The sequence below is a fragment of the Chiloscyllium punctatum genome, chromosome 15 (genome assembly GCF_047496795.1).
Source record: "Chiloscyllium punctatum isolate Juve2018m chromosome 15, sChiPun1.3, whole genome shotgun sequence".
Classification (NCBI taxonomy): Eukaryota; Metazoa; Chordata; class Chondrichthyes; order Orectolobiformes; family Hemiscylliidae; genus Chiloscyllium; species Chiloscyllium punctatum.
The window spans coordinates 70165375-70625818 of record NC_092753.1 but is presented as its reverse complement, the minus strand read 5'-3'; the positions used below and the strand labels follow the sequence as shown (position 1 = coordinate 70625818).

Here is a 460444-nt window from a genome sequence, read left to right as displayed (position 1 = left end):
TCAGTTTTGCTGTTCTTGGTAACACTTGCACTTGCCCTTACCCTACTGTTTAACTTGCTTTTGCAGATTCACTCTTGGCGAGCTAATTACTAAGCTGGCTAACTGTAGTTGTTTAAATAGGTCTTCTAGTTGCTTTACATGTTCTTCCCAGGTACTTGTGTTTCTAACGCTGTCTAAATAAGATGCACAGTATGGCACTTTAGCTATGACTTGATTCATAAGTCTTCGAAATGCATCTAGAGCATTCTTAAACCAGAGGGCATCACTATACATTGTTATATCATATAGATTATGTCAAAGGTCTATATTTCATGAGTTTTTGATGTCAGTGGTACTTGTCAGTATTCCTTTAATAGATTCATCTTAATTCTTGTCTTCCTCCTATCGGAAGGATGTTGTGAAACTTGAAAGGGTTCAGAGAAGATTTACAAGGATGTTGCCAGGGTTGGAGGATTTGAGCTACAGGGAGAGGTAGAATAGGCTCGGGCTGTTTTCCCTGGACTGTTGGAGGCTGAGAGGTCTATAAATCATGAGGGGCATGGATAGGATAAATAGACAAAGTCTCTTCCCTGGGGTGGGTGAGTCCAGAACTAGAGGGTATAGGTTTAGGCTGAGAGGAGAAAGATATAAAAGAGACCTAAGGGGCAACTTTTTCATGCAGGGGGTGGTGTATCTATGGAATGAACTGCCATAGGAAGTGGTAGAGGCTGGTACAATTACAAGGCATCTGGATGGATATATGAGTAGAAAGTGTTTAAAGGGGTATGGGCCAAGTGCTGGCAAATGGGACTAGATTAAGTTAGGATATTTGGTCTGCATGGATGAGTTGGACCAAAGGGTCTGTTTCCGTGCTGTGCATCTCTATAACTCTTAAGTGAAGCACTGCTGATCCTATCAATACAATCATCCAATTGGTACAAGTCCATTTTGCTGTTGCACTGACTTTTCTGTAATCTATGCAGAACTGGTAGACCTTTCTAGTGAGAAAGTAACACTACTGTGAATTTCAACTGGTTCAATCAGGTGATTTTTTTTTAGAATGTATTGAATTACTATTTCTACCTGAGTTTGTTTTTCTGGACTTAACCATTAAGGATAGCATTTCATTGGGACTGATTCTCTCAAATCGACATCATGTCTGGCTAACATAATACATCCAGGTGTATCTCAATTTCCTTGAATTTTTTAAGTAACCTTCCAATTGATTTTCGGCTAAGTATAAACATGTGTTATACATATGTCCCAATATTTCTGTATATTGTTAAGTTGAATTGTAGGAGGTTCGTTTTGTGAATCATAACCTCTCATCCTACGTCACTCTTGCTGTCCATGTCAACCTCCACTACTCTTACCACCTGACATACTTGCTCTTTCTTATCTTCTTCCCTCTAATGATATTGCTTCAACGTTTTTGCAATATTACAGATTTTTCTACCTGTAATCTTGATTATCTACCAGATAAGTCCTGTTAATAACTGTCCTAATTACCTTTATTGGACCACTGAATCTCCCTTTCCGAGATGATTTGGAGATGCCGGTGTTGGACTGGGGTGTACAAAGTTTAAAAATCACACACCACCAGGTTATAGTCCAACAGGTTTAATTGGAAGCACACTAGCTTTCGGTGTTGCTCCTTCATCAGGTGGTAGTGGAGGGCTCAATCCTAACACACAGAATTTATGGCAAACATTTACACAGTATGATGTAACTGAAATTATACAATGAAAAATTGATTGTCTGTTAAGCCTTTCATCTTTTAGAATACAGTGATAGTTTCACTTCTTTCATGTGTAAATCACAAAACCTTTTTTTAAAAAGTTGCATTCTCGGGTTAGCTGTTAACAATGGTGATAGCTAGACAATATGTTGAAGGTGTTAGCCCCCTGTGTTCTCTGTCTATGCCATGATGTTTAGATTGATTCTAATCTAAAAAGAGAGATAACAGAGTTTTACATGAATGCATGCAGTTTCTGAGCAAAGTACAAGGATTGCAGGGTTACATTGTACTTTGCTCAAAAACTGCATGAATTCATGTAAAACTCCATTATCTCACTTTTTAGATTTGAATCAATCTAAACATCATGGCATAGACTGAGAACACAGAAGGTTAACCACTTCAACGTATTGTCTAGCTATATCACCATTGTTAACAGCTAACCTGAGAATGCAACTTTTTAACAAAAGGTTTTGTGATTTACACATGAAAGAATACAGTAATAGTTTTATGAAAGGCTTAACAGACAATCGATTTTTAATGTATAATTTCCGTTACATCACACTGTAAATTTTTGTTATAAATTCTGTGTTAGGGATTGAGCCCTCTGCTACCACCTGATGAAGAAGCGACGCTCCGAAAGCTTGTGTGCTTCAAATTTAAACCTGTTGCACTATAACCTTGTGTTGTGTGATTTTATTTTCCCTTTCAGAGGTTCACCTTGTAAAGATAATAGCACTAAATAGTTTATCTCCTTGAACAGTTTGAATTATAGCATGTTTGTCTGCCAGTACATGAACATGTAATCCAATATTGAGGATTCATTTATTTGCCTTTTTAAAAAATCTAATTAATTTTAATAAAGCTCTTACCTCATGACCACATGTCAGTTTTGAATGGACTAAATTCAGTAGATTTATTTATGACTCTGGTAGTAGAGCGTAAGGAATCCATCTTTTTGTCTCAATCCTGTGAACGTTCATGACAATAGATTGTAATCATTGCTTTGAGAGTTTGATGTATTGCTCCAATGTTTTGGATACCCTAACATCTGTTTGTGGTATTAATTTGACCTCTTATGATGGACTTTATTTAGCATCACACGTATGGGAAAATACCTGGAAATTGTTCCTTTAACTGTTGGGACTCTTTAACCTGATTTGGACTTGTCATGATTATAAATGAAGGTATACTTTTCACTCCAGTCTAATCATTTCTAAAGAATAAGTCAAATGCATCTATGATTTCTTAACAACTCATGCTGCCTCTGTTTGAAATAACTAGTCACATTCAAATTTTACTTTATAAGATGAAAATAAACTATATTCACCAACTGTCCATTTACTAGCGCCTTGACTTTGTGAACTGTCTGGGGGCAAACTATATCCTACTCTAGAAAAAGACCTTTAGTCCTTTAATATAATTATGGATTCAGTTGCATCGTTTGAAGGAAAAGGGGGTGATCTTTCCTTTTGATATACAGCCATTCATATGTCTCATTTACTTTATTTGCCTTACCTGCACTCAGCAGTTTTTACCTCCTGTTCCCTGTGGTATTTTCATTTTGAGCTCCTTTTCAGACTTATTCTCATGACCTCCAGTAATGCCTACAGCCTTCCTGTGCAAGTTCTTGCATTCGGAATCATTGTCCAATGTCATTGCTGTGGAAACACTTAGGCTTTCGATTTTCACCTTCATCCTCCTCAGAAAAGCTAGTTGTTTATAAATTCTTCTGTCAGAGTTCAACTAAATCTTAACTGACTCTGATGCCTCACTATTTGGAGTACCTGGTCTGTCATATTTCTACCTGCTGTTTTTGTTTTGTTTACTTGAAACTTGCAAATTTGTCAGGGATAGCTCTTCCAACTGCAAGAAGGGTTCAGCTGCTTCTCATTATTTTAGTATCTGGTATCTGACCTTTTTTATTTTTCACAACTTCACACCTGTCTTGCTTTGTTCTGGTCCAAAATATCCACTTCACTGGAAAACTGCATCAATAATCAAGAACAACGAAAATGAAATAGCAATTTGTACAAATTAAACAAAATGCACGCAGACAAACAAAATCAATTAAGCCATGATGTGGAGGTGCTGGTTTTGGACTGGGGTGGATAAAGTCAAAAACCACGCAACACCAGGTTATAGACTAACAGGTTTATTTGAAATCACAACCGTTAAGAGTTTAGCCCCACAAGTGAAGTGAGAGGGAAGCACACAAATAAACCTGTTGGACTATAACCTGGTGTTGTGAGATTTCTGACAATCAAGCCAGACAAAAGACAAACAGTTCAGTACCTATGTAATGAGTAAAACAAGGACACAAACATGGGAAACCAAATTCTGAAGATCAAAAGTCTAGATCAGAAAGTTGGACCTGTAGCATTGTCCTTTTGATTTTGCAGTGCTGAGACATTGTTGTCTGTACAGTAATGGTTATCCTTCAATTCGGTGGTTGGTCAGGTGAACTTGGGTCTTGTATGAATTCTTTCAAGCTTTTTTGGACTTTTCTATCATGTGAGGTGTGTACAGACTGGATGTTTTCACACTCTGATATTCAACCAATCAGAGAACTGTTGCTGGGCGAAGCTTCCTTCACTCAAAAGGTTCTTGGTGTTGGTTAACCTTGATTTTTTCTGCTCTATTTCAAAAAAGCAACATTGTATTGCACAGCTCAACAACATGGACCACTTGTTTGTCAAGTTTCAAACAAATTTCCTGGTATTCAATTACTGTAGTTCAACTTCCTTTTCAGGTTATAGTGCAAAGAAAAATTTAAAATGTCTCTTTTATAATATAAAAATGAAATGTCAGAGACATTTTGCTTGTAAACGATTCATTTTTTCTGCAATTTCCAATATGATTTACCATTGGGTCACATTTGACCATGTGAAGAAAGAGAACTTGGAAGGAATTCACCAAAAATGAATATTAATAATCGTAATGTATATGTCAAGTAATAGGGCAGTTGGAAATGGAAGAGGTAAATTAAGCAATGGGAGTAAAGTACTATAAGATGGAAAAGAGGAGAGGAAACAATTGTCAATATGCACAAATAAGAGAGTTGTATGACTTATTAAGGAGAATGTCACAGCTATGCTGAGAGAGGATATCTTATAGGGTTCATCCTGTAGCCATATGGATACAGCTCAGGAATAGGATAGATGCAGTTTAGTATGGCAGGAGTTATACTCAAGTTCTCCTGATAGCCAGCAGGAGATACATGTAAGCGGATCATGGAAAGATGTAAGGATTGTAGTTGATGCTTTCAACTTCCCAATGTTAACTGGGACTCCCTTACTTTGAGAGCCATAGATGGGAAAGAGTTTGCCAGATGCAAACAGGATGGTTTCTTGAAACAACATTAAGATAGTCCAACGAGGGAAGAGATTGTATGAGACCTTGTATTAGGGAATGAACCCGGCCAGGTGATTGAAGTTTCAGTGGGGGAGCACTTTGGGAACAGTGATCTTAATTCCAGAAGTTTTGAAGTAGCTATGGCTAAGGATAAGAATGATCCTCGAGTGAAAGTGCTAATTGGGGAAAGGCTAATTACAACAGTATTAGGCAGGTATTAGAGAAATTAAATCGGGGTGTCTGTTTGAGGGTAAATCCATATTTGATGTGCGATCGTCTTTTAAGTGCCAGTTGATCAGACTTCAGGATCAGCACATTCCTGTGAGGATGAAAGATAAGGATGGCAAGACATATTGAAAGATTAATAGAAAAAAAAAGGAAGCATATGTAAGATTTAGGAAACTGAAGTCAGATATGGCCCTTGAGAAATATAAGGGAAGCAGGAAAGAACTTAATAAAGGAATTGGGAGGGCTAAAAGGGCCATGAAACATTCCTGGCAAATAGGATTAAGGAGAATCCTAAGGCATTTTATAAGTATATTAGAAGCATGAGGATAGTTGGAAAAGGTAGATTCACTTAAGGATAAAGTAGGAGTTTGTGCATGGAGCTGGAGGAAGTGGGTAAGGTTCCTAGTGAGTACTTCATATCGGTTCTGGATGTAAATTTGGTTGCTGGAAGGTTAGTTTTCAGACATTTTGACACCATACTAGGTAATATATCCCCAATGAGCCTCTTGTTATGCACTGGTGTTATGACCTGTTTTCTATTCAAGTGTTTAGGTTTCCTTGGGTTGGTGATATCATTTCCTGTGGTGATGATCCTGTTCTTTTTCTCAGAGGGTGGTAAATGGGGTCCCAGTCGATGTGTTTGTTGATAGAGTTCCGGTTGGAATGCCGTGCTTCTAGGAATTCATTTGCGTGTCTCTGCTGGCTTGTCCTAGGATGGATGTGTTGTTCCAATTGAAGTGGTGTCCTTTCTTTCTTACCACCCTCTGAGAAAAAGAATAGGAAATGACATCACCAACCCAAGGAAACCTAAACACAACCGATGATGTTACCTGATGTGGTGACGAAACGTCTGAAAACAAACCTTCCAGTTCAGTGAGCAAACTTCCAGCCAGAACCTTAACCTGAGTTACAAATCTTCTCAAAACTTACTAACTTCATATTTAATTTACCAAAGAGAAGGACATAAGATTAGGGAGGGGTGTATTGATACTCTAGGACATGTTGATGTTGAGGAGATGGTGGTGGTGTCTTGAAAAACATTAAGATTGATAAAGTCGCTGGATCTGAGGGGATCCAAACAGTATACTGAGTGAGGCAAAGAAAGAGATTGCTGGAGCCTGACAGACATCTTTGTATCCTTTTTTAGCCATGGGTGAGGTCTCAGATAACTGGAGAATAACCAGGGCTATTTATTTCTTTAAGGACAACAGGGATAATTCAGGAAAATATAAGTTAGAGAACCTTTATATTAGTAGTAGGGAAAGGATTTACTCACATTTGCAAAAGATAGATTTAGTAGGGATAGCATAGCATTGTGCTGGGGAGGGCTTGTCTCACAAGCTTGACTTTTTCAAGGAAGTGACAAAAATGATTGAGGGTAGGGCAATGGATGTTGTCTACATGGGCTTTGCTAAATTTGACAAGGTCCCTCATGGAAGGCTGGTCCAGAAGATTAAGTCACATGGATGCCACAGTGAGTTGGTAGGTTAAAAAAGAAATTTATTTGGTTATAGAAAGCAGAAGTGGTGGAGGGGTGTTTTTCTGACTCTAGGTTTGTGACCAGTGGTATTCCGCAAAGATTTCTGTTGTTTGTAATTTGTATAAATGATTTGTATGAAAATGTTCCTTGTCTGATTAGGAAGTTTGCAAATAACAAAAATTGTTGGAGTTATGGATAGCGAGGAAAGTTGTCAAAGGATATAGATCATTGGAAAGTTAGGTGAAGGAGTGGCAGATGGAGATTAATTCAGACCACTATGAGGTGATGCCTTCTGGGAGGTCCAGTGCAAGAGGAAAATACACCATAAAAGCAGGACCCTTAGGAGCATTGATATACAAAGAGATCTTGCAGCAGAAGTCCATTGCTCTCTGAAAGTGGCAAAACAGTGGATAAGGTGATAAAGAAGGCGTACATTTTTGTCTGGGCATTGAGTATAAAAGATGGCAAGTCATGTTGTAGCTCTATAAAACTTCCATAAGACCATATTTGGAATATTGTGCACAGTTCTGGTTGTCACACAATAGGAAGGAAGGATGTGGAGGCTTTGGAAAGCGTGTAATAGAGGTTTACCCAGATGTTGCCTGGATTGAAATGTAATAAGCTATAAGAAGAGATTAGATAAATTTAGATTGTTTTCAACATAGCATCAGAGACTGAGGGATCAACGTAATACAAGTCTGTAAAATTGAAAAGGGTAGACAGGGTGGATAGATGGAATCTTTCTGCCAGTGTGGAAATGCCAAATACTGGGAAGCCTAGGTTTAAAGTGAGTGGGAAAGATTAAAGGACATGTGTGAGGCAACATTTTTTTAAACGCAGAGGGTGGTAGGTGCCTGGTATGGGCTTCCAGGAAGGTGGCAGAAGCAGATATGATAGCAACATTTAGACAGACACGTGAACATGGATAGAGAGAATATAACATGCAGATGAGATAGGGTAAGTTATGGTCAGCACAGGCTGTATTGTTCTGTGTTCTTTGTGTTTATTCTAAGTCAGAATGGGAGTGACATGGAGAGGAACTTGGTGGAGTTACCATGTATCAGCTACCTTTGACCTGCATTTGGATGGTGTTATGGGCAGTCTTTTTTCTGAAAAAAAAGGGAGAGAATTTTGAAACTCGGCTTACAAAATAGAAAGAGAGAATATATTACATTTATAATTGTTTAAAAGTGTTTTCTGTTTTGTTGCTAATAATTTACATTAAGATTGCACTGATGACAGAACAAACCGGTAACAAAGGTTGGCATAAATTTTATTTAATTATGTCTTTATTCTCAAGATTATGACAGCATAAATGACCGCTATGGGCAGCCTTGCAAAATTTATCAAAAACTCTGCTCAAATAAAGCTGCTGACAATCTAAATACTAACTGCAGCCATCTTTTCAGAACTAAACTCCTGTTACTAGCAATGTCACAAGGGAGAAAAAGTATATATTAGTATGCATTACTATTCTATAATATCCAGTTGAGGTAAGAATATTAGGCAACAACCTCCACAAATACTGAATAAGTTGCTACACCAACAAAGCTAAATGTCTGCAAGCATTTGAACCTCTTGTGTGCCTGGAGGTTTTAATGCATATTTCAGTCTAGCTATTGTGCTCAACATTGTGAGCAGAGAGTTGGTAACTGCCTAAGAATTGTGCTAGAAATCTCATCTGAGGACATTGAAACTTGCAAGTTTGAGTATGCCCATGTCTGAATGATTGCCTGCTAAGTTGCTATGACGAGATTTCTGTGTGGACCTGAATAAATGTTTGATAGCTGAGTGTTTCTGCATTAACGTGTTTGGATATTCTAGTCTAGGTTCTCGATACTGGCACTGGAGGTGCTCATTTGTCTCACTACATTGTGAGCAGATATCAGCTTTGCTTTTCTGTTCTGTTGGGACATGTGAGCATTGGTGTATGCTGCCATTTCTATTGTATGTTTAGTTACTTGTTAGATGAGGTATTAGATATAAACCTTGTTATGTGCATGGATATAGGTAGTGTAAGGAGGTGGGGACGTATTGGTGACCATTTGAAATCAGGTGTATAGAGATCTGATAGGTAAGATTTTATGCTTGTGCTGACATTATTGATTATTGTCTCCAATTTGGTGTATAGAAATTAGTGTCCTCTCTGTACATGCACAGATATTTGGTACCCTCTATATGAGCATGTGCAGATGAGTTGGCATTGTAAAATTTACGAAAACCGCTCCACCAACTCTATTAACCATCTAAAAATATTAATTGTAGCCATGTATCTAGAACTGTACTCACATTAGCAATGCCATTTTGGGGAAATTGCAAATGTTAGGTTATTTAAATTCATTTGTGGTACGATGAAGGGCAAAGAACATCAACTACTGAAAAAATTGTAACGCAAGCATCCTTAAGTGGGTGCGTATGAATGTTTTTGTTGAATATATTATAGATGCTGTTGCTGGTACTTGTTTGTGAAGTTATTTGTAGGAATATTTGTGGACATATGGTCTTGTATGCTCACCATCACATGGATATTTACATGCACTAACCAAAAAGAATTTGACATTTTAAACATTTTGAATGTTACAATATCTTGGCTGTAAATATTTAGCTTTATTCAGTACTGAACTAAGTAATGTATGATCAACTTAACAAGCAGAATCAAGAGAGGTTTTTTTGTCCACTGATACCTTCAGTACACTTTTGGACAAAAAAACAAGGCATATATGTAGTTACACGTCACAATTTCATTTTGGGTACAATTTGTAATATTACAGGCTGCTTAAGGATACCCAGCAAGAGAAATTGCTCCATTCTGTTGCTGAAGCTAATTGTTCAGCAAATCTAAATAAAAAAAACCCTTCTATACTTTGTGAATAGAAGTTACAATTTATGTTCTGTGTTTTTAAATACATTCCTGATAAATAACATTTAAACTATTATATTCAGAACTGAGGGCATAGGGAGCCAGCTTCCCAATGTCAAACTTGTGTTTTAAAAAAAAATTTGGATGTACGTTTTTGATAAATAAAACACATTTTATAGGACTTTTTAAACCAAGTTATTAGCCAAAGATAGACTTGTTAACGGTTACAAACTAGGCAATGCTACCATTTATTTACACCACGCTTGAGTAGTGAGCACCAACTTATCTTTATATATTTGGATGTTCACATAAATTTTTAAATGGTCACTAATGCAGCACCTACTTAAAACAACGTCCAATGACAAAAATAAGTGCAAGTTTGTCAGAAAATTGCTAGATATTCTCTATTAATGTTATTTTTTATTGCCCTGTTTGGTGATCACATTGTTCTAAATCCTTTTAGGTTGTGGAATAATTATGTGCCTTGGAATGGGTACATTTCACCCTGTACCCCATTATAATAAAGATTTCTATATGGCTTCTTTAAAGAAAAGAGAAACATCCTGTACATTACATGTCTATTTAAATCTTACACTGAATATAAGGAACAATATTGATGGAACACAAAGTGATTCAGTTCCTTTGGTTTTTGCTGCTGCTGGTTTGTTTTTTCATAAGGCAGTTGTTAAGATTCACCATTGCCCAGGAATGGCTATACCGCACTCGTACCAATGGACATAATTGATGTGTGTTCGTCCACCTATTGTACCAAACATAACCGGCTCCTGGCGAACACTTCGGTAAAAACCTACAAGTTACAAGAAAACAGTATTAAACATTAAATAAGGCTATCAGTATCAGGTTACTTTATGATTATCTCAATTCTGGCTAACCAGGTGTTTATGTGGCCTGTTCTTTAAAAAAGTATGTATTCTGTTAAAACTATTGATAATGTACACTACTTCCCCTTCAACTGACACAATGGAGAAGATTTAGAAACATCAGTTTTTGAACAAAATGTTAAATTGGATTTCTCTCACTATTGTATTACCTACGTGATCTTTTCAGTACAAATACCAAGGAGTATTTGGCTGGCCAACATATTAAAAACACAGTAAAGACAAACATGAAATACAATGATTGCAGATTAGACTTTTCCTTTTCGTACAATCTAGACTAAAGTCTCTGCATGACTAGAAACATATTTTTTGGTATAAATGGCTTGTTCAGTTTGAACCCTACATCAGAGAACTAAATTCCAGATGTCTTGTGAGCAACCTTTATAGATTGAACAAAGAGTGAAGTGGGGAAGGAAAGAAATATACAATAATCTAATGTTTTCAAACCTTTGAATGGCTTGTGCTGGTAAATGATGAAAAACTGAGCCAGGTCAAATATTATAATTTCTCCTTGTGAATATTACTCAAACATGGCTGAGAGTTATGCATTCCTCAGACAACAAACTGTAACACAATACAATTAACTGGTAACATTCATCTCTAGTGAGGAAGCTGACCATAGGTTTGAATTCAAGCTTGAAGCAGAGCTGGACAATACAGCGAAACAATTTAGCTTAACTTCAATCTGTACTATAACTCATCCTAGATAAGTGCAATGCTTTCATAACTACTTTCTGATCATATATTAAAACATAGCACAATCTAGGGCTATCAGATCAAGATCAGGCAAATATAATTATTGATATTTTGCTCACCTTGTCTGATTGGCAATTGTTCAGGAAGGAGATGTTCCCCTGTTCTGCCATCCAGGAATGAGTCCACAAACTGACAGTGATCCTCCCCATGCCCAGATAAATCTCCTATGTTGTAGAAAATTCCTATATTTTTAAACAATAAAGAATAGTATCTGGTTTAGTAATGATGCTAAATTGTCTTAAGATGTTCCCCTACTCTGATTCTCAATTGTAGGTGATTTTTTTCCCTTCAGTGAATTGCATATTCCATATTTGTGCAGTACAGTTCTGTTCGTTGAAGACCTTGAATTGCATGAAAATTCATCACCTGTATTGCAGACATTGGTTTCACACACTTTTCAGCAATTATCTTGTAAAGTCACAAAGGCATGAATTTATTATTCATTCCTGGATTTTTCATGGGGAGAGATACTCTCCTTAAATCTATGGTGCTTACTGCCAAAGGCCTATAGAACTTTTGTTAGGTTCATCCACTCAGCTGGATGATGGAACTAGAATAATTCCTGAACTAATTGCAGTTGGGTTGGGGGAATTGAATTGAGATGAACCTGCCAATAAGTTTAATGGAAACAGAATAATTGTGCCAGATTTTGATTCCATGTGCGTATGCTGAAAGGAACTGAATTGCCATGGTTAGTTGATTACTTAGTGTGGAAACAGACTTTTCAGCCCAACAAGTCCACACCGACCCTCCGAAGCGCAACCCACCCATACATTTACCCTTCACCTAACCAATTCACCTGACCTGCACATCTTTGTGACTGTGGGAGAAAACCGGAGCACCCGGAGGAAACCCACACAGACGCAGGAGAACGTGCAAGTTCCACACAGTCCGTCGCCTGAGGCGGGAATTGAACCTGGGTCTCTGGCACTGTGAGGCAGTAGTGCTAACCACTGTGCCACCGTGCCGCCCAAGTAGTTTGCATATGGCATCCAGCTACTTAGCCTAGGTTTCAATTTGCCCATAGCACTGAAATCGCAAAAGGGGAGACACTCAAACTCACACCAAGCACCCCATATCCCTGATACACTTTTTCTCTGTATGTTATTAGGAACAGTTAGCCAGGTTTGAGACGACTTTAGGTGGTTCACTACTCAAGACATTTACCAGGATAGTCTGGGATACAGAAAATATTATTCAGAATATTGATAAAATCACAATTCAATGTGCCCTGTACCAATACTTAATGATTTCTATGGATTCAGAATGCCAGTTGCAGCAAGTTGTCTCTGACATATAGATTTATAGATGAGTATAATAAGGATTTTCTATTCTAACAAAGACTTTGCATTTATGTGATGTTAATCTTCTATGAGATGACATTTTCCAGACACTTCTAGGCCATACATTAACTTCACAAATATCAATCAAACTAAACTGACTCAAACAATCTTATATAAACTGTATTTTTCTGCACTGGCTTGCATATTGATGCTGCAAATTATTACAAATCCATTTTCAAACTGAACCCACAGCAACAGAACTATAATTCGCTTGGCCAGAAATTCAGCAGCATTCAGATTTGGATATTTATCCCTCAGCATTCTAACTCACATTCTACTTTGAAAGTCCAAGAGCTCGGTATTTTGGGTCTTGTTCGGCAATAGAGGCTTGCATTGACTCCTGTGCCTGTTTTCAGCGAAGTGATTAATTACAATCATAATGTAAGAAATGGGAGCAAGAGTAGAACATTCATTTCCTCAAGCCTGCCCACTCTCCTACAAAATCATAAGATTTGTCCTAGGTCTCAAATCTGCTATCATTCTATCTGCTTTTAACCTTCAACTCCTCAATATTTAAGAACATATCTACCCCCTCGTTAAAGCAGCTTAAAAGAAGAAGCACTGGCTTTTGGTCTGTGAGCAAAGAGGTATTGTGGACAGGTCTGTTTGCCAGAATCTGCGTAATATCGAAATTGTCCTTCCCCTAATTGACAATTGACTTCTGCACTATCCTTATCCATTTCCATCAGGATTTTGAAACCAGACTTATGGTCATTATCCCCAAAAGTTTCACCCACAGACACTTCAACCACTTGACTGGCTTCATTCCCTAGGATTAGGCCTAGCACTGCTCTATCTCCAGTAGGATTATCTATGTACTGGCACTAAAAGCTCTCCTGGATGCATTTTAAAAATTCCACCTTTTCTGATCCTTTCACACAAAGGTGATTTCAATTAATGTTAGCAAAGTTGAAATCCCCTACAACTATAACCATATTCCTGTCACATATCTGTGGCTTGCTGACATTGCTACTCTTCTTTTTCCATTTGACGGTTGTGAGGCCTGTAGTATAATCCCAGTAACATTATCATACCTTTTTTTATTTCTAAGCTCTACCCAGAAGGCTCTTCAAATGAGGCCTTCTAAGGGGTCCTCCCTCATTACTATAGTCTCTAAACTGGCTTAGCAAGCCACTTATTTCTATCAAACCTATAGATCAAAAAGGTGGCTTCCCAGAAATTTCTCAGTGTAACTCATCACTTGCAATAACTATCAGCCATGCAGTGAAGAATTTCTTAATAGAATCATTCAAAATTCTCAATGAGAAACCTTTAAAAGGAACAGCAAATGGCCCATCCGGTTTTGTTGAACTACCCATTTGCACCCTTTTGGAACTAATCTCTCCAATCTCCTCCTCATTCTGCTCATACCCACCCACAATTGCTTCCCCAGACTCAGCCTTGGATTAACCATCACCATTCATTTGTGTGTTTCTTTCCAGCATCTGGTCACTTGAGCAACACTCCACCCATGCACCATGTTACTGACAAGGATTTGGGTGAAATATCTTCAATAGCTACAAACTCTTGGCCCTCACAGAAGTTTCCCCACTTAGCATTAGATGGGCATTTATAGTATTTTCAAATATGTTCTTGAATAGTTCAGCCTGAATGTTTTCAATGACCTAGGTAAAAACAAGGACTGCAGATGCTGGAAACCAATTCTAGATTAGAGTGGTGCTGGAAGAGCACAGCAGTTCAGGCAGCATCCGGGGAGCAGGAAAATCAGCGTTTTGGGGCAAAAGCCCTTCATCAGGAACGGAGCTCTATTCCTGATGAAGGGCTTTTGCCCGAAACGTCAATTTTCCTGCTCCTCGGTTGCTGCCTGAACTGCTGTACTTTTCCATCACTACTCTAATCTAGAATCTGTTTTCAATGACCTGGTCAACAATTGCGTGAATTGTTGCTATTTTTCGAGGTTCAATTTACTTTTCTTCACATCCTTTGGAAACTATCCTGAATTGATTGATTTCCTAAAATTTAAACTAGAGTTTTGCCTGTCTCATTTTTAGGTTTTAATCCCATTCGTGAGCATTGTGAATGCATAATGATTACATATTCTTAAAATGCATACTTTTCTAACCCCTGAGACAGTTCATATGGACCTGAGATCTGAACACAGGTTAGGGGATCTAATTGAACTGAGACAGTGTATTCTTTTCCTTCATAAAGGTAAACTCCTTTGTGTTTGTACACTAATCTTAAAAGAATTTTCATTTTTTCTGCTCTTTTACTCTTAAATTGTTTTCAGATTGGATTTCCTGTTTACTGCCTAACAATACTCATCAAGTGGTGCATGCGTCTCTTTTGTCCCCAGAACCACTAATAAACAACAGATTGTGCTTCCCAATCAATGTTAATTATAAGATTGACATCACAAGTTAGTTTTTAAATGAAGAATTATATATTTAGGAATCTTTTATTTTCTAAATGTCATTTGGTTTTGTTCTATTTTTCTGTGTTCATTTAAAATACTTATTTTCCAAATAAAATATCCTCAATCAGAACTCTCCTCTCGCCAGCTGATTATTGTCTGAGATTTTAGTTAAATAACAGATTTGAAATGTACATTTTTAACTTAATTGCAGAGAAGGTGCTGCTAGAAATCTTTACTGAAAGGAAACGGTCTTTTTCAGTACATTTCATTAAAGGGGCAAGAGCACTCTTGACATACACATGGAAGGAAGGATGTGGTTGCTCAACCTCATCAGCCATAAATTTAACATGGCATGATTAGAAATTTCTTGCAGCTTCCAAAATTATAGAACTCCTACAATATGGAAAGAGGCCATTCAGTCTATAGAGTCTGCACCACTTCTGAAGAGCATGCCATCCAGACCCAGTCCACTACCCCAACTCCATAACCCTGCCTTTACTATGACCTAGGGAGAATGTCTGTGTGAAAGTTACATAGTCACCTAAGGCTGCAATTGAACCCTGGTCCATGGCACTGTGGGGCAGCAGTGCTAATCACTGAGCCAATGTGTTGATAGATCTTTTCAGCAGTAATCCAATAATGAGTACTCTCCAGTGCTCAGTGCTTAATTGAGCAGCACTATGCTTTTTGTTCAGTAACTTACATTAGCTTCAGGTTAAGACATGTCTTGATTTTAAAATCCTTATATGTTACTCTCCATGGCCTCATTTCTTTCCTCTTGTCCCTCAAGTCCCACATCCCTCAGATATTTGTGCTTATTTTTTAACTGTTCCACTATTGGTGGCCACACCTTCAGCTGCAAAAGCCCTGAGCTCAGAGAAGTTTAGAAAGGGAATTCCTATCTCGTTTACCTCTCTTTCTCCCTTGGGGACAATCCCGAAAACTCTACCCAACATATCCCCACTATTTTCTTACATGACAATGTGCCAAATTTTGTTTTACTATGCCCCTGTGGGCAGTGGGCAGCACGGTGGCACAGTGGTTAGCACTGCTGCCTCACAGCGCCAGAGACCTGGGTTCGATTCCCGTCTCAGGCGACTGACTGTGTGGAGTTTGCACATTCTCCCTGTGTCTGCGTGGGTTTCCTCCCACAGTCCAAAACTGTGCAAGTTAGGTGAATTGTAGTGTTAGGTGAAGGGTAAATGTAGGGGAATGGGTCTGGGTGGGTTGCACTTCGGCGGGTCTGTGTGGACTTGTTGGGCCGAAGGGCCTGTTTCCACACTGTAAGTAATCTAATCTAATCTGTGTTGTATCTTGGAAAGTTTTATTTTGTTAAAAGCACTTTGATGGAAATGTTAGTTGGTGTAATTATGATATCACATTTAAAGAAAAATCATACCTGATAGGGAATTACTGAGGTAAATCTTGTATCTCAGTGAATTGCATAGAATGATACCAACAAACTTCCGGTACCGGGTACGTTTGACAAATTGCTTGCCTTGACACTCTGAATACGAATCAAATTTGAAGGAATATTGAGTCCAGATGGCATCTTTCCCTATTAGAAAAAGAATGAAAATGAAGACCAAAGGGTGAGCTGGTCTCTTCCAGAATTGCAATGAACTGATTCAAAATGTAGTCAATATGACACCATCTATTGTGATCTTACATCGAGGTGCACAAATACTTTCCAGGAACAATACTTTTGACATCTTCAATAATAAACATACCAGTTACATGCTTCCATATTTTTGTTGACATCAATACTGCATTAGGCTTTTTAACAGATATTTCTTAAGTCACCATTCATACTGTTTCATGACTGGTGGCCAGGGAATAGAAGTATGTCACAGCATCAAAAATATTGAAATCCCTCCCTTGAGGTATTGTGCTGTTACTCCCTATAATTAAGGCTGATGACATAGTAATAATTGTTTTATATGCACAATTCCTTTGAGTTAATAGATGTTTTTAGGATTAGCCAAATAATCTCTAGTGGTTCACAAAGAATGCTAATGACTGCCTTCTCAAGGGCAACTAAGGATGGGCAATAAATGCTAGCCTAACCCAAGATGCTCACATCCTATGAATGAACAATAAAAATATGTAGAAATGTTAATTTCCATGTATCCGCTGTTCCTGTTTGATTTTCTTGTGCAAAAGTTTCTATTGTAATAAATGGGAGAAGAGATAGAAAAAGGAACCAAAGTCAGTTCAACCAGTTGAAAGTTAACTTAGTTGAAATCATGTGTTTTAAGTGAAAGGCCTGAGTCTCTTTCTGGTGTGAACCAAGTATTGAATGTTGTCCATTCTGGAGAATAGTCACACTGGACTTGAAACATTAACTCTGTCTCTCACTCCACAGATGCTGCTAGACCTGTTGAGTTTCCAGCATCCATAGTATTTGGCCCGTTATTGAATGTTATCATTTTTTATTGGATAAATTTATCCAAGTACTATTTGGAAAAAAAAAAGTTTTAATGTTTTCATTTAAAAAAAATGCTTACTTTAAGACTTGGAGAGAAAATATCACATGCACTGACTTTCCATTCCAGAGGCTACTCCCAAAATAAATCTATCAACTCAAAGGAATTGGGTATATAAAAGAATCATTACTATTGACATCAGCCTTGATTATAGGGAATAACAGCCCAATTGTAAATTATATTATAGGCGAACAGTCTCTGTTTCCATGGAAAAGAGACTTTTTTTTGGAAACTAAGCACATTAACAATTATAGGAATATATAATTAAGAAAAATGTATTTGATTGAGCCAGTTATTATAAACCAGTGATCCAATGTCCATTATATGCTTGGTATCATTACAATGAAACGGTGTGAGAATAAAGAACTGGACCATTAATTAGATTATTGGAGAAACTAAACTAGAAAGATATCCCTTTGAATAAAGATTTTTTTCTCCATTATTATAAAATCCCAAACTTATCTAAATAATGTCAAAGAGGTTCTGTGTTCTGATTGTGTGCTGACCAATAACTGACTGATAACTTAGTTGAAGAAACATGTCGGGCTGGTTCTGTACAAGCCATCACTGTATTGAATGTGATGTGTAAATATTGTTGGATTATAGAAATAACCTGTAATACAGACCAGAAAGTTTTCCTAATGGGCTCTTGGGCATTAATGTTCAGTCTGAGTAAACCACATTAAACTAAAATCATGCATGTAGTATTTGTAATTGAATGCTTGGCTTCACCATTCAGCTGAATCCAACCTTGGAAAATTTTAATACTATTAATATTCATCTTCCATACTTTCATCAGAGAAAAATGTCCAGACTGAAATTTGTAGCACTCACCTGGTACATATTCACTTACACTGGGGTCCGCTACAGGGTTTGGAGGTGGGAGAGAAGGGAAGTAAAAATGGAAAATAAAGAAGAAACATTAGAAAATGAAAGTTTTACAATAAAGCTTTTAAAATAAAACATGTAATAGTATTTCAAAGGTATATGTCCACAAATACTGATTTATTTCTGCTTTTTGGTGTTTCTTTTGAAGACACTGGAAAGCATATTTAATTGGGAGAACTTCACTTCTAGACTTTACCCAGTGTACTGAATTTAGAGTCCAGTTTTTACCATTGTTGCTACTTTATTGTCTAGCAAGATATAGAAACAGGTCCTTGATCTATCGTTCCATTGAAAAGCCCAACAGTGGAATATTACAGATTAATCTGTTATCACTGTTTAGAGTTTTATAAATGCTTTACCACAAAGTGCTTTATGTGTAATTTTGCAGAAATAACATACATTCACAAGGGTCATATCCAGTCCAACTCTTTTCCATTCAGAGACATTTTCCCATTCCAAAGCATTGTAGGTGATTTCTTTCAGCAGCCCTCTTCCTTCAAATTATTTGGGTTGGCTCTTTTACTGCACTTACCCAATTCTCAGACATTGCCCCTCCAATAATCTCCAATATTCGTCCAAATATTAGGATAGCTATATCCTGATGCAAAGCTGATCCATAATGAAAAATGGCTAATTTTCAGTTCCTCTTCCTCCTGCTTTCATCTGGTCTTCCCGATTCCTGTTTTGGGCTTTCTGCTGTCTGTTATGGTCGAACTACAACTTGCATCCTTCAGTGCCTCCAGTCCACATACTTCCTGTCGCTGCTTTGATGTTCAGTGGCTCTGCTCATTTTGGTAAGATGCCTTATTTTTAGTAACTTGACCAATATTGTCTCATAGTAGTCATAAGTCATAAACCAAAGCCATGGCTACAGGAGTTAAGAGTTTCCCAACAGATTCTAGATTTGTGGTGCTGGAAGAGCACAGCAATTCAGGCAGCATCCAAGGAGCAGCGAAATCAATGTTTCGGGCAAAAGCCGTTCTTCAGGAATAAAGGCAGAGAGGCTGAAGTGTGGAGAGAGAAGCTAGAGGAGGGTGGGGGTGGGGAGAAAGTAGCATAGAGTACAATAGGTGAGTGGGGGAGGGGATGAAGGTGATAGGTCAGGGAGGAGAGGGTGGAGTGGATAGGTGGAAAAGGAGATCTAGTTTGTTTCAGGACATGGTTGAAGAGCTTCAGGGCAGAGGAAATGACCTGGGAGTTGCAGTGGAAGACGGACTCCCTGAGATTCTTATAGAGAGAGGAGGAAAACTTCTTCAAGGTAGGCTTCCTTGCGAGAAGATTCGCAGTAAGGTAAAAACAATGACTGCAGAGTTAAGCAAAGTCTTTATTTGTAGGTACAGCTCCCTGCTAAATGCCAATGGTTGACAGTCAAATTAGTTAGCAAGAAGAAAACACAACAAAAGCATTCCCTACTATTATGATCTCAGTATGAAGTTAAAGCACAAATTGTTAGCTCATTGCCTACTTCTGTCTACATGCATCTGAAATTACAAGTTTGATTTCTTTTGTCAGATTTAAGGACATAGAGAACTCCAAAAAAGGCACACAATAGAAGTAACAAATCAGCCATTCTTGTTGTAAAGGCTGACCTTTTGATATATGCCACATAGAACATAAGCACAACTGCACATTTTCAAATTAACAATTGTCTTGTTCTTTTTTATCATAAATCTAACGCCTAATATTTTCTAACTGTAGACAGATTTGGATATCACTTTGTTAATTTAGTGATGAATGTTGCTTTTACTCAGCAGTTTTGGCATTGGTACAACACCTTCTTGGTATTGGTCCAACAGTGAATATGAAAAAGTACAGTGCAAAATGGAAGAAAGTGGCAAAGGAGCTATGCACCCTGTCTATAAAAACATTGCAGCAAGAAATCTTTTATTTGGAGTTATCCCAAATCATTATTTTTAAAAAAGACTTAACTGTCTCAAACTTCCTTCAAGATTTGAAATACTCCCCATCTAAATGTCTTTTGCATATTTGGATTTCTAGCTTTTAGACAAAAAATACCAATGATTATGTACTTAAAACCCCAAAGATGATAGCAACAAATCAGAAAAGCAAATGTTCCCAGATTTCAATATGGATCCAATTTTAAATTTGCACACCTGGCAGAAAGCAAGTGAGAAATTGGGACAGAAAGGTTCCCCTTCCACCTTAAAAGTATAACAATAATTGGCTGCTTTTAGTAAGTGTGCTGGGAGACCACCAGGGGTACTTGGCACACTTTACAAAATGTGGACTGGGTTCCAATGAGGCCATTGAGCCCCGACTGGAATTTTAAATTCAGCTTTGCATGAGAAAACCATCAAAATTCCCTCATGATTCCAGTCTGGCAGCAAGTAGATTGGGTAAAAGGCAAGAAATTTAAGCAAATCTTTTTGGCTGGTTTTTGGGTTGTGAAGAATGAAAAATGCAAACCTAGTAACATTACTGGACTAGGATTAATGATAATAAAATCTCATCCTGACACTTGTGGCACTCATGCAAAGGTGGCCAAGGAAGCCACTCGATATTTGTAAGCACCCACTTGATTTTCTATTGTCAAAGAATAGAATTTTACACCTTTACACCTTTACCTGGTCGTGTCCACATTCAACTTGTGTCCAACATTGAGGTTTATTCCTCATTCCACCCAACATGGTCTAACAAGCAATTTAGTTGCATAAATAATTGCTCTGGCCTTGGGGTATGGGCAAGTCAGGTTTTGGTCTTGATCCTGAAGCATTCATTTTAAATCGCTCTTATTTTGCTTTTGCTCTTATTGCTCACGTGAAACTCATGTTGGATCATTTACGTTTGTGGAAGCCAATGAGACATGATTGGATGCTGTAATGTTTACAAAGTCAAATAACCTGCCAATACATCTCTCCCTAACTTTGTGATACCTTCTAGCCCCATGACCCTGCAAGAACTCTGCACGTCTCCATCTCGGGCTCACTTGCCTGAAATGACGAAAGGCTGCAAAGCAGCCATGGTTTGAAGACAGTCATTGGCATTTGCAGCCCTGATTGATATGCTAGCTATTTTAGTACTTCCTAATGCTAAAAATGAAGTGCAGATGCAAATGTTGGATCCGGAAAGCTAACTCAGAGAGGTTCCTTTATTTACTTTCTGTCATTGTTTAATTAGGAACTTAAAAATAAATGCAGTTGATGGGAATAATTTGCGAGAAATATTTGTGGTTGATTTTTAATTGTGGAGGAAAGAGGTATTGGTACAGCAGCTGGTTTTAGTTTGGCTGCTGTTTATCTCAGCTCCTAAAGAGATTCCCTTCTTTCTGCTTCACAACACTCCATCCTGCTGTCCCTATAGTACTTGGTATTCTCTTGTAACTGCATTCCAGCATATTGTATAGAAATCAGTAAAAGCTAGCAGACAGGTACAAAAGAAAATAAGCTGAAAGGCTATGGAATGTTGGCCTTTCTCAAGGGGACCAGAACAGAAAAGAAGTGGAAGATATTTTACAGCTGTGCGGAGCTCTGGTTACACCCCATCTGGTGTAACTGTATTTAATTCTGAGCACTGAACCTCAAGAAGAATTTATGGGTCTTGGATTGCAAACAGCACAGGTTCACAGAATGATACCTGGGTTAAGAGTGTAAAATCTTGAGAATTTTGCACAGACCAGGTTTGTATTCCCTTGAAGGTAGGTTACAGAGTGAAGGCAGGTGAGCTGAGGGTATAAATTGCTATCATTGGTTGAGAGAGTTTCATGATTGGCAACTCGTATATTCCAGAGTATAAGGTCTACAGGTGAGAAATGGAAGGAGGAAGGGGTGTCACAAGGACTCAATTGCAGCAGTATGCAGGGATGATATCATGGAAGGATCTTCAAATGAAACCATATGAGTAGAAATTAAAAACCAAAAGGAACAATCATATTGCTGAGACCATACTAAAGGCCTCCTAACAGTCTGAGAGAAACAAAAGCTGATTTAGATTCCTTACAGTGTGGAAACAGGCCCTTCGGCCCAACAAGTCCACACTGACCCTCCGCAGAGTAACCCACCCAGACCCATTTCCCTCTGACTAATTTCAGAGAAATGTAAAATGTTTAGTGTAGTGATATGAATTTCAAATTCCCCAACATCAACTGTATAATGTGAAAGGTTGAGAGAGAGTGGAATATTTAAAATGCATCCAGAAGAGCTTTTAAGCCAGTCTATGGAATGTCCTACAAATGAGGGGGTGGTCCTGTACTTAATTTTAGGTAATGAAGCTGGGAGAGTGTTCGAAGTATCAGTGGGGAAGCATTTTGCAGACAGTGAGCATAGATCTCAACTGTTCAGGAGTGACTTCAGAAAATATGTCTTCCACACATTGGTATGATGGAACTCTCTCCTCAACCACCAACGTCTCCAACCCCATCCCACACACATACAAGTATTGGGACAAGTTCGATTTAAAGTTTCAAAATTGTGAGTGCCAGTTTATTGCTAGGCAAGTGTACTATTAAGCAATGAGAGCAGACAGAGTTAAACTACAGATTGGCCATGATGTGACTGAATGACAGTTATGATTTGGAGATGCCGGTGTTGGACTGAGGTGTACAAAATTAAAAAAAAATCACACAACACCAGGTTATAGTCCAACAGGTTTAACTGGAAGCACTAGCTTTCAGAGCGCCGCTCCTTCATCGGGTGGTTGTGCACAATTGGTGTTGTGTGATTTTTAACTGAATGACAGAACAGTATCAAGAGGTTGAATGCTGTACTCCAATTCCTGTTTTCACAGCTGTGGTGCGTTCTGAAAAGAAAGAGAAATTCAGACTTACCGGATTCTGTAACGAAAGAACGTTGTACACTGGATGGACCTTTGCCATGTATATTTGTGGCTGTCACTGAGAATGTGTAGCTGTTAAATAGACAACAAGATTAGTATATTTATTCATACATAATTGTCTTGTAAATGCCTATTATTACTTAAGAACAGTCCAACTGTAACCCTTTGAAACACGAAGTGCAAAACACTGGGGCAATATTTCAAATTGGAAGAAAGTGAGGACTGCAGGAACACTCCAGGATCTCCACTCTTGACTCAATATTGTAGGCAATTCTGACAAAGTTTACATCATATTCCAAACATCTAATCCAACCGAGATAAACCATCCAGGATTGACAATTAAATTGTTCACTATACTAATATAATTAACATAAATATAATTCCTGACCTGCAGGAATAAAAATGACTAATTTTTACAAAAATGCAGTGTACTTTAGTTAAGCTAGGTGTCTTGGACTCTATAAGCTGAGCACTACATATTGGCAATGACTATCAGGTAAAAACACACGATGGTCCAGCCTGACTGTGCCTATCAGGTTCATATGATGCAACTATATCAGTCTAGTAATGTCCTTTGTGAAATTTTGCTGTCTCAAGGTCTCTGCTGTGCATACAAAAAAACAATATTATAATATTCCATCTCTGAAAAAAATTTTAAAATAAGGCTTAGTTTTATATTTTCCTCCAGGAGACAGGTTATTGGTAGTCTTGTTTTATTCTATCTTTTTTTGTTGTTGACTATGTTCTTTTCAAATTCAGCTATTCTTTGGAGAATACTCTTAAGTTCTGAATGGATTTGCAGGTTTGGAGGCCCCATTGTAAATGCTGCTTTCATTGCTGTACCTACCTGGGGCAGGGGAGGAGCAAATACGTCGTCTGGACATGAATATCAGGCTGAACATCAACAGGATCTAGAGGTGCAACCTATCCATTTCAAACACTGCACATTCTGATTCAGGACCAGAAATGAGAACCAGCCAAATGTTCATTCTATTTTAATCGTTGAGCACAAGGAATTATTATAAGAGAATTAGCTTGGAGGCATTACAATGAAAATGCTGAAATATCAATTGATACTTATCCTGAAGTTAAGCCCTTTACACTCATTTTTAACTAAAATATAAAATTATGATGAGCAAATAATAGAATGCCGATGCTAATTAAACCATCCACGTAGCTGTTTTGCAGAGCTTCCTGTTTAAGTAATTGAATTTCTCAATCTAGACCAGTTTGTATGGTCTTGCTCTGCAAACTATACAACAAGCAAGCAGAAACAATGATATCCTGCTTCCACATTATTGCAATAAAATGTGAATTATTTATCTGCATGATTTAGGTTCATAATTCTACATTCACTTATATTTGGTTACAATGAAAATCAAACATGGGAATTCTAATCTTGAGTATACTTTACTATTTTGAAATTATGGGACAACAGAATAATAAAGTGTAGGGGGAGGGCATTCAGGGCATTGTACCTACATTGGCTGTTTGAAACAATTATCCATCAAGTACATTCTCATTCCTTTCCAATCGCCTTCAATTTTTTTCCCCTCATCAATTACTTTATCCAATTAATTTTTGAAAGTTATTAATTAATCTACTTTAACCTCCTATTCAGACAGCTCATTCCAGAATATGACAATTTGCTGTGAAAAAATGTTTTCTCTTATGTTGCCTTTGGTCCACTCTATCAATCCTGTTAATCCTGTGCCCTTTGGCAGAGAATCCTTCTGAAACTGGAAACAGTGGAATTAAGGAGAACTGTCCAAACTCTTCATGATTTTGAATATTTCAATCAAATTTCCCCCACATCTCCAATTACAAACAAAAGATAGTGAAATCTCCCCTACTGATGTACAAGCTACACAAAAGGCATCTTGATCTGGTGTGTGGCCCATAATGGGAATTTTCTTTATATTGATAAGGGATACCTGAAATAGGAATGTAACAGCTAAATTTTACTGTACTAAACATGTTATCATTTGTCAATACAAAAACGTTCTAAGGAAACATCTGCTGCTCTGATATTCTTGGAATGAGGTGTGACTACAAGAAGCATTGCAAATCTATACTGTGTTTACTAACAGGCCTAAATCACTAGTATGGGCACGTAGAGATTTACTGCTTTGGATTTCTTCATAATGGTTGCATATATTGTGGGCGGCACGGTGGCACAGTGGTTAGCACTGCTGCCTCACAGCACCAGAGACCCGGGTTCAATTCCCGCCTCAGGCGAGTTTGCACGTTCTCCCCGAGTCTGCGTGGGTTTCCTCCGGGTGCTCCGGTTTCCTCCCACAGTCCAAAGATGTGCAGGTTAGGTGAATTGGCCATGCTAAATTGCCCGTAGTGTTAGGTAAGGGGTAGATGCAGGGGAATGGGTGGGTTGCGCTTCGGCGGGGCGGTGTGGACTTGTTGGGCCGAAGGGCCTGTTTCCACACTGTAAGTGATCTAATCTAATCTAATATTACTGCTGTAAAGTAACAGATTTCAAATATTCTCACCTTTTTCATTTCCATATGGTGCAAGACTGATGGTCTCTCCAAATTCATATTAGTAAATTTGGGACATTTTGAGATGATTTAGTACTGGCTAAAGTGTACCAATTGATGCAGTATGATTTTTGCTTGTTAGAGCTATTAGGGCAAATGTCAAATAATGGAAAATAAAATCTGACCCATATTGAAACAGTACAATCCAATTAGTTCCATTGCTTTGCTTTTGCCCACATCCCTGATAATTTCATTCCTTCAACTATGTATCCAATTTCCTTTTAAGGGCTAATATTGAATCTGTTTCCAGCACCCTATCAGGCAGTACATTCCAAATCTTAATAATTCATTGCATAACACTTTTTCCTTATGTAATCACCAGCTATTTTGCAAATCAACTTAAACCTTATGTCCTTTTCAGACTGGAGGTCTGTGACCAGTGGTGTGCCACAAGGATCAGTGCTGGATCCACTGCTTTTCGTCATTTATATAAATTATTTGTATGTGAACATAAGAGGTATGGTTAGTAAGTTTGCAGATGACACCAAAATTGGAGGTGTAGTGGACAGCAAAGAAGGTTACCTCAGAGTATGACAGGATCTTGATCAGATGGGCTAATGGGCACAGGAATGGCAGATGGAGTTTAATTTAGATAGTATTGCATTTTGGAAAGGCAAATCAGAGCAGGACTCAATAGTAAGGTCCTAGGGAGTGTTGCTGAACAAAGAGATCTTGGAGTGCAGGTTCATAATTCCTTGAAAGTGGAGTCGTATATAGATAGGATAGTGAAGGTGGTGTTTGGTATGTTTTCCTTTACTGGTCAGAGCATTGGGTATAGGAGTTGGGAGGTCATGTTGCGGCTGTACAGGACATTGGTTAGGCCAATTGTGTAATATTGCATGCAATTCTGGTCTCCCTTCTATTGGAAGGATGTTGTGAAACTTGAAAGGGTACAGAAAAGGTTTACAAGGATGTTGCCAAGGATGGAATATTTCAGCAATTGGGAGAGGAGAGTAGGCTGGGGCTATTTTCCCTGGAGCATCAGAGGCTGAGGGGTGACCATACAGGGTTTATAAAATCATGTGGGGCATGGATAGAATAAATAGAGAAGGTCTTTTCCCTGTGGTGGGGGAGTCCAGAAGTAGTTGGCATAAGTTCAGGGTGAGAGGGGAAAAATTTAAAAGGGACCGAAGGGGCAACGTTTTCACACAGTGGGAGCTGCCAGAAGAGTGGTGGAGACTGGTACAATCTGAATGGGTGTACGAATAGGAAAAGTTTAGAGAGACACAGGCCAATTGCTGGCAAATGAGATTAGATTAGGTTAGGATATCTGGTCGACATGGATGAGTTGGACCGAATAATCTGTATCTGTGCTGTATATCTCTATGACTCTGTCACTCTGGTCCACTGGAACTTTATTTACACTGAAAGGACAATGTCCAAAACACTCCTTCTGTAAATTGTGAAGGGTTTGTTGCATAAAACGTAGGCACACAACTCTAGGAGAGGTTCAGCTGCTAACCTGCCTCGCTGGCCAGAATCTTAATGTCTGGTTCTGATAGAAATAAATCCTAAGAATAATATTTATAGCCTTTTATATTGAATGCTGTATTAACTTTTGTATTGCTTAGTGAGGCAAGTCCATTAGTGCTAACAGTTTTGTCATAATTCTGTGAGAAACTCCTACCTCCAGTCATGTGTTCTCTTAAGCAACTAATTGATTGCCTGAATGGCAGTGGCAAATTCTTATACTTGATCAAAGTATGACATTAAAAAAGGTTTTACTACATCTTATTTTTTGCTACATAATACTTTAGAAGCACGGTGGGTGGCACAGTGGCTCAATGGTTCGCACTGCTGCCTCACAGCGCCAGGGACGCGGGTTCAATTCCAGTCTTGGGCGACTGTCTGTGTGGAGTTTGTACGTTCTCCCCGTGTCTGTGTGGGTTTCCTCCGTGTGCCCCGGTTTCCTCCCACAGTCCAAAGATGTGCAGGTCAGGTGAATTGGCCATACTAAATTGCCCATAGTGTCAGGGGTGAATATAGGGTAGGGGAATGGGTCTGGGTGGGTTACGCTTCAGAGGGTCAGTGTGGACTTGTTAGGCCAAAGGGCCTGTTTCTATACTGTAGGTAATCTAATCTAATCAATTTGCTGTTCGCAAAGTGCTTGGGACATTTCAAGGGCAGAGCAATGTTATGCAAATACAGGTTCTATATGACATAAAACTCATACATCATTAATGTTACAGTATACTGTGACATATGAGTTACAGACATGAAATAATCTTCAAATGAAGAGTGTACTGCAACTTTTAGAATCTTCCACTGTTTGATTTGAAATCTGGTGTGAAAAATGAGATGGATTGATGATGTCCACATTGCAAAATAATGTTTGAAATAGCATTTCCTAACATACTAAATCAGACTAAATTGTCCCATTGATAAATAGCAGCACTTGTTAGACCCACCATCCATTTAAGAATTTTGCCTTTCAGAATGCTGTAATATATCCAAACATTTTGAAAGTCATTTGGCAAAATGGCAGCCATTTCTTTAACCCATGCTAGATTATAATGGGCAGTCTGGTTATCTAAGGAGATAAATTAGAAAGAAATAGCAGATTTACTTTGTTAAGAAAAACATAATGCATTGTTCAAATGGTGTCCACCTATCGCTAGACTATAGATTAAGACACAATCAAGAGAATGGTCAGTCTTCAACCTTGAGAGTCCACAAAATATTGTATGAAACAGTAGTTCTGAAGGGGTTCATGTTTCTGTTACATGGGATCCACCCATTCTACTGACATCACACAGAGTCTATGGACGGACAAAGGTGTTCTGCTGTAGCTTTTGGAAAAAGCGCTGTACTACCTCATTAAGGTCCTAATACATACACCTGAGTAAATGTTGCACTTAACCTTGCACTTAACATTATTCAATGAACCTTCTTGTTATCTAGATGCTGCTTCAGTAGATATTTTACAGTAATGTATCCTCTACCACTAGATAGATGCTCAACAAAGCAAAGACAACAGAGGATTGATGGTAGCAAACTACCTCAAACAACTCTTCCTCTCTTTTAGAAGTGGAAAGTATCAGTGAAGATTGGGGACAATATTTCATCTTCACTAACACTCAACACTGGAGCTCCCCAGCGGTGCGTACTCAGCCCCCTACTGTACTCACTGTATACCCATGACTGCGTTGCCAAATACCTGACTAATGCTATTTACAAGTTCGCTGATGACACCACCATACTGGGTCAAATCTCCGATGGCAACGAAACAGACTACAGACGGGAGGTGGAAGACCTGGAAAGCTGGTGCACTGAGAACAAGCAAGTTCTCAATGCCGGCAAAAACAAGGAAGTCATTATCGACTTTTGGCAGGATGTTCCTCATGCCCTCTATACATTAACAGCACAGAGGTGGAGTGAGTGAAGAGTGTCAACTCCTGGGAGTGGTCATCCACAACAAGCCTTCTTGGACTCTTTATGTGGACGCACTGGTTACAAAGGCCCAACAAAAGTCTCTTCTTCCTCAGGCAGCTGAGGAAATTTGGCATGACCGTGATTACCCTTGCCACCTTTTATAGGTGCGCCATCTAGAGCATTTTGTCTGGATGTATCACTACCTGGTATGGCAACTGCGCCATTCAAGATTGGAGATGGTTACAGAGAGTGGTGAACTTGGCCCGAACAATCACAAAGGCCAACCTCCCATCTATAGAATCCACCTACCAGGCCCGCTGTCAATGAAAGGCTGCCAATGTTCTCAAAGATCCATCCCACCCTGGCAATGTTTTTCTACAACCTCTACCATCGGGGAGAAGGTACAGAAGCCTGAACACATGCACCAGCCGGTTTCATAACAGTTTCTAACCTACTGTTGTTAGAATACTGAATGGACTCTTAACAAATTACATTCGCTTGTACCTGTGTTTTTTTGTTTTTGCTGCTGTTTACCTATTATTTACTTATCTATTCTACTTAACTCTGTGATCTGCCTGTATTGTTCGTAAGATAAAGCTTTTCAGTCTGCCTCGGTACACGTGACAATAAATTCAATTCAATTCAAAAAGTAGAGTCACCTGGGAAAATAGCACACACGGTGATCAACTTGGTGAACTGAACTGCTTCATTTTCCTGTTTTTGCCACAAGATGCTAGATAGAAAATAGGCTTAAGCCTCATCAGAATAACTGGAACCACTCAGTGGTTAGCCTACTTTTGATTGTTTTCACCAGAGACCACATGTGGTAAGACTACTCTTAATTATTACCCAAAGGAAAATTAAACCCAGCAGCTGTGTCAGTGGAAATGTTGTCAACATAAATGTTTTAGCATCAGGTCTGATCACAAAGCGTCTATTTAATTTTTCCAACATACTGCCAGGATAAAATTATTGTAATTTGAAAAGGATGTAAGTCATTACCCCAAAACTTGAGCGACGAGCTGAAGTGTTCTCTTGAGGCACCATACTTGGGAACAGTCTCAGGACTGAAAGCCTCCATCACAAATACCAGTGAAAATGATTGGTCAAATGGCCAGTCAATGTTGGTTCAGAATGCTGCAAATATTCTACTAAAAAGTTGATATTTCCGTCCAGGTTAGATTATTCTGCCAAATGGTTCTGCATGTTTCTGAGCCAACTCTGCTCAGGCAATCCACTTAAAGCCACTAAGAAACCACGTTTTTCCAACTAGGCTTTGATTTATAGCTGGCACTATATGCCTTTTCTTTCCATAGAACTCATATGTTTATACCAAACAGTCAGTTGTTTTCAAGTCCTTCTATATTTTGGGATTCCCTTGTGCTGGGGTAAGATATTAATAACACATTTATTGAAATGGAATATTGGCATGGGAAGACAGTTTTTTTTAAAACAAAGGATATATCAACTTGCAAGAAGCAGATGAATATTCAATAGTGTTCAGTCAGCTAGAATATTGCTTGAGTGAGTAGTTTTAGCATTGGAGTGCCAAAGGACGGTCAAACCAAAATTTAGAATTCACTGCACAAAAGGTCAATCATTTAGTGATTGTGCTGGTCCTCCATTGAGGCAATTTACCCACAGTGTCATTATTCTGCCTGTCCCCCAAAGCCGTGCACATATTTCCTTTCAGATAACAGTTCAACTGAGGTGAAAGTCTCAACTCAACCTTCCTCCACCACGCTCTCAGGCGCAGCATTCCAGACCTGAAGCAGTCACTCCAGAAAAATAAATCGACTCTCCTCATGTAGCCATTGCTTTTTTTGCTAATTACCTTAATCTGCACCCTCTTCTCCATTTTTCTAACAATGGGAACAGTTTCTCCCTATCTACTCCATGTAAACCTCTCATTATTTTGAGTACCTCAATCAAATCTCCTCTTAACCTTCAATTCTCTTGTCTGTCTTTGTGATTGTTTTTAGGGATAAGGAATTTCATTCTCTGAATCTTTTTGTTCTAATGCCTTCACATTTTTCCTAAAAGTGTGACACCCAGAACCAGATATAAAATCCCCAAGGTGAGGTCAAACCAGTGCCCTTTAAAAGTTTAATACAAATACTTTCTCTGGTCCTCTATGCCCCTATTTATATAGCATAAGATACCGTCTGCTTAATAAACATGCTCACAATCTGCCCCATCACCACAATGTTTTATACACGTGTACACCCGGGTCCCTCTGCTTCTGCATCCCATTTAGATTTATATTCCTGATTTTTATGCCATCTGCCATGCATTCTTCCAAGCAACATATCACACTTCTGATTCCTGATGAAGGGCTTATGCTCGAAGCATCGATTCTCCTGCTCCTCGGATGATGCCTGACCAGCTTTTCCAGCACCACACTTTTCGTCTCTAATCTCCAGCATCTGCAGTGTTCACTTTCTCCCTGCATTAAATTTAACCTGACACTCATCTGCCCACTCCACCAATCTATTTGTGTTCTTTTGAAGTTCTACACTATCATGCTCACAGTTCACAATGATTCTAAATGTTGGATCATCCAGAAATGTTCAAGTTGTGACCTGTACACTAAGGTTGAGCTGGTCACCTGACCTAATTTACATGTCCCCTCTTCTCCACTTAAAACACAACTAGTGGAGAGTCCCAAAATCTAACCCTTTGTGTCAGTAACCTGTACCTATATAAACATATTTTAGCTGTATTATTTTTTGAACAAGAGAAATAAATGCTGGGAATATATTGGAAGGGTATTTGCTAAGTGGTTGAGGAGGCTTTAAACTAAAGTAGCAGTGGGATGGGAACCTATGCAAGGAATCAGAAGAAGGGGAGTCAAGGACAAGAATAGAAGACAGAAACGGAAATAAGAGAAGTGATAGGCAGAGAACTCAAGGTTCAGGATCAAACAGGGACAAAGTGAAAAATAATGGGAATCAGACAAGTAATTTCAAAAAGACAAACCTTAAGTCTTTGTGCCTTAATGCACACAGCATTTGAAATAAAGTGGATGAATAAATTGTGCAAATGGTGAAAACAATTATAGTGTAATCAGGATCTCAGAGATATGGCTGCAAGGTGACCAAGAATGAGAACTGATCATACAGGGGTATTCAGTATTTAGGACAGATAAAAAGGAAAAGATGGTAGAGTTGCATTACTGATTAAAGAGGAAATTAACTCAATAGTGAAGAAGGCTATTAACTCTGATGATATAGGATATGTACGAGTAGAGCTGAGAAATGTCAAGAGGCAAAACAAAACATTAGTGGACTTTGTTTATAGACTCCAAAACTGTAGGGGTAATTTTGGGAATGCCAGCATATAGAAAATTAAGAGATACCCATAATAAAGGAACATCTGTGTGGGTGACTTTAATCTACATACAAATTGGGCAAATCAAATCAGTAAAAGTACTGTAGAGGAGGAATTCCTGGACTGTATACTCCAGGTTTCATGAACCAATACTTTGAGGAACCAACTAGAGAATTAATCGTTGAGGAATTTAAAAACAGTGGCAGGTTCAGTGAAAATCAGCATGGATTTACAAAAGGAAAATCATGCTCAATAAATCCACTGAAATTCTTCAAGGATGGAACTATTAGGGTTGATGAAAGGAAGCCAGTAGGTGTGGTTTATCTGGACTTTCAGAAGGCTTTTGACAAAGTCCCTGTAATGTAAAATTATAGCACATGTGAATTGGGAGTAGTGTATTGGGATGGCAGATAGGAAACGAAGAATAGGAATAAATTGGTCTTTTTCTGAATGGCAGACAATGACTAGTGGTTTACTGCAGGGATCAGTGCTAGGATTCCAGCTATTCACTATATATTAATAATGTGAATGTTGGAATATAGCTGTAATATATCCAAATCTGAGCATCACACATGAGGCACGGGAAAGTGAGCTAGGGAGAGGATACAAAGATGCTTCAGTGTGAATTGAACAAGCTGAGTGGGCAAATGCATAGCAGTTGCAGAACAATATGGGTAACTGAGAGGTTATCCATTTTGGGAACAAAACAAGAAAGTAGATTATCTGAACAGCTATAAATTGACAGGAAAGTGCAAGGTGATCTGGCTATCCTGGTGCACTTTTGCTGAAGGTAAGCATGCAGGTGGAGTAGGTGGTAAAAAAGAAAGGAAAACAGTATATTGGCCTTCAGAATGAGGGGATTTGAGTACAGGAGCAGGGATGTCTTGCTGCAGTCATACAAGGCCTACAAAAGACCACACCTAGAGTACCATGTGGAGTTTTGATCTACTTTTCTGAAGAAGGATGTTCTCACTAGCGGGAGTGCAACAAAGGTTTACCAGACTAATTCCTGGGATGGCAGGACTGATGTATGAGGAGAAGTTCAATCAGTTAGTGTTGTATTTGCTGCAGTTTGATTAGATTAGATTGGATTCCCCACAGTATGGAAACAGGCCCTTCTGACTGACCATCTGAAGAGTAACCCACTCAGACCCATTCCCCTACCCTATATTTACCCCTGACTAATGCACCTAACATTATGGGCAATTTAGCATGGTCAATCCACCTGACCTGCACATCTTTGGATTGTGGGAGGAAACCACGCAGATTCGGGGAGAGTGTGCAAACTCCACACAGACAGTTACCCGAGGTGGGAATCAAACTTAGCTCCCTGGCGCTGTGAGGCAACAGTGCTAACCACTGAGCCACCGTGCTGCCCATAGTTCACAATAATGAGTGTGATGGTGGGGGGACATCTCGTATGAAGTTATAAAATTCAAGCAGGACTAGACAGTGAATGCAAGAAGAATATTTGTGATGGTAGGGGAGTCCAGCACCAGGGGTTACAGCCTAAGAGTACAGGGTGAACCATTTATGACTGAGATGGAGAGAAATTTCTTCACCCAGAGAGTAGTGAGCACGTGGAATTTGTTACTACAGAAAACAGTCAATGACCAAAATATTGTATTATTTCAAGAAGGAGTTAGATATAGCTAAAGGGATCAAAGGATATGGGGGGAAAAGCAAGAGCAGGCGTTGGATAAATTGGCCATGATCAAAACAAATGGTGCAGCAGGCTGAAAGGGCTGAATGGCCTACTCTTGTTCCTATTTTCTACTTTTCTATAAGAGACTTAGTCTGGTATCAGATGACGGTCTGTTAGTGGGAAGTAACACACCATATGTGACTGTATTAAATTTAATGTAAAGCTCAATGGAAACGGCAGTGTTGTTACCCCAGGATGTAGATTACCGTGTCCCAAAAATGAATAACTTAAATATGAATTCAATTCACCATTAATCGTTCATAATATTTTTTATATGGAAATCAAATGTCACAACATTCATGATTAATTTATTTAAAATGTTATGAATCTGAGGGGAAAAACCTGCACATAGAATGTTTTGCTAATGACATTGAGATCTTTCATAAATACAATAGAATAGTGAACCGAATATTTAAATAGCTTATATCTGTGCAACTGTCAGTGATCCTTGTGAAGTTTTAGACTTTGGCCCCTCCCATGTCCTGCTTCCAATAGAGAGCTTCTTTCCAGTCCTTTGTCTAATCTGTACTGTAGCTGATCACAAGGAAGTGTATGAAGTAATTGTCAACTCTTTACAGTTTTATTGGAACCAGGCATATGGAAAAATGCAAATCTGATAGTTCACTAGAGTGAACACGTCCATTATTACATTTCCACATCCTGCACAGAAAAGAAGTGAATAGGTAGCAGCAGTATATACTGGAGCCAAAAACATTCATCAATCTGTATTTATTCTTTCATGGTCCTGCTCAGAATTTCTTGCAAACATGTAAAAAAAAATTATACTAAATTAAGTTCTGCAACAACATTAAGGTAAGGATCTGACTAAATTTTAGTTAAGGCTCAGTTATCAGAATTGTAGCCTTCTATTCATCCTGAACAACAAACCCAACATACTAGCTGGTCTGTTCTTGTTTTTTGTTGTATGAAAATGATTCTTTCATTTACTTCATCAAAAGAAATTTGACATATATGGACAGTATATATATATATATTTCCTGCTCATGACTGGATTTAGCTAGGAAGCTCTGGTTGGAAACATTCTGGAATTTTTATCACAGTAGGTACCTCCTGCTATTGTGACATCACCTCTTGGTCCAACTAACCTGAAACTGTGGTCCTTTAGTGGTGTTGCAATTGTGGAGGAAGTATTAATTGTGTGAGGGTTGCTAATGGAATGCTAACCTATTCTTTCAGCTCCTGTATGATCAATTCTGCCTGGGTATATTTGAAAAGCAATCCAGTCTGTCCCAACACTGTGTACAAGGAATTGCAGGGAGTGTGTACCTAATTCCCTAGGAGTTATTGTTGCAGTGTCCAGGACAGGAATCTTTAATACCTGAAGGCGCCAAGAAAATCAGGGAGGGATGGTAATCATATTTCCTGACTGATTCTACTTAAAATTATGCAGTCTGTTCATGTGGGAAAGAATTGGCCATTTATTAACTATGGTGCATGTGATTTTGAGTTCCAACTAGGGACTAAAATTTGGCATGTCAAAACACACAGTTTGGCCCCTATTCAAGTAAAAAACAACTTTGCAACCATCATCCCAGTTCAATCTTTGATAGTATGAAGCCTTGATAAAGCTTTAAGGATGTGAGAATGCAGGAACTGGTATTTCAATATTTAAATTCTGTTCTAAGGAGATGAAAATCTAAAGACTAACTGGGCTGGCCAACTGAGTGTGCTTCTGTGAAACAATTTTAAACCTTTGCAGGTTTGTAGACACACATTTATTGTCAGACATCCTGTGGCAGAAAATATAGTGGTAATCTTGCAAGGATCTATTCTGCCATGAAACCTTGTGAGGAGGGAGTACAGGCTCTGAGTTACATGTTTCATGCAAGTGCCTTGCCTCACAAAGATATCCCTCTGAAGTAAACAAAAAGAATAAGGAAACCCTGTGTTTTTCAAATTTTGCCAGAATCCTTCAACATGCTAAATATGCTTCCTGCACTTCAAACATCATTTTTTGTGCCTGGCTATTGCATATGTGAACCATGTTCAGATGACCTGATCTTGGAAACAGAGACAATGTGAGCTCCTCCCCCAACACTACTTGGGTACGATGCATCAAGAGCTGTAGCCATCTCATCACCAAGATGACAGGATGACATTACCCAGATCCCAGAATAAGCACAACAATTCTTTCCACACGTGAGGATTCACGTGATGCACAAATATATACTTCCTCCACTTTTGAAACCTTTCCTGGACTGTGAGCTCATGGTAAGGCCAGTATTTAATAGCTTTGTGTACTAGGTTTTCCAATGATGGATTCAACCCTCTGTAGTCCAAATTACATCTGCTGACTACATTGCTTTCATTTTCCAATATATTGTCCTTCTTTATATTCCCCGTAGCATTAAAAATATTTTGGTCTGTCTTGAAGATCATGCAGCACCACCAGGTTTTTCAAATAAAACAATATTATACCTATGTTGCTCCTGAGACCAAGTAGGTAAAGTTCAGTAGAACCCAGGAATACATCAGTGCAGACTAAGATTTATTTGACTGGGTTGGTTCTGTTTTTGTCTAAGTACCAAGGGCAACATCAGTTTGTACTCTTGCAATTTGGACTAGGAAGGAACAGAGCTTGGTTTATTTTGGAACCTTATGGATTAGCATTTTTCAAATCAGAATTAAAGTCGGTTTCAAAGGAGGGTTTGTGAAATTAACATTAAAATTGAAGAGATTTACAAATCTCTGTAGATTAAAATTGACAGAATTTTTTTTTTCTCTTGTTCATTTCAAAATCCAAAAGTGGAGTCTGCTTTAAGTGCATACATAGAATAGAATCACAGAGTCACAGAATTCCTACATTGTGGAAACAGGCCATTCGGCCTATTGAGTCTGCACCAACACTCTGAGGAACACCCCACCCAGATCTACCACATTACCCTATTTCCATAAACCTGCACTTCCCATGGCTAACCCACCTAACCTATACATCCCTGGACACTACAGGAAGTTTTTTGAAGTAACAAAGGATTGATGAGGACAGAGCGTTAGATGTGATCTATATGGACTTCATTAAAGCGTTCAACAAAGTTCCCCATGGGAGACTGGTTAGCAAGGTTACAGCTCACGGAATACTGGGAGAACTAGCCATTTGGATACAGAACTGGCTCAAAGGTAGAAGACAGAGGGTGGTGGTGGAGGGTTGTTCTTCAGACTTGAGGCCTGTGACCAGCTGAGTGCCACAAGGATCGGTGCTGGGTCCTCTACTTTTCGTCATTTATATAAATGATTTGGATGTGAGCATAAGGGGTACAGTTAATAAGTTTGCAAATGACACCAAAATTGGAGGTGCAGTGGACAGCGAAGAAGGTTATCTCAGATTACAACAGGATCTTGACCAGATGGGCCAATGGTCTGAGGAGTGGCAGATGGAGTTTAATTCAGATAAATGCTAGGTGCTGCATTTTGGGAAAGCAAACCTTAGCAGGACTTATACACTTAATGGTAAGGTCCTAGGGAGTGCTGCTGAACAAAGAGACCTTTGAATGCAGGTTCATAGCTCCTTGTAAGTGGAGTCACAGGTAGATAGGATAGTGAAGAAGGCGTTTGGTATGCTTTCCTTTATTGGTCAGAGTACTGAGTACAGGAGTTGTGAGGTCATGTTGCGGCTGTACAGGACATTGGTTAGGCCACTGTTGGAATATTGCGTGAAATTCTGGTCTCCTTCCTATCAGAAAGATGTTGTGAAACTTGGAAGGGTTCAGAAAAGATTTACAAGGATGTTGCCAGGGTTGGAGGATTTGAGCTATAGGGACAGGCTGAACAGGCTGGGACTGTTTTCCCTGGAGTGTCAGAGGCTGAGGGGTGACCTTATAGAGGTTTACAAAATCATGAGGGACATGGATAGGGTAAGTAGGCAAAGTCTTTTCCCTGGGGTGGGGGAGTCCAGAACTAGAGGGCATAGGTTTAGGGTGAGAGGAGAAAGATATAAAAGAGACCTAAGGGACAACTTTTTCAAGCAGAGGGTGGTACGTGTATGGAATGAGATGCCAGAGGAAGTGGTGGAGGCTGGTACAATTGCAACATTTGAGAGGCATTTGGATTTGTGTATGAATAGGAAGGGTTTGGAGGGATATGGGCCTGGCACTGGCAGGTGGGACTAGATTGGGGTGGGATATCTGGTCGGCATGGATAGGTTGGACTGAAGGGTGTGCTTCCATGCTGTACATCTCTATGACTCTGTGGACTATGAGGGAAAGCAGAGTACCTGGAGAAAATCCAAGCAGATATAACAGTGAAATAGTGCTCTCACATTTAAAAGAAATGATGTAGCAAATCTGATCAGTGTGGGATAACTATCCTGGCAATTATTAAGAATTTCTTTAGCTGGTCTCTGTGCCCAGAAAGAAATCAGAAAAGGTGATGGAGTAGAATGGGCACCCTCATATTTTCCAGACGAAAGGGGTAGCCATGGGCACCCGTATGGGCCCCAGCTATGCCTGTCTCTTTGTCGGCTACACAGAATAGTCCATCTTCCATAGTTACACCAACACCACTCCCATCCCCCACCTTTCCCTCCGCTACATTGATGACTGCATCAACACTACCTCGTGCTCCCACAAGGAGGTTGAGCAGTTCATCAATTTCACCAACACATTCCACCCCGACCTTAAATTCACCTGGACTATCTCGGACACCTCCCTCCCCTTCCTAGATCTCTCCTAGTCCATCAACAACGACCGATTCAACACTGACCTATTTTACAAACCCACTGACTCCCACAGCTACTTGGATTACACCTCCTCCCACCCAACCACCTGCAAAAATGCTCTCCCATATTCCCAATTCCTCCGCCCCCACCATATCTGCTCCCAGGAGGACCAGCTCCACCACAGAACACACCAGATGGCCTCCTCTTTAAAGACTATAATTTCCCCTCCCGTGTGGTTGAAGATGCCTCCAGCGCATCTCATCTACTTCCTGCCGCTCCTCCTTTAAACCTCACCCCTCCAACTGCAACAAAGACAGAACCTCCCGCTCCTCACCTCCCACTCCATCAACCTCCGCATAAACCGCATCATCTGCTACAAATGGGCCTCACCATCAGGGATATATTTCCCTCCCCACCCCTATCCATTTTCTGCAAAGACCATTTTGTCCTTGATTACCTGGTCAGGTTCACGCCCCCCCAACAACCCACCCTCCCCTCCTGTCACCTTCCCCCGCCACCGCAGGAATTGCAAGACCTGCGCCCACAGCTCCCCCCTCACCTGCATCCAAGGCCCCAAAAGAGCATTCTACATCCATCAAAGCTTCACCTGCACATCCACCAATGTCACTTATTGTATCCGTTGCTCCCGATGTGGTCTCCTTTACATTGGGGAGACTGGACACATTCTCATAGGGCACTTCAGGGAACATCTCCAGGACACCCGCACCAACCAACCCCACCGCCCCCTGGCCGAATGTTTCAAATCACCCTCCCACTCTGCCGAGGACATGCAGGTCCTGGGCCTCCTCCATCGCCACTCCCTCACCACCCGACACCTGTAGGAAGAACGCCTCATCTTCCACCTCGGAACCCTTCAACCCCATCACATCAATGTGGACTTCATTTCCCCTCTCCCCGCCTTACCCCAGCTCCAACCTTCCAGCTCAGCACCATCATCATGACCTGTCCCACCTGTCAAGCTTCCTTCCCACCTATCCGCTCCACCCTCCTCTCTGACTGATCACCTTCTCCTTCCTACATCCACCTATTGCACTCTTAGCTACCTTCTCCCCAGCCCCATCCCTCCCATTTATCTCTCCACCTCAGAGGCTTCCAGCCTCATTCCTGATGAAGGGCTTTTGCCCAAAACGTCAATTTTCCTGCTCCTCGGATGCTGCCTGACCTGCTGTGCACTTCCAGCACCACTCTAATCTTGACTCTAATCTCACTTTCACTTACCCTCATATCCAGATACCCTCAAGTGGTATGTGTAACTCCAAACAGAAGTGCTCAGTGGCAGTTCAGTTTCAAAGAAGTCTCAGTGAACCTCTGAAATAATTTGCTTCAGCAAAACTATATGATGTTCTGAGAACACTTCATAACCTATACTAACTAAACTAAAGAGGAGTAATGATGTACGTTATGGAGAAGGATTACAGAGGATTGGACTGTAGAAAGCTGACAACATTACTGTGGAGCAATGCGATGGGACTTTTTAAAGGTGCTTAGGGAAGCACTGAGAAAAATGCAGGCACTATTAAACTTTGGGAGATGGTGACTTTTTACATTAGATTGCCTACAGTACGGAAACAGACCCTTCAGCCTAAGTCCACACCGACCCTCTAAAGAGTAACCCACCCCGACCCATTCCCCTGAAACTATAAACAATTTAGCACAGCCAATTCATCTGACCTGCACATCTTTGGATTGTGGGACGAGCACCCAGAGGAAACCCACACAGACAGTCATCCAAGGCAGGGACTGAACCTAGGTGCCTGGCACTGTTAGGCAGAAGTGCTAACCACTGAGCCACCATGCCTTTTTGATGATGTTAGATGGTATTCGGTGTATGCAATTATTTTCATAAATCAGAACTGGTGTGACTAATATAGTCACAAAATTTCACAAACACATTTATGAAGATAACATCAACCTTTGTGTGTAAGTATAGTAGGAAAAGCTTTCAGAAATTCTGGATTGAATGTTAGTCTGACTGATGTGTCCCCTGTATTATTTTTCCAACAACTAATTTGGGCAGCATGGTGGCACAGTGGTTAGCACTGCTGCCTCACAGCGCCAGAGACCTGGTTCAATTCCCGCCTCAGGCGACTGACTGTGTGGAGTTTGCACATTCTCCCCGTGTCTGCGTGGGTTTCCTCCCACAGTCCAAAAATGTGCAGGTCAGGTGAATTGGCCATGCTAAATTGCCTATAGTGTTAGCTAAGGGGTAAATGTTGGGGTATGGGTGGGTTGCGGGTCGGTGTGGACTTGTTGGGTCGAAGGGCCTGTTTCCACAGTGTAAGTAATCTAATCTAATCTAATTTTAATTTATCTGCAAAATTGCCTCCAATTATGCAAGTCTGATGAAAAGTCCAAAAAGTACAAGGGTAGAAATTATGTTGACCCAAAGCTAACCCTGTTATTAAAAGCTTTGCAAATGTCAAAACTGGCAGCTTTATAGATGACTGTTGGGTTCAATCTATGAAATGTGGTCATTAAGGCTGAGTGCTTGATCAGCTCCTCCCAGTGACACAGAGCAAATAGTGGTTGGGACAGTGTGGGTCCACAGTCTTTTTTCTGTCCATTTAAAGAGACAAAAATGAAAGAGGGTCGGGGGAGAAAAAAGGTTTGTGAACCAACGATTTGCCCACTACTAGTTTCTATGTGCATTAGGACTCCCAGATGAAGTTTGTTCTTATATATGCACCTCACAATGGGATAGGCAGTTATCCTTTTAATTGTTGTAGAACTAGGAAGCACTTTATCACCAGGAACTAATTGCCTTGACTGGGAATGTAAGCAAATCCCTGCTATAATCTGCAAAGGAGTGGATAAAGACTTTAGGGAATGGATTACCACTATGGTATTCTTCCCATCCAACCCCCGGAAAAAAGCATTTGATGCACCCAAAATTAGTAAGTCACTGTTACTCTCAGATAGAATTGTATCATTTGTCGACCTCCATAATGTGCAGCCCGTGGAAGTAGAGAGTCAAAACTCCTGTCAGTAAAGTCCTCAAAGTTACTTAGAATAAGTGGCATTTTAAACATCACATGCCTGAAACTAATCATAAACAGTTCACAGAACAATTGCCAACTCAGAATGCCAATATTCACACCCTATGCAATGAAAGAAATTAATGGTCTGGAACGTGACTTGAACATTTTCCTATGTATTTGTTTGTAATGGTTTCAATATAGCAGCACAGCCATGAGATGATAAGTAACAGTATTTAAATGACTGAGTGCAAAAACGTGGTATAGACCTGTTACATCAGAGATCTGTCATGTCTTGAAGAAATGACTTACCATAGCACATTTTATAAAGCATTTTGAGATATTGTCTAACTTGAATGTTCTTGCTCCACAGATGGTAATGCAACTAATTCCTTTGTGGAATTTTCATCTTCTTAATGCTCAATGCTTTTGGCTGACTGTTTAGCTGTCTGAAAACTGAAAAATCATGCAGCAGATGAGAATTATTCTGAAATCTCTGAGGCAATGTGTGGGTGAGCTAAGGCTGGCCTTCAAGACTATCCAAAGATCTGTCCTGAGAAAATATTTTATCAGAATCTTCTCAGTGTGGAAGCAGGCTGTTTGGCCCATTGAATCCATACCGATCATCTCAAGGGCATCCCCTCCAGTCTTACCGCTAAACCCTGCAGTTCCATGGCTAATCTATCTAGCCTGCACATCCCTGTACACTATGGGGCAACTTAGCATGGTCAATCCACCTAAACTGCACATCTTTGGACTGTGGAAGGAAACTGGAGCACCCACAGGCCTGGGAAGAATGTGTAAATGCCACACAGACAACTGCCCAATGCTGGAATTGAACTCGGGTTCCTGGCACTGTGAGGCAGCAGTGCTAACCACTGAGCGGCTGTGCTGCCTTTATCAAGATTGCAAGGATATCTTCAATAATAATTGTTTCTGAAGCATAATCTTTGGTGCTTTGCTTCAGTCCACAGTTGGTGCACTCAAGTCATTAATGTTCTTTCCGCTCTCTAGTGAAATTAGGGTGGCAAGGGCAAGATGAGTGTGTGCTAGTCAATGACAGGTATAGTTTTATATGAGTGAATGCGTACTGTGTCCATATTAGCTTTGCTTCCAGCTCTCAGCATGCCTCATCATTGTCTTCCCCTTTAGCAGCAGGAAAGCCTTACCTCATTGAAGTATTATGCAATACAGAGCAATTACAATTACCCTCAAGACTCTCGCTGGCCTGCATTACAAAGTGTTACCACACTTGTTTAGTTGCTAGAAATTCAATTGTCAACTATCTAAAGTGTACTCTAAGACACATTCTATATCAGATTGGCCTCATTATATCTTACTCTGAAGATACTATATACTGAACTGCAACTGATCACCAGTCAGTCATCTTCATGTATCTTTCTCAGCCATGTGGGTTGGTGCAATGGATTGCCACATGATAATCATGCTATGAAAATCTTATGTTGGAAAAGGGACTGATATCACAAATGATCTCAATGTCAGCTCTACTTAAAATTGACAATCTTTACGTGCAATATTTTCTATGAACTGTTCCTTCCAATCATGCATGTCTAACAAGTTTGTAGAACAGCTACTTCTTCCTCTTTTTCTTTGTCCCCTGTGTTGAAGGGGTAGTGAATTACACAGTTCTATTTGATTTGATACAAGTAACCTTCTTGATGTAATGAGTGAGCTGCTACTTTATATATGCGTCAAAATTCCTAAGTGTTCCTTGGAAAGAAAGAAATGCAGGGCAGTAGTGAGCTTGACCGCTGCAGACAATACTGTTTCCCTGATGTGAATAGAAGTTTGGTCTTCAATCAGCAGTTGACAACCTCTATTATTTTCAATTAAAATGCATATACTGATAAGGCACTGACAGCCATAAAACTTTAACTAAGACTAGTCTGTACACTCTGTTAATGCTTTGTGTATGTATGTATGTATGTATGTATGTATGTATGTATGTATGTATGTATGTATGTATGTATGTATGTATGTATGTATGTATGTATGTATGTATGTATGTAAAGGACATTTTTCATGATGTCTCAATAAAAGAGTCTAAAATCTAGTATTTATCACAATTATATTCCCCTTTTGTTAAAAATAAACATACAACATGGATAACATAAGCAGTTGGCTATTCAGCCCTTTGAGCCTGCTCCAACATTCATTGCGATCATGGCTTATCATCAAACTCAATAGCCTTTCTCTGCTGTTCCCCCTGTCCTTTGACTCTGTTAGCCCTAAGTGCTACATTGAGCTAACTAATTATATCCTTCTTGAAATCATACAATGTTTAAGCCTCGACTGCTTTTTATGGTAGTGAATTCCACAGGCTCACTACTCTCTGGGTGAAGAAATTTCTCCTCATCTTGGCCCTAAATGGTTTACCCTATATCCTTAGACTTTCCCCCTGACCACCAACCCCCCACCCCCACCCCATCCCCCCATCATCAGGAACATCCTCCTACATATACCTTGTCTGGCCCTGTTAGAATTTAATAGGTTTTCATGAGATTCACCCCACATTCTTCTGAACCAATTCAACCTCTCTTCATATTGTCAGTCCTTCCATCCAGTCTGGTAAACCTTTGCTGCACTCCCTCTATAACAAGAATTTTCTCATTTGAAAATCCCTAGGCAAAACAACAACCTGATCAAAACTAAGTAACAATAATAGCAAAATACCTCGCTGACCTTCCAAAGTGAGGTTCAGTCAAAGTTGTAGTTTGGCAGCAGCAAACATGGGATGAGTACTGCCTCAAGGCAGTATTCATCCCATGATTACTTTCTGCAATTCCTGCTATGACTTATAATTTGTTAGAGATGATTTTGGACAGGTTTGAGGCCAACCTTGGTGTAGATGAGTTAGAAGGATGTCCTTGATTGCATTTACATGTGACAGATTAGTACAATGATCTTTTTTCAGGGGCGGGGGGAGTTTTGCTACAATCAGCCTGATACAAATAATTAATGAAAACAGAAACCAGTCCATTAGATTTAACACTTTCTTTTGGTACAGAAACCATGTACAAACTTTTTCACAGCGGTGAGCATTAGGATCTGGAATGCACTGCCAAAGATTGTGACGCAGCCAGTTTCAATTGAGGCTTTAACCATTAGCTCAGCTGACTGATCCATGATGCATAGTGTCAGCCAAAGCACAGGTTCAATTCCCATTCCACCATGAAGGTTCAGCCTTCTTAACCACAACTCTTGTCTGAGGCACAGTGACCCTCAGGTTAAACTTAGCACCTGTCACCTCTCACCAGTAATGAATGAACAGCCCTATGGTTCTCTGGGGCTATGGCAACTTTTCCTTATTCTATGCTTCTGTCCAATTTAAGGCAACAGGCAAACATTTAACAAGTCAATTAGCGTGATGTGATTTATTTACATGAGTTAATTAGAAAATTAGATTATAAAAGAATGAAGCATGGAAGGTGAATCAAGGCTTTTGACAGATTTTTTTTTACAACTTTGTAGATTGTTCAGACCACAGTGGTCAGAGTTTATAAAGATAAAGGAAAATAATCATTATTTCCAAGAGCATGTTCTATGCAGTAACTGCAGTTAAATTATTTGGAGTCATAGCAACATTCCTGCATTTTAAATGGTTTTCTGAATATTTTCTAGACATTACTGTCTTGCAAGTCTCATTAAATTCACAAAAAAGACTTATTATTTGAGAATTGGCTTTGTTTTCATTTGCAATGAGTATAAATTTACCATTCCTATGCATCCTGCAGGGAACCACATTTTCCTTGCCCTTTGGTCTCCTTCCTATCGGAAAGATGTTGTGAAACTTGAAAGGGTTCAGAGAAGATTTACAAGGATGTTGCCAGGGTTGGAGGAGTTGAGCTCTAGGGAGAGGCTGAACAGGCAGGGGATGTCTCTACTTTGAACACCTCTGAAAATGTCAGCATTTAACCTTTGATACTTAACAATCTCTCTATAAATAATACTGTAGTACATTTTACAAGATTCCATACCCATATTAGAGCATTTCTGACCACGAATGTTGATTTGATAAGTCAGGCTTAAAGATGAGTGAATCTTTATCCATTGCATTTTAAATTCTGCTATCATGCAATATTTTCCCAAATATCTCTTATATTCTAGGAGATAACAATTTGAGAATTCTTTGATGCAAGTGATGCAGAGAGATGTGGCATTAATTACATTCTCAAAGTTCAGCAAAATGGACCAGAATATGAAACATGCAATGGTGAGGGAATAAAATAGCATTGTTCACCTTGTATTTGGTTTAAGGTTTTCCACTGCAGCGTGTGTTTGATTAGTGACAGTAATAAGTTCTTCGGTTTTGTTGTCCAACCCTTGCATTGTTGAAACAACTTCATATTCTGGAAGACAAGCATGTAAAGATCTCAGTAGAGAATATGATGCACAATGACAAATGATATGCATATTTCATATCATGCATGAGTAAAGCTAACTTCAATTAGATTATCAAAGCCTCCGTGCATTAGTTTCACATTTTCCTACTTCCTGATGTATATTCTATCCTGGAAGCATAATTCAGTTTTAGGGTAAAATAGTTCAGACCAAATCCTGACTGCAGGCAGGATTGAATAAGTTTTTCTCCCCATGAAGAATGGTTAATGTATCAAATGGATATCAGGCTAAACCTGTGGGAAGAAAGGCCTGAAACTCTCACCAGGTGGGAGAAGTACAGAATTTAGAACAAAATGTAATCCCCTCAGCATTCTGCCCTGTTTTTTTCAGTCAATGAAATTCCACAGAGGAGGAGGAAAGGGAAAAAGAATATTCCACTCCCCCACCACTCTCCCAGTAAAGCTGCATGTCTAGAGGAATTCCTGGGAATTAGGCCTAATTTGTCCTGATAATCTCTGAAGGAATTTTTATTTCCCAGCTGACAGCCAGTACGAATTCCAATGAGATCCCAGGTCTCACCCAAAGGTAATGGATCTCTTTCTGATGCGCTCTTCCTAGAGTGGGCCATTTGTCCTGAGAATACAAACTCCTTCCCAATCTGGAATGTGCTGTCAGACATCAACAGATGTTTGGCCCACTCTGCTACGCTTCTGCCAATAGCACAGGCCTATCAAAATGTCAGGCTTTAAAGCTCTGAAACTAATTACAAAAACCTCAGACACTGTGAGGGAGGGAATGTAAGATATTTTGGGATTGATATAAAATGTTATTTGAACAATCCTGGTTCATGTCAATCCAACCTGACCTCTGTTAGTGTCTTATAATTGAAGAGAAGACTGTTTCCATGAAAGGACTGGCTTCAAAAACCTGGCATTACACGTAATTTGACAAAAATTGATGATAAAATTTATGGCCGTTCAGTAATGAAGTAAGTACTAATGCAGGATAGAGTATTAAAGGGCTAATTTGTCTGACCTTTGCTCATGAACAATCTCACTTCCCCATGAGTAAAGTTCAGAGAAAAAAAGAGGCTGAAAGCCTGGCCTAAGATTATTTGATAGGCATGTTTCCTATGTTCCTGACCTATTGCACATTTCCTTATCATTCTTGACTAAGCATTCAGTGAAACTTGGTATTATAGCCAACTCCTAACTATCAGTAATTAGGAAATTTATAGCAGAGTTCTACAGGGAGCTAGAAAGTGTCAATCTCAATACCAGTAAGTAAATTTATTTTCCTTTCTGCTAGTTATAGCAGGGGATGGACCTTGCATTGTATGTTACACATAGACATTGTTAATGACCCAACAGGAATATGCCTACTCAAAAACAACAGGTTTCAAATGCAGTGTTCTTGTTCAGAACTAGGGTAGAAGAGACTGGGAAAAACCAATCCCTAATATTTTGTTTGTTCTGTTTACACCTGGTACTCTTGAGCGAAAGATGGGGTAGTTTCTTAAATGCAATAATGGAAGGACAGGTTCCTCATCACCAGTGTGATCGTGGGAAAAAAAAGTCTATCTACTGTTTACTTAACAAAGCTAACAAAATAACAGAACACACTATCTCAACTGTACTGCAACAATTGTAAACAGTCAAAATATTTATTCTAGACAAAATATTATAAATTATAATGCTATTACCACTAGCGGTGTCATTTTCATTACTCTCCCAGTCTACTATGAGAAAGGTTGGGCAGCCTTCAACAGTCACAAGTGTCAGGTTGGAAGGAGGGTATCGAGGAGGAGCTGTGGCTTTATTATTTGTTATGTTTTCATGAGGAAAATGCTTCAATGATTCAGTAATGGAGCAGGGCCTGTCTTGCTTTGTCAAATATTTCACGTAAGAACCTTAGAATGAAAAGAGAAGCAGGATAATCAATCAATCAATAATCTCTATCCAATAGAGTACTGGATACCATAGCAAATGTATGGCTCCTCTTGTTGATTGAACAATTGGTTTGTAACATGCCAGTTGTCCTTCCAATTTCACACCTCAAGCACAAGAATAAAATCATTATTAATTGTGTTCTTCAGAGTTCAAAGTAGAACATAGGTGCTACCTATTCTTGTTGCATGTTCAAAATAATGCTTTCCATTTACGAACACAAAACATATAAAATATAAATGCCATTCAGCTCAATCAAATGTACAATTTTCTCACCTTGAATTCAGCCCAAAGGATGGATTTGAACAAACATAACATTTCTAAAAACAGAATTATTTGAAAGATTTCCTTAACTTCCAAGATTAAGTGATTAAAGCCACAATATTAATATGATCTTAATGATTTAACTGACAAGGAGTTGATCAACACATAAACCTTTGAGCATTCTGCACATACTTACTGCTCTGCACAAAAAGCTCTTCTCCATTTCTTTTGTCACTGGTTCTCTCTCGATGGGTGATCACCACGCAAGTTCAATAGTGTGTTTATGTTTGCTATATTCATTACTGGTAGCATCTTCAGACCTGGGGCAAATTTCAGTTGAACCTTTTTTCCAATGAAAGAAGTTTACTTTTCTCCACATTATGTTGATGATTGACCTTTCCCAATTCGAGCACCATGTAATGTTTTTGCTTAATTTCAATCAATTTTATACCTTACTGTAACTCTGTAATTTTACAAACCTTTATTCATTGAAATTTAAAAAAAATGTTTTAGGTGAGCCCCTTCATACCGGAACTTCCGCATCACACTGTTACATGGTTAAACCCTAATATCCAGGTGGAGTCCAGCTTTGCTTACTCACTTCTGCGGCCCAAGCTACAGTTATGTGTATCTGTTGCATATTCTACTAATATTTCCAATAAAGTCTAATAGGATTACTCAACACATTCCTTATTTGCAAAATTTCCTAGGTCTTTGCATCTTGAGATTAAACATGGAGAATTAAGTTTTCATACCTGAGTCGTGTGTCATAAACGGTGGTGGCCAATTTGCGACCTTAAAGTGGATTTGATCACCACTGACACTTCGACTGAACCAAAACATTGGTGCCTTGTAATACTTTCAAGGATCCATCAGCAGTTCAAGATAATATGCCCAATTTGAGGTTTTCAAGTAATCGCACAGATGCACAGCTCTTCAGATTCGTGAAGATTTAGAAACTGACTAATTAGAATACAAGGCATCCTCTTGAGAGTATAACTTCAACCGTTTACAAAATGAATGAAATGAATTATTTATTTACATTAAGGGATAACATTTAAGTGATGTTTCTTTACTGTAGGGACAAGGTGAATTTTAAAAGTGTTGCTGACCTGATTATATCTTTGACTAATTGCTGAGTTGACCTTGTCCCATTACTAAACTGACCAACCTGCAAGCAAGCAACATTTCAGCACAATCACTGCTGGGATCTTCCTGACTTCAAGATCACTGGAGTAGAAATCTTCAGCATGATTGAAAAATGAGCATAATCATATCCCCAGCATATCACGCTTCACAGAAGCAGCAATTTAAGCTACAATTCAATTTTTTTTTGCCTCCAATAGTCAAACTACAGGTTTGGGTCATAAGTTCTTGCTCTTCCTGCAGTCCATAGTTTTAGAGAGATTACTTTCAGGCAGTGTTCACTTTGAGGTTGGAATGTCATGGTAACAATGAATTGAAATGTCATGGTTTGCCTGTCTATGTTTGTAGCTTGCAATGCATGAACATTGCCACTGGCACTTCTGTCCATCTTTTCCAAATACTCACAGGAATTTCTTCTCAGCATTTTTCAGCAAATTATGTTGTGCATTTGTCACTGCTAGATCAGAGAACACAATGGTCTACCTTATTGTGTCATTGTTAATATTGTAGAAATTTATAAGCCATTGTGTTTTACTAGAGCATAGAAGGTACCTCGTGATATTAGCTCCTTGAAGTCCCTAATCCCAATATTATATTTTCATTTTCTTTTGCATTTTGTCAACATTCATCAACAGACACTGCCCTAATTTTTTTTAGGGAGTCCCCCCATTTCAAAGGGAGGCATCTGAAGGGAGGAACAGACACGTCTATGTGGGGATGGGTTTTGTCCAAATGAATGGCCTACCACTAAATAGATCCCCTAATGCATAGCAGGTCTTGAAACATCTGTAGAAAGAAAGAGCAACAGAATTTACATTCCAGGCTGGTGATCTTCCACCAGATGAAAGTCAACAACTCAAAACATTGGGCAAGATTTTGAGTTTTGGCTCAAGGGCCCCATGTCAGTAAAGTAGCCACCCAGCCATGGTGATTTTCAGCCAAATTTTCAAGAACTTCCCAACCAGTATCCAGAAAGCCGGATTCTCATCCAATTAGTGATAGCAGGTAAGCTATCAAAACTGGAAGGCAAGCCAGAGATCATCCGGTAGAGAACTAGAATGCAGTCGCTATGTAAAGAGAGGCTGTCTCCATCGTGAGACCCCCATTGTCCAACTTCTTAAACTTTTATACCAAACAAAACTTCAGTAGCCAGGCTACCACTCTGGAGGGAAATCTCTACCACATGGAGACCTGCAGTCACACCTTTTCCAGGCAGGTGTGGGGGCTTTAAAGTCTGCTTGGAGTGATAGCCTGTGGCCCCCTAACCCACCATTAGTCATGCACCCTATATGGAGCCAAAAAAAGCCTGCTCTTTGATTTTGTTTTTCTCTGTCTACTAAAACTGCTTGACAAACAGGATTTTCAACATTTTTGTTTTACATTTCAGATTTCTAGCACCGGCAGTTATTTATTGTTATTCCCATCTTCATTCTTTTCATATACATGCAAATACAATTCAAACATTTTTGCCCATGCAATTAATTCATTGAAATCTTTCTCAAACATTTCCAATTTCCTTTCCACTACTTACCACACACTATTACTTAGTAACATTAGTGCATTCACATAAATACTGATGTTGCTCACATTTACATACATGATAAATAGACAAGTACTTAATATTTATTTTAAGTTTTGCCCTTTAAGCAGGCTATGTCTTGTCATTATGGTATGGAGGATAACATATATAACATATATTAATAACATTCATTTGCATCAATGTTTCAAGATCTCAGTAAATATTCTGGATGGCATGAAGAGAACGCAATCATATAAAAAACATTTCAGCTATCTGGTTACATTTTCTCTTCATCTTTAATGCTGCTCTTTCCCTTATTGGCATCTAGGTTCAAAAAAGCCTTTGAGCCAATTTGGCTAATGGCTCATATTGTTCCATCCAGTTTTCAATTAGTTTTCCAATGGAATGCCCTCATGTGACCTTCTTAGAAAAAACGGAGCACCAAGGAATGCAGGAAAATTCAGGCTCCACACAAGATGCTGTGCATATTACTGCATCGGCAGGCAAAGTGAACAGATCTGATTTTAGTAGATCATTACTGCACGTGGCGACCTCTCTTCCTTGGGTTAATTCTTTGGCTCTCAGATTTCTTTCATTGCAAAAGCCACAAAGTACTATTCCTGTCAATGGCAGCACCCCAATCATGGTTTATCATGATCTACGTGGGCAGCATTCGAGGAGGCATGCCAGGTTGAACAAGAACAAATTAGCTTATTGGTCACACTTGCCAGGAGTTCCCTGATCATTTCTGAGGACCTTGGAGTATATTGGAACTGCCTTTTTGAAGTCTGGGCAAATAGAGACTAAAATAGTGATGTGCCATGTAATATAAGGTAACCCGCAGATACCATGCAGCAAAGGGGCATGGCAGCTCCTGTCGTCTGCAGCACTTTGCAGGTATAATGTGACACTAACTTGTGAGGTTAGTGATATTCAGATGCAAAGACAAAAAATTCTTGTTGTGAACACCCTGCAGCCATGTTTGATACTCAGCTGCTTATTATCCAGTTTGTCAATTGCTGCTTGCACTTTGGCTTTCCTTTTCCCTCAGTTTTCCCCTCTTCTTCTTTGTCCTTAACCCTTTGTCTTCAATAGCACAGCCACTAATGGGTGAGATTATCTTCTGAGGTTTTCCAATGTAATTCAGAATTTTGTTGCGTTACAGTGCCACTATCCTTTAGACCTGCCATTCATTCTCTATCTCCCTAATATCACTTAGGCCTTGAGGTTCATTTCTGGGACAGACACACAATACTGGGAGAACCTGACCTTAGAAGTAGCTACATGCACTCCTCACTTTCAATCCCTGGGGAGTCATCTACTCATGTCCTGTACTCATCTCATACTCCTTTTGTCAGATTATTGTCTACTCCTACCCAACTTTTTCTCTTCACCTATACCATGACCTGATTTAGTATCCAAAGGTACCCATGCACCAGCAGGAAAAAGAGTTTTATTATTTAAAAATCTATATTTATCTGTTTAAAAAAAATTGTCATTCATAAAAACACATTTTGACAGGTGCTAACACTTTGATATATCCGGAAAGGCGTTTACACATTTACGAGTTCCAAGAGGTTTGAATTAGAATCCCTACAGTGTGGAAACAGGCCCTTCAGCCCAACAAGTCCACACCAACCCTCTGAAGAGTAACCCACCCAGACCCATTCCCCTTTCCTATATTTACCCCTAACTATTAACCTGCACTGTAGGCAATTTAGCATGGCCAATTCACCTAACCTGCACATCTTTGAATTGGAATGGGTCTGGGTGGGTTACTCTTCAGAGGGTTGGTGTGGACCTGTTGGGCCGAAGGGCCTGTTTCCACACTGTAGGGATTCTAATTCAAACCTCTTGGAACTCGTAAATGTGTAAACGCCTTTCCGGATATATCAAAGTGTTAGCACCTGTCAAAATTTGTTTTTATGAATGACAATTTTTTTTAAACAGATAAATATAGATTTTTTAGACGAAACCAGAGCACATGGAAGAAACCCACACAGACACGGGGAGAATGTGCAAACTCCACACAAACAGATGCCCAAGGTTGGAACTGAACAAGGATCCCTGGCACTGTGAGGCAGCAGTGCTAACCACTGAGCCACCATACCACATGAAACCCCAAAAAGGAACCTATCCTTTATCATCAACTTGGCCTGGTATTGTGGCGCAAACCCCGGATCATCAAGGTCCATGGGGAAGCCTGAGACAACGTTGACCACTTCCAATGCCTCAGAATTGTCGTGTCGACCAAAGCAGCTATTGATGAAGAGATCCAGCACTGCCTCCAATGTGCTAGCACAGCATGTGGCTTCCTGAGGTAAAGGATATTTGAGAACATCGTCAGATCCGACACCAAGACTATGGTTTACAGAGCCGTGGTGGTTTCCACTCTCCTATATGGCTGAAACTTGGACTGTCTACAGCAGACACCTTAAGGAGCTGCAGCAGTCCCACCAACGCTGCCTGCGCAAGGTTGTGTGAATCTGCTAAGAAGAAAGATGCACTAACACCAGCATCCTCGACCAGGCCACTATCCCCAGCATCAAGGCACTGATCACCCTTGATCGGTTACAATGAGTTGGGCACATCATCCGCATAACCAACACAAGATTCCCTGAGTGGGTGCTCTATTCCCAGCCTCAAAATGGTATGCAAGCCTGAGGTGGACAGGGGATGTGCTTCAGTGATACCCTCAAGACCTCACTGGTGAAGTGAAGCATTCTCACAGACACATGGGGAATCACTGGCCCAAGGCCATCCAAAGTGGAGGAAGAGCAGCCTCAGGGAAGTTGTCAAGCACCTTGAGACTTGCCACTGAGAAAAAATGGAAGCCAGGCAAAAACAGCGAAAGGAGAGCACTGCCACGTCAATGGTCCATCCACATCTTCCCATGACCACCACCTGCCCAAGTGTAACAGAGCCTGTGACAGCCATATCAGTCTGTACAACCACTTACAGACTCACCCTGAGAGTGGAAGAGAGTCATCCTCATCAGCGAAGCAAAGCCAAAGATGATTATAATCTCAAAGCATACCTATCCTCTAAATCACTGGAAACCTAACCAACCCCACGCATTTTGGTTGAGTTATGTCAGCTCTCTGAAGGAGTACACTAGCAATCCTAAATAAATGCACTGAGAACAGACTTTCTCTGATCTGGGCTGGTCCATCTTTGGTGTGGAGTTACAAAAATGGGATTTAAAGGGAGACAGCTGATATTTAAATGAACATCTGGCCTTCAGGAACTGCACATGATTGAAGCCCAAAACCAATTCCAGTTCAGCACCCACAAAAGTGCAAAATGTCACGTTTAGAGGGAGGACTTGAGATATTAGATCACTTCTGCCATTTCTGCTGGGTCTTTAACCTCACAAAAATCTAGTCCTGAGAACTATACATATAATCATGTTAATAACTGATTAAGGAAAATGGAGATGGAAACATCACACATTCCCTTCCAATGGTCTGCAGTTCACCAAACCCACACTGGCATAAACTGCAGCAAAGCAAATATAAACTTCTTAGTCTTCAAGTAAATAATTCTCTGTTGGTATTCCTTCGTTAAATGAGACAGACATTTGAATGATTGCAGCAGATGTCTCTGAAAACTTCCATGTCAATCAAGCTTCAGTAATAAAGTAAAATATCTTGCTCCATATGAGGTGTGAGAAGTCTAATGAATTAATCTGGATTCTGATGCAATGTTAAATTTTAAACTTGCTAATTCATTTCACAAGCATCAATAGATATTGCTACATTTTCATAGAATTTCCAGGAAATTTAACAAATGTGACCTGGTGCACCCGCACCAACGTCACTGCTCTTTAGATGAATACAGCTGACCTTCCATTGTAGGCTCTCAAATAAGTTTGCTGTACTTCTGTTTTGAATATTCCATTAAGATAACATTTGTTATCCTTCAATCTTCAGATACAGTCCCTTATTGATGAAATTCCTAGCAATATTAATCAGAGTCTCGTCTATTTCCTGGCTGATTTCTTGATGAGTCTGGGGTTCATCTTATCCAATGCAGGTGCTCTTCAGACAATTAATTCCTGAGTTTCTTTGAACGTATGTTTCATTGATCTTTACATGTGTTGTGAATTCCATGCCAAATAAGTGGATCTGGATTTTGTCCATACTCTTCATTTCTTAAGACTGATGTGATGAATAGATTTAACATCTGCGACTTCCTGATTCTCTGTAATATTTCTACCCAATTATCCCTCAGAGGAACTACCTGGCCTTTTGTACTTTGTTTCATATATCGCTAAAACAAATTCCTTAGATCCTTTTTGCTTCTGTCTACAATCTGGTTTTCTCCTCTGCTCTTATTTCTATTCATTTTGGACATCCTCTACTTAGCTTTGAACCACTGCCAATGTTTAGCTCAAAATTACTCCTGGTGATATGAGCGGATGAGTGCTCATGGATTCTAACACTCTGATTGGCAGTAAGGAAATAGCAGATGTTAGAGGCATCAGGACATTAATCTCAATGTCTGGAAATTGGCCTTGATTTTTGAGAACTTGATTTCTTCATAAAATTCTTTTAAAAAGTGATAATGAACAGAATCCTGAGTTTCCACATTACATATTAGGAATTATTATTTGATGATGGGCTACTATAAGGGTGAGTAAAACCTTTAGTTTAAAACAAAACAAAAAGCAATGGGAATCTTTATATAACATTTTTGCACAAGGTTAGGATGGTACACAGGCTGGAACACTGAAAGTGATTGTGTCAAAACTTCCACCTTAATTTCAAAAGAAAAATATTGGATGAGGAAATATGCCACAGAATTGCATCACTGAAAATATTAGTCCAATTAAGAAATGAGAATTGTATAATGAAAGTAAGTGTGGGTTAAAGGAGGTTGAAGTTGTTGTGGATAAACTTCTGGAGCTCATGATACATGATAATTTTATTGAATACTTGTGAAAAGTGCAAGCTAATTAGCATCACGGCTGAATCTTACATCTTTATAAAATAAGTCTGACTTGCGTAGTGTTTCTTACAGGGTTTGTCACTGCAAGGGCTAGCAAGTTCTCTCACATATCTTAGCAAACATCTCTCATCAATTAACTATCCTAATTCTATAGCATCTCTCACTTCTGATTTCCAATACACCTTACAACACACCACTCCAGGAACAACATGCCACTCTACAAGTATCCTGGAATTCACTGGCCATTCCTTGAGCCCATGCCATCTTTAAAAGTCCTTTGTACATGCAGACAGCTTGCCGATATTTGCGCTGGACCTGGAGACAAAGGAAAATTGGTGCCTTGTTTTGCCAGCAGGGTCCTGAAGGTCGTTCTGGATGGGATGGTACTAAGACAGGACTCCCCCCCCCCGGACCAGCAGCGGAGTCTACGACACCAGACCATGCCAGCACAGTCTGAGAGTGCCATCCACTCAGTTTCAGCCATCTGAAAGAATACACAGCAATATGGAAAGAGGATCAATGTCCTTCTCCAATTCACCAACCTAAGTTCTACCATCTTCTCTCTGATGTTGCACACACTGCTACTGTACCCATCCCCTACCAGTCTCATAGTCTAATACTTTTAATGTTGCCTGCAACATCTTCCCAATTGGTCTCACCAAGCCCGTCAACTCTTGTCACCACTGACTCTACATTCTCTTTGCACCACCCACTCACTCATTCGGCAAACTTCCCCACCTTCATGAACAGTAACTGCTGGGCCATTCATTTTCGTTTCCTATAATACCTGCCTCTATCATTCCTGAAGCCATCCAGCCCACAATATGACAGAAAGAGTTAAGACTGGTAGTCTTCTGCCAGTAATTTGGTTCCTCACCACTTAGGAGGAGAGGATCCTGACTGATTACCCAAGCTCGACTTGCACTGGTATCAGAGGATGCCCTTCACTTGTGGCACAGCAAGACAGCAGTAAAATGAACCTCATATCTCTCGAGGAGCAAAGCATAAAAGGGAAAGAAAACACAAGATAGGGTTTCAAAGAGCTTCCAGGAAGCATCAAATTGAGTGAATGCTACGATAGCGAATTAAGAGACCAGGGATGTAACTTAGTCCGGTTCATCTGATGCTCATGACCCCCTGAGCACACAGTATCCTTCTAGCAGCACTGAAGTGCAGAAGTGTCAGTTAAGTTTATTGGCAGTGTGCCATGAAGGCTTTTAGAGTCAATGTTGCTTGACAATGTTGATTGTCAATGCCCTTGGACGTGGAGTATGTGTGGCAGGAGCCTATGTTTCCTACACTCAGAGTAAGTGGTTATCTGAATTCGCCAGGTATTCTGCTTTGTTTTCCTTCTCTAGTTTTCTCAACACCGAGCTTGTTTAATGGGTTTGTTAAAAAGGGAGTCTGAACATTAAGTTGGTGAGTTGTGCCATTAAAAAGACTTTTAACAAGCTTTAATCCTTGTTCATTGGCATCTTGCTGCTGCCCAGTGAGAATCATGCCATGCTGTTGATGGAAAGCAGAAAAGACGTAGTGAAGGGGCTTTTGCAGTTCAGTGGTAGTTTTTCTACCATTGAGTCAAGAGTCCTGGTGCGGAGTTGAACCATAACATATCTAAACAGGTTGATTAAAAATATCTAAAAGATAGAATGACATGATTGCGATGCTTTGATGTGCCTTGAGGCACTTGTCATCTGATTCTGCCACACAGCTCACCATTGCCCACATTGCTTAGACCCCTATAGGATTCTACCCAATGGGTTAAACAGTCTCCTTCTGCATTATGACCGTTCTATAAAATCATGTCAACTAAATTGGCTTTTGACTTTTCTAACATTTACCATTTGAAAGAATGAAGATTTTGGTCAACAAGATCATGTTTAAAGTCAGTTTTTAGATAATCTCACTTTTCTTCTGAAATTCTGATTGCTTTCAACAGGTACATGTTAATTTTTCTTAGTAATGTTAATTTATATGAATAGATTTAATCCATTATCACTTTGTTTATACAAAGCAATGACACAGAAGTGATTGAAAAAATTATTTGTTATCTGACAATTGTTTGTCTTTCTTTTCATATGTTTTGGCAATTATACTTTCCTGCTCATCATGGCAAAATGTTCTGAATCTCAATGTTGGTTGCCAGGAATAATTTTTTTTTTGAGGACAGGCTGCTGTCTGGCAGGATGTCAAAATGTGGTGCATACTCACAGAATTAGGTTTCATTGACAGCAACAAATATTCCGAGGTCAACCATAATTCAACCAATACTAAATAGCACCTTTCCTCCAAAATAATGTGCCTAAATTCCGAAAAGATCCAATGCAAATTTTTATCGTTTACACACCAAACAATTGTATACTTCCTTTGTTACATTCATCAACTTAGTACAATTTAAACAGTATAGAGCTGCAGCCTCATGGCTCATCAACAAAGGCTCTCCATTTGTTTCACATGAAAGCAAGGGGAAGAGATCTTCACCCCGCTAACTTGCACTTGATTGGAAGCTGGATCCCAGAGAAGAAACAATTGCATTTCCCATCGCTTCACTCTGTCTGAATAATGATTAAGCAAAAATAGATCTTCTGAACAACATTACTTTGGTTTATCCTTTTATCTAAGTGGTTGAAGATTGAACCAAATTGTATATAATGTCTTATCATAACACTCAAACTTCCTAAGGTACTTCCTATGTAACAAATGGAAGTCACCATTGTTACATAGACTTATGCAGGCAGACAAAAGCAGACATTTTGCACACAAGGACCCATGAAAAGCAGTGGTATGTATGATGAGCCAGTGAGTTTGGCGGTGTTGATCGAGTGAAGAACATTGGTTAGAACACCATGTAAACTCCCTTCTCTTCTTGAATAGTACCATGCTATTTTTTAGTATCTATCAAAACCACACTGAGCAGCTGATGGGGCTTCATTTAGTATTGAATCTGAAGGACTGCATCTTTGACAATGCAGCACTCCCTCAGTACTGCACTAAAGTGCCAGCCTAGATTATGTTCTCAAGTCCTGGGGTGGGGCTTGAACCCACAACCTTCCGACTCAGAGGCAAGAATGCTACCAACTGAGCCAAGCTGACAGGAATACTGTACCTCTAAATCTTTCTTGCCCCTGGCCATCAATATTAGATACTGGGGTTGATCTGAAGACAGGCGAACTTTCTGTAATAAATTTAAAAGAAAGCAATTTTAAAAGTCTGAAATTGAATTTTTGGTTTTGTGCACATTGTACCTGAAAAGAAACAGTGAAACTATGGCAAAAGAACAGAAACTGCTGGTGAATCAATCAGAATCTGTTGTAAGTTCATATACTTCATCAGAACTTCAAAGCTAAAGATAACCAAAAACTTAGCACTGATAGGTAAAAAGAGAGAACCAGGAGTGGCAAAGAATCAGCTTGGATTTATGATGTAATTACTGATGGTGAAATTGTTAGGATTTGCCATCATTACATCTCCAAAAGTAACAGCAATGTCTGAAAAAGTCCAGGTGTGTGCAGTCAACACTGGAAATCCACAAGTTGCCATCAGTAATTCTATAGTAACCTATAGGGTGCACTATTGAGTTCCTTCTAGACTATAAATAGATATCATTGAAATGATAGGAATTTGCCCATTTTACATTGTCAGTCTTACTGTAAATCCCTTGAAAATGTTACACTATGTTGAATGGCATGTTATGGGATTTTAAGAGCAAACAATAGACAGTTACTTATGAACAGCCTCACTAGCCCTGAAAAATTAATTTCTCACTTGTGCAAAGTCCACATTTTCTGTTATCAGGTAAAATTCATATTTTTAAAATAATGGGCTGGGTTTTACAGTCAATAATGAAGGCAGGAAGCTTGCTGACCTCAAAAGAAAATTGCTCACAAGGATCTATTGATCCCTGTGATACATCTCTCCCCTTTACTAATGTCAGTTTGAACCAGGAACCAGGTCAAGGGAGTCCAGCTGCAATGGAGTTATCAAACAGGTAAGCCACTGATTACACTGAAGTATTCTCATGGACAAAAAGAACCAAGAAGAAAAGACTGAATCTTGTCACTTTTATTTTAAGACATACTGTGACATAAATGATTGAAACATCAGACTAAAGTTGAAGCTAAACTTTTAAATAAACTTATTTTAAATAAGTTTATTTAATTGAGGATTGTTTTATCATAATGTCACAATGAATGATGTAAAATGACTTTTTTGAGGGCTAATCAGTGGGTCTAGCAGTAATTCTGATAATAGAGTGCTGTTAAAAAAAACTCCAGTAAATAAGTTACAATAGTTTCCAAGAGGGTTTATAGTGAGACTACTAGTGTGACAGTGGCTGTTCTTTTCAGTTCAATCATTTGGAATTGCTTGTATTCTAGGGTCCTGAACAGCATATTCTCTGGAAAAACAGTTTCACTGACAGAAACTTCTTGATTACATAGGAACATAGGAACATAGGAACAGAAGTAATCCATTCAGCCCCTTGAGCCTGTTCCTCCATTTAATTGATCATGGCCTGTCTGTGGCTTAATACCATATACCTTGTCTTTTGCTTATATCTCTTAAGACCTTCACTTAACAAAAACAAACTCTCAGATTTAAAACTAAACAGCAGACTTAGCAGCAGCTGCCATTTATGGATGAGAATCAATACCAGCCTATGTGTAAAAGCACTTCCTAACACGTCCCCTGAATAGTCTGGTCCTTTTTGTTTTTGACTATGCCCCCTAGAATACCCGAATGGCGAAACTAGTTTATCTTTATCTTTCCTATCTTCTCCTGTTAATATCTTGAAGACTTTAGTTAGATAACACTCCAATCCCCCAGCTAGCATTCCATGAGCTTTCTGATTATTTTCTGCACCTGTTTATGGCAGTTTAACGATCTATGTACCTGAATCCCTCAATCTCTTTGGACATTCACAGTATTTATCTTCATACCACCCAGAAAGTAACCTGATCTATTCTTATTCAGTCCAAAATGATTAACTCATGCTTTCTAACATTGAACTCCATCTGCCATAGTTTTGCCCACTAGCCTAGTCTATCAGTATCCCTTTATAATTGTATGCTATCATCTACACCGTCTACAATGCTACCTAACTTTATGCCATCAGAAAATTTGGATATATGACATTCTATGCCATTACCCACGTTGTTCATGAATAAAATGAATAATTGAGGCTCTAACACAGATCATTCTTGGACACCACTGGTCACATCTTGCCATTTTAAGTATCTCTCCATTATCTGTACTTTGTGTTACCTGCCATTCAATAATTACACAGCCATGTCAGTATTTGGCCTTCAATTCCAAGTTCTATCTTGGTTAATAGTCTCTTATGTGGGACTTCAACAAATGCCTTCTGGAAGTCCACATAGTTAACAACCATAGACATTTCCCTGCCTAATAGGTTAGTCACCTCTTCAAAAAAATTCAATGAGATTTGTCAGGCATGACCTTCCTGTCATGAATCCATGCTGGTTCTCCATGATTAACTGAAAATGTGGTGGTGTTCAGTTACTCTGATCCTGTCAACCCCTGTATCTAGAGAACTCTAAATTCCCACACTTAATTGCATATTTGTGGACTCCATAAGGCGCTATTAGTTCCAGAGATGTATTTACTAGTGCAAAATATGGGCAGGTGTGTATGATATTTTTATGATATGTTTTTGCAACTATCATTCATTATACCTTGTATAAATTAAATGAAAGATGAAAAAAAATGTTACTTTCTAATTTGCTATCTTTGAGAAGACTACAATGTTAGTGGCCACTAGCACTGTTTGATGGTATCTGTTTTACTGAACACATGGAGGTTCCTCTGACTTGGCACCAGGTTAAAATTGGCATCGGTAAAGCAAAAGTCCATGCCACTAACATCACTAGGGCAGATTTCTTGGAAGTTGGTGGTGAGTGCTGTTTTTTTGCCATTCCTGACCACAAATATTGTGCCAACAAATACTCTAACCACAATGAAGAATTTAAAAGGGAAGCATGATGAGCAAACTGCTTAATTTTTGAAAAAAAAAACTTGATGATCATATGGAATATAATACATCCTCCTTTTGTTTAACTGCCACAATCTTTCATTTAATCTAACATGAAACAATTTGCAGACTATTGCACCTGATTAATGTCTACCAAAGATATCACAGGCCGGTCTCACAATAAGGTTGAATCTGAAGGAATGCACCTCTGACAATGCAGAACTTCATTAGAACTGAATATATATTAAAGCTAATATATAAAGCTAATATTAAAACTAAATATGTATATATTATGTTCTCATGATGAGGCTTGAACCCTCAGTCTTCTGACACCGAGGCAGGGCTTCTAATTTGTTTCTGTCCTTGCCTCAATTTTATTAACAAACTTGCTTATCTTTTAGCTTGCAGTTCTGATAAAGCATATACAGGAGACCTTTTCTCTACACAGATGCTGATTAATCTGCTGAACCTTTCAGCTTTTTCTGTTTTTCATTTCAGATTTCCACCACCTACAGTTATTTTTCTTTGAATTGACAACGTGATCTCAATGAATCAAAACAAACAAAAGTTTAGGATTTACATGCTTTGAATTTCTTTATAAATCCAGCTGGATGAATTGGGTTCCCAACAAAATAATAGCTGAGGTACCTGCAAAATCTAATGATATTGTTGTTGCAATGCGCTGGATTCTATCATGGACAGCAGAAATTTTCAGAATTTATAAATTAATACAGTTTAAGGTCACCATATGCTGTAGTCTGCATGTTAATTTGTGCATGCTAGTATGACCATTATCATCTCTACCATTATCTTGAGTCATGGAACTATATCCAGAAAAACTGGGTGTTATTTTTCAGTGTTAGAACATTATTTTGCATTAGTTACAAAGTTCAAACTGAATATAGATGGTAGCTTTTTGTTTTGTAATAAAGGAAAGCAAGAGGATGATGCAAATGAAAGGCAAAAATTAAGATTAGATTTTGAGCAAAATGCAGTTTGTTGACAATGCAATAACACATTACGTAAGCTCATGCTGCATAAGCTCCACATCAGAAATTTTAATTGAATAAGACAAACCATCTAGCCATTCTAATTAAACTAACATGTTATTCAGTGGATTAACTCTGGTTGTCCTTTAACACAAGGACAGAATTTTGGCATCAAGCTTGGTATTCATGTATCTGACTTCTACAAGAACACAAAAGTACTATTATATATGCTGCCAATGAACTTTCTAAAATTTCTATTTGTTTTTAACTTACTTCAAACACTGACAGACTCTGCTTTTCTCTCTGAGACTTAATATTAAGTTACTGTGGGTACCTGTCATACCGAAAACAGCATATAGATTTCTGTTTTGTTCAATGTTTTAACTGGATTTTGTAAAGCAATCTGAAGAGATATAGACAGTGATTTACATGAAGATATTTTTCCCTTTGTCAATCCTCTCCTTGCATTACAGGACACATAACTAATGTGACATTTAATGTATGTTTCCCAATATCATATATCATAATTTAGAATTGATCCACTCTTGCATCATTACCCACAATTCTATATATGTTCTCCCAATCACCAAATCAAATGCAAACCTCAGTACAATTCTAAAAGTATAAAACTATTCTATACTAACATTCGCATCTTCAACCTGAGGAAAATATATCTAAGCATGGTTGTACACCACGATATTTGGGTTAAAGTGCATGCAATAAGATGCAAACTCCAAGCAACTACACACACAAACACAATTTAAAAATAAAGCTTGTAATCCCATCATTTTTCAGCCATATTATGTTTTATTAAAATATTTTAAAATATCAAAGAACTCTATTAGTAATTGGAGAAAACTGATTTCCTCCTTAAGCTAACATCATGCATATCTTTTATCAGCTCCAAACAAAAAAATTGGTAGTTAAGGTAACTAGTGCCCCAGCAAATAACAACAGAATTTATTGGGAACAATATAAAAACACTATCGTAGAGAAAGGATCTGATCTATGTTTTTGTTCATGCAGTATTCAGATTTTACATTTAAAGTAATTGTCATGAGGGTTGAATTTCGTAGCAAATATTTTTTGGGTCAAAAGTACAAGTTTTATACAATAAATATACAACTGAAAGCCAGGTTTAATTCAAATTTTATTTTTGAATAGAAGAATAATCTTGAGCTCTGTCAATCAATCTTTAGTTGAAACCATTGTATTTATTAGATTAATACAATTCATATATTTCATGTTCAGTCAGCATAAAAGGCTGTATGATCCTAATGATGCAACATAAATCAGTAATTATTGTGATCTTTGTGGTTAAAGTGGTTGTTTCTTTGAAAAGAATGTATTCTCAATGCAGTGCATTGAATATTCTTAACATTTTAGGAATGTTAGGTAAGATATTTTTCATATGTTTTATCTTAGTTTCTTACCTTTCCCCAATTATTAACAATGATCAAAGCCAATCTCAGTACAGATCTTAATGGATATAATTTGATTGTACTGTTATGAATTCAGGAAACGATTGACAATCCTGCCAAGTTAAAGTTTTAAGAATGGGGATAGTATTCTTCAGTGTTTGAATATAATTTTCATCAATCATGTAGCTACTGGGAACTTTGGATTAGACGTTGGCCATTTATATTTGATCCAGCAATGTTGACTGATGCCACGTAGAAACATTCTGAATTGCTCAATCTCACCACTCACCTTGATGAGCTCATAGTTTCAAGACTCATTACTCATTTCCTCCTGTACTTCTTCCAAGGCCTTGCAGAGCTACAATTGTTAGATATGTCCCTAAAGCATTACATACCCTGAGTATTGCCAGGAACAGTGGAAGATAAGTGACCACCTGGTGATTGTGTCTCAAGTTCTGTAGAAGACAAAAAGAGAAAACAAAGATAGTACAGTCACATATTTTTAAATGAAGAGATGAATTGATACAGAAATAAGGGTATGAATGTTCATAATTGCAAATTTCTAATGAAGCACACTGCCATCAATAAAATTCACACTTAACCAGTACAAAAATGTCCATTGATCAGGTTCTGTAGTATATCATATCATGTCACATTGCTTTCCTCAACCTGGAGGTACTATATGAGTACAGAACACCAACATGAAAAATACATTACGAAACATCTCCTGAATCTAAGGTAATTACAATTGATCTAATTTGGAAAATCGGAAGCATGTGGAATACAAATGAATCATATTCAAATGATCATCTGTCCAAGCCATCTAATTTATTTTGCCTACTTGTTTGTGGCACTTGACTTTTTTCATGTTTTGACATTGCAATGCCAGCAAAATTTAATAATCATGCAGTATGCCTAAAATACTTAATCTCATGCAGTTTATGGTTGATCTCTGGGACTCTCAGAAATTCCAATGCAAATTTATTCCATTTATTCGATTGTTAAGGCAGAGTGCCACAATGTGCTTACACATAAACTAGTCGGTAGAAATTCAAAAGAAAACCACAGCAATGATACCAGTTATAAAGTCTGCAAACTACAAAAATAGCATCGTTTTACTTAATTGTGAAAGTTATTCTAAGCTAAAACTCATTTTGAAACAATTTTGTTTCATACTCATTAAGAGTGTTTCTGATAGCAAAAATAAGGAATTAAAAATTGCAGACCCAATTCATTCAAATCTTGAAGCACAAAACAAAGGCATTCTTTTTTCTTGAATCTTAATAAAAGGCACAGGACAACATTATTTTCAGTATAGACTTTATATTCAACAAACCCAGCTATTTTAGGCTTTAACTGCCTTGAGATACACCAATTGTGCCATTCCTGTACTATCCTTAATAAGCCACTGACAATTGAAGGAATTCTACTAAAATCTGAAAATATGTGTCAAACTCTCCGTGAAGCTGAGCACCACGACCATATGTCATTAGTCAGACATTTTATTGAACCTTTCAGAGTGAACAAAGTTAAAAATCACACAACACCAGGTTATAGTGCAACAGGTTTAATTGGAAGCACACTAGCTTTCGGAGCATCGCTCTTCATCAGGTGGTAGTGGAGGGCTCAATCCTAACACACAGAATTTATAGCAAAAATTTAGTGTGATGTAACTGAAATTATACATTGAAAAATTGATTGTCTGATAAGCCTTTCCATCTGTTAGAATACAGTGATAGTTTCACTTCTTTCATGTGTAAATTACAAAACCTTTTTTTTTTAAAAAGTTGCATTCTCAGGTTAGCTGTTAACAATGGTGATAGCGAGACAATATGTTGAAGATGTTGGCCCCCTATGTTCTCTGTCTATGACCTGATGTTTAGATTGATTCTAATCTAAAAAGTGAGTTAACTGAGTTTACATGAATTCATGCAGTTTTTGAGCTCAGAGTTCTACATGAATGCATGCAGTTTCTACATCACGTTTCTACAGGAATGCAGGCAAGTTTTCAATGTATAATTTCAATTACATCACACTATAAATTTTTGCTATAAATTCTGTGTTACGATCGAACCCTCCACAATCACCTGATGAAGGAGCGTCGCTCCGAAAGCTAGTTTGCTTCTAATTAAACCTGTTGGACTATAACCTGGTGTTGTGCGATTTTTAACTTTGTACACCCCAGTCCAACACCGGCATCTCCAAATCATTTCAGAGTGAAAATTGCTTGCTCAAAGTGCCAGATGATAAAAGGTGTGACAAAGACATGGGCATTTAGGACCTACATGAACGATGGGACCAATTTAAAGATTCTGAAATAAACAGAGGCAGGACTAAGAAGGAAACTGGAGATTAAACTCATGTAAAATTAAGAGACGAAGAAAAATAAAGTAAGGGCACAAATATTGGCTTAAGGAAGAGAATAAATTTTAACACGTTGATACTTTAAAAATCTTGAACAATGTAGCGATGAATGAGATTAAGTCATTATCGTAATCCAATTTCCAAGCTAGAGAAATTGATTGGTATCGCATTAACATTTGTCATAGCATCAAAAGTGTACTTACATACTTAGTTACCATGTTTTAACTTTGTTGTTATTAACTTCATGTTATTGAGCAATTATCAAGCAAATCCAGCTAGTTCTGTAAAATAATGACTCAGGGGGAAATACCATCATACAAAGTAAATGGAATAGTAATGTAAAGCAACCAGCATGTTTGGGAGATTTGCAATTTACGGCGGGAGCTCTCCTTGCCTTGAATTTGCTGAATTTACTCAGTATCAAAAACATGGCGACTTTAACACACGACTATTTTCTGAGCAAGTATTTAAGAATGAAAAAGTTATGAATAACTTTTTGTTTAAAAGTGAATGTGAGGCATCTACTGAAAAATCATCCTAAACTTGTTTTTTTTTGGTTATTGTAGTTGGCTTGATTCTGTGCTGAAACATAGCTTGCCACACCTGGCAGAGGATAAAAGCAAAAAATGGTTGGCAAGTAGAAATGTCTATCACATCAAAGTGTTTCATCAACTTTGGTATTCTGGATGTATAATGTTTGAAACTTAAGTTGCAGCCAATTATTTCTGACAAGTATTTTGTTGCTTTTATCCTGAAAATATCCTGCAGTAATCATTTCAAGTTATGAATTAGCAGAATTAGAAGACTGAGAGGCAACTAACTGAGACATATAAGATAATCAGAGGTTTAGATAGGTTGGACAGTGAGAGTCTTTCTCCCTGAATGGCGATAGTAAGCATGAGGGGACATAGCTTTAAATTGAGGGGTGATAGATATAGGTCAGATGTCAGAGGTAGTTTCTTTACTCAGAGAGTAGTAGGGGCATGGAATGCACTGCTTGCAACAGTCACAGACTCACCAACTTTAATGCAGAAGTGGGTACTGCAGATGCTGGAGATCAGAGTCTAGATTAGAGTGGTGCTGGAAAAGCACAGCAGGTTAGGCAGCATCTGAGGAGCAGGAAAATCGATTTTTCGGGCAAAGGCCCTTCATCAGGAATGATTCCTGCTCCTTGCCAACTTTAAGGGCAGTTAGATGGTCATTGGATAGACATATGATGAGAATGGAGTAGTGTAGGTTAGAGGGGCTTCAAATTGGTTCCACAGGTTGGCGCAACATCAAGGGCCAAAGGGCCTGTACTGCGCTGTAACGTTCTATGTTCTAAAAAGTTGTCCAGTGTAAGACCCTTAACAACAGACTGCTGTTAACGGGACAAGATCAATCTAAAGAGAACTGAACTTCAGTGAATATAAAAGACAAGAGACAAACGGGCATTTATGCTCGTGTTATTCTCATCAGCATTATAATACGTGGACTCTATACTGACATTCTGAAAAGTGAGGTGACAATGGATAAAGTATTTTACTTTGGTACTTGTATTCTTAATTCTTTGAAGAAATCCATTAGATAGTGTTTTTCAGACCCAACTTCTTTAGTCTTTCAAATGACCAACCAAGATCTCCAAAGACAATACTGAATACATCAATCCTACTACTCTAGGAATTTCTTACATACTGCACCATTTATTGTTTTCAGTAAGTTTAGTGGAGGAATTTAATGTTGCCATCTACCAATTGGAGAAGTGATAGAAAAGCCAATTGCTCCTGAGGTGGGGAGCACAACCAAAGGAAGTTCTTCTCAGGCACGTAATTGGCAGTGTCAGACCCTGGCAGCAGATATTTCAAATAGCTGCTGGCCAACCATAGGCTGGATGGTCTCCACTGTCAGTAGTACCACCTCAAGGCTTGTAATGCTGCAACAGTTTCACCAGGAATCCTTGCTGGATCCAGGACTTGGGTAAGAGGGTGGGGTGAAAGTCACTAGTTCAGCAATTTGCCCTTTTCGCATGCCAAGTCTCTTGATCGGGGACACAGTGTCTGACAACCAAACAGGATTTGAAGAACATTCTTTGGGAGCCATGGGAGAGCTGAATGACTCCCATTTAATCCCTGAGCCACAAATAAATTCCATTGGACTCTGGGTTAATTGATGTCCTTTGACTCATTAAGGAAACCCAAGTGGATGACTGTCCTACATGAGTCCTTTTCCACCTCAGTTTCATCATGGAAGGTTTTGTGCTATTTCCAAGAGACTGCTGTGCGGCCTCTCCCGTGATTAAATATGCATGGTTGCTGCACTTCCCACCACAAGAGGCTGGATTAAATTCTGTCCACAGATTTCAAAAAAGTGCATTAGGTCACCATAGTCCATTTATATTTATTTGTTAGGAGCCTATGAAGATAATGTTCCTTGAAGTAGAATACTGTGTGTTCTCTGGCTGATTCACCGTGTTTGAGAATTATTGCTGAGAATTATTTTCAAAGAGCTTATAATTTCCTGTAACTGGCTGTATGGTTTCAGCTTTCCCAGTAATTAGCACTACATCCATTTCTGGAAGGCAATTCAAGAAGGTTACATCAGTTTATTCAGCAGTTGTGAGCTGAATGGATTTTCTTCAGCCTTCTTTTCATACTTACACTTTTAATTTCAGTCATTTACGGGAAATAATACTTGTAAATGACTGCAAGTATGTTTTGAAATTTGATGTTGCAATACTTTATAACCTGCTGCTGAAAGAATTTAGGTATGGCTTACGAAATTTGTAGGCAGTGATGATGTATGACCTTTCTCACAAACACCCTGGTGGCAGGGCAGTTAGATTAACTTTGCTTAGCTGGGATATAACAGGGCTGTAGAACACAGGAACCAAGAAGTGCTATTTTTATGAATGTAATCATTTTTTAACAGTTTATAAGGTTACAGGTCACAGTAACAGAAATGAAACTTTGGCATCTAAAGTAGATGCCTGGAATCACTCATCTACAGTAATTGTTGAAAATGATTCAGATGTAATATCCCCAACCTTGATAAGCTCAAAATATATCTTTATCTTGACACAGTGATGTAAAATAGTACAAGAACCAAGCTCGACATTTTCCTTCTCTTCAACAGGATTTGTTTCTATTCTTCCCTCACCCTCCCAGTCATTGAAATCCTCTTCCTGGCGTTCATCATCTTATAAGTTCATATCTCTAACAGGCTCTTACCAATTTTTACAGATGCATCATAGAAAGCCTGCTTTCTGGATGTATCACAGCATGGTATAGCAACTGCACTTCCAAAAACTGCAAAAAAAACTACAGAGTTATAAACACAGACCAGTCCTTCACACAAACCAGGAGAAAGTGAGGACTGCAGATGCTGGAGGTCAGAGCTGAAAATGTGTTGCTGGAAAAGCGCAGCAGGTCAGGCAATATCTAAGGAGCAGGAGAAGGGCTCATGCCCGAAACGTCGATTCTCCTGCTCCTTGGATGCTGCCTGACCTGCTGCGCTTTTCCAGCAATACATTTTCATCACACAAACCAGCCTTCCATCCACTGATGTCTATATTTCTCACTGCCTCGGGAAAGCAACCAACATAGTCAAACATCTCTTCCACCCTGGTTATACTCTCTTCCACCTTTTTCCATTGGGCTGATGATACAAAAGTTTGAATATGTGTAAGAACTGATTCAGGAAAAGCTTCTTCCCCACTGTTATCAGACTTTTGAATGGACCTCTCAAATGTTAATGTTGATCTCTCTCTCTGCATCTTTTCTGCGGCTGTAACACTGCATCTGCCCTCCGTTCTGCTACCCTGATGCAATTTTTGCCTGTATAAGCACACAAAACAACACTTTTCACTGTATCTAGCTACATGTGACAACAATAAATTGAACTCCAAAGTTTTATTCCACATAAACTATACTGCTTTTACAACTCCACTGCTCAGAGCCTACCTCTTACTAACACTGTTATCAAAATCATTGGATTCAAAATCCTCACACTTAGGTACAAATGTCTTGATATCTTGGTCCAATTTGCCCTCTCCAACTCTCATTCCTGCACAGCCATATCTACCTCTCATTGTTCAAACTCTAGTCACCTTTGTAAATTCCTCACTCCCTGAATCATTTATGGAGCAGTGCTCACTTCATGAAGTGTTATCTAAGTTTCATTTAAATACAATGAGGCTCCAATCCACTGTAAATGCCAGGTCTTCTGCCCTATGTTTCTCTGGGTGATCCAGTGGCATAGATTGATTTTTGGATTGGATTTTTCCATTGGTGGGTCTTTCTTGAGAAAACTAGATTAGAAGCTAATCTCTGGGAAACATTTGTGAAGTGGGTAATTGATGGCCACAGAGCTTGGGAAGATAGACTGGATGAAGAAAATAATAAGAACAGAAGAGATATGTCTCAACCTTTTGGGCATTCAATTTTGTATTACACTACTTCAGTAATTCTAACATTAAAAATTCAATGTTGTTAGGATCTTAATAGAATTTAATGTCAAAATATTACTGAGTGTCTACATAAAGTCGGAAATCCAAAACCTATGCAGCAGTCTGAACTCAGTCCTACTATAACATAACTACTAGCCATAAGTGTTTGTATGGCTTGGCTTTAGGTGTGGTGAAGTAATGGAGGGAGTGGCAGGCTTTCAGACGGGAATGGAAATATCTAGGAAATAGCTAAATGACTCTATGTTAGTGACCTGATTTATTTGGCTCCACATCTATGAAACTAACTACATCACATTCTTAGTAACATATTACTTCATTATTATTTCTAACATTTCTGCAGGGTTCAATATATCAAAGCAAAGTCAACAACAAGAGTAAAAGTAATTCTCTGGTCTTAATCTAACTAAGTTTTAGTACAGACAGACCTGTACATGAAATTATTGGACACGTAAACAGGAATAATTCTTTTTTACATTTCAGGGTACATTTTCCTAAAATTATATCTTCATTTACTACTAAGTTAAAAGCTAGTTTCATATTTTTAGTGTTGTTTTTGATCTTGATACTTATATCTTGGAAATGAAAGCCTGCCATTTTTAGCAACAGATGCACCCAGGTCAAGACTACAGTAGATGAAGTGCTGTCAGAACAGCCAACCTTAAAAGAAAAAAAATCACTTTAGTGGAAGTTCTATTTCTGTGTTTCTCATGCTGGCCAATCTTAAGGTCACCTTAAGCAAGAAAATGTTTACCAAATTATGGACGTGTAGTTGAGCTGATTTCTTCATGGAAACAGGATGGAGCAGCTTAAAGCGAAAATAGTCAACATGAGTCAGCAAAGATCAGGATGTCAATACACTAATCAAGGATGGCGTGGTCAACTGGGAGGGCCTTGTTCATATTCCAGGAAACACTTTCAAAAGGTGACACCCATGAATTTCCCTGTTCGAGTCCATCCACATCGTTTAATTCTGTCTTTGTCTCAAAGCATCTGCCTTTTCTGATGCCTCAGCCACCTTAGTTAACTCTCTGACTCAGTCACAATCTTGCTCATCATTATTTTACTGATCAGGTTGGTATGAACCTGGTACTTGGTGTAAAGTTTTGTGTTGGTACAGAATCGATGGAAAACAATAGGGTGGCATGGTGGCTCAGTGGTTAGCACGGCCTACCTCACAGCACCAGGGACCCTGGTTCGATTCTAGCCTCGGGCGACTGCCTGTGTGGTGTTTGCATGTTCTCCCTATGTCTATGCGGGTTTCCTCTGGGTGCTCAGGTTTCCTCCCACATTCCAACAGATGTGCAGGCCAGGTGAATTGACCATAGTGTTAGGTGCATTAGTCAGGTATAAATGTAGGGGTAAAAAACAATGACTGCAGATGCTGGAAACCAGATTCTGGATTAGTGGTGCTGGAAGAGCACAGCAGTTCAGGCAGCATCCAAGGAGCTTCGAAATCGACGTTTCGAGCAAAAGCCCTTCATCCTGAGTCTGGGTGGGTTACTCTTCGGAGGATTGGTGTGGACCTGTTGGGCTGAAGGGCCTGTTTCCATACCGTAGGGAAACTAATCAAGTGCAAAGGTGCTCAAGACAACCCAGCAAACATCATGATGGGAACTTCACTGGTTATGAGCTTCAGGTTTAGCCCGAGAGATAAAACCCAATGTGATGTAATTCCTTTGCACACTCCTCAAAGAAACATCAATTAAGTGCAATTTATTCAGAGGAACCTTGATGATCTGAAGGACATGGGTGGGGAATATTTCATTCAGTTAATCAAATTCCAGATAATCGAATGTCGGGCAAAGTAGTTTAGCCATACACTGGGACCTTGCCGGATAATCTGATATTTGGATAATCGAATACCGGCTAATCAAGGTTCCTCTGTATTCCCAAGTCAAGATGATGAATGGATTGAAGGGGAATTTGCAGCTGGGGTGTTCCCATGTATTGGCAGCCCTTGTCCTTCTGGAATGAAGTAGTCATAGGTTTAGAAGATGCTGCCTAAGAACCTTTGGTAAATTTCTGTATCTTGTAGATAGTACACACTGATGCTACTGAATGTGGATGGTAAAAGGAGTGGATGTTTGAAATTTCCCCTCTTTCTTCTGAACCCCAGTGTATACAGTCCTAACTGATCCAGTCTCTATTCACATATCACTCCTACCATCACAAGAATCAGTTGATAAAAATGTGGGGAATTGGTACGGGAAGAACGTTTGCGTGCATGTGTGCATCTAGGTGTGTGTGTGTGCATGTACATGTGAGAAAATGAGGGGTATGTACAATCTGGTTGGATGTATTTCTGGAAATTTCATTAGATACAATTCCCACCAACTTCCTTGTCCCTGTACCCCCGATTGTCCCTTATCACACATTGCATTCCTTCAGCAATTAATGTCATTACTACATCAAATGAGCTTTGCCTCCCCAGATCCAAGAATTTTTACAACCTATCAATAAAGATGCTAAAAGATCTTTTTTTTAAAAACATCCTAAAGAGTTCTCTCCCAGCATTGAAGATTAATATTCAATTTTTGGGTCTCCTCGGCTAATTCTCCAGGGGTGGCAACCACAGACATTCAGTACTATTTAAATAATAACTTAGTAAAACTCTAATTTATGGTTTTTCTTTTTCAAATAACTGCAGGGCTATGAAAATTAATTCACAGTTTCGATTTTGCATAATTTATAGCGTATCTAAAAATAATACTTTTTTTTATGGCTTTGAAAGTCATTTATTAAATGTTTACCAACTTATGTACTAAGTCTCTGAGTGTTAATTGAATAAACTTTGACTTCAGAATTATTTATTGGGCTAAATATGGGGCCCAAGATATGTAGGTATGGCAGCATTAGAGGTATCAGTGAGCGTTGCATTTGCTAATATGAGCCTGCTCAGACTTTTTTTCTTCTTTCTTTTATTAATTCACTGGTGGGACATGGGCATCGCTGACTGGGCCATGTTCAAGGCCCACCTGCTATAGAGGTGTGTCAAATATGACCCAATGGGTTGAGTTCTATTTCCTGATAGGATGTGAGCATTGCTATCTAGACCAGCGTTTATTGCACATCCCTATTTGTTAAGACTATAAAATTAATAGACATAGTTGCAGAAATTAGGCCATTCAGCCTATTGAGTCTGCTCCACCATTCAATCATGGCTGAAATGTTTCTTAATCCCATTCTCTGGCTTTCTCCCCATTACAATCAGGAACCTATCTATCTCCATCTTAAATATTCTCAATAACCACGACATTCTGTGGCAGTGAATTCCATAGATTCACCACTCTCTGGTGAAGAAGTTTCACCTATCTCCATTCTAAAAAGTCTTCCCTTTACTCAAAGGCTTTGCCCTTCAGTTCGAGTCTCTCCTACCAATGGAAACATCTTCCCAACATCCACTCTGTCCAGGCCATTCAGCATTCTGTAATTTTCAGTTAGAACCCTCCTTCATCCTTCTAAACTCCATGAAGTATAGGCCCAGAGTCGTCAAATGTTCCTCACATGTTGAGCTTTTCATTCCTGGGACAGTTCTCGTGAACCTCCTCTGAACACGCTCCAGGGCCAGTACATCCTTCCTGAGATATGGGGCCCAAAACTGCATACAATACTCCAAATGTCATCTGACCAGAGTCTTATAGAGCCTCAGAAGTACATCCCTGCTTTTATATTCAAGTCCCCGCAAAATAAATGCCACCATTGCATTCACCTTCCTATCTACTGACACAGCCTGCAAGTTAACCTTGTGAGAATCCTGAACTAAAACTCCCAAGGTTCTTTGCACTTCAGATTTCTAAATTTTCTCCTCAATTCGAAAATAGTCCATGCTTCAATTCCTCTTACCAAAGTACCTGACCTCACATTTTTTCATGTTGTAGTCCATCTGCCATTTCTTTGCCCACTCTCCTAACCTATCCAAATCCTTCTATAGCCTCCCTGCCTCAAGACTACCTGTCCCTCTACCTAGCTTTGTATCATCTGCAATCTTAGCTGGAATGCCCTCAGTTCCTTCATCCAGTTCATGAATGTATAAAGTGAAAAGTTGTGGCCCTTGTGAACCACCACTTGTCACCAGCTACCAACCTAAGAAAGACCCTTTTATCCCCAATGTCTGCTTTCTACTGGACAGCCAAGCTTCTATCCATGCTAGCACCTTGCCTCTAACACCATGGGCCCTTATCTCACTCAGTAACCTTCTATGCAGCGCCTTGTCAAAGGCCTTTTTGAAGTCCAGGTGGATAACATCATTGGCTCTCCTTGGTCTAACCTGCTTGTTACTTCCTCAAAGAATTCTGGCAGATTTGTCAGGCATGATCTCCCCTTGATGAAACTACACTGACTTTGCCCTATTTTACCATACACTTCCAAGTATTCAGAAATCCTTCATAATGGACTACAAAATCTTATCCACAACCAAAGTTAGCAAATTGGCCTATAATTTTCTGTCTTTTCCTTAGTCCTTTTTAAACAGGGGTGTCATGTTAGCGATTTTCCAGTCCTCTGGGACCCTCCCTGATTTTTGCCATTCCTAAAAGAATTACTCTGTCTCCTTTAAAACTCTGGGGTCTAGTCCATCTAGTCTAAGTGATTTATCTGCCTTCAGGCTATTTAGTTTTTCTAGCACCTTCTCCTTCATGATGGCCACCAAACTCAGCTCTGCCCCCTGACAGTCTTGAATCTTTGAGATATTACTCGCGTCTTCCACCATGAACATTGATGCAAAGTAATTATTCAGATTCTCTGTCATTTCCTTGTTCCCCACTACTATCTCTCAAGCATCATTTTCCAGTAGTCCAAAGTCCAGTTTTGCCTCTCCCTTGCCCTTTATATTTCTAAAGAAACTCTATCTTTATATTACTGGCTAGCTCACCCTCATATTTAATCTTCTCCCACCTTATATCTTTTTTTGTTGCCCTCTATTAGTCTTTGTAACTTTCCCAATCCTCCGATTTCCCATTGTCCTTCACCAAATTACATGCTTTCTCTTTTGCTTTTATGCTATCCCTGACTTCTCTAGTCAGCCATAGTTGCCTCATCCTCCCTGTACTGCACTTCTTTTTCTTAGGGATGAATTTTTTCTGTATCTCCTGAATTACTCCCAGAAACTCCTGCCATTGCTATTCCATTGTCTTTCCTGCTAGGCTCCTCTCCCAGAATATTCTACCCAGCTCCTCCCTCTGTAGCTGCCTTTATTTAGCTATAATGCTGTCACCTCTGATTTGATCTTCTCACTCTCAAATTGCAGAGTAAATTCAAATCATATTATGATCACTGCTTCCTCAGGATTCCTTCACCTTCAGCTCCCTTATCAAGTCTGTCTCATTGCACAACACTAAATCCAGTATTGCCTGTTTGCTAGTTGGGTCCACCACAAGTTGCTCTCAGAAGCCATCTTGCAGAAATTCCATAAATTCTTTTTCTTGTGATCCATTACCAATCTGATTTTCCCAATCTCTGCATATTGAAATCCCCCATGAACACTTGCCTTTCTGACACACCTTTTCTATCTCCTGGTGTATCTTGCACCCAGCTCCTGACAATTGTTCTTGAAAAAGTTGATGGCGAGCTGCCTTCATGAAGCATTGCTGTCCACATGCTGTAGGTTAGGGATGGAGATCCAGGATTTTGACCCAGCAACACTAAAGGAACAGCATGTACATACTCTCGTTGTTATACAAACGTTGCCCAGTTAGTGTCAGTATTAATGACAATTAGTGAATCGGGATCCTCTTGTGGCGCAGCATTCGTGTCCCTATTCATGGACCGGGACCCCCTGGTTCAAAGCCCACCAGCTCGAGGTATGTAATAGTATTTCTGAATAGGTTGATTAATTCAAATAATTTAAAAAAAACAACCAGTGAGGGCAATAGTGAAGAGGTAGCATCCCAACCTCTGAGCCAGGAAGTGTGGGTTCAAGTCCTGCCTGCTCCAGAGGTGTGTAATAACATCTCTGAACTGATTGTTTGGAAAATATCTAAAACAACTGTTTTCAGCTTGGGAGGTGCTGGTCTGTGGAAAGGAAAAATGGCCTGTGCTAGTGCTTTAATGGGCATTGTGAATAAATCTATGTGGAAGACTGACTGGCCTCTGCTTCTTCCTTTGTCAAGTAGATATTTATCACATTGACAATGATGAAGACACTGAGGTAACTCAGAGAGGGCAATAACGAAAGAATACAGAAGTAATCCTTGGATTAAAATAAGGGGAGTACAATCGTGGAGGATTGCACAGTCCAAGGCTAAACAATCTCAGTATACACCCGAAGTCTCAAAAACCATGCTGCTACCTGGTGAGTGTCACAAGTCAAACAGAATAGTTGTGGTAGTTGGAGGCTAATCATCCTAGTCCCAGGAAATAAATGTCAGAGTTTCTTGGGCAGTTTCCTAGGTTCAACCACCTCTGCCTATTTTTATAATGATCTTCTCTCCATCATAAGGTCAGAAATAGGGTGTTTGCTGATGGCTGCATTCATTCACAATTCCTCAAATAGTGAAGGAGTCATACCTACTTGCATCAAAATGTAAACAGTATCCAGAGAACAACTACCAAGAAACATTTACAGTATGCAAGTACGTGACAACAATCTTTGTAACAGCAGCCTAATGACTTCTGAGTCCTCCATTACTGACATTCTGCGCATATCATTACTCAGAAACTCATCAGAATGTTCACTTAAATGCCACTGTTACTTGACCAGACCAGAAGCTGGGTATTCTGTGGCAAGTGGCTATCATTTACTTGCCAAAGTCTTTCAACTCCACAAGGCACAAGTCTGGACTGTGATTGAATCATCTCACTTTCCTGAATTCTATTGAATGGGTAGATGGTTGCAGCAACACACATGAAGTGACACTATTCTGGACAAAGCAGTCCTTTCGATCAGTTCTCTATCCAATAATCTACACATGCACTGTCATGCCATTTAACACCCACAGGATGCATTACAGCAGCTCACTGGGGTTTCTTTAGAAGCACGAAAAATCAACCTCCACCACCTACAGAAACAAAAGTAGCAACTTGATGGCCACAAGATATCCGAGGCTCAACTGAAGTGACATACCCCTGACTTGCACATATATTGTTATTCATTTTTTTATTGCTGCAACAAAATCCTGACACTTTCTACATCATCGAAATGTGTGAGCACATTCACTATGAGGTCTACATAGCTCACCAACTAGAAATGGATAGTCAATGTTGCCTTAACACCCAATCAAAAGAATGGTCTTTTAAAAGCAGAAAGCTTTAAGGAAACAAGAAATTATCTTTCAAATACATTAATTGGCAGTATTTTTTTTTAAAATTCAGTTTCAATAACCTTGTTGCTTCATAACAGCTTTGCCAAATTTATAAATGTCCTTCAGATTCTTACAAGTTTTCCTTGTCACTATAGTTGGATTTTAAAGCAGCTGCTGCACTGCCTAGCAATTTCAGTCAAAATTGATTCACAATAAGATTTAAACCAATTAAGAATTTGTGTATAATAATTCAATAGTCCCATAACAGAAGTCCAAAGATTGTCTTTAATTCTGAATTAACACCTCACGTTTGATTTATTAATGCATATGAAATAAGTTTCAGAATGAAATCAATGCATTGGTGGAACAAACAGTTTTTAAGATATTTAAACTTTTGATTCCTTAGCTCATAGAATCATAGAAAGCTTACAGTTTAGAAGCAGGACATTCAGCCCATTGAGCCCACACCACCCATCTGAAGAGCATCTTACCCAGACCCAATCCCCCCACCACCACCACCCTAACCCTGTAAACCTGCATTTGCCATGTCTAATCCACCTGGCCTGCACATCCCTGGGCACTATGGGCTATTTAGCACAGCCAATCACATCTTTGGACTGTGGAAGGAAATCTAAGCATCTGAACGAAACCAAAGCAGACACAGGGATAACATGCAAACTCCACACATTCACCTGATCATAGGCCCCTAGCGCTGTGAGGCAGTGAAATTCAGTTTTTAGATTCACACTATCTAAACTGTATAACTGTTCATTTGAAATGTTAAATTGGTTATGCAAATATGAATTGTCTGACTGTACGGACAGATTTTCACACATCTGTTTCTAAGTGCAGTTTGTAGTTTGTTCTATGTCAGTGGGGAGCAAAAACTGAAAACAGATGTCGTGACTAATTGAAACACTGGTCCTGGCTCTTCACCTCTGACTTCCAATTCTCTATGGAGTACATTGTTTAACAAGTATGTTGTTCACATGAACAACAGGTGATATCTTATCTGGATGGTAGCAAAGATCCTTAGTCTCTGAGGTAGCCCTCTACCACATAGTATTCCGTGATTATTTGTTGAGAAACTATCCTAGTCTTCTTGCATTATCCTAGCCTTGTTAGGTTGGAAACAAACCCGCAACCAGTTCTAGCTTGTTTTGTTATCTGACTCACACTTGCATGTAATAGAATATATTCTGACAAATAAAACACTCTGTCCTTTTCAAACTGAGTTTAATATTTGACTAATAGGCTTCTCCATGGAAAATTACTGTGTTTCTGAAAAACATTGCAAAAAATATTTAACTGGTTTGAAATAATGATTTTGACTTTTGCATCATACAAAGAGTAATCATGATTTCCCTCACTGCAAGAATTTAATGATAATAATTACCTGCATGTGATAATGCAATTTATGATAATGTAATTAATGCATCCTGATATTAATCAGAGCTAATTACTATTCCTGATAAAGTCTTAATAAAAATATCCTCCAAAATGGTGGCCCAGCTCCTGAAATTCAGCAGAAATAAACTGTTTCTTGACCTTTCGAAGTCAGAGTGGCAGCTATTCGTACATCTCTAGATTCTTCTTTTGGGAGGTATTTAGTTTGGCCTCAGAGATTTTGGCTGACCATAACTCTCCACACTTGTCTTTGTTAGATATATTTTGATATACTCTTCTGGCAAGTATCTATCAGTCTCAGTCTTGACTGCTTCAATTCACAATCCAGCCACCACAAACTTTTTCAACAAACACATTCTAAATTTCTAATATTCTGTATGTGCAATGTTGCTTCTTGATTTCACTCAGTGTCATAAAGGTGTAGTTTGTCTGTTTTTTTTAAGTTATACCACCTTGTTCTGAATTCTATTAACACATCTATCATATTAAATCAGCTTTGGTAAAGTTCAGTTCAGTCTAAACCTATTTAACCTTGTTATCTCATTATTTAAGAATTTAAGGCATTTTTCTGCACTACACTCCCTTCCAAAGATAACATTTTTCTTGAAATTCAAATCAGAATGTCCAGGCAGGGTCTGATATATTACATTCAATTCCAAACCATTTGTTATAAAGGTGAACAATTCCACCTTAATGGTTTGTGTACATGGATATCCCAGTCCTGAGGCCTCATCTGCAGCTCCTAGTCTGTCACTATTACAAAAATATCCTGAATTGTCTCTGTCAATAAATGCACAGATTGCTAGCAGAGACTGCTGGCATAAACATTGTTAATGAGGCCTGATGCTCAAATCTGTGCTGCCCTCTGGCCTCCCATTGGGTCATTAGATATTTGTGTTGCATTGGTTTTGGGCTCGAGTTCAGCTGTGATGAATTCCCACCCCATGCGGCATCACATAACACGCAGCAAACCTTTTAAAAATTCCCCCTCAACAAGTGGTGGAATATTTAAATAACCACAAGAAAGTTATCTTTGAAAAGTTTACGTTAAAATCTGTATATCCTCGGTTCAGAATTTAATAGCCATGGCCACTTTGTCTCATAATCTGTAGTTTATCAAAAGGCTTAATCACCAAAGCCATCAGGATAACATAAAAGCCAAGAAATTACATCACTGGTTATTATTTGAGGAGAATGGGATTTTTGGTATGCACTCTAAATTCAACAGTCTGCCATTTCCACAGATGTCTTCAATTTTACCACTAACACATTAATACATACAGTCAGACCAAAAATATAAAAGTTAAAATGTCATTGAATGAGTGACAATAAAAAAATGAGAACAGTTATTTTCTCGTTCTTGTTTGCAATTTGTTGCCAATAATTGATTTAGAAATCTATAACTGCTTATTTCAGATGAATGTCCAGCTCAATAAAGCAGGGAGGTGTGCTACATGTGTGTTTCTTGATTTTGTTTTCCCCACAAATCATTGTGGCCATATAATTCAGAAGCAATGCTCAGGCACTGGTAGATTTTAAGCCAACACACATTAATTCAGAATTCTGTTTTAATGATCTAGATTAGATTTTTGACACAATTGCCAATATAAGAATGCCAGAATACCACTTCTGCCCACTCTGCTAAACTAATGAACAAATATTCCAGTTTGAGATTAACTTGACTATTCTTTGTAAGCACCTGGCCTTGTCAATGCTTCTGGTGAGGCACCTAATAAATTTTAAGTGATGCACTACTGCAAGATCTAAACACCTACAACAAAGGACCTTAAACATTGCATTAGTTTCATTTTGAATATTGCATTGAAGATCTTTGCAAGATACCTCGATAGCCAGCTGCATGATATGAAAGCTCAACATTTTCAGGAATGGCAGTACAAGTATTGCTGTCCCAAATAAGGAGGAGGAGGGTTCAATTTGCTACTGAATGGAGAAGCCTTGCAAAAGATCCAGGCACAATGCAAGGAAATGGTTCGGGCCCTCAGTGTCTATACAGAACTCATAAAATAACAATTCTCATCATAAAATATTTAATAATCTTACTTGCCCAGACAATGCAAGGAGAGGTAACCATAACTTCAAAAAATGCATGGGATTAATCTATTCTGGAAATTATTGTAGGCACATTTAAAGCCTTGGTTTTCACCAGCAAAGGATCTTCACTTACAGATACTTCTACTTAACCACTTCAGATATGTTATTACACACCTCTGGAGCAGATGGGACTTGAACCCTGGCCTCCTCACTTACAGCTTTAGTTGCAGTCACAGCAGTAAAAGTCTTTGTTGTCAAGTTAATGTTTCCTTAATATCATTACCTGCATTAAGGTCCTCAAGCTGATTCTTGGATTACAATTCATTTCCTCCATTGTTCTTAAAGCAAACTCTGCTGAGACCTGTCTTGTGAATAGGCTTTTACAGCAGATGGGTGGAAGTGTGGACAGGCAGTATATTGGAGAAAAGGAAGCACACATTTGTTTTGGTTGACAAGATTTAGGATCAGTGGCTTAGCTCTGGCTGAGAAATGACAATGCTATATGCAAAATAAAAACCAAAAGAACTACACATTCGGGAAATCATAAATAAAAACAAATTGCTGGAAAAGTTCAGCAGGCCTGGCAGCACCTCTAGAGAGAAATCAGAGTTAACGTTTCAGGTCCAGTGACCATCCTCAGAACTGACGGTAGCTATGAAAATATTGTTTTTTATGCAGAAGATAGGGTGGGGGGGGAGAGGCTAAGAAATAAAGGATAGGTGGGAATAGGGCCCAAAGAGAAAGAACAGTTGGACAGACAAAGGAGTGGATTATAATCAGGTTGGGAGGGTGAATAGCTATTAATGGGTACTCTTAGTGGCTAAAAACGGGTTGTGCATAATAGCAGACAATGTGATAATAAGGCTTGGTATATGGGGAAGGGGCAAGGACATGGAACAGTTCAAGCCCTAAAGTTGTTGAACTTGATGTTGAGTCCAGAAGGCTGTAGAGTTCCAAAGTGAAACATGAGGTGCTGTTCTTCCAGCTTGCACTGAGCTTTGCTGGAGCAGCAAATCAAGCCTGAGACAGAGATGTGTGCAGGGCTACATACAATTTGGATCTGAATGCACAGGCGGGAAAGGAAATGGAATTGGTGAGAAAGGTACTGAAAACTGTGACGGAGGCTGAAGGCAATAGTCCTCCCAGTGCCCGTCCCAGTTTAAGTGGAGAAAATTATGGCTCATCTGGACTTGTATGATGGAACTACTGCCTGACAATACAGAGTTAGTGGCAAGATTGACAGGTGGCAGTGGTAAGGTCAAACTGCACAGGGGAAGCTGAGATCATCAGGTAATATCTCCAAAGGGCATTATACAGGTGAGGGACAGAATTGGGTCAACATTAAATCCCTGAGGGGTTCTTAAAATAAAAACGACAGCATTGAAGTAAAGTTCATAACTGAAAATCATCTGATTACAAATAGATAAGAAGTGGAACAAAGCCAACGACGACTCACATAGCTGGATAATGAAAGGAAATGTTAGAAAGGTATGATTTGTTATGGCTGTGGTATGGATAATCATTTAAGGAGAATATTGTACTATAGCTCACAGAATGTGTTATTGATTTTGAATAGGGATATTTCGCTGATGTGGGAGACATAAAGATGGGATATATTCATACTGCAAATGTGGCAATCACTAGTCAGGCTGGCATTCATTGTCTATTTCTAGTTGCAGACTTGAGATTGCTGAAGAAACTGGCTGCATCCAGTAAGTTCTACAGAAAGTAGACGCAACATGCAGATTGTAGATCTTTAGGCCATGAGATGAGGCATTAATCAAATAGGCTGCTTTGTCCCATTGGTGACAAGCTTCTTGATTGTTTATGCAGCTGCACCACAGGCAAGTCCAGACTGTTTCATTCCACCCAAGTGAAGAAGAATTTATATGGAAGGAGGAGTTTAGGGAGGACTGGTAGTTAGAGAAGAGACAAAAAAAACTGCAGATACTGGAATCCAAGATAGACAAGAAGGATGACGGAAAAACAAAGCGAGCCAGGCAGCATCAGGAGGCAAACAAGTCAATGTTTGGGGGAGGGGAGGGTGCACGGTGATGAGTTAGGGATAGGTGAACACAGGTAGAGGGCACAACCTGGTTGGTCGATGGGAGGATTGAATTCAGTTGGTGGCTAGAGGAAAGGGCTGGTCAGCACCTCCATCCAGGGCCCCAAACAGTCCTTCCAGGTGAAACAGAGGTTCACCTGCCTCTTCTCCAACATAGTCTAGATTAGAGTGGTGCTGGAAAAGCACAGCAGGTGAACTATTCCTGATGAAGGGCTTTTGCCCGAAACGTCGATTTTTCTGCTTCTCGGATGCTGCTTGATCTGCTGTGCTTTTCCAGCACCACTCTAATCTAGACTCTGGTTTCCAGCATCTGCAGTCCTTGTTTTTGCCTCTTCTCCAACATCGTCTACTGTATCTGGTGCTCCCGATGTGCTCTTCTCCACATCAGGGAGATTAAATGTAAACTAAGGGAGTATTTCGCCGAACCTTCCAGTCACCGCCCATTTTAATTCCCCTTCCCACCCCCTTTCCAACATGACCATCCACGGCCTCCCCCATTGTCACAGCGAATAAGACCGTGGATTGGAGGAACAACATCTCATCTTCTGCCTGGGTAACCTACAGCCCAGAGAACTCAACATGGAGTTCTCCAATTTCAAATAATCTCTCTTCCCATCTCCTGACTCCCTTCCCAGCCCTTCACCCTCCCTTCCATTCCTCTGATCAACCCTTCCTTCCAGTTACCAACTGGATTCATTCCTCCCATGAGCCAACCAGGTTGTACCTTCTATCTGTGTTCACCTGTCTCCACCTCACCAGGCTGCTCCTCTCCCCAACTCCTTTATCTGCAGTTCCCCACACCTCACCCCTCCCCCTCCCCCCCCCCCCACACCCCCCTCCCCACCTCCAGTCCTGAAGTTAGAGAAGAGGGGCAAGGTGGGCAGAAATAGAGATTCGAAATGATCAAACAAGGATGAAGGTAAGAGAGTGTGTGGGTTGATGCTGGGTACAGAATGAGGATTTTAAAAGGTGAGATGCGAAAAGGTGGTAGAAAATAAGCTTCTCAAAGCACAATAAAGTCCTAAAACAATAAGGAGAGAAACCAAGCAATGGAAAGTGGCCTGCAGTCACCATTACAGTGAGGCAGACTGAAAAGAGTGGGCTGGAGTTAGCATCGCAATGAGGCAGTCTGGGAAGAGTGGGCTGGAGTTGGTATCCCAATGAGGCAGTCTGGGATGAGTGGGCTGGAGTTAGAATTATAATGAGGCAGGCAGGAATGAGTGGGCTGGAGTTAGTATCGTAATGAGGCGGACTGGGATTGCGGGCTGCAGTCAGCATTATATTGAAGCTGAAGGGAAACAGCAACCTGCAGTCAGTGTTGTTGTTAGCAGACTGTGAAAAGGAAAGACTTCTCCCTACCCCTTCCAAATGTCATGATTTTGCCCTAGAAACTAGATGTGGGCTCATCAAAGGGAGATTTAAGCCTTAACACAATGACAAGACAGTTGGAAAGCAGGGAAATATGGATGAAATGGACAGGGACTCGTAGAGTCGAATGAGTTAGAATAAAAACAATATCACTGGAAAGGCAAGATATGAGAGCAAAGAGTTCAACATGAACCAAGGAAAACAAGGAGGTATTAAATATCATGGGCTAAGAAACAGAAACTGATTTGAACTGCCATGTCATCACTGTCTAACCATGGCCCAAGAAACTACTTTAAGGACCTTTCCTGAAAAAGTAAACCATTCGTTTTGGATAGTCAATGTCTTTGCTGATTCAATAATTCATTATTGGTGTGCTATCAATTGTGGAGTACAAGAACAAGACTATATCATTGAACCTACCCCTCTATCTGCCTCCCTTTGCTCCATATCCCAATATACCCCTACATAACAAAAGTCTTATCAATCTCAGGTTTGAAAATGCCAGTTATCCCATGAAGGAGAATGACCAGACAAAAGTAGAAGCAAATTAGACGTAAAATTGCAGTTTAAGTGGGAAATTCCTTTGGGATAATAATTAACATCCGTACGTCACACTACAGTGATTAGTGGGCTTGTGGCGCAACGGGAGCGCGTCTGACTCCAGATCAGAAGGTTGCGTATTCAATTCGCGTCAGGCTCAGTGTGCTATATGGGAGCTCAATTTCTAGTGGGCGGCACGATGGCACAGTGGTTAGCACTGCTACCTCACAGCGCCAGAGACCCGGGTTCAATTCCCGCCTCAGGCAACTGACTGAGTTTACACATTCTCCCCGTGTCTGCGTGGGTTTCCTTCAGATACCCTGGTTTCCTCCCACAGTCCAAAAATGTGCAGGTTAGATGGATTGGCCATGCTAAGTTGCCCGTAGTGTTAGATGTAGGGGAATGGGGGTGGGTCGGTGTGGACTTGTTGGGCCGAAGGGCCTGTTTCCACACTGTGAGTAATCTAATCATATTAGCTCCAGTGACCAAAGCTAGCCATCAAATTATCATATTACAAATACATGTCGAATTATTCTCTGTCCTTCATAAAGGTGTATCCTACAGAAGCAGAAGCTTTAACACTATCAACAGCAATCTAGTTTCACCATGAGACAATCATTTCATTTTTAAAAAGCTGTAAGCAGTTTCCCACTTTTTAAAATAGAAAGTCTGCTTTATTAAGAAGTTGCAACACACTTTGTAATCAGCAATAACACTGCTCCATTTATACTGCAGTAGACTCTCATCTTATAAAAGGCACAAGTTCAAAAATAGCAGCTACTCACAATGAAATGTATTATTGGTATTCACTTGAATAGATCCATACCACTTCTTGCCTGTACAGATAGCTTACACTAGCTCACCAGAAACAAATACATAAAGTAGGATAATGTGTGATGTAAGTTCAAGTCACTCACTATGAACTAAGAATATACATGAACATTCAGACCAAAGGGCCTTTACATTCCTCTCACCAGCTGCTGACTTCTTTCAGCCTGGCAGGAAGGATGCAGTAGCAAATGCAGTTGGGCCTTGATTGATGACCTAAATCTCTGATGAACATTTATGTAGTAGGCTCTCATCCAAATTCATCATATTCACAACCAAAACCAGCAACATTATAGATCAGAGAACAGCAACAAAGGAGTTGGAAATGGTGCTGTTCTAATTTAATCCATTGCTCCATAGAAAGGAAAGCTATTATTCACCCCAGGATCTGGCACGAAGTTGGAATGCACTTGCTGACCTAAACTGCAAGAGATGGATAATAAAATGCTCTGTGCTGCTGGATGCTGCAGAGCAGGAGTCGGCAGGGAGTCTCTCAGTTTCCCGCCGGACTGCAGAAAATGATCTGGATGGAATTTTGAGGTTCTCAGCAGAGCAAAGAGCCTGACTCTGAGCCTAGTGGGCTGTGACTTTCCTTGTGTGCTCTGTAAGGCTCTGACACTAGATTAGATTAGATTCCCTACAGTATGGAAACAGGCCTTTTGGCCCAACCAGTCCACGCCGACCCTCTGAAGAGTAACCCACCTAGACCCATTTCCCTCTGACTAATGCACCTACCACTATGGGCAATTTAGTATGGCCAATTCACCTAACCTGCACATCTTTGGACTGTGGGAGGAAACCGGAGCACCTGGAGGAAACCCACACAGACACGGGGAGAATGTGCAAACTCCAGACAGCCGCCAGAGGCTGGAATTGAACCTAGGGCCCTGGTGCTGTGAGGCAGCAGTGCTAACCACTAAGACACCGTGCCGATGAATACAAAAAGTTTTCTTTTTAGGGGCCAGGAGTATGGGGCAACATACTCTGCATATCTAAACAAACCTAATCTCTTCAACTTCCCCAGCAGTGACTGAACTGCTTCAGTCTGGAAGGACTTAATTAGGATTAGAAACATAAAAATTAGTAGCAGGAATAGGCTATTCAGCCCTTCAAGCTTGCCTCACCATTCAATAGCATCATGGCTGAATTCAGCATCTTATTCCCACTTTCAGCCCGTACCTTTGATGCCTTTAGCCCCAAGAACTACATCTAATTCCTTCTTGAAAGCATTCAATATTTTGGCCACAAGCATTTTCTATGACAGAGAATTTCACAGACTTGTCATTCATGGATGAAGAAATTTCTCCTCATTTCAATCCTTGATACCTTAGCCTGTATCCTTAGGGTTGTACTGAGGCAGCCTGAATCCTATTGATTAAACAGGAAATGTTGGGGAAGGACTAAGAAAGCATCTGCAACAAAAGCATCTGGCTTCTATTGGTAGAGGAATTGAGTTCCGGAGTCCTGAGGTCATGTTGCAGTTGTATAAGACTCTGGTGTGGCCACATCTGGAGTATTGTGTGTAGCTTTGGTCACCATACTATAGGAAGGATGTGGAGGCACTGGAACGGGTGCAGAGGAGGTTTACCAAGATGTTGCCTGGTATGGTAGGAAGATCGTATGAGGAAAGGCTGAGGCACTTGGGGCTGTTCTCATTGGAGAAAAGAAGGTTTAGGGGTGGCCTGATAGAGGTGTAAAAGATGATTAGGGTTTAGATAGGGTTGACCATGAGAACCTTTTTCCACATATGGAGTCAGCTGTTACGAGGGGGCATAGCTTTAAATTAAGGGGTGGTAGGTATAGGACAGATGTTAGGGGTAGATTCTTTACTCAGCGAGTCGTGAGTTCATGGAATGCCCTGCCAGTAGCAGTGGTGGACTCTCCCTCTTTATGGGCATTTAAACGGGCATTGGATAGGCATATGGAGGATAGTGGGCTAGTGTAGGTTAGATGGGCTTGGATCGGCGCAAAATCGAGGGCCAAAGGGCCTGTACTGCGCTGTATTCTTCTATGTTCTATGTAAACCTAAAGGCTGGGATGTGAGGGTGTGGTGGTGGTGGAAGGTAGGATAGAATTTCATGTAAAACATGGAGCTGCAGATCCTGGAAATCAGAAACAAAAACAGAAATTCCTGGCCTCACCTTGTTCTCCAGCCAAAGGACAAGAGATCCTTTGCACACATTAAATTCTACCCTCAAAAATAGAAATTGCTGGTGAAACTTAGCAAGTCTGGCAGCGTCTTGGGGAAAAAGCAAGGTTAACGTTTCGAGTCTGGTGACCCTTCATCAGAAAAACGGCATCAGTTCTGAAGAGTCACTGGATTCAAAACCTTAACTCTGTTTTCTAACCACAACTGCTGCCACGCCTACCGAGTTTCACCAACAATTTCTGGTTTTGTGGGCAGAGGAGCTCTTGCCATCTGGTTCGAAAATGGGGGGTGGTGAGGGCAGGGTCAGGTCAGGAATGTACAACTAAATGCCATTAAGTATTTAACATGGTGGGCCTTTCCAGACTTTAGGACCCTGGAGAAGTGGACTCCTATTTGCTGAGGAGCTGCTGGCCAATCAGTGACCGACAGCATCCTGAAGATTAATGGGTGCAGCAGGACATGCACCTATTAGAGCTTAGGATTGACAAGTGATTCAGGCCAGAGGAGAGTGACGGTGAGATGATGTTCATGAGGAGTCTAGGTTAGAGTGGTGCTGGAAAAGCACAGCAGGTCAGGCAGCATCCAAGGAGCAAGAAAACTGACATTTCAGGCAAAAGCCCTTCATCAGGAATGGAGGCAGGGACCCTCCAGGGTGGATTGACCCCCTCCCCCCCCATCTCCATTTATCTCTCTACCCTGGAGGCTCCCTGCCTGCATTCCTGATGAAGGGCTTTTGCCCGAAATGTCAGTTTTCTTGCTCCTTGGATGCTGCCTGACCTGCTGTGCTTTTCCAGCATCACTCTAATCGAGGCTCTGGTTTCCAGCATCTGCAGTCCTCACTTCTGCCCTGACGTTCATGAGGAGACAGCCACTGGCTGGCTTGCAAGAGGGAAGATATTCAAAGAAAGAGTAGGAGACTGGCTCGCCACAGGCCTCTCTCTTCCCAATGCACAGTCCCGCAATTAAGCACTGAGTGCATTGAGTGAGAAGCCCTCCTGGCTAATCAAAACAGTGATAGAGTAAGGCCCTAGGCGGTCTATGAGTCTTTCTGCCTGTACCTAATCTTTCTCCCAATTACATCAAACTCTGCTGCAAACCCACTACTGGGGCTAGGGGCATTACTTTCCGTCCAATGTAATGAGCATATTCTGTGGATAAATGTATTCCACTATCTTAGGTACAGTACACAGATACAATAGTTTGCTAACATTGAGAGAGAAGTGTACATACACCACACCTACAACTGTACTTCATTTATTATTATGGGGAGGAAAATAATTACGTTCCTCATCAATTAGTGCTATTGAGTGAACTCTGCTGGGTGCATGTCAGTTCACATGTGATTTATTCAAGCTCGACTGAAATAGCTTCATGTTTGAAGTCTCCTGACATTCCTTATGCCTGCTCTTATTTGAAGAAATTCCAGTTCAACAAGGGGCTGATGCATAATCACTAGCTTTTGGTATCGCAGTCTGACAACAAGAGGTCAAAAGGAAATTATAAGTAAATTGAAAATATGAAAAATGCCCAGTGGAAAATATCCAAAATATTCCTGATTAAGATGTTTAATTTGTGCTATTGCAGTGAAAGATTTGATTCTCAGTGACCATAGCTGGCATTCAAATTTACCACTTTGAGTTCTTAGCCAGCTTGAAACAGCAGAAATCCCTTAAAAACAGAAAACCCAAGCCATATTTAGATAAGGAAGTGTTGAAAATGTTGAACCTGTTCAAGGAGTCTTTTGTTTAACCATTTATCAGATTCATAGAAAGACGATACAAAGAGATGTAGCTCTATGGAAAGGCGATGGCCTGGTGGCATTATCGCTAGCCTGTTAATCCAGAGACCTAGGTAATGTTCTGTACACTTGGGTTTGAATCCTGCCACGGCAGATGGTGGAATTTGAATTCCATAATAATATGGAAACAAGAGTATATGAAATCATTGCCGATTGTCAGGAAAAGCCCATCTGGTTCACTTATGTCCTTTAGGGAAGGAAATCTGTCATCCTTACCTGGTCTAATTTACATGTGAGTCCAGATCCACAGCAATGTGGTTGACTTTTAACTGTTCTTTGGGTAATTAGGGATTGGCAAGAAAGGCTGGCCTAGCTAGTGACTGCTAGTTGTTACCCATGAATGAATTTTTAAAAAATTGAGTTATAATCCTGTCAGAACATCATTCACCAATACCTGTAAACTTCTGCATCGTATCAGGTTCCTGCACGCGTTTGGAGGTGATGACTGGGGATCTGTCTGATGGAGGATCAGATTCTGTGAATGAGAACAAACAAAGACAAAAATGTGACAGTTAAAAATGTACTTAACAAAGGCTCTTAAATTAATTGTGGTATTAAAATGGAACAAAATAATTTCGGAGCATATCCTAATTTGGAAAAAAATGTAAATATCTTATTTATATGCATGCAACAGCAAAGCTTTAAACATTGCAATACATTTAATAATCAAAGAAGTATAAACATGCTTTCTGATTAGGCTTAATGCAAGATGCAATACATTACTGAAATAGAATGTAATATTTGAACAATGAGTTAAAATTCATGAGGGAGGCATTCTTGAACCACCAGTGTTTAAATTCCACAAAACATGCAAAACATTGTTCCCACATGATAATTTACATTGGCAAATTGCTTTAAATACGAGATATTCACTACATTGATAACTTGATACACTCCAAGCAAAAGCAAACATTGAAGTCCAAGCAAAAATAATTGCATTCACAACTAAAACATATTTAACCCAAATGCCAAAGAAAGCAATGCACTCCATGTCATTATCGATAGCATGGCATTACAACATTTATATCTGCTCAAACAGGCTTAGTATCATTTCAGCCAATCGTTAAACGTGGCAAAACCTTGATGATGTTAATTTACAGGTTGTTACATTTTCACATTTAGAACCAAGGGAAATACAGAAATTGCTTTTTGCAACATCATTCCTATTAATCCAAATAGAATGTAGACCAAAATAACATCCAAACCCTGAAACTGCTTTTCCAAAATGCCCACCTTTTATTTCAGATCTTTTGTAGAAGCAATGTTTTTACAATTTATCTCAACAAATAATGCAGGAAAAAGACTAGATGGATTGTATTCAATCTGCTGAAAACATGAAGCGACATGAATGCAGACTATTGAACAACTTGTGAACAATGACTATGTAAAGTTTTCCACAAACACATGGCAACAGTCAAGCCCAAGCCGCTATTTTCAGAAATACCTGTGAGCATTTTTCCATTGCTATCAAATGGAGGTTGAACAGAGGTTGAACTGCGCACATGTGGAGTGTCAGAAGTAGGAAACAAATATTCTGCAAATGATAAAAAATAATGCAAGCTTCTTTCATCTCCGATAAATACACAAACAGAACCAGCTGTAGCATCTACGCATTTGTAGTACATTGACATGATTTGCCCATCGTGGAATCTGTTGCCCGTTAAATCCAATTAAAACATTGTTCATGTTTAATTCCAGTCACAGTTTACTGACCACGAATAACTTTATAGAATTATAAAATCCATGTGAGATGACAAGCTGAGTAGACAATACAGTACCACACGATATCTTTCACACAAGAACAACAGTGATTGGATTAGAGCTATACAGGCAAAAGTTTTATGTGAAACCCCTGGAAGGCTCAGAATGGTCAAGTGGTACATTTTACAAGAAGCGCAATCACAAAATCAGTGGGTATGCATAACTTATTAAAGAGCCAGAATAACTGATGCAAACATAACCATTTACAAAAGGTGAAACAGATGGGTGAACTGACTTCCAAACATATTTCATGCAAAAGCAAAAGACTGCATGCAAATTCTAATAGTTGCCCCACATTCAGTACATAAGTGGAAACTTTAATGTAATCATGTTAACGTATATATGGCATACTCATTGAGCCATTTTTCTATGACAACCTTTATAATATAGATCAGGCAATAATATATTGTATAGTTCTTTATCTATAAAGTTCATGAAATAGATCAGGCATCATTGGAATAAGCACAGCCCTTAAAAGCTATGCAATACAACGCAAATCAATCAGTTCACATATTTCAAAGCACAAAAGCCAAAATGCAAGAAGTATAGTGCGTCGATTGTCTGATGCAGCCATAAACATAAGTGCAAAATGTAAGAAATTAGGGTTGACCAATTACAAGTGAAAGCACAGAATAATATTTATGACACAAGTTGCATTTTTATGGCTAAAATTTTCACCTATAAACATTGCCCCTGGTGTGGGTCACCTTTGCAGTAGCTCTCTAGTTTGGTGACATTGCTGATGCTGAACAACCTTAGTGACCTTTGTCACGTATATTACCTCCAATCCATAATTATGCTAAATGTTCTAGCTCTTAAATTTCCTTCAAAGTCTACAAACAACAATATAAGTTAACAATTTAAACATAAAACATTAATTTAAACACTTAATTATTGAATACATGTGTAATTAAAGATAGTTTCACTGAATTATACCTGTGAAATCCTTGTCCTCTATCTTATCAAGTGTGGACTCTTGACTTTGAATGAGCACATCTGGAATGCCAGAGGTTGGTAGTTTATGCTCTGTAAGGGATAACAAAGAAGCCAGATACATACCCTTCTGTCTTTCACTGAAACAACACTGATATTAATAAGCTGACCTTTCTCTAACTTACATAAGTTATTTAAGCGTTTTTATTAATCAACTTTACGTGATTCAATCAAACATTAACGAGAGACATGATGACTGCTGCCTTGGTAATAAAAGAGGAATAACATAACTAAAGAAATATCAGACAGGATTTTCCTCTGCATTTCTACCTGTTCAGCACGGTACTTGGTGAGAGATTTATGCCATTTCCGCTTCCAGAGCGTGTTTTAACATTGTCTCAATAATATGCTGGCTGCTCCTCCCTAAGTATTAACTTGGGGATGATATGCATATTTTTAAGAGCTGACAAAGACTGAGTGATATCATGGTCCAGGCTCCAAGAAAAAGGATAATCTTCTTGAAGCTTTTACTTCCTGTTTTACTGTCTGTGAAAATCCTTCAATATGATAGGTTGATTAGTCTGCTTAGTGATATAACTGCTTCTGTTCATCAGAAATACCCTGAAGCTGATCCCAGAATTCAAAATAAGGTCAATAAAAGGGTAAATCAAGGTCACAGAGTTCATTAAGTCTTTGTCAGTTTTTAGTTGCTGGCAATGAAATCTGGAGCAACAAGCAAACTTCCCATTACTAAAACATCAGTAATGTCAGACATTAGTCATATTGATATCCAATAGTTATTTCACCATTACTAAGTGACAAAATATAAGCAACAATTTCTTGACTGGAGCAATTTAAGTTAAGAAAGAGAAAATCCAGCAATTAATGTGTTCATTGCTACTCCTGGACCACGGCAACATATCATCACATTGCACCCCAATATGACAAAATATGACATCCAGCCACAAAAGAAAATATGACAGCAGACTCCTAAACTTTAAGAGATAAGTTTTAATAAATGTCTTAAGGGAGCAAAGTGAGATAGCAAGAAGAAGAGGTTTAGAGAAGAAATTTCAGAGTTTAGGACCTTGGAAACAGGAATGCTGAAGATGTCAGAGGCAGGGGAGCACAGATATCTCTTAAGGCTAGAGGCGATTATAGAGGTGGGACAGGGCAGTCAACAAAATGATTTGAAACTATATGGAGAATATTAAAACTGAGGTGTTCGTGATTGGAGACCAATGTAGGTCATCAGCTTAGAATGAACAGGATTTGTTTGCAGGTTAGGATTTGGAGGCATTATCTGGATACAGGCTCAAAACAAAGTTGAATTTGAAAATGAAAAAATATGGGCGCCTCTGAGTATGAAGCGGGAGAATGAGACGGAGTAAATAGGCCTTTCAAAAGGTCAACAGCAGGTGTGATGGGCAGTATAGCCTCCTCTGTGTTGTTAAGACTCTATGACTGAGACAATTAGGAATGCTGACTTGTTTTCTTATGCAGCTGCAGATTGTGGAATCCTGCAGCAGCTTCTGCCAAGATCATATGAAAAAATTAAATTAATTTAATTGAGGCACATTACCCAAAGTTGGCATCAGGTTAGTTGGGATATCCAAAATTCCATTCTGCCACACTTCTGACAGCATTACCATTAGAGAGGAAAATCTTGGAAATGTATTAATCAGTTAATACATTTCATGAAAATTAATCGCAAACATCATACAATATAGCAATTTTTCCATCTGAAATGAATCAGACTAGCAGAAGCAATGCACATCTGCTTGACACTAAATGTAAAATGAATGCTTTGTTACCTGAACAACATAATATTTACTCATATATACATGTTTATAAACACAATTCTCAACTTTATATCATGTACTCATTAGCCATGCAAAATAATTCAGCCAAGCCAATGAAATTCAAAAGATTTGATGTAAGTTCCATAACAAGTAATAAAAATACTCCATGCAAAGACACACTGTGCCAAATTTTACTAAATACAAGAAAATTTACAGCGCTTTTACAGTGCCTTAAAATTGCACAAATACATTTGTCTTCCAATCTCAATTATTTACTAATTGTGACAATAACAAATTTGCATTTATGCAGCAACTTTACTGCAATAAGACATCCCAAGACATTTCAGAGGCTTGCTAACTAACAAAGCATGGATAGAAACATGGAAGCTGCAGATGCTGGAATCCAATGTAGACAAGCTGGAAGCTAGGGGAGCACAGCAAGCCAGGCAATATTAGGAGATGGAGAAGTCCAATGTTTCAGGAATGGAAGTGGGTGTAAGGGTAGCTGCAGATAAAGGTGGGGCAGGGGCAAGGGTTATAGTTGGGGAGGGGTAGAGTGGTGAGGTGGTGATAGGTGAATTCAGGTGTAAGGTACAACCTGGTAGTTGCTAGGAGGACCAGATCATACCTACTATCTGAATTCACCTATCACCACCTCACCACTTCGCCCCTCTCCCCACCCATAACCCTTCCCCCCCCCCCCCCATCTTTATCTGCAACTCCCCATATCCCCAACTCCACTCCTGAAGAAACGTCAGACTTCTCCACCTCTTAATACTGTCAAAATTTGACATGGAACCATAAAAGGAGATACAAGGACAGGTGACAGAAAAAAGCTTGGTAAAGAGATATACTTTAAATAGGTTTTTAAAAGCAGAGAAAGATGATAGGCTTGAGAGACTTTTGGGATGGAAATCTAGAACTTGTGGTCTTCGTAGCTGAAGGCGTGGCTGCCAATATTGGAACTTAAGAAGCAATAATGGGTGAAGTACAAATACACTGCAATGACTCAGGAAGTCACAGAAATGCTGAATGTTGAGGCCAAGACAGATTTGAAAACAAGGAGAAGAATTGCAAAATTGAAGCGTTGTCAGTATAGATCAGCAGGCATTAGGTGTTGGATACATGGAACTTGGATAGTTAAGATAGAAACAGCAGAGTTGTGGATGACAATTTTATGAAGGGGTTGGCCAGGATCTGGAATCATTGTGTCTGGAGGGAACAGTGTAGATGAAGGTTTATCAGCAGTAAAACTGAAGCAAGGAGATAGTCGGACGATATGGTGAAGAAATAGGAAGTCTTATGATGGCATGCATGTGTATTCGCAAACTCATCTTGTAGCTAATAGTATATAAATTTTGTGAATACTCTGGTTCAGCCTCAGGCAATTGCCAAGGAGAAGACTGGAGTTGGTAGCTAAGGAACAGAGTTAGTGGCAGAGTCAGTGTTCCTGATATTTGGCCAGAGGAACTTTCTGCTCACCCAATACTGGCAGACAAGCAGTCAGACAATTTGGAGATATAGAGGAGTCAAATGAGGTGATGGTGAGGCACTGCTGGGTATATTTACCATAGATGTGGAAATTGATGGATGGTGTTGCCAAGGGGCTGCATGTTTGCAACAAGCTAAAACATTAAGCAAATATTATAGACAAGATGAACAAAATACTGTGCTCTACAACTGATCAAAATGACAAAGCAACATGAAAGAGCAATATTTAAATTCTATCCCTTGCAATAACTAATGTACAAAATACATTTTTATGCAAGACATTGCACAAATTTTTTTCCTAATATAATGACAGCAATGGTTCTACAAGCATTTACCTGTGAACTCCTCATCTTCTTTATTATCGAGCTCAGATACTGGAGTGGAGCTAAACTTGCGGGGAGTATCAGATTTTGGCAACTTACGTACTGGAAAGAAACCAAATAGAATCCTTTGTAGCTTTCATCAAAATGGCACCAGTAATGACTAATTACCATTACTGTCATTTAAAGAATGTTTATGCCAATTCTTGTACTCGCTAATTCAATACGCTTCATATAAGCATTTTAAAAATCCTATGATAGACTATCATTGCTTGGAATATTCATTCATTTCTTTCTGATTTAGGTTTTCTTTCCACTTATCCAGTTGAACCCGTCTCACCTTTTTGACATTAAAATTAGAATTAGATTTTATTGTCATGTGTACTCAAGTACAGAAGTACACGACTGCAGTGAAAAGTGGACCAAGTCACCAGTCCCGGCACCATCTTAGGTACAAAGGTAAATAGGTATAAAATCTTAAGTTAAGTTAAAAATTCAATAGACTTTCTTATCCATGCTGGTCTCACACTCTCGACAAAGGCTCAATCTTCTCCACTTTGGCCAGCTGTCTGGGAGGCCTCAGGCTGCCTATCCTCGCTGCTGCCACATAGTGAAATAATTAAATGTTCACTGCTATAAAGGAGCCTTGGAATATTGGAGGTTTCACTCACAGAAAAAGTGACCTGATTCCAAAGTGGTTCATTTTACAGCATTTACCATCCAGTTAGAGTTTAGAAATTAAAAAAGGGACAATTACTTTACTGGGATTATACTACAGGCCTCCAAACGGTCAGACAGAGATAGAACAGTAGATATGTTGGCAGGTGATGGAGGGGTGCGAGTGGGAATATGGATGTTGTTATAGGGGATTTCAACTTTGCTAACATTAACTGGGATCGCTTTGGTGTGAAAGGATTAGTTGGGTGGAATTTTTAAAGTGATTCCAGGAGAGCGTTTTTGTGCCAGTACATAGAAAGTTCTACTAGAGATGGGCAGTATTAGGCTTAATCCTAGGGAATGAAGCTGGTCGAGTGGTTAAAGCTTCAGCAGATGAGGATTTGGAGATAGTTATCGTAACTGCAAGTTTCAAAGTCATTATGGAAAGGGATGAGGACAGTGCAGAAGTTATGTGCGTAAATCGGGGGAAGGCCAATTTCAATATCTTTGGACAGGATCTGGCAAACCTAGAGTATGAGCAGCTACTTGCAGTTAAGTCTACATTTGGAAAGTAGGAATATTTTAAAGATCATATAGTGAGAATTCGGGGTCAGCATGTTCCTTTAACAGAGAAGAGCAAGGGCAGCAGGTCCAGGGACCCTTGATGTCAAGAAATAGAAAGTTTCATAAACAAAAATGAAGCATATGTCAGGGACAGAGCATTATATACAGGGGAGGCCCTTCAAAAGTACAGAGATTATAGATGGTTGCTTAAAAACAAAATTAGGATGACAAAGAGAGACCATGAAATATCTTTGGCAGATAGGATCAAGAAAAACCAAGGTATTTCATGAATATATTAAGACACGGGGATTACCAGGAAAAGAGTGGGGCTTATTAGAAATCAAAGGGACAACCTGTGTGTGGAGCCAGAGGATATAGGTGAGGTATCATCTGTACTCACAAGGAAAAAGTTAAAAATCACACAACACCAGGTTATGGTCCAACAGGGTTATTTGGAAGCACTAGCTTTCAGAGCACTGCTCCTTCATCAGGTAGTTGTGGATGAAGCTAGTTCTTCCAATTTAACCTGTTGGACTATAACCTGGTGTTGTGTGATTTTTAACTTTGTACACCCCAGTCCAACACTGGCATCTCCAAATCACAAGGACAAAGACACTGTAGCTGGGGATATCATTTGGTATGGTGAGATATAAGAACATGCTAAGTTTAATAAGAAGATATTAGGTGTTTTATTGGGCTAAAAGGTGCATAAATCCTCAGAGCCTGATAAGATGTATCCCAGGTTATAGGAGGATTGCTAAGGCCCTGGTGAAGATATTTAATACTTCGCTGGCCACAAGTGAAATGCCAAATGATTAACAATCCTCCAATGTGGTTCCTTTGATAAGAAGGACAGCACGGATAAGCCAAATAATTACAGACCAGTTAGTTTGGTGTTGGTGGTCGGGAAATTATTGGACAACATTCTGAGGGACAGGATTAATCAGACTTGGAAAGACAGAGATTGATCAGGGATTTAATGGAGAAAGCTCCTGTCTGTCTAATTTAGTTGAATTTTTAAAAAGAATGTCACTAAGTATATGGATGTGGGCGGTGTAGTTGATGTGGTTTACATGGACTTCAATAAGCCCTTTGAGAAGGTCTCACATGGAAGGCTGATCCAAAAGATAAGAGCCAATAGGATCCAATGCAAGTTGGCAAACTCGATCCAAAATTGGCTTGCAAGTAGGAGGCAAAGAGTGATGGTGGAGGGATGCTTTTGTGATTGAAGCCTGTGATTTGCAGTGTACCACAGGATTGGTGCTGGGACACTCACTGTTATGTACATTAATGACTTGGATGTTAATGTAGAAGGTATAAGAAGTAAGTTTGCAGATGACATGAAAGTTGGCGTTGTTGATGGTTAGGAGAATTGTTTCAGGCTCCAGTCTGATATTGATCAACTGATAAATTGGACACAGCAATGGCAGAAGGAATTTAATCCTGACAAATGAGAGGTAATGCATTTTGCGAGGTCTAATAACAGCAGGATATACACCATGAATGGTAGGTCCCCAGAGAGTACTGAGGAACAAATAGGACCTTGATGTTACCAAGTCCATAGATTCCTGAAGGTGTCAGTAAGGGTAAACACAGTGAGGAAGGCTGCATAAAGGATGCTTGGCTTCATGAGCCAGGGCATAAAATATAGGAGCAAGGAAGTCTTATTACAACTTGATAAAACATTGTTTAGATCACAGATGGAACATTGTGTGCAGTTCTGGTCGCCACACCATCAGAAGAATGTGATTGCACTGGAGAAGGTGCAGAGTTGATTCACTATGACATTGCTTGATGGAAAGTCTTTTATGAGGACAGACTCAATAGGCTGGATTTGTTTTCCTAGGGAGTAGAGGAGAGATCTGATTGAGATATATAGAATTATGAAAGTCAAAGCAGATTGTGAGGATCTTTCCCCATGGCAGTCATGTTTAAGACCAGATAACAAAAGTTTAAAGTGGGAGTAAATGGTTTGGAGGATACCGCAACAGTGATGATAGATCATTGCACCTCCTCCGCAATAGACCTCAATACTGGAGACGCCCAAGAATGTGTTCTCTGTGCCCTACTGTACTCCCTGTACATGCATAACTGTGTAGCCAAATTCTGTATGAATGCCATCTACAGGTTTGTTAATGACACCACCGTAGTACGATGGATATCAAACAATTATGAGCCAGAATACAGAGATAGAGGGCTTGGTAACATGGTGTAAAGATAACAACCACTGTCTTTCTCAATGTTGGCAAAACAAAAGAACTGATCATTCACGGTGGCTCAGTGGTTAGCACTGCTGCCTCACAGCGCCAGGGATCAATTCCAGCCTCGGGTGACTGTGTGAAGTTTGCACATTTTCCCTGTGTCAGCGTGGTTTCCTCCCACAATCCAAAGATGTGCAGGTGAGGTGAATTGGCCAAGCTAAATTGCCCATAGTGTCCAGGGACATGTAGGTTAGGTGCCTTGGTCAGGGGTAAATGAAGAGGAGGGGGGTGATGGGTCTGAGTGGGTTACTCTTCAGAGGGTCAGTGTGGACTTGTTGGGCAAAAAGGCCTGTTTTCACACTGTAGAGTTTCTAATTCAGAAAGAAAGGAGGAGATCATGCCCCCATTTACATCAACAGAGCAGAAGTTGAGAGGGTGGAGTGCATCAAGTTCCCAGGAGTGACAATAACCAACAACTTGCCTTAGATTTCCCATGCAGGTGCAATGGTCAAGAAGACACAGCAACACCTCTTCTTCTTCTTCAGGTGGCTTAGGGAATTCATCAGCTTCATAAGGACCCTCACCAATGTTTACAGATGCACCAAAGCAAGCATACTGTCTGGGTGCATAATGGCCTGGTATGGTAACTGTTCTGCCCAGGACTGTAACAAACCAGAAGGTTGGGTGCACAGCTCAGACCATCATGGAAGCCAACGTTCCATCCTTGGACTGCATTTACATGGCTTGCTGCCACAGAAAGACTGTCAACAACAGATACCTATCGCACTCTGCCAATGCTCTCCTTTCAACTCTGCCATCAGGTAGATTATGCAGAAGCTTGAACACATGCACCAACAGCTTCACCCCTGTTGTTATTAGACTGATGAATGGACTCTTCAACTTCAAATAATGTTGATCTTGTTAATTTTGATCTTGTTTCGCACACCTCCTATGCAGTGTAACCTGTATGCCTCATCCTGAAGAAGAGTTACACCCAAAATGTTGACTTCTCCACCTCCTGATGCTGCCTGGCATTCTGTGTTTTTCCAGCCTCCTGCTTGTCTGCCTTGGATTTCAGCATCTGCAGTTTTTTTGTCTCATTCTGTCCAAGCACCCTATCATCTGCCTCTACTGCTCGCAAACAAAGCTTTACACAGTACTTAGGTACACATGACAATAAATCAAACCATCAATCATCATCGTTTGAGAATGTGGGTGATATAAACAGGTAATGTGCTGCCTGATAGGGTGGTGCAGGAAAGTACTCTCACAACATTTAAGAAATATCTGGATGAGTAATAAAAATACCAAGGCATGGTAGGTTATGGATTAACTATTGCATCCTAGAGAGTTGCACTTTTACATCAGCCAAGAAGTTGTTTTGCCTTTCTCTTTAATGCACCAATCATTTCTGCTTTTCTCAAAGACATGATCCATTCTTTAACTGCATTGAGACACTGAAAATAGTTGCGCCATTGCTCTGCTTGTGCCCACCAGCCCCCTTCCACATTTTGTTGGCCCTCATGCTTTATCACTAGCATTATTTAAAATTAGCTGATCCTACATTCTCTGACCAAGTCAGCCTCATCCAACTGTGACTGGCAAAGGTCCTATCCATTGTTCTTATACCATCACATCAAAGGTTTAAGGAGTTCCAAGCCTTAGTTTTTGTCATTCGATATAATCTGCTCAAAATTAAATTAGAATTTACTAACTGTGGTGCATATGTTTACCAGACAGAAGGCACATGCAGTTTCCATTTCTTAATCTGGGCCTTAAAGAATCAAGCAAATTCTTTATTCAAGTTGACTTTGATTGACATATTGATAACCTGAAAGCAACACTATCTGTAGCAATGTTCATAAGAGCAAACAACATCTTTACTTAATGCTTCCTGTCTGTATCAAAGTATGTACTTTCATAAGATTCAATTTACTATAAAATAAATGAACAGGACACAAGTTAGAACAATATCATTCAAATGTAAAATAAATAAGGCAATACATACATTGACATATTCTATGAATGCCAAATGACAGTATTTGCACTTACATTACAGGTTAATGCAAATACCTGTAAATTCTGTGTCTTCAATGTTACCAAGGGTTGGAATGAATACTTGAGAAGAATCAGGATGTGTCAGCTTATTGTCTGTAAGGGACAACAAAACCAATAGCAAACATTGTGTTTTTCACCAAAATTACACTAGCAGTAGCAAGTTGCCTTCTGTGTTTATTCACTTGGACAAGCACTCTTTCTAAAATTGAAGCAGTAAATAGTTTTAATTGATGATCCAACTGAATTCAGTCAATGTCCTCAGAAGCCATGCAACACACAAAATTATAGTGAATGTTCAAACTTCACACAGAGCTGAAAGATTCCACAAATCTACAGCAGTTACTAAGTACTGAATAATACTTCTGTTGCTACCATTTACAGCCATTTATTAATGATGAGAACTTAAATAATTTCTCCAACTTTTGTTTGATTGATTACTGCAAATGAGTTATGGTTGCAAACAACTTATTGGAAAAAGCTTAGAAGACCAAGAAACTATGTGTTCTAATACATATCAACTTACTTTAAACTGGTCAGGCAACATGAAATCCATGAATACATTTACTCATTACAGCCCAGTTTCAGACATGATTTCAATTTTCAGTCGACTTTAAAGAACCAGAAACTGTTTAAAATCAGCTCTGTACTGGCCTTATTATAAAACATGGCGGTGGTTGTGTTGCCATCACCTGTCATGCCATCACCTCTATGACCCACTCTGAAGTGGGATATGGGCCCCAGTGGAGGTGGCTCTAGTTTAAAGTCCTGGAAGAGACATGGAGCAGAGGAGCATCATAAAGTGTGGGCTGCCAGTGGTCTACGGCCTTGTTCTGACAAAACACAGCCAGCTCCATCTGTCAACTGTGACAGTAGGATTTCACAGTCACCCACAAAATTCAGGCAAATGTAGTCAGTTTCAGGATTAAATGCAACACAACACTTCATAGCAGAGGCTATTAGTCTTTTCAACTGATTTGAATATTTCGACTACTACCATAAAAAACCCTTCAATTCATAGGGATTTGTCAATTTCAATTTCTTTGTTGAAATGCAGTTAACTTACATTTACAGCTCATCTATACATGAGTGGAAGCCACAACGTGGACCTGGCAATGGGTGATTCCTTTGTCTCTGCTAACTAAATACATGTGCAGCAGTAACTAGTCGACTTTCTTACAGTTCAGCACTACAGGAGCCGTAGAAGCCACATTTTAATATTTTCTCCTGAGTATCTGTTGTGTTTTATCCAGTGACTTGTTCAGTTTGGTACATGGCTGATTCAGATAACCCAGTCTGAATGACATTCAGAGAACATAGGTTATTCCCTACATGAAAATGAAGAATTCATGCCTATCCAAATTCCTACATTAATAGAATGTAATCCCATATGGCTATAGCAAACTGTAAGCCAATTAAGAATAGCAGTCGATCTCTAGAAGTTGCTGGGCCAAAGGGCTTGCAATGCTATCAATGCTATCACTGATGCCGCATGACCAGGGAGAAGGTGCCTGAATAGTGGGGGATCCTTGAAATGTGGTAAATGTGAAAGCCAGGGCCAGGCAGGCCCTGATAATCACCTTTGACGGGAAGCATCAAAAATGACAATGACCAAGAGGATGCTCAATGATCTGTGGGCCTTAGAGCGCTCATAAACATATCCCCCTCAACCATGCCAACCTTGCAACCCACTGGGACGGGGCTATCGGGCTTTACCTGGCAATCTCCCCAAGTGACAGGAGGCCCTCCTGACATAGGCAAATGCCAGCAAGGGCAGGAAGTGGCCTTACTTAAGTGACTATGCCAACTTTCTCACCTAGGATAAAATGTGGTTATGGAAAGACAATGGTTTCATTGCCAGCTCTCTCATCTCCCAACCTGTCATCAATGCACCAGAAAAATCCAGCACCATTTTTCCAGACCTGGAGATTTTCACGTTGCTAACAGTAGCTAAATATGTTACATCTTCCAAAGCAGAATTCAGCAATTAACAAGAAGAAATGACTACCAGTGGACTGTCACCTTATTCCCTTTGATCTATTTCAAGGAGCAGGATCTCCAAATCTAGGGATGAAGTTTGGACAAGTTGGCAGGAGATGAAGAAACAACAGACATGGCCCTTTTTGAAGTTCTCCACATCATTCACCAACCTGAAGTTTTCACTCTGTTTCTCTCCCACAGACTTTGTCTGAGCTGCTGAGCATTTCTAGCAAGTTTCTTTGCCTTCAGAGCTCCAGCATCTGAAATATTTTGCTTTTGTATTAGAGTTTAGAGAACACTCAAGGCAATTTTATGGGCATCCATCAATACAAGTAAACGGAATGCCTGGATGCAAACAGACAGTTTATGATTGTATTAGTTGGGGCAGTGCATATACATCTTGATTGTTCTGGTGAAACCATTGTTTTTATTTTGCAACATGACAGCTACTGTCTTGACGACCAGATATTTGTTGCATAAGAAAAAGCAGGTATTTGTCTCGCATTGTACTTGCTGCAGCAAGATTTTTTTATCACATCACCATCATTGCTGGGAGCTCTTTTTCTCCCCAGATTGTTGCCAGATAGGTCTTCAGCTGAACAGTGCAGTCATGCTTCAACTTGCGATCTCTGTGAAAAGATTTTCATTCCACTTGGCACATTCTCAACACAAGGGGTAATGTAACTAGAGTAATGTCATGACATGAAAAGCACCAAAACTGGAAAGTGAGGGGTGGGGGGGGTCTTCAGGGTACATCTCACTTGGACTTTTTTAGCTGCCCACCATATGAGTTACACACAGAGAGCCATAATTCATGTCTGGGCTTTCCCCCAATCACTGCGAGAGTGGAACTGATACACTTGGCTCATTGATGGCTGTGGCACAGGCACAGAAGTTGGTTTATGGAGGCAGATGTGCTTGGGTGCTCGCCACTTGATGAATACGATTGCCAGATTGATCAAAATATTCGACTACGTCTAGCATTGCTAGACACCTATGATGTAATGCGATTCCTAGCATTCAGCATTAGGTTGGGAAAACATGATGGAAAATATAATTTATTACATTAATCCAAGAAGCAACATATTTACCTAAAGCGGGGGCTTTTCTTCACTTGAGGCAAAATGAACCATTTCTATCTGCTTCAAATTACAACAAAAAAGATTTGGAAAAATCAAGAGAAATCCCTTTTCTGCTGCATCTTGCCAAACAGGCTTTTTGCTTCCATTGTGCAATCGATAGCCAGAAATCCCAAACAAGAGAAAAACATTCACTCTCATGGACTTTTCAGCTCAATAATAATGAACTGACATATTGAACTTGAATTGTTATTGCTGTACATAGCTCCACAGATGCTGTCAGACAAACCTAGTTTCTCTCTAGCACTTTCTGCTTTTCTTTCTGATCTCCAGCATCCCAACAATACTTTGCTTTTATTTGACATTTTTAAGTATTACTTGCAGCTTTTAATAGCCTCAGTCATATTTACTTACAGCTTACTCCTGATGACAGGAACACCCACATGCAGCCCAATCTGAGCTGGAAGCTCCTGGTGCATATATATTGAATTCAAAATCTTATAAAGGTTGACCCCTATGATGCCAGTGGGTCAAAAGTTTGCTGAAAACTCTCCCTTTAGCACTAGATCTATATCTTCAGCTCTCAAAGTTTATCAGCTAGTTGTCAAATCAAAATCCACAAAACCTCTTGAGAGGCACATACATCCATTCAGCATGTGTCACACAAACATAGCTAACAGGAGATAGCAGTTACTGAATGGTACAATATTTAAGTATTGTGACGTGCAGAATATTTGCCAGACAAAACTTCTTTTGAAGCATGGGACAGAATCTTACTGAGATTTTAGGGTCTTTTCAGCTGGATGGATAACTTTTTGGGAACATCCACCTTGCCACATCAAGGCAATCTAAGCAATACACTTAACAGCATCAGCAAGGCTTCCCCATGAATCAAAACCCTGGGGAAGAAGGTCCCATGCAGTAAGTTCTGCTGGCCTCTTGCATTCAGCCATCAGGAAAGCCATAGCCGTTAGTGGAAAGGAATCCAAGGGACCTAGGATTGTGCAGAATCCAAGACAAAGATGAGTATTGTGGAAGATGGTGGGTCTCTTAGGTTGAGGGTCGTAAGAAGATAAGTAAGGCATGGCTCCCAGCAGAGATCCCTCCTGCTTTATGTCCAGTGCACTGATTAATGACCTTTGATCGAAGGACTGCATCACCCCAGTGACAAGCTGTCCACATAGAACATAACAGCACAGAACAGGCCCTTCGGCCCACGATGTTGTGCCGAACTTCTATCCTAGATTAAGCACCCATCCATGTACCTATCCAAATGCCGCTTAAAGGTCGCCAATGATTCTGACTCTACCACTCCCACGGGCAGCGCATTCCATGCCCCCACCACTCTCTGGGTAAAGAACCCACCCCTGACATCTCCCCTATACCTTCCACCCTTCATCTTAAATTTATGTCCCCTTGTAACACTCTGTTGTACCCGGGGAAAAAGTTTCTGACTGTCTATCTATTCCTCTGATCATCTTATAAATCTCTATCAAGTCACCCCTCATCCTTCGCCGTTCCAACGAGAAAAGGCCGAGAACTCTCAACCTATCCTCGTATGACCTATTCTCCATTCCAGGCAACATGATAGCAGTTATCAAGATAACTGGGACAAGATAACAAGGACAACTGTGCGAGATCCGTAAGTGGCTTCTCAATTGCCTGTGGGTAGGAAGGTCAATCACCAGCCTACCGCATAGATCTTAATGCCCGTGAAAATGGGCAGCAGGTTTTGGGTAAGCCATTTCCTTGCCTAAAAAAGCCCTTCCCACTAAGATCACCATTTCTAGAAACAGGAGATTCCACTTATAGTGTCTAATCTCTATGTGATCCACAGCTGATTTGCATTGCAAGATACTCTGAAAGCAAAAACCTCACAATTATGGTATTGCTCAAAAAAAATTCCCAGAACAGCAAATCAAAAGACATTATGCAAAATACCATCTATTAGTGACCAATTAGGATTTTCACAAAGTAAACTGGAGATTATTTAAAAGTAAGTAGAGGTTACATTAGCATGCTATAACACTTACGATACAGGACTTCATATTATGTCACAGATTGCTATTACTCAGTCATACACAAATATTTGTACTATCTCAAAATAGTTGATACTAAAAAAAATTATCGCTTTTGTGCCATTTATAATTGAAAATCTGTGTTCTGGTGATCTTTAAAATGAGAGCATACAACAAAGATGTAACAGTAACATTAAACTGCAATTCCTTAAAATAACACAAGTGTAGAATAAATGTGATAACAAGATATTATAAAAATAGTTTCTGCACAATATTCTAGATTCATGTGACCGACAACACTGTAGGTTACAACAAGTACCTGTGAATTTCTTGTCAAGGTCAAGTTCAGATACAGAAGTTGGAATGAACTCATGTGAAATTTCAGAGGTTGGCAGCTTAAGGCCTGTAAGGGATAACAACAAAAAAAAACCAAAACCAAACCTTTTATGTTTTTTCAGCAGAATAACATTGTTGTCAATAACCTGCCTTCTTTGTATGTTGAGATATTTGCATTTATATTTTAATTCAGCCAACATGCTTCAGATAAATAAAGACTAGATAAGGAACAATAAAGCATAATTGCTTGGTCAGGCAATGCAATGTATGCAAAAAATATACAATGAACCATGCAAGGCTGATTAACCATCCAACAAACTAGACTACAGGATAAGAATATAGGCAATATTTAAGCTCCATGTAAAACAGGAATATTCACCAGGAAATGCAATTGCTGTAACTCCACAATATCATAAATTTTAAGGCATTCAACAAAATTCAAACAAGCTCAGCCCTTAATACTTCTGAGATGCACTATAGATTAATGATTAATTCATCAAATAACTACCACAGAACAGCAACAAGTGTCTAGACATGACATTTGAATTAAGACAAAATACTGTGGTTGCTGGAAATTTAAAATAAGCACAGACAACGTTGGAGAAACTCAGCAGGTCTGACAGCATCCATGGAGAGAGGAACAGAGTTAACTGGCACGACTGTTCTTCAGAACTGCCAGACCTGGTTAGTTTCTCTAGCATTCTCTGTTTGCTTCGAGACAAAAAAGATCTTTGCACAAAAGAGGGAATCACAGAGACAGTGAATGAGATAAATGCCATCCACTTTGCATCTCCAAGCCCTGTCATTAGGCCAGGCAAATCTCCCTCCAGAACGCACTCTCTTGGCCACTTGCCTCCCCAACCTGTATTCCTGATGAAGGGCTTTTGCCTAAAACGTCTATTTTCCTGCTCCTTGGACGCTGTCTGAACTGCTGTGCTCTTCCAGCATCACTCTAATCTAGAATCCCCAACCTAATTTGAAGAGACATTTCCAGTACTCTGAGACTGAAGGAATGATCCACGGAATTTGAGTTGAGAATTAGATTGGTGGTTTCAGGATGGTAGAGGCCTTAACTTTCCTCATGGTACATCTGCTTTTCCTTGCACCAGATAATAAGTAAATGTATTTAAACGTCAGGTAAGTCAAGATCTATTTTATCGTGGGTTCTCTTTCTGGTACCTTCACCTGGAAGAAGGTTCACCATGACTTCCCTGCTTATGCCAAGAACTAAAGAATGATCAGAACATTTCAAGAAGGAAGAAATTTAGGTGAATGATAATATTCTTGTTCAGAAGAGCAGGTTAAATATGATGATATCTGCTATTCAGACCTGGCTGAAATTTCCTTAATTTGAAACAGAAGAACTGCAGATGCTGGAAATCAGTAACAAAATCAGGAATTTCTGGAAAAAGGTCAGAAGGTCTGGCAGAGTCTATAGAAAGGCAGCAAAGTTAACATTTTAGATCCTGTGACCCTTCACAACAGTGGTCTGATTTTGTTCTATTAGTAATACACTGAAGTAACCAATACACCGAAGTCCAAGACAAAACACTAATTCATCAAATGGTATTAAAAGAATGTGAGATATTATTTGTTGAAAAGATGTCTTTAATTTACATCAGCATCTGATAACTCTTAAGCTTATACCTTAAAATTGAGAAAGCCCAGGTGAAAATTCTTAGTCGCATGCATAAATGAACACTTACAGTTCTGAATTATTATTGCAATGGATTGTTGCACCAGTCTTCAAATGTACTGAACATATCAGTCTGGCATTTTTATATTCATTATTTTGTTAAGGGCAAATGTTAATATTTCCAATATGACCTGATGCTCCCCAGATATGTCTGAAATACTATGGTGAAGCATGTATCAATTTTATTTAGTAACGTCACAAACAAATGCTGAACAACAGTACAGGCAACTCCATAAAAACGATAATTAAAAGGGTATCAGACCATGGACAGAAAAAAAACATGCAAAATGATGAACAATGTAAGCCATAGGCACAATAACATTTTTTGAACAATCACATGCTATTACTTGCAACCATACCACATGTAGCTTTGGGAATACCTGCTAATTCTTTTTCTCCTGTCTCGTATATAGGGCTTGGACTTGGCATAATTGCAGTGTCAGATGTTGAGAACCCATAGTCTGTAATAGATAAATGAACCAAGTAAAGGCACTGTTTCATCCTTCAAAAACAACACTAGATTTGCCAAGGATGTTAAATGCTAGTGGTCAATCCAAGGCAGTATCCTCCCAGTACAGCTGTCTTGTTACATCAAGGTATATATCTAATTGCATTCTAGGGAAGGAAGGAGAGAAGGTAAGTGTAAGGTTAAGACCATGTATTGAAGTTGTTGCACTAAGTGGAAGATTGTGTGACCAGGTGCTGCACAATGTGCTCACTAGAAAAGATCAATGGTTTTTGATTTAGATTTAAAAACAACTTTTAAAACATCATATGAGATATAGCTAGTTGTCCACAAAACATAAAAAAAGCACTTTATATCACCAGTTATTAATGTAAATCTATCCTAGAATTGGTTAGGTCATTTAATGATGGACAGCAACCAATGGATTGCAATGTAATCATACCTTGTACACTGAAACTTACATTGTGTATAATAGTAAACAATGTGTGGCACAATATTTTGATTAATTAATTCAATAGTTATTCAAAGCAATTCATCTAAGAATAATTCTGATAACAGGCACTCCATGCAGTGGTGTTGTTTTAACCACACAACACATATTTATTAATCATCGGATGAGCTTCAAAACAATATAACCATGAAAGGCTGACAGACACTTTACAACCAAGCAGTCTTTAAACTTCATAGAATTAGCATACAGCCTTAAAAAAACCAACAGCAATAAGCGCAATGCATAAATTCTGTGAAATGTGCAGTAACTTGCACACAAAGAATGAATGGATTCCATGCAGGACAGTGTATTGGCTATCAAATACACAGATGAAGTGAATACTTATTTAATTGTAAACCTGTCGCATGCCATTCACAGCATGTATCCTATCATTCTTTCACTTTACTACTATTCACACTACAGTCAGAAATTTTCACTTTTTTTGAGTTCACACTCAGGCACAAATATTATTAGAGGTACTGCAAGTTCTTTCTCTCTGATCTGAGCAAGTTCAGATTCTTATATTAGGCTGAGAACATCTGTGGTATCAAAAGATTGACAATTTAGTCTGAGATTAATCTGAACACACCAGGAGGGTCAGGAGTAGGTACATAGTAGCCTTAAGACATCAAAAAAGGAAGCCAGGTTCAAAATTCATGATCACTGAAGGAAATTACATTGGAGTTATACCATTGTATAGGAGTTATTTTAACAGACACCATTTGAATCAAGCACCTTTGCAGAATTGGCCTTATTCTTTCATTATAATAGCATTAACTGTATATAAATGTGGATATGAATGGCATAACAAATAATCCCTTCCATACAATACTAAACTGTAGTTATGTACTGAGTACTTCAATATTACTCAAATGAACTTCGTATAACAGTGATATGATAACAGACATTCCATGCAGCTACATTGCTTCCACTTGTGACAGTTTGTCAGATAGCTTTTAGCCATGCTAAAAATGTTCAAATGAACCAACAAAGACAAGGAAAACACACACAAATTCCAGGAGATGTGCACTGAATTGCTCTTTGATCATAACTTGTGCCACAACATTGCATGAAATGCAGGCAAAAACAGCAGAGTAACTAAACTATATGTTTTACACACAAATGATCTGTACGAGTGTGAAAGCACCCACAGCATATGTTTGAATTTTTCAGGCTTTTGCATGAATCTCAACATGCACTTATTATGGGGTGTAGGTTTGCTCGCTGAGCTGTAGGTTTGATATCCAGACGTTTCATTACCTGGCTAGGTAACATCACCAGTGGCGACCTCCAAGTGAAGCGAAGCTATTGTCTCCTGCTTTCTATTTATATCTTTCTCCTGGATGGGGTTCCTTCACTTCACTTGGAGGTCGCCACTGATGATGTTACCTAGCCAGGTAATGAAACGTCTGGATATCAAACCTACAGCTCATCGAGCAAACCTACACCCTAAACCTCAACCTGAGCTACAAACCTTCACAAACCTTGCATGCACTTATTATTATTTGTTACATTATTCAGGTCACACCCAAGGCAGAAATATGGTGTAAAGTAGCTGTACCTTCATGCGTTCCTATTTTAGCAGGTTTAGGTTCTGGGATTGGATTGAATACATTAGGGGTGTCAGTGACCAGTGGTTCATTGTCTGAGGTTGAACTGAACCCATAACGAGTGTAAGAGGTTGGCACCTCATGGTCTGCTGGGAATAAGAAGGAAGCCAAGTACAAAATTCTTAAACTTTCATGAACAAAGCTCTAGAGATTTGTAGTAATTAAAACATCTGATTTACTGAACATTATTACTATGCAAGACTGTTGCAAAATTGGTCTTATGCTTTCATTATTATGACTTTAATAGATTCCAGGACAGCCATGCAATGCATGGCTAAAAGCACATTTCATAAAATAATAAACATTACAAGATGCATTCAAGGTTAACTGACAGAAGGAAATATAGAAAAAAAAAGTCATTCTGTTCACACTTTTTAAATTCACATTGCACACAGGAATAATGCTAGATAATTGAATAGTTACTAATGCTGCATCAGTCTGTACAATAATAGAGATAAATCAGGAAACTTAAGCAAGTCCATGACATAGGCTGTACCTGCATTTGGAAAGGAAAGGTCAAAATCCTGAAATTCCCTCTCCAAGGACATTGTGGGTCAACCCATGAAGTGTAGATTGCAGCAATGCAAGAGGCAACTCACTTCCACCTTTTCAAGAGCAAATTGGGACAGGCAATAAATGTTGGCCCCGCAAGTGATGCCCACATGCAATGAGTAAATTGTGTTTTAAAAAATCAGGGAAAGTTAGCACAGATTTTTAAAAGCAAATGTGTCTAACTAATCTGATTGAATTCTTTGATGAATTAAGGTTGAAAACTGATGTAGGCAATGTAGTGGATATCTGTATTTTAGACTTTCCAAAAGACGTTGAACAATGCGTCAGATGGGATACCTGCTAAGATAATGGAAGGGTATGGAACTGAATTGAAAATAGAGTTAAGGATACAAAATTGGCTAAGTAACAGAAAGCAAAGGATAGTGTTGTGGATGGATGTTTTTCCAGAATGTTTGCAGTGGTGTCTGCCAAGGGTCATTTTTGGGTCCATGAATTATTTCTTGCAACATTTATAAAGAATCTACACTCACGCATGGGAATCAACTTCATGAAGTCTGTTGATGGTTTGAAATTGGTAAACCAGAGTATGGATGAGAATAATTAAATGCTTCAAACTAACATAAATATGGTTGTGAAGTGCTTTGCAAATGGAATTCAATGCAGAGAAATGTAAAGAAATGGAATTTGGGTTGATTGATATAGCATGGCAGTTCACTTTAAATAACCTTGAAAAGATAAACACAGAGGTCTAAGTATCCATTTACAAAATTCTATTAAAGTGGGTGAACCATTCTCTCTAAGTTGCATGATGCCATGCAACAGTCAAGAATGTGCTGCAAGGAACATACAGGTGAACACAGAGAACATTCCATTTAAGGTGTGTGTATGTGTAGTTGATTATTAACCATAAAAGGACCATTAGTGCAACAAGCTTGTTAAACACAGCAAACAGAAGTTAGACAGACATAGCTGAAAGGGCATCATGAGAAAGGTTTAATAAATAAAGAAGTAAAAGCAAAAAAAAAAAGTGTTGACTTTTCTCAATCAATAGGTAGGCTTCAGCTGGAAAATTGTAATCAGTTCTGGGTATAATACGTCTGGAGAGAGACAAGACCTTAGCAAGGTTTACCAGGATGTTACCAGGGATGAAGGACTTTAATTACAAAGGGAGATTAGAAACATTAAGACAGTGTGGAACAGCCAAGGTCAAGAGCTGACCTAAGAGAAGCTTTGAAGGTGATAACAATTTTGATGGAACAAACAATTTACTGCTTTCTATTCTATTATGTGGGTCAATAGCCAAAACTTATAGATGCAAAACTATGACAAAAAATTTGAAGGAAAGATGTGAATTTTTTCACTTCAAGGCTTGTTAAAATCTGAAATGTTCTACCCATAAAATGAGGTGGAAGCAGATTTCCTAAATGATGGAAGATGAGTCATTGAGGATAGGCAACTGACAGGGTTAATTCAAAAATAGGGGATGTGGGACTAAACATAACTTTTTTTTCAATAAGCCAGTCTAGGTTTCCTTCAGTGCTGTAAGCTGCAATGCTTCTATGGTTCTATCACATAATGCACTAATTAACTCAATATTATTTGAAAAGAGTAAAATTAAATGCAGCTACATTCTTTCCACGACATTAAAAATGCTTTTCAGCTAATAAGCTGCACACATTAAAGCTATACCAAAATGACATACAGCCAATTGTAGTGTTTAAAGAATGGAATTCGAAAGTGTGGAAGTGCCAGTTCATCCCATTAGGCCTGTGTCAGATATGTGAAGGCTATCAAATTTCTCACTTTCTACAGACTTTTCTCCGTGGTCCTGCAAATTTTCCATTCCAATATTCATCTAATTCCCGTGTGTAATTTACAATTGTAATTGCATTCCACCCTTTCACAAACATACAATTCACTGTATTAACAAAATCTATTACTTCTGATGCTTTTACAAACTACACAGAGGAAACTGTTTCTCCCTATTTACTTTACCTAAACCTCTTTGAAGTTTGAACATGACTATTCAATTTCTCTTTAACTTCGATTGTTGTAAGGAGAGCCAGCCCAGGTTCTGCCGTCTCTATTCAAAACTGAAGTTTTCATTGTTGCTGCAAATCTAACAAATCTATTCTCTACTCTCTCCAAAATCTTGATTGCCTTCATGATGTTTGATGTTAATTCTTCTTGAAATAAGACCATTGACAAAATAATCCAAAAGAGATAAGCAAAATGAGTCAAGATCAGGGGGTCTGCAGTAGATTCAGGAGAAAGTGAGGACTGCAGATGCTGGAGATCAGAGCTGAAAATGTGTTGCTGGAAAAGCGCAGCAGGTCAGGCAGCATCCAAGGGGCAGGAGATTCCTGAAGAAGGGCTCATGCCCGAAACGTCGATTCTCCTGCTCCTTGGATGCTGCCTGACCTGCTGTGCTTTTCCAGCAACACATTTTCAGCTCTGCAGTAGATTGTCCACTACATTTTTTGGGCAACAACTTTGAATATGTTCCATGCTAGGCCATGAATGCACTTACCAAAAATACTATATCCACAATTAAACAAACACGTCTTTAACTGTAAGAGTGTGACATAGCATCTACAGGTATCCAAACTACTTGCCACTATCACTAATCTTGTAATCCATTTATTATTTAATGTTTTCACAGCAAGACATGAAGGTTGTTAGAAAGACCTACAAATTAACTTTCTTTCCTATTTTAGCAGGTTCAGAACCTGGGATTAGATTGATTTTCCATGCATGGTCAGTCACTGACAGCTCATAGTCTGAGATTGAGCTGAACACATTAGGACTGTCAGACGATGGCATCTCATGGTACATTCAGGACAAGGAGAAATCCAAATAGATTTCAATCTTTGGTGCGATGATTTGCTGAATAGATTTGCTTCACTGGATGTAAATGTATGACTGTTGCAGATTTGATTTTATGTTTTCATTACAAAATAAAATCCAATGTAACCAAATCAAACACGTCAGATAATCCTGAATTTAAAGTATGTAAATGAATTAATTATTGCTGCAGTTGTTGCATGGTGCATTCTCCACAGAAATACTTCAACCAGAATTGATTTGCCAACCAGAGAGATACAACAGCAGGCACTCAATGCAGTAGCATCAAACAACATCTTGCAAACATCTGAACTATTTACGGGTCAAAATGATCATCGGCCCAAAGCCTCATGGGATCGAGGTGCACTGGAGGTTGTGTGGTGGGCTCTGGTGGCAGGACTCCCCTGCTCCTTGGATGCTGCCTGACCTGCTGTGCTTTTCCAGCATCACACCCTCTACTCTGGTGGCAGGAGCCTACTCATAGAATCCCTATAGTGCAGGTGGAGGCCATTCAGCCCATCGATTATGTACACGCCCTCCAAAGAACATCCCACCCAGACCTCTAATCTATTCCCATAATCGCACATGAACCATGGCCAATTCACCTAACCTGTACATCTTAAGACATGGGAGGAAACCGATGCAGGCATGAGCAAAATGTACAAACTCCACTCAGACAGTGACCCACGGCTGGAATCGAACCCCGATCTCTGGCACCGTGAAGTAGCAGTACTAACCACTGTGCTGCTCATTGGGAGTTCAGCGGGTCCCAATGTGAGACCATTGGGAGTGTTACATTGGCCAGGCAGACGAACTAGCTAGAAAGCACTGCACCAATTATGAACCATGGGACACAGAATTTTAAAGTTCACTGTGTATTGCCATCAGAAACATTACTCTCCATTATTTTAATATTGAATGGTAACTCGGCTGCTTTAATGGTGCACGGCGCTGGCCTCATGTGCAACTTACAGTGTCTAAATTCCTCCAAACCCCCAACCAACCTCACTACCTCAAGAGGCCAGGAGAATTCCATCCATTTTCCCACTGTGTAAAAGTAAATCATCTTCCAAAACACTTCACAACCAGCTATGATAGATCGATAGATACATGACAGCCAAGCACAGACTCTAAATATCATGAAGCAAGCGTGTTGACCAACTAAACCAGAGAGAAGCAAAATACTCAACTTTCAGGAGATGTGCAATGGATTGTTCAATTCATATGCTTTGTATGAAGAAATGCACGGGTTCTATGCAAGGCAGCTTACTGACTATTGAAGACACATTACACACAAGTAAACTGAACACATTTAACAAAGCAGCCACAGCTTGTTCCTAACATTCTGTCACATTAGCACTGTGCATATCATGCAGACAAGTGTTCATTCCACTTCTGAGCCCATACTCAAGGCACAAATATTGCCAGCAGTACCTGTAACTTCTTTCATTCCTATCTTAGCACGTTCAGATTCTGGGATTGAACTGAACACGTTACGTGTGTTTGAGGTTGGCACTTCATGATCTGCAGGGATAAGAAGGAAGCCAGATACAAAAATCTTAAATTGCTCATGGAAATAACACCCAAGTTGTAATGACGAATACATTCATGTCATCAATGGTCATTACAATATAGCAACATGGCACACTCATTTATTATTCTTGTGTGATTAAACCATTTTGTTGTCTGTAATTTGTACTATAGAGGAACGTTGATTATCCGGCGTTCGATTGTCCAAATTTCAGAATATCCAGATAAGATCTCAAGGTCCCATGTTAGCCGGTATTCAATTATCCGAACAAAATATTCCCCACTCATGTCATTTCGATAATCAAGGTTCCTCTTTATAGAAGTCAGCACTCTATGAACTGGTAACATTTAGGAAACAGACAGTATAACAGACACCTGACACACCACCTTGTTCCCTGGCCAACGTTTCTGTCTCAGGCTTGCTGAGATCCTCCAGCGCAAAGCTCAGCTCAAGGTGAAAGAACAGCACCTCATTTTCTGTTTGGGAACTCTACAGCCTGCTGGACTTAATATAGAGTTCTACAATTTTAGGATTTGAGACATCCCATGTCTTTACTCCAACCCCCACACTCCAGACCTTGATATCACATGATAAAAAACTGAAAGAACGGTGCCAAGAGCTAGTGAGGGTAGGAATAGGAGGTTCAAGCAGATGAATGTGTAACTGAGGAACTGGCACAAGGGAGAAGTGTTAACATTTTTGGATCATTGCAATCTCTTCTGGGGTAGAAGTGACCTGTAATAAAGGATGCATTATACCTGAATTGCAAGGGAACTAATACACTGGCAGGGAGCTTTGTTCAAGCTGCTTGAGAGGATTTAAAATGGTAAGGTGGAGGTGGGACCCAGTGAGATAGTGAGGAAAGAGATCAATCTGAGACTGGTACAACTGGGAAAAGGAGCAAGTCAAAAAGTCAGGACAGGCAGGAACAAAGCAGAGAACAAGGCAAATTAAACTGCATTTATTTCAATGCAGGCAGGCTAACAGGAAAGACAGGTGAAGTCAGGACATGGTTAGGAACATGCAACTGGGATGTCAGAGCAATTATAGAGATGTGGCTCAGGGATGGGCAGGACTGGTATGTTAATATTCCAGGATACAAATGCTACAAGAAGGATAGAAAGGGGAGGGCAGGAGAGTGGCATTTTGGATAAGGGATAGCATTACAGCTTTTTTTTAAGATTAGATTACTTAGTGTAGAAACAGGCCCTTCAGCCAACAAGTCCACACCGACCCTCTGAAGAGCAACCCACCTAGACCCACTCCCCCACGTTTACCCCTTCACCTGACACTACGGGTAATTTAGCATGGTCAATTCACCTAACCTACACATTTTTGGACTGTGGGAGGAAACCGGAGCACCCGGAGGAAACCCACACAGACACGGGAGAATGTGTAAACTCCATACAGACAGTTGCCTGAGGTGGGAATTGAACCTGGGTCTCTGGCGCTGTGAGGCAGCGGTGCTAACCACTGTGCCACCGTGCCACCCATAGCTGGGAATATGTCCAGGGAAATTATTTGGGTGGAACTGAGAAATAAGAAAAAGATGATTATGTTATTGGGATTGGACTATAGATCCCCCAATAGTCAGTGGGAAATTCAGAAATAAATTTGGAAGAAGATCTCAGTTCTCTGTAAGGATAATAGGGTGGTTATGGTAGGGGATTTAACTTTCCAAACATAGATCGGGACTGCGATAGTGCTAAGGGTTTAGACGGAAATGAATTTGTTAAGTGTGTACAAGAAAGTTTTCTGAGTCGGTATGTGGATGTATCTACTAGAGAAGGTGCAAAGCTTGACCTACTCTTGGGGAATAAGGTGTCAGTGGGGGAGCACATTGGGGCCAGTGACCATAACTCTATTAGCTTTAAAATAGTGATGGGAAAGGATAAACAGGATCTAAAAGCTAAAGTTCTAAATTGGAGGAAGGCCAATTTTGATGGTATTAGGCAAGAACTTGTTGATTGGGGGCAGATGTTCGCAGGTAAACGGATGGTTGGAAAAGGGGTAGCCTTCAAGAATGAGATATGAAAGTCCAGAGACAGTATGTTCCTAATAGGGTGAAAGGAAAGGCTGGTAGGTATAGGGAATGCTGGATAACTAGAGAAATTGAGGTTTTGGTCAAGAGTAAGAAGGAAGCATATGTCAGGTATAGACAGCCTAGACTGAGTGAATCCTTAGAAGAGTATAAAAGCAATAGGAGTATATTTAACAGGGCAAAAAGGGGACATGAGATATCTTTGGCAAATAGGGATAAGGGGAATCCAAATGGAGTTTACAAATACATTAAGGACAAAAGGGTAACTAGGGAGAGAATAGGGCCCCTCAAAGATCAGCAAGGCAACCAATGTGTGGAGTGACAGGAAATGGGGGACATACTAAACAAGTATTTTGCATCAGTATTTACTGTGGAAAAGGATATGGATGATATAGAATGTAGGGAAATAGATGGTGACACCTTGAAAACTGTCCATATTACACAGGAGGAAGTGCTGGATGTCTCAAAACACATAAAAGTGGATAAATCCCCAGGACCTGATCAGGTCTACCCTAGAATTCTGTGGGAAGTTAGGGAAGTGATTGTGGGGCCCTTTGCTGAGATATTTGTATCATGAATAGTCACAGGTGAGGTACCGGAAGACTGGAGGTTAGCTAAGGTGATGCCACTCTTCCAGAAAGGTAGTAAGGAAAAGCCAGGGAGCTATAGACCAGTGATCCTGGCATTGGTGGTGAGCAAGGTGTTGGAGGGAATCCTGAGGGACAGGATGTACACTGAGTTGGAAAGGCAAGGACTGATTAGGGATAATCAGCATGGCTTTGTGCATGGGAAATCATATCTCAAGAACATGATTGAGTGGTAGACGTGTTCTTTATGGATTTCTGCAAGGCGTTCGATAAGGTTCCTCATGATAGTCAGGTTAGCAAGGTTAGATCACATGGGATACAGGGAGAACTAGCCACTTGGATACAGAACTGGCTCGAAGACAAAAGGTGGTGGTGGAGGGCTGCTTTTCAGACTGAAGGTCTGTGACCAGTGGAGTGCCACAAGGATCAGTGGCTGGATCCACTACTTTTCGTTATTTATATAAATGATTTGGATGTGCGCATAGGAGGTAGAGTTAGTAAGTTTGCAGATGACACCAAAATTAGAGGTGCAGTGGACAGTGAAGAAGGTTATCTCAGACTACGATGGGATCTTGATCAGATATGCCAATGGGCTGAGGAGTGGCAGATAGATCAGAGTGTTGGTGAAAAAGCACAGCAGCTCAGGCAGCATCCGATGAGCAGGAAAATCGACGTTTCAGGCAAAAGCCCTTCATCAGGAGCCTGACCTGCTGTGCTTTTCCAGCACCACTCTATTTAGACTCTGATCTCCAGCATCTGCAGTCCTCACTTTTGCCGAGTGGCAGATAGAGTTTAGTTTAGATAAATGTAAGGTGCTGCATTTTGGAAAGGCAAATCAGGGCAGGACTTAGAGAGCAGGTCCTGGGGAGTGTTGCTGAACAAAGAGACCTTGGAGTGCATGTTTATAGTTCCTTGAAAGTGGAGTCACAGGTAGGTAGGATAGTTTTCCTTTATTGGACAGAGCATTGAGGAGAGGAGTTGGAAGGTCATGTTGAGGCAGCACATTGGTTAGGATAGTTTTGGAATATGATGTGCAGTTCTATTCTCCCTCCTATAGGAAGGATGTTGTGAAACTTGAAAACGTATGAGAAAAGATTTACAAGGATGTTGCCAGGGTTGGAGGGTTTGAGATAGAGGGCGAGACTGAATACACTGGGGCTATTTTCCCTGGAGCATCGGAGGCTGAGAGATGATCTTATAGAGGTTTATAAAATCATGAGGGGCATGGATAGGGTAAATAGACAAGGTCTTTTTTCTGGGGTGGGAGAGTCCAGATCTAGAGGACAGGTTTAGGGTGAGAACGGAAAGACTTAAAAAGTTCATAAGGGGCAAATTTTTCATGCAAAGGGTGCTGTCTATATGTAATGAACTGCCAGAGGAAGTGGTGGAAGCTGGTTCAATTACAACATTTAAAATGCTGTTAGATGGGTACATGAATAGAAGGGTTTAGAGGAATATGGGCCAAGTCCTGGCAAATGGGACTAAATTAATTTAGGATATCTGATCAGCTGGACGAGTTGGGCCAAAGTGTCTGTTTCCATGCTATAGATCTCTATGACTCTATAACTACAGTTCTGAGGAAGGGTTACTGGACCTGAAACATTAACTGTGGTTTCTCTCCACACATGCTGCTAGATCTGCTGAGGTTTTTCAGCAATTTCTGTTTTTGTTTCTTGATATCACATGCTCTGCTATTACACACAACCCATTGTTAACCATTAATAGTCCCCATTAGTCCCCATTTATTCTCATAGGCTGACCATTACCTTTGTCTGTCCAACTGCTCTTCTCTCTCTGTGGACTCTATCTCCACCTATTCTTTACTCTTCAACTCCTCCCCCCTCCCCACTCTGTCTTCTGCATAAAAATCAACATTTTCTTAGCTACCATCAATTCTAAGGAAGGGTCACCAGACCAGAAATGTCACAAAGGGATGAATGCAGATTTCTCCAGCTTCCTCATTCCCCCTCCCCCCACCTTATCTCAGTCCCAACCCTCTGACTCAGCGCCGCCTTCTTGACCTGCAATCTTCTTCCCGACCTCTCCATCCCCATTCCCTATCAGGCCTATCACCCTCATCTTAACCTCCTTCCACCTATCGCATTCCCAACGCCCCTCCCCCAAGTCCCTCCTCCCTACCTTTTATCTTAGCCTGTTTGGCACACCTTCCACATTCCTGAAGAAGGGCTTATGCCCGAAACGTCGATTCTCCTGCTCCTTGGATGCTGCCTGACCTGCTGCGCTTTTCCAGCAACACATTTTTCAGCTCTGATTCACCATCTTCTCTGCTCGGCTCCCCTTTCATTGAGTTCTGGTCAGCAATCCCTTCATGTCTCTTTAGTTACCTTTACTCAATTGAAATAATGTTTGTTCTGATTGCAACTTCCCCCTCTCAAATTGCAGGGTGAATTCTTTAATATTATGGTCACTGACACAGAGGGGTTCCTTCATCTTAAGCTCCCTCATCAAATCTGCCTCATTACACATCACCAAATCCCAGAAATGACTGTTCTCTAGCTGGCTCTCTCACAAGCACTCAGACATTCCGTGAGTTCCTTTTCTTGGGATCTGCTTCCCAGTTCACCTGCATATTGAAGTCCTCCATGATTATTGTAATAATGCCTTTCTTATATCTGCCTTTTCTGTTTTCTGATATCTATCTTCTTCCCCACATCCTGAATACTATTAGGAGGGCTGTACATTACTCTTATCAGTGTTTCTTTTTCCACAACTCTACCCACACAGATGCTACACCACCAAATTCTATATCATTCCTTGCTATTTACTGAATTTCATCTCTTACTAACAAAGCAATCGTGTTCCCATGCTATCCTTTTGATAGTGCGTGTATCCTTAGATAGTTAGTTCCCAGTCCTGAGCCATGTCTCGGTGATACCCACCACATTGAACATGCCAAATTTTCAATCTGCACTACAAGCTCATTTGCCTCATTATGTATACTCCCCTACAAATGTTCACCGAGAAAATATTTATCCAGATTCATTCTGAATCTCACTATCAAAAAATGCACCCTCTCCCCTTTCATTCAATGCATTCAGAATCATAACATTTCTTCTCAAGTCACCTCTGCTCTTTTGTCACTGACTCTCATGCAAGACGAAAACAAGCTCTCCCGGCTTAACTCATTTGAACTGTTACGAAGTTTGAGCAAAAATTTTAAACCCCCCCCCCCCCCATACCCTTTTTTTGCCCCATGGAAGATAGTCCCATCTTCTCTTGAGTCTCCACAACACTGAAGTTTCATTCCTATAGCAACTCTAACAATCTATTCTCTACTCCTTCTATGGCCTTGATAACATTATTGAAGTCTGTTTGCCAAGATTCATGAAATAAGCACTCTGAATAAATAATAATCCTACAGAGATATGCAAAATGCTTCAACTCCAGGAGACATACAATGATTTGTTGATTTCATCCACATTGTGCAGCAACAATGCAAAGTTTCCTACTAAACAGTAACTACCAAACTGAAACAAACTTTGTCTAATTGTTGTACATAGTATTGATAGCAAGTGTCCTAAATATCTGTCACTATGCAGAAATTCAACATGGAATTATTAATTACTTCATCCATGACTTCACACCAAATGCACAAATAGTGTCAGAATTACCTGTAATTTTATCGTTTCCTATCTTAGTAGTTTCAGGTTCTGGGATTGGTTTCAACATGGACGGAGAGTCAGTGATTGATAGCTCATAATCTGTGACTGAACTGAACATTCTTGGAGTGTCAGAGGTCAGCACCTCATGACCTGTTGGGATTAAGAATGAATCCAGACACAAACTTCTTAATGTGTGAAAACAACGCCTATGTTGTTTTGAGGAAAGCATTTACATTTCTGGATTTAATGGAGCACTATATCAGAACTGATAATTTTCTTCAGTTAAAGTAAAAATAGCTTCATTAAAAAAAAACAAGATTGTATAGATATCATAAAATACTACAATATGCTTAGTTTGTAAATTAACTAATACACCACTCAAAATGATTCACAAAAAGTGATATGACATCAGGCATTCCATGCAGTAACATTACTTCCACCAATAAACTTCACGATAATATAGCCAACATACATTGACAGACACTTGCAGGCACGTACAAATCTCTAAAGTAACAAGCTGACCAAACAAACCAAGAGTGTGGAACAAAAATGCTTAAATTCCATGAAATTTGCAGTGGATTGCTCAATTCATAATCTTTGTGCAACAACCATGAATGGGTTCCATGCAAGACAGAGTAATGACCATCAAATGCATTTCACACACAAGAAAATCGAACACTTATTTAAATTATAAAGGCGTGGCATAGCATTTACAGCGTGTCCTAACATTGTCAATTTAGCACAAACTTTATCATGCGTAAGAATATTTAATCCATTCCTAAGTTCACACACAAGGCATAAATATTTTCACAAGTACCTGTAACTTCTTTCTTTCTTATGTTAGCAGACTTAGATTCTGGGTCTGCACTGACAATATTAGGGGCATCAGTGACTGGCATCATATAGTCTAACGGGAATAAGAAGGAGGCCAAATACAAATTCTTAATTGCTCATGAAAATTATCCCTTTGTTGTACAGATGAATAACTTGTTTTACAGAATCTCATTATATTGTAGCACTACAGCACAATTTATTTTACTCCTTGACAATAACTTAGATTCAAGTCTCATCACAAATTGTTTATTTACCTTTTATACAATAGTGAACTCTACAGATGATGTACTGTTTAATTACTTCAATAATATGTTATATGCAAATCTAATATGACACCCAATGTGGCCATATAGTTCCCTCTACATAAAATACATTTGTTATCCAATAAACATCTCCACAGTGTAGTGCAGTGATGATAGGTTAATAGACACTTTACAGCAAAATTTAGTGCCAAAATCATGGAATCATACTGTACAAATACAGACCAGTCACGCTTATATTTTAAAGTGTTGGCACAGATACATGTTCTATTAGTCTCGTTCCCTGCTCTTTCAATATTGTACTGTATTGTTTGCCCTATTTGTTTAGATTCCTTGTATATAGAAGCTGCTCCCACCATCCTGTGTATTCCAGAGAACAACTTGCTGCTAAAAAAAAGATTCATCACTCATTTTTTTTCTGCATATTGTATCATTTATGTCCATTGATCACAACCCGAAAACCACCAAAATCAGTTTCTACTGTTCACCCCTTCAAACCAATCAGAATTTTAAAATATGTCACATCTCTTCTTGTTCATTCTGGGACAAACCATTCCAATTACTCTACTCTCTAAACAAGTGCTAAATCCTCATCTTTAATTTCAATCTAACAAAGCGATTTCCACTGCCTCAGCAAGTTTCTTAAATTGTGATTCCCAAACTTCTAATCCAACAAAAATATTTAAAATTGCAAAGAAATTGCATTTTTCATGTGTGTTGTGCAACAGGTATTTAGATTAGATTCCCTATAGTGTGTAAACAGGCCTTTTGGCCCAACAAGTCCACATCGCCCCTTCCAACGAGGAACCCATCCAGACCCATTTCCCCCTGACTAATACACCTAACACTATGGACAATTTAGCACAGCCAATTCACCTGACCTGCACATCTTTGGACTATGGGAGGAAACCAGAGCACCCGGAGGCAACCCACACAGACACGGGGAGAATGTGCAAACTCCCAACAGACAGTCACCCGAGGCTGGAATCAAACCTGGGATGCTGGTGCTGTGAGGCAGCAGTGCTAACCACTGAGCCACCATGCCACGCTTAATTACAATGCAGTCATGCATTTACTATCAAATACTCTATTCACACAACTAAAACAAACAGTTAAGTGTAAAAGCATGGTATAAGATCGAAAGACTGTGACCTAACCATCTGTCATGTTAACACAAACATAAACATGTATTTATTATGTAGTCAGAAATACCTGTAACTTCAGTCTTTACTATTTTGGAAGGTTCAAATTCTGGGATTGAACTGAACAGATATGGAGGGTCACTGACCGGCAGCTCATAGTCTTGGAGCAAATTTAACACATTACGAGTGTCAGGTGTTTGCACCTCACTGTCTGCTGGGGATAAAAATGAAGCCAAACACAACTTTTTTAAATCTCAAGTGAAAGTAATCTTAATGTTATATATTACTGGACATCAATATAGTACTATTGCAGAATTTATCATCTTTCATTATAATTACTTTAAAGTGACTCCAATGGAACTAAATATAGTGCATTATTAAATATATTTCCTAAAATACTAACTTAGACTTATTGTGTGAAGTAATTAATTCAATATTAGTTTAAATGACTTAGACAAGAGTGATATGACAACAAATATATTATATAACACATTCAAAACAAGTAAACCTAATTATTACCCAACACTAATATAGCCAGAAGAGGTTGACAGAGACCTTACTGGTTGCAAACGTCAAGAAACAAGCAAGAATGTCTAACCAAATCATGTAACTGACGGAAGCAAAATGCATTACAGAATATGTGCAATAAATTACCAATTTCACATACTTTGTGCAACAGTAATGAATAGATTCAATGCAATGTAGTGAGCTATCAAATATATTTCAGCCAAACTGAATATTTATTTAACCGTAAAACTGTGACAAGCAGCTGCAGCACATCCAATATCCTGTCACTTTAACATTACTCGTAATATGGATGTAAGAATGCATTCTACTCCTGAGTTCATAATTGAAGCAAAGACAACGTCGGAAACACCAAATGAACATGTTCTACGCAAGATGAATTAAAGATGACCAAATCTGATTTTCATGCTGGTAAACTGAAGACTCGTAAAATTGCAAAGCTCTAGCATAGCATCGACAGCTTGTGTCCCAACCAGCTGTCATGATAGCACAAACTTCAGTAATTATTTAATTTATTCCTAACTTCAGACCAAAGGCATCAATATTATCAGAAATAACTGAAACTAAACTATTTTCTCTTTTATGTTAACAGATTAAGATCCTGGATTGAATTTAACAAATTAGGTGTGTCAGCGACCAACAGCGCAGAATGTGAGATTAAATTTAACACATTTGAAGTGTCACAGCCTGTCATCTCATGGATTGAAGGAATTAGAAGGAAGTCAGATACAAAATTCTTAATTGCTCATGAATAAAATATTAGAATTGCATTAATGAATACATTAGCATTATAATGTAGCATCATTTGCCAAGCGTAAGCTTCAATATTCACAATAAGGTGTTACTATCCTTATCATTAGCAACAAGTGAAAAGCTTAATTTGAAAACTGTAAATTTCTCTTGCAGATTTCTCATTTAATTCACATGGCACTGAATGCATCCATGCAAGAGAGTGTACTGATATTGAATATACCTTACACACAAGTAAATGAACAGTTATTGAACTGGCAAGCGTGGCACAGAATCAAAAGACCTTGTCTTGCTTCAGTACAAACCTCAACATGCACTTATAATTATTCACCACATTATTGAGATCACATCAAAAAATACTGTCAGAAGTACCTGTACCTTCTTTGTCTGCTATCTCTGCAGGTTCAGGTTCTAACATTGGTTTGAATACATTAGGGATGTCAGTGACTGGAAGTTCAGATTGTGAGATTAAACTGAACACATTAGGAGCGTAGGGAGTTGGCACTTCATGGTCTGCTGGGGATAAGAATGAATCCAAAATTTATAATCTCCCATGAAAATAACACCCAAAATATTTTAAGAAATACATTTGATATTAATCATTATTGTTTAACAATGTAGCACAATTGGTCTTATTAATTCATCATCACTTTAAATGGATTTCAGTTTAAGTACACATTATATATCTAATAATGCATTTCATATAATTCTAAACTCTAAATAATGCATCCAATGTCACTAAAAGAAGCAGAGGAAAATATAGCAGAGATATTGGTTACAACTTTTCAATTTTCACTGGGTACAGAAGTAGAACCAGAGACTGGATGATGTTAAACCACTATTCAAGAAAGTTGAGAGGGGTACATTTGGAAAACACAGGACGCTCTAATAATATTTGTACGATCTAAGTCTTGGTGGGACAACTTTTAAGTTTAATGACAAAACTCGGAAGAACCAAAAACTGTAAGGAGAACAATGTAGAATTTCAAGAAAACATTAAGTTGATGCAATGGTTGGGGGGTGTTGTAAACAAAATTCAATACAGAGAAGTATGATGCTCTTTGGTAGAAGGAATGTAGAAAGGCAATATAAAATAAAGGACATTATTCTAAACAGTATGCAAGAGCTGTTTATGTTGCATAACTCATTAAAGTTGCAGGATACGTAGTGAGAGCTGCTAAAATAACATACAGTATTCTCGGCTTCATTAATAGGGGCGTTTAGTACAAGAGCAGAGAAGTTATGTTGAAGTTGCATAAAGACACAGGTTAGGCCTCAGCTTCCAGTTCTGGGTAACACACTTTAGGAAAAATATGAAAATATTGAAAGGAGCGAAGAAAAGGTTCCAGAGATGAGAAACTTCAGTTATAAGGACAGATCAGAGAAGTTAAGATTGGTTTCCTTGAAGAGGAGAAGACTGAAGTGACACTTGATAAAAGTTTTCAAAATGGTGAAGGCGCTGGACAGAATATGATGGGGCGAAACAGTTCCTACGGTAATGAATCGAGAACCAGATGGCATAGATTCAGAGTGTTTTGCAAAAGAAGCAAATGCAAGGTGAGAAAAAAAACTTTATCACACAGCAAGTGGTCCAAGTTCAGAATGCACTGTCTGGAAGTACGGTAGAGGCAGGCATTCAAGAGTAAATTGGATGATTACTCAAAAATAGATAATGTTAATGGGAAAAGTCAGGAGTTTGGTACGAAGTCAAAATGCTCAAAGAAATGCTGCAGACATGATGGGCTGAATGGCCTCCTTCTGTATCATACTAAATCTGTGATTCTTTGAATCAGTGACCCGAAATTGCTGTTGGAAAAGTTACTGAAAGCCATTATTAAGTTTAAAAAAAAGTTTTCACATTAAAAGGTCAGAATGAATCAAGACAATCAGCATAACTTTGTCAAAGCCTTATTGTGTCTGTAACTAATTTCTGGACAGGGTCCTCTTTTGAAGATAGTTAGAGACCGTTTAAGGTACTCAGCATTGAACTTGGATATGGCCACCTCCCACATCTGACTCCAAACACCCTACCAACACCATCCCCATAACAGCAGTGATCCCCAGTCTGCCCTCACTATTCTGTCCTGGGTCCCTAAGTGATCTTAGGTCTCTCCATGGATGCAATACCAGCTGCAGCCACTACCACTCCCAGTGGCATTGCCTGCACCGGAGAACTGCTGGCCTCTGATTGAACAGGAACTCTCAACAGGCAGGATTTATAACCCTGGGACCCCGAATTCTATGAAAGATCTATCATTTGTCTCTTAAATATGGGACAGGAACTTAGCGCATTTGGGACCCACCTCAGAAGTAACATGGGCTTTCTAATGGTTCTCCTACTAATAGGCTAAATCCACTTCGGTTCCATTAAGTTTCACCCATAATGTCTGGAGCATGTGGCCCAACCATTTGTCACTGTAGCACAAGCGTGAATGTGGAATTATTATGTATTCAATTCCTGAGTTCACACCAAAGATACAAATATTGTCAGAAGTACCTGTAATTTCTTTCTCTTCCATGTTAGCAGATTCAGAATCTGGGATTAGACTCAAAACATTAGGAGAGTTAGTGATCAGCATCTCATTGTCTGAGATGAAATTGAATTGATTGTGAGTGTCAGAGGTTGTCACCTCATGATCTGCTGGTGATAAGAGGAAAACCATACAAATTTCTTAATCCCTGGATAAAAATGTTTCATGCTGTTTTGACGAATTACATCTGCATTCCTGGACATTAACATAGCAGTGTTGTAGTATTCTTTTTAATAATAATTAAATGCTACCTACAATTACACTTTGTAATAATATATTGCTTATAATATTAAATTATACTCTGATTAAATTAATTAATGCAATATTATTCAAAATGATTTTTAGGTAAATGATTTGTTATTAAACATACTGTAGAGCAACACTCTTTCCACTATGTAAAATATAATGTTGATAGGATGACTATGCACTGAATACTCAAGGACAAACTTCATCAAACAAGAAACCTGTACAAAAAAGTCAACAGAGATGAACAAAATGTAAAAATTCTAGGACAGTGCTGTGGGCCATTAGTTTAATATCTTTGTGCAACAAAAATAGATGGGCTTCATGCAAGACCATGCATTGACCGTCAGATACACTCCACACACACACACTTAAATCCCATATTCATTTAACTAATAAAAAGTGGGGGGCACAGCATCTACATGAATAAAGAAGGGAAGCCAGTTTATTTCTTCTCACTTTGGGACTTAACAGTTAGGGGTATCCCATCTGAAACTAACAGTTTGGGGAACCTCACCCAGTTTTTGGTGCAACACTTCCATTGGATTTAAATGCAGCCATAGCCATGTAATAGACAATACTTTTGATATAATATTAAACTCCATAGAAGATAATATATTGATTAATAATTTAACAATATTCCAACATTTTAATATAAAACTGATGAAGCTGACTCTATGTTTGACATTATTTTCAGGACATAAAATATACGTATCATCCAATAAACACCACAGCCGAATAACAATGAAGTCAAAAATCACACCACCAGGTTATAGTCCAACAGGTTTAATTGGAAGCACACTAGCTTTCGGAGCGACGCTCCTTCATCAGGTGATTGTGGAGGGCTCGATCGTAACACATAATCTATAGCAAAAATTTGCAGTGTGATGTAACTGAAATTATACATTTTTCAATGTATAATTTCAGTTACATCACACTGCAAATTTTTGCTATAAATTCTGTGTTACAATCGAGCCCTCCACAATCACCTGATGAAGGAGCGTCGCTCCGAAAGCTAGTGTGCTTCCAATTAAACCTGTTGGACTATAACCTGGTGTTGTGTGACTTTTAACTTTGTACACCCCAGTCCAACACCGGCATCTCCAAATCAGAACAATGAAGTCAACCAAATACGGTATCTGAACCAGACAGCACGGAAGGAAGCTAGAGGCCCATTATTTTTGCTGCAGTTCTTTGCAGAGTTATCAGATTAGTCTCAGCCCACTGTGTTTTGCTCCTTGTCCTGCATTTGCTTCTTCAAATATCTATCCAAGTCCTTTCTGCAAGATACTGTTGGAGCCACATGCGCTATCTATTCATGCAGCGCATTCCAGGTCACAATGACTTATTGTGCAAGAACATTTCTCCTCATGACACCTTTGTTTCTTTTACAGATTCCCTCAAGAATGTCTTTTGTTTGCTGACCTTCATCTGATTCGCAACCATTTCCTTGTCTAAATCTCTCAGAATTTGAGCACAGTTTTTCAATGTCCCTTTAATCTTCTTTACTCTAAACAGAATCATCCAAGCTTCTCCAGTCTCTCAACAAAACAGAAGGCCTTCTCTTGACTTCCACGATAGCAAATCCCCACCCTTTGCAATGGCTTGATATCCTGTTTGATGCAGTGTGCCCACATTTCATTTAAAAAAAAGCACGCAGCCAAAAGATCAAAAGATAAGTGAAACATATCAATTATATCAGATATAGAAGGGATTGCTCATTTCAAGTACATTATACAATAACTATGAATTGATGCTGTGCAAGGGTACGAATTGACATGAAACAAACAAATAAGCCAAATATAGAGTTAATGGTAAAGCTGTGGTATTGCCTTTCCAGCATCTATCCAAAAATCACTTTACTCCATTCCTTAATTTACACAAAAGATACAACTATTATTAGAAGTAGCTGAAAATTCAACTTTTCCTGCTTAAGCAGATTCATTCTCTGGGATTGGATTGATGATATATGGAGAATCAATGACTGGCAGCTCATTGTCTGGGATTGAATTGAATACTTTGCAAGTGTCAGATGGTGGCACCTCCTGGTCTGCTGGGGATAAGAAGGAGCTCAAATACAAAATTCTTAATCTCTGGGTAGAAATACTGTGTTATTTTGGAGAGTATATTTATATTTCTGGATGGCAGTATAGCACTCTGTGCAATATTTTGTCTTTATAACTAAATGCATTCCAAAATAATTAATTACAACACATTCCCTTTGAAACTAAATTATATTGTGTAGATTAATTAAGTCACTGTTATGCTAAAGATCTCTTTAACAATGATGTGACTACAGGCACTCAATATAATAATACTGAAGTCACCATATAGAAGTTCATTGTTGTCCAATATATTTCACAATATAGTGATGGTTGGTGGCCAGACACTTTAGAACAAAATAAGGTCTCTAAATTTTATTAAATAAGCATAATGAGGAAATAATCTAAAGGGATAACAAAAATGCTTAAATTCCATAAAATGTGCTGTGATTATTTTACATTTTGTATGCTTTGTGCAACGCAATGCTTTCCAGAAGGTTCAAAGGCAAATGATGCAGTAACTGATACTTCATGCACTAACATTGCTTCCAAAACACAGCCAATTATCATTCAATAAAAACCACAAAGTACAGCCTTGAAAGTCTATTACCGGTCAAGCACAGCCTCAAAACTCCATGAAACAAGGACCTTGTTCAAACAATCCAGTAAAAAGAGAAGCAAAGTGCAGAAATACCAATGAATAAGCAGTGTATTGCTGACTTCATACACTTTGTGCAAATCACTGAATCAGCTACATGCAAGATAGCCCCTCTCAAACATCTTTCAATTTTAAAACTGTGGCATAGCAGCCACAGCATGTCAAAATCTCCTCTTGTACTAAACACACACCTCAACATGCACCTCTTACTATTTACTCCATTTAGGAGTTCATGTCCCAGGCAGAAATAGTCTCAGAAATACCTATCATTTCTTTCTCTACTGTTGCTGCAGGTTCAGATTTTATGACTGGTTTGAATAATTAGGGGCATCAGTGACCGGCAGTTTATATTTGGAGATTAAACTGAAGACACTAGGAGTGTCAGGAGTTGGGACATGACGATCTGAGGGGATAGGAAGGAAGGTGGATACAATAGTCATAACCTCTCAAAAATAATGCAAGATTGATTAATGTTGAATTTACTGGGCATTACATTGAAACACAATTGGTCATATTCCTTCATTATCACTTTAAATTAATTGGACTTGTACATTATTCATCTATTAATACATTTCATACATCACCGTGCTCTGTGTAATGCATCCAAAGTCCTTGGAAGAAGCAAAGAAAGTAATGGCAGACATTGGGCACAATCTTTCAACCTTCATTGGACAGAGCAGTAATATCTGAACAGTGGAAGCTTTCTAAAAACATTAGGGTGAAACTTGGAAATTAAAGAGCATGCATGGACAGAAGGATCTGATTCCATGCTGTACATTTCTATGATTCTATGACTCTAAGTTGGGGAAGTTCCTCAAGATTATTATTAAATATTAAACTTTCATGTTAACAGGACAAGGTAAATCAATAAAATCTAGCATTATTGTATCAGAGTTATTGTGACTGAATAACATACTTTGATTACTTGATGTGATGACAGAGATGATTGGTTAAGATAATATGGTAGATATATTCTAAACTGTATCAAGGCATACAACAAATTGCTACTGAAGAGCCCTGTTGACTTTATTTTCCCTTTATTCCTTAATGGGATGTGGGTGTCATTGACAGGAGGGAACATGTTGGCCTTCCCTAATTGCACCTGTTTATGATGGAGCAAGCCACTCAATAAGTGGACAGTTAAGAGACAATCACATTGTTGTGGGTCTAGAGTCACATGTAGGACAGACCAGGTAAGGCTAGCAGATCTTGCCTAAAGAACATTACTGAATCATATGGTTTTACAAAAAATGATGATAGCCAACAGGATCACTACTACTGAGATTAATTTTATGTTCCAGATTTATTAATTGAAGTATTTTAAATTCCACCAGTTGCCATTTTGAGACTTGAGCCACCTTTAGAACACTAGCCTGGGTCTCTGGAAATTCGTAAGGTATTCAATTAAGTGCCATACAAAATGTCAGTTAGGATGGAAGCCATAGAATTAAGAATGAGGAAGTAACATTGATGCAATGTGTCATAAAGCAGAGAATGATAGCATATCGACACTTCACAGACAGGGAGGTGATTTACAGTGGTATCACCCACGTCAGTTTTGGGTTTATTACTCTATTTTAATTGTTATAAATGAATGAGAGTCAGGTAGATAGAGCCATACCATAAGGTCACAAACTTGACAAAGAAATAAAGTTACTCATGACAATTATAGGCACAATATAAAAAGAGACAGAATAGTGTCATGGGTTTAAATATTGTTTGTGAGGAGATGTATGAATGCATACATGCAGGGATAAAGAAATTTAGGCAGACAGTATACCAGAAATAGCATAATTATTTAAAAAGTGTAGGTGAGCTGAAGACTGTGCTGCCATATATAAAAACCTTAAATCTGGAAGGATAGTTAATGAAATAGTTAAGAAAGCATTTGGATTACTTGCATTTAATCAAAAAAGAATAGAATATCAACACAAAGGGATCATGGGGCTTCATCAATCACAGAAAATACCTCTTCTGTAGGATAATGGATATTCTGGTGAAAGATTTTACCCAGAGGGTGGCGAATGTTTAGAATTCTCTACCCCGACGACTGTAGAATCTCAGTATATCAGTATAGATTAGATTAGATTAGATTAGATTAGATTAGATTAGATTACTTACAGTGTGGAAACAGGCCCTTCGGCCCAACAAGTCCACACCGCCCCGCCGAAGCGTAACCCACCCATACCCCTACATCTACCCCTTACCTAACACTACGGGCAATTTAGCATGGCCAATTCACCTGACCTGCACATCTTTGGACTGTGGGAGGAAACCGGAGCACCCGGAGGAAACCCACGCAGACACGGGGAGAACGTGCAAACTCCACACAGTCAGTCGCCTGAGGCGGGAATTGAACCCGGGTCTCAGGCGCTGTGAGGCAGCAGTGCTAACCACTGTGCCACCGTGCCGCCCACTTGGAGGTTAATAAAATTTTAAACTATCAATGGCGCAAAGGATAATGAGGTTAGTGTGGGTAAAGGTTATTGAAGTAAAAGTTTGATTGGCTATAATCATATTAAATGGTGGAGAAATCTGGATGAGCTGAATAGCATCATTCGGTTCCTTTATTTTGCTATTTGTCACTGCTCCACCCACTTGACCAATCTATTGATTTCCTTCTTTAACCTATGGCTATTCTCCTCACTATCAATTTTTGTGTTGTCTATGAACTTCTTGATCAAGCCCCTACATTAATGTCCAACCATTAACGTACACCACAAACACCAAGGGCCCGAGCATCAACCCCTGCGGAACTCTACTGGAAGTAGATTTCCAGTCACAGGAACAATGACTGCCTGCCTCAGCCAATTTTGCATCCACATGTCCCTTTGCTTTGGATCCTATGGGTTCTTATTACTTGATCAATTTGCCATGGGGGACATTGACCTAATTTTCACAGGCCTAAACTGTTTAGTCTTGCTTGTAAATCAAACCTACAGACTAAGGATGAACCTAGTCAATCTTTTCTGAACTATCTCCAATGCCAGTACAACCCGGGGGACCAAAACTACAAACAGTACTTCAGCTGCAAGAACACCCTGTAAAATTGTAAAAAGACTTCCTTATTTTTAAACTCCAAACCCCTGAGCAATGACAGCCAAAATTCAAATTGCTTTCTTAACTACTTGCTGCACCTGCAATGCTAACTTCTTGTGTTTCATGCACATGAACACCCAAATCATTCTGTGCTGCATTTTTGTTCTTTGGAGTTTATCCAAGGACTATTAACGATTAATCCATCTTTCTTCAAGTGAAGACATATTCTGTCCCTCAGAATTCTTTTTAATAAATTCCCCACCCCTGAGGTTAGACTGACAAGCCTGTAATTTCCATATCTATCCCTTCCTCCCTTTTTAAAAAATGGGACAATGCTAACATTCCTCCAGTCCTCTGGCACCTCACCTATGGTCAGACAGGATCTGAAAGTTACTGCTATGGCCCCTGATATCTCCCCACTTGCCTCCCTCAACAAGATCTGGTACATGTCATCAGAGTCTGCAGGTCTATTCACTTTGAAAGCTGCTAAAATCCACCTGAAGCTCCCTCCCTCCGTCAAGTTAACTTCTTCTAAATTTTCACAGCCCTGTAACCCTGTGCTCCACCTTTTCTAATGTGAACATCTTGATGTCCTTTTTAAAGTCTGCAGGTCAAACTTAATGAAATTAGCTTGCTGATCAATAATTCAAAAGAGGCAGAAAAATTAAATAAAATCCAGGACAAATGCAGCAGTTTGGTCCAATCATATACTTCTGTAACAATGATCAATGTGTTTCATAAATATCTAAACCATTGATGTAACTGCAGAAATGTGGCATAAAATATATAGATTATGTCTTAACTCTCTGGTTCTGTTGCACAAACCTCAACATGATATACTGTATACCGCATTCCTTTCTTAATACTAAAAACAATTATTGTCAGAAGTACCTGTAAATTCATCCTTCCCTATCTTAGCAGGTTCAGATCCTGGGACTGCATGGAGCACATAGGGAGAGTCAGTGACTGGTAACTCATTGGTTGAGACTGAACTGAGCACATTGTCAGTGTCAGAGACTGGTACCTCATGGTTGGCTGAGGATAAGAAGGAAGCCAGATACAAAGTTCTTAATCAATTGTAAAAATAATCCCAGTATTGTTTTGAGGATTATAATCAATTTTTTCTGGTCATTCATGGAGTTCTGTTGAAGTATTCTGTTGTTCTAATAACCAGTAAATACACTCTAAAATAACCAAATAAATCACAATAATAAATTTAATTCAAATTCGAAACATTACTCAAAGTAAAATATTTAATTCAATGTTAAAAGTTATTCATATAATAATATGGTAACAGAAGCTAGATGCATTAACACCACTTCCATGATGTAAAAGTTATTTATCACACAAAAAACTTCGCATCTAGTGATAATGGGTTGATTAACAAATTACAGCACACAGTCCGTAAACTTTATGAAATAGGCATGGTGAGCAACATTAATGACAGGAATGCTTCATTTCCTTGAAATGGACATTGTTTTGAACAAACTCAATATGTGCCTGTTCAGAGTTTCACAAGACAGTGCTGGATAATACACACTCCATGCACTAACATTGCGTCCACAACAAAAGCTAATTGTCATCCAATAACTTCCACAACAGTACAGCCTTGATCATTTGACAAATGTATTCCAGCCAAGCAAAGACTCAAAAGCTCCACAAAGCAAGAATATTGATCAAACAATCTAACAGAAAGAAGCAGAGTGCCTAAATTTCAGATGATTGACAGTGTATTGCTGGTTTTGTGAACTTTTACAGTAAGACTGATGGAGCTGCATGCAAGACAGTGCACTGACGATCACGTGTATTTATTTATAAAAGTGTGGCAAAGCACATACAGCATGTGTCAGAATCCTTTCTTATATTAACACACACCTCAACATGCAATTATTTTTATTTATTCATGTTCCAAGCAGAAATAATCTTAGAAATACCTGTCACTTCTTTCTCCGCTATCTCTGTAGGTTTAGAGTCTATGACTGGTGTGAATACATAAGAAGTGTCAGTGACCAGCGGTTTATATCCTGAGATTAAACTGAAGACACTAGGAGAATGAGTTGGCACATGATGGCCTGCAGAGTATAAGAGGGTAGTCAGCAACAAAATTCATAATTCCTCTACAAATAACACCAGAGGTTTATGATAAATATATTTGATTTACTGATCATCATTACATTGAAACACAATCAATCTTATCCTGTTACTGCTATTTTAAATGGATTCTACTGTGCATCTAATAATACATTTCATACAACACCTAATTGTACATAGTCACTGAGAGAAGCAAAGAAAGTAACTATCAAGGCAATGGGAACAATCTTTCAATCTCATTGGCTACAGCAGTAGTATCTGAAGGGTGGAAATGTTCTGATGTTATAATCAAAAAAAGGTTAGGGAGAAACTTGGAAACTATAGTCACTGTAATAATGGGTTGGCAAAGTTACTGTCAGCAATTACTATGTATAAAATAAACCATCATGTTAGAAGGCCAGGGTGAATCAAGAAGTTTCAGCATGACTTTGTTATGGGCTTTTTGTAGCTAAATTTCATCTTTTTTTTGAGATGCTGGTGTTGCTGGTGGATCCAGCTTTTGCTGTCCATCTCTAATTACAGTCACTTCGATCCAAGTGCCTTGTTGGTCTACTTACAGGAAAAGTCATATTTCCACCACAATGCTGTGACTTGGAGTCACATGTAGACCAGACCATGGAAGGACAGCAGATTTCCATTCGCTAAAGAATATCAGTGAACTTGATGGGTTTTTACAATAACCAGCTAGCAGGATCACCATTACTGAGACAAGCTTTATATTCTTGATTTATTATCGGAACTCCTTAAAATACCACCTGTTGCCACGTTGGGATTTGAACCGGTGTCTTCAGAGCATCAGCTCGAGTCTCAGAACTCCATGCACTAAATTGTGTCCACAACAAAAGCTAATTGTCATCCAATAATCTCCACAACAGTACAGCCTTGATCATTTGACAAATGTATTCCAGTCAAGCAAAGACTCAAAAGCTCCACAAAGCAAGAATATTGATCAAACAATCTAACAGAAAGAAGCAGAGTGCCTAAATTTCAGATGATTGACAGTGTATTGCTGGTTTTGTGAACTTTTACAGTAATACTGATTGAGCTGCATGCAAGACAGTGCACTGACGATCACGTGTATGTATTTATAAAAGTGTGGCAAAGCACATACAGCATGTGTCAGAATCCTTTCTTATATTAACACACAGCTCAACATGCAATTATTTTTATTTACTCTATTCATGTTCCAAGCAGAAATAATTTTAGAAATACCTGTCACTTCTTTCTCCGCTATCTCTGTAGGTTTAGAATCTATGACTGGTGTGAATACATAAGGAGTGTCAGTGACCAGCGGTTTATATCCTGAGATTAAACTGAAGACACTAGGAGAATGAGTTGGCACATGATGGCCTGCAGAGTATAAGAGGGTAGTCAGCAACAAAATTCATAATTCCTCTACAAATAACACCAGAGGTTTATGATAAATATATTTGATTTACTGATCATCATTACATTGAAACACAATCAATCTTATCCTGTTACTGCTATTTTAAATGGATTCTACTGTGCATCTAATAATACATTTCATACAACACCTAATTGTACATAGTCACTGAGAGAAGCAAAGAAAGTAACTATCAAGGCAATGGGAACAATCTTTCAATCTCATTGGCTACAGCAGTAGTATCTGAAGGGTGGAAATGTTCTGATGTTATAATCAAAAAAAGGATAGGGAGAAACTTGGAAACTATAGTCACTGTAATAATGGGTTGGCAAAGTTACTGTCAGCAATTACTATGTATAAAATAAACCATCATGTTAGAAGGCCAGGGTGAATCAAGAAGTTTCAGCATGACTTTGTTATGGGCTTTTTGTGGCTAAATTTCATCTTTTTTTTGACATGCTGGTGTTGCTGTTGGAGCCAGCTTTGCTGTCCATCTCTAATTACAGTCACTTCGATCCAAGTGCCTTGTTGGTCTACTTACAGGAAAAGTCATATTTCCACCACAATGCTGTGACTTGGAGTCACACGTAGACCAGACCATGAAAGGACAGCAGATTTCCATTTGCTAAAGAATATCAGTGAACTTGATAGATGTTTACAATATTCAGCTAGCAGGATCACCATTACTGAGACAAGCTTTATATTCTTGATTTATTATCTGAACTCCTTAAATACCACCTGTTGCCATGTTGGGATTGCAACCCGCATCTTCAGAGCATCAGCTCGAGTCTCAGGACTCTTCCAGATCATTCAACAAAGTGGCAGATAAGATCCTGATCAGAAGGAAGCCAAAGGAATCAAGAATGAAGCAAGATATGGATTCAAAATTATAGAAAACCGAAGTGTTGATGGACAGATATTCCACAGACTCAGCAGTGGTTTACAGTGGTATCAACCAGGGTCAGTTTTGGGTGTGTGACTCTTTTCAATTGGTACGAATTAGCCAGACCCAGGAAAAGTGAAGAACATTATGTTAGCGATGACATAAACCTACCAATGAAATAAAGGAAGAGAGGTATAGACACAAGGTGACAGAAATAAACTGGTGATATTGGCTGATGCAATGATGACACGTGGAAGAATGAAATTATACACCTATTGACAAGTTATTTTTTGAAATGAAATAAAATTCATTTTTAAATATATTGTGCAAAGCAAAGCATAACTTTGAAAAGAGTAGATGAGCTGAAGATTGTGCCTCCTGCACAGACAACACTTAAATCTGGAAGGACGATTGATGAAATAGTTTAAAAAGCATTTGAATTACTTGTATTTATCCAAAGCACAACAGAATATTTAATTAAAGATATCCTGCCAAAATTTTGTAAATCACTGATTCAGTATCTTACGAAGGACTGCGATCATGTTGGGGCATGTCAATTGAAAAGAAATATAAGGGTCTGAGAAAATATAAAGAAGAAATACTATAGAGAAAAATGTTACCAGGAATGAAGTATTCAGTCATGAAGAGAGACTGGAAACATTAGAATGATCTTGTTGGATCAGAAAGTTAATGAAGTGATCAAACAGAAATTTCAAGATGATGATGATGTGTTTTAATACAGAAAAGGTTATTTCCTGTGTCATGTCATCAATGACTAATGGTCACCACAAATTCAAAATGATTCGCAACAGAGGTAGAAAGAAATCGGGGAGACTGAGATTGTCGAAAGTACGTAGAATGCTCTACCAGAAAAAAACATGTGGAATCTCTTGTCAGAATGCATTTTAAACAAATTGGTGTAAGGAACACTGCTAGTAAGCCCCAGGGTGTGAAAACTCTCATGTTATCTCTGTTTCATTAGTAAACTATCTCCTTCTGTTAACTGGTTCTCGTGTTAAAATTAAAAGTCTTTCCCTATGGAAAATATCTAAGCTCCTCAATATTTTGAGCACAACTATTTCATTTCCCTTCAACATGCTTTGTTCTCAGGAAACTCTTTCCAGCTTTCAGCACAGCTACCATTCTTGTGAGAAAGTGAGGTCTGCAGATGCTGGAGATCAGAGTCCAGAGTGTGTTGCTGGAATAGCACAGTAGGTCAGGCAGCATCAGGTGAAAGCCCTTCATCAGGAATGAGGCTGGGAGCATCGGGGGCGGAGAGATAAATGGGAGGGGGTGGGGCTGGGGAGAAGATAGCTAAGAGTGCAATAGGTGGATGGAGGTGAGGGTAAAGGTGATAGGTCGGAGAAGTGAGTGGAGCAGATAAGTGGGAAGGAAGATTGACAGATGGGACAGGTCATGAGGACAGTGCTGAGTTGGAAGGTTGGAACTAGGGTAAGGTGGGGGGAGAAAAATGAGGAAACTAGTGAAGTCCACATTGATGCCGTGGGGTTGAAGGGTCCCGAGGCGGAAGATAAGGCATTCTTCCTCAAGGCGTCGGGTGGTTAGGGAGAAGCGGTGGAGGAGGCCCAGAACCTACATGTCACGGCAGAGTGGGAGGGGGACTTCAAATGTTCGTTCACGAGTTGGTAGGGTTGATTGGTGCGGGTGTCCTGGAGTTGTTCTCTAAAATGGTCAGTGAGATGGCGTCCTGTCTCCCCAAGGTAGAGGGGACCACATCAGGAGCAATGGATACAATAAATGAAGTGTCCCTAAAGTGCCTTTAAAACACATCTTTAAAGACTGGATGCCTTCTCTCAGAACGCTTTAGAGAACATCTCTGGGACACCTGCACCAATCAACCCCACCGCCCGGTGGCCCAACATTTCAACTCCCCCTCCCACTCTGCCAAGTCCTGGGCCTCCTCCATTGCCACTCCCTCACCACCCAACGCCTGGAGGAAGAACGCTTCATCTTCCACCTCAGGACCCTTCAACCCCATGGCATCAATGTGGACTTCACCAGTTTCCTCATTTCCCCTCCCCCCACCTTACCCCAGTTCCAACATTCCAGCTCAGCACTGTCTTTATGACCTGTCCATCTTCCTTCCCACCTATCCACTCCACCATCCTCTCCGACCTATCACCATTACCCCAACCTCCATCCACCTACTGCACTCTTAGTTACCTTCTCCCCAGCCACACCCCCCTCCCACTTATCTCTCCACCCCCGAGGCTCCCAGCCTCATTCCATATGAAGGGCTCCGGCCCAAAATGTCGATTCTCCTGCTTCTTGAATGCTGCCTGACCTCCTGTGGTTTTCCAGCAACACACTCTTGATTACCATTCTTATGAATCTATTCTTCACTTATTCCAGGATCTAGCTTTCTGTTTCTATTGCACAAACGTCAACATGCATGTCACATACCATTACGAAGACCAAAAACACAATTATTGTCATAAGTACCTGTAAATTCTTTCTTCCCTATTTTAGCAGGGTCAGATCCTGCCACTGGATGGAGCGCATGGGGTAACTCAGTGACTGGCAGCTCATAGTCTGATTTTGAACTGAGCACATTGTGAGTGTAAGAGGTGGACATCTCATGGTCTGCTGGGGATAAGAAGGAAGCCAGATACAAAGTTCTTAATCAATTGTGAAAATAATGTTTTTTTTTGAGGAATACAATTATATTTCCGGTCATCAATGTAGCACTGTTTTTGTAAAATTCCCTCAAAAAAAGACAAAGTACTCTTCAAAATCACCAAATAGGTAATATAATAGTATACTACACTCAATATGAAATTATGCTCTGTTATTAAATTAATTAATTCAATATAATTGCAAAATATTCATATAATGAGATGATAACAGAAAAGCAATGCAGTAACATTGCTTCCACAATGTTAAAATGAATTATTATTTCATAAACTTTATACTAATGATGAATTGAAAGACAATTCTTCACAAGACTCTAAACATTATGAAATAAGTCTAATGAGTAAATAATCCAATAGTGATGCCAAAAATGATTAATTTCCAAAAAAAATGTTTTGCTTATTTCACATGGTTTGAATAAAGACAACAAATGCCTACCAACGTCTCACAAACCTGTGCATGGGTGGCACGGTGGCACAGTGGTTAGCACTGCTGCCTCACAGCGCCACAGACCCGGGTTCAATTCCCGCCTCAGGCGACTGACTGTGGAGTTTGCATGTTCTCCCCTTGTCTGCGTGGGTTTCCTCCGGGTGCTCTGGTTTCCTCCCACAGTCCAAAAATGTGCAGGTCAGGTGAATTAGCCATGCTAAATTGCCCATAGTGTTAGGTAAGGGGTAAGTGTAGGGGTATGGGTGGGTTGCGCTTCGGCGGGGCGGTGTGGACTTGTTGGGCCGAAGGGCCTGTTTCCACACTGTAAGTAATCTAATATACTGCATGCACTAACGTTGCTCACAAGACATCAAACTAATTTTCATCCAATGAATTTTACCACAATTCAGCCTTGTTTTGACAGGCATGTTTCAACTAAACAAAGCCTCTAAGATCTAAGCAGCAAGAAGTTTGATGAAAGAACCTAATGGATGAAGCACAATACCTAAATTCCAGGAGATTGATAGTGAATTGCTCATTTTACAAATGTATTGCAACTGTGAAAAAGTGCAGCATAGCTTTTACAGCTTATGCCAGAATCCTCTCTGACACTAATACACAATTCAACATGCATTTCTTTTTATTTACTCCATTCAGGAGTTCACGTTCCAGTCAGAAATCGTTAATCTAATCCAAGACCTTGATGTTCTGCTGATCAAGTAATCCAATAAAGATAAACAATTTGCATTTAAACAAATGCAGCAGTTTGCTCCCATCATATGCTTTATGCAAGAATGATGAATGCATTTCATATGCAATAAAATCACTCACTTAACCAATGTATGGTGCAGAACGTGCCCTAACTATTTTGGAACACAACGTAAACATGCCTATACTTTTTATTCATTCCTTCGTTAATTCAAAAAACAGAGTTATGGTCAGAAATACCTGTAAATTCATTCTTCCTTATCTTTGCAGGGTCAGATCCTGGAACTGAATGGAACGCATAGGGAGAATCAGTGACCAGCAGCTCATTGTCTGAGACTGAACTAACCACATTGCGAATGTCAGAGGTTTGCACCTCATGGGCTGCTGGGGATAAGAAGGAATCCAAATGCAAAATGCTCAATTTTTGTGAAAATAATCTTCATTAGGTTTTGCAAAACATACTTGTATTTGTGAAAATCACTCTAGTACTTACAATATTCTCTCAAAGTCACCATTTAATAATGCATTCCATTCAATATTAAATTATAACTGAGTGTGTAAATTAATTAGCTCCACATTATTAAAAAAGATTCATGCAATATTGACCTGGCAACAGACACTCAATGCACCAATATTTCATTCTATTTGAAAATAATTTAAAACATCACAAATAAGAAATGATAGATTGGTAATCTATAGCAAAGCACAGTCTCTAAACTTTAGCAAATAAGCATAATAATGAAATAATTGAATGGTGATATCAAAAGTGCTCATTTTCCATCAAATGTGCAGTGATTTTCATATTCTATATGCAGTGAGGAATAACAAACCATCTTCCAAACGATTCAAAGGAGAGCAGTATGACAACTAATCCATGCAGTAACATTGTTTCCATCACATAAAGCCAATTATCATTCAATACACATCACAAAAGTACAGCCTTGAAAGTCACCCTTTTGCCAAGCAAAGCCTCAACGTTTCATAAAATAAGGACATTGACCAAGAATATAATAGAGAAAAGTAAAAGATACACATTCCAAGAGATAGGCAGTGACTTCTTTGTTTCATATATTGTGTGCCCAAAACACTGAATGGGTTGCATGCGAGACAGTGTACTGACTATCAAACATATTTAGTTATCCAAGTGTATCATCGCATCTACAACATGTTTCAGAATCTTTTCTTGCATTAACACAAATCTCGACATGCATCTATTATAAGTTACTCCATTCAGGAATTCATATTTTAGGCAGAAATAGTCTCAGAAATACCTGTTACTTCTTTCTCTGCTATCTCTGTAGTTTCAGACTCTGGGATTGGTTTGAATACCTTCGGGGTGTCAGTGACCTTTAGGTAATATTTTGAGATTAAACTGAAGACACTAGGAGGATCACGAGTTGGCACATGATGGTCTGCAGGGGATAAGAGGGAAGGTGCATACAATACTTTTGATCTGTCATGAAGAAAACTTCAGACATCTATTTTTGATTTTTTTTACTGGACATCAGTGCATTTAAATTTGATTTGTCTCATTCTTCCATTATCACATTAAATCGATTCAATTTTAGTTATACAGTTGGTATCTGATAGATTTTATACAATTCTAAACTCTACATAATGAATCCAAAATGAATCCGAGAAGTGCCGAAAGTATAAGTAGCAAATTCTTCTAATCTTCAGTGATGGAGGAGATGTGTTGGAAGGCAGAACAATTGCTAATCTTATATTCAAGAACATGCTCGTGAGAAATGTGCAAATTATACAGCTGTCAGCCTCATGACAATGCTAGGGTAGCTACCAAAATCCACTGTTAAGAATAAATAAACTTTCATGTTAAAAGGCTACAATTAATCAAGAAGTGCCAGCATGACTTTGTGAAAAGCAAATTACATCTGAATAACGTAATTGGCTACTTAGATGCATGGACAAAGAAGACTGGCCAAGGTAGTGCAGTAAATGCAATAGCCCCAAGGCATACAACAAAGTTAAGAAGCCCGTCAAGATTGTTGTCATTATTCTAACATAAGACCATAAGACACATTCCATACAGTCTGCTCCGCCATTCAATCGTGGCTGATAGGTTTCTCAACCCCATTCTCCCACTTTCTCCCCATAATCCTTGATCCCCTTGGCAATCAAGAACCTATCTATCTCAGTCATAAATCTAGTTAATGACCTAGCCTCTACAACCTTCTGTAGTAATGAATCTATAGGTTCAGCACTCTCTGGCTGAGGAAGTTTCTCCTTATCTCCATTCTTCCCTTTACTCTGAGGCTGTATCGTTAGGTCCTAATCTCTCCTGCCAATAGAAACATTTTCACAACAACCACTCTGTCCAGGCCGTTCAGTGTTCTCTAAGTTTCAATTAGATACCCCCTCATCCTTCTAAACTCCGGTATAGATCCAAAGTTCTCAAACTTCCTCATATGTTAAGCTTTTCATTCCTGGGACCGTTCTTGTGAACCGCCTCTAACCATGCTCCAGGTCCAGTGCAGCCTTCCCAAGATATGGGGCCCAAAACTGCACACAATACTCCAAATGTGTGTGACCAGAGTCTTTTAGAGCCTCAGAAGTACATCCCCATTTTTATATTCAAGTTTCCTCAAAATAAATACCATCATTGCATTTGCCTTCTTAACTATTGACTCAACCTGCAAGTTTACCTTGAGAATCCTGGACTAGACTTCCCCAAATCTCTTTGCACTTCAGACTTCTAAATTTTCTCCCCATTTAGAAAACACTCCATGTCTCTATTCATCATGTGATGTGTGTCACTGACAAGGCTATTACTTGTCAACTATCTCTATTGACTTTGAACCATGTGCTTTGCTGGGTTATTTCAGAGTTCAAAACTGTGTAGTTCAGCAATCACATGCTGAGCAGATTGAGAAAAAAAACAGCAGATTTCCTTCTCTAAAGAACATTATTGAACCGGATGGGTTTTTAAGATGATTACTGATAGCTAATATCTCCATCATTAATGAGATCTGTTTTATGTTTCAAAGATGAAATGAAGAGTAATTTTTAAAGGTTTCAAACAATTATCATGTCATTAGTTGAACACATGTTTTCTGTGTCCTTGGACGTTCCCAAACATTTAATGAGGTGGCATCCAAGAAGTATATTAAGATGGAAGCTAACTGAATTAAGAGCTGAGTGGAGATGTAGATATAAAAATGATGGTATATGGATGTTTTACCGACTGTGAGGTGTTTTACAGTGTTGTCACACAAGTTTGGGTCCATTACACTTTTCACTTGGTTATAACTGACCTCAGCACAGGTGTAGGGCACAAAATATTGTGAAATAACAGACTATGCTGAGGACAGCACAGTGATTGGCACAAGTTAACAGACAGGATTGTGGAATGGGCTGGTGTGAATGAACCGCTTAGAGACAAGTAATTGTGAACTTATTGTAAACTATAAAAAGTGCAATTTTAAACAAAGTGTAAGGAAACTGTTGATGTTTCTGCCCAATAAAACCTCCTAAGATCTGGAAGGACGGAAGATGAAACAGTTAAGAAAGCATTTGGACTCCTTCTATTTATGGATTGAAGAATACAATACAACAAAGAGATCATGCTGGAACGTCACAAATCACTGATTATGCCTCTGCTGAAATATTGTCGACAACTCTGAACAAGACAATTGCGAAACGATGAAGAGTCTTAAAAAGGGTACACAATCTGTCACACAATCAATTACTAGTACTCATCATTGAACCAAATTCATGGGCAAAACATTCAAAGGGTGGACAAGGAAATATTTTTCTCTTGGAATTTTGAAAGCAAGAATTCTATTTCTCTGTAACCTTCTTTGCTCCAAGGAAATCCAGAAACATGGAAATTTGCAGCAGAAGGTGGCCATTTGGTCATTTAAGTGTGCTCTGCTATTCAACATGATCATAGCTGATCATCCATCTGATTGTCACATTCACACTTTATACCCATACCCCTTATTCCTCTAAATATTTATCAATTTCTTGAGAGTCATATAGTAATACAGCATGGAAATGGACCCTTCAGTCTAACTCATCCATGCCAACCAAGCATCCTAAACTGAACTAGTCCCATTTGCTTGTGTTTGACCGATATCCCTCTGGATAAATGAGAATCTTTTTCCTAGGATGCTGACATCTGCTTGTACGAGGGGTCATAGCTGCAAATTGAGAGGGGTTACATTAAAGACAGATGTTAGCGGCAGTTTCTTTGCAGTAAGGGCGTGGAATGCCCTGCCTGCCAATGTAGTTAACTCAATAACATTAGGGGCATTTAAACAGTTCTTGGATAAGCACATGGATGATGATGGGATAGTGTAGGGGGATGGGCTTAGATTAGTTCATAGGTCGGCGCAACATTGAGGGCCGAAGGGACTGTTCTGCGCTGTATTCTTCTATGTTCTATGTCCTAAACCTTTTCTATTCATATACCTGTCCAAATGTCTTTTAAATGTTGTAAATATACTTGCCTTCACCACTTCCTCTGGCAGCTCTTTCCATACATGCACCACACTCTGCGTGAAAACATTGCCCCTCAGGTCCCTTTTAAATACAGGTGACATGGTGGCTCAGTGGTTAGCATTGCTGCCTCACAGTGCCAAGGACCTGGGTTTGATTCCTGCCGGAGGTGATTGTCTGTGTGGAATTTGCACATTCTCTGCTTCCGTGTGGGTTTACTCCGGGTACTCCAGTTTCCTCCCACAGTCCAAAGAGATGCAGGTTAGGTGAATTGGTCATGCTAAATTTCCCATAGTGTTAGGTGCTGGATGTAGGTTTGCTCACGGAGCTGGAAGGTTCATTTCCAGAAGTTTCGTCACCCTACTAAGTAACATCTTCAGTGGGCCTCCAGGCAAAGCAATGCTGATGATTCCTGCTTTCTATTTATCTGTTTGGGTTTCTTTGAGTTGATGATGTTATTTCATGGGGTGATGTAATTTCCTTTGGGGATGTCATTTCTGGTTCTTTGTCTCAGGGGGTGGCAGATGGGTCTAACTCGATGTGTTTGTTGATAGAGTTCCTGTAAGAATGCCATGCCAACCTTCCAGCTCAGCAAACAAACCTACATCCAAAACTTCAACCTGAGCTACAAATCGTCTCAAAACTCGCTAAGTGTTAGGTGCATTAGACAGGGGTAAATATAGCATAGGGGAGTGGGTCTGGGTGGGTTACTCTTTGGAGGGTTGGTGAGGACTTGTTGGGCCAAATGGCCTGTTTCCATACTGTAGGGAATCTAATCTAAATCTTTCCTTTCTCACCTTAAACCTATAGCCTCTAGTTTTGGACTTCTCTATTCTTGGGAAAAGATCTTGACTATTCAACTTACCTATGCCCCTCATGATTTTGTAACCTCGAGAAGGGCATTCCTCAGCCTCTGACTCTCCTTGAAACTCAAAAATTTCCTTGAATATGTTCAATGACTTGAACACCACAGCCTTCTTTGGTGCAGAATTCAACGACGTTCACTACGCTTTGAATGAAGACAAATTTCCTTAACTCAGTTGCACCTCATCCCAGCTTCTTCAGGCTTTCCATAAAAACTAAAGACTTCAACCTTGCTATCATTCCTGTCAATCTATTCTCCATTCACCTCAGGGCCTTGATATCTTTCTTAAAGTCACATACCAAAACTTCAAACAATAAGTACATTGATCAAATAATCCAAACAGATGAGCAAATTGCATAAAGTAAAGCAGAAATACTTCAGTTTGTTCTTTTCATATATTTTATATAACAATGACAAATGGGATTATCGACTAAATCACTCACTTAACTTCTAAAATGCGACAGAATCTACAGATCAAGTCCTATTTCTGTTTTGGTTACATTACACAAATCTCAATACAACCATATTATTTATTCCATTCCTTTGGTAATACCAAAAATGTAATCATTGTCAGAAGTACCTGTGAATTGATCCTCTCCTATCTTTGCAGGTTCAGATCCTGGGACTGGATGGAGCACATAGGGAGAGTCAGTGACTGGTAGCTCAGAGGTTGAGACTGAACTGAACCCAGAACGAATGTCAGAGGTTGGCACCTCATGGTCTGCTGGAATAAGGAGCAGTCCAAATACAAAATTTAAAATCAACAGTGAAAATAATTCCTATTTTGCTTTAAGGATTACATTTGCATTTCTGCCCATCAAATGCAGCACATACCTAAACTGAGTGAAAATGTATTAATTCAATATTATTTTTTAAAAGTCATATAATCATGACATGGCAACAGACAACTAATGCACTGACACTGCTTCTACAATGTAAAAGTAACTTATCATACAATAAACGTCACAATGAGTGATGGTGGGTTGACAATTTATAGCAAAGCATAGTGCTTAGACTTTAGGAAAAAAAGTACTGAGCAAATAAGTGAACTGTATTTTAAAAAATGCTTAAAGTTCCAGGAAATGTGCCTGAATTTTCTTGTTTTATATGCTTTGTGCAATTCTACATTCCTTTCAAAAGGTTCTTAGGAGAGTGGTATGATAATAGATACTCCACGCAGTAACATTACACCCAACACAAAGCTAATTATTATTCAATAAACATCATAAAAATACAGTTTCTTTCTCGCCAAGCACAGCCTCAAAGCTCCACAAAATCAGGATGGTGACCAAAGAATCCACTAGAGAGAAACAAAAAGCATAAATTCCAGGAGATAGGCAGTGGATTGCTTGCTTCCTCCACAGTAGACCACAAAACGGAAAGCATTACATGCGAGACAGTATACTATCATATTTATTTAATTGCAAAAGTATGGCATAGCAACGACAGGACAAAAGACAAATACGTGTTGCATTAAAACAAACCTGAACATGCGCTTGTTTATATATATTATAGTGCTTAGGCAGAAATATGGTCTGAAATACCTGTTACTTCTTTCCATGCTGTTCTTGCAGGTTCAGAATCTAGGGTTGTTTTGAATACATTAGGGATGTCAGTGACCAGCGGTTTAGATTCTGAGATTAAACTGAAGACACTAGAGGTGTCAGGAGCTGGCACATGGTCTGCAGGGGATAAGAAGGAATGCGAATCCAACATTCATAATCTCTTTTTCAAATCACTCCAGCGGGTTATTGATAAATATATTTAATTTACTAGAAGTCATTATGTTGAAACAAAATTGCTCATGTTCTTCTATTATCATTTAAAATTAATTGTATTGCAATTCCACATTATTCAAATAATATATTTCATATACTACTAAACTCTGCATACTGTATCCCAGCTCACTAAAGGAAGCAACGGTTGAAATAAATAGTAACATTCTTTCAGTCCTCAGTGAGTAAAGGGATGGTGTCAGAAGACTGGATGAATATCAATACACAGGCTCCATAACATTAATCACACAGTTGCATGGGGCATAAAAGTAGAAATAGTGAGTGTTTGTCAGAAAGGCACAGTGATAACCATGGGAGATTTTAATCTACACATTGATGGGAAAAGTCAGATGGGCAAAGGTACCTAGATGATGAGTTCATAGCTTGTTTTCAAGATAGTTTCTTAGAACAGCAGAGTCTGAAGCAGACAATGTTCAAAGAGATACAATTAATGAATGATTTCATAGTGGAGCTGGGTAAAGATAATTGATAAATTAAGTTAATGGCATGTCAATAGAGACACAGAAACAGACAAGAAAAGTTCTAAGGAACATACCCACCATTTGTGGCTAACTAAAAATGTTAGAGACAGTATTAATTTTTTTTTAAAAATCACACAATAGTCTAAATACAAATAGCAGGTTAGATGATTGCACAGAATAGAGAAAGCAGATGAGAATGACCAAAACACTTCCATCAGATCGGCCATGATTTTACTGAATGGGAGAGCAGGATGGAGATGTGAGTGGCCTACTCTGCTTTCTGATTTGTATATTTGTATGCATATACAAGAAAGAGTCAGGGAGAAACCAGAGAAATACATCAAACTGTGGAGGTTATGGAAAACCATTACAAAAGGTTAAGAAAAACTGGACTTGCCCCAAAGTTTACAACAAAGTACCACTCAATAGGCATTTTTCTCTATACATTCTGTCTATACTACTCAGAATTTTGAACACAAGTATTCCATTTTCTTTAATACTTTTTGTTCTATGCTAGTATTCCCAGCTTCCCCAGGATCATCAAAAACCGAAATCTTCATCCCTGCTACTATTCTAGTGAATTTATACCAGGCCCATTCCAATATCTTGATATCCTGCTGGGGCCTGAACATATTGATCAAATAATCCATAAGAAATCAATTTTATAACATGGATTAGAAATGCAGTAGTTTTCCCACCTCATATACTTTATGCTACAATGAAAAACGTATTTCACTGAATAACAAAAGCACTCACTTAACTGCAAGAGTGTGGAATACAATCCAAAGGTTGTGCCTGAACACTCTGTTTCAGTAACAAAAGCTCACAGTACATACTGTTTCTTTGCTCATACCAAAAACATATTCTTTTTTTAAATCAGAAGTACCTTTAAGTTCATCTTTCCCTATCTTAGTTGGCTCAGGTTCTGGGATTGGACTGATGATATACGGAGAATCAATGACTGGGAGCTCAAACTCTGAGATTGAACTGAACACATTACGAGTGTCAGAGGTTGGCACCTCATGGTCTGCTGGGAATAAGAAGAAATTCAGATACACGATTCTTAGTCAATGGTGAAAATAATCTGTGTTAAATAGAGGAATATACCTGTACTTTTTGGCCACTGAAGTTATCTCTCATTGTAATATTAAGCATATATACTCTAAAGTAACTGAATACATCACATAATAATACATTCAATCCAATTCTAAATCATACTCCATGAGTAAAATAATTAACTGCAGCTATGGATTCCATGGTATGATTCATATGATAGCCATCTGGCACCAGATAATCAATGCACCAAAGTTGCTTCCAATATGTAAAAGTAATTTATCATCCAATTTATTTTTTCCATTATTACAATGGAAGCAATGAAGTGGTCGACAATTTATACCAAAGTGGCCGACAATGTATAGCAAAACATATGCCTAAATTGAGCAAATAATTTAACTATGTGAAAAAATAAGTTTACCTTCCATAAAATATGCAGTGACTTGGTCATTCTATAGTTTGACGCAATTTATACAAAACACAATCTCTACACTTTAGCAAATTAGTATGCTGAGTGAATAATCAAACAAAAGTGCTTAATTTCCATGTAATATGCAGTGAGTTGTTCATTTTATATGCCCCATTGTGTGATAACAGACAATGACTTCCATAAGGTTCATCAGAAAGATATGATAACTGATATCCTATGCAATAACATTTCTCCATAAAAGCATAATTATCAATAAATAAGCCTTGTGATAGTGTAGCTTTTAAGTCACTCGCTGGCCAAGCACAGCCTTAAAACTCAATTACATAAGGTAATTGACCAAAGAATCCAATAGAGAGATGTAAAATGCACAAATCCCAGGCAATAGACTGCTAATTTCATTTATTGTGTGTCACAACACTGAATTGTTTGTGAGACAATATACTACCAGATTTATTTAATTAAACAAGTGTGCCAAAGCATGTCCTAGAGTCCTCTCTTGCATCATCACACCAGCTCAACATGCATCCACTATTATTTGCTCCATTCAGGAGTTCATGTTCCAGGCAGAAATAATCTTAGAGGTACTGGTCACTTCTTCCACCACTACATCTGGTTCAGATTCTATGTCTTAGGTTGTAGGTTTGTTCTCAGACGTTTTGTCATCATGCTAGGTAGCATCATCAGTGAGCCTCTGGTGAAGCGCTGGTGTTCTGTCCCACTTGCTATTTATGTGACTTGGTTTTTTGTGGCGGGTGATATTGTTTCCAGTTCTGTTTCAGTGAGGTTGGTAAATGGGGCCCAAATCTATATGTTTGTTAGTGGAATTCCAGTTTGAATGCCAGGCCTCAAAGAATTCCCTTGTGTGTCTTTATTTAGCCAGTCCCAGGATGGATGCCCCAGTCAAGCTGGTATCCCTCTTCCACTGTGTGTATGGATACCAGTGATAGTTGGTCATGTCTTTTGGTGGCTAGTTGATGCTCATGTATTCTGCTGGCTAGTTTCCTTCCTGTTTGTCCAATGTAATGTTTGTTGCAGTCCTTGCAGGGTATTTTGTATATAATGCTCGTTCTGCTGGCTGTGGGTACGGGGTTCTTTAAATTTATCAGTAGCTGTTTTAGTGTGGTGGTAGGTTCGTGGACTACCATGATGCCAAGGGGCCAGAGTAGTCTGGTCATCTCTGAAATGTCTTTGATGTATGTTAGAGTGGCTAGATTCTCTGGGCATGTTGTATCTTCCTCTGTAGGTCTGTTGTGCAGGAATCAGCCGACTATGATTATTGGATACCCGCTGTTCCTGAAAATAATGTATAGGTGTTTCTTCTCGGCTTCTCGTAGTTCCTGTGTGCTGCAGGGTGTTGTGGCTTGTTTAAATAATGTCCTGATGTAGCTCGGTTTGTGGGTGGTGGGATGATTGCTCCTATAGTTGAGTATCTGGTCAGTGTGTGTGTCTTTCCTGTAAACGTTGGTCTGCAATTCTCCATTGGCTTTTGATTCTATCATGACATCCAAGAAGGGGAGTAAGTTGTTGTTCTGTTCCTCTTTAATAAACTTTATAGCAGCAAGGATGTTGTTTATGTCATAGAGTCATAGAGATGTACAGCACAGAAACAGACCCTTTGGTACAACTCGTCCATGCTGACCAGATATCCCAACCTAATCTAGTCACATTTGCTAGCACTTGGCCCATATCCTTCTAAACCCTTCCTATTCATATACCCTTCCAAATGCCTTTTAATGTTGCAATGGTGTTAGCCTCCACCACTTCCTCTGGCAGCTCATTCCATACACGCACCACCCTCTGTGTGAAAAATTGCTCTTTTAGATCCCTTTCATATTTTCCCCCTATTACCCTAAACCTATGCCCTCTTGTTCTGGACTCACCCACTCCAGGGAAAAGACCTTGTCTATTTTTCCTACCCATGCCCCTCATGATTTTATAAACCTCCATAAGGTCACCCTTCAGCCTCCAATGCTCCAGGGAAACAAGCCCCAGCCTGTTCAGTATCTCCCTAAAGCTCAAATCCTCCATCACTGGCAACTTCCTTATAAAATCTTTTCTGAAGCCATTCAAGTTTCATAACATCCTTCCACTAGGAAGGAGACCAGAAGGAGACCAAAAGCAGCCTAACCACTGTGCTGTACACCTGCAACATAGAGTCATAGAGATGTACAGCATGGAAACAGATCCTTCGGTCCAACCCATCCATGCCAACCAGACATCCCAACCCAATCTAGTCCCACCTGCCAGCGCCCAGCCCATATCCCTCCAAACCCTTCCTATTCATATACCCATCCAAATGCCTCTTAAATGTTGCAATTGTACCAGACTCCATCATATCCTTTGACAGCCCATTCCATACACATACCACCCTCTGCATGAAAACGTTGTCCCTTAGGTCTCTTTTATATCTTTCCCGCTCACCCTAAACCAATGCCCTGTAGTTCTGGACTCCCCCAACCCAGGGAAAAGACTTTGTCTATTTATCCTTTCATGCCCCTCATAATTTTGTAAAGCTTTATAAGGACACCCCTCAGCCTCTGACGCTCCAGGGAAAACAGCCCTAGCCTGGTCAGCCTCTCCCTGTAGCTCAGATCCTCCAACCCTGGCAACATCCTTGTAAATCTTTTCTGAACCCTTTCAAGTTTCACAACATCTTTCCGATAGGAAGGAGACCAGAATTGCACGCAATATTCCAACAGTGGCCTAACCAATGTCCTGTACAGCCGCAACATGACCTCCCAACTCCTGTACTCAATACTCTGACCAATAAAGGAAAGCAAACCAAACGCCTTCTTCACTATCCTATCTATCTGTGACTCCACTTTCAAGGAGTTATGAACCTGCACTCCAAGGTCTCTTTGTTCAGCAACACTCCCTAGGACCTTACCATTAAGTGTATAAGTTCTGTTAAGATTTGCTTTCCCAAAATGCAGCACCTCACATTTATCTAAATTAAACTCTATCTGCCACTCCTCAGCCCATTGGCCCATCTGGTCCAGATCCTGTTGTAATCTGAGGTAACCCTCTTCGCTGTCCACTATACCTCCAATTTTGGTGTCATCTGCAAACATGACCTCCTAACTCTTATACTCAGTGCTCTGACCAATAAAGGAAAGCGTACCAAACGTCTTCTTCACTATTCTACCTACCTGCAACTCTACTTGCAAGGAGGTATGCACCTGTACTCCAAGACCTGTTTGTTCAGCAACACCTCCTTGAACCTTACCATTAAGTGTAAAAGTCCTGCTAAGATTTGCTTTCCCAAAATGCAGCACCTTGCATTTAGCTAAATTAAACTCCATCTGCCATTTCTCAGCTCATTGGCCTACCTGATCCAAGGTCCCATTGTACTCTGAGGTTACCTTCTTTGCTGTCCACTACATTTTGGTGTCATCTGCAAACTTACTAACTACACCTCCTATGTTCATATCCAAATCATTTATATAAATGATGAAAAGTAGTGGACCCAGCACTGATCCTTGTGGCACTCCACTGGTCACAGGCCTCCAGTCTGAAAAGCAACCCTCCGCAATCATCACACAATTTTACACTAATCTCTTACGTGGAAGCTTATTGAAAGCCTTCTGAAAGTTCAAGTAACACATGTTCACTAGTTACTATGTAAGTTAATTAATTGAACATTAATTCTATTATATGAATGGTTTTATCAAAGCAACAAAAACTCAATGCACCAATATTGCTTCCACTGTGTAAAAGTAGCTTACCATACAATGATTGTGACAATGAAGTGATGGCAGTTCAACGCACAATTTATAGCAAAGCATGCTGCACTAAAATTGTTGTGCTGGACAAATAATTGAACAGTAAGAACCAAAATATTTGTTCTCCATTAAATGTGGTGGTTTGTTCATTCTATGCTTTGTGACTTGACAATAATGCCGTCCAAAAGATTTATAGTTGGGTAGAGTGATAAGAGATACTCCGTGCAATAACGTTGTGCCAACCACAAAGCTAATTAACTACCCAATAAAATTCATGACAATACAGCCTTAAAAGACAACCACCACCCAAACACAATCTGAAAGCACCATGAAATAAGGATGTTGACCAAAGAACCCAATACAGAAAAACAAAATACATAAATTCCAAGAGGTCAACAGTGGATTGCCCATTTCCTATACTGTGTACTGCAAACCTGAAGGAATTGCATGTGAGACATTGTACTACCACATTTAATTACAAAAGCTCAGCACAGCACCAACAGCATGCATCAGAAATTTCTCCTGCATTAATACAGATCTCAACATGCACTTATAATTTACCCAAGTGCTCAGTTCAAGTTTAAGGCACAAACATTGTCTGGAATACCCACTACTTCTTTCTTGGCTATCTTTGCAGGTTCAGTTTCTAAGATTGGTTTGAGTATATTAGGGGTGTCAGTGACTAGCAGTATATGTTCTGAGATTAACCTCAAGACATTAGGAGTGTCAGGCATTGGCACATGCTGGTCTGCAGGGGATAAGAAGGAATGCTAATGCAGTATTCATTATCTCCTTTGAAAGTCACTCCAGCAGTTTATAAAACATATTTGATATTCTGGGCATAATTATGTTAAAACACATCTATCAATAAATACCATTCTAACTACACATTCTACATACACAATATATTTTATACAATACTGAACGCTACATGATGCATCTGAGGTAAAAAGAAAAGCAAATATGGAGTCTTTCAATCCTCAGTAGATAGAGGACTAGTGTCAGAAGACTGAATTACTCTATTGTACGTGCACCCTAACAGTAACCAGACAGATGGTGGGCACAAAGGAAGAAACACTGAACTTGCCAGAAGGGCATGGTGATAACCAAGGGAACATTTAACCCCCACTCCAACTGAAAAAGTCAGATGGGCAAAGGTAGTCTGAATAAGTAGTTCATTGCATATTTTCAGGATAGTTTCTTCAAATGATATTCTCTGGAGACAAGCAGGCTACTGACCTGATTGTAAAACTGAAGTCTTCAGCCCTGCTACCTCTCTGGTGAAATTATTCTAAGCCGATGCCAACCCATCTTAAAGACTGGGATCCAAACTTCTGTAGTGGGCATGCCAGTCAATAATCCAAAAGCGATAAACAAATTGCAAAAATACAGCAGCTTGCTGTCTTCACATATGTCGATGATTGGGTTTCAGATAAAAGTAAATAATTTTGCAGTTAAATGAATTGTAGTGTAGAATCTATAGACTGAGCTCTAATTCCCTTTTTCAGATACTAAGCTTCAAGATGTTTATATTGTTTACCTCATTCTTTGCTAATATCAAAAAAATTGTTAGAAGTATCTGTAAATTCATCCGTCCCTATCTCTGATTCTAGAATTGGTTTGAATATGTTAGAGGAGACAGTTTATACTCTGACATTAAACTGAAGACATTAGGAGTGTCAGGAGTTGTCACATGATGTCTTCAGGGGAGAAAAGGGATTATAATGTCTCTTGAAATTAAATATAGAGATTTAGTGATGAATATATTTGATTTACACTAAACCTAATCCTACCATTATATTGAAGCACTTTTATTATCATTTGTAGGATTCCAAAGTAATTACATATTTTGCGTCTAATTCATAGTTCATAGACTAATAAACTCTACATAATGCTTCCAAGATAACTGAATGAAGCAAAGCATGAAACAGCATTGATGATCCACAATGGTTAAAAATTTGTTTAAGGACACTGCATGCTTGCTAAAGTTATATTCAAGAAAAGGTTAAGGAGCAGCCTGCCTAAGATTGGTTATGGGAATTACTAAACACCATTAATAAGTAAAAGATAAACTTCCATTTGGAAAGCAAAAGAGGAATGAAGGAACTCCAACATCACCTTGTTAAAAGACTAATTTTGTCTGACTAATTGAATTATATTGTGATGTAGTAACCAAAAAGGATTATAGGAGTGCAGTGTCAGAGATGCATACCTGAATTTTCGAAAGGCATTTGAGAATTTTAAATGAGAGGTTCAGGCAACAAAGCAGATCATAAGACAGAGGTGCATGGAAAATTCTTGTCATCTGTACTTCAGCTGAAAACTCATATCTGTGTCATTTGTTAACTGACTTTCATGTCAGATTTAAACATTTCTCCGTGTACTCTAAATGCTCAGAGTTTTCAATATAAGTATTCCATTCTCTTTTCACCTTTTTTCTAAGAAAACTCATCCCAGCTTCTCCAGTCTCTCCACAATGCTTCATCCCTGATACCTTTCTAATGAATTTATTGTCCACTCACCCCAAGACCTTGTTCTCCTTCTTAAATCTGGGGTCTAAACTTCATGCAATGAGCATGTTGATCAAATAATCCAGAAGAAATGATCAAATTACATCACATCCATGAGAAATGTGGCAGTTGGCTCTCTTCATATGTTTATGCAATGTCAATGAGCATTTTGCTTACATAACTAAACCACTCATCTAACTGTAAAAGTGTGGCATAGAATCTGCAATGTACTCCCTATTGGCTTTTGCAGCACAACCCCCAACATGCATATACTGTTTATTCCATTGCTTTATCCACAGTAGGTATTGTCAGAATTTACCTGTAGATTCATCCTTCCCTATCATAGTAGGTTCAGGTTCTGGGATTGGACTGATGAGATATGGAGAGTCAGTGACCAGCAACTCATTGTGCGAGATTTGACTGAATACATTGCCAGTGTCAGGGGTTGGCATCTTGTGGCCTTCTAAGGATAAGAAAGGATTCATTTACAAAAATTGTAATTTCTGGTGAAAATAATCCCTTTTTTTGATGAACGTAGATATATTTCTGGACATCAATGAAGCACACCTCCCCCTCACCTCCATCCAAGGCCCCAAAGGATTGTTCCACATCCGGCAAAGACTTTCCTGCACCTCCAAACACCTCATTTACTCTGTCTGTTGCTCTCGATAAGATTAGATTAGATTAGATTACTTACAGTGTGGAAAGAGGCCCTTCGGCCCAACAAGTCCACACCGCCCCGCCGAAGCGTAACCCACCCATACCCCTACATCTACATTTACCCCTTACCTAACACTATGGGCAATTTAGCATGGCCAATTCACCTGGCCTGCACATCTTTGGACTGTGGGAGGAAACCGGAGCACCCGGAGGAAACCCACGCAGACACGGGGAGAACGTGCAAACTCCACACAGTCAGTCGCCTGAGGCGGGAATTGAACCCGGGTCTCAGGCGCTGTGAGGCAGCAGTGCTAACCACTGTGCCACCGTGCCGCCCACAGATCTCCTCTACATTGGGGTGGGGGGGGGAAGGGGGCAGCAGAACATTTCACAGAACTTCTCCTGGACACACACACACCAAACAACCCCACCACCCTGTGGCCAAACACTTCAACTTCTCTTCCCACTCCACCCAGGACATGCAAGTCTTGGGCCTCCTTTACCACCAAACCTTAGCCACCCAATGACTGGAGGAAGAATATCTGATCTTCTGCCTTGGGACCCTCCAACCACAAGGAATCAATGATGATTTCACCAGTTTCCTCATCTCCCCTCCCTCACTTTATCCCAGATCCAAACCTCTAACTTGGCACCGCCCTCTTGAACTGTCCTACCTGTCCATCTTCCTTCCCACCTATCCGCTGTAGCCTCTACTTTGAACTATCACTATCAACCCCCACCTTCATCCACCAATCGCATTCCTAGCTACCGCCCCCAGACCAGCCACTCTTCAATTTATCTCTCAGCTCCCTTGCCACCCCCCCAAACATTTCTGATGAAGAGCTCATGCTCAAATCGTCAACTCTCCTGCTCCGCGGATGCTGCCTGACTTGCTGAGATTTTCTAGCACCACTTGTTTTGAGTCCGATCTGTAGCATCTGCAGTCCTCACTTTCTGTCATCAATGAAGCACTGTTGTAATATTCTGTCAGTGTGATAATTATTAAGTACACTTTAAATTAAAAGAAAACACACACAATAATACATTCCATTAAATACATGTTGGGGCTGAAGCTTATGCTTTTTTTTGGCTAAGCACAAACTATGCCGACATTTTTGGAGGAATTCTCAGAGTTATAGTGAGCTTTCTTGCTGTATCTTATCAAAAGTGCCTCATTAACTACCTACCCTACCCACCCAACTCACCATCTGTCAAAAAACCACTGCTCTCACACTCAACCCTTCTTTAAAAGGCTGCAATGGCAATTCTTCATTGCCTCTCACTGGCAACGTAATGGCACAGCAGTTATAAAGCCATTCTGCTCAAATAGGCTTCTCAAATACCATTCTATTCTCTCATCTTTGTCACTGCTTAACTACCAATCACACAGTTTACCAGTCTTTAGCTACATCCCAACTATACACCCAAAGTCACTGCTACTCTGTCCCAATGTCTACTGGAAACTGGCATCATGTCACAGGCCAGTAAGGGAACATCACATAGAGGCAAGCAAATCAGATAATGCCAAACATGAACTCGTGTTAACAGCCAGCAAGAGTGAACCAAATGGTTGCAGTATAACCATTACAATCCATGATGGCCTTCTGTGCCCAGCTGTTAACCTACTGGAACCTGGTGACAATCAACTCCAGTCCTCCTTATAACACCCAATTCAGCTGAGCTCTGACATCCACAAGGAGAGTTTTCTCTTGCTCAATATCCCTATCCTTTTCCTCAGAGACTACACCTGCTCCACTAGTTCCTTAGCAACTACTAAATTGCTTCATTGCCTGTACTGATCATGCAGAACGCAATACAAATTGACACCGGCTCCACTCAATCTGGACATTGTCCCAGCCATTTTCCAGTTTAATTTTGCATCAGCAGGGAATGCAGCCTTCAGTGGATGGTTCACTGTGCGCAGTAGGGCTTAATTTCCAATGCACTACCTCAGTGTGCCGTGATAGGATTCTATTGTAATTACATTTTGTGGCTAATAATATATTACACACATCACTAAACTCTACCTAATGAATGTAAGATTTTTTGAACAAAGCAAAAGGTAGAAATCTCTCAGGCTGTTGATCACAATCTTTCAATCCTCATTGCATAGAGGCCTAGAGTCAGAAGACTGTATAATTGCTAATGTTATACACAATAAAGGATTAGTAAGATATTAGCAAACTATTGAGCGGTCAGCCTAACATCAGGTGGCAAAGTTACTGATAGCCATTAATAAGGACAAAATATGCTTTCGTTTGGAAATGCGTCAGTGAAGCAAGAAAATTCAACATGACTTTGTTAAGGACTAATGGTACCTAACTTAATTTGCTTGCTCAGTGTAGTAACAGGGAAGGTTGGCCAACTTAGTGAAGTAGATGTACAGTTTGTCTGGATTTTCCCAAAACATTCAGGAAAGTGCCATTCAATGGGCCTGTTGAGACGGAAGTCAATGGAATTTAGAATGCAGAAATGATACGAATAGAAATCGGTGTTAAACAAAGTGTGATTGTAAATGGGATGTGGCTTTCAGTGGTGTTGCCCATGGGTCAATTTTGGGTACATTGTTCATTTAGAACAATCGGAAAGAGTAATGTTAAAACATTTATTGATGGAACAAAACATGGCAAATTAATAAATCATGCTGAGAACAATTATTGGTGCAAAATGACATAGGGTGGTGAAATGGGCAGATGTATTATGGGTGTTGAGAAGAGGGATGACATATTTTGATCCAATTTTGAAAGTCTGTATCTATATACAATATAACTTTGAAACACGAGAATGAGCAAAAGACTTACCACCCATACATATAAATCTTAAATCTGAAAAGCCAGCTAATAAATTTGTTAAAATAGCATTTAGATTATTTAAATTTATACAAAGCCAAATAGAATACAAATGTAAAGGGAACACTTCAGAGCATTAAAATGCCCTGATTAACCAGTTGCTAAAGTCAATTTGTAGTCAATTCTGGGCATGAAACTGGAGAAGAGCTATAAAGACTAAGAAAGGACGGAACGGTCTTAAAGTTTCAAATGAGACATACCAGAATGTTACGAGGAATGAGGCACTTCCATATAAAGGTAAAATATACTTTACACGATAATGAAAGGGTTTCATACAAGACTAAACCAAACACTGATTTAACTGTAAAAATATTGAACAGCATTTACAGACTTTGCACTAACTGTCTGGAATGATAGCAGAATCTTTAAACATTAATTTATTCTTTACCCTATTACTTTGTACATTTCAAATATACAAGTATTATCGAAAGTACCTGTAAATTCATCCTCTCCTATCTTAGCAGGGGCAGATTCTGAGACTGAATTGAACATATATGGAGAGCCAGTGATCGGCAGCTCATGATCTGAGGTTAAAGTGAATACATTACGAGTGTCAGAAGTGGGCACCTCATGGTCTGCTGTGGATAAGAAGGAAGCCAGATACAAAATTCTTAATCTCTAGTTAAAATAATCCCTGTATTGTTTTACGTAATGTAAATTTGTTTGTGGACATCACTTTAGAACTTTTGTAATGTCACACCATTATAATAACCATTGCAAGTAACCAAATACTGCACATAATAATTTATTACTTTCAATATTAAACCAAATGCTAAATTATATTCAGTGCATAAAGCAATTAATTTAACTTCCTTCAAAACAATTCATATAAATTCTAATATGCTAACAGACACTCAATTCAGCAAAAATCACCCCTTCATGTAAAAATGAACTAATCACCCAAAAGACATGGCAATACATGATAACAGATTAACAGACCTTAGGAAATAGCATGCTGATCAAATAATCTACATGTGAAAAGAAATGCACAGTGATTCGCATAATCTAAGTTTTGTGTAACAAATGTAAACATCTTCCATAGGCTCATATGACAATAATACAAAAACAGATACCACATGCAGTAACATTGCTTCCACCACAAAGCTAATTACGATCCAACAAACATTGTGACAGCGCAGTTTGAAAGTCTCCCTCACGCCAAGCACAGCCTCAAAGCTCCAGGAAATAAGGTGTCTATCAAACAATACAATTGTGAAGCAAAGTGCCTAAATTTCAGTGCATTACCCATTTCATTTACTCTGTGCCACAACACTGAAATGAGTTGCATGCGAGACAGTTTACTGACTATCACACATATTTAAATGTAAAAGTGTAGCATAGCACCTTTAGCACGTGTCAGAATCTTCTCACCAGCTCAACATGCATCTATTATAATTTGCTCCATTCAGGATTCATGTACCAGACAGACACAGTCTCAGAAATACCTTTTATTTCTTTCTCCGCTATCTCTGCAGGTTCAGATTCTGGGATTGATTTGAATACATTAGGGGTGTCAGTGGTCAGTAGGTTATATTCTGAGGTTAAACTGAAGACATTAGGAGTGGCAGGAGTTGGCACATTATGGTCTGCAGGGGATAAGAAGGAAGTCAGATACAAATTCATGTTCACTTTTGTAAATAATTCCAGTGGTTTATTGACAGCTATTTTTGATTTAGTAGTATATAAGTGCATCAAAATACTATTGATTTTAATTGTTCATTATCTCTTTAAATAGATTCTATTGTAATCACACATTGTAAACCCATGAATACATTTCATAGAAAACTAAACTCTACATGATGCAGCTGAGATTGTTGAAAAAAGCAAACAGGTAGTAACAGTGCAGGTACTGGTCACAGTCTTACAATCTTGGACTGGAAGATTCCGAATGTTCATAAAAGAAAGGTTTAGGGAGAAAATAGGAAACTACCGACCAGTCAATCTAACATTGGTGATGGGAATGTTGCTAAACACCAAAGCGATTCAGCCTTGTTCCATTACCCTTTCCAGTTATTACAAATGAACTCCATGCAGTTGCAAGGAGCAACAAGTTTACCGATGACGCAGAACTTGCCTAAATAATTGATCTTGTTGAAGACAGTTGCAGATGACACAGACAGCATGGAGAAAAGGGCAGAACCATTATTAGTGTGGAGAAGTATGAAATGATGCACTTGTAGAGATAACTAATTTTGAGGATTAGAGTGATGCTGGAAAAGCACAACAGGTCAGGCAGCATCTGAGGAGCAGGAAAAAAGATGTTTCAGGCAAACGCCCTTCATCAGGGTGATTTGAAGTTGGTGACCACTTAGTGCATAGAGAAAATGATTCCTTTAATGTTTGGTCAATGATAAGTGATCATAGATTCCAAATAATTTGCAAATGTTCTAGATGGTATAGTAAGAACATGCTGTTTCCCCCATCAGAAGTTGTCAGGATCTGGAACATTCTATATGATATCTCATATTGGGTGAGCTATTTTTCACTCATGGGTGAAAGTGAGGACTGCAGATGCTAGACATCAAAGTCTAGATTAGAGTGGTGCTGGTAAAGCACAGCAGGTCAGGCGGCATCCAAGGAGCAGGAAAATAGACCTTTCAGGCAAAAGCTAATTCCTGATAAAGGGCTTTGGCCCGAAACGTCGATTTTCCTGCTCCTCCAATGCTGCCTGACCTACTATGCTTTTTCAGCACCGCTCTAATCTAGACTCTATTTTGCACTCATGCAGAGTTTCCCTGTGTCCAGTAAAATGGGATTTGGGAGTTCCCGCTGTGTAGAATCTGAAATATGAAGGTTAAACTGAGAAAAACAGATCTGTAAGGACTGGAGGTATAGGGACACCCACAATGCTGTCAGTGAGGGAGATCCAGGATTTTGACCACCATTAGTGAAGGATATAGTTTCAAGTCAGAGTGGTGTATAAATTGGAGGGGAACTTGTGGGTGGCTGCATTCCAATGAATTTGCTGTGTGTCCTTCCGGGTAGTTAAAACAATGGATTTGAAAACTGCTGTCTAAAGTGTTTTGGCAGGTTGTTGCTGTATCTCATTGTTGGGCCATACTGCTGCCTTTGAGCTTTAGTTGTGTCGTGAATAAGTGTTGAAGGTGTCTGGAGGGATGCTCATCAAGTGACTACTTGGTTCTGGGTAATGCTAAGCTTCTAGACAGTTGTTGAAGCTGCAGTCATCCTAGATACTCAATGAGTTTAATTGGCAGATGAAGTGGGTCTGGATGGTGAGGGAAAACAAGCACTATGTTAGTCCAGGAGTATAAAACGCCATGGGAAATGTGAAGAGGACATTATGTTGTGTGGATTGACATGAATTGGGCATAGTGAATGTGAGGGGTCAATGTTAGAAAGATAAGGTAGCCCTTTGGATGTGCTCCCGGGACTACCTTTTATAGTAACGCCAATATGCACAACTTTACTTATTCTATTGAGTTCACTTCCAAGGCGCAGATATGTTCTTAAGTACCTGTGATTTCTTTCTCTTTTGGTTTAGCAGGATCAGAATCAGGGGAGGAATTGAATGCATGTGGAGAATCAGTTAATAGCAACCCATAGTCTGAGTTTGAACTGAACGCATTAGGGGTGTCAAATGTTGGCACCACAGGGTCTGCAGGGATAAAAAGAATAAAATTCTTACATGATTTGTGAAAATAACACCTGTCGTGTTGATAAAGACTGAACATCATTACAGTGCAGTACAATTAGGCTTTTGTTTTATAATAACTTTTAAATGGGTTTAGGAACAATTATTTAATAAATAACAATATTTTGCATACAGTATTAAAAGCCACAAACATGCGTAGATTCGTTCATTCAGTTACAACTAATTTTTTTCATACTTTTCATTTTTTAATCTCATTGTTAACCCATTTCACATTTAAAAATGATCACAACCCCTCCATGAAACGTTGGGTTGGGAAGAAGACTTGAGAGCGTGGGGTGGAGTGGGAAGGGAAAGCCAATGAGTTGGGGGGCGAAAAGCAAATGAGAGGGTAGGAGGCAGGCTGGTACTGTGCAGCAACCATTGTTACCTCTGAGATCATGACCCCAGAATTTCAGCTTTCAACCCCACATGAAACCCTAGTACCTGCACTGGGAAGCCCAGGATAAATAAGACAATCCAGCAACCTTGTATAATTATGTCCTTTACACAGAAGAAACAATTAATATTATAACAGCATAGTCATTCTAAGTTGTCAGACACTTTACAATCAAGCTTCAGGTTCAGGGTTTGGAGTTGGACTGAACATGTAATGTGAGACAGTGACTGTCAGCTGTTAGTCTGAGATTGAACTGAATATATCGTGAATGCCAGAGGTTGTTAGCTGATGGCCTGCTGCAAATAAGAAGAAATCCAAACTCAAAATTCTTAATTTCTCATGAAAATAATGCTTGTGTCTTTTGATCAACATATTTGTTTCCTGGGCATTAATATCAGAATGTTGCAGAATTGATTCATTCCGTTAATAAAGTAATTGATTCTGATGTAGCCGTATAATGCACACTTAATACACCTGATAGTAAACCAAACTATGCATAATGTAATATGTATTTATACAATACTATGTTCCTCGGTTCTTACAATGCTTAAGTTCCAGGAATCATATAGTAGATTGATTATTGTGCAACAAGAGTGAATGTGTTTCACTAAAAAAAAAACTGCATTAAGTCTATCTTATGCACAAGTAATTTAAACACTATCTCAACTATAAAAAAGTGGCATCAAATCTACAGCATTTGCCCTGGCCATAAGTTAATGCATAAAAACCGCAACAGGCACTAATGATTACTTACTCCATTTCTAAGTTCACAAAGCACAAATATTATTGGAAATACCTGTAACTTCTTTCTGTCCTATCTTAGCAGCTTCAGAATCTGGAATTGGATTGAACACATGTGAAGAGGCAGTGACTGGCAGTTCATAGTCTGGGAGGAAACTGAACACTTTAAAAATGTCAGAGTTTGGCACTTCATGATCTGCTGGGGATAAGAAGGAAGCCAAATACAAAATTCTTAATCTCTCAGGTGCATCATTGCAAGCATTTGTGTTACTGGATATTATTACAATGTTGCAGAATTGACCTTATTCTTTCATTATGTTAACATTAAATGGATTGCCAGACACATTACTGCCAAAGCGTGTAATCTAAACTTCATGACTGAAGCACATTGTTCAAATAATCCAGAGATAAGCAAAATGCTTACATTCCAAAATAGATACAGTATATTTTATAATTATTGTGTAATGATAATGAATGGATTCCACATAAGACAGTGAGTTGTCTATGAAATATGCTTTATACACAATTAAACCAACCACTACATTTAACGGGAAAAGTTTAGGTATCAAATGTACTGAATAGGCCCTAATATGCTGTCACAACATAAAGCTGAGCATGCACTTTTGATTATTTACTGCATTTCAGTGTCCACATGAAGAGGACAGCATTGTTGGAAGTACCCTTTTCATAGTAGAATGTTCAGATTCTGTAACTGGATTGAGCTCATATCATAGAGTCATACACCACAGAAACAAACCCTTTGGTCCAATCAGTCAATGTGGACTATAATCACAAGCTAAACTACTCCTGCCTGCCTGTGTTTGGCCCATATTCCCCTAAATACTTCTTATTATTGTATTTATCTAAATGTCATTTGAATGTTGTAACCATACCCTTATCCACCACTTCCTCTGGAAGTTCATTCCACACACAAAATACACTGTGTAAAAAGAAAAAACTTCCCCTCATATCTTTTTAAAATCTTGTTCCTCTCACCTTAAAATATGCCCCGTAGTTTTGAAATCCCCCACCCTAGGGAAAAGACGCCTGCCATTCATCTTATCTATACTCTTCATTATTTTATTACCTTGTATAAGGTCACCTCTCAACCTCTTACACTCCAGTGAAAGACATCACAGCTTATCCAGCCTCTCCTTATAACTCAAACCCTCCATTCCCAGTAACATCCTGGTAAATCTCTTCTGAAACCACTCCAGCTTCCTATAACAGGGTGACCAGAACAGCTCACAGAACTCCAAAACAGGCCTCACCAACCTCCTGTACAACATCAACCTAATGTCCCAACTCTTATATTCAAACACCTGAGCAATGAAGGCAAACATGCAAAATGTTTTCTTAACCTTAGCGTGTCTTGCCCGTAGCTGCTCAAGGTTTCATAGGAGGCTCCAAAGCACTAAAGATGTCACCAAGACAGGGGACGAAACGTCTGCAAATCAACACCTCAACTCAGTGAACATACCCACAAACACAGCTTTCTTAACCACCCTGTCTAACTATGATGCAAACTTCAAAGAATTATGTACTTGAACCCCTAGGTCTCTCTGCTCTCAGTAGTTCATCAAACAAAATGAATGTTCAACAATAGACAAATGACCATTTCATAAACTATGGATAAATCTTGTCATATGCCCAATTTAGAAGCCAATCAACACAGCTTTGTAATATAATCAATTCCATAAGGTTTATAATGGATTGACTTATTTATTACATGAGCCAAGTAACATCATGCAGTGCCGATATAATTATTAAATCACTTAAGTGCAAAATAAGAATACAGTAAATTCCATGTCTCTCTCTCACACACACACACACACACACACACACACACACACACACACACACACACACACACACACAGTGTCCCAGAGTAAATGGACCTTCATATTGGGGGAAAAAGCCTCGCACTTTCATTCTATCCATGATATTCACAATCAGGTTACCCCTCAACCTCCTGCTTTCAAGTGAAAACAACCTCAGTCTATCCAACCAAAATTAAAATCCTCCATATCAGGCAACATCCTGGTAAGCCTTTTCAGTACCCTTTCCAAAGCATCCACATCCTTCTGGTAGCGTGGTGACCAGAACTGTACACAATGATCACATTATAATAAAATCCTCTTTATACAAAGGCATGAATCCCTTTTCTATTTATTGACATTTTTACTTACTAGATAAATTAATTTCAACTAATTTCATTAAGGCATCTTACTTGATGTGCTCCTTTTGAATATTTTTATAGTTTTAATTCCTTACACTGATGGAGCAACATTTTTACTAAAATCCGATCTTGATATTTTGGAGGAAATGTGATCTTTTTAGTTTTAAATTTAGTCAATGATGTTTGTCAAATACAAATCTTTTTTACCAAATCTATGCTGAATTTCATTAGTTCATAATTTCCCAAATGTCAGTCAGTCTTATCCCCACTGATACATTGTCCCTGAACAAAAAGGAAAATGGCCACTCCTGACAATAGCAAATCACTATTAACAAGTTTGTCTCCCTTCCATTTACTGAATGGGGTAAGACAGTTACAAACCTCTCGTCTTTGGGAATGGCCCACATATAAAGGAGAGCTGGAATAATGAGGACAGAGTCTCCATAATTTCTAGCTTTCTTTTTCTCAGCAATCTAGAAGTTATCCAATGTACCACAAGCAACTTTTCTAGCTTTGAGTACCATAACCTTTGAGTGCTTACTTATCTAATTTTATCCAATCAAATCTATCTACCATGTTCTCCTTTAGAGTGACATTGACAGCAATAGCTTCTTTCAAGAAGGCTGATCCAAAGTTCTTGTAATAACTCAACTGCCCTTTGCTTCTGTAATAAGATTTCCTTTACAAACCTAATCGGAAGTACCACTTGCCTTTAAATGAGACTGTCCTTCCACCCACCCTTTACACCTGAACCAGAGCAAAATTGGCTTCTAAATTGGGTATATGACAAGATTTAGCCACAGTTTATGAAATGTATAACTAGGTCTATTGTTGAACATTAATTTTGGTTAATGAGCTACTGATCAAATACTTTTAACTTGGATGAAGTATAGTCCAAGTTAATGAGTGTTTTATTGTGTTTGCTAAACCCCAAGCCCACAAGCAATGCCAAGGTACTGGTTTAATACCAACTGCAGATGAGATCATTACAAAGTCATTAATTAAGCCCTCAACTGGTGGTTGGAAGGAAACTTCTCCATGGACCTTCCTGCCCCAACCTGAATGAGATCAAAATAGGAAGGTGTAAGGCTCTCCACATTTCACCTCCCATCCATTGAAATGTCCTTCCAACTAATCAGCCATGCAAAAGGATTCCACCCATTATGTACTCCATTATTATCACTTGAAGGTCTTATAGCTCCGACATCTTTCCATAATTTGCCTGTAAATTTGATTTTTATTTACCAATAATCAAATAACAGAAAAGAAATAATCTGCAGGATACATGCAGTAGTGTAAAGGTTCCTCTTGTTTTCTGTTCAAGAGTAAGATTAAGGCCTGTCATGGACAGGAGTGGGAAGTTGTGCGTGGAGCCCAAAGAGACAGGAAAGGTGCTAAATGAATTTTTTTTTGTCAGTATTCACACAGGAAATAGACAATGTTGTTGAGGAGAATGTTGACATATGTACAATTATACTAGGAGGGATTAATGTTCATAAGGAGGAGGTGTTAGCAATTCTGGAAAGCATTAAACTAGATAAGTACCCTGGGCCAGATGATATATATCCTCAGATTATCTGGGAAGCCAGGGAGGTGATTGCTGAGTCTTTGGCTTTGATCTTTATGTCATCATTGTCTACAGGAATAGTGCCAGAAGACTGGAGGATAGCAAATGCTGTTCCCTTGTTCCAGAAGGGGAGTAGAGACAACCTTGGTAATTATAGACTAGTGAACCTTACTTTGGTTGTGGGTAAAGTGTTGGAAAGAATTATGCGAGATAAGATTTATAATCATCTAAAAAGGAATAAGTTGATTAGAGGTAGTCAACCCGGTTTTGTGAAGGGTAAGTCATGCCTCACGAACATTACTGAGTTCTTTTGAGAAGGTGACCAAACAGGTGAATAAGGGTAAAGTGGTTGATGTGGTGTATATGGATTTCAGTAAGGTTCCCCACAGCAGGCTATTGCAAAAAATTTGGAAGCTTGGGATTGAGGGTGATTTAGTATTTTGGATCAGAAATTGGTTAGCTAAAAGAAGATAGAGGGCGGTGGTTGATGGGAAATGTTCGTCCTGGAGTTCAGTTACTGGTGGTGTGCCGCAAGAATTTGTTTTGGGGCCACAGTTGTCTTCATTCTTATAAATGACTTGGATGAGGGTCTAGAAGAATGGGTTAGGAAATTTTGCGAATAACACTAATGTCGGTGGAGTTGTGGACAGTGCGGAAGGATATTACATGTTACAGAGGAACATAGATAAGCTGCAGAGATGGGCTGAGAGGTGACAAATGGAGTTTGATGCAGAAAAGTGTGAGTTGATTCACTTTGGAAGGTGCAACAGGAATACAGAGTACTGGGCTAATTGTAAGACGCTTGACAGTGTGGATGAGCAGAGAGATCTCGGTGTCCATGTGCATAGATCCCTGAAAGTTGCCAACCAGGATGACAGGGTTGTTAAGAAGGCTGACATTGTGTTAGCTTTTATTGGTGGAGGAATTGAGTTTTAGAGCCATGAAGTCATGCTGCAGCTGTACAAAACTCTGGTGTGGCTGCACTTGGAGTATTGAGTACAGTTCTGGTCACCGCATTAAGGAAGGATGTGGAAGCTATGGAAAAGGAGATTTGCTAGGATGTTGCCTGGTATGGAGAGAATGTCTTATGAGGAAAGGCTGAGGGACTTGAGGCTGTTTTCATTGGAGAGAAGAAGGTTGAGAGGCGACTTAATTGAGACATATAAGATAATCAGAGGGTTAGCTAGGATCGACAGTGAGAGCCTTTTTCCTCAGATCGTCATGGCTAGCACAAGGGGTATTAGCTTTATACTGAGGGGTAATAGATACCGAACAGATGTCAGAGGTAGTTTCTTTGCTCAGCGTAGTAAGGCCTGCAACAATAGTAGATTCGCCAACTTTAAGGGCATTTAAATGGTCACAAATGAAAATGGAATAGATGAGCTTCAGATGAGTTCAACAGGTCAGAGCAACATCGAGTGTTGAAGGGCCTGTACTGCGCTGTAACGTTCTATATTCTATGTTTTAAGACAAATAGATTGTTTTGGACTCATCAACTACGCCATCCCTTTCCTGTATTATAATCATTTTTTTGTGATGAATATCATCACTCCCCCATTTCTTTCTTTCTTTGTCTCTCCTAATTCTTATAGCCAGGAATATTACATTCCTCATTCTCCTCTTTTTTTAAAGCCAGTTTACAGTTTTTATAGCACCACACAGGAATGTGTATACCAAAGTCAGCACCTTATTTACCAAATAAATGCACTCTCCACCATAAATCCCCTCACATTTCCTCCCTCAGTTTCTGAACTGGACTTGAACAGCCTTTTTCAGTGGCAGTTTTTACCTTGGCAAAAAGTCAGATGACCACTCATTTATGTCCCGAACACTTTGTGGCTTTGGATGGTCATTTCCAACAGTCCAGAAAATAACCAACTTTTCCTATGACCTACGGTGGCGTTTTCTCTATTTACCTTCAGAGCATGAAAAATAACATTCAAAACTGGCAAATATCCAGATGAGATCATAGTATTGTTATACCTCTACTTTCTGTTATTGAGTCGTTAGATATTGGGGGTTAGTTAGCTGGATGGCTGGTTTGCAACATCTCCTCTTACCTGAGGCATGGTGTATTATGCACCAGACTTAACCTCCTCAAATTTTATTAATAAGATTGCCTAGATGCCAATGTTTTCTTATTTTTAAAGGCAAGTAGATGATGATGTGCTCTGGATGCAATTTGATTGGTTAAACTACCAAGTTTGAACCAAAACACACCTTATTCTTACACTCGCTTTAGTTAAATACAAACAAAATAAAGAAGAATTGGAATAGCTTAATGCTATTGGAAAACTTAACAGAATAATAGATAATTTAACTATTGAGCAGCAATTATTCCAATATAATAACATCCCATAAACACACTCTTGGCAAGGGCAAATTCAGTAAAATAGATTGTCTCACATGCAATTCTAGCAGCAGGAAAAGAATCCCAGCTTTTTGCTGTAAAAGAGAGAGAAATAACAGCTTCCATGCCCAGCTTCAAGACCCTAGCAATACAATCCTGGTTCTGCAGGAGCTGGATTGCACTTTTTCATGCTTCTATTGTTCCAACTTTTGGCCAATTTAATAGAAGATGTTGATACAACTACAGAATGTATATAAAGAGTTATAATTGAAGTCGATTTTCACACACATTTGCTAAGCAAAATGTTTACTAATGAAATGGACTTTTCCAAAGAGGAGGTATAGGAAACTGGCAGTAGATAGAATCACCCATATCTGCTCTTTGGCACAAAGTAACCTTGAGCTGTAGCTGCACCAGGTTGAAACCTCATTTTCAGCTAATCTTGATGCTGGCTCTCCTATCCCCTCTTGCACCGCAATTAACCAAGGTTGATCCCCTAGCTGGATAGTAATGTACAGTGAGGATGCCAGGTCATGAAGTTACAAACTGTGGGTGAATATAATGTGCTCCTGCTGATAGCTTACAGCACTTCACAATGCTCAATCTGAGTTTGATATATTATGAATCTATCCCATTCAGCACAGTGGTATGCCACACCACATCAAGAAGAGAATATTCAGTAAACCATGCAGAGATCACTCTCACCTATTCTCTTATCAACATATGTATGTGCAGCAGGTAGATTGGTGAGGGCTAGATCTATTAACTTTCTCACTCCCCACCTGCCACAGACCCATTCTACGAGCCATGTTCATTAAGACTCAGCAGAAGTGGTTTATCGGGCCATTATCAATGATAACATTTGAAGTCTTTGCCACCTTAGTGCTTTCTCTAGTGTTGTTAAAATGGATATTATCTTAAATATGATGCATTCTGGAAAAGAATCAACAATGGAAGGAAATATAACCTAAAAAATAACAACACACAGTTTGCAGAAAGTTTCTTGCAAATGTACCATATCAGATGTATGCATAGACCTATTGAAGGGACATTACTTTTTCTTTTCCAGAGTCAATGGGATTTTGAAAGATGGAGAGGTAGCAACCTAAATTTAGAATTGGCAGATGAAGATGAAAAAAAATTAACAACTATACAGCTGTTTTAACTTGAGATTTACGACTTCCTCCAGGACATTTACAGCTGTTATACTAACAGTAGTCTTCCCAACCCAAAATAATATAATCTCTAATTCAAAACCAATTCTTAAACCAATTTCCATTCCATGGTTTTGAAATCAACAAGTCAAGCAACATGAATTTTCCATAATTTTTGCAAAAGTATAGCCAGAAGCTAATAAAGTGAAAGTTGAGCAAGAAATAATGGAGGACAAAATAAGATTAAGCCGGGGCTCTGGCAGAATGTTGGGAATCCTTTTGTGATACATGCTTAAATCAGGAGTTCATCGCATTGTGAGCCTCAGCTTTCATGTCAAAAATACAAACAAATGTGGGCACCTGTCAGGAATCCTGAGGCAGCTTGTTGACTTGGTCGGAACCTTTTTTGGATGAATATCATGCCAACAGCCACATTAGGAGGGGTCTGGCAGTGAGGAGGAGGGTGGAAACATCAGAATTATAACTTTGATCCAGTGATTTGAGAAATTATATTTTCTTCTTTCCAAAGTACACTGATTCAGTCTAGCCCAAAGCTAATATGAGTTTAAACATGCTATAAGCATTGGCCACTGCACATAGAACATGGGGTCAAGGTTTTTATAATTTGTGCAGTGCACTTCCTCAGGAAGTGGTTGCATCAATGCCTTACACCTGTTGTTAGAAATTGTATGTAATAGGAGCAAGGTTGAGCATCTCATTAAAAATAATGTAAACCACAGTTGAACTGAAACTTCTGTTTCCTATTCTAAAGAAAAATAGCGACTGGTCTACAATAGTCCATATTCAGTTTGAATGAGTGTCTCAATGCACTTTCATTGGTCACAGCAAATTTGAGGTATTTCCTTAGTAAAGATGTTGCAAACATTCATTCATTTAAGCCATTTTAATACTATTTGTAGCTGGCACAGGCAAAATGAAAGAAAGTGCATTAATTTATTTGGTTTCAAACACGTGTCACTTCAAAAATTCATCAAAGACAAAGAAATTAGATAACAGAAAGTCATCTTTATCCTTCCATGCAAAATGAAATACAAGAAGGCTGGGTAGCCCAATGGTAAGGATATCTGAAAATTAAGTAAAGTGATTTTTACAAAAAGACAAACGCTACAACAGGAATTATTCTGGTTTAAAGGCAATGATGCATTGCTTCATGGTATTTGCAAAATTCTGGACAGTCCCTGCAATAGCTTAAAACTGATCACAAAGACAAAGTGAAGTAGCAAGCACAGGTTTTCATAACAACTCCAGATAGTTTATTTTTCAAACATTTAAAGACTTAAATATCTTCACAGCTTGGCAGTTCCAATTAATTTATCCATTTTTGATACACATTTATCAATCACAAAGAGTATTTGGTGACTCCCAAAGGGCATCTGACCAAAGGGTTACCCTACTACTTCATAAAATTCCAATAGATTTAGAACTTTTCATGTCAGTTTGAAAGTGTACAAGTCATATTTCCAATCTCCTTCCAAAAATCAGGTGGGTCTGAAAACAGCTGCACTTTAAAGTATGCTGTTACATTAATGAAATTTGGATGTACAATGTTTATCCTTATCACTTGCATGAACAGTGGGAGGCAGGTTCACACAACAGACATGAGACCTTCTGCCTCCACTGCCATTTTTGCTGACACATGCAGCCTCTCCTGACGTATTAAAATTCAGGACCTTACCAGTCGAGGAAATTTCTCCCGTAAGCTCCATGTTCTAGACAATGCTCAACAGATATCCAATACTCATCCTACATATAGTGTTTACTCATTTCTCAACAATCACTGGACAAACATAATTCTTTGCTTTGTAATCCTTGGATTATTTTAGTATTTTCCAAGATACATTTTTATGAATGAGGAAGCCATTACTATTTTTAAATCAATTGAAATATTTTAAGATAGTATTCTTGCTGAGATGAAATGCCTTGTCAAATAACTTGCAAGTAGAAAACATTTTCAAAGATGAATCCAAAATATGTCACTTTGCTTTTATTGGAAAACCATCACCAATTATTCAAAAGTTTGATAATTTAAAAGTTGAATCTGTTCCATTCATAAATTAACATTGCACATGTGAAATTAGTTCAGCCATTCTACACAAGTATAATACTGTTGCTGAAAGCATAATGCCCAAACCTCAGTCACCCACATTTAACCAACTAGTTCATTGTGCCTGCTCCAGAGTCAGGGTGTAACTTCTATATTCTGTGACCCTCTCCATGAACTCACAGCCATGCAATCTCTTCTGCATGGTAAGTAAAAGACTATCTATTTCAGTAAATATTCTGGGGAATTTTACCAAAATTAATGAGGTCAATTCAATATGGCAAAAACACTGAGCAATGGATATTGACAAGTATTATATTCATTTCAAGTACAATGCTTATGAGTGCACAATATTAATCTTGTACTACATTCCTTTCATGTATTATAAGATAGTTCTCAGCTACCAATCAGAAAACAAGTTTCACAAACGATCGTAATATACTTCTATTCAAATGGCTCTAATCCACTGCATGCAAATATATTCATCAAAGTCATTGCTAGGCATGGAATATTTTGAATTAAGGATGCGATTGCAGATTAATAATTGTCATACTTCACATATATTAAAATCAAAGTAAGTTCATGTATCTTATTGAGAGTACCTTTGGATTGTTTTGTATCCATGGCATCATGTTTAGATGTTTTTAAATTGTTGACAGGTGTGGTGCTGGAGAATGGTGCCTCAGATTCTGGAACTTATTCAAAGAATACAAAGAAAACATCTCTGTGATCAACTCAACTGCTGTGCACAATAGTACCTCTGGTAGAAGATAAACACTGTAGTTTGCCTAATATCATGCCTAATTTATCAGCCAAAAAAAACAGATGCAGTGGCAAACATTGCAGAATATAATGATCAAGCCAAGCAGTGCACCTAAATAATCCATCTATATCAGTTCAAACATTTTAATTAATTTTGAAAACATTCCAATTTCACTTCCATGCAAAATTTAGACTTACTATTACAGTTAATGTGAACATGACCATTGAATCCTATCTGTCAGAAGCTTCAAAACAGCAGAACGATTGTTCTTGAACATATCTTTGAGTCATATAGACTCAGTTTTCTAACTTATTATTCTGTACTACTATGCAATACTCATTGCAACAGTTCAGTCCTTCAAGGGCATGGAAGTGTATAGCCTAGTTATACTGACAAAGTGACATGAGCTGCATACTAATGGCGTATGTGTCATTTTCGAACAAAGTGAAAATCCATGCTATCCATTCTTTTTTATGTACTACCTGAAATCTGCTTCCTTTGTGTAGAATCAAATTCATCACTTTTTTTTGATGTGGTAGCTGATGAATCGACAGTGGGGTGAATCTCAGGTTCTGTAATTTAGCAAGAGAAAATCAAAAGCAAATTCTGTCATAAGAACATAAAAGTCTAGGAGCAAGTGTAAGGCCATAAACAAATCTGCACGTCCCTTCAACGAAGTTATATCTGAACACCTACATCAAAACCACTTCACTGCCCTTTTTTCATAGCCCTTGACTCCTTTAATATATGAAAGTACATGAAAGATTGCAGACTTGCATGTACTGAACAATTCTGCATCGTTTACCTTTAGGGGAGAGAATTTAGAAGAGTTACCACTCTGAAATGTATCCGCTTATCAGTCTTAAAGGGCTGAGCTCTCATCCTGAGATAGGGGCTCACTAATCAAGCAAAACAACATCTGTATTGTCAAGCCCTCAAAAAACTGTATATGCTTCAATATGATAATTTCTCATTCTTCTGAGCTTCAATCTATGTAGGTCCATTCCTCTACTCATAAGACTGCCCACTCAGCTTGGAATCATTAATCTTTGCTATACATCTACAATGGGAAGTATAGTCTTCCTACAGAAGGAAACTGACACTGTATCATACTTTAAGTTTATCTACAGTATGGAAACAGGCCCTTCAGCCCAACAACTCCATACCGACCCTCTGAAGAGTAACCCACCCAGACCCATTCCCTGACATTTACACCTTATTAATGCATCTAACACTGTGGGCAATTTAGCTGGCCAATTCATTTGACCTGCACATCTTTAGATTGTGGAAGGAAACCAGAGCACCTGAAGGAAACCCACGCAAAGACAGGGAGCATATACAAAACTCCACACAGACAGTCACCCAAGGTAGGAATTGAACCCAGGTCCCTGGTGCTGTGAGGCAGGAGTGCTAACCACTGAGCCACCATGCTGCTCCAAAGCAACGTTTAAGCGTGGTTTTGTCAAAACCTGAGAAAATGCTAATTGATACATTGCCAAATGGCAGGAAATAGAGTCATTTTTCACATTATAAATTTACTGGCAAGTGAAAACATGAAGAAATGAACTATATTGCATATGAACAAGTAATGCATTTAATGAATGAACTACATAGGGCTGATATAGAGTCATAGAGATGTGCAGCACCATCCAACCCATCCATGCTGACCAGATATTCCAACTCAATCTAGTCCCATCTGCCAGCATCCGGCCCATATCCCTCCAAACTCTTCCTACTCATATACCATCCAAATGCCTTTTAAATGTTGCAATTGTACTAGCCTCTACCACTTTTGGCAGCTCATTCCATGTATGTACCACCCTCTGCATGAAAAAGTTGCCCCTTAGGTCTCTATTATATCTTTCCTCATCTCACCCTAAACCTATACCCTCTAGTTCTGGACTCCCCAACCCCAGGGAAAAGACTTTGTCTATTTACCCTATCCATGCCCCTCATTGTTTTGTAAACCTCTATAAAGTCACCCCTCAACCTCTGACGCTCCACAGAAAACAGCCCCAGCCGGTTCAGTCTTTCCCTCTAGCTCAAATCCTCTATTATGATATAAAAGCAGACAAAAGAGCAGATATTTAACCCTTATTTACATTGGTTCATTAGATTGTTATCTTATTTCATTGGTTTATGATTATTTAATAAACTGACAACTGTGATATGTAAAGTAGGTCACTTGGTGCCAATACTCCACACCTGGAGAAAACTGAACATATTTTAGACAATTGTTCTGTTAACAGCAAATTAATTTATTTAATAAATTGTATCTAAATACCAAGATTATTTTATAATTTTAAATTGACTACCAAAGAAATTTAAAATTCCTGCAACAATCACTAAGAGGTTTGTTTGGTGAGAGTTCAATTTTGTCCTATGTGCCATCCTGCTAGTGAATAATTGCAGGGATTCAGGGTTTGATAGTCACCCTGTTATCCTCTAACCCTTACCAGCAGAGAGTATCCAGATAAAAATGCTTAATGTTTACAAAAGGCCTTTAATACTCGCTATAACCAGGTCTCCAGAATCTCTCAATATGATTGAAATGTCACCTCAATTGTTTCATGTAGAACATGAAAGAAACTAATGAAAAGAAGTTATAAAATTTACAAAACGATTCATTCAGCTGAAAAAAGCATCACACATTAAATTCAAGTTGATTAAGACAAACGCAAGAAGTACATAATCATTCAAATGTAATCATTAAAATGAAAGGTTCGATGGAGAAAAACGAGAACAAATAAAGCATATGTCAACAAACAGTGGATGACACCTTCAAAACTGGCATTCAACTTTAGTTGGCATACTTAATAAAGAAGAGTATATTGACCCTACAAAACAGCTCATCCAACTATCTAAATATTGCTTTCTATAAATGAATTTCATGACTACATCATATCCATTACTACAACTACCTGTGAATTCTTGGTTGTCCATGGCATCAGATTCAGAGGTCGTACGTAAAGTGATAATATTTGAGATGATGGAGGTTAATATCCCATATTCTGCAATGTAGTTTGGAAAAATGAAATAAGTTGTTTGACATTATGGGATAAATGACATCAACTGTAGTAAAAGACATTTATACTTGCCATTTCAACACAGTTGATTAATTGTTCAGAAGTGGAAAAAGACGTAATGTAATAACCACAGAACGAGTCTGTAAAATTGGTCTAAATGTGAAATTTAACTAGTGAGCATCCTTGACAAAACCATCACAAACTGACTACTAAAAAATAAATTACAATGATTGATTTATGAGCTTATTCAACACAAAGTCTACAAAATGAGATTGGGACATCAATTTTGGGACTTTTGCAATCGAATTTGCTTTCAATAAAAATATTATCTAAACAAACGCATACTCCTTTGGACTTTCCTTGTTCAGTCAGTGTATTTCAGGACATGATCAGCTAAGTAATTACACTGTCATCATAAACCTTTACAGTTGTGAACATCATTACTTCAAAAATGGACAGCTTTTACTGCAGGACTCAGAATAATTATTGAGGCTATTTGTGAGTCATGGCATATGTATAGCATCTAGATCAGAGAAAGGTGAATTAAAATGGTTTGTAAGTAATTTATGTTTGAGAGTAAATACCACAGCCATGATTATTGGAGCAAAGCAATCAACATTTTTGTGACTGAGACTATTAACTGGCAGTATAAATGAAGGCAATTGTTTCAAATGCATACAATTTTGATTAATGATTTTTTCTTGAACCATTTTGAAACCCTTATTATGTAAAAAGTGTTATATAAATGGAAATCGTATTGGTTTGTGTGTGAAAAATATTATGGTACATTATCCCAAAAGCAAAATTAAGGCATAACTGAACAAACTTAAGATTGAAGCTTCAGCTCAGCACTAAAAGTCAAAATTTAACAAAACTCTCAAGTTTGCTTTTTAACCAAAATTTATGCGCTGTTACGTTTTCTTTCAATAACCTCATTAGTGACAGTTTAATAAAGAGCTGGGGAACACATGTAAGGCTATTTCATCCTATTCCCTATAACATCAAGTTAAAACAAAGTAAAGACTAAGTTCTTAAAAAGAGAGGTTTATAAAATAAAGTGGGGCATGGACAGGATGAATGGCCAAGCACTTTTTCCCAGGGTAGGGGAGTCCAAAATTAGAGGGCATAGACTTAAGGTGAGAGAGGAAAGATATAAAAAGGACCTGAGGTGTAACTTTTTCACACAGAGTGTGATGCCTGCATGGAATGAGCTGCCAGAGGAAGTAGAGGAGGCAGGTACAATTACAATTTAAAAGGCACCTGGATGGGCATATGAATAGGAAGGATTTAGAGGGATATGGGCCAAATGCTGGCAAATGGGACTAGGTCAGTTTGGGATGTCTGGTTGGCTCAGAAAAGTTGGACCAAAAGTGTCTGTTTCTATGCTGTGTGACTCTTTGGCTCTATGAGACTAATGTCTTTCAAATTCTACATTGGATCCATTAAGTTTTCCTCTATGGATGTTTTCTTCCTGGAATCAAGATCTTTCCACATCTTAGGAGCAAATTACTGTTGATGCTGGAATCTGTACCGAAAACAAAAATGCTGGAAATCACAGTGGGGTAGACAGCATTGGTGGAGCGAGAGAGAGCAAGCTAACTTTGAGTCTAGATGACTCTTCATCAGAGCACTGTTGGCGTGCTCTCTCTCCATGGATGCTGCTTTACTCACTGAACTCCAACATTTTTGTTATCAGCTTTTTCCCGACATCTTTCTCCACTAAAGATACAGGACTCAGTCACTATAGCATGTTCCTTAACAGATGCTTCTGAATTCATTGAACAATCAATGCAATTTTCATACTCAATAGTCATGGTATTCTCTGCTATTGCTATTTGCTCTCTGTCCACTCTTCTCCCAAGGTGACACTGAGAATCTTTGTTATTTACACACTGACTCTAACCTGGAATAGTAAATTTAGCTTTTGACTTGATCTAGGCAGCAAATTTAAGGTGGACCAATTTTGTATTGTTATTTGCTACTGTAAATTTGGAATATAATAAATCTTAAAACAAACTATGCTTCGAAATTTATGATGCGTACACTGCCCTCAACTTTAGTTTAAATGCCTTTTTTTTACACGCAAGCAAAGTGCAGCCAGATATGTATCTGATTTACTAAATCTAATATTCACTGGTCAAAAAATAAAGCAGAGTTTAAAAAAGCCTGAAGGGAAAAGCAAACCAGTATTTTGCTGCTGGTCGCTTCTAACAGTGGACCTCTGGATCGCAGTTTCAAAACAGATGGCAACACCCTCACAGGAAGTAAATGAACAATGGTTTTATAAGGACAAATCCGTTTAAAGAGCTAACAATAGAACCAATGCTGTTGTGACATTAGCTAGCAGAGATCATGAAAAGAAAACAAACTGTTCAGAGATAGTTGGGTGTGGAGGGGCTGAATGACAGATCACAAAAGCAATGTACCCTTCGGGTAAAAGGAGAGACATATAGATAGAGAACAATTTCATGTGACATAGAGCTTTTCAGACAGAAAATTTAGATCCTGCTGAATAGCGTGGATTGAAAAGATAAAAGCAGAGTGACCAATTTATGGGATGGATAAGAAAGAATAGAAGTAAGAATGTAAGAAAGAGAGGAAGAGTCTTTTGAACAAGAGGATGGCATAAAGAGAAGAAAATCCCTGTCATGGAACAAGATTTATTGGGGGGTGAGGGTGTGGTGATGCATGATATCTGACCCTATGGGAATCATACTGGACAGCTGCTCTTATGGGTTAAAAAGGACTTTCTCACTCAATGCCACAATAGTTCAATCAACATTGCATAATTTTGGAGTACTGTTACTTAAGTTACATGGGTTAAAATAGAATGATCAAAAAGAATGTTCATATAAATAGATGTTTGGTAGTACAGAACTTGAGTATTGTTGAAAAAACACATTTTTGAAGCTTTTTTTGTCTTGCTCTAATCAGAACAGTTCAGATAAATACAAATTCATGGGGGAGATCAACATTGATACTGCATGAGAGGAGTGTCCTGATTGGTGCACTCTTCAATGCCTCTATCAATTCACACTGATCAACAGTTAGCAACCAAGTCGTGGTTTTAATTTTCAACCAGTAGATTGACTCTGATTGGTGAGGACCTCGTTCTGAGAAATTAACTATGGAATGGCTGTCAGCTATTTTATGGAGTTCAAACAAGTGCAATATGTTTACATGTTCTGTCTGTTTGCAAATAACAGGGCCCTATGTATTAATCTATGTAGCTTCTATTACCCATAAGTTTATCACATTGAGCCCAACTGACAATCCTAAATTGGTTGTCAATGTAATTTCTCACACACTCAGGATTGTCCAGCTTATGTAGACAGGGTGACAGTGATATAGTGCTAATGTCATCACACTAGCAATGAGTCTCGCACAAATGCTCTGGTATCATGGTTTGAAATCCCACCATGGCAGTTGGCAGAACTTAAAAATATTGATAAATTTAGAATTACAAATGTTTTGGTTGGAAGAGCAGATACAGAAATTAAGTCAAATAAATAAGTGCATCACAAAGCTGAAAACACCAACAAGGGGATCGAAGAACTCCAATGTGTAATCAAATCATTTAACATTGGAAGCACACTAACTACAGTAATCTGAATAGGAAAAGAAGCAATCAGGGTAACACACAAAGGGACATGATCGGAATACTTGCAAATGTCAGGAACCATCATAATCTAGTAAAGGGCTATATGATGGATTGTGAGAAACTCCTCTGCAACATAAAAGGATGTACACCATTGATACTGCAGATGAGATGATTGCCGTGGCTGGATGAGGTGAGGTGCTTTCAAAGACAGACCAGATGCCACTGTTGCACATCAGGGGCTCCATTAAAGGGACAAAAAGGCCCCAGCATGAAGGAATGCGCACCAGGTTAAGGGTATTTCACTTTATAATGCACTAGTAAGAACATGTCAGGCAACTCTGAAAACCCATAATAATTACACCTATTCTATAACCAATGAGACAGCAAGATGTATGAATATATGACTCAAATTGCCATCAGGGAAGAAGTCACTTGGAATTCTGTTTCCCTTGCAGAATAAACCTATTGTTTGTTTAAACCAGCAATCATCTCCATTTGCAGTGTCATTTTGGATTACATTGCAAAGTTAGTCTCAATAATATTTTTATGGTCATCAATAGTGATTTTTAAAAATAAAATCCCATCATTTGACTAATACCCTTTAAAGGGAGGAAAATTTGTCATCCTTACCCAGTCTAGCCTACATTTGACTCCAGACCCACAGCAATATAGTTGAATCTTAACTGTCCATTAAAATGGAAGGTTTGTTTTCAGACATTTCATCACCATACTAGGTAACGTCATCAGTGAGCCTCCGGTGAAGCACTGGTGTTAGTGACCTGCTTTCTATTTATGTGTTTAGGTTTCCTTGAATAGGTGATGTAATTTCTTGTGGTGATGTCACTTGCTGTGGTGATTGCATTTATTGTTCTTTCTCTCAGAGGGTGGTAAATGGGTCCAAGTCAATGTGTTTGTTGATAGAGTTCCGGTTGGAATGCTTGTGAGTGTCTCTGTTTGACTTGTCTGGGGATGGATGTGTTGTCCCAGTCGAAGTAGTGTCCTTCCTCATCCTTATGTAAGGATACTAGTGAGAGTGGGTCATATCTTTTTGTGGCTAGTTGATGTTCATGTGTCCTGGTGGCTAGTTTTCTGCCTGTTTGCCCAATGTAGTGTTTGTTACAGTTCTTGCAGGGTCACAGATGAGAATCCCTAGAAGCATGGCATTCCAAACGGAACTCTATCAACAATCACATTGACTTGGACCCCATTTACAATGTTCTGAGAAAAATAACAGGAAATGACATCACTACAGTAAATGAAAAGCAGGTCACTAACACAGAATTTTGCACATGATTCCCACTACATGATTCAGCATGTATCCATATAATGTTTGTTTGTTTCTGTGTGTGTGCGCATGTAGAAATGGTTATTACTTTTCTGATAATCTAACAGTTCTTTCTGTAGAGCAATGATGCATGAGGAGGCAGAAGAAAAGAGCAAGAGTCGGCTCATTCAACATCTTGAGCCTGCTCTGCCGTGCAGTATGATCGTGGCTGAGGTCAGTTTCCTAATCCGACCTCCCCTTGATCTGTTTAGCCACACCTATATCGACTTCCTTGAAAACACAATGTTTTGGTCTGAATCACTTCGGTGATAGTGAATTTCACAGGTTTACCATTTTTTGAGTGAATAAATTTCTCCTTCTATCAGTCCTAATAGGTTTATCACTTCAACTGGGGTGGCACGGTGGCTCAGTGGTTAGCACTGTAGCCTCACAGCACCAGGATCCCTGGTTCGATTCCAGCCTCGGGTGACTGTTTGTGTGGAGTTTGCACATTCTCCCTGTGTCTGCGTGGGTTTCCTCCCATAGTCCAAAGATGTGCTGGTCAGGTGAATTGGCCACGCGAAATTGTCCATAATGTTAAGTGTGTTAGTCAGAGGGAAATGGGTCTGGGTGGGTTACTCTTCGGAGTGTCGGTGTGGACTGGTTGGGCCGAAGGGCCTGTTTCCACACTGTAGGGAATCTAATCTAAACCTGTGCCTCACTGATGATGTTACCTGGTATGGTGACAAAATGTCTGAAAATGAAACTTCCAGCTCAGCAAGCAAATTTACATCCAGAACCTCAACCTGAGCTACAAATCTTCTCAAAATTCGCTGTCCACTAAAATGACCTAGAAAACTATTCAGGTCAAAGGCAACAAAAGCTGGACTGGTCAGCATTGCCAACATCCCATTAAAACAAAATATTTTCATGTAATATACCAAAATCAAATAACAGCTACATAGTCATATTATACTTGATTTAAGTGGATTTATAAAGGATTCAATATAGAATGAGAATAAAGAACAATGGATGTGATACAATATATTTTCTGAGCAAACTACTTCGTTAAAAAGCAACGATAAAACAAAATCAGTTTACGGCTCAAGAAATGTATATTATATAAATATTCTTGTTAATTGTTAATTGAAAATGAAATTTACTGTCAAAGTGAATTAGGAATTCTAATTAATGCTATTATTATAACACATAGTAATTATGAACATATTAAACTATGATATGACACAGTGAAGAAATCATACATATCTATTTTACATATATTAATGGCACTACCTGGGAATTGTTGGTTATCCATCTTATCAGGTTCAGAAGCAGTGTGTGAAAATGAGTCTTTGGTGAATGGCTCCTCATGTTCTGTTTTTATTCCCGGAAAAAATACACCTTTTAACACATCTGAAAACATTTCTTCAAGAGGGAACAAAGTACTCAACATCTGTAGGAAAGCTTAATTTGGCCAAAAGAGCACAATTCATGCAAACAGTTGGCAGACTAAATTTCAGATAAGGAATTGTGTAGCAGCTGCACCAATATACCTCATTAAGCAACAGTACATAAAATCCATGCTGCAACACAAATAAACATATTTTGCACAGTGTCTATGATCAAAGCAAAAGGTGTTGAAATAGAAGGTACACATAATATTCTACATGATGCAGGTAACCAGCCAAAAAAGACACATGGACAAACAACATATTTTTTCCAAGCAATGATTTGTCTCTTATTCGAATAACATGTTGTACCCATGCAAGATAGGCTTTACTTATCACTGAACACAATGCTTACAAATGCTCTGCTAAGCCGTTGAGCAGACAATGCACTTTGTGCTGGTGCATGCTCATATGTGACAAATGACATTTCTGTCAGCAGTGAATAAGCCATTGAGCATACCGTACTGATGTTTATATCTGCAAATAATATGCAAAATGAATATGCTCATTACAGTAGCTACAGCAAAATTGTTTCCATGCTGTATTTGCTCAGCTACCTGTGAACTGTTCCACGTCTGTGACATCAAGTTTGGAAGCCAAATTTGAACTGGACGAAAATGAACTAGTAGCAGAAGGAAACTCAGGTTCTGCAATGTGGTTCACAGAAACAAAAAAAAATGTCTGATTGCTAATAATATATAAATTCATAGTAATTGTGTTAATGATTTTATGAAGGTATGAATGATGGTAAACAACAAAAGACCTGGCCCATCATCCCGCTCCACACAGTTATAATACCTTGTGTATCACAGTATACACATTCCAACCTCTCCAAAAAACCAACTCCTATAAGACACCTAAACCAAAACTCAAGGTAATTTGGGCAACAACTCAGAAATGTGCCCATCTAACAACTTCTCATATTCCCACCCCAACACCACCCCTCAAACATGATAACTAGTCAAGAAGTTCACTCTAATCATGAATTATTTCCAGTACCTACCTTTTAGAAGAGATAGCAAAGGACAAAACGTCACCAAATTGACAGTAAGTAATTAAATAAGAATAAGCTATCAATTGATAGTATTTCATTTGGCTAAATAAAATGCGCTCGGTCAAAATCCATGACAAATACATTTTAATCTCGTGTAAAGACTTCAGGTTAAGGACAAAAATATTAAAAAACAGCATCTAAGAGATGGATAGAGTACTGAAAATTCATTCAATTTTGAAATGCATAACACGTCTTGCATAAACCATTTAAAATTATTTTAAGGCAAAGGCATGCACTTAAACTGCGATTTTTGGTTTTAGACCCAAAACTTCCTATTGTTTAATAATCAACAGAATTCAACCAATGAGAGCCAATTAAAGGAAACAGAAAGTAAGAAATAAGATTTCAAAATATAAACATGAAACAACACTCTTCAAAGAATACTTAATATTTCTAATCAGGATCCAAGAAATAAATTAAAATAATGGAACCAGAAATATGTCTATCCAAACCACCAAAAGTAAATAGCAGCAATTTACCAACTGAGACACAGCCAATTATAGAAAACAAAAATTCTTCCCATGTGAAGTAACTGTTTCCTCAGTTAGATGCAGCATATTGGCTAAACAATCTTCCTGGCTGAAATAATGAGCCTGGATTTAATTTAATACTCAGGTAATACACTGTTTTAAAGTAATATCCTGACTACAGATATGCTACTTGACATTTAGCAACAGTTGCATTTCTGGTAAATGCAAAATTATCGATGCAATGTTTCTTCTAAGTTCTACTAATCATAAAACTTGATTTGCAAGGACTTACTCATATTATTACAGTATACCAATCTACAATGTAGGATGCCAATATTTCTAGAGGTAGCACATCTAATTCTCTATAAAACATAGTTCTATGATGCAATTATCAAACTACCAGTGAATAATTACATGTCTGGAGCAACAGGTTTACAAGATGGATTGACAAATGATATATTGAAGGATCATACCTTAGATTCTGCAATTCATTTTCAAAAAAGCAAATAAAACTGACATGCACACTATGATGAAAATCAAATGTAATATTTTTCGGTGATCAAGACGTTGTCCAGACCAGTATAATAGAATGGAGCATAAACAAGCTATGTAACAAGAGTGACACAAAACAGCTTTGAGGTAGCAATGCCACAATGCGAAACAGACATTTAAACTTGACAAAAAACAGAAGTTGCTGGAAAAGCTCCGCAGGTCTGGCAGCATCTATGAAGTGAAATCAAAGTTACCCTGCTGAGCTTTTCCAACAATTTCTGTTTTCGTTTCTGATTTACAACATCCACAGTCCTTTTGAATTTTATTTAAACTTGACAGTCTGGGAAAGAAACTAAGGAACTATTTTGTTCCAAATAGAGAAAAGAAAACATAGACACAGACAACAATGGGCATTCGAGGGCCTCAATTACTATGGATGTTAACTGGAAAACCAGCTAACATTTGCTTTGCAGTGGCACTCTCTGCGCTCATGCTCAACTTCTCCCCACCCACCCTTCAGTTTATTCTGATACTTTCCTTCCAATGCTGGTATGACATTTTAATTTTCCTATTTTGTACTTTTCTCCCCACCAATTCTCACTATTGCTACTTCTCTTTTTATTACATTCTATTGTTAAAAATTCTTATGTCACGATGTCCTGTGGAAACACGTAGCAGTCCAGAATCCTCAGAAAGTACAACAGTTGGGAGATTGAAGCAAGAAGTGATATTAAAAGGGGAAACAAAAGCAGCAGTATGTTTTGACCATGAATGGATGGATAGATATGGTAGCTGCCCTGTAAATCAATGGCTGCTTGAACAGGAAGTCAGCATGCATACAGATGATGTTCAGAAAGCTCAATAGAAAAACTAAGACTTCCACATGGAATATCTCATGGCACTAATTACTCTAAAGAATAGGATAAATGGGAAGAAAATTTCAAAAAATGGAAGAATTGACTTCTATAAGTTTTGTTCACATGTAAAAGTCTCAGAGGACAAAACACCTTTCCATACTTTGGTTAGGAACTAAAATCGTGAATTCACCGGAGATACGTCCCAAAGACCAAAAGTAGAGATTGCACTGTAAAGAACTATAGTACTTCAAGTTAGATCAAGAGAGGTTTTCTCATCTTGACCACATACTATTGCTTTACTAGGACCTTTTTTAAGCTGTATTTTTCAATCCTTAGCCTTTAATGCTTCCAGTGTGGATTATGTGCAATATGTAAACATTATAGCATTCTAAAATCAGCATTATAAGCATGTACTTTGAATATATTATATATACACACATATACAAGCACAAGCAATGTACTAGAAATGCCCATAGTCACTTTGAAAAAGATGTTTGCTATTGTACTGTGAATAAAAGACATTAAAACCCCAAATTCCACAATTCAATATAGACATTGCAAATAACATATTCCAATGCCTAAAACTGTGATTGTAACCATTTCAAATGACTCGAGAATGCAACATGTATCATGCACTGATGCAGTAATACACTGCACAAAAGACAAAAGACAGTCTATGTTTATGGCTTCTCATACAGTGTGCTGCCAATTTCAATAAGGTAAGAACAAAATAGAACTAGAGTTCCTGACCTACAAGCAACCAAAATCAGCCCAGTTTTCCTCCACATCCCTGTGGAACCTGTTCAAAATAGTCCGCAGCAAGTACCTGTGAATGGACCATTTGTCTATATATTTTATAAAAAGGAATAAATCATTGGAGAAAGAAAAGAACAAAAATTATTTATCAAAGAAAGGGATGAAACTATAGTTTGTATTTGACTTTTTGGAAGTGAAAAAGATGCCATTCAACGAATAAATAACACAAAATGCATTCACTATGCAAAACAGTTTTTCAATATTATTCAACCCAAGCAATTGTAAAGACCAGTCAAATGTTGAAAAAACTATTATGTAGGTTTCCAATCATCTTTAACTAATTATACAGAATTGTAGTTTACTGCATTACAGAACCATTCTTTTGAGAATTCTTAACCAAATGCCGAGTAGGCAAATGCTTGCGAAGTCACTTTGCACACCAAACTACATCATATAGGCACTTCATGCTAACCTTGAAATTTATAACCTATGAACAGGGTAAAAATGATAGCATATAAATGTGCACAGTACACTGAAAATGCATGCATTATTTACACTGAAAGACGTAACCTACATAGTGATGCATCACTGAACTACCTTTGAATTCCTGATTATTCATGGCATCAGGATCTGATGTTGGATGGAAAGATCCACGGCTGGAAGATGGTATCTCAGGTTCTGCAAGTTTTTTTCAAAAGAAAGCAAATAAACACTCTCAACTTACGCACATTAATTTATGCATGACATTTATGGTCGAGTCAAATTGAATAGCATTGAGTAACTTGGCAATGCACAGCACTGTAGGGCAGTGAATTGATGCAACACAAGCAGACTTATCTTGACTAAGAACAAAAAACAAGTCATTGCAAGCATTCAATAAGATTAAGGAAGATACTTCAGTTCTGCAGAGTAGTGGATGCATGAAATGGGCTTCCAGTCATACAAAACCTGAAGTGAAGTTGCATAATAATTCTTAAAAACAGTTGAATCAAGATTGATATTTCTTTTAGCCAAAAAAAAGTGCTGCCCGGAAGAAATCTTTCCACACTCTGTTAGTGGCTGCAAAAAGTAAATGGGAGGAGTTGTTCTATTGGTTATGAGGAGATTACGGAAATATATGATAAAGGTATGGAATGTGCAGGTATAATTACAAAGAGAAATGAAAGCTCCTCAGTGGAATATAAACACACAGATTATGAGTAGAAGCAGGCCAATTAGACCCTCATACCTACTCAGTCATTCAACAAGGTCACGGTTGAGCGGCTTGTGATTTGAATTCTACATTCCTATTTACCCAATAAATTTTAATGTGCCTGCCTAACAAGAGTCAATCTGTTTCTTAAAAATATTCAATGACCCCCATCTCCACCAACTCAGAGACAGAGAGTTCCAACATCACAGAACTCTCTGATAGCAAAAAAATCTCTGTCCAAAATAGGAGATCCCTAGTTTTTAAAAGAGCTCTCTAATTCTGCACTCAGCAAAAGAGGAAACATCGTTCCCATGTATACCTTGTCAGGTTTTCTCATTTTGGGATTTGTTGCTACCCAAAAGGAATCTGGGTGCCCAGGTTCATAAGTCACTGAATGCTAACATTCAGGTGCAGTAAGTAATAAGGGAGGCAACTGCAAAAGGCTTTGGCTCCAGGGGTAAAGACAATTGTTGCAATTGTGCAAAATTGTCTAATAACTAAGAGAACATGTGAAATAGTGAATACACTTTTGGACTCCGTGCCCAAGGACAGATATATTTCCCACAGAGGGAAGCAATGAAGTTTCAGTCCCTGGCATGGTGGAATTGCCCTCTAAGGTCAGACTGAGAAGACTAGGCTGTTATTCTTTAGCATTTAGAAGAGAGGAGATCTCATTGAAGTGTACAAATCTTTATAGGGTACAACAGGATAGATATAGAAATGATGTTTCTTCTAACTGTGGAGTATAGAACTAGGAACAAAGTCTCAGAATAAAAGGTAGGTCAGCTAGGACTCTGAAGAGGGGGACTTCCTTTGAATCTTTGAAATTCTCTGCCCGAGAGGGTAGTAAAGACTCAATCAATTACTGGATTAGTGGTGCTGGAAGAGCACAGCAGTTCAGGCAGCATCCAACGAGCAGCGAAATCAACGTTTCGGGCAAAAGCCCTTCATCAGGAATAAAGGCAGTGAGCCTGCAGCATGGAGAGATAAGCTAGAGGAGGGTGGGGGTGGGGAGAGAGTAGCATAGAGTACAATGGGTGAGTGGGGGAGGAGATGAAGGTGATAGGTCAAAGAGAAGAGGGTGGAGTGGATAGGTGGAAAAGAAGATAGGCAGGTCGGACAAGTCAAGGAGACAGTAAGTGAGCTGGAAGTTTGAAACTAGGATGAGGTGGGGGAAGGGGAAATGAGGAAGCTGTTGAAGTCCACATTGATGCCCTGGGGTTGAAGTGTTCCGAGGCGGAAGATGAGGCGTTCTTCCTCCAGGCGTCTGGTGGTGAGGGAGCGGCGGTGAAGGAGGCCCAGGACCTCCATGTCCTCGGCAGAGTGGGAGGGGGAGTTGAAATGTTGGGCCACGGGGCGATTTGGTTGATTGGTGCGGGTGTCTCGGAGATGTTCCCTAAAAGACTCAATCAATACTTACTTCAAGATAAAATGATAGATGTCCAGATATTAAAGATATCAATGGGCATAGGGATAAAGCAGGAAGATGACAGTGAGAAAATTGGCCACAATCCAGTTGAATGGCAGAACTAGTTTGAGGGGTTTAGATTACTTACTTACAGAGTGGAAACAGGCCCTTTGGCCCAACAAGTCCTCACCGACCCTCCGAAGAGCAACCCACCCAGACCCATTCCCCTACATTTATCCTTTCACCTAACACTATGGGAAATTTAGCATGGCCAACTCACCTAACCTGCGCATCTTTGGACTGTGGGAGGAAACAGGAGCACCCGGAGGAAACCCACACAGACAAGGGGAGAATGTGCAAGCTCCACATAGACTGTTGCTTCAGGCGGGAACTGAATCCAGGTCTCTGGCACTGTGAGGCAGCAGTACTAACCATTGTACCACCGTGCCACCCCTCAATGGTCTAGTTCTGCTCCTGCTTCCTATGTTTCTATGACTTGCTGGGAGCTTGTTTGAATGCGTTTGAAAGACAAAATGATCGAAGTGTTATTGTGCTCAGTACACAACCAGCATGTTGATACTACAGCTCAAGGGATATTAGGTGAATTAATCAAACCAGTCATCATAACTCAAAAGATACAAATTCTATCTCCATACTGGTTGCTGGTCAGAGAGGATCTACAGTACTGTGTTAACTGTTGGTATCCGCACATCATGAGTGAAACAGTGACCTTGGGAAAGGGATCAGTGAAGAACCTCAAAAATGAATCTTAGCTTAAAGAGCCTCAGATACTGATGCAAGTTTAAAGACCTTGTATGTCTATTATGGAGTAGGGCAGATTTCTTCATCAGCTATCCCTCAAGTTGAGCATGATATCTATTGAAGATCACATGTTTCTTCATTTGACAATATGGTTTTTTTCCTACCAAGATTCTTTGTCTACATGGGGCAGGGTGCATCATGAGTTACTGGAATCCAAAGTGCAAGATTTGTTCTTTTTCTGTCACTCTGCATCACTGTTAAGGAATTAGGACTTGAAGTATAGCAATTTGATGGATAGATTAGTGACTGTAGAAAGCTCCTCCCAATCATTAGTGCTAATGTTATCTGGTTCCAAGAAGAGTTTCAGTGCATTGCCTCTTTGTTCTTCCTTGGAATATTGGTCATTTGAGCATCAAGAAAGACAGACTTTGCAGGGAAAATGATTGTTACCTGTGTGCACTCAATGACCAGTCCATTGAAGAAGGACCTTAGTATTGGTTTGACAATCCTTCCATTGAATGCGGAGAATGTCGCAGAGGCAGTGCTGAAAGAATTTCTCCAGTATTCTTCCATGTGAAACACAGTCCAGGTCTCATTTCAATACAGAAGGATAATAATGACAACTGTTCAGTGCACAAAGACTGCTTTCAAAATAAGAACTCAGTATGTCTGGCAGAAACTTCAGTTCCAAAGAAACATCACATTGGATTCAAAATGTCAACTCTGTTTCTCTCCACACAAATGCTGCCAGACTTGTTGAGTTTCTATCGTACTTTCTGCTTTTATTTTTGATTTTCAGTATCCACAGTATTTTGTTGTTGTTTCAAGTGGACAGTTCTGAATTCTCAGTCATGTCAATTTTTCCTGGAATTCCTCAATGACAGTTTTATATTGTAGAGGACCAAAGGACATGTTTGAAGTATGTAAGAATAGAAATAGACTGAATGATGTGTGGCCTCTCTTTCCTTAGGGGTAATGAGTCTCTGGGACACATTGCAAGCTGGTGTGGCCTTGAAGAGATATACATATTGGTGCCTGACATGGGGCAAAGATCACATCATGAAGAAAGCAAGGAAAGATAACACTTGTTCAATGTAATTGCCCAGATCAGATTCTATTGGAGAAAAACTTTCCAAATTTTCTCTCTTTCTGATCCTGGGTTTCTTTTTTCCTATAGGTTTTTGCCTCTCTAAAAAGATTGCAAATGTATTTGGTTCATGGTGGATTGGTGCATAGTTTCCAATTATTACAAATGTAGGGAAGGCTTGATGTACCAACTCGTCTTTTCTTGCAGAGTATTTGATATGTTTGCTCCTGTTTCAGTATCATTGTGTAAACACACTTGTAGAAAGTAAACATGGTCTATGAATCTCCACATCACGATGCTTGAACTATATTATGAAGAGAAAGAGACAATGGAGAAGAGCACTTTTCTTATGGAAACTACAGAAAGTAAAGGGCAGATTAATATATATGCCATTTTAAATCATCAATGGATAAATTCAAACACCATTGGCTTTGGCTTGGACACAGACTGCACCTTTCCCATTTGGTGAGACAGTCACAGTATGGAGACATCTACAAAAAGATACAACTAACTAAAAGTGGGAGGGATAGAATTATATCTTGGAAGTGAATAGGAACCAAGCAAATACAGTATTTTGTAGTATTCCACCAAATTTGTGGACTTTGACTCATTTACATGCAAGATTTTAGTGTCCATGTAATACGCTTCATGCAAGCGCACTGATTAAATAACATGAGATAATCACACCATTTATTGGCTCCATAACAGTGCATTCAATTAACTCTTAACAGCCAATTATGATGACAAATTGACTTGCTCTGTAAAAGCATTTTGTATACATTGTGTAGTGGACATGCAGCACATCAGGTGCCAGAACACTCAGTTAATAATATCCAAATCTTTAGAAGCTGCAAAAGCATTAGAACTGACAGTTGTTGGTATATAAACAAATATACAACATGCATTTTGCTGCAACTAGGAAAAATCTGACATTCAGGTTAACTCTTTTTCCAACTACCTGAGAACTTCTGGGTTTCCATGGGATCTAAAACAGATGTTGTGCCTGAAGTAAATAAAAATTAACTGTTGAAGGATTTTACTTGAATTTCTGCATGATACATTAGGAGAAAACAAATTACTTTCACAAATTATTTAAATAAACTAACATAACAAGTTTAGTACAGGAAGAAATCATAACATAGTGAATACAGGTCACATTATCAAAATAAGGCTGGCCAGAAATAATTTAAGTTATATTCTAAGCAATTAACTTAGTAAATAGGCATTAAAGCTTACTACTGATAATGAGTCATTAACCACATCTTTAAGGAAATGCTTTGACTCAAAAAATGATGAGTTCAAAACAGCAAGTCCACACATTTAACTATGTTCTTCATTCAGCATCCGAACAACAGAAGCTGAAGAGTGAGATCAGAAGGAAGGGTCACTGGACCTTAAATGTTAACTTTGTTTTCTCTCCACAGACGCTGATTGACCTGCTAAGTTTCTCAGGCAATTTCTGTTCTTGTCGCTGAAGAGTTATATGTGCAGTCATGTGATCAAGGACATGGTTGTCAAACTGTGACTAGCTGTCACTGGCCTTTGCAAAAAGGAAGTTTTGTGCTTGATCACCATTGTGTTGTCTCTCAGTTCCAATATTAGGTTGTCACTGACTAATGTTTAAATAACTATACTTCAGAACACACTACAAGAAAGTTTCATACCGTGATTATCAACTAAAATTTGTCAAAGAACAGATAAAGAAAATGTATTTTTTCCCAAGAGGGAACTTTAATGAAAATGAAGATACTTCAAATCTGTGAGGTTTTCATGCTCTCTAATTGACAAAATGGCTATAGTAACTCCTGTCAAAAGACTTTAATATGCAAAATCTCAAATCTCAAGAACGCTCAGGTATATTGTGTCAAAATGTAATTTCACCAGTTGAAAAAAAAATGAAAATACACACAAGATGCTGCAAATTCATTTGGAACAGATCACAAATAATTCATCACCACTCACAAAATCATCTTTTCTAGAATGTTATTATTGGAACTACCTGGGAGATTCTGCTTGTCCACAGCAGTATGACCAGAAGTTGTACTTAATATAGTGAATGGCAAAGTGGTAGAAGGTGGTGTTGTCACAGGTTCTGTAATGCATTTTAGAGAAAATATATTGAAACAGTTTGCTGATCAAGCAGAGAAACTGACATCATTGGAAAAAGAATTTATCATAAAATTAACTGGAAGTGGAACCTAATTTGCATTTCAACATACAAACACTATGTACTGACAAGTGTAATAATAACATATTGGCCAATTCATAGAACATCCTGTTGTTTACTAATCAGGCTAGATGCTTAAAAAGATTCCAAATTTAATTCCATGAATTGTATTGCAATCTTGAGAGTCCGAATGCAGTTCATGCAAGTGAACAACTAGAATTGCATAAACCCAAGTCTCTTTGATAGCAATACTTTATAAAGCATCATATGGGACAGAGGATGTGGATTTAAATACGTGATCCTCCGTACTGCTGAAAAGCTGGTCTACGTTGTGTTTCATAGGAAATGATAAGCATGGGATCGGCAGATGCCCCACATAGGGAGCATTCCTTCAAACCTTCCTGTAGTGCATCCAAATAGCATTGGTGAAAATCCTAACGCAGTTTACCCCATCTATCTTCTCAGCCACATGCCATGCATTGAAAACAGGATACATTGAATCAGTTCAAAATAGTTGAAACATAACACACCTAAATAAGGTTGATACTATTTTATGAACCAGAAACGTAGCTTGATAAAAGAAATGACTTGATCAGTTGTTCAGTGTTGCAATAAGTATGATACATTAAAATTTACACTTCTAAATTCAATGTTACATCTAAAGTTTCAGTCATGCAAAACAAGCAAATAATGTTACATTCATAGACATAATAGTACACATCATATTTAATGAAATAACACACCCAGGCTTTTCCAATAATTGAAACTACCTGTGGGTTGCTGCTTATCCGTGGTATCAAGGTGAGAAGGGGGGCTTGGAGTGAGGAAAACTGGTATCTGAATTTCTGCAATGGTTTTCAGAAAAGAAGTATAAAATTATCCAAGACACGAAATGAAGCCGCATTATTAGAATACTGATGGCTCCTCCACATGTGTGATAACTTAAGCTTGACAATAACAGATGCAAATTCTCATTGTTTGGCCATAACAAGTTAGGCAGAATCCCTGGTTGTTATCAAAGAAATTATGGCACTCAAATCATGAAACACATTGCCAATGAAAAAAGAAATTCATACTGCATACACGCCATGTTACTATATAAAGCCATGCAACGTTACACAGAGAAATACAAATGTCTGGAAGGTGACACTATATTTCCCTTTTCCCATGGTGAGTGGGGAATATTATAACTGAACAATATGCTTAAATCAAGTTTGATGATTGACAGAAAATACATTTCATGCAAACATCACTGATGGACTAGTTATAGAGCATGTTTCCAAAATAGTACCATAAGCACATTGGAAAATGAATTCAAAGAAAGAATAGATTAGAGAATATTTTCTTTGTTAGCTATTTGTGGTGGCGTTGTGAACACAGATAAAAAATCAGTTATGTTTTCATAACAATAAAGAAACAGCATACAAGTTTTGCCAAGTGGTGTTGGGTATTGATTACATGATACACTTCATGCAAACATCAAATTGCCATATGCTTGATATACTGAAAAGATGCAAACAAATAATTCTGGTTTTTAAACATTTTTAGTCAACTTTTTAAATGACAGCGGTTCAATTAAAACAATAAATCCTAATGTTCTGGCAAGTTAAGAAACTTCATGTCAAGACAATGATTAATTTCTTTCAGCTAGATCCAAAAGTGATTGGATAGTCATTTGTGTGAACTCCATGCTAGACAGCCAAAGGTTAAGAGTATCTAGATTACAATGCACCTATTAAAGAGTTCAAATAAGTTGTACAATTCTACATGAAAAATAGTGAGAAGTAAAAAGAGGGAAACAAATCATTGTTCTGTTACAAAGATCTGTGCTTAAAACATTTCTGTAAACTTTAGAAGTTTTACCTGTGAGGAAAATCACTCAAACTGCTTTCAATCAGCAATTTATAATCTTAAATTATGAGGCCAGGTTCTATCGAATTAAAAAATGTCTATATAATATTTTGATTCAATTCTAAGTATTTGGAAGCAATTCTTCAGAATTTCATTTACTTCAATGTCCATATACGTACCAACGTATGCATAATTTTAGCAATAATCCTGATGAAAAATATCCCTGCATTAACTATTTGAAAAATACTTCTGAACTTGCCTGCTGGATCAGATTTAGGCACAGGTTTTGATGGGAAGGATGGACTGACTGATGATGGCAACTTGGATTCTGTAATTAATAATTGGTCACATCATTAAAAATAAAACTAAATTGCTACATCCTTAAAATTAGATTAGCCTTGAAATTCTGCGGAGTCTGTCTTGATATACTATTCCAGCAGAAGATCTGCAACAACTCACCTCCAACCCTCCACCAAAAAATTATGGAAACCTGGTATCCAGGTTTCAATTAGTCCGCTCAGGACATTACAACCGAACTCTAGTACAACATCCACAAAATTTCAGGACCAATATACAGATGACTTGTAAGAGTAAAGTGCCTTGATAACAAAAATATTTTCAGTAAGTACAATAACTTCCTAAAATATCATTAAAGCAAAATAATTACCAAAATCAATCGGCTATATTTCACAAAATGCCATTAAATTCCATGCATCAGATTTTCTGTTTATTCGTTGATCTAAACTTTATTTGCAGCCAGGTAATAACAAATCATGATGCACTTGAGAATGCATACATGTTATTTTGCACTGATAGAATCCATCAATATAGATATCCACACAGTACATGTACACAAAAATCTGACCAGATAACAGCTGTCATTCTTAGCACAGGTATAGAGGGACTGAGATCCCACACCCACAATGTACCTGAATGTCTGATCAAATATTTAGTAAGGTAAATTTTCAGTGGTCACCCTTACAAGTGTAAATGAAGTGCCCAATGACTGTTTAAAGTTCCTGCCAAAAATTGGACAGTGATGAATGTAGGGAGCTACGGTTGCTAAATTGGCCAAATCAAGTACACACTACAGTGCCAATTGCACTGAGCTGGAACAACTGTGTAAATAACTAGATGCAGCATCAGCTAATTAGCTAGGAAGTGATCAGGGTTTAAATTCCTCCTTTGTATTTAGCAGCTCTTTTACTATGTAATATATAGTTCGGACAGGACCTGACTCAAGCTGTAATAGGTTTGGTACAATAGCTTAATGGTTACATAGTGGTAACAGAACAAATGGCATCCATAAAACCATATTCTAGAAAAGGTTTATGGTCATCAAGAAATAAGTGGGAGAGAACTGGCAGATAAATTTGGCAAGAAAATTGAAAAGAGCCTTTCTCAAAGTTTAACACCACAGTGCAACCATTATAATGCATCAACATTTTGCTTTGGAAAATGTTTGCAATGGCAATCAGTATTAGTTCAGAAACAAATCCAGAACTGAACAAAGCCACTATTCAACTCAGCAATATGTGTGTTATGTAAATTATCAACTACTTTGGCTCGTCTCAAATGTTATAATCTGAACTGGGAAATTACCAATCCCCTTTGCAATTACTGATGTTTCTTTATTCTTGTATACTGCTTCAAAAATCACTTATTTCCCATGTAATGTGGCATATGAAATGAAAAACATACAGAATCCTTGATGTGATCTGTACTCTGACAGTTCGTACAAGAATATTTATTTACACTTCACTCAAGACACTGAATGGAATTCCTGACGGGGTTCAGCCATTTGTTCAATGTAACTGGATGGAAGTTACAGATGGTTAACATGCAGGCACAGCACGCAAACATGTCGGTCTATATTATAACAGAATTTGAGTAGAGCAGCATAGATCCCTTACTATTGAGACCACATCTGGAATATCATGTGCAGTTTTAGCCTCATGATCTATGGAAAGATGAGTCAGCAATAGAGGGAGTGCAACAAAGTTCACCAAACTAATCCCTGGGATGGAAGGAATTCTGTTTAAGGAAAGGTTAAATAGACTGGGTCGTAATTCTCTGAAGTTTAGGAGAATGAGAGATAATCTCATTCAAATATATATAAGTCTTACAAAGATTGACAGAATGGATGCAGGATGGGGACTTTGAACCAAGATACGCAGTCTCAGAATGAGGGGCAGGTCATTTACGATTATGAAAAGGAGAAATTGCTTCACTCAGAAGGTCGAGTCAATGTAAATCTCTGCCCTCACCTTTGCTCTGGATGTAGAATTTACTAAGTGTGATGTCATAAGGCCTTTTAGGATAAGATATATTGGCCATTCAAAACAGTGGGGCGAATTACTTGTGCAGTAGTAATTGGGAAGCTGTAGCCACAGTTATAGCCACTGATGGACCTATTTTGTAGATGCCCATTTAGACTCAAATTTACTTATGATTACACTAAGATACACTGGAATCTGAAAATGTGGATACCTTGCTGGAAATCAATGGAAACAAGGAAAGTTTGGAGCTTATAAAATTGAAACTATCGACCCATCAGCCAGGTCATTAGGAGCAGCAGGTTTAATTTATTATTGCAGAAGCATGACTTGTACTACTGACACTATAAAATACACTCAAACAAACATGCATAATTTCCAATTATATCATATTTAGATCTATCTATATTTGTTTCCTGCCCTCCAAACTTTCTTGGCTTAATTTTACATCTGTTTCCAACCAATGAGGAAATTTGCATGTAAGGTTCTTTAACCTGGAGGCAGACCTTGACTGAGATACATTCAGTGATCCATAGATTGGTGAAAGAACAAGGAATAAATGTGAATACATCTTGAGCTCAAGTGTTCTTGATCCTTTATACCAGGTACAGTATTTGCTTTATTCCCAGATTGTACCAGTCTCTAAGTAAAAGTGCACAGGAATTTTCCACCCTGTATCAGATGCAGCAATAGTGGCTTTAAAGATCAGAATTGCTGAAAATAGTAAGCAGCTTTCCAATAGTAATACTGTAAGATGAGTGCATATGTGAAAATTAGAGGCACATTTGAAATAGTAAGCAAGGTCATAGAAACGAGCCAAATTGAATTTGCAGTAAGACTTCAAGAATTTAAGCAAGATAAGCAAATAGGGCATGCTATTTTTGATCTAATATTCTGCAATGAGCAAATATTAATTAATAATCTTTTAGTAAAGGGGCCTCTTGGAAAGAATAACTATGATTAGATTAGATTACTTACAGGCCCTTGGGCCCAACATGATTAGAAACAGGCCCTTGGGCCCAACAAGTCCACACTGACCCGCCACCCACACCCCTAACAATATGGGCAATTTAGTATGGCCAATTCACCTGACCTGCACATCTTTGGACTATGGGAGGAAGCCGGAGCACGCGGAGGAAACCTACACAGACACGGGGAGAATGTGCAAACTCCACACAGTCAGTCGCCTGAGGCGGGAATTGAACCCAGGCCTCTGGCGCTGTGAGGCAGCAGTGCTAACCACTGTGCCACCGTGCCACCCATGATACATGATAGAATTTCATATTAAGGTTGAAGGTGATTTAATTACTTTAAGAACTAGTTTCTTAAAACAAAGTAAAATATGTAGTAATAGTGGTGAGTCATCAAGGGAGAAAATGACCTAGAGCAATTTGGTAAATATATAGGAATATCAAGGTAATACAACGTAATAAAATTTCAAATTAAGATTGAGAAAGACAAAAACTCAAGTCGTGGAGGTGGAATTAATTTTGAGGAAAGGCAATTAAACTAGAGAAGGTAAATGGGAATATAAATATTGACAAGCAATGGCAAACAATAGCAGCAGAAAAATATTTACAAAGGTGTACTTTTAGCGACAAAGGGAATTACAAGATAAACTGAAAAAGGAAAAGGCAGTGAAATGATAGAAATATAGATTAATTGCTTTACCTAAATATTTGTTAGGATGCAAACAAGACTCACATGACAATTGAAGAGGAGTTCAAAACATTGCTGAAGGTTATTGAGAAAGTAAATATAAAGCCCATGTTTTCTCATCCATTCATATTGAAAGGAATTAGGAAGTGGCATTATTATGAAAGCTTATCAAAACAGAACAAGGAATTTAGTGCCAGAGGATTGGCAGACAGCGAACATGAATTCTACATTTAAATGGAAATAGAATATTTCCAAGGAAGTATAAACTAATTAGGTCAACATCAGTGCTGGAAAGACAATAGGGTACTTACTCAAAAGTAGCAGCAAAATACAGAGAAACTGGAGATATAACAAACAACAATCAGCACAGATTTCAAAAGACAAGGGCATGCTTGATTAAATGTGTCAAATTATTTCAAGTAGTAATAGAAAGATTTGCCAAGCAAATGCAGTTGAGTAGTAGTTTTGGATTTTCAAATGGCTTTTGATAAATTGCCACATAATAGACAAGGAACAAATGGTTAAGGGACAAGTCGATGAATGGACTACAAGTTGTCTACAAAATAGAGCAAAAAGGGGGTTAGGAGTAGTTGCCAGAAAAAAGCATTGATGAGACTTACTAACAAACTATTGAGCACTATTACATAAATGATTTTAACTAAGGAGCTGAAGTTCTACATTTGTGGAATGGGCATATAATCGGAAAATGAATTGCAATATACACTTTATTATGAGGTAATACATTTTGTTAGGAAAATAAAAGGTACACATATCTGTCAAAAGCAATTCTAATACAGTGTGGAGTAAAGATATCTAATTTTAAAAACTCACGAATGATAAACAACAAACTTCTTTTCTGTTAGCTGTGCATTCCAAATGTTCAGAGTACTGAGAGGCCAGAATATTACCTTTTGTTGTTAATGGTTTCACTTTTGATTTTTCTTTTGCGTTCCTCATCTTGCCGCTTTTCAATGATGGTTTAGTAACAGTGTTTGAAGTCTCTGCAAAGTATTATATAATTATTTGAGAAATTACAAACCAACAATATTATTGTTGAAAACCACATTACTAAGATCCAAATTGATTGTAACATGGGACAAGTCAGATCTCAGACTGAAACCTTACTTGATAGATAATAAGTTTTATGTTTGAAATTTGGTTACCAAGGTGGTCAGTCATTGAACATATTCACAAACAACATAAGATAAAAATAAAAAAAGTTAGAACATAAAACAGAAGTGTCTGGAGAAGGATTCAATGGAGGTAAATTAAAACAAAAAACTGGAAATACTGGAAATCTAAAACAAAACCAGAAATTACTGGAGAATCACAGCAGGTGCTGTGATATGTGTGGATAGAAAGCAGAGTTAATGTTTTGGGTCCAGTGACCTTTCATCAGAACCTTTCATATATATATTTCAGAAAGATTTTGATATAAACAGCAAGAAGAAAGATTCAACCCTAATGCTAGCATTGAGCTTTTCAGATACTCAACCACAGATAAGTATTCGTCACTTTAAGATTTCTTACTCAACACTATCTGTATATTCTCAGTTCTCTCCCAGAGATACTTAAAAACAGATTTACTCACTGACACTTTTCAGCACTTATCTTTCGACTATGGAAACAACTTAAGACTCCTTTTCAGCAGTGATGACTTGAAGATTTCTTTTAGTATGGAGACTACCACAAAGCAAAAGTCAGCCCTTCCACTGATAATGACTTATCTTCTTCAGAACTCCAACTGCTAGTGAGCCCTGATCATTTGTTTCTGTACATCATAAAATTCAACCTTGTTAACTCTCCATTGAGCTGATCACATCATTTAGCCTTGCATGATTTTTCAGAAAGGTTGTCTTGAGTTCACCATTTCAAATTACTTTCTGTCCCTTTCTTTAAAAAAAAACATTTTCACAGAACTGAAATCTAAAGTCTATTTCACTTTCACTTTTGAAGTCAAGTTCTCAACATATTACAAACTTTCATCACAACTTGCATCCTCACAAAAAAAGTATCTGAAAGAAGTATTTTTATTTTCTATAAAAATGTCCTTCGAGAGCTAATTATATCTTATTTCGATACACTGATGTATGAAGAGAGACAAGATTGGTTACGACTATAATCACTGAAGTTGAGAAGAATGGTGCCCGCTGGGGCTGGGTGGGGGGGGGGGGGGGGAGGTGGTGCGCTATCTCAGAGGCCTATAAAATTCTAACAGGACTATACATGGTCAGTTCAGAAAGGATCTTTCCAATGAATGAACTAGGGGTCACAGTTTAAGGATACAAGGTAGGACATTGAGGACTGAAATGAGGAGAAATTCCTTTAGTCTGTGGAATTGTCTGCCACTGAAAGCAGATAAGGCCAAAACACTATATGTTCTCAACATTAAATATAGTTCTTAGGACTGCAGGGGTCAAAGCATATGTGGAACAATTAACTGAGTTGGATGATGAGAGACAGCGCCAGAGACCGGTTCAATTCCCGCCTCAGGCGTCTGTCTGTGTGAAGTTTGCACATTCTTCCAGTGTCTGCGCGGGTTTCCTCCGGGTTCTCCAGTTTCCTCTCACAGTCCAAAACATGTACAGGTTAGGTGAATTAGCCATGCTAAATTGTCCGTAGTATTAGGTGAAGGGGTAAATGTAGGGGAATGGGTCTGGGTGGGTTGCGCTTTGGAGGGTCAGTGTGGACTTGTTGGGCCGAAGGGCCTGTTTCCACACTGTGACTAATCTAAGATCTAAGATGATCATATTGAATAGTGGAGCAGACTCCAAGGGCCAAATGGCATATTCCTACTTTTATTTTCTATGATTCGATGAATCTTTCCAACTATTCTCTTTGGCCTACTGAAATAGCTTAAGACCTGTTTGAAGCTCTAGTGGTCTGGAGATTTCTTTTCAGCTCTGACACTCTTAAGATTTCTTTCTAAGTCTCTCAGTCTGGAAATGTCCCCATAATAAACTCTGCCCTTATGCTGGAATGACATCTCTTCCTCAGAGCTTAACCTGCTTGTGGCCCCTAATCATCCACTTCTCTTGAGTCATAGTCACAGTCATAGAGATGTACAGCGTGGAAACAGACCCTTCAGTCTAACCTATCCATGCCGACCAGATATCCCAACCCAATCTAGCCCCACTTGTCAGCACCTGGCCCATATCCCTCCAAACCCTTCCTATTCAAATACCCAACCAAATGCCTCTTAAATGTTGCAATTGTATAAGACTCCACCACATCATCTGGCAGCTCATTCCATACACGTACCACCCTCTGCATGAAAAAGTTGCCCCGTTGGTATCTTTCATATCTTTCCCTTCCCACCCTAAACCTATGCCCTCTAGTTCTGGACTCCCCCAACCCAGGGAAAAGACTTTGCCTATTCATGCCCCTCATAATTTTGTAAGCCTCTATAAGGTCACCCCTCAGCCTCCAACGCTCTAGGGAAAACAGCCCTAGCCTGTTCAGCCTCTCCCTATAGCTCAAATCCTCCAATCCTGGCAACATCCTTGTAAATCTTTTCTGAACCCTTTCAAGTTTCACAACATCTTTCCAATAGGAAGGAGATCAGAATTGCACGCAATATTCCAACAGTGGCCTAACCAACGTCCTGTACAGACGCAACATGACCTCCCAACTCCTGTACTCAATACTCTGACCAATAAAGGAAAGCATACCAAACATCTTCTTCACTATCTTATCTACCTGCAACTCCACTTTCAAGGAGCTATGAACCTGCACTCCAAGGTCTTTTTGTTCAGCAACACTCCCTAGGACCTTACCATTAAGTGTAAAAGTCCTGCTAAGATTTGCTTTCCCAAAATGCAGCACCTCGCCTTTATCTGAATTAAACTCCATCTGTCACTTCTCAACCCATTGGCCCATCTGGTCAAGATCTTGTTGTAATCTGAGGTAACCATCTTCCTTGTCCATTTCACCTCCAATTTTGGTGTCATCTGTAAGCTTACTAACTGTATCTCTTATGCTCGCATCCAAATGATTTATGTAAATGACAAAAGTAGAGGACCCAACACCGATCCTTGTGGCACTCCACTGGTCACAGGCCTCCAGTCTGAAAAACAACCCTCCACCACCACCCTCTGCCTTCTACCTTTGAGCCAGTTCTGTATCCAAATGGCTAGTTCTCCCTGTGAGATCTAACCTTGCTAATCAGTCTCCCATGGGGAACCTTGTCGAATGCCTTACTGAAGTCCATATAGATCACATCTACTGCTCTGCCCTCATCAATCCCCTTTGTTACTTCTTCAAAAAACTTAATCAAGTTTGTGAGACATGATTTCTCATGCACAAGGCCATGTTGACTATCCCTAATCAGTCCTTGCTTTTCCAAATACATGTACATCCTGTCCCTCAGGATTCCCTCCAACAACTCGCTCACCACTGACATCAGGCTCACTGGTCTATAGTTCCCTGGCTTGTCCTTACAACCCTTCATAAACAGTAGCACAACATTAGCCAACATCCAGTCTTCCAGCACCTCACCTGTGACTATCGATGATACAAATATCTCAGCAAGAGGCCCAGCAATCACTTCTCGAGCTTCCCACAGAGTTCTCAGGTACACCTGATCAGGTCCTGGGGATTTATCCACCTTTACCCGTTTCAAGACATCCAGCACTTCCCCCTCTGTAATATGGACATTCTGCAAGATGTCACCATCTATTTCTCTACAGTCTGTATCTTCCATATCCTTTTCCACAGTAAATACTGATGCAAAATACTCATTTAGTATCTCCCCCATTTTCTGCGGCTCCACACAAAGGCTGCCTTGCTGATCTTTGAGGGGCCCTATTCTCTCCCTAGTTACCCTTTTGTCCTTAATATATTTGTAAAAACTCTTTGGATTCTCCCTAATTCTATTTGCCAAAGCTATCTCATGTTCCCTTTTTGCCCTCATGATTTCCCTCTTAAGTATACTCCAACTTTCTTTATACTCTTCTAAGGATTCACTCGATCTATCCTGTTTATACCTTACATATGTTTCCTTTTCTTTCTTAACCAAACCCTCAATTTCTTTAGTCATCCAGCATTCCCTATACCTACCAGCCTTTCCTTCCACCCTGACAGGAATATACTTTCTCTGGATTCTCGTTATCTCATTTCTGAAGGCTTTCCATTTTCCAGCCATCCCTTTACCTGTGAACATCTGCCCCCAATCAGCTTTCAAAAGTTCTTGCCTAATACCATCAAAATTAGCCTTTCTCCAATTTAGAACTTCAACTTTCAGATCTAGTCTATCCTTTTCCATCATTATTTTAAATCTAATGGAATTATGGTCGCTGGCCCCGAAGTCCTCCCCCACTGACACCTTAGTCACCTGCCCTGCCTTATTTCCCAAGAGTAGGTCAAGTTTTGCACCTTCTCTAGTAGGTACATCTACATACTGGATCAGTAAATTGCCTTGTACACACTTAACAAATTCCTCTTCATCTAAACCTTTAACACTATGGCAGTCCCAGTCTACGTTTGGAAAGTTAAAATCCCCTACCATAACCACCCTATTATTCTTACAGATAGTTGAGATCTCCTTACAAATTACCTTCTCAATTTCCCTCTGACTATTAGGGGGTCTATAATACAATCCCAATAAGGTGATCATCCCTTTCTTATTTCTCAGTTCCACCCAAATAAATTCCCTGTGTGTGTTTCCGGGAATATCCTCCCTCAGCACAGCTGTAATGCTATTCCTTATCAAAAATGCTACCCCCCCCCCCTCTCTTGCCTCCCTTTCTATCCTTCTAGATTACCGCGCACAATTTTGTAAACGTTCAGCAATTAACTCACCAAGTAGCTGATCAAGTTAATTGGCTTAAATCACATGCTTTCTTGGAAAGGCTGTTTTGAGTATACTGTTCCAAATCACATTCTTCCACTTTCTTAACAAAAACTAGTTACCTTCACAGAAGGGGATACTAAAATCTCTGCTTCCTTCACTTTCGATTCAAAATTTGCAAATAATAATATATTACAAACTACCATTGTAAAATCCAGTTGCTTTACAGTTACTTTAGCATTCATTAATCAACAGTGACATGAGCTAACCATGTTAAAAAAATTGTACAGCTAAGAAACATTGATAATTTCAATCATCTGATAAGTGTGCTACTGGCTGATATCATTTAAGAATTGAATGGAGATTATCCCAAGACTTAATATCAAAAGGTCAAAATTCTAATGAGGGGTGTCAATTTTCAGGACAATTTTCTTAGTTTTGTCAATTTTAAGTAATTCAAGCTAACATTTGAATTTAGAATGAAACATTACCGTTCCTTGTCCTGGTTAGGGTTGAACAAGGGAATGGAACTTTTTCTTCTACATGTAATGACAGCATTAAGCACTTCCTGAAAATTTATTTATAGCCTAGGTAAGATGAAATACTGAGTTTCTTCCTTGGCAACATGGCTAAAGCCCAGGCTTTTAGTTGCACTCTTACTCCACAATGATATTTTCATTTCCATTTCTGAAACACATGCTTCAAGAAAGGCTGCCATATTGATGGCAATTTCAGTACTTTGCTATCTCAGCAGAGATACTTATTAGAAATTTGGACTTATTCTCCCCCTCAATGCTTTGGTATATTTATATAATAAGTATAACATTGAATGGGATTCATGGCTAAATTCCCAAGACATGTTCCTGGCAGGCAAGATATATTACAGTACAGATTCATAAATGTACTCCTTATATTATGACCTACTTACTTGTTCCAGAGTCATAAAAGACAGTGCTCCAATTTCTTTTCCCTCCATTCCACTTACCTTTACTTTTTAATTTATTTCTTCCTTCCTTGCCATGCAACTGATCAGGAGCGTGTTCTGTAGTAAACAACATGAGTGTAATAAGCAAACTGCAAATCTGCAACCGTGCAAGAAAGCTTTTAAATTAAAAGTGATTTCTGGGGGACCTATGTGTCTAATTATTTATGGGGAGATGGACATTGTGGAAGGGATCTTAGCAGTTCGGTAAACTATACAGGCACATAATTGGGCAGTCGAGATGATAGAACTGGAAAAATTTAAAAGGAATTCTCCATTTTTGCCAACAGCCAGCCAGACTTAGAAGCTCCCTGTCAATCAGGTTGGAAAGCTGCCTCAGCTAAAAGGCCTCAGCGAGGCAACAAAGAGGGAGAGGGAGAGATTGTGAACATAAAGTTCAGAGAGATGTTTGGCTTGGGGGAGATAGTGGGTGCAAAACCGGACATGTGATCATGGAAGCAAGATTGGGAGAGTCAGAGGGTACGGGTGGATAATTACATTGGAAGGGAGATCCACTGATCAGGAGAGGAGTGGCTATGATTTTACAGAGGGGAAAGCTTTCTCTTTCCCCTAACTCTCAGGTCCAGGAAACTTCAGTTGCTAAATCCAGCCCCTCTTCAGCTTCATGGGGTAGAATTTAAGCCCTTTCTGAAGCAGATTTAAAAACTGGGCCATTCAATCAGGTGGATGGGGCCTCAGCCACCTTCCTACCCCTGCTCTGATCAAATCTAGGGGAGAAGGTTCATGCATGGCCTTCCTGCCCCCAACAGCAGTTGAAACCTTTAAGTGAGCAAATGTTACAGGCTTAAGGATTTCATCCAATCTCTGCTGATATTCAACCAGTGAGACAATTTGCCATGCAGAATGCCCGAGGGACAGGCCAGTGAGAATGGTTTGGGAAGGTCCCTCACTTGACACAATTAGCACCTGCGAAGAGGGCATGAGGCCATTGAGATCTGCCCTCTGCCATTGCTGCCAACTCTCCTCAGTTCTTCTCCTACAATCCCCACCCTGCAAATGCCATCCCACCTTTACTTCTCTCAGCCATGTGCATTGTCCACTGCAGTCATCATCCTCATCAATGGTGCCTTTGATTTGATTGGCTAGCCTCTCTCAGGATTTCCACTGCTTGACTCCTTGATCCCAGCAAAGACCTGCTACCAGCCACATTATGCAATGAACTTCCCACAAAGATGGCTACAAATGGCCCTTGTTTGGTCTCCAGCTGGTGAGCGAGACCCCCAGCATTCAAATTAAATATTACTTTTCTTTTGTTTTCTGAGCAATGGGACATCTAGCATGCAGTCAGTAAACTAAAAACTTTAAAAATAAAGGCACATAAAATATTTAAAACCTGTGTCCACCACTTGAGAGCAAGTTATGTGCTCACCCCAATCCAGCTCTTAAAGCAGTCAATATGTTGTCTGTGCTCCTGGTTTTCTTAGTTTCAAAACCGCACACATTAACCCATCAGTCCCCGTCCCACTCAGCTCCCATTAATTCTAAACTTGTCGAAAAAGAAAGGGTTCCGGATAAGAGACATTCACTGCCTTCTTATAAACTACCCTGTTGTAAGATCTACCCAAACAATGACAACAAATAATGTGATCAAAAACAATCCAAATGAATGGCGTTTATTTGGAAGCACTAGCTTTTGGAGCACTGCTCCTACAACACCTGATGAAGGAGCAGTGCTCCGGAAGCGAGTGCTTCCAAATAAACTTGTTGGACTATAGCTTAGTGTTGTGTGATTTTTAAACTTGTACATCCCAGTCCAACACTGGCAACTCTAAATCACAAATGATTGGCAATATTCTCCAAATGAGACGCCTGATGTTTCAGATCTGCTATCCTTACTTGGTCAGACCTATGTGGGACTCCTGACCCACAGAAACGATTCAGCAAATTACTCAATTCGGGATCCCAATAAACGCTGGCCTTTCCAGTGACACTCATCCCATAGGAGAATAAAGAATAAATAAAATCTCTCGTTTAAAAGTTCAGTGAAACACTGTCCATCACCATACCTGGTTTATGAGGAATGTTAGGTTTTGGTGATGAGCTGCTAGTAGAATGGTCACGTGCACTGTCAGAAGCTGACTGGCCACCTGAAACAGTTATTGGAGAATGTGATCAGAAATCAACTCATAAATTATTCTAAAAGATCAGCGAATGCTGGCTATTCATGTCCACACAGACTTGCATTTATATCAAAAATGTCCCATGCGCTTCATTTGTGGGAATTGGAGATGAGGAGGCTACTAAATTTTAGTAACTTCATTATAAGCAAATAGTCTATATTTAGTGATGCTTCAGATGTTTTTAATGAGTGCACATATACTTTAATGCAAATTTTAGAGCTTAGAAATTAATCACTTTGTTATAAACAAAATACCAAATAAGTCAAATGTAAAGGAAAAGTTCAACTTACAAAAGATGTACTTTGATACTTTTAAATTGTTTGCACACTTTGAGCAAACCAAACTAAGACTAAGCTTTGATACTGTGACTACAAGTTATTCGGGTTGGAGGAGCTTTGTAAACAGCAGAAGCACCAGCAGAGGTGACTGGGTTGGATGATCTATTTCTGTGCTGCTAGTTCTATCTCCTGCTAAATTACTTGGAGATCCTTGCCCTTACTACTCTCTAAGTAAAGAATCTACCTCTGACATCTGTCCTACATCTATCCCCCTCAGTTGAAAGCTCTGTTCTGTCGTGCTAACTATCCTCATTTGAGGAAAAAGGCTCTCACTGTCCACCCTATCTAATTCTCTGACCATCTTGTACGTCTCAATTAAGTCACCCCTTAACCTTCTTTTCTCTAATGCCTCAAGTCCCTCAGCATTTCCTTGTAAGCCTTCCCTCCATACCAAGGAACATCCTGGTAAATCTCTTCTGAACTCTTTCCAATGCTTTCAGGTCCTTCCTATAATGTGGCGACTAGAACTGTATGCAATGCTCCAAATGTAGCTGCACAAGAGTTTTGAAAAGCTGCTACATGACCTCATGGCTCTGAAACTCAATTACTCTACCAGTATAAGCTAACACACCGTACACCTTCTTAACAACACTATCAACCTCGGTGGCAATGTTCAGAGATCTATGCACATGGACACAGAGATCTCTCTGTCCATCTACACTGCCAGGAATTTTACCATGAGCCCAGTACTCTGTATTCCTGTTACTCCTTCCAAAGTGAATCACCTCACACTTATCCGCATTGAAACCTCTCTGCCCATCTCTGCATCTTCTCAATGTCCCTTTGTAACCTGTAACATCTTCCTGTAGTGTCCACAACTCCACCGACTTTAATGTCATCCATAAATTTACTAACCTATCCTTCTACGCCTTTATCCAGGTCATTTATAAAAATGACAAACAGCAATGACCCCAATGACCCCAAAACAGATCCTTGTGGTACACCATTAGTATCTTAACTCCAGGATGAACATTTCCCATCATCCACCAGCCCCTGTCTTCTTTCAGCTAGCTAATGTCTGATCCAAACTGCTAAATCACCCTCAATCCCATGCCTCTGAATTTTGTGCAATAGCCTACTGTAGGGAACCTTATCAAACGCTTTACTGAAATCCATATACATCACATCAGCCGCTTTACCCTCATTCACCTGCTTGGTCACCTTCTCAAAAGAACTCTGAGGTTTGTGAGGCATGACCTACTCTTCACAAAACCAGGTTGACTATCCCTAATCAACTTATTCCTTTCTAGATGATTATAAATCCTCTTTTTTATCATCCATTCCAAAACTTTTACCCACAACTGAAGTAAGGCTCTCTGGTTTACTTTGAAACACTCACAGGAGTGCCTTTCTTGAGTCTTTACATCGCTCGTTGATGTTTTGGACTCTAGCATCACCACAGGCCAAGGGCCACGGTGATACTGGTGTTATATGAAGCTCAGGTATTGGTGATCCTCCATTAGTCTGAAGTCAGACTGATCGTGGTGTAGGTGTATCGGCACCCCCGTTCTTAATTTTTTTTTGGTGGGGATTGGCCAATCCTTGTCTCTGGTGGAGCCGGCTAGGGTAGTTTGCTCACTTATAACAAATCGAGTGTCAGTGATAACGTGAGTCTGGATGTCTTTGTGGCGAATGTTTTGAATCTTTCAATGCCGAGGAATTTCCTGAGGCCGTTACTCAGGCCCAGCCACTTGCCTCGTGCACCCATCGTGAAGCTGAAGTGCTTGGGTTCCGAGCATCCCGTCAATTCCGTTATCTCAGCGTCAAGGTGTTTATATTTTTCGCTTTTCTCACGTCATGCCATTTCCAGTGTTTTACTGTCATTCTTGTACCACACCATGACACCTACTACCATGATCTTTTGATCTTTCTTGAATATAAGATCAGGTTTCCACAGTGAGCCATCTTTTGCAAATAATCTGGGCTCCACGTACGATGTCCAGCCATACTTACTGACATGGTTTTGCAGCTGGTCTGTGATATTATGGCATTTTATCAGAGCGTTTTTGACAAATGGGCAGCATGATGAGATGTGCAAGATGGTCTCAACTGTCGTCTCATACCTTCGGCAAATTTTGTTTCTATTTGGACTTCCCCGAGATAGGATGGTTCTTGTCGGGTATAGATTATACCACAGGAGCAAGCTGTTTATAAACAGAGAGGATTTCTGTTGAATTGCAACTTTTAGCCATGAATTAGAGATCTTGCCATCTCTAAACTACTAGATGCCTGCCCCTTGGCATTCCAGCTTTCGCCACTTTTCAAATTCCAATTGTCTCCATCCTGCATATGTGTTGGGTGGTTTCTGTCCTGGCGTCTGCCTCCTGGAGTGCTGGCATGATGGCTTGGATGTGGGTCATCGGGTCCATTTCCTCTTCACCGCCATTTTGGCTGCTAGGTAAGAAATCTTCAATTTCTTTAAGGACTTTGAGCTTGCTCAGTTCCACAATGGTGTCTGTGTTGCATTCTCCTTTATACTGAAAGGAGACCCGAATTACCACATCACTGGACATCTCAATCGCGGATGGAATTTGCACCTCCAGATTTGGAACACTTAGACTGCCATTCCTGTTGCTGGCATACAGGACTATGTCAGCGGTATGATGTGGAAGGTGGAAGAATTCTTTTGCGGCATTATGGATGATCTGGTCCAGTTTTATGAGAGTACACTGAGATGCTTCGGATAGGATCAGATGGAAATACAGTTCGTGGGTAACACGTGTTTTAAGGATTTCTAGCCATTGCCTTGGTTGGAGAGATGCTGCCTATACTCCTTTGACCCAGATCTTAAGCTTCTCCTCCCACTCCCCTTCTGCCACACCTGCCCACAGATCGATATGGGCACCCAGGTACTTCTCTACGTCACCTGGGGATATCTAGTCTATGGATTCATTTCGCAGCTTCCAGTTTGCGAAGTGATCGTATAAGAAGGTCTTCCTTTTAAATGTAAAGTAGAATCCCTTCGTCTTTGTGATGTTAATACTGAGAGCTGTATGGTCACAGTATGACTGGAGCAGCTTCAGATCCCTAACCATTCTAGTGTGGGAGTCCCTCAGAAGGACAATGTCATCCACGAAGGCCAAAGTCGAGCAGTTGGCTCTTCTGACGCCCAGGGGCATGGCAACCCTGAGTTGGCCTTCTCCAGAGAACATACAGAGGATTCAGAGCGATGTTCAATAAAATTGGTGAGAGCGGGTCGCCCTGCTTTACGCCCCTCTCAATGTTTATTGGGGTGGGACAGTTACCGTTCCCTTCCACCATGGCTGTGTTGCCAGTGGAGAGATCTTTGATCAGACCTACAAAGGCTTTGGGGAGTTGTGCACTTTGTAAAGCTTTCAGTAGTAGCTTGTGCCCAACTGAGTCAAACACTTTTGCCAGATCGACAAAGACAACTGCAAAGTCCTTGTGGTTATGCTTTGCTCCCTTAATGATGTTTTTGAGGATGACAATGTTTTCATTGCATCTAGGAGTGGCTGCTAAGAACCCTTTTACCTGGTGTTAATTTTGACTGTTTCATTGAGGCGTTTTGCCATTATTTCCGTTAACAGTCATAACAGCGTCAGACCAATAGTCATTGGTTGCCAATTGTCAATCTTTTTCAGGTGGACTTTATCCTCGCACTTAGGAATCGTTCAACTCTTTTCCAGTGATTTGGGTATCGTGCTTGATCTGAGCCACAGGGAGAAGAGGCGGGGTAGACAGGTTTCCTCCTCCTCGTGGATTGATCGTATGTCCTTCAGCTTCAGGCCGTCTGGTCCAGTTGCACTGGGCTCGTCTATACCCTTGATGGCTGACTCCACCTCTTCTACCCCTATGGGTTTCATCAAGGATCCGTCGTCTACTTTCCTGGTACATGGGGCACACTTACTGATGTTTGATTTCTGGTTTGGCATCGACAGTTTCACACGGAAACATGCCTCCAATTCCTCTTTTGAGAGAGGACAAGGGATGAAGTCGGTGCCTCCATGATCTCGTGAGTTAGTTGGTGCCAGTTGGTTTTGTAGAGCTGCTGTGTCGCTCTAAACAGCGCTTTACATGCTGCCCATCTTTTCTTAGCCCCGGTATTATTACCGGTCTTTTTGTATTTTTTGGCCTGGTGTTTTTGAGGCTTCTTTTGTTTTTTCTGTCTCTCCCTACTATTCATTACTAGGTCGGTTATACTTTCCATCGGTCCTACCCCTAGGGCAAGAGTGTCCGGGTCGTTCCTCGCACTCAAAAGCTCCTCAGCTTGTGTTAGCTGGTCGTCTATGTCCCTATGCTTAGGGATTGATGCCAGTGTTCTTTGGCAGTCTCTTTGGCCCAGATTTTGATCATCAGAATTTTCCTGGGCATTCTCCACTTCTGAATCGTGCGAGTCATTAGTTAAGGTTGACTCATTTGGGGGTTTGGACCTCCGTCGGGGTGTTTGCAAGGATTCTGCGCTTGTCTGAGATTTGCTTGAGTATTTTCATTTTATGGATGCTGGCAATCGATTTACTTATGAATTTGGATCCTGCAAATCTCACTTCTGGTTCCCTCAGGAGTGCCACCTCCTCCTGTGACCATATGCGATCACTTCTCCCTGGTTTGCCCTTGACCTTGGGTGCAGTTTTAAGGCGTTTTTCATTCCGTAGATGTTGATGCCTCTCGTGTTGACCAGCTGAGTTGTAAACTGTTGGTCACACGCGCTGCATGCAAAGTTCCCCGTTGAGGGGGTGTTCTTGCCTTTGCATTTTGGGTAATGGCAGGAGATTGCGTGATACTCTCCTACTTTGTTGCAGCATGAACATGTTGTTTGGATGTTCTTGACATTGTGCACCTTAGTCATATCGGTCTTAAACAGGATCACCGTGAGGAAGAGGGTGTTGCAATCCTTATAAAACAGCCCGTCGATGGGGTAGTGGATAATTACCTCTGGGACAGATATTCTGTCATATACTGGCTCGAAAGCAACTCCTTCCATGAAGGCAGTTGTCCCAGTTGTCATATCACCAGTCTCAGTTACGGTCTCTTTCGCCATATAGTCTGTGCCCTCTATCAAATTTTGATAACTCTTGTCGTAGAAGGTCTGGGAAGCTATGCTTATCCCGTCTGGAGGGTGGGCCGCCCTCACGGTCCCTTTTCCAATGTTATTTAAGTCATCCATTACTGAGCGAGCCGGCTCCCTGGGAGGGGTGGCTGGGCTCAGCTCCACGTAAGGCAGGAGGCATCGTCTCAAGGTTGCTGTCTCAGTTTAAATCGAGATGGACCTTGTTGCCGGTTTTGTTAAGTAGGCATATGTACAACTTGATGATTTAACACAGCTCGCAGTTGTGGATGAGGCTGTGGGGAGGTTGTTCATCTGGGACACTTCCCAGCCAGACTGCTCCATTGAAAATGGAAACCTCATGGTTTTTTGAAAGCAGATCTGCGTGGACCACAGCTGTCTCGTACTTTTTCTCTTCGTTTTGTCACTCAGTAGCCAGGGCTACTGAGCTTACCAGCGGGACCAACAAGGAGATACGACACCAACTATGCGCCAAAATACGTCAAAACATCATAGTTACCAGGGTTATCTCTACTTCCCTTCTTGAACAAGGAGACAACATTTGCTATCCTCCAGTCTTCTGGAACTATTCTGTTGATAATGATGACATAAAGATCAAAGCCAAAGACTCTGCAATCTCCTCTCTGGCTTCCCAGGATAAATTCCAACCAGTCCAGGGGTCTTAAGTACTTTCACACTTTCCAGAATTGCTAACATCTCTTCCTTATGAACGTTAATCCCGTCTAGTCTAATAGTCTGTATGTCAGCATTCTCCTCAACAATATTGTATTTATACAGGAAAATGACAATGAAAAATATTCATTTAGCACCTCTCCTATCTCTTTGGACTCCACAAACAACTTCCCACTATGTCCTTGACAGACCTAATCCTACTCTCATCATTCTTTTATTCCTGACATAACCATAGAAAGCTTTAGGGTTTTCCTTGATCCTATCCACCAAAGACTTCTCATGTCTCCTCCTGGCTCTTCTTAGCTCTCTCTTTTGGTTCTTCCTGGCTAACTTGTAACTCTTAAGCTCCCTAACTGAGCCATCACATCTAATCTTTACATAAGCCTCCTTCTTCCTCTTGACAAGAGATTCAACTTCTTTAGCAAACCAAGGTTCCTTCACTCGACCACTTCCTCCCCGCCTAACAGGTACATACTTATCAGGGACATGCAGTAGCTGTTCCTTGAATACGCTCTACATTTCAATCATGCCCATCCCATGCAGTTTCCTTCCCCATCCTATGCATCCTAAATCTTACCTAATTACATCATAATTGCCTTTTGTCCAGCAAAAGTCTTGCCCTGTGTATATACCTATCCCTTTCCATCGCTAAAATAAACTTAACTGAATTATGGTCACTATCACCAAAGTGCTCAGCTAGCTCCAAACCTAACACCTGTCCTGGTTCACTGCCCTTTACCAAATCCAACGTGACCTCGCCCCTTGTTGGCCTATCTACATACTGTGTCAGGAAACCCTCCTGCACACATTGGACAAAATCTAACCCATCTAAGGTACTTGAATGATAGCGTTTCCAGTCATTGGATGTAGGTTTGCTCACTGAACTGGAAGGTTGGTTTTCAGCTGTTTCGTCATCATACTAGGTAACATTCTCAGTGAGTCTCTGGATGAAGCACTGGTGGTGTAGCCCACTTTCTCTTTATGTTTGGGTTTCCTTGGATTGGTGATGTCATTTCCTAAGGTGATGTCATTTCCTGAGGTGATATTATTTCCTGTTCTTTTTCTAAAGGGGTGGTAAATGAGATCCATGTCAATATGTTTGTTGATAGAGTTTCGGTTGGAATGTCATGCTTCTAGGAATTCTCGTGCGAGTCTCTGTTTGGCTTGTCCTAGGATGATGATGAAATGGTTGAAAATGAACCTTGCAGCTCAGCGAGCAAACCTACATCCAGAACCTCAAATCTGATCTACAAATCATCTCAAAACTCATTTCCAGTCAATATTAGGAAAGTTAAAGACCCCATAACAACTAGCCTGTTACTTTCACTCCTATCTAGATTCATCTTTGCAATCTTTTCCTCTACATCTCTGGAACTTTTCGGATGCCTATAGAAAACTCCTAACAGGGTGACTTCTCCTTTCCTGTTTCTAAACATAGAGTTAATGCATCATAGGTCTATGATAGAGTGCAAAGAGAAGTGGTTCCGTGTATCATCATCCCATTTGTCGAGTTTAAAAAAAGAAATAATAATGAGGCAAATAAAGAAACAACAAAAAAAGAAAAGTCTCAATGGCAACAGCAGAAGCATTACCAATAACTGCTGGGGGGCAGTGCCTATATCCTGACAATATTAAACTGAAGAAGGGCTCATGCCCGAAACGTCGATTCTCCTGCTCCTTGGATGCTGCCTGACCTGCTGCGCTTTTCCAGCAACACATTTTCAGCTCTGATCTCCAGCATCTGCAGTCCTCACTTTCTCCTAATATTTAATTCACTGTCAAGAGTGGAAAACTAAAGGCACAAAGGATGGTCATCTCAATGGACAATCAACTAGGTTTCCCAAGAAAATCCCATTATTAATAGCATCTCTCAAGGTTACTGTTATACAGGCCAGTTAGACTATGAGTTTGAACATGAAGTCTTCCATGGACTTCATATTTCCATGGACTAGATATTTCAACTGGATCACATACCCTACAATCTTATCTCCTGCACTTCAAGTGCAGCATTAGTCATGCAATGGGGTTAGATATTGTTGCCAAATCTCAAGCTTAAATCTTCATCCTACTGTTCTCAATGAAGACATTGGGATTCTTGACACGCCCAAACTGATTTACATGAGTCTATGCAGAATAGGCTCTAGTTCATTCATGATTCTAAAGGGATTTGCATTTGCAGTCTCCACCTTAATTTCTTAATTCCACACTCACAGCAGGGAAGCCTGTGTCATTGATGGGTCTACAATATTGTCTAGCCTATGATGCAAACAAAAATGGACCCCCACTCCAAGCACATGATCATAGCTCCGCAGATATTAGGTAACAAAAACTGCAAATAAGACTAAATAGACAATAGTGTTACCCCATCAATAAAGAGATTTACAGGTGATGTGTGCAAACTTTTGTCATATTGTATATTATGCAGAAATATACCAATTAGCAAATAAACCTGAAACATAAACTTAATGATATGCAATCATTGAAAATTCAGATCACTTGGTTTCTGTGATAATATAGTTGTTACTTTAAATGCTTCAATTCAAAGTTAAATTCCATTTTATCCTTGGTAAAATGTTCACATACTTCAATGCTGCAAACCCACTATTCCTAAACATACATTTTATTTTTAAACAACTCAGCAAACAAAAGAATCAATAACAATTTAGACACATTTTGATACAGAAACATTCAGCTTATGATCACATTACACAGATTCTCCAAATAACTCATTATGCCAAATATATGTGGATTATAAAGAGGCTAATAATTTTAATTTGTAACCTACCTAAGACCACTTGCGTATTAACAGTTGGCTTTTTGGGGAATCTTATCCAATTTGTTCCATTTTGTGCTTGAAATATAAAATGAAGTATCCATGAAATATATCATAAAAGCAAATATATTGTTTTAATTACTAATGTACACATTGCCATTATATAATCAATTGCTGGTTCACTTCTACATCCCTGATTTTGGAATCTATATAAACTTGTAACAAAGCAAGTTGCGTTTGAAAGACAATATTGTCTGTGATTTCTCTGGTTTTCAGGAAACAATTATTCCAGAAGCCATAACATTATCAGAGGGTCATATGTTTATCAGGTTTTCTTCAGCTATTTTCTTTCCGAACAGGAAGGTTTTGAACGAGAAATCCGACTCTCTCCTATCGTACCTCATAATGGAGCAACCAGGTCTTCAAATCTGGAGAGGTTGGGTGAAAGGGTACAAAACTTATAGCCACCCTATTAATATTTGATTCAAGCAGTTTGTTTAATACACAAGCAGTTCACCTACCTAAAACAATGTACTTTTAACAGCACTCAATTTCATCACTATTCATCTGGGAACCCAGTGTGTCAGAAGGTTTATCTGTCTTGGATGTCCTCCTAGGTAAGGTCAAACTTGCCTTACCCAATATTTAAGGAGAAAGTGAGACTGCAGATGCTGGAGATCAGAGCTGAAAATGTGTTACTGGAAAAGCGCAGCAGGTCAGGCAGCATCCAAGGAGCAGGAGAATCGATGTTTCGGGCATAAGCCCTTCTTCAGGAATGTGGAAAGTGTGTCCAGCAGGCTAAGATAAAAGGTAGGGAGAAGGGACTTGGGGGAGGGGCATTGGAAATGCGATAGGTGGAAGGAGGTCAAGGTGAGGGTGATAGGCCGGAGTGGGGTGGGGGGGAGAGGTCAGGAAGAAAATCACAGGTTAGGAAGGCGGTGCTGAGTTCGAGGGATTTGACTGAGACAAGTTGGGGGGAGGGGAAATGAGGAAACTGGAGAAATCTGAGTTCATCCCTTGTGGTTGGAGGGTTCCTTGGTGGAAGATGAGGCGCTCTTCCTCCAACCGTCGTGTTGCTATGACATATTTGTTTGAGATGGGGATAACCACAGGAGACGCCTTTACTTTCCTCCCTCTCCTACCTTTCCTGGAGTTAACCCATCTGCCTGACTGCATTTGCGGTTTTTCTCCCTTCTTACAACTGCAATCCATTACACCCCCTAGCTCCTGTAAATTCATCGCCTCGAACTGCCATTCCAACCGATCCATGCGATATGACAGGATTCACAACCAAAAACACTTACTGCAGACAGAATCATCAGTAACATGGAAATTCCCCCTAATCTCCCACATCCAACAGGAAGAGCACATCACGTTACTAAAGGCTATCTTTGCACCTTAACAATCTACAGAAAATAGCACAGTCTTACTGCTCTAAAAAAAGAGTGCTCCAGGCTAACTTATAGAGTCATAGAGATGTATAGCACGGAAACAGAGACCCTTCAGTCCAACCCATGCATGCTGACCAGATATGCCAACCCAATCTAGTCCCACCTGCCAGCACCTGGTCCATATCTCTCCAAACCCTTCCTATTCATATACCCATCCAAATGTCTTTAGTACCTTTGTTTTGTATTTTTAAATTTTAATCAAGAGACAGATCACAAAAAGACACATAACAAAAATAACTCACTCTACTCACTATTTAAAAAATGACAGCAATGTTACACCTAAAAGCCATGCCTTATCTACTCCTGTGCTGTGAGCTCTCCCATGTATGTTCTTCCAAGGTGAGCTGTGAATTTTGCTATTTGTTCATTTTTCTTATCACATTCTGATGTCCAGAAATTCATGAACTCAAACACAAAGGCAGTGGCTGTGCAGATTCACTGCTGTGCCAAACAGCAGTGTGGGTTTCTTTCTCTCTCTTACTGACCATGTGGTCACTGCCTTTGTTCTCTTCCGCCTTTTTAAATTGCCATTGTTTTGATCTTTTTCCCCAAAGTTCCAAAACAATGCAACAGTAAATCAGTAACTACTGCTCCCGGAAGTTGAGAAAATCACCTCCAACACATAAAATACCTCAAAAAAGGAGCAGCTGTTACAGCCACATCTTTTTCCCGTCCTTCATCTTGGATTACCTAGAATCCTTGGGATGGGTATAGAGTTGTCTCTATTTGTTCCTGCTTTGCTTGCGTTGGCATGATAGACTCACATTTGTATCCTGCTATTATATCTTTTATAATAAGATGGTTAATCATATGGTAGTGTGTCTGCTCTGATGTTGATTGGCTGATAGACATGCCAGGCCATTGGATTAACTCTCCTGTTCTTCTTCAAAGTAGTGCCATGGTATCTTTACATTTACTTGACCTGGCAGACAGGATCTGTTCACATCCCATCTGAAAATGACACATCTGACATTGCAGTCCTCTCAAAACTGCACTGCTGAGATTTTCCAGCAATTCAATTTTGTGTTTCACATTTCCCCCAATCTGAATCTCATTGTGATTGCCACATTCAAGGTCACTGTGTTTTTTGTTTATAATATTTAATATTGGAATTAAATTTTTACTGGAGAAAATAAATCAAACGCAATTAAACTAAATTTGGAGTCTATTACAAGATTAGAATCATTTTGATTTAAGAGTTAACACTGAACTAGGGATGGGATGACTGCAATCCTTACAAATAAGGATATTTTGGTTTGGTACTCAGAACTATAAGCAATAAATCCAGAAAGATTATGAAACCGGTTTTACTTGATTAGATCAAATAAGAAATTACCAATGAGAAGTAACAAATCTAAATATCAGTTTCAGAACAGCCCAGGGTAAGCTATATGGTCTTGGAGATGCGTAGAGCCCAAGGGGACTCTTGATTTCAATTATATGGATTGATCTTGAAAGAGTTTTTCTTTGCAGTGTCAATCTTAGGTGGATTAATAGCAGTCAGTTTTAATTCATACTTCCCCAAAGAATTTTACTTGAAAATACATCAATCTAAAATGTTATTTACTTCTATAGAGATCAGCCTAAGAATGTCAGTCCCCTTATGAATTTTCATGAGCTGCGTCTATTCTTATACATTAAACTTTTGTTAACTATCTTTTGACTGCAGATGCCTGAATCCCTTAGTTCTGTTTACTTTCTCAATTGTCAAAAAGTTCAAAGAATCAAGAAACAGTGTGTACCAAATTGATTCGCACTGAGAGTGCAGAAAGAAATCTCAATTGACCACGTAGAATGCTGGTCAGGCTTAATGTTAGTGTTATGAGAGACAAAAGCTCATAAGTAACCTAGAAATCATGTAGCATGGATTCTTTATTCTAAAGGCATTGAGTCTTTACAATTATGAAGTGAAATTAAAGTTAAACTAAGAAAACAGAGAATTGACATGAAATTAAGTCTGTAATTGATATCTCATTGACAAAATCCTTTGCCTGTCTCTCTTTCTCCCCAAGATACCTCATTCTGACAAAGGCTCCCTTTCCTCAAGACAGGGTCCTACTTAACTGTTTGGTGCTTCCCTCGCTGTTACCACCTGCTGCTGGAGGCCCCATAACATTGGTTTGAATTTTGAGAGATAGGGGAAGCTAGAAATGCATACCCACAGAGATTTGTGCCAAAGGGTTCAAACAGCAGTTTAAATTGAAGCCATTAAAGATAGGATTCGGGCATTCATAGTCAAAAAAATACGAAACAAAGTTTTACTTCTGAGAACAGTTACAGAGTAGGAGAATTCTCCAGGGGACTGTCATAGTGAAGCTAGCCAATTGGATACAAAATTAGCTTGACAGTATGAGACAGAGGGTGGTGGTAGAAGGCTGGATGCTGCCTGAACTGCTGTGCTCTTCCAGCACCACTAATCCAGTATTTGCTTTCCAGCATCTGCAGTCATTGTTTTTACCTCATCTGTGACCAGCAGTGTGTTCCAAGTATTAGTGCTCGGTCCACTGTTATTCATCATTTATATAAACAAATATAGGAGGCATGGTTAGTAACTTTGTGGATGACAGCAAACTTGGTGGTATAGTGGGCAGCAAAGAAGATATTCTAAAAGTACAGAGGGATCTTGATCAACTGGGCCAATGGACAGAGGAATGGTATTTGGAATTTAATTCAGATAAATGAGGTGTTGCATTTTGGCAAGACAAACCAGAGCAGGACTTAAACAGTTTATGGGAGGCGGCTGTTGTCAAGAGAAAGACCTTGGGATGCAGATACATAGTTCCTTGAAAGGGAGTGAAAGCGGCATTTAGGCCAGTTGCCTTTATCAGTCAGAGCATTTGAGGACAGGAGTTGTTATGTTATGTTACAACTGTATAAGACAATTCGCAAGGCCACATTCGGAGCATTGCATATAATTAGAGTCATAGAGATGTACAGCACAGAAAGAGACCCTTCAGTCCAACTCATCCATGCTGACCTGAAATCCTAAATTAATCTAGTTCTATTTGCCAGCATTTGGCCTATATCCCTCAAATGCCTTCCCGTTCATATACCCATCCAGATGCATCTTAAATGTTGTAGTTTTACTCGCCTCCATCACTTTCTCATTCCATACACACACTGTTGAAAAAGCTGTCTATTAGGTCCCTTTTAAAATCTTTCCCCTCTCACCAAAAACCTAGGCTTCCTAGATTTAGACTCCCCCTCCCCAGGGAAAAGACCTTGTCCATTCACCCTATCTATACCCCTCATGATTTTATAAACTTCTATAAGGTCACCCTCAGCCTCTGACACTCTGGGGAAAACAGCCCCAGCCTATTCAACCTCTCCCTATAGCTCAAATCCTCCAACCCTGGCAATATCCTGGTAAGTCTTTTCTGAACCCATTCAAATTTCACAACATCCTTCTTTAGGAGGGAACCAAAAATGAACGCAGTACTCCAAATGTGGTCTAATCTCTGATCTGTTGTAAGAAGAATGTCATTAAACTGGAAAGGGTATAATAAGATTTACAAGTGATGTTACCAAGGTTGGAAAGTTTGAGTTATAAGCAGAGGCTGAACAGGCTGCAACATTTCCTCTGGAGTGTAGGGGGTCAGGGGATGACCTTATAGAGATTTATAAAATTATGAGGGGCATAGAAAGGATGACTAACCTCCCAGGGCAGTGGAGTCCAAAACAAGAGGGCGTAGGTTTAAGGTGACAGGAAAGCTTTAGGAGGGACCTGGGAGACAATTTTTTTTCCCACACAGAGGGTGGTTGCATATGGAACAAGCTGCCAGAGAAGATGGTAGAGGTGGGTACAATTTCAACATTTAAAAGATATTTGGACACGTGACAGGGATAAGAAAAGTTTCGAGGGATATGGCCCAAACACAGGTAAATGGGACTAATTCTGTTTGAGGTAACCTGGTCAGCATGGATGTGTTAGACCAAGGGCCCATATCTGTGCTGTATGTTTCAGTAACTTGGTGAGACTTCTCACTGTTGGGGAAAACAAGGACTGAATGGTGTTAACCTAGCAAAAGTTCAGCAATGTGTGCAGTACGTTGATGCAAAGATCCCTTTCAGCACTTAGCATTGCTAAATGCGAGGTCTATAGTCTGGAACGTGACTGTGGTGTTAATTAGCTGTTAATCTACAGCTTCAGGCAAAAGTTCTAATGGACTATTGCAGGTAATTATAATATTATAGATAGGCATCAACAGGGAGGTTCCAACCACTTGAAGTAGCTGATGGCACAATTCTTTAGCAACCTTCCTTAAACTGTAGTCAGTACATTTAACTGATTCATTTTGGAGTGATTTGGCATTTTCTTGCGTACACAGCTACAAAGTCAGGATGCAATAAATAAGAACAATGATAAACTTATCACAATCCCCTCCCATGTTCTTCTAGATTCACTGTAAATTGAAAATTAAATATGATTTTTTAAAAATCTGAGGGCAACAAGAATCAACTCATATAAGTTAACAAAAGTATAAGTGTTCTTACAGGAATAATGTCAATCAGAAAATACGCCTCAGCATGTCTTAAAGGTAAACTATGTCTAATGTTTCAGTTAATGGCAATGGGGAACAGTGTTTCTTTCAATTTGGTTTTACAAGTTAAACATTTGGTTTTGTGAAATTGATGAAATGGGTCATTTAATTGTGCTAATTGTAGACATCCCTATTATCAGAAACTGCAATACAAATGTTATTTTTAATAGTAGCTTTAGTACAGTAAAAAGGCTTACCTGGATAGGATGCAGCTGGGCCCTTTTTGTCTTTTATTCCTATAATATTAGTCTCCCCTGGTAGCTGAAGGAAAACAAAGTTCTTATAATTGGTATTCATCGATATTCAACTTGTTAACAATTTTAATCAAGATGCATAAATTATAAAAACAATGCATTGAAAAATATCAGTTGCCTTACACTGGAAATTGAAAATTTCAGTATTTAATTTGGTGCATAAAATGTTTTTGTGAGCAGAGAAGAAAAAAGTAAATAAAAGAATGAAATGAAGAAAGAAAGGTTAGTATTGGTAGAAGAGAGAAATCAAAGTTGAAATATGAATGGAGAGAAAAAGTGAAAAATAATGATTCAGGTTAAAAATAGGACAAAGCAAACAATTTATAATTCAGCAGCATCAAAATTACTTTGAATATTTCAGCAAGTTTCTTATTGTAAGATTTGTTTTCATCAGTGGAATATTAGTCAAAAACACATAGGCTGAATTTTTTGAGGGGATTGGGTAAACATAGATCTAGATCCTGCACTTGTTGCCCTGGTGATTTGCTCAGGAATTTACCACGGGCCTCCTAATTGGCCACCTGTGGGCCCACTGTCCAATCAATGATGCTCTGGATTAAAGGTCTCCAGGTGCCACTAGTCAAATCACAGGATTAGAAGCACATCAGATCTGCTCCAGAGGTGTATAATAACATCTCTAAACAGATTGATTAGAAAAATAGGTTAATTTTAAAAAAAACAGATATCAGGAGAGCTGCTGTCTGCTGTAGATTACAGGGGACCTTGACAACTCTATTGGCAAGCAAACAATTACTTGAAAATTTTACCAGGCTAAGGAGGGGTAGCACAGTGGCTCAGTGGTTAGCACTGCTGCCTCAGAGTGCCAGGGACCCGGGTTTGATTCCAGCCTCGGGCGACTGTGTGGAGTTTGCACATTCTCCGTGTCTGTGTGGGTTTTTTCCGGGTGCTCCAGTTTCCTCCCACAGTCCAAAGATGTGCAGGCCAGGTGAATTGGCCATGCTAAATTGCCTATAGTGTTATATGCATTAGTCAAGGGTAAATATAGGGTAGGCAAATGGGTCTGGGTGGGTTACTCTTCGAAAAGACGGTATGGACTTGTTGGGCCCAAGGGCCTGTTTCCATACTGTAGGGAATCTAATCTAATTGGACTGTCAAACCTCCTGAAAAAGGGTGGTGCTGGAAATGCACAAAGTCGGGCAGTATCTGAGGAGCAGGCTCATTTCCAGCCTAAAACATCGACTCTCCTGCTCTTCGGATGCCAACTGGCCTGCTGTGCTTTTCTCTACCACCCTTTTCAACTCTGACTCTCCTGTAAATGCTTTTGCAGAGTTCATATGGGTACCAGCCCTGCCTGCGGCTCCTTCTTATTAAACTATCCCTTCACTTCATTTATCTGGCAGCCTTCCCACACTGATGTTGGCCAGCTGTCCCATCAGCAAAACAACAACTGAGCCCTAATTGGGCTTTTCATTAAGTAAACTGGCTGTAGGAGGTAGTGTCTCCACATCCAGTCTGATCATCAGTAAAATGCCCAAGGTGGTATGATTGCATGTGGGAAATAATCAGACCCCATGACTGTTTTGGTCCCCATACCTGCCATCCTGGTCTCATAGGCTGGTACAATTCTGTCATAGATCAGCTGACTAAGGCAATTGGGTGTTTTGTGAAAGTACTCATGGTTTAAGGGTTAAGTCAAAAATAAAACATTACTGATGTAGACTTCTATCTAGTGGGATGTTACATATGCTTCCTTTCCTTGTATTTTTAATTCTTCGACATGATCCTTTTCGTGGGAGTTTGACTTTATTAACTTAGCCTTTTTGAGAAGCCCTCAGCAATGGTTTTTTACCAGTCTGTAATTTAAAATGACATGCAATTCTCTACCTCTTTCAAACTCTCTACTGCAAGGTGTCTGCCTGGATTTGACCAGAGACTAGGAAATCAGCTGAAATGTATCTCTCTTTTGTACATCCTGTTTTGTATGTGTTAATTACTGTCATAATTTTATATTTGTGCTATTTACGTTAATTTTTTTTACCATTCCTGAAGATTGGCAACAAAATTGAATCAGTCCCAGAAACAGGCAGAGATCCTCATTAACCAGCGCCCACTGGTTGTGACACAGGCAGCACAAAATATTCATGCTGCTTGCACATTTACACTAGTTGTAGTGTACAGCCCACTATAACTGATGAGTGCGTACATACCTCAACAGGATAATCCTGCATTACTTAAAGCCTGCCGACATCTCGAAAATGGGAGACGCACAATGCCAACTGTCTAGCCCCAAGGACCTGGATTCAAAGGGGCCAATTTCCTTGTTGGTTCCTGACCATATTGCTCCAGAAAGCTATGTTGCATAAATTCCAAGAATGAACTCTCCACACCACGAGTAATAAGAAAGTTTACTCTGGCTATACAGAAGTGGGCAAAAGTGAGGACTGCAGATGCTGCAAACCAGAGTTTAGATCACAGTGGTGCTGGAAAAGCACAGCACGTCAGGCAGCATCTGAGGAGCAGGAAAATCGACGTCTCAGGCAAAAGCTCTTCATCAGGGGTAGAGGCAGGAAGCCTCCAGGGTGGAAAGATAAATGGGGGTTGGGGGAGGGTTGCTGGGGAGAAGGTAGCAAAGAGTACAGGACCTGGGGGTTACAGTGAGAGAAAGAGAGAGAGAGAGACTCACTGAGATTCTTGTGGAGAGAGGAGATAACTTCTTCAAGGCAGGAAAAACGACATTTCGGGCAAAAGCCCTTCATCAAGAATAGAGGCAGGAAGCCTCCAGGGTGGAGCCCCGCTGATCTGTACAGAAGTGGGTACTGGAGATGCTGAAGAGTCAAGATTAGAGTGGTGCTGAAAAAGCACAGCAGGTCAAGCAGCATCCGAGGAACAGGAAAAATCAATGTTTCAGGCAAAAGCCCTTCATTACAAATGTGGCTGGGAGCCTTGGGGGTGGAGAGATAAGTGGGAGGGAAGTAGGGCTAGGGAGAAGGTATCTGAGAGTGCAATGGAGGTGGGGGTAAAGGTGATAAGTTGGAGCGGAGGGTGGAGCAGATAAGTGGGAAGGAAGATGGACAGGTGGGACAAGTCATGAGGGTGATCCTCACCCTCAACAATTTCTCCTTCAAATACCCCAAATTCCTCTCGATGAAAGGGGTAGCCATGGGCACCACATGGGCCCCAGCTATGCCTGTCTCTTTGTTGGCTACATACAACAGTCCATCTTCCAGAGTTACACCAGCACCACTCCCCATCTCTTCCTCCGCTACATCGATGACTGCATTGGTGCCATTTCGTGCTCCCACAGGGAAGTTGAACAGTTCATCAACTTCACCAACACATTCCACCTGACCTTAAATACACCTGGACCATCTCTGACACCTCCCTCCCTTTCCTGGACCTCCCCATCTCCATCAACAATGACCAAATCAACATTGAAATTTTTTTACAAACCCATCGACTCCCACAGCTACCTGGATTACATCTCCTCCCACCCGACCTCTTGCAAAAATGCTATCCCATATTCCCAATGCCTCCACCTCTGCCGCATCTGCTCCCAAGAAGACTTCCCCTCCCATGTGGTTGAAGATGCCCTCCAATGCATCTCATCCATGTACCACACGTCCGCCCTTAAATCTCACTCCTCTAACCGCAAAAAGGACAGAACCCCCTTGGTCCTCACCTGCCACCCCACCAACTTCCACATAAATCACATCATCTATCAACATTTCCACCACCTACAAATGGACCCCACCACCGGGGATATATTTCCCTCTCCACCGCTATCCGTTTTCTGCAAAGACCATTCCCTCCACGACCACCTGGTCAAGTGCATACCCCCCAACAACCCACACTCCCCTCCCGGCACCTTCCCCTGCCACTGCAGGAATTGCAAAACCTACGCCCACACATCCCCCCTCACCTCCATCCAAGGCCCCAAATGAGCCTTCCAGATCCATCAAAGTTTTACCTGCACTTCCACACGTCATTTATTGTATCCGTTGCTCCCGATGCAGTCTCCTCTACAATGGGGAGACCAGCTGCCTTCTCGCAGAGCGCTTCAGAAAACACCTTCGGGACACTTGCACCAATCAACCCCATCGCCCTGTGGCTAAATATTTCAACTCCCCTTCCCACTCCTGGGCCTCCTCCACAGCCACTCCCTCACCACCCAACGCCTGGAGGAAGAACGTCTCATGTTCCACCTTGGGACCTTTCAACTCCAGGGAATCAATGTGGACTTCATCAGTTTCCTCATTTCCTCTCCCCCGACCTAACCCCAGTTCCAACCTTCCAGCTCAGCACTGTCCTCATGACCTGTCCCACCTGTCAATCTTCCTTCCCACCTATCTGCACCACCCTCCACTCCGACCTATCACCTTCACCCCCACCTCCATCCAACTATTGCACTCTCAGCTACCTTCTCCCCAGCCCCAGTCCCCTTCTATTTTTCTCTCCAACCCCAGCCTCATTCCTTATGAAGGGCTTCACCCGAAATGCATCAGGAAAGTTCTTATGTGATAATTGGCAGTTGGGAATTTGGGAATCCTGCATTAGTTCTTCCTAACCTCTGAACTAATTGGGGGTATTTTCCTATTCGGAGAGTCTGACACAGGAACCTTTCTCATTGGATCAGGTCTGTGCATTCTGACATGCAGGGCTGCATTAAATCTGGCTCTAGGTATAAAGGTTCACAAAAGGTTAATTTTGCCTTCTATAGTTAACCTTATTGTCAGTGAATTGTTGAAGTGAGGCCTCAAAGGGTGTACTAAGGTATAAACATTTCAATCATATACACAAAGAATGTAATTGTAAAGCATTTTCCTATTAATTTCCAGACGAGTGGAAAGAATATTTGATGAGCAGCCAAAGCTAAGTGCAGTGAACATGATAAATGCAGTGAAGTGTATTTCAGAGAAAGCTCAAATGTAGGAACAAGTAAAATAATCCATGTTATGAATTAAGAAATTATTCAGAAAATTGTACAACTGTGGTGTTGGATAGCTTCCTGTAGCTCAATTTCCTTGAGAGATTCCCCAGTGTCTATGCTCTGGCTTTGTAAAGAAGGAAAAACAGAGGTTATGCTGGAAACATAAGTACACTTGATAAACGCAAAGAAAAGTTAAATGAATGATGCAGTCTCACCTTTCATTTTGGGAAATGAAGACTAAATCAATCAGTTACATTTCTCCAGCTACCCCTTCCCCCCCTACCTACCCCCTACCATATCATTGCTTTGTAACAGCAAACAGTTGGTATGCCATCCCCCAGACAGTGAAATGCAGCAACTGCTTATTAGACACATTCAGAAACAAAATTGAGTGGGACAACTCTGCCTGAAGAGTTGGTGATTGCAGGCAGGAAAATGATAATATTGCACAATGCAAAGTGTTACGTGATATCTAACTCAACAGCAAGTAAAAGACTTTCATTAGATCAGTTTGCAGCTTTATTCCAGACCATGTTTCAATTGGGATCGTCAACTTCAGATCACTCTAAAAAAAAATTCAGCCTGCAGTAGTACCCATGGCTTTGTAATCCAAAATGAAAGAATTATTTAAATTACTAATAAAGATAAAACAACATAGGACTAGATGGCAGAACTTGGGAGCAGTATCGGAAAAAAAACGACTAAACGTTATTTGCCAGAGATGGTAAATTAGGCTTTTGAATTTCAGGAAATGCAGGTTTCCTTACCTAACCAGTCTCTCTTCGGTTTCCCAGAGTAGTACAAATTATTAAGTGTCAAAGTGCACATTTTATGGTTCCAGCTTTACGAGGGAATTGAGTACGGGTTTCTGCAGATTTCAGTAATGTAGAGACATTGCATTTATCCAGTATCACTGAAGAAACTATGGCTAAGGTGGTACAATTAACAATTTCTACAAATCTGGCTTCATTTCATGTGGAAGACAAATCAATGAACAGGAAAGCATGAAGGAGAACGGAGAAACATTTGAATCAGAAGATGTCAATAAATTTTATCGCCATGTACAAACAATGGCAGTCCATTGACTCTATGGGTATGTCAACGAAGAACCCATACATACGTTAACAATGCATTTTATGGCATTTCTCCAATCATGAAGAGTTTGGCTTGGGTTTTCCTCAATCGTTTTCTCTGCATCAGTGAAGGCAGGGAGACAGTGAAACTTTCTGAAGAAGGATCAATAGACCCAAAATGTTAACTCTGACTTCTCTCCAAGATGCTGCCAGACCTGAGTTTCTCCAGCAAATTCTGTTTTTGTTTCAGATTTGCAGCATCTGCATTTTTTGTTGAGATTTTGAAACCTGCTGCCCAGCAGAAAGAGCTGTGGAATAGATTGCAAGAAAATCAGTGTTAACACTATTTGGGTTGAAAGAATGTTGGTCACGGCACCAATTTTTTGAAGAGTGCAATAGGATCTTCTACACCCACCTAAAAGGAGAGGTGAAGCCTTGGTTTATCTTCTCATCTGTAAGACAGCACCACTGAACATATAGCCTTAATTCTATACAATACGCCAGCTTAGACTACCATTTCGAGTCTCAGAACTGTACAAATGACAATAGTGGTGATTGATGCCCAAAACCACAAGAATAAGCACACAGTTCAGCTTTTGTATATTTGACAAATTCTTCATCTTGAGCAACCTCAATAACAAAAACATGTTGGAAATACTCAGAGAATCAGGTGACATCTATGTAGAGAAAAGCAGGGTTTAGGTTTCAATTTGATGACTTTCCATCAGAAACAATCTGACAAATGGTCATTAACCTAAAACATGGGCAGAATGTTATTGAGGCACTGGAGGTCTCACCTGCCAGAAAGAGACTTTCTTTAAGAGAAGGACCCCCTGAGCCATCTGCCAAATAGAGGCCTGCAGGTCTTACACTCACTCAGCAGCAGCAGCACAGAGGAGGCTATAGTTGCTATCAGAAGAACACCCATAAAGACTCAGGGAGGATCCAGCGCAAAAGTAAGTGAGCTCGGGAGAGTAATGATCGTGTTGAGGTCACAAAGAGAGAAGTCCAGGATGTCAGATGGAAGGGTAGGTCTTGGCTCCTAGTGGGCATTCCTGCCCCTCAGTCAGATATTGATTAGCTTTGGTTGAGGAACCATGCCACCCCAAAGCTGACAAATTGCCTACAGAGTAGCAGCTATTGTGACCAACGTCAAAGCCGTCTGCAGCTGGGTTAATCCCAGTGACATTGGATTGAGGCTCTTAAGTGCTCCTTAACTCACCACTAAGGGTCTCAACTGGTGTTGGGACGGGAAGATCAACAATGTGACTTGCTGCCCAGAAACTAATCCCGGTGGAGGCAGAAAGGTGGTGGAGAATAAATACAACACAGCCCCTCCTAATAAATTACATATCAGGTCTCCAAGCTCGCCAGCTTTGGGGTAAGAAGACTCTGGCTGTCAGCTCTATATCCCACTGTAACAATGTTGGCTGCCCTCCTGACTATTTCTATAACATTCTAGTTTTATTCCAGTTATCAATTTTGACACTATTTTACTTTCTATATGCTTCAAGATCAAACAAGGAAGTATTTACATGGAATGAAGTATTTTGTCCACAATCCTTTGTCTGTCTACTCCTTCTTCCCATGAGGCTTCTTTTTCCCAAACATGTCCATTTTTCTGGAGATTTTTAAGAAGCCCATTTACAAACAAGTTTGTTGATGATTGTGCACATGACAGGCTAACGCAGGATGTAGAATACATCATGGGAAGGTCAGTAGCAATATTGGAGAATTACAGGCTTACCATCATTCTAAAGAAAACAAAGTTAACTTACATTTGACTCTGATTTTGTCCTCATCAGGTCTGTCCATGTATACATTAGACAATTTCTGGTGAGATTACAGAATCATTGCAGAATTTAAAACTTATTTCTACCATCTCAGTATTATTGCTTTGTTTTCTATCTTCTCCTTTATTTCTGACTGTCCTCAATATATTTTTTCTATTTTCTTGTCTTTATCTGATGTAATCTCTGTTTTTTGTCCCAGTGACAATGAAAGACGGCATAGTGTAAGGTGATGGGGTAAAGAAACACTGATAGTTTCAGACTAAATTTTATGAAGGCTCAATGGAAAGAACATTTCTCAATAGCTTCCTTCCCACTTTATCGATCCATGATTGTTCATATCCTCCATAATCATACTCCCTCAGCTCCATTGTGCTCTTTATTGCTTTAACTTTGTAATACCATGCATTTCCTACCACACCCTTGTTCCCGTCACACTTCCTAAACCTTCACCCTAACCTACCCAAGCAATCACTTGTTTCTTCACCATTTAATTGGTCTGCTGTTGTATATATGTACACTTGCACTTGTTAATGTAGGGCGGTATGGTGGCTCAGTGGTTAGCACTGCTGCCTCACAGTGCCAGCGACCCAGGTTACATTCCAACCTCGGACAACTGTCTGTGTGGAGTTTGCACATTCTCCCTGTGACTGTGTGGGTTTCCTCCAGGTGCTCTGGTTTCCTCCCACAAATAAAACGATGTGCAGGTTAGGTGAATTGGCCGTGTTAAATTGCCCATAGTATCTAAGGATGGGCAGGCTAGGTGGATTAGCCATGGAAAATACAGGGATAATAGAGTGCGTCGATGTGGGACGCTCTTAGTACGGACTTGATGTGACAAATTGCCTGCTTCCACACTATAGGGATTCTATGATTCTAATTTTTTAATGTCATTTATTTAGCTTTGGTTTTTAATTTTCTGTTAGTCACTCATGGGATTTCTGTGTGTTAGTAGTTAATTAATAACTTACAAGTATTTATGTAGCCATAGTGATATATTTTAAAAGAAACTGAGTGCTATTTCAGCAACTGAATGGTTTTTAGTTTATGTTAAGAGTTTACCACCGAGCAAGGTAGACAATTGCACCTCAAGGATTCTGGGTTTTTTTAAAGCTTAGGGGAGAACATCCATAGACTGGAAGGAGAAATGTTTGTTTCAGGTTTACTTTGTTTTGGACTATTCCATGAGGTTCGTACATGGAGATACATGTATTGAACAGTGTTTTTGAGAAGGTGAGAATATAGTGAAATAGATTACCTCAGAGAAAGGAGTTACTGAAAGTTCCAGACAGAAATGTTGGGATAAAACCCTGAAGAGGAGTTGAAGATTAGTTTTTTTTAAGTTTAGAGGTATAAGTGCTTCAGGAAGAAGCCATCAGTGTTTCCTTCTTGGAAGTTATAATCACATTTATTTTAGGTCTATCAAGGTGTTAGGAAACTATTTTTTGATCCTCTGGCAAATCTGGGCAGTGGGTGCCTTCGGAAAGCGTGCAGGGGATGTTCGGTTTTTTGGGGAACTTGTAAGGATATGTTTTGGGATGTGACTAGTCCAACAATAACATCGGTTGCATACATAATGCTGTCCTCCCATCAATCCATAATTCTCCATTTACTTTATCCCCAAACTCACTGGGAAGAAACCAGTCATTCCTACCCCTAATCCCAATTTTACGACCTGTTCTTTCTTCCTTTCTTCCTCTTTCATATTCTCATTTTTGATCAACTTTCTCTGCTTGTTTCTCAATCCTTCACTCTTTCTCCTGGCATTTGTTCATGGACAAGGATATTAGTAATGTTGCCGTCATTGGTTATAGGTCTACCAGTGGCTAGACAGGCTTCTCCATGACCAGCAGATTCTCACACAGCAGGGCCAGGTACTGCTGAAAGTTTAGTTATTGCTGGGGCAATTGGATTATTCTTCTCATCTTATCTTTCACACTCAGTCTTCACTTAGTCTCAGATGTCCATAACATTCTCCAAGTACAATCTGCAGCCATCATCCTTCGTCTGCATGTCACACTGGTTATTGTCAGTGTGGCATACAGAAAGGGACTTCTTCAGGGAGTTATTGAAACATTTGCCTGGGGTTCTACTCTTCTGTTTATCAGTAATCAGCTCTCTTTAGAACATGATACTGGGCAGGCAAGACTTATCCATCAATACAGGGTGACTCACACAATTTGCAGGATGATGTCAGTTGTTTCCACAACTTCAATGTTTATGATGTAGCCCTGCCAACAGAGCTTGAAGTTGCTGCAGAGGCATTGTTGGTAGTAGTGTTCTGGAAGGTGTACATGATGGTGGTACAGAGTTCATGACTCAATACCATATAAAAGGTGGTGAGGGCTACAATTTTTTACACTTTTCATTTGGTCTATTCACTCAGGCTGTGGTTGCTTCACAACAATTTGTGGAGACTGAAAAAATGCACTGTTTACTTTTGAAAGCATATTGTCCACTTCGTTGTCTACAGCAGCACTAAATGAGATGACACTCTCCCAATAAATTGCTTGGTGACAATCAGCTCAATTCCCTCAGTGACATGTTTGAAGTATGGGCTAATGTAGGATTTTGGCTTTCTTTAAACTAGTACTTAATTCAAGGTTAAAAATCACACAACACCAGATTATAGTCCAACAGGTTTAATTGGAAGCACACTAGCTTTCGGAGCGACGCTCCTTCATCAGGTGGTAGTGGAGGGTTCAATCCTAACACACTGAATTTTTAGCAAAAATTTACAGTGTGATGTAACTGAAATTATACATTGAAAAATTGATTGTCTGTTAAGCCTTTCATCTGTTAGAATACAGTGATAGTTTCACTTCTTTCATGTGTAAATCACAAAACCTTTTTTTGAAAAAAGGTTGCATTCTCGGGTTAGCTGTTAACAATGGTGATAGCTAGACAATATGTTGAAGGTGTTAGCCCCCTGTGTTCTCTGTCTATGCCATGATGTTTAGACTGATTCTAATCTAAAAAGTGAGATAACGGAGTTTTACATAAATTCATGCAGTTTTTGAGCTCAGAGTTCTACATGAATGCTTGCAGTTTTTGAGCAAAGTACAATGTAACCCTGCAAGTACAAATTCACCCCACAAAGTGTATCTGTGCATGTGGGTCTTTGTCTGTCTGTGTGTGTGTCTGTCTGGATTGGGGGTTGAGTGTGAGAAAGTGTATGTGTGTGTGTAGTGAGTGCAGAGTGTCTTAAGTCTGTGAGGGGGTGCATGTGTGAGTGTGGGAGTGTGTGTGTCTGTAAGGGTGTGTGTGTCTGTAAGGGTGTGTGTGGGTGTCTGTGTGTATGTGTGTATAGGAGTGCCTGTGTGTGTGTGTGTGTAGGCCTCAACCAGGACCTTGGGTTCATGTCACATTGCAGCTGACCACCATTGCATTTTACACACTCACACAGATACTCCTACACACACACAGGCACTCCTATACACACATACACGGACACACATACACACACATGCACACAGACACCCACACAACCCTTACAGATACGCACACTCCCACATGCACCCCTTCACAGACTTAAGATACTCTACACTTACTACACACACACACACACACACTTTCTCACACTCACAACCCCCAACCCAGACAGACAGATGGACACACACACACACACACAGAGACAAAGGCCCACATGCACACATATTTTGTGTGGTGAATTTGTACTTGCAGGGTTACATTGCACTTTGCTCAAAAACTACATACATTCATGTAGAACACTGAGCTCAAAAACTACATGAATTTATGTAAAACTCCGTTATCTCACTTTTTAGATTAGAATCAATCTAAACATCATGGCATAGACAGAGAACACAGGGGGCCAACACCTTCAACATATTGTCTAGCTATCACCATTGTTAACAGCTAACCCGAGAATGCAACTTTTTCAAAAAAAGGTTTTGTGATTTACACATGAAAGAAGTGAAACTATCACTGTATTCTAACAGATGAAAAGTTTAACAGACAATCAATTTTTCAATGTATAATTTCAGTTACATCACACTGTAAATTTTTGCTAAAAATTCTGTGTGTTAGGATTGAGCCCTCCATTACCACCTGATGAAGGAGTGTCGCTCCAAAAGCTAGTGTGCTTCCAATTAAACCTGTTGGACTATAACCTGGTGTTGTGTGATTTTTAACTTTGTACACCCCAGTCCAACACCGGCATTTCCAAATCATCACTTAATTCAAGAACAGTGCCACCTCAGAAAAGTGCACAATTACATGTTGCAAATCTGACTAATTGTGGGTCAGGAACATGCAGTCATCTGTTAAAATAAGTTCTCAGATGAATTTTCCTTGTGTTTCTGTACGAATCTGAAAACTCCTGAGGCTGAAAGGGTCTCCTTCAGTCCAGAAAAATCTGTAAATTCCCTCTTCAAGGTCTTCTGTTAATTGCTGCAGCTTCATGCTGAAGAATATGTTGAATAAGGTTGGGTCAGCATATTCCTGCCTCCTGCATGTGAAGTTGGAAGGGAGTTGAGAGGTCTCTGTTGTGTATGACTTGTCCAAACTGATTTTCATGGAACTGCTTCACCATGACCAGGAACCTGGGTGGACACCCAAGTATTTCAAGGATTTTTCAAAGTCCCTCTCTGCTGATAGTTTCAAATGCCTTGACAAGGTCTATGAAAGAGATGTGTGAGTCTTTGTTTTGCTTGAAACACTTCTTTTATATTTCTCTGAACATACATACCATGTCTATGGTGTTCCTGTTTACCCTGAAACTGCATCAGCTCTCTCAGAGGTTTTGTTTCATGACAGTAGGGAATAGCTTGCTCAAAATATTCTGTCCAGGATCCCCCCCAAGCAATAGAAACGATGATGATCCCACTATAGTTGGAGCATTTGAATTTACTGCCTTAATTTTGTACGAAGTGATGATAATAGCATCACAAAGATCCTGTGGAATCCAGCCTTGTTTCAGCAGATCATGACAAACTCATATGGCTTGGAATGTAGAGCAAGACTATCATGCGTCAAGGTTTTGGGTGGAATTTCATCAACTCTGGAGCTATGTTGCACTTCATTTGGTTGATTGTAGTTACAGTATCCTCCAGAACTAGTCTCCTATCCAGTTTCTCTTCGATAGGCTGTCATTTGATGTGGTTGATGGCAGTATGCACTGTGTCCTTGATTTTGAAGTATTCTAATGTGCTCTGCTCTGACTTCATGTTGATATGAAATGTCTTTCCATTGGCATAAGGGCTTATGCTCAAAATGTTTCTTCTGCTACTCCTTGGATGCTGCCCAACCTGCTGTGCTTTTTCAGCACCATACTCTTGACTCTGATCTCTAGCATCTGCAGTCCTCAATTTCTCCTCCATGCTGGTCCATAGACAAATTGCAGTGTTTCTGAGAAGCTTCTTTTGTTGCCAAGATCAGCACACATTTGAGAGTTTTCTGGTCATTTTGCATATTCCTCAGGTTATGTTTACTGCATGCATGATGGTAAGTTGTCTACTGTTGGATCTCTGCAGAAAAGCATCTGTCTGTAACCAATAATTTCTTTCAATAGAAAGATCATTTCAAGACTACACTGATGTGTCCTCATTCTGAACACTGGCACTTGATAGGCTACAATTTGTTGTGCCAGTGTGACATAAGGGACACACAGCATTGTAGAGTCATAGAGATCATCAACTCATTCACTCAAAGCTAGGCTTCCAATTTCAAGCCTGAGCTTAAGAATGGATGAGAGACAAACTATCAAATAAATTTTGAGTCTTCAATCTACAGAGATAGATGCCAAGGAACCTTCCAGATCTCACTGCTGATTTCAATGCAGAAGAACCTTGGAAACACATTAAAGCTTTAATACTGAATATTTCCAAAGAACCCATTGGATCAGTATTAAACAGAACAGGGACTGAAATAAAAGCAGAATACCATGTATGCTGGAAATCTGAAGTAAAAACAAAAAAAATCACAGAATAAACTCAGCACCTTTGCAGCATCTGTGGAAGGAGAAACAGACTGAATGCTCCAGAATTGAAGAGTCATACTAGACGTAAAATGTTAATTCTATTTCACTCTTTACAGCTGCTGCAGACCTGTTGAGTTTCTCCAGCACTTTTTGTTCTTATGTCTGAGCAGGGACTGATTTGCTGAAACCTAAGACCTGTGAGCAATAAAGGTCACTGCTGCCTCACAGCGCCAGAGACCCGGGTTCAATTCCTGCCTCAGGTGACTGACTGTATGGAGTTTGCACATTCTCCCCATGTCTGCGTGGGTTTCCTCTAGGTGCTCCGATTTCCTCCCACAGTCCAAAAATGTGCAGGTGAGGTGAATTGGCCATGCTAAATTGCCCGTAGTGTTAGGTGAAGGGGCATGGGTCTGGGTGGGTTGCGGGTCGGTGTGGACTTGTTGGGCCGAAGGGCCTGTTTCCACACTGTAAGTAAGTAATCAGATCGTCAGGCACACCTGGTTTAGGCAGCTCACCAAGAGAAAAAGACACTCAAATTTTGAACATGTTCCACATAAACTTGCTCCTACTATAGTTCAATTCATATTTTCAATCATGTAGATAAATGGTCTCTGAAATTGACAGAACTATAGTAATAAATTGGTGGAAATAACTTTCTTCATATACATTAGAAGGGACATAAGTTTGTCAGAAACAAATATCCTTGTAAAAGGCTAGGAAGATATTTCAACAATACAATTTTATTCCCTTATCACTGAGGTTAGACCATTATGGAAATGGATTCTAGGAAAATTGTCAGGGAAAAACATGGAGATTTATTAGAACTTAGATAACCTAGCTGGACTTTGTGATAATTGGGTTAATTAGCTGAATGGAGGAATAAAGTGCGAATAAAAAACAACCTGTTTGGTAGTCAATCCTTTCTATTACTGGCAGCAGATGCTACAAGACCCATGAAAGGTACCACATGTGCTGAACACATCACAAAAGCAGCAAACTGCTACATAGCACAAGCACATTGTGAATCCAAATTTGAAAAATCCAAATTGGAGCAACATTCAGACTTTCTTTTAAGATAGATTCCAAATTGGACTCATTTGAACTTAGTTCCAAGCTTAGTCATTTTATCAGGGGGATGAACAGATAGCCAGCAAGGCATTTCATTTTTTTAAAAAGTTGATTTTAAACATGAAATATAAATATGATTGAAATGTGATCCAGTCCTGTCCTTATTATCATTAATTTTTCCAAGATTATTGGAACATATATAATTGTTGTATGTCGCTGAACAGGAACAATGGCTTCTCATAAAAGCATAACCTCTGAAGAAATAGATTTCTCCAATTAAATCTCGAGTCAACAATTTTTAAAAATAGGTTGATGACCTAATAGTGTCAACTTAATTTCGTTGATAACTTGATTATTTCTGCTTTAAAAGACTTTGGCTCAGATCCATCATCAGACAAACACAATACCTCAAAAGGCATGTCATCTAACAGTGTCCTCCGTTAGTTGAGTTGCGCTTGCATATTTAGAGTTTTACAGTTTTTTGCATGGTAGGCTGAAGTATGCTGCTAACAGCACAGCAAGGAAACCCAGGCTGCACCGTGACTGCACAGAACAAATGTATCTTCTTAACTAAGCAGTTTGAAGGATTGTGAAAGTTACAGCTCAATACAGATTTAAAGTCATAGAGATATGCAGCATGGAAACAGACCCTTCGGTCCAACTCCTCCATGTCAACCAAATATCCTATTAATCTTGTCCCATTTACCAGCATTTGGCCCATATCCCTCTAAGCCCTTCCTATTCATATAGCCATCCAGATGCCTTTTAAATGTTGTAATTGTACCAGCCTCTACCACTTTCTCTGGCAGCTCATTCCATACACGCGCCACCCTCAGCGTGAAAAAAGTTGTTGCTTATGCCCCTTTTAAATCTTTCTCCTCTCACCTTAAACCTATGCCAGCTAGTTTTGGACTCTCCCACCCCAGCAAAAGACCTCAGTATTCACTCTATCCATGCCCCTTGTAATTTTATAAACTTCTATAAGATCACCCCTCTGCCTCCAGTGCTCCACGGAAAATAGCCCCAGCCTATTTAGCCTCTCTCTGTAGCTCAAAGTCTCCAACCCTGGCAACATCCTTGTAAATCTTTTCTGAACCCTTTCAAGTTTCAAAACATCCTTCCGATAAGAGGGTGACCAGAAGTGAACACAATATTCCAAAAGTGGCCTAAGCAATGTCCTGTACAGCCACAACATGACCTCCCAACTCCAATACTCAATGCTCTGACCAGTAAAGGAAAACATACCAAATGCTTCTTGGCTATCCTATCTATCTGCGACTCCACTTTCAAGAAAATATGAACCTGCACTCCAAGGTCCGTTTGTTCAGCAACACACCCCAGGATCTTACCGTTATGTGTATAAGGACTGAGAAGAAATTGTAAATTAAAATGAATGAATTAAATGTCATATCTGGAACAAAAGAGGAAAACAGAGAGGACAAGGAAGGTTGGATTAAAATAGAGAGAATTAAAAATCACTTGACAGCTGGTTGGTTGAAGGTGCAGCGTTCCAAACGCTAGTGCTTCCAAATAAACCTGTTGGACTATAACCTGGTGTCATATGATTTTTAATTTTGTCCACCCCCTCATCCAACACTGGCACCTCCACATCATAAAATAAAGAAGAAAAGCATAGAACTAAGAAGTGAAACATCTTCATCTTCAAAATCTTCTAAAACCTGAAGTAATATGACAGTTTTGCAACAGTTAATTTTCAGTGCCAGAGAAGTTGATTGGCATGAAATAACATTTAACAACTTTTTGAAAAAATTATTGAAATGGAATGAACAAAACTGGGTTTTCTGTGTTGTGTTCAGTTCATATCTATTATGATAATACAGCAACTTCATGTCACTTAATGCTTTTCAGTCTTGAGCCAGAGTTGGCGTTTTCATAAAGCCAATAGAGAGCCACGCAGCTCAATTTGCAACTTATAGTGCCCCTTGCATGTAGCTGCTGAACTGTTTGCAATATGTTCTATAGCCTCTCCATTATTTTGATAGAAACACTTGTGCCATAATTGAAGTTAATATTCCACTTCAGTAATAAGGGAGCAAAATATTACCAGATGTGCTATGTTTTGGAAGTATTGTTAAACCAATATTTGGTTTGTCATATTTAGACAATGAGCTGAATTTTCCTGGACACAAAGATGGGATTGTTGGTGGAAGGGACTGTGAAAATAAGGGGGGGAATAGCTGGACAGCTCCCAGCTCATTCCTGCACTCCACAGGTAATTCCAAGACAGCTGGGTGGAAGTTGGATGCTGCTGCCCAGTCCACTGAGGTGGGTTGCCAATTAGGGCAGTTAAGATCCCACTTTGAGACTATTTTGCACCAGCAGTATCAGTTTCCCACTGTTATAAGGAATGTGGAGCTCTGCAGCTCATTAGAGGTGGCCTCCGATCAAACTATTGAAAGACTAGTGGAGCTGGAGGCTTTATGCCACAATGACTGTAACTGTACAAAACATTAATAAGACTGTACCTGGATACTGCGACAATTTTGGTCCCCTTACTTGAGGAGGGATTTAGTTGTATTGAAGCTGTAATGAGGTCAGCTAAATCGACCTCATAGGACATGAGTTCACTGATTGGGCCACATTAATAGCTACAATGAGGGAGTCCTGGCTGACAGATATAAACAGGAGTGTCAGAGGTTCTGTTCACTCTGAGAGCTGGCTCTGAGAGTGCTAGATCAGTATCAAAGACTCTCCGCGTGTAAATAAAGGGTGATTTGGTGATGGGATACCGGCGGCTGTGGTGTTACTTCAATGACAACCAGAGAAAAGCACGCTCCTGAAGAAATTCACTCGCGATAGTCGTCTTTAAGTTGGGGTAAGCATTTCTGGCATCATGCTGTTCTTTGGGAAGCTTGACTTGTTCGATCCTGCCATTGAAGACTGGGCCCATTATGTGGAAAAAATGTTCTATTTTTGTTGGGCAAAGAAAACTGGGGCAGAGGAAAAGCAATGAGTAACTCTCCTGATAATTTGTTGACCTGCACCTTCTTTGGCTATTCGGAACCTAACTTGACTTGAGGCATCAGATAATAACAAAACCTTTCAAGAGTTATAGATTTAGTTAAGAAATATTACAACCACTAGCCTCCTTTAATTTTGAGATGTTATCAGTTTTACTCAGCAATTCAAGAACCAGGGGAATCTGTATCGGGATTTTTGACTAGGATAAGATGTCTTCGGTTAAATCCATAATAAGATACTGAGAGATCATTTGGTATGTGGTATTAATGATGTAACCATGCAAAAGCGCCTACCAGCTGAAGCCCAGCCGGACTTCAAACATGCAGTACAACTAGATTTATCATTGAAAAATGCAGCAAGTAGGACTTATGAGTTGTAGGGTACTGCAATGGAAGTGGACACCTTCACCAGTCTGACTGAGCTTGGGGACCACAACCTGAGAAAAGGCAATTACACAATCTCACTCAGGACATATCCAGAGAGATTCTAGGTCAGCCCACAGCAAACTCCAAAACAACGCCAAGCCTCAGGCAAATTTTCTCCAGGCTGGCAAGCCATTGTAGTTGCTGCCAGTATGTGGACCCGAGACTGCAAAAGATTTCCACTAAATTGAGTAAGAGAATTCATAGGCCAGAACTAAGGAGAGTGTCCACCCTGGAAAGTCCACCTACATCTGGTTTGGAACAGTTAAATTGTTTAGCAACATCCAAATCAGAATCAATCAAAATAAATGTCTTGTTAAATAATCACCTGGTTCTAATTGATGCAGTCGTTTCAGTGATCGCAGAACCAGTCTTTAACAAATTTCACTCTGGATTCCAACCCTTACCTTTGTGCAAGACCTAGTCTAGACTAAGAATCTATACTGGGGGACCTTTACCGATTAAGGGCACAACTTCAGTTTCAGTCTCATATAAGAAACAACTGGTTCAGTTACCACTGATTGTAATAAAAGGCTCGGCTCACACTTGATGGGGTGAAGTTCATTGAGAAAGACTCATCTTGATTGGCTCAACATTTTTTTTGATTCGAAAATGCCTGAGAGAAGTCCTAATTAAATTCCCAGATGTTTTTCAGGAAGGTCTAGGGATCATCAAAGTGGCCAAGGCCACCTTACATGTTGACCAAGAAGTAATTCCATGATTCTACAAGGCCCACCCAGTGCCTTTGGTTGTGGGCAAAAGTAGAGGCAGAAATCAGATGGTTGGAAAGTGAAGGAATGGGCAGCACCGCTCATACCAATTGCGAAGACCAATGGGTTGGTTTGCCTTTGTGGGGATTTATTAAAAAATGGGAAATCGCTTTTCGCAGCTGGATAAATACCCAATCCCTCGCAAAGCTGAGAGAGGGGCTGCCCTTTATGAAGTTGGACATGAGCCGTGCATTTAGAGTCATAGCATCATAGAGACATACAACATGGAAACAGACCCTTCAGTCCAACTCTACCATTCTGATCAGATATCCTAACACAATCTAGTCCCATTTGCCAGCAGTTCGCCAATATCCCTCTAAATCCTTCCTATTCATATATGCGTCCAGATGCCCTTTAAATGTTGTAGTTGCACCAGCCTCCACCGCTTCCTCTGGCAGCTCATTTCATACATGTGCCACCCTCTGCGTGAAAAGGTTGCCCCTTAGATCCCTTTTAAAACTTACCCCTCTCACCTTAAACCATTATCTGGCCTCCATCCTGACAGCTTTGCATCAACTCTTAAAAAAGGATCAGTTTTGGAAATGGTTGCTTCAGGACACCATAGGGAAGTGAAGAAACGGCTATCATCCTCTAAGGTGTGGGCAGACTATGATCCCAAGTGAGATCTGGTATTGACATGCAATGTTTCCTGTGTGGCTCTGGGCTAGTATTAGCTCATACATGGCCCAATGAAGAGGAGTGCCCATTAGGGAAAGCATCGAGGACTTTGGCTAATGCAGAGCATAAATAAGCTCAGATAGAGAAAGAAGGTTTGGAGGACATATTTGAAGTCAGGATGTCTCACCAATATCTTAACAGACATAATTTGTAATAATAATGGTCCACAAACACCAGCTAGGTCTACTTAAAGAGAAGAAACAGTGCCACCCATGGCTTCAGGCTGAGTTCAGCCATGGAAGCTAATATTAGTGTGTACAATGACAAGTTGAAACACTGTTCAAGAGGGCAAGTAGAAAATGTGGGTGCATTGGTACTGCCACTGGAAGAGTCCATAAATGGTTTTAAATTTTCTGGACACACTTCCAGTCACAGCTGACATTATTAGATTTTGGACACAGAGAGATCTGGTCCCTGGAAACGGAAGCAGCTGGTGGTGATGGGGGAAACCAAAGGGCTGTCACAACCAGAATTGAAACCTCTTTAGACGTGGAGAGACCAGGTTGCAGTAGAGGAAAGTATATTTTTATGGGGAGCAAGAGTGAGTGTACTGAGCAAAAGTCACCGCCAGATACCCACTGCACTCCACCTGGGTCATCCAGAGACTTACAAAATGAAGATGTTGGCAGGAAGTTATGTCTGGTTGCCTGGACTGGATGCAGACAGCTGTGTTGGTGGGACAGTGCCCAGAGTGCCAACAAGGACAAAAGTTATCACCAGCCACTCCCCCACATGCGTGGGAATGGCTAGTTAACCCCTGGACTCAGTTACACGTTGACTTTCACAGGCTCAATGTTTTTTGTCATCAGGGACATTCACTCAAGCTGGCTGGACATGCATAGAATTCACTCATCAAATATGGGGACAAGGATAGAAAAACTGTGCACTTTTTGAAATACATGGACTCCTGGAAATGTTGGTCACAGATAGTGGACTGTTGTTTACAAGCAGGGAATTTGAATATTTTTAAAAGTTGAATGGTATTCATCATTTAAGGATAGCTCCATACCATCAATCATCCAATGGTCTAGCTGAAAGTGCAGTCCAAGCTTTGAAGACAGGCTTGAAGAAACAGCCTACAGCTTCACTAGATACCAAATTCTCTCGGTTTCTATTTGGTTAGAGAACCACCCTTCATGCAACTACAAGGATAGCTTTAATGCAACGCTAATGCAACGAGGGGTACATCGGCTTCCAAGAGATCAATTGTGTTCGGGGATTCTGTAGTCTGAGGTACAGACAGACATTTCTGTGGCCAGCAGAGAAAAAGCAGAATGGTGTGTTGTTTCCCTGGTGCCAGGATCAAGGATGTCTCCGAGAGGGTGCAGAATGTTCTCACTGGTGAGAGGGGCCAGCAGGAGGTCATTGTCCACATTGGAACCAACAACATTGGAAGGGAAAAGGTTGAGACTCTGAAGGGAGATTACAGAGAGTTAGGTAGAATTTTAAAAAGGAGGTCCTCAAGGGTAGTAATATCTGGATTACTCACAGTGCTACGAGCGAGTGAGGGCAGGAATAGGAGGATAGAGCAGATGAATGTATGGTTGAGGAGCTGGTGTATGGGAGAAGGATTCATATTTTTGGATCATTGGAATCTCTTTTGGGGTAGAAGTGACCTGTACAAGAAGGACGGATTGCACTTAAATTGGAAGGGGACTAATATAGTGACAGGGAAATTTGCTAGAACTGCATGGGAGGATTTAAACTAGTAAGGTGGCGGGGGGGTGGGGGGGGGGGGGGGTGGGACCCAGGGAGATAGTGAGGAAAGAGATCAATCTGAGACTGGTACAGCTGAGAACAGAAGTGAGTCAAACAGTCAGGGCAGGCGGGGACAAGGTAGGACTAATAAATTAAACTGCATTTATTCCAATGCAAGGGGCCTAACAGAGAAGGTAGATGAACTCAGGGCATGGTTAGGAACATGGGACTGGGATATGGAAGCAATTACGGAAACATGGCTCAGGGATGGGCAGAACTGGCAGCTGAATGTTCCAGAAAACTGGCAGCATACAAATGCTACAGGAAGGATAGAAAGGGAGGCAAAAGAGGAGGAGGGGTGGCATTTTTGATAAGGGATAGCATTACAGCTGTGTTAAGGGAGGATATTCCTGGAAATACATCCATGGAAGTTATTTGGGTGGAACTGAGAAAGAAGAAAGGGATGATCACATTATTGGAATTGTATTATAGACCCCCAAATAGTCAGAGGAAAATTGAGAAACAAACTTGTAAGGAGATCTCAGCTATCTGTAAGAATAATAGGGTGGTTATGGTAGGGGATTTTAACTTTCCAAACATAGACTGGGACTGCCATAGTGTTAAAGATTTAGATGAAGAGGAATTTGTTAAGTGTGTACAAGACAATTTTCTGATTCAGTATGTGGATGTATCTACTAGAGAAGGTGCAAAACTTGACCTACTCTTGGGAAATAAGGCAGGGTAGGTGACTGAGGTGTCAGTGGGGGAGCACTTTGGGGCCAGCTACCATAATTCTATTCATTTTAAAATAGTGATGGAAAAGGATAGACCAGATCTAAAAGTTGAAGTTTTAAATTGGAGAAAATCCAATTTTGACGGTATTAGGCAAGAACTATCAAAAGCTGATTGGAGGCAGATGTTTGCAGGTAAAGGGATGGCTGGAAAATGGGATGCCTTCAGAAATGAGATTACAAGAATCCAGAGAAAGTATATTCCTGTCAGGGTGAAAGGGAAGGCTGGTAGGTATAGGGAATGCTGGATGACTAAAGAAATTGAGGGTTTGGTTAAGAAAAAGAAGGAAGCATATGTCAGGTACAGACAGGATAGATTGAGTGAATCCTTAGAGTATAAAGAAAGTAGGAGTATACTTAAGAGGGAAATCAGGAGGACAAAAAGGGGACATGAGATAGATTTGGCAAATAGAATTAAGGAGAATCCAAAGGAATTTTACAAATATATTAAGGACAAAAGGGTAACAAGGGAGAGAATAGGGCCCCTCAAAGATCAGCAAGGTGGCCTTTGTGTGGAGCCACAGAAAATGGGGGAGATACTAAATGAATATTTTGCATCAGTATTTACTGTGAAAAAGGATATGGAAGATATAGATTGTAAGGAAATAGATGGTGACATCTTGCAAGATGTCCAGATTACAGAGGAGGAAGTGCTGGATGTCTTGAAACGGTTAAAGGTGGATAAATCCCCAGGACCAGATCAGGTGTATCCAGGAACTCTGTGGGAAGCTAGAGATGTGATTACTGGGCCTCTTGCTGAGATATTTGTATCATCGATAGTCACAGGTGAGGTGCCGGAAGACTGGAGGTTGGCAAACGTGGTGCCACTGTTTAAGAAGGGTGGTAAGGACAAGCCAGGGAACTATAGACCGGTGAGCCTGACCTCGGTGGTGGGCAACCTGTTGGAGGGAATCCTGAGGGACAGGATGTACATGTATTTGGAAATGCAAGGACTGATTCGGGATAGTCAACATGGCTTTGTGCATGGGAAATCATGTCTCACAAACTTGTTTGAGTTTTTTGATGAAGTAACAAAGAAGATTGATGAGGGAAGAGCAGTAGATGTGATCTATATGGACTTCAGTAAGGCGTTCGACAAGGTTCCCCATGGGATACTGATTAGCATGGTTAGATCTCATGGAATACAGGGAGAACTAGCCATTTGGATACAGAGCTGGCTGAAAGGTAGAAGACAGAGGGTGATGGTGGAGGGTTGTTTTTCAGACTGGAGGCCTGTGACCAGTGGAGTGCCACAAGGATCAGTGCTTTTTGTCATTTACATAAATGATTTGGATGCGAGCATAAGAGGGACAGTTAGTAAGTTTGCAGATTACACTAAAATTGGAGGTGTAGTGGACAGCGAAGAGGGTTATTTCAGATTACAACAGGATCTTGACCAGATGGGCTGAGAAGTGCCAGATGGAATTTAATTCAGATAAATGCGAGGTGCTGCATTTTGGGAAAGCAAATCTTAGCAGGACTTATACACTTAATGGTAAGGTCCTAGGGAGTGTTGCTGAACAAAGAGACCTTGGAGTACAGGTTCATAGCTCCTTGAAAGTGGAGTCACAGGTAGATAGGATAGTGAAGAAGGCGTTTGGTATGCTTTCCCTTATTGGTCAGAGTATTGAGTACTGGAGTTGGGAGGTCATGTTGCGGCTGTACAGGACATTGGTTAAGCCACTGTTGGAATATTGTGTGCAATTCTGGTCTCCTTCCTATCAGAAAGATGTTGTGAAACTTGAAAGGGTTCGGAAAGATTTACAAGGATGTTGCCAGGGTTGGAGGATCTGAGCTACAGGGAGAGGCTGAACAGGCTGGGGCTGTTTTCCCTGGAGCGTCGGAGGCTGAGGGGTGACCTTATAGAGGTTTACAAAATTATGAAGAGCATGGATAGGATAAATAGGCAATGTCTTTTCCCTGGGGCTGGGGAGTCCAGAACTAGAGGGTATAGGTTTAGGGTGAGAGGTGAAAGATATAAAAGGGATCTGAGGGGCAACATTTTCACGCAGGGGGTGGTATGTACATGGAATGAGCTGCCAGAGGATGTGGTGGAGGCTGGTACAATTGCAACATTTAAAAGGCATTTGGATAGGTATATGAATAGGAAGGGTTTGGAGGGATATGGGCCGGGTGCTGGCAGATGTGACTAGATTGGGTTGGGATATCTGGTTGGCATGGACGGGTTGGACCGAAGGGTCTGTTTCCATGCTGTACATCTCTATGACTCGAGTTGTTCATGTGGAGAAAACTCTGCATCAGGCTAAATCTGATCTTCTCAGAGCTTAGGTGGAACAGCAAGCACAAGGATCGCCAATGCCGGACACAAGACTCAGCTAAGTGAGACAGCTAGCTTCAGGGAGACACAGTTTGATATAGAAACCATGGGAATGGATCTGCATGGGTAAGAGGCATGTTCAATGTGAGGTCAGGTCCAGTGACGTACGAAGTTCAGGTAGGCACAATGGTCCTGAGCAAGTATGTGGACCATATGAAAGCTGCAAACTTGCAAACGGTGCAGAAGCAAACATGATGGGCTCCTCGACTGCCTCTCCAACTGTGCTGGAACCCATGGGTGCTCCCTCTCTGTCAAGTATTGAAGATACCTCAGAATCTGAGATGGACATGGCAGGTGTCGCCATCTCAACATCTTCGCCACCTGGAGAGGAGCATGAATTTATTCCGAGATGCTCTGGGTGCAAGAGGCAAGCTATTTTGTGTTACGCACCAAGCGTATCAGAGGCAGAGTTAGAGGTATCTGATCCAGTGCTGAAATGCCTCAGGAGGAGCAACAAACAAAGAACCAGCCAATGTGCTTGAACTCAGAGAGGGAGGGATGTGGTGATTGTAATGACATCAGCAGGAGGACCTCATAGACTATGAGTTCCCTGATTAGAGTCACAGAGATGTCTAGCATGGAAACAGACCCTTTGGCCCAACATGACCATGCCAACCAGATATCCTAACCTAATCTAGTCCCATTTGCCAGCACTTGATCCAAATCCCTCTAAACCTTTCCTGTTCACTTACCCCTCTAGATGCCTTTTAAACACTATAATCGTACCAGTCTCCACCACGTCTTCTGGCAGCTCATTCCATACACGGACCATCCTCTTCATTAAAAATTTGTCCCTTAAATCCCTTTTCCCTCTCATCTTAAACCTATGCCCTCTAGGTCTGGACTCCCCCACCACAGGGAAAGCACTTTGGTTGTTTATCCTATCCATGTCCCTCATGAGTTTATAAACCTCTATAAGGTCACTCCTTACCTCCAATACTCCAAGGAAAACAGCCTCAGCCTTTTCAGCCTCTCCCTCTAGCTCAAATGTTCCAGCCCTGGCAAAATTCTTGTTAATCTTTTCAGAACCTTTCCGAGTTTCACAACATTCTTCTGACTGGAGCTGTTAATCTGATCTAATCAAGGAGCCCTAGCTGATGGATATAAACAGGAATGTCAAAGGTTCTGTTCACTCCAAGAACTGGATCTGAGGAAGCTGGATCAGTATCAAAAAATTTCCACATGGAAATAAAGCATGACTTGAATGACAGGATACTGATCTCTGTGGCATTTTTTGCAGAGGCAGTTGAGAGGAGGTTCACTAATTGATTCCAGGGATCAGGGGCTCATCTTATGATGAGAGTTTGAGCAGGGTTTAGGCCTACACTCTGGAATTTAGAAGAATGAGAGGAGATCTAACTGAGGTATATAAAGATGCTAACGGGGATTGATAAAGAAGGCATAAAAAGATTTTTCCTTATGTTGGGCAACCTAGAATGAAAGGTTATAGTTTTAGTATAAAGATAGCAAATTTAAAACAGAGATGAGGAGTTACAAAATTTCTCTAAAGATCGTGAATCTGTGGAATTCTCCAGAATGTGGCGGATTTCAGGACACTAAATGTACTTATGCAGGAAACAGATTTTAGTTAGCAATGAATTGAGGGGTTTTGGGGAGTAGGCATGAATTGATGCTGATATGAGGCCAGCCATGATTGTATTAAATGGTGGAGCAAGGTTGAGGGGCTGAATTGTCTCTTCGGATGTTCTTATGTTATAGCAGGGCCATTGGAATCACAACAGCAAACATATCTGAAAAAAAAATCTTGCAGAGGGAATATCATCTACCCCAATGACCCGACTAATTTCAGGAACCTTTACTGTTGATTTCTCTGCAGGCAATTCTATGTGCCTCTCTGTTGAGGCGTCCTCACAAGCCCTTTCTGCTTCAGCAGTGCCCACTATTCCCTTTGGGGCCAATGGTTATCCAGTGTTGTGTGTGCTCTGATGCGGTCTCCAGCCTCAGGAACCTACCTGTTACCTTGAATAGGAGTCTGAATGCAGAGGATACCTAGTAGGAGTTAGCCTTAGGAAGGTTGTGCCAGGGAGCATTCTAATGATATGGGTAGTCACCAGGTAATTCAAAGCAATTTCCCCAAGACATCAAATCAAAATAACTGGTCATTACTCCCACCGCAGTTTGTATGATATTCCACTACACATTCTGGCAGTGACATTCATCTATTTAACGAAGTTCAATGTTTGTTGTGGATATACCATTCTCCTATAAGTAACAGTAAACACTACTCCCCTTACTGTTAATTTGCGAGTCCAGTTCCTTTTGTTATATGACTGCACATTTCTGCAGTCGATCCAGAATAAAAAAAAATGCCACAACTTTAATGATCAAGCATGGACTCATAAAAATACCACTGTTGGGAAGTCTAGAGCAACAAGTTGCTCATGTCAGCCTTACCACAGGCCAACAAAACTATCTGATGTCTTCAAGATGTGTTAAGTGCAAGGCTTATTCTCCAGGGACTATATTCTACTGTGAACTCAGGTCACAAATCCCACAATAAAACAGGCCTTTCACTTCTAAGAATGAAAAATCATCTTCGGAGCTGTGTAATTATATAAATTTAAATAAAAACATGACTTTTTTTACCGACCTCATAACCATCCTACATAATTTCTGAACTCGACAAACCTTCTTCCACCTGTTCTTAGCCAATTATATGTTTCCATCATGGTTGTCCCTAGTTCTTCTTCCAAACAGATATTACATTTTTCCAATTCTCTTCCAGTAATCCTTACTTTCGGGCCAAGTTTAATTTCTGTCCTAGTTCCTCCAGCTTGTCGTACTAGCCAAGGAAACCTTTGTTTCCACTGTGGATGCTGTATTTCTTCTCATAATGAATACTGAATAAATCTCTGTGCCAGGGCTTTCCATGTGCACTCGCCAGCTTGTGATTTTCCCTCATTAATTTTAATGGACAGGAAGATTTGCAGGCTAGTGACCACAAAAGCAATGTGGGTATACTTTGTCATCTTCACAACTAATATCCACCTAAATGTATATTCATGTGGAAGTATCTCTGTGGGATTCATCTGAGTGGTTTCAAATGGAAGAGAATGGTGAAAAAACTGACAGCAATTTCTGATGGATCAAGATTAAAAGTGTACAATGTTTTATACAGTTAACATCAAAATCCTGGGTCTCCCTCCCTAATGGTATTGTGGGTTTACCTATTCTAAATGGACTGCAGCAGTCTAAGAAAGCAGGACATTGCCACCTTCTCAAAGACAACTAGAGGTGAGCAATAAATGCTGGCCCATCCAGCAATGGTCACATCCCACGAATGAACTTAAAAATATTGAATCATATTGGCCACCAAATCGGCAATTTCACCATCTGCCATGGACGGAAACAAATTCAGGATTAAGTGTTCTTATCACTTCCATGGGGTGTCCCAAAAGCATTTCTCAACCAAATATGTACTTACAATTTCCTTTCAGATAGACAGACAGCCATTTTGCACTCAGCAATGTCTCACACAGAGCATTCTATTGGTTTGAAAGCCACAGGCTTAAGTGTTTCTTGACAGATACAACATTAAGGATAGGGTTTACTGTGTTTTAATCTTCACTCATGGGACGTGGACATCACTGGCTGGCCAGCAATTATTGCCAGTCCCTAGTTACCCCTCAGAAGGTGGTGGTGAACTGCCTTCTTAAACTGCTGCCACACACATGCTCTAAGTTGACCCGTAATGCCATTAGGGAGGAAATTCCAGGATTTTGATCCAGTGACAGAGAAGGAATAATGATATAATTCCATGTCAGGATGGTGAGTGGCTTGGAGGAGAACATGCAGGTGGAGGTGTTCCCATGCATTTGTTGCCCTTGCCCTTCTACATGGAAGAGGTCATGAGGTCGGAAGGATTTCTGGTAAATTCCTGCATTGTATCTTTTCGGCTGTACACTCTGCTGCCATTTTAGCAACTATGGTAGAGGGAGTGGATGTTTGTGGATATGGTGCTAATCAAGTGGGCTGCTTTGTCGGGCCTGGGAGACTCCTAAGGAACTCACATTAGGACTGCCTAAGGAGGTCACAGATTACTTGGAAAGCAAGAATCGAACTAGGGCAACAGAGAATGTATTCACTTACAGGGAAGAATGAAACTATCTCATAATCACCAAAGAATCAGATAGGAAATTCAGAAGAAATTTCTTTAGGCAGGGAGTGCTGAGAATGTGTAACATCCTGCCACGGGAAGTGGTAACAGAGATGGATGCATTTCTAAGGGGATACTCAATAAGCATAAGAGAGAAAAGTTGCACATGCTATGTAATCTTATGGAAAATATCCTTGCCGCATTCATTTTCAGAGCTTTCATCAGTGACGTTTTGCCTCTGGTAAGGTCAGGAAAGAGGCTGTTAACTAACCATTCAACTCGATGAGCAACTCCTGCTACAACAGGATAACATTCTAGCTTGGTCAACCAGAAGGAGATAACAGTTACACCACATAAGTATACAGCAATGCCAAGCTTATATAAGGCAACGGTCAGCAATCATCCCTTGATTATCAATGACACCTGCATAAGTGAGTTATTGAAATTAAAATTTTGACAATGATCACTATTAGTGATTGAACTGGACTAAGCAAATCAACAAAATAAGCTATGAGATCATTGGAGAGATTTTATATTGACCTTAATCCTCAAATCCTCTCCACTTTCTACAAGGCTTCAAGTCAATGTGTAATGGGAAACTCACTCAGTCAGCTGGAAGGACCCGGCTCCAACTTAAGAAACTGAATACCATCCAAGACAATCACCAGTCCAATACTCTAACTACAGGACTCCATGAAAACATCCTAAAACATATGATTGCACCTCCATTCAAGCTGTAAAGGCAAGTGGTGGCACAGTGTTATGTCATCAGATGAGAATGTTCTGGGAGATGTGTTCAAATCTCACCACAGTATCTAGTGGCATTTAAAGTAAATGAATGAATCTGAAAGTGAAATCTAGTGTCAATAATAGTAACCGTGGATCGAGCCTCAGAGTCCTGAACAACTTGGCTATGACAAGAAGTGTGGCAGCATCATATGACAGGTCTGGCAAAGTCTATTTTGATTTTGGGAGCAAATTTCTGCATCTTTTAATTAAGTCCTGGGTGTCAAGGCAAGATTGTTGCTAGCTACCTATGAAGGGAGTTAATGCTTGTTGATAATCTTGTAACGTGCGCATCTCACCTCACTAAAATATAACTCTTATTCTACCACCGCTATGAACATAAGAACATAAGAACCAGAAGCAGGAGTAGGCCGTCTGGCCCTTCGATCCTGCTCCACCATTCAATAAAATCATGGCTGATTTTTTTTTGGACTCAGCTCCACCTACCCTCCCTCTCACTGTATCCCTTTATTGTTCAAAAAAAAATTATCTTAGCTTTAAAAACATTTACTGAATTAATGTCAACTACTTCACTGGGCAGGGAATTCCATAGATTTACAACCCTCAGCTGAAGAAGTTCCTTCTCAATTCAATCCTAAATCTGGTTCCTCTAATCTTGAGGCATTCCCTCTTGTCCTAGTTTCACCTGCCAGTGGAAGCATCCTCTCTGTTTCTATCTTATCTATTCTGTTCATAACTTTTATATGTTTGTATAAGATTCCCCCTCATTCTTCTAATCTACTCAGTCTCTCCTCATAAATCAACCTCCTCAACTCTGGAAGTAACCTAGAGAACCTTCTCTGCACCCCCTACAGTGCCAGTACATCCTTTCTCAAATAAGGAGACCAAAACTGTACACTACTCCAGGTGTGGCCTCACCAGCACCCTGTACTACTGCAAACTAGATGCTGAGAATTCTCAACATGGAAATCAGAGTAAATTCAAAATTCAAAAACTTAACCCTGTTTTTCTCTCTCCAGAGACGCTGCCAGACCTGGTGAGTTTATCTAGACCTGCCAGGCCTGGTGTGTTGAAAAGAATGTTGCTGGAAAAGCCCTTCGGGGATAAGCCCATCATCAGAAATGTTGCGGGGTGGGGGGGGAAGGGAGGGGTGGGGAGGATGAGAGAGAAGGGGATAGGGGTGGGGCTAGGGGGAAGGCAGCTGGGAATGCAAATGGAGTGTAATTGTGATGGGTCACTGGGCGGGAAGATGGGCAAATAGGACAGGTCATAGGCTCCGATTTGGAGGGTTGGATCTGGTGGGGGAGAGGAGATTTGGAAGCTTGTGAAGTTGTGTTGATGCCCGTTAGGACCCTTCAACCACACAGCAGAGCATCTCTGGGCTCACAGTGCTTTTCTGGGTGTATACAGCTTTTTAAACCTGGCACTGATGCCACAATGCCAGTCAATTCCAGGATAGCCCAGCAGTGCCAAGTTATTCCAGGAATGACATGTGGCAGGATGGGGCTCAAGTTGAGCAGGAGAGGCAGCAGAGGGGCAGGCTAGATAGCTAACGAGGCAAAGTGAACCATAAAATACTGGAGAAACTCAGCAGGTCTGGCAGCATTTGAGGAGAGGGAACTGGAGTTAACGTTTCAAGTCCAATAAGACACATTTTTAGATAGTTCTTCAGGAGGTACTATTTTATTTAGGCTTTCTAGCATCCATAGTATTTTGCTTTTAGTTAGTTAAATAGGTGAGTTAGGTAAAATATGGTGAGAGATCTTGCTAGTCTTTATGGCAACAAATCTTCAAAAAACCTCAACAAAATTGACATTTAACCAAGAGAATCATCAGATTAAGTCACATGAACTCATACCTGATTGCTTTACAAAGCCATCTGTGTTCACTAGTGCCCTTAAGGGAAGGGCATCTGCCATTACTTTCTGTAACCTCATTGTACCATGTATTTTTAACTGCCCTCTAAAAAGGCCTGCCAAATCGCTTAGAACAAGAGAAATTCGGGATGGGCAACAAATGCTTGTCTTGCCAGTGACATTCACATCATATGAAAGAATAACCAGAAGTAAAACCACCCCTTCAGACTAACTAGTGATGTGTGACTTTTCCACATTAACCATATCCCAATGAAAAGAAAAAGAAATTGCCTACTCCTTTAAGGAGTTGTATCACATGATTTACCTTGATCCTGAAGTAAATGAACATCTATGGAAGAATGTGCATCACTCAAAGGAAAAAAGTATAAGGTTTTACAGCACCACATTGGCGGCAAACATGCATATTCACAATATGGCTCCAATCTGCATCATTTATGCCAATTTAATTGTGTATACCCTCAGGAATTTCCACATAAACCCACATTTATAGGATGATACATACTACCATAGCACTTTCAAATCATTTTAAAAGTGCTTTCAAGCAAAAATAAGATGCCGCTGCATCAAATCATGTGATATAAAACAGCGTTTTCTGTAATCTTGCTTTTCAACATGAATATTGAAAACAGTTTTAAGAGTTTGAAACTTTATAAATTGAATTACTACCCCATGCCCAATGTCCAATACATTTTTTACCTTCATGGTATGACACTCTATCATTAAAATCAAGCCACCAGAACAATTTGGGGGGAGTTCAATAAGAAGTTCTATAAAATAGAGCATACCAGGAGCAACATCATGTGTGCCTGACAGTGAGGGATCAGTCTATTAAAGCCAAAATATAGGACTATACGCATGCTAAAAAAGTGAAAGCAACAATACAATAGACAAGTAAACAATCTAATAGTAGATTGACTCAAAGCTTTGTCATCTTGTCATATCTAGGCATCAAGAGTGAAGGATAATTAAAATTTAACAGGTGGAGGAGGCTCAATGGATATGTCCATCTTCAATGATGGCACAGTCCAGTATAGACAATGATAAGACTGAAGTGTTTATGATCAGACATATCAAATGGATGATCCATATTGGCTTCCTTTAGAGGTGAGATGAGAGTGACTGTCTTTGATAGGTTGATGGTATAAGCAGAGATATCAAGCAGACCCAATAAACTTGATATCAAGGGAATTGTGAGGCAATTTTCCACTAGCTGGAGTCAAACTAAGTATTCAGAGAAATGCAGTTGTACATTATGTGCTGACTGGCTTGCCATAGTTAAGAAACCTCTACCGCTGCTGTAAGAGCTTTCAGTTTTAGTTTATGACAACCATTAAATCTATTATTTGAAACATGATGTCAGAAGTTTGAAGTTGAGATTAAGTGAATTTTCAGAGATGTCCAAGAATGCAAAAATTGAACAGAAGAATAAAAACCAGAGTTTTGAAAAACTGAGTGAATTCCAAATGGCTGTGTAGTTTTCATTCCCTGCTGCTATAGAAATGAAACACGATATGAGGCAGAATTGGCATTTGTTCCAGTCTCAGTGGGAAAACTATGAAATGACTACAAGACAAGATAAAAAGTCTGAATAAATAAAGCTTGCAACTCTAGTATTAGTAATGCAGTTGCACTACAAGTTATGATGCTTCCTAAACTTCACCAAGGAGTAGAGAACCCCAGACAGGGGAGAACTTGAAGACTTTGAAGATGAACTTTGAATGTTGTATTTATGTTACTAACGAATGTTATATGTTCGTCACCAGAACAAATAAGGAAGGGAGACTCCTGAACAGTATGTGACCAGGATGTGACATTGTTGAAAGATCTGATGAGTCCTGTCAGTTTGGACTACTAAAAGATGAGCTCGGGCATAAAAGATCCACTATGCAGATTCATAGCTCCTTGAAAGTGGAATCACAGATAGGCAGGATTGTGAAGAAGGCATTTGGTATGCTAGCCTTTATTGGTTTGTGCACTAAGTATAGGAATTGGGAGGTCATGTTATGGCTGTACAGGACATTGGTGAGACCACTCTTCGAATACTGCATTCAATTCTGGCCTCCCTCCTTTAGGAAAGTTGTTGTGAAACTTGAAAGGGTTCAGAAAAGATTTACAAGGATGTTACCAGGATTGGAGGATTTGAGCTATAGGGAGAGGCTGAATAGGCTGTGGCTATTTTCCCTGGAGCGTCAGAGGCTGAGGGGTGACCTTATAGACGTTTCTAAAATCATGAAGAGCATGGATAGGGTGAATAGGCAAGGTCTTTTTCCCAGGGTTGTGGAATTCAAATCTAGAGGGCATCAGTTTAAGATGAAAGGGGAAAGATTCAAAAGGACCAAAGGGGTAACTTTTTCACACAGAGGGTGATGCATGTGTGAAATGAGCTGCTGGGGAAGTGGTGGAGGCTGGGACAATTACAACATTTAAAAGGCATCTGGATGGGTATATGAATAGGAAGGATTTAGAGGGATATGGGCCAGCTGCTGGCAAATGGGACTAGATTATTTCAGGATATCAGGTTAGCATGGATGAGTTGGACTGAAGGGTCTGTTTCCATGCAGTACATCTCTATGATTCCAACAAAGCTATTTACATGTGCAGAAGCTCTGAAATTGTCAATCATCAATTACACCATATTAATAAGAAAACAGTCAAGGCTTTGCATTATGCTGAGACACATTCCAGACAAAATGATAATATACTGACAATCAGAAAAAACTAGTGAGGGAGAGAGAGAAAAACCCCACACTGCTAACTGACACAGCAGTGAATTTGCACAGTTACTGCCTTTGCTATTTGAGTTCATGCATCACTCGACATCAGAGTGTATCTAGGAAAAATAAACAAACAACGAAATTCACAGCTGACCTTGGAGGAATTGGTGTGGGTGAGCTCACAGCATAGGAACAGATAAGTGCATAGTTTCAATGTGTAACCTTGCTGTAAGTCTACAGTAGTGAATAAAGTGGATTCTTTCTTGATTATATGCTTTATTGAGAACTGTCTCTTGATTAAACTTATAAGTACTAAGTTAGCCTGGAGCACTGTTTTTTAGAGCAAAACGTTGGTGCTATTTTCTGGGTCTGTAGATTGTGAAGGAGCAAAGATGACCTTTAGTAGAGTGATACGCTCTTCCTGTTGGATATGGGAGGTTAGGGAGAGTTTCCATGTTACTGGTGATTATGTCTGCAGGAAGTATGTTTGGTTGCGAATTCTATCAGATCGCATGGATCGGTTAGAGTGGCAGTTACAGGCAATGAGGAATTTACAAGAACGAAGGGGTGTGATGGATGGCAGTTATAGGAATGGAGAATAACCACAGATACTGTCAGGTAGATGGGCTAACTTCAGAAAAGGTCAGAGAGGGAGGCAGGTAATGCAAGAGTCTTCTGTGGCTATTCCCATTTCAAACAAGTAAGCTGTTTTGGAAAATATAGGGGGTGATGGACTTTCAGGGGAATGTAGCACAAACAACCAAGTTTCTGGTATCGAGATGGCATCTGGCTCTAATGTAATGAGGGGTATGTCAGGTTCCAAATGATCGATTGTGATAGGGGACTCTCTAGTCAGAGGCACAGACAGACGTTTCTGTGGCTGGTAGTGAAAAATTAGAATGGTGTGTTGCCTCCCTGGTGCCAGGATCAATGATATCTCAGTGAGGATGCAGAATGGGGAGGGGGACCAGTAGGAAGTCATTGTACACATTGGAACTAACAATATAGGAAGGGAAAAGGATGAGATTATTAGCGGAGAATATAGAAAGCTAGGCAGAAATTGAAAAAGGAGGCCCTCGAGGGTAGTAATATTACTCCATGTGCCACCAGCGAGTGAGGGTAGAAATAGATGGATAGAACAGATGAATGTATGGTTGAGGAGCTGGTGCAGGGGAGAATCTTTTCTGAGGTAGAAGTGACCTGTACAAGGAAAATGGATTGTACCTGAATTGGAAGAGAGCTAATATACTGGCAGGAAGATTTGTTAGAGCTGCTTGGGACGATTTAAACTAGTAAGGTGTGGGTGGGGAGGGGGGAGAGGGTGGTGAGAGCCAGGGAAATAGTGAGGAAAGTGAACAAGCTGAGACTGGTACAGTTGGGAAAGGGAGTGAGTCAAACAGTCAAGACAGACAGGTACATAGCAGAGAGCAAGATGGGACTGATAAATTAAACTGCATTTATTTCAATGCAAGAGGCCTAACAGACAGGCAGATGAACTCAGGGTATGGTTAGGAACATGGGACTGGGATATCATAGCAATGACAGAAACATTTCCTAGGGATGGACAGGACTGGCAGCTTAATGTTCCAGAATACAAATGCTGTCGGAAGGATAGAAAGGGGGGCAAGGGAGGAGGGGGAGTTTTTGACAAGCATTAAGGATATTCCTGGGAATACATCTAGGGAAGTTATTGGGTGGAACTGAGAAATAAGAAAGAGATGATCACCTTACTAGGATTGTACTAGAGATCCCCTAATGGTCAACGAGAAATTGAGAAACAAATTTGTAAGGAGATTTCAATCTGTAATCTGTAAAAATAATAGGTAGTTATAGTAGGGGATTTTAACTTTCCAAACATAGATTGGGACTGTCATAATGTTAAGGGTTTAGAGGAACAGCAATTTGTTAAGTGTGTATAAGAAAATTTTCTGATTCAGTATGTGGATGTACCTACTAGAGAAGGTGCAAAACTTGACCTACTCTTGGGAATTAAGGCAGGGTAGGTGACTAAGTTGTCAGTGGGGGAGCACTTTGGGGCCAGCGACTATAATTCTGTTAGTTTTAAAAAAGTGATGGAAAAGGATAGACTGGATCTAAAAGTTGAAGTTCTAAATTATAGGAATACTAATTTTGATGGCATTAGGCAAGGACTTTCAAAAGCTGATTGCGGCAGATGTTTGCAGGTAAATGGGAGTCCTTCAAAATGAGGTAATGAGAGTCCAGAGACAATATATTCCTGTTAGGATGAAACAAAAGGCTGGTAGATGTAGGGAATGCTGGATGACTGGAGAAATTTTGCTTAAGATAAAGAAGGAATCATATGTCAGGTATAGACAGGAGAGATCGATTGAATCCTGAGAAGAGTATAAAGTCAGTAGGAGTATACTTAAGAGGGAAATCATGAGGGCAAAAAAGTGACATGAGATAGCTTTGGCAAATAGTGTTAAGGAGAATCCAAAGGGATTTTATAAATACATTAAGGACAAAAGGGTAACCAGGGAGAGAATAGGGTCTCTGATAGCTGAGCAAAGCAGCCTATGTTTGGAACTACAGAAGATGGGGGAGTAACTAAACGAGCATTATGCATCAGTGTTTACTGTGGAGAAGGGCATGGAAGATACAGAATATGCAGAAATAGATGGTGACATCTTGAAAAATATCCTTATTACAGAGAGGTGGTGCTGGATGTCTTGAAACACATAAAATTGGATAAATCCCCAGGACCAGATCAGGTGTACCCGAGAACTCTGTGGGAAGCTAGGGAAGTGACTGTGATATTTGCTGAGATATTTGTATCACCAATAGTCGCAGGTGAGGTGACGGAAGATTGGAGGTTGGCTAACACGGTGCCACTATCTAAGAAAGGTGGTAAGGAAAAGCCAGAGAACTATAGACCAGCAAACCTGACATCGGAGGTGGGTAACTTGTTGAAGGGAATCCTGTGGGACTGGAGTTTTATTTATTTGGAAAGGCAAGGACTGATTAGGGATAGTCAGCATGGCTTTGTGCATGGGAAATTATGTCTCATGAACTTGATTGAGGTTTTTGAAGAAGTAGCAAAGAGGATTGATGAGGGCAGAGCAGTAGATGTGACCTAAATGGACTTCTGTAAGATGTCCAACTAGGTTCCTCATGGAAGACTGGTTAGCACGGTTAGATCTCATTGAATACAGGAAGAACTAGCCATTTGGATACAGAACTGGCTCAAAAGCAGAAGACAGAGGGTGTATCTGGAGGGTTGCTTTTCAGACTGTAGGCCTGTGACCAATGGTGTGCCACAAGGATCTTGCTGGGTCCACTGCTTTTAGTCATATATATAAATGATTTGGATGTGAACATAGGAGGTATTGTTAGTAAGTTTGCAGATGACAGCAAAATTGGAGATGTAGTAGACAGTAATGAAGGTTATCTCATATTACATTGGGATCTTGATCAGATGGGCCAATGGGCCAAGGAGTGGCAGACGGAGTTTAATTTAGATAAATGTGAAGTACTGAATTTTGGGAAAGCAAATCAGTGCAAGAGCTATACAGTTAATGGTAAGGTTCTACAGAGTGTTGCTGAACGAAGAGATCTTTGATGCAGGTTCATAGCTCCAAGAAAGTAGAGTAGCAGGTAGTTAGGATAGTGAAGGTGTTTGGTATGCTTTCCTTTATTGATCAGAGCATTGAGTATAGGAGTTGGAAGGTCATGTTGTACAGGACATTGGTTAGGCCACTTTTGGAATATTGCATGCAATTATGGTCTATTTCCTATTGGAATGATGTTGTGAAATTTGAAAGGGTTCAGATAAGATTAACAAGGATGTTGCCAGGGTTAGAGGATTTGAGCTATAGGTAGAGGCTGAGTAGACTGGGGCTGTTTTCCCTGGAGAATCGGAGGCTGAGGGGTGACCTTATAGAGGATTATAAAATCATGAGGGCCATCGATAGAACAAAAAGACAAGGTCTTTTCCCTGGGATGGGAGAGTCCAGAACTAGAGGGCATAGATTTAGGGTCAGAGGGGAAAGTTATAAAAGGGAACTAAGGGGCAACTTTTTCATGCAGAGGGTGGTGCATGTATGCAATGAACTACCAGAGGAAGTGGTGGAGGCTTTTAAAAGGCATCTGGATGGCTATGTGAATAGGAAGGGTTTAGAGGGATATGGGCCAAGTAGTGGCAAATGGGACTAGATTAGGGTAGGATATCTGGTCGGCATGGTCGAATTGGACTGAAGGGTTTTACATGTCTATGACTCTGTAACTCTATAAGGAAGAGCCAGCAGAAAAATCAAGGTCAGAGGGCAGATTGTGAATATTGTAGAAGACATTACACAAAAGAAAAGAAACTATGTCCAAAGTAAGGAAAGTAGTACTCTACCTTTAAGAAGCTGAATCACATTGCACAGAAGTCCTTAGTCGTAAAGAAACAAAGTAGGCATTTAAGATGATTGCCTGAGAGATGTCAACCAGAGATTCTAAAGAATTACTCAACACCACAGAACAAGTTACCATCATCATCTAATGTGTATATAAGTGGTTTTAGATTGTTAAAAAAATGACCACATAAGGAGAGTATCAAGTGAGCATGCACTTCCAGATAAATACTAATACTCTGTGCAACATCATCTGTTGTGCATATCAAGATGGTGACCCATAACAGGAGGCAAGGTTCAGGCCAAAAAGATGGAACTAAATTGATCCTTAGAAACAAATGTAGCTGAAAGTCCAAAGCAGTGGGAAGAATGCAGATCTTTCAATCCAGGTGATAGATGCTAAGAAAAATCCAGTTATCTCAGCTGAAGCAAATCTAAGCTTTTACCGTTAACGCTGCACATGTCACAAGAGATCTGCAATTCACTAAGCCACTAGGTCATTGATGAATAGATCCTAAAAGTGCATAGATATTTTTAGAGGTGTTGGATTTGAGCTGGAGCTCTTTTGCTCTTTCCGTTTCTTTTCTTCTTTTATTCTCTTTTAATGTTTTTTGTCCTTTCTACTTACCTCCTGCCCTTGGATGACATCAGTGATGGTGAGTTGAGACAGTGGAGACTCAAAGTGAGGTCCAGCGTGGACATGAGGGACTCTCGGCTTCAAGGTGCAGCTCAGTGCGGACTCGACTGCATTGCCGGTTTAATAGTTTTTCTTTCTTGCTTTAGATGGAATTTATTTCTTTATTTTTCTAACTTATACCTTAGATTTTGTACCTAGGCACCTTTGTACCTAAGGTGACACCAGAAATGGCAACTTTGTATACTTTTTGCTGTATTCATGTATCCCTATACTTGAGTACATGTGACAATAAAGCTAATTCCAACTCTAATTCTAAGATATTCCTTATAAATATCATCTCAATGCAGATGACAGTTTGAGAACAACTCAACATCTGCCAAGAAGAGTTCTAGCTGCCCTCCAAGTCCAACCTGAAGGACAGGAGAGAAGAACTAAAAAAGACAAGAAGTGACAATTGGTAAGTGAAGCAGGATGAAAATAGAAATGTTCTAACTATACTCTAGAAGTTGTTTGGGAAACACAGGAGGTTGTATATGTTGTTGGCCACTTCCACTGTTAAAGAAGTGTGCATAGCACAAGATGCCCAGTGATCTTTCCCAACTGATGATCTGATATCTATGGAAGTGGAGACCAATGGCAAAAGCCAACACAGATCATGATCAAATTCCAGTATAATTCTCGAGAGAAACTATCCTATGAACCTGAAGGTGAACGAAGGAAAATGCTTGAATTCAAGTACGTAAATCATGTGTTGGCAGTCAAAGGACTTCACCTGAATCCTGGCAAAGTGAGAGCTCAAGCAGAAATGCATGACCAACAAATACAAAAGCAGTGAAGTGATTTGTTAGATTTGTGAACTATTTAATTAGGTTCTTGTCTAATTTTTTTTTCAGAACACAAACAGTAGACAAGTTTACTGCCGTATTGAGACACAGACCAAGGAGCGGCTTTCAAATGAATCAAAAAACTAGCAACAATTGTTGAATACGCTCATCAATCCTGAAGCAATATAGAATCTGAAAACTAAGTACCTTTCTCTGATCAATCACTCACCACAGGTGTATGCTCAGGAAATGAAAATCTACCAAGAATGAGCAGATATCAGAAAAGCTGAAAACAATGCACATGAAAAGGTCTGAACACATTAAAGATAATATATAAAATGCAGCGCACAGACTGTTGAAGTGGGACAGTCTAGAATGTACTGAGTTTTGTAACTGAATAATCATCTTTAGAGTCACAGAGAGTCAAAGAGTCCTACAGCTCAGAGACAGGTCCTTTGGCTCAAACTGGTCCATGCTGACCAAAATGTCCATCAATGCTAACCCCATTTCCCTGCACTTGGTCCATATCCTTCTAAACCTTTCCTTTCCATGTGTTGTCCAAATGCCTTTTGAATGTTATTAATGTACCCGACTCAACCTCTTCTGCTGGCAGCTCATTCCATATGCGCACCATGCTCTGTGTAAAACAGTTGCCCCTCAGGTTTCCTTTTATTCTTTCCCCTCAAACCTTCAACTGATGCCCTCTAATCTGCGATTCTCCAATCCTGGGAAAAAGACTGAGTACATTCACCCTATCCATGCCTTCATGATCTTATACACTTCTGTAAGAAACCCCCTCAGTCTCCTACACTCGAATGAAAATGTCCTAGTTTGTCCAATCTCTCCCTATAAATCAGACCCTTGAGTCCAGGCAACATCCTTGCAAATTTCTTCTGCACTCTTTCTAATTTAATAACATTCTTTCCATAGCAAGGTGACCAAAACTGAACAAATACGCCTAGGTTGGCCTCACCTACATCCTGTACAACTGCAATATTAATTCCCAACTTCTATACTCAATGCCCTGACTGATGAAGGCCAGTGTGCCAAAAGCCTTCTTCACTACCCTCTCTACCCATGGCTCCACTTTCAGTGAACCATGCACCTGACCTCCTGTCCCTCTGTTCCAATATACTCCTTAAGGCCCTACCATTCACCATGAAACTTCCGCCTTGATTTGACTTTCCAAAATGCAAGACTCACACTGATCTATATTAAACTCCATTTGCCATTTCTTGGCGCACTTTTTTGCTGAACATGTATATTGGGTATCCTGGGCAACTTGTAATTGCAAATATTAACACAATCTTTTTGTTTTTGTTATTAAAAGTGGAGTGTTTAGAGAAATACGTTTGCAGATAGTATACTGGCTGACTTGCTATCATCATGCGACCTTTGCCATAAGATCATTCACTTTAGCTGTGGCAGCCACTAAACAGATTTCTTGAAATCGAATCACACAGGATGACTTTTTTATGGCTGTTGCATCTTAGTGCAAGGTCATCACTGCAGTGGTTCCTCAAGACAGTGTCTTAGACATAACCATTTCAGCTGTTACCACAATAGCATTCCCTCCATTTGCAGATTATCAGATAATGAAGCAATCTTGCCTGCATGCAGCAGGACCTAGACAACATTGAAGCTTGGGCCAGGAGTGATTCTTTCCAACAACAGATGATCTACCTTCAAGCTCCAACCTTGATATTCAATGATATTAACACTGATGAACCATTAATATTCTAGGACCACCACTGAGCGGAAACTTAATCAAACCATTTCCATAAATATTGTGGCTGCCAGAACTAAGCCTATCCATTAGCAAAATATTACAAGGGTCTGGTTGTGATGTCTCCACTTCCTGGATGGATGCAGTTCCAGCAACACTCAAGATATTTGATGTCATCTTGGACAAAGCAAACTACTTGTCAGGCACTCCACCATTAACATAAACATTCACTTCCTCAATCACTAAAATACATTGGCAACAATGTCTCGCATACACAAGATGTCTTGCAGAAACTCACCAAGGCATCTTTCACAGGACCTTCCGATCCTCTAATATATACCATCTAAAAAGACAAAAATGGCAAGTAGGTGGGAGCATCACTTGATTAAATCTCCCTTCCAAGTCACATGCATTCTGGACTTGGAAACATATCATCCATTCTTCATTGTTAGTGCAAGAAAATCTTGGAATTCCCTCCTTACAGATTCAACAAAGTAGCTCCAGCGCAGAGACTGCATTCATTCAAGAACTGACTCACTATCATTCTTCCAAAGGCAATTAGGAATGAGCAATAAACAATGGCCACATCCTATGAATGAATTACAAGAAAAAAAATCAATAGACTGAGTCTCATTATGGCCCAATTTTCATTCTGAAGAGGTTACCTCTTATTAAAATGGACAAATATTATGTGGATTGATTTTAATTTCTCGTAAAATTTCAAATAGAGACACAGATGAAGAAACCATTCAACTGTTAGTAGTTTTTTACTAGGTAATTTACGAGACATGACAATAGAGTGCAAAAGGTATCGTGCCCAATTCTCTCTTCCTGTGAAATACTCTACGTGAAAAATAATCGTTTCCCTTCTCTTTCAGCCATGGTCCACTAAATGTACCCAAACAATAAAATGTGGAACATATGAACTCTATTGAAAAATATTGTAATATTGGCCAAAGTAATCAGCCAGGCAGCAAAACAGAAGGTTCTATAATCCATTAAAATGAAACTGGTTTAAGAAGTGAGGAACAAAACTCTGATATATTTCTGTCATTTACAATGCCATCTGGAACAGATTAATTACTTGTAATTTTTTTAAATAATCCAAAAGCTGTTTCAATTATATCTTTCTATTATGTAAAATTATCTAATAGTTTTGAAATCTGCTTGGTGTGGTCAAAATGACGTAGTGTTTTCTTATGGGTGTTAACATACTGACAGTTTCTATCAATCAAGAAACTTCCTCACTGACCTGACTAAATTAGCAAAATTTTAGCTTACATATGGATTTTCCAAATCAACAAATTTCAAATTGTCAGTATAAGACTTCACTCTCTTGTCCATCTGCATAGCTACAATTTGCAGAGACTGGACCTTGTACTTGCAATGAAATCATTTTTGGATCATAAAGATAAACCATCTAACAGCTGTAAAACTGCAACAGATGATTTCCATGGCCAGTCTTATTTTTAAAAATCTGCTTTCTTTGATGAAATTGGATACATTTTAGAAGGTAGTTCCAGTTCGCTCTTACATGCCAATGAAACAAACCTCAGCTATCCTTGAGTTCTTGCCATTTTCATTGCCGAAGTTAATGGCAAGTTTCTTTGATATCTTTTGAGTTTGGCCATTTTCGGTGTTCGTTGGTGAAGCTAAACAAAACACAATCACACATTAAGTGCAGATACTTTGAAAATGGTATTTCAGATATCAATTCTATAAACTGAAAAAGAGTTTCTATAAAGTATATTAATCCACATTCCAACTCTTACATTACTAATTATTTTGAGGTGTTTTATTGTACATTACGCTCTTTGGGTTGAATTTATTGCAGGGTGTGGGGGTCCTGATGGCATTAGGAAAAGCAAAGGAGCCTGACTGGATTCTGCACCCATCAAGCATTTATCTGTCTTGCTTCGATGCTCCCTTCCCTTAAAGGGTAGCAATGCAGCCTCCAAGAGATGGTGGCGATTTGTAAGGTCAACAGCTTTTTAGTCCAGCAGCACTTGGGGATGGGTGGCTACTTTGGGGTCTGTGCACAGCCAAGAGCAGCACCATTGGCACCTTAGATTCAGATTAGTGACGTTGGCTTGACAGGGTAGATGGAGAGGCTGGGAGTGGTGTTGCTGAATGTACATTGGTCTTACTGTGGGTATAGATCGTGTCCATGGGCTACAATAATCAACAGGCACTGCCCATCTCAAGGCCTCAGGAAAATTGTCAGTTTTTGTTCAGTGGTTTCCCATGTGCTAGAGACACTTCTGTTAACAGTGGCAATACTGGTTCCTTAAGGACTTGGAAGGTTTTCCTAGATCATTCCGATTCTTGAGTGAATCACAGGGCCACTCCACCTTTCGTTCCAATTCTATACTTCCTGTACCTCACAACCCACTCCAATTGGTCAAGTTAACCTGGAAGTGAAACTGTCTATTATTGTTCATGATCATAAACATGCCTTGTCAGTACTTGTTTTTGAGATTGTTCAATAGTTGGTTGTCACATGGAGGACTAAAGCATGTGTTGCCTATGCAGCTATGATTGGTTGGTGCTGGTGTGGTTGGTGCTGGTGATGACATGGGGTTATGGAGAGAGGTGTTGGTGCAGATAAAGCACACGGGAAGTAAAGGGAAGTCCCATAACAAAGTTACTCTGACTGGAGAAATTGAGGAAGGAATGTTGGACAGAACTGGAGGTTGGTGATGGAGCAACATGGGATGGGAATATAGTATAAAGTGTTGCTGATGGCATGGAAATGCAATGACGTTGATGGCCATCAAATGGCGAGGTCTAGTAAGATCGCATGGAAGTGGCAGACAACGTGGGATAATGGAACGGAATTGCAAGAAGAATGAGATAGGAAGAGTGTAATGAGAAGAATGGAATATCATGGGATGTGACTGCATGAGAAGAATGGTATGGCATAGAAAGCAGGGGACATCCATATCCAAGTGAGGTGGCATGGAAAAACTAGAATGCCATAGGAGAGGGATAGTATGGGAGGGAGAGATGGCCTTGGAGAGTAGTCAGAGGGGTTGGTGAAATACTATATTAATTTGACAGCAAATATTTTCTAAATTCAGATTTGAGGTTTGATTATAAGTCCAAATATAATTTTGTAGTATTGTATAAAATGGAAGTCTCTCCTGCTGGTGAAATTAATCTTGCACTGCCAAAAGCTTTTATAACTTGGAGTGTCTCTATTAAATCTTCCCTTTAGCTTCTCTGCTTTAAAAACATGTGCAGTTTCTCCCTGTCAACTGACGTCCATCATTTTTCCATAAGGAGAATGGTGAACAGGTCCAATTTCAATGCAATTTAAGATCACAGTTTTTAACTGCTTAATTATTTTGTGTGTAACTATTTATCTTTTATCCTTGTAAATGAATATTTTTCTTCATATAAAATAATTTGGAAAGCAAAACATTTGACATTAAAATTCACCCCATTCAATGGTTCCCATACTCTGCCAAAAGAAGATGCTAGATATTGTGAAAGATGCCGTACACAGACTTTTAATTTCTTTTGCACCTTTTTAAATTCTTTTATCTTTTGTGTGATGTTGATGTCACTGGAGAAGTCAGCATTCAATGCCCATCCTAAAAGCCTTTGAAAAAGTGGTATGAGCCATTTATGTAATAGACACTGACCCAAACCATTGGCCAAGATTTCATAATCATGTCTAACATATGGCCAGCAAATTTAAGGATCAGGCTGTCCTTGAACTCGATTAAGTAAATTATGAAAACAAAATCATCCAAATATTTTAACTTGCTCTACCAAATTAAAATGGGCAAATGTTGACAGCATATCCTCTACTGAATTTACATGATGAAATAATAGACTGAATTGCATAACTAATCACATAATAAATCTTCAGCTCTACCGTAACAAAAAAGTCAGCTTACAAGTCACAGCAGTAATGTAGTTGGTGGGTTCACTCCAAGTACCCTCTTCTTTTGCTTTGCTAACTCGTACCCCAAATTCATAAACAGTATTTGGTTTAAGGTTGTCTATTGTTGTTGCACTTGTTGGACAGCACTGATATAGCCATTTCTTGTCTCTTTCTTTTTCTCTGTACCGAACTGTGTAGTGCCTGAAGAAAGAAATGAAAAAAAAAATCACATAGGAAAATAGAAGCATAGAAAATAGGAGCAGGAGGCCATTCTGCCCTTCAAGCCTGCTTCGCTATTTAAATGATCATGGATGATCATTCAACTCCATACTCTACTCCTGCTTTCCCCCCCATATTCTTTGATGCTTTTAGCCTGAAGAACTATATCTGATGCCTTTTTTTAAAATATTCAATGTTTTTGCCTCAATCACTTGCTGTGGAAGAGAATTCCTCACAGCTCAACCTGTGACCTAAACTTGGAGACGTTGCATGTAGTTTCATCCTTTAAGTCATTAAAATATATTGCCAATACCTGGAGCCCCAAATGCATGCATTTTAATTTCTTGGGTAAGACTTCATTGAAAACTTTCTGAAAGTCCAAGTGAACTATGTCCACTGGCTCATACAAAAGCCTGAATACATGCACCAGCCAGTTTTGAAACAGTTTCTACCCTACTGTTATTAGAATACTGAATGGTCTCACAAATTCTTAACATTCTCCTGTACCTGTGTTTTCGTTTTTGCCACTGTTTACCTATTATTTATTTATCTATGTTATTTAACTCTGTGATCTGCCTGTATTGCTCACAAGACAAAGCTTTTCACTGGACTTTGGTACACGTGACAATAAATTCAATTCAATTCCCCTTTTACAAATGCATTAGTTACATGCTTTAAAAATTCCAGTAGATTTGCCAAGCATGACTTGCTTTTCATATATCCATGCTGACTGTCCAATCCTGTCATGGTTTTCCATGTTCTCTACTAATAAATCTTTGATAATTGACTGTAGCATTACCCCACTCCCAATGTCAGGCTAATCACTATATGATTCTCTGTTTTCTCTCTACCTCCCTTTTTTAAATAGTAAATTGACATTATCTGCCCTCCAATGCATTGGAACTGTTCCAGAGTCTATAGAATCTTGAAAGATAATCACCACTGCACCCACTATCATGAGGACCACCTCCTTAGTACTCTGGGATATAGGTTATTGGGCCCTGGGGATATGTCAGCCTTTAATCCCATCAATTTCTCATTTTCCAACAATATTTGCTTACTAATCCTGGTTTCCTTCCTATCAATAGACCCTGTGTGTTTTGGGATGTTATTTATTTGTGTGTCTTCCTTTGTGAAGGCAGAACCAAATGTATTTCATTGAACAGCGATCTCTTGTTCCCCATTATAACTTCCCCTGTTTCTGACTGTAACAGATCTTTTTAAAAATTTATTCACATGATGAGGGTGTTTCTGGCTAGACCAGTATTTGTTGCTCAGAAAGCAGTTAAGTGTAAGCAACTTTGCTGTGGGTCTAGAGTCACATATAGGCCGGGACATGTAAGGTTGACAGTTTTCTTCCTTACAGGACATTAGTGAACCAGATCAGCTTTTCACTAACAATAAATTCATGGTCATCATGACACACTTGACTCCAGATTTTTACTAAATTCACACTCTACCATCTGCCATGGCAGGATTTGAACCAAGGTTCACAAAACATTACCTCAGTCTCTAGATTAACAGTCCAGTGAGGCCATCACCACCCCCTTTATTTTCACTTATCCTTTACTCTTCACAAACTCACAGAAGCTTTTACAATCAGATTGTATGTTCCTCACAAGCCAACCCTCATAGTTTATTTTCTCACTCTGAATGAATCCCTTTGTCATCCTTTGATGAAATCAAATTGCTCTTAATCATTATGTTTTCTGCGTTTTCTTTGGCCAGTTTGCGTGCCCTTCTTTGGATCTAATATTAATCCTAATTTCCCTTGTTAGCCATTGTCAGACCACATTACCTCTTTTAGATAGGAATTTACAATTGTTGCAGTTCCTCTGTACATTCTTTAAATGTTTGCCATTGCCTATCCACCATCACCCCTTTAAATGACATTCCCCAATTTATCAGAGTTAGCTAATGTCTCACAAGCTCATAATATCCTTTGTTTAGATTCAGGACCCCACCCCAGCCTCAGAATCAACTACATCACTCTCTATCTTACTGAAGAGTTCTATCATATTATGTTTCCCCCAAGTTTCTATCATACTATGTCTAGCACAACTAGATTGACAGTTATTCCTTTCTCATTACATAATCCCTAATCTAAGATGGCCTGTTCAATAACTGATCCCTTAACATATCAACCAAAAAAGAACACAGTGCACAGGAGCAGCATGGTGGCTCAGTGGTTAGTACTGCTACCTCACAGCACCAGGGATATGGGTTTGATTCCAGCCTTGGGGGACTGTCTGTGTGGAGTTTGCACATTCTTCCCGTGTCTGTGTTGGTTTCCTCTCACAATCCAAAGATGTGCAGGTTAGGTGAATTGGCCATGGGTAAATTGCCTATATTTTTCAGTGATGTGTAGTTTAGGTGCATTAGTCAGGAGTAAATGTAGGGCTATGGATCTGGGTGGGTTACTCTTTGGAGAGTTGATGTGGACTTGTTGGGCTGAAGGGCCTATTTCCATGTTGTAGGGGGCTCTATAAAAATTCAAGAATCGCTCCTCTACAATGTTGTCACTGATTTCATTCAATCAGTCTAGATGCAGATTAAACTCCAGTTTAAATATTTTTGGGGTCCCACCTACAATTTGCAAAAGTATTAAAGAAATAGATGTCCCTGATTTTAATCATTCATTCATATTGCTCCTACTGAATGGGGAGCGATAAATCAGAGCCAAAGAGTTGAAATACCCTTGGATGCATGTGCTCCAAGTTCCCTGGAAAATGGTGCCCGGCATAATTTCTGGTATATGGATCTCTACAATTGCCATTAGGTTTATTAGCAATGTGAGTGAATGCTGAAACAAAAGCAACTTGCGCCATCGCTTGTCTGGGATAAGAAGGAAACCTGGATGGCAAAAAGACATAGCTTTGACAAATAGTGTTAAGGAGAATCCAGTGGATTGTACAAAGACAATAAAGACAAAAAAGTAACAAGGGAGAGAATATGGCGCCTTAAAGATCAGCAAGGCTGTCTGTGCGTGGAACCGCAAGAGATGCGGTAGATACTGAACATCAATGTTTACTGGGGAGAAGGATATGGAAGCTAGAGAACATGGGGAAATAAACAGCAACATTTTGAAAAATATCCATAGTATAAAGCAGTGCAGGACCTCTTAAAATTCATAAAGGTTGATAATTCCCCGGAACCTGTTCAGGTGAACCCTAGAACTCTGGGAAGCTGGGGAAGTGATTGCTGGGCCCCTTGCTGTGATATTTGGATCATCAATAGTCACAGGTGAGGTGGCAGAAGACTGAAGGTTGGCTAATGTGGTGCCACTACTTAAGAAGGATTGTAAGGAAAAGCCAGGGAACTATAGACCTGTGAGCCTGATATCATTGGTAGGCAAGTTATTAGAGGGAATCCTGAGTGACAGGATTTACATGTATTTGGAAAGGCAAGGACTGATTAGGGATAGTCAACATGGCTTTGTGTGTGAGCAATTGTGCCTCACTAACTTGATTGAGCTTTTTGAAGAAGTAACTAAGAGGATTGATGAGCAGTGGATGTGATCCATATGGACTTCAGTAAGGATTTCAACAAGGCTGCTCATAGTAGATTGGTTAGCAAGGTTAGATCACATGGAACACAGAGCAAACTAGCTAATTGGATACAGAACTGGCTCAGAAATAGAAGATAGAGATTGCTGGTGGAGGGTTGTTTTACAGACTGGAGGTCTGTGACCAGTGGTATGCGACCAGGATCATTGCTGGGTCCACTGTTTTTTGTCATTTATATAAGTGATTTGGATGTGAACATAGGACGTGTGGTTATAAGTTTTTAGTTGACTCTGTTGGGACACATTGGCGAACCTTTTTTGTTAATTAAACCAAACATCCAGAAAAGCTTGTCTCACCTAGTAATCTGTTAAAATAAGAGGACAGAGAACTCCTAAATTCCACTATTTAAAGAAAATAACATTAATTTTATTTTCTAACTCTAAAAGTGAACATAAAGCAAAAACTATTCACAAATCTAAGCCCCCCTTTCTCTTAGCTGCTTACGATCTGACTCCAACTCTATAACAATATGCTGTTCCAATAAGACACTTATTAAAACTACATTAACTTAATCTCAAAATCCCTGGTGTTATGAGGCAGCAGTGCTGACCACTGAAAAGTATCCACTCGTGATATAAGTTAATCACAAGTATCATTGTAAACAAAGCTTCACAAATCCACCACATCTGGCAAGAGTTAGAGTTTAAGAAATTTTGGGATGGGGCATTGACGTCATGTCTGCCTGCAGATTTATCGTTATATGCTTCATTTAGCTGAAAGTACATCCTGAGCAAATAAAAGACGTCCAGAAGTGAACTACTGGGTTTAATAAACGCAGCGTGTGCTTGAAGCACCAAATGAGCAGCACGATATTTATAAGGTACATTTAACTTAGTTGATCTCATCTGAAGCTAACCAGTTTATTTTGACTATAATGTTCGCTCCTCTTAACATGGAATTCAGGGTTGATGTTTAATAGTCTAAAATTCTTGCCGTGATAGTAATCATTTTTGATTCTAGGAAATAGGATGCCAGTTAATTCCACTTAAGAATGAAGTAGCTTCAAAAATATATTTTAAAAATTGAAATCTTGGTTCCCTCTTTGAAGCTCTGCTAAATCACAAGCCCTCCTTAGGGTTTATATACAACTGGTAATTGCAATTCCATTGAATTTAAATCTGGTTACATGTAACAAATGCTATCTTACAGGATCAATACTTCTTTCCAAAAAATAAGTCCATTTATATGTTTCCTATGACTGTCAATATCTAGTCATACGTGCAAAACATTTACATATTAAATAATGCAGAGGAACAGCAATGGACCAGTTATATAAATTAGCATTATTTATATTTAATAAAGTGTAGCATGATTTCACACAAACATATAAATTAGGACCAGCAGTATGCCATTTGACTCTCCACCATAGAATAAGATTTAGACTGATATGTTTGTGTTTCAAATTCCACTTTTCCATCTACTTGTGATAACCCTTGATGCGGTCTGTCTTGTATACAGAGGAACCTCAATTATCCGAATATTGGATTATTCAAAGGAGATCTCAAGATCCTGATAGAAATATTACATCAAAGACATGTTTCCAACACTGATTGTGTCTTTTGTTTACAGTTAAAAGTGAACTTGGCTTACTGAAATGCTGCTGAGAACAGTCCTGGACATCGATGGGAGTCCAGACACCGTCTCCAAATGACTGACCTCCTGCCCTCTCTTTCTCTCTCCCCACACTTTCCCTGGAGTTCTACACAGGAATGTATTCTGGAAACCCCCCTTCCCCAGATAATCCCTCCAACATTGTCCTGTACAGGGCAAAGGTGGAATCTGTCAAAAATTTGCAGTTAAAAGTTGTGTATGTGGCTGTGTGTGTGTGTGGGGGGAGGGTGAGGTGGGGGTGGGTAGGGGGGGTTGTGGACAGCGCACGACGCAGATGGGGGAGCGGTGTTGGACAGAGTTGGGGGCAGGGGTGGGGGTGCTGTTGGGTGGGGTTGAGTGGCAGTGTTGGATGGGGCCACACAGGGGTGGGGTTGGACAGAGTTGGGGGCGGGCAGGCAGGGGGGCATGTTGGATAGGTTTGGGGGGCAGGCAGGGATTAGTTTTGGACGGGGTTGGATGGGAATGAGGGGGCGGGTGGGAGGGTAGTGTTGGACGGGTTGGGGGCAGGCGGGGAGAGGGGCGGTGTTGGACTGGATTAGGGGCAGGTAGGAGGCATATTGGGCGGGGCTGGGGGGTTGGGTGGGTGGTTTTGGATGAAGTTGGGGGGCAGGCGGGCAGTGTTGGATGGGGTTGGGGGGCGGATGGGGGGCAGGGGCTCCCACGCAGTGTGCTGCTGCCTGGTCTCCTGAACAGGGAGCGGACTTAACAGAAAACTCCGAGCCCCAGAGGAAAGGCATTGAATCGATTAACCAAATAATCAATTACCTGAATGAAATAGTGCCCGCCCATCTCGTTCGGATAATGAAAGTTCCTCTGTAATAGGAATCCATTCACCTCCACCTTAAAAATATTCAGTGACCTCCACCACCTTCAGACACAGTTTGCAGAACACTTAAAGACAAGAGAATTCTCCTTATCTCTGCCCAGAAAAGGCAACCATTAATATTGTCATCGTGCTCACTAGCTCTGAATTCACATACACTTCGTCAAGATTGTTCAAGGTCAGATACACTTAATCATGTCACCTGTCTTCAAAATTCCAATGAAAGCAAGACCAAATGTGTCCAAAGATTCCTCATAAAACAGCCTGTTCATCCTATATATTACCCTAACAAACCTCCTGTCACCCAAGTCCAACACATTTTAAATAAGGAAACTGAAACTGCACTAAGCATTCAAGATGTGGTGCGGAAACCTCCCAGGCATTGACTGGTCTGTACATTGGTGAGAAAGGTGGGGGAGTAGGGTGAAATGGTTCGTGAGGAGGTCCTTGACATCAAGAGCTGGAAGTCTCATGTTCCCACAACATGTTGAACAGGGGGATTGTACACTCGTAAGTGGTGAGAGGCCTATTTGTATGCATTAACATCACATTATTGCCTATTCTTACCACATTAATATGCAGCTTCCAATTCTACCACTCACTGGATAGAAATTAGATGGTGACAATTGCCAACATGAAAGTCAGAGCAGTAACTTGGTGATTCTAGCTCACCATATACCCACTGTGCATTCACTTTGTGCCTATTGTGATGCTCAAAATATCCCGGTCTTGCCTCTTCACACTCTGCTCCCTCACTACAATCCATTCCTATTGGCAATAATTTTTACTCTCTGCCTCTTTTACCAATTTCTGCACCCTTTCGTTTTCCTTATCCAACTGCAAAGCACACACATGGGCACCATAAGCTAACTTTATCTTCAGACTCTAACTCAATTCTTCCTTTCATGACCTCTTTTGAAAGCCTGTCAAGGACCATCACATATCTCTACAATCACATAATTACCATCGCATCTCTACAATGACCAGTAGAGCCTCCACTTTGATGATGCTAAGTTAACTCCTATCTACATCCCATTTTAAAATACTTCATAATGACTTCTTGTTTACTTTTAGAATTATTCAACACACATTTAACAACAATCTAGGACTGCTGCTTCCAGCTTCTCAAACTTAAAATCAATTATACCTTGATTTCTGTGATACCTTACTCATGCTGCCATTACTGATTTTGGAGGTCTGAGACCACTAATGCAGCAGTTGAGAATTTTTAAGCAGTTTTCTGATAGTTTATTGAGTTTTTTTAAAAGAATAAGCAGTTTAGAAGTAACACATTAATTAATTAAATAAAGAAAGTAGACATCATGACAATTAGAGTTCATTCACTGACAATAGAGGACTCACAGGTAGTGAGTGGGGGAGGAAACTGAAGCACCCGGATTGGTCTTGCTAAAGTTGTGAAAGCTGCAGTCTGCTTTCTAGTCGAGGTGTAAGGGAACTCTTTCCTGGGTCTTTTTTCTCTTCATCTGATCTGTCTTCCATCTGAAGAAGACAGCTCTCTGAGGATCACCCAATGAGTAATGCTGCCTACAAGAACTGCCCTTGGAGGACCGCCCAATGAGGACTGTCTAATCAGGACCACTGCCCTAAGCATTTGTTGATAGACCCTGTTTCTATAGACAGGTAATTTGCTCTGTGTCAGTGATCTGTCTAAATTCTTTAGTCAGTGATCAATGGGCAGCTACTCAGGATGTTGATGACAGTTGTCCCCTTGCCCATCTCTATTTAAGATTAGTTGTAATCCCTTTTAAGAACAAAACTTTATCTCCAAAAACACTCACTCATAATTAAGGTAGTGTAATGTCTGATACATCATTCATTTACTTTTGTAGATGGCTAGTTACCACCGTAATGTAGTTAGGTGCTACACAGGAAATACTGAATTTGGAATATTGAGTGAACACAGATTTAAAGGGGACCTCAATTTCCAAAAGACTGAAGATTTCAAAATGTTCAGTACAATTCATGACTCCTCAAAAACAGAAACAATCCATCCCTAAATGTAGCAAAACCTGGACAATATCCAAGTCTGGACTGACAAATGGCAAGTATCATTTGTGCCACATTTGCCAAGCAATTGCCATTTTCAGAAGAGCGAATCTAACTGTCATTGAATCCCCTTTTAACAACTTCCTAGGGGTTACCATTGACCAGACAGTGAATTGGACTATTCATGTATTTACAGTGGCTACAAGAGCTGGTGAGAGGCTAGGTATCTGCCGCAGGTAACTCTGCTCCTGGGGCAGCTCAATAACTGAGCCCCAAAGATATTGGTCAGAAGTGTGATGGAATACCCCCAACTTGCTTGGATACGTGCAGCTCCAACAACACAAGAAGCTTGACATCATCCCTAACTGATTCTCTCTGTCATCTCTCTCTCTTCTGTTTGAATTTACCTTTTCGCCAAGGGATGTGTTTATGGAATGTTGCTGGAAATTAAGTTGTGATGGAGTTGCTTGGGTTTTCAGATAGGTTAAGTTATTCTATATTCTGTTCTCGTTTACTTGTGTTTCATTCGGTAGTTTGTAAATAATTTGGTTTTATTTAAAACTGAGTGGTTTGACCAGCTCTATCACTCCTGGAATATCTGTTCTACACCTGCTTACAACAACCCCTTGAGCAGCATGGTGGTTCAGTGGTTAGCACTGCTGCCTCACAATGCTAGGGACCTGGGATTGATTCCAGCCTCGGGTGACTGTGTGGAGTTTGCACATCCTCCCTGTGTCTGCGTGCTTTCCCTCCAGGTGCTCTGGTTTCCTCCCACAATCCAAAGATGTACAGGTTAGGTGAATTGCCATAGTGTTCATGGATGTGTAGGTTAGGTGCATTAGTCAGGGATAAATATAGGATGGGGTGTGGGTGTGGGTCTGGGTAGGTTACTCCTTGGAGGGTCAGTATGGACTTGTTGGGCCAAAGGGTCTGTTTCCATACTTTTGGGATTCTATTTAAAAAAAGAGAAAAGTTAGGCTCTGGGCTACCTTCTTGTCATGTGTTGAGGGGTGTCTAGCCTGGTCCATAACACTTTTCTGTGACAGATTGGTTAGCAGCACCAGGGAGGCAGCAAGAATGGACTGCCTGTGGAGAGGGGGATATGACTTCTCCCGGCAACAGCAGCAGCAAGGACACTCTCCTAACGATAGGAGGCCTCAGCAATGAGGTCATTCTCCTGATATTTGGGGCTGGTGGCAGTGGCAGCAAAGTTCCTCCAGCAATCAGGGTGCGGTGGTGCCAATGGCAACGGACTCTTCAAGATGGCAACACCAGCAAAGCACCATCTGCAGCTGAAATGGGACTTGAGGTCTGGTGGCTGCCTCGCCTGACAGCAGAGCCAAGAACTCTTGCTTATGGAGTGAGTGTGAGTTCAGTCACATCAGCAAAGTGGGCCCAGCAGCAAAATGTCGGCACTTAAAGTGGAGTGAATCTTATGCTGGTGGTTCCACTGCAAGCAGTGGCAAGGCAATGGATGTCTCCTTTGAGGCTTGGTACCAGCACAGACTGCTCTTCTTTTTACTTCTTTATTTTGCTCATTTATTCCTATGACCTATAGTGCTGGACTATTTTTGCTTTATTTCTCTTTTTTTTGATTTGAATTAATTAGATTAGATTCCCTACAGTGTGGAAACAGGCCCTCCGAAGAGTAACCCACCAAGACCCATTTCCCTCTGACTACACTAACACTACGGGCAATTTAGCATGGCCAATTCATCTGACCTGCATATTTTTGGATTGTGGGAGGAAACCCATGCAAACACAGGGAGAATGTGCAAACTCCACACAGACAGTCGCCCGAGGCTGGAATCGTACCTGGGACCCTGGCGCTGTGAGGCAGCAGTGCTAACCACTGAGCCACCGTGTCAGTATCTGTACCTAGATACCTTTGTACTTCAGATGGCACTGTAATGCAGTAATAGTAAACTTCTGGTTGTACTAATTTGAGTACATGTGACAATAAAGTTAATTCAATGCAATACTCATCAAATTCTGCCAATTAGGAAAATACCTATTTATGCAAACTCTCTGTTTTTTCTTCCCCTGTCACTCAATCTTCTTTCCATGCTCGTATGTTATCCCCTACACCATGAGCTCATGGTTTACGCAATTAGTCTTAAAGTGGTACATTATGAAATGCCTTCAGGAAATCCAAGTACAGTATCCCAATAGGTTCTTCTTTATCCATAGTCCAAACTACATCTTTAAACAACACCAATAAGTTAGTTAGGCGTTCTTTCAGATTTATAAAGCAATGCTGACTCTTTCCAATTACCATGAGCTTTGCTAAGTGCTCAATTATGACTTTTTTCACAATCAATTCCAATTAACCTCCACAATAGATATCGAGGTAACTGGCCTGTAATTCCCTGCTTTCAGCCTCCTTCCCTTCTTGGTAATTTGCCTTTGCCATGTTTATTCTAACTAAATTTTAATTGATGTAATTCTTACACTAAGATTAATTTTTGAAGTCGGCTTCAAGGTATAACCCAATTAAGACAAAAACAAAATTGCTAATTAGACACTTAAGTCTTTTAATTCTGTTTCTTTTAATCTCATAACTTGTTTTATTTAATTATTTTTATTCTTCTATTATTTCCTATCAATTTTGATTTTTTATTTTCTTCATATTATCTTTTACTTTTCCTATTGTTTGCATCATATTTATTTCCTTTTACTGCCCTCTTTTATGTCTCTGAACCACACTGGTCTAATCTGAAATAATTTCTTTCACCCAGCAGTCTTGTAACTGTTGTATTAGAAACAACTTTCCTTTCTGCAATAAAGCATTAGAAATATGGGAAGAAGATTGGATACAGCTTTAAAAGAATTATATAAATACCCAATAGTCATGATACTTAGAAGAATGTAAGAAATAGGAGCTGCTGTGAATCATTTGGTTCATACAGCCTGTCTGCCACTCGATGCTATAAAAAGACAAAATTGAACCATTGCCCCTTGACTTTCAAGTGTTATCATCTCTGCATCCCCCACTATCAACATCCCGGGATAGTGTTCACCAGAAACTAAACTGGATTAGCCATATAAGTATATTGGCTACAAGAGCAGGTCAGAGGCTAGGAATCCTGCATTAAGTAATTCATCCTGTGATTTCCCCAAAGCCAGTCCAACTACATGGCGTAAGTCAGGAATGTGATGGAATACTGTCCGCCTGCCTGGATTAGTGCAACTCCAACAATGCTCAAGAAGCCCAAAGCCATGCAGACCTTTGTCCAGAAACAATCACAAGTATTCATTCCCTCTACCATTGATGCTCAGTAGCAGAAGTGTGTACCATCTACCATCTATAAGTTACACTGCAGACACTGGCCAAGATGAGACACGATTAGAGATTAGATTCCCTATGGTGTGGAAACAAGCCCTTTGGCCCAACAAGTCCACACCGACCCTCTGAAGACCAACCCACCCAGACCTATTCCCCTCTGACTAATGTATCTAACACTATGAGCAATTTAGCATGGCCAATTGACCTAACCTGCACATCTTTGGAGTGTGGGAGGAAACCGGTGCACCCGGAGGAAACCCACGCAGACTTTGGAAGAATGTGCAAATTCCACACAGACAGTTGCCCGAGGTGGAAATTGAACCTGGGTCCTTGGCGCTGTGAGGCAGCAGTGCATTATAACCACTGAGCCACCATGCTGCCATCTTAGGCAGAACCTTCCAAATGCACAACCCCTTCCATTTAGAAAGACATGGACAAGAGATCCCAGGGAACACCACCAACTGCAAGTTCCCTTTCGAGTCACATACCATCCTGACTTGGAAATATATTGCTGTTCCTTCGTGGTTGCTGGGTCAAGTTCCTAGAACTCCCTGCCTAATGACATTGTGGGTCTACCTACAACAAATAGACTGCAGTGGTTTAAGATTATGATTCACCATCACCTTCTCAAGGGCAACTAGAGATGAACAGCACATGCTGGCCCCGGCCAGTGATATCACATCTCATGAGTGAATAAATAAGAAAAATGGCTGATATTAGGTTTCAATTATTCTTCCTCACCTGCTCCCCAAACATTTCCTGAGATTTCAAAACTCTGTTTATTACAGCCCTATAAGGAAGTCTTGTGATGGTTAGTGTTCCTGCCTTGGAGCCAGGAACTCCAGGATCATCGGTTGACATTGTACCAAGCACATGCAGGGTATACTCCACCTCAGGACTTAATGACTAAGGAAGGTGCTTTCATAACCAGGATGAGGATTGACCTTCAAATCCTTCCAACATATGCGAATAGTGAGCAGGAAGAACAGGAGAGTCTCCTGGTCAGTCATGTGATGGAAAGAAAGTTGGAGCCTTGACCACTACAATCCATAGCTCCAGGACTACTACATATTATAAATGTACATACTATCACGGCAACTCAGATTCAATGCAGCTTGGTTTCAGGAAGTGATGAGACCTGAGTGAGGCAAAAGCTTAATTTCTATTTACACAGAGCTCAAAGAAGCATTCCTGTTCCTCTGACTCCCATCAAACAAAACCTCACTGCTAGACTGCTCTCTCTGGCTGGTCTGCCAGCTGATCTTGTACCAAGCATGTACAGTGTACTTGAATAAAGGAAAATGGCATGGATGCTGGAAATCTGAAACAAACAGAAAACGCTGGAAAAACTTAGCAGGCCTGGCAGCATTTGTGGAGAAACAGATTTAATGATTCAGGTCTTATATGACTTTCCTTCAGAATTACAAGTTCCCTAGAATGCATCGCTTCGCAAAAACTAATTGCACAATTTACGAAAAAAAATAAAACAACGGCCCAAACTTATCACTCAAAGTACATAATGCGCATTGGTAGAATATATGCCATTTCTACATGTGTTGCTACTTTGCAATGGATACAATGGTGTCTAAATGGGCTGAGAAGTGGCAGATGGAGTTTAAGTCAGATAAATGCGAGGTGCTGCATTTTGGGAAAGCAAATCTTAGCAGGGCTTATACACTTAATGGCAAGGTCCTAGGGAGTGTTGCTGAACAAAGAGACCTTGGAGTGCAGCTTCATAGTTCCTTGAAAGTGGAGTTGCAGGTAGATAGGATAGTGAAGAAGGCATTTGGTATGCTTTTCTTTATTGGTCAGAGTATTGATACAGGAGTTGGGAGGTCATGTTGCAGCTGTACAGGACATTAGTTAGGCCACTGTTGGAATATTGCGTGCAATTCTGGTCTCCTTCCTATCGGAAAGATGTTGTGAAACTTGAAAGGGTTCAGAAAAGATTTACAAGGATGTTGCTATGGTTGGAGGATTTGAGCCATAGGGAAAGGCTGAACAGGCTGGGGCTGTTTTCCCTGGAGCGTCGGAGGCTGAGAGGTGACTTTATAGAGGTTTACAAAATCATGAGGGGCATGGATAGGATAAATAGACAAAGTCTTTTCCCTGGGGTTGGGGAGTCCAGAGCTAGAGGGCATAGGTTTAGAGTGAGAGGGGAAAGATATAAAAGAGACCTACGGGGCAACTTTTTCACACAGAGGGTGGTACATGTATGGAATGAGCTGTCAGAGGAAGTGGTGGAGGCTGGTACAATTGCAACAGTTAAGAGGCATTTAGATGGGTATATGAATAGGAAGGGTTTGGAGGGATATGGGCCAGGTGCTCGCAGGTGGGACTAGATTGGGTTGGGATATCTGGTCGGCATGGACGAGTTGGACTGAAGGGCCTGTTTCCATGCTGTACATCTCTATGAGCCTATAACAAGAACCATGTACTAGGTACAGATGGAGTGCACAGCTAAGAGCAATTGTGGTTTCAAGCTCAATACACTAACTGGTACTCAATAAAGTCAATTCATGCAGCAATACAGAGTCAAAATTCTATCGAAGAAGTGCAAATGAGAGGATGAACAACGAATAAGGGTGGATCTAGAGAGGAAGGCTGAAGGAGATAAAACATCTCAGGGAAGAGAAGCATATCTGGAGCCAGTTCTTCAGAATGGACAGTTCTGAAGAAGAGCCATACCAGACTAAAAATGTTAACTCTTTCCACAAATGCCGTCAGAAATGCTGAGTTTTTCCAGTATTATTTGTGCTTATTTATATATAGTATGCTTACTTCCTAGTACTGCACTGAGGTGTCAATCTTGCTCCTATGTAAGCCATCTATTAAAAGGCAAAGCATGCGCCAGGCTGGTGATCCAGACTCTGAACAGTAAACTCTGGGAAGGATACAATTATAAAGTCAGTGGGAACTAAATGGCAAGCCAGTCTTCACCTTTTCAGGGAAGCTTAGGTTCTCTTTGCACAAATTATCCTCCGGTATGTTGAACTTTTCAATGAAGGCAAACTATGTTGAAAAATCTATTCTAAAAACCATTCTGTAACTTGCACTTTGAAAAGATATGAGAGATACAAGTCTATGCTGAACAAATTACTTCTTAATGGATTGGGAACTTACAAAGGGTTTGTTCATCTTATTCAACAACGATAGATATACTGGCACTTGAAGTATATTACCTCTCATCTCCACAATCATGGCCACCATGTTTATAAACATTTCCTTTGATACCATTTGTCCATGTGAGAAACACAGATGTAGCAGTTCGAGTAGATATTGTTATCTGTGGGGGCTTTTGATGATTCAGGTTACCTGAAACGAAGGTGTAACATACATGATATCACTGCAAGCTGAATAAGATATAATTTACCCTTTACAACAAAAACACTTGAAATAACTATTTGTATTTTTCAAAATTTGTTTAGAAAAGCTATTTAAGTTTGAGCTTTTAAGATAAGTGTAGCAAAACTAATTATACAATGTGGAAAGAAACTTAAACAAGAGGCCAAATCTATCGCAAAATATAAATAATGGGCATTGATAGGTATATGCCATTTCCATGTGTGTTGGATACAATGATGTTTAACATGTGGTATCAAGAACCGTGGACTAGGTGCAGATGGGGTGCAGAGCCAAGAGCAATTGTGATTTCAGAATCAATACTCTAACTGATACTTGAAAGAGTCAATCCATACAACCATACTGAGTCAAAACTCTTTCTGACAAGTGCAAGTGAACAATGCATGGGGCTGGATCTAGGGATTCAAGCTGAGGGAGATAAAACATATTTCAGTGAAGAGAAGACAGTGGAATTTGGAGCTCCAACAGCAACAATTTCTCAAAGACAACAGGATTTCAATTTATCATAATTACCAATTGTCAGACCATTTTTAAATGTTACTGATAGTGAAAATTTGTTGTGGTAGGTATTCCAGATTGCATGCTGTCCCACTTTGCTGGAATGTCTTTAAGGCATGAATATAGAGAAATATTAAAATTGCTGATAATAGGAAATTAGTGGGCATGGAAAATGGAGGATCAATTCAAGAAAAAAAAGGTTCTGTCTGGCAAATGTGGTGAGTGAATGTGGATCATTATGCTTTCACATAAACAACACAAACTGTGAACATATTGCAAGCATATTGTTACTTGGGAGAAAGAGCTGAGTGTGAAGATGTGCACGTTGTAATAAGAAGGTTAACAGGGAGAAGAAATAATTAGAATTTAAAATGAGTTTTGTACTTACTTGCCCTGAATACAACTGCAAAGAGTTAATGAATCCCAACAAGCTATGTTTTTCAGCCAGAATTGCTGGTGAATGTCAGGAGGCATTACAAAGACTACTAATAAGGTAAAAACAAAATGACTGCAGATGCTGGAAAGCAAATACTGGATTAATGGTGCTGGAAGAGCACAGCAGTTCAGGCAGCATCCAACGAGAGGCGAAATCAACATTTCGGGCAAAAGCCCTTCATCAGATTCCTGATGAAGGGCTTTTGCCCGAAACGTCAATTTCACTGCTCATTGGATGCTGCCTGAACTGCTGTGCTCTTCCAGCACCATTAATCCAGTAAAGACTACTAATATACTGTCTATCAAAAGCTTCTGTTTTAATTGAAGGTACATTATGGTAATTGACAGTTGACCGAAGGTTGCACAAAACACACCCAAAATGATTTTACAGAAAGCTCTTTCTGTAATATGTGCAACAATCCTTTAAAAAAACTAACATGAAGAATTTTGTTTGCTATTTCAAATCCATATCGGTCATAAAGTTTTGAAAAGTTAGTGACAAACAAAGTTAAACTAAATATGCAATTCACAGGTACCATTTAAACACAAGCAAACTGGAATCTTTAACAGTTGATCTTTATTTTGCTCTGAATTTATTAAAAATTAAAGGGTGGTTATTCATTGCAGACATTTGTGTCTGCCAGCATTGTCTAGGATCCTTCATGTATGAATGCAAACTTGTATAGATGGGACAAGGAAAGAAAGAAAATGTTGTATAAAATCAGCAGAATGTGTAACTATTTTAATCTTAGGCATAATTAAGGGATAAAATTCTGAAACCTTTGCACTTCTTCTTCAAGGCTGGTTTGCTCTGCTCAGCCACAGGATGAACTGCTATGAGATATCTGGGATTGAACTCTGAAAACAAAACAAGGAAAGGAAGGCAAGTAAGTACAAGTGTGTCACAACAACTAATTGTCCAAGTGAATATATTGTTTTTCAATAATGGCAGATGCCATGGAACTTTTACGCTCTACAAAAATTACATCTGAATGTCATAAGTGAAAGTCTTACAAGAGCTGTAATCCAGAATTGGAAAGTGCTAAAGCTTGATTGATTGTCACATATTTCAGTGTTGTGCAAACTTTCTGTTCTCCTTACCATTGGCTCACAAAGCAGACTCTTCCATTAACTCTAATCTTGGTGAACATTTGAAGGGGGAAGTGAGGACTGCAGATGCTGGATGGGCATTTGAAGGGATCAACTTCTAAGAGGTTTGGGCAAGTCAGATAATTAGAACACTCAGATGATCTCTCATTTGGATATAGCTCCAAAAACTGGAATAAAATTTCTCCAGTGGCTAATGCTGAGTCTGCTTACAAAGGATAACTCCGAATATCATCCTCAATAAGAGTCTCTAACGCAGGATAAAATATTTATGGACTTCATGCAGTTTATTTTGCCAAGCCATGTATGCAGTTGGGCGATCTGTCTTCTGCATCAAAATGTGATCACTTCTCATTCCATTACCTCTTTCACCAGTGCCTCATGGCTGTTGTCAGAGAAAAGGACAATTCAGAATGCTCTCCAAGCCCAGAAAATAATTCTCAAAAAGTGATTAAAGACATGGCATTCAGTCCCACAAAAACAAAGGGAAATAGATGATTGCTTGAACAAGATTATTAAATGACATAAGAAGCCAGCAGGCAAGTGGGATTTGGCTAGATGGCTATGTTCCAAGGAATATTGGCACAAACATGATGGGCAATATAGTGTGTGTTGTGACAGTTTATGGTTCTATCTCCCATCTGTTTGATTTCTAGTGCTGAATAAGAAAATGTACAATTAACCCTGACAAAAATTATTTTGTTTACACTCTGCACTTCCAACGAACAGGGAGACACATAATAATATTCACTATACCAGACTCAGATTCAAGTTCCCAAAATAAAGCACCAGTGTTCGAACCTACAGCTCATTTCAGTTGACTAATCGTGAATACAAGAACATGTCAACTAACATAGAATTAAAGCTGTCAGCAAAATTGCATCTAATTGTACAGAATAGCCATATGTCATGAAATGTACCATATTGGAAGAGGACAGAAAGTTGGAGACATGGCTGTCTCAAATATTCTTTTACGTACCTCCAAAAAGATGTCATAAGTAGCACTAAAGGTGGTGTTGGACTAGTTCTTCTGGACAAATTATTAACTGTAGCAAACAGAGTGGTGGATGCCCAGAAGAAAACATTTAACACATCAAAAATATGGTTTTATTCAGTCTTCTATTCACGGTTGTGTGATATCTGCATATGCAATTTTATATCATCTTTGTTCAAAATAGTCTTTTGTTATTCATGTTGATTACACAATTTTAAGTACATGAGTTGTGGTTTAATGTTGCAATTGGGAATGTTGTGTAAACCTAACACTAGTTAAAGAAGAATTAAGTAATTGTGCAAGCTTTTCAGATGAACTGTGAATTGATGATTACATTACTTGCTCATAAATTACATGAGGACTTGGATAACTGAATGAATATGTTGACTCCATCATTAGGTTGCAGCTCCAGTTTATATGTCAAATTCATTTCTTAACTAGAGCAAGTTGTGAAAGAGGGTGGCTTATTGGAAATACTAAGAGCTTCAGCTGTCGACTGCATTGTGTGAAGAACATCTGGACATTTGAACACTTTCACACTTGTAATAATAACAAGAACTTTGCTTTTATCACGCAAGTTCCTAATCCGTGTTCTACATACATTTTATTAAATACCAGGAATGTTGCTGAAAATATCATTATCAATGGCTCCTTGGGTAAGAGTTAAGGACTGAAATTGATTGGAAAATGTTAAAGATTTTTCACCAAAGTGCAAAACCTGTGACAAATGTTGAAACAGAATTTATGGGCAGAATCTTACCATTTTTGGCCAAGTGAGTTTTGGCCAAACAGGTTTTCTCACCTTACTTTACCAAACTTCCATTAATGGCCATTTAAGAATCAGATCCTATTTCCACCCATCTTATCATGCTCTGTTATTGGATCAACTCACCACTCACCAGCGAACCTGGAATGGCCAGCAACACTGGCACAGGGGCTATCTCCAAATAGTCATTATGCACTCAGATCAGCATATTTTTGAGACAGTATCAGCACCTGAATAAATGCCCAGTCCTGTAAGAAGAAGGTCAATATCACAGAGTCCTACAGCATGGAGATAGGCCCTTTGGCCCAAGTTGGTCCACGCCGACCAAAATGTCCATCCACACTAACCCCATTTCCCTGCACTTGGCCCTCAAAACCTTTCCTTTCCATGTTTTTGTCCAAATGCTTTTTAAATGTTGATAACGTACTAACCTCAAACACTTCTGCTGGCAGCTCATTCCATATGCTTACCACCCTCTGTGCCCCTCAGGTTCCCTTTTATTCTTTCCCCCTAACCTTAAACTGATGCTCTCTAGTCATTGATTCCCCAACCCTGGCAAAAAGACAGTGCATTCACTCTAGCCATGATCTTTTACACCTCTAGAAGGTCACCCCTCAGTCTCCTACGGTCTAAAGAAGAAAAGTCCTAGCTTGTCCAATGTCTCTCTATAACTCAGACCATTGAGTCCAGGCAACATCCTTGTAAATTTCTTCTACACGCTCTCTAGTTTAATAACATGCTTCCTGTAACAAGGTGACCAAAACTGTACGACCTCATCAATATCCTTTACAACTGCAACATAACTTCCCAACTTCTATACTAAATGCCCTGACCGATGAAGGCCAGTGTGCCAAAGCCTTCTTCAATGCTCTGTCTACGTGTGACTCCACTTTCAGAGAACTGTGCACCTGAGCTCCAAGGTCCCTCTGTTCCACGATACACCTTAAGGCCCTACCATTCACCATGAAACTCCTAGCTTGATTTTATTTCCCAAAATACAAAATCTCACACTTATTTATATTAAACACCATTTGCCATTTCTCTTCCCACTCCCCCAGCTGATCAAGGTCCTGCTGCAATTTCTGAGAACCTTCCTCACTGTCCATAATACCCCCTAATTTAGTGTCATCTGCAAATGTACTAATCATGCCTTGTACATTCTCTTCAAATCATTAATACAGAAAACTAAAAGCAATAGGTCCAGCACCAACCTCTAAGGCAGTCCACGAGTCAGAGGCCTCCAGTCTGACCAGCATACTTCCACTATTACCCTCTACTTGCTACCTACTATTAAGCCAATTGTGTATCCAATTTTCCAGCTTGCACTGGATTCCATGCGGTCTAACTTTCCATAGCAGCCTACCATGCAGAACCTTATCAAAGGCTTTACTGAAATCTATGTAGACTATATCTACCACCCTACCCTTGTCAAACTTCCTGGTCACTTCATATGTCCTTCATCACTTCGCCACAACTTTTCTCCAATATCTCATATTCACTCTATCTCTGCAGCTGGACCCACCTCTACCACTCTCACTGACATCTTACCCATTCTCCCTTGCTTGTTCTCTGTGCTGACTACTCATTCGCTTGGGAAACCTTCTCACTTGCACCAACAGTGATAGCTGTGCCTTCCACTTTTGTCTTCCATAATACCTGCTTTTCTCTTATTACAGAGGGAAAACAGCTCTGGAAAATTAGGGCAGAAAGAGTCAAGACATGGCCCAACACTTCTTATGAGCAGAAGATCCAGACTCTGACCCTGATGTGCCCAACACAGCCTGGATGGAAATTGACTCAGGGACTCTGAGCAAAGGCTTGACTAAGGCCTGCTGACAACCATGGCAAGGTTCCTGTCTTTGTGTCTGTGCTAAATGGCAGTGGTAATATAAGCCAGGTATCTCTGGATGAGGGGACAAAGTACAAAAAGGCAAGGCAAAGCAATGCAAGGCAGGGTTGCTGCAAGCATCCAGGGAGACTCATTATGACAGCAAGCAAAGAGTCCAGCTGTGTAGCCTGGTCTAGTCCATTATCTGCATACATGTCCCTGAGTATCACGTATCCTTGCAGCAGCATTGTAATGATAGATACTCAATGATAGTGCAGCTCAAGGAGAAGCTTTGAAGTGCAGAAGCACCCTATAAGTGGATCTGAGTTATGCCAAGTGTTTTCATAGAGACTGGCAATGTTGGATGCCAATATCCATGGATGCACGGTATGTGTGGCCAGTGCCCTGAGATATTGGTGCCTAGTGTCCAACAAGAAGCTCCTTTAGACCAAGAGATGAGTCAAACCAGCTCAAACCTCCTCTGGTTTCCATATCAAGTTTTTCCGACAGCTACTTTTAATGGTGAGTTTGGTAAGATTATAACCTTGGTGAGTTGAACTATTAGCAACCTTTTTAACAAGCAACAAAGACATTCATTGGAAACTCGCTCAGTGAGAATTTTGCCATGCCACTTCAACAAAGCAGGGTATTTGCAGCAAGATGATTTCAATGCCAAGATCACTATCATGCTAATTCCATTATACATCTCACCATAGGTCACATTGCTTATAGCCTGGTAAGATCCTGCCCTATGTTTATATTTTTCTTGTTGGAAAAAATGTAAATGTTATAGTGTATACATTGAACTATATTTTGTATCAATATAGCATAATTCAAAGGAAGGGGGCTATAAAGGAGGGAGAACAATCTGTAACCTTTCAACAAAGGAATAGCGCACACTATTATAATGAACACTGAGTCAAGTAGATAATTTAATACAGAGCAGTGTCATAAAGGTTTTCATTTCTGTGTAATCACATCTCAAAGTGAATTACCTTGTGACTTATTCTGAATGAAAGTGCAAAGATTGAGTTAGAGATTAACATGAACCCATTTTGTTGTGACCTCACCAATCCATGGAAAATGCATTTACAGTGATTGCATTTTGTATGTGGGTGCGTATCAGTAACTACTTTAAGAAGCATTTGACAACTTATTCCTGTTGTCTTCTGCCAATTTAAATGTTGCTTCATTTATGACGTTAAAGGATTCCTTGTGAGCGATGGTTTTAGGCATAATGAAGTGTTGACAATAATTGATGATGTTGTTGAATTTTATCTTAAGATCCCATACAAATTGAGCTAAGTAAAAAAAAAACCTAAGAACTGTAAATGCTGGATATCAGAAACAAAACAGAGATTGTTGGAAAAGCTTAGCAGGTTTGGTAACATCTGTGGAGAGAAATCAGAATTAACATTCAGGTCCAGTGACCCTTCTTTAGAACCGAATTGAGCTAACGTATACAATCAGAAAATGCTTATTCTTTGAGCTGCAGTTTATTGTTTAAGCATTTTAATGGTAAGTATTTCATTTAAAAATAGCCACCTGCCAAATGAAGATTAAATGAATATGTGTAAAATTTGTAAACTAATAATCCAGTACTTCATCATGTCTGTTGAATTCTTGATTCAGTGGTATATGTAAAACAAAGCTAAGAGCACTTTGCTGCACATCTGGTTTAGAGAAACATTGGCCAGAATCTGTTGTCAAAAAGAAAGCAGCTGGGCTAATAGTTATCACCATTACTTATGTGCAAATGTTACAGCAACTTCAGAAGAGGGTGGATGTAGAAATCTGAAAATTTTGGCTGAGTTACATGCTCTGCCATTAACCTTGCAAAAATTGCATCTCGCTATCTGGCTCACCAGTAAAAATATAGCGTTTACTTGCTGTGTTTGCACAGATGATATGAACTAAACTTGCCACCTAAATTTAGGACCCAACTAAAACACTTATGGAGACAGTCCTAGAGCCAGTTGAGGTCTGCATTTATTTATTTAAATCTGAATTAGCCATAAATCTTTTTTTAGCCATGTGCTAAATATTAATTATCAACAAGAAATCATTCTGGTACTGAAATTTAACTATTACTATCATGAAGACTCATTCCTTCAGGTTTTTACTGTTGGAGGCATTAAATATCTAATACATAAAATGATTTTCTTTTCACTTTTCCTTTCATCCTGCCTTAGTCTATTGTTTTTCCTTTTACATATTTCTCTTTTTGTCAATTTAGCAATTATGTCATGGCAGTGTTTTCTTGAATCTAATAATGGAAAACTTATCAGAAAGTAGAAAAACTGGCATCAGACACCAAGGGAGATTTCTTTAACAGTGGATAATTTGATTATTGTGAGCAAAGAATCACAATCGAAGTTCCAAACCCAACACCGTTTTATGCAGATTCATATAAACCAAAGGAAATGGAAATCATTCCTCAGATTTATCATGAGTTTCCCATAAGTAATTCTGTCCTCATCAATCAAATGACAATTCCAAGTAAAGTTTTAACATGTTGTCCAAATGATGTCAAAAGGAAGGGGAATTTGATGGTATAATGGGAGAGGTGATGAGCACACATTTCTTTTGTGAAATGTCATTGTGCTGCTACACGTATGGTTTTAATTTTCATGCTTTAAGTGGAAACAAATGGCTTTGAGTTCTTACCAACATCAACCTCAAATGGATCTCCATTGTCAGGCAATGTGATGTTCTGCTTGGATTGTCGACCACCGTATCCAAGAATGTAGCCTTGAAGTCTGATGGCTGGGTTGGAGCTAAGGTACTTTATTATAATACTGTCATCCTTAGCAGTAATCCGCACTTTTAAGCTTTGTCTTTTAACTGGGGATAAATAACAAGAAAACAAAATAAAATTTGTTAAAACCTGAAAACATACAAAACTAACCTACTGAGCCAGTAGAACAAATGTGTATCAGCAAGAACATCTACTACCTTAAAGGTATCAAAATACCAGTCAGAAGTCATTGTTCTTGTCCTGTAAAACTTGGCAAGGAAGCAGCCCTCATCTTTCTGGGCATTGTCTTTGATCTGGCCATTGAGACCTTGGAGCTGGAGGTGAACACAGCCAAGCGTTGGACTCAGGAGGGACTTGTGTAGGATTAGTACCCTGCACAAAGAAATGGTTAGGTCCAAGCAGCCCGGGATATTGAGCCTTGGACTTCCTTATACTGAAGGTGGCATTGTAATAAGAGTTTGCACAGGTTTTTAGATTAGATTCCCTACAGTGTGGAAACAGGCCCTTTGGTCCAACAGGTCCATACCAACCCTCCGCAGATTAACCCACCCAGACCCATTTCCCTCTGACTAATGCACCTAACACTGTGGGCAATTTAGCATGGCCAATTCACCTAACCTGCACATTTTTGACTGTGGGAGGAAACTGGAGCACCAGGAGGAAACCCATGCAGACACAGGGAGAATGTACAAACTCCCTACAAACTCTATACAGACAGTCGCCTGAAGCTGGAATCGAACCCGGGTCCCTGGTGCTGTGAGGCTGCAGTGCTAACCACTGAGCCATTGTGCTGCCCCTAAGTGATCAAGTCAGAAAATGGGGTCAAAGAGATATTGGGGTTCAATGTGGGAAACCTCAGGCAATTTAAATTTCAGAAAAGGATCTCAAGCAAGCATCAGTCTCCTTATTTAATTTTGCAAAAAACCTGGGAAGGATCCCTCTTGTTTATCCTTGGTGAACCTCTGGTCAGGAACATGCAGATGTTTGCTGCTGCAATTTGAGGCTTTCGGAAGCCAGTTAGAAATATGAACCAATCTAACCCTCAAAAAGCCTATGATCAACCCCTTCCACCAGAACTTGTCATTTATGGACAAAGAGCTGTACAGTGGTTACTATAAGGTTAGGTACTGCGCAAGATTTAAATCTGCTGCTGCCCAAGAGAAATATGATTAACAACAGATGAAAAAAAACAGATACGTTTCCACTTATCTTCCCACATCAGTACCAAAGACATTAAAGTCATGGCTCAGCCTAAGGAGTGTACACACCATTCTATTTTTTCTCACTGGCAGTCCTTAAAGTTAAAAAGAACTTGCACAAACGCGTTTGTAAAACTTCTTACACACAGCTGGCGATGGAGGAAACCAGAAGTCAAACGTGACTCAACTTTTGATGTATTCACATTACAAACAAACAGTTCAGAACCTCTCATTCCAATACCAGTGTCAATAAATGTCTCTTTCTATCCTTTTGACCAATTAAATAAACCATTAAACAAATAAACAAATGTTAGGAAACAAGCAGCCAAGTACCAGAAGTGTCAGTGTGGAACATTTTGGTCGGAGATATAAACTCTGTGATATATCTTTAATACCATTTATCGTAAGCATGGGATTTTGGTTTTGAGTTAGCAACATGTGGATTTTCTGTGCGCTGATGTCAGTATTAATTTGTAAATATTTCTGTAGCAATGGCGATTTCCTTAAAAACAAGTTTGGAGGCCTAGCTTCAGAATGAATGGATTTTTTTTGAGTCACATTAATTCATTTTTGTTGCCTTTAAATTAATTTGCAACCTAGCAAGGTAAATAATGAAGCATCAAGGTTTGCTAGAGACTTCTGGAACATTTTTAATCACAAGGAGAGCGCGAGTTTTTTCTTTAGTTTTACTTTGAGTTTTGAGCAGTCTTGTGAAGTTCTTGAGTGAAGATAGCTGTATAGACCAGTGCTTAGGAAAAGGGAACGATAAAGAGAAATTAAATTACCTTGGAATAAAATGTTAGATGTTATTTCTAGAACAGAAATGTTGAGCTAAAACCTTGATGAGGTTACTTAAAGCTGAGTATTTTTAATTCAGGAGTCTAATCACTCTAGAAAGATGTTATCTGTTGTTACACCCGCAAGTTAAAAATAGAAATGACTTAAATCTATTGAGGTTTTAGAGACAGGACCTCTGATGTGAATACTCTATAAGTTGGTGTTTTGTGTACTGTCCGAGGTGTGTTTTGGAATACTTTACAAGGAGTGTGTTTTGGGTACCATTCAAAAATATTGTCTCCATCTTAATTGATGTGTTGGGATTAAAGTGACTGTACCTTTACTGTGTCTAAAAATCTTTGAATTTGGATAAAAAATAGTTTGTTTTATTCTACTCTCTCTTGGTTTCTTCTATTAATAAATTTCTGATTTATTATTAAAGCAAAATCTAAAGTATTGTGTGCTATGTTTCAGTGAGAGACTTAGTTGCTAAAACCAAACTAAAATATGATCTGCCACATCAGGTTTCAGTCTGTGATCTTGTCTGCTGATAACATCAGCCGGAATCATAACAAATGAAAATGACCGTAAACCTGTAAGATTTAAGTTAGCTGTGGAAAAGGTCAAAATCGGACCAGAAATATGGGTTCTGAACTGGGGGAAGGCGATTTTAATATAAGATAGGATCAGGTCAAAGTGGACTGGGAGCAGTGACTTGTTGGAAAACCTACATCACAGCTGTAGCAAGTTCAGGGCCAAAATTTTCCTGTAAACATGAAGAGTGGAACCAAAAATCTAGAGGGAGCCCTGGATATTGAACCGTGTACAGAATTGGATAAGGAGAAAAGGGAAGTTTAAGTCGATACCAAGGCTAAATATAGGAAAAGACCTAGCAGAGAGCAAAGAGAAGGCATGAAATAAAAATCTGGCAGCTAATACAAAGAAAAATCCAAAGTCTTTTATAAGTATATTAGAGGCAGGAAGATGACCTGGGAAACAGTAGAGGCCATTAGGGACCAAAGTGGCAATCTGTGTGTTGTGCCAGAAGGCATAGAAGACTTTACAAATGAGCACTTTGAATTTCACTATTGAGAAGGATAATGCAGATATATAAATCAGAGCAAGGGTCTGTAACATGCCATCATATTAGCATTGAAAGGGAAGAGCTATTAGCGGTTTTATTGAATCTAAGCTAAATAAATCGCCAAAGCCAGATGAGATGTATCCTAGTCTCCTGTGGGAGGCAAGGGAGGAGATTGCAGGGACTCTGACATTAGTTTTCAATCTTCTCTGGCCTCAGGAGTGATGCCAAAGGACTGGAAGACAGCTAACGGTACCATTATTCAAGAACTATAAGCCAATGAGCTTAGCATCAGTGGTGGTGGAAACTATTGGAAAGATTTTGTCTTCTTTCAGCTAGCCAGTTTCTGATCCAAACCGTTAAATCACCTTCAATCTTGAAGTTCCGTACTTTGTGCAATAGCTTACCATGTGGAACCTTATCAAATGGCTTACTGAAGTCTATGTACACATCAACCACTTTACCCTCATCCACCTGTTTTGTCACCTTCTCGAAAAACTCAATAAGGCTAGTGAGGCACAACCTACCCTTCACAAAACCGTGTTGACTATCCTTCATAAAATTATTCCTTCCCAGATGATTATAAATCCTATCTCTTATAACCTTTTCCAACACCTTACCCACAACCGAAGTAAGACTCACTGGCCTATAATTACCAGGGTTGTCCCGACTCCCCTTCTTGTTTAACTGTCAGTACATTTAAGAACTATTTAGATGAGCACTTGAAATGCCATAGCATACAAGGCTATGGGCTAAAAAATGGATTAGAATTGATAGATGTTTGATGACTAGCACAGACATGATGGGCTGAAGGGCCTCTTTCCACCCTGTAAAAACTCTATTACTCTATGCCTTGCTATTGTCCACTTACCAGTTGCAGAATTTGTCCTTTGCCAGGATTGCTTTAAAAACTGAGGCTTCAACAGTCAGGTTCAGGTCAATATTCACACCTACCCACATTGATTAGTTAGGAAACCTGGGATACTAATGCCATGGATCATTTGAAGAATCACAGAAAATCACATTATTTGACATTTGCCATTGCAGGATTGTTCCAGGAACATTTACTGTCTCTCCATAGCTTAACTGGAGTAACCTTTTATCTAAGATTTCTATTAAGCATTGCACAAGTTATGCTAGTGTTTATCATCTCCAATTACCTCATTCCAGCTTATCTAAAACTGTCAGCATATCTTTGTATTTTCACCCTCATGTACTAGTATGGCTTCTCTTTCAATGTATGCATGCTTAATTCTGAAATCGAAAGATTTACTTTTTTTTTAAACTTACAGCCCAATAATTGTCAAATTAGGAGTGTTTTGGAAAGTTACGTTTCTTTCATATAACTCCATACTAGTATATATCCCAGTAGTTTTACAATGCTTCAGAAAATGATGAATGTCATTCACATAAAAATGTATTAAGAAAACAGTTGCTAAAGAGTTATACCATTTTGAAACTTTGTCATCCCTGGAATATTTATTTAATTTAACAACTGCACTTCTCATAAGGGACATATTTTGCTGCTGATGTCAGTGTGAAGGTATGTGCAATCAACCTGTACAACAAATCTCATTTTCCAAAGCTTTCCTAATTGACTCAAGTTATTGTCAGTCTTTAAAATGAACTGTGTCACACTGATATTCATTATTTTACTGTGAATTTTCTTGTGCACCAACAATGTCCATTGTGAAGTCATGCAGTCATTGGCTGGCAATCAGCCAATCAAACACCTTCTTCATTTCAGCTAGCCCAGTATTGAAATACCAGGGTAATTATTCACAAGCATCCCAGTAGCACTAGACACTGGAATGTTTCAAATCTACAAGTTAAGGGTCATTTAGTTGTATATAATCCTTGGCCTAACATAACGAAGTACTTACAGACTTCATAAAAACACAAGTAATGCACCAAGTATTATCATTATGATCTCAGATTGTTAAAGTGTAATGCAATTATGAACTTTAATGGTCTCTCTCTGATTTACATCAGGGACTTTGCTAATGTCAGAAATGAGCATATTATTGCTGGTAATGAATAGTTAATGATTGTGTAATTCCCTAATGATTACAATAAGTGGGAATATACTTTTGAGTGAACCAGTCTTAATCAGTAAAATGGAAGAGCACAAACAAATAACATATGTTTCCACCTCATCTATATCAATACAATATACAAATATAAGGTGAGTTGCCAAATAGCTTTTTTTTGACAATGATAACTGTTCCAACACCATCTGCATTGGCTTTCAAATCAAAATGGATATTCTTTTCAAGAAAAGTAAAGTCATTGAACACGCCAGAATTGAGGGAATTCACAGAAGAGAAAATTGTGAATGCATATACATTATTTCTTTGCTGAAACAATATTTTTTGAATGTGGTGCAGATATCCTACTATAACACCCTCACTAGCTCTGGTACTGACTGCTACATGATGCCGTTATTACTTGATCAGAAAGCTGCAGCTTCAAACAGAGGAGCTGAGAACGAAGTTCTGAAAGTTTCTACCCCATACATTTGTTGGAGCACTTTTTAGAAATGAAGCATCCTGTACTACATCAGTGACAACAGTAGTTGTACCTCAACTCAAAAACGCATCTCCTTGGAGTCATGAGTTTAAGTCACGGCCCTTCATCTGACTGAACAAGCCTACTTTTGACATATCTTTGGTAAAATGTAGAATTTCCTTCTTTCCCTATCCTTATCTCTATCCATCATTAAGATGTGACTCAAAGCATGATGCACTTTTGGGCGAGTTGACACCATTCTGATCAGTTAGAGTCATAGAGTCATAGAGATGTACAGCATGGAAACAGACCCTTCGGTCCAACATGTCCATGCCGACCAGACATCCCAACCCAATCTAGTCCCACCTGCCAGCACCCGGCCCATATCCCTCCAAACCCTTCTGCACTCTCTCTGAGACATCCTTGATCCTTGCACCAGGGAAGCAACACACCATTCTGATTTTTAGCTGCTGGGCACAGAAACGTCTGTCTATACCTCGGACTAGAGAATCCCCTAACATAATTGATTTCTTGGAACCCGACATATCCCTCATTGCGTTAGAGCCAGTCTCAACACCAGAAACTTGGCTGTTCATGCAACGTTCCCCTGAGAATCCATTACCCCCTACATTTTCCAAAACAGCATATTTGTTTGAAATGGGTATAGCCCATCTATGTGACTGTATCTGAGACTTCCCTCCTTTCCTATAACTGCCATCCATCACATATTGTTGCTGTTACAAATTCCTCATTGCTTCTAACTGTCTCTCCAACCGATCCATTCGATCTGATAAGTTTCGCAACCAACAGCATTTATTGCAGATATAATCCGCAGTAACCCTTAAACTCTCTTTAAACCGTAGCAAGTACCTTTCAGTCATTAATGTCAATGCTGTCACATTTCAAGGGGAATTTCAGAGTGTTTTGAAGTCTGTATAGAAAGGGTAGTGGCAAAAATAAATCAATTTTGCTTCATGCTTGCAACTTGAAGTACCTACTCCTTTAATTAGGTCTGAGTCACTCAGGGACACCCTGAACATAAAGAATTCTATTCTTTAGTCGGATCTTTAGCATTATAGAGAAATTGATAAAGTGGAAAATGCCTAAATTGGGAAAAAATTACACAGGCTTTTTCAAAGATTTATTAACTGAGATGGATGGAATTAAATGCCTCTTTTTATTATGTTTGTAATCATCCCTTACTGATTCAATAACATTTTTGATTCTGCATCATTTAGCTTTATGAGCAGAAATTGTAGCCTAACATGCACATTTGTAACAAATGAAAAGTTAATTGTAAACATATGATAAGACTTTCAAACAGCAAACCGAGGGAAAAATCAAGCAGAGTTTATTATTGTGCTTTGCTCCTGGATCTCAACAAATTTTTGTTTAATTCCTGAAGTTTTCAAACAATTTTCCCCACATTTAAGCATCGTGGTTGTCTCAAAATAAATTTTTGTAATAAACAATATGAATTACAAGCAAACCTTTTGGAAGTTGTTGAACTTTTAAATGTTTTATCTGCCACACTAATAAGGGCTTTTATATAACCGTAATGATTGTGTTTTATGAGTCCAGTATCCAGGGAGGTGGAACTGAGAACGTTTGAGTGTCTTGTTCAGCTGAGCTGAGTTATTACTATCTATTCGTTTGTTGTTGGTTATTATTTATTTAGATAAATAATTAGTTGGGGTTTTTATTTTATTGTATATTTTTTGATATATATTTATACATTTGTACAGGAGGGCGTCTGGGTTTTTTTTACTTTTTTTGTGTTCTTTCTTTGTATTATTTTGAATTGTATTGTTTTGTATTTATTGTAATATTAAAAAAAACAATTTCTTCAATAAAACCATGCTTTAAAAATATTGTTAGTACTAGCATTTTATTTAATAATATAAAATAACATGGAGACCATTACCAAAAATAAACTGAAAAGTTAGATAAGTGCAAATGTTTTTCTGCCCAAAAAGGTTTTGCTTTAATTCATTTGCAGGATGTGGGTGTTGCTGGCTGGCTGTATTTATTTCTAATCCTTAGTTACCCTTGAGAGACTGGCGACCTGCCTTCTTGAACCGCTGTGGTCCATGTGCTGTAGGTAGACCCATAGTGCCTTTATGGATTGAATTCCAGGATTTTGAGGCAGCGGTAGTGAAGGAATATTGATGCATTTTCAAGTCAGGTTGGTGTGTGCCTTGGAGGGGAGTTTGCAGAAGGTGGCATTTTCTGCCCATGTCCTTCTATCCGTAAGTGGTCATGGCTTTGGATGGTGCTGAGTTTCAGACCTTTGATGCATTTCTGCAGTGCATCTTGGAGATAGTACACATTGCTGCTACTGACCATCGGTGGTGGAGAGAGTAGATGCTTATGGATGTGGTGCCAGGCAAGTGGCTGCTTTGTCCAGTATGGTGTCAAGCTTCTTCAGTGTTGATGGAGTTGCACCCATCCAGGTAAGTGAGGTGTTTTCCATCACACTCCTGACTTGTGTTTTGTGTATGGTTTACAGGTATTAGGGAGTCAGGAGGTGAATATATAGGTATTCCTAGCCTCTGATCTGCTTTCGTAGCTGCTGTATTTATCTAACAAGTCTAGTTCACTTTCTGATCAAAGGTAAACTCTCAGAATGCTGGTAGTGGAGAATTCAGTGATGACCAACACCATTGAATGTCAAGGGGTGATGATTCGATTGCCTATCATTGGAGACAGTTCAGTGCCTGGCATTTGTGGGGTGCAAGTGTTGCTTTCCATTGTCAGTCAAAGCCGGGAGACTGTCCAAGACTTGTTCCATTTGAATATGGACTGCTTCAATATCCAAAGAGTTGCAAATGGTGCTGAATATTGTGCAACCATTGGCAAACATTCCCATTCTGAAATTATGATGGAGGGAAGGTGATGGGTAGTTGGGTCTAGGGCATACAGCAAGCCAAGTTGAAATGTGCAATTTTCCAAAAACAAAAACAATTTGCAATATATCGTATCCTTAACAGAGGAAATCATCCCAAGTTGCTTCACTAGAGAGCAATTGAGGAACAATTGACACAGAGTGAAAGAATAACAGTTAGAAGGAAGATCAAAGGAGGTAGATTTTGAAGAAAAGTCTTAAAAGGTGAGACAGGACAGGAGAAAACATATGAAAATAATAGACTTGCATTTACACATCATTTTTCAAAACCTCAAGATGCAAAGTACTTTACAACCAATGAAATACTTATAAAGTGTGTGACTGTTATGTAGGAACTATGTTGGCCAATTTACACAAAGGGAATGCAGACAAATAGCAAGGTGATAAGTACTAAATAAGCTGTTTTAGTGATGTTGACTTTTAGGTGGGTTCCTGTCATGCAGGGGTAGTGTCTCTACCACTGAATTAGGAGGCCCAGATTCAAGTCCCATGTCCTCCACAAGTATGTAATAATATCTATCAATAGGTTGATTGGAAAATAGTGAGAAAATGATTTAGACTTGGGGTTGGTTAGCTCAGTTGGCTGGATAATTAGTTAACAATGAGTGACCCCAGTAGAGCAGGTTCAATTTCCATTCTGGTTGAAGTCACCATGAAGGCCTTGCCTTCTCAACCACACTCCTCAACTGGTTTGGTGACTTACCACCAGTTGTCTCTAATGAAGGAGCATCAAATGACCCTTTGGGACTGTTGCAACCTTCACTTAACGCAATGTAGTGTATTAAGGACTCTTGTGATGCAGTGTTAATGTCCCTGTCCCTGCTTCTGAGGCCTGGGTTCAAGTCTCACCTGCTCCAAAGGTGTGTAATAAGATCTGTGAACAGACTGATCCAGAAATATCAAGAATGTAATTTAAGTTGGCATGTAGAAGTGAGAAAAGGAAAGATATTGTTGTAGGTTAAAATACTGTATTCACTTTAGAGATCTGAGTTCTGAATTCAGCACAAGCTGACGACCTGGCAGCTCTGGAAGTCTGCATTGGTTATGCCTGGTTTCTAATTGGTGCAAATCTGCAGGACAAATCTTCCTATAGTTTTTCATTCGTTGCCATTAAGATGAGAACCTGATTCAATGTTGTCACAATAATTGCTGATGTGGAAAATGAAAATGCCAGAATGGTGCAACAGGAATGTGGCCCTGTGAGAGAAGCGTTCTGGTACATTTGTGAGGTTCCATTTCCATGCACTGAATCCAAGCATTGCTGAAATATTAATACTGGATTCAAATCTGGTGTATTTTCCAGCACTGACATCTTTCGTCTTGGGCATAAATATTTTGCTTGCTTCCAAAACAGAACTATAAAAATACTGGTGACTTTGCCAGATTATATTTCAGATTTGCTTTTAACACTCCAATAGCAAATTTGACATAGGAGGCCACTTATGAAAGAAATAACCATTAATCATTAACTTTTCACACTTCTTTTTGGAAAACATAAGACTTCCAACCTATAAGACAAAACTTTATTTAATGTAATGTAGGTTATTGCAAAAAACAATATTTCAAGAATCCATATGAAGACATACTATTTATATGGACTTGTAAAGACAGTTAACATAAACCAAATATTAGGTTTTCTTCATAAAGTGGAAGGCCATGCAATATAATGGGAGATAAAACATGTATACAAAGTGCATTGATCTAGCAGAGATTGTATGGGTCATTTAGTGTACTTCTCTGCTGTCTTATTCTATGATACCTTGGGCAGAACTTAATCCAACCTGTGACAAAAGCAACCCTGGAAGTTGGGCCCAATAAATTATGTGGGAGTTCTCATGTCAGTCCGGTGGATAACCTCCCGCAGTCAAGCTGCCCACCAGAGGAGTTGATCCAAACAACTCATCTGCTTACACAGCTCCCCTCCTGCTCCTGAAGGCTGCTCATGTCACCTCATAGTGGGATTCATTTGTCCTTAGGCTCTCAATGCCTGACGAAGAGACCCAAAATCAGCAAGGGGCAATGCTGCTGAAAGCTACTCTCTGTCCTCTATGCCTGACCCACTCCCAACCTCATTGTCCCAAAATTTCCTCCCCATGACCACCATTATGATTGATAAACCTGCAATCAGTGGCAAACTCTGGTCAAGTTCTTACAGCATTCCTGGAAAAAGCCACCACTCCCTGCTTTTTGTTTGGCTGGAAGCTCTCAGGATGTGTGATTTCCAGCAACAGGGTCCTAAATTCCAGGGAAGGCCCATTGCTGGCTGGTTAAGTGACTGACAGGCACTTTGCCCAGCAACACTCCCCAGGGCACTGTCATTAACTGTACAAGTCCTGCCCTGGTTTGCCTTACCAAAATGCAACACCTCACATTTATCTAAATTAAACTCTACTTGCCTCTCCTCAGCCCATTGCCCCATCTAATAATCTCTGTCCACTATGCCACCAATTTTGGGTGAGATTCACATCACCCACACTGAATCACAGCCTATACCATAGAATCATAGGATCCCTACAATGTGGAAGCAGGCCCTTCAGCCTAAAAAGTCCACACCGACCCTCTGAAGAGTATCCCATCCAAACCCATTCCCCTATCCTACTACTTTACATTTACTTCTGACCTAACCAACACATCCCTGAACAGTATGGGCATGGCCAGTTCACCTAACTTGCACATCTTTGGAGTGTGGGAGGTAATCAGAGTACCCAGACGAAACCCAAGCAGACACAGGGAGAATGTGCAAACTCCATACAGTCGACTGAGGCTGGAATTGAACCCGGGTCCCTGGCACTGTGAGGCAGCAGTGCTAACCACTGATATCATTGATATATATTCTGTTAAAGAATAAAAATGTCATTAATTGAAATCAGACTCTCTGGTTTTCGAACTGCTTTTGGATTCCTTTAGTAAAATCATTTGTAAAAGTCTAGTCATTTGTTTTTTTATCATTAGTATATGTCCATTTTGATGAATTTGTGTTCAATGCATATTGATCATGGAGAAGGCAAGGTCAAAAATTACATTCAGGCATGAGCTTCCTTATAACACTTTTTATTTCATATTAAGACTACGTTATTGAAAGACGACTTCGTAAACTTTGCCATCTAATATTAGTTCAACTAGATGTTTCCTTTTAGATTCATAGAGTCATAGACACATAGTCATAGAGATGTACAGCACAGAAACAGATATTTCAGTCCAATTTGTCCATTCCAACCAGATACCCTAAATAAATCTAGCCCCATTTGCCAGCATTTGGCCTATATCCCTCTAAATCCTTCCTATTCATATACCCATCCAGATGCCTCTTAAATGTTGTAAATGTACCAGCCTCCACCACTTCCTCTCGCAGCTCATTCCATACAGGCACCACCCTCTGCAAGAAAAAGTTACCTCCTGAAGTCCTTTTTAAATCTTTTCCCCTAAACCTATTCCTTCTTGTTTTGGACTCCACCAGCCCAGAGAAAAGACCTTATTAACTCACCTTATCCATGCTCCTCAAGATTCTATAAACCTCTATAAGGTCACCCCTCAGCCTCCGACGCTGCAGGGAAAAAAGCCCCAGCTTATTCATCTGTCCTACAGAAGGGTATGCAGTATTATAAAAGTCGTCTCATCAATGTCCTGAACAACTGCAACATGACGCCCCATTTCCTTTACGCAATGTTCTGACCAATAAAAGCAAGCCTGCCAAATGCCTTCTTCACCACCCTGTTTACCTGTGACTCCACTTTCAAGGAACTATGCATCTGCACCCCTAGGTCTCTTTGCCCAGCAACACTCCCCAAGGCACTGTCATTAACTGTACAAGTCCTGCCCTGGTTTGCCTTACCAAAATGCAACACCTCACATGTATCTAAAGTAAACTCTACTTGCCTCTCCTCAGCCCATTGCCCCATCTAATAATTTCTGTCCACTTCTTCACCGTCCGCTATGCCACCAATTTTGGAGTCATCTGCAAACTTACTAACCATTCCTCCTATATTCACACCCAAATCATTTAGTTAATGACAAAAATCAGTGGACCCAGCACTGAACCTTGTGGTACAATATACATGTTATAGAGTCAGAGAGCCCTACAGCAAGGAAACAGACCTTTTGACCCAAGCATGCTGACCAAAATGTCCGTCCACGTTACCCCATTTCCTTGCACTTGCCCCAAATCCTTCTAATCCTTTCCTATCCATGCCTTTTAAATCTTGTTAATGCACCCACTTGTTAGTGCTCAACCACTTCCGCTGAAAGCTCATTCCATGTGTGGACCACCCTCTGTGTTCCTCAGGTTCCCTTTTATTCTTTTCCCTCTAACCTTAAACCGACACCCTCTAGTCCTCGATTCCCCAATCCTGGGAAAAAAAACTGAGTGCATTCACCCTATCCAAGCCTCTCATGATCTTATAAACCTCGATAAAGGTACCCCCTCAGTCTCCTACACTCTAAAGGAAAAAGTTCAAGCTTGTCCAACCTCTCCTTATTCTCAGACCATTGAGTCCAGGCAACATCCTTGTAAATTTCTTCTGCACCCTTTTCAGTTTAAGAACATCTTTCCTGTAACAAGGTGACCAAAACTGAACACAATACTCCAAGTGTAGGCTCACCAATGTCCTGTGATAACTGCAACATAACGTCTCAACTTCTGTACTCAATGCCCTGACTGATGAAGACTAGTGTGCCTACAGCCTTTTTCACTACCCTATCTACCAGTGACTCCACTTTCAGAGAACTGTGTACCTAAACTCCAAGATCCCTCTGTGTTTACTCCATGAGCATGAACTCCACCCACACTGTGCTATTTGTACCCATTGTGGAGCAACATTGTGATATCAACAAGGTTGATCCAAATTCTTAAAGCCTTTACATAACAATTTTCTTCACAGTTTATGCAGCTTAAATTCAATACTCACATGGGAATTCATTTAATTTGAAATGTTTTGCTCTGAGAACATTGTGAAAACAGCAAATGAGAAATCTGGATAAAAACCAAAAGAGTTGAGGATGCTGGAAATCAGGAACAAGAATAAAAATTGCTGGCGAAGCTCAGCAGGTCTGGAAGCATCTATGGAGAGAAAGCAGAGTTAATATTTTGGGGGTAGTGACCCTTCCTCAGAACTCACTGCACCTGAAATGTTAACTCTGATTTCTCTCCACAGATGCTGCCAGATCTGCTGAGCTTTTCCAGCAATTTCTGTTTTGCTGTTGTTAATGAGAAGTGTGGTCTCAGTAACTAGCAAAACTGAAATCTGGATTATAATTACATCCTTTTCTGTTGTTGAATAAGTATCACTTAGAATGACTTTATACATGCAAAATCATGTGTAAACATTTTAACTCTGGAATCTATTCAAAGCAAACTTATTCTTGTAATTGATGCAATTTATGTTCTCTGTTCACCCACAGACAGCTGAATTAGCTTACCATGCTTGGTTGGAATAAACAGGGAGATCTGGATCTTGTGAACAGAAGTAGGCAAGAAATCCATTCAAAACTAGTATTCCATATAGTATCAGAGTATCTCAACAGTGCGGAAGCATTTGGCCCATCGAACCCACACTGAAGCTCCAAAGAGCATCTCATCCAGACCCACCCTATGCCTGTAACCCTGCATTTCCCATGGATAGTCCACTTAGCCTGCACATCCCTGGACACTATGGACAATTTGACATGGCCATTCTAGATTCACCACTGGGAACAGAATTGTAAGGACATCTTAATCAATCAGTGTGCTTGTGTCCTTCTCCTTACTTAATGAGAAATCACATAAGAATTCAAGATGGTTGGTGTTTTGATTTCTTGTTGGGGTGTAAATGATCTGATTGTCTTTTGAATGATAACTGCAGTTTGTGATCATTTCAATATGAACCTTTTATTTACAGACTTTCTATTTACGCAATTATAATTCTAGGTGAGCGTAAAGTATCTCTTCCATGGGACCTTTCTCCAGACTCCCTGTTCTCATAAGGGTTAATGTTTCGGTGTCAAGTGACCCTTCCTCAGAACTGATGGTAACTATGAAAGTGTTGGTTTATATGCAGAAGATAGGGAGGTGGGAGTAGATAAGGAGTAAACGATAGTTGGGGATAGAGCCCAAAGAGAGATAACAGTTGGACAAATCAAGGAGTGGATAACAATCTGGCTAGGAGAGTGAATAGCTATTTATAGGGACTGTTAATAGCTAAGTCGAGAGTGTGGTGCTAGAAAAGCACAGCAGGTCAGCAGTATCTGAGGAGCAGAAGTAGCTGATGGAAAATCTGAGGAGCAGGAGAATCATCGGATGCTGCCTGACCAGCTGTGCTTTTCCAGCACCAAACTCTCAACTCTGATTTCCAGCATCTGCAGTCCTCACTTTCTCCCCTTGGCTAACAATGTTTGGTGTGTAATAGTGGATTATGTGATAACAAGGCATGGTTTGTGGGGATTGGGGTAAGGACATGGGAGAGCTCAAATCCTAAAGTTACTGAACTCGATATTGAGTCCAAGCGGAAAACGAGGCGTTGTTCTTCCAGCTTGCACTGAACTTTGCTAGAGCACTGCAATAAGCCTAAGAGAGAGATATTGGTGAGGGAACAGGGCAGTGTGTTGAAGTGGAATGCAACTGGAAGCTCAGAGTCTTCTTTATGAACAGAATGTGGGTGGTCTGCAAAGCAGTTATCGAGTCTACGCTTCATTTCCCCATTGTAGAGGAGACTATATTGTAAGCAGCAAATGCAGTAGAGTAAATTGCATGAAGTGCTGCTTCACCTGGAAGATATGTTTAGGTCGTTAGATACTAAGGAGGGAGGAAGTAAATGGACAGATGTTGCACCTTCTGCAGTTGCAATGGAAGGTGCCGTTTGGCTGTCGGGGGGATGTTGGGAGTGAAGGAAGAATGGACCAGGCAATTGTGCCGAGGCAATGGAAAATACTGGAAAAATGGGATTTGAGTAATTAGGTGGTTGTTTTTTGACTGGCACAGATGTGATGTAGATCACTATAACTCTATATGAAACTTGGTCAGTGAGACTGTTAGTTGAAGATATCTGTTTTAATGATTTTATCACTAAGTTGATTGTAATACTGTGCAAATAATTTACTTCAATTCACCATAAGTAAAGTCAAGAATAAATATTTTTCCCTTAACTCAAATGAGTCTACTCTAATTCTGTGAATGCAGCTTTTCTCTTCACAAATGCTGCCTCACCTGTTGAGTATTGTCTGTTATATTATCACTCTAAAGCCCTGTTTGCCACAATGCACTTGTTCTTAGATTTGAAACCTTTAACAAGTACTCCTCAAATACAGTGGAAATTCTCAAACCCAAAACCATGATGTTGCACTTATACATGTCCCAAAAAGGGCAATTCCTCTCATTTATCAACATCAGTTTTCAGCTTGCAGATATGGCATCAATTCAAGTATACATTTTCAATCAAATAGTCTATCCTCAACATTTCATACATTATGTTATTTGAACAACATTTTAATGACAGTCAAGAATTTAATAATTGCTGCTAACAGAAATTTAGGATGAGGCACAGCTTGTCAAACAAGGTACTATCAGATATATTAGACAAAGAACTCTGATGTTTGAAGTATCTTGAATTTTCGCAAAATGCTTCATGTGCAACCCACGTCCTAGTGCTGTACTCAGAACCTAAACATACTTGATCTACATTTCTAATCCCTCTGACCCTTTTCTACATTACAATTGTTGTTTCAAGCATCTCTTCACAACAAGAGCTTAGCCAGTTTTGGCAGTGTCTCTTCATGGTTCAGTCTTATATCCCAGAATTATTTTGGCCAGGACATCCACATTCCTCTCCAAAACCTTAAAATTCCATTAAAATTATAACAAACTACTTCTTTACAATTAAATCTTTGATGGGAAGAATCTCCCCTGAACAATATGGACCACTGTGAAAAACTCAGGAAATTTTGTGAGTTGTCTCACGAGAAGCCTTTTGGCTTTGAGAACATCAAGTCTCATTTTCCAAACAACCGTTGAACAGTGGCATGCAACCAGTGATGTAGGAAAGGTCCTACTGGCGTACATTAGCTTTTTTTTTGCATGGGACATGGGCATCACAGGTAAGGCTTGGAATTACTGCCCATCCATAACTGCACTGAAACTGAATGGTTTGATAGACCTTTTCAGAGGGCAATTAAGGGTCAACTGCATTATAGGTCTGGAGCAGTATGTAGGCCAGGTCAGGTAAAGATGGCAGATTTCCTCCCCTAAAGGACATGTTTGAAACAAATGAGATTTTACAACAATTGACAACGACCATATGGTCACCATTTGTCCATTTATTGTAGCATACATCTCATTATTAATTAACCTTACCTCATGCAAGAGACAAATGCAATTTCCCAATTTCCCACTCGTTTGATTGAAAGTCAATGCTGAGAATTTCCAATATGAGTGGTTACCTGGCAACTCTAGCTTCACTGCTTGTTCATCTGGCTCTCTGTTTTGGACACCAGGCACCATGGCTCCATGGTTAGTGAGACCAGGCACCAACACCTCAGCATACACCCCATTCGCACTGCACCTGTCATGTACCAGCGTCATCACACATTCACAGCATATTCAGCGATCCACTTATTAAACATTCCTGCACTGCAATGCTGAAGTTTGGAGCCGACCAACACCTTCCATTGCAATGCTGCTGCAAGGGCCTTTGTGTGCAAGGATGAGCACCCAGCTCATGATTTGGAACAGATTGCATCTCAGTGATTGTTGCTTGCTTTCTTAGCGTTCATTCACTCCGTGCTTACCTCAATACTTCCAGCATCCCTGCCTTGATTGGTCTTCTCTTGTCTTTTCTTTTTGTGCTTTGACGTGCCCCAACCAGAGTGCAAAGAGTCACAGCTTATCATGATTGTCAACAGTCGTCAGACAAATGAGTAGACATCTTACTGTATGGCACCGTGCTATGTCGAAGTCACACCTGCACCTTGTGCCTGGGTCCAACACACTGCACTGACTTCAAGCAAGCTGCCACTTCTCAAAGGCTAAAGTGAGTCATCTAGTGTTGAGGGAAGACAATTGGGGAGCTGTACAAATATCAGTCAGAGGTCTGCTCACTCAGTGTTCCAGGCTAACTCACTCAAGCGGTGGGCCAGGCTCAGTCCTGGGGCGGGGTGGGGGAGGTGGTGTCCATCCACTAAAAGTTAATTGGGGGGTTGGAGATATCAGGAACTGGTGCTGCAGAAAAGAAACTAGGAATCATATTGTGGGAATTCGATGGGATGCAGAGGGATTACTATCTTGAAGAGGGGGGCAACTCTATATATTAAGGAAAGGAAATGATAAAGCATTGAAGAGAAAGGGGTAATGAGAGGGAAGGGGTCTCATAAACAGTCGGCAGCACCCCGACATTGATAGGGGAACAGTGAGCTATTATATCTGACATGTTCACTTGATATGCTGGGGGCTGAGAGTATGGGAAGGGTAAAGTGATGAGATGAAAATTTAAAGACAGGTTGGGTTAGGACTTGGGGAATTTCAAAGTCTATGGGGTTGATGGAGAGGGCTATCATGTATACATTTATGTATACATTATTGGGTTCACCAATGGTAAGAGGCTGAGCCTGAGACTCGCTGTTTGAAGAGCAACTGCCGTTTCCTTTCATTGTGCATGTATTGTTTGTGGCACAATGAAGATGGAAATAGGTGTGACCACACCCAGAATGGGTGGGATAATCTGTAAGTGGGGGAGGATGGATTCAATTTTGAATGAAATGAGGCCCTTCAACAGCATCATACAGATACCCATAGACTGAAGCATAAACACCCTCATGAGCGGCACTTGCTATGTGAATCTTGCGCTGTAACCTAATGACTGTAGTCCAAGTCCTTGCCCTAAGCACTCATGACTCTGTTGTGCAACATTACAAATCAATTCCACTCATGATTATAGTGCACAGGCAATGTTTCATGGCCTAAAAAGATTGAATCTAAAATGCCTGATTAAGCTTTTAGTCATCTCTGTTGTTTTTTATTTTCTGATTAATCATCTTATCTTTATCACTGCACAGTTTGGTGCTTTCTCCTTAAGTTTGATGTCTTCCCTAACTTCTTTAGCTAACCACAAATGGTAGTTCCTCCATTTAGACTTTTTTGTAACAATAGGAATATATTTATTCTGAAGTATCCTGTTAAACATGTCTCAGTGTCTCCATTGATCTATTCCTTAGTCTAGTATGCCAGTTCACTTCAGCTAGCTCAGCTTTCTTGCTCTTGCAGATGCATTTATTTCGGTTTAAAATGCCAGTCTCAGACCCAGTCTTGTTCTTTTCGAACTGAATGTAAAATTCAGTCATACTATGATCAATGATACCTTGGGGTGCCTTAACTCTGAAATCATTAATTACACAATACTATGTCTAAACAACCAAATGTCTAGTTGGTGCCAAAAGGTGCTACCTTGAAAGTATTCTATGAACTCTTCATTTGGGCTATTATTGCCAAACTACTTTTTTTTTCCCAGTTTATATGTAGTTTAAAGTTACCCATCTTTCTTTTACACAAATTTTTGTCTGAAGTTATCTAAATTTCCCTCAGAAATCTCAACTTAATTACACGTCTGCGCTTTCCCTTACTGTTTTTTTTTTCATTTTTAACTACCTTTTCATATCATTCATTCATGGCAGCATTTATTGCCTATCCTTAGCTGCCCTTGAAAAAGCTCAACTCCCAAGCTTTCCCATTGGCATCTCTAACTTCACTCCTGGATTCTTCTCTTATTCCCTACACAGCCAACTTCACTAAGATCTCTTTGTCTAAGTGGGGCTGACTTTCTCTCTTTGACTTGTCCACACTCTTTTGTGCCTCTTGTGAGATTCTTGAAGAAGATGTCTTTGGAGTATTGAGTTTATTCCGTTCCTGTTTCCATGTCTGCTGCCTCTTTCTCTCTGTCGTTAATTCCTTTTCTGCTGCTGACTGACAATCTGTGTCTCATTAAAGGAGTATTTGTCTTAAAGAAATAAATTCACTAGTCCTCAAAAGACTCTTTCTTTTGGTTTTCACTAGTTACTGCTTGTTGCAATCAGTTACTCAACCCATATTCCTATTGGATTTGGGTAGAACATGACTGAACACCATTTGATTGGTTTGGCCATCAGGGAAGTGATAGCCAATTCTCATCTTTTCCACTATCTGCTCTGGACTTAAATGTGGAATTTTCTTGTGTGTGTGCAGACATAACGATTTAATATTCTGCCTTAACATGATGCTGTAATCAATACCAAGTCTGTTGAATCCTGTGAAAAATGTAGGGTACCCTTCTCAAACAGAATTTTACTCTTGCGCAGTTCTAGTCATAGAGTCACACAGCACAGAAACAGATCCTTCAGTCCAACTCATCCATGCCGACCAGGTATCCTAAATAAATCTAGTCCCATTTGCCAGCATTTAGCCCATCTCCCTCTAAACCTTCCTTATTCATATACCTATCTAGATGCCTTTTAAATGTTATCATTGTACCAGTCACCACCACTTCCTCTGCCAGCTCATTCCATACACACTCAACCTTCTGCATGAAAGAAAATTGACGCTTATATCCCTTTTAAGTCTTTCCCCTCTCACCTTAAACCTATGCCCTCTAGTTTTGGAATTCCCCCACACCGGGGAAAAGGCCTTGCTTATTTACCCTATCCATGTTCCTCATGATTTTATTAACTTCTTTAAGGTCACCCCAGCCTCCAATGCTCCAGGGAAAATAACCCCAGTCTATTCAACCCATCCCTGTAGCTCAAACCCTCCAATCCTGGCAAAATCCTTGTAAATCTTTCCTGAACCCTTTCAAGTTTCATAACATCATTCCTAAAGCAAGACCACCAGAATTGCATCCAGTATTCCAATAGTGGCCTATCCAATGCCCTGTATAGCCATAACATGACCTCCCACTGTCAATACACTGTCCAAAAAAGGAAAGCATACCAAACACCTTCTTCACTATCCTATCCAACTTTGACTCTACTTTCAAGGAACCATGAACCTGCACTCCAAGGTCTTCTTGTTCAGCAACATTAAGTGTATATGTCCTGCCCTGATTTGCCCTCCACAATGGTGATGTTGAGCTGCCTTCTTGAACTGCAGCACGGTTGCTCAGTGGTTAGCACTATTGTCGTACAGCACCAGTGACCTTAGTTTGATTCCAACCTCAGGTGACTGTCTTTGTGGAGTTTACACATTCTCCCTATGTCTGCATGGGTTTCTGCTGGGAGCGCTGGTTTCCTCCCACAGTTCAAAAATGTGCAGTTCAGGTGGATTGGCCAAATGAAATTGCCCTGTAATGTCTAGATTTGTATAATCTTACTGGGTTAGCTATGGTAAATGTGGGGGCATATAAGAATAGGGACAGATGCTTTTTGAAGGGTAGGTGCAGACTCTATGGGGTGAATGGTGTCTATATACATTGTAGGGATTTCATGTGTCATAGGTAAATCCACAATGCTGTTATGGAGGAAATTCCAGAAATTTGACCCAAAAACACTGAGTGAATGGTTAAGAACCATGTATATACAGCCCACGACCTTCTAGAAGGTGCTGCCACAGTGCATCTTATAGATAGTAGATACTGCTGCTACTAAGCATCATTGGATTGACCATCTTCTGGACAACTACGTTTTTTGGTGCCAGGTATGATTCTAATCAGTGGAGAGTTTTCCCATGGACTTTGGTTTTGCTCCTCCGTTTTGCATCCAGCTCCTCAATGTCACACTTGCTCAAATGTGGCTTTGATGCCAAGGACAGTCACTCTCGCCTCATCTCTAGAATTCATTTCTTTTGTCCATGCTTGTATTGAGGTGATAATGGAGTTTAATGCAGAAAGGTGTGATGCGATTCACTTTGGAAAGAGCAACAGGAATAAAGAGCATTGTTCATTCCTGGTAGTGAACATGAACAGAGGGATCTTGGGGTCCATGTACATAGATCCCTCAAAGTTGCCACCAAGGTTAATCGGGTTGTTAAGAATGCATATAGTGTGTTAGCTTTTATTAAGAGAGGGATTGAGTTTTGGAACCATGAGGTCATGCTGCAGCTGTACAAAACTCTGCTGCAGCTGTCCTTGGAGTATTGCGTACAGTTTTGGTCACTGCATTATTGGAAGGAGGTGGAAGCTTTGGAAAGGGTTCAGAGATGATTTACTAGGATGTTGCCTGGTATGTAGGGAAGGTCTCAGGAGGAAAGGCTGAGGGACTTCAGGCTGTTTTCATTAGAGAGAAGGAGGTTGAGAGGTGACTTAATTGAGACATATAAGATAATCAGAGGGTTAGATAGGGTGGACAGGGAGAGCCTTTTTTCTTCGATGTTAATGGCTAGTACGAGGGGACATAGCTTTAAATTGAGGTGTGATAGATATAGGACAGATATCAGCGGTAGTTTCTTTACTAAGAGAATAGTAGGGGCATGGAACACACTGCCTGCAACAATAGTAGACTTGCCAATTTAAAGGGCATTTATATGGTCATTGGATATACATATGGACAAAAATGGAATAGTGTAGGATAGATGGGCTTCAAATTGATTTCACAGGTCGGCGCAACATCAAGGGCCAAAGGGCCTGTACTGCTCTATGTTCTAATGGTAAATGAGTTTTTTCAGATTAGATTCAATTCCCTACAGTGTGGAAACAGGCCCTTCAGCCCAACCAGTCCACACCGACCCTCCAAAGAGTAACCCACCCAGACCCATTTCCCTCTGACTAATGCACCTAACACTATGGGCAATTTAGCATGGCCGATTCACCTGGCCTGCACATCTTTGGACTGTGGGAGGAACCCAGAGCTCCCAGAGGAAATCCACACAGACAGGGCGAGAATGTGCAAACTCCACAGAAACAGTCGACCAAGGCTGGGACCCTGGTGCTGTGAGGTAGCAGTGTTAACCACTGAGCCACCGTGCCGCCCCTAAATCTGATGAACTTATAAATTGTTTTAAAAATGTGTTGATTTTGCTATTTCTTTCATTTATTTTTGGTGAGTTTATGCTGAACCATTTAACAAGCATTAGTGTCATGGGATGAAAGGCTTCCCATTTTCAATCTCTGTGCAAAGCAGTGCTGGTCTCACAAACAGCATCCCGACATACTCTGCTTCAACAGTATGCTTCATCCTTAACCTCAGAAGAGCATCCCATATTGCACTATTTTTCCATTTCCCCACCAGTTATTTTGTGGCCTCTTTGACTGAAGCTATCAATTTAGTGCCAAATTAAGAACAGTATTTGCTTTGGGATCAGATCGTTGTCAACTGACAATCATGTGATTTATGTTAAAACTATCATAGCTTCACATGAAGCCTCTGATGATAGTACTGAGCAGCAACATTACATTTGTGAAAACGTTTGTCTGTACTGTTTTAAGAAAATAACGTATGGTTTAATGCTGCCTAGAGCCAAATTAAATCTGTTTTCTCACTGGAACATGTCAAAATAATTTGATGTTACAAGGCAAATGATCTCACTAATGATGATCTTAAAGGTCCTCACTACAACAGTTTCCATAGAGACATGGCAGCTGCAAAACAGTTGCTGAAGTAATGTGTAGAACATTAATTCTCTCACTGATTCAGTTGACATAGCACTCCTGTAGAACTGGCTATATAATCCATCACCCTGATCCTAAGTGTATACTCAACTGGAGAAGAAAATTTATTGAAAACTAGCTACACGTGTTTAAACTATTAAGTTACTCTTTGCTATAAATGTATTGCAGCTTGAATTCAACTTGATTTTACCCAAGTGATGGTGTTACTATTTATTTAACCTCCATTAGTTGTACGGCACAATTGTTCACAGAAAGTCAACATCTATGTAATATTTGTGCAAAATAAAACATAGCAGAAATAAGATGGATGAAGAAGCTGGTTCTCTGGAAGGTATCTTTTTTCATGTTAAGAAGCCTGGACCTATTTTATAACCTCTGCTTTTGCCCACAATGATTAGCCTCATGTCTCACCTCTATGCATGCTCCATAGACCCTTACATCCCAAAAATCAGACATGCTCATGTCCTGCTCACACCACCACATAACCTCAGTATTAATTTGAGGATTTGAATTCAACTGCTTTACGAATAAAAAGCAACATTTTCCATTTCCTCAAATGGTGTGAAAGCTGGAAATATACCACAAAAATGTAAAAATCCAAATTCACAGTATCACGAGAAAAATTTCAATTTTCCCAGTTAGGATTTAAATGACAATTTCTGAATCTCACTGATGAGCAGCCATTACCTTATTTCCATACGTTTCCATCTCATTTATTAGTTAATCTCATCTCATTTCTATGCAGCTCACAAATCTTGTCTGCTTTCCTGAGAAACTAGATAGTGTCAATGTATGAAAGTTGGTGTGGTTACCTGGCTGGCCATAACTCACCACTTTCTTCACTGAGCCTTTGCACAGCTGCACCTTCACCACCATTTTCCTGCATGCTCCATGGACACCGTCCTCTTTCGTTGTCTATCCATACAACTAGGCTCGCCAAAGGACCAGCCTCACCACATCATTATGACTGTTTTCTGATGAATATCCCACTTCAGCCCTTCAGGGTTTCACTCTGGAGCGCAGGAACACTTGTGAGTTGCATGCTTCTGCCAGGAGGCTTTGCAAACTCACATCTCATGCATCCACACAGGGTGCACCTTTTGTGTCTTTTGCATATGCATTGAAGCTGTCAGGCGAAAGTGGGTACTGCAGATGCTGGAGATTAGTGTCAAGATTAGAGTAGTGCTGGAAAAGCACAGCAGGTCAGGAATCCATTGGATTCCTGTTGAAGGGCTTTTGCCTGAAAAGTTTGATTTGCCTGCTCCTCGGGTGCTACTTGACCTGCTGTGCTTTTCCAGCAGTACTCTAATCTTGACCCTATTGAAGCTGTCAGCCTATGTAGTAAACATTGTTTTTTAGCACAAAGGGATCGGCAGGCAGCTTGCCACAGCTCAAAACACTGTGGGTCACGGGGTGGACAGGTTGCTGTACAGCATTGTGTCATGTCAATGTAACACCTACAGCCAATAGGTTGCATGGCAACACCAATTGTCAATATCTGAAAGTCAAAGGGGACCAGCCCTCAATGGGCTCAAGGAGGTTTATGGTTAGGCAGGGGCACCGCCAACACACTCAGTCAGGAGGCTCAGCTGATTCTAGTCCAGGGACTGGGCTAATTTTTTCTTCAGTGAGATAAAGGAAGGGAAGTGGATAGAAAAGCAGTTAGTGGTGACACTTGAGCAAGCGAGATCAGGTGTTCCCAGTGACTGAGTAGGAAGAACAGAGGACAGGAAGGGTTTTGGGAGGATAAAGTGAGTGAATATTGATGACAGGACATGATCCATGGAATAATGAGAGGTGTAGTCCATGAACCTTGATGAGATGAGTGTATAGCAGCAGATTTAGAAGGAGTGGAGGCCATGTGAGGATGAGGCTGCACAGCATAGCAGATCATTAACCTTCTCTCTGAACTGTGTTGGGCTGGCTGATTCTGGTGGTGCAGCCTTCTTTGGTGGGCTACAGGACAAGGCATTGCCCTCTTCTCTGCTACTCCATCCATCAGCACCCCCAAGTACCTCGGGGCAAACTGAAGAGCTAACTTGCCTTCCTGTGCAATTTTCTTTGGGATTTGAGTTCAGGCTAATAGTGTGAATGGCACTTCCTGGCATGCGGTGCCCAACACGTTGCCGAGCTGAACTTAAATACAGTGCTAGCAGCATGAATGTCATAAAGTCCCAGAAATGGTGTCCACTTCAGACCAACGATTCCATGAGACCAAAATGAGTAGCTGCATAACTAATGAGCTGAAGAGCAGCAGCTTCCATGAGAAAAATCAACTTGGGCCATGATACACTGCCCATTATGTATTTCACTCGAAAAAACATTTTTCCAAAAAATGGGAAAATTCAAGCCATAATATCAAATGCTATTTTGTTTTGCTCATTCTAGCTGAACTGAACTACAGTCAGCTCAAATAATGACTTCAATAGAAAATGTGATAAATTGTAAACATCAAGTGCTATTTCTGGCCCAAAATAAGTTATATTAAACAAACATGCTTTGCATTTTATTATTCTTTTTGAAGCCCATGAAGTAAGAGTTTAATTTATATGAATACATTACACACAGAATTTGTTCCATTGTGTCCTTGAACCGAAAGTGTTTTCCAAAAACTTTCCATTCCGATCATCCTTTTCACAGATGATATCCTGTTCATTGTGTTGTCTGTGAAAATGAGGCCCTGTTCTATTGCCCAGGGTACAATTGCACAGATGACTACATCCATCTGACAACTATTAGCAAACAACAGCAAAACATCTTCGTCACTACAGTGGTTAGTATCCCTGCCTGTCATTCAGAAGATCAAAGTTCAAATTCCTGACAGAGTAAGAGCTGTCTCTGAGCTGGGCAGTGCACAAAGTAAAGATACATTTTTTGTGGTGAAGTAGTAGTGTCCCTACCCTGGGACTGAGGCAAACCTAGGTTCAAATCCAACCTGTTCCAGAGGTTTGTAACAATATCTGTGAACAGGTTGATTAGAAAAATAGCTTAAATAAAAATAAGTTCTAACATGTCACACTTGACCTTTAAGTAACACTAAACTTAGAACTTGTGTGCACCTTCCCATCTTGTCTGCCCAAGGGCATGTCCAACTCAGAGTGTGCAAACTCCATCATAGGTGGGGCAAAGAGGTAAATTCCAAATGCATCACAGATCACAGCCCATGTCGTTGACATAAATCTGATCCATATTAGGCAAAAGCCAACTGCCCCTTTCCCCTCCCTGCAAGCAGTCTGAGCTGTAGTTGAAATATTGACTGTTCTCAGCATGCAATAACCTGGATCTAAGGACTGTGATGGTACAGCCTCCAATTTCTTTCCATTTTATGGCTGACCATGAAACTCTCACTGAACCTCTCACTAGTGTATGTTGGAAGGATTTACAAATTCTCACTGAATCTATTTGGTCACATAATGCACACCTGTTCCTTGATCATCAGTTCCTGTAATGGGGCTTGAGCCTGGAAGTTCTGACTCTGAAGCAGGGAGTGACTGACTGTGCCACAAGGCCTCTATATTCACCTTTAGCCACTCACAGTAGTTTAATTTATTTGAGTATGGTTTCCATTTCTGATACTACGAAATGCAACTGACAGCTGCAGTAAAAGTCAATGAGACATTCTGGTACAATATTAACTATAATAGGAATATACTCTAATAGAGATCATGTTGCGGCTGTACAGGACATTCTGCGTGCAATACTGCGTGCAATTGTGGTCTCTTTCCTATCAGAAGGATGCTGTGAAACTTGTAAAGGTTCAGAAAAGATTTACAAGGAGGCTTGGAGGACTTGAGCTACAGGGAGAGGCTGAATAGTCTGGGATGTTTTCCCTGGAGCTTCGGAGGCTGAGGGATGACCTCATAGAGATTTATAAAATCATGAGGGCATGGATAGGATAAATAGACAAGATCTTTTCCCTGGGTAAGGGAGTCTAGAACTAGAGGGCATAGGTTTAGGGTGAGAGGGGCAAGATGTAAAAGGGACCTAAGGGGCAAAGTTTTCATGCAGAGGGTTTATGGAATGAGCTGCCAGAGGAAGTGGTGGAGGCTGGTACAATTACAGCATTTAAAAGGCATCTGGATAGGGATATGAATAGGAATGGTTTAGAGGGATATGGGCTAAGTGTTGGCAAATGGGACTAGATTAGGTTAAGATATCTGGTTGGCATGGATTTTCCTGCTCCTCGGATGCTGCCTGACCTGCTGTGCTTTTCCAGCACCACTCTAATCTAAACTCTGGTTTCTAGCATCTGCAGTCCTCACTTCTGCCCTGAAGTTGTAAAGATGTCCAGAGCTGATACATTGTTGCTAAAGCTTCCACATTATCTTTACTTAGGAGTCAGCCAGCCTAATCAGTAACAGTGCTGCCATGACGCACTTGTTGATAGATATTGAAATTCCCCACCCAGAGTGGGGAAGGGTCTGTCTCTGTGCTGTACACCTCTATGACTCTGACTCTAATAGTCATTTATCAACATGCATTGAAAATCAGATGGACCGCCTGGCATTTACTTAGGCACTGGAAATGACAACAACAAACTCAGTCTTGTTGACACCGCAATATTGTCCTTATCAAGGTCTGGGGCCCAGTGCCAAAATTACAAGAGCCGTCTCACAGACTAGTCAAGCAAAAGCCTGACATAGTCATACTCACAGAATTATACCTGACACACAACAGGCCAGATAACACCATCATCCTTGGAGATGTACTGTCCCACCAGCAGATGCAGCAGCACAATGGTATATAGTCAGGACAGGGTTGCCCCCGGAATCCTCAAGATTGACTCAGGACCCCATGAAGTGTCATGGCATTACATAAATCAGAGGCAAGCAAACATCCTGCTGATTACCACGTACCACTCATTCCAACACGCTCCCTTGGGTTATGAATCAATGCTTTTCCATGTTGAACATAACTGGAAGGAAGCACTGACAGCAGCAGGGACACAGAATGTACTCTGGGTGGGGAATTTCAATATCTATCAACAAGTGCGTCATGGCAGCACTGTTACTGATTAGACTGGCTGACTCCTAAGTAAAGATAATGTGGAAGCTTTAGCAACAATATCTCAGCTCGGGACATTTTTACAACTTCAGGGCAGAAGTGAGGACTGCAGATGCCAGAAACCAGAGTTTAGATTAGAGTGGTGCTGGAAAAGCACAGCAGGTCAGGCAGCATCCGAGGAGCAGGAAAATTGATGTTTAGGGCAAAAGCCCTTCATCAGGAATGGAGGCAGGGAGCCTCCAGGGTGGAGAGATAAGTGGGGGGAGGGGGAATAGGATGGGGCAGAAGGCAGCAAAGAGTACAATAGATGAATGGGGGTGGGGATGGAGCTGATAGTTCAGAGGGGAGGGTGGAGCAGATAGGTGAGATTGGCAGGTAGGACAGGTCATGAAGACAATGCTGAGCTGGAAGGTTGGAACTGGGGTAAGGTGGGGGGGAGGGGAGGGGAAATGAGGAAACTGGCGTAGTCCACATTGATTCCCTGGGGTTGAAGTGTTCCAATGTCATTTATTGTATCCGTTGCTCCCGATGTGGTCTCCTCTACATTGGGGAGACTGGACGCCTCTTCGCAGAGCACTTTAGGGAACATCTTCAGGACACCCGCACCAATCAACCCCACCGCCCCGTGGCCCAACATTTCAACTCCCCCTCCCACTCTGCTGAGAACATGCAGGTACTGGGCCTCCTCCACCAGTGCCCCATTATTACAGCTTCAGCTCATTCACTGAAAAAACAGCTGAATTCCATGGGTAGGTAAGAGTGACCGCCCTCAACATCATGCTGCATTTGACCATGTGTGACATTAAGGAGCTCTGCTAAACTGGAGTCAATGGGAACTAGTGGAAAACTCTCTGTTGGTTAGAGAATACTTGGTACATTTAAGAATTATTTACTTGAAGACCCATAGCATAAGGCTGTGGGCCAAGTGCTGGGAAATGAAATTAGAGTAATAGGTGCTTAGTGACTGTGCAGACTCAATGGGCTGAAGGATCTCTTTCCATGTTGTTATACTAAAGGTTATGTAGTTGGTGGAGGTCAGGCATCCCAGGAACTTAAAAGGAGTTGTAGAATGAATAAAAATGTATAAACATCAACCTGTGAGTGACTTGTTTAAACGTGCATATTTTCTTGATGCAGTTATCAAACAGTACCATTGCTAACACATCATGGGTCAATAATGGCATTGGTAAACTATAAAGTTATTGATAATACCACTGCATGCTTATCTCTGTAAAGCACCCATGCATCAGCATGCACACATAATTCAGAGTGATTTCAAATGTCTTATGTCAATTTGGTAATCACTCCTTATATATCCCACCATAGTAAAGGTTTGCAGATGTCACTAGTAGCCATGTAAAGCAGCACATTGGAAATAATGGGTTTAATACCTATTCTAGATCACCTTTTAGAAACCAGTTTCAAGTTAGCACTATAGCAACCAGGGATTTTTTAAAAATTCATTCACAAGATATGGACATCATTGGCTAGGCTAGCAATTATTGCCATCCTTAATTACCAAGAGGGCAGTTAAGAAGGCATTGCTGTGGGTTTGGAGTCATGATAGGCCAGACCAGGTAAAAATGGCAGATTTCCTTCCTCTGAAGGACATTAGTGGACTGGATGGATTTTTCTTAACAATCAACATGGTCATCATTCGATTCTGAATTCCAGATTTTTAATTGAATCCTAATTCCACCATGGCAGGATTCAAACCCAGGCCCCAGAACATTTTATTAATTAATAATTAATAGATTAATAGTCTAGTGATAAAACCATGAGGCTAGTGCCTCCCCATTGGTGAGGCTCCATTCAGGATTCTTAAGTAAAAATATTGAACTCTTCTGTAAAAAGAAATACTTTGTGACTCTACAATATCCCAAACACTGACTCCCATTTCCTGTATATACTTGGCTTGTCCCTGGCAAGGCAAGTAGATTGATGTTGATTTAATTCAAATAAACTGTGGAGATGGGATAGCATAGGTAGCTTACCCAATTAAGTCTCAATTTTGGGTCACTGTCAAGCTTCATAACTTGGACGCACACTGCGCACAGAGTCTATATCAGTCTGAAAACAGTACGAAAGGAATTTCGATTTCTGGAAGTTTTGTCCAGAAATTGAATTCACTTGTATGACTTTACCCCAAGAACAAGAGCCTGTAAACGAGTAAAGCTTTCTGACGTAGTGCCAAACTGAAGTTTGCCAGAATCAAAGGCTAATTTTTATTTTGGTGATCTTCCCACAAGAAATTAAGAAAACAAATGTTATCCATGGGAGATGTTTTTGATACCTTGTTCATGAGACTAAAGAATGCTTATAGCTAAGAAATCAGTTTTATTATTGTCTCTGTTGTCTTCATAATTCCAATATCAAAAATGAAGCAATGTTTCTAAGGCTAAGACCAATTGACATGTAGCTGAACTTCATTTCTCACATGTATAAAGAGAAAGATTAGACATATAGAAAAGCGAAGCAACACTTTAGTAACAAATATTCAATATTAACAGTTTTGGCTTTGAACAGCTTGGGACAGCACAGTGGCTCAGTGGTTAGCACTACTGCCTCACAGCACCGGTGACCCAGGTTTGATTCCAGTCTCAGGTGACTGCCTGTTGGGAGTTTGCACATTCTCCTGGTGTCTTTCTCCTGGTGTCTGCGTGGGCTTCCTCCCACAGACCAAAGATGTGCAGGTTAGGTGAATTGGTCATGTTAAATTGCCCATAGTATTAGGTGCATTAGTTGTTGAGAGTGTGTTGCTGGAAAAGCACAGCAGGTGGGGAAGCATCTGAGGAGCAGGAAAATTGATGTTTCAGGCCAGAGCCTTATGAAAGTCTCTGGCCCAAAGCATCAGCTTTCCTGCTCCTCGGATGCTGCCTGACCTGCTGTGCTTTTCCAGCAACACACTCTCAACTCTGATCTCCAGCATCTGCAGAACTCACTGTCTCCCTGTTAGGTGCATTACAGGGTAGGGGAATGGGCCTGGGTGGGTTACTCTTTAGAGGGTCGATGTGGACTTGTTGGACCAAAGAGGCTGTTTCCATACTGTAGGAAATCTAATCTAAAACATGAAAAGATCATAAATCAGATTTAGGTTGTTCACTTTTTCAATATTTTTAATTCCCAATATGAATCAATTTTATGATTGCAGGGAGCTATTAGTCACAAGTGATTGACATGTTTCTGGATAGTGGGGAAACGGAAATTATTATTCATTGAATTCAGTCTGAGATTACTTTTGCTTTACAGAATATGTAGGAGTGTGCCAGGTGATAATTCAACATAGTTAATGTCTGGAACGGTCAATGCTCATGACTTGGAGATCAACCACTACACTGAAATATAAATCTGCATTAAAACTTTCACTAGCACATTGTAACTCCTGTATATTTTCATGTCAGATAATCCTAACATTATGCAGCCATGATAGAAATAATTAATGAGCTGAAACAAAACCTATTACTTTCTATACAAGTTGCAATGATCAAACAAACTGTGTCTTAAATTGGCATGAATGCATTGTCTATCATTGTCTATCACAACTGTGCCTGAGTTGCACCCAAGTGTAGAAACTCAAATGTAATCAAGATTGCTAGTATAATAAAGATCAACTTCAACAACTAAACATAATGTTTAGGCTGTATTTTTATCTCGCAATGGAAGTAAGAATGGTCTAAGGAACACTGAAATCTTCAAGCTTTACATGGCAAAAATGTATTTTCTCACAACAAAATATAATTTCCATTTGGTCTTTTCATGAGTCGGGGAGGTTGTCACCCAAATGCAACTTTTCAGAAGTTGGCCTCCCTGTTCTAAGTCATATAAGAAATTTGGATTTTGTACACCCCACTATTTTCATGTGCTGATGTAGGTTTTGGAAGCATCAAAGAAATCCACCTTTTGACCACTGCGGGGTGCTTCTAAGGTGTCAGGAACCTTCTGACGTATTGGAGTTAGGTGGTTTGACAACTGAAAATGTAGATGCTGTATTGTAATGATATTTTTTGAGTGCAATGATTCATGATAGTGTTCTGTCATGAAAAGGTATGTTGGCCATTACATTGACCAGCACTGTTTAAGTGTGCAGGTAATTGAGTAATTTTCCCATTGGGAAATAGGAACATTGAATAAAGTGTTCTTATACATGTAACTGGAGAAAACACTGTCTCTGATCTCGAGTCATAGAGTCATAGAGTCATAGAGATGTGCAGCATGGAAACAGACCCTTCGGTCCAACCCGTCCATGCCAACCAGATATTTCAACCCAATCTAGTCCCATCTGCCAGCACCCATCCCATATCCCTCCAAACGCTTCCTATTCATATACCCATCCAAATGCCGCTTAAATGTTGCAAATTGTACCAGCCTCCACCACTTCCTCTGGTAGCTCATTCCATACACGTACCACCCTCTGCATGAAAACGTTGCCCCTTAGGTCTCTGATATATCTTTCCCCCTTACCTTAAACCTATGCCTTCTAGCTCTGCACTCCCCCAACCCAGGGAAAAGACTTTGCCTATTTACCTTATCCATGCCCCTCATAATTTTGTAAACCTCTATAAGGTCACCCCTCAGCCTCCGATGCTCCAGGGAAAACAGCCCCAGCCTGTTCAGCCTCTCCCTATGGCTCAAATCCTCCAACCCTGGCAACATCCTTGTAAATCTTTTCTGAACTCTTTCAAGTTTCACAACATCTTTCCAATAGGAAGGAGACCAGAATTTCATGCAATATTCCAACAGTGGCCAAACCAACATCCTGTACAGATGCAACATGACTGCCTAACTCCTGTACTCAATACTCTGACCAATAAAGGAAAGCATACCAAATGCCTTCTTCACTACCCTATCTACCTGCGACTCCACTTTCAAGGAACTATGAAGCTGCACTCCAAGGTCTCTTTGTTCAGCAACACTCCCTAGGACCTTACCATTAAGTGTATAAGTCCTGCTAAGATTTGCTTTCCCAAAATGCAGCACCTCGCATTTATCTGAATTAAACTCCATCTGCCACTTCTCAGCCCTTTGGCACATCTGATCAAGATCCTGTTGTAATCTGAGGTAACCCTCTTCGCTGTCCACTACACCTCCAATTTTGGTGTCATCTGCAAGCTTACTAACTGTACCTCTTATGCTCGCATCCAAATCATTTATGTAAATGACAAAAAGTAGAGGACCCAGCACCGTTCCTTGTGGCACTCCACTGGTCACAGGCCTCCAGTCTGAAAAACAACACTCCACCACCACCCTCTGTCTTCTACATTTGAGCCAGTTTTGTATCCCTGTATTCCATGAGATCTAACCTTGCTAATCAGTCTCCCATGGGGAACCTTGTCTAATGCCTTACTGAAGTCCATATAGATCACATCTACTGCTCTGCCCTCATCAATCCTCTTTGTTACTTCTTCAAAAAACTCAATCAAGTTTGTGAGACATGATTTCCCATGCACAAAGCCATGTTGACTATCCCAAATCCGTCCTTGCCTTTCCAAATGCATGTACATCCTGTCTCTAAGGATTCCCTCCAACAACTTGACCACCTCCGAGGTCAGGCTCACTGGTCTGTAGATCTCTGGATTGTCTTTACCACCCTTCTTAAACAGTGACACCATGTTTGCCAATCTCCAGTCTTCTGGCACCTCACCTGTGACTATCGATGATACAAATATCTCAGCAAGAGGCCCAGCAATCACTTCTCTAGATTCCCACAGAGTTCTCAGGTACACCTGATCAGGTCATGGGGATGTATCTACCTTTACCCGTTTCAAGATATCCAGCACTTCCTCCTTTGTAATCTGGACATCTTGCAAGATGTCACCATCTATTTCCCTACATCTATATCTTCCATATCCTTTTCCACAATAAATACTGATGCAAAATATTCATTTAGTATCTCCCCCATTTTCTGTGGCTCCACACAAAGGCCGCCTTGCTGATCTTTGAGGGGCCCTATTCTCTCCCTAGTTACCCTTTTGTCCTTAATATATTTGTAAAAACCCTTTGGATTCTCATTAATTCTATTTGCCAAAACTATCTCATGTCCCCTTTTTGCCCTCCTCATTTCCCTCTTAAGTATACTCCTACTGCCTTTATACTCTTCTAAGGATTCACTCGATCTATCACGTCTATACCTTACATATGCTTCCTTCTTTTTCTTAACCAAACCCTCAATTTCTTTAGTCATCCAGCATTCCCTATACCTACCAGCCTTTCCTTTCATCCTGACAGGAATATACTTTCTCTGGATTCTCGTTATCTCATTTCTAAAGGCTTCCCATTTTCCAGCCATCCCTTTACCTGCAAACATCTGCCTCCAATCAGCTTTCGAAAGTTTTTGCCTAATACCATCAAAATTGGCCTTTCTCCAATTTAGAACTTCAACTTTTAGATCTGGTCTAACATTTTCCATCACTATTTTAAAACTAATAGAATTATGATCACTGGCCCCAAAGTGCTCCCCCACTGACACCTCAGTCACCTACCCTGTCTTATTTCCCAAGAGTAGGTCAAGTTTTGCACCTTCTCTAGTAGGTACATCCACATACTGGATCAGAAAATTGTCTTGTATGCACTTAACAAATTCCTCTGCATCTAAACCTTTAACACTATGGTAATCCCTGTCTATGTTTGGAAAGTTAAAATCCCCTACCATAACCACCCTACTATTCTTACAGGTAGCTGAGATCTCCTTACAAGTTTGTTTCTCAATTTCCCTCTGACTATTAGGGGGTCTATAATACAATCCCAATAAGGTGATCATCCCTTTCTTATTTCTCAGTTCCATCCAAATAACTTCCCTGGATGTATTTCCGGGAATATCCTCCCTCAGTACAGCTGTAATGCTATCCCTCATCAAAAATGCCACTCCCCCTCCTCTCTTGCCGTAATAAGCTGAAGTGATTTACATGTGCAAAGTACTTGTATACTGAAAAACAAACCTTCAGTTCTCAGGTAGCAAGACCAGCCACTGCTCCTGAATTACTTTGATTGACAATGATATCTGGTGTATTTAGGAAAACAAGAACATCTGATTGATCAGTTTCAACATTTCCTATTGTTTAGATTTTACAGGGATTGATGTTAAAGCTGATGCATTAGGAATGTTCAACTGAGTTTCAAATTCTAATAAACTACTTAGCTTGGGGCTGAGTTCTCACTATGATTGAGTTTAAGAGGTTACTTTTTTTTGTTTTTTAAATATTAAGTGTTAGATGAGAAAAGTGTATTTTATTCTTATAACAGACTGAGTACTTAAAGAACTTTAGTATTTTTTAATGCCATTTATGAACGAGAGATTTTCAGTATGAAGTGTATTTGAATGACAGCCCTATTAGATTGTCAGAAATTTATCTCCTGTAACAATCATTTCCAATGTGAAGTCTGGAGATGGGTGAGAGACAGTGGAGGCAACATGGGTGTCATGGATGGGATGGGGATATGAATATGCCTGCATATGTGAATCAAGGTAAAGAATCTCAAGTTAATTTATTCCGCCTCATGACAGCATACACCTTATTTGTCTGCCGACATGAAAGGTACTTCTGTAAAAACTAATCTTCTGCCTGCTCATGGCCTTGTTACATTATGCATAACTTTTGCCTGCTGTAAGTCACCACCAGTGCATTAATCCTGGTCCCAGGAACCAGGAGTCTAAATTATTCAGAACTTTATTTTGGCCATAATTCAAGCCAAGACAAATTGTAAACGTAATTTAATATAACTGAAAACTTCAAATACAGCTTTGATAATAACTGCACTGAAAGTTATAATCACTTCCATATACATCAAACATTAACAAAGATTTAAAGGCTAAATGTACATCCATGGAATAACTCACCCAAAGATCATTTTTTTCCTTAACAATGCAGACAATGCAATAGTCTCTAAATTTTGCTCTGTTTTACTTTACTCTATGTACTATATCTTAAATAATAGAGTGCTGTGTTTCCAAGATGTACTGCTAATGTGAATTGAAGAAAGTCAGTAAAAGCCAGAACTTGTCTGTTGGCTTGCATTCTTCCTCTATGATTCTAAGCCAAGCGAGAGAGTGAGTTGGCTTGAAAATAATTTGCTTTCCCTGGCTCAATTTTGTATAGTTAATACAAAAATGGAAGGGGAGAGAGCAAGAGAGACAAAGAGAGTGAAGAGGGGTTTAAAAGAGCTCCATTCATGTTACAAACATACAATAATAATTTCAGATGTCAATTTCATTGTCTACATCATGTAAGTTAGTTTATTTCGATAGCCACACACCTCTGTTAGCTTTGTATGACTCTATGACTCTGTAATGACAGTGGAATTAAATGAAGCTAGTTTAAACATTTCTAGCTATTGTATTGTTGGACACATGCAGATGTCACATTTAATATCCTTCAACATATGTTCTGCCTGGCTTGAGCAAAGAATCAAATCAATTTGATGGGGATCGACATGTTGAATATTATACTCAGGTTAGAAAATTGAAAGGTGAGCTAATAATTGTTGCTTCTACAAGGGCTGTCAGTTTAAATTGGTTGAATTAATATGAATTGAATCTAACAGTTAATGCTGAACATTCTCACCTCTGTTCAAAGACAGTCCGAGAATCATAGAGTCATGGAGATATACTACACAGAAACAGATCCTCTGGTCCAACTCATCCCAAACTAATCTAGTTCTATTTTCCAGCACTTAGCCCATATCCCCCTAAACACTTCTTATTCATATACCCGTCCAGATGCCTTTTAAATGTTGTCATTATACCAGCCTCCACCACTTCATCTGGCAGCGCATTTCATACACACGTCATCCTCGGTGTGAAAAAGTTGCCCCTTGGGTACCTTTTAAACCTTTCACCCTAAACCTATGCTCTCTAGTTCTGGACTCCCCCACCCCAGGGAAAATACCTTGTCTATTTACCCTATCTATGCCCCTCATGATTTTATAAACCTCTGTAAGGTTACCCCTCAGCCTCCTTCGCTCCAGGGAAAATAGCCCTAGTCTATTCAGCCTCTCCCTGTAGCTGAGTTAAATAGCTTTCATTTAAACAAGACCAGTTTATCTCATGTCTGAATCTGATTGCTTGCATCAATTGTTTGATTTAAGTCTAATCCCTACAGCCAACTTTAAATCAGCATAGTTAGGTGGAAGTAAAGGGGAAGACCATTTGAAACAGATCACAGTAAATAGCAATGTATCACTGCAGGGTAATATTGAGGCAGCAAATGCTTGCTAGAGCTGACATCTTTCAGATAAAATGTTAAACAAAGGCTCTGAGGCCCCCTCTGTCCTCAGATGATCATGAAATATCCCTTGGGATTATTCTATGAAGAAGAGGATTCTCCCCAGTGATTTGGCCAATGCTTATCCTTCAACCAACACCACTCAAAATTGATTAATATCTTATTTCTATTTCTGAGCTTTTTTGTTTAAAACTTGGCTGCCATCTTTCCTACATTACAATACTGACTCCATTTAGTTGGTCATGAAAGTGCTTGGAAGTTTTGAGATTGTAAAAATTGCTATATAAATACAAGTGTTTACCCTAGCATCAATATTGACATTGCGAAAAACAAAATAAACATTAAATAAGTAGATGAATATCAGCAGCATCCAACTTTCATTATCCTCAGTGTATGTTTTTTGATATAACATAGAATAATGTGATGCACAGTCAAAAGTGCCATCTTTCAGATGAGGCATCAAACATTTCCTGTCAGGGGGACATGAGTGATTTTAGAATGTGGAATGTTACAGTGTGGAGTATTGTAGAAAATATGCACCATCTCTAAATAGAGAGGTTTTCTTAACAATAGAACACTATAGCTGTTCCTGCCCATGCTGAAAAGACCCTAAACAGAATTAGATTAGATTACTTACAGTGTGGAAACAGGCCCTTCAGCCCAACAAGTCCGCACCGCCCCGCCAAAGCGCAACCCACCCATACCCCTAACCTAACACTAGGGCAATTTAGCATGGCCAATTCACCTGACCTGCACATCTTTGGGCTGTGGGAGGAAACTGGAGCACCCAGAGGAAACCCACGCAGAAATGGGGAGAACGTGCAAACTCCACACAGTCAGTCGCCTGAGGCGGGAATTGAACCCGGGTCTCTGGCTCTGTGAGGCAGCAGTGCTAACCACTGTGCCACTGTGCCACCCAAAATTCTTGGGAATCATCATCAATATTTCTACATGAATCCTGGCAGAACTTCAGAGACAGATAATTCTGCAGCATTGCACATTTTCATTCAAAATTAACTCTTCCTTGGCCTGTCCATTTGCATTTTCTTTTCAAGTAATGTGAAATAATCTCCCTGGAAAAAGTAATAACTGCAGATACTGGAGATCAGAGTTGAAGAATGTGGTGCTGGAAAAGCACAGCCGGTCAGGCAGCATCCGAGCAGCAGGAAAAATCAATGTTTTGAGCATAAGCTCTTCATCAGGAATGAGGCTTATGGGCCAAGGAGGCTGGGAGTGGATGGGGCTGGGGGGAAGGTAGCTGGGAATGCCCCAGGTAGAGGAAGGTGGGGGTGAAGGTTATAGGTCAGAGAGTAGGGTGGAGCAGATAGGTGGGAAGGAAGATGGACAGGTAGGACAGGTCAAGAGGGCAGTGCTAAGTTGGAAGGTTGGATCTAGGATAAGGTGGGGGAGGGGAAATGAGGAAACTGGTGAAATCCATATTGACCCCGTCTGGTTGGAGGGTCCCAAGGTGAAACATGAGGAGTTCTTCTTCCAGGTGTCGGGTGGTTAGGGTTTGGCAGTGGAGGGGCCCCAGGATCTGCATGTGTTTGGCAGAGTGGAAAGGGGGAGTTAAAATGTTCAGCCATGAGGCAGTGGGGTTGGTTGGTATACATGTCCCAGAGATGTTTTCTGAAATGATCAGCAAGTTGGCGTCCTGTCTCCCCAGTGTAGAGGAGACCACATTGGGAGCAATGTATACAGTGGATGACGTGTGGAAATGCAGGTAAATCTTTGTCAGATGTAGAAGGATCCTTTGGAGCCTTGGACGGAGGTGAGGGGGGAGGTGTGGGCGCAGGTTTTGCTATTCTTGCAGTGGCAGGAGAAGGTGTCAGGAGGGCTGGGGAGGGTGGGTTCGTAGGGGGCATGGACCTGACAAGGTGAACAGGGATAAAGGGAAGGTTTACATTGTGATTTCTATTTGCCATGATGATATTTCAATAAATTATCATTATTGCTGGGTACATAGTAATTACTACCATTCTAATGCATGGAAGAAATGAAAAGTTTTCCGCTACAAACAACACAATCTTAAATTGTGCATTCTTAATGGTGTTTTGGAAAGTAATGAAAGAATCTATAGGGCAATGTGGTCAAATGCACTCTCCACTGGCAACATGTATTTATTCAGGTTTCCACAGGATAGTGTAGTCACGCGCAAGGCCACCGTCCCTTGAAACAATGACAGTGAACTGCCTGTTTGAATGCAGGTAAGTGATTTTGCTAAGGCACTTCAAAGGGCAATCAAGAGTTAACCACTTTTCTGTGGGTCTGGGATCAAATATAGTTCAGACCAAGTAAGAAGAGCAAATTTTATTTTCTAAAGGACATTAATGAATCAGAAGGATTTTTACAATATTCTGGTAGTTTCAAGGTCATTGCAATCATTGCTAACTTTTTAAAAAGTTCAGATTTATTTTAAAAGTTGTGCTTAAACACTTCAGCTGTCATCTCTCTGGATTTCTAGATATTTTTAATCAACCTGTTCAGGCATATTATAACAAGTAGCTACGATAGGTAAGGCTTGAACCCAGATCTTTGGACCAAGAGGTAGGACACTACAACTATTCCACAAGAATCTCAGTCTCTGGACGTACAAAGATATTGTCCTAATCAATCTGTTAAGAGATGGTTATTACGCCTTTGAAGAAGATGGGACTCAAACCCAAGCTTCTAAGTTCAGGGGTAGGGACACCACAACCGGATCACAAGAGCCCTCTCTCTGGACTACTATTGTACCCATGCTACACCATCCGAATCTGGCCAATTGATTAATGAATAATAAACACTTTTTATTGTGCATGTGCACTTGATCCTCATACTCGTACAAATGTTTGTAACTTTTCAAAAGTAAAATGGTAAAACAAAGAGAAGAGTCTGTGCATAGTGTTTGATCATTGAATACTTTATTTCCTTGAATGTTGAATATTAATGGAACGTTAAGTACATATGCATTTGTAAAACACATTCACTGTTTTTTCTGTTGATTCTGACGTGAATGAACAAAATTGTTTTCATAAAAGACTACTGCATAAGGCTAAAACAATGTCAGCATAGCCACACCTTGCGGCTAGTCAGCAACTTCTCTTGAGCACACTGCAACAGGGTAAATCAATTAATTCTGACCTCGCAACAGGAAAGAACATTCTAAGAGAGCATAGCTTCCAAGCAGTGCCACAGAAATGTAGCACCAATTGTCCAACCAGTGCTCTTTTAGAGCATGGTTCCCACTGGAGTTACATACTTGATGAACTTATCAAAAAAAGGAATCATTGGAGGTCTTGGATTCCAGAAAAAGTACTGGTAATGTTAGAAATGCTCAGCAAATCAGGAAGCTACTGTAAAGCAAAGAAAATTATTAAATCTTTCGGTATTCCCCTTTTGTCAAGCTGCAAGATATCCAGACATTCAATTCTGATGAAGGACCATCTGAATCATGTGATGGTTTCCTACAGAATTCAGACTATACACAAAGGAAAGACTCTTATTTAAGAACCAAGCTAATATTTTCATTGATCTAATAGAAACCCTACCACTACTAGATTTAAAACTTTGTTGAGTAGATAAAGCTATGATCAGAACACGAAGGTTATTACTTAGGATTGCAAAGATGTGAATTGGCACGGTGTATGATGCATCTTCTAACCGCGTTAGCTGCAACAGGACATTAATGTTAAATCTGGATTCATAGCCACAGCACTAGTAGTGCTGGGAGGCCTAAACAGCAATTTTTAGTTTAGCTATTAAGATAGAAGCAGGAGCAATCATTACAATTAAAATGCATCTTTGTTACTTCTAGCTGTTACCAAGATCACAAAAGTGCTGCTAAACTATGATGTCAAGAATAGGCATGACAACAGGGGACCACAAAAAAATCATTTAAGTGCAACTATATGCAAGCCATTGCAACCAAACCAAACACATTAGTCTGACCAACCATCAGTGAAAGTGCGCTGTATGAAGCTACCCTGCTTCCAACAGACTTAGATTAGATAGATTACTTACAGTGTGGAAACAGGCCCTTCGGCCCAACAAGTCCACACCGCCCCGCCGAAGCGCATCCCACCCATACCCCTACATTTACCCCTTACCTAACACTATGGGCAATTTAGCATGGCCAATTCACCTGACCTGCACATCTTTGGACCATGGGAGGAAACCGGAGCACCCGGAGGAAACCCACGCAGACACAGGGAGAACGTGCAAACTCCACACAGTCAGTTGCCTGAGGCAGGAATTGAACCCAGGTCTCTGGCGCTGTGAGGCAGCAGTGCTAACCACTGTACCACTGTGCCGCCCTTGATTTGCTGCATGTCCATCATTTTACAAGGAAAGATGTCAATGACCAAAACATGCAGATAAAATGAAGTTTAAACAGACCAGAATTTATGATTGAAATTAGTGGTCTGTATATTCGCAAATCCTTGAAGACTGGGATACAGAATGACTTAGCAAGTTGTTTTCTTATCTGAACGCAGCCCAGATTGAATGGGATAAAAATGTTATACCTCAGTTGGTTGCAGGATGCCATGAATCTAACCTAATGTTGGCAATCTTAAACTAATGGTGTTTGTCCACAACATAATATTGTCCATGAATTGACATTAGTTGACACTAAATTGTCAAGATCATTCAAAGATTGAAAGGTTGGATCTGATGTAAGATACTGAATCCCATTTTACATCTTATTATCCCTGGGCTAGGAGTGTCAATGGTGACAATCAATATCAGTTGAAGTGTGCATTCCACATCATTATTGTGCTTCACTTCCATAAGACCTACCTTCCAAAGTTAAGACATAACTCTATTTGATACTTGATTAAGATAATGTAAGCTTTAATAATTTGGCTTTAGTTCAGTTTAATAACAGTTCAATATTCAAATGGTTGAACCATTTATTCAATTTAAATGCTAATTCTCATAATTTTCAGAATCCAAGTATTCTGAATTTCCGTAAAACAGTACTATGTCAAGCAGTTGGAGTGCAGTGAGCAAGGCATTTAAGAGATCATAGAATCATAGCATCCCTACAGTGCAGAAAGAGGCCAGGAAAAGTCTGCACAACCCTCCTAACAGCATCCCACCCAGACTCAGACTCTCACTCCATCCCTGTAACCAGACATTTAGCATGGTTAACCTATCTAGCCTGCACATCCCTGGACACTACCAACAATTTAGCACGCCAGTCCACTGAACTGCACATCTTTGGACTGGGGAGGAAGCCAGAACACCGAGAGGAAACCCTTGCAGAGACAGGGAGAATATGCAAACCCCACACAGACAGTCACCCAAGGCTGGAATCGAACCTGCTCCTGGACAACTTGAAGTGGAATACTATTGGTAAAGGTAAAAACTAGGTCAAAGCCTCACCTGAAATTGCCCTGGGCTGACTTGCAATCTATGCTATTGATTTCAGTCTGCGTGCTACACATTTCAAAATAAACTTGAGGTAATACTACATGATCAAATAGTCCTTCAAGAACAGAATGTTGAGGCATTTTGTTCAGATTTTTTTTAAAAATCTACACAATATAGCTCCCCCAATTGATCAACAAGTGAACCAGCACTGATTGGCTACATCCCAGCTTGGGATGACAGTCTGTGTTGAGTTGACCTCCACCGTGGCTGCAGTAGGGGAGCTACAATTGGTCCCACTTGCCCTTGGTTGTCATTGTTTTCATTCCACTTATCTCCAACGGAAGAGTTTGTACATGTTCGGGTGGGGAGAGGGTCGGAAAGTCCAATTAAGACAGAGTGGGTCAGCAATGAAGTTTCTGGCAGCCAAAGCATTCGCTCACATTTTGTATCAACATTCACCAAATGCATAACGGAATTGTTCCTCACCGGGTTGCAGAAGGCCAGAGAAAATTGAGGGGGCAAAATTTGAAACAAAAGAAAATTGAATGTTTGCAATTGCTTTTAAAAGGGATGCTTTTTTTTTTGCAATTCAAATTTACACCATTATTCTGGAATTGACATACTACTTACCTCTTGGTAATGTTCTTGCATTATCCACCAAAGTTAGAACAATCCCACCGAATATAACGAAAAGAAATTTGACAGACATGTCGCGAAGGAGCCGGGAGAAGTGAAGCTTTCTTTTAGAGATGTGGATCAGTAATGAAGCCTGAAACTTAAAAGTAAGACACCATCAGCTGTAGTGGGAGGAGAGCTCGCGTCGTCAGCCGTCACATACAAAGCTGGGGGAGAAACTGGCAATCTTTCCAAAGCCGTAAAAGTCAACTTCGAGTTGTCCAACCCATGCTGTAATACGTTTTGATAACTCCTGCTAACTGAGAGAAAAATAATTCGTTTTGTAGTGACCGTATTGCTCTGAAATCGAAGACTTGCACTGAGTCGAAATGGAACTCCTCTTGGCGGTTCACATTTTACAAACAGCTTTTCTCCCATTCACATTTTAATGAGTTTGATTTTTATTTAGTGAAAAGCAAACTTATTTCTGAATTGTTTAATGGAGATTGTTCATATATGTCCACAAATACTGCATGTGCACTCGTTGCCCTCTTGTAATATTCTGAAAGATAGTATACACAATGTGCATGCACATACACACCACTGTGTGCTTCAGATTGTGCCGAAGCCTTAATGTTTAACTGCTTGGCTGCCGTTAAGAGCCTGTGAATCATTTCCACTCTTCTGTAGCAGGGCAATTTAATCAAGGTGTTAAAGACGTGTTTAATTTGTATGCATTTGAAAGAAAACTCACCTTGTTACAAATTAGAATCAGATAATGATCAGACTACGATTCTTTCCGAAATTTCGGTCATTCTGCTTCTATCAGACGCGCATCTGTTGAACTGTGAGAAATAGCTGTTGATGATATCAGGGACGCCTCTTCATCCAAAATTGCAGTTGGAAGCAGATCATTCATTTGTGAATATCACGAACGTACTTTCAAAGAAACAGGCTGTCCCAAATAATGCAGATCCTGCATTTGCATTACTTCTGATAGTGTTCTACCTGTGTAATTTATTGCATTTCTGGCATTCAAATATTACTTATTGTAACATTGCCAACAAGGAACAGACTTTCAGCGTATATTATTCATGTAGTTACAATGAACATTTTGTGTACATTAGTATATTTTGGGAAAATACACCTCCTGAAATCAAAACTGTGCTGGTTCTGTCTTCAAGCACCACATCAGGATCTAGGAGCGGTTACCAGGTTGGTATTTCAGGACAGTACTGGAGGTATGCTTTTCAACATGTTCCAAATCAGATTTTAAATCAAGGTCCTGTTCGAACATTCACTTTAATGTTAAATATTACAAGGCACCATTTTTTAAAAAATTGTATCTTCCAATGTCTTTCCTACTTCATTTAAAGCCACATAAAAATAATTAGAGTATGGGGTAATTATTTTTCATTGTGATTTGTACTGGCTGTTACGTCTGCGAACGTACATGGGAATGCAAATGTTGACATGCTAAACATATAGGAATATTTCTTCTTTTCAAATCCATCCAAAATTGAAGGGTTCAAAAACCTGCTGAAGCCCTCGTCCTCACCTTTCCTACCTCTGAGAGTGAACTATTGTAGTGCTCTCCCAGTGAGTGTTTATCTTCCATAAACTTCATCTCACTCAAAACTCCACTACTCTGTCCTTTTATTCTCCACCACTGCCACCATCAGTGTGTGCTGGCTGCCATGTTAAAATCCCATCAAAACCACACTCAAGCAAGGGGTCATTGCCCACATTGGAACCAATGACATAGGAAGGGAAAAGGTTGAGATTCTGAAGGGAGATTACAGAGAGTTTGGCAGGAATTAAAAAAGGAGGTCCTTGAGAGTAGTAATATCTGGATTACTCCCAGTGCTACGAGCTAGTGAGGGCAGGAGGACCTGAACTTAAGGGAATTTCTATTTGCCAGGATTTGGTGTTGGAGAGACTGTTAGGTCTGAAGGTTGATAAGTCTCCGGGACCTGATGGCCTGCATCCCAGGGTACTGAAGGAGGTGGCTCGGGAAATCGTGGATGCGCTGGTGATTATTTTCCAGAGTTCAATAGAATCGGGGTTGGTTCCTGAGGATTGGAGGGCGGCTAATGTTGTGCCACTTTTTAAGAAGGGTGGGCGGGAGAAAGCAGGAAATTATAGACCAGTTAGTCTGACCTCAGTGGTGGGAAAGATGCTGGAGTCTATTATAAAGGATGAAATTACGGCACATCTGGATAATAGTAACAGGATAGGACAGAGTCAGCATGGATTTATGAAGGGGAAATCATGCTTGACTAATCTTCTTGAATTTTTTGAGGATGTAACTCGGAAGATGGACGAGGGAGATCCAGTGGATGTAGTGTACCTGGACTTTCAGAAAGCTTTTGATAAAGTCCCACACAAGAGGTTAGTGAGTAAAATTAGGGCGCACGGGATTGGGGGCAAAGTACTAGATTGGATAGAGAATTGGTTGGCTAACAGGAAACAAAGGGTAGTGATTAACGGCTCCATTTCGAAATGGCAGGCAGTGACCAGTGGGGTACCGCAGGGATCCGTGCTGGGACCGCAGCTTTTTACAATATATGTAAATGATATAGAAGATGGTATCAGCAATAACATTAGCAAATTTGCTGATGACACAAAGCTAGGTGGTAGGGTGAAATGTGATGAGGATGTTAGGGGATTACAGGGTGACCTGGACAAGTTAGGTGAGTGGGCAGATGCATGGCAGATGCAGTTTAATGTGGATAAATGTCTGGTTATCCACTTTGGTGGCAAGAACAGGAAGGCAGATTACTACCTCAATGGTATCAAATTAGGTAAAGGGGCTGTTCAGAGAGATCTGGGTGTTCTTGTCCACCAGTCAATGAAGGCAAGCATGCAGGTACAGCAGGTCGTGAAGAAGGCTAATAGCATGCTGGCCTTCATAACAAGAGGGATTGAGTATAGAAGCAAAGAGGTGCTTCTGCAGCTGTACAGGGCCCTGGTGAGACCACACCTGGAGTACTGTGTACAGTTCTGGTCTCCAAATTTGAGGAAAGACATTCTGGCTATTGAGGGAGTGCAGCGTAGGTTCACGAGGTCAATTCCTGGAATGGCAGGATTGCCTTACACGGAAAGACTGAAGCGACTGGGCTTGTATACCCTTGAGTTTAGAAGACTGAGAGGGGATCTGATTGAAACGTATAGGCTTATGAAAGGACTGGACACTCTGGCAGGAGGGAACATATTTCCGTTGATGGGGGAGTGCCGAACCAGAGGACACAACTTAAAAATACGGGGTAGACCATTTAGGACAGAGATGAGGAGAAACTACTTCACACAGAGAGTGGTGGCTGTGTGGAATGCTCTGCCCCAGAGGGCAGTGGAGGCCCAGTCTCTGGATTCTTTTAAGAAAGAATTGGATAGAGCTCTTAAAGATAGTGGAGTCAAGGGGTATGGAGATAAGGCTGGAACAGGATACTAATTAGGAATGATCAGCCATGATCATATTGAATGGCGGTGCAGGCTCGAAGGGCAGAATGGCCTACTCCTGCATCTATTGTCTATTGTCTATTGTCTATTGTCTATTGTCTATTGTCTATTGAATAGGAGGATAGAGCAGATGAATGCATGGCTGAGGAGCTGGTGTATGGGAGAAGGATTCACATTTTTGGATCATTGAATTCTCTTTTCGGGTAGAAGTGACAAGAAGAACGGATTGCACCTAAATTGGAAGGGGACTAATATACTGACGGAGATTTGCTAGAGCTGCTCGGGAGGATTTGAACTAGTAAGGTTGGGGGGTGGGGAGCTGGTAGAACAGCTTAATGTTCCAGGATACAAATGCTACAGGAAGGATAGAAAGGGAGGCAAGAGAGGAAGGGGAGTGGCATTTTTGATAAGGGATAGCATTACAGCTGTGCTGAGGGAGGATATTCCTGGAAATACATCCAGGGAAGTTATTTGGGTGGAACTGGGAAATAAGAAAGGGATGACCACCTTATTGGGATTGTATTATAGACTCCCTAATATTCAGAGGGAAATTGAGAAACAAATTTGTAAGGAGATCTCAGCTATCTGTAAGAATAATTGGGTGGTTATGGTAGGGGATTTTAACTTTCCAAACATAGACAGGGACTGCCATAGTGTTAAAGGTTTAGATGGAGAGGAATTTGTGAAGTGTCTACAAGAAAATTTTCTGATTCAGTATGTGGATGTACCGACTAGACTAGGTGCACTTTCGGGCCAGCAACTATAATTCTAATAGATTTAAAATAGTGATGGAAAATGATAGACCAGATCTAAAAGTTGAAGTTCTAAATTGGAGAAAGTCCAATTTTGATGGTATTAGGCAAGAATTTTCAAAAGCTGATTTGGGGCAGATGTTCGCAGGTAAAGGGTTGGCTGGAAAATGGGAAGCCTTCAGAAATGAGATAACAAGAATCCAGAGAAAGTATATTCCTGTCAGGGTGGAAGGAACGGCTTGTAGGTATAGGGAATGTTGGATGACTAAAGAAATTGAGGGTTTGGTTAAGAAAAAGAAGGAAGCATATGTAAGGTATAGACAGGATAGATTGAGTGAACCCTTAGAAGAGTATAAAGGCAGTAGGAGTATATTTAACAGGGAAATCAGGAGGGCAAAAAGGGGACATGAGATAGCTTTGGCAAATAGAATTAAGGAGAATCCAAAAGGTTTTTACAAATACATTAAGGACAAAAGGGTAACTAGGGAGAGAATAGGGCCCCTCAAAGGCGGCCTTTATGTGGAGCCACAGAAAATGGGGGAGATACTAAACTAGTATTTTGCATCAGTCCTTACTATGGAAAAGGACATGGAAGATATAGAATGTGGGGAAATAGATGGTGACATCTTGAAAAATGTCCATATTACAGAGGAGGAAGTGCTGGATGTCTTGAAATGCTTAAAAGTGGATAAGTCCCCAGGTCATGATCAGGTGTACCCTAGAACTCTGTGGGAAGCTAGAGAAGTGACTGCTGGGCCTCTTGCTGAGATATTTGTATCATCGATAGTCACAGGTGAGGTGCCGGAAGACTGGAGGTTGGCAAACATGGTGCCACTGTTTAAGAAGGGTGGTAAGGACAAGCCAGGGAACTATAGACCAGTGAGCCTGATGTCAGTGGTGGGCAAGTTGTTGGAGGGAATGCCGAGGGACAGGATGTACATGTATTTGGAAATGCAAGGACTGATTCGGGATAGTCAACACGGCTTTGTGCGTGGGAAATCATGTCTCACAAACTTGATTGAGTTTTTTGAAGAAGTAACAAAAAGGACTGATGAGGTCATCGTGGTTGATGTGATCTATATGGAATTCAGAAAGGCGTTCAACAAGGTTCCCCATAGAAGACTGGTTAGCAAAGTTAGATCTCACATACAGGGAGAACTAGCCATTTGGATACAGAACTGGCTCAAAGGTAGAAGACAGAGGGTGGTGGTGGAGAGTTGTTTTTCAGATTGGAGGCCTGTGACCAGTGGAGTGCCAGAAGGATCAGGGTTCTCTACTTTTTGTAACTTATGTAAATTATTTGGATGAGCATAAGAGGTACAGTTTGTAAGTTTGCAGATGACACCAAAATTGGAGGTGTAGTGGACAGTGAAGAGGGTTACCTCAGATTACAAGATCTTGACCAGATGGGCCAGTGGGCTGAGAAGTGGCAGATGGAGTTCAATTCAGATAAATGTGAGGTGCTGCATTTTGGGAAAGCAAATCTTAGCAGGATTTATACACTTAATGGTAAGGTCCTAGGGAGTGTTGCTGAACAAAGAGACCTTGGAGTGCGGGTTCATAGTTCCTTGAAAGTGGAGTCGCAGGTAGATAGGATGGTGAAGAAGGTGTTTGGTATGCTTTCCTTTATTGGTATTGAGAACAGGAGTTGGGAGGAGAAAGTGAGGACTGCAGATGCTGGAGATCAGAGCTGAAAATGTGTTGCTGGAAAAGCGCAGCAGGTCAGGCAGCATCCAAGGAGCAGGAGAATCGACGTTTCGGGCATAAGCCCTTCTCTTTCCTCATTCCTGAAGAAGGGCTTATGCCCGAAGCGTCAATTCTCCTGTTCCTTGGATGCTGCCTGACCTGCTGCGCTTTTCCAGCAACACATTTTCAGTACAGGAGTTGGGAGGTCATATTGCAGCTGTACAGGACGTTGATTTGTCCACTGTTGGAATATTGCTTGCAATTCTGGTCCGCTTCCTATTGGAAAGATGGTATGAAACTTGAAAGGGTTCAGAAAAGATTTACAAGGATGTTGCCAGGGTTGTAGAACTTGAGTTATAGGGAGAGGGTGAATAGGCTGGGGCTGTTTTCCCTGGAGCATCGGTGGCTGAGGGGTGATCTTATAGAGGTTTATAAAATCATGAGGAGCATGGATAGGGTAAACAGACAAGGTGCTTTCCCTGGGGTTGGGGGGTCCAGAACTACAGGACATAGGTTTAGGGTGAGAGGGGAAAGATATAAAAGAGACCTAAGGGGCAACGTTTTCACACAGAGGGTGGTATCTGTATGGAATGAGCTGCCAGAGGAAGTGGTGGAGGCTGGTACAATTGCAACATTTAAAAGGCATTTGGATGGGTATATGAATAGGAAGGATTTGGAGGGATATGGGCCAGGTGCTGGCAGGTGGGACTAGATTGGGTTGGGACATCTGGTCGGCATGGACGGGTTGGACTGAAGGGTCTGTTTCCATGCTGTACATCTCTATGACTCTATGACTCTAATCTCCCATTGTTCAAAAACCTTCCAAGAATGCCTCATATGCATTGCTCACTCCAACATTAGAGATTGGACCTCATCTGTATAAATACACACTACCCTTGGGAATCTCTTCTATAGCTATTTGCAATGTTTCACCTCACTACCCTTCTTTTAAGACCTGCCATTAAACCAATGTTTGACCAATGTTCTAGTCACTCATACTTTGCCTTTGTAAAAATGTTTCTCTGATTATATTTTTAGCAATTGCCTTGGGCTGTTTTACAAAGTTGAAGACATTTTATAAATACGTGTTACTGCTGTTGGAGAAATATGCATCATCATCCCAAGAAATGTTGTGAGTCCATGCAGTTTGCCTCCACTATCGGAGGTTACATCCCACAGTATATTACGATTTCTATTTATATCAAGCAGTGTTCATCTATTGAATAAGACCTTAAACACCAAATTGAGGCTTTTATATTATGTCTTTGCTGAAAGTACTCAGATCAATTTTAAATGTTTCCCCACAGAAGACACTACTTTTTAGATTAGATTAGATTGCCTACAGTGTGGAAACAGGCCCTTCAGCCCAACAATTCCACACTGACCCTCCAAAGAGCAACCCACCCAGACCCATTCCCCTACATTCACCCCAGACTAATGCACCTGACACTACGGGCAATTTAGCATGGCCAATTCACCTGACCTGCACATCTTTGCACTGTGGGAGGAAACCGGAGCACCCAGAGGAAACCCACGCAGACACGGGGAGAATGCGCAAACTCCACATAGACAGTTAACCAAGGTGGGAATTGAGCCCAGGTCCCTGGCGCTGTGGGGCAGTAGTGCTAACCATTGAGCCACCGTGCCACCCCTTAAAAGCTTCTTCCCTGACCAGGAATCGAATGCTGGCTGCAGCAGTGAGAGCGCCGAATCCTAACCTCTAGGATTCGGTCTCTGTTTTCCATCTGATCCTTACCTATTTGAAAAAAAATCCAGAAGAGTGTTTTTTTTTAAAAAGGCAAAAGTTAATATTTTGTCAAACAGAAACAACCAAACTGTTCCTGGGACCAACAGAATGGTTGGTGAGCACTTGATTTCTTTAAAAAGAAATTTTTTACTGGAAATGTCAGCTTTGTGGAAATCCCAGAGAATAATTCCACTATCATGTTGCTTTGTTCTTGGACTTGGCTAATTTTACATTAAAAAACCGGATTTTGTGGTCAGCAATGAAGAAATGGCATGCACCATGAAGCAAGCTTTCCACAAAAATTTAGCAATTGATGTAGCATGGATTTCCCCTTTCTTGATTTCATGTTGAATTTGGCATCAACTCAAGAGGATCCCCAGGCATAATCGGACAACTCAAGTTGCCAATTACTTGAAGTAGACAATTGGTATTGCCATTGCATTGTTACTGTGAAAGAAATCAGATGGTAAGATGCACTGATTATCCTGTAATTTTAATTAAATTTAACAGAGAGTGAAATAAATGATTGGAATACACAAATGATATGAGGGTAGGAAATGAAATACTATAAAGAAAACAATTTGAAAAACATAATGTTATAAAAAGGGTGAACTTTTTAATTTTAAGTGAGAAATGTAAAAATATAAAATTTGCTTTCTAGGTCCAGAGAGGATTTTCAGCAGTAATTATAGACGTAATATGCCATTTAGATCTCATTCAAAGGTATTGCTGTGGTGTTCAAGTGTTTCTTCCTGCAGGTAGAAGCCTAGAAACTAGGAGCACAAGTAGGGCATTTGGTCCTTTGAGCCTGCGCTACCATTCAACTCAGTGCCCTGTTCTCAGTTTCTCCCCACATCTTTTGTCGCTTTAATCACAGGAACCCCATCAGCAAGGAGTCTGAAGTGTTTTGAGATGAAACCCAAGAGGGATTGATAGCACCACCATGAAAATTACTCCAAACCTTAGTCACTTTCTGAGACCGTCAAGGAGTCCTTTACTCAACTCGGCAAGGCACAGCAGCCCCCAGCATGGCTTTGCACTGGCACCAGCAAGAGTTCTTGGGCAATTCTCAGTGTCTCTAATTGCCAAGATCTCTTCCAGACCAATTAAGCCATTTCAAGAGCAAGTCAGAGATCAAGTTCCCAGCAGTTCAGTGATTTCTGTTCTATACACTGATTGTGGTCTTTGAGGACTTGAACAGCGCAATCTGGAAAACACAGAATCATTAACAGCAACTTCTTGTTTTCCATTTTTACTGTACATGCATAGCCTCTAGAGGCTTGCTGACAGTTCCAGAGAAGTGATTAAGGCGAATGCTGACAATTTAATGATCATTACTACAGCGAAGTTCAGGCCAGTAGACTATCAAACACTGTCAACAGGCTCCCAGAGAAACTCCCACCTCTGTGTGCAAACTCGCTTGGAATAGGAAGGGACAAAAATGGCTGACACATACAGATGTCTGCAGAGTATAGCCTGGGAGTTCAATTATTTTTAATCTTTTAACAATAGAAACCTAGCCTAAGCAATCAGTTGCAGAGGTTAGGGTGGTTCTTAAAATTTTACATACTTTCAGTGACACAATAGTAACTTTGGATGTCAGTGGAAAATTATGCCTTAGTTTTTGAGTTGACTGATGCACTGTGTTTTTTAGCCAATACTGAATATGTGGAGTTTTGTTAAACTTTAGTCCTGTATAATGTTTCCTCCCATCTTGTATTTTAATCAAGAATTTTGTCAGATGTTTGGCTTGAATGTTGAGGGAAATCACCTTTTCTGCAATCGGATAGAGTAATATCAAATAACAGCAATCTATTTTTTGGTGATGAAATAGGTTTTAATTGTTACGAGATATTATAATACCATTGAACTGTTCTTTAGTACAGTATTTATAAAGATTTAATTTTTGTTTATGGGATCATGTTTAAGGTCAGATTTTAAGTTAGATGTGGCAGTGATATTTGACTCTCGGTATGTGCAAAACTTTAGCTTTCTCTCCTTTATTTGAAGCAACCAACGAACTTTAACATAATTTAATTTATGGATTTTTATGGTACTAGTTTCTCGGATCCAAAATCTCCCAAAGCCCTTCTAAAAACAGTGCTTTTTTGTGAAAAAAAAGGAATGCTCACTATCTAATTTTTTTAAAATAATAAATTCTTCAATCCCTACTTCTGCAAATATTTTCTGTTTAATTTTTTTAGTATCATTGTTTAAAACATGCACAGTGGTGCAAGTATCAGAACATTGATTCATTGGACCAGACAGGGAGGTGATGGCTTAGTAGTAATATTGCTGGATGTTAATCCAGACAGTCAGGTTCAATTCCCACCATGGTAGAATTTGATAAAAATCTGGACTTAAGAGTCTACTGATGATTATAAACCAGTTGTTGGGAAAAACCTAGCTGGTTCAATAATGCTCTTTAGGGAAGAAAACTACCATCCTTACCTGGTCTGTCCTATATGTGACTCCAGACCCACAGCAATACGATTGACTCTTAATTGCCCTCTGAGATGGGCATTAAATGCTGGCCTAGGTGGTGATGCATTCATCCCATGAATGAGTTTAAAAAAGACCGGCGAAGAGGAGGAACCAAGGAAATGTGGTTGTCACTAATTAATAGCTCTCTGACATCAGTATGATCTGGTTAAGAGGGCTGTCAGTCTGGGTTTGGAGTTTTCAAGTTGTTCAGCCAAACCCAAACAGGCTTTGCACAGTTGTCATGGTCACCATTGGGCCTGGTGATTTTATTTATGCAGTTGCTTGAGGGTGAAAGCTGAGGTTTGCCAGCACCAGTATGAGCATTGCAGCAAAACTTTTCTCCAAGTCATTTTCCTGGTCCTCCAAAGAGCTGCCTGTTTAACTCAGCAGTCCCTAACATGTCTTGGCCTCTGCCTACTTAACCTGAAGTATTGTCTGGATCTTTCAAAATAATCTTGGAAAAAACATATAATCCACAAGTTAGGTTACACCACATTCTAAGTGTGGTAGCATTTAATCAAAGCAAGTTAAGGTAATTGGTCTGGTAGGGTCTTCCCCTTCTGCATTTTGGTTGACTGCATTTCACTGATTACAAAGTAATTCTCAACTGTTCTCTTGATTGATAGCTTTGTTATTGTGCCAGCTTTAACTTATCTTCTGTAGTCAGTGATTTAAGTCTTGTTGTGCAGGGGTAGTGCCCCTATAACTGGGTTCCAGTGCAGACCTTTTATCTTAGCCTGCTGGACACACTTTCCTCATTCCTGAAGAAGGGCTGATGCCCGAAACGTCGATTCTCCTGTTCCTTGGATGCTGTCTGACCTGCTGCGCTTTTCCAGCAACACATTTTCAGCTCCAGTGCAGACTTGACAACTTGATGATTTATGATTCATGAAATAGCCAAACAGTTTGAGTATCAACTTACAAATCCTTTCAACTTATGCCAGTGATAGGCAGTAAGAATGGGAGAGAGACTCCTGTTTAGCCATCTGCAGAAGGCAATGGCAAACTCCTTGAGGTAGCTTGCTGAGCATAGGCATGGGCCAACAGAGTAGTCCATGGTCACTAAAGCCCTTTTTGGAAATGGTACCTGATGAGAGAGGAGTTGGTGGATTGTAACATAATGCCTTGACGGAGTAAAATATCCCAAGGGGCTTGTTTCCTTTTGACTTCATCTTACCTGAAGATGAAATATTGCTCAAGGAAACGTAATGGGACACAAATTGAAATAAAACGTATAATAAACATTTGAAATTCCAAAATACCTAATGTAAGGTTTTCTTTCTCAAATCACAAATTACACACTAATTTAGTTGATACATGTGCACATCACAAATGTGTATTTTGGAACACAGCATGGAAGCTGATAGGTGCTTATAAGGTGTTCACATTACTTGGATGGACAGATAGAAAACTGTTATAAATTAGACAAAAATTAAAGACATTTTAAATGTTTGCTCAAGTATCTGGATCCAACAAAATATTGGTCAATCATCTGCATATTGATGATGGACTCTCTCTGAAACATTGCATTCTGGCATCTGATTTTCAATATGGTATGCTTGCCTTTATCAGTCAGTGCATTGAGTATAGGAGTTAAAAGGTCATGTTGCAGCTGTACATGACATTGGTTAGGCCACTACTGGAATATTGCATGCAATTGTGGTCACCCCACTTTGGAAGGATGTTGAGGAACTTGAAACGGTTCAGAAAAGATTTACAAGAATGTTGCCAGGGTTGGAGGGTTTGAGCTATAGGGAGAGGCTGAATAGACTGGGGCTATTTTCCCTGGAGCATAGGAAGCTGAGGGGTGACCTTATTGAAGTTTATAAAATCATGAGGGGCATGGATAGGGTAAATAGATAAGGTCTTTTCCTGGAGTGGGAACATTCAAAACTAGAGGGCACAGGTTTCAGGTGAGAGGGGAAAGAATTAAAAGCTACCTAAGGGGCAGACCTTTCACGCAGAGGTTGGTGTATGTATGGCATAAAGTGCCAGAGGAAGTGATGGAGGCTGGTACAATTACGATATTTACAAGGCATCTGGATGGGCATATGAATAGGAAGGGTTTAGTGGGATATGGGCCAAATGCTGCCAAATGAGGGAAGATGGGACTCGATTAATTTAGGATGTCTACTCCGCATGGACACGTTAAACCAAAGTTCTGTTTCCATTTTGTATATCTTTATGACTCTATGACTCTATGCAATTGCTCAGTTCTAAATTGTGAGGATTCCAGCAATAATATACTTTTAAAAATACATTTAAAACAAAAATCTGTTCTTCATAGTTTTGTATGGATGAGTTTGGTTTGTAAATATATTTAATGAAATACATAAAAGCTCCCTCTGCTGAATGTAGAGGCTACTGCATTATATATATTTTATTAATAATAAATTTATTATTTTAATTCTGAAAACTTTGAGGTAATTGAACACTTGCTTGGTATTCATCCAGCTTTATTTTATGCTTTAATAGAATTTCAATGTGAAAATGGTTAAAGTTGGCATAGAGTATGTGAGTTCCTCAGAGTAATGGTGCGAGCAAAAGTAATAAATCGTGAGATAAAAATAATTTATTAACCTGCATCAGGCATGATGGTGGTACGATGTAAGGTGTATGAATTATTGATACATTTCAATATAATTTATTTAAGTGTTTTGAGTTAAAACTAGTGGCTTGTGACCTTTGACCTCTGTGCATGAAGGGGTGTAATGATTAACTTCAGAGTCAAGATTAGAGTGGTGCTGGAAAAGCACAGCAGGTCAGGCAGCATCTGAGGAGCAGGAAAATCAATGTTTCAAGCAGGAGCCCTTCATCAGGAATGATTAACTTGTCAGGCTTCTGGAGGTATGATTTTTTTTTAGGGAGGGTTCCTGGAATGCCAATGAGAATTTGTTTACATTGGGACAATTTTATCAGCAGGTAGACAGGGTAAATATCAAAAAGCATTTGCTTTCTTTCATTTAGAAGAATTAGGACTTATTTTTTGCTTAAGAATAAAACCCATTGAAAATTTGAAGCAAAATCAGAAATTGTTGGAAAAACTCAGCAGGGCTGACAGCATGTATGGAGAGTTAACATTTCAGGTGGAGTGATACTTCTTTAGAATTCATTGAAAAAAAATTGATCTCTTTCAGAGGTCTCAAGATATTGCAGATGTATTCAGTCAAGTCAATTCACTGTTTGTGGTATCAAAAATCAACTGGAGACATTGCAAACTGCCAGGGCAATGGACCCTGACAATAGTCCTGCTGTAGTACTGAAGAGATGTACTCCAGAACTTGCTGCAGCCCTAGCCAGGCTGTTCCAGCATTGACCTTACAATGTGGGAAACTGTCCAAAACAGAAAGAGCACATTTGGACCATTGCACCTACACCAGTTCTAATAACTAGTACCAATCTTCTGCGTTTTCCCATATGCCTACATACAATTTCCATCTTGATAATCAAAAAATGCTCACTTGAATGCTTCAATTGTACCTGCCTCCATTATATTTTCAGGCAGTGCATTCCATACCCTAATTCACTATGTGAATTTTTTTTTCTCACATCACCTCTGCTTCTTTTGCACATCACTTTAAATCTGTGCCATCTTATCCTTATTTTCGTTTACAATTATGAACAGCTTTTAACTGTTTACGCTATCCAGCTCACTCATAATTTTGAAAAACTCTACCAAATCTCTGCTCAGCCTTTTTCCCTCCAAAGAGAATTGTCTGAACTTCTTCAATCAATCCCCAAAACCGAAGTTTCTCATTCCTGGACCTATTCCTGTAAAATTGTTATTACACTCTCTCCAATGCATCCACATCTTTCTATAATGCAGCACTCACAACTGTCCACAATACCCCAGATGAGATCGAACAAGTGTACATGTTTAACATCACTGCCTACTCTTGTACTCTTTTTCTCTAAATAGAGCTGAGAACACTGAATGCCTTACTAACTCCTCTCCCTATCTGTCCTGCCACTTCAAGGAAATGTGTGCATATACACCCAAATCCTTTTGATCCTGTACCTCTCCTTTAGAATTGTACCCCTCTATTTTGTGTTGCCTTTCAATGTTCTTCTGACTGAAGTTCATTATCTCACACTTGGCTGCATTGAACTTCATCTGCCACCTGCCTACCCACTCCACCAACTTGAAATATACAAGAAAAGCAGAGTACATCCAACTTGGCTAATTATCACCACATCAGTCTACTTTCAATCAACAGTAATGTGATGCAAGTTGTCATCATCAGTGCTGCCAAGAAGCACTTGCTTAGCAATAATGTGTATATTGACACTCAATTTAGATTCAACAGGGCACCCTGCTTCATTCACCTTGATACAGCCATGGTTCAAACCAAGCCAAATGAGCTGAATTCCAAAAATGACTACCCTTGACATTAAGGCCACATTTGACCAAGTAGCTCCAAGAGGCCAAACAACACAAAGTCAATAGAAAGAGGGTCAGACCCCTCCTCTGTTTACAGTCATACCTGGCATGAAAGAACATGGTGGTGATTGCTGGAGGTCAGTCATAGCAGTTCCATGACACCGCTGCAGAAGTTACTCAGGGTAGAGTTCTGGGCCCAATTATTTTCAGCTGCTTTAGCGGTAATCTTCCTTCCATCATAAGATCAGAACTGGGGGGGTTTCGATGAATTTTGCACAATGTTCAGCATTATTAGTGAATCCTCAGAAACCGAGGTAGTCCATGTCCAAATGCAGCAAATCCAATATCCAGGTTTGAATTGACATGTGGCAAGTAATATTTGTGCCACATAGAACCAAGCAATGACCATTTCCAACATCACCTCTTGACAGTCAGTGGCATTACCATTGTTGAATTTCCCCATTATTAACATTCTTGAGCTTACCATTGAACTGAAACTGAATTGGATTAGTCATTAGCAAATACTGTGGTTACAATAGCTGATCGGAGACTGGGAATCCTGCAGTGAATGACTCACCTCCTGACTCTCGAAAGTCTGTCCAACATTTACAGTCAGGAATATAATGGAATACTTCCCACTTGCCTGGCTCTAACAACTCAAGAAGCTTGACACTATCCAGGACAAGGCAGTTCACTTGATTGGCATCACATCCACAAGCATCCACTCTATCAGTGATGCTTCGTAGCAGCAGTGTGTATCGTCCATAAGATGCACTGCAGAAATTCACTCAGGTTCTTTAGACCGCATCTTCTGAACCTAACATCTAGAACAATAAGGGCAGCAGATGCGTGGAAACACCGCCATTTGCTAGTGCCCCACTAAGCCACTCGTTATCCTGACTTGGAAATGTATTGACATTCCTTCACTGCTGCCGGATCAAAATCGTTCCTTTATTGCATTGTGAGCTTACCTACACCAAATAGACCATAGCGGTTCAAGAAGACATCCTCAGGAACTAGAGATGGCAATAAATACTGGCCCCTACAATGACTCGCTCCTCTATTGAATGAATAAAAAGCAGTTCCAAACTAGAAATGTTTGGATCAAACTCTGAATGGGTTATTCAAAGGTAAGGCAAGCCTAAGCTCAGTCATGTGAATAGTCAAGAATAAGGCTAGCAAACACTCAAGACTGGGAATTGAAAGAAACAATTAAGTCAAACCTATTATTGTACCACAGAAGGGAATTCTCCTCTGTGATTGTGAATTCTGATGAGATGGTGTTGGAATAAATGGATATGCATTTTTATTGCGTGATTCAAAAAGTTCCAATTATGTCATGTGTAAATAGCATTGATTGTTATATTGTATCTTAATTATTTTTGCATAATAAATTTCCTTTTTAATGTTAAAATGAATCTGCAGGATGGCATGCTTGTGTTTCAGTTTAAGACCACCTAGTTAAGTAAAAGCAAAATAAAATATGATCTATCAAGCCAGATTTAAATCTGAAACCTGACTAGTCAAGTAATAGCTGGGATGATAACAAGTGGAGCTCTTGCCAAATTTGAATTCAATAGATTTATGACGGAAATTGTGTTCTTCTTTTAAAAATAATGTGTGTGTGGTGATTCTAGACAGAAAACTTGTGGTGTCTTGTGGTGAAGCTAATTGCTTGGAATTTAAAGATGTATTTGAATGTTGCTGAAAGTTTTCTGGAAGTGAAAGATATAGTAGTGGATCGTTTGAAATCTTTCATGTAAACTAAACTGAGAGTTCTCAAAAAAATTGAAGGTAGAGATAATATTAGGATATAGTAAGGATGAAATACTTCCAGCTCTTATACAACATTTTGAACTGCAAGAAGGGAAATGTGAAATTGGTATGTCACAGCGAGAATTAGCTAAGATACAGTTAGAAATGAAAAGACCTAGTTTCAAGGCAGAAAGAGAAATGAGAAAGCTTGACTTTGAGTGAGAAAGAGAAAAATTTAGAGAGATGGAATTAATAGATTAATTAATTAATTAATTAATCAAACTCGAGGAAGACTGGAAACTTAGACAACTTAGAGTTGACCAAAGAAATGCTTAGAGTAAAGAAGAAAGAAAGAGGCAATAGCCTGCAGGTTAATTCTGATTGCAATGAAGTTTTTTATTTAGTTAAGTAGCTACTTTTAATGCCTAATTTTACTGAAGAGAGTGTCAAAAGTTATTTTACCTGGGGTTGTTAAGAAGGTGTATGGTGTGTTGGCATTTATTGGCAGAATGATTGAGTTTTGGAGCCATGAGGTCATACTGCAGCTGTACAAAACTCTGGTACAGCCGCACTTTTGTATTGTATTGTATTGTATTGCGTACAGTTCTCTGGTCGCCGCATTATAGGAAGGATGTGGAATTATTGGAAAGGTTGCAGAGGAGATTTACCAGGTTGTTGCCTGGTATGGAGGGAAGGTCTAATGAGGAAAGGCTAAGGTACTTGAGGCTGTTTTTGTTAGAGAGAAGAAGGTTGAGAGGTGATTTAATAGAGACATATAAGATAATCAGAGGATTAGATAGGGTGGACAGTGAGAGCCTTTCTCCTCGGATGATGAAGGCAAACATGATGGGACAAAGTTTTAAATTGAAGAGTGATAAATATAGGACAGATGTCAGAGGTATGTTCTTTACTCAGAGAGTAGTAAGGACGTGGAATGCTCTGCCTGCAACAGTAGTGGACTTGCCAACATTAAGGGTATTTAAGTGGTCATTGGATAAACGTATGGATGAAAATTGAATAGTGTAGGTTAGATAGGTTTTAGGTCAGTTTCACAAGTTGGCGCAATATTGAGGGGTGAAGGGCCTGTACTGCGCTGTAATGTTTTATGTCCTAATTTAAGAAGGTAACTGCATGGATGCCATAGTCAAAAGAGATTCAGGATTTTGTTACCAAGTGTTTTGACAGCTACAGCAATGCCTGTGTGTGCCAGTTTGTCAGAAGAACAATCTGCAGAATATCAAACTGTCAGGTATGCAGTATTCAATGCCTATTAGTTTGTCTCTGATTAAAATCTGGGACTACAAGAAGTAAACCTTACTTATAGAATTTGGAAGGAAAATGAAACACTGTAGAATCAATGGTATAGACCATTAAAGCTAGAGAAATATTTTGAGATTGTGGGAAAAATTATGATCATGGAAGAATTCAGAAAAAGCATTCCTGCTAATTTAAAGACATTTAGATGAGCATCAAGTATCCAAAATCAGGAAGCAGCAGTTCTGACAGATACCAATGATGTCTCAGAAAGATAATTATAGGTGGGGAAATGGTGTAGGATTTCCAAGTAATAAAGGAGGTAGACTGGACTCCAAACACATCAAGTTGCCATGGTCTTATCAGAGCATGGGGCTGCTCTCTCATGAGAGAAAACCAGCTGGTGGTGATTGAACCATTCCTTGGCAAGGACACTCCTTCACGGTAACCTCAGCTGGTGATGGGAATTGAGCCCACACTGTTGGCATCACACTATTTTGCAAATCAACTGTCCAGCCAACTGAGCTAAACTGATCCAATAGAAGGGAATTAACAGCAGATTCTGGAAATCTGAAATAAAAGCTGAAAATGCTAGAATACCCAAGAGATACCTCATTTACATTAGATTTTGTACCATGAAACCCTTTGTCATTTAACCTTTCCTGCCAACATCCCAGTCATCTTCTGTCCTTGCTACTCCCTCACCTCTTCCTGTTTCATAAAACCTACACACATATATCTTCCCACATTCACAAAAAGTCATCAGGCTGAAATGTTTCTTTCACCACAGATAGTGCCACATCTGTTGAGTATTTATAGCATTGTCATTTTTCATTTTAAATAATAGTAGGCTGCATGGAAATGTTATTAACATGAAATTTATTTCCCCGATCATTTTCCAATGGTATCTACATTCCTATTAGCTTTGTTACCCTCTGAGATACTGCCAACATCGAGCGTACAATAATCATGGTTGATATTCGTTAAAACACACATAACTTCTTATCACCTCCCCACCACTCTCACTTTTCCATGGATCATTCCCCTTTTCCAAGTAAGCACCATTTCTGCAGCAAACCATTTTTATAGAATCCCTTCAGTGCGGAAGCAGGCTATTTGACCCACCAAGGCCACACTGACCCTCCGAAAAGCATCCCACCCAGCCCTACCTCCTACCCTATCACCTTGCATTTCACATGCGCTAATTCACCTAACCTGCACATCCCTGGACACTATGGGCAATTTAGCATGTCCAATCCACCTAACTGTAGGAGGAAACCAGCGCACTGGAGGAAACTCACACAGACATCAGGTGAATGTGCAAACTCCACACAGATCTCTGAGAGTGGAATTAAACCCAAGTCCCTGGTACTGTGAGGCAGCAGTGCTAACCACTGAACCACTGTGCCACCCCATTTTGTGCAGTATTTGATATTATTGCCAAGTTCAACTAATGACTAGCAGTACACAGGATGGCGATCTTTATTATGCCTTGGCCTTTGCTTATCCTTTAATTTACGTACTAGCAAGGAACAAGAGCCTGCCTGCCATTCAATAAGACCTAGTTTTAACCTCAACTCTACATTGCTGCAAATCCCTGATGATCTTTGACCCCCTTCCTATCAAAGATCTATCTAAATATTTTTAAGGCCGAGGTAGATAAAGATTCTGCATCAGCTGCCCTTTGGGGAAAGGAATGCCAAAACTGACTGCTCTTCTTCCATTTGACTGCTCATACTATAATGAATGGCACAACAAATGAAACAACTGAGTCATAACAGATAGACAGACATCTTCACTCCAAGTAATTTTGACATCTTTTTTCTTTCAAATGCTTCACAAGCCTTTATTCCTTTTCACATTTCACTTCATAATCTGGTGATTAGACCAAGAATTAGTCACCACTTGAGGGGAGTTGCCTCCCTGTTTAAAATCTGCAGCATACACCCACTGAGGATTTGAGGTTATCAAAAGCAACATAATGTTGACGTTAAGGATTCCATCAGAGGAAACACAAAGGCAGGCAAAAAAGGATCAGTAGAGACCATCACAGTGTGGAAAAATTTGAGTCAAATCAAGGAAAATTGCCAGATAATCTGCCTTGGATGATTATATGAATAGGAACAACATGCAAGGCCATTGGAAAAGACAGAAGTTTGACACAAAACCAAAATGCTCAGAGAGCTGGTGCAGTCACAAAAGGCCGAATGGCCAACCTCTACACTCTAACAATTCTTTAATTCTGTGAGAGCTGGAAGCGTAGAATTGGAGGGAACCATGAAGCCTGATAAAAAAAACATTATGGCAAGCTGGAAAGGATTGGAAGTGATTACATCAGTCCAGGAGAGATAGCAGGATCTGTGCTGAAATAGTTTAAAAGAAGCAGCATTCATAGAGTCATAGAGCTGTACAGCATGGAAACAGACCCTTCGGTCCAACTCATCCATGCTGACCAGATATCCGAAACTAATCTAGTCCCACGTTCTTACACATTTCCTATGCACATACCCATCCAGATGCCTTTTAAATTTATCAGTCTCCACCACTTCCTCTGGCAACTCATTCCATACATGTACCACCCTCTGAATGAAAAAGTTGCCCCTTAGGTCTTTTTTATATCTTTCCCCTCTCACCCTAAACCTATGTGATCTAGTTCTGGACTCCCCAACTCCACGGAAAATACCTTGTCTATTAACCCTATCCATGCCCCTCATGATTCTATAAACGTCTATAAGTTCAGCCTTCAGCTTCAGTTGCTCCAGGGAAAACAGCCCCAGCCTGTTCAGCCTCTCCCTATAGCTCAAATCTTCCAACCCTGACAACATCCTTGTAAATCTTTTTTGAACCCTTTAAAGTTTCATAACAACCATGAAATAATTTTAACCGAAAGGAGAAATGAGTTTCAAACTTGAAATCAAATGAACTTTGCAGTTTAGACAGGGTCATAAAATAGCAAATTTGGCATCAAAGAGATGGCACAGTGGGACAAATGTACACCAATTCTGAAATTGAAAGTTTTAAACTTTGATCAGCAAAACCTGAGTCTCAAAATCATAAGAATTTGGATATTTTTCAGTTTAGACCTGGTTTAGAAGGCTCTTCCAGCCTGTTTCTCTGCCATGCAGTGTTGATCCATATGCAATTTTTTTTTGTCTATCTTGGCACAATTGCTTCAAATTAGCACCCATTGAATCCAAAAACCTGACTGTGGGCATGCCTGAAAACTTCTGATGCCAGTTGCACCAAATGCTATTTTAGTGACAGCATTTGGTGAGGGTGGTAAGGTAGCTCCATGGTTACCGCTGCTGCGTCCCAAGTGCCTGGGTTCAATTCCAGCCTTGGGTGACTGTCTGTGTGGCGTTTACAAGCTCTCCCCGTGTCCACGTGGGTTTCCACTGGATGTTCCGGTTTCCTCCCACAGTCCAAAGCTGTGCAGGTTAGGTGGTTTGGCCATGCTAAATTGCCCCAGAGATGTGCAGGCTGGGTGGGATAGCCATGGTTAATGGGGGGTTATGGGGATAGTGTGGGATGCTCTTTGGCGGTTCGGTGCGGACATAATGGACCAAATAGCCTGTTACTGCATTGTAAGGATTCTATGATGTGGATATAAGACAGAGGAGCAGATGTAGGCTGTTTGACCCATTGAGTCTGCTCCACCATTCAATGAGTTCATGGTTGATCTGATAATCCTCAACTCTACTTTCTTCGATAATAAATACCTTTATAGACTCCCTACTCCCTGAGAAGAAATTCCTCCTCATCTCTCGCTTAAGTGGGTGACTTTTATCTGGGATTATGTCTTCTGATCCTAGACTCTTCCAAAAGGGGAAACAACATCTCCGCATCGACCCTCAAAGTTCCATAAGAATCTTGTTTGTTCCAATAAGGTCATCGCATTCTTCTAAACTTCAAAGAGATGTACTATTTGGCAGATTCTTAAGACAATTAGCATTGAACATTGATTTGTCAGTAGCATTGCTGACTTGGTGCTCAACACTTCAGTAATGTCATTTTAAGCAGATAAGCTGATGACAACTAGACAGTCAAAGGTACGTAGAGTAGTACAGTAAGGAAACAGACCATGTGGCCTAATCTGTCTATAGGCCGAATATAATTCCAAACTAAACTAATCCCACCTGCCTGCTCCTGGCCCATATCCCTCCAAACCTTTCATATTCATGTACTTACCTAAGTGTCTTTTAAATATTGTAACTGTGCCCTCATCCACCACTTCCTCAGGAAATTCATTCACTATGCGAACCACCCTCTGTATAAAGTGTCTGCCTCTTATGTCTTTTTTAAAATCCCTTTCCTCTCACCACAAAAATGTACCCCACAGTCTTGAATGCCCCCATCCTAGGGAAAAGACACTTACCATTAACCCTATCTATATCCCTCATAAGTTTATAAATTTCTATAGGGTCACATCTTAACCTTCTATCCACCAATGAAATAAGTCCCTGCTTTTCCTGCCTTTCTTTATAACTCAAACCTTCAACACTTGGCAACATCTTGGTAAATCTCTTCTGATCCCCTCTCTGTCTTGATAATATCCTTCCTACAACAGGGCAATCAAAACTGTACACAGTACTCCTGAAGAGGCCTCACCAATATCCTAACTTCCCAACTCCAATACTCAAATGAATGAGTTGGATGACGTGCAGTTACAGAGTACACAAGTGTGCTGGCTCTTGCAGTATGACAAGATTTCATTTAAAAATTTGGTTAGGAATGCTCATTTTGTAGTTGCTCGCATTTTTAAATTTTGTGACAGGAAATGTTGTGATGATTAGTAACAGAGAAAAGTTAAAGTTTGACAGTTGTTCCTGTCTAATTAAATAATGATTTTCAAAATAAACAGAACTTTACAAGATTAGAGTAGGGGCATCTGTAATGTTCTCACTTCTGAAAACCTGGGATATAAATCATTCAATCTTGGGAATTTGTCACTATTATGCATGGCTCTTATTTTGCTTATATTAAAGCTGGTGAGACATAGTCCCTTATTCTATACTAACTCCCTTAGGATGCTGAGCCTGTTATCTCCTTCCTCAGTTGTAAAATACTGACGCTAAGGGCTTATTTAACTCATTTGGTACTTCCTTATTTTTATTTTTATGAATATTATGAAGAGTCCCATTTACTCCTGACTAGCATCCAGAGTCTTGGAAAAGCACATTGGGCAGAAACCAGAGTAGGGTAAAGGATGGTGCAGGAACCAGAGCTGGGGGAAAGGATATTGCTCGAATCAAACTTGGGTGAAAGGATATTGTTGGAGCCAGCGCTAGGGGTAAAGGTTGGTGTAGGAACCAGAGCTGGGGGAAAGGATATTGCTCGAACCAAACTTGGGGGAAAGGATATTGTTGGAGCCAGCGCTAGGGGGAAAGGACATTGCAGGAACCAGAGATTTGAAAAGGATAGTGCATGAACCAGACTAGTGCGGATTCTACAGCGGGAGGAAAACAAATTGCAGGAACCAGAGGTGGCTGTCGTGAAGAATATTTTAGGGTCCAGAGGGGGAAGGAACTGAATGGCCTGAAGGTGGATAAATCACTGGGACTAGATGGACCACACCCCAGAGTTCTAAGGGAGATAATTGGAGAGATAATGGAGGCATTAGTGGTGGAATTGCTAGAATCAGGAAGGATCCCGGAAGACTGGAGAATTGTTAACGTGACACCCCTGTTTAAAAAGGCAGTATTGCAAAGATGGGAAATTATAGACCTGATTAGCCTAACCACGGTCATGGGTAAGATCCTGGAATTCATTGTGAAGGATGAGATTTCAGAATATTTGGAAGTAGATGGTAAAATAGGGCAAGGTCAGCATGGTTTTATCAAGAAGAGGTCATGCCTGACAAATCTGCTAGAATTCTTTGAGGAAGTAACAAACCAGTTAGACCAATGAGAGCCAATGACTGTTATCTATCTGGACTTCAAGAAGGCCATTGACAAGGTGCTGCACAGGAAGCTACTGAGTAAGAAAAGGGCCCACGGTGTTAGAGGCAAAGTGCTTACATGGATAGAAGCTTGGCTGTCTGGCAGGAAGCAGAGAGTGGGGATAAATGGGTCCTTCTCAGGTTGGCAGCCACTGACATGTGGTGTTCCGCAAGGCTCAGTGTTGGTACTACAACCTTTCAATTTATACATGAACGATCTTGGTGAAGGAACTGAGGTAATTCTGGCTAAGTTTGCAGACGATACAAAGATAGGTAGAGGGACAAGTAACATTGAGGATGTGGAGGTGCTGCAGAAGGATTTGGATAGGTTAGGAGAGTGGGCAAAGAAGTGGCAGATGGAATACAATGTGGGAAAGTGTGAGGTCATGCACTTTGGTAGGAAGAATAGAGGCATGTATTATTTTCTAAATGGAGAGAAAATTCAGAAGTCTGAAGTGAAAAGAGACATGGGAGATCTAGTCCAGGATTCCCTCAAGGTAAACTTGTAGGTTGAGTCAGTAGTTAGGAAGGCAAATGCAATGATGCCATTTATTTTGAGAAGACTGGAATATAAAAGCAGGGATGTACTTCTGAAGCTCTATAAGAATCCAGTCAGGCCACATTTAGAGTATTGTATACAGCTGTGGGCCCCACATCGCAGAAAGGATGCAGTGGCCTTGGAGGGTGTTCACAGGAGGTTCACGAGATTGGCCCCTGGAATGAACAGCTTAACATATGAGGAATGTTTGAGGATGGAGTTTAGAAGGATGAGGGTGGAATCTAATTGAAACTTACAGAATACTGAATGGCGTGGACAGAGTAGACATTGGGAAGAGGTTTCCATTAGTAGGAGAGACTTGAACCCAAGGGCACAGCCTCAGAGTAAAAGGAAGACCTTTGAGAACAGAGAAAAGGAAAAACTTCTTTAGCCAGAGAGTGGTGAATCTATGGAATTCACTGCTATAGAAGGAGGCCAGGTTGTTTAGTATATTTAAGACAGAGATAGGTTCTTGAGTATCAAGGGGATCAAAGGTTACAGAGAGAAAGTGGGAAAATGGGGTTGAGAACCTTATTAGCCATGGTTGAATGGCAGAGCAGACTCAATGGGCTGAATGGTCTAATATCTGCTCCTATGTCTGATGGTCTCATGGAAAGAATAGCACAGGATCCAGAGTGGGGAAAGATACTGGGGGAACCAGAGCTTTGGAAACAATAGTACAGAAACCAGAGTAGGGGAAAAGGACAGGGCAGGTTTCAGAGTGAGGGAAAAATAGCATCAAAACCAATATGAGTAAATTTAGAGGTAGGAGGAGAAAATGACTGAAGGGTGAAGAACCTCCAAAATGCATCCTCCAGCATTGTCAGGCATCCTAGTCATGACTAATTTTGCCCTTAATGGACGCATCTTACCATTAAAATTGTGATCAGGTGTGAAGTGGGTTTGCCCCTGCCCTGCTGGCAGCTTGCTGGCTGAAACTTTGGGCATCCATCTCCTGCAAGAAAAGGATTGTGATAGCAAGAATCATGTCCATTATAGAGTCTGTATCTGTCACAGTGGAAAGGCTAGCAAGCAGTGTGTCAGATGTAAGGTGACAGGAAGAGTATGCACAAATAATCGCGAGCGTGAAGCAAACGGTGAAGTAAATTGTGATGCTGTGGTGTAAGATGGCAATAGGATGTACAAGGGGCTTTGGTATGAAATGTGTTTTGAATCCAAATATTGTGGCTAATAAAGGTGAGAGAGTAAGGCTCTGACAATTCTAGTGAGAGCATTGAACACGTTACTCATTGCAGACATCTCCTGAGCAAGAAACTCCTCACATCAGTATTCATTGAAACCTCTTGCTGCAATTGTCAGAGTGCATTCCTGGAAGGTTTATGCCCCCTAACAGGAGGAGGCAATGTCCCACGTGCTGTCCTCTATGCCAGTAATCAACATGAATCAGGATGCTTTTGATCTCATCTCCCTGCAGTGAGCTTCTGGAGAATCCCTGTTATGTGCAGGCAGACTGCACCTCACCTTTTAAGAGGGACTAGCCACCTTGTAGTGGCACAAAAGTTGTCCAATATTTGGCTCCTGCCCTCAAAGAAAGTGCAGCCAATGAGGAGCTCAGCTAGCACTTGATGCGCACCTTCATGACTTTAATTAGCAGGCCGCTCAAATATTAAAAGCTGTCTGATACAATATAAACAATGACTCGCATTTATCTGGCACCTTTAAAGTAGCTAACTGTTCCAATGCATTTCACAGAAATATAATCAGACAAAAGTGAGCTAAATTCAAAGTAAAACAGAAGACTAAAAGGTGACCCAACAGGTAAGTTTTAAGGAGTGCTTAACGGGGGGAAGAGTGGTGGAGAACCAAAGAGATTTCAAGCAGAAATACCAGGCTGCATGACCTCAATATTTGAAAGCATGGAAACCAATGGAGGGAGAAAGGACATTGATGATATACATATGGTCAAAACTAGAGGATCCTGGAGCAATTTACACCTGGAAGAGATCAGAAAGGCAGAGGGGGTTGAGCCTCAAAACAAGTTTAAAGTCAAGGTGCGTAAAATAGAGTGAGAAGAACTTGGGGTGACTTAGAATATAAGCAGCAGAGTTTTGGATGAGCTCACATTTACGGAGGATGGAAAGTGGGAGGTTAGCCAGGAAATTCTTTGGAACAAAACCAGAAAGAACTGGAGATACTCGGCAGGTCTGGCAGCAGTTGTGGATACAGAAAAAATGTTAAACTTTTCAAATCAAAAATGACTTCTTCAGTCACATTCAACTGAAAGCATTAACTTTGTTTCTCTCTCCTGTGATGCTGTCAGATGTGCAGCGTATTTGCAGCCCTTTCTGTTTTTGTTTCAGAATGTACAGTTTACGCAGTAATCACCTTTTATTAAATCCTTAGAATAATCAAGTCTGGAGATAACAAAGGTGCAGATAAGCAATTTCAGCAGCAAATGGACTGAGGCTGGAGTAGAGATGAGCCTGAGGTCAAATGGGTGAAGTGGCTGCCTGCACTTTGTTGTTCCCACTTCTAGGTTCAATCAGATTTCTGGGCAGCCTGAATGTCTGAAGCTGTTTTTCAGCTTTAATTTTCTCCTGAGCTTGATATAATGAAGAAAAATGATTCCAACAATAAACTGCCTACCTAATAATGTCCTGGGATATGTGCAGAATCACAATGCTCAGACATATCCAGAAGCCAAAATAAATTCCAACTGAGCTAATAGATCCCATATCTAAGGCATTGTAAGTTGACGATTTCTTTTGGCATCTGCATTTTCTATGCTATTATTACTTGACAAACAAGTATACCCATGCTATTTGTGTTAGAGATTTATTGTCCAAAAAAAAGAAAAAGTCCCATTTTGGCAGCTTATAGTCTCAATTATGCTTAGCTGTGCATTCTTTGTAATCCTTAGAGGTGAAAATTGTTGTCTCAGCCATAAGCTTGCACACAATACATCTACAGAGGACCCAAATTGCTTCTAACTTGTTCAAGGTTGCATTCTGGAGATGCTCAAGTTGCTCATCACTTCATTTATTATGAGACTTCAAAGATCATACAAATATGATTTTGAGTCTAATTAAAGCAGACATCTCCAGGAAATTTATATAGATTCCATACAACCAGATGTTCCCTTCATCCTTAGCTTTCTCCAGACTTAACTTTTCACCAAATGCAGTTAAGCGGTTCAAAGAAGCTGCTAACCATTTATAACTACTGACCTTTGTAAATTCATATCTATGTGATCCTGTGTTCACCTATTCAAAATAAAGATGCTTCACTCCTTTCCTTTTTAAAGCGTTTCTAAATGAAGCATCAACTCTTATTTTTGTCAAAATGATAGCCAGGCTTTGTTTTTCCAGCCCGTTTTGTTTTCCTTTCAGTTTCTAGGCTGCATAGCTTCAATTTTTAATCATTATACAGTGAGATGACCCTGGGCTGATAACCCTTAGCTTTTAGATTTCTGGTGCTCCCTACCACCACAGGCAGCATGGAGGAGCCAGAGGTTAGGCTGAGCTAAGGCATGCCTGTCTTTCCCAGGGGGTCATCATATTTCATTGCTGCAGCACCAGCTCCAAAGGAAGGAGATTTTGAGGGGGACCCTGAAAAGCAGCTGTGAACATGCCATTGGCTACCGTTCCAAGTTGGGCGAGAAAACCAGTTTTAAATTCTAAGCGTCTTTGACAATCCAATCTCGACTCCAGCCTGAATCTTCAGCCGGAGCCCCTCTTCTGTCAGACAGTGAGGTGTTAGACCTGCTCTCATCAGAAAACTATGAGGAAACCTCTTGCGTCAGGGTTTCATTTACCAGTCACACCCTCACATTGTCCTTATTTGGGGCTTTGAGGAGAGCCTTAGTGGCAATGGAACTTGTGAAGCACATGAATCAGTGCAATCCTCTAACCCAGAGGGTTAGAGATGTTGTTGCTGGAAGTATTTAATTGGCTTTTGGAAATAAAGAAATAAACAAGATGGAGATATAGCAGGAAATGTTAGTGAACGCAGAAGAAGAGCTATGTCCAATTGGAGCAAGTGGAGCAAGCTTGAGAGGGTGTGTGGCTCTGCCCCACTTCTGTTTCCTTTGCTCTTGGAAAATCTGCCAGCATTATTTGTTTAGATTAATAAGGTCAGTCCCAAACGAGTCAACAGGCAGAACCCTCTATTAAAATAGACAGATTTAGAGTGGCACAGTGGATCAGTGGTTGGCCTGGCTCCCTCACATTACCAGTGACCCAGGTTCGATTCCAGCCTTGAGTGACTGCCTGTATGAAGTTTGCACATTCTCCCCGTATCTGTGTGGGTTTTCTCCAGGTGCTCTGGTTTCCTCCCACAGTCCAAAGATGTGCAGGCTAAGTGGATTAGCCATGAAAAATGCAGGGTTACAGGGACAGGGTAGGGGTCTTGGTAGAATGCTCTTCAGAGGGTTGGTGTGATCCAACAGATCGAATGGCCTCTTTCCACACTAAGAATTCTATGATTCAATGGCCCAGGTCTTCGTGTTAGAATAACAGTGAGACTAATGCCACTTGGTTGCTATTTATGCACAAATGCAATAGTGAGTGAGAAGCAAGATGAATGTTTAAATTCAAAACTCCAATAGTTTGCTGCGCATATTACACTGCTTAATTGTTAACTTCGTGTGTGTGAAATTTTGCTATCTGTTGCAAGATTGAAATAAATTGAATAATGTAAAATTGCTCTAGAACTGAACTCATCACAGTATGATAAAATACTTCCATTCCAGCCAATTCAATCTTCATGTTTGTTTCGCTTAGGTGGTTGTGATAAGCTACACCCTGTTATGGAAATAAGGGGAGGAATTTATTCTGAGAGTAAGTCAGGAGGCAGGCATAAACACAGAGCGAATTCTGCTCAGGCCAGGTCACATGAGAGTGAAGTGCCGTCTGGGTGTCTTTTTGAAATAATTGCACAGAGGCCGATATCCTGTCACCAAGCCACCCTTTATTTACAACTACAATTAAAAACAGAAATTACTAGAAAAGCTCAGCAGATCTAGCAGCATTTGTGGAGAGAAATCAGAGTTAACATTTCGGGTCAAGTAACCCTTCCTCAGTTAACTCTGATTTCTCGCTAAAAGTGCTGCCCCATCTGCTGAGCTTTTCCAGCCATTTCTGTTTTTGTTTCTGAGTTATAGCATCCACAATTCATTTGGTTTTCACCATTTATTTGCTTGTGCACAGTCCACTGGCTATGGCCAGGCAGTGCGGAGTCAGTCACCTGAACTGAGGAGATACTAAATCTCCTGTTAATATTTTTTTCCCTTCTCCATGTTGTGTCTGTGCAGGGGTGAGACACAGTGAACGACACCAGGTATTCAATTTCCACGACCAGGAAGAAATGAAAACACCTGGCTGGCCAGTGACAAGCAGTGCCCTTCACAACAAAGGGCAATGCTGTGTGATCAAAAAAGTGAAGGGAAGGGTAGGGATTAAATCAAAATAGAGTTGGAGGGTGAAATAACGCACACCTCTCCCTGAACAGCTCAAGGGAGTTAGTAGACACCGTGTGCTTCTTCTCCAGGGGCACCAGGCTCTGACATAACCGTGGAAGAGGGGCAAGCAATCAGCCATAATGAACCTAACTGCAGAAGTGCTTATTTTTCCCCCTGCATCCATGTTGTGTGTGTGCAGGTGTGAGACACGGTGAAAGACACAAGGTGCACCAATCTTTATTCAATTTCCACCACCAGGAAGAAAGAAAACACCCAAGTGGCCATTGACAAGCAGTGCCCTTCACATCAAAGGGCAATGCTGTGTGATCAAAAAGCCGAAGGGGAGGGGAGGGATTAAATCAAAATGGAGTTGGAGGAGGAAATAATACACTCCATTCCCTGTGGTGCCCACCTTTCCTTGAAAATCTCGAAGGTGTTGGTGGACACCGCATGCTCCTTCTCCAGGGACACCCAGACTCTGACATAACTGTGGGAGAGGGGCAGGCAATCAGCCATAATAATCCCCGTGGTCCACTGCCTGGACCTATTATCTCCTGTTAACATTGGTCAGTCAGAGCTTTCTGGATTGGCCCAAGTTAACAACCCTAATCAAGGACCTTATAGTCAGTGAGGTCAACCTGGTTCCAATCACTACACTTTTAAACCTGGCATCTGATGTTGGAAGTCCTATCAGGGAGGCAGAACATCTGCAATCAAACCTGGTGTTTTAACCGTTTGTGAATATGTGATGACCTGAGAAGAATATAATTATGTGGATAATCAATGCCATCACTCAACTTCCACTCATCAGCCCCATCCACCTCTGGGCATGTCAGAGACTAATCAAAAAACAGTATAACACTAATGCAATATACCCCCTAGAGCTTCTGTCCTGGAGAGAAAGGAAACTACTTTCTCCAGGAATGGCAACAAGACGTCATTCCAATTGACAAAGGCCAGTCTAAAATAGGTTGGCTGTGAGGTCATCAGCCATAGCCAGCTCGAAAGAACCTGGCTCCAGTGCCACAGGAGGTTGAATGATATATTGTGCTGTGTCAGGTTACAATGAGTAGGATTCTCATTGCTGTTCTTGGTGTCAAGATGTTCTAGGGAGGAGGGAAAGGCAAGTGATATGGTATCTGACGTGGATTTGTTGGTCCAATAGGTAAATTGGAGTTGGTCAAGAGGAATGGGGAGGCTGGAGTTGATTAATGCCATAACCAGCCTTTCAAAGCACTTCTTGACCACTGAAGTTAGGGCCACTGGGCGGTAGTGATTGAGACATGCTGCATGAGCCTTTCATTATATCTAAGAGAATGTACATAGCGAATTGAATTGAATTGAATTTATTGTCACGTATATCGAGGCAGACCACAGAGTTAAGTACCATAGATAAGAAAATAATAGGTAAACAGCAGCAAAAACAAAAACACAGGTACAGGCTGAATGTTAAGAGCTTGTGAGTCCATTCAGTATTCTAACAACAGCAGGGTAGAAACTGTTACGAAACCGGTTGGTGTGTGTGTTCACGCTTCTGAACCTTCTCCCTGATGATAGAGGTTTTCAACAAAGGTTTGCATTGGACAAGGACACAACCAGAAAGATGGCTTTCTGAGTTGACCCACCTTTTGAGCTCAGCCCCACTTGACTGCTTGTTGTGGTCAGCCAGTGTGGCATTCCTGATGAAGGGCTTTTGCCCGAAACATCGATTTCACTGCTCGTTGGATGCTGCCTGAACTGCTGTGCTCTTCCAGCACCACTAATCCAGTGGCTGCCTTGTTTGCAAGTTTGCAAGCATTTAACAACAATAAGCGATGCTGCATATGACTGAGACTTCCCAAGACCAGATTAATGTGTAGAGGTTTCACCATTAAAACTGTGTGCATCTGCATTAAGAAGTTTCTTTAGTGCTTTGTGGGTTATGGGTATCTCTGGCATGGGATTGCCTTGATCTGAGTTGCTTGTTAGTTCTCTGCAGAGGACAGTTAAGAATCAATCACATTGGTGTGCACTGGGATTCACATGTAGGGCAGACTAGGCAAGGACAGTAGATTTACTTCCTTAAAGGGCATCAGTGAGCCAGGTGGACATTTTATGACAATTAACAATAATCTTATAGTCACCATTACTGAGGCAAGCATTATAATTCCAGATTTATGACATTATAATTTCAAATTTATGACGTTTGTTGTCATGGTGGAATTTGAACCCATGCCTTCAGAATATCCGTCAAGGAGGAACTTGCTTACGAACGAGACAAGTTGCTAAATAAGATTGTACTCACTGGAGCTTGGAGAAAGAAGTCTATATCACCAGGTACATACCTCATATCTATACTCGGGTTTATGAACACACGTTTCATATTTTTGCCGAATACAACTGTGCTTGTGAACTTAATTCCACCAGCTAGGGGGTGATTGAATACTCGCAGTATGCTGATGAATGTGAAAGGTCAGAAACGTTGACCCACCTAAAAGGCTCTGAGAACTTAGTAGCAAAACCTTAATCCTCTTTTGAGAATTTGAATTTTTGCCTCCTGTCCAATTGAGATCCCCATGGCCTCCAGGCTTCAGGCAGGCTGGGAAGATTCTGCCCAAGGTACTTTGCTGTGTTTTATATTTCAAAATGTATTTTAAGTTGATCCAAAGAGAACTGGAAAGTTAGAAATGGAGCCATGACAGCTGTACTTGTAATGAGAAGGTAATTAGTTTCTGAGTCATAAGAGAAGAATACATAAACAACTGATTGAGATCTGCATCTAATTAAGTCGAAGTTTATTTGGATAGGATCATTATTCCTTAAGATTGTACATAACATTATATAGAACTTACAACATGGAAATCATCAATGTGGGCCAGCCAGTCCATTTAACATTTGTGTGTCTTGTTCCCCTTTCACTTCATCTGTCAACTCAGTCAAAAATGCTCATATTTATGTTGTTTTTCTCTTCCTAACTCTAATCCTGGAATAAAAGTCCACAGTTATAATTCTTTGTGTAAAAAGTTTTTGTTGCTCTCTGTCATAAATCTCTTGTATTTAATTTCAGCAGTTCATGATTTTCAGAATTTTAAATAATCCTTCAGTACATAGACATTAAATACCCTGTCTGAAAAAAAAATACAGTTTTTCAAATAACGAAAGACTTGCCTTTGTACAGCATCTTTTATGAATACTGGACATCTCAAAATTCTCCATAGCCAATCAACTACGTTTGAAGTGCAATCGTTGTAATGCAATCTTTTTGTGTTTGCATTTTCTCATGGCAAGCAGCAGCCTGCTACAAATTCTTCCTATAATCTCAACATTTTTCCTACTGTGGAGTCCAGTGCTTCTTACAGTGGGTGGAGTCCTGTGGATACATTGGCCATCCTGAGCATTGGCTGCCTATATGAACAGTCATGCTCACCATGTTGTCTGTGCAGTTGAACTCAACCTTGCTATAGGGTACATGTACTGCCATCATCCTCTTAAGTGTAGGGATCTCAAAGCCTGCTTAATCTAGTATAATAGAGGAAAACCATTTACTGATCTAAAGCAGAGGCTATTGTAATGAACAAGACGTAGTTGATTGCAAATTAATAACTTGTTCCAGGTTACACTGTTAAAGTAGACATTATTACAAAGTTGATGAGGTGGATCTGGATTTACACCTTAATCCTTCAAGATCCTAAGCTTTTCTGCTCAATACTCCATCTAATATCATCACAGCATGAAATGCTTAAAGCATTCCTCAATACTAAATCTTTCTAACCCTTTACAACAAGTGATAGCCGGCAAGAGCCCCAAGTTCAAGGAAGCTGGGGCATGTGGAAACTCCTCCTGCTAATTTCTGCTAGCCAATCAAAGGGTGTACCCAGAATGCAATGGCTACTACCAACACTGCCGTCACCGGGACCTTTGATTGAAGATGACCCAGGTCAGTGATGGCAGGAGAAGGGTTGCAAAGTTGATGTTTTCAGGGAGTGGGGGTGAGATGGATTGACAGCAAGAATGAGGGGTGGATTGCAGCTCCTTCCCAAAGACCAGTCCCTTGATCAGGCCCTCAATGCATTTGAACAAGGGACTCCACCTTAACCTGGAGTCTACAAAACGTAGACCACTATAAAGAAGGACAGGCTAAGTTCCTGAAGTGAGCATTAATTTGTTATCAAGTTGAAAGCGTGTACTGTATCTTTAAGAGGGAGTGAAAGTTGAAAAGCTGGCAAACTTGCCATGTGACTAACTGCAGACAGAGTCTGCTGGATAATTTGAAGTTGTAACATTTGATTTGTAATCAGTTGTTTTCATAACCATTTGAATTCAACTAATCAGTTTAGATTATGCCCCAAGTTACTAAAACCCAATCAAATTTGAATTTTACTGTTTTGACAACATCAAACCAATGAGATGATCTAATGTTTTGGGGTATAAAAGCAGTTAGCTGGAGAAAGAGCATCTTCTGCCATCAAACAACTGATATTCAAAAGCATTCTCTCTGAAAGACATCTTTTTCATATGAAACATCTTTTCAATAGAAGACTGAAGATGATCCAGGAAGATACAGAGGAGGATCGACACACTGGCTGGTTTTGAAAATTGATTTTCTGTAAATTTTATAGGGGCTTTACTGGATCAGTATATTGTTACAGAGTGGGAGGTAAATAAATCATAAAGACAAATGAGGCTCACAGTTGTAGAAAGTTGTTGTTTAATGGTAAAGAATAAACTGTTACTTTTTTCCTTTAAATAATGGAATTTGGGCGGTTCTCTGTCACTCATACTTTAACAGATTATGAGGCAAGGTGAGCTTTTCTGTGTGTTTGGGTCAATTAACAGAAGGGTTTACCCCATGTCGTAAAAAATAGTCTACTCAAGGATCACAGTTGGCAGCAGGATAGGAAAGCAATTCATGAACTTTTCCAAGACAGATTTAATCACAATACGGCAGTGTCCCCACCCTCCCATTCAATAAAAGCTCCACCACCAAATAAGAGGTGTTGCACTTAATTCATTTTGGTTTTAAAGTTATGTTGTCTAAGATGTATATAGTATGTAACGTTAAAAAATATGTAAAGTGTTAGAGAATTAATTTAGATTCTTTAGTAGATTAGATTAGATTAGATTACTTACAGTGTGGAAACAGGCCCTTCGGCCCAACAAGTTCACACCGCCCCACCGAAGCATAACCCACCCATACCCCTACATCTACATCTACCCCTTACCTAACACTACGGGCAATTTAGCATGGCCAATTCACCTGGCCGGCACATCTTTGGACTTGTGGGAGGAAACCGGAACACCCGGAGGAAACCCACGCAGACACGGGGAGTGTTGTTGGTTTTTACCTTATTCCATTACAATGGTCTTTAATGGCCCAAATTAATTGTGTCAATTCCTCAAAAACACTACCCATATAAACATTGACCTCAGACATTTGGCCTGAAACACTGATTTCTTTTAGACAAGCTTATATTGTCTACATCAAGTGGAGTGCATTTAGATCTTTACATTGGAAAGTTTAAATGAATATTTCCAAAGTAGAATAAAAAGCAGGCTTCAAGTAATGAATCTTACACATCCTGATGATAGGTGCAGCAGCAGGAAATGTTAGCATGATTATTGAAATTAAGATAAAGTTGCTGTCATGTTACCAAACCATAGGGTTGTTCTTTCAGCAGAAAGAATGTTGGTGATAGTTTAACCTAAGGGTCACCATGCCTCAGGTGATGGGAGTGGATGAGGAGGGGAGCCCTTCATAATACCCTCGGCCTGTGCAAGAATTGAATCCACGCTGTTGGAATCATTCTGCATCACAAACTGAACTAACTAGCTCCCTGTACAAAAATGTAAGGTAATGTAATGGAACATTCTTGAGTGGCCTTGAGACAGGAGAGAAGAAGTGGGTATGCCAGCCACTGAAACCACACCGTCCCTGATAGGATTAAGTGTACTCTGGCTGGGTGATGGAGACGTTAACAACATTAACCCGTGACCTAGAATGAACACTTCCATTTTTATGTTTGTATGAAGTGAGATTGGAATTTGGATAATGAGATGCTTACATGACCAAAGGAATGATGTAAGATACTTAATCTTCCTGTAGTCCTTTAGAGTTTCACTTCATTTTAACTCTCTCTACATTACTTGAATAAAATGATCATAAAACTGTACTCGGTTTTCGATAATTGATTATTAAAAGTATCAATGACAAATATATTATTGATATTTTTAAATGTTTACAGATAGACTGGTAACTGCAAACATTGCATATGCATTGCATATGAGACAATGAGAAATTGACGTTCTCATAATTAAATATGAGAGACAATTGTAAATAAACATGTTAGTAATTTTTAGTCTGTACAATCTGGACTGTGTTTAGTACCTGCTATTCAAATGTAAGTCAGTGGAGCATGGAGTTATGTGATATGTGACAATCAGTCTAATGCAAAATAACTGAAGCTTTACTATGCACCTCTGCCGATGGCACAAAGAGAAAAGACACAAGGCTTTCAGATCCTAGGTTGGTCTATAGGAGAAGCAGTTAAAAGTGGCAGAAAGAAAGCAGGTCAAACCCCAAATTATAATATGTATATAGTACAAGGAATGCAAGGTAGTTTAAAAAATGACACCATCTCAAGACATACTGAATTCTTAACTCCGAAGAACCTGAGGTTATGCCAAATAACCAATGCATGCCTGCAGAACACATCAACTAGGAGGCCAACCACAAGACAGCAAAATATTGAAGTTGTTTGTACCTTCTTGGTAGGGGTACTGGGGCAGCTTTGAAGGAAGCAAATTAAACTTGCAGAAATTACTATAATGCATTGTTGTAATGTCACAGGCATTACAGAAACACCATGGAAAATAAACTACTTGCACACTTTCCATCCTGTGGGATAGAAATGTGGCACATAGCCAAAACAAACCTTTTTAAGCCAGACCTCATCATTCACTTGCACCTGAAGTCCAAACCTACCCAGTGGCTTATTTTGTGGTGAACCACAAAGAGTCCATTGTATAGTCTTTGAATAATATGCTTAATAAAATAAACACCTTTCTAGTGAGAAGACCACTGCAAAAGTAAGTTTCCTACAGCTGGATTTGCCAGAAATTATATTTCATTTTAATTAACAGTAATACCCAACAATCTATATTGAAAACTTCATCAGATAATTTTATATCCTTAATTTTCATCATAATTCTTCATATCAACTAACAATGTTTCACATTTCAAGCTTTATGTTGTAGTCTATGTATTAACATACATGATTCTTAAATTCTATTTGGTTCTGAAAATTGTAGACCTGCAGTTTTCTCACAACACAAGGATTACTTTTCTCTCAAGCCTGCATCCTGGTTTCCAACAGGTTATTCACCATTCTTATCACGCTCCAATCCAATTGTTTTCGATTGTTGATGTCCCATTTTCTCTATTGTTGTGCTTTCATGACCATATTTATGACAAAGTAATTGAGGATAGTACAAAAATAAGAGACACATAGTCATAGAGATGTACAGCACGGAAACAGACCCTTCAGTCCAACTTGTCAATGCTGACCAGATATCCCAACCCAATCTAGTCCCACCTGACAGCACCCAACCCATATCCCTCCAAATCCTTCCTATTCGTATACCCATCCAGATGCCTTTTAAATGTTGCAATTGTACCAGCCTCCACCACTTCCTCTCACAGCTCATTCCATATATCTACCATCCTCTGCGTGAAAATGTTGCCCTTTTGGTCTCTTTTATATCTTTCCCCTCTCACCCTATGCCCTCTAGTTCTGGATGCCTCCACCGCAGGGAAAATACTTTGTCTATTTACTTTATCTATGCCCCTCATGATTTTATAAACCTCTATAAGTTCACCCCTCGGACTCCAATGCTCCAGGGAAAACAACCCCAGTCTATTCAACCTCTCCCTATAGCTCAAATCCTCCAACCCTGGCAACATTCTTGCAAATCTTCTCTGAACCCTTTCAAGTTTCACAACATCTTTCCGATAGGGAGGAGATCAAAATTGCATACAGTATTCCAAAAATGGCCTAACCAATGTCCTGTACAGCTGCAACATGACTTCCCAACTCCTGTACTCAAGACTCTGACCAATAAAGGAAAGCATTCCAAACACCTTCTTCACTATCCTATCCACTTTCAAGGAGCTATGAACCTGCACTTGAGGGTCTCTTTGTTCAGCAACATTCCCTTGGACCTTACCATTAAGTGTATAAGTCCTGCTAAGATTTGCTTTCCCAAAATGCAGCATCTCACATTTATCTAAATTAAAGAATAGAAGGACATTTCCTGTATCATGCAAATAAATTGCTAAATAGATAAATATCAGAATTGATAGATATTGGAAGCTACTTTTCGATATTATGTATGATCAAGAGTAACTAACTCAAAATCAACTAAGATTTTTCTATAATCTACTGTTTCCATACATTATTCTATATTCAATTCTCTCTTCATCCAGGCCAGTGCATACCACACATTGATACAATTTACAGTTAACCACATACAGATTGAAGGAGAGCCAAGACCAGCAAAAAGTACAACAATTTCAACTTTAGAGTTAGCATGAAGGAGGCAAGAATTCACTGTATGAATAATAACAAACACCTGGAATGAAATTACAGGCAAAAATCCAATCTCAGAGGTTTGGACAGTGCTCATAAACTATGAGTGCGTGACACCAACAGAACTTCCTGAGTGAGTTACAGCCTTGCAAGTACCTTCCACATACCTAGCTCTTTCACTCATAGATCTATCTACTGCATATTTATTCAATGTCCTGTGAAGCTAAGCACGAACATTGAGTCCAGTCTGGTTTTCGAAAGAGATTCTTACTTAACTATCATTGTTAGAACAGAGAATAAATACAATGCCTGTACTGCAAAATAGTTTAAATTATTAAACCATCTGTGGTTCCATATGAAAGGGGTTTATGAAATCCAGATTGCATTGCTTACACAGTTATGATAATCATATTCGTCAAATTATGCACATATTTGGAAATTGTTGCAAAAAGGCCATTTCCTTTTTTGTCAACTTGACAAAATAGCAATTCAAGCTATCAAATACCATTACACTTAATATTAATGTCTTACAAGGTGTTTTACAAGTGAAGTTAAAGGATAAGTGACTAATATTTCTCGTCGGTTTGATTTACTTCCCTAATTCCCAACTTTTGTTTTCAAATGGAGTGCATGGAAATAGTGTTTCTGTCATGAGCAAACTGAATTTGATTTATGTCAATTTCACAAAGTTTGGATTTCAAGCTGTGGTGGAAGCTCAAAAAAAGTTGAGAACATTTAGGAAACAAAAGGTTTTCAATGGATACAAACACCAAAACCCAGTTTCAATGCCTGAAGCAATTGCATTTGGAAATTTTCTATTATATCGTTGGAGTCCAAAATGACGTTCTGGCTATCCAGTCCGGAAACCTTTGTTCATTGCTCTTGAAATAATTGCCTGCATCTGCAGAAACATGTTCTCTGGTGTGCTTTATCTGCTTGTTTCTCTGAGCTGTCATGGCAAAATTTCATGTGGATTTAAACATGAAGTTAGGTGTGTCGTAGTGACTGATAGGGAATTGGAAAGGATAAAGGAGACAGACACATCATTTGGGAGGGGAGGGGCAGGGTTCACAAATTATTGTCATCAGTTTCACACATTTTAAGATGCTAGGATGCTTGAGGTAAGGGAAGAAAATGTAAAAGTAGTGAACAAGAACTTGCACTTAACTGTACAATGAACATAGAAAATGTCCTGAGCTCTGTCAAAGAGGTGTGTTAAAGAATTTGACATTAAACTAGGGAATTTTTAGAAGGAGTGACTAAAACTTCAAAGATGTGCAGTTCAGGTGAGTTGGCTATACTAAATTGCCTTTAGTGTTAGGTGCATTGGTCAGAGGGAAATGTGTCTGGTTGCATTACTCTTTGGTGGTTGGTGTGGACTTATTGGGCCAAAGGACATGTTTCCACACTGTCGAGAATCTAATCTAGTCTAACGATGTATGAGCTGTTAAGTCATAATGATTATCCTACAACCATTCTCTTTTTTTAGTTGTGGGAAACTTCAGGGCTTGCTTGGTCTCGTATAGTACAGGAGAACAAATTTGTGGTCTAACTAGAAGAGGCTCTGTGGTTAACAAGATGCAGTTTAATGCATTTTAGCACCCAGTTACAGATTATGTTGATGTGAAAGATATTGTGACAGAGAGTTTGAGGAGGTCCCAAAGTTGTCCCTTCCAGATCCTCAGCTCTTCAAACCAAGTCCATATGAACTAATTGTAGTGCTTATGGCATTATTCAGTATCAATTCTTTCAGACGCATGTGCAACATCATTCCCAAGACCTTTTATCATTATTAATATTAGAGATTTTTGTATGTAGTTAGATATGCCATTACCCATTTCCACCCAATTACAGTCATAGAGTCAGAGAGATGTACAGCATGAAAACAGACCCTTCAGTTCAACTTGTCCATGCTGACCAAATATCCCAACCCAATCTAGTCCCACCTGCCAGCACCCGGCCCATATCCCTCCAAACCCTTCCTATTCATATACCCATCCAGATGCCTTTTAAATGTTGCAATTGTACTAGCCTCCACCACTTCCTCTCACAGCTCATTCCATACACATACCACCCCCTGCATGAAAATGTTGCCCCTTAGGTCTGTTTAATATCTTTCCCCTCTCACCCTAACCTATGCCTCTAGTTCTGGACTCCCCACCCCAGGGAAGAGACTTTGTCTATTTACCCTATCTATGCCCCTCATGATTTTATAACCTTCTATAAGGTCACCCCTCAGCCTGCAACATTCCAGGAAAAACAGCCCTAGCCCATTCAACCACTCCCTATAACTCAAATCCTCCAACCCTGGCAACATCCCTGTAAATCTTTTCTAAACCCTTTCAAGTTTCACAACATCCTTCCAATAGGAAGGAGACCAGAACTGCACACAATATTACAAAAGCAGTCTAACTAATGTCCTGTACAGCCGCAACATGACCTCCCAACTCCTGTACTCAATACTCTGACCAATAAAGGAAAGCATACCAAACGCCTTCTTCACTATCCAATCTACCTGCGACTCCACTTTCAAGGAGCTATGGACCTGCACTCCAAGGTCTCTTTGTTCAGCAACACTCCCTAGGATCTTACCATTAAGTGAATAAGTCCTGCTAAGATTTGCTTTCCCAAAATGCAGCACTTCACATTTATCTAAATTAAACTCCATCCGCCATTTCTCAGCCATTGGTCCATCTGATCAAGATCCCATTGTAATCTGAGGTGACCTTCTTCACTGTGCAGTACACCTCCAATCTTGGTATCATCTGCAAACTTAGTAACTATACTTCTTATGCTCATATCCAAATCATTCATATAAATAATGAAAAGTAGTGGACCCAGCACTGATCCTTGTGGCACTCCAGTGGTCTCTAACTATACAAAGTCAGATGATCTAGTTGTTCCACTATTCTCCTGCAACAAATTTCCTATAGATTTGGCACACTGGTAATGTTGCTGGTTTGAAGATTGTTGATTTTTATTCTCTTCCTGACAGTATCAAGTCTTTAGGTTCAAAGATGGGCCGATTAGACAGATTGGCCATAATAAATTGTCCATTGTGTCCAGGGATGTGCCAGCTAGGTGGATTAGCCATGGTAAATGCAGGGTTATGAGGATGGTGTAGGGGACTGGGTCTGAGTGAGGTGCTCTTTGGAGGGTTGATGCAGATCCAATGGGCTCTTTTCTCATCGTAAGGATTCTATGATACTGCAACTCTGTTTTTTTTATTCTAAGTCCTTGTGTTATCAAATTCCCCACTGAGCTCATCCAATCAATCAGTAGTGCAAAATTAATCTATGAGTGTTATGAAGAAGGGTCATTGGACCAAAAACATTAACTCTGCTTTCTCTCCACAGCTTCTGCCAGGCCTCCAGATCAGCAAATTTCTGTTCTTGTTTCTGATTTCGACCATCTGCAGGTCTTTGGGTTTTTTTTTAACTCATAATTTAACTTCCACAGCGTGAAAGATGTATGGTCTCTGCTGGGCTGCAAGCTCCCTGGATGATGTTCAGATAGCTGATCCATACCTGTTGCCCCTATCTAAATATGACAAACATTTTGCAAGGCAGTACCTATTGTTTGTGTCCTGTTGTGTAGGGTAAGATTGCTCCTTATAATGGTCTTCATTATCTTGGAAGCACAAATATGAAGTCACGCTCTTTGGAAAGATGGGAAGTTGAGTTGAAACTTCTTCTTATCAGCAACATCGATGGTACTAAACCCCATCAAAGTGGGGTGGATTCATAATTTAGCAATGATCCACGGAGGATGATATTTTTCTTCAATGGTGACTTAATTGCCCTGACCCCATACTTGGTCTCCATATTTGATTGTGGGTATCCTGGTGAGCTTATGACCATGTTCAAATCCAGGACTGGCTGCAAATCGGTCAAAGAGCTCATGAGCAAACTGTGGGCCATTGCCCAAAACCACTACCTCAGGTATATCATGCAGACTTTAAATTCACGGTTAATAACAGTTCTGCTTTTCTTGTTGCTGCACTGAAGGGTTTTTCTATGTTTTGCAGTTAAAATGGAGGCTTCCTATCTTCCTCCAGTAAAAAGGAGGAAATCTCCTTCTGCAGATGAAGGGGAGTTTTTCACACCCTTTGCGGGTGAAATTCCCACCTTTTTAGTGGCTTCCCTGTTTGTGACTTGACTAAAACACAGTGGCTCAGTGGTTAGCACTGCTGCCTCACAGTGCCGGGGTCCCGGGTTTGATTCCAGCCTCAGGTGACTGTCTGTGTGGAGTTTGCACATTCTCCCTGTGTCTGTGTAGGTTTCCTCCAGTTTCCTCCCACAGTCCAAAGATGTGCAGGTCAGGTGAATTGGCCATGCTAAATTGCTAGGTATATTAGTCAGATGGAAATGGGTCTGGGCGGGTTACTCTTCAGAGGGTTGGTGTGGACTTGATGGGCCGAAGGGCCTGCTTCCACACTGTAGGGAATCTAATCTAATCTAAATCATTCTTGTTTCACTGAATGATTTTCGTTCTCCTTCTCACCTTTTTTCATTCATTCACAGGATGAGGGTGTCACTAGCTAGGCCAACATTTATTGCCCATAGGGCAGTTAAGAGTTAACCACATTGTTGGAGTCACATGTAAGACAGACCAGGTAAGGATGGCAGTTTCCCTCTCTAACGGGCATTAGTGGATCAGATGGGGTTTTTCAACAATTAGCAATGGATTCATAGGTGATCATTAGATAATAAATTCCAAATTTTTCTTGAATTCAAATTCCACCATCTGCCTTGGCAGGATTTGAACCTAGATCCCCAGAACATTACCTGGGTCTCTGGATTAAAATCCAGCAATAATACCATTAGGCTATCACCTCTGCTTTGAAGACACAGGATTCAGGCTGAAAATTAGAATTTGATCTCTAGTCAATCAAAAACAGAACGTTGAATGATCAGCTTGACAACTCAGAGGCAGTATTTAAGTGTGCCAGTGGGAGAAGTAGACCTGGATGCTGCTGGCATACACATGGAAGCTGCCCAAATGTGGAAGAAGCACATGGACGACAAAAAAGATGGGGCAAAGGCTGGACACTCAGGAGACTGGAGGTAACAATGCAAGAATGAGAAGAGAAAGCCATTGTCCCAGATGTTCTTGCTGTCATCAGACTCAAGAGTGAAAAGTGAGGATAATTTCATTAAGTTGATAAGAGAGAGAGTGAAGATGATGAGAAGGAAAAGTGCAACACTATCACAAAGGATGTCTGTTCTGACCCTCTGTACCATAATGAGGTCAAAAACCTGACTCAAACTGACAAATAAAAAAACTATGGAAATAGAAAGGGAAGCAGTGAAATTTATGAGGACAGAGCATTTAAGCATTTTTTTTGAGTTGTAATGGTGCTTGTGGTTTCAGAAGAATTGAAGATCATACTCGAGAAGAGGGACCATGATAATATTAGCTAGGCTGGGTGCCAGGAAGGGGAGATTGAATGGTCAGCTGCTTAGTAGGTATGGGGCAAAGGAAGCAACAGATGTCACTGAATGGATCATTGCAGTTTCACTTGTAAGATTTCTATTCATAACTCCAGTCCAACACCTGCACCTCCATGTCATCACATTACCCTTGGTAGACAACAAGAAGGCTGAGAGATGGAACTATATTGGACAGGAAAGTTGATGGGCAGAATTTTATAGGGGTCTGAGTGACGTGGCCTATGGTAAGATGTGTGAAGAATCAAGCTACAAGTGCAGTGAGGTCCACCTCAAGATTGAGATCATCTCACTCCATCTTTGATGAATTTCACAAGCAACATGGTGAGGGCCCCACTAGGCAATGGTAGGATGCCAATTGACAGGGATTAACACATGTTAAATGTCTTGTTAATGCCACAAATCACCTCACTAATACTCAGCCTATCATTTTATCAAATTCACCAACCAAACAAGATTTCAGGAATATTCAACTTGGAAATTAGAGCAAAAGTTGCAGATTTCAACTTGCTACTTGTTCCAAATTACCTCCATGTTGAAAACTAAGCACCAACATCTTGGGCATGTTTCATAGACTTTTGCCACACACACCCACATTCCCCATCATTAGCATCCAACATGTCAGCCTCTAAGAACACCCATGACTTATCTCTGATCCACTTATAGAAAGCTTCTGCACTTCAGTGCTGCACTTGGGCTGTAATGCTGCCGCAAGGACACTGTGCACTCTGTTCATAAAACCAGATTATTGAGTGGGCCTGGTTGCATCTCCAGACTCTTCACTTGTTCTCATGGCACTCATTGACTCTGTCTAACTAATGCTCACAGCACCTCTGCCTTGTATTGCCTTGCTTTGCATTTTTGTGTTTTGCCATCTCAGCCAGAGATATTAGACTGAAGTATCACTGCCGTGTCACTTAGCACAGCTGCAAAACTGAAAAGTTTGTTCTAGTTGTCAGCCATCCTCAACCAAGTCAATAGGAATAGCCTTCACTCGGGGGGTTCCCAGCTCGGTAAGTAAAGGGTCACTTCTGATACCAGTCCATGCACTACTCTCATCACAAGGGGTGATAAGCAGAATGATGGGCAGCACAACACCCATCTTGACTCTTTCTGCCCTATGGTGGGCTGTTTGAACTCATGGAATCAGAAAGAGACAGGGACCATGGGAGATAAAAGTGATTGGCACTTCTGTAACTGGGCAGGTGGGGAAATGTTTGGAGCCATTGAGTAGTCAGTACAGATGGGTTTGCAGGGTTAGTGGCATCAGGGTTTAGGTGAGTGAAAGCAAATGGAGAAGATGTTGCAGACAGTAGTAGAATGGAGTATCAGACAGAAGATGGCAGTACTTACAAAAACAAAGTGGAGAAAGACATTGACCTTCTTCTTAAATTGCTGGGTACCTCTTCTGACACCTGAGACCGCGTTAACTCAGATGGCAACCTTGGATCATGGTTGGTATCTGGCCTCCACTTCTGGTCCTCATGGAGGAAGAAATCCCACACTGGCAATGCCATTTATCAGGTCCTCCTGCACACAGAGCTGCACTCCAATTACCCACCGCCTGCCATATCCTTGGCAAATGTCAGGAATCATGCAGGACAGCCCTAGCCTTACAATGCTGTCTGGGTGCACAGCGGTCTTTAAAGTGATGCCAGTGGATACCATCATATTCAAAGAAAAGTGAGGGGAGGAAATCAGGTCTTAGAGTCACCATAGGGAAGTGAATTAGTGAGGTGAGTTTGGTAAGGTACACTGAGAGAACACAGAGGGTGATAAGTCCTCAAAAAAACTCAATGCCACTTGGACCAAGCCAAAAAAAGTAACTAACGAATGATTTTGTTGTCACATATATCTGGAGAGATACAGTGAAAAGTGTATTGTCACCACAATCCTGCGGCATTTTAAGTTTCAAGATAATTGAAAAGAAAGTACTTACAAGTTCATCTTCATTGACCGGTTCCAACCACACTTCCAGGGCTTCTGCAATGTCTCCACAAGGTTGGCCTCAAGGAGACCTTGGCTCCTCATGCCGCCACTGCCTGGCCTACGCCAGGCCAACGCAGCCAGGAGTCCCTACTCTGGGCCTACCGCAGCCAAGAGTCCCCTCTCCGGGCCTACCGTAGCCAGGAGTCCTGACTCCAGGCCTACAAAAACCAGGAGTCCCCAGTCTCTGGGTATACCACAGCCAGGAGTGGTATATAGCAACCAGGAGACCCTGCCACCACTGTAGCTGACAGATACTCACAATTCACCTCTACCCCCAGCCACCAGTGAAAATTCAAATTATTCAAAAGACAAGTGAGCAGTTAGCTTTTCTCTCCGTTATTTAAAACATAAAGCCAGTATTGCAGAGTGAATGAGTACTTCTAAAATTAATGCTTACTTTAAAAATTCAGTTCCATGCTAGTATGAACAATATGAAGTTTCTCCATAAAACATCATGAGCACTCTTTCGCAGACCTGGTGTTTTTATAGTGCAGAAGATTGCATCACACCAAGCCTAAAATATGGAGAATAACCGAAGTATACGATTTTAACCGAATGAACCTTGCTTTAAGTGAACAGGATAATAACTCTTCCAGTTTCACCATGTCACTTACATTCTACATTATTGACTTCTACAGATATTTATTTTTGGACAATTATCCAAGCATGAATGGTCTGCAAAAATCTAAGATTTATGTAATTACTTCTAGATAATCATGAGGCACGTGAAAACCACATTTGGTTCCACTCATTAAATTTAAGTACATTGCCAAGCTTAGTGGTGGGATTAATCGATATTGAAAGCAAGACTTATTATGTAAATAGTATCTCTTAAAGGCATATTTCCTTTGCATACTAAAGTAATAATAGTAAATAAAAATATAATTTACTAATGTTGATTTGGTGTTTGAGTTATTTCACCTGAGAAAAGCAAAATATAAAGTCACGGGTTCACTGTCTGAATCTAAAAGATTCATAGAAACATATAATCCCCACCATGTCAAAGTAGGCTATTTGGCCTATCAAGTTCACACCAACCCTTTGAAGAGCATCCCACCCAGATCCACCGCTACCTTATACCTGTAACCTTGCATTACCTGTAGCCAATCTGCCTAACCTGCATATCTTTGGCCTGTTGGAGGAAACCCACACATACACATGTGATGAAAGTGCAAACACCACACAGACAGTTGTCTGAATTGAATGCGAGTTCCTGGCACATTGAGGCAGCACTGCTAACCACCAAGCCAACTGTGCTGCCCACATGATTTAGAGAGACCTATCACAGAGGAGTTATAGAGTAATACAGTCATAGAGTTATACAGTATGGAAACGGACCCTTTCGTCGAACTCGCCCATGCCGAACAGACATTCCAATTTAACTTTGTTCCATTTTCCAGCATTTGATCCCTATCCCTCTAAACCCTTCCAATTCATGTACTCATTCGGATGCCTTCTAAATTTCTGCGTGAAAAAGTTGGCCCTTGGATCTCTTTTAAATCTTTCCCCTTTCAGTTAAACCTATGCCCTCTAGTTTTGGACTCCCCGACCATGGGAAAAAGACCATGGCTATTTATCCTTTTCACGCCCCTCATGATTTTATAAACCTCCATAAGGTCAGCCCTCAGCCACTGGAAATAGTCCCAGCCTATTCAGCCTCTCCCTTTAGCTCAAACCCTCCAATCCCAGTAATATCCTTCTAAATCTTTCCTGAATCTTTTCATGTTTAACAAAATCTTTCCTATACCTGTAATAGGGAGACCAGAATTTACCACAGTACTCTAAAAGTGGCCTCACCAATGTTCTGTACAGCCCCAACATGATGTCCCAACTCCTATACTCAGTGCTCTGACTGATGAAGGTAAGCCTGCCAAATGCCTTCGTCGACATCCTGCGATTCCACTTTCAAAGAACTATGCACCTGCACCCCTCAGACTCTTTGTTTGGCAACACACCCCAGGACCCACCTTTAACTGTGGAAATCCTGTCCTGGTTTGCCTTACCAAAACGCAACACCTCGCATTTATCTAAATTAAACTCCATCTGGTTCTCCTTGGCCCATCTGATCATGTAATGTCCCTGAGATAACATTCTTCATTGTCCAATACACCTCCAATTTTGGTGTCTTCTGCCAACTTACTAACCATACCTCCTAAATTCACAACCAAATTATTTATATAAATCACAAAAAGCAGTGGAAACAGTACTGATCTTTGTGGCATATCACTGGTCACAGGTTGTCCAATAAACAACCTTTCACTACCACCCTCTGTCTCCTACTTTCAAGCCAATTTTGCATCCAATTGGCTTTTTCCCTCTATATTCCACGGGATTTAACTTTACTGACCAGCCTATCACATGGAACCTTGTTGAATGCATACTGACAATGCCTACCACTCTGCTTTCATCAATGTCTTTTGTCACCTTTTCAAAAAATGCAATCAAGTTAGTGAGACATGGTTTCCCAATCACTAAGACACATTGACTATCCCTTATATAGCAGGGGTCATAAGTCTTGAGAAGTCCTCCGGGAGTTTCTTGAGGAATATTTTTTTATTTTCAGGGACTATTTTTTGATTTTCAAGGGCTTGTTCTTTGCATTCACCCCCAGGTTCTTTATAAGGTGGTACATCCATTAATGCACAGTCTCTGTCCGTGGGTGGGGGGGTATTTACTGTACAGTCTCTGACCCTGGTGAAGGTGCACTTACATCCTCATTGATGCTCACTTTTGTTCCAGCTGCCTGGCAGTGTCCCTTCTCAGAGATCCTTCTCCTGTTCCTGGGGACTGCCCCCAGCCTCCAAGTCACTCCATTGCTATGCAGTGGAAAATGACTGCACCTTGTATTCTTGGCTTATTCATACTTTATTACTTACCATCTGGAGAGAGCCTGGATGTGGAGGTGACAGCATTGGAATCTGGAGCATGGCAGTGGCCAGATTGGGACTTTGGCTCTTGGTGAGATGGAGGCCAGAGCGCCAGGTGGAGGTCCTGGCACCATTGTCAAGGTCCAGAGTAGTCAGGAGGGAGACGGCTGATGTGCCCAGACAGTGGGGCAGTGAAATGGCTAATGAGCCCAGACAGTGGGGCAGTGAGACGGTTGATGATCGCAGACAGTGAGGCAGTGAGACGGCTAATGTGCCCAGACTGTGGGGCAGTGAGAGGGCTGGTGATCCCAGACAGTGGAGCAGTGCAGCGGCTGATGAGCCCAGACAGTGGGGCAGTGAAACAGCTGATGATCCCAGACAGTGGGGCGCTGCGACGGCTGATGAGCCCAGACAGTGGGGCAGTGAGACGGCTGATGAGCCCAGACAGTGGGGCAGTGAAACAGCTGATGATCCCAGACAGTGGGGCGCTGCGACGGCTGATGAGCCCAGACAGTGGGGCAGTGAAACAGCTGATGAGCTCAGACAGTGGGGCAGTGCGACAGCTGATGATCTCAGACAGTGGGGCAGTGAGACGGATGAAGCACAGACATTGGGGCAGTGCGACGGCTGATGATCCCAGACAGTGGAGCAGTGAGACGGCTGATGAGCCCAGACAGTGGGGCAGTGAAACAGCTGATGAGCCCAGACAGTGGGGCAGTGCGACGGCTGATGATCTCAGACAGTGGGGCAGTGCGACTGCTGATGAGACCAGACAGTGGAGCAGTGAGACGGAAGATGAGCCCAGACAGTGGAGCAGTGAGACAGCTGGTGAGCCCAGACAGTGGGGCAGTGAAATGGCGGATGATCCCAGACAGTGGGGCAGTGAGATGGTTGAACCACAGACAGTGGGGAAGTGAGACGGCTGATGAGTCCAGGCAGTGGGGCAGTGAAATGGCTGATGGTCCCAGACAGTTGGGCAGTGAAAGGGCTGATGATCCCAGACAGTGGGGGAGTGAGACGGCTTATGATCCCTGACAGTGGGGAGTGAGACGGCTGGTGATCCCAGACAGTGGGGGAGTGAGACGGCTTATGATCCCTGACAGTGGGGCAGTGAGACGGCTGATGATCCCAGACGGTGGGGCAGTGAGATGGCTGATGATCCCAGACAGTGGGGCAGTGAAATGGCTGATGGTCCCAGACAGTTGGGCAGTGAAACAGCTGATGAACCCACACAGAGGAGCAGTGAAAGGGCTGATGATCCCAGACAGTGGGGGAGTGAGACGGCTTATGATCCCTGACAGTGGGGCAGTGAGACGGCTGATGATCCCAGACAGTGGGGGAGTGAGACGGCTTATGATCCCAGACGGTGGGGCAGTGAGATGGCTGATGATCCCAGACAGTGGGGCAGTGAAACGGCTGATGAGCCCAGACAGTGGGGCAGTGAGATGGCTGATGATCCCAGACAGTGGGGCAGTGAGATGGCAGATGATCCCAGAAAGTGGTGCAGTGCGATGGCTGATGAGCCCAGATAGTGGAGCAGTGAGACAGCTGATGAGCGCAGACAGTGGAGCAGTGAAACGGCTAATGAATCCAGCCAGTGGGGCAATGAGGTGACTGATGATCCCAAACGGTGGGGCAGTGAGACGGCTGATGATCGGAGACAGTGGGGCAGTGAGACGGCTGATTATCCCAGACAGTGAAGCAGTTAGGCAGCTGATGGGCCCAGACAGTGGAGCAGTGAGACGGCTCATGAGCGCAGACAGTGGAGCAGTGAGACGGGTGATGAGCCCAGACAGTGGCACAGTGAAATGGCTGATGAGCCCAGACAGTGGGGGAGTGCGACGGCTGATGAATCCAGACAGTGGGGAGTGAGACGGCAGATGATCCCAGACAGTGGGGCAGTGAGACGGCTGATGATCCCAGACAGAAAAGCAGTGAGACAGCGGATGAGCCCAGACAGTGGAGCAGTGAGACGGCTCATAAACCCAGACAGTGGGGCAGTAAGACGGTTGAAGCCCAGACAGTGGGGCAGTGAGATGGCTGAAGCCCAGACAGTGGGGCAGTGAGACAGCTGATGATCCCAGACAGTGGAGCAGTGAGACAGTTGATGAGTCCAGGCAGTGGGGCAATGAGACAGCTGATAAGACCAGACAGTGGGGCAGTGAAATGGCTAATGAGCCCAGACAGTGGGGCAGTGAAACGGCTGAGGAGCCAGGACAGTGGGGCAGTGAGATGGCTGATGATCCCAGACAGCGGTGCAGTGCGATGGCTGATGAGCCCAGAGAGTGGAGCAGTGAGACAGCTGATGATCCTAGACAATCGGGCAGTGAGACGGTTGATAAGCCCAGACAATGGAGCAGTGAGACGAGTGATGAGCCCAGACAGTGGGGCAGTGAGTCGGTTGAAGGCCAGACAGTGGGGCAGTGAGACGCATTAAGACCGGACAGTGGTGCAGTGAGACGGCTGATGATCCCAGACAGTGGAGCAGTGAGACGGCTGATGAATCCAGACAGTGGGGCAGTGAGACGGTTGAAGCCCAGACAGTGGGGCAGTGAGACGGCAGAAGCCCAGACAGTGGGGCAGTGAGATGGCTGATGATCCCAGACAGTGGGGCAGTGAGACAGCTGACGATCACAGACAGGGGAGCAGTGAGATGACTGATGATCCCAGACAGTGGAGCAGTGAGATCGCTGATGATCCCAGACAGCGGGGCAGTGAGACGGCTAATGATCCCAGACAGTGGAGCAGTGAGACGGCAGAAGCCCAGACAGTGGGGCAGTGAGACGGCAGAAGCCCAGACAGTGGGGCAGTGAGACGGCAGAAGCCCAGACAGTGGGGCAGTGAGATGGCTGATGATTCCAGACAGTGGGACAGTGAAACGGCTGATGACCACGACAGTGGGGCAGTGAAATGGCTAATGATCCCAGACAGTGGGGCAGTGAGACGGCTGATGATCCCAGACAGTGGAGCAGTGAGACGGCAGAAGCCCAGGCAGTGGGGCAGTGAGACGGCAGAAGCCCAGACAGTGGGGCAGTGAGACGGCAGAAGCCCAGACAGTGGGGCAGTGAGATGGCTGATGATTCCAGACAGTGGGACAGTGAAACGGCTGATGACCACGACAGTGGGGCAGTGAAATGGCTAATGATCCCAGACAGTGGGGCAGTGAGACGGCTGATGATCCCAGACAGTGGGGCAGTGAGACGGCTGATGAGCCCAGACAGTGGGGCAGTGCAACGATGGATCAATCCAGAGAGTGGTGCAGTGGAATGGCTAATGAATCCAGACAGTGGAGCAGTGAGACGGCTGATGATCCCAGACAATCGGGCAGTGAGACGGCTGATAAGCCCAGACAGTGCAGCAATGAGACGAGTGATGAGCCCAGACAGTGGGCAGTGAGACGCATTAAGCCCGGACAGTGGGGCAGTGAGACAGCTGATGATCACAGACAGTGGGGCAGTGAGACAGCTGATGAGTCCAGGCAGTGGGGCAGTGAGACGGCTGATGATTCCAGACCGTGGGCAGTGAGTTGGCTGATGATCCCAGACAGTGGGGCATTAAGACGGCTTATAAGCCCAGACAGCAGTGCAGTGAAACGGCTGATGAGCCCAGACAGTGGGGCAGTGAGACGGCTGATGATCCCAGACAGTGGAGCAGTGAGAAGGCTGATGATCCCAGACAGTGGGGCAGTGAGACGGCTGAAGCCCAGACAGTGGGGCAGTGAGACAGCTGATGATTCCAGACAGTGGGGCAGTGAGACGGCTTATCACCCAGACAGCAAGGCAGTGAGACAGCTGATGAGCCAGACAGTGGGGCAGTGAGACAGCTGATGATCGTAGACAGTGGGGCAGTGAGATGGCTGATGATCCCAGACAGCGGGGCAGTGAGACGACTGATGATCGTAGACAGTGGGGCAGTGAGATGGCTGATGACCCCAGACAGTGGGGCAGTGAGACGGCTAATAAGCCCAGACAGTGGAGGAGTTAGGCGGCTGATGATCAAAGACGGCAGGGCAGTGAAACACCTGATGACCACAACAGTGGGGCAGTGAGACGGCTAATGATCCTAGACAGTGGGGCAGTGAGATGGCTGATGAGCCCAGACAGTGGGGCAGTGCGACAGCTGATGAGCCCAGACAGTGGGGCAGTGCGACGTCTGATGAATTGAGACAGTGGGGCAGTGAGACGGCTGATGGTCCCAGACAGTGGGACAGTGAGACGGCTGATGAGCCCAGACAGTGGGGCAGTGCGACGGCTGATGAGCCCAGACAGTGGGGCAGTGAAACGGCTAATAATCCCAGACAGTGGGACAGTGAGACGGCTGATGAGCCCAGACAGTGGGGCAGTGCGACGGCTGATGAACCCACATAGTGGAGCAGTGAGACTGCTCATGAGCGCAGACAGTGGGGCAGTGAGACGGCTGATGATCACAGACAGGGGAGCAGTGAGAGTCTGATGATCCCAGACAGTGGGGCAGTGAGACGGCTGAAGCCCAGAAAGTAGGGCAGTGAAACACCTGATGACCACAACAGTGGGGCAGTGAAATGGCTAATGATCCCAGACAGTGGGGCAGTGAGACGTCTGATGAATTGAGACAGTGGGGCAGTGAGACGGCTGATGAGCACAGACAGTAGAGCAGTGAGACGGCTCATGAGCGCAGACAGTGGAGCAGTGAGATGGCTGATGATCCCAGACAATCGGGCAGTGAGACAGCTGATAAGCCCAGACAGTGGGGCAGTGAGACGGATGAAGGCCAGACAGTGGGGCAGTGAGACGGCTGATGAGCCTAGACAGTGGGGCAGTGAAACGGCTGATGAGCCCAGAGAGTGGGGCAGTGAGACGGTTGAAGCCCAGACAGTGGGGAAGTGAGACGGCTGATGAGCCCAGACAATGGAGCAGTGAGATGGCTGATGAGCCCAGACAATGGAGCAGTGAGATGGCTGATGATCCCAGACAGTGGGACAATGAGACAGCTGATGATCACAGACAGGGGAGCAGTGAGATTCTGATGATCCCAGACAATGGGGCAGTGAGACGGCTGAAGCCCAGACAGTGGGGCAATGAGATGGCTGATGATCCCAGACAGTGGAGCAGTGAGACGGCTGAGGATCACAGACATGTGGGGCAGTGAGACGGCTGATGAATCCAGAAAGTGGGGCAGTGAGATGGCTGTTGATCCCAGACAGTGGAGTAGTGAGATGGCTGAGGAGTCCAGACAGTGGGGCAGTGAGACGGTTGATGAGCCCAGACAGTGGAGCAGTGAAATGACTGATGATCCCAGAGAGTGGTACAGTGAGATGGCTGTTGATCCCAGATAGTGGAGCAGTGAAACGGCTGATGATCCCAGACAGTGGGGCAGTGAGATGGCTGATGATCCCAGACAGTGGGACAGTGAGACGGCTGATGATCCCAGACAGTGGGGCAGTGAGACGGCTGATGATCCCTGACAGTGGAGCAGTGAGTCGGTTTATGATCCCTTAGAGTGGGGCAGTGAGACGGCTGAAGCCCAGACAGTGGGGCAGTGAAATGGCTGATGAACCCAGATAATGGGACAGTGAGATGGCTGACGTGCCCAGACAGTGGGGCAGTGAGATGGCTGATGATCCTAGATATTGGGGCAGTGAGACAGCTGAAGCCCAGACAGTGGAGCAGTGAAATGGCTGATGACTCCAGGCAGTGGGGCAGTGTGATGGCTGATGATCCCAGACACTGGGGCAGTGAGATGGCCGATGAGCCCAGATAGTGGAGTAGCGAAACGGCTGATGATCCCAGACAGTGGGGCAGTAAGACGGCTGATGAAACCAGACAGTGGGGCAGTGAGACGGCCGATGAACCCATACAGTGGAGCAGTGAAACGGCTGATGATCCCAGAAAGTGGGGCAGTGAGATGGCTGATAATCCCAGACAGTGGGGCAGTGAGACAGCTGATGATCCCAGACAATGGAGCAGTGAGACGGTTCATGAGCGAAGACAGTGGATCAGTGAGATGGCTGATAAGTCCAGACAGCGGTGCAGTGAGATGCCTGATGAGCCCAGATAGTGGAGCAGTGAAACGGCTGATGATCCCAGACAGTGGGGCAGTAAGACGGCTGATGAGCCAAGACAGTGGGGCAGTGAGACGGCTGATGAGCCAAGACAGTGGAGCAGTAAGATGGCTGATGATCCCAGACAGTTGGGCAGTGAGACGTCTGATGATCCCAGACAGTGGGGCAGTGAGACGGCTGATGAGCCAAGACAATGGAGCAGTAAGATGGCTGATGAGCCCAGACAGTGGAGCAGTGAGCCAGCTAATGAGCACAGAGAGTGGAGCAGTGAGATGGCTGATGAGACTAGATAGTGGGGCAGTGAAATGGCTGATGATCCCAGTCAGTGGGGCAGTGAGACAGCTGAAGCCCAGACAGTGGAGCAGTGAAACGGCTGATGATCCCAGACAGTGGGACAGTGAGACGGCTGATGAGCCCAGATAGTGGGGCAGTGCAACGGCTGATGATACCAGACATTGGGGCAGTGATATGGCTGATGAAACCTGACAGTGGGGCAGTGGGACAGCTGATGAGCTAAGACAGTGGAGAAGTAAGATGGCTGATGATCCCAGACAGTGGAGCAGTGAGACGGCTGATGCGTCCTGACAGTGGGGCAGTGAGACGGCTGATGATGCCAGACAATGGGGCAGTGAGATGGCGTATGAGCCCAGACAGTGGGGCATTGAGATGGCTAATAATCCCAGACAGTGGGGCAGTTAGACAGCTGGTGAGCCAAGACAGTGGAGCAGTGAGACGGCTGATCAGCCCAGACAGTGGGGCAGAGAAACGGCTGATGAGCCAATTCAGTGGAGAAGTGAAACAGCTAATGAGCCAAGACAGTGGAGCAGTGAGATGGCTGATGATCCCAGACAGTGGAACAGTGAGACGGCTGATGAGCCCAGACAGTGGGGCAGTGAGATGGCAGATGAGCCCAGACAGTGGGGCAGTGAGACAGCTGATGAGCCCAGACAGTGGGGCAGTGAGATGGCGTATGAGCCAGACAGTGGGGCATTGAGACAGCTGATGAGCCCAGACAGTGGGGCAGTGAGACAGCTGATGATCCCTGACAGTGGGGCAGTGAGATGGCTGATGATCCCTTAGAGTGGGGCAGTGAGACGGCTGAAGCCCAGACAGTGGGACAGTGAAATGGCTGATGAACCCAGACAATGGGGCAGTGAGATGGCTGATGAGCCCAGACTGTGGGGCAGTTAGACAGCTGAAGCCCAGACAGTGGAGTAGTGAAACAGCTGATGATCCCAGACAGTGGGGCAGTGAGACGGCTGATGAAACCAGACAGTGGGGCAGTGAGACGGCCGATGAGCCCAGATAGTTGAGCAGCGAAACAGCTGATGATCCCAGACAGTGGGCAGTGAAACAGCTAAGGAGCCCAGAACAGTGGGGCAGTAAGATGGTAATGATCCCAGACAGTGGGGCAGTGAGACGGCTGATGATCGTAGACAGTGGGGCAGTGAGACGGCTGATGATCGTAGACAGTGGGGCAGTGAGACGGCTGATGATCCCAGACAGTGGGGCAGTGAGACGGCTGATGATCCCAGACAGTGGGGCAGTGAGATGGCTAATGATCCCAGACAATGGGGCAGTGAGACGGCTAATGATCCCAGACAGTGGGGCAGTGAGACGGTTGAAGCCCAGACAGTGGGGCAGTGAGACGGCAGAAGCCCAGACAGTGGGGCAGTGAGATGGCTGATGATCCCAGACAGTGGGGCAGTGAGACAGCTGACGATCACAGACAGGGGAGCAGTGAGATGACTGATGATCCCAGACAGTGGAGCAGTGAGATCGCTGATGATCCCAGACAGCGGGGCAGTGAGACGGCTAATGATCCCAGACAGTGGAGCAGTGAGACGGCAGAAGCCCAGACAGTGGGGCAGTGAGACGGCAGAAGCCCAGACAGTGGGGCAGTGAGACGGCAGAAGCCCAGACAGTGGGGCAGTGAGATGGCTGATGATTCCAGACAGTGGGACAGTGAAACGGCTGATGACCACGACAGTGGGGCAGTGAAATGGCTAATGATCCCAGACAGTGGGGCAGTGAGACGGCTGATGATCCCAGACAGTGGAGCAGTGAGACGGCAGAAGCCCAGGCAGTGGGGCAGTGAGACGGCAGAAGCCCAGACAGTGGGGCAGTGAGACGGCAGAAGCCCAGACAGTGGGGCAGTGAGATGGCTGATGATTCCAGACAGTGGGACAGTGAAACGGCTGATGACCACGACAGTGGGGCAGTGAAATGGCTAATGATCCCAGACAGTGGGGCAGTGAGACGGCTGATGATCCCAGACAGTGGGGCAGTGAGACGGCTGATGAGCCCAGACAGTGGGGCAGTGCAACGATGGATCAATCCAGAGAGTGGTGCAGTGGAATGGCTAATGAATCCAGACAGTGGAGCAGTGAGACGGCTGATGATCCCAGACAATCGGGCAGTGAGACGGCTGATAAGCCCAGACAGTGCAGCAATGAGACGAGTGATGAGCCCAGACAGTGGGCAGTGAGACGCATTAAGCCCGGACAGTGGGGCAGTGAGACAGCTGATGATCACAGACAGTGGGGCAGTGAGACAGCTGATGAGTCCAGGCAGTGGGGCAGTGAGACGGCTGATGATTCCAGACCGTGGGCAGTGAGTTGGCTGATGATCCCAGACAGTGGGGCATTAAGACGGCTTATAAGCCCAGACAGCAGTGCAGTGAAACGGCTGATGAGCCCAGACAGTGGGGCAGTGAGACGGCTGATGATCCCAGACAGTGGAGCAGTGAGAAGGCTGATGATCCCAGACAGTGGGGCAGTGAGACGGCTGAAGCCCAGACAGTGGGGCAGTGAGACAGCTGATGATTCCAGACAGTGGGGCAGTGAGACGGCTTATCACCCAGACAGCAAGGCAGTGAGACAGCTGATGAGCCAGACAGTGGGGCAGTGAGACAGCTGATGATCGTAGACAGTGGGGCAGTGAGATGGCTGATGATCCCAGACAGCGGGGCAGTGAGACGACTGATGATCGTAGACAGTGGGGCAGTGAGATGGCTGATGACCCCAGACAGTGGGGCAGTGAGACGGCTAATAAGCCCAGACAGTGGAGGAGTTAGGCGGCTGATGATCAAAGACGGCAGGGCAGTGAAACACCTGATGACCACAACAGTGGGGCAGTGAGACGGCTAATGATCCTAGACAGTGGGGCAGTGAGATGGCTGATGAGCCCAGACAGTGGGGCAGTGCGACAGCTGATGAGCCCAGACAGTGGGGCAGTGCGACGTCTGATGAATTGAGACAGTGGGGCAGTGAGACGGCTGATGGTCCCAGACAGTGGGACAGTGAGACGGCTGATGAGCCCAGACAGTGGGGCAGTGCGACGGCTGATGAGCCCAGACAGTGGGGCAGTGAAACGGCTAATAATCCCAGACAGTGGGACAGTGAGACGGCTGATGAGCCCAGACAGTGGGGCAGTGCGACGGCTGATGAACCCACATAGTGGAGCAGTGAGACTGCTCATGAGCGCAGACAGTGGGGCAGTGAGACGGCTGATGATCACAGACAGGGGAGCAGTGAGAGTCTGATGATCCCAGACAGTGGGGCAGTGAGACGGCTGAAGCCCAGAAAGTAGGGCAGTGAAACACCTGATGACCACAACAGTGGGGCAGTGAAATGGCTAATGATCCCAGACAGTGGGGCAGTGAGACGTCTGATGAATTGAGACAGTGGGGCAGTGAGACGGCTGATGAGCACAGACAGTAGAGCAGTGAGACGGCTCATGAGCGCAGACAGTGGAGCAGTGAGATGGCTGATGATCCCAGACAATCGGGCAGTGAGACAGCTGATAAGCCCAGACAGTGGGGCAGTGAGACGGATGAAGGCCAGACAGTGGGGCAGTGAGACGGCTGATGAGCCTAGACAGTGGGGCAGTGAAACGGCTGATGAGCCCAGAGAGTGGGGCAGTGAGACGGTTGAAGCCCAGACAGTGGGGAAGTGAGACGGCTGATGAGCCCAGACAATGGAGCAGTGAGATGGCTGATGAGCCCAGACAATGGAGCAGTGAGATGGCTGATGATCCCAGACAGTGGGACAATGAGACAGCTGATGATCACAGACAGGGGAGCAGTGAGATTCTGATGATCCCAGACAATGGGGCAGTGAGACGGCTGAAGCCCAGACAGTGGGGCAATGAGATGGCTGATGATCCCAGACAGTGGAGCAGTGAGACGGCTGAGGATCACAGACATGTGGGGCAGTGAGACGGCTGATGAATCCAGAAAGTGGGGCAGTGAGATGGCTGTTGATCCCAGACAGTGGAGTAGTGAGATGGCTGAGGAGTCCAGACAGTGGGGCAGTGAGACGGTTGATGAGCCCAGACAGTGGAGCAGTGAAATGACTGATGATCCCAGAGAGTGGTACAGTGAGATGGCTGTTGATCCCAGATAGTGGAGCAGTGAAACGGCTGATGATCCCAGACAGTGGGGCAGTGAGATGGCTGATGATCCCAGACAGTGGGACAGTGAGACGGCTGATGATCCCAGACAGTGGGGCAGTGAGACGGCTGATGATCCCTGACAGTGGAGCAGTGAGTCGGTTTATGATCCCTTAGAGTGGGGCAGTGAGACGGCTGAAGCCCAGACAGTGGGGCAGTGAAATGACTGATGAACCCAGATAATGGGACAGTGAGATGGCTGACGTGCCCAGACAGTGGGGCAGTGAGATGGCTGATGATCCTAGATATTGGGGCAGTGAGACAGCTGAAGCCCAGACAGTGGAGCAGTGAAATGGCTGATGACTCCAGGCAGTGGGGCAGTGTGATGGCTGATGATCCCAGACACTGGGGCAGTGAGATGGCCGATGAGCCCAGATAGTGGAGTAGCGAAACGGCTGATGATCCCAGACAGTGGGGCAGTAAGACGGCTGATGAAACCAGACAGTGGGGCAGTGAGACGGCCGATGAACCCATACAGTGGAGCAGTGAAACGGCTGATGATCCCAGAAAGTGGGGCAGTGAGATGGCTGATAATCCCAGACAGTGGGGCAGTGAGACAGCTGATGATCCCAGACAATGGAGCAGTGAGACGGTTCATGAGCGAAGACAGTGGATCAGTGAGATGGCTGATAAGTCCAGACAGCGGTGCAGTGAGATGCCTGATGAGCCCAGATAGTGGAGCAGTGAAACGGCTGATGATCCCAGACAGTGGGGCAGTAAGACGGCTGATGAGCCAAGACAGTGGGGCAGTGAGACGGCTGATGAGCCAAGACAGTGGAGCAGTAAGATGGCTGATGATCCCAGACAGTTGGGCAGTGAGACGTCTGATGATCCCAGACAGTGGGGCAGTGAGACGGCTGATGAGCCAAGACAATGGAGCAGTAAGATGGCTGATGAGCCCAGACAGTGGAGCAGTGAGCCAGCTAATGAGCACAGAGAGTGGAGCAGTGAGATGGCTGATGAGACTAGATAGTGGGGCAGTGAAATGGCTGATGATCCCAGTCAGTGGGGCAGTGAGACAGCTGAAGCCCAGACAGTGGAGCAGTGAAACGGCTGATGATCCCAGACAGTGGGACAGTGAGACGGCTGATGAGCCCAGATAGTGGGGCAGTGCAACGGCTGATGATACCAGACATTGGGGCAGTGATATGGCTGATGAAACCTGACAGTGGGGCAGTGGGACAGCTGATGAGCTAAGACAGTGGAGAAGTAAGATGGCTGATGATCCCAGACAGTGGAGCAGTGAGACGGCTGATGCGTCCTGACAGTGGGGCAGTGAGACGGCTGATGATGCCAGACAATGGGGCAGTGAGATGGCGTATGAGCCCAGACAGTGGGGCATTGAGATGGCTAATAATCCCAGACAGTGGGGCAGTTAGACAGCTGGTGAGCCAAGACAGTGGAGCAGTGAGACGGCTGATCAGCCCAGACAGTGGGGCAGAGAAACGGCTGATGAGCCAATTCAGTGGAGAAGTGAAACAGCTAATGAGCCAAGACAGTGGAGCAGTGAGATGGCTGATGATCCCAGACAGTGGAACAGTGAGACGGCTGATGAGCCCAGACAGTGGGGCAGTGAGATGGCAGATGAGCCCAGACAGTGGGGCAGTGAGACAGCTGATGAGCCCAGACAGTGGGGCAGTGAGATGGCGTATGAGCCAGACAGTGGGGCATTGAGACAGCTGATGAGCCCAGACAGTGGGGCAGTGAGACAGCTGATGATCCCTGACAGTGGGGCAGTGAGATGGCTGATGATCCCTTAGAGTGGGGCAGTGAGACGGCTGAAGCCCAGACAGTGGGACAGTGAAATGGCTGATGAACCCAGACAATGGGGCAGTGAGATGGCTGATGAGCCCAGACTGTGGGGCAGTTAGACAGCTGAAGCCCAGACAATGGAGTAGTGAAACAGCTGATGATCCCAGACAGTGGGGCAGTGAGACGGCTGATGAAACCAGACAGTGGGGCAGTGAGACGGCCGATGAGCCCAGATAGTTGAGCAGCGAAACAGCTGATGATCCCAGACAGTGGGCAGTGAAACAGCTAAGGAGCCCAGAACAGTGGGGCAGTAAGATGGTAATGATCCCAGACAGTGGGGCAGTGAGACGGCTGATGATCGTAGACAGTGGGGCAGTGAGACGGCTGATGATCGTAGACAGTGGGGCAGTGAGACGGCTGATGATCCCAGACAGTGGGGCAGTGAGATGGCTAATGATCCCAGACAATGGGGCAGTGAGACAGCTGAAGCCCAGACAGTGGAGCAGTGAAACGGCTGGTGATCCCAGACAGTGGGGCAGTGAGATGGCTGATGATCCCAGACATTGGGGCAGTGAGACGGCTGATCAGTCCAGACAGTGGGGCAGTGAAATGGCTGATGAGCCCAGATAGTGGGGCAGTGCGACATTTAACGATCCCAGACATTGGGGCAGTGAGACGGCTGATGAGCCCTTACAGTGGAGCAGTGAAACGGCTGCTGTCCCCAGACAGCCGGGCAGTGAGACAGCTGATGAATACAGACAGTGGGGCAGTGAGATGGCTGATGATACCAGACTCTGAGGCAGTGATGATCCAAGACAGTGCACCTGTGAGACGGCTGATCAGCCCAGACAGTGGGGCAGTGAAAGGGCTGATGATACCAGACACGGGGGCAGTGAGATGAGTGATGAGCACAGACAGTGGGGCAGTGAGACGGCCGATGAGCCCAGATAGTTGAGCAGCGAAACAGCTGATGATCCCAGACAGTGGGCAGTGAAACAGCTAAGGAGCCCAGAACAGTGGGGCAGTCAGATGGTAATGATCCCAGACATTGGGGCAGTGAGACGGCTGATGAGCCAAGACAATGGAGCAGTGAGACAGCTGATGAGCCAAGACAATGGAGCAGTGAGACGGCTGATGAGTCCAGACAGTGGGGCAGTGAGACGGCTGATGAGCCCAGACAGTGGGGCAGAGAAACGGCTGATGATCCCAGACAGTGGAGCAGTGAAACGGCTGATGATCCCAGACAGTGGGGCAGTGAAACGGCAGATGAGCCCAGACAGTGGGGCAGTGAGACGGCTGATAAATCCAGACAGTGGAGCAGTGAGACGGCTATTGAGCCCAGACAGTGGTGCAGTGAGACAGCTGATGATCCCAGACAGTGGGGCAGTGAAACGGCTGATGATCCCAGACAGTGGGGCAGTGAGACGGCTGATCAGCCCAGACAGTGGGGCAGAGAAACGGCTGATGAGCCCAGACAGTGGAACAGTGAGACGGCTGATGAGCCCAGACAGTGGGGCAGTGAGATGGCAGATGAGCCCAGACAGTGGGGCAGTGAGATGACAGATGAGCCCAGACAGTGGGGCAGTGAGACAGCTGATGAGCCCAGACAGTGGGGCAGTGAGATGGCGTATGAGCCAGACAGTGGGGCATTGAGACAGCTGATGAGCCCAGACAGTGGGGCAGTGAGACAGCTGATGATCCCTGACAGTGGGGCAGTGAGATGGCTGATGATCCCTTAGAGTGGGGCAGTGAGACGGCTGAAGCCCAGACAGTGGGACAGTGAAATGGCTGATGAACCCAGACAATGGGGCAGTGAGATGGCTGATGAGCCCAGACTGTGGGGCAGTTAGACAGCTGAAGCCCAGACAGTGGAGCAGTGAAACAGCTGATGATCCCAGACAGTGGGGCAGTGAGACGGCTGATGAAACCAGACAGTGGGGCAGTGAGACGGCCGATGAGCCCAGATAGTTGAGCAGCGAAACAGCTGATGATCCCAGACAGTGGGCAGTGAAACAGCTAAGGAGCCCAGAACAGTGGGGCAGTAAGATGGTAATGATCCCAGACAGTGGGGCAGTGAGACGGCTGATGATCGTAGACAGTGGGGCAGTGAGACGGCTGATGATCGTAGACAGTGGGGCAGTGAGACGGCTGATGATCCCAGACAGTGGGGCAGTGAGATGGCTAATGATCCCAGACAATGGGGCAGTGAGACAGCTGAAGCCCAGACAGTGGAGCAGTGAAACGGCTGGTGATCCCAGACAGTGGGGCAGTGAGATGGCTAATGATCCCAGACATTGGGGCAGTGAGACGGCTGATCAGTCCAGACAGTGGGGCAGTGAAATGGCTGATGAGCCCAGATAGTGGGGCAGTGCGACATTTAACGATCCCAGACATTGGGGCAGTGAGACGGCTGATGAGCCCTTACAGTGGAGCAGTGAAACGGCTGCTGTCCCCAGACAGCCGGGCAGTGAGACAGCTGATGAATACAGACAGTGGGGCAGTGAGATGGCTGATCAGCCCAGACAGTGGGGCAGTGAAAGGGCTGACGATACCAGACACGGGGGCAGTGAGATGACTGATGAGCACAGACAGTGGAGCAGTGAGACGGCTAATGATCCCAGACAGTGGGGCAATAAGATGGCTGATGATACCAGACAGTGGAGCAGTGAAACGGCTGATGACCCAGACAGTGGGGCAGTAAGATGTCTGATGATCCCAGACAGTGGGGCAGTGAGACGGCTGATGAACCCAGACAGTGGGGCAGTGAGACGGCCGATGAGCCCAGATAGTTGAGCAGCGAAACAGCTGATGATCCCAGACAGTGGGCAGTGAAACAGCTAAGGAGCCCAGAACAGTGGGGCAGTAAGATGGTAATGATCCCAGACATTGGGGCAGTGAGACGGCTGATGAGCCAAGACAATGGAACAGTGAGACAGCTGATGAGCCAAGACAATGGAGCAGTGAGACGGCTGATGAGTCCAGACAGTGGGGCAGTGAGACGGCTGATGAGCCCAGACAGTGGGGCAGAGAAACGGCTGATGATCCCAGACAGTGGGGCAGTGAAACGGCTGATGATCCCAGACAGTGGGGCAGTGAAACGGCAGTTGAGCCCTGACAGTGGGGCAGTGAGACGGCTGATAAATCCAGACAGTGGAGCAGTGAGACGGCTATTGAGCCCAGACAGTGGTGCAGTGAGACAGCTGATGATCCCAGACAGTGGGGCAGTGAAACGGCTGATGATCCCAGACAGTGGGGCAGTGAGACGGCTGATGATCCCAGACAGTGGGGCAGACAAACGGCTGATGATCCCAGACAGTGGGGCAGTGAAACGGCTGATGATCCCAGACAGTCGGGCTGTGAGACGGCTGATCAGCCCAGACAGTGGGGCAGACAAACGGCTGATGAGCCCAGACAGTGGGGCAGTGAAACGGCTGATGATCCCAGACAGTGGGGCAATGAGACGGCTGATGATCCCAGACAGTGGGGCAGTGAGATGGCTGATGATCCCAGACAGTCGGGCTGTGAGACGGCTGATAAGCCCAGACATTGGGGCAGTGAGACGGCTGATGAGCCCAGACAGTGGGGCAGAGAAACGGCTGATGATCCCAGACAGTGGGGCAGTGAGACGGCTGTTGATCCCAGATAGTGGGACTGTGAGACGGCTGATCAACCCAGACAGTGGAGCAGTAAGACGGCTGATGAGCCCAGACAGTGGGGCAGAGAAACGGCTGATGATCCCAGACAGTGGGGCAGTGAGACGGCTATTGAGCCCAGACAGTGGGGCAGTGAGACGGCTGATGATCCCAGACAGTGGAGCAGTGAGACGGCTATTGAGCCCAGACAGTGGGGCAGTGAGACGGCTGATGATCCCAGACAGTGGAGCAGTGAGACGGCTATTGAGCCCAGACAGTGGGGCAGTGAGACGGCTGATGATCCCAGACAGTGGAGCAGTGAGACGGCTATTGAGCCCAGACAGTGGGGCAGTGAGATGGCTGATGATCCCAGACAGTGGGGCAGTAAGATGGCTGATGATCCCAGACAGTGGGACATTGAAACAGCTGATAAGCCCAGACAGTGGAGCAGAGAGACAGCTGATAAATCCAGACAGTGGAGCAGTGAGACGGCTATTGAGCCCAGACAGTGGTGCAGTGAGACAGCTGATGATCCCAGACAGTGGGGCAGTAAGACGGCTGATGATCCCAGACAGTGGAGCAGTGAGACGGCTGATGATCGCAGACAGTGGGGCAGTGAGACGGCTATTGAGCCCAGACAGTGGGGCAGAGAAACGGCTGATGATCCCAGACAGTGGGGCAGAGAAACGGCTGATGAGCCCAGACAGTGGGGCAGTGAAACGGCTGATGATCCCAGACAGTGGGGCAGTGAAACGGCTGATGAGCCCAGACAGTGGGGCAGTGAAACGGCTGATGATCCCAGACAGTGGGGCAGTGAAACGGCTGATGAGCCCAGACAGTGGGGCAATGAGACGGCTGATGAGCCCAGACATTGGGGCAGTAAGATGGCTGACGATCCCAGACAGTGGGACAGTGAAACGGCTGATGAGCCCAGATAGTGGGGCAGTGCAACGGCTGATGATACCAGACATTGGGGCAGTGATATGGCTGATGAAACCTGACAGTGGGGCAGTGGGACAGCTGATGAGCTAAGACAGTGGAGAAGTAAGATGGCTGATGATCCCAGACAGTGGAGCAGTGAGACGGCTGATGCGTCCTGACAGTGGGGCAGTGAGACGGCTGATGATGCCAGACAATGGGGCAGTGAGATGGCGTATGAGCCCAGACAGTGGGGCATTGAGATGGCTAATAATCCCAGACAGTGGGGCAGTTAGACAGCTGGTGAGCCAAGACAGTGGAGCAGTGAGACGGCTGATCAGCCCAGACAGTGGGGCAGAGAAACGGCTGATGAGCCAATTCAGTGGAGAAGTGAAACAGCTAATGAGCCAAGACAGTGGAGCAGTGAGATGGCTGATGATCCCAGACAGTGGAACAGTGAGACGGCTGATGAGCCCAGACAGTGGGGCAGTGAGATGGCAGATGAGCCCAGACAGTGGGGCAGTGAGACAGCTGATGAGCCCAGACAGTGGGGCAGTGAGATGGCGTATGAGCCAGACAGTGGGGCATTGAGACAGCTGATGAGCCCAGACAGTGGGGCAGTGAGACAGCTGATGATCCCTGACAGTGGGGCAGTGAGATGGCTGATGATCCCTTAGAGTGGGGCAGTGAGACGGCTGAAGCCCAGACAGTGGGACAGTGAAATGGCTGATGAACCCAGACAATGGGGCAGTGAGATGGCTGATGAGCCCAGACTGTGGGGCAGTTAGACAGCTGAAGCCCAGACAGTGGAGCAGTGAAACAGCTGATGATCCCAGACAGTGGGGCAGTGAGACGGCTGATGAAACCAGACAGTGGGGCAGTGAGACGGCCGATGAGCCCAGATAGTTGAGCAGCGAAACAGCTGATGATCCCAGACAGTGGGCAGTGAATCAGCTAAGGAGCCCAGAACAGTGGGGCAGTAAGATGGTAATGATCCCAGACAGTGGGGCAGTGAGACGGCTGATGATCGTAGACAGTGGGGCAGTGAGACGGCTGATGATCGTAGACAGTGGGGCAGTGAGACGGCTGATGATCCCAGACAGTGGGGCAGTGAGATGGCTAATGATCCCAGACAATGGGGCAGTGAGACAGCTGAAGCCCAGACAGTGGAGCAGTGAAACGGCTGGTGATCCCAGACAGTGGGGCAGTGAGATGGCTGATGATCCCAGACATTGGGGCAGTGAGACGGCTGATCAGTCCAGACAGTGGGGCAGTGAAATGGCTGATGAGCCCAGATAGTGGGGCAGTGCGACATTTAACGATCCCAGACATTGGGGCAGTGAGACGGCTGATGAGCCCTTACAGTGGAGCAGTGAAACGGCTGCTGTCCCCAGACAGCCGGGCAGTGAGACAGCTGATGAATACAGACAGTGGGGCAGTGAGATGGCTGATGATACCAGACTCTGAGGCAGTGATGATCCAAGACAGTGCACCTGTGAGACGGCTGATCAGCCCAGACAGTGGGGCAGTGAAAGGGCTGATGATACCAGACACGGGGGGCAGTGAGATGACTGATGAGCACAGACAGTGGAGCAGTGAGATGGCTAATGATCCCAGACAGTGGGGCAATAAGATGGCTGATGATCCCAGACAGTGGAGCAGTGAAACGGCTGATGACCCAGACAGTGGGGCAGTAAGATGTCTGATGATCCCAGACATTGGGGCAGTGAGACGGCTGATCAGCCCAGACAGAGGAGCAGTGAAACAGCTGATGATCCCAGACAGTGGGGCAGTGAGACGGCCGATGAGCCCAGATAGTTGAGCAGCGAAACAGCTAAGGAGCCCAGACAGTGGGCAGTGAAACAGCTAAGGAGCCAAGAACAGTGGGGCAGTAAGATGGTAATGATCCCAGACATTGGGGCAGTGAGACGGCTGATCAGCCCAGACAATGGGGCAGTGAGACAGCTGATGAGCCAAGACAATGGAGCAGTGAGACGGCTGATGAGTCCAGACAGTGGGGCAGTGAGACGGCTGATGAGCCCAGACAGTGGGGCAGAGAAACGGCTGATGATCCCAGACAGTGGGGCAGTGAAACGGCTGATGATCCCAGACAGTGGGGCAGTGAAACGGCAGATGAGCCCAGACAGTGGGGCAGTGAGACGGCTGATCAGCCCAGACAGTGGGGCAGAGAAACGGCTGATAAATCCAGACAGTGGAGCAGTGAGACGGCTATTGAGCCCAGACAGTGGTGCAGTGAGACAGCTGATGATCCCAGACAGTGGGGCAGTGAAACGGCTGATGATCCCAGACAGTGGGGCAGTGAGACGGCTGATCAGCCCAGACAGTGGTGCAGTGAGACAGCTGATGAGTCCAGACAGTGGGGCAGTGAGACGGCTGATGAGCCCAGACAGTGGGGCAGAGAAACGGCTGATGATCCCAGACAGTGGGGCGGTGAAACGGCTGATGATCCCAGACAGTGGGGCAGTGAAACGGCAGATGAGCCCTGACAGTGGGGCAGTGAGACGGCTGATAAATCCAGACAGTGGAGCAGTGAGACGGCTATTGAGCCCAGACAGTGGTGCAGTGAGACAGCTGATGATCCCAGACAGTGGGGCAGTGAAACGGCTGATGATCCCAGACAGTGGGGCAGTGAGACGGCTGATCAGCCCAGACAGTGGGGCAGACAAACGGCTGATGAGCCCAGACAGTGGGGCAGTGAAACGGCTGATGATCCCAGACAGTGGGGCAATGAGACGGCTGATGATCCCAGACAGTGGGGCAGTGAGATGGCTGATGATCCCAGACAGTCGGGCTGTGAGACGGCTGATAAGCCCAGACATTGGGGCAGTGAGACGGCTGATGAGCCCAGACAGTGGGGCAGAGAAACGGCTGATGATCCCAGACAGTGGGGCAGTGAGACGGCTGTTGATCCCAGATAGTGGGACTGTGAGACGGCTGATCAACCCAGACAGTGGAGCAGTAAGACGGCTGATGAGCCCAGACAGTGGGGCAGTGAGACGGCTGATGATCCCAGACAGTGGAGCAGTGAGACGGCTATTGAGCCCAGACAGTGGGGCAGCGAGATGGCTGATGATCCCAGACAGTGGGGCAGTGAGATGGCTGATCAGTCCAGACAGTGGGGCAGTGAAATGGCTGATGAGCCCAGATAGTGGGGCAGTGCGACATTTAACGATCCCAGACATTGGGGCAGTGAGACGGCTGATGAGCCCTTACAGTGGAGCAGTGAAACGGCTGCTGTCCCCAGACAGCCGGGCAGTGAGACAGCTGATGAATACAGACAGTGGGGCAGTGAGATGGCTGATGATACCAGACTCTGAGGCAGTGATGATCCAAGACAGTGCACCTGTGAGACGGCTGATCAGCCCAGACAGTGGGGCAGTGAAAGGGCTGATGATACCAGACACGGGGGGCAGTGAGATGACTGATGAGCACAGACAGTGGAGCAGTGAGATGGCTAATGATCCCAGACAGTGGGGCAATAAGATGGCTGATGATCCCAGACAGTGGAGCAGTGAAACGGCTGATGACCCAGACAGTGGGGCAGTAAGATGTCTGATGATCCCAGACATTGGGGCAGTGAGACGGCTGATCAGCCCAGACAGAGGAGCAGTGAAACAGCTGATGATCCCAGACAGTGGGGCAGTGAGACGGCCGATGAGCCCAGATAGTTGAGCAGCGAAACAGCTAAGGAGCCCAGACAGTGGGCAGTGAAACAGCTAAGGAGCCAAGAACAGTGGGGCAGTAAGATGGTAATGATCCCAGACATTGGGGCAGTGAGACGGCTGATCAGCCCAGACAATGGGGCAGTGAGACAGCTGATGAGCCAAGACAATGGAGCAGTGAGACGGCTGATGAGTCCAGACAGTGGGGCAGTGAGACGGCTGATGAGCCCAGACAGTGGGGCAGAGAAACGGCTGATGATCCCAGACAGTGGGGCAGTGAAACGGCTGATGATCCCAGACAGTGGGGCAGTGAAACGGCAGATGAGCCCAGACAGTGGGGCAGTGAGACGGCTGATCAGCCCAGACAGTGGGGCAGAGAAACGGCTGATAAATCCAGACAGTGGAGCAGTGAGACGGCTATTGAGCCCAGACAGTGGTGCAGTGAGACAGCTGATGATCCCAGACAGTGGGGCAGTGAAACGGCTGATGATCCCAGACAGTGGGGCAGTGAGACGGCTGATCAGCCCAGACAGTGGTGCAGTGAGACAGCTGATGAGTCCAGACAGTGGAGCAGTGAGACGGCTGATGATCCCAGACAGTGGGGCAATGAGACGGCTGATGATCCCAGACAGTGGGGCAGTGAGATGGCTGATGATCCCAGACAGTCGGGCTGTGAGACGGCTGATAAGCCCAGACATTGGGGCAGTGAGACGGCTGATGAGCCCAGACAGTGGGGCAGAGAAACGGCTGATGATCCCAGACAGTGGGGCAGTGAGACGGCTGTTGATCCCAGATAGTGGGACTGTGAGACGGCTGATCAACCCAGACAGTGGAGCAGTAAGACGGCTGATGAGCCCAGACAGTGGGGCAGAGAAACGGCTGATGATCCCAGACAGTGGAGCAGTGAGACGGCTATTGAGCCCAGACAGTGGGGCAGTGAGACGGCTGATGATCCCAGACAGTGGAGCAGTGAGACGGCTATTGAGCCCAGACAGTGCGGCAGCGAGATGGCTGATGATCCCAGACAGTGGGGCAGTAAGATGGCTGATGATCCCAGACAGTGGGACATTGAAACAGCTGATAAGCCCAGACAGTGGAGCAGAGAGACAGCTGATAAATCCAGACAGTGGAGCAGTGAGACGGCTATTGAGCCCAGACAGTGGTGCAGTGAGACGGCTGATGATCCCAGACAGTGGAGCAGTGAGACGGCTATTGAGCCCAGACAGTGGGGCAGAGAAACGGCTGATGATCCCAGACAGTGGGGCAGAGAAACGGCTGATGAGCCCAGACAGTGGGGCAGTAAGATGGCTGTTGATCCCAGACATTGGGGCAGTGAGATGGCTGATGATCCCAGACAGTGGGGCAGGAAAAGGCTGATGAGACCAGATAATGTGGCAGTGTGACATCTGATGAATCCAGACAGAGGGGCAGTGAGTTGGCTGATGATCCCAGACAGTGGGGCAGTGAGACGCCTGATGATACCAGACAGTGGGGCAGTGAGACGCCTGATGATCCCTGACAGTGGGGCAGTGATACACCTGATGAGCCCAGACAGTGGGGCAGTGAGACGGCTGATGAGCCCAGACAGTGGGGCAGTGAAACGGCTAATGATCCCAGACAGTGGGGCAGTGACACGGCTGATGAGCCCAGACTGTGGGGCAGTGAGACGGCTGATGAGCCCAGACAGTGGGGCAGTGAAACGCCTGATGATCCCAGACTGTGGGGCAGTGAGATGGCTGATGATCCCAGACAGTGGGGCAGTGAAACGGCTGATGAGCCCAGACAGTGGGGCAGTGAGATGGCTGATGATCCCAGACAGTGGGGCAGTGAGACGGCTGATGAGCCCAGACAGTGGGGCAGTGAGACGGTTGATGAGCCCAGACAGTGGGGCAGTGAGACGGCTGATGAGCCCAGACAGTGGGGCAGTGAGACGGTTGATGAGCCCAGACAGTGGGGCAGTGAGACGGCTGATGAGCCCAGACAGTGGGGCAGTGAGACGGCTGATGAGCCCAGACAGTGGGGCAGTGAAACAGCTGATGAGCCCAGACAGTGGGGCAGTGAGACGGCTGGAGCCCAGGCGGGACTGATGTTTGGCAGTGAGGCAGTAGCATGTGGGAAGAGACTGAGCCATTGAAGGGAAAGCCCAGCATGGAGCTTCTGCAAGCGGATAGCTAGAGATGCACTATAATGCTTTTTCAGTTCAGTTCATTATTTTTGCACTTTTTACTAAGCAGGACTTTTAACTTCTTTTTTTCTACTTTCAATTTAAAATTTTGTTCTTAGTTACCTTTCTACCTAAAATGGTGCTGGGAATGGCAACTTTGTAAACTTTTCACTGGACCCATGTACATTTGTACTTGAGTGCACATGACAAAAAAACCTAATTCTAGTTCTAATTCTACCATCTGTATTTGTATTGGCATATGTGGTATTTGGGCTCACAGAAGCAAAATTAGAAGTATTCTCAATATTCATCACTTCTTCATTAATCTTAAATCTACACTGCACACATAAAGCATTCATTCAGTTTTCTGGGGATTTGGCGTGCCATGGAAAGCTCTATTTCATTGATTAATTTTCATATCTCTTGTCAGTTCTCCCTCAACTTCATTCAATTTTTCTTGATGCCTCTTCCAACTGTAATCTTCCTTGCAATATTTGTTCGTGCATATTGGAGCAAAATATAACTGCATGACCCACTCCTCTGGGCAAGTTTCCGAGAGCACCTACACTTATCACAGTGAAGTTGCATACAGGTATAATCTGCCAAATGTGGAGGAAACACCCCATGTCTTTGACTTGCCATCATCTGGTGTCCCAAGTTAAGTGAAAAAGTGCAAAGTCCATGATTATGTCATGGCAGCTTCCACTGATTTTCATTACACCTCTGCGGTGATCATGCACCAATTGAGCATAGACAAAGTGGAAGATTTCCAATTTCACAAAAAGCTCTTAATTTATTTTCTGATGCCATGATGAATGCCAGCGACCAGCAGTTCTGGCCATGTTGGAATCCAGACACTGTTGTCAATATCAGAGCTCACTCACATCCTGTAAGAAAAAGAACAGAAGTGTCAGACATCCTGTTCATTCTGAGACCGGCTCTGAGGGAGCTGGATCAGTGGCGAAAAACTCTCCATTTTGTTTAAAAAAAACTCAGAGCTCACTTGTTCTGCCAATGGAATCTATGCTGAAGTTAATATGTCGGTTTAGTCTGTTACAGAGATCATTTCACAATGCAGCTGGGAGATGCAGGTGCTGTACCCTCCACAGTCGCAGCTTGAAAGCAGTCAGAATTGAACAATGTTAAGGTGACTTTGACAATCACTGACAATGGGTAGCCTTTAGATCTCACAACAGTCCTGCTGCAACAAACTGAATAAATCAACTGTAACCCTCCTTATCAATTGCAAATTCTTGGTGCACAAGAATTTGTTGAATTTCTAAGATCTTGGAATAGGACACATACACACACAGACACACACACACACACACACACCACATTTCCACATTCCCACCCACCCCAGTCCCAACTGCAGTCAGAATTCAGGCTTCTGTGGGGTAATATAGATTTCAGGAATACGACATCAAATCATCAAATCATAAGGCTGATAGAGTTGGATTCTTGGTCCTAATTACTTTCTTAAAATTTCCTATGAAAAATTGAGAAATTATATACAATAATTCACCTAATGCTGTAACAGCTTTAAGTATTTATCTGTACTTGTGGAACTTTCCAAATCTATAGCAGATGCAGAATTATTCTACAATTTACTCCTAATTATCATGATCCGGTTATTCAAAATTGTACTGTGTGATAGAGATAGTGAAAATATGCCCATTGTTTGATTTAGCAGTTGCTGGTATTCTGCCATCCACATTCTCAACTATCTGAATCAGTTCATTTATTCATGTGAAAAATTTACTGCAGGGAACTTTTATTTATTGGGGAGATAGCATGGGGTAGCATTTAAAATCCTGGTATTCTGCACATGACTACAAGTTTAATGTGTTTTTTTATAATACTTAACATCCTTTGACCTTTATAAAAATGATAAAAGGATGTTTTTGGTTAAATCAGCATGGCATAAATAAGAGTAATGTGCAGCAGAAGGCAATTTCTCCATATTGGATTGGAAAAAAGAATCACAAGCCACTTTCCCTTACATTCAGTGTCTATTTTAAATATTAAGTTTAAATTACAGCTATTGGTTTTGAAATTCTATGGGTATATGTTGCTGAAACCCTTTGAGCTGCAAGGGTGACCATAACTCCACAAAGCCGTTCATAATTCTTTATTTATTCTATGTGTGTGGTACTGACGACAAGGGAACTTGATGCTGTTATTTTGACTCTACTGTAGACATTCATGCATTGCACCCACTGCCGTCAAACAGTGGCACTATTATGATATCATTTTTTTTCTGGTTACCAGTACTGGTCCCAAGATTAACTTCAGAGAAACAAATTTAATTTTGTTGGTGCTCTTATTTTTTGATCAGGTATGTTCTAATTAACACGTTAAGCTGATATTTACAGGGGTGCTTTCTATTTCTTGGATGAACAACCTTGAAAATAACAGTTTAATTTCATATTCTGTGAGGTCCAAGAAACAACTAGAAGGCAATAAATATGTGAATGAAATATGAGGAAGTACTTTGATTACTCAAAAGGTCAACGATGTATACCAACAAATTATCCAGAGCATTACTCATGGAAAGTCATATTTAGAGCAACAGAAACATTAATCATGAAACACACAACAGCTTCCTTTATACAATGTTTTAGAGCAAAAATGTCTTAATGGCTTCATAAATTAGTGTCATAAAAATGGAGAGGATGAGATGTAGGGGATCTAAACCTGTTGAGGAATGAGCTTAGAAGAGGTGTTTAAAGATGGAAGTGGAGTTGCAGACTAAGGGAAATGAATCTCTGGAGAGGTTGGGGGTAAGAATGAGGTAACTGAAATCTTGACTCTCAACAATGAGCAAAGGGAATAGGATGAATGAAAGGCCAGAATCAGAGGAGTAGGGCATTTGGGAGGGACATACTGCTCAGGAGATTGCACAGATGTGGGCTCAGATATTCCAAGGAATAGCAATCACTGTCAAATTACTACTCTGTCCTATTTTTTTCAGTTAGTGTACGAAGATCCACATTTCTAGCTGGAAATTCCACCTTGGCAACTTCAGAAACAGGAAGCATTTGGGAAATCATCACAGTTCCCCCATTGTAAGGATAGGGGAGAAGTCAAACCAGACCCTGTTTGGTGTGGTCAGGTGCCGTGCTCTGTGATTTAAATGTCCAGCAGAACAGTCAGCCACTTTGACAGCTGTTGTGAAAGCGCAAGGATGTAAGGTGAATATGAAGTTAGGGTCCCATGGGCGTAGGGTGCCAGGTAAGCAGGATGCCAGGAGGGTAAGGTATCAGAAAAGTGATGGAGTACTTACAGGAAATCAGGATCGGGATGCATGGGTTTGTAAGGGCTGGTAATAGGGGAGATCCAATGGTGTTGGAGACAATGCTGGCAGAGGGGGAATATCTGGGCTGATAGTGGTAGGAGGGAATGATGTCATGGCTGACTGATGGGTGAGAGGAATTTGGAGCCATTGGGCTTTAGCCTGCTGATAGAGGGTGGGGTTGGTGGAAGCGTGTTGGGTTACAGAGGTCTGAGTAGGGGCTTGAAAAGTTGATTGTCAGGTGTCTGGGATCTGAAAGGATTGAAGAAGGTGTAGCTGGGGTTGTGTGTTAAGTTGGAGGGTCAGCTTAATAAACATCCAGAAGGTCGACAAGATTATTAATTGTCTAACTTTTCCCAGATATCTGTTAACTGAAGAGAAACTTTCCAAATTCTTCACTTTAGTGGACTGTTTGGGAAGGGGAATTGCCCTTCATGAGTTTCCATTTGCTGAGCAATTTCTGCAGAGTTTGCAACATCTTGGATTCTGCATGATCACAACATGCAACTCCAAGCAACACATTACCAATAATTAAGACCCTCAGTGAAGAGTAGCTATGAATGATGCTGAGGTTGAATTGTTTGCCAAGGACATAAGTAGAAGAGTTTATTTAAAATGTGAAGTGATGGGAGCCGAAGAGCACAATGAACAAGTGGAGGTGAGGTGAAGATTGATCTGAGTCCCTGGTGGCTGTACTGGGAACAACCCACATACAAAACAGGAAACTAGGGATGTGTGGGGAGGATAATAAACATAGAAGAGGTTTTTTTCTCTCTCCTTTCTTGTGTGTGTGTGTGCAGGTGTGTGCAGGTGAGACACAGTGAGAGACACAAGGTGCATGAATCTTTATTCAATTTCCACCACCAGGAAGATAGGAAAACACCCAAGTGGCCAGTGACAAGCAGTGCCCTTCACAAAAAAGGGCAATGCTGTGTGAGCAAAACAGTGAAGGGGAGGGTAGGGACTAAATCAAAATAGAGTTGGAGGGAGAAATGATGCACTCCACACACCTGGTTTTATTTTTATTTTTATTTTTTTTTATATTTAACCCCCACACTACCGCCTAAGTGCGGTAGTGCTTATTTTTATTCCCCACCACCCATGGTGTGTGTGCGTGTGTGTAGATGTGCGACACAGTGAAAGACACAAAGTGCACAAATCTTTATTCAATTTCCACCACCAGGAAGATATGAAAAATACCCGCGTGGCCAGTGACAAGCACTGCCCTTCAAACCACAGGGCAATGCTGTGTGATCAAAACAGTGAAGGGGAGGGTAGGGACTAAATCAAAATAGAGTTGGAGGGAGAAATGATGCACTCCACTCCCTGCGGCGCCCACCTCTCCCTGAATGACTCCAGGGTGTTGGTGAACACCGTGTGCTCCTTCTCCAAGGACACCCGGGCTCTAACGTAACCCCGGAAGAGGGGCAGGCAGTCGGCCCTAACGACCCCCTCCACGGCCCGCTGCCTGGACCTGTTGATGGCCAGTTTGGCCAGGCCCAGGAGCAGACCCACGAGGAGGTCTTCGGACCTGCCCTCCCTAGAAGAGGGTATTCATGATCAGAAATTGTTAAACTTAATGTTGAATCCTGCAGGTTGTAAAATAACCAGGTGGAAGATGAGGCATTATTCCTGCAGCTTGGACTGAGCTTCACTGGAGCACTGCAGCAATCCTGAGAAAGAAATGTTGGCAATGGGAACATGGTAGTACATTGAAGTGACAGGCAACTGGAAGCCCAGAGTCATGTTTACAGATAAACTGTAATTGCTCCATAAAATGGTCACCCAGTCTGCATTTTGTGTGAGCAGCATAAAGGAGATCATATTGTGAGCAGTGAATACAGAAGATAGAATGCAGTTCTGCCATGTCTGTTACCCACCTCCACACTCCTACATCTGATTTTATATGGGTTGCTGCTAATAAGGCCAACCCATTTTCAATCATTCACATTTTTTGTTAGCACCTCACTCAGCATTTAACTCACTCGTAGCTTACCATCAGCAATCCCTTTGCTTGCTTTGCCTTTTTTGTCTTTCTCTTTTGATGCCAACTCTGTGTATTCTATCCACACCTTCCCCAATCCTATCCCCAACATCATCATAATCACCACTTTTTCCCAGCTGCATTCAGTTCTGACGAAGTCACTGGTCTCAAAACAATAACTTAGTTCCTCTCTCCACACGTGAGGCCAGACCTGCTGAGTTCTCCAGCAATTTCAATTTTTGCTTCAGATTGTATGTATTGGTGAATTTCAGGTGAATATACTGTACTAATATTTTCAGAAGAAATTTGAAACATGCCACATCAAATATAATTATGGGAAATAAAAGCTTACAGTGTAAGGGGTAATATTTTGGCATGCACATGCATTGATTGACTAACAAGAAATCAAGACAGCATTAACAGGTCATTGGCTGCTTTGTAAGATATGAGTGGTGTGCCATAGGGATCAATGCAGGACCTCAATGACTTACAATTTATATAAATTATTTGGATGGAGGGATGGAAGCTATGTTGTTAACAAAAATATTTTTTAAAATGTGTTTTGAAGGGGACATAAGGAAACTACAAAAGGATATAGATTGATTATGTGAGTGGGCAAAGATCTGACAAGTGGAATATAATGTCGGAAAATGTGCATTTGTCCCCTTTGGCATGGGGAATTAAAAAGAAGAATATTATCTAAATTGTGAGAAATGGCAGAGGTCTGGGATACAGAGGGATTTTTTTTTGTCTGAGTGCATGAATCACAAAAGACTAGTATGCAGATGCACCAAGTAATTAGGAAACTAGCTGAATGTTATCTTTCTTTGTGAGGGGAATTGGATATAAATATAGAGAGGTTATGCTTTAGTTATACAGGATATCTAGCGAGATCACATTGGAGTACTGTACACAGGATTGGTCTCCATATTTAAAGAAAAATGTAAATGTTTCACAAGCAATTCAGGGAAGGTTTACTATACCTGGAATGGGCAGGTTATCTTATCAGTTTTAATTTTTGGACAGGCTAAGCTTGTATCTGATGGAGCTTTCTAAAAATAAGAGGTCACTCAGAGTTGAAGTGAAGTTCTCTGAGAGTTGTTTATATTTGGAACTTTCTTTTTCATTAAGTGGGAGAAGCAGGATCTTTGAATATTGTTAAGGAATAGGTGAGTGCATGTTTCGGAAGGAATGGATGGGAAGATTAGCAGGTGTAAGTGGGAACGTTGACCTTGTAATCAGATCTGCCATGATCTTATTAAATTGTGAAGAAGACTCAAGGCCTACAAATGGCCTACTTGTAAGTTGTATGCATACTTCTTTTTAAGCTAAAGCTGTGTGTAAAATAGATTATTCATTAGATGTCTCCCATTAATAACTATATCTAAAGAAGCCCAATCTCTTGATTCTCAATGTACTGCTTCAGAAACCCATACATTCTCAGAAAACTCTAAAGAAGCCCAATCTCTTGATTCTCAATGTACTGCTTCAGAAACCCATACATTCTCAGAAAACTCTATCTTTACAGCATTAGAGCCAATTATGCTTTCCAAATGCAAATTGAAGTTACATGTTATCAGTAAATTATCTATTTTATATTCTCTACTGCAAAGGACTGTGGAAGCTCAATCATTGAGCAGGTTCAAGACAGATATTTATATATTTCTACATACTAATGACAACAAGGGAGATATGGACAGTGATCAGCCATGATGTGATTTTGGAGCAGGCTCAACAGGCTGAATGGACTATTCCTATTTCCAATGAAAGTGAAATCAAAAAGAATTTCAGGTTTATCCACAAATGAATTCTTTCCAAAATCAAGGTGATCTCCCAGCAGCAAGCCATCAAAGAAATGGCTTACTTTGTCCAGTGTTGTTGGGTAGTCAATGACTGGCAAGTAAATGCTGATGAGTCAGCAGTCTGTGTCACATATCAGATGCTGCATATTAATGATACTTGCGACTACTATCCTTTGAGGTGTGCCTGTGAATACTCATCTACAGACAGCCCCACCTACACGTGTGCAGGACTAATCTTGGTAACGGAATACAGATCAATTTCTCTGGAAGAAGGGCCGGGGACCAGGCATTGCTTCTTCACAACTGTGAAGTTTAAAAAGATGAGAGGGGATCTGATTGAGACGTATAAGATTACTAAAAGATTGGATACTTTGGAGGCAGGAAGCATGTTTCCATTGATGGGTGAGCCCAGAACCAGAGGATACAGTTGAAAATTAAGGGGTAGGCCATTTAGAACAGAGTTGAGGAGAAACTTCTTCACCCAGAGAGTGGTGGATATTTGGAATGCTCTGCCCTAGAAGGCAGTAGAGGGCAAGTCTCTGGATACTTTCTAGAAAGGGATGGATAGAGCTCTTAAAGATAGTGGAATCAAGGGTTATGGGGATAAGGCAGGACCAGGATACTGATTGTGAGTGATCAGCCATGATCATAATGAATGGTGGTGCAGGCTCGAAGGGCAGAATGGCCTACTCCTGCACCTATTGTCTATTGTCTCATGTCTAATTGCCTGTCATCAATGCGTCAGTGTTCTCAAGGCTCCCAATGGTTGCAGCCACATTGAGGATAGGGTGGCTGTTACAACCAGTTGAGGAGACACAAGTCAGCTCCCCTCTTTTTAAACTTCTCTCCATCAAATGTGACAAGTAGTTTCATTTTTAGCATACAGTTATCATACTTCAGTTAAAATGTAGTACAAGTCAAAATTAAGGAGCAATTTACAAGTTTTTTTTATAGTGATAGAAAGAAATTTTATTACCTACTAAACCTCCACCCCAAACTATCATAGCATTGAACACATACACACAGACACACACACAGACACACACACAAACGCAGATAATAAGTTTTAAAACAGTGCCTGATGCAAACAGAAAAACTAAAGGCTATGCAATTTAAACATCCTGAGAATCATTGAAATGTTAAATGTCTGACCTTGCTGAGGATAATATCTCAGAAGTATTGACTACATTTGGTCAACTCTGCTGGGCAGGCCACATTGTCCAAATGCCTGGCACGAGACACCTGAAACAAATGCTCTACTCAGAGCTTTGACATGGCTTGCAGGCCCCAGAAAGGCAAAAGAAATGCTTCAAGGACTCCCATTAACCTTCCTTAAGAAAGTGCTATGTCCGCATTGACAACTGGAAACTCCGGCTGAAGATGTCCGAAGTGGAGGAAAATCATCTCGGAAGGACCTGTACACCTTGAATCTCACCATTGATGATAAGCTGAAGTCAAGAACAACTGAAAAATCAGCCTTACATTTAAATTTGTTTATGTATTCATCTTAATTTATCTCTGTCACTTCTCCAAGCCTGTCAATACTCTGAGACTTTTGCATTCTTGGAAATTGCCCTGATGAGTGCAAGGCAAAAAAGGCTGCAACAAAATGTGTATTTTTTAAATTATAGATGTGGCTACCCCACAGTTTCATAGTGTGCAGGAAGAGAGGGAAAGGAACTCATGTCAGCCCAGGCATCCCAGACTGTAGTTACCATTCCCACCACATTTTTCTGACTGGCGACAGATGCTACAGCTCATGTATTGGATTCAGTCACCTGAGAACTCATTGTTAATATGGATTAGACAATAGACAATAGGTGCAGGAGTAGGCCATTCTGTCCTTCGAGCCTGCACCACCATTCATTATGATCATGGCTGATCATCCTTAATCAGTATTCTGTTCCTGCCTTATCTCCAGAATTCCTGATTCCACTTTCCTTGAGAGCTCTATCCAACTCTTTCTTAAATGAATCCAGAGACTGGGCCTCCACTGCCCTCTGGGGAAGAGCATTCCACACAGCCACCACTCTCTGGGTGAAGAAGTTTCTCCTCATCTCTGTCCTAAATGGTCTATCCTGTGTTTTTAAGCTGTGTCCTCTGGTTCGGCACCCACCCATCAGCGGAAACATGTTTCCTGCCTCCAGAGTGTCCAATCCTTTAATAATCTTATATGTCTCAATCAGATTGCCTCTCAGTCTTCTAAACTCAAGGGTATACAAGCCCAGTCGCTCCAGTCTTTCAGCGTAAGGTAGTCCCGCCATTCCAGGAATTGACCTCGTGAACCTACGCTGCACTCCTTCAATAGCCAGATTGTCTTTCCTCAAATTTGGAGACCAGAACTGCACACAATACTCCAGGTGTGGTCTCACCAGGGCCCTGTACAGCTGCAGAAGCACCTCTTTGCTTCTATACTCAATCCCTCTTGTTATGAAGGCCAGCATGCTATTAACCTTCTTCATTACCTGCTGTACCTGCATGCTTGCCTTCATCGACTGGTGTACAAGAACACCCAGATCTCTCTGTACTGCCCCTTTCCCTAACTTGATTCCATTTGGGTAGTAATCTGCCTTCCTGTTCTTGCCACTAAAGTGGATAACCATACATTTATCCACATTAAACTGCATCTGCCATGCATCTGACCACTCACCTAACCTGTCCAGGTCACCCTGTAATCTCCTAACATCCTCCTCACATTTCACCCTGCCACCCAGCTTATATCATCAGCAAATTTGCTAATGTTATTACTAATACCATCTTCTATATCATTAATATATATTGTAAAAAGCTGCAGTCCCAGCACTGATCCCTGCAGTACCCTACTGGCCACTGCCTGCCATTCCGAAATGGAGCCGTTTATCACTACTCTTTGTTTCCTATCAGCCAACCAACTTTCAGTCCAAGTTAGTACTTTGCCCCCAATTCCATGCGCCCTAATTTTGCTCACTAACCTCCTATGTGGGACTTTATCAAAAGCTTTCTGAAAGTCCAGGTATACTACATCTACTGGATCTCCCTCGTCCATCTTCAGAGTTACATCCTCAAAAAATTCCAGAAGATTAGTCAAGCATGATTTCCCCTTCATAAGTCCATGCTGACTCTGACATATCCTGTTATTACTACCCAGATGTATCGTAATTTCATCCTTTATAATAGACTCCAGCATCTTTCCCACTACTGAGGTCAGACTAACTGGTCTATAATTTCCTGCTTTCTCTCTCCCACCTTTCTTAAAAAGTGGTGCAACATTAGCCACCCTCCAATCCGCAGGAACTGATCCCGAATCTATCGAACTCTGGAAAATAATCACCAACGCATCCACGATTTCTCGAGCCACCTCCTTCAGTACCCTGGGATGTAGACCATCAGGCCCTGGGCCTTCAGACCTAGCAGCCTCTCCAACACCAATTCCTGGCAAATATAAATTGCCTTAAGTTCAGGTCCTTCAGCCACTGTTACCTCAGGGAGATTGCTTGTGTCTTCCCCAGTGAACACAGATCTGAAGTACCAATTCAACTCTTCTGCCATTTCTTTGTTTCCCATAATCTATTCCCCTGTTTCTGTCTTCAAGGGCCCAATTTTAATCTTAATCATTTTTTTGCCTTTCACATACCTAAAAAAGCTTTTACTATCCTCCTTTATGTTTTTGGCCAGTTTACCTTCGTACCTCATTTTTTCTCTGCGTATTTCCTTCTTAGTAATCCTCTGTTGAAGCGGATCATCCTCAAGCATGAAGGAATGTCTAAGAGAAAATAAAAAATTAACCTGACTCAATAGTTATTTAATTGTTAACTACTATCCTCAGCAGTTGGGGGGAGTTGTAGAATGATTATTTTTGAGTTCCTGGTGAATGGTTACTTTCTCAACTTACTTTTCTACTGGACATTGTCTTCTGACATTGACAGAAATAAGGAGAGAGAAAGAGAGACTTCCAGCTCTTGGTATTACAAATTCACTTCTCCTTCTCTCTGTTCTGCTCAAAAGCAACTACTGAAATCAGGCTTGTTAATTCCCAAGTATGGCTACATTTCCAAGCCAATAATTGCAGGCAACCTTTGATGTCAATAATTGCACCACCATACAAGTGTGAATTAAACCATGAGATGCAAATTGCTTCATGCTGCCTTGTTTCAATGCCTTATATAAAGTTTAATGCAGTTGGTTTCATTTATTCCGCGTTGGTCTCCTGGACTTGCCATAATCTGTGGTCAGCTGATCATGGCAGCCATCCTAGGTCAGCATTTGTTCATTTTTTTTTAAACCATCTTAGTTTATGATAGATCTGAGGTATAAAAATCAGATGATGGAAGTCGACAATTGAGAGTCCATATTTATCAATCTTGTAACAGTGACCAACAGTCTTGGATTTTCCAAGATTATCTTGAAACTTGGCTTCCTTTCCCAATTCCAGAGGTTGGGCTTCCCATGGCACCATTTTTCCTGGGTCCCTCTGGCAGTGGCAAGAAAGTGGCTCACAATGTCTCTCCATGTGCACACTGTACAGTTCAATGTACACACACAGACACTCAGCCAGAAGGGAACAGCAGCACTGAGGAGCACTATCTTTTGAGAGTTATTTGACTTCAGCAGCTGTCTGTGGGGTTCACGGAGGCCTCTGACCATCGGGTAAAGGTCTGCCGGCAGGAAGCCTGGGACCATTATGACCATAGGGCGATATTCACCAGTAGGGGTGAGGGGAGTCCAGCAGTAGCAGGGAGTTCAGCAAGGTTGAACTAATGGATAAATGAATGGCAGAGCTGCACTAACATCTGTAGCATGGGCTTGCCATGCTTATGTGGGAACTCTGCAATGTTTCCCTTGTCCTGGCTAACTATCAGTACAGGAAGCATTATCAGTTGCAGCTGCTTGAGTTCTGTGTTTTGGAGTTTGAACAGTAGCTGGCACCACTGTGATGTAACCATGAGACTGTGTACTTGATGAATAGCATATTTATAGATGCTAATAGTCATTTGGAAGTACTGAACTTAAGTGTTGCTGAAAAACAGTCCTAAACCAGTCACTCTTGGTTTTGAAAAGTACCTAGTCTATCTCAGATTACCCTGAAGGTAATCACATGTTTGTCCATCAATGATACATGCATGTCCATACATTCTTGTACTGTGCAGTAGCAATGAGTGATGTTTGCCACTAACCAGGATGCTGCCATTGAACCAAAAACATATTCTGCCTATCACATAAATGAGTAATGTGGCATAAGAATTTCAGTGCTGGTGTGGCAGATATGTAGGCTGAATAAGCCAAAGATTGGCAGATCATGTCAAACAGGATATCAATTTGGCTATTCGCAATAACCAGGGTACTGGCCCTGCCTAACCAGACTATGCTTATATTTAACCAAATACCTGAAATCTCAATGGGTGGAATTTCCCAAGCACTGAGAACATGGGCAATGGTGAGAAATGTGGGAGAACTATGCAAGACTGACAATGAGGAACATTCTGCCATTGAGAACAAAAGTTCCCATTTCCCAACCAAGTATTGAATGAAAAGTTGCGATCCTCATGTCTGAGTGGCAAAAGGCCTACTTACATGTTTTAGCATACATTAAAATCCTCATTCTCATCAAATCTCTCTTTATTGCTATGTAGGTTCCCAATCTCCCACCCATTGGACAGAATCTATCCGGTGACAATTCCCATGATTTTAACCCTAGCTTGTCACTTGCTTCTCCAATCATCCAACAGTCATCAACATCTCAGTGACTGCATGCATCCTGTGTCTAGCAGGACCTCCAGATCATCATCGGCAAATTCTCTATCTGACATGCCCAGGGAAAGTAAAATAATACATGAAAGGTAGCTGCAGAGTACCAGTGTTCAGCCAGGTATATAGCTCAGCTTTAAGAATGGCCAGGAAGCTCAAGAGGTCCCGTTAGTTACTAATACTTTCACCAGTGCTGGTGGAGGAATACGACAAGTGGGACACCATAAAGGTATGGTGCAGACAGGGAATTAGATTATTATCTCAAAGAAAGAATGTGCAGGGCTTTATGCAGGGCTATTGTGGGTGCTTGGCAATTGGTAAATTGCTCCATTGTAGAACAAATGTAAACTTGACAAGCTGAATGAAACCCTTTAGTACGGTAACCAATTTGTAATTGGGTTTCCCTTACCTGACCCACATACTAGGCATTTAGTCAGCTGAGTTGGTCCTCCCATCACCCCATCAAACACTCAAAGGGGACCTGAAATAATAGGCATTTTTAACAAGTACAAATCACATTAATAGCTGCTCAAAATACAGTGAATTCACTCAAATTTGGAAACAATAGGGATGTCTGCAGTTGGGTGTAACAACAGGAGAGGGACATGGATAAAATTAGAACAAATTGCTTCTCTTTTCTTGCAATTGTTTCAATACTTATCTTCCTTTCTTGGAAATAAGCCCAAAAATAATCAGTGTCACCACATAAATTGCCTTGCCCTTTCCAAGCTCGATACTCTAACAATGAGGTACATTTCTATCTGATTAAATGAACAATTGGCTGTGAAGCCATTGAGCATTCAGTTTGTCGGCACTGTTTTAAATATAGTTTGGCATGACATATTGACAGGCACAAAGACATTAACAACATGAAAATCAAGTATTAATTCCAATTATTAATTTGTTCTTAAAACAAATTTAAGATATTTGAACCACAATAACATATGCTATGATTCTGAGGAAGGGTGACTGGACCCGAAACATTAACTCTGATTTCTCTCCACTGATGCTTCTAGACCTGCTGAGCTTTTCCAGCAATTTATGTTTTTGTTACTGATTTCCAGCAACCACAGTTATTTCAGTTTTTATGTAAGCTAAGAGATTGGTTATTAAAAGTGCACTCACTCACTCTCACAAATATGGTTACTCTCATTCACTCACCGACCTCACAAAAACTCTGTAACCTCATAAACTCAATCATTTTCACACAATGTTCAGAATGCAAAGCTCCTCCCGAAGAAAGGGCTGGGAGGCAGACAATCCCAATGCTCTTTCAACTCTCCTCACGTAAGTCTGGAGTGAGAAGAATCAATGGAGGTTAAGCAATGAAGTCAAGGAAAACATCCTCTTCACAACCCCCTCTCTCTCCTGGATCTCCATGCTTACCCAACTTAACTGTGCCTTCCAAATCCCCCAGTTTCTAAAAGCCTCAGTGATTCCATCTAGGGTCTCCAATAACGATCTTCTGTCTTTTGTTTTGCACATTGCGGGCAACAGCCAAAACTCCAAGGGGTGCTGCCAATATGGAAACCTTCCAGCCTCTGATTGTCTGATAGCTCTCAGATGTGGATGATCAACCCACACACACCAGGAATTTCATCCTGCAAAGGCTGAAAAATCCATCAGTAGTTAGCTGCCTGGTTATTTGAGACCTAATCCTAAAGGGGTACCTGGAAATGACCATGGCCTTGTTGTCACCAGTTGACCAGCTGGTGGACAGACTCATTGCCAAGGCCATTAAACTTTACCCAATGTTTCCCCTTTTCTAATCCTGTGCCTTCACGTGCTCAAAGAGAATGCACAGACCTGGGATGCCAGCATTGCAGCACTATTTCCTTGCTAATCCTAATGTCTACTTGAAGAATAGATTCACTGAACCCGGACTGCATTGCCAATGTATTTTAAAACTAAATGAATCTTAGCAAGCATTCTTGCATTATATAATTGATCTCCAGTTTTGTTTATAATATAATGTGTTTTATATTATTTTTGTGCTTTTTAATATTATACACTGAAGTCAGAAAAAGCTATTTTAAAATCAGTTTTAAACTGTTTTAAAGGATTGCTGCATGTTTTGAAAAAGAACAAACCTGATACTAGTGGGAAACATCATGCAAGCAGTTGATTGAACAAATAGCAATTGACATTTCAGTTGTAATAAAACAAGAGCCAAGGGGTTTTGCACAGATGTAGCTGAGTGGAAACAAGAGGTTCATTGGTCTATGGACTAGTGATCAATTATCAGTGATAAAAGTCTTTTGCCTGCCAACAACTGTCCAGTTAGTTCTAAGGTAACTGAACAATTTGGGGCCAAGGACAAGATATAGAGAACTGTTTTAATCTTCCTTGGCGCAAAAGCTGTCTCTCCCTGTTTTCTGCAATCAAAATCCATTTAAATAAGAAGAAAATATTTTTGTCTTTCTTTCAGCTGTTGTTCTAAGCTGTTGCTCTTAACTGGTAAGTGAGAGATCTTTTGGAAATGAATCAGCTACCTTAGTGCTGCTTGCAGACCAGTGGAAGTATCGAAAGAAAGACGATTCAAAAGTAAAATTCTGACCCCCATAAGAATAATCTCAGCAACCTGTGAACAGGAAGCACTGAATTCCCTGAAAAGACACAGTTTTCTTTCACCCATAGTCTATTTCTTCTGAATACACACAGAGAGTGCTAGAGAAACTCAACAGGTCTGGCAGTATCTGTGGAGTTAGAAACAAATTTAACATTATGAGCCTGGTATGCCTCTTCATTTGTCTTTAAGAAAAGAACCCGCATCCACAGCATTTTGTCTTTATTGGACCAATTTGATCCTATCTGTTTGCTTTTCTGTGTGTGTGTGAGAGGTAGTTTATTAGGGGATTAGATCTTTAATTTGTAGCATTATGTGCTGATAGTTTAGAAGTGTTTATCTGTAGCTAGAATCTAATTACTTCTAATAAATAATATTTTTTGTTTAGTATTGAAACCTGATCCATGCTTTCTACAACCTGGGTCTGCAAATGGGTAAATTGAGGAATTTTGTGTATTTATTGAAATTTTTAGCATTTGCGACAATTCCAGTTCTTATAGGGCTTAATTTCCAGCACAATATCCCTTTGAGTCATGACAGTAAGAGCTTTGATTAACTTTACAATAAATTTATTTGACTTAAATTTGTTTTTATTTCAAGCTTGAAATTATCGAGCTAACTCATTCCTGATTGGTGCCTTTTACCACTTCCTGATCTAATGATTTGTCTTCAATTGATCATATGTAGCCCATTAATTAACTTAACCAATCACAATTTTTTCCCCATGAACATGTGATGTTTTTGAGTTATTACACCTTTGAGGTAGAATTAAATATTTTTAGAAATCTGGATTTTTCTATAAGAGTAATGGTGAGACTATCAGCATTTGCTTTTATTAATCATTAAACTTCCAGTATTTGCATCTGTATAGGCATCAGGAATTGCACTCCAATTTGCCCTCCTCCCGACAAGCGTACTACTGAAGTACCTTATTCGTAGACTTGGTATTCAACTCCATGGAGGGCTTGATATTGTGGTACTTACCTACTACATGGTCAGTAAACTTGCAAGAAAGTCATATTTTGTCCATCGCAGTGTGCAAGTGAATTTTTATTTGTCTAATATAACTTAACTGCTATCAAATAACTTCCCTGATGCTGAAAATTTACTTTTGCAGATTTGGAGTTTCACTCCTTCAAATTTGCTTTTCTCATTGTATTTCACTTTTCAACCATGATTTTAAATTGAATTAAGTATTTAATTAATATTTCCTGGTTCAGGCTTTGCAAGACTCAGTAACAATTTGTCAGTCTAATTGACTGAAGAAACACCTTGTTTCTTGCCTGTGCATACTGGCTGCAGATCCTAATAGACTGCACTGTATTGTATTAGATTTGTGATGATTGTAAATTTCCTCTCAAAAGCCCACAAAACGTCTGTAGATGGTTATAATCTTAATGAATGGATATATCATTTGTTCATCTCTGACTGCAAATCTGTTCCTATTTTTGTCTTATTTTTCAAAATTTACTTATACATGTTGTATTTATTTATTATGTTTGTATTAAACAAAAGCATCTTCTATTCACTAATTTAGTGGCATGCAAATATTCATCAGAATTCAGCCTTCTTTATTTTTGAACAGTACATGATATATGTAGCCATAGAGAAATTTAAGGGAAAACAAGGATTGAATACCTCATTTAAAACACACAGTTTCTAACATAGTATTTATTTGTTACCTGAAAAAAAGCCTTGCTAGCTCATGAAATCTTCATCACTTATGTGGTTTTTCCATCATTGGCATAAACTTTCAGAATTTGCTGCCATTGTGCATGTTATTTTCCATGTACTACTCTGAAACTAAAAGTCATGCACTGCTGAAAGGGATAAGTGTGACTGAATGATCAATTTCAAACTGCAAGCGTCCCTAGTGATGTCCAGAGTTCATAGCAGGTGTGCAGCACTGGGAGAAGCTGAGCAGCGAGACTGAAACCCATCTACTGCTATATCTAATGTGAATCAGAATTCCAGTTATTAACTGAGTTTTTATTATTGACATTCTATGTATTTGGTTTCCCGAATTTCCCCTTTGTAATTTGGCTAGTTTAATAATGAATAATACGATGCACAAGAATATAAAATTACTAAATAGATGGAAGAACTAAAACATCTTGTGAAATATATTCTTAGTTGCAACAGTCCTTATGAAGAGCCATAGTATTTTGCGGTAGAGGTCTGTTACACAAAAGAGGTTTTGAACTCTGTGTCTTTTCTGATCCCAGATCATCTTGGCTTTCTTCCCATGGCTGGAAAGCCACAGTGTCTACACTGTTCAGGCTTTCAGTTAAAATCACAGTTGAAACGTGATGTCGCTTGCTCAGAAGACCAGATAGTAAGCAGGAATGTCAATAAGGATGACACCCAGCAGATTGTCATCATCATCCACATAGGTATATATGGTCAAAAATAACTGGATGCAGAGTAAAGTAGTGTGCTCTTTAGCTTAACAATGCACCTTACTATAATCACAGATCAGCATATTGATATGTCGCCTTGTGTGCCAGGTTCTCAACGTTCACTCCGTTACTGGCTCCAACTCATGTGATGGTTGTCATTTGTCCTCCTGTGTCTATTGTACTCCAGAGAACAGCCTGTGAGTCAATGCTTTGCAGATGTTTCAAAACAATTATCATTGAATCAACTATTAATATAGTCATTGTCACTTTGCCAAAGTTCAGCATATAGATTTATCTCAAACAGAGTGTAGCCATTGTCTGAGAAATTATCTAAAGGAAAATTAATCTGAGATCCTTTGGTGGATTGTATTCTATTATTAGTTCCTGAAATCTGGCAGTGATATTCCATGTGAAAGCAAAAACAGATACAAAGTAGTAAAGTCATAAGAAAATTCATGAGATTCCAGCTCAGGCTTTAATAAATGTTAAGGGTATCCTTGTGAGTATTTGAATAGTTATTGGGCTTTTATACATGTAACAGACCTGATAGCTAATCTTGCCTAAAAATTAATTGGAATCAAAGTTTTGAGGATAAGGAAAGCCAGCCCTATTCCAAGCTTTTGTCCACCTTTGTTCAAAACTATATTTGGACCAAAATTTCATCAATAAATAATAATCAGATAATTCTGGTCACCCTTCTAATAGGAAGGATGTTGTTAAACTTGAAAGGGTGCAGAAAAGATTTACAAGAATGTAACTGGGACTGGAGGGTTCGAGGTACAGGAAGAGGCCGAATAGGTTGGGGCGTTTCTCCCTGGAGAGTCAGAGACTGAGGGGTGATCTTATGGAGGTTTATAAAATCATGAGGGGCGTAGATTAGGTGAATAGCCAAGGTCTTTTTCCGAGGGTGTCGCAGTCCAAAACTGGAAACCATAGGTTTAAGGTGAGAGGTGTAAGATTTAAAATGAAGCTGTGAGGTAACTTTTTCATGCAGAGTGGTGTGTCAATGAAACAAGCTGCCAGAGGAAGTGGTGGAGACAGGCACAATTACAATATTTAAAAGGCACCTGGATGGGTATATGAATAGGAAGAGTTTAGAGGCATTTGGGCCAAATGTTAACAAATGGGATTAGTTTAACTGGGAAGTCTGGTCGGTGTGGATGTGCTGGACTGAAGGGTCTGAGTCGATGCTCTATGATTTACTTCAGTGAAAGGGGCACAGTACAGGCTGATAATAATGCACATCTATTATGTGTTGTTTTATTTATTAGGAGGAAGCTGTAAAGAGAGACTGACACTAAGATGGCCACATCACTTGTTTACACATTAGACACAGCACATATTCATAATTTATGATTACATTCAGCCACTTGCCCCAGTTGCACGAATACTATAATCTCAATAACAGACAACAAATCTCTGTAAATCCAGCAATTATCAAAATAATAACTCACAATTTTTTTCTTTTTGAACTGTATCTGTAAATCATGATCTTCCTGATCTTCTCACAGGTTTTGATGTACAGTCAGATTTTAGACTGTTTGGTTTCAGTTTAAGTCTCATAGAAGTTCTAGTACTTCAGACACTGAAGTCTGTACTGTTTCACAGTCAGGCATTGTCAAATAGATCGTGCTCTAACTTTGATCATTTCTTAGAGTCAGATTCATAGAGATATACAGCATGGAAACAGACCCTTTGGTCCAATTCATCTACTGCTGACCAGATATTCTAAATTAACCTAGTTCCATTTGCCAGCATTTGGCCCCATATTCCTCTAAACCCTTCCTATTGATATACCCATCCAGATATCATAAATGTTGTAATTGTAAATATTTGCCCTCTAATTTTGGACTCCCCAATCTCAGAGAAAAGACCTTGTCCACTTATCCTATTCATGCCCCTCATGATTTTTAAAATCTTCCATAAAGTCACCTCTCAACCTCCAATGCTCCAGGGAAAATAGCCCCAGTCTTTTCAGCATTTCTCTATAACTCAAACCCTCCAACCTTGGCAACATCCTTTTAAATCTTTTCTGAATCCTTTCAAGTTTCACAACATCCTTCCTATAGGAGGAAGACCAGAGCTGCACACAATATTCTAAAAGTGGCCTAACCAATATCCTGCACAGCCGCAACATGATCTCCCAACTCTTAAACTCAATGCACTGACCAATAAAGACAAGCATGCCAAACATCTTCTTCACTATCCTATCTACCTGTGACTCCACTTTCAAGGAATTATGAATCTGCATTCCAATGTCTCTTTATTCAGCAACACTCCCCAGGACCTTACCATTAAGTGGCTAAGTCTTGTCTTGATTTGCCTTTCCAAAACACAGCACCTGACATTAATCTATATTAAACTCCATCTGCCATTCCTCGGTCCATTAGTCCATCTGACTATGATTCTGTTGTACTCTGGGGTAAATTTCTTTGCTATCCACTACACCTCCAAATTTGGTGTCTTCTACAAACTGACTAAACATACCTCCTATGTTCAAATCAAAATCATTTGTATAAATGATGAAAAGTAGTGGACCCAGCACCGATCATTTTGGCACACTACTGGTCACAGGCTTCCAGTCTGAAAAGCACCGCTCCACCACGACCTTCTGGCTTCTACTTTTGAGCCAGTTCTGTATCCAAATAGTTAGTTCTCTCTATTCTGTGTGAGCTAACCTTGCTAGCCAGTCGACCATGAGGAACCTTGTCAAATGCCTTACTGAAGTCCATACATATCATATCCACTGCTCTGGTCTCATCAATCTTCTTTGTTATTTCTTTAAAAAGTTTGATCAAGTTCATGAGACATAATTTCCCACGCACAAAGCCATATTGACTGTCCCTAATCATTCCTTGCCTTTCCAATTACATGTAAATCCTGGCCTTCAGGATTCCCTCCTTGCCCACAGCTTGGAATAATACGATCTAAAACTTCTTACTTTTCCATCAATTTAAACTAAGTCTCTCAAAAATCAGAAGTATGTGTAATATTTTCACATCCCAGTTCATAGATTGTGAAGGGAGTTCAGATCATGAATATATTAATTCCTCTTGTTTTCTTCTGTTTGTGTCATTCTGAATTTCTGACTGAACTGTTTCCATTGAACTTTAGCAGACAAACACAGTAGAGCTAACTCTAATGTGTTCTTAATCTTTGCTTCATTAAGCTCACACTATATGAATACCTATTTGTTGGAATGCATTTGCACATTTTATACTTCTGATTTGCTACAAACATGTTACCTCTGAAGTACTTCCTTTCCGTTTAAATAGAAACCATTAGAACCCATATGAAATATGGTGTCAGAAGTGTATGTTTGCAATCATGTGGATTTTTCAGAGCTGTAAGAGAGCCTGAAATAGAAGAAATAGAAGAGAAAGAAAGAACAGTAGTCAGCAACTTTTAATTGCTGGGTGAGTCAGAATGGTTTTGAATTTTTCAGTTCCTGGTAATTGGAAATAAAACATAATTTGAGACCGAATTGAAACATCTTCCAGTCTCAGTGGTAGAATGTTTAAGTGGGCACAGAATAAAGAAACCTGAACAGATAAGAGTGGCAACTCTGTTACCAGTGCTGAGGAAAGACTTTGATAAGCTGCACTGCAGTCTAGATCTCACAGAGGAGCAGACATACCAAACTGCAGAATGTTTGACTGTCTTGAAGATGTACTTTTAACATTCTACTAACATTCCATGTGTCTTCAACCTCAAGGGGAGAGGGAGAGTAGTGATCAGAGTGTGATAGTGCTGATTCATCTAGCTGAATTCTAATGACAATCTAAGAAGAGGTAGGATTTTCATAACCATAAGAGATTTTCCCATGAGAACACAATTTAAGAGGCACCTAAAGGGCAACTTTTTCACACAGAAGATTTTATGTATATTGAATGAGCTGCCAGAGAAAGTGGTGGAGGCTGGTACAATTACCACATTTAAAATTCATCTGGACTGGTTTAGAGGAAGGGTTTAGAGGGATATGAGCCAAATGCTGGCAAATGGGACTAGATAAATTTAAGATATCTGGTTGCCATAAATGGACTGAAGGGTCTGTTTCCATGCTGTACAGTTCTATGACTCTATGAGAGAGGAGAAACTTACTCTCAACAAAGCTACTGACATATGCATAAGCTCTGAGGTAGTCAGTCATCAGATAAAACGGAATGTCGGGAAAATGGACAGAGCTTTGCATTATCCAAAGAGATAGTTGAGGCTTAACAAGAACAACAGCATTGAAAAATAGAAGAAATATTTGCAAAAAGACCAGCAGAAACATCATGACCTGAGTGCAGACACAAGGATTGCAGTGCGCACTGCACAAAAGGATAGGAACCATGAACAGCATGGAGACAAGTGTGCTCACATTGAAAGAAGCTGGATCATTTAGTATGCACTTGTTTAGGTGGAAAGATGATAAGCAAATCATTGAAGACATCTGCTGAAAATATGTCCGAAAATGGTTCTGACAGAACACTTTACATTATACAACACATTGGCATTGTCAGGTCTAAAGGTTACTAAAATTATTAGTAACTGTGAGGCTGCTGTGCTTCAGACAGGAATAGAAGCCCTGATGAAGAGCAGCTCCCAGGACCGCTAGCTGCAACAGACAAAAGAAAGGCTGACTACAATGAATACATGAGGGACAATTTTCTTTATATTGATTAACTTGTAACTGCAAAGTGCAATCATTTTTTATGAGAAGGAACTTTCAGCAATATGCATGTGTTACACTTATGAATTTTGATAATCATGTGACCTCTTACATGCTTACTTTTGGTTTATGAACAAGACATTAAAACAGAGAACATGAAACAATACCCTCGTGTGGCATGCGGAGGCTGTTCTGTATTTCTGCAGAGAATTAGCTAATCGCTTTATCATTCTGAAACTTGAACATCCACACAGTACTTGTTTCTTGTTTCCTTGATTATTCTCACTGGTCTTTCTGCTTCTCTGTTTGATGCCAGATAATACAAATAAGAAAGGGTGTGTTTGATGCCATTTTGTATCTTGAAATTCTAAATAGAGCAGAATTAATTCAAGGACAATTATCTGACACAAACCTCTCCCTTAAATTTAAAAATCACACAACACTAGGTTATAGTCCAACAGGTTTAATTGGAAGCACTAGCTTTCGGAGCGCTGCTCCTTCATCACCTGATGCTCCAAAAGCTAGTGCTTCCAATTAAACCTGTTGGACTATAACCTGGTGTTGTGTGATATTTAACTTTTTCACCCCAGTCCAACACCAGCATCTCCAAATCATGATTCTCCAGTAAACTATGACAAGAATAAAAGGTTGTAATTCATCTATTGATTCTAAGCTTTGATGTTTTGATTTATATGCCTTATTTTGATCCAATTAAAGTGATTGTCAATAAGCACAAAAAATTGTCACTTTCCTTGTTGCAAATGTTTATATGTGCTCTTTGAAATGTTTGACTCAGCCATGGCAGCTTACTTCTGAAGTTTTGACAAGTGGTAACCAATGATTCTAGATCACTGTCTAGACCAGGCCAATAAACAAATCCTCTGTCTATGGATTACATGCTAACTATTTCCCTGTGTCCAGAATGCAATACTGCCAGAATCTTGTCTCAAAGACTACCATTCTCTAATCCTTCTTATTGCAGCCCTGTTCACATGCCAGCTCATTACATCAATTGTGGAAGAGATTCAGTTCTCATCCATTCACCTGTCAAGTTCTGTGCAACCATTCAAAGTTAATTCACAGACTCTTTTTAAAATGGATTATTTTTGAGTTTCAGCTACAATTTCAAAGTATTGATGTCTTATTCCTATTGCAAAGACTGCATCTTCACAGCCTCGTTCTGAGACCTTATGCTGAAAAAGTGGGTCAACAGTAGCATTCCCCTTTTGATTTATATTATTCAATGCTGTAGCCATGCTGTGAGAGAAGTACAACCCAATGCTGTATTCCAATGTTACTATTGTCAATATTGCAGACTTTGGATACAGATTGGTTACTGGGATTTATGATCTGTAACTAACGTAAAGTTTTTACCCAACAAAACTGATGGAACTTATGACTCCAAAGATAATTCCAAGTGCTTTCCTTTACTGTTTGTGTATAGTTATATTCACTTTTATTCAGTCTGTGAGATACAAATGCTGTGGACTTCTCTTGAGCATTATTCATGCAATATCTTAACGCTGCGCTGACAAGATGGTTTGAGACATCATCCACTGCTTCAGCTTATGACTTGTGTTTGTTATAACACAGAGACAGAGAGCCAAACAAATCAGCCTCCCTACCTCTGTATTTGTGACACAGTAAAATTAAAGCCTTTAAAAGCCCTCAATAGTTACTTCAATACTTTCTAACCAGACTTTTGAATAACCCATCCCAGACTTTGTGAATAATTAATTCCAGACACTGGTTTTGTGCTTTAAACAAAAAGACTTAACAATTTACTAAATGCATTAACTTTAGCAGAGACAGAAATATACAACAAGGTAATCTAATTAATGTCTATGCCTTAAACCTGAAACATTTGTTTTCAGCACCTTGTCACACAAAAGACAGGCAGTCAGACAAGTAAACACAGTTAAGTGAAAAAATAAGAGAAAATAACAAAACTGGCCAGATTACTCCTGTGGTGCATTGTTTCATAGGCAGAAATATACATTAAAAATTTATAAAATAAATAATTAATTGATTGCTTTTCTGGAAACATTGATCAGGATCACCAGTCAGTTGAAAATAGTTATAGTTCTAACTCAGCTTTCTTCACTTTGGCTTCTGAAAGCTGGTGAGGAAGATTAGGTAAGGAGTTTACAAGTCATCATGCTGTGCCATCAGGAGCCAAGTTCATCTCTTCAGAAAACATACTTCACAAGAAACAGCTTCAACTGTGGTTCCACCCTGACAGACTGACTTTCTTTTCCCAAGGACTCGGTTACCATGCAACAACTGCCATCTGCTTGAAATTTAAGGTCTCTCCCAGACTTACTGGAACTAATTTCTAAATATTGACCTTGTCAATAGCCAATTTCTGCTATCAATTTAAATGCAATCCTCTTCCTGGGGTTGCTGTCTCTCTAGGAACCCTTTTAATTAAGAATCAACTGGAAATAACCTCCAGGCCAGGGTTCTCAAACAAACAAATCTCATTTTGTTTTTTCTTTTCCTTTTACCAGTTGCTTCCCAAAGTCCACAAATCATCTTCAGCTCACAATTCTCAGTTCACAGCTCCAAACCAAAATTGATAAAAGAGTAAAAATAAAAGTAAGAAAAATCAGTAAGTGTTCCAATATGTCAGAGTGAACAAGCAGCTCATCACTGATCATGCTTCCCTTATGTGCCTAATTTTTACAGCGTCCCTTAGTTCTGGTCCCACCTGCAAGATGAAACATCATGTCTACATCCACATTGTCAAGACCACTCAGGATCTATCTACTTCAATCAAGTCATTCCTTATTTTCTAACCCCAGTGGAAAAAAGCCCAGACTGTCCAACCTATCCTTATAAAGTAACTTGTACGTCCCAGGTATCAATCTAGTGAACCTCCTATAAATAGTCTCCATCACATTTACATACTTTCTCAAAGAAAGAAACCAATAATGTACTCAGTACTCCAGACATGGACTCATCAGTGCTTTACATAACTGAAGCTCTTGTTTCTCAAGAACCTTTCTCTGCCTTAAGAATATTTACTGACCTATCCCACTTTCACTCTTGTCTGATGAAGAGAGTTCAACAGACTCTCAATTCTCTGAGAGAAGTTTATTCCTCATCTCTTTAATATTTACTTATTTTCAGCTATGTCCCCTAGGTCTAGTCTTTTACATAAGGGGAAACATCCTTCCAGCATCCACCTGTCCACACCACCAGAACCTTATATCTTTGAATAAGATCACATCACATTCATCTAAACTCCAATACCCAACTTTTGTTTAGAAAATAAACTCCCCTCAGCACAAGAATGAATTGTCCTTTCTGCTTTATACTTCACCTGGTAAACAGTTGCAATGAGTCTATCTTTTAGCACTTGGCATTTCAGAATGGATATGCTAATTGCCAGGGAGCATGCAGGTTAAGAGCAAACTATCAAAAATCTAACTATCCAAGAGACAGTACAACATGAAATCAAAACTATCACCTAAAGAGAGCACTCTATCAGCAGGGGGAGGTGATGGCCTAGTTGTATTATCGCTACACTGTTAATCTACAGACCAGGTAATGTTCTGGGGACTTGGGTTCAAATCCTGACATTGGCAGATAGTGCAGTTTGAATTCAATAATTATCTGGAATTATGAATCTAATGATGATCATGAAATCATTCCTGATTGTCAGGGGTTGAAAAGCCCATCTGACTCACTAACACTCTTTAGGGAAAGGAAATCTATTGTCCTTACCTGGTCTGGCATACATGTGATTCCAGACCCATAGCAATGTGGTTGATTCTTAACGGTCTTTTCGGCAATTAGGGATGGGCAATAAATGCTAGCCTGCAGTTATGTCAGAGTCTGGGTGTCCCTGGAGAAGGAGCACATGGTGTCCACCAACACCCTCGAACTTTTTAGGGAAAGGTGGACACCACAGGGAGTGGAGTGTATTATTTCCCCCTCCAACTGTATTTTGATTTAAACCCTGCCCTCCCCATCACTGTTTGATCACGCAGCATTGCCCTTTGAGAAGGGCACAGCTTGTCACTGGCCACTCAGGTGGTGGAGTATAAATAAAGATTTACACACTTGCTGCTTTTCACTGTGTCTGACATCTGCACATGCATGACATGGGTGCTGGGGGGAAAAATAAGCATTACTGCTGTTAGGTGGTAGTGTGGGGATAAGAAAAAGAAAAAAAAAGGAGTGTCAGAGGTTCTGCTCACTCTGAAAGCTGGCTCTGAGGGAGCTAGTGAGCAATAAATAAATAAATAAATGCTGGCCTAGCCAGTGACACCTTCATCCTGTGAATCAGTTTTTAAAAAAAATCTTTAAAGGTCTTCCTAGTGGTTTTTCTAGATCTGGACATTGACCAAGCTTCCCAAATTTTTTGGCCAACAAGTATCCCACACAGGGAACAGCCCCAACCAACAGCATGAATAGTAAAACCAATGCATCCTGACAATAATTTGGAGCATCAGAGGAAATTCTTTCCCAGTGTAGAGCTATAACCAATTGCTTAGGTGGTGTCCCCTAGTTATTTCCAGTCACATTACATGCATAACTATTCAGTGTCACAGAGCTATAGAAATGCATACAGTGTACATTAGTACAATCAAGAACCACTTTATTACATTCAGATACTAATTCTGCTCACCAGAACCAGCTTCCCAAGGTCATTGCATAAATTTCATGGTCTGTCAGACTGGCATATATGTTTTTCCAGCACCACACTCTTTGACTCTGACCTGCAATCCTCTCTTTCTCCTGATATATATGTTACACCGTTTAGACAAAATTTTATGATGACAATGCATGGCATGTTGTAACTGAAGAAAGTTGCAATAAAGATCAGAACTTTAAAACCACAGTACCCACAGCTGTCAATTTTACAAGCAATATGTTTCAGTGGCACTCAACTTTGACACCTTCGAATAAAATAACAATCCTGCCAAACTCTGTTCTCTATTATGTGATAGTAAGTAATTGACAGAAAATTTAAAAAACAAGTTTGTGTTAAATAGACCGTGGTTTCCAAAATTCCTAGTGTACAGTATTTCTTTTTTTCAGCTATTTGCAAGGGTTGTTAGTGCTGTGGTCAGAATTCATATAAATATTTCCAGTTAAAACATTTCACATCCTTGAGACGACTTGCAAAATATTTTTACAACAAGACTTTTCAACAAATCTTTAGCAGACTGATGGAAAGTTAAGTCACTGGCTATTTGTGTACTTATTCTTCCAATATTTTCCCCATTTGTTATCCTATGATTGAGCACTCATACTAGACGGCAGAGTGGTGTATGCCACAGTCAATGCCAGTCAACAACAGGCATGATTCAAATCAGATGAGAATTTCTCCTCTGTGGACTAATGCTAAGTTGAAAAATTGTCAGTGTACTGGAAGAACCAACAACTTGCCTGAACACCATTTGTGAGGTCATGACTGCATCTTTTGGTTTTGTACCTTCATACAATAGTTTTCCACAAGTGACCTCCACCACCACCCCACCCCCAAAATGCTACAGTCCTCTGATTATTGAATTGAGCAATACCAGCAAGATCAGTGGCCTCTATAGTCATGCACCAGCCAGAGAGGTCACAATGGGAGCATGCCACCCTTCCTACCAGGTACATTGGGTCAGGGGGTGTTAGGACCATTTGAAGCATGACCAGGTGAGGGGGATTGTTTGGCAGCTAGTGCCACAGGGAAGAAAGAAGTGGGACAGCTTCATTGTGGGTCAAGAGTGCCTGATTAAGATGCCCACTGGCATTATTCTATCACTGGCAATCCTTGAGCAGCCAGTTAAGTAGCTCAATAGGCCTCACTGCAGGGGGTGGAGATTAGGCATGCTCCACCTTCCCTATCTTTGGCAAAATGCCATGCTAAGGAAGACAACAATCACACCAGATTCTGTCTCCTGAATAATGTCATGACCATCCTCCCTCACCTCTTAGCCTAGAGAGTGGTCAAAATCAACCCTCTAATAGAACATAAGGGCATAAGAAATAAGAAAGTTAAAGTCAACCATGCGGTCCCTTGAGTTGGCTTCACCATTTATCAAAATCATGGCTGATTGAATTTTGGTATCAACTCAATTTTTATAACAGTTCCCTCCCAAATTTTAATTCCTTTATAGATCTGCGAAGCTCACCCTTGAATATATTCAATGATGCAACTTTAACTGTTCTCTGGCGAAGGGATTTCCTAGGAGAGGAGAAATTCTATACGGGGAATATTTCTGACAGAAGTCATAGTAAAGAAGCCATTCAACCCATTGCGCCTATGCCAGCTGAATAAAGTAGCCACTAATTCTATTCCCACTTTCCAGCACCACAGCCTTCAAGCGCTGATGCAGGTTCCTTTTAAATGAGTAGCGTGTCTCCACCTCAACCACTTAACCATATTAGATGCAGGAAAGATGTTCCTGATGGTAGGGAGTCCAGAACAAAAGATCACAGTTTAAGAATTAGGGGTAAACCATTGACGACTGAGATGAGGAGAAATTTCTGCACCCAGAGAATGGTGATTCTGTGGAAAATGGTTGAGGCCAAAACATTGCGTTTTCAAGAGGGAGGTAGATCCAGCTCTTGTGGCTAAAGGGGTATGGGAGGAGGGCAGGATTAGGGTATTGAGCTCAATTATCAGCTATGATCATAAAGAGTGGCAGAGCAGGTTACTCCAGCTCCTATCTTCGATATCTCCTATAGGCAGCGAATTCCAGACACCAACCACAATAATGATCCCTTTATCATTTCCATGGATCACCTTGAATCTGTGACCCTTAATAATTTACCTCTCCATGGGGAAAATAGGTCTTCTCTGTCCATTTTATCCAAGACCCTCATTGTTTTGTACACTGAGATTGAGTCACCCTTCAGGCTCCTTTTGGTCTAAGGAAAACAACCCTAGACTATCCAAACTTTCTTCATAGGTGCAATTTTCTTGTAAATCTCCAGTTTTGTAAATTACTCCTCAACTCCATCTTCAATGGGAGATCCTTTATTCTGAAAGTGTTCTCCCTAGTTTTAGACTCCCCCATGAAAGGAAACATCCCCCATGCATCTCTCTTGTCAAAACCCTCGATGTTTCAATAACATTGCTTCTCATTCTTCTATACTCAAATGCATATAGGCCTATCCTACTCAATCCTTTCTCCCTTCATCCCAGACATCACCAATCCCTTTACACTTCTTAGTTAGCCACGATGTTAGTTAGCTTAGTTAGCATCTCCTCACACAGTCTTTCTTAATCAATGGATACACCTAAATATTACATGGAGTTTATAGCAGGAAAACACTTGCCTTTAATTAAAATTATTCATTCTTGGAACATGGGCATCACTGACTGGGCCAACATTTATTGGTTGTCTCTAGTTCCCTTGATAAGGTGAAGATTAGCTGCCTTCTTAAATGGTGCAATCCATTTTGGGTAGGTAGGTCCACAATATCATTTGGGAGGGACTTCCAGAACTTTGACCTAGCAACACTGAAGGAATGGTGGTACATTCTAAATCAAGATGGTGAGTGACTTAGACGGGAGCTTTGAGGTAGTGTTGCCATGTATCTGCTAAACTTGTCCTTCTAGATGGAAGTGGTCGTGTGTTTAGAAAGTGGCGTGTAATGATTCTTGGTGAATTTCAGGAGTGCATCCTGTAGATGGTGCACACTGCTGCACAAGGTGTGGTTGGTGTAGGAATTGGATGGGTGTGGTGCCAACCAAGTGGCTGCCTTCTCCCAATGGTGTCAAGCTTCTCAAGTGTTGTTGGAGCTGCACTCATCCTGGGAAGAGGGGAGTATTCTATCATACTCCTGACTTATGTCTTGAAGAACCTGCAGGGACAGGTTTTAGAAATTCAGAGGTTAATTACTCACTGACCTATTCTTGTAGCCGGATATGTCTGAACCAGTTCAGTTTCTGGCCAAACTGATCCCTGAGTCTCCTTTATTCACTACTACATGTAACTCTACCTTCTTGATTTAATTTTAGTGATCCAAAGTTCTGGGACTCAATTCTGTAAATTTGGAAATGTCAAAAACATAATTCATTCACCTGCCAGGTCTCTGGTATCATTTAATTTTGTTTTTAATGTTTTATAATAGATGTAATATGACAGAAATCAACAAGCCAGTCACAACTAAAACTTGAATCCTGATAGTTGGCTTTGTGTTAGAACAATGTTGCCCAACATATGAAACACAAACTAAACCAGGCCCACTCAATCACTTCATCTGGCCCTTGATGCTCTTTCCAGTTATTGAGGAAATCCAGCCCTGAGGCCAAGATGTAAACTTCTACCAGATGTGACCCAAAGCAAACTGACGTGGCAAATACTCAGTCTCAGAAAACTGCATAGGTTACCATGTTTTGGAAGTTACTAGTTGGTGCATGAAATGTTTACCTCTTGACATAATGAGAAGCCCTCGGTCATGCACCCTGAGGTTTCACCACCTCAGAGCTGAAAAATGCGTTACTGGAAAAGCGCAGCAGGTCAGGCAGCATCAAAGGAGCAGGAGAATTGACGTTTCGGGCATAAGCCTTTCTTCAGGAATGAGGAGGGTGTGCCGAGCAGGCTACGATAAAAGGTAGGGAGGAAGGACTTGGGGAGGGGCACTGGGAATACGATAGGTTGAAGGAGGTTAAGGTGAGGGTGATAGGCTGGAGTGGGGGTGGGGGTGGAGAGATCGGGAAGAGGATTGCAGGTCAAGAAGGCGGTGCTGAGTCCGAGGATTGGGACTGAGAAAAGGTGGGGGGAGGGGAAATGAGGAAGCTGGAGAAATTTCTCCTTTTATCTTAGTCTGCTTGGCACACCCTCCTCATTCCTGAGGAAGGGCTTATGCCCAAAACGTCGATTCTCCTGCTCCTTTGATGCTGCCTGACCTGCTGCGCTTTTCCAGCAACACATTTTTCAGCTCTGATCTCCAGCATCTGCAGTCCTCACTTTCTCCTAGTTTCACCACTTCAGCAAATGAATTTCAAGGCATCTTGTTGGGCAGTTCAAATAAAGAAAATTTTACAAAGCTGGGCAACTGCCAATTCTCACTGTGTAACTATAGGTTCTGGTTGATTCAGCTTAACATGGGTTGGACCACCCCAGCTTCCAGGCGAAGAATGAAGAATTCAAAGAAAAAGCAGAAAATCTGGATACCTCCTAACAAATTATAATACCTCACAATTTAATTTTTTCTTTCTCCCATTTTAGAGAGATTAAGGCCACTCAGCATATTCAGTGTGCTCCTCAATTCCACAATATCATGGCTGGTCTGATCGTTCACAACTCCATTTTCCTGCCTTCTCTCCAACTCTCTTGATTCCTTTACTGATCAAAAGTCTGTCTATCTCAGCCTTGAATATATTGAATGATCCAACTATTACTATGTTCTGTAATGAAGAATTCATTCCCCTGTGAGAGAAAAACTTACCCCCTTCTCTGTCTTAAATGGATAACCCCTGCAGCTGAGATTATACCTTCCAGTCCTAGACTTCCCCCACCACAGGAAACAATCTAATCATCTACCACAAAAAGCTCCCAAAGAATCTTATATGTTTCAATAAGTACAGCTTTCATTCATGTAAACTCTAATGTGCGCAAGCTACTCAATCACTCCTAACAAGAAAATCACTTTGTACCCTCCAACACCAATGCATGTATATCTTTCCTTAGAAATTGAACCATTTTGTCTTTCCTGGAAATGCATCCAGAGTTTTAGCATCCAAGCACAGTTCAAAATACCTGCAGCAAAACTAAATGAACCCATAACAATGTAATTTTATATAGTTGCTTTAAAAGCAAAGTATGTCAAAGTGGGTGAGAGTAGAATAATTAGTCAAAAATTGATAAATAGGGGACATTAGGTCAAGGAACCAGAAGCTTAGGCAATAAGGTAAACTTTAAAAGGGGCAGTAGCAACATGGATACAAAATTAGTTTGGTGATATGAAACAGAGAGTAAGGGTCAACAGATACTTTTCAAGTTGAAGGAAGGTTTGAAGTGGAAATCCCCACAGGTCAGTTTTGGAATTCTTGCTTTTCCTGATATGGATTAATAATCTAGATCTTGGTGTCCAGGTCACAGTTTCAAAGTTTACGGCACAAAACTTGGAAGAATTGTAAACTGTAAGGAGGATGCTATGGGACTTTGAAAGGACATTGACAAGTTAGGGAAATGAGTGGATAGGTGGCATCCCATGATGGCTTCCTGGCACAGCATGGTATCCTGTCAGCCTGGCAAGGTGGTACCTCCGGTGGTACATGGCAGTCCCTTGCCTGGTATGGTGTCAGTGACGACTTCTGGACTTGAGGTGATTCCAAAGCAATCCCTCCAGCCTCATGAACCTCAAGTTGAAGTTGGCTTTGTCTGGAGCCAAGGCCTGGTGCAGACTGGAGGCCAGCGTGATTTGGATTGGAAGGCCATTGTTCTAAGCTTTTATTTCTGCCATGCTGGACTTTTTTTTCTCTATTTTCTAAAATCTTGTAGCTGAGGATGCTTTACCTAGGCACCATTGTACCTAAGATGGTGCTATAAACTTTTCACTGTACTTATTTGAGTACATATGACAATAAAGCTAATTCAATTCAATTCGGTTCAAGTGTGAGGTGATGCTTCTCTGTTGTATGTTTCTAATCTTCAGTGTTACCACCTCCCGACATGTGCCATCCTCATTGTCCTCTGCCTTGTGTAAGCAACAGTGACTCCTGCCTCTGCTCGGGTTCTGCTTCCTCTCTCAGCGTAATGTTCAGAATGTACCTTTTGCACAACTCACTGAAGAAGTGCATTGGAAAACAAGCCCTGCTATTCCTGAAATCATCATAAAAGTGAAACATTTTTAAACGAAGTATGCAAAATCCCAAATGTTCAGATGCAGGTTGACAAAGAGCATTGACCAAATATCTATGATGAACAAGATATTGCTATTTATTACTGGCCATTAGATTGTATCTACAGGTAAACAGTTACATTAAATTAAATGAACTCTACAAATTAAAACATTAAACCCTATATATAGTCCATCTGACATACAGGCAAGCAGACAAACATGAACAGAAAGCTAAACACATGATTGGAGTAAAATCTGGGAAAATAGTTCTGTAAGCTTTGTTCATGTGATCTGCTGGATTGGTTCTTGCTGATCCAAATGTTTCGCCTCAACCTTCTTTTCTCTGAATAATTTCGTTAATTTGGCATGAGCATAAGATGGCTACTTCAGTTATGAAGGTTCTCTGACTTACCCAATTCAAGGTCACAACTTGCAGCATCTGCTTAAGCAAAGAAAAACTGGCTTTCTTCTATTTTAAAATGGCTAACTGCAGATAGCGAGTATTTGTTTGGCTACTGCAGACCTGCTGCTTTCTTCACCAATCTGACTAGCTTTTCCCTGTCTTGCTTACAGCCTAAGCTATTCAGCTACTTGACAACCAATCATCTTGTTCTTGGCAGGCGCATTGATAATTGGTCCCTATTCCACACCAGTCAGCTTCACTAGTAAACGACTCTTTGGTTTCAGTTCATCTGCACATTGTTGGACGGCAACACAAATAAAGTTCACAACATTCCCTACCTTCAAAACGTTCAACCATCCTTTATAAATCCATAGATTAGAACTGTTCATTCTCACTTCAGTCCATAAGTCATAAAAAGTGCAAAAGTACAATGACATGAATTTTACAATCTACTCTTTACATATGACAAACTGATCTTGTTTTTAAATGTTTCCTTCTTTTGGACTTGCGTGTTCTTAATCTATGCATATGTGTAGTTCAGTCCCTTTCTTGTATTTTGTATCTCATTAACTTAATCTTTTGTTAACTCAAGAAATACTAGTCCAATTGACTCCTTTGGTTTTGGAGAAAGTACACTGCATACTCAGAATCTTTCTATACTCAACCGCTTTCTATACTCCTCACGCACTCACGACTGTATGACCAAATTCAGCTCTAACTCCATTAACAAGTTTGCTGATGACATCACCATAGTGGGTTGGATCTCAAACAATGACAAGACAGAGTACACGCAAGAGAGAAATAGCTTAGTGGCATGGTGTAAAGACAACAATCTCTCCTTCAATGTCAACAAAGCAAAGGAGCTGGTCATCGACTTCAGGAAGTGGAGAGCATGCTTCAGTCTGTATCAATGATGCTGAAGTAAAGGTGGTCAAGAGCTTCATGTTTAAGGAGTAAATATCACCAGCAATGTATTCTGGTCCGTCCACATCAACACTACAGTCAAGCACACCAACACCTCTACTTGCTCAGAAGGCTAAGGAAATTCGGATTGCCCACAATGACTTATCAATTTTTATTGATGCACCATAGAAAGCATCCTATCCTGATGCATCACAGCTTAATATGGCAGCTGTTCTACCCAAGAATGGAAGAAGTTACAGACTCATGAATGCAGCCCAGAACGTCACACAAACCAGTCTTCCTTCTTTGACTCCTTCTACACTTCCTGCTGTCCCAGAAAAGCAGTCAACATGATCAAAAGACCCCTCCAACACCTGTAATACTCTATTGTACCATCTTCCATTGGGAGAAGATACAAAAGTTTGAAAATTCATACCAACAGATTCATGAACAGCTTCCTCCCCACTGTTATCAGACTTATGGACAGACCTCTCATATATTTGAGTTGATCTTTCTCTGCATCTTCTCTGTAGCTGTAACACTATCTTCTGCATTCTGCTCTATTACCCTGATGTACTTATGTAAGATTTGATTTGTTTGGTTAGCACTCAAAACAATATATTTAACTGTATCTCAGTGCATGTGGCAATATTAAATCAAATCAAAGTATCCACAGGGGAAGACATAGTAGCTCAGTGGTTAGCGCTGCTGCCTCTCAGCATAAGGAACCTTGGTTCAATTCCAGCCTTGGGTGGCTGGCTGTGTGGAGTTTGTGTGTTCTTCCTGTGTCTGTGCGGGCTTCCACCAGGTACTCTGGTTTCCTCCTACAGTCCAAAGATGTGCAGGTTAGGTAGAATGCCCATGCTAAATTGCCTTAGAATATCTAGAGATGTGCAGGCCTCTCATAGAGATGTGCAGGCAAGGTTGATTAACCATGAGAAATATGGGGTTATAAGGATAGGGTGGGGTACTGGTTCAGGTGGAGTGTTATTTGGAGTGTTGGTGCAGACTCAATGGGCTTGAATGGCCTCTTTCTGCATTGTAGGATGCATTGTAGGAATTCTATGTTCTTTCTAAGTTAACCCTGTTGTGATCAACTGAGGTGGGGTTGGGGGGGGGCGGGGGGGGGGGGGTGCAGGGGGAGGTGGAGGTGCACGTGAATAACCAAAGAGTGCCAATTCATCTCATCTTACTTAATGATTTAGGGTATTTCATCTGGAAACATAACCTATTAGGGGACCTCACATGGGAACTGTCCCTAATAGCCCTAGATAAGTCAATAGTAAGCTGCAATTCCTGGCATGTAAGAACACCAACTTGCTTTTAGGAAGGGAGTTTGGACATTTTTGTCCAATATAGTTCCAAGTTGGGAATCCATGTCTCTTGGAGAGATACTTGCAGGTCATGGTATTCCCATACATCTACTGCCCCTATTCTTCGAGGGGATACAGGTCACAGGTTTCGAAGGAGCTGTCAAAGAAGCCACGGTGAGTTACTGCAATGCATGTTGGAGATGGTGATCTGTGCGTCAGTGGCAAAGAGTGTGTGCATATTGAAGATAGTGGATGGGGTTCCAATCAAGCAGGCTGCCATAATCCACACAGTGTCAATCTTCTCAAGTATTGTTGGAACTACACCAATCCAAACAAGTGGGAAGTATTCCATCATACTCTTGGCTTGTGCCTTGTAGGTGGACAGATATTGCTGAAATTAAGGTGAGTTACTCACCACAGAATTCGTAACCTTCCTACACTTGTCAATACAGTATACATGACTAGTCCAGTTCAGTTCCTGATCATTTTGATAGTTCCTAGCATTTTGATAGTGAGGGATTCAGTGATTGTGGTGTCATTTATTGTCAAGGGACAATGATTAGATTCTCTTTTTTTGCCTTTGCTTTTGTGTGATGCAAATGTTATTTGCACTTACTAACCCAAGTTGCAACATTGTCCAGGTCTTGCTTAATGATAAATCTCAGTGATTTAAGTCCATCAGCACTTATTGCTAGTAGCAAAGGTCAATCAAAAGGTGAGAAGCATTTTAAGAGGTAGTAACAGAGAAAATAAGAAGTTAGCTTTGCAATCCAGGATGACAGACAATAGGTGAACAGTTTTAGCAGATTAAAGCAGGGCCTGGTAGTGTTTGATGTGGTTTGAACTTGATATGGTTAAATCAGTTGTGTGCTATATATATTCACATTTGTATACCTTGAACTTAAGGAAGCAGAAGTTTGGGTTGTACTGAGGGGAAAGAGCAGGCTAGTAAAAGTTAATGGTTTTACCAAAGAATTGTGTTTATACAGATATGGTTCTAAACTACTTGTGCATTAATTCTAATTGTTTAATCTTATTCTAGCCTAATTTTAAAAAGTATAACCATTCATTTTGAATTGCGTTTAAATCATTAATTGCTTTGTATTACTTTTAATTATTCACAGTGTGTGAACATTGCTGGCTAGGTCAGAACTTATCACCTTCCTGTAATTGCTCTCAAGAAAGTGATGGTGAGCCATTGCAATCCATGTGGTGAAGATACACTCATGATACTGTTGGAGATGAGTTCCAGGTTTTGATTTTGGTAAAGAAGATATGTAGCATGATGTCTTCATTAGTCAGTGAATTGAGAATAAAAGTTGGCAAGTCATGTTGCAGCTGTATAAAACTTTAGTTAGGCCACATTTGGAGTATTGTGTTAAGATCTGATCTCCACACTTTAGGAAGGATGTGGAGGATTTGGAGAGAGTGCAAAAGAGGTTTTCCAGGATGTTGACTGAATTGAACTGTATTAACTATAAGGAGATGTTGGACAATCCGGATTGTTTCACTGGAGCATAGGAGACTGACTGGTGACCTCTTAGAAGTATATAAAATGATGAGAGTCATGGATGGGGCAGATAGCAGGAGTCTTTTTCCCACGTTGGAGATGGCAAATACGAGGAACTTGTATTTAAGGCAAGAGGGGGCAAATTTAAAGGAGATGTACACAGCACATTTTTTTATATAAAGGATGGTAGGTGCCAGGGGAGGTGGTAGAAACAGATATGATAGCAATATTTGAGATGCTTTTATACAGATACATGAACAGTTAGGGAATACAGGGAGACAAATCATGTGCAAGCAGATGGGATTAATTTAGAATAGATTGGTACAGATGTGGTGGGCTGAAGGGTCTAATCCTGTGCTGTACTGTTCTATGTTCTAATAATGTCCAATTCTGTGTCCCACTTTGGCCTATCTCTGAAATTTAAGTCCTGGCAATATTTCACTGACATCATGTCTTTTTAATGCTATTATATATTTTGTGTGCTTAAAAATCTTTTATTTCACAGTAATACATTTTGCTGCCCTTTGCTGCTGCACTGAAGGGCTTTCCCATTTTTTTCAGATAAAACAGTGGATTCCACTTTCTTAGAGAAAATATTGTATTTTTGCCATTCATAGCTAAAATAGAGGAATGTCATCCTGTTTAAAACTTGCTGCCTGTAGCTTTAATAAGCTATTTCCACTTTAATCACAATTTTAACTGAAATACATTCCTCATGGTTTAAATAAATGATTTCCACCTCTATCAGGCTCTTATGAAAGATCTCTCATCTTTTCCACAGCCTGAGTGGAGTCCCAAAAACCTTCTGTTCCAAGTTGATAAGGTTTAAACTCTTAATTTGACTCATGTTGATTTTATTTTCTGGCTTCACAATGTCTACAGATCTGCAACTTCAGATTAATAGTTCTTTCCAGGCCTTTTACTTCCTTTCCTATCACCATATTTCATGTGTCTACCAGCTTTGGGAGCAACATTCAATCTGAGCTTTGAATGATTTTTTTAACCGTTTTATTTTCAACCTGGATTATAAAGGCAAATTGAAAGATTAAGGAAAGGCCTTCTGTTACCTCCAATACCTGTAACACCACTTCTTTTAGTAACCTGGGGTCCCAACCATCTAGACCAGGTGATTTATCTCCGCCCTAAAACACAGGCCTCCTCTTCCCGTTCCCTCTTCTCTTTCAGTTTTCATACTGTCTAATGTCTCCATTACCTTTTCTTTGGCTGATGTTTGTCAGATTCGTCTTCATTAGAAAACACTGATTTTTAAAGAAACATATTAAGTGTCCCTGCACCCTTGAGCTTACACGACCCTCTTACATGACCCATATCAGCTCTTACTCTCATCTTACTCATACTATTTTCACACTGGTAGAAAATCTTTGAGTTCCCTTTTTCTTTTTCTATTCCATTCTATTCTCATTCTCTATCTTTGCCGGTCTTGTTTTCCTCCTCACCTCCCCTGTCAACCTACTGCATTTGAACTGGTTTTCATTTAAAGAATTTGGCTTCATGCAGTATCTACTCTCATAATACCTATCCATTGCTTATTGTCCAAGCAGCAGTATGTTTGGCTCCATCACCCTTCACCCTCATGGAACGTACCAGTGCCTCACAGACCTTTTCCTACTGTGTCCACTTTTATGCCCTTAATGACTGTAAGCCTTAGCATGAAAATGGGGGTTGGTCGGGGTGGGGAATTGATGAGCCACGGTGGAAGTTGTGATGACTGGGATAAAGAAGGGTGCCAGCCAGTGGTGGGATGGGGTGGGGAACAGGGAGTTGTTAGGGGGAGGAGTTATGAGGTCTGGTTGTGATACCATTCAGAGTTTGCCTAAGTTAATCCATAGCAACAAAAAGGGATCTGCCATCTCTGTGATATCAATTTTTGCTGCTCTCCTTCTTTCCTGCCAATGCTTCTTTACCACGTGCTGCCTCTCTCCCTGTTTCCTGGCCCTTTAGGTCACCTCATCTCTTCTCTTCATTGGTTATCCTTTCCAACTAACTGTTGCTCTTTCCCCAACTCCTGACTCCACCAGGTATCCTGTCAATCTCTTGCTACAGAGTTCAGCGGGGAGTTGTGGTTTTTTCAATGTGACCTGTTGCAAGAGTTCCATCAGCCATTCCATGACTGCCATTACTGCCTGGGATCTTGCAACCCCAAAGTCTCATCCCCAACTTTTTTGTTCTGAGATTTACATATTAATGAATCAAAACCTGCAACCCATTCTAAAAGATGAAAGACTTAACAGCAATCTAGGTTTGTTCAATACATTGTATCAGTTGCATAACACTTATGATCTTGTGCTGTAAATTCTGAGTCTTGTGATCCTGTCCAACTAGCTACCTGTCAAAGGAGCAGTGTTCCAAAAGCTAGTACTTCCAAATAAACCTGTTGACTATAACCTGGTGTTGTGTGATTTTTAACGTCACCTTGGAAGGCAGCAACCAGTGAAAATGCAAACTGGGAGCAAGTCACTCAAAGATACCAACAAGATTCACCATTGCTAAGGGTATCAGTCAACAATAAATAAGTCTGATCTCAGATTAAAAATTAAAAATCCCACAACAGCAGGTTATAGTACAAGAGATTTATTTGGAAGCACTGGCTTTTTCGGATCGCTGCTCCTTCATCAGGTCAAACTAACTGCCTTTACCTTGTCATTCATATAGTCATAGAGTCATAGAGATGAACAGCATGGAAACAGACCCTTCAGTCCAACTCATCCATGCCGACCAGATATCCCAACCCAATCTAGTCCCACCTTCCAGCACCCGGCCCATATCCCTCCAAACCCTTCCTATTTATATACCCATCCAGCTGCCTTTGGAATGTTGCAATTGTACGGTCCAGGGAAAACAGCCCTGGCTAGTCAACCTCTCCCTATAGCTCAAATCCTCCAACCCTGGCAACATCCTTGTAAATCTTTTCTGAACCCTTTCAAGTTTCACAACATCCTACCGATAGGAAGGAGACCAGAATTGCATGCAATATTCCAACAGTAGCCTAACCAATGTCTTGTACAGCCGCAACATGACCTCCCAATTCCTGTCCTCAATACTCTGACCAATAAAGGAAAGCATACCAAACGCCTTCTTCACTATCCTATCTACCTGTGACTCCAGTTTCAAGGAGCTGTGAACCTGCACTCCAAGGTCTGTTTGTTCAGCAACACTCCCTAGGACCTTACCATTAAGTGTATAAGTCCTGCTAAGACTTTCTTTCCCAAAATGCAACGCCTCACATTTATCTAAATTAAACTAATGGCTATTAAGTTTTTTTTTTAGAACAGGACTTGAACCCAGACATCTGAATCAGAGGGATGGACACAACCCACTGCACCATAAGACTTCCAATGTCTCAACTTTACTGAGTCATTAAGTTTTTAGTTGTGACATTAATTTCCACAGGAGCTTGACAACAGTACGAAATTATGCACTTATAGCTACAGCTATCTGGGATACAGTAAGGCTTAGTTCCAGTCATTATCGCACTTTGGCATATGCATTACAAAGCAAGCTAAAATTCTCTTTGCTTCATTACATTGGTTTCCTGATTGGTATTAGGTAATGGCATGAGCTTTCTTGTTCTTAAAGATATTATATAAAGTCAGATATAAGCAGATATGTTTTGAATTCAAAATCCCTTGTAACAAACATTATTATGTTGTGAAAATATTATGCACTCTGTCCAAAATGATTTTAAAGTTACACTATTTTAACATTAATCTTGAGAGGGCTAGAATACAGGAGTGGAGATGTATTGCCGAGGATGCATAAGGTTTTAGTCAGACCATATTTGAAATATTGTGAGCAGTCTTGAGTCCCTTATTTCAGGAAGGATGTGCTGCCTTGGAGAGGATCCAGAGGAGGTTTACAAGAATGATCCTGGGGATTAAGGGCTTGTCATATGAGGAGCAGTTGAGGACTCTGGGTCTGTACTTGATGGGGTTTAGAAGAGTGAAGGGAATCTCACTAAAACTTTTAGACACTAAGAGACCAGGATAGTGTGGATGTGAAGAAGATGCTTCCACTAATAGGAGAGACTAAGAGCTGAGGACACAATGTCAACGTGAAGGGACGATCCTTTAGAATTAAGATGAGGAGGGATTTCTTCAGGCAGCAATGGTGAACCAGTTGGAACTCATTGCTACAGAAAGCTGTAGACACAAGTCAGTGAATGTATTTAAGACAGAGATAGATAGGTTCTTGATTAGTAAAGGTCACAGGGAGAAAAGAGAATGGAATTGAGAAAAATGGGAGCTAAGATTGAATGACAGAGCAAACTTGATGGGCTGAATGGCCTAATTGTCCTCTTATATCTTATGAATGTTATTTATTTTTCTCACCTAGTTTTCCTTAGTATAATAATTTACAAAAACTAATATAAAAATAACTAAAATGAAAATACATTCAATTTACAATTCATTATACAGATCATTTAGAAATGCGAAATTATTCTCATATTGCATGATATCTAAAAGATGCTGAAAATAAATTGACTTTTATTCTTCAGTAATTCAGAACAAGAGGCCTTTTAATTTTTTTTTGTCTCTCTTCTGCTTTAGATGAACACATCTTCATCAATTTCCAACCCCCTAAAGCCAGATACAGTCTGTGAATAATTCATTGCAAGCTGTTTAGCAACTTACCTCACATGAAAACAGCTCTGATTTTATGATGGCCCTTTAAGTCACCCACAAGAGATTTAATGGAAAATCTGAACCATATACGTTAATGGAAATACTTTGGAAAAGAGTCAGGCACTATTATTTTATGTGTGATTTTACTACAGGTAAAAACGCTAATAAACAAGCATCACCTTTCTTACAAATTGCTTTTACAAATGATGGTTTATTAGATCACAGACTGAAGATTATTTTGCTTGTTTATATTGCCGTCTGTCTGAAAGATGACACTGGCAAACTGCTCAATGTGCACTTGGCAGTGACTTTAATGGAAATTTACAGTTGCAGCTGGAATAGTGTGCTGCTAAACTCCAACTTAATTTAGTTGCAGTTCACACAAGCAAATAAAAACTTACAGTTTGATTTCAATGTCACCTTAGTGTGCTTCTAGAATCCACCTGATACAGCAGATAATGTATCTATTCTCACTGTATGAGTTGACTTTCAACTATATACACAGTATTCACACAAACAAATGTCTCATGAATCTGAGTCTGCTGATTTTTGGAGGTGCAGTATATTCTGGCAAAGTGGCCAAGAGATTATGTATTCTCCTGACGAATGCTCCAGAAACCCTGATTCATCAAGTTGCACCTAATGCCACATGTAGCCCCTCATAAATGGAAACCTTTCCCATTAACAATAGCGAAAATAGCAGAGCCCCCACTATGTCATACTTTCACACAGAACAAAGATGTTTTTAAAGTATTTGGGTAAAGGTGGCCACTATTTGCTACATGCCCAGTTTTCATCAGAAAATTACATCAATGAGCACTTCAATTGATTTTGGTAAACATTAAAACAAACTTTGAAAGTATAAGACACAGCAGGAGGTAATCCAGAACTCTACAACAGCTATTCTACTTCCTTACACTTATCAGTGGTTGATCTATAGCCCCATGGGTTATAGCATTTCAAATGTCTGACACCTTTTGAACACGCTGTGGGTTATTTGCCTGTTACCCTTTCAGACATTCGTTCCTGCGCTCCAACAGCCTCTGTATGAAAATAAGTCTGCTCAACTCCCCTCTAATCCTTCAGCCTTGAAGTTAAATTAAATCTATAGCCTCTGGTTATTGTCATTTCTGTTTGGGTCCCTCATCATTTTGTACATCTCAATTAAATATCCCCTCAGTTTCCTTTTTTCCAAGGGGCAAAAAACACACAGCATATTCAATTTCCCAGATGGAACAAAACAGTAACTGAAAAGTCTTACTTCAGAATGAATATTCTCCCTGTACTATTTTGAGATATACAAGATGAGTCAGACCACACTGTGTCATTCACAGTTTTTACTGGATTTTTATTTTGAGTTTTCTTCAGAGGGAAAAAATATTATTTGTGACAACGTCCTCTCCAACCTCCGCTGAACTGTCTCTAATGGAGTGACAACCTTTCTGTAGTAATGTGGTGACCAGAACAAAAGACTAAACTGTAGCTGTGGCCTAACTAGTGTTTTGTCCAATTCTGACATAGAACATAGAAAAGTATAGCACAGAACAGGCCCTTTGGCCCACGATATTGGGCCGAGATTTAATCCTAATATAAAATATAGTAACTTAACCTACACGCTCCTCAACTCACTGCTATCCATGTGCATGTCCAGCAGTCGCTTAAATGTCCCCAATGACTCTGCTTCCACCACCTCAACTGGCAACGCATTCCATACATTCACAACTTTCTGCGTAAAGAACCTACCTCTGATGTCTCCTTTATACCTTCCTCCTAATATCTTCAAACTATGACTTCTCGTACCAGTCAATCCTGCCCTGGAGAAAAGTCTCTTGTTATTGACTCCATCTATTCGTCTCATTATTTTGTACACCTCGATCATGGCTCCTCTCTTCCTCCTTCTCTCCAGAGAGAAAAGTCTGAGCTCATTCACCCTTTCTTCATAAGGCAAGCCCTCCAGTCCAGGCAGCATTCTGGTAAACCTTCTTTGCACCCTCTCCAAAGCCTCTGTATCTTTCCTATAGTAGGGCGACCAGAACTGGACACAATATTCCAAGTGTGGTCTCACCAGGGGCTTGTAGAGCTGCAGCAAAACCTTGCGGCTCTTAAACTTGATCCCCCTGTTAATGAAAACCAAAACACCATATGCTTTCTTAACAATCCTATCCACTTGGGTGGAAACTTTGAGGGATCTATGTACTTGCACACTCAGATCCCTCTGTTCCTCCACACTGCCAATCCTATCTTTAATCCTATATTCAGCATTCGAGTTCGACCTTCCAAAATGCATCACTTCACATTTATCCAGGTTGAACTCCATCTGCCATTTCTCAGCCCAGCTCTGCATCCTGTCTATGACGCGCTGCAGCCTGCAGTAGCCCTCTGTACTATCGATGACACCTCCAACTTTTGTGTCATCTGCAAATTTACTAACCCACCCCTCAACCTCCTCATCCAAATCATTTATAAAAACTACAAAGAGCAGAGGCCCAAGAACAGAGCCCTGCGGGACCCCACTCAACACTGACCTCCAGGTAGAATACTTTCCATCTACAACCACTCTCTGCCTTCTGTCAGCCAACCAATTCTGAATCCAGACAGCCAAATCTCCCAGTATCCCATACTTCCTGACTTTATGAATGAGCCTACCATGGGGAACCTGATCAAATGCCTTGCTGAAGTCCATATATACCACATATATACCACATCTACAACTCCTCAAAGAACTCAATAAGATTTGTGAGGCATGACCTGCCCCTCACAAAGCCATGCTGACTGCCTTTAATCACACTATGCTTTGCCAAATTGTCACAAATCCTATCCCTCAGAATTCTTTCCAAAACTTTGCTGACCACAGAGGTAAGACTGACTGGTCTGTAATTGCCAGGGATTTCCCTATTACCCTTCTCGAAAAGAGGAACAACATTCGCCTCCTTCCAATCCTCCGGGACGACTCCCGTGGAGAGTGAGGAGGCAAATATCCTTGCCAGCGGCTTAGCAACCTCCTTTCTCCCTTCCCGGTGCAGCCTAAGATAAATCTGATTTGACCCTGGGGCTTATCAATCTTAATATTTTCCAAAATTTCTAGCACATCAACTTCATCAATCTTGATCTGGTCAAGACTGTATCCCAGCTCCTCTACGTTTTCATTTAAAGTTCCCTTTCCTTGGTGAAAACCAAAGCAAAAACTCATTTAGGGCTTCCCCTATCTGCTCAGACTCCACACACAAGTTCCCTACGTTATCCCTGATCGGCCTTACCTTCTCCCTGATCATTCTCTTATTCCTCACATAGGAGTAAAATGCATTTGGCTTCTCCCTAATCCTTCCTGCCAAGCCTTTTTCGTGCTGCCTCCTGGCTCTCCTCAGTCCATTTCTGAGCTCCTTTCTAGTAATCCTCTAAAGCTGTGCTGGATCCTTGCTTCCTCCACCTTACACAGGCTGCCTTCTTCCTTTCGATGAGAAGGTCCACTGTTCTCGTCATCCAAGGTTCCTTAATCTTACCCCTTTTTACCTGTCTCAGAGGAACAAATTTGCACATCACTCGCAGCAACTCCTCCTTAAATAGTCTCCACATGTCTGCTGTGCCCTTTCTGTGGAACAATTGCTCCCAGTCTGTACTTCCCAAATCCTGTCTGACAGCATCATAATTTCCTTTTCTCCAATTAAATATCTTCCCTCGGTAACTGCTCCGTTCACTGTCCAAGGCTATGCTAAATGTGAGGCAGTTGTGATCACTTTCACCAAAGTGCTCTCCCACTACGGGATCTGGCACCTGTCCTGGCTTGTTGTAGAGCACCAAATCTAAAATGTCCTCTCCCCTCATCGGTCTGTCTACTTACTGAGTAAGGAAACCCTCCTGAACACACCTGACCAAAACTGGTCCATCCAAACCATCTGCACTAAGAAGGTTCCAGTTGATATTGGGAACGTTGAAATTACCCATAACAACAACCCTGCTACTTTTGCATTTTTCCAGAATCTGCTCGCCTATGAAATCTTCAATCTCTCTACTGCTATTAGGTGATCTGTAGAAAACTTTGAATGCAGTGGCCTGTTCCCTTGCTGTTCCTAACTTCCACCCATACTGACTCAGTGGACAAACCTTCCTCAACAACATACTTTCCTTGCTGTTAAACTCTACGCCTTAACAATATAGTATCCCCAATGCCTTCTTAATGATTTCAACCATCTGTCCTGCTAACTGGGTTCTGCGGATACGTACTGCCAGGTCCCTATGTACGAATGCACTCTCAGTATCCTATTTATTTTTTGTGTATTCTCTTGCTTTATTCCTTCACCCATTACCTTCACTATTTGCCTGACTCAATAGTCAATTGCTATCTTCCTGCAGCCTACAACATGATCAACAACATAAACAATTTTCTTATCATCTGCAAAGTTCATCAAGTCTGAACTGCTGAATATTTTCTGAATGAACTATTTGCATTTACAATTTATTAAATACTGCTGATTGAAAAATATACTAAAATTGTTTAAAATGTTTTTTTTCACTTGCTCCAGAAGAACATTTCACTGTGGCAGGCATGCCAACTTTGCAGCATCAATTTCTCTTCCTTTGCCCAGAGGCTGGTTTCCTGGTGCAGAGGAGTATTTTGAAATGAACTGACCCCAGAAAATGGGATCAGCAACAGGACAAGTGAGCAGACACTAAGCTTGCAATATTGACATACATCCAATTTTGGCCAAAGGAGCACTTTCATAAATGTTTCATAAGTGCTCCAGATTTCCATATATCCCTTTGCTGGGAATGTCAGTGCATTCATTCATAAGATTAATTGGAATATCAGAGTTTGTTTTATTTAGAGTGTGTTTTCTAAATAAGTGGAACAACATTGAAATTTGTTTTCCTATTTGGTATTTCACCGGCAATGTATTGTGTATCACTGTTAGTAACATTCAAACTGTGTGTTCTTTTTCTGCCTAAGCCTTTTCTAAAAAGTAGTAAATGAGGAGTGATACTGGACTGGGTCCCACAGTCTGTTGTTACCCTATCTATTGAATTGGGTGAGGCTCATATCAGCTCCTGGTCATCCCATCTCATGGAACTTGGCAGAGAATCATTATGCAACTCCTTGGGTGGAGAACAGGAAGAAAAATTTGCAACCTATCATGTGACAAAGTTTTCCATCCAGAATATTTAACTTCTGCTGTGCCCACTTCAAACAATTTGATTTAATTTAATTCAATTCAAAGTATAGCCTTCGCATGCTTTTGGCAATACTCATAGGTGAACATGTAATGGTTTATGGCATTATTCTGCCCACTGGTAGTATTGCTTCTTTAAAAATACATAGAGGCATGTACGCGAATGTATTAGCCACCAGTCTGCTAATTTTCACCATTTCCAATATCTAAGATTATTTCTATTCAATTCCTCTATTTTAATTAGTTTCTCCTGCCACTGTACTGAAGTGACTCTTAGCAAAGTCATATTATTCTTAGAATGCAACCAAGGTGAACTCATTCTTCTCAACCAGTTTGTATCCTTTGATGCAAATATTTGGTCACATACTTTCTTCTGACACCTCTTTGTCAAATTCAGCTAGCTAGGACAGTATTGTAACCAGTGAGTCACCTGCAGTGGCTCTTCTTCCCTCCCTCATCCTCACACGGTTATCTCTGGCATCCCCAAGGATCTATCCTTAGCTCCCTCCTATTTCTCATTTATCGTCTGCCCTCAGCAATGGCATCCAAATACATGTCATATTCCTCATATATGTTAACAACACACAACTCTACCTTCCACTACCTTGCTTGATTTTAAATTGCCTAATGGTTTGTCTGATATCCAGTAAGGATAGGCTGAAATTGCCTCGACCTAAATATTGGGAAGACTGATACATTGTTTAGATTAGATTACATTACATTACAGTGTGGAAACAGGCCCTTCGGCCCAACAAGTCCACACCGACCCGCCGAAGCGCAACCCACCCATACCCCTACATTTACCCCTTCACCTAACGCTACGGGCAATTTAGCATGGCCAATTCACCTGACCTGCACATTTTTGGACTGTGGGAGGAAACCGGAGCACCCGGAGGAAACCCACGCAGACACGAGAAGAATGTGCAAACTCCACACAGTCAGTCGCCTGAGGCGGGAATTGAACCCGGATCTCTGTCGCTGTGAGGCAGCAGTGCTAACCACTGTGTCACCGTGCCACCCTGCCAAAAATCTTATTCCCGTGCCAACAATTTTTCTCTTTCCCTGGCATTTGTCTGAGGTTAACAAAACTGCTTGTAACCTTGGAGACATATTTAATCCCAAGTTTAGTTTTTTATTGTAACTTCACACTATCACTAAGGTGGTCTATTAAAATCCCTCGAAATGTTCTTTGTTGTGTACAGTCTGTTTATTTCAATGTGGAGTAACCTTAATTTATTTTCATGCTACAATGTACATAACACCACTTTAACGGAGACAGATTGTGATTGGCCTGCATTCTAATTTTACATTTTCATAACAGCATATCCTTCACTCAATCGTTACTATCAAGCCAGGGAATCTACCCTAGTTCAATAGAGAGTGCAGAAGTGCTTACCTAAAAATGAGGCGTTAACCTGGTGAAGCTACCAAACATCATCTGTGATAGACAGAATTAAGCAATTCCCCAAACCAATGGATCACATCCAAGCTCTGCAGTTCTGCCACATCTAGTCATGAATGGCAGTGGACAATAAAACAACTCACTGGAGGAGGGTCTGAAAATATCCTCATCTTCAATTATGGAAGTGTCCAATTCATCTTTGCAAAAGATAAGGCTGAAGCATTCAAAACATTTGAGCCCAGAAGAGCCAGGTGGATGTCCAACTCAGCCTCATCCAGTGGTTCCCAGCATCACAGATGCCAGTCTTTAGCCAATTCGATTCATTCCATGTGATATCAAGAAACAGTTGGAGGTACGGAATACTGGAAAGGACCTGGGCTCTGACAACATTCAGCAATTGTACTGAAGACTTGTGCTCCTGAGCTTGTTGCTCCCCTAGCCAAGCCATGCCAGTACAGTTACAACACTGGCACCTATCTGACAATGTGAAAATTATCCAGGTATGTCCTGTACACAAAACACAGGACAAATCCAATCCAGTACATTATTGCCCCATGAATTTATTCTCAACCATCAGTAAAATGTTAGACGGTGCCATTAGCAGTGCTATCAAGCAGCACCTGCTCAGCAATAACCTGCTCACTGATGTCCAGTTGGGTTCTGCCAGGGCCATTCAGCTCCAGACTTCATTAAAGTGTTGGTTCAAACATGGACAAAAGAGCTGAATTCCAGAGGTGAGGTGAGAGTGAAAGCCCTCTACATCAAGTTGCGTTTGACCAAGTATAGCACCAAGGGCCCCTAGTTATACTGGGATCAATGGGTATCAGGGGGCAAACTCTCCATTAGTTGGAGTCATACCTGGCACATAGGAAGATGGTTGTGGTTGTTGCAGGTCAGTCATGTCAGTTCCAGGACATCTCTGCAGGAGTTCCTGAGGGTAGTGTCCTAAGCTGAAACATCTTCAGCTACTTCATTAGTGAAGTTCCCTCCATCATGAAGTCAGAAATGGGAAGTTCGCTGATGATTGCACAATGTTCAGCACCATTCGTGAATCTTCAAGTACTGAAGCAGTCCATGTTCAATTGCAACAAAATCTGGACAATATCCAGGCTTGGGCTGATTAGTGGAAAGTAACATTAGTGCCACACAAATGGAAGGCCATATCCATCTCCAATAGGATACTATCTAACTATTGGCCCTTGACATTTCAAGGTGTTCTCATAGCTGAATCCCACATTATCCTTGGGGTTAGTACTGACCAGAAATGTAACTGGACTTGCCACATAAGCACAGTGGCTACAAAGGCATGTCAGATGCTAGGAATACTGCATGAGTAACTCACCTTCTGACTCCCCAAAGCTTGTCCACCATCTAGCAAGGCACAAATCAGAGTGTGATAGAATATTCCCACTGGCCTAGAAGGGTCCAGGTCCAACAACATTCAAGGGGTTTGACACCACTGGGGAAAAAAATATCCCACTTGATTGGCACTACATCCACAAACATCCATTCCCTCCATTACAGATGCTCAGTATCAGTATTGTGTGCACTGTCTCCCCATTCACATAAGATCCTCAGAAAGCATATTCCAAACCCATAAGCACTTCCATTTTGACAGGAAAGGGAACAGATGTATGGTAACACCACCATCTACAAGTTCCCCTCGAAGCCACTCACCATTCTGACTTTGAAATATATCACTATTTCTTCACAGTTGCAGGATCAAAATCCTGGAATTCCCTCCCTAAGGAATGCTTCAAGAAGGCAGCTCACCCCCCCTTCTCAAGGACGCCAGAGATTGGCAATAAATGCTGGCCATCCAATGATCCCCACCTCCCATGAGTGAATAAAACAAATTACAATGCCATTGCACATGCTTATGGGTAACAGAGTACAGTATACTGCTGTAATCACCTCCATAGTCACTCCACAGTGCCCCTACAGCTCACCTCTTACTCTTTTACATCATTTGCATATTTCTTCCTTCTAGACCTGACTGCACTTCTGACTGATGCTCTAGTTACACCCTCTGCAATTGCAAGATCATTCAAAATTCTTCTGCCTATGTTCTACTTTGCAGCAAGCTCCTTTTGCCCATTGCCCTGCACTTGCCAAACTGCATTGGCTTCAAATTAAGCATCACCTTGATTTAAAATTCTCATCTTTGTTTTCAAATGTTTCCATGGGTTGGCTCCTCCCATCCCCTCTAATCTAGGATACCTGGGCCACTCTAATTCTGGCCTCTTTGGGCCCTAATTTTAATCTCTCCACTAATAGTGTCCATGTCTCTAGGTGCCATGCCCCTAAGTGCTGGAATTTCCTCTTTAACTCTCTCTCTATTGCTTCTTCCAAGCAGTCTTTCTTTCTTTGATTGAACCTTTAGTCATTGTCTTAATATTCCTTTATGTAGTTTGTTGACAAACTTTGATGATGCTCTTGAGGAGAACCTTGAATGTTATAAGCTAAACATTGACTGCTAAAAGTACAGGTGATGAACTCTTTCCTTGGAAAAAAAAGCCTGTGTTGGTGATATTTGCCTTTAAGTCCAAAGTGAAACTAGGACAATTCTGAGAAGTTAACCTCTAGTGATGAAAGCTAAACAGAGGCACAAACTAAAGCTAATTTGATGGTGTCATATTTCAGCCTTTCCTGCTGCAACAATTAAAAATCACACAACACTAGGTTATAGTCCAACAGAGAAGCACTATCTTTCAGAGTACTGCTCCTTCATGGGGTGGTTGCGGAGTATAAGATCATAGAAC

General features: G+C 40.8%; 1 protein-coding gene across 1 annotated transcript; it reads right to left on the bottom strand.

The window, feature by feature from the left end:
* Positions 1–8028: 8028 nt before the first annotated feature.
* Positions 8029–338689, bottom strand: abi3bpb (ABI family, member 3 (NESH) binding protein b). The gene is made up of 58 exons (XM_072585416.1): positions 338214–338689; positions 294915–295091; positions 288333–288410; positions 286439–286571; positions 271758–271945; positions 269404–269504; positions 226363–226426; positions 220186–220251; positions 211251–211331; positions 209227–209283; positions 203362–203454; positions 198778–198846; positions 197438–197512; positions 196500–196592; positions 195459–195503; positions 190649–190729; positions 186980–187069; positions 186268–186399; positions 180005–180094; positions 177566–177655; positions 176923–177015; positions 167064–167207; positions 165694–165834; positions 163664–163804; positions 162653–162796; positions 159029–159172; positions 151881–152024; positions 150282–150419; positions 149318–149461; positions 144686–144826; positions 143655–143798; positions 142089–142232; positions 138571–138708; positions 137202–137339; positions 136159–136302; positions 129252–129395; positions 127127–127270; positions 125550–125693; positions 124061–124150; positions 123253–123393; positions 116896–116985; positions 112056–112193; positions 109919–109999; positions 107826–107909; positions 102448–102525; positions 96968–97057; positions 93343–93432; positions 92090–92179; positions 91040–91120; positions 64788–64847; positions 59100–59168; positions 47871–48077; positions 46068–46176; positions 23169–23248; positions 18332–18361; positions 16411–16569; positions 11351–11473; positions 8029–10444 (listed from the first exon to the last, which is right to left on the bottom strand). The coding sequence occupies exons 1-58, from the start codon at positions 338290–338292 to the stop codon at positions 10329–10331; spliced, it is 6402 nt and encodes a 2133-aa protein (XP_072441517.1). The 5' UTR covers positions 338293–338689; the 3' UTR covers positions 8029–10328.
* Positions 338690–460444: the final 121755 nt, after the last annotated feature.

Coding starts and splice junctions, on each gene's coding strand:
- abi3bpb (XM_072585416.1), bottom strand. CDS start 338,292: ATGTCTGTCAAATTTCTTTTCGTTATATTCGGTGGGATTGTTCTAACT. Junction 110,000..112,055: donor TAAAATAGGAACGCATGAAG/GTACAGCTACTT, acceptor TATCTATTACAG/ACTATGGGTTCTCAACATCT. Junction 93,433..96,967: donor AGAAGATGAGGAGTTCACAG/GTAAATGCTTGT, acceptor TATCCCTTACAG/AGCATAAACTACCAACCTCT.